The 426678-nt window shown below is 42.7% G+C and overlaps 3 protein-coding genes, 3 long non-coding RNA genes, 2 other non-coding genes and 9 pseudogenes across 41 annotated transcripts, besides 33 other annotated features; 10 read left to right on the plus strand and 7 right to left on the minus strand.

Moving 5' to 3' along the window:
• Nucleotides 2744–3205, plus strand: TRBV25OR9-2 (T cell receptor beta variable 25/OR9-2 (pseudogene); annotated as a pseudogene). The gene is given in 2 exon segments: nt 2744–2792; nt 2917–3205. Coding segments are annotated over 2 exon segments (338 nt in total).
• Nucleotides 3206–3212: a recombination feature (RSS heptamer).
• Nucleotides 3213–3235: a recombination feature (RSS spacer).
• Nucleotides 3236–3244: a recombination feature (RSS nonamer).
• Nucleotides 14045–17961, minus strand: PTENP1 (phosphatase and tensin homolog pseudogene 1; annotated as a pseudogene). The gene has a single exon (NR_023917.1). The product of NR_023917.1 is annotated as a phosphatase and tensin homolog pseudogene 1 (transcript).
• Nucleotides 17809–28552, plus strand: PTENP1-AS (PTENP1 antisense RNA). The gene is made up of 4 exons (NR_103745.2): nt 17809–18050; nt 18631–18828; nt 21435–21614; nt 28300–28552. It is a non-coding gene; the product is annotated as a PTENP1 antisense RNA (long non-coding RNA).
• TRBVAOR9-2 (T cell receptor beta variable A/OR9-2 (pseudogene)) lies at nt 22811–23264 on the plus strand (annotated as a pseudogene). Its single transcript is given in 1 exon segment — nt 22811–23264. A coding segment is annotated over 1 exon segment (454 nt).
• TRBV26OR9-2 (T cell receptor beta variable 26/OR9-2 (pseudogene)) lies at nt 36121–36602 on the plus strand (annotated as a pseudogene). Its single transcript is given in 2 exon segments — nt 36121–36169; nt 36308–36602. Coding segments are annotated over 2 exon segments (344 nt in total).
• Nucleotides 36603–36609: a recombination feature (RSS heptamer).
• Nucleotides 36610–36632: a recombination feature (RSS spacer).
• Nucleotides 36633–36641: a recombination feature (RSS nonamer).
• LOC124902143 (uncharacterized) lies at nt 45420–51581 on the plus strand. The gene is made up of 2 exons (XR_007061463.1): nt 45420–45818; nt 47814–51581. It is a non-coding gene; the product is annotated as an uncharacterized LOC124902143 (long non-coding RNA).
• Nucleotides 60635–60724: an enhancer, noted in NCBI's record as "active region_28300". NCBI's record gives its function as "activates an Ori minimal core promoter by ATAC-STARR-seq in GM12878 lymphoblastoid cells {active_cell/tissue: GM12878}" and the evidence as "EXISTENCE:reporter gene assay evidence [ECO:0000049][PMID:35858748]".
• Nucleotides 62050–62551: an enhancer, noted in NCBI's record as "H3K4me1 hESC enhancer chr9:33721507-33722008 (GRCh37/hg19 assembly coordinates)". NCBI's record gives its function as "activates a minimal SCP1, AML or CMV promoter by ChIP-STARR-seq in naive H9 embryonic stem cells {active_cell/tissue: H9 hESC(naive)}" and the evidence as "EXISTENCE:reporter gene assay evidence [ECO:0000049][PMID:30033119]".
• Nucleotides 62552–63051: an enhancer, noted in NCBI's record as "H3K4me1 hESC enhancer chr9:33722009-33722508 (GRCh37/hg19 assembly coordinates)". NCBI's record gives its function as "activates a minimal SCP1, AML or CMV promoter by ChIP-STARR-seq in naive H9 embryonic stem cells {active_cell/tissue: H9 hESC(naive)}" and the evidence as "EXISTENCE:reporter gene assay evidence [ECO:0000049][PMID:30033119]".
• Nucleotides 64626–159409, minus strand: UBE2R2-AS1 (UBE2R2 antisense RNA 1). 15 transcript variants are annotated; one of them, NR_170211.1, is made up of 8 exons: nt 159168–159409; nt 140328–140454; nt 138909–139098; nt 122417–122634; nt 100762–100892; nt 83970–84188; nt 78829–78957; nt 73513–73785 (listed from the first exon to the last, which is right to left on the minus strand). It is a non-coding gene; the product is annotated as a UBE2R2 antisense RNA 1 (long non-coding RNA). The 15 variants fall into 15 exon arrangements; NR_170213.1 differs by lacking the exon at nt 100762–100892 and adding an exon at nt 126426–126651 and having other exon boundaries at nt 73513–73872; NR_170210.1 differs by lacking the exons at nt 83970–84188; nt 100762–100892 and adding an exon at nt 115841–116043 and having other exon boundaries at nt 73513–73872.
• On the plus strand, nt 91220–139772 carry PRSS3 (serine protease 3). Of its 6 annotated transcripts, none has more exons than XM_011517965.2 (6): nt 91220–91268; nt 102598–102704; nt 137184–137343; nt 138370–138623; nt 139027–139163; nt 139569–139772. In XM_011517965.2, the coding sequence occupies exons 4-6, from the start codon at nt 138494–138496 to the stop codon at nt 139719–139721; spliced, it is 420 nt and encodes a 139-aa protein (XP_011516267.2). In that variant the 5' UTR covers nt 91220–91268; nt 102598–102704; nt 137184–137343; nt 138370–138493; the 3' UTR covers nt 139722–139772.
• Nucleotides 104259–104459: a silencer, noted in NCBI's record as "peak7221 fragment used in MPRA reporter construct". NCBI's record gives its function as "represses an SCP1 promoter by STARR-seq MPRAs in K562 erythroleukemia cells {active_cell/tissue: K562}" and the evidence as "EXISTENCE:reporter gene assay evidence [ECO:0000049][PMID:32103011]".
• Nucleotides 119624–119683: an enhancer, noted in NCBI's record as "active region_28301". NCBI's record gives its function as "activates an Ori minimal core promoter by ATAC-STARR-seq in GM12878 lymphoblastoid cells {active_cell/tissue: GM12878}" and the evidence as "EXISTENCE:reporter gene assay evidence [ECO:0000049][PMID:35858748]".
• Nucleotides 126762–127369, plus strand: TRBV29OR9-2 (T cell receptor beta variable 29/OR9-2 (non-functional); annotated as a pseudogene). Its single transcript is given in 2 exon segments — nt 126762–126793; nt 127069–127369. Coding segments are annotated over 2 exon segments (333 nt in total).
• Nucleotides 127370–127376: a recombination feature (RSS heptamer).
• Nucleotides 127387–127399: a recombination feature (RSS spacer).
• Nucleotides 127400–127408: a recombination feature (RSS nonamer).
• Nucleotides 136651–137151: an enhancer, noted in NCBI's record as "H3K4me1 hESC enhancer chr9:33796108-33796608 (GRCh37/hg19 assembly coordinates)". NCBI's record gives its function as "activates a minimal SCP1, AML or CMV promoter by ChIP-STARR-seq in naive H9 embryonic stem cells {active_cell/tissue: H9 hESC(naive)}" and the evidence as "EXISTENCE:reporter gene assay evidence [ECO:0000049][PMID:30033119]".
• On the plus strand, nt 155709–260940 carry UBE2R2 (ubiquitin conjugating enzyme E2 R2). 5 transcript variants are annotated; one of them, XM_047423541.1, is made up of 5 exons: nt 155709–155821; nt 227422–227508; nt 240715–240812; nt 252505–252639; nt 257559–260940. In XM_047423541.1, exons 2-5 carry the CDS (start codon nt 227485–227487, stop codon nt 257776–257778), a joined length of 477 nt encoding a protein of 158 aa, XP_047279497.1. In that variant the 5' UTR covers nt 155709–155821; nt 227422–227484; the 3' UTR covers nt 257779–260940. The 5 variants fall into 5 exon arrangements, with proteins under 5 accessions (XP_047279497.1, NP_060281.2, XP_011516251.1 ...); NM_017811.4 differs by lacking the exon at nt 155709–155821 and adding an exon at nt 157701–158475; XM_011517949.2 differs by lacking the exons at nt 155709–155821; nt 252505–252639 and adding an exon at nt 157701–158475.
• Nucleotides 157211–157300: an enhancer, noted in NCBI's record as "active region_28302". NCBI's record gives its function as "activates an Ori minimal core promoter by ATAC-STARR-seq in GM12878 lymphoblastoid cells {active_cell/tissue: GM12878}" and the evidence as "EXISTENCE:reporter gene assay evidence [ECO:0000049][PMID:35858748]".
• Nucleotides 157591–157690: a silencer, noted in NCBI's record as "silent region_19835". NCBI's record gives its function as "represses an Ori minimal core promoter by ATAC-STARR-seq in GM12878 lymphoblastoid cells {active_cell/tissue: GM12878}" and the evidence as "EXISTENCE:reporter gene assay evidence [ECO:0000049][PMID:35858748]".
• Nucleotides 157871–158080: a silencer, noted in NCBI's record as "silent region_19836". NCBI's record gives its function as "represses an Ori minimal core promoter by ATAC-STARR-seq in GM12878 lymphoblastoid cells {active_cell/tissue: GM12878}" and the evidence as "EXISTENCE:reporter gene assay evidence [ECO:0000049][PMID:35858748]".
• Nucleotides 158151–158320: a silencer, noted in NCBI's record as "silent region_19837". NCBI's record gives its function as "represses an Ori minimal core promoter by ATAC-STARR-seq in GM12878 lymphoblastoid cells {active_cell/tissue: GM12878}" and the evidence as "EXISTENCE:reporter gene assay evidence [ECO:0000049][PMID:35858748]".
• Nucleotides 184150–184209: a silencer, noted in NCBI's record as "silent region_19838". NCBI's record gives its function as "represses an Ori minimal core promoter by ATAC-STARR-seq in GM12878 lymphoblastoid cells {active_cell/tissue: GM12878}" and the evidence as "EXISTENCE:reporter gene assay evidence [ECO:0000049][PMID:35858748]".
• Nucleotides 184250–184329: a silencer, noted in NCBI's record as "silent region_19839". NCBI's record gives its function as "represses an Ori minimal core promoter by ATAC-STARR-seq in GM12878 lymphoblastoid cells {active_cell/tissue: GM12878}" and the evidence as "EXISTENCE:reporter gene assay evidence [ECO:0000049][PMID:35858748]".
• On the plus strand, nt 209081–209206 carry RNU4ATAC11P (RNA, U4atac small nuclear 11, pseudogene; annotated as a pseudogene).
• Nucleotides 260941–262233: 1293 nt separating the features above from the next.
• UBAP2 (ubiquitin associated protein 2) lies at nt 262234–389740 on the minus strand. Of its 10 annotated transcripts, NM_001370066.2 has the most exons (30): nt 389366–389428; nt 357591–357730; nt 352168–352205; nt 339328–339405; nt 336764–336874; nt 329514–329667; nt 327301–327378; nt 313724–313778; nt 312192–312295; nt 304267–304332; nt 301367–301419; nt 296620–296687; nt 293826–294015; nt 288915–289128; nt 284906–285180; nt 283961–284130; nt 282190–282403; nt 276380–276419; nt 274031–274169; nt 273103–273169; nt 268338–268533; nt 267530–267621; nt 267158–267205; nt 264747–264825; nt 264336–264541; nt 263920–264019; nt 263727–263834; nt 263507–263574; nt 263228–263419; nt 262234–263140 (listed from the first exon to the last, which is right to left on the minus strand). In NM_001370066.2, the coding sequence occupies exons 4-30, from the start codon at nt 339388–339390 to the stop codon at nt 263045–263047; spliced, it is 3246 nt and encodes a 1081-aa protein (NP_001356995.2). In that variant the 5' UTR covers nt 339391–339405; nt 352168–352205; nt 357591–357730; nt 389366–389428; the 3' UTR covers nt 262234–263044. The 10 variants fall into 10 exon arrangements, 9 of the variants coding, with proteins under 9 accessions (NP_001356995.2, NP_001356988.2, NP_060919.4 ...); NM_001370059.2 differs by lacking the exons at nt 352168–352205; nt 389366–389428 and adding an exon at nt 389690–389740; NM_018449.4 differs by lacking the exon at nt 352168–352205 and having other exon boundaries at nt 389419–389490.
• Nucleotides 265657–265896: an enhancer, noted in NCBI's record as "active region_28303". NCBI's record gives its function as "activates an Ori minimal core promoter by ATAC-STARR-seq in GM12878 lymphoblastoid cells {active_cell/tissue: GM12878}" and the evidence as "EXISTENCE:reporter gene assay evidence [ECO:0000049][PMID:35858748]".
• Nucleotides 267974–268964: an enhancer, noted in NCBI's record as "H3K4me1 hESC enhancer chr9:33927431-33928421 (GRCh37/hg19 assembly coordinates)". NCBI's record gives its function as "activates a minimal SCP1, AML or CMV promoter by ChIP-STARR-seq in primed H9 embryonic stem cells {active_cell/tissue: H9 hESC(primed)}" and the evidence as "EXISTENCE:reporter gene assay evidence [ECO:0000049][PMID:30033119]".
• SNORD121B (small nucleolar RNA, C/D box 121B) lies at nt 274838–274916 on the minus strand. Its single transcript, NR_102370.1, has one exon. It is a non-coding gene; the product is annotated as a small nucleolar RNA, C/D box 121B (small nucleolar RNA).
• SNORD121A (small nucleolar RNA, C/D box 121A) lies at nt 293305–293395 on the minus strand. Its single transcript, NR_003685.1, has one exon. It is a non-coding gene; the product is annotated as a small nucleolar RNA, C/D box 121A (small nucleolar RNA).
• OSTCP8 (oligosaccharyltransferase complex subunit pseudogene 8) lies at nt 308418–309114 on the minus strand (annotated as a pseudogene).
• Nucleotides 329388–329889: an enhancer, noted in NCBI's record as "H3K4me1 hESC enhancer chr9:33988845-33989346 (GRCh37/hg19 assembly coordinates)". NCBI's record gives its function as "activates a minimal SCP1, AML or CMV promoter by ChIP-STARR-seq in primed H9 embryonic stem cells {active_cell/tissue: H9 hESC(primed)}" and the evidence as "EXISTENCE:reporter gene assay evidence [ECO:0000049][PMID:30033119]".
• Nucleotides 358807–358861, minus strand: RNU7-36P (RNA, U7 small nuclear 36 pseudogene; annotated as a pseudogene).
• Nucleotides 368619–368819: a silencer, noted in NCBI's record as "peak7224 fragment used in MPRA reporter construct". NCBI's record gives its function as "represses an SCP1 promoter by STARR-seq MPRAs in K562 erythroleukemia cells {active_cell/tissue: K562}" and the evidence as "EXISTENCE:reporter gene assay evidence [ECO:0000049][PMID:32103011]".
• Nucleotides 373781–374774: an enhancer, noted in NCBI's record as "H3K4me1 hESC enhancer chr9:34033238-34034231 (GRCh37/hg19 assembly coordinates)". NCBI's record gives its function as "activates a minimal SCP1, AML or CMV promoter by ChIP-STARR-seq in primed H9 embryonic stem cells {active_cell/tissue: H9 hESC(primed)}" and the evidence as "EXISTENCE:reporter gene assay evidence [ECO:0000049][PMID:30033119]".
• Nucleotides 388538–389394: an enhancer, noted in NCBI's record as "NANOG-H3K27ac-H3K4me1 hESC enhancer chr9:34047995-34048851 (GRCh37/hg19 assembly coordinates)". NCBI's record gives its function as "activates a minimal SCP1, AML or CMV promoter by ChIP-STARR-seq in naive H9 embryonic stem cells {active_cell/tissue: H9 hESC(naive)}" and the evidence as "EXISTENCE:reporter gene assay evidence [ECO:0000049][PMID:30033119]".
• Nucleotides 389211–389260: a silencer, noted in NCBI's record as "silent region_19840". NCBI's record gives its function as "represses an Ori minimal core promoter by ATAC-STARR-seq in GM12878 lymphoblastoid cells {active_cell/tissue: GM12878}" and the evidence as "EXISTENCE:reporter gene assay evidence [ECO:0000049][PMID:35858748]".
• Nucleotides 389395–390250: an enhancer, noted in NCBI's record as "NANOG-H3K27ac-H3K4me1 hESC enhancer chr9:34048852-34049707 (GRCh37/hg19 assembly coordinates)". NCBI's record gives its function as "activates a minimal SCP1, AML or CMV promoter by ChIP-STARR-seq in naive and primed H9 embryonic stem cells {active_cell/tissue: H9 hESC(naive and primed)}" and the evidence as "EXISTENCE:reporter gene assay evidence [ECO:0000049][PMID:30033119]".
• Nucleotides 389411–389500: a silencer, noted in NCBI's record as "silent region_19841". NCBI's record gives its function as "represses an Ori minimal core promoter by ATAC-STARR-seq in GM12878 lymphoblastoid cells {active_cell/tissue: GM12878}" and the evidence as "EXISTENCE:reporter gene assay evidence [ECO:0000049][PMID:35858748]".
• Nucleotides 389531–390060: an enhancer, noted in NCBI's record as "active region_28304". NCBI's record gives its function as "activates an Ori minimal core promoter by ATAC-STARR-seq in GM12878 lymphoblastoid cells {active_cell/tissue: GM12878}" and the evidence as "EXISTENCE:reporter gene assay evidence [ECO:0000049][PMID:35858748]".
• Nucleotides 390251–391107: an enhancer, noted in NCBI's record as "NANOG-H3K27ac-H3K4me1 hESC enhancer chr9:34049708-34050564 (GRCh37/hg19 assembly coordinates)". NCBI's record gives its function as "activates a minimal SCP1, AML or CMV promoter by ChIP-STARR-seq in primed H9 embryonic stem cells {active_cell/tissue: H9 hESC(primed)}" and the evidence as "EXISTENCE:reporter gene assay evidence [ECO:0000049][PMID:30033119]".
• On the plus strand, nt 390507–390785 carry RN7SKP114 (RN7SK pseudogene 114; annotated as a pseudogene).
• Nucleotides 391108–391962: an enhancer, noted in NCBI's record as "NANOG-H3K27ac-H3K4me1 hESC enhancer chr9:34050565-34051419 (GRCh37/hg19 assembly coordinates)". NCBI's record gives its function as "activates a minimal SCP1, AML or CMV promoter by ChIP-STARR-seq in primed H9 embryonic stem cells {active_cell/tissue: H9 hESC(primed)}" and the evidence as "EXISTENCE:reporter gene assay evidence [ECO:0000049][PMID:30033119]".

The following is a 426678-nucleotide window of genomic DNA, read 5'->3' on the forward strand; positions in this document are numbered from 1 at the left end:
AATTGTTAACACACATTTATATACTCATATATTGAAGTGAGTCTATAATATATTCTAATCAGAATATTTAATAAGTTAAGTTTATGGCTGGAGTCCTAGTTTTAGTATTAGAGGCAAAGAAGCAGAGTTGGAAGGAGGGGAATGAATTATGCATGCTGTATTTGAGGGTCTTTGGAACTTCCAAATGCTGGTAGAGTACACAGTTGGCACTCTGTATCAATGGGGTCCTCATTTGCAGATTTAGTCAACCTCAGATGAAAAATATATTTTAAAAATTACAAAATAACAACACAACAATAAAAATACAAAATTTAAAACAGTGAGGTATACCAACTATTTACATGGCATTTACATTGTATTAGCTATTAAAAGTAATCTAGAGTTGATTTAAAGTATACAGGAGGATGTGCCTAGGTTATATGCAAATACTATGCCATTTTATATAAGAGATTTAAGCATCAGTGGATTTAAACTAATCCCCCATGAATACCGAGGGACCACTGGGTTGAGAACATGGTGCTGAAGCTCATAAAAAGCCCTTGCTCTGGGATTCAGACATAAGACACTGCATAAAAGCTCAACACACATCCCCTATAGTCAGTGTCTGTGATTCTCTGGAATCAAACTCTATTCTGTGAAAACAGGAACTGTGATGACACAGGCTATTCTTGGCATGGGAAATGAAACCTCAGAGGTAATCCTACTTCCATGTGGTCCCAGAGCCCTGAGCTAGGAGATGTTTATCACTATTTGGGAAACCAGAACCCTCAGTCTTTCTCCCTTGTGCCTCATCTGAAGACAGGTGAGTCCTTTGCCATCATATGAAGTCTTAATTTAGCATTGCCACATTCTGGTTCCAGATCTTTCCCTCCTGGCTGAATATTAAGACTGCATTTTATCTCTTGTCTTTCTTGGTATCTCTTCCCTATGCAAACTTCATGAACACTGGAAGGACCACCATGTCCTGAGAATCAAGAAGGCTCCATTGAGAAAGGGTGTTTTACTAGAACAAAAATGTATAGAGATATATACAAGGATTATAAATAATAATGTCTGTCTCTGTAATTATTCACACTTAGCAATTCCCAGCACCTTCTCCAGAGACTTCCCTATCTAAACCAGAAAGGTAGTCTTTGGGGAAAGTGTTTTCATCAATAAAAGGCAAGCTATGCATGAGCTATTCCTGCACTGGGCAGCAAGGAGTGAGTAGACAGTTACCTCTGCCTTCGAGTACCCCTTCATCTGACTAGGACCTGAGACTCTCTCATATCTACTTCCAAGCCCAGGTTGAGAACTTCTCTTCTTTCCTTTCTTAGTTGCTTCTACTGTGAGGTATAGATTTAAATCCAGTCACTGCCGAAGACTTCCATCAACTCATCACTCATCCTTAAGTCATCTCACATTGAGAAAAACTGGGAGCCTTCCGCTTTCCTGTTTCTTTAAAATTTGTCAGAATCTCCCCAAACCTCTAATATCTTTTTTTTCAGCAGGGGGCTGAAAAAGTGCTGTTCTCAGCACTTACTATTAAGACCAGATCTCATACTAAGGTCTAAGGCCAAATCTCATTAATTATTTTAATGGTTACTTTTGTCTTAAAGGAGCCACTGATAGGACAAGAGTATTTCAGGGTTTGGTAAATCAAAACTGTTACATTCCTTCGTGACACATGACAGAGGAAGAGTGAGCAGGGGCCCACATGTGTTATATGTAAGTACATACAGACTTGAAGACATGGTGTTCAAATAGTAGAGATATAATCATAAAAACCCAAACCCCATGTCAGCATCGTGTGAACAAAAATTTTAGTAAATACCAACTGTAAATCTCAATGAACTAGGGCAAAGGAAGTGGACAAAGCTGGGAGAAATTCTGGGATTAATCTTTGTATTTCACAATCAAAACCAAAGGCTTTTCTGTTAAGAAGAAATGGGGGAAAGGGCGGAGGGAAAATGACACTTGGTTTAGACATTGTTTACCGCAGCAGCACCCAAACCATTTTTAGCAGTATTACCAAAGCATGTATTGGATTGTATTTTCTGTTCTGTCATGATTGATGGTGAAATTAAAAGGCAGATGGACTAAAATCATCCTAGGCAAAGGCTAAGTTGATTAAGCTGATAAAGGCTGAACACCAAGTCAATGAAAAATGAGACTGAGAAAGTTATTATCACACAATAATAACACCATATTTTCTGAGGACTCAGTGAATCCCAGTTACTGCTCCAAGCTCTTTACATGTGTCTATATAGATTGCCCCATTTAATGCTAACAAGTTCTCTTGCTCCTTGTCTGATCAAGCCACGCTGTTCACTGGTTCTCTCTTCTGCATGTTCTTCTCTCTTGGGTTTGCAGAGTTCATTCCTGTTCATCCTTCAGAACTCAACTCAAATGCCACTTCCTTTCCCAATCTTTTTAATTAGGTAAAATCCCGCTATTATAGGCATTCAAAGCTATGTAGTTTTTATGCTCATAGCTTATAAAACAGTTGCAATGGAATATTTTATAAGAATATTAAAGACTTGAGTTAAGCAAAGCATGAAGCCTACTTTGGATGAGGGAAGTGAACAAAAATATTAGTCATTTGATGGGTTAAAAGGATATAGATGAAACTGTTTCAACAGGATGGCTGTGGGACCCAGGAAGTTTGCAGGGGCTGTGTCATCACACACACACAATGACTTTATCAAGAGCCCATCCTGCCTCCCCACTACTGGGAGACATCCTCTGTAGCCCCAACTGTGCCATGACTATCAGGTTCCTCCGCCAAGTGGCCTTTTATTTTCTGGAGGCAGGTAAGTAATAGGCACAGTTCATTCCAAAATCTAGAAGGAACACTTCCTCTGTGTTGGGTTTGTGCATGGCTCAGCCTCAAAGTTCATCATGAACTCTGTTGCCAGTTTTTGTCTCTTCCCATAGGCCTTAAGGAAGCTGAAATCTACCAGACCCCAAGACACCGTGTTATAGGGGCAGGAAAGAAGATCACTCTGGAATGTTCTCAAACCATGGGCCATGACAAAATGTACTGGTCAAGATCCAGGAATGGAATTACACCTCATCCACCATTCCTATGGGTTAATTCCACAGAGAAGGGAGATCTTTGCTCTGAGTCAACAGTCTCCAGAATAAGGATAGAGCGTTTTCCCCTGACCCTGGAGTCTGCCAGCCCCTCACATACCTCTCAGTACCTCTGTGCCAGCAGTGAATACACAGTGCTACATAGATACCGACACTCTGCACAGAAAGGGTCGCCTCTAAGGTGAGGACATCTTGCCTTCAGAAACCTTATCTTAAACTACAGAAACCCCTGCAAATCTTCCCAGACTCCTCAGCCTTGAGGGACCAGTGTGCTTTAAGTAACAGTCTGGACTAAAGACTATCTCTGGCTCAGTCTCTAACAAGCTGAGAAATGACCCAGCCCCACAGTCATCCTGGCTGACTTCTTCCTTGCATCTAGTTCTTGCTGTTCAATTGAGCTTGCACAAATTTTATCCTTCAAGATAAATGTGATGATATTTGACAGTTGCCTTATGGCTAGCTGAAGAAAGTCTTTGTCAGCTAAGAAACAGGAAAAGGATCCTTTAACTTTCTGCACAGGCTTTCTTTATCTCTGGTTCATGGTTCCTTCCTCATGTTAAACTCGTTCCTTCATACACAGCCACACAAAGTCCTTGCCCTTTCCTGACCCCAGTCCTGCACCTGATGACTTCAGTTCCTCTCTATGACTTTGAACTTGGAATAAATTTTTATTTTCACTTGAAATAAGTGATTAATGATTATTTTCACTAATCTCCCTCTAAATAAATGTAATTTGAGCTAAATCTGCATGAGGCCTAAGGAAGAGAAAAGGCTCCAACTTTGGAAAAGAATAGTCTTCAACAATGTCCCTGGATTCAGCCCTAAATCTCTTTGGAGACTACCCTTACCAGTGGGAGACTATCCTACAGATAGATGATTCTTCTCTCTTGGATATGCTGAATCTCAGGGAAGTGTTCTCTATCCACATGAGATCAGACCTGGGACCTTGAATAGATTGATTTATTTTTCACAAAAGCACAGACTACTGTGGGGCCCTGGGTGCTGAGCTCAGATGTGAAACTTCTGTTTTGAGGTTACCAAAAAGTAAAGTCACAGAGTCTCTGTCCTGGTTTTGCCTCCTTAAAAAGTAGCTTTAATATGTTAGAAAAGAATCTAGAAAACATAATACATATTTTATTGTAAAAGTCATTGCTTGTTCATTCTTCTTTTCTGTTTGTATTCTACAATACTAGCCATTCCTCACTCTTCTTTGTGGGCTCTTTCTATTCTCATTTTCCTTACTTTGTCCTTATTTCTGGGCTTTTTATTCTTTTCCTCTTAACCTATGCATACATCTTAGACAATATCATCTAATTTATTACTTGAAGTATATATCTCATTAGTTTCAAACTTATTCTCTAGCTGCCTACTAGATATTTCCATCTCTATATTTCATAGGCTCCTCAACTCAACTTGTCCCCAACAGAGAGTTCATCATCCTCCCAATACCATGTCCTCTTTTGGAGACACCATCATCTATCTTGGGAGGCTCATCTCCAATGGTCAGGTGTCCTTAGCAAACACCTAGAAGATTAAAAACCCTTGCTTACTGAACTCTTAGCCTCATGCCTTACCCTTCTGGCCTTCTTGCAAAAGTGATATGCATCAGAGAGTTGGCCCTCTGTATTCACAAGTTCCACATCCCTGGATTCAACCAACCACAGATCAAAAATATTTTTTTCAAAAATTGTGTCTATACTGAACACATACAGACTTTTTTCCTTGTCATTATTCTAAACAATACAGTATAACAACTATTTACATAACTTTGTATTGTATTTGGTACTATGAATTATTTACAGATGACTTAAAGTATTTGGGAGTATATGCAAAGATTATATGCAAATACTATAACATTTTTTATCTGGGACTTGGGCATTTGTAGATTTTGTTATCCTTGGGAGGTCTTGGAACCAATTCCCCAAGATACTGAGGGATAACTGTAGACAAATGTGATCATGCTACTGGATCCCCTCACCATTTCTCCATGCTTCTCCTTCATATTCAAGATAAAATTTAAATTTCTTCACCTGGCTTAATGGTATTTTGTGATCTGGACTCCAGAAATTAGCTTATCTTGAACACCTTATCCCAGCTATTTTTCATCCTGGCAATCCTGAACTTCTGACCATTTTCTATAGTCCATGTTCTCTTACCCATCTGAGATCCTGTACCTGCTGTCCCTCTATCTCTGAAGTCCGCACTTCTTGTCTACAGGGCTGACTCCTACTCCAGCATCTCATTAATCACTATGCTAACACAAGAAGTCTTCATCTGCTTCAGTTTATTCCTGTCCTCCAACTAGTGGTGTGGGAGGGTCTCTTCATCACCATCCTCCTTATTTTCTAGGATATATCTCTTTTTGGTGCATGGTTTTCCTGGGGCATTTTGATTAAGAATGGTCACATGGTATAAATCAGACAGAAACAAAACAAATCAAAGTCTCTGAGTGGGGATGGATGTCACCCCTGCTGGGTATTTTTGGATGTCATGCTGGAAGCTGATCCAGTGCAATCCTCCTCGTTCTCTGATGGGAGGAAGTTCTAGCTTTGACCCTGGAACAGATCATGATGAATGCTTCCTGGAAAGATGCCACGTGAATTGTGGGGTTCAGAGTAAAGAAATAAGTGACATGTTTATGTTAATAGATATTACTTATATATGAGCAAACCTGGTCTTGCTTTATTATAAAAATAGCAGCTATTGCTCAGTTTTATAGATTTATTGAAGTATAATTTAAATGCCATAAAATTCACTCTCTGTAAGGTACAGTTTAATGATTTATAGTAAATTTATTGAGTTTTACAAGCATCTCAAAATACTTTAAAACATTCACATTGCCCCCAGGAGATCCTTTCTGCCCTTTAGCAGTTATTCTCTGAGGTTCCCCACCCCAGGCAGCCCCCTATCTATTCTTTGCCTCCATAGATTTGATTTTTTTTTTCTTTTGAGATGGAGTCTTGCTCTGTTGCCCAGGCTGGAGCACAGTGGCATGATCTCTGCTCACTGGTTCACGCCATTCTCCTGCCTCAACCTCCCAAGTAGCTGGGACTACAGGTGCCCACCACCACACCTGGCTAATTTTTTTGTATTTTTAGTAGAGACAGGGTTTCACTATGTTAGCCAGGATGGTCTCAATCTCCTGACCTCATGATCTGCCTGCTTCGGCCTCCCAAAGTGCTGGGATTACAGGCTTGAGCCACCATGCCCGGCCCATAGATTTGATTTTTCTGAAAAATTTATAAAAACAGAATATTACAATATGCAGTCTTTGTTTCTGACTCCTTTAAGTTTGCCTAACATTTGAGGTGTTCATTCATGTTGTAGCATATTTTAGTTATTTGCTACATATTTGTTGCAGAAAATTTTTTCATTCTATGGATATAGCATATTTTATGTATCCACTCATCAATTTTTGGACATTTGGATTGCTCCAGTTGTTAACCTATTATGAATAATGCCACTATAAATGTTCTCATATAAATCTTGTTGGTCCATTCCAAAATGGCCGAATAGGAACAGCTCTGGTCTGCAGTTCCCAGCGTGATCAATGCAGAAGACAGGTGATTTCTGCATTTCCAACTGAGGTACCTGGTTCATCTCAATGGGACTGATTGGACAGTGGGTGTGGCCCATGGAGGGTGAGCTGAACCAGGGCGGGGCATCACCTCACCCAGGAAGCACAAGGGGTCGGGGGAGTTCCCTTTCCTAGCCAAGGGAAGCCATGACAGACTATACCGAAAATCAGGACACTGTCATTCAAATACTGGGCTTTTTCAACGGTCTTAGGAAACAGCACACCAGGAGATTACATCCCACGCCTGGCTCGGTGGGTCCCATGCCCACAAAGCCTTGCTCACTGCTAGTGCAGCAGTCCAAGATCGAACTGTGAGGTGGCAGCCTGGCTGGGGGAGGGGCCTCCACCATTGCTGAGGCTTGAATAGGTAAACAAAGTGGCTGGGGAAGCTCGAACTGGGTGAAGCCCACCGCAGCTCAACAAGGCCTGCCTGCCTCTGTAGATTCCACCACCGGGGGCAAGGCATAGCTGAACAAAAGGCAGCAGAAACCTCTGCAGACTTAAACATCCCTGTCTGACAGCTCCAAAGAGAGCAGTAATTCTCACAGCACGGTGTTTGAGCTCTGAGAACAGACAGACTGCCTCCTCAAGTGGGTCCTTGACTCCTGTGTAGCCTAACAGGGAGACACCTCCCAGTAGGGGCCAACTGACACCTCATTCAGCTGGGTGCCCCTCTGGGACAAAGCTTCCAGAGGAAAAATCAGGCAGCAATATTTGCTGTTCTGCAATATTTGCTGCTCTGCAGCCTCCACTGGTGATACCCAGGAAACAGGGTCTGGAGTGGACCTCTACCAAATTCCAACAGACCTGCAGCTGAGGGACCTGACTGTTAGAAGGAAAACTAACAAACAGAAAGGAATAGCATCAACATCAACAAAAGGACATCCACACCAAAACCCCATCTGTAGGTCACCATAATCAAAGACCAAAGGTAGATAAAACCAAAAAGCTCCCTATCCCTCTCCCTCTCCCCACGGTCTCCCTCTCCCTCTCCCTCTCCCCATGGTCTCCCTCTCCCTCTCTTTCCACGGTCTCCCTCTGATGCTGAGCTGAAGCTGGACTGTACTGCCGCCATCTCTGCTCACTGCAACCTCCCTGCCTGATTCTCCTGCCTCAGCCTGCCTAGTGCCTGCGATTGCAGGCGCACGCCGCCATGTCTGACTGGTTTTCGTATTTTTTTGGTGGAGACGGGGTTTCACTGTGTTGGCCGGGCTGGTCTCCAGCTCCTAACTGCGAGTGATCTGCCAGCCTTGGCCTCCCGAGGTGCCGGGATTGCAGATGGAGTCTCGTTCACTCAGTGCTCAATGTTGCCCAGGCTGGAGTGCAGTGGCCTGATCTCGGCTCGCTACAACCTCCACCTTCCAGCCGCCTGCCTTGGCCTCCCTAAGTGCCAAGATTGCAGCCTCTGCCCGGCCGCCACCCCGTCTGGGAAGTGAGGAGCGTCTCTGCCTGGCCGCCCATAGTCTGGGATGTGAGGAGCCCCTCTGCCCCGCTGCCCAGTCTGGGAAGTGAGGAGCGCCTCTTCCCGGCCGCCAACCCGTCTAGGAAGTGAGGAGCGTCTCTGCCCGGCCGCCCATCGTCTGAGATGTGGGGAGCGCCTCTGCCCCACTGCCCCATCTGGGATGTGAGGAGTGCCTCTGCCCGGCAGCTGCCCCGTCTGAGAAGTGAGGAGCCCCTCTGCCCGGCAGCTACCCCGTCTGAGAAGTGAGGAGCCCCTCTGTCCGGCCGCCACCCCATCTGGGAGGTGTACCCAACAGCTCATTGAGAATGGGCCATGATGATGATGGCGGTTTTGTCAAATAGAAAAGGGGGAAATGTGGGGAAAAGATAGAGAAATCAGATTGTTCCTGTGTCTGTGTAGAAAGAAGTAGACATAGGAGACTCCATTTTGTTCTGTACTAAGAAAAATTCTTCTGCCTTGGGATGCTGTTGATCTATGACCTTACCCCCAACCCGTGCTCTCTGAAACATGTGCTGTGTCCACTCAGGGTTAAATGGATTAAGGGTGGTGCAAGATGTGCTTTGTTAAACAGACGCTTGAAGGCAGCATGCTCCTTAAGAGTCATCACCACTCCCTAATCTCAAGTACCCAGAGACACAAACACTGCGGAAGGCCCCAGGGTCCTCTGCCTAGGAAAACCAGAGACCTTTGTTCACTTGTTTATCTGCTGACTTTCCCTCCACTATTGTCCTACGACCCTGCCAAATCCCCCTCTGCGAGAAACACCCAAGAATAATCAATTAAAAAAAAAAAAAAAAGATGGGGAGAAACCAGAGCAGAAAAGCTGAAAATTCTAAAAACCAGAGTGCCTCTTCTCCTCCAAAGGATCACAGCTCCTCACCAGCAACAGAACAAAGCTGGATGGAGAATGACTTTGATGAGTTGCCAGAAGTAGGCTTCAGAAGGTCAGTAATAACAAACTTCTCCGAGCTAAAGGAAGACGCTCAAACCCATCACAAGGAAGCTAAAAACCTTGAAGAAAGATTAGACGAATAGCTAACTAGAATAAACAGTGCAGAGAAGACCTTAAAGGACCTGATGGACTGAAAACCATGGCACAAGAACTACGTGACGCATGCACAAGCTTCAGTAGCTGATTCGATCAAGTGGAAGAAAGGGTATCAGTGATTGAAGATCAAATTAATGAAATAAAGCAAGAAGAGAAGCTTAGAGAAAAAAGAGTAAAAAGAAACAAAGCCTCCAATAAATATGGGACTATGTGAAAAGACCACATCTATGTCTGATTGGTGTACCTGAAAGTGACAGGGAGAATGGAACCAAGTTGGAAAACACTCTTCAGGATATTATTCAGGACTTCCTCAACCTAGCAAAGCAGGCCAACATTCAAATTCAGGAAATACAGAGAACACCACAAAGATAGTCCTCGAGAAAAGCATCCCCAAGACACATAATTGTCAGATTCACCAAGGTTGAAATGAAGGAAAAAATGTTAAGGGCAGCCAGAGAGAAAGGTTGGGTTACCCACAAAGGGAAGCCCATCAGACTAACAGCGGATCTCTCGGCAGAAACTCTACAAGCCAGAAGAGAGTGGGGGCCAATATTCAACATTCTTAAAGAAAAGAATTTTCAACCCAGAATTTCATATCCAGCCAAACTAAGCTTCATAAGTGAAGGAGACATAAAATTCTTTACAGACAAGCAAATGCTGAGAGATTTTGTCACCACCAGGCCTGCCCTAAAAGAGCTCCTGAAGGAAGCACTAAACATGGAAAGGAACAACTGGTACCAGCCACTGCAAAAACATGCCAAATTATAAAGACCGTCGATGCTAGGAAGAAACTGCATCAACTAATGGGCAAAATAACCAGCTAACACCATAATGACAAGATCAAATTAACACATAACAATATTAACCTTAAATGTAAATGGGCTAAATGCCCCAATTAAAAGACACAGACTGGCAAATTGGATAAAGAGTCAAGGCCCATCAGTGTGCTGTATTCAGGAGACCCATCTCACGTGCAGAGACACACATAGGCTCAAAATAAAGGGATGCAGGAAGATCTACCAAGCAAACAGAAAGCAAAAAAAAAGCAGGGGTTGCAATCCTAGTCTCTGATAAAACAGACTTTAAACCAACAAAGATCAAAAGAGACAAAGAAGGCCATTACATAATGGTAAAGGGATCAATTCAACAAGAAGAGCTAACTATCCTAAATATACATGCACCCAATACAGGAGCACCCAGATTCATAAAGCAAGTCCTTAGAGACCTACAAAGAGACTTAGACTCCCACACAATAATAATGGGAGACTTTAACACTCCACTGTCAATATTAGACAGATCAACGAGACAGAAGGTTAACAAGGTTATCCAGGACTTGAACTCAGCTCTGCACTAAGCCGACCTAATAGACATCTACAGAACTCTCCACCCCAAATCAACAGAATATACATTCTTCTCAGCACCACATTGCACTTATTCCAAAATTGGCCACATAGTTGGAAGTAAAGCACTCCTCAGCAAATGTAAAAGAACAGAAATTATAACAAACTGTCTCTCAGACCACAGTGAAATCAAATTCAAACTGAGGATTAAGAAACTCACTCAAAACCGCACAACTACATGGAAACTGAACAACCTGCTCCTGAATGACTACTGGGTAAACAACAAAATGAAGGCAGAAATAAAGATGTTCTTTGAAACCAACGAAAACAAAGACACAATGTACCAGAATTTCTGGGACACATTTAAAGCAGTATGTAGAGGGAAATTTATAGCACTAAATGCCCACAAGAGAAAGCAGGAAAGATCTAAAATTGACACCCTAACATCACAATTAAAAGAACTAGAGAAGCAAGAGCAAACACATTCAAAAGCTAGCAGAAGGCAAGAAATAACTAAGATCAGAGCAGAACTGAAGGAGCTAGAGACACAAAAAACCCTTACAAAAATCGATGATTCCAGAAGCTGGTTTTTTTAAAAGATCAACAAAACTGATAGACCGCTAGCAAGCCTAATAAAGAAGAAAAGAGAGAAGAACCAAATAGATGCAATAAAAAATGATAGAGGGGCTATCACCACTGATCCCACAGAAATACAAACTACCATCAGAGAATACTATAAACACCTCTATGCAAATAAATTAGAAAATCTAGAAGAAATGGATAAATTCCTGGACACATACACCCTCCCAAGACTAAACCAGGAAGAAGTTGAATACCTGAATAGACCAATAACAGGGTCTGAAATTGAGGCAATAATTAATAGCCTACCAACCAAAAAAAGTCCAGGACCAGACGGATTCACAGCCGAATTCTACCAGAGGTACAAAGAGCTGGTACCATTCCTTCTGAAACTATTCCAATCAATAGAAAAAGAGGGAATCTTCCCTAACTCATTTTATGAGGCCAGCATCATCCTGATACCAAAGCATGGCAGACACACAACAAAAAAAGAGAATTTTAGACCAATATCCCTGATGAACATCTATGTGAAAATCCTCAGTAAAATACTGGCAAACCAAATCCAGCAGCACATCAAAAAGCTTATCCACCAAGATCAAGTGGGCTTCATCCCTGGCATGCAAGGCTGGTTCAACATACGCAAATTAATAAACATAATCCATCACATAAACAGAACCAAAGACAAAAACCACATGATTATTTCAATAGATGCAGAAAAGGCCTTCAACAAAATTCAACAGCTCTTCATGCTAAAAACTCTCAATAAACTAGGTATAAATGGAATGTATCTCAAAATAATGAGCTAATTATGACAAACCCACAGCCAATATCATACTGAATGGGCAAAAACTGGAAGCATTCCCTTTGAAAACTGGCACAAGACAGGGATGCCCTCTCTCACCGCTCCTATTCAACATAGTGTTGGAAGTTCTGGCTAGGGCAATCAGGCAAGAGAAAGAAATAAAGTGTACTTAATTAGGAAAAGAGGAAGTCAAATTGTCCCTGCTTGCAGATGACATGATTGTATATTTAGAAAACCCCATTGTCTCAGCCCAAAATCTCCTTAAGTTGATAAGCAACTTCAGCAAAGTCTCGGGATACAAAATCAAAATGCAAAAATCACAAGCATTCCTATACACCAAGAATAGACAGAGAGCCAAGTCATGAGTGAACTCCCATTCACAATTGCTACAAAGAGAATAAAATACCTGGGAATTCAACTTACAAGGGATGTGAAGGATCTCTTCAAGGAGAACCACAAATCACTGCTCAATGAAATAAAAGAGGACTCAAACAAATGGAAGAACATTCCATGCTCATGGATAGGAAGAATCAATATCGTGAAAATGACCATGCTGCCCATGGTAATTTATAGATTCAATGCCATCCCCATCAAGCTACCAATGACTTTCTTCACAGAATTGGAAAAAACTACTTTAAAGTTTATATGGAATCAAAAAAGAGCCCACATTGCCAAGACAATCCTAAGCAAAAAGAACAAACCTGGAGGCATCATGCTACCTGACTTCAAACTATACTACAAGGCTACAGTAACCAAAACAGCATGGTACTGGTATCAAAACAGAGATATAGACCAATGGAACAGAACAGAGGCCTCAGAAAGAACACCACACATCTATAACCATCTGATCTTTGACAAACCTGACAAAAACAAGAAATGGGGAAAGGATTCCCTATTTAATAAATGGTGCTGGGAAAACTGGCTAGCCATATGTAGAAAGCTGAAACTGGATCCCTTCCTTACACCTTATACAAAAATTAATTCAAGATGGATTAAAGACTTAAATGTTAGACCTAAAACCATAAAAACTCTAGAAGAAAATCTAGGCAATACCATTCAGGACATAGGCATGGGCACAGACTTCATGACTAAAACACCAAAAGCAATGGCAACAAAAGCCAAAATAGACAAATGGGATCTAACTAAACTAAAGAGCTTCTGCACAGCAAAAGAAACTACCATCAGAGTGAACAGGCAACCTACAGAATGGGAGAGAATTTTTGCAATCTACCCATCTGATAAAAGGCTGTTATCCAGAATCTACAAAGAACTTAAACAAATTTTCAAGAAAAAATCAAAGAACCCCATCAAAAAGTGGGCAAAGGATATGAACAGACACTTTTCAAAAGAAGACATTTATGCAGCCAACGACACATGAAAAAATGCTTATCATCACTAGTCATCAGAGAAATGCAAATCAAAATCACAATGAGATACCATCTCACAACCAGTTAGAATGGCAATCAATAAAAAGTCAGGAAACAACAGATGCTAGAGAGGATGTGGAGAAATAGAAACACTTTTACACTGTTGGTGGGACTGTAAACTAGTTCAACTGTTGTGGAAGACAGTGTGGCGATTCCTCAAGGATCTAGAACTAGAAATACCATTTGAACCAGTGATCCCATTACTGGGTATATACCCAAAGGATTACAAATCATGCTACTATAAAGACACATGCACATGTATGTTTATTGTGGCACTATTCACAATAGCAAAGACTTGGAACCAACCCAAATGTCCATCAATGATAGACTGGATTAAGAAGATGTGGCACATATACACCATGGAATACTATGCAGCCATAAAAAAGGATGAGTTCATGTCCTTTGTAGGGACATGGATGAAGCTGGAAACCATCATTCTGAGCAAACTATCACAAGGACAGAAAACCAAACACCGTATATTCTCACCCATAGGTGGGAATTGAACAGTGAGAACACTTGGACACAGGGCGGGGAACATTGCACACCGGGGCCTGTCATGGAGTGAGGGCGTGGGGGACGGATAGCATTAGCAGAAATACCTAATGTAAATGACGAGTTAATCGGTGCAGCAAACCAACATGGCACATGTATACATATGTAACAAACCTGCATGTTGTGCACATGTACCCTAGAACTTAAAGTATAATAATAAAATAAAAAATAAAATAAATAAATCTTTGTGAAGTTATAAACTTTAATTTTATTTGGTAGGTATCTAGAAGTGGAATTACTGAGTCATAGGGTAAGGGTATAATAAATTAAAAACAAAAACAAAGAAAACTTGTAAAATGTTTTCTGAATTGGCTATTTCATTTTACATTTCTATCGTCAATGTGTGAGGTTCCAGTTTTTTCACATCCTCTCCAATACTTGGTCTTTTTTAATAATCATCATTCTGGCAAATGTGTAGTGTCATCTCATTGTGGTTTTTAAATTTTGTTTCTCTAATAACTAATGATATTGAACATCTTTTGTTTGCTTATTGGTTATTCCTATATGATCTCTGATGACATACCTATTCGAACCCTTTATTCATTTTAATTGGATGGTTTGTGTTTTTATTTAGTTTTAACTGTCCCTTATCAGATACATGACTTTCAAAAATTTCTCCCTGCTTTATGATTTGTCTTCTCATTTTCTTAACAGGTGACTTTGAAGATAAACCATTTTTTATTTTGATGACGTCCGATTTTTCAATTTATCTTTTATGAATTATGCTTTTCCTGTTACTTCTAAGAAACAACTAAGCCAAAGTCATAATTTTTTTTCTGTCTTCTTCTAGAAATTTCATAGTTTTTGCTCTTATATTTGGTGTATGCCATGTTCTGAGTTAATTTGGGGGTATGGTGTGAGGTAATGATCCAACATCATTATTAATAGTATTTTTGCATAGTTTAATTTCTGTACTATTTGTTGAAAATAATATTATTTCATCATTAAACTGACTTTACACCATATTCAAAAATGAGTTAACCATAGTGGATGGGTTTATTTCTGATGTTTGTCTTCTATGTTCTTTTTTTTTTTTTTAGCATTACAAAATATTTTATATTTAATGAGAAAAAAGAAGCTTGCAGGCAGCACATGAAGCATTCACAGCAGGTATATGATTGAAAACTAGTAAAATAAGTGTAAGTTGTTGACTGATGTAGGTACTAATAGCATCTGACTTTCAGCACTGGCCTTGATTACACAGGAGATGGAGAAGTCGTTACAATTAAGAAAACATATTTAACAAATCATTGTCAATTTTTATAATGTTTCAAGCCCATTCTTTGTTGATAGCCTCCACATTTATATGGTTAAGTCATTGTTGCTGTGTTTCTTATCTATGACATTATTTTTATATCCCTTCATTTGTGGATCTTAAGATGTTGCAGAAGGTTCATTCCTGTACCCCAATACAGATTCACTTCCTTTAGCTGCCTTTTCTAGCACCAATATGCTTTTAAAAAAATGCGAAAACAACAAGCAGTGACAGCAGCCAATTCCTCGAATGTCCAGATTAATAACTGTAGCATGCTAAAGAAAGGTGTGTGTAAATAGCTGGAGATGGTATATGGTCCAGAGTCCAGCATAAAATTATTTCCTTTCTGAGCATTCCCTCCATTCCCCTAACCCAAATACATGCAAGAATGCAGCAAAACCCTTCAGAAACTTCTCTTAGCTAACTGCAAACTTATCTGTTGCCACAAGTGCAAAGGGGTATGATGTGAACCAGTATATCACAAAGCTCTTTAGCCACTTCAGTTGGTGACAGAACACAAAAGGAAAAAATTCCTACGTATACACACCAGTCTGTCTCCACTTTTTATAAAACTGGAATAAAATGGGAAAGTGCCATCTTTATTAATCCTAATTGAATTTTAAATGTCCTTTTGACACAAAAAGGTATATACATGACACAGCTACACAACCTTTTTTCAACTGGACAACAAGTGTCAAAACCCTGTGGATGTATAGGGTAAAACAAGATTGGTCACGAAAAGAGAATTGTTTCTATAACTGGTAATCTGACACAATGTCCTATTGCCATTAAAAAAAAAGGTCCCTTTTCAGTTTATTCAAGTTTGTTTTCATGGTGTTTTATCCCTCTTGATAAAAAAAAATTCAGACTTTTGTAATTTGTGTATGCTGATCTTCATCAAAAGGTTCATTCTCTGGATCAGAGTCAGTGGTGTCAGAATATCTATAATGATCAGGTTCATTGTCACTAACATCTGGTGTTACAGAAGTTGAACTGCTAGCCTCTGGATTTGACGGCTCCTCTACTGTTTTTGTGAAGTACAGCTTCACCTTAAAATTTGGAGAAAAGTATCGGTTGGCTTTGTCTTTATTTGCTTTGTCAAGATCATTTTTTGTTAAAGTAAGTACTAGATACTCCTTGTCATTATCTGCACGCTCTATACTGCAAATGCTATCAATTTCTTGATCACATAGACTTCCATTTTCTACTTTTTCTGAGGTTTCCTCTGGTCCTGGTATGAAGAATGTATTTACCCAAAAGTGAAACATTTTGTCCTTTTTTAGCATCTTGTTCTGTTTGTGGAAGAACTCTACTTTGATATCACCACACACAGGTAACGGCTGAGGGAACTCAAAATACATGAACTTGTCCTCCCATCGTGTGGGTCCTGAATTGGAGGAATACATCTTCACCTTTAGCTGGCAGACCACAAACTGAGGATTGCAAGTTCCGCCACTGAACATTGGAATAGTTTCAAACATCATCTTGTGAAACAACAGTGCCACTGGTCTATAATCCACATGATTCTTTACCAGGTAGCTATAGTAATACACATAGCGCCTCTGACTGGGAATAGTTACTCCCTTTTTGTCTCTGGTCCTTACTTCCCCATAGAAATCTAGGGCCTCTTGTGCCTTTAAAAATTTGCCCCGATGTAATAAATATGCATAAATCATTATACCAGTTCGTCCCTTTCCAGCTTTACAGTGAATTGCTGCAACATGATTGTCATCTTCACTTAGCCATTGGTCAAGATCTTCACAAAAGGGTTTGATAAGTTCTAGCTGTGGTGGGTTATGGTCTTCAAAAGGATATTGCGCAACTCTGTAATTAGATTTGGCGGTGTCATAATGTCTTTCAGCACAAAGATTGTGTATCTTGTAATGGTTTTTATGCTTTGAATCCAAAAACCTTACTACATCATCAATATTGTTCCTGTATACGCCTTCAAGTCTTTCTGCAGGAAATCCCATAGCAATAATGTTTAGATAAATATAGGTCAAGTCTAAGTCGAATCCATCCTCTTGATATCTCCTTTTGTTTCTGCTAACGATCTCTTTGATGATGGCTGTCCTGTCTGGGAGCCTGTGGCTGAAGAAAAAGGAGGAGAGAGATGGCAGAAGCTGCTGGTGGCGGGGCTCTGCAGGATGGAAATGGCTCTGGACTTGGCGGTAGCTGATGCCCCTCGCTCAGCCGCTGCTTGGCTCTGGACCGCAGCCGGGTAATGGCTGCGGCAGCAGCTGCTGGATGGTGGCAGCTACTGGGCCTGCTTCTCCTCAGCAGCCAGAGGCCTGGCAGCGGCGGCAGCGGAATGGGGAGAAGACGAATAATCCTCCGAACGGCTGCCTCCTCCAGCGGCCTCCGGAGCCCGGGCCACGGGGGGTGCGGCGGCGGCGGACGAGAGGTTTAAAACCGGCCCGGGTCCCTCCATGTGCCGCCGCCGCCGCCGCCGCCGCCGCCGTGTTGGAGGCAGTAGAAGGGGAGAGACCAACTCTCCGGCGTTCCCAGCCCTGGAAATGGTGACAGGCGACTCAGACCCCCTCCCTGGAGCTGCAGCCGCCGGGGCCACCGGGGGCGCCGCCGCCGCCGCTTCTCCCCCCGCTCCAGGAGGGGGAGGTGCCGCCGCCGCCGCGCCTCAGCCGGCTCCCGCCCAAGCCCACGGCTTCCACCTTCCCTTTCAGGAGAAGCCGAGGAAGAGGCTGCACAGTTAGAAAAGACGAAGAAGAAGCGAGAAACGCCGCCGCTGCCGGCGCCGCCCCCGCGGATGCTCACGGGTTGCTGAGAGGGGCTTCAGGCCGGGCCGGGCCGGGCCGCCGCCGCCGCCGCCGTCTCTGTCTCTCATCTCCCTCGCCTGAGCCCGGCCTCGCCTCACAGCGGCTCAACATTCAAACTTCCATCACGGCTGCAGCTTCTGAGAGGAGAGCATCTTCTAGGTTCGTAATCTATGTTGATCTTATGTTAATACCACACTCTGTTGATTATTGCAGCTTTATCGTATGTTTTAAAATTGGCTAGTGTAAGTCTTTTAATTGTGTTTTTCTTTTTCAAAATTGCCTTGACTATTCAAGTCCTAGGTATCACCATATAGGTTTAGGATCAGCTAGTCAATCTCTACAAAAGGTACTACTAGAATTTTGACAAGGATTGCCGTGTACTTATTGATAAATTTGGAGATAATTTCTATCTTAACAATACTGAGTCCTCCATGATCATGGAATGTTTTTTCCATTCTTTTTCATCTTTTAAAACTTATCTCAGCATTTTATATTTTTTCTATGTATAGGTCTTATATTTCTGTTGTTTAATATATTGCAAAGTGCTATTTTCTATACTGCAACTATAAAAATATTTTTCTTAATTTCACTTTTGGATTATTACTAGTATTAGAACACATATGATTTTTGTTATACATACTGTATCCTGACATCTTGCTAAATGGATTTGTTAGTTATAGAAGTTTCTTCGTAGATTTCACAGGAGTTTTGTTTTTGTTTTTGTTTTTCTTACATACAGGATCATGTAGTCGGAGATTAAAAAGAGTTCTACTTTTTCCTTTCCAACCTGGAAGCCTTTTATTGCAATTTCTTATCTGACTGTACTGTCTGATATCTCCAGTGCAAGGTTGAATAAAAGTAGTGAAAACAGACATTGTTACTTTGCTACCAAAATTATAGGCAAAGCATTCAGTCTTTTGAAGCTTTCATGTTTAAGGTGAGTGTTTTTTCATGCCGTTAATCAGGATGAGAAAGTTCAGTCTGTTCATAATTTGTTGAGATTTTATTATGATTGGGTACAGGTTATTTTGTCAAATTTATTTTATTGCATACACTGAGATAATATGATATGTTTTTTATTCTATTAATATGGTATATTACGTTAGTTGATTTTGGATGTCAAGCCAATCTTCCACTGGCAGGATAAATCCCACTTGGTCATAGTATATAATCGTTTTATATATTGCTAAATGAGGTTTGCTAATATTTTATGGAGACCATAGACATACTAGTTTGTAGTTTTCTTGTGATTTCTTTTATTAGTATCAAAGTAATTCTGACCTGTTAGGCTGAATTAGGAAATTGTGGACTGAACTGGGATGAATTTAGGAATAATCTTATTCTTTATTTTGTGAAAGTTTTTTTTTTTGTAGGAGTGGTATTATTATTTAAATATCTGATGGGATTTACCAGTAAAGTCAGCTAGTCCTGAGCTTTTCTCTATGACATGGAGTGATAAACTATTGCTCACATGTTAAAGTCAAGCCATGGCCTATATTTGTATGACTCATAAATAAACTAAGAATAAATTTTATACTTTTAAAGTGTTAGAAGACGGAAGAGGAGGAATAGGAGAAAAAGAACTGACAGAGGTTGCATATGGCCCAAAATATTTACTACCTAGCTCCTTACAGAAAAATTTTGCTGACCTCTTCTCTGTATGGTGTTATTTACTAAAATACTTCTTTACTTGTAATATGTCTATCCAGACATGTGGCTTTTTTTCTCAGTTACTCTTATGTCTTTCTAGGAATATGTCTGCTTCATCCAAGTTGTCAAATTCATTGACATAGTGTTGTTCATAACATTTCCATATGTTTCTATAGGGTTACTAATTGTATTCTTCATTTTCACTCCTGACTTTGCAATTTCTATTTTCTTGCTTTTTATCTTGTTCAGTCTGACTAAAGTGTTATCAATTTTATAGCGTTTCAAGTAACCAGGTTGTAGTTCCATTGATTTTCTCTATTGTTTTTCTATTCTCTATTGAATTGATTTTTAATTTGATCTTTATTATTTCTTCCTTATGTTTACTTTTGGTTGACTTTTATTTTTCCAGTGTCTTCAGGTAGAAGTTTAGATTATGATGGAAACTTTTGTGGTTGTTTTCCTAATGTAGTTATTTAAAGCTATACATTTCCCTTTAATTATGGCTGCGTTCCATGTACATCGATATATTTTTGGTTTTTTAGTTAAAAGCATAATTACTCTAGAAATTCCTTCTGAAGCCCACAAGTTATTTAGGAGTGTGATGTGTTTAATTTTCAAATATTTGTGATTTTTCCAGCTTCTTTCTGTTGTTTATTTCTAATTAAATCCCTCTGTGATGAGAGAATATACTTTGAATTATTTTAATCCTCTTATCTGTACGTTATTATATAATATATAATCTATATGGGGAAATACTCTATGAGCACTTGAAAAACCGTACATTCTGCTGTTGCTGAATACAGTGTTGTAAAATCATCAATTAAGTCAAATAGTTTTGTAGTGTTTTTCAGGTCACTTTTACCCTTATTTACTTTCTGTCTAGTTGGTGTGATCAATTTTTCAGACTGGAGGATTTAAGTCACCAACTATAATTTTGATATGTTTATTTTTGTTTCATTTCTGTCATTTTTACTTTATGTATTTTGGGACTCTGTTGTTAGGCTCCAGGACTTACTCCACAGTGCTGTACAGGCACATGGTTTCTACACTAAAAGTAACTAAACTTAGAGATTTGTGGGATACCATCAAGTATACCCACATGTGTAAAATTGGAGTCTCAGAAAGAGAGAAGGGAGAGAAAGATAAAGAAAAAATAATGGCCACAAACTTCTCAAAGTTGTGAAAAAGATTAATCAAAAGAACCTAGAAGCTTAACATCTCTCAAACACAGTAAACACAAAGATATCTATGTCTAGATACATTATAGTTAAACCTCAGAAAGCCAAAATCCACAAATAATATACTGAAATCAATATTTGTTCTCAACAAGAGAAAAATGACTCATCATGTGAAAGAGAAGAGTAATACAATTAACCTGACTTTAAATCACAAACAATGGAGATCAGAAGATAATGGAGAGGCACTGAAAGAAAAAAAAAATTCCACCCAAAATTCTCTATCCAGCAAAACTATCCTCTACAAATGAAAATGAAATAAAGACATGCCCAGATAAGCAAAAGCTACAGAATTTTGTGGTTAGCAGACCTGTCTTACAAGAAATATTAAAGGAAGTCATCAGGCTGAGAGAAAATGACATTGTTAGTAACTAAAATCCATAGTAAGAAATTAAGAGCACCTTAAAGGATAAACATATGTGTGAATAAATATAAAAAATACATACACACATATAAACACACATAGAAGGAATATATATTTTGTATATGTTTTTATAGCATTTAATATACATCAATCTGGGTGGGCACAATCTAATCAGCTGCCAGCATGGCTAGAATAAAAGTAGAAGAATGTGGAAGGACTAGACTGGCTAAATCTTCTGGCCTTCATCTTTCTCCCATGCTGGATGCTTCCTGCTCTCAAACATTGGATTCCAAGTTCTTCAGTTTTTGGACTCTTGGACTTAAACCAGTGATTTGCCAGGGGCTCTTGGACCTTCGGCCACAGACTGAAGGCTGCACTGTCAACTTCCCTACTTTTGATGTTTTGGGACTCAGACTGGCTTCCTGGCTCCTCAGCTTGCAGAAGACCTATTGTGGGACTTTACCTTGTGTTTGTGTGAGTAAATACTCTCTAATAAACTCCTCTTCATCTATCTTATTAGTTCTGTCCCTTTAGAGAACCCAGAATGTAAATTAGTACAGCCATTTTGACAAACAGTATGGAGGTTCCTCAGAAAATTAAAAATAGAACTACCATATAATCTAGCAATTCCAGTTCTAGATATAAATTCAAAGGATATGAAATCTGTATGTTGAAGAAATATATTCACTCTTATATTCCTTGAAGCATTATTCACACAGCCAAAATACAGAATTAACCTAGGTTTCCACCAATGGATGACTAGATGAAGAATATATGACTTATATTCTGTATATGTATATATATATTCTCTATATGTATATGTATATACATACACACACACACACACAAAAAAAATGGAATACTACTCAGCCATACAGAAAAAGGAAATCATATAATTTGCAACAACATGGAGACATTATGCTAAGTGAAATAATCCAGGCACAGAAAGACAAATAATGCATGGTCTCACTTATTCATGGAATCCAACAAAGTCAAACCCACAGAAGCAGAGAGTAGAAGGGTAATTGCCAAGCACTGGGATGTGGTTTGAGGAAGGGAGGCATGGGAAATAGGGAAATGTTGGTCAAAGGTACATGTTTTAATCAGAAATAAGTTCAAGAGATCTATTATGCAGCGTGATTACTATAGTTAATAATATATTTACTCTTGAAAATTGCTAAGAATGTAGATTTTAAATGTTCCTACCAAAAGAAGTCAAAACCAAATGGTAAGTATGTGAGGTAATGCATATGTTAATTAGCTTGATTTAATTATTCCACAATGTATACATATATCAAAATGTCACAATATCACATTGTATACCATAAATATATATAATTTGTATTTGTCAATTTTAAATAAGTAAATAAAGTAATGAGATAGCTTTCAACTAAGCTTATATAGTGGTATAATATAAAAATTTTTGTAGTAACAAAATTATAGTAATTTTGGCTTATACTGAAATGTGCATTAAACAAGTGTTTGCATAAAATTTCAATTCAAATTACTGTTCACAGCCCACAGAAAGCCACGAAAACGTGATTTACTCTTGGTATGGAAACAAATAGCTTGTACTCCTAAGGAAAAAAGAAAATTCCTGCCTTTTGATGAGAATTGTTTGAGTTTTATACTTACTTTATGGGGAGCTTTGCTGACCTCTTCATTCCACGATAGCTGGATATTCCTCCCCTGCATGTACTTTTGTTTCCTGGGGGCAGTGAGTCTTGGAAACATTTGTGAAATTCTTATTCTGAGTTTGCCTGGCCACAGCCCAGGTTCCTTCACGGACACTTCAGCATCAGGCTCTCTCCTCAGCTTTCTTTCTATCTTCTGTGCCCTCTGCTCATAAACCCCAGCTCATAGAAGCTGAAGTCACCTAGACTCCAAGACACCTGATTGTAGAGACAGGAAAGGAGTTCTCAGGATATGTGCCATAATTTCATACTGGTTTCTACAAGAATCAGGGTTGGAATTAGAGCTGATTCATTATTCAGTTAACATTGACATTGTTGATTAGAGACATATCCCTGTTGAAAATATTTCCCGGCAAAAAACAGAAGTTCCCTTTGGCTCTGAAATCTGCAAAGCCCTTTCAGATGTCCCTGTGTCCTTGTGCCGTCACTCCACAGCACTGCACAGGCATGTGCTCACCTCACAAAATGGCAGTCTCAAAGGGAGGAGTGTCCAACCACAAGAGGCGCCACCCTATGCTGAGAAAGAACCTTTCACAGGAGGAGAGAAAAGACCTTTCCAGAATCTTTAACATAAGATTTTTTGTGTGTGTGAAGTCTGACCTGAGCAGCAACCTTGCATCAGACTTCAAAAGGCAATATTTCCTGTACCTCCTTGTGCTGTACAAGTGAGTACAGAAGTCGAGAAAATGTTCCTAAGTCTATGGCCAGTTCAAATTCCATCATTTTCTATTTCTGAGATTAAATTATATGTATTAAGATCCTTACTCTGCCCTTTCATGTTTATTGCTCCTCGGACAAGATATCCCCTCTTCAGGTCCCAAACACATTCATTGCAATGCCTTTCCTCATCCTTGTCCCAGTCCTGGCTCTCTAGCTTCTTGAGACAATAACCCATCCTAAGGTATGTGGTGACATGCATCTTCTGCCTCACTGGGATCCCTAAGTGGTATAAGCATTCACTCAATTGCTTTAGCTAGAGTCCCCAGAATATCTTCACCCTCTGCTGTCACACTCTTCTTCCACATTGGTCCATAACCACATCTTTAACATTTCTGTTTATTAAAACCTCTCAAATTCAACCACTATTTTCTATCCCAACCAATACTGCCTTAGCTCAGGCAACCACTGTCTTTCACCTGAATTCCTTCAACACTTTCCAAATATCCACCTACCTGATGTCTTACTCTCTGTTCTAACTCAGTTCATTCTCTGCAGCTGAAAACACTTCCTTTCCATTGACTTTAGGGTTATGACCAGTCTTCTTTATATCTAAATGTTAGCCTGTAAGTTCTTTTTGTAAAATAAATAAATAAATAAAAATCTTCCAAACTACAAATTCTTAAAACCCTCCATGATTTGGCCCTTGCATACCTATCCAGTCTTGTGAAATTCACCTACTCTTTACCCACTTTTTGCATACTTATGCTCTAATAATATTCATAATCCCTTAGCTCCATATGTACTTTCTTACTCACTCCTGAGCCTTTACATATGCTGTTCACAGTACTTAGAATAATCTTTCTCTCCCTATTTATCTGTACTACTAATCCTTCCCGTTTAGGCCTGAGTCTTTAACTGTGGTAAATACCCCATGGTATCCAGAGCTTCTACAATCATAGAGTATCACACACTTCATTGCTTAACTTATTATGATAGTTTTAAAAATTATTAATACAAAATATGCTCAATGAGGCCAAGACCATGTCCAAGGTTTAATTTTTGTATCTTCAACAGTATTACAGGCTCTGAATAAAGTAGGCGCTCTATAAATATTTATTGAACAAACCAGGGTTTTATCAGTTCTTGCCTCTCTAGCTAAGATATGATCTCAGCTATCTAAACATTTCTCTCTCAAAAGTATTGCTGCAATTATTTAGAGATTTTCACATTGTGGTAGACTGAAGAATAATCTCCCAAAATGATCAGATCTGAATCCTTGAAAATTATGAATATGTTCGCTTACATTGCTGAAAGGATTTTGCAGATGTGATTAAGTTAAGGATCTTGAAATGGGGAGGTTTTCCTTGGTTAGCTGAGTGGGCCCAATATCGTCACACACTTTCCTAAAATATCTTACCAAAACCACACCACCTCTGTGAAGCCCTCTCTCTTTTCCCAGACAGATATGGAGGTTTCTTTCTTTACGTGTTTATAACAAATTAAAGAAACTTCAACTTCTATCACTATGTTATGATATTTATGGTCATGTCTGACTCTTCCTAGACTAGAATGGTTTTTGAGGGATTGGACTATATGTTCATTTACCTTTGTAAATCCAGTATGTAGGACTTGGTACAATATATTGGATACAGAATTATAAGCCCGATAGGAGCAGAAAACTTTGTTGCTCATCCTTGTATCCCAGAATCTAGTACTATGTCCGATGAGTGTAGTAAGAGTGAGGCAAGAGGATGCAAGTCAGAAAAAGGCTATGTGACAACAGAAGTAGAGATCAGAATGACAGACACTTTGAAGATGGAGGAAGGGCCCTGAGCCCAGTAGTGCAGATGGCACCTAGAAGCTGGAAAAGGCAAAGAAATGGATTCTCCCATAAAGCCTACAAAAGGAACACCACCTGCCAACACCTTGATTTTTAGCCCCAAAGACTTATTTCAGACTTTTATCCTGAACAGGACAGAAGCAAAAAAATGGAATTGATCAACATAAAAGCAGAAGTTAATAAGGTAGAAAATTTTGTAATGATAGAACTAAGAAATAAGCAAATGAGATCATTGTTTGCCAGCCAAAAGACAGAGAGGACAAATATACTAAAACAGAAGTGACAAGGGGAAGTATGATAAAGTCTATTTTTAAAAACAATATTTTGTATAATTCTCTGCAAACAACCTAAAAGCCTAAATGAAATGGCTCACATTATAAATTTAACAAAACTGACCCTAATGTGGATAAAAAGCCTAAACAAAACAATGACTACAAAAGAAATAAATAAATTTGTAATAGAATTTCCTCACAGAAAAGCGCCAGTCCCATATAGTTTCTTACAGGGATTTTTCCACACCTTTTAAAATCAGGGACTTTGAGAATACCTAAAACATTGCAAAGTATAGAAAAGTAGGGGAAATTTCTAAATTATTTTCATGACATGACCTTAATATTTATAACAAAACTCAACAAAACTGCACCTTAAAAAAAAATCTATAGACCGGCCAGGCGTGGTGGCTCCCATCTGTAATCCCAACACTTTGGGAGGCCAAGGGGGGGCGGATCATGAGGTCATGAGATCAAGACCATCCTGGCTAACACAGTGAAACCCCATCTCTACTAAAAATACAAAAAATTAGCCAGGCGTGGCAGCACGTGCCTGTAGTCCCAGCTACTCGGGAGGCTGAGGCAGGAGAATCGCTTGAACCCGGGAGGCAGAGGTTTCAGTGAGCCAAGATCGTGCCACTGCACTCAAGCCTGGGCAACAGAGCAAGACTCCAACTCAAAAAAAAAAAAAATCTATAGACTTACATCACTGATTAGTATTGATAAAAAAAAGTATTCGATAATAGTGAATCAAATAATGACATTAGAAAATAACCTACAAATTGGCGTTTGCTCCAGGATGGTAAGGGTAGTTCAACATTAGTAAACTTACTCATCAAATCCATTATATTAGTCAATGGGGTTGGCCTGAGCACTGGGAAAGGGGTGGGTAGAAAATACTGTCTCAGAAAGGCATTGAGAGAGAACACATACTAATCCTATCTGGAAATTTACGCTCCTCTTCAGCCATTCCCGTCTCTTAAGGATACTCTCCAGCTTTACTGAACTCTTTGCAAACTCCAAAAATATCATATTCTCTTAGATGTTGCATAGGCTGGTCCCCCAGCCTAGTCTACCAGGAAATTATTCATTTTCCTACAAATCTTACTTAAACCCACACTACCTCTGTGAAGTCCTTTCTTCCCAGGGAGATATGGAGGTTTATTTTCCTATGTGTTTACAACAATTTAAAGTCTGTTACTGTATTATGGCTTTTTGGTCGTGTCTGACTCCTTCTAGGCAAGTATGGTCTTTGAAAGATGGGACCGTAAATCTTTTTACCTTTGTAACTGCAGTAGTAGGACTAGGAATGATATATAGAATACAGAATTATAAGTCCCCATGGGAGAACAGACCTTCTTTTTGTTGTTCATGCTTGTATCCCAGAGTCTAGTACTATGGTGCACATAGATGTATATTTACTCAATAATATGAAAGACCCAAATATGCCTTTATGGAATTGACCCTGCAGTTACACCTCACCATCTCCTACTTACCCCAGAATTATTTATTAACTATCTCATGTCTTAGGTCTCAACCCCCTTCCCTAGTTAAGAGGGGGCCCTGTTGCTAAGCAGGTTAAAATAGGAGGCTGATGAAGAAAATCTCTGTGGAAAATACTGAAGAGGAACACAGGAATAAAAATACCTCTACTCTGATGATGCCTTATATAAAGGCAGATGCAGTTGGCTTAAACTTCTACATTGGCTCATTTCTATGAATGCCACACCTCTCAACTTCAGGGACTTCCAGTGAGGTGCTTCACAACAATCTCTGGAGTCAGTGCAGAGCTACTCCCTTGGCGAATCTCTTCACTGACACTCAATGGGCCATCAGGGTGGGACTTCGCCTCTGCTAAGCCACAGGAATACACTAAATCCTGCTCCTGAGAGGAAGGGAAAGACAAAGGATCATAGGAAGTAAACCCCTTGAGGAAATTTCAATTTGGAATTTATTCTATTTATAACAAGGCTCGAGTAGCATATTTATTTTCCCCATCTCAGACCCTAACCTCAAGTGAACTTACTCCCAGATTCACACACATAAACATATGCACCAGCACCATCTCAGCAAGGAGGCAGCTGCAACAAAAAGCAGCAGGTGGGAGAATATTATGTTACATATTAAACTACAGGATTACTCCAAGAATTACATTCCCTAAAATTATTCCCTCCATTGGAAGCAGACTGTAGCCAATAGGAAGAGAAATTGCTAAAACAAAAATGCGTTCGGTTGGATGAAATATTTACCTAAAACGGAAATATATTTAAGAAGACATAATTCTTCAGAATTGTAAGGTAAAAATAAAATCCTATACCCACCAACTGACTGAAAGGACCATTTCTGGGACAAGGGCACCCCAGAGTAACCTTGAACATTGAGTTCTTGGCTAGGACAGGATGGAGGGGTCAGACACACCTTATTATACCTCTCCCTTGGAGCTGTGATGACGTTTTCTTCCCTAAAGGCTAAACACAAACCAGCCCTTTCAAAAGACTCCATCCCTAAAAGCAACAGAAAGTCTGATGCTGCCCCTCCTTTTTGCCTGGTAAGAGGCCACCAACCAAACGGTGTTTCTGGCCAGTCTAGGGAGGACATGTAGTGAGGCTTTTGGTGTCCTTTGCTTCACCTTTTGATGTCAGAGAGCTGAAAACTCCACCCCCAGATCATGCTAACATGGCCATTTTTTTTTACAGGGGTCCCATGAAGGAGCAGGAAACTCAATTGTGGAAGCACACGTTTTTCCCTTTATTAATGTTCATGACTCCTCCTATACCTTATTGTATATCTATATTTGGCCATTCCACTCAGCATGTATTTCTTTTCCCTTTGCCCCTCCCTAGACATGTCTGTTTCTGGCTTCTTGCCAGAGCTGTGCTTCCCAGCCTGTCAGAATGGCCACACTGCAGGCTGCAACCCTTTATGAGAAATAAAGCTCTCCCTTCCAAATTTGAACTTCCTCATTCTTCAGTTGACAATATCATCATTCTTCTAAGAAGATATCAGTGAAATTTCAAGGATGATTCAGCACGATAATGAAATGTTTGTAATCATTCAAGATATACTAAATGCTGAAGGAAGTCAGTTTAGAAATAAGAAGTAGGACAACCAAAGGATAGAACTTAGAAGAGGACAAATAAAGGATTTTACAGAAGCCACTCATGAAAAGAGATCCACCAATTCTGAGATAAAAGAACTGGGTTTGAGTAAGCCACTTGTTGTAAGAGTGCTCATCAAGGTTTTCAGAAAAAAATAAACAGAGCTAGTCAATGACACCTGGTAATAAAAGATATTTTGAATTTCAGGCCATAGAGGGTAGCATGCTAAGTGCATTTTCAGTTTTGGGAATTAGAGTAAAATGAAAATAATTTCTGAAGAAGCCTCCAGCCAAACTCTAAAAAGAAAAAGTTAAAAATGCAAGGTATAGAATATTTGAAAAATTTATTATTAATAGTTGAAAGTACATATTTTAGAACTGGACTGATCCAGTCACCATCTAGTTTTGCCATGTTACTTAACCTCTCTAAAGGTAGTTTCCTAGCCTATAAAATGGAAATAGTCACACATGGCTGTGAGTTTTATTTAATTGAGAAAATGTATGTAAACTGCCTGACACAATCCCTAGCACAAGAATAAGACTCAATCATAACTAATGGTGGTAGCAGTAAGAGTGCTACTACTAGCTGACCATTCTGGAAGTTGAGCCTGAGTGAGTGATTACTATACACTGTGCAGTTGTAACTTCTTAACACATTAATTCATTTAATCTTCACAGCAAATCCATGAGGTTCATACTTTTATTAGTACAATTTACAGAGAGTAAAACTGAAGCATTCACAGTTAACTTACTTGCCTAAAATGAGCTTAAGTAGCAGAACCCATATTTAAGCCCAGGCACTATCTCTCCAGAGCCTTCTTTGTTAGCCACTAACCTTGTGGTAGTGCTATCAAGTAAATGGGCTTGCTGTCTGATATGCTCAGAAGCCAATAACCATGGCACCAGCTTTTGAGGAAAGAAAGGTTTTACTGCAAAACTGGTCAGCAAGGAGACATGAGCTGGCTCAAATCTGTCTTCCTGATTTGGGGTCTTGGACAAGTTTTAAGGGACTGAGAGAAAGGATTTAGTAATACTGGGTTGATAGAGTCTGACTGGAGGGCTTCAGATTTAACCATTTATGGTAAAGTAGGTTGAGGTAGATTTGAGCCCAGATCTTCCCAGCCAATGAACCCACTGCTTCTCAAAGAGTTTTGGCATTCAGATTGCAGGCATCTTCCTGTCTTCTTGGTTCCGAAGGGAGGAATCATTCATTCCAGGTGTTGTTCGAGATCAAAGCTTTTGGCTCTGTTGTACCTACAAGCAAACTCAACATTTTGTTATCCACATAATAGACCCAGTTTGGGCTGATCCTACAGTTACAAATTCTTCCCTTTTTGTTTAGTTTAGTTTAGTTCTCAATCTTGAAGGAATTGAGTGTCTACCACTCTAGCTACTTTTTGTTGACAAGGGACATAGGTCTGGGTTTGAGGAATGAAATTGTTTCATAATTAATTGCAAATGTTCATGGGTCCTGGGTTGAAGTCAAACAGGTGGGTCAGGGAATTATTTTGATATTTAATAATTATTTCATGAGCAGGGGGAATTGATTTAAAAAGACAAGATAGACAACAGGTAGAGAACTTGAGAGAAGGAAGAGAAATCTCAACACATACAGAAATATAATTTTTAGTTTAAGTAGACCCTCAAAAATAGATCTTATTCCTGATGAAAACATGTTTACATATTATATCCAGGTTTGTTAGAGAACACTAGATGGAGTCAAGTGGCTTTTGGTCTATTATTATTTGGGTCTGTCTCAACATTTTTAGAAGTATTAATGTAAATACAGCATGATGTATTAAAGCATAAACACCTCTTTGTTTAGCTAGTATATAATCTAGGGTAATTTTATTATCTAGTATTACTTTAGCCAAAGCACCTGGCTCTCTCTGTTGAGCCACCATGGCCATTGTGGTCTCCTTGGCAAGCTTTTTCAGGGCAATGGAAAGGTTTTTAATCATATGTTTATGAGAAGCAACTACCCACCATGGCAACAGAGTTTGTCTAAAGAAATATCCTATACCATCTGGTGGGCCACCTGGTAAATATTTACCTGGGAGGAGGTTTAGCATAGATCTTTTGGCCATTATGAACAGTTTTATGGTGTTAGTCTAATGCCTAGCATCACTAATGTCATAGACAGAGAAAGGAGTGACTAAGTACCCTAGTAAACAGATGTCTTTTGGGCATCAGCTGTCAAGGCATTCATAGTCCCAGGGCTGGTCGTTTGTTTCATAGACAAAGACATATCCTGAGGAGGCGCATAGAATACCAGATATATTAACATTTAAGTTCTCAGTTTGAGGAATTTTACTTAGGACTTGGTGAAAGTAGGAGCCAGAGTATAGAAGAGTCTAGAAGAAGTTTTCTAACTTACAAATTGGTAGGGAAGAGGGCAGTCCCTGAAGGTATACTAGGTTCTTTTTATTTAAATCTTGACATAATCATGTAGATCTACAGTTTGAGGACACATCAGTGTATCTCTCCTGGACCAGAGGATAGAAAACAGGAAGTGGATAGTAGGTGTGTCAAGTAAACAGATGACTTCTGTTTCTGAGTTAGCCAATGTCTGGCTTCTGTGGGCATAGGCCCCTTTATCCTAACATAAGTGTCTTTGAAGGGGATGTTAATGAAAAACAGGGAACTAATGATCCTCCACCAGCAAATCTGACTTATACTGTGGGTTTTTGATCATAAGTCACCAGAAAATTAGGCACTTTAGAGAAGCTGGTCACAGAGATAAGCAGCAGATCAGTGTGATCAAGTGCAGAGGAGGGTTTTTGATGACATCTCTAACATTTAGATAGATTTTGTGAGGTAGGTAGGGATTGGGACATTTTTATCAAGAAATTATCTTTTTTGCCATGTGTGGTGGCTCATGCCTGTAATCCCAGCACTTTGGGAGGCTGAGGTGGGTGGATCACTTGTGGTCAGGAGTTTGAGACCAGCCTGGCCAACATGGTAAAACCCCATCTCTACTAAAAATACAAAATTTAGCCAGATGTGTTCACTTGAACTCAGGAGGCAGAGGTTGCAGTGAGCCGAGATCGTGCCACTGCACTCTAGCCTGCACGACAGAGGGAAACTCTGTCTGAAAAAGAAAAAAGAAAGAAAGAAAGAAAGAAATTATCCTTTTATGTTGAGGTTAAGGCAAGCAAAAGGATATAAAAGGATATAATAGAGGAAAACTGTGGGCATTTTAAACAGAGGAAATCATTTTGTTTCACTGAGAGGAGATATTTGGCTGATAGAAAGAAAAGGATCAGAAAAAAATAAACTCTACCCAAGGAAGGGCTATAAGGTCCTAAATATATTTTTGAGGTTAAATCAAGGAGGTAGAGGTGATTAATTCAATAGCGCAGAATAATATATATGACAACAAGGTAAAAATTAAGTTGCATTAATACAGGCCTCACCCAATATCTTGGGCAAGCTGTCTCCTTTAGTTGTCTCCTGTTTCTGCCCTCGTAGTTCTATCAGATGGAGGCTGGTTTTAGACACAGAAATGATTTTCACTTATCTGGAGAGTCAGGAGCCCTTTTGGTCTTATTGAGTTTTTTAAAAAGTAACTTAAGATCATTTAGGGGTTTCCAAGTGTGTTCCTGGGTGGAAAAACTGGTTGTGGGCCTCCACAGCCATCTAGTATATGGTCAGTCTGGTCCTTTGGTTTTTCTTACCTGTGAAGGGCATGACCTGTTTGGGAATTTTACAGGGACCAAGAGGAATCTTTTGAAAATGGGAATAACTCTTACCCATGAATGATGAATTTAGGGCCTCAACCCTTTTAACTTTATTGCTGAATGGATCACTAAAGGAACTTCATAGGGCCTAATCTATTTGAACTGTAGTTGGTCTTCAGGGTGGTGATTTTTCTAGGTCGTAAGTTGTACTCAGTTTCCTAGACTTAGACAATGTAAAGGGAACATCTATAGGAAACATTAAAACAGCTAGAAGTGTAATTATGTATAGCAGACAAAGTTATACCCAGAGACTGTACACATTTTATAGCATCTAATGCATTTACCCATCATGATGATTTTCAATGTTAAAATAATATTTAGTCATAAGAAGGGTTGTCCCACATAGAATTCTGTAGGGGCTAAACTGGTGCTTGCTTTTAGGGGCCATTCTTACTCTAAGCAGGGCAAGTGGCAAGACCTTATCCTATGTTAAATTGGGTTTTTGACACATTTTGGCAAGTACATTTTATAAGATATTGTTTATCTTTTCAGTCTTTCTAGTAGACTGGAGCCTCTAAGAGATGCTTAATTTCCACTGTATCCTAAGAGCTCCATAAACTTCTTAGGTAAGTCTGGTATTTGTTGTCACTTTGAATTGAAATAGACAATCCGAAGTAAGGAATTATGTCTTTTAATAAAGCTTGAGTTACCTCAGATGCATTTTTTGTTTGACATGGAAAGAACTTGACCCGTCTAGTGAAGGTGTCTACAAGTACCGACAGGTATCTATAGTTTCCTCCAGCTCCTGGCATAACTGCAAAGTCTATTTGACAATCTTGTCTTGTTTCTCTTCCTCAGGTTTAGACCCCTTTGCCTGCTGGAGGTGGTCCTGTCTTTGGATTCTCTGTAGCACAAATAAGACAATTTTGGATAGTCTTTTGTACGTGCAGCCTGACAATAAACTTCAGTAACTAATGATAGGTTGTGTTTCTTCTATAATGAGTTCTTTGATATAACTGGGAAATAATCCTTTATCAAATGCTCAGGGACAAGAACTATTCCTTGTTCACTGTAAATCTAGACTTCTTTAGTTATTTTATAGTGTTCCCTCTCCAAGTCTTGAGTATGAGTATGAAATCCCTACTGGTTTGCTCTTTCTAGATTTACCTTTGAGTACTGGGTTTAAATAAGGACAGATTCATACTTGGAATAAGTACCAGAGCCTTTGTTTTAGGCTGTTTTATCCTAACTGTATGTTTTTCTACCTGATCAGCTAGATTATTGCATTTAGTTATCTAGCTATCAGTCTTTTGGTGTCCTGGGCACTGCATTATGGCCATTTTTTGACAGGAAAATTGAGTCTAATAAGTCTAATATCTCTCTTGTATGTTTAATTTTATTCTTTAAGAGATTAGTGAATCTCTGTCTTTTATATGGCTCCATTTACATGCACTACCAAAAAGACATATTTGGATTCTATATAAATGGTTACCTTTTTATTTGTCCTGAGGTGTGAAGCTCGTGTGAGGGCAATAAGTTCTGCCTTTTGGGCAGAGATACCTGGTGGGAAAGCCTCAGGTTTTAAGATTTTCTGGTAAGTCACTAGGTGTTTATCTGGCTTTTCAGAGACCCTGATCCATGAAGCTGTTCACATTGGTAAACATTCCCAGGTCTGGGTATTTCAAAAACTGATTTGTCAAGTCAAGCCTGTTTTTTTAGAGCCTCTTTTAGGATTTCAGGTGGTATCTTTCTTCTCATTGTAATAAGGCAACTTGGAGGGTGCAGGCTTGTTTAGGAGACACTCTAATATTGATTCATTCTGGTGAAAAATTACTTGTGCATTTAATTTTGTTAGCAAGTCTTATCCCAACAAAGGTATTGGACATTCAGGCATATATAGGAAGCTATGTTTAAATAGGTTTTTCCTCTGTGGCATTTGAGTGGTTGAAGGAAAGGCTTGCAAGGATGTTTCCCCAGATACACCAGTAATAGCAGTGGTCTTTGGGAAGATGGGGACTTGTCTTATGTTTGGGATAGAGTGTGTAGCTCCATGGTCAACTAGAAAATCTATACATCACTTTTCCACACCAACTGTCATCTGCACTTCTTTGTGGGAAATGTTGACAGAGCTAATAGAGTGTATAGAAGTCCCTGGGTCTCATCATTACTGGTTGCTATCAGTAAGCTGTGGCATGTGGTGTGTTGATCTGTGGGAAGTTTTATCTTAAAAGACTATAGACAAGTATGTTATTAAAGTTTCCCATTTTGTATAGAGTTTTATCTGAAATAACTGGAACAAGCTCCTGTACAAACGAGGTGTTCTCGGTCTGTGGTGTGGTGATTATGGGGATTCCTCTTCAGAGAATCACCAATGGGCTAGATATTCCCTCTTACATGTCTCAGAGGGTCCTAAACACCAGATGGTATTGGGCCGCTCGAGATGTTGGGGTTACCAAGATCCCTTATGTGCTCCTCCTGGATGAGCTGTTGAAGTTCTTTCTGACCCAGGAATGGGGGATTGGTTTATCACTTTACATCGTAAGCCAATGGCCTCAACACCTCTGCCAGGCTCTTAGTCACCTAGGAACACCCTAAAGGGCAGGAGGAAGCAATGTATTTCATCTTTGGAATCCAAGGACTTTCATTTAAATAAACTTCTAATGAGGTTCTTGTCACAACCATCAAAAATTTTAACCTCTGTTAGGATGAATAATTATGCAAACCAAAAACTCAGAAACACAAAGGAAAACCAAAACCAAGCCAAATTGAGTACTCTAACAGTTACAGCACCTTACTATTGCACTTATTCTTTCAGACCCTAACCCAAAGCCAGGACTGAAATAATCTAACCAGGACCTCCCTAGGGTAGGATTCAAACCCATGAAGCTACACAAAAATAGGACTCTAATCTACACTCCTAGACCAAAGATAATTTAAGGTGTAAGCACATATTACCAAGGTACTGACTCCAAAAGACATCTTATCCAGAAGCAATTTCTTTCCTCAAAAGAGAAAGTAGCACTCAAAGGGCCTGAAATGTCATGACAGAGAATAAGGACCTCACAGCTAAGCCTCTGGATAAACTGGTCTAGGTAGCACCACTCAGGGTCAGTGAAGAAACTTTAGTTCCCACTGAGGGGCTACAGTGCCTTGGCAGGCATTGGCCTCACATTGGGCACCTATATTTGTTATCAAGCAAATGGGTTTGCACACAGAAGCCAATAACTATGGCACCAGCTTTTGAGAAAAGAAAAGGCTTTGTTGAAAAACCAGTCAGCAAAAAGAAAGGAGTGAGCTCAAATCTGTTTCCCTGATTTGGGGTCTAGGGCAGGTTTTAAGGGATCAGAGAGCAAGGGAAAGGATTTAGGAATGTTGATTTGGTAGGGTCTGATTGGAGGGCTTCAAATATGACTATCTATGGTAAGATATGTTGAGGCACATTTTAGCCCAGGAGCTTCTGGGCCAATGGACCCCTCACTACTGAAAGAGGTCCGGCTTTCAGGTTCCAGTCATGTCTTGGTCTTCTTGTTTCTAAGGGGAGGAATCTTTGGTTCTGGGTATTGTTAGAAGTCAAAGCTTTTACTGTTGCACATGCCTTGGCTACATGATTTGCAGTTATGTAGCTGTTGGCAGTGTGAGAGACAAGCGTTGTTTCTCTGGCCAGGAAGTGAATGAAAAGTGCTGGTATCAGAGACTAAATTAATCACAGCACCAAGCAACATCCTGCTTTTGGTGCTGCCATGAGCAACAGGCTTCTCTGCTGTGTGATCATTTGTCTCCTAAGAGCAGGTGAGTCCTGGGCACAGGTGAGGAATCCCTATTACTGAATTCACAGGATCTAACTATAAAATGTTTCTTCATAAAAGTCACATTAGTCTCCTCTTTCCCAGGCTCTGTCTTTATTTGATCACCCATTTTTCCCAACAGGCCTCAAGGATGCTGTAGTTACACAATTCCCAAGACACAGAATCATTGGGACAGGAAAGGAATTCATTCTACTGTGTCCCCAGAATATGAATCATGTTGCAATGTACTGGTATCGACAGAACCCAGGACTTGGACTGAAGCTAGTCTATTATTCACCTGGCACTGGGAGCATTGAAAAAGGAGATGTCTCTGAGAGGTATCATGTTTCTTGAAATACTATAGCATCTTTTCTCCTGACCCTGAAGTCTGCTAGCACCAACCAGACATGTGTGTATCTCTGCGCCAGCAGTTCATCCACAGCACTGCATAGCTGCCACATCCTCTCCACATAAAAAAAGGTGCATACCAAAGAGGAAAAGCCTGCCCTCAAAATTCCTCACCGCAAATAAGAGAAGTTACCTCACAGGTATTGACAAAAAGAGCCAAACTCTGTAAAATATTTGAAGAGATTTATTCTGAGCCAAACATGAGTGAGCATGGCCAGAGGCAGAGGCTCAAGGGCCTAAGAACGTGTGTCCAAGGTGGTCAGCCTACAGCTTGGTTTTATACCTTTTTGGAGACATCAGACATCAATCAATACATGTAAGCTGTACATTGTTTCAATTTGGAAAGGTGGGACAACTCAAAGAGGGGGCTTCCGGGTCATAGGTGGATTCAAAGATTTTTCAGACTGGCAGTTGGTTGAAAGAGTTAAGTTATCGTCTAAAGATTTGAAATCAATATAAAGAAGTATCTGGGTTGTGGGGACCAAGGTTCTTATTATGCAGATGAAGCCTCCAGGGAGCAGGCTTCAGAGAGAATAGATTGTATTTCTTAATCAAACTTTTAAAAGGTGCCAGACTCATAATTCTCTTCTGGATCAGGGGAAAAACCTGAAAAGGAAAGAGAATTATCTACAGAATGTAGATTTCCCTCATGATAGACAGCTTTGTAGGGCCGTTTAAAAATATGTCGGAAAATACATTTTGGGGTAAAATATTGATTTTTTTCAGGGCCTGCTAGGAGTCATGTTGGTGTCTTATTGCTACAAAGGGTCTGTTTTGTCACTCATAAGGTTTCCATTGTAATGTTAATGCTGGTTGGTTGTGCCTGAATTCTAAAGTGAAGAGGGTATAATGAGGCATGTCTGACCCCACTTCCCACTAAGAACTGAACTGGTTTTTCATGTTAACTTTGGAATGCTCTTGGCCAAGAGAAGGGGTCCACACAGTTGGTTGTGGGGCTTAGGATTTTATTTTTGGTTCACACAAAAGTATACCAATGTCCTCCCCTAGGTTTGATATGCCCTGCTTCCCTCTTTCCATTTTTGTCCTTCTAGGACACCTTTTTGGTTGTTATTAAACCCTTCATTTCTTGTCAATATCCCACTAGACTATAGGGCATCAACACAATATGAACACTTGTCTTGGTTTATTTGTGCTACTATAGCAAAATAACTGAGATTGGATAATTTATAAACATGAACTTGTCACAGTTCTGTAGGCTCAGAAGCCCAGAACAAAGCACCTCAGGTTCAATTTCTGGTGAGGGCCTTGGTCTCTGCTTCCAAGATGGCACCTTGAGTGCTATGTCATCACATGAGAAAAGTGCCTAAGCTGGTTCCCTACCCTTTTATGAGTCACTAATCCATTCATGAGAGCAGAACCCTCATGACCTAATCACTTCCCACCTCTTAATACTGCCACAATGGGGATTACATTTCAAAATGAATTTTAGAAGAAACACATTCAAACCACAGCACATTTCTAGACAAACTTTCAGACACAGATGTAGAGAAATTTTAATGAAATTGAATTTTAACCAAGTGAAGACAACCCACAGATTTGCAAATACCCTTCTAAGATTCTTCAAAGATATCTCAATGGTTAATCACGTTGTTTAGGAAAATGAGAACAGTGACAGCAAGACCTTCTCAGTGGTACAATGGCCTCAGCAGCAGTAAAAGAGGGTAGTAAACATTATGCAGACTTTGTGTGGGCTCTGGATCACCCACAGAGAAGAAAGTTATTTTGTATGTATGTGTGTAACTGTATGTTTAAGAGAAATGAACTGTTTATTTACAGGGATTATTGAGGAGCAGAACCTCACTTGGGTAGATGCAGGTGTAACTTTTAAGATCAATATCCATGGCTTTGAATAGATAGGCTAGAGATACAGCAGATTTACTTAGTTCCCCAAAGATGCATGTTGGGTGATACCCACCTATATTAGTTTTCCAATTACTGCAAATTCAGTAGGTTAAAGTAACAATTGTCTTATCTCACAGTTCTGTATGTCTGAAGTCCAGGAAAGTATGGCTGGATTTTTCTCAGGGTCTTATAAGGTGGAAATCAAGGGGTCAGCTGTCTGCATTTTCATCAGGAGATTGGCTACTCCTCCTAGATTATTCCTAGTACTGGTAGAATTTGGTTCCTTGTGACAGCAGGTCTAGGGTCTCCATTTTTTATTGGCTGTCAGCTCCTTGCAGTTTCTTTCTGGTCCCCTTGATCTTCAAATGCACATCAAATCTGTCTCATGTTTAAAATCCTGTGATACCCACTTCTGCTTCAAGACAGAAAACTCTGCATTTAAAGGGCTCTGGTGATTAGGTTAGGCCAACCTGAATAGTATTTATTTTGTCAAATAATGTAACATAATCGCTGGAGTGACATATCATATTTTTAGGTTCCACTCATGCTGAAAGTGAAGGACATTATACATGGGCATGAGTCACTGGAGGTCATTCTTGGAATTCTGCCTACCATACCAATGGAGATCAAATGCCAGGAAAGTCAGGAATAGAAATTCAGAGAGCATACAATCAAATATATTAAATTAGAATTCAAAACTATTCAAGAGATGGTTCAGAGTTTTGGCCAAGCAGTGGATCAAATTTTCTTACTACTGCTTAATCAAGGATACAGTACAGAAGTAAAATGAATTGATCTTTATTAAAATGGAGCAAAGACCAGGTCTAGGAAGGAAAGGCAAGAAGGTGGAATAGATTTGCTCTTACTGGAAGAACACTGGAGATTCAAGACAAGAAACAGAATTGTTTTAGTCCCTGAGTTAACAAATAAAAGAAAGATGAGACCAGAACAGTTGTCAATGAAGGAGCAGTGAAGTAGAAAGGAAGGATGGAGTGAATGTGGAGAGCACTTTTCTGAAGAGAATAAACTTAGTTGTCAGATGAAAGGAGATTTATAATTAGCTTTGTCCTTACAAATTTTGAGGTAACTTACCATGGAAATACTTTTTCTTATCAGTTGATTAATCTGGGGGGAGGTAGCATAATCCTTTGAAATTCCAGTGCGTAGAAAACTAGGCTCGACCTCAAGATGAAGCCTCAAAAAAGAAATGTCTGTTAGAATCCAGTTAACAGGAGAACACCTACTGCGACTTTATTATCAGCAAGTTGGTGAAAACTTCCTGAAGAAGAAATGTGGGATGATACAGAAACTGATTAAAGTCTCAGAACAGCAAATAGTTTCTCCTCTTGTGAATTAATTCACCTTCCACAATTAAACAGAGATAACTCAGGGTACCTCAAATACTGATGAGCTTGACAGAAATGAATTGCCACCTAATTCCATTGATGGAGAAAGATAAGACAATGAGCAAAGAAAAGGGACTTTCAGAGAGAAGAATTGTTGAGAAGGTAGCAGTCCTTTCTCTTTCCATGAGGTAGTTGCTATTCATTACTCTGTGATGGGGACTGGGAACACAAGAATCACCACTTAGGGATTAATGAATTCAAGATCTGTACCTTCCATTTTGATCCAAATTTGAACTTAAATTTATTCAGGACACCAACTGAATACTTCTACCTAAAGGTAAAACTCATATCATATTTCCCTCCCAAGCTGCATTTCCTCTGAGTTCCTGACTTGACGGAGTCATTTATTTGTACAATATATGAACGCTGAGAGTTGTGCCACATTTCTCTCTCTTTTGCCCTGGACATCCAATTTTTATGCAACACTTTCATTTCTAACTCCTAAATATCTTAGTTTACTATCTCAATCACTGCAACCACTGACATGTTTATGCCCTTTTTACTAGCTTGCCAAATAAATATAAAAGAGCTCATTAATCTCTCTAGTTCCTTATTAATCCTCATTTCATCTAATCTAGTATTAGTATTATACCCAAGTATAATCTTCCAAATTGCAAAAATCTGTTTCTATCACTCTTTCTGCAGCATCCTTCACTGGCTCCCCCATGGTCTACAATATATACAATCTAAGTTTTAAAAAGAAAAAAACTTATGACTATCCCTTATTTTGAAAAAAGGAAAATTAGTCCTTTACTAGAAAAATAGCACTGTATTATAATGTCAAGTTCACACTAGAGTCTACGATGGTGTCAAAGAGCTCTATATTTTTCTTCTTGAGTCACTTTGATATCCTCCCACAGTAAGACCATTACAGTTGGTGTATTGGTCTGTTCTCACACTGCTATGAAGAAATACCTGAGGCTGTGTAATTTATAAAGCAAAGAGGGTTAATTGGTTCACAGTTCCACATTGCTGGGGAGGCCTCAGAAAACTTACAATCATGGTGGAAGGCAAAAGAGAGGCAGGCACCTTCTTCACAGGGTGGCAGGATGGAGTGAGTGCCAGCAGGGGAAATGCCAGATGCTTGTAAAACCATCAGATCTCGTGAGACTCACTCATTATCATGAGAACAGCATGGGGGAAACTGCTCCCATGATTTAATTACCTACACCTGGTGCCACCCTTGACACGTGTGGATTATAGAGATTATAATTCAAGGTAAGATTTAGATGGGGACACAGAGCCAAACCATATCAGTTGGGTACTGAGAAGGACATACTGTATTAATCATGCCTTCTTATTGTCTGTATTTTCTAATGTTTTGACATCCATATTTTCTGATGTTTTGACATCTGGGGACTTGCTGATCTTGGAGGGACTGACCCTCTCAGGGTTAACTCATTCCTAGGGGTAGCAAACTGCTTTCCCTAGAGCATGCCTTTCATATCAAATCAACCAATCCAAACCTCTACTCCAACCCACCTTCTTTATTGGGCTCTCATACTCTGAGCCCCTATTCTCCTACCCTAATTACCACAGGGCCAGGTACTAAACAACTTGAGATAATCCCTACACTTTGTAGCCTGCTCAAAAATTTAAACCAGCCAATGCTAAACCTATTTAGCCTGTGTACCCTGCCTCACTCATTTGTTCAGTGAAAACCACAATAAAGTTTCTTGCCAATGTTTCCTGTCACTCCTTCTATCTTCTGACCCACTGTTGTGATTCTTATTGCTATGATTTTTTTCTAACTTGGTCATGAGGTCTCTCTTTTTAGACTAGCCATAAACCAATATAGCCACTCTCTAGGAGACCTCTGACTCAGGGGAGGGGGAGTTAGATTCAGGTGTGAGTGTCAGGTGAGACACAGTGGAGGAAGTGAAAACAAAATGCATGAAAGGAAGAAATTTATTACTCACAGAACCCAAAGAGGTTAGAGAGGCCCAAGAGAAGTGTGAAGATGGCACGGAGCTCATCCAGTTGAGGAGGGAAGAGAGGGCACAGGCAAGGGCAAGAGGGGGTGGGTGAGGGCCGGTGGAACTATTCCTTAGGCTTTCCTATGGGGGTTATGGGTCAGCTACTTTAAATGTTTCAGAAGGAGGAAACTTACTTGCAGGACTCTAGCATTGGCCATTAGGCTTTATCATGGTCAGCAGCTCTGGAGTGTGTTGGGTTTTGGGTCAGGGGAATGAGAAACAGACCATATAGCTGACAACCACACAGGGAGAAGTTTTAACTGGGTCAAAGATGACAGAGTATGACTGGGTTTCAAATAATTTGTTTCAGGCCTTAAAAAAAAATTGGGGCCAGGCACAGTGGCTCACATCTGTAATCCCAGCACTTTAGGAGGCTGAGGCAGGTGGATCACTTTGAGGTCAGGAGTTCTAGACCAGGCTGATCAACATGAAGAAATCTCTACTAAAAATACAAAAATTGGCCAGGCATGGTGGTGCACACCTGTAATCCCAGCTACTTGGAAGGCTGAGACAGGAGAATTGCTTGAATCTGGGAGACAGAGGTTGCAGTGACCCAAGATCATGCCACTACACTCCAGCCTGGGCGACAAAGCGAGACTCCATCTCAAGAAAAACAAACAAACAAAAAAACTGGGCCTGTGTGGCCCTGCATAGTGTGTCATGCCCCTTCTTCTTGGGAACTGTAAGTAACAAACTGTATTTTCAGTGGCAGCTGTCTCCTGATCCATTAGCTCTACCATACCTGAATAATAATAGCACTCATATTCTAAAACACTTGCTTCTTATGAGTAGGAAGAATGGGTCAGTGCTTCAGAATCCCAGACATGTCCAAAGGAAGAGGTGAAGAAAACCAAATGACCAGATCATACCCAGCCTGATTGAAACACACACAATATAATCACCCCTTTGTCTCTATGTGTTCACCAACTCTGCAAGTACACCTGTGTATAGTATGCTGACAAGCTCTGTCTTCTTCAATCTGCTAAATCGTTTTCTACTTTCCTACATTGCTGTGGGCCAGGAGAGCCCTGGATGTAATGGAAAGTGGGGAGGGGTTAAATCCGTCTAGGAAGGAGATGGATGGGTAAAAAAAAATTGTGTAACATATACAAAGGTTTCTATGATTACAAGCCTACTATGAAATCCAGTCACACCTACCACTCACAGTCCCACTTACTTTGCTCTAAGCAACACTGATCTCCAAACATGCTGTGCATAGTATTTCCCTTACACGGCACACCTGCAAATTTATTCTGCACTTTCAAATATAACTTAAAACAATAGCACTACATGAAATGTGCCATTTTCCCAAGAAGATTGTAGACTCTTTCCCCTGTACTCGCCATACCTTACACAATTCTCCCTTTCTGCAAATACCAAATTATGTTTCTTGGTATAGTGATCTTCCCATGGGCCTACAAAATCCATGTGGTCAAATGACATGCCTTTCCGTTATTCCTTCCCTAGAATCTTCTCCTATGCCTGACATCCATGTTTAATGAATGATCAGACACAATATAGGAAGAGGGATGCTGACTTTTATGTTTATGCCTCTATTCTCAGGATCTGAAACAGCACCTGATATTTAACAGGTGTTCACTATGTGTCTGTTAAAGAAAAAAAAAAAACATTAATGTCTACAATGATTTGATCCTGGGTTTGCCTCTTCTCTCCTTCTTCCTCCAAAGTATATTCCTTAAATTTAACAACCCTTGCCTTCCTTTTCTGTCTAAGGGCTACTGGTAGGTAGGATAATGACTCCAAAAGCTGTCTATGTCCTAAACCTCAGAACCTGTAAATATGTTACCATACATAATAGAAGATAATTAAGTTTGTAGATAGTTTAGTGTGCTAATTAGCTAACCTTGAGGCAGGAAGATTATCCTGACTTATGCAGGTGGGCTCAGTGTAAACACATAGGTACTCAGAAGTGACTATGGTGAGAGTGATGTGAGAACTTTACCTGCTGTTGCCACCTGAAGATAATGAAAGGGGCCATGAGTCAAGGAATATGGGAGGCCTCTAGAAGCTAGAAGAGAAAAAAAAAAAACAAAACAAAAACATATTCTCTCCTAGAGCCTCCAAAGAGCAAAGTGCCAATGAGACCCATCCTGGACTTCTAACCAAAAGAATTGTAAGATAATAAGTTTGTGTTGTTTTTAAGCCACTAAGTTTGCAGTAATACGGTACAGCAGTAAGAGAAAACTATTATAAGGCTCTATTTCGAAGCAGCTGAAAAAAGGCAGCTGATGAAGGAAGTCGCGCTGGGAAGTAGCCTAAGAGGCAAAAGTACAAAGACAGGAGTTTGAATCAGATGATGCCACTTTTAAGGGTGGATTTGTCAGAGACATATGAACCAGAGCAACTCCATCTTAAGTAGGAGCTGGGTAAAATAAGGTTGAAACCTACTGGGCTGCATTCCCAGATAGTTAAGGCATTCTAAGTCACAGGATGAGATAGGAGGTCAGCACAAGATACAGGTCGTAAAGACCCTGCTGATGAAACAGGTTGCAGGAAAGAAGCCAGCCAAAACCCACTGAAACCAAAATAGTCACAACAGTGACCTCTGGTCATCCTCCCTGCTACATTCCCACCAGTGCTGTGACAGTTTACCAATGCCGTGACATCAGGAAGTTACCCTATATGGTCTAAAAGGGGGAAGCATGAATAATCCATCCTTTGTTTAGCATATAAACAGGATATAACCGTAAAAATAGGCAACAAGCAGCCCTCACGGCTACTCTATCTATAGAGAAGCCATTCTTTTATTCCTTTATTTTCCAAATAAACTTGCTTTCACTTTATGCTATGGACTCCCCTTGAATTCTTTCTTGCTTGAGATTCAAGAATCCTCTTTTGGGGTCTGGATAAGAAGCCTTTCCTGTAACAGCTTTCTGGTGATTATGAAGAGACCGTAGTGAGGAAACCCCGGAACCAAAGGATAACTTTGGGTAAGTGTTGGGGTCGTGTAACATCTTCCTGGCAAACCCTGAAGGGATGATACTAAGGAGACCTCCCCCCAACCCAAGGAAATAGACTGCAGCACTGATTGGACAACTTTGGATAAGTGGTGGAGTACCTACTCAGGTAAAGAATGGGATTGGGATAGAGGCCCAACTTAGGGGAGTTAGAGTCTCTCCTAAGACAGAGTGGGTTAAAGGCCCCTCTTAATAAAAGGCAAGGACACTTGAATGACCTTGGGTTAGAGGCCCAATTTAGGAGGATTAGAGTCCCTTTCTAAGATTTAGGGGGTTAGTGGCCCCTCTTAGAAAGGTCACTCTGGGTAAAGTCCCTTTGAGCTAAGAACGGTATGTTAACTGCTATTCTCTTTGGATTAATCTGCCTTGAACTCCTTGCTGACAGCTGTGGGTAACAGGATTAGGCAGGTACAGGACCATTGGACATGGGGAACTATTTCTCCCTAAAACGGAAAACTTGAGAGCTGATGGGACTGCTGGAAAAGATCCTTCACAACTATCAAGCGGCCACCTGAACTGTTCAGTGTCACTGCAATGGGTGGGTCTTTCTCTGATCTCTCTGAGTGCCTCCCCTTCCCCACCCTGCCTCAGGCAATGCTTTCCTCTTTCTGTCTCTCCCTGTCTCTCTTTCTCTGTGCAAACTGGTTGAATTAATGGTAAAAAATCACTGTTTATCTCCTATAAAGTTTTGATTAATGGAAGAAAGGATTTTTGATGCTAGACTTAAGCTGCAGCAAATCTGATGTGCTTTGTGTGTTTTTCTGTATTATTCTGTCATAAAGAGGGGTACCTTATGATAGAACACTGGCTTAGGACGCTTTTCAAGGCAGAACAGCAAACTGGTCTGTTACAAACTTTGCTGCAGTTTCCTGAGAAAAACTGGATGAGTTTTTTTCTTGTCTTGCATGTCCTTGGGAACTTGAAGCTGTAAGCATGTGGCCATGTTTTCTCTTTTCACAATGGCATCCTGTGTTCAGGGTTCAATTTCTGCCTCGGGATGAATTTTTTTTATCTTCTTCTGTGTATGTATTTACATGTATTATGTGTGTGTGATGTTTATTTCTAAAACAGCATTGATTAATGGGTTTAATGAGAGCTTAAATCAAATATTTTGTCAGAAAAGTAAAAAGTATAATGCCTTTTAGTTCATGTGACTTAAGTAATTTTCCAGAAATAAAGACAGTTTTAAAGATTATCAGTAAAATAAAAATATCTTCAAAAATGTAAACATTTGGCTTAAATTAGGCAGGTCAGATATTAAGATTGCTAAATGCTTGAAGGTCATAAACTGCTTCTTTAACTTTTGAAAGCTGTTCAATTTACCTACCTTGAAGCCATTAGATTCTAGATAAGACCTGGGGACCTGCGGAGTTAGCCACGCCCCCTAGCTATGCTGGAGTCAGCCTTTATCTGCACTTCTGCCTGGTGTATCCCAGGCTAGGCTTCACACCTAGTACATAATTAAAATCCCAAATTTAGCAACTTTTGGTGAAAAACCTTGGTAAGAGTCAACATTATAACATGTAATTGATACTACTGAAGAAACAGTTTTATATGCAATTATGTAAAGAAAGTGAAATGGCCAGGTGCGGTGGCTCACGCCTGTAATCCCAGCACTTTGGGAGTCCGAGGCAGGTGGATCATAAGGTCAGGAGATTGAGACCATCCTGGCTAACATGGTAAAACCCTGTCTCCACTAAAAAAATACAAAAAAAAAATTAGCCGGGCATGGTGGCAGGTGCCTGTAGTCCCAGCTACTTGGGAGGCTGAGGCAGGAGAATGGCGTGAACCCAGGAGGCGGAGCTTGCAGTGAGCCGAGATCACGCCACTGCACTGCAGCCTAGGCGAAAGAGCGAGACTCTGTCTCAAAAAAAAAAAAAAAAAAAGAAAAATATTTTTAATTAAAAAAATATAAAGTCATGGGAATTTAGATTTTTGCCTAGATTAAAGCATTAAAGGATGGTTTCAAGTTAGGATGAAGCTGACTGTTCAAGAAAGCTGTGGAAGGGTTGTGAAAAAATAACTGTAAAAGAGATTCTGTGTGCAAACATTGGCTAAAATTAAAGGGGTATTATTCAGTTTTTCTGGAAACTGAACATTGGAATAAAAGCACTACTCTACTCTTTAACAAAAACTTGTAAAGGGTTATAAAAGGTTTATAAAAACCTTACCTTATGGTCAATATGATTAGGATTGAAGACATTTGTCTATAAAGTTTTACTAAGAATTGGGTTTGACATCAATAATGCACAAATGCAACAGTGACATTTGGCTTATTTAATATTACAATAATACAAGAAGCATTATCAAATACAAAATGGCATTTGGGTTTCTTTGGGCTGTATTTGTATAAATGTGTTACTGGTACATGTTCCAAAATTATTTTTAAAAATTCTTTAATCCTGATATGACTTAGTGTATGTTATTAATAATTGTTCATTAAAATCATTGTGTCTCAGAGGCAACCACATTTTTCTAGTCAATTTTGGCTTTAATTGTGGCTGTCCTAAGACTTTTGGTCATCCAAAAGTGGTCTTGTTTTGGTTCTCTTTAAAAGGTGGTTTAGAATTAACTGTAGGACTCTACTGGTGCTTTTAAATGCAGATTTCTGATAAGTTTGGACATTGTGACATCAGAACAGAGGGAAACCTTTCAGGACTCAGGGAGAGCTAAAATGTTCATAAATATCAAGCAGAACAGAAGTTAACTGCATGGACTAAACTAGCAAAAGTCTAAAGTAACCTTTTTAACTTTTTGTGTAAAATGTTGCTGATCTTTTGTGTTTCAGAGTCAAGAAAACTTTTGAGCTATTATAGCTTTTAGCAATTGAGTAAAGTATACTTGTGTGAACAAAATTGAGAGCATATTTTTTTCTTTTTACCTGATTTCTCTGGATTTTGTAAACTAGTTGTGAGTATTCTTAATTTATGGCAATATAGTTATTTGCATGAGTGTAATAAGAATCTGTTGGGTTTTGTTTTGTTTTCTTTATTATTATTATTATTTTTGGCAACAAGACACAATTGGAGAAACTGATTATTTTACGAAGACTTTGATGGAATGGTATACTCTCCTTTAAGGAATCAAACTTGACTTGCCAAGTCAATAAAAGCCCCTTGGAGAAATGGCCTCAGACCTTTGCTACAACAGTCCCTGTACGTGATTTCTGACCTGTGGTAAGTAAATAATGTCACCTTCTAACAGGTCCAGGAGCCCCAAGTTATCTTGGGACCCCAAGAGGAGAGGAATTTACTAAACTCATAGGTATTTGAGGGTACAAACCCATGGTAGGGCTCAGCTCAAAAAGAGTCTTATCTAAGATTCCTTCTAAGAAACAAAGTTTCATCAAAGCCAGTGTTAAAAGTCTATGTGAAAAATAATTATTCTTGCTGTACTTTATACAAATAATCAGGCCAAGTATAATAAAGCAAATTAGTCTCACTATGACTTATCTTTAGTGAAAATGGAAAACAGGAGAGAGAATATTATGTTTCAAGACCTATGTTACACTTGTTATTAAATTCTAGTCTCATCAGTTGTTAAGTTTGTTTCTGCAGTTTAGGCTAACCCTGCTTCTTCCTGTGAACCAACCGGTGATCTTTGTTTGCTACTCTGAAAAAACAAGACATTTTGGTAATGTAAAAATCTGGATCAGTATTCTAATTCTGGGCATGTATTGGAATTGGCTAACCACCTCATGTCAGCTTGGTTCCAGTAGTTGCCCAGTTCATGAAGAGCCTTATAATTTAGTTTATTTGGGATAATTTTGCTTATTTTGTTATATTGCTGTTTTACTCTTTGTGTAGGAATGCAGACTAAGCTTGCTAAATGTTTTCTTAAACTAAATACTTATTAGTCTTTCAGATATCACCTTTCATCAGGACTCAAGAGTTCTGAATGGCCTTCATCATACTGAGGCTTTCTGACTGAGCTCCTCTCTACCCTGAACACAGAGACCCTAATAGTTAGGCAGGAATATCATTTCCCCTATTCAGCCTGAAGAAGTTACAGAAGATGAATCTTTGTCCCCCTACAACCTTAGGATTAAGGGTTCTCTTATAAAAGGGAGGGAGGAAATGTCTAAGACATGTGAACTAGAGCAACTTCATCCTGAAGAGGAGCTGAGTAAAATAAGGCTGAAACCTACTGGGCTGCATTCTTAGACAGTTAAGGCATTCTAAGTCACAGGATGAGATAGGAGGTTAGCACAAGATACAGGTCCTTAAAACCTTGCTGATAAAACAGTTTGCAGTAAAGAAACCAGCCAAAACCCACCAAAACCAATATGGCCACGAGAGTGACCTCTGGTCATCCTCACTGCTACACTCCCACCAGCGCCATAATAGTTCACAAATACCATAGCAACATCAGGATGTAACCCTGCATAAATAATGCACCCCTTGTTTAGCATATGATCAAGAAATAACCATAATAATAGGCAACCAGCAGCCCTCAGGGATGCTCTGTCTTTGGAGTAGCCATTCTCTTATTCCTCTACTTTCTTAATAAACTTGCTTTCACTTTACTCAGACTCCTCATAAATTCTTTCTTGCACAAGATCCAAGAACCCTCTCTTGGAGTCTGATTGGGACCTTTTTCTTGTGACAGATTCTGCCAGTTTCTGTTCTTGGCAGGTTCCATTTCTACAAATTCCTCATCTCTATAGGTTTAGGATCAGAATGTTCCAGCAGGGGAGCATTACAGCTGTTTCAATCCTCAGGGAGACTACTCATCTTGGGAATAATTCCTTCCTGGAGTGATTGGAAAATAATTCCTAAAAGAAATTGAAAAGTCAAATTGTTGAACGGTAAATTCACCATCACGTTTACCATAAAGCATGTAGAGAAATGGAAATAGTTACACATCATGGTTGAGAGTGCAGGATTTGCAGTCAGACAGTTTCTGGCACTTAGTAGCTTTAGAAAGTGACTTAAGCCCTCTAAGCCCTCAGTTTTCACATCTATAAAATGAAGTAAATAATATAAGCCTCTCAGAAGTGGAGTGAGCGTTGAATGAAATAGTATGTGAGTAGTTTAACGCAGAGACTGGCACTGACATAAGAAACTATTGTGATAGAAGCAGAGCAGAGAAAATATTTTGAATAGCTGTATGCATGGCAATTTTTTAACCTCTTTATTCGTGGCAACTCATTTAATTGCCACAACAAACTAAGTACTTTTATTATTTCCATTGTTATGGACTGAGCTATGCTACCCTCTTCATTTCATATGTTGATGTCCTAAGTCCCAGTGCCCCATAATGTGACTATATTTGGAGACACGGTCTTTACATGGATAATTAAGTTAAAATTAGGTCATTAGGGTGGGCCCTAATTCAATATGGCTGGTGTCCTTATCAGGTTAGGACACAGACATGCATAGAGGGAAAACCAGAAAAAAGGTATAGGAGAAAAAATGGTTATCTACAAGCCAAAGAGAGAGGCCTCAGAGGAAGCCAACTCAACAAATTTTAAAATATGTATTTTGGAGAACAAAATTATTAGAAAATATTTACAACAGAAAAAAAAAATTTCTTCTAGAACTGAGCTGGTCTAAAGGTGCATATCTTGGTAAGGCTCTGTGAAGAAATGACCTAATCTGGAGAGAAGCTGTTGGGACACTCGTCTGTGTGTGGCCTGTGGCTCACAGGGGTGGGTATTCTCAGAAAGCACATGGGAAAATCACCGTCCTGGTGTGTCCAGGCTCTGGGAACAGGCTCTTCCTCGTGGCTTTCACATGGGTTTCCTGGTGGGCTATGTAGTCACTTTCTGCATCCTTCTTTTAAGGGCTCATGAACGTCACAGACCCTGAGATACCGGTCTCACTGTCCTCAACTATCAAATGAGGAGGTTGCACCAAAGAACCCCTAAAGCCCCTCCCACCTCTAATCGCCTATGGGACTGTCCATTCTTCTTAAGGATCATTATAGACACACAGCAGGGAACATAAAGTAGACAAATTCTGAGAAACAGCTAAGAAAAGTACTACAGACCCACCAGAATGGGAGTATAAATTGGGCTTCATCTGCCCCATTGCAACCTAGACTTCCTTTGCCTTATGATTTGGCTCAATGGCATCTGTGACAAGGTAGCTTGAAGTTGACACCAGTGCATCCCTGGAGATTGGATGGGCTGGGCTCAGAATCCCATACATCCTTTACAGCCTTTTTTTTCCTCACCCTATCCATACCCTCACCCTACTAGAATTATGCATGCACTTGTTGAAAACAGCCCTAGCAAAGTAAATCTAGGCTCCTTAGGCCATGATTAAGGGCCCTTGAAGAAGTCAAATTACCTAAGAAACTCTAGACATGCACTCTCCAATATGCAAGCCACTAGTTCGTGTCTACTGAGCTCCTGAATTGTGGCTAGTGCTAATGGAGATGTGCTGTAAGCATGAAATGCACACCAGATGTACAAGACTTAGTATGAAAAAATATATTAAAATCTCATTAATAGTAAGATTATTTTTATATTGAAATGATAATTGTTAATATTGGGTTAAATAAAATATAGCATTAAAATTCATTTCTCCTGTTTTTACCTTTTTAATGAGTCTACTAGAAATTTTAAATTTATGAATATGGCATAGTTTATCTCCATTGGACAGCACTGCTATTTAGAGTATCAAAATTTGGTATCTTTTGTGACAATAATAAATCATTTATCAAGGAGAAATACCCTAGAATTGGACACTCATCACCCATTATGTAACTTCAGCTAGCCTCTTGGTTTGTCCTCCTCTCTCTCATAGAATTAATAAAGCAATCTATCAGGACAAAATGAATATTGTCTTGTTTTTCTTTTTCATTTTTTCAAATCATTGGAGGTCTTTGGGGGGAAAGGTGATAGCAAGACACTAGGTGTGTTATGAAAGCATGAGCCTATGGGCAAGTTTGGATTTGCTTGTTATCCACGACAGGAAATTTTGGCCAGGAGTCAGTTATTCGCCTAGAAAATGAATTGTTAATGTACCTGTGTACTCTTACAGCTATCACAACTGCACTTTGCTGAAATTACATACATACACACACACACACACACACACACACACACACATTTGATTGTTACATATCAATGTTAGGCAGTTTTCCTCCTGGGTGTTTTTTCCTTATCATTATTATCATCATTAGTATTACTTCTCCTTCACTTCTGTCTCTTGCAAACCAGATATTTGTTTCCCTCACACAGCACCTGCTTTAGAAATAAAATAAATTACAGAAAAGGAATTAGTAAACTAGATTTGCTCCTTGAAGTGTATAAAAGTTGAGTGTATAGAGGATGGGAAGGTGAGGGAGTTTGCAATGGTTTGGATGTGGTTTGTCACCACCAAAATTCATGTTGACATTTAAATGCCAGTGTGGCAGTGTTGGGGGTGGGGTCTAGTGGGAGGTGTTGGATCATGGGGACAGATCTCTCATGGACAGATTAATGCCTCCTCTCGGGAGTGAGTTTCACTCTTACAGACTTGGTTAGTTACCATGACAACAAGTTTTTCCTTCTCATGTTTCATCTCTTTGGACATTCCCACTCCCCCATCCATTTTCTGCCATGAGTTGAAGCAGCACAAGACCCTCACAAGATGGGCTGCTCAGTTTGGGACTTCCTGACCTCCAGAATTGTGAGCCAAATAAAATATTTTTTCTTTATTAATTACACAGTCTCATGTCTTCTGATATAGCAACATAAAACAGACTAAGACAGGGTTCTCTAGGGTATGAGAGTATGAATAAAAATTTCTAATTTTCTGGTAATGAAGTATTTTGGGCAAGAATAACATGTATCCAGAAAGAACTCTTGCAATGAGAAGTGTTTGCTGTCTTTCCTTTTGTTCAGGGACACTGTCTTTGGGGACATATTTAATTCCCAATAGAAGGAAATGGCAATAATGTATAGTTAGATAACACCATCTTCGCTTCTTCATGCCCCCTTAAGATGTTGTTCACTCTTCCATTGCAAACATCCAGAACAAGGCAAGCATGGACTTCCTAGATCTGGGAGGAGAGAGAAAGGTACTGGTTGCTACCTAATACCATTGAATATCTCAGAGCTGGGAGAAATTCCACTGAGTCTATGTCTGGAGACAGAAGTGACTGCTCCCTGGTGGGAAGCCAATCTTAGCTCAGTTTGTCACCATATTTCTGGGGGACTACTGCAAGAGCCCCCATCTGGTCTCTCTACCTTCAGATTAGCCCAATCTGAACCACCCTTTACACTGCACTCAGAGGGATCTTCTAAAATGTGAATCTGATGACATTCTGCTTGAAACCCTTCAAATAACCTTCTATACTCTTTAGGATAAGATCTGAGACCCTTAACATGCCAAACAATGCCTTCCATGTGTGATTTTTTTTTGTTATTTCTCTAGCATCACTTTTCACCCTAGACTTGCTGTCCCCGATGAGACACCTATATCTCTTATTTCGGCACTTTAACTGACATTACTTCCCGCAATTTGTTGAGTTCAATCCTACAGACATTTATTGAACATTTATTATGTGTCAGGCATTGTTATGAGACTACCAAGATGAAGAAGACAAAGTCCATGACGTCAAGAAACTTATAACATCTGGAATGTTCTTTCCTACCCCATTTTCTGGATGAACAAACTGGCCATCTCTGAAGTCGCAGCCTAAGTGTTGCAGCAGCCTTAAAGGCCTTTCCGGCCTTGCCAAGACAGAACTGTACCCTGTGCCTATTTCTATAACATCTAGAACAGTGCTGCACAAAGCCAGTATGAGATAAAGGAGCCCGTACCAGAATTTAAACCAATGCACTGCTTTTTTTAATAAAGAAAGACTTGGTTCAAAAAATAATATCAGCTACACTAAACAATGTGCTTAATGGTACTTGCTTGTAACAAATACTTTCAGACCAACAGCTGGCCTCTGGACAGCTGAAGGAGAGAATAAAGAGAATGGTAAGATGTAGAATTTTCAATATATAGTTGCTGAGAATTGAGAAATTTAATAATACAAAAGAAATTTATGGCTAGTAAGCCAACAAAGAAAATAAAATGGGGGCATAAAAAAAATACATATAGGCCAGAAAAGAAAAGAAGAAGGAAACAAAGAACAGATGGATAAACAGAAAACAGATAGCAATGTGACAGACTTAAACCCAAACAGATCAATAAATACATTAAGAGTAAGTTACCTAAACAATCCAATTAGAAGACAGATACTGTCAGATTGTATGAAAAGGGAAGACTCAACTATATGCTGCCCACAGGACACCTTTTTTATTTTTTTAAATTTTAGATTCAAGTGGTGCGTGTCCAGGTTTGTTACACGAGTGTATTGCATGATGCTGAGGTTTGGGTTTTCAATTGAACCCATCACCCAAATAGCGAACTCAGAGCCCAACAGATTATTTTTTAAACCTGGCTCCCCTTCCTCCCTCCCCCAATTTGGACTCTACACTGTCCATTGTTCCCACCTTTATGTTCATGTGTACCCAGTGGGGAAACCTACTTTAAACATAAAGACATAAATAAGTCAAATTAAATAATAACAAAAGATATACCATACCAACATTGATCAAAATAAGGCTGAAGTAACTATATTACTATCAGACAAAATAGATTTTCCAAAGCAAAAAATATATATTATATAATACATATTTATATAATATATTATATTATATTTTATATAATATATATAATATATAATATATTTATATAATATATTATGTATTTATATTATATATTTATATAATATATATATTATATATTTATATTATATATTTATATAATATATAATATATTTATATAATATATTTATATAATATATATTATGTTATATAATATATATTATAATATATATTATATATTATAATATATATTATATAATATATATTATATATTATATAATATATATTATATAATATTATATAAAATATATTACATTATATAAAATATGTAAAATAATGTATATTTTACATATATAACATATATTTTATATATATTATATATTATATTATATATATTTTATATATATTATATATTTAATATATTTTTATATATAATGTGTATATTATATATAATACATATAATACATATAAAATATATACATTATATATAATACATATAATACATATAAAATATATATTATATAAAATTATACATATAATACATATAAAATATATATTATATATTATATACAATATCACAAATATATAACATATTGTATATAATATATAATATCAAATATATAACATATTGTATATAATATATAATATATTGTATATAATATATTGTATCTTATATATTTTATATTTTATATGTATTTATATATACAATACATATCTATTATATGTATATTATATATAATATGTATTATATATTTTATATTCATTTTATATATTATATATAATATATGTTATATATTTTATATATTATATATTTATTATTTTAATAATAAATATATATATTTTATATGTATTTTATATATATATATATATATATATATATATATATATATATATATATAACCAGGGATAATAAGGGTCACTTCACAGTGTTAAAGGGGTTAATTCATAAACACAAAATCCAAAATGTTTATTCCCCTAATAACAGAGTCTCAACATACATGAAGAAAATAAGTGATTGAATTGCAAGAGAAATAAACAAATCTACCATTATACTTGAATATTTCAATACTCCTCTTTCAATAATTGATATAACAAATAATTGATATAATAATTGATAGAAAGTCGTAAGAGTACATTCAATTTGAGCAATGTTATCAACTAATTTGATCTAAATCGCATTTACAGAATACAGCTTCCAACAACAGCAAAACACACCTCAACAACAGCAAAACACACCTCTCTATGCATCTCTATGCATCACCTCTCTGTTCCATTATGCAGTTAATTATGCAATTAAGCAATCTTGTCAGGACCATAATGCAACTGCATTATGCAATTGCATATGCATAATTTGCGGACCAAATTATGTTTAATTGCATAATTGCAATTGCATAATGGAACCATAGCACTGTCACTGTCTGACAGTGCTATGCAATGTGAGACATTGCAAAGCACACCTCAAGATTGCTTGAGGACAGGAGTTTGAGACCAGCCTGGGCAACATAGTGAGACCCCTATCTCTAAATAATAAATAATAAATGAATAAATAAATAAATAAAATTAGCTGGGCATGGTGGCGGGCACCTGTGGTCCCAGCTACTCAGGGGCTAAGGCAGAAGGATTGCTTGAGTCTGGGAGGTTGATGCTGCAGTGAGCTCTGATCACCCCACTGTCCTCCAGCCTACATGACAGAGTGAGACCGTGTCTCAAACAATACAAACCAAAACAAAACAACCTAAAATATTATCCACAATTCCTTATTTGAAACCATAGAAGGTAGATGCTTTAGAATCCAGAAGATTTTTCATATTAGAATAGCACAGACTGAATATTATATAACCTCCAGGAATTCTGGGGCAGAGCGCATCTGCAGTGAAATAGAAGTGTGTCCACAAGGCATGGGATAAATGCAGACTATAGAAAGACTCATAATTATACACTGTACAAAGGCTCATGCCGGTTCAGACCAAGTTTTTGTTGCTAAACGACTTTTTATTAACTTCATGGAAAATGTCCATTGTGAAAGTTTTTTGGATTTCTGAATTATAGATAAGGAATATAGGCCTGTACAGATACATATACATACATATAATTGGATGAAAGTTGGAAAATACAGAAAACCACCAAGAAAAATATTCATAATCCTACCATTCAGAAGTAACCACAAACATTTTGGTATATGTACCATTTTGTTTGCATCTTTTACATATATCAAAGACCTTTTATATATTTATATATGTAAAATATGCAAACACATATTTTTTTTTGCTTATTCCCCCTCCAGAGAAACAGGATTAAATTCACATTTTCTCTTAAATATATAAAATGAACATTTATCTATGTCAGTAAATATTCTACTATAGCCTAATGTCTGTTTTGAGTTTTATTGTATTGCTATTCCTTAATTTATCAAACATTTAGGTTGATTACAATTTTTCATGTTATAAATAACAATGTAATGAGCATAGTTATCCATACAACTTTTGGTGTGTCCTGATTTTTTCCTAGGATAAATTACTAGATGTAGAATTACTGGGTCGAAGGGTTTTCTTTTATCAAAAAGTTTACAAAAGAAACTTTAAAAATATGTTTTCATCAAAAAGTTTACAAAAAAATTGGTAAGTGATTTTCATGCATGAAAATGAGTGCTTATTATTGATTTCACTCATTGTCATTGTTTTAGAGAATTGCCTTATATTTAGAATAAACATCTGTATTCAGAACACGGTCGCATCTTTTTTTTTTTTTTTTTTTTTGAGACAGAGTCTCACTCTGTCGCCCAGGCTAGAGTGCAGTGGTGCGATCTCAGTTCACTGCAACCTGTGCCTCCTGGGTTCAAGTGATTCTTCTGCCTCAGCCTCCCAAGTAGCTGGGACTACAGGTGCATGCCACCATGGCAGGCTAATTTTTGTATTTTTAGTGAGGGTGGAGATTGGGAGGAGGGTGAGAATTGAAAAGCTAACTGTCGGGTACTATGTTTATTACATGGGCAATGAAATAATCCATACACCAAACCCCCATGACAAATAATTTACTCATATAATAAACCTGAACAGGTACCCCCCTGAACCTAAAATAAAAGTTGGGGGTAAAAAGAAGCTGGAGAGAAGAGAGCCTCCCTTCCTGAGGATAATAGCCTTCGTGTATGCCAGACACTGTTATAAGCATTTTACACATTATGGCTCATTTAGTGCTGAACCTGTATATAGGATGTAGGTTGACAAAACTGAGGCACGGAAAGCATAAGTAACTTGCTAAGGGTAAGAAAGATTGTAAGAATAGAAGCAAACACTACTGAAGGGAAGACAACAGCACTCAGACACATTGAGATGAGAACCAAGTAACATTGATTTACAGAATATACAGGCAAATGGGATGCGCTGATAGAGCTCCTTTTATTAAAAATTCTGCAGGAATAAAAGAAAATTCATGGCAACTATGCAGAGAGCTTAACACAAAAAAGAAGAGGAAATATAGTATAAATGGGAAAGTGAAAAATCCATCCTGAAATCTAATATAAGCCTAAGAAACAGAGAAAAAAATCTAAGACAAGTATTTTGTATCTAGAAAAAAACAAAGAAAACATATTCATTGAAACAAAAATAAATAAATACTTAGATGAGACAATAAAATAAGATGGAAAAATGGTAGTTACAAAGCTAAGGAAAAATTGCAGATCAAAACAGCAATTACAGAGTTAAGTAAATTTGAAAGAGCAAGAAACAAAATTAACATAGTCAAATATTAAATTCATCACTTTCAAAAAAGCTTGAGATAATCATAGAAGGTGTGTAGGGAAAAGACAATAAAGTCGAAATGGTTAGGATGAAGATTAAGCTATGAGGGATAGATAATGATCTACCCATGGGTCCTTGTTTCCCCAAAAGAAAGACTACAGTGCATGAAATACAAAAAATATCTACCAATATAAAAGAAAAGAAAGAGCTGGCTAGGAAATTGAAAGGGCTCCCTGGATTCTGGAAAGAAGTGACAGTGCTGGCTCAACTCTGAGACATACTTGATGAATTTACTACACTTCAAAGTAAAAGAAAATAGTCTCATGTATTCAAGAACAAAAAGCAATCCACTTACAATGGTGGGGTAGGGCTGGGAGAGGACCCTGAGAATCAGGCAGCATTTGATGCAAGAAAATAGTAAAACAGTGTCCACAAAGTTCGGAGGAAAAGAAAGTGGAACACAACAATTTCCTACCATACAAGTTCTTGTTAAATCAGATGCAGTAGTCAAACATATAAACACTAGAGAACATAAAACCCGTGAGCCCTTCTTGTAAACGAAAATAAAACAAACTGACCCAAGAGATGAATCGAAGTAGATTTCAGAAATTGATTGGTGTTGGCATCAGAATTCTTCTCATAGAGGGAATTTTCCTTAGAAAAAAGAAGCTTTCATAAGCTTCTGGGGGTAGTACAGAATTCCATACCTTCAGACTTTTCCATATCTGTATATTATTCCTTCTGTTATTTAGTTAATACGTTTCTTTAAACTCACTTTTTAATTTAGATTCATATGTTTATGAAGGAATCTTGCAATCATAAGCCGAAAAGAAAAATTGGCATCACTTACGGTAAATAGAAGGTAGCCAAGCATAAAAATAAATTCGATGAAACAAAAACAACGTTATTAATATAACCAGATATCATTGCCAGCTTTAAGAGGGCCAAAGCTGAAGCTTGCTTTCTCTTTCATAAAAAGAGAGTTTGGTAGGTGTTAGATGTTATGTGCTTATTCTCACCAAACAGACTGTCTTTGACTAATTCATCTTACTACTAAATAGAGTGTATTAGTGCGATTCAATGAAATTTAATGCTGTGTTCTTGCATCACCTTAAATCTCACTTTGGGTGCTATGAGTGGAATTTTTGTGTGTCTTTTCCCTCCTGCAAATTCATCTGTTAAAACCATAACTGCTAATGTGATGGTGTTAGGATGTAGGATGTTTGGGAGGTGATTAGGGAGCAAGAGCGGAGCCCTCACGAGTGGGAGTCATGCCCTCATGAAGAGATTTTGGAGGCTAGCTGAGAGAGACAGAGCTGGACATACTGGCTCGATGGAGCTCTGGGTGTTGCTCCCACAACAGCAACAGCACAGAGCGCTGAACACACACCCCACAGTTCACCATCCATGGCCAGGAGACCATTCAAAACGTGATTGCTGGTTGTCAACTCCAAGAACTAACAGGAGTGAAAACTCACACACACACCCAAGAATGCAGACTCTGCCTGGCACACAGGGAAGTCTGCCCTCGTGCCTGGGGTTCCTTCCTCTGTGGGCTTCCTATCTTCAGAGCCTTGGCTCTCCCTTCCCCTGAGGGATTACTCACCACTTCCCTAACACTGCTGGGCTGCCCTGCTTTGCTGCCATGGAGTCCAGTCATCAGGCAGATTCATTCACATCTAGGCGCCTGAGTGGTACTGGCCACCACGTAATGGAGTGGACATCAAACCGAGAAGTGGGCAACCTGGAATTGGGTGCCAGTCCTAGAGTCCCTCATCAGCCAAAAGAAAATTATCTCGCGAGTGCCTACCTTCCAGAAGTGTCACGGGGAGACCATCAGGTGTGTACCAGAAGCACTTCCTACATTGCAAAGCAGCAAAGAAAGGCAGCCTCTATAGTGGTCTGTAAAGAGTGCCTTGCAGAGAGGACACAGCCTGGCTGATGAGTTTCCAGCAGTAGAGCGTTAGGTGTGATTGAATCTTGGAGAGGAAGAGACTTGGTTCTGTTGAACCTGCTCCATGTTACTCAAAGCACACACCACACACTCTGCCAACAGGTAAAGCTTCGGATGCTACCTGCTGTGTTCTGTCCTCTCCCAGCTGAGCCAGGCCCTGGGAGCCCCCTCCAGGAGCTCCGGGCAAGCAGCCCCTCATGGTCCATGGTGGAACTGCACCCTCAGCACTGGTGAGGGTGTCGCAGGAGCCTGCGAGGAAGGTGGGGTCTCAGTGCTTTTGCACAGGGCGAGTGGAGCTGGAAATGCAGCCCCCAGTGGTTTCAGTTATTCCAGGTATGACTTTTCTCTCTCATCTTGCACCTTCGGACTCTAATTTCCTGTGAGCAATGTGCTGGGAAAACTGGCAGCGGCTCTCTGGCAACCGTGGGGGAAAGAAGCAAAGTGGGGCAGAAGCGGAAGCCAGGGGCAGGGGCTGGGTCGGTCCAGCCAGCCCGCTAGGGCTCCCATGTAGCAGAGATTCCACTGAGAGGAAGCCGGGGCTGGCCCGGCCGGGAGACTCCCTCCATGCCCCGTGTGTGGAGTGTCGGGGCACCCTATATCCTCAAGGTGGCCTTGACCTCTGGAGACAGGTGTTGGCTCCTTGAGTCACCAACAGCAGGGACCAGACTGGGAGGTGTTTTTGGGCGGGAAGGGCTGGGCCAGGCCAGGCTCCAGCAGGCCCCCTTGTGGTCAGAGGGACTGCCTGCAGGATGATGGGCTTGGGGACCAAGGCAGCCACTCCCCACATGGGAGTTGGACCCAGGCTTGAAGGACACACCGTCACATCGATGTCACTCTCTTGGGAGGCCTCCTTGTGACACAAGATGTCCTGGCCCCGGTGTTTTTCTTCACCATATTCCTCCCAACTGTAATTGTGTAGTTCCTGGGGTGCTTATCTCTCAATGTCCATCTCTGTGAAAAAAGCCGTGACCCTCCGGGATAAGGTCTGTTCGTGAGACTCACTTTGTGGAAAGGACATATGAAAGTCTCAGGACTCTACCTAAGAGCTAGGATCCAGCTCAGGTCCCAGCTCCACTGCACCAATGCCCCTCGGTCCGAGGAGAGACTGAGATCTCTGTAAACAGCAGAGATCAGTAATACAGGCTTTGCCCTGCTGAAACTTCCCTCTGAAAGGAAGCATAATGCTTTCAGCCAAGTGCCTGCCCAGAGCTCTAAATAGATAACAGTTTAGAAGGGGGGTGTGATCACCAAGGGTACAGATGGGCTTCACAGAGCCCATAACCCCCACCAAAATTGAATGCCAATGTGTATAGGTGTGTGCCTAGGTGCATTTTCCTCAGGAAAGGTCCAAAGCTTTCATAGGATTCTCAAATGGATCTAGATCACATAGAGAGAGGAGAGGGGGTTGTCAGCAGGAGCAGCCCAGGAGACACTCAGTGAGAATACGCAAGGGTCTGCACCTGTCAGACTTTGGTCTGCATAATTATATGCATAATTTGCATATAATTTGGTATGCAAGATTGCAATGCGATTAAGCTATCTTGCAGTATCTTAAAGAAACTCTGGTAAAGGGTACCCTAGATACTAGTAAAATGAATTAGCTGTGCACATATGTGGAGGAGATTGTAACTGGGGTGGAAGTAAGACTTCACTGTATACCTTTCTGTGTGAATTGATTTTTGAGCCAATGTAATGCCTATTCTAAAACAAAATATAGCACTTCATATAAAGGGCAAAATTAAAACATAATGGAAAAACTACCAAAACCCAATGAGGAAGTCATTGTTCCAATGCCCAAGTTGGGGTGGAGTGAAGCAGAGAACATTCTCCACCACTTTGCAGGTGTGGAGGAATATGGCTGGACGGAATTCGCAGAAGAGCACAGCTCCCGTGGACTCTGTCCTTCCAGAGCCTCTCAACCCTTGTCAGCCTGGGAAGGGGGCCTGAACCAGTGAACCAGAGCCTCTCAAATGTCAGCCTGAGTAATTTTTTGCCTCTAAGTATTCTTTTGTGGCTTCTTCTGAGAAGGTTCACAAATTTTCCTTTTCTTTACAGACATCTCACAAATCCTTAAGGAGGAGGCTGTGTCCCTAGAGTCCTGTAGTCGAGACATTTGAGAATTTGGGACCCAGTTGGAAGTGGTTGCGTATTTCCATTGTGTGGGAATATGTAAAAGGCCCAAGCCTCACCAAGAAGGGAAGACCAGGCTGCTCTCATCTCAAGGGCCAGTTGCTTCACACACCGGAGTGGGCCTAATGTTCAAGGAGCTTCTTTCTCCATTTCTCCCCACAGTGCTTAACGTCTCAGGCCACGGGCTGCCAGCACTCACCTGCCGAGGCCGCCCTGCGGCCTCCCTGTTCTGAGGCCCCTGCCTCTCCCTGATGAAACTTCCTCCGTGCTAACTTGGCAAGAAAAGGCAAACGCTGCTGTGCTTCCCTTTGCCCTTGAAAAGAATGAGGTTTAGGGGAGGCTCTGCACAGTCCTGTGCTGTCCGGGATAGCTGAGCAGAAGCTGTTGAAGCCGGCCTGCTGGACTGAGCTTGGTCCAGCAGCCTATCCACGTGAGAGCCCTGGCTATCTGGAGGCACAGGGAGCTGCTGGGCCTGCAGCGTCCCACCTGGAGGGAAAGAACGCACCGCCAAGGAGGCGTGGGCCCTGCAGCCCGTGCTGGGCCGCGAATCTGGTAGCCACGCTTCTCCGGCGGAACGCGGCGCCCCCTGGCGGCAGAACGCTTGTGGCCGCCGTTACACTCGTGTGGAAACAGCGCCATCTGCCGAATGCTCCATCTCATTGCTGATTGGCCCACACAGACTTTGTAAGGATTTTTCCTTCTGCTTGCTTAAATCAGGCCATATTGAGCCTATTCAAAGTGTACTTCTGAAATGAAAAAAGAAAGTGACTGTACAAGATGTTTTGCTCACTGGAAAAACGAGGATGAATGGAAAATGGGTAGCGATTATCTGAATAATATGTGCTTCCTGTCTGTAGTGAGGTGTGAACATGGTGGGGCCGCACATTGCAGAGGAAAACGCATGCATTTTGGAGTCAGGCAACTGCGATCAAATTCTTACTAGCTTTGTGAGCTAGGAAAGTTACTTAGCATTTCCAAGCCTCATTTGTCCTTATCTGTAAAGTAGAAGTACATTTACCTTGCAGCATTGTAGCAAAAGTTAAATAAAACAATGTGCATAAAATGAAAATTAAATGTGTATGAAGTAAGATAATATATATAATAGGTAGACTTTAAAGTATAACATAAAAATATCACATAGCCATTTTTTTCTAATTGTTAGAATTGTGAAATATTCCTGAAATGGATTTATCAAATGAGAAGACAGAATCTCTCTGAGGTATTTTTAAATTTTCTCTAGAATGGTTGATTCTGACCTTTCTGTAAAAGACGATCTATTTCTGGGCACAGATCCTAGAAACAGAATTCTGCCAAAGTGAGACTCCACTAACATTTATTGAATGTCTGCCGCATGCTACACACTTTCAAAGATGCTCTTTCATTATCGCCAGTAAAATCTGAAGCTTCAGGATCTATTCCTCTTCCCAGCAGAAAGTTTTGCCAGGAATATCAGAACCTCTTTTTTACAGCCTCTCAAGTACTTTCAAGATTATTCAGAAAAGCCCAAAACTTTGAACAACCCAAATGCCAATTAACAGGAGAATCAACGATACTACATCCATACAATGAAATATTACTGGGCAATGAAAAAGACAAACAACCAGATAAACATCATAGGAGGGACTCTCAAATCTGAGGCAAAAATAGTCAGGCCAAAAAATATACTGTATTTGCATGAAGTTCTAGAATATGAAAATCTAATTGATGGTGGTAGAAATCAGAATCGTTGTCCGCACAGGATAGGCGTGGGGATTGACTGCAGAGGGGCACTAGGGAACTTGTGGGGTGATGGACATGTCCTGAATGTTGATCTGGGTGCTGATTGCACAGTTATGTACAGGCAGTGGTGTGCTGAAGCCCGCTGGCACCATCAAGAGAGTGGACTGTTAATTTTTCAGGATGTCTGCAAGCCAGTCAACATCACATTGATAGCTTGGAATCCACCACGGTGGAAATATTTATACTCCAGAAATTGGCAAACACTACAAAGCAGGGCTTTTTTATCCCACCAGAGAGCCAGTTGTAAAACATGTATGAACACACCACTGTATACATTTGCCAAAGCTCATTGAATTATATATTTCAGATCTATGCATTATATTGTATGGAAATTATATTTCAAAAATGGGGGTGAATAAAAGCTCTCTGCTATCAGAGTGTGCAGAGCACAGCTGGAGGCCCATGCTGAGCAGCTGGGGAGAAAGGTTGGAATCAGTCATTTCTGGGATGGAAAAGCAAAATTTAAGAAGTCTTTCTCAGTCATAATGGATCTAAAGCAAGAAAGCAGATCAAAATACATAAGCCTCAGAATTGAGGCACAATACTGGGTCAGCATTTTGATAATGGCTGCATAGATTACAGATCATCAGCCTCACCTTAGCAAGGAGGAACTGGAGGCCCATATCAGAATCCAATGTTCATCTTCTATAATTTTATTAATTTTATTCTTTAAATCATCAGACAGGCCAGGCACAGTGGCTCACACACTTTGGAGGCTGAGACAGGTGGATCACTTGAGCCCGGAAGTTTGAGACCAGCTTAGGCAACATGGTGAAACCCTATCTCTACAAAATACAAAAAATTAGCCAGGCGTGGTGGCACATGACTGTAGTCCCAGTTATTCAGGAGGCAGAGGTGGGAGAATCACCTGAGCCCAGGAGCTCGAGGCTGCAGGGAGCCATGATCGTGCCACTGCACTCCAGCTTGGATAACAGAATGAGACCCTATCAAAAAAAAAATATATATATATATATATATATATACACACACAAAAATTTATTTTTTTGGTGTACAGTTCTATAATTTTAACATATGTATAGATTCACATAAGCACTGCCACAATCAGGATTCAAAATAGTGCCATCACACCCCCAAAAACTCCCTCATGTTTTCCCTTTATAATCACAGCCTCTCCCACTCGTAACTCCTGACAACCACAGGTCTATCCTTCATCAGTATTTTATCTTCTCAAAAATGAGAAATACAGTACGTAAACTTCTGAGACTACTTCCTTCCCCCACCCTCCAGCATCATGCCTTGGAAAGTGCTCAGTTGCTGCATGTGTAAATAGTTCATTCCTTTCTACTGCTGAGTAGTATTTCATTGTATGGATATACCACAACTTCTTTATGCATTTACCTGTTCATTCACCTGTTGAAGGACATTTGCTTGGAGCAATTATGAATAAAACATCAAATAATCATAGAATTATCAATAGAACATTTATACACAGGTTTTTATGTGAGCATTAAGTTTTCATTTCTCTAGGAAGTGGGGTTTCTGGGTTATAAGACAAATACATGTTAACTTTGTAAGAAACTGCCAAACTTTTCCAGACTGGCTATACCATTTTTTATTCCCACTCACAATGTATAAGAATGGAAATAGAGCTTTGGGAAGCCGAGGCAGGCAGATCACAAGATCAGGAGATTGAGACCATCCTGGCTAACATGATGAAACCCCGTCTCTACTAAAAACACGAAAAATTAGCCAGGCACAGTGGCGGGTGTCTATAGTCCCAACTACTCAGGAGGCTGAGGCAGGAGAATGGCATGAACCTAGGAGGTGGAGCTTGCAGTGAGCCGAGATCACACCACTGCACTCCAGCCTGGGGGACAGAGCAAGACTCAGTCTCAAAAAGAAAAAAAAAAAAAAAGAATTGCAATAGAGAGAAGAATCAAATAGATGCAATAAAAAATGATATAGGGGATATCACCACTGATCCCACAGAAACACAAACTACCATCAGAGAATACTATAAACATTTCTATGCAAATAAACTCAGAAATCTAGAAGAAATGGATAAATTCCTGGACACATACACCCTCCCAAGTCTAAACCAGGAAGAAGTCAAATCCCTGAATAAACCAATAACAAGTTCTGAAATTGAGGCAGTAATTAATAGTCTACCAACCAAAAAAAGGCCAGGACCACACAGATTCACAGCTAAATTCTACCAGAGGTACAAAGAGGAGCTGGTACCATTCTTTCTGAAACTCTTCCAAACAACAGAAAAAGAGAGAATCCTCCCTAACTCATTGTATGAGGCCAGCATCATCCCAATGCCAAAACCTGGCAGAGACACAACAAAAAAAGAAAATTTCAGGCCAACATCCCTGATGAACATCCATGAGAAAATCCTCAGTAAAATACTGGCAAACTGAAACCAGCAGCATCAAAAACCTTATCACCATGATCAAGTCAGCTTCATCCCTGGGATGCAAGGCTGGTTCAACATATGCAAATCAATAAAGGTAATCCATCACATAAACAGAACCAATGACAAAACCACATGATTATCTCAATAGATGCAGAAAAGGCCTTCGACAAAATTCAACACCCTTCATGCTAAAAACTCTCAATAAACTAGGTTATCGATGGAACGTATCTCAAAATAATAAGAGCTATTTATGACAAACCCACAGCCAATATTATACTGAATGGGCAAAAACTGGAAGCATTCCCTTGAAAACCAGCACAAGACACGGATGCCCTCTCTCACCACTCCTATTCAACATAGTGTTGGAAGTTCTGGCCAGGGAAATCATGCAGGAGAAAGAAATAAAGGGTATTCAAATAAGAAGAGAGGAAATAAAATCATCTGTATTTGCAGATGACATGATTTTGATTTTATATTTAGAAAACCCCTTCATCTCAGCCCAAAATCTCCTTAAACTGATAAGCAACTTCAGCAAAGTATCAGGATACAAAATCAATGTGCAAAAATCACAAGCATTCCTATACACCAATAACAGACAAACAGAGAGCCAAATCATGAGTGAACTCCCATTCACAATTACTACAAATAAAATAAAATACCTAGGAATACAACTTACAAGGGATGTGAAGGACCTCTTCAAGGAGAACTACAAACCACTGTTCAAGGAAATAAGAGAGGACACAAGCAAATGGAAAAACATTCCATGCTCATGGGTAGGAAGAATCAGTATTGTCAAAGTGGCCATACTGCCCAAAGTAATTTATAGATTCAATCTATCTCCATCAAGCTACCACTGACTTTCTTCACAGAATTGGAAAAAACTACTTTAAACTTCATATGGAACCAAAAGACAGCCTGTATAGCCAAGACAATCCTGGGCAAGAAGAACAAAGCTGAAGGCATCATGCTACTTGACTTCAAACTATAATGCAAGGCTACAGTAACCAAAACAGCATGGTACTGGTACCAAAACAGATATACAGACCAATGGAACAGAACTAAGGCCTCAGAAATAACACCACACATCTGCAACCATCTGATCTTTGACAAACCTGACACAAACAAGCAATGGGGAAAAGATTCCTTATTTAATAAATGATGTTGGGAAAACTGGGTAGCCATATGCAGAAAACTGAAACAGGACCCCTTCCTTATACAAAAAATAACTCAAGATGGATCAAAGACTTAAACATAAGACCTACAACCATAAAAATCCTAGAAGAAAACCTGGGCAATACCATTCAGGACATAGGCATGGGCAAAGACTTCATGATTAAAACTAAAACACCAAAAGCAATGGCAACAAAAGCCAAAATTGACAAATGGGATCTAATTAAACTAAAGAGCTTCTGCACAGCAAGAGAAACTACCATCAGAGTGAACAGGCAACCTATAGAACGGGAGAAAATTTTTGTAATCTATCCATCTGACAAAGGAGTAATATCCAGAATCTACAAAGAACTTAAACAAATTTACAAGAAAAAAAAACCTCATCAAAAAGTGGCCAAAGGATATGAACAGACACTTCTCAAAAGAAGACATATATGCAGCCAACAGACATATGAAAAAATGCTCATCATCACTGGTCATTAGAGAGATGCAAATCAAAACCACAATGAGATACCATCTCACGCCAGTTAGAATGGTAATCATTAAAAAGTCAGGAAACAACAAATGCTGGAGAAGATGTGGAGAAATAGGAACACTTTTACACTGTTGGTGGGACTGTAAATTAGTTCAACCATTGTGGAAGGCAGTGTGGCGATTCCTCAAGAATCTAGAACTAGAATTACCATTTGACCCAGCAATCCCACTTCTGGGTATATACCCAAAGGATTAAACATCATTCTACTATAAAGACACATGTACACGTATGTTTATTGTGGCACTATTCACAAGAGCAAAGAGTTGGAACCAACTCAAATGTCCATCAATAATAGACTGAATAAAGAAAATGTGGCACATATACACCATGGAATACTATGCAGCCATAAAAAAGGATAAGTTCATGTCCTTTGCAGGGACATGGATGAAGCTGGAAACCATCATTCTCAGCAAACTATCACAAGGACAGAAAACCAAACACCGCATGTTCTCACTCATAAGTGGGAGTTGAACAATGAGAACACATGGACATAGGAAGGGGTACATCACACACCAGAGCCTGTCGGGGGGTAGGGGGCTAGGGGAGGGATAACATTAGGATAAATACCTAATGTAGGTGATGGGTTGATGGGTGCAGTAAACCACCATGGCACATGTATCCCTATGTAACAAAACTGCACGTTCTGCACTTGTACCCCAGAACTTAAAGTATAATAATAATAAAAAAAAAATGTAATTGCTCTCAACAGTTCTTGGTATTACCAAAGGTTTTCCTTTTTTCAGCAATTCTAATAGGTGTATTTGGTTTGTTTACAAGTCTCTAATGCTTAATGATATTGAACATCTTTTTGTGTTTTATTTGCCATTTATATATTCTGCAAAGTCTTGTGACATATGTGACTTGCAAAGTTTTTCTCCTGGGCTATACTGTTTTCATTCTTTTAATAGCATCTTAAGTCTTTTAATTTCAATAAAGACCTATTTATCAACTTTTTCGGATCGTGCTTATAGTACCGTGTCTAAGAACTCTTTTCCTAATCCCAGGAAGAGATTTTCTACTATGTTCTTTTCTGAACTTTTTAGAGCTTCACTTTTACATCTCATCAATATTGAGTTCATTTGTATACAAGCTGTAAGGTTTCAGTTTTCTTGTTTGTCTGTTTTGTTTATGTGAATGTTCAGTTGTTCTAACATCATTTGTTGAAAATATGATCCTTTACTGAATTACCCTTGCACCCTTGTCAAAAATCACATGGCCATATTTAAGCAGTTATCTTTCTGGACTCGATTCTGTTCCATTGAGCTCTGTGTTCCCAGGCAATACCATACTGTCCTGATTACTGTAACTTTGTAGTATGTTTTAAAACTGGGTAGCATGTTTCCTACACCATTATTCTTATTTTTCAAAGTTGTTTTAGCTATTCAAGTCCTTGGACTTTCCATGTAAACATTAGAATCAGCTTGTCTATAGCAACAATATGTCCTGGTGAGATTTTGACTGGAATTGTTTTAAATCTCTATATCAGTTTTGGCAGAATTGGCAACTTTTTAAAGTTAAGTCTTCCAATCTTCAAATATGGTGTTTCTTGTTATTTGTTTATATCTTCTTTGAGTATTTTCACTGGTATTTTGTAGCTTTCAGTAAGATGTTTATCTATTTCATTTTTTGGTATTCTATGTGGTACTGGTTTTCAATTTTCCTATCCAATTCCACATTTCTGGTTGTGATGGTTAATTTTTTTTTTTTTTTTTTGAGACGGAGTCTCACTCTGTTACCCAGGCTGGAGTGCAGTGGCACGATCTCAGCTCACTGCAAGCTCCGCCTCCCGGGTTCACACCATTCTCCTGCCTCAGCCTCCTGAGTAGCTGGGACTACAGGCGCCCGCCACTACTCCCAGCTAATTTTTTTGTATTTTTAGTAGAGATGGGGTTTCCCCATGTTTGCCAGGATGGTCTCAATCTCCTGACCTTGTGATCCACCCGCCTCGGCCTCCCAAAGTGCTGGGATTATAGGCGTGAGCCACCACGCCCAGCCTTGAGGTTAATTTTATGTGTCAACTTGGCCATGCCATGGTAGACAGTTTGGGCTCAAACACCAGTCTAGATGATGCTGTGAAGAAATGTTTTAGATGTGATTAACACTTAAATCAATCAACTTTGAGTAAAGCAGATGACCCCCCATAATGTAAGTGGACCTCACCCAATCAGTTGTAGGCCTTGAGAAGAGAGACTGAGGTTCCTTGGAAAAGAGGGAGTTCTACCAGCAGACGGCCTCCAGGCATGAGCTGCAACATCAGCTCTTCCTTGGGTCTCCACCATGACAGCCTGCTCTGTAGAATTCAAATTTGCCAGCCCCTACAATCACACAAGCAAATTCATTAAAACTAACCAATCTCTCTCTGCCTCGCTCTTTTTAAACACACACACACACGTGTGTGTGTACCTCTCACATATATACGTGTGTGTGTGTGTATCCTATTGGTTCTGTTTTCCTAGAGAACCCTAATATGCTGATGTATAAAAATACAATTGATTTGTTTGTGTGTGTGTGTTAACCTTATATCCTGCAAACTTGTTAAACTCACTTATTAGTCCTAAGAGGTCTTTGCAAACTCATTGGGTCTTTGACATAAACAATCATGTACACTATGAACAAGAACTGTCCTCTCCAGGGTGGGGTGGGCACCAGGTTAAGAGTTAGGCATCTCCTTGAGATGTCCTTATTTGCTTAGGTCCTGCATGAAAGCACATAGTGCCCTAGCTCTTTTGAAAAGCAGGAAAATCCTGAAAGAAAGCAACACAGAGCTTTCTCCATTGTGAGGTAGTGAGGAGGGGATTAGGACACTAGGTGAGAAAGGACAGGCCTAGACAATGAAGCAAGGGGCGAGTGGGTGGATGGGTAAAACCACCTGCTCCTCAAAACAGCCAGGCTCTGAGATGAAGCAGGAATCTGCACTTAAACCGAGGCTGGATCCATCCTAGGGATTCAAGTGAGTCTGGCATTTTGACAGGAATCCCAGTGGAAGTCTTTTTGTGGAGTGAAGGGCGGGGGTGAGTTGCAAAATTTTCTGGACCAGAACTTATTGTAGGAAAAGAAGAATTGAAGCTGGGTATGGGCTCCTGCTTATGGTCCCAGCTACTCAGGAGGCTGAAGCAGGGGGATTGCTTGAGCCCAGGAGGCTGTGGTGTGCTATGATCACACCTGTGAATAGCTGCTACGCTCCAGCGTGGGTGAGAGAGCAAGACCCCATGTCTAAGAAAAGAAAGGAAAGAATTCAGGCACTGTGAGGTAACCTAGGAACAAAGCTTCAAAACATTCTGAGTACAACAGAAAAAAAGAAGTTTTACTTAAAGTCCATAAAATCCTGGGACATTAGCAACCTTTTTTGGAAACCCCTCTCTTAAACTGTAACTCTAGGGAGACAGAGGTTCCCATAGACCAACAGAGCACATGGCCCCAGTGCCCAGCAGAGCAACGTGGAGCTGCAGAGTCCTGTGGGGGCTAATTTGTACACAAGCACATGTAACACCCCCACAGGAGCCCAGACTTTTCTTCTGTCTTGTTGCAGACTTTCAAAGAGCTAGAGACCCTGTCAAATCATGGGGGTGCAAAAACCCATGCAATTGAGGGGTTTTAACTCATGGTATGCTGTTTCTGCAGGCCTGTGTTGTCAAGCGAAAACAGAAAAGAGAAGGGAATTCCACCTTTGCCCACTGAGAACACATCTATGCTGAGAACACATCTACCCAACTCCTCTGTCACAACCCCTGTGAGAAGGTTCTGCCATCTCCCAGCCCTGAAGATTGTGAGGTCATCTGACCACTTATTACATTGCTAAACATGGCAGGATGTCACCTGACTCGACACTAAGCTGCCCATCAATCATCACATCCCCTTTCTCCCACTTACTTTTCTATCACCCCGTAGATTCCCAACAGCTGTCCTTAAGTCCTCCAGGCTACAGAAACCACTCTTGAAACAATATGTCAGCATACCATTAGTGCCCTTTAACTCATACCCTCACTTCCCAGCCCCTCCTCTGTGAACGAAGTCTCTCCTTACCTCTTCCTCCAGCACTAATCAATCTAATGTTCCTTCACTCTTTTCTCCCCTCCCAGCTTCCCTCCAACCTGCACCCAATCCCCCCAAATCCTTTCTCCTCTTTCTTTGCAATTCTCCACACCAAGACTGAACACTTGTCAGAAATGGTGCTCCCCCTGGGCCCCTCCACACCTCCTGAAGCCCAATCCCTGTCACTTCTTACCACCCCCAGCTCCCTGATGGCCCTGGGCCTCCCTCCCGACAGCTGAGGCCCTTCCTGGATCTCTACACGTCACCAAGCTAAGCCAGTGTTCCAAAATAGTCTCCTGAACAATGATGACAACTGCACAGTTATTTTGGAAGGTAAGTGTGGCCAGAGTCCCAGAACAATGCAGGAAAGACAATGGGATGGTGGGCAGCAGGTAGCCTGGCCAGCTCTGTTTGTGCAGATGAATTCAGGAGCCTGGCATTTCCTTGAAGGATGACCAGAGAATGGATGAGCTCTCAGGATCACACTGAGACCAGGTCCCTAATGCTCCTAATCCCTTAGGACACAAGGACCTGAAAGACATAGAAACTGCTTCTCTGAAAATTGGCTTGATTATTCTCCCAAAGTTGACCAGGATCCAGAGCTTAGATTGCAGGAGGTCAGGGCATATGCTGAGGCCTAGCTGTCTTCAAGCTGCAGTTTCCAAGATAGCCCAGAATAGAGTCCAATCAATATACGGCAATATATTTCTTCTTTGTTTTCTGTAAGTTTTATAAAAACACACATATAGAAATGTACATAAGTTTACAGCTCAGTGGATTTTCACAAAGTGAACACACCCTCAAAACCAGCACCCAGATAAAGAGAATACAACAAAAACAGCAGAGGGCCTCCTCACCCCTACTTCCAGCCAATACCCCATCCCCTACCCCAGGATAAATGCAATCCCAGCTTCTAACATTGTGCATTGGTTTTGCCTGTTCTTTGAACTTTCTGTAGCAGTTATAGAGTATGTACACTTCTGTGATTGGCTCATTTCAGCCAACATAATGTCTGTGAGATTCATCCTTCTTGGATATAGTTCCAGTTAATTCATTATCATTATTATATTGCATTCAATAAATATTACTACAATTCATTCATCCATTCTATTCTCCGGTATTTGGGTAGTTTGCAGTTTGAGGGCATAAGTAGTAGAAGTATTGTGAATATTCTAAGACATGTTTTCGTTAAACATATATGCAGCTCTGTTGGGTACAGTATAGGCCTTGGAGTGGAATTACAGTTCTCAGAAACAAAAGAAAATAAATTCAAGTTTGATATAGACCTGATTGTTGCAAGACATAGATTCCCTGATTGTAGTGAACCTGAGTTGGCCATGAGCAGTGGAAGGAGTGTGCTTGTTAAAAGGACAAATATGATGCTGGGAGACATGTACAAATCTCAAGAGATTATTCAGGGAAGCACCAGATTTATTTTAAATGATGGGAAGAGGTGTCAAATAAAGGTTATAAAAACATTCCAGTAAATAAGGCCAATGGTGGGTTGATAATATCTTCAAAGAACATGTTTAGGATCATACGGTTCTTCTTCATTCTTCTCTGCAGAACTTCCTGGCAGTGATGGCAGTGGAACATTGGAAACAGAGATGAACAGGAGGTGGGAAGAGGAGGCTAAGTACATGTAGGCCTAAAAGTCTCTGCCTTGGGAGATTTTTAACAGTCCTGGATGGAGGTAAGGAGGCAGGCGTGATTCTAAGATCTCAAGGAAAGGAGATTCTATGTCACTCTTCTCTTCCCTTGGCCCTCAGACTGTTTACGAACAAAATAATTTCATCAATTATTTCATTATTTCATTATAGCAGATCCCCTCACTGAGACTTCCAAAGATTTTTATCAACAATTTTATGTCACTCCCACTAACTCTTTGAAGGTAAATGGCAGAATTAATTTTCCCGTTTAAAAAACAGAAACACAAAGACCCAGTGGAGTCTGCATTTTCTAGTTTTAGTCAGCCATTCTGGAAGCTGCGTCCTGGTAACCGCAGTGTCCCAGCTGTGAACTCCGGGCAAGTGTACAGCATCATCTTCCATTCACCATGTGGTTACTGCACTTCTCATACAAACTACCTGCGTTACTCAGTTATCCAGTATCAAGGACTATGCCACACTCCTTAGAGCAGATGCAGGGCACTTAGAGATTAATAAAACAGGCCGAGCACAGCCTGTAACCCCAGCACTTTGGGAGCCTGAGATGGAAGAACTGCTTGAGCCCAGGAGTTCAAGACCAGCCTCGGCAACATAGTGAGACCCCCATCTCTACTAAAAATAAAAAATTAGCCTTGCATGGTGGCACCTTCCTGTGGTCCCAGCTACTTGGGAGGCTGAGATGGGAGGATCCCTTGAGCTCAGGTGGTTGAGGCTGCAGTGAGTTGTGACTGTGCCACTGCACACCAGCCTGGGCAACAGAGCAAGACTCTGTCTCAAAAAAATTAATTAATTAAATAAAAATAAAAATAAAACCCTTTTAGAGTTCAAGTCTTAATTGCCATATGGCTTTGAGCAACTTATTTTATCTCACTGTGCCTCCATTTCCTAGACCTGGAAACGAAAATAAGAGAGAATGAAATTTAAACAGCTTCTCAGAAGAGTATGTAAGTTAAGCCACATAAAACATATAAATAAATATCTGTCACTTAGTAGCCACTCAGCACATGGTAATTACAAAGCATGGTGCCATAAGAAGTTGCTGGGGAGGCAGACATGTAAATGAATGCAGAAAATATATGAGGAATACTAAAATACAAATTAAAGTGTCCTGTGGCTTTTTCATCCACATAGATGAGTGTCAAAGCTACTATCTCTCTGGGAGGATCATGGCAGACAGGAGGCAGGTCTAGATTGCAGCTCCCACTCAGATGGACAGAGCAGCATGTGGAGTATTGCATCATGAACTTTTGCTCCAGAATGACTGCAGGAAGAAATCAGGAAAGCCAAGAGAACCCACAGACCCTCTGAGGGAAGTGAATTGCTCCTGCAGGACCTGGGAGACACCCCAAACACCATGAGTGCCCAAACTATGGAAGTCGGAAAGGGGCATCGTTCACCCCCAAACACACAACCTCACTGGGGAACCGCAAGATCTAGATCACTGGAGAAGATTCTGACATTACCTGGAGCTGAGTCAATTTAGAGAGCCGAGTGAAATGCAGGGGTAGAGGAAGCAGTGGGAAAATCCCTGTGGGCTCTCTGGGTGACCTAGCAATCCATTTCTGCCTTGCCTCCCAGGGGTCATTGGGGAGGGCTACCAGAGGCACTGGGAAAAGGCCACAGGGAGAAGGAAGCCTCCAGCTGAACTTTGTAACAATTCCAACTGAACAAGAAGTCTCCTGGCCAGAACTACAGGGAGGGCGTGAATCCTGTGTGCAGACCACAGGCAGGGAAGCACGAAGGGTTCACAGCTCTCACAGCTGGGCGGCTGGTAGCCTGGGGCAAGCTCTCAGCCCTGCTTGCCCACTGCCCTGGACACAGACTTGGTGCTGTTGAGCAGGGAATGGTGAGAGTGAGACTGGCCCTTTGGGTTGTGAGGGAGCTGGGTGAGGCCTGTGATTGCCAGCTTTCCCTCACTTCCCTGACAACCTGCATGACACATCAGAGGCAGCATAATCCTCCTAGGAACATAACTCCATTGACCTGGGAACCACACCTCCATCTCCCACAGCAGCCACAGCCACACCTCCATCTCCCACAGCAGCCACAGCAAGACCCACTCAAGGAGAGTCTGAACTCAGACATGCCTAGCGCTGCCCCCACTTAATGGTCCTTCCCTACCCACCCTGCTAGCTGAAGACAAACAGCGTATACTCTTGGGAGTTCTAGGGCCCCACCCACCACCTGATCCCTCCCATACTACCATAGCTGATGCTCTCTGGAAAGTGCCACCTCCCAGCAGGAAGCCAGCCAACTCAAAAACAGTGCATTAAACCACCAAGACTAAGGACCCTCACAGAGTCCATTTCACCCCCCTGCCACCTCCACCAGAGCAGGCATTGGTATCCACAGCTGAGAGACCCACAGATGGTTCATATCACAAGACTCTGTACAGACAACTCCCAGTGCCAGCCCAGAGCCTGGTAGACCTGTTGGGTGACTAAATTCAGAAGAGAGATAATACTCACGACAGCTCAGATCTCAGGAAGCCACATCCCTAGGAAAAGGGGGAGAGTACTACATCAAGGGAACACCCTGTGGGACAAAAGAATCTGAACAACAGCCTTGAGCCCTAGACCTTCCCTCCGACAGAGCCTACCCAAATGAGAAGGAACTAGGAAACCAACTCCGGTAATATGACAAAACAAGGCTCTTTAATACCCTCCAAAAAATCACACTAGCTCACCAGCAATGAATCCAACCAAAAAAAAATCCCTGATTTACCTGAAAAAAAATTCTTAAGGTCAGTTATTAAGCTAATCAAAGAGGTGCCAGAAAAAGGAAAAGCCCAATTTAAGGAAATAAAAAAAAAATACAGAAAGTAAGGGGAGAAATTTTCAATGAAATAGGTAGCATATAGTAAAAAGTAATCAAAACTTCAGGAACCAACGGATGTAGTTATAGAAATTCAAAATGCTCTGGGAAGTCTCAGCAATAGAAGCGAATGAGCAGGAGAAAGAACCTCAGAGTTCAAACACAAGGTTTTCAAAATAATCCAACAAAAACAAAGAAAAAAGAATAAGAAAATATGAACAAAGCCTCCAAGAAGTCTGGGATTATGTTAAATGACCAAACCAAAGAATAATCGGCATTCCTAAGAAGAAGAGAAATCTAAAAGTTTGGAAAACATATTAGGGTATCCACTACTGGGTATCTACCCAGAGGAAGTCATTACATGAAAAGGATACTTGCACACATATGTTTATAGCAGCACAATTCTCAGTTGTAAAAATGTGGAACCAACCCATATGCCCATCAATCAATGAGTGGATAAAGAAACTGCAGTATACATATACGATGGAATACTACTCAGCCATAAACAGGAATGAATTAATGGCATTCACAGCAACCTGGATGAGATCGGAGACCATTATTCTAAGTGAAATAACTCAGGAATGGAAAAGCAAACATTGTATGTTCTCAATCATATGTGGGAGCTAAGCTATGAGGATACAGAGACATAAGAATGACACAGTGGACTTTGGGGACTCAGGGAGAAAGGGTGGGAAGGGAGTGATGGATAAAAGACTACAATTTGGGTGCAGTGTATACTGCTCGGGTGATGTGTGCACCAAAATCTCACAAATCACCACTAAAGATCTTACTCATGTGGCTGGGCGCAGTGGCTCATGCCTGTAATCCCAACACTTTGGGAGACCGAGGCAGGTGGATCACGAGGTCAGGAGATCGAGACCATCCTGGCTAACATGATGAAACCCATCTCTACTAGAAATACAAAAAATTAGCTGGGTGTGGTGGTGGGCCCCTGTAGTCCCAGCTACTCAGGAGGCTGAGGCAGGAGAATGGCATGAACCCGGGACGCGGAGCTGGCAGTGAGCCGAGATCGCGCCACTGCACTCCAGCCTGGGCGACAGAGCAAGACTCCGTCTCAAAAAAGAAAAAAAGAAAGATCTTACTCATGTAACAAAACACCACCTGCTCCCCAATAACCTATGGAAATAAAATAATTTTTTTAAAAAAAAGAATCTAGGCTGGGCATGGTGGCTCACGTCTGTAATCCCAGCACTTTGGGAGGCCAAGGCGGGTGGATTACCTGAGGTCAGGAGTTTGAGACCAGCCTGGCCAACATGATGAAACCCTGTCTCTACTAAAAATACAAAAATTAGCCAGGCGTGGTGGCACACACCTGTAGTCCCAGCTACTCAGGAGGCTGAGGCAGGAGAATGGCATGAACCCGGGAGGCAGAAGTTGCAATGAGCCGAGATCGTGCCACTGCACTCCAGCCTGGCCGACAGAGTGAGACTGTGTCAAAAAAAAAAAAAAAAAAAGAAAGAAAGAAAAGAAAAAGAAACTAATAGGGAAAAACAGCTAGTATCACTCTTACATGAGATCTTTAGGCATTATACAGTAAGACTGTCTCAATCTCAGTAAGAACTAAGTAAATAAATAAAATAACAGACTTTTGTGCATCCAAAACTTTCAGGCAAAGATTGTAAGTTCTCTAGCATCATTATATGCCCAGGTTATATTTCTCAAGCCTTACTTGTTCCTTCCACACATTAACATTTCAGAATTATATTTCATTTATAACAGGTATTCTCTAGGCTCACTAACCTGACAGGGTTAATATCAAAAAATAAAAACAAAAATAATGGCATTTAAATAAAAATAGCCTCTGGCTTGAGCCCATCCTAGCAACCACAGTGAAATTCCAGCTTCCCCCAAATCTTCTCAGAGTTCTTGGATGGCCTGAGAATGATCCCCACAGCCTCTAGACGCTACCTGCAATGTTCTTTGCAAGGAGCTCCCCTCTTCCCTTCAATTGGTTCCACCTCTGTCTACAAAGCTGCTTTCCTTTCTCTCTTATGGCTCACTTTACTGATACTGAACTCCTTGCTTCCCAATATTGAGATCTGCTGTGTCCTGGGGCTGGGGCTGTACCTCTCCCGTATCACTCCCCTGCTCTTGTCACCATCAGCGCTTCTGTCCTGAGCTACAAGCCCTCAGCTAAGCCACAGCATGCAAGTGCATGTTTCAGTCTACAGGCAGAGCTGGAGGCCGCTTGCTCCAAAAGAGAACATCCACTTTACTTTCTTACCTTGCTGCATCCACAAGAGGGAGCCTCGTGCCAGCTTCTCCAGCCAGGATGGTAGCCCCCAAGACTCTTCCTCTTCCATCCACCTTTAGGTGCAGCATCCAACAAGGTCAAAATCACAATGTCTTGCATCTAACAAAAAATTACCAGGCATAAAAAAAAAAAAAAAAAAAAAACAGGAAAATATGACCCTTAATATAAAGGAAAAAAACATGAAAAACAACCCAGAAATGACACAGACTATAGAATTAGTGGAAATAGTTATTATAATTGTATCCTATATGATATATAGTGTATATATATATGTAATTGATATATAATTGTATCAAAAATTTAGAAGACTGAACGTGTTGGTAGATCTATAGAAGATGTTTTTTAAATACCCAAATTGAACTTCTGAAATTAAAACTATAATGTCTAACATGAAAACACATTGGATGAGATTAACAGCAGATTAGACACTAAGAAGAAAAGATTTGTGAACTTAAAGACAGCAATAAAAGCCATCCAAATTGAAATACAAAGAGAAAAAAAAAAATGAAAAGAAACGAGAAGAGCATCAGGGCATTGTGGGACAACTTCAATCAGTCTAAAAAATGAAAAGATGCTTCCAAATGTAAAAAAGAATCCTTTAAATTGTCAAAGAGCCCATCAGAATTTTTAACAGCTCTATTAGAAAAAAAATTCATTTTGCTGCTTAAGTTCCAGCAGGCCAATCTTTGTGATGAATCCCTTGGGATGTTGCCAATCCAGACAGGCAGCTCTTAAGGTGACATACCAGTCATCCAGGGACTTACCATCATGTCAGTCATTTTGTTACTGTTTTTAATAATGTAAAATACTTGACCAATGAGGATTCCTTCCAGAAATGCAAAAGTTATCCAACAATAGGAATCCTATCTACACAAATCATTACATTTATAAAGAAGAAAGCCCACATGATTTTATGAATTAATGTATAAAGGTGTTTCTCTAATATTTAACAGCATTCTAATAAAAAGTTTAACTAACATAGGAATAGACAGAAGCTACCTAAACAAGACGAAAACTGTTTACCAAAACAGAATTCTATTTTTAATCATGATGGAATAATAGAGACTAGAAGTACCTTCCCTCCTTGCACAACTAAAAGCTGGACAAAATATATCAAGTGAAAGTTTTCAGACATTGGACAACAGGCAGTGCAAGACTGTGATCCCTGAGAGAAAGACAAGTGAGATGAGCCTGCAAGTACCCCCAGCTCACTGCCTGGAGAATTTCCAGGCTGATCACAGAAAAAAGAAACCAAAACAGGAGTCCAACAGTCTCACTGATTAAGGAGACAAAGTTCAGAGTTCCAGCAGGGCAAAATGAGAAAAATCTGTGAGGCAAAGTATCAGAGAAAAAGTACTGCAGAGAGTGAGGGTTCCAGAGATCTTCAGAGCAGTCCCTCAAGACTTGGGCTGAGTACTGCTATGTGCTTGTGTAAGGAGACTACTGAGGCTGGGGAAAGAACAGCAGAGAAGAGTAGGCAGAACAATTTCAGGAGTTCACACAGGACCAGAAATAGTGTTTTCCCTAGCCGGTTTGGGAAGATCTCCTAATACGGTGGGGCATTGGGTACAGTTCTCAAAAGCAAATTGCCTCAGTGGGGCCAAATTAGCCCTCAGTGTAAAAGTAAAGTACCTAAAGGGATGTTTAGAAATCCAGCACCCAATAACATAATGTGTACAATGTCTGGCATTCAATAAAATATTACCTAGTATGCAAATAAGCAGGAACATAAGACCCAGTACCAGAAAAAAAAAAATCATTCTATAAACATAGACCTATATATGACTCAGATGTTAGAATTTGTAGGCAAGGACATCAAAACAAGAATTATAAATTCACTCCATATGTTCAAGAAGTACAAGAAAGCATGAGTATAGTCGGGAGAAAAATGAAATGCCTAACTAAACTTCTAGAAATGAAAAATACAATAACTAAGCTGAAAAATACATTGGCAGGATTAACAGCAGATTAAATGCTACAGGAGAAAAGATTTGTGAATTTGAAGATATAGCAATAGGAACTATGCAAATTAAACATTGAGAGAAAATATAAGCCAGAAGAAAACTAAACAAAGCATCAATAAGTTGTGGGACAATATCAAGTAGCCTAACATATACATAACTGGAGTATCCAGAAGAGGGGAGGAAAATAATACTTGAAAAAAATGGCCATTTTTTTTCCAAATTTAATGAAAATAAACCCACATGTATTAGTCAGAGTTCTACAAAGAAACGGAAGGAATAGGATATATATATATATAGTATTTATATTAGTATTATACTATATATATTTTATACATATAAAATATATTGCAGGTGTGAGCCACCATACCCAGTATATGTATTATTTATATATGTAAATATGTAGTATTTTACTAATATAAATATATTGGCAACATATAACTATATTTACATATATAAATATATTAGAGGGAGAGAGAGATTTATATGAAGAATTGGCTCACACGGTTATGAAGGCCAAAAAGTGCCATGATCTGCCATCTGCAAGTCAGAGACCCAGGAAGACCAGTGCTGTAATTCAGCCAGTGGTTGGGTCCATCCAGAAGCACTCTCATGGACACAGCAAAAATTATGTTTAACCTGTGCACCCCATAGCCCAGTCATGTTGACACATAAAATTTATTATCACAAGTCTACCCTTTGTCAACTTGGCACCCATACACATCTCCTCAAACCAAACTTATTCTCCAAATAAAAATAATAGGTCATAATTCCACCTACCTTAATACTACCCTGGATACAATAAAAAACACAGTAACTTATTTCCCAGATGAGGAGGTAAAATCCTTGAAACATGTTTACTCTTTGATATACTATAACACTTGGCTGGGTGCAGTGGCTCACACCTGCAATCCCAGCACTTTGGGAGGCCAAGGCAGGCAGATCACTTGAGCTCAGAAGTTCAAGACCAGCCTGGGCAACATGGTGAAACACCAACTCTATAAAAAAAAATACAAAAATTAGCCAGGCACGGTGGTGTGTGCCTGTAGTCCCAGCTACTTGGAATGCTGAGGTGGGAGGATGGCTTGAGCCCAGGAGGCGGAGGTTGCAGTGAGCCAAGATCGTGCCACTGTACCACAGCCTGGGTAACAGAGCCAGACTCTGTCTCAAAAAAAAAAAATTAAATTAAAAATACTTAAATACTATGATATAAAATATTATAAATACACCTTATGTTACATGATAAGGGAATAAGAGTGGAAGGATAACAAAGATTCACACACAAATGTGTTTACAGCAAAATAAGGAGAAAATAGACATGGCAATTACCATCTTTGTTTCTGTAACTGGCCACATGGTCATGGCTGGTATTTACAACTACCTTTTCCCACTACCCATTCTGTATTCCCATTGCCTTCAGCAAGTACCTCAGCTTTATCTGGTAGGGTGACTTCAACTTTTATTCCTGAAGGGTTTGAGCCATTTGTAGCCCTGCCTGGTCGGGCTGTAGTTTTCTATTGACATAAAACACAGGGCATGGTAATACTAAAGATACCCTAAGGAATTTCCTGTATTCTGGATATACTTACTCTTCCTTAACTCCATTGTGGAATAGTAGTCCAATTTCCCCCTTGGTAGTCAGGACCAATCATCCCAGCCAACACTGTAACTCCCTTCTTTACCTATTAATTGAGAAATATGAGGATCCCAAAGTGGCCAGGTGGAAGTCTTAACTTTCAGTTCTTGGGATCATTATTGTGTCTCCTGGTGGAAATATCCCTTCCTTATGGAAATATCCCTTCCTCTAGAACTAAGAACTCTAGGTCAGCAAAGCATAAAGTCAGGAACAGGAAACAAAAATTTTGCTAGTGGGTCACTCGGGGTAATAGTGAGTGGTGCCACTCCCACTTTTGTCTTTTGATCTCTTGACCTGTGAATGCTACTTGCTGTAGGAGAAACAAGATCTTATATTGGACACTGATTCATAGCATATACAGCCTTCTGAGGAACTTCACTCCACCCCTGCAAGAAATTGCCACCTAGCTGATGTCATAACTGAGACTTCAAAATGCTATTCCACTGTTTTATCAAGCCAATTGCTTCAGGATGATGGGGAAGATAATCAGACCAGCAAATTCCACGAGCATGGGTCCGTTGCTCTGTTTCTTTTGCTGTAAAGTGAGTTCCTTGATCAGAAACAATGCAATGTGGAATACTACAATGATGAATAAAGCATTCTATAAGCCCATGGATGGTAGTTTTGGCAGAAGCATTGTGTGCAGGGAAGACAAAACAATATCCAGAGTAAGTGTCTATTACATTAAGAACAAACAGTGTCCCTTCTATGATGAAAATGTCCCCACATAATCAACCTACCACCAGGTGGCTGTGTGATCACCCTAGGGACTTGATGTTGGTCTCTGCTCAATGTTGGCCATATCAGGGACTCAATGTTGCTCTCTGCTGTTGGCAGATTGGACTTTCAGCAGTAACTGTAAGCCAGATTGGCCTTGTTGAGTGGAAGTCCACGTTACTTCCCCAAGCATAACCGCTATCACTGCCATCATGGTCACTTTGTTCATGAGACCATTAGGCAATGACAGAGGTAGCTGGGAAAAAAGGGTGACCAGTATCCACAGAATGGGTCATCTTGTCCACTTGATTATTAAAATTCCCTTTGTGAGTATTCACATGGGACACAAATATCACCATGTGTTTTGCCCACTCAGAGAAGTCTGTCCATATACCTCTTCCTTAAATTTGTCACCAATTTTCCAATCATGTTCCTCTCAATTCCCTGAACATCCAGCCAAACCATTGGCCACAGTCTGTACTGATATATAATCACAGGTCTGGCCATTTCTTCTTCCAATAAAAGTGTACAATCAGATGCTCTGCTCAAAGTTCTGACCAGTAAGAGGATTTCCCTTCACAGCTGTCTTTCAGGGATATCCCAGTAAGAGGTTCTAGTACTGCAGCTGTCGTGTCTGCATATTGTGCAGAACCATCTGCAAACCAGGCCTGAGTCTTCTCCTATCGATTGATCATAGGGAACTCCTGGTAACACCAAAGGTGCAGGCAGTGAGAGAGAAGGCAGTGTTGCAAAAGTAGATACCATGAGCATTTGGGTCACTTTTTCATGTAACTTACATGTGCCTTCAGGGCCTATTCCAACCAGATCATGTATGTACTATTTCCATTTGATGATGGAGTGCTGTGTATGCCAAATTTTATGACTTGGTGGATCAGATAACAGTCAGTTCATGATGGGCAGCTCAGGTTGCATGGTAACTTGGCAGCCAATGGTCAAACATTCAGTCTCTACTAAGGCCCAGTAGCAGACCAAGAATTGTCTTCCAAAAGACACTCCTGCAAGAATGGCCATAATAAAAAAAACAGTAGTCGTTGGCATGGATGCAGTGAACCAGGAACACTTCCGCACTGCTGGTGGGAATGTATACTAGTACAACCACTATGGAAAACAGTGTGGAGATTCCTTAAAGAACTAAAAGTAGAATTATCATTTGATCTGGCAATCCCACTACTAGGTATCTACCCAGAGGAAAAGAAGTCGTTATTTGAAAAAGATACTTGCACATGCATGTTTATAGCAGCATAATTTACAACTGCAAAATTGTGGAACCAACTCAAATACTGATCAATGAGTGGATAAAAAAAACTGTGGTTTTTTATACGTATACATATGTGCGTGTGTGTGTGTGTGTGTGTGTGTGTGTGTGTGTGTGTATGATGGAATACTACACAGCCATGAAAAGGAATGAATTAACAGCATTTGCAGTGACCTGGATGAGACTGGAGATTATTATTCTAGTGAAGTAACTCAGGAAGGGAAAACCAAACATCATATGTTCTCACTGATATGTGGGAGTTAGCTATGAGGATGCGAAGGCATAGAATGATACAATGGACTTTGGGGGCTTGGGGAGAAAAGTAGGAGGGGGTCAAGGGATAAAAGACTACAAATATGGTGCAGTGTATACTGCTCGGGTGATAAGTGCACCAAAATCTCACAAATCACCACTAAATAACTTACTCGTGTAACCAAATACCACCAGTACCCCAATAACTTATGAAAAAAAAAATTTTTAAAGATAAGACAGCAATAGCCAAGTGGGTTTCATACCAGGGATGCAGGGATATACAAGTCAATAAATGTGATATTATGCCCAGTAAACAGAATTAAAAACAAAAATCATATTATTATCCCAATCAATGCAGAAAAAGCATTTGACAAAATTCAGCATTGCTTTATGATTAAAACCCTCAGAAAAATTGGCATGGAAGGGACATACCTCAAGGTAATAAAAGCTATCTATGACAAACCGACAGCTAACATACTCAACAGGGAAAAGTTGAAAGCATTCCCCCTGAGAACTGGAACAAGCCAAGGATGCTCACTTTCACCACTTCTATTCAACATAGTACTGGAAGTCCTAGCCAGAGCAATCAGACATGAGAAAGAAATAAAGGGCATCCAAATCAGTAAAGAGGAAGTCAAACTGTTGCAGTTCACTGATGATAAGATTGTATACCTAGAAAACTCTGAAGACTCATCCAAAAGGCTCCTAGATTGGATAAATGAATTCAGTAAAGTTTCAGGATACAAAAATCAATGTTCATAAGTCAGTAACACCACTATATACCAACAACGACCAAGGTGAGAAACAAATCAAGAACTCAATCCCTTTTACAACAGCTGCCATATATATATATATATAAAATATATTATATATATGTATAATATATATATTATATATATTCAGCATCGCTTTATGATTAAAACCCTCAGAAAAATTGGCATGGAAGGGACATACCTCATGGTAATAAAAACTATCTATGACATATATATATATATACACACACATATATCCAAGGAGGTAAAAGACCTCTACAAGGAAAACTACAAAACACTGCTGAAAGAAATCACTGATGACACAAACAAATGGAAACTGACATTTGTATATATGTATATATACAAAATTAGCCAGGTGTGGTGGCAGGTGCCTGTAATCCCAGCTACTTGGGAGGCTGAGGCAGGAGAATCGCTTAAACCTGGGAGGCAGAGGTTGCAGTGAGCCGAGATCTCACCATTGCACTCCAGCCTGGGCAACAGCCTGGGCTGTGTAGTATTCCATCATATATATATATATATATATATATATATATATATATATATATACACACACACACACATACACACACACACACACATGCACACACACACGCACACACACACACACACATATATATACGTATATATACAAATGGAAACATGACAAAACTCATGGATGGGTAGAATCAATATGGTGAAAACGCCCATACTATCAAAAGCAATCTACATATTCAGTGCAACTCCCATCAAAGTACCATCATCATTCTTCACAGAACTAGAAAAAAAATTCTAAAATTCATATGGAACCAAAAAGGACCCCACATAGCCAAAGCAAGACTAAGCAAAAAAAATCTGGAGGCATCGCATTAACTGACTTCAAACTATCCTACAAGATTTATACCAGTACCATAACAGCATGATACCAATATAAAAGTAGGCACATAGATCAATGGAACAGAACAGAGAACCCAGAAATAAAGCCAAATACAACCAACTGATCTTCAACAAAGAAAGCAAAAACGCAAATTGGGAAGGGGCACCCTATTCAACAAATGGTGCTGAGATAACCGGCTAGTCACATACAGAAGAATGAACCTGGATCCTCATCTCTCACCTTATACAGACATCAACTCAAGATGGATCAAAGACTTAAATGTAAGACCTGAAACCACAAAAACTTTAGAAGATAACATTGGAAAAACTCTTCTAAACACTGGCTTAGGCAAAGATTTCAAGACCAAAAACCCAAAAGCAAATCTAACAAAAACAAAAATAAACAGATATTACCTAATTAAATTAAAACACTTCGGCACAGCAAAATAAATAATCAGCAGTGTAAACAGACACCTCACCGAATGGGAGAAAATATTCACAAACTATGCGTCCTACAGAATCTACAAGGAACTCAAATCAGCAAGAAAAAGAGAAATAATCCCATCAAAAAGTGGGCAAAGAACATGAATAGACAGTTCTCAAAAGAAGATAACGAAATGACTAACACATGAAAAAAAATGCTCAACATCACTAATTATCAGGGAAATGCAAATTAAAACCACAATGAAATACCACCTTACTTCTGCAAGACTGGCCATAATTTAAAAAGTCAAAAAATAGTAGATGTTTGCATGGATGTGATGAAAAGGGCACTTTTACACTGATGGTGGGAATATAAACTAGTACATCCACTGTGGAAAACTTTATGGAGATTCCTTAAAGAACTAAAAGTAAAACTACCATTTGATCCAGCAGTCCCACTATTGAGTATCTACCCAGAAGAAAAGAAGTCATCATATGAAAAAGCCACTTGCATCTGCTTGTTTATAGGAGCAGAATTCACAATTGCAAAAATATGGAACCAGCCTAAATGCCCCTCGACTGACAAGTGGATAAAGAAAATGTGATATATTTACACCATGGACTACTACTCAGCCATAAAAAGGAATGAAGTAATGGCATTTGCAGCAATTTGTACGGGAGTTGGAGAACATTATTCCAAGTGAAGTAACTCAGGAATGGGAAACCAAATATCATATGTTCTCACTTATAAGGGTTTGCTAAGCTATGAGGACGCAAAGGCATAAGAATGATATAATGTGCCAGGCGCAGTGGCTCACACCTGTAATCCCAGCACTTTGGGAGGCCAAGGCAGGTGGATCATGAAGCCAGAAGATTGAAACCATCCTGGCTAACATGGTGAAACCCTGTCTCTACTAAAAATACAAAAAGTAGTCGTTGTGGCACGTGCCTGTAGTCCCAGCTACTCGGGAGGCTGAGGCAGGAGAATCACTTGAACCTGGGAGGCAGAGGTTGCAGTGAGCTGAGATTGCACCACTGCACTCCAGCCAGGGTGACAGGGCAAGACTCTGTCTCAAAAAAAAAAAAAATAAAAAAAAAAATATATATAATGGACTATGGGGACTCAGGGGTAAGTGAGAGGAGGGTGAGGGATAAAAGACTATACACTGGGTACAGTGTACACTGCTCAGGTGATGAGTACACAAAAATCTCAAAAATCACCACTAAAGAACTTATCCGTGTAACAAAAAATGACCTGTTCCCCAAAAACTATTGAAATTTTTAAAAATGTAAACGTTAGCCATGCGTGTTGATGTACACCTGTAGTCCCAACTACTTAGGAAGCTGTGGCAGGAGTATCTCTTGAGCGTTGGAGGTCAAGGCTACAGTGAGCTATGATTGCACCACTGAACTTCACCCTGGGCAACAAAGTGAGACCCTGTCTCAAACACACACACACACACACACACACACACACACAAACTGGTTTTGTCCTGGTACCTGATTATTATAATTTGAAGCAGAAATTATTTTGTTTAGATTTTTTAATATTAAGAAGCATCTCGGCCAGGCGAGGTGGCTCACACCTGTAATCCCAGCACTTTAGGAGGCCCAGGTGGGCAGATCACCCGAGGTCGGGAGTTCAAGACCAGTCTGACAAACATGGAGAAACCCCAACTCTACTAAAAATACAAAGTTAGCCGGGCCTGGCGGCACATGCCTGTAATCCCAGCTACTCAGGAGGCTGAGACAGGAGAGTCACTTGAACCCAGGAGGTCAAGGCTGTGGTGAGCCGAGATCGAGCCATTGCACTCCAGCCTGGGCAACAAGAGCAAAACTCCCGTCTCAAAAAAAATAAATAAATAAAAGCATCTCTACTCACGATTGAACTATACAATTAAAAGGTCACACCTTTGTTTCACCATGGTAGGCAAGGTAAATATTAAAAAAGAAAATGGCTGTCCATAAAAGGGATCTGGTGACAGAGGATAGCCTCTCCCAGGGTAACAGGCATCCAGGACTCCACTCCATCAACGATTTCTAAAACAAAGGTTGTGAGCAAGTGCTAGGATGAGACGTGTGATTAAGTTTCTGAGCTGACAGCAAATTTAAAAGATGCCCTCCCAGCTCCTGGCTGCGGCCCATCCTCCCTCTAAGGTGCACAACTCCATTATGCTTTTAACTGATGACACTACCTCTTGGCCATTACCACCTCCCACCAGATCCCATTCACTTTGTTTTACCAGGGAAAGATCTGCTCCAGCTAATGCTTTATCCTTCACAGTGATTTTCTTTGACTTTATAGAAAGGGAGAGCCATTTGGTCAAGAGGCTGCCCATCAGATCCTGTGTCCTTCTGCACTGCTAATATCTATCTGTGGCCCTGCTTTAAAACCCAAATACGAACATCTCTTCCATGAAGCCCTTCCTGATTGCCAGTGCCCTCAACAGTGGGATAAACTGCCAGGCATCTTGGAGATCTAGACCCGTGGTTCTCAATCCCGACTTCCCCCGGCCTCCTGAGAAGCTTTTAATAGGTGCATCAGCCCTGGATTCTTACCAGTAGGTCTGAGAGGGAGGCTTAGCGCTTGTGTTCTTTTAATAGTGTGCACAGGGTTGACGGGAAACACACACACACTGTGCAGAACCATTCCACGAGGCTGTGTGTCCGGAATTGGTTCCCTCCAATGGGTTCCTGGTGCCGCTGACTTCAAGAATGAAGCCGCGGACCCTCGCAGTGTTACACTTCTTAAAGACGGTGTGTCCAGAGTTTGTTCCTTCAGATGTTCAGATGTGTCAGGAGTTTCTTCCTTCTACTGGGTTCGTGGTCTATGCACGACTTCATGAGTGAAGCCGCAGACCTTTGCAGTGAGCGTTACAGCTCTTAAAGGTGGTGCGTCCGGAGTTGTTTGTTCCTCCCGGTGGGTTCGTGGTCTGGCTGACTTCAGGGGTGAAGCCGCAGACCTTCACAGTGAGTCTTATAGCTCTTAAAGCCACAGTGAGTCTTATGGCGGCTCCAGAGTTGTTTGTTTCTCATGGTGGGTTCCTGGTCTGGCTGGCTTCAGGAGTGAAGCTGCAAACCTTCACCATGAGTGTTACAGCTCATAAAGGTAGTGTGGACCTAAAAAGTGAGCAGCAGCAAGATTTATTGCAAAAGGGGAAAGAACAAATCTCCCACAATGTGGGAGGGGACCCGAACGGGGAAGCTGGCCGCGATGGCCAGCCTTTATTCCCTTATTGGCCCCGCCTGCATCCTGCTGATTGGTCCATTTTACAGAGTGCTGATTGGTCCATTTTACAGAGTGCTGATTGGTCCGTTTTTACAGAGTGCTGATTGGTGTGTTTACAAACCTTTAGCTAGACACAGAGTGCTGATTGGTGCATTTACAGTCCTTTAGCTAGACAGAAAAGTTCTCCAAGTCCCCACCAATTAGCTGGACACAGAGCACTGATTGGTGCATTTTTACAGAGTGCTGATTGGTGTGTTTACAAACCTTTAGCTAGACACAGAGCGCTGATTGATGCTTTTACAATCCTTTAGCTAGACAGAAAAGTTCTCCAAGTCCCCACCAATTAGCTGGACACAGAGCACTGATTGGTGTATTTTCACAGAGTGCTGATTGGTGTGTTTACAAACCTTTAGCTAGACACAGAGCGTAGACACAGAGCGCTGATTGATGCTTTTACAATCCTTTAGCTAGACAGAAAAGTTCTCCAAGTCCCCATCAGACCCAGAAGCCCAGCCAGCTTCACCTCTCAGTAGCTTACAGAAGAGGACCCCGCTGCCACAGCACAATACCACAAAGAAAGTCATGCGCTCCTCAGCAGGAAGCCCCCTTCTCCGGGACAGGGACTTTGTTTCCTTCTCAGCTCTATTGCCAGCACCTAGAACTGTGCCCACCTGTCAGATCTGTTATCAGATGGGAACGTGGCAGATTTGTTGAATGAATGAAGGAATGAATGAACTATGTGACACTCAAACTTAGCCACCAAACTTAAACTAGAAAAACTGGGTTGTGGTCCCTGATGGACCGTTGGTGCCTTCTTCCTTTGCTGGACGGTGATCTGTGGCTGTTTCTCCGGTGTGTTCGCAGTGGTTGCCTGGCTTGGTAACAAACACTCTTCAGAGCCACAGCCTGTGCTCGGGCTCCTCGCCGCCTCCCAGGCCCTGCGATCTCTTTGCATCCCAGGAGGTCCCGGTTGGTTGCAGTCCTCCTGGGTGACTCAGGAACCAGCCTCTCCTGAAGCACACAGCCTAGGGAGTTCCTGGGGCCAGAGACATCTCCAAGGGAAGGTCAAGGGCCTGGAGGATGTGCGGACCTGACGACAGATGCCCCGCACGCTGGCCGGGACCGGGAAGGGCGGTCAAGTGTGGAAAGGGTCTGGCGGCTGCCAGGCCTGGCAGAGTGGAGCGGGGCGGGGCGCAGCGGGGCGGGGCGGGCCTGGAGCTGCACCCGCTTCTGGGTGGACGCACTTGGCGAGCGGCGCGGGATGCAGACGGCTGCGAGGCGCTGGGCACAGGTCAGACGTCAGTACCCGCAGGGGGCTTGAAACTGGAGGAGGGCTCGAAGGGAGAGGGAGCCCCGCCAAGGAGCGGGGCTGTGATGGAGAGGGGGTTCCGACTCGCATGGGACCTGCGGGGGAGGGTACGCGGACAGGGAGGGGATACCGACTGGGAGGGGCTCAGGGACAGGGATGGAGGCTCCTCTAGGGGAGGACGGGAGGGGATGGAGGGCCCTGGTGTCGCAGAAGCCCACCTGGGGCCCCCTCCGGGCTGCGGCACCGATGCGCACACTACTCCCACCGCCCCCGAGTGCCTATGTCCGGCTGGCCGCGGCCCTGGAATGAATATTGCTCAGTCCCCCGCGAGTCAGGTCTGCCGCGTTGCAGGGTGAGGGGAAGGTGTGAAGCCCCGGGCCTCCGTCTGCCCCGTGAGTCCGGGAACGCGCGCCCCCGTGGATGCCACCTGGCCCCTGAGCTGTGTCCAGTCACAGCTCACATAGCTCTGGGCACTGGTACCCCGACTGCCTTTCCTTGTTAGCTGCGATACACAAATACATGAGCCAGATCCTTTCCTGAGGCCAGGAAGCCTGGAATCTAATAACATTGGGCGGTGGATAAAGTCCCCCGATCCAGTGCTTAGCTTCCGTTAATGGAGCCATGGATGGAAGCGGATGTCAGGCGCAGTGGGGGAGAAATTTGCGGGGGTGGCCCTGTCTAGGGCCAGAGAAACAACCTCTGAAGCTTAGATCCAGCCCTAGAGGGAAGAAAGATGTGAGTTTCAGCCAGGGAAACCTAGCACTTTAAGAAATAGAAACCCTTTCAAAATTTGAGGGCAGGTAGCTCTCCTAAAAGTTGCAGAAATGGCCACTTCTTTCACGTTCTCTTCGACTGCTTTCTGCCGTGTCTGCCGTTTTCCTCCTCCCGCACCTTTTTGTCTCCTAGGGTGGCATAGCCTTCCAAACAGATCTGCCTACAGCATTTTACCTGCAATTTTACACTGATTTTATAGAAAGGATGGCTTATTGTTCATGAGAAACGTGTACTGTTTTTAACCAGATGTGTTATATTTTCAGTATAACCTGGGTGTTGTGCAGTGGGAAATTACGGAAAGAATCAGGACACGTGGTTAGGTAGGGGCCCAGTGGCGTCAGACTTAGCTCTTCGTGACTGCGAGCTTCTTGGTTTAATAAGGATATTGGCTCGCTCTGTTCCTGGGGTTTCTGGGAAAAGATATGGAACTGAAATGAAGGTTTCATTGAATATGGCCCACTGATTTTACAAGCAGAGGTGCCTGAGATAAGCAAAAGGTGAGGCATGACCTCTGGCTGTGCATTATTTGTTCTGATATTACAGGAGCCAAGCATTCCACTTCCTTCTTTTTAAAGAGCTTTGATTTCCTCTCACATCTTCATGAAGAAGGAAACAGTGCCCCCACTTACTTATCCTCAGGCCACACCTGTTCCCATTTATTCCGTGAGTTCCTCCCGCACCCTTCTGGTTGATGTTGGTTGTGATGGCCGAGGCGAAGTTATTGAATCTCACATTTGGCACCAGTTGTTTCTGTTTCTCATCTCCCCCCTACCTTCAGTTAAACATCAGCTGCTATACTTAGCTGTTCAAAGTACAGATGTTAACTGTGTTGGGTGTGATCAAAAGATTATCTCTTTTCCTCAAATGTAAAATGGGTGAGGACAGTTTCACCACACAGAGTCACTCCCCTAGCCAAAGTCCTTGCTATTGCAAAACATTTTATTGTAAGAGAATTAAAGTCACTAGTGTGTCAACTAGTGGTACTTATAGACACATTCCATATTTGTTTGTGTAGACAGATCATAAGACAAACACTAGATTATTCCCAGTATGAGACCATACTGAATATGAACAATTAGAGGCCACAGGTGAGTGCTGTCCTCCTCACACTTTCTTTGAACTCTTAAGCTTCTACCCTTTTAACCAGCCAGCCCTCTCCCCGAAACCTTCACTGAGGCTAGAAACAAACACAAAGAGACTATCTGAATTTTAGCGAATTTTATCTCTCTTTTCTGTTCTCTTGTGTAAAAACTAAATGACCACAAACTACACCGCTGGAGGAAAAAGGAAAGCTAAAAGGTCTATCAGCCTTCTGTATGTGATGCAGAGTTCAACTGAATATAGCAAGGTACACACCTGCATTCTCCTTGCCAGGACTTAGATATCATAAGCCATTATCTTGCTGGTTGTTGAAATCGTAATGGGGCTTTATAGAGCACAAGGCGATGTTTGTAAACAGCACTGTTCAGGCAAGATTAGAATCCGTATTTCAAAAATGAGGAGATGGAAACAGAGATATTGTGTATGTGGTCCAGGGTTAGCCAGGAATTAAATGGCAGAGCCGGAGCTCAAACCAGCATTCCTTCCAGAATACCACAGCTGCCTCTGGAGTGGTTTTTGTTGTTCTTGTTGAATTTTGTGATGGAAGATTGTGATTTGTTTTTCCTGAACACTTAATATGTTTTCTGACTTGAACTGTCAGAATCTAAATTTAGAAACTCTCATTTGGTATATTTCATGTCCATCTTTGTTCCATATAATTACAAAAATATCTTAGAGCTGGGTATAACCTTAAAGATTGTCAAGTCCAATCTTGTGGTTTTTCAAAGAAAAAAAACGGATTTAAAAAAATAAAGCAAGTACCTCATGTTGCTTCCCCAAATCTACTTCATTGGAGAATTACAGCTAAAAGCAATGTTCAGATTATTGCTCCTTCTGTCATGTGGTCTCTTGAGAATTTGCCAAATGTATAAATCCAGTGACTTATTTTGATGTACTCTTTTGGTTTGAGGTCTGTGACAGCAAACATAACCTCCCTGAATCCCAGCCTGAAATGCCTATGTACCTTCTGTTCTAACTGTAGCCGTTATTATAGTGGCTAAAGTTCTAACTTCTGTTCTAACTGTTCTCCTGGTTCCATGACAAACAGAGCTTTACTTGTCTTATTCCTAGCACAGTGCCCATAGCAGGCATACATAAAATGTGGTCAGTATGTCAGATAAACATCTGAAAAAGTATGACATGTCATTAGAAGTTCATTCAGCTACAAGAACAGAAAACCCTACTACAACGGCTTAAACAAGTAAGGAGTTTGTTTTTCTCAGAGAAGGAGAAGTCTGGAGGTGAGAAGCCTGAGGCTGGGAAAGGGGTTCCGATATGAACTCATCTGAGACAGGTTCCTTGTGTCTTCCCGCACCACCCTCCTTAGCATGGAGCTCTCATCCTCACTTCCCCAAGTTGCAGCAGAAAGACGGGCAGAGGCATGCTCCAGAAGAGTCTTGTCTTGTCTTGTCTTTTTTTTTCTTTTCTTTTCTCTCTTCTTTTCTTTTCTTTTCTCTCTCTGTCTCTCTCTCGTCTCTTTCTTTCTTTTGAGATGGAGTCTCACTCAGTGGCACAATCTCAGCTCACTGCAACCTCCGCTTCCCAGGGTTCAAGTGATTCTCTTGCCTCAGCCTCCAAGTAGCTGGGATTACAGGCGTGCACCACCACGCCCAGCTAATTTTTGTATTTTTAGTAGAGACGGGGTTTCACCATGTTGGTCAGGCTGGTCTTGAACTCCTGACCTTGTGATCTGCCCCCCTCGGCCTCCCAAAGTGCTGAGATTACAGATGTGAGCCGCCGCGCCTGGCTTGTCCTTCTTTATAATAAATAATAATAATAATAGCTTTTCTGGTAGCCCACCCCAAAAGACTTCTTACATGTCATTGGCCAGAACCATATCACATACACACTATTAAAGGTGAGGGAACCTGAGAGAATCTAGTGTTTTAGACGGACACGATGCCAATACATCAAAGTAAGAATTTTGGGCCAGGCACAGTGGCTCACGCCTGTAATTCTAGCACTTTGGGAGGTCAAGGCGGGTGGATCACCTGAGGTCAGGAGTTCAAGACCAGCCTGGCCAACATGGTGAAACCCCATCTCTACTAAAAACACAAAAAATCAGCCAGGCATGCTAGCAGGTGCCTATAGTCCCAGCTACTCAGGAGGCTGAGGCAGGAGAATCGCTTGAACCCAGGAGGCAGAGGTTGCAGTGAGCCGAAATCATGCCACTTGCTCTCCAGCCTGGACAACAAGAGCAAAACTCCATCTCAAAAAATAGTAATAATAACAAAATAGGAATTTTGTTAATAAGGCAGGGGGGAGAATGAACATTGGGTAGGCAGCTAGCAGCATCTGCCATAGTGTGTTTTATGAGTCGTAGATCCTATCTCTAAATAGGTTGTTATTTGTTTTGGTTTTTTGTTTGTTTTACTAAAAAGCAATGGGTAATGCAGTGGGTCTAGAGGAACTTTTTTAAATGGTAGAGTGCAAGGACCACTCTGAGAACTGCTGATGATGTAGGTCTGGGCTGGGTCTATAAATCTCCATTCCGGACGGGCACGCCAGGTCATCTGAGGGCAGGTGGTTGCGGGAATACATTTTGAGAAACACCGAATGTCGGGTAGTTTAGCAGAAGTGCCTTTATTTTATTTCCGTTAGCTTTTTGCCTCACTCCTCTTGAGGATATTACTTTATTTTTTAATTTTCTACTTTGGTCAACATAAATCAATGTATAGCCTTAGAAGTCGTTCATTGTAGAAGGTTTTTATTGAGTTTATACTGAGTATAGAACCCTAGTGGCAATTACTTTCAATGCTTTGGGTTGTGTTTTTCTGATATTACCATATCCTAAATAGCATGCAAATACGGGCCATTTCTTCTTCTCTTTTCCAGTTCTGGGTAACATCTATTGACATCCTACCAAGAAGGATGACGGTTTGCTCCTTTACACCCCCACCCTCCCTCTCACCTTCACATCCCTTTCTTTTAAGTTCCCAATACGGTTATATCCTAAATTTTTGATATGTCAATGTTTGGTGTGTATATTATTCCCAACTAAGGCACATGACACACCATGATCTTTACATTCCCCTTCTTGACCAGTCTTTCCCCCCACCCCATGGAATGGGGTGTAGGAATTGCTACATTTTCTTTAGTTGTTTGTTTGAGAACTCATCTCCAAGAACTCATTTCCTGGAGCCAAGGAAACTCATGGGGGCCCTCTGAGTGCTACTAATTGCATGGAGCTGTTGAGTGGGGAGGAAAAGCCAGGCTGCCATCAAGAAGCATTTGGGGTAAATTTTCTAAGCACATCTGAAAAGACAGAGTCTAGAACCTCCACGGTCCCTGTCTGTTGTGATTTATTTTCTCATTCTAAATACATACATACATACGCACTTTTTTTTCTGTCTAGGCCATCTCTTGTGGAATACATATGTACTTTCATACCCAATTATGTACAGTTTTTGTAATTTTACGCCTTTTTCTTAAAGAAGGCTCCCAAAAGTGTCTAAGATTCAGGCCCCATAAGAGGCGGTTGCTTTTTGAGCTTGTGCCCATTTAAGATGTCACTTTTCTTCCTTCACACTTGATTGCTGGTTTGGCTGGGTATGGGATATTAATCAGAAATCATTTCCTGTCCGAATTTTGAAAACATTGCTCTATTTTATTCTATTTTCTTATGGTGCTGTTGAGAAGCTGATGCCATTCTAATTCCTGATCCCTTGTATTTTGTTTTAATCTCTGGGCATTTGTAGGGTTTTCTTTGTTGTTCATATTCTGATATTTCATGATGCTGTTATTTAATGTTGGGGTGGGGTTTTTTGGCAGGGAGATACAGGGAGGTATCAGTCACTGTCCTAGGTATTTTATAGGTCTTTTCAATCCAAAAATTACATTCTTCGGTTCTGAGTGGTTTTCTTCTGTTATATAATTTTCTCGTTCTTTCTTTCTGAAACTTAAATTACTTAGACTGAATCTGAAAATGGGATCTCTTGGATTTGTCTTGTGATTTTATCTTTTTTATTTTAAAAAAATCCCATGTTTTTTAGTTCTAATAAATCTTCCAACACTGCTATTAAATGTTTACATTCTACCATTACATTTTTAATTATCAGGAGCTTTTATTGGCGAGAGGTGTGGTCTTCTAAATGGTTTTTACAGTATCCTGTTCTCATTTCATGAATGCAGTATCTTCTCTTATTTCTCTGAGAATATTAACTCAGTACTTTTTCTACATTTTAAAAGTTTTCTTCAGCTACCTACAATGTCTGTGTCTATTTTCAAAGTGACTTTTAATGTTGCTTTTGGCCTGCCTTTCATGTTGGAAGTTTTATACATGTTTAGGGATGCTGTGCGTCATCTGTGAGCATGGTTTGTAAGTTGGCTGGCTTCATTGTAGGGTGGTTAGGCAGAGAAAGCCTTCTTGATGGCTTATCGCCTGTCTCTAGTGCTTTCTAGTACATATAATGGGTTTCTCTGTAGAAAGATCTCATTTCTAGCCATTTATTCCTGTTTGAGAAAAGTCACATAATAACTTAGATGTATTTATTATGTCATCTGCTTAACAGCAGAGGTTCTTGTTGTAAGGTGGATAGGTGGAGGTCTAGGATTCAAAATGGGAAATGTGTCCTTGACTCTGCCTCCACTTTGAAGTTGCTGATGTTCTCCACATTTTCTTTTCTATTGAAAAAGCTCTGAGATACCAAGGAATGAAAACTCTTTGAATACATGTACAACTAATTTACTTTTTGATAACCATTTGCAAAATATCGATTATATTGGGAAAACATTTTTCTAATACCTCTAGAATTTGGGACAGAATTTCTGCCCTTGAAGGTAACCCTCCAAATCCATGCAATTTTTCCCTTGTACAGCCCCACAGTGATCATCAAAACTTGGAGCAGATTCATCTTTTTTTTTTTTTTTCCCTGGGAAAGGTTTAGATCACGTGAAGGGAACAGATACTACGTTTGATAGGAATGGTTCCTGCTTTAGCTTCCTAAGGCCTCTCACTTGGAAAGCCTGCCCATTAGACCCTGGATTTTTTGCTGTTAGCTTTTCCTTCTTAGGCGACTTCAACAAAGACTGCAAACTCCCTGACAGCACGGGCCCAGGCTTGTCACCTCTGCAACTCCATCACCCAGAATAGTGCCTTATGCATAATAGGCACTTGATAAATGTTAGTTGACTTAAATTGACCCTATTATCTGTTTTAAACTAGCCCTTCCTACCTGTCCCCTTGCTATTTCCTCTGTTTCTCTTACGTCTTTTTATGTCACCACCTCTTGGATGATGCTACCTCATTCTCAAATCTGATGGTATGGAATAGCTATAAGAAAACAAACTTGAAAGATATCTAACTACTAGGACTCTAAGTCGAATTTCCAGGATTCAAAACTCCCATATCACCTTACTAAATATCTAATTATTTCTTAGGTTATCACCAACCACCCTGCATCGAGTCCCTCCTGAGCCACAGTTCAGTTTGGATTATTTTTTTCCTCATGTTCCATCCCTTGACTGTAGTGCCCTTCCCTTCCTTCCAGTGTCTTTGATCGGCCTCTACTTTGATCCAGAGCTTCTCTTTGATCTGTTCTAATGGTCATTTTTCTGCCTCCTCCCCTACATTGATCTACAATCTGGCATATTTTATACATTATACAAAGCACATTGTTATGCTGATTTCAGAATACCTACCTGTCAATCAGACAGACATCTTTTCAAACCTAACTCAGACCCATGATGAAAGTCTCTCTCTTCTGGCCATTACTGAGATAGCTCCTGCTCTGGTCTCACTGGGGCTGTTTATTTCTCTATGGGAGGCTTTAGAACAGTAACTAAACTACAGTGCAAAACAGTGATCTGTAGATTAGTGTTTCTTAATCATCAGCACTAACAATAGAATCTAAACTCCCAGGGACCTGGAGACTTGGCTGAGAACAGCCTGACATAAGTGCAGTCTCTCTTAATACTAAAAAATTTATGCTACCCCAAAATATGTCTGTATCTGTTTTCAAATGAAAATCATTTTTCCAGAATCTTCAGGTGAAATTGATACTCCAGGATTATGTTCATCTTGTGATTTCAGATATCATCTGGGGGGAGAGGATTCGCACATATGCTAGTCTGTGAGATACAGTAGTAGAAATCAAAGGACTTACCTAGCTCTAAGAACTGTACGAAAATAGTGATGGTACCAACAATTTTACCAATGGCTAGATTTAGGAGATGGTGTTCTCTTGATTCAAGATTAAGGCTAAGCTCATCAGTTCAGTTCAGTTTAAGAACTATTATTATATATCAAGCTTGTGCTAGTTTATGATGGAGATGATAAGGTCTCTGCTCTTGAAGATTCTGTAGACTAATGGGCAAGACATATGTCACTATATAATTTTAATATAACATGGTAAGTGATAAAAATCATGGTATGTATAAGGTCCTTTGAAAACACACAGGTGGGGCACTTAGCCCAGCCTGGAGACTCACAGAGGCTTCCTGCAGGAGATAAGGCCTAAAAACAGAAACCAAGTAAGAGGAATGAAAAGGACATGCAATTTAGAGGGGACAACATCAGCAAAGGGGACACTGTCAGGTTCACGGTGGGAAGAATTGGGAGGTGACGCTGGAGAGGAGCCACATTCAGGTATACACAATGCAAGGGGATGTGGACCCCTCCACAGGCTGCTGGTTAGCCAATGGAACATTTTCCATCCTCCAGTAGGGTAGTCAGATATACACGGAAGGTGGATGACTGGCTGCGGGGTGGAAGAAGAATTCATGGACAGCAGGACTAGAGGCCTCACAGTGTTTAGGAAAAAGACAATGAGAGCCCAAATGAGATCATTGCTGCAGGCACAGAAGGGAAAGAGAAAATACCAGGATACTTGGGGAAGCAAATTTAGCAGAATTTTGGTGTCTTTGGGGGCAATGGTGAGGGGAGAAGAGTCCAGAATGGCTCCCAGGATTCTGGCTTTCTGGGTGACTGGACGTTAAGCCATCACCCAAGTTTGGGATATGAGAAGAGAAGCCGATTTGGTGGGGAAAAAAGATGGTGAATTCAGTCTTGGACATACTGACTTGAGGTGTCTAAGAAACATCTGTATGTTTATGTGCATGTCTGTCTATTCAGCAGGTTGTTGGATCTATGAGTCTGAGACTTAGAGACAAGGTCAGAGCTAGAGATGAAGTTGTGGGAGTCACCAGTGTGCAAGTGGTGATTAATCCATGGGTGTGCATGAGAGTTCTTGCAAGGGGAAGAGGAAACGGAAGTAAGGGCTTATGCAAGGAGGATTGTTGAGTAAAGTGGAAGGCCCAGCCTCTGCCTGCTCACTAATGTCAGTGCTGAACAAGCCCACTGGCAGTGGATGCTGAGGGAAGGAAGGAAGGAGTCTGTCTGTAAGCTTGAGCACTTTTTCCAAGAGGTGGAGAAGGCAGAGAGCCCAAGCCTTGAAGAAATGTTCCTTAGTGGCCTGGCATCTCGGAAATTTGACTCCATGACTTTGGAGTGATCTTTCCATTATTATTTTCCTTGAGCACCCAGAAAGAGAATTCTGAACTAAATGTATTCTTTCACATGGCTGAGTTAAGGATAGTGTTAATTACTGAAATATATGTAAGGTTTTTTTTTTTTTTTTGGTTGTTTGAAAACTAAGCCCACCTTTGAAGTCCAGAGATGTCCTTTCACTCTAATGTATGCTGAGGTGGCAACTGGTAACTGCTTCTTTGTAGGTAATAGCCATAGCCTTAGTTTCATCCTCCTTTCTCCATGACTAAAACTTGCTCCAACTTCTGCATTTCGTTTTTATGATGTATTAATGAGGAGCAAAGACATAAAGGGGTTTCAGAATTTGGAAGAGCCATGGAGAGTCCCTCTTCCAAACTCCCTATTTAACAAATAAAGAGGCCGGGTGCGGTGGCTCACGCCTGTAATCCCAGCACTTTGGGAGGCCGACGCTGGTGGATCATGAGGTCAGGAGATCGAGACCATCCTGGCTAACACAGTGAAACCCCATCTCTACTAAAAATACAAAAAATTAGCTGGGTGTGGTGGCGGGCGTCTATAGTCCCAGCTACTCGGGAGGCTGAGGCCAGAGAATGCCGTGAACCCAGAAGGTGGAGGTTGCAGTGAGCCGAGATCATGCCACTGCACTCCAGTCTGGGGGACACAGCAAGACTCTGTCACAAAAAAAAAAAAAAAAAAAAATTAGGACCCTGAGAGGCTATGTGTCTTGCTCAAGGTCACAGAGTGAATTCCTAGCAGCATTCAGGCTAGGACCCAGGTATTCTGACTCAGTGGCCAGTGTTCTTGTTAGATAGTGAGAAAATAGAATTTAGTCCAATTTGTTTTTCAATCTCGAATTCAGGATCCAGCAAAACTGCCTAATTTTCATGACAGTTTGAAGAAAGGCCCAAATCAAATGCCTCCCCCTCTGTGAGGCCTACCCAGTTTCTCAGGTGAGAGTTACCCACTTTGTGTGCTATGCGCTAGGACTGCTACCAGTACGTCCCAGGACAATCAGTCTTTCACAAGTATTGTCATGTGGCACTTAACGACAGGGACATGTTCTGAGAAATGGGTTGTTAGGCGATTTTGTTGTGTGGACATCCTAGAGTGTACTTATACAAACCCAAATGGCATAGCCTACTACACATCTAGGCTATGCGGTGTATACTGTCAGTACTGAGCATACGCACTGTTAGCAGATGCTGAAGGGAGTCTGTAGGCGTGAGCGCTTTTTCCAAGAATTGACTTCAAACCTGTACAGCACGTTACTGTACCACACACTGTAGGCAGTTATAGCACAGTGGTAAGTATGTGTGTATCTAAACATGGAAAACATGCATTAAACATACGGTATTATGGCCAGGTGCAGTGGCTTACACCTGTAATCCCAGCACTTTGGGAGGTGGAGGCGGGCAGATCATGTGAGGTTGGGAGTTCGAGACCAGCCTGACCAACATGGAGAAACCCTGCCTCTACTAAAATTACAAAATTAGCCAGGCGTGGTGGTGCATGCCTGTAATCCCAGCTACTGGGGAGGCTGAGACAGGAGAATAGCTTGAACCCGGGAGGTGGAGGTTGCCGTGAGCTGAGATCACGCCATTGCACTCTAGCCTGGACAACAAGAGCGAAACTCCGCCTCAAAAATAAAATAAAATAAAATAATTAGCCAAGCGTGGTGGTGCACACCTGTAGTCCCAGCTACTCAGGAAGCTGAGGCAGGAGGATCACTTGAACCCTGGGGACGGAGGTTGCAGTGAGTTGAGATCGTGCCACTGTACTCCAGCCTGGGTGACAGAGTGAGACCTTGTCTCAAAAAAAAGAAGAAAAAAAGGTATTATAATCTTATGGGGCCACCATCATACATGCCGTCTGTTATTAACCAAAATGGCATTATGCGGCACCTGACTGTATACAGCTCTCTACTAGATTATAAACTCCTTGCAGATAAAACTATTCATTTTATCATTATCCATTATATTATTTCCTTAGCACCCAGAAGAATCCTGTATTTAATTGGCTCATATGGAAAATTTTAGAAAGAGAGAGACATCGGGGCTCAGACTATCTTCCGATCAGGAACCAAAACGAGCTGGGAGGTAACAGAGTTCTTTTTCATAGTAATTGTGTTCCATATCATGGTGAAATCGTGCCAGAACAAGCTTCAGACTCTTTCTGGTCTTACTCCTTCTGACCGTGCTGTTCCAAAGAACTTCCCATACAGGAAATAACAATGATGGCAGTAGCTGTCAAATTCTAAAGACGGGGATAGACTCTGGACCTCCTCAGGCCCCTGAGCCCACTGTAGAGCAGGGACGTGACTTAACTGAAGTTCAGGACTGCGGCCACAGTCACATCCACCTGTGAGCAATGGAGGACTTTCAACACAGAACCCTCTGCATCCCCTGCATTCTGTTACTAAGCAGCTCATAGAACACGAAGAGGTATTAACCTTGTTATTTGCAGAGTTACAAAAAGCTGAGTCAGGTATTCCAAAGCAAACCCAGACCAGAAGCCACCTGAGAGTTCGTGCCGGCAAGGACAGATTCAGAATGTACAAAAACGATGAAAATAATATTCTGTGATCACCCTATAACCTACTTCCTTACTGACCAAACACATGTCTCATTCCCATTAAAAAGTTATGCTCAGCCACTGCCCTCTCTAGGATTATCTGATGTTAAACAGTAATTCTGCCCATTTAGGGTCAGCTACTCAAAAGCAAAGAACAGCAACTTTAGGTCAAAATATATTCTTCCAGGAGAGAAGCCCAAGTCTCTCCCCTATTATTGCGGGAATAGTGTACGAGCACCAGACTAGAGAGGAAGCTAACACTTATTAAACATGTATTCTAGTCAGCTGCTAGACATTTTCAGGTAAGCCTCACAGGACCCCTCCAAGGTGGTATTAATGTCCCTGTTTTAGAAGGAGGAGTACTGAGATTCAGAGACATTAGAGAACTTGTCCAAGGTCTTACCAGTAAAAGTGGCAAAACCAGGATTGAACTTAGGTCTGACACTACATAGTTCATATTCTATTATGTGACTATATTCCTCCTTAAAGGAAAATTTAGGAATTCGGTTTCCTTTAGGAAGATGTAGGAAATAGAATGTACTGAAACTAAGATAACAGTTGACTTAAGTCTTTTCTAACTCAGCCTTCCTCAGGCCCATGTGTGAGCTGGTTTCTATCCTTTCCCTGAGACTCTTGGGCACATAGGACCATAATGTCTGTTTGATTTTACTTTTAAGTATATTCTTTTGGTCAGTCCCAGTCTAACAAAATTTTAAGATTTAATGCATTCTATCCATGCAAGAGAATTACATGTGGTTTTGCTTGCTAAAGAAGGTGGAGGCCGGGCGTGGTGGCTCACGCCTGTAATCCCAGCACTTTGGGAGGCCGAGGCAGGCGGATCACGAGGTCAGGAGATCGAGACCATCCTGGCTAACACGGTGAAACCCCGTCTCTACTGAAAATATAAAAAATTAGCCGGGCGTGGTGGCGGGCACCTGTAATCCCAGCTACTTGGGAGGCTGAGGCAGGAGAATGGCGTGAACCCGGGAGGCGGAGCTTGCAGTGAGCAGAAATCGCGCCACTGCACTCCAGCCTGGGCGAAAGAGCGAGACTCTGTCTCAAAAAAAAAAAAAAAAAAAAGGTGGAAATGATATAGGGTAAAGAGAGTAAGTGACATTATCTAGTTCACTCCCACCATATGGACGATTGGCTGCAACTGCCTCTCAGCCTTTGCATGTGTTATTTGCTCTGACTAGAACTCTGCCCACACTACCTGACTAATGCCTGTGTGTTTTTCCAGGAAGCTTTCATGACACTACCCTCTATAATCTTTCTCCTATTTCCTCCAGGCTGAGTAAGAATCTTCCCTTTGTTTTCATTGTTATGAGTGTTGTCTGTATACTCTAGTAAATTATTTTTATGTGAATCATAATAGTTTAATTAATCAGTCTTCTGATTCACAGTTTGAGCTGGCTATAGGCAAGGTCCTTCTGTAAAGAGTTGATGAAATCTACTTTTAAGAGTAGAAGGATAGACAAGATGCCAAGACAATTCAATAGGGAAAAAGAATAGTCTTATTAACAAATGGCTGGGACACTTGGATATTCACATGTGAAAGAATAAAGTTGGATTCCTACCTCACACCATATACAAAAGTTAAGTCAAAATAGATCAGAGGTCAGGTGCAGTGGTTCACACCTGTAATCCCAGCACTTTGGGAAGCCAAGGCTGAATCACCTGAGGTTAGCAGTTCTAGACCAGCCTGGCCAACATGGTGAAACCTTGTCTCTATTAAAAATACAAAATTAGCCAGGTGTGGTGGCACATTCCTGTAATCCCAGCTACTCAGGAGGCTGAGGCGGGAGAATCGCTTGAATGTAGGAGGCGAAGGTTGCAGTGAGCCGAGATTGCACCATTGCACTCCAGCCTGGGAGACGAGCAAAATTCAGTCTCAAAAAATAAATAAATAGATCAGAAACATAAATATAAGAGCTAAAACTACAATTCTTAGAAGAAAACATAGAAGTGGGTTTTCTGACCTTTGGTTAAGCAGTGGTTTCTTGGATATAACGTCAAAAGCACAAACAAAAGAAAAAAACAGATAAATTGGACTTCATCAAAATTACAAGCTTCTGTGCTTCAAGGACAGCATCAAGAAAAGACAACTCACAGAATGGGAGAAAATATTTGCAAATAATATATCTGTTAAGAAACCTGTATCTAGAACAAAGAACTATTACAACTCAATAATAGACAAGTAATCCAATTAAAATGGGCAATGTATTTGAGTAGGCATTTCTCCATGTGCCCAATAAGCACATGAAAAGATGCTCAACATCACTAATCATTAGGGAAACAAAACAACAAAATACCACTTCATACCCACTAGAATGGCTAAATGAAAAAAGACATAACAAGTGTTGGCAAAGATGTGAAGAAACTGGAACTCTAATACATTGCTGGTGGGATTGTGAAAGGGTCTAGCCACTTTTGAAAAGTCTGACAGTTTCTCAAAATGTTAAACATAGAGTTACCATCTGACCAAGTATTCCACTCCTAGGTATACAGTCATCACCCTTTATCTGCAGGGGATATGTTCCAAGACCCCCAGTGGATGCTAAAACCGTGGATAGTTAGTGCCAAACCTTATATACACTATGTTTTTTCCTAGATGTATATACCTATGATAAAGCTTATATAAATTAGGTATAGTAAGAGATTAACAATAATAGTAGGACTATATTAGAACTATATGTGTACTAGAACAATTACAACAATATACTGCTCACAATTTCATGGATGAAGATTCATTTTTACTGTAGATCTTAGCAACCTCAGCATACTATTTTTTTCTTTCGTTATTAAGAACTTTCATGTTTCCACTTAAACAAAACACTTGACAACTTCTCTTTGGCATATTCAAACTGCCAGCATCGCTACTTTTTCATTTTGGAGCCATTAGGTAAAACAAGGGTTATGTGAACACAAGCACTATGATACCATGACAGTCAACCTGATAATCCAGACAGTTTACTAAGTGACTAATGGTTATGCTGGAGAAAGCGATGACTCATATCCAGGGTGGGATGGCATGAAATTTCCTTATGCTACTCAGAATGGTGTGCAATTTAAAATTTCTAAATTATTTGTTTCTTGAAGTTTTGATTTAATGGTTTTGGACCACAGTTGACTGCAGGTAACTGAAACTGCAGAAAGCAAATCCATGGATAAGGGGAGACTACTGCATATCCAAGAGAAATGAAAACATCTATACACACAAAAACATGCAGTTGTTCACAGCATCATTATTCATAACAATTCAAACGTCCATCTACTAACAAGTGAATAAATAAAATGTGACACATCCACACAATGGAATATTATTTGGCCATAAAAAGGAATGAAGTAGCCGGGCGTGGTGGCCCACACCTGTAATCCCAGCACTTTGGGGGCCAAGGCAGGCAGATCACGAGGTCACCAGTTCGAGATCAGCCTGGCCAATATGGTGAAACCCCATCTCTACTATAAATATAAAAATTAACCAGGCATACTGGCGAGCGTTTGTAATCCCAACTACTCGGGAGGCTGAGGCAGGAGAATCGCTTGAACCCGGGAGGTAGAGGTTGCAGTGAGCCGAGACCACGCCATGCACTCTAGCCTGGGCAACAGAGCCAGATTCCGTCTCAAAAAAAAAAAAAAAAAAAAAAAAAAGGAGCCGGGGGCGGTGGCTCACGCCTGTAATCCCAGCACTTTGGGAGGCCGAGGTGGGTGGATCACAAGGTCAGGAAATCAAGACCATCCTGGCTAACACGGTGAAACCCCGTTTCTACTAAAAATACAAAAAATTAGCCGGGCATGGTGGCAGGCGCCTGTAGTCCCAGCTACTCGGGAGGCTGAGGCAGGAGAATGGCGTGAACCGGGGAGGTGGAGCTTGCAGTGAGCAGAGATCGCACCACTGCGCTCCAGCCTGGGCGACAGAGCAAGACTCTGTCTCAAATAAATAAATAAGTAAATAAATAAATAAAGGAATGAAGTGCTGATACATGCTATACCATGAATGAATCTTGAAAACATTATGCTGAGGGAAAGAGGCTGCATCTTGTATGATTTAATTTATATAAACTGTCTAAATTAGGCAAATCCACAGAGACGGAAAGCGTATTACTGATTGCCAGGGGCTGGGGGTGCTGGCAGGAAATGGGAATGACTATCAATGTGTATGGGATTTCTTTGGGGGTTGGTAAAAGCATTTTAAAATTGAATAGTTGTAATTTTATATAAAATTAGATAGCAATAATGGTTGCACAACTGTTAGTAAACCAAAAAATACCAAATTAAACACCTTAAAAGGATAAATTTTATGGTATGTAAATTACATGGTGGATTTTTTTTTTTTTAAGTAGAAGAGTAATGGCAATAAAGTACGGAGAACCATCTTAGGGTGACTTTCAGAGCCATCAGGAAAAACTGTCACAGAAATAAAAAGTAAAAAAACTTAGTAAAGTTGTTGAAATAGTTGTAGCTTGTTATACACCTGAGAGTTATTTTTCACAGTGATTTAGTAATTAAATCTATAAAAGGAAATGTGTTAATTGGCCAGGCCTGGTGGCTCACACCTGTAATCCCAGCAATTTGGGAGGCCCAGGCAGGTGGATCACCTGAGGTCAGGAGTTCGAGACCAGCCTGGCCCGACAGAGGGAGACTCTGTCTCAAAAAATAAACAGAAAAAGTAAAAAATAAAGGGAAATGTAAGTGTGAATTGATGAATGGATAAATAACATATGGCATTATGGGCAGAATTTTGTCTCCCCCACCTCCAAGTGTATGTGATGAAGTCCTCACCTCCAGTGCCTCAGAATATGCCTGTGTTTGGAGACAGGGTCTTTAAAGAAGTAATCAAGTTAAAATGAGGTCATTAGGACAGTAATCCAATATGACTGATATCCTTTAAGAGGAACTTTAGGGCCGGGCGCGGTGACTCACATCCGTAATCCCAGCACTTTGGGAGGCCAAGGCGGGTGGATCACCTGAGCTCAGGAGTTCCAGACCAGCCTGGCCAACATGGTGAAACCCCGTCTCTACTAAAAATACAAAAAATTAGCCAGGCGTGGTTGCAGACACCTGTAATCCCAGCTACTCAGGAGGCTGAGGCAGGAGAATCACTTGAACCCAGGAGGCAGAGGTTGCAGTGAGCCAAGATTGTGCCACTGCACTCCAGCCTGGGCAACAAGAGCGAACCTCTGTCTGAAAAAAAAAGGAACTTTAGACACAGACACACACAGAAAGAAGACCATCTGAAGACACAGGGTGAAAGCGGTCATCTGCAAGCCCAGGAGAGAGGCCTCAGAAGAAACCCATTCTGCCAACGCATTGGTCTCAGACTTCCAGCTTCCAGAACTGTTAGAAGATAAATGGCTGTGGTTTAAGTCCCCCAGCCTGTGGGCCTTTGTTACAGCAGCCCTGGCAACCAGTACAGATTTGGGTACCAAGAAATAGGGTGCTGGTGAGCAGACGTGGCTTTGGAACTAAACAGTGAGTAAGGGCTGGAAGAGTTTGGAGGTGCATGTTGGAAAAGGCCTAAATTGCCTTAAAGAGACTGTTGATAGAAATGTGGACATTAGCTGGGCGCTGTGGCTCACGCCTGTAATCCCAGCACTTTGGGAGGCTGAGGCGGGTGGATAACTTGAGGTCAGGAGTTCAAGACCAGCCTGGCCAACATGGTGAAACCCCGTCTCTACTAAAAATACAAAAATTAGCCAGGCGTGGTGGCATGTGCCTGTAATCCCAGCTACTCAGGAGGCTGAGGCAGAAGAATTGCTTGAACCTGAGAGGCAGAGGTTGCAGTGAGCTGAGATAGCACCACCGCAGCACTCCAGCCTGGGCAATAGAGCGAGACTCAAAGGAAAAAAAAAAACAACAACAGAAATGTGGACATTGAAGGTGATTCCAGTGAGGACTGAGAAAGAAAGAACAGAGCTGTAGAGAAAGCACCTATCAGCTGGGCACCGTGGCTCACACCTGTAATCCCAGCACTCTGGGAGGCCAAGACAGGTGGATCACCTGAGGTCAGGAGTTTGAGACCAGCCTGGCCAACATGGTGAAACCCCATCTCTACTAAAATACAAAACTTAGCCAGGTGTGGTGGCATGCACCTGTAGTCCCAGCTACTCGGGGAGCTGAGGCAGGATAATTGCTTGAGCCCGGGGGGCAGAGGTTGCAGTGAGCCAAGATCATGCCACTGCACTCCAGCCTGGGTGACAGAGAGAAACTCCGTCTCCACAAAAAAATAAAAATAAAAAAGGAAAAGAAAATGCGTCTATCATCTTAGAGAATACATGTATCATCAGGAACAGCATGTTGGTTGAAATATGAATGTTAAAGGTACTTCTGGTGAGAACTTGGACAGAAATGAGAACATGGTATTAGAAACTAGAAGAAAGATGGACCTTGTTATACAGTGGCAAAGAAATTTGTTGAATTGGATTCTCATGTTTCATGGAAAGCAGAACTTATAAATGATGAACTTGGATATTTAGCTGAGGAGATTTCTAAGCAAAATACTGAAGGTGGCCTGATTTCTTCTTGCTGCTCATAGTAAAATATGAAAGGAGAGAGATAAACTAAAAAAGGAATTTTTAGAAAAAAAGGAACCAAAACTTTTGGAAAACTCTCAGTCTATCCATTCTACAAAAAATGAGAAAGCACATTCTGGAGAAAAGACCAAGGGTGTGGCTGAACCCCCATCTGAAAAGATGGCCAATGTGATGCATGGATACAGTCAACCAACTCAGCAAGTCGGGAACAGAGATGTGGTTTTCCCAGGAACTTCTGTGGAGGGCCCTCTTGTCAAATGGCCTCGCCCCCTATGGATTGCATAGGAGGCCAACAAGGTTTTTCAGAATTTATACCAGCAGACATTGCCAGTTTGGACCAAAGGAGACAGAAATAGGAAGAAATGAAGGAAGATTCTCAGACTTCTGGAATTCTGCAGGACCAGCCAGTACAGCGATATGGCTATGATCATGAGTTATCCTTAAAGGAAAGAGAAGAATGACCCTGAAGCTAGTTCAGAGATCTGCCAGGTTGCTACTGCCACCTTGGGCCCAGGGCACACAGATTCAGGGGCAGGACTGGTGCCATTTCCTTGGTTTCAGCAGGCCAGGATGCCCCAGCCCAGGACCAAGGGGTGGGGCCACCATTTAGGGTAGAGGAATCAGGGTGATGGCCCTGGAAGGCAGGGCCACCCTGTGGACCCAGACAACAGAACACTGAGCCAAAAAGGATTATTCTCAAGCCTTGGAATTGGGCTGGGCGCGGTGGCTCACGCCTGTAATCCCAACACTTTGGGAAGCTGAGGCAGGTGGATCAGGAGTTGGAGACCAGACTGGGCAACATGGTGAAATCCTGTCTCATATAAATAGCCTTGCATGGTGGCTCATGCCTGTAATCCCAGCTACTTGGGAGGCTGAGGCAGGAGAATCACTTGAACCCAGGAGGCAGAGGTTGGAGTGAGCCAAGATCGTGCCACTGCACTCCAGCCTGGGCGACAAGGGTGAAATGAAACTGTCTCAAAAAAAAAAAAAAATTGAACGGAATTTGCCCTACCAGGTTCCAGGACAGGAGATCCATGACCACTTTCTTCTTTCCAATGTCCCACTTTTAAACTAGAAATGTCTATACTCTGCCTGTCCTGTTTGGGAAGCAGATAATTTCTTGTCTGGTCATAAAGGTTCACAGCTGGAGAAGAATTTTGCCTCAGGATGAACCATACCTCAAATCTCACCCATACCTGGTTTAGACGATACTTACATGAGATTTTGGACTTACAGTTGATGCTGGTCTGGGTTAAGACTTCTGGCACTGTTGGGATGGGGATGAGTGTATTTTGCATATGAGAAGGACATGGATTTTCAGGGAGCAGAGGACAGGGTGTTATGGGCTGAGTATGCTCTCTCCAAATTCAAATGTTGAAGTCTTATCTCCCAGTACCTCAGGATGTGACTCTTTTGAGATAAGATCTTTAAAGAAGTAATTAAATTAAAATGAGATCATTAGGGTGGGGCCCAAATGCAGTATGAGTAATGTCCTCATAAGAACACAGACACACACAAGAGGATGACTATGTGAGGACACTGAGAGAAGATGGCCACCTCCAAGCCAAGAAGAGAGGCCTCCAGAACTGAGAATGTAAATGATTGTTTAATCTGCCCAGTGTGTGGTACTGTCTTACCAGCCCTAGCAACCAGTATATGTGGTGTACCCACACAACGAAGTACCATTCAGCCATCAAAAGGACTCAGTGCTGATTCATGCTTACAACATGGAGAAACCTGGGAAATATCGTGCCAACAGAAAGGGCCAGTCACAAAAGGCCACATATTATATAATTCAATTTATGAATTGAAAGGCAAACCTGTAGAAATATAAAATGACTGGTGGCTGCCTGCTGGACACCCTGCAATGCACAGGACAGCCCCACAACAAAGACCCCTGTGGCCCAGAGTATCAGCAATGCCGAGGCTGTGAGATCCTGCTCTCACCCAGGCCTGCTTCCCAAAGCCCTTTAGTCCTGAAGAGAGAAGAGAACAGGCTGCCTTCTTTCTTTGTTATTGAAATCCCACTTACTCCCTCTTAGAGCATGTTCTTCTCCCTTTAAGACCAGCCTTGGCTGGTCTCCACCACATGTAGATGGGGCTGGGGAAGGAGAAGACTGGTGAGAGTGAGGGGTTTCTTTTCCTTTTTTTTTTTTTATGTTTTGAGATGGAGTCTTGCTCTGTCTCCCAGGCTGGAGTGCTGGAGTGCAGTGGCGCGATCTCAGCTCACTGCAACCTCTGCCTACTGGGTTCAAGAGTTTCTCCTGCCTCAGCCTCCTGAGTAGCTGGGATTACAGGTGCCCACCACCACGCCCGGCTGATTTTTGTATTTTTAGTAACAGACAGGGTTTCACTATGTTGGCCAGGCTGGTCTTGAACTCTTGACCTCAGGCAATCCGCCCGCCTCAGCCTCCCAAAGTGCTGGGATTACAGGCATGAGCCACTGCACTGGGTTTTGTTTTTTTGTTTTTTTGTTTTTTTTTTTTTTGAGACAGGGTCTCTTCTGTTGCCCAGGCTGGAGTGCAGTGACATAATCATGGCTCACTGCAGCCTCAACCTCCTGAGTAGCTGGGACTACAGGCATGCACCACCACACCCAGCTAATTTTTTTTCTTTTCTTTTCTTTTCTTTTTGTTTTTTTGTTTTTTTGGTAGAAATGGAGTTTCACCATGTTATCCAGGCTAGTTTCTTTCTTTCTTTTCTTTTTTTTTTTTTTTTGAAACTAAATCTTGCTTTATCACCCAGGCTATAGTGCAGTGGCTCAATCTCAGCTCACTGTAACCTCTGCCTCCTGGGTTCAAGCTATTCTCATGCCTCAGCCTCCCAATTAGCTGGGACTACAGGTGCCCGCCACCATGCCCAGCTCATTTTTGCATTTTTAGTAGAGATGGGGTTTCACCATGTTGGCCAGCCTGGTCTCAAATTCCTGACCTCAGGTGATCCACCCACCTCAGCCTCCCAATGTGCTGGGATTACAGGCGTAAGCCACCGCGCGCAGCCCCCAGGCTAGTCTTAAAGGGAGAAGAACATGCTCTAAGAGGGAGTTAAGTGGGATTTAAATAACAGAAAGAAGGCAGCCTGCTGTCTTCTCCCTTCAGGACTTAAAGGGCTTTGGGAAGCAGGCCTGGGTGAGAGCAGGATCTCACAGGCTCGACATTGCTGATACTCTGGGCCACAAGAGTCTTGGCTGTGGGGCCATCCTGTGCTTTGGAGGATGTTCAGCAGTGTCCCTGGTCTCCACTCAGAGAAGCCAGAGTGCCACCACCAGTCCCCGTTGTGAGCCATTGGACTCAAGAATGACCTAATGGCTTAACCTTGTACTGTGACAGAGCCTGAGTTGCCTGAATTTTAATGATACAAAGAATTTTAATTATACTAATTTTATTTTATTTTAATTTTTTTGTGAGACGGAGTTTCGCTCTTGTCGCTCTTCTTGCTTGTCTCGCCAACATCTCATGAAAAACCTTCTAGGACAGCTGGGATACCTCCAATTCATTCTTTTTAATGGTTATATAGCATCTCATAGTAAAGATAAAATATAATTTATTCATTCAAACACGTGGTTGGAACTTGAGTAGAGGCCCAAGCTCTCTGGGGTATTTGGGATCTATATATTTTGTGTCTGCCGCCACAAACTGGGAGACATTTGCTTTAACTCTCCACCTGTGGGAGCAACGTAATGTTAGAGAGTGCTGGTTGCCAAGCCTAGGCACTCGAGGAGAAAAACAAAATTCACCTTCCCCCTTTTTCTGATCCTTCCATTCATCTGGACATCTCTTCTTTCACCATTTCCTGCTTTCCCCCCTCTAAAATAAGGGAAAATTACTGCTTTGTTTTTTTAAAGCACCGTATCAAGTTTTACTTTTAACTACAGCCAAATGGCATCAACCATAATTTCTCCTTTCCTTGGCACCATTTCCTCTCTCTTCTTCTGTGCCTCTGCTTCCCTCTGGTTTCCTTGCTCCTCATTCTCCCTTACTCTTGCCTCCATTTTCTCTTTCTGACTCCTTCTATCTTATCTTCTATTTCACTTATCTCAAATGAGAGAGAGAGAGAGAGAAGGAAGGAGAGAGGGAGGGAGGGAAGGATCCAATGATCTCCCTAGATATGAAATAAAAAGGAACAGTTGCCCAAACCTCCAGTCTTCTTGGTTGCCAGCTTGGTTGCTATTTTTAATACTAGGCCATAGCAGCAAATCAGCCAGGGATTTAATAGGGAGATTCTAGAAATGAGAGTCATGGAAGTGTTGAGATGAGGTCTTCACACATCCCTAGCTGACTGAAAAAGCTATGCATCTATGGGGAAGACCTGAGACAGCACAGCAGAAAGTGAAAGGCAAAGTTACTACTTGTCCAAAACATTCAATCCTCCCCTCACACTCCCATCATATCTCATGTGAAATTAAAAAAAGAGGAAATATATTGAAATAAGAAAGTTGGGGAATTTGCCTTTGTGAAAGCACTTATTTTTTTCCTTTGGAGACAGGGTCTCACTCTGTCACCCAGCGGTGGAGTGACACGGAGTGTCAGCGGTGCGATCACGGCTCACTGCAGCCTCAACCTCACAGGCTCAAGCAATCCTCCCATCTCAGCCTCCCGAGTAGCTTGGACTACGGCGTGCCCTTCCATGCCCAGCTAATTTATTTTTAGTAGAGACAGGGGTCTCACTATGTTGCCCAGACTGATCTTGAACTCCTGGGCTCAAGCAATCTTCCTACCTCAGCCTTCCAAAGTGCTGGGATTACAGGTGTGAGCCACTGCACCTGGCCTAAAAGCATTATCTGATATTTGTTTTCCTATTCGTAAGTTTGTCCTTAGATTGAAAGGTTTTATTGTATATTGCACACACCAGTTGTGTATATTAGGAAACATTCCTTAAGTATTTTTTTATTTAACATTTATTTTATTTAAATGTTTTTAATGCTAAACCACAGCAGGGGCTTAGCCTATATTTGGAAAATGGGTTATCCAAATTATTTAGAAGTCCAAATTTTTATTGTTCTACTTGAAGTTATTTATTACCTTGTTCCTCCTGTAACTAAAAGTGACTCATCCTCCATCTCCTCCACGTGTTCCATAATGTAGCTAATCTAATGAACTAATCCATTAATTTGTTAATGGAAGAAATATAGCCCATCCCCATCAAATCAAAGTACTCAGTCTTCTATGAATCATACATAAGTTTAAATAAATTTCTACAGACATGCTGCAGGCCCTGCTGTCCACTGGTGTGAATTTTAGACGAGGTGAAAGGGAAGGGTGGGTCTTGACAAGCCGGTATCAAGTACACAGAGGCAGACAAGGACTCTGCCTTTATTTCAGGCACTGCTTTTGAGAAAAATGAGGCAGGGCAGGGAGGAGGGAAGCCGGTTAGTCAGTGTGCAATTTTGACATACATTTGCAAAGCTGGTTTTTCTGCACCTTTGCCTAGGAAAATGAAGTATAACGAGCTTGATATTGAAAGGGACCTGTGTTAAACATTAAACAAAAATGTAAATTTTTTATGTTCAAAGGAGGGTTTAAAAAAAAAGCAGGCTGGGCACAGTGGCTCACGCCTGTAATCCCAGCACTTTGGGAGGCCGAGGCAGGTGGATCACTTGAGGTCAGGAGTTTGAGATCAGCCTGACCAACATGGTGAAACCCTGCCTCTACTAAAAACACAAAAAAATTACAGGCATGGTGGCGCACGCCTGTAATCCCAGCTACTTGGAAGGCTGAGGCAGGAGAATCGCTTGAATCTGGGAGGCAGAGGTTGCAGTGAGCCAAGATTGCACCATTGCATGCCAGCCTGAGCAACAAGAGCGAAACTCCATCTCAAAAAATAATAATAATGAGGAGAAGGCCTTCCAGTTATGGCAGCACAAAGAGGCAGGCAATTTCTTTCTGTAAAAAAAAAAAAAAAAGCAACAACCAACCAAAAAATATATAAAACTAGACAAAATTATTTATCAAAACCAACCATTTCAGGAAACTGGAAATTGACAAAATGCAGGCAAAAAATTGAGCAGCATTTATTCTTGAAAAACTACTAGATCTTTAGGCAAGTAGGAGATTGTGGCTTTTTCTGCCTGTGGCTGCTCCCGTCACCCCCCAGCTCAGCCAATGACTTTTAAGTAAGATGGGGCTGACCATGAAAACTAGTAGCTTTGCTGCCATACAAACAGATTCAATTCAGAGCAGTGGCTGGGGGGTTGAAAATCCTTGGCTTTGTTGGCTTAACATGGGAATGAACACTTGGAAATGAGCAGGACAAATCCACAGCTTCGCTAGCTTGAGGTTGCAGCCCCACTTGGGGCAAGCAGCAGGCCAACCAGGAATTTAACAGGCGGATTCTGGAAATGAGAATCAGAGAAGTATTGAAGTGAGCTCTTCACGCATCCCTGGCTGACTGAAAAAACTATCTATGCATATATAGAGAAGACCTGAGAGAGCCCAGCAAAAAGTGAAAGACAAGGGGGACTTGAAAACTGGCCTTCTCCAAGCCCCACACAGATCAACTAACAGGGGCTGGAAATGCAATGGGCTTGAAGTTTTTTTTTTTTTTTTTTTGGAGATGGAGTCTCACTCTGTCGCCCAGGCTGGAGTGCAGTGGCACGATCTCAGTTCACTGCAACTTCCGCCTCCTGGGTTCAAGTGATTCTCCTGCCTCAGCCTCCCAAGTTGCTGAGATTACAGGCGCCCACTACCACGCCCGGCTAATTTTTTGTATTTTTACTAGAGACAGGGTTTCACCATGTTTGCTAGGCTAGTCCTGAACTCCTGACCTCAAGTGATCTACCCGCCTCAGCCTCCCAGAGTGCTGGGATTACAGGCATGAGCCACTGCACCCAGCCTCAGAGAATTAAAGAAAACTGTTCAAGGAATTAAAAGAAAATATGATTTAAATGACTTGACAAATAGGGAATCTAAATAGTGAAATACAAACTATAAAAAGAATTAAATGGAAATTCTGGAGTTGGAAGGTACAGTTACCAAAATTAAGAATTCACTAGATGGGCTCAATAGCAGATTTTCAGATAGTGGAAGAACCAGTGAACATGAAAATAGACCAATAGAAATGATCCAATTTGAAAAACAGAGAGAAAAAAATGAAGACAAATGAACAGACCTTCAGACACACATAGGATGATGTTAAATGTCCCCACATACATGTAATGGGAGCCCCAAAAAGGGAGAGAAAAAAATATTGATGAAAAATATTGAATTGCAGATTTTTTTAAAAAAAGCTCAACCAACACTGACTTTTAAAAAACAGAAAGAGAACCATACAGTAAGGACAAAGCCAGAAGCATCACACTTCCTGTGTTCAAATTCTATTATAAAGCTATAGCAATCAAAACAGAGTACTGGCATAAAAACACACATAGAGCAATGGAACAGAATTGAAATCACAGAAATAAACCCACTCATATAAGGTTAACTAATCTTCTACAAAGGTGTCAAGAACAAGAATGAGGAAAGAATAGTATCTTCAATAAATGGTGCTGGAAAAAAGGACTTCTTCAATCTAATAAAGGCACCTGAAAGAAACCAACAGCTTATGTCAGAAGAAGGACACAGAAACTTGATGTTATATCCATAGAAATTACAAAATCTAGAGAACAGGAGAAAAAAATATGAAAAAATTAATAGCCTCAGTGATCTTTAGAAAAATATCAAAAGGTACAAAATGTGTGCAATTGGAGTAAGAGTGAAAGAAGAGGAGATATAAATATTAAAAAGCATGGATAAAAACAATATTTTTTAAAAAGCCTAATTAAAAAGTATATTGAAAGATATAAAAAGAATTTCAGAAAAATAATCTGTAGAAAACCTACCTAGGCACATCACAGTCAAATTGTCCAAAACTAGAAAAGAAGACAAAATCTTCAAACAGCCAGAGAAAAATCATACATACCAGGAACAACAACATGAATAATGATAATTTTTCCTTTTAAAAAAGCGAATACCAGAAGAGAAGGGAACTGTAGCTTTAAAGTGCTACAAGAAATAGAAAAAGTAAACCCAGAATTTGATATAAAATATTCAGCAAAAAATTAAAATACCACAGTAAAGTTATCTGAATATAAATAAAAATTAAAATATTCATTGGCAGTAGAACTACATGATAGTAAATGGCAATGGAATTCTCTTAGGTAAAAAAGAAATAATACCAGTTGGAAGCTTGGATTGTGAGGAAGAAATGAAGAGCACAAGAAGTAGTGAAATGTAGTCAGATAGTAAAGAGTCTTAGGTCGAGCCACCGCGGCTCAAGCCTGTAATCCCAGCACTTTTGGGAGGCGGAAGCGGGCGGATCATGAGGTCAGGAGATCGATACCATCCTGGCTAACACGGTGAAACCCCGTCTCTACTAAAAATACCAAAAAAAAAAAAAAAAAAAAAATTAGCCGGGCGAGGTGGTGGGTACCTGTAGTCCCAGCTACTCTACTCGGGAGGCTGAGGCAGGAAAATGGCGTGAACCCGGGAGGCGGAGCTTGCAGTGAGCCGAGATCGCGCTACTGCACTCCACCCTGGGCGACAGAGCGAGACTGCGTCTCAAAAAAAAAAAAAAAAAGTAAGACTAGTTAAAGTAAAAACTTCATCATTGTATTATAGGATATATAAAATATATGTAATACAGAATGACACTAAAACTTAAAGGACGGGAGTAGGAAAAACATCTATTAGTTGCAAATTTCTTATATTTTAAGTAAACTTCTACAATACAGTAAGTAGACAAATAGTTTTAAATGTATCATTCTTTATTTTCCAGAATAGCCCTGAAAATATTAAAGAGGTATAGCAAAAAGCCAATAAATAAAAATCAAAACAGAATCCAAAAATATTATTCAAATATTTAAATAGAGTCTATTCTAGGAGCCAGTTTGGTCTAACATTAAAAAAATCAATCAATGTAACTCATCTTATTAACACATTTTAAAAAATCTATTTGATTATACCTACAGATAGAAAAAATTTGGTAAAATCCCAAACTCATTTATGATAAAAACACTCAGAAAATTAGGTTGAAAAAAGGGACTTCTTCAATCTAATAAAGGCACCTGAAAGAAACCAACAGCTTATGTCACACTTAATGAGAGAAATATTAAACGTCTTCCCATTTTTATTTCTTAAATACTAAACATGTTCAAGATCATAAAGAAGTCAATAATGTTCACTCTTAACCACTTCTATTCCATATTGTACTGATGCATAAAGACAAGAAAAATACTAAAAAGCTGAAGATCAAAGGATAAGGAAAACCTTTTTCAGAGATGAAAGGACTACTTACATCCAAATATTTAAAAAACTATACATTAACTACTCAAATTAATAAGTGCATACCTTAATTTATTATTACAACATATAAAAATTATATTTTGTATACTAATGGTAAACAATTGGATAATTCAATTTTAAAACCTAAATTTATATTAAAAACAAAATATTTAAATTTAGCAAAAGGCATGCAAGACTTGTATACAGAAAAATAAAAATAGTTGCTAAAGGAAATGAAAGACAGTTTTAAAATATAGAAGTATAAATCATGTCCATGGATTGTTGCAGCCTCTGCCTCAGGAGTCCCCTGCAGCCTGGAACACCTAACAAAAGAAATGCAGGTGCAGTGCCAGGGATTGGAGGTGATTCCCCACAAGTCCTAGGAGCAAACCTTGTGAGGGGGCCATCTCTCTCCCCCACCCACCTCAGAGCATGCCTGTGAACAAGAAAGTACAAGAGCCACACAAGCTGGGTGTTAGCCTAGCTATCGGCCATTACTCTTAAGCGCCATCTACTGGATCACGGCACAAACTACCACACTAAAATTATCATGCTAATTATATATGCAAGATGTGAAACCAGGTGCAAGAATTCACCCACATATGCGGATTCTGTACAGAGCCCTGGCCCTCTGAAAGCATCCAGAAATGAATCCAACTGACCATACTCAACTTACCCCGCAGTTAAAGGAACACCAACCCTATCAGATGAGAAAGAATCAGCACAAGAACTCTGGCAATTCAAAAAACCACAGCATCCCCTTACATCCAAATGGATCACTAGCTCCCTAGAAATGGTTCTTAACCAGTCTGAAATAGCTGAAATGACAAACACAAAATTCAGAATCTGGATAGAAAGGAAGCTCATTGAGATTCAGAAGAAATTTGAAACTCAATCCAAGGAATCCAAGTAACCCGGTAAAATGATCCAAGAACTGAAAGATGAAATAGCCATTTTGAGAATCAGAATAAACTTCTAGAGCTCAAAAATTTACTACTAGAATTTAATAATGCAATTCTGCTGTAAATTCTGCTGTAAATTATTAATTAACAGCAGAACAGACCAAGCTGAGGAAAGAATCTCAGAGCTTGAAGATCAGTTCTTTGAATCAACTTAGATGAAAATTAAGACAAAAGAATTTAAAAAATGAACAAAACTGGCTGGGCGCGGTGGCTCACGCCTGTAATCCCAGCAGTCTGGGAGGCCGAGGCCGGCAGATCACGAGTTCAGGAGATCGAGACCATCCTGGCTAACATGGTGAAACCCCGTCTCTACTAAAAATATAAAAAAACTAGCCGGGCATGGTGGCAGGTACCTATAATCCCAGCTACTCGGGAGGCTGAGGCAGGAGAATGGCGTGAACCTGGGAGGTGGAGCTTGCGGTGAGCCGAGATAGCGCCACTGCACTCCAGCCTGGGTGACAGAGCGAGACTCTGTCTAAAAAAAAAAAAAAAAAAAAAAAAAAAAACCTCTAACAAATATAGGATTATGTAAAGATATAAAATCTATGACTCATTGGCATTCCTGAAATAGGAGGAGAAAGAGTAAGCAATTTCAAAAATGTATTTGAAAAACACCAAAAAAATTGCCTAATCTTGCCAGAGAGGTTGAAATTCAATTCCAAGAAATACAGAGAACCCTGGCTAGTTACTATATAAGACAACTATCCCCAAGACACATAGTCGTCAGATTCACCAAGGTCAAGGTAAAAGAAAAAAAAATTCTAAAGGCAGCTAGAGTGAAGGGTCAAGTCACATACAGAGGAAACCCCATCAGGCTAGCCACAGACTTCTCAGCAGAAAACTTATACGCCAGAAGAGATTGGGAGACTATTTTCAGCATCCTGAAAAAAATTTAACTAAAAATGTTATATCCTGTCAAATTAAACTTCATAAATGAAGGAGAAATAAAATCCTTTTTAGACAAGCAAATGCTGAGGAAATTTATTTTAAGTAGACCATCCTTACAAAAGGTCCTTAAGGGAGTGCTAAATATGGAATCTAGAGAACCTGCTGCCATAAAACACTTGAGCACATAGCCCACAGGCACTATAAATCAACTATGCTGTCAAGTCTACATAACAACCAGCTAACAACATGGGTATGAAATCAAAATCACACCTATCAATACTAATCTTGAATATAAATGGGCTAAACACCTGCTTAAAAGACATTGAGTGGCAAACTGGATAAAAACACAAGACCCAACCATCACTGCCTTCAAGAGACCCATCTCACATGTAACAACACCCACAGGCTCAAAACAAAGAGAGGGGAAAATATCTATCAAGCAAATGAAAAACAAAAAAGGACAGGAGTTGCTATTCTTCTATCAGATAAAACAGATGTTAAACAATGAAGGGCATTACTATAATGATAAAGAGTACAATCCAACAAGGAGACCTAACAATCCTAAATATATATGCATCCAACATTGGAGCACCCATATCCATAAAACAAGTTCTTCTTGGCCTATGAAAAGATTTAGACAACCAGACGATAATAGTGGGAAATTTCAACACTCCACTGACAGTGTTAGACAGATCATTGAGGCAGAAAACTAACAAAGAAATGCTGGACTTAAACTCAGCACTTAACCAGTTGAAACTAATAGACAAATACAGAACACTCCACCCAAAAGGAATGCTTATACATTGTTGGTGGAAATGTAAATTAGTTCAGGCACTGAGGAAAGCAGTTTGGAGATTTCTCAAATAATTTAAAACAGAGCTACCATTCCACCTAGCAATCCCATTATTGATTATATATCCAAAGGAAACTAGATCATTATACCAAAATGCACTCATATGTTCATCACCATGCAATTCACAATAGCAAAGACATGGAATCAAGCGAGGTGCCCATCAATGATGGATTGGATGAAGAAAACATATATGCTATGGAATACTACACAGCCCTAAAAAAAGAATGAAATCAAGTTGTTTGCAGCAACATAAATAGAGCTGAAGGCCATAGTCCTAAGTAAATTAATGCAGGAACAGAAAACCAAATACTACATGTTCTCACTTACAAGTGGGAACTAAACATTGAGCACACATGAACATAAACATGGGAATGATTGACACTGAGCACTACTTGAGGGGAAGAGAGAGGGAGGTTGACATGGGTTGAAAAACTACCTATTGGGTACTATGTTTGCTACCTGGGTGCAGTATACCCATGTAACAAACCTTCATATGTACCCTCTGTATATAAAATAAAAGTGGGAATTTTAAAAAGACTAAATATGTTAAAACTAGCACTCTCTAAATTTTATCTACAGTAATTAAAATCTCAATTGTTATCTCAACTGTTTTTGTTTTCTAAGAAACTAAAAAGCTGATTCTAGAAGGTATATGAACACACAAAGAATTTATGAGAAGTCCCACTCCTGGTTAGAAGCCTATGTATGTTTCAGGCCAGAGGTAATTAATTACAAAGGCTTTACCTGGCAGGCTTACAGGGTGTGGAGAGGCTGTTCTGCCCACCCCAGACTTGGTTCACAGCCAATGCATTGCAGTCTTTGAAGGGAGTTGCAGTCAAGGACCCCCTGGCTGGTCACGCCCTTGTGCATATTTATATTGCCAGCTCAGGATCCTCCATTCTTAGGTCTCTTTATCTGAGGCCTATGTAGAGGTCTTCTTCAGGTGCCTCTGTCATGGCCTCCTAATAGGAGAGGAAGAGAAAGCCTTAAAGACACTTTTCTCCACTCTGAGTACCCAGTGAGTTTCCACTTTCTCCTTGCAGGGCCCCCCAACAGTGAGACAAACCCATGTCTGCACTAATCCAACTAACCCTTGACCAGTGCCATTTCCACAGGGAAAAATGGAACAGGGGGAGTCAGTAATTTCTCTGGCTTTAGACTCTTGCTTACACTATTAAAGGAGGTAATTAAAGACTTAACTCTTTCCTTTTGGGCTTGTTGCTTTAATTGGCTCACTACCTGGGTGCAATATACCCATGTAACAAACCTGCATATGTACCCCCTGTATCTAAAATAAAAGTTGAAATTTTAAAAAGACTAAATATGTTAAAATGAGTACCTAAGTCCTCAGCACTCTTTTTCAGTTCTGCTGAGCTCCTGACACTCTAGAATAATCAAAACGTTATTTAGAAAGAACACACTTGGAGTACTTTCACTATCTGACTTCAAGACTTACTATAAACCCACAATAATCAAAGGAATGTGGTACTGGCAAAAGGACAGACAAATAGAAAATACACATTAAAACCACAATGAGATACCACTAACCATCCACATACCCACTCAAATTAAACCACCTGGCAACACCAAATGCTGGCAAAAATTTGGAGTCCCAGAACTTACATATATTGTTGGTGAAAGTGGATAATACAACCAATTTGGGAAAATAATAGTTTCTTATAAAACTAAACCCCTATGATCATCTACCCCATGAGCCAGCAATTATACTCCTAAGTATTTACTTAAGAGAAATAAGAGCATACATCTACAAAAAAAGACTTAAAGCAGAATGTTTACAGAAAGTGATTTCATCATTGCGAAAACCTGGAGACATCTTGAACGTCCATCTACAGGAAGTGGCTAAACAAAGGGTAGTATATCCACATGGTGACATATTCCACTGCCACAAAAGGGAATGAAGTACTAATACACACAACTTGAACAAATCTTAAAAACGTTATTCTGAGTGAAAGAAACTTTGCATAGAAGAGTGTATGATGTTATTCCATTTATAGAAAATTCTAGAAAAGAATAATTTATAATGAAATCAGAACTCTGGTTGCCTCTAAGGGGTTAGCAGTGAGGAAAACTAAAGGTATGAGAAAACTTGGAGATAATGGTAATATTCTATAATTTAGTAGGTTACACAGTGTATGCATTTGTCAAAACTTGTTTAACAGTATTCAAGATTTGTGCATGGTGCTGCATGCAAATTTTACCTGAAAAACAGCTTCAACTCCAGTTAATTATATGTGTGCTGAACTGCTTAGAAGTGAAGTATGCTTTCAGTTGACTTTTCAATGAATTAAAAAACTAGATGGATTGATGGATGAATAGAAGGATGGATAGATGGATTGTTATGTGGTAAAGCAGTAATAGTTTTATCCAGAATCTAGGTGGTGGGTACATGCATGTTCACTGTATAAAACTTTCAGCTTCTATAGATGTTTGAAAATTCTCATAATAAAATGGAAAATAATGGCACAATTCTATGTATTTTTTAATCAACTTTGAAATATGCCGATAAGAACCACATTGCTAATTAAAGAAGTGAAGTACAGGAAGGTTTGGGCTGTGTGTTTCTGTGTAAAAGAAGGAGGAGTCAAAAGTTAGCCAGGCGTGGTGGTGCACGCCTGTAGTCCCAGCTACTTGGGAGGCTGAGGCAGGAGAATGGCGTGAATCCAGGAGGCGGAGCTTGCAGTGAGCCGGGATCGCACCACTGCACTCCAGCCTGAGCGACAGAGCTAGACTTAATCTCAAAAAAAAAAAAAAAAAAGAAGGAGGAGGAGTCAGATTTACATAAACTTGAACAAGCAAGAACTATTATTTCTAGAACATGTACCAAAACACTTACAAGACTGTCTCTGGAGAGGGAACTTATTTTTTGTTCTCTGTTATAATTGAATCATTAACCATGTGCATGTATTAATTCAATAAATAAACACATTAAAATTAAATGAGAGTTTAGTATCCATAACATTCCCTGAGAGAAAAATCTAGAGACTACTGCAGTTTGAAAGGCATGTAAAGAGAGGGGAATATGTTTGCAGTTTTGTTTTTTGTTTTTTGTTTTTTTCAAACAAAGAGAATACTGATGAAGAGGCAAAGATTTGGAATTTAGTAAAGAATAGGGATCATTTGTTAATTTTCAGAAGCTTTTAGGATAAATGAAATGAAAAAGATGCTGGGTTATTTTGGCAGGGAGTTTGATACATTTGACTAAAAGATTTAAAAATATACCTACATGTCAAGAAAAACTGAAATATTCTATACGTTTTACTACTTCCACTTAGCAGAGTTTATCTTGAGCCACTGTCCGTGGCATGTCCAATAGATGTAAAGGCTTCACACACACTCCTCATATGAACAAGTTACTGAAATATTGTCAAAGTGTCACATTTTCTCTATTATAAGGTAAATTGTTTTTCACAATTCTATTTTCTTTGAAATATGGGTAAGTCCTATAATCAATCTTCACCTTTAATGTGGTAGTACTAAACACTACCCAGAGTAACAACTAGGTATTTAATAGAACATCGTATAATAGAGAGAATCTCAGAATCAAATAAGATAGGTGAGTTTTTGCAAGCCTGTCTTTCTAGAGTTCCCTAGTATTCTTTAGAGTGTTAGGCCTATCATTCTCAGCTACCCACCAGATTGTACTTTACTAAGGCACAGGCAACTGTAAGAGTCAGACAATACTTGATAGTGTTGATATTAACACTTGAGATTTGTGATCACATAGGCATTGATTTGAGTCCTGACTCTATCACTTACTCCTGGATTATATGAACTTGGATAGATTATTTAAGGTCTCTAGGTCTTATCTGTAAAATTTCCTAATCTGTAAAAATAGTGTGACAATAATAAATAGCCTAACCAAAAAATAGACTTAAATAAATGTATGAAAAGCAGAGTAAGTGCTCAAAAACTTAGCTCTACTCTTATGCAAAAATGAACTATTTTAAGCAGTTACATGATACAAGAAATCAGCTTGATAATGGAAAAAGATCATAGCATTGTGGTCAATTTTTTTTTTTTTTTTTTTTTTTTTTTTTTTTTTTGAGACGGAGTCTCGCTCTGTCGCCCAGGCTGGAGTGCAGTGGCGCAATCTTGGCTCACTGCAAGCTCCGCCTCCCGGGTTCACCCCATTCTCCTGCCTCAGCCTCCCAAGTAGCTGGGACTACAGGCGCCCGCCACTACGCCCGGCTAATTTTTTGTATTTTTAGTAGAGACGGGGTTTCACCGTTTTAGCCGGGATGGTCTCGATCTCCTGACCTCGTGATCCGCCCGCCTCGGCCTCCCAAAGTGCTGGGATTACAGGCGTGAGCCACCGCGCCCGGCCCATTGTGGTCAAGTTTTACACAGGCATGATTTGTTTCGTGGCCTAGACTGAGTTGAATTAGAATAGAAGAAACCATATTACAAGTATTCAGGAATTAAGCAAAGACAAAAAAATAGTTATGACTGTGATAACTGAAACAAAGGAAAACATATAAGAGACAATGCATTTAATTTGCAAATTGACAAATAAGGTAGGTGAGGAAAAAAAGAGGCTTATGGAATTCTTGAGCCTAACGTGCAAGAAGAACAAGGATGCCGTTTGTTGGGAGAGGGGAATTGAGGAATAAGAGCCCATTTATTGGTGTGTGTATGTGTTGGGGGAGGAATGAGTTCAGTTTGGGACAACCATGAAGACCCAGCAGACAGTTGAAATACTGTTATGGAGTTCCCTTATATTCTAACCTATTACCTTTAGTTCTTTGAAGTCAGTTCTGCACCCCACTTTTTGCTCTACACCCAGACAGTAGCACAGACTGGTGTTCAGTAATGGCAGATGGAAAAGTAATGGGAGAACGGTGGTAAGTGGCCGGTGCATGCTGCAAGGCTTGTGCATGAAGACTCATCCTGAGTGAAGAGCCACACAGTTCCACCAGGGGGAAGACTGGTTTTTGCATATCCTGCAGAAACTCAACCACCTATTAGAGGAGAGAAACAGAGCGGGAAAGAACTACGCTGTAGGAAGGAAAGATGAACTTGAGTTTCACTTCTTAGTGCCTTTTCTCAGGGGAGAGGCCATCACTTGAAGATGCTGTCTCCTGCTCCTTCTCCGGGGATTAGGTATGAGCCTTGACTTGTGAGGAGTCTGGGGTTAATGTTAATGCTGGGTAGAGAGGTGGAAAGACTTCCTCTCCGGAGAGTCTGAAGCCACCAGACAGAAGATGAAGGGGATATGTTAGATTAAAGGACCATAACAGAGTAATTGTCGGCACAATAAAAAGGAGGCAGTGCCCTGGGGTCCTTTGGGAGCTGAGGTGGTATTGGAGAGATAAAGCAGAGACTTTCCCGTCTGACCCCAAGCTTGTCGGCCCTCATGAATATCTCTCTGGAACTAGGCTCTGTGTTCAGTGCTGTCATCTCTCAAAAGCCAAGCAGGGATATCTGTCAACGTGGAACCTCCATGATGATCCAGTGTCAAGTCGACAGCCAAGTCACCATGATGTTCTGGTACTGTCAGCAACCTGGACAGAGCGTGACACTGATTGCAACTGCAAATCAGGGCTCTGAGGCCACATATGAGAGCAGATTTGTCATTGACAAGTTTCCCATCAGCCGCCCAAACCTAACATTCTCAACTCTGACTGTGAGCAACAGGAGACCTGAAGACAGCAGCATATACCTCTGCAGCGTTGAAGACACAGTGCAGGGCACAGATCAAAGATCTAAGCAAGAACCTCAGCTCCCTTCTACCCAGCTCCCCTCACATGAACCTGAGGGCCCTGTCAAGGTGGGACAGAAGAGGAAACCACAGCTCTTGGGTAGACACAGCTGCTTCTGTGCTTGTAGGTGGGCATGGGTATGAATGGATAGACTGGGGATGAGGAGAGCATCTGCAGGACTAGCTGCAGTGTTCTATCCACAGTCAGGAAGAGTGGCTCCTGGAAAGCTGAGGGTAAAATTTCTTCTAGAAGGGTGCTCAGAAATACCCAATAAAAACAATCAGATACAGTTTCCTTCAAGTGGCAGGGTCAGTAATAGCCTTTAACTGTTTTATCTCAAGGCTCTATTTAGCTGGTTTTCTATCATAATATATTTTGGAAGAACTTTAGTCATCTTGAAACAAAGCTGGTATTACATTAATGACATCTGGTTGTTCTCCGTGGATAGGAATTATAAAGCCCTCTAGATGCCTCAGTATGACAATATGACACATGCATCCCAGACCAATATAAAATCTGCAAAGTTCAGGAACCTTCTATACTGGTGAGTTTTGGAGTGGTCCAGAGGTTTGGGGCATGTTGAAATATCTCCTCTAATGTGAGAAGTAAGCTGCTGCACCTTAGATCATCTACCACAGAGAAAGAGATGCAATGCTTAGTCTTTGGACTTTGAATTAAACTTTGGATATACTGCATTTGATTGTGCTACTCTATTCCGTTTACTATGTAATCTGTAAAGCTGGGGCCAGGGAAAGAGAGGGTTCTGTGGCAGAACAAGCCCATGATAAAAGCTTCCTGCTGCTTGGGCCATAGACTAAGCAGACCCAGTTGCTCCTGAAGAGCCTATGGTAGATACAGATGCTCTGTGGAGCTCCTGACATTCCCCAGTAAGAGAATCACAAGGCAGTGTGGAACAGGTTCACTGTGCCCTGATTTGCACTTCAGACCACTGCATCTTGGGCTACACTTTTGTTGCTTTCCAGACCCCAGAGAGAAAGAATGCTCTCACACACAAATTACACGAAGAGTGTTTATTACTTACACACAGGCAGCAAGGGAAAACAGAGGCCTAAGATTCAGGGAAAGCCAGTCCCACTAGGCTCAGGAAAGCTGTCCAGGGTGGATGAAATCTTGTCTGTGCCTTCCCTACTTGCACTGCCACTGGGGGACCTCAGAGAGCAGCCACCCTGGGTTTTATATCACAGAGCAACTTGACATGCTTGGCAAAGCACTGAAGGACATTCTATTTCTAGAAGGGACTGGAACAGAGCCCTGGCTATTCTGGACAGTTCCTCCTTATCTCAGGATGTTACATTCCCAGAACATTGTACAGTTATTCTTGAGAACTACAAGCAAGAAACTGGGGAGTACTGAGTTTGTCCAAGGCCACCTGGAGAATTGCCCTGCAGACAGGTGCAGAGTTTTGGTTAAAGCCATACTCTTACCAGCCAACGACCCCCTCTTCTTCTTTTGAAAAGTTGCTCCTGGCTCTGTAATGGATGCCTTATAATGGCATTCAGAACAAGGTATTATCTGATCTGCAAAACTGAATTTGGTTGTGCCCAGAGCATTCTCTCTGTTATTAAATGGAAAATATATAATCAAGACCATACTTAAGCACAGCTGGAAAAAGGCACAATTCAATTTCAAGAGCACATCTGAGTCTCACGGTACCCTACTCATACTTTTCTCCTCTTACCTTCAAACCACACCTAAGTTTTATGGAAATTCCATATTTCCAGTTGAGAAACATGAGCTCATTGTTTTAGATGGGTCTTCACGTTATTCTGGAAGGATCATTACAGTCTAACCAAGTATGGTTCTGAAAGGTAGTGGTGAAGGGAAATCCTCTCGGGGCCAAAACTTAAATTGGTATACCTGATTGTTGTCCATATTTTATTGAAGAAGAGATGGCCAGAAGTATAGCTATATCTTATGTTCAATTTTCTTTCATACTATCATCTAGTCTCCTTACCTATTCAGTCATATTTTTCTTCTTTTTGCTTCTCTATGCTACAATCTGGGTAATTTCTTTAAAACTACTGTTTAGTTTACTAATTCACACCTCAGCTCCAGTAAGCCTCTAATTTAATCTTTCAGCTGACTTTGTTCATCTAAATTATATTAATTTTTATTTCTAGAAAATCCACTTGGGTCATTTACAAATATGAGTGGCCATTTTTGAAAGCATCTTACTCCTTGTGTATTTTAAAACTATTTTCTTTTTATAAGTATATTAAGCATCTACTGGGAATTCTTATCTGACAATGCCAGCATTTGATACCTTTTTGCATCTGGTTTTTAGTAGTCTGCTGGCTCTCACTCAGGGTGGCCTATTTCCTTGGGCATTATTTAATTTGATGTCAATTCATCTTTCAGAATTCTTTAAATACTGGAGTAAAAGTGGGTTTTCTAAGAAATATTCATGCTTGCCTCTGTCAAGAAATTGGGGCGCTACAGACCTAATATCACTTTTTTTATAATTCTCAGTAGATATCTTCTTGGTCACAGAATGTCTATCTCAAACCCCAATGGGCTGACTGTTCAGCGACCATGAATATTCAGAGGAATTTTTTTTAAATCCTTCACCCAAAGCCAAGACCAAGATAAATAATATTCTTTGTTAACTGTTTCTAGGATTAGTTTTCTAGCTCATCCTTTCACTAACTGTGTATCTCTTTGTGTACCTCACTTTATGAAGGAGTGATTCCTATCTAGTTTCTGGTCCATGTAAGGTGTCATGGGCCTTCTCCAGTTTCCACGTGTACTAATTCTCCAGGTCACAGGAATGCACATGTATACCCATTTTATGTCATGGGTTCAGTGCTAGCTTACCTTCCTGCTCGATGCTCCCATTACCATAGGAAGTTGACAAATTTACCTACAGTGAAGCCTTGGATTATGAAGCACCTTCCTATATTACAAAATTGCCTCTTTAAAAGCAGTAAAGCACTGTGCTTAGGAACTTGAACTTTATCAAGTGACAGACCTAAGTTTAAAACTTGGTTCTTCTTTAACACTAGGTGTAACCTTAACAAGTTACACAATTTCTCCATGCCTTAATTTCTCCATAGAAAATAAGAATAATAGTGAGTTTTTAAATGTAGGGTTTTTTTATAAGAAAGTGATGCAATTATCTGCATAAAAAGCACACAGAGACAAAATATGCAATTAGTGTAGTTGCTACCTAAACGTATTTCTCACTATAAAAACATATTTTACCACTAGCAATTCCTTCCTCAAGAATAAGTATGACCCGCTCTCAGAAAATTTTATTATTATAATTGTTTCTCTTTTAGCTATTTTAATTACATAAAAAATTTGTGGTATTATAAAATATGCATATTATCAAAATAAAAAGTCAAAATCGTTCAGTTTAATACAATTAGATCATACAATATGTAGTTTTAGAATTTATTCCCTTAACCCAACAATATTTCATGAATATCATTTCATGTCAAAAATATTTTACATTAACTTTAATAAGAATAGTTCAATACACTGATGACCATCCTTCATACAATCAAAACCCATGACAAGGTATATATCCATAGGCTAGATGACAGGGTTATTTAATTTTAAATAGCAATTGGTTGTGTGTTTTGAATTATTTCTGTTACAGACTCAGAAGTAAACCATGAAAGCCCTCCTAACTCTACCTGCAGATGGCTGGTCCTTTTTATTCAGGTGTTAACTTAAATGCCACCTCCCCAAAGAGACCCTTCCACTCTACGTAAAAGCACTTCAGCAGTCATCCCATATTATATTATCACTTTATCCTATTTTACTAATATATACTCATCATTTACTGAAAGCGATGTATGTGCATCCCATTTCTATACCTCCTCACATGTGCATAAATGCATGCACGTGTACTCACAAATGCACTGAAACAAGAACCTTTTCTATCTTCTTCATTGCTGCTTCCAAATAGCCTAGAAGAACTCCTGGAATATCACTCCAGGAATTCAATAAATATTTGTGAGTAAATAAATATGATTTCAAAGAAAAGAGGAAAATTTATACAGCTGCAGTGGATTTCCCTGGAGGAAAACTCTACAAAGGCATTTGAGTTTAGATAATCTAAGCCCATAAGAAAATTAACTAGATTATTCTAACAGGAAAGGAATAAGCACTTCAAACTTTATATTTTTTATTCTTGTTTCAAATTTATGTTTTAGTTGCGGGGAGGATAGGAAAAGATTAAAGGACACAAAATTACAGCTAGATAGGAGGAATAACTTCCAGTGTTTTACAGAACTGTAGGAAGACTACAGATAACAAGCTTTGTATTTGAATAGAAAGGTACACATGTCATGTGCCAATCCCCTTCTGCTGCCTTACCCAAGACTGGGAAATGGAACAGATGATATGGGTTCTACAGAGAAGCAAAGTGCAGAACCTGCTCAAACACAGTGGCTCTGGGGTGGAAGGTTCTCAATTGGAATTGTGCTGGTGCCTGTGTGGATGGAGCACTCAGTTCTGAGCCTTGGGAGCCTTTTGAAGGCCCTCCTGGCCAAGACGATCTTGAGGAAATGACTGACCCGTTGGCTGCCTTCCAAATGGATGACACAGTCTAGACTTTTATAAGCTAAATGAGTAGAAGGAACCCAGTTGACTGGATTTATCACCAAACCCAGCTTGTGAGCCTCAATTTAGAGCTAGTATAATTTAGAAAAATAAATACATACACCATATATTAAACTCTGAGTATCATGAAACAGATCCTAGATGTTACAATCATAAGAATCTATATGGGTGTTTCTCCTGCACTCTGTCCTGGCTTTCTTCTGCTTCCTGTCTAAGGGAGCCTGGACTCACTTAAGCAGCTCTAATAGGCCAAACAAGAGAGTGGTCAAGGAGTGGCTGAAATGTGAACAGAAAGACTCACCATTATATTACAGCAATCAATCTATCCTTAAAATAATTTAGGTTTAGTCTCAAGTGCTAGAGGCTTCCCCATTTACCCATACATGGAAGCCTGAAGAATAAACAGAACTATAAACTTCCCTCCGGGCATAAAACTTGCATGTCTTCCATGGCTTCAAGGTGGGGAGCAGCTGGGCAGGCAGAAGGAGGGGCAAGGGGCAGGCAAGAGGAGGGGCAGGAGGCAGGCAGGGAGGAATGGGCTACTCCATTTAGCTGATCAGCCTTGACCAGTTCATGCTCTGCGACTCCATATTACAAGTCAGACTTTTCTGGATCATACAGAGCACTCCCTTCACTCTCCAGATTCAGTGATTCCTGGGATGAGATAGTAACAAAAACAATTCCTTATTGGATAAAGCGAAATTGTGCCGTGGGGGAGATAAGAAGCTTAGAAAAAAAGAAAAATAATGGATGAGGAGAGGAGCTGGGAGTTTGGCGGGAAGACAGCCTAAAATCTGACAATCTGTTTGCAGAATGATAAAGGATGCTGGAACCCAAGGAGGAGTTGACTAAGAGCTTAGGAGAAAGATCTGGTGGGATTTGGAGAAGAAAGTGTTAAAAAAAAAAGAATTTGGAATCTGACACTTTTCAGACTACTATGAGGTCTGAAAGACTCATGTAGCAACGTGAAGAGGAACAAACTTTGTCTGAATAGGGAAGGTTCTAGTATGATCTTTGCTGGAGAAGTCATTTGAACTCTGAGTTTTAGATTGTTGATTTGTAAAAAGGAGAGAACAATATCTGCTGCCTACCACCTCAGTGAGGGTGCACCAAGGATCAGCTCAGAGGAGGCAAAGCAGAATGCCCTATGGCAGAGCATGGAGGCCCTAGAGTCAGACCACCATACTTACATCCCATCTTTAAAACCTACTGGCTGTGTGGCCTTGAGCAAGTCACTTTACCTCCAGAAAGCTCATTTAATCACCTGGAAAATGGGCAATCGCATAAGTGGTTGTAATGTAAAATGAAGAAAAAATTCTTAACTTATATGAGTTACATGCTGTATAGTAACATGGTATATAGTAAGCACACAGAATTGATTCACTGTTATCAAAATTGAAGGACAGTGGTTTGATGTGCTAAGCACTCAGTACAAGCCAGAAAGATGTCTTAGAGAAGAAGACAAAGAAATCTCTAGTTCAGGATGAAGAGTACCAAGAATGGCATGTCCTCCAAATTGAGCTTGGGCAGCTGGATCTGAACCTATCCTACACATCTGAGTCTACAGTATGAGGTAACAGTCTCCACCTATAGCTATCTTCTCTGCCTGTAAGGTCATTCCTTTTTGAAGAAAGCTGACCTCAGACTATACTGTGATCATTTAAGGAAGAGCGCAAAATACTGGAGAAGGCTAATCTTCAAGCTCTAGATACAGAAAATCCTCATATTCTTGGGTGTTCCTTTCAGACAGAGTCAGAGCCACAAGCACTGATCCAAAAATCCCGTTCTCCAAAAAAAGTTTCCATCTTCTGCCAAGGTTCACCTCCCTATTTAGTGCACACTGGTGTCTACAGTTGCTACAGCAAGAGCCTTTCCTTATCCTCTAAGGCAGGAGTTGTGTGAAGACCCCATGACAAGGGGACAAAATGAAACAACATGTTTAGGGGCAACACAGGAAAAACCCATATTATCAATGCTCCAAAACCTGGATACCTCAGGCTTGGCCAGTCATTTGTGAGCAGAGAGGTGTGTCATCTACATGGCAGTCATGGCCTGGATGGGTCTGGAACTGTGGCAAGGGAAGTCTCTGAGACAAGGTGCCAGGAGAAAGATGAATTCAATCATCTATTTCTGCCAGGAAGAAAAGCAGGAGGAAGGAATCAGATGCACAGTTTGTCCTCTGGGGACCTCTGCCTTGATCCTCAATAAATCTCCTTTTAGATGTCACCTGCAGCAATTCCCACAGTTCACAATGATCTCCATGGCTTCCGTTGGCCTTATGGTGAGCTCTGCCAAGATCTGTATTCTTGGGCAAGACAGAATCCTTCTGAATCTCAGTCTCTTCCTCTATAAATGGAAATAATTTTGCTCTGCACAAATCACAATTAGCATGTTTGTGGGAAGTCAAACTGTGAAACTCAGCATAACTGAAAAGCAATGTACCACTGTTGCTTATGTGAAAACTCTTGTAAAGCTGTCAGGCACCATGCACCATCTAAGTACAGCAGTGTTAGGTATGAGCCCATCAGTGATTAGAGGGGATGTGGGGTGGAGAGCGGGTCTCTGAGCAGTGGATCTCCTGGCTTTGGGGAAGCTGGCTCGTTGGCCATGCCAGGAGCTGAACCTGAAGGTACTCTGTGTGTCCTCTCAACTCCACGGGCCCCACATTCGCATTTTTTCCAATTCCCTCTGGTTTCCATTTGCTTCCTCCCTCTAGCCCCCTGGCCATGTCCGATCTCAACACGAAGTTTCTGAGCTTTTCTCATTTTGTTCACCATCTCCAGAACATCTCTGCTTCTTTTACTTTTCAAAGAATTTAAACTTGAACTCTGCTCACTCCTGCCCATCACCAACCTGAGCTCAGAGTTGCTGAGAAGGGAAAGCACCCTCATAAGGAAGCTCCTCCTTTCCTTACATCATTAGACTTGATCACAGACAGCATCTCCATCTCCACACTACTCTGGCCAGGTTGTGCCTCAGTCAATTACACAACTGTGTCTTAGTAGCCTTGGTAGGGCCCAAATCAGGATATTCTCTGGGAAGATTCACTTGATACTAAGCCCAGCATAATCTCACTGCATCTAAAATAGAAAATTCTAGACCCACCCCTCCACATCTTCTTATTGATCCCAATATGTGACCCATTTACCATGTGCTAAAATCTCTACCTACTGCTGATTCTCAGATCAGATGGTAACCCAGATTTACCATGGTCCAAACTCTGACATCTGATCAGGGGCATGTCATTCTGGTTCAGGCTGTCAGCCCTGAGCAGGTGAGTCAGTTTGCATCACCCTAAGTGCAGGTTGCCAGGACAACCGTGAGGCTGCATAAAAAGAACCTATGACAGGATGCACATGAGAGAGACAAGTGGCTTCACATTGAAGAAGGGGAGGAGTGCGCCATTGGTTTTCCATCCTCCAGATGCACTGAGTAAGCTCCTACCTAACCTGTGTCCCCTCCTTCTTTGAAACACTTCCCATCCTTTTAAGCCTTGGTAGGAAGGAGAGCCATCTGGAAGCCCAGAATCCTATGGAATGCTAAGTCTCCCTTCTCCTTACCCCTTAGTGTTGGAATTCTGGATACCCAAAGTCTTGGATTTGACCTTTGTGCACAGTGACTGCAAAGAAGCATATTCATATTCACAAAAATGAGCCTTAGATAAGACTTTCCTCCTCTCGTGGGGGCTCCAGGAAACTGAAAAGCCAAGCTTGTTACCAATGCTTGCCCTTCCTTAAGTACATTATTAAATACATCCCCAATAGTTAAAAGGACTCCTAGACACCCAGGCCATTCTCCCTCCTTCTAACCCTCATCTCCTCGGCCTACGAAAGCCCAGCTGTGTGATCCGGGGATTGGTTTCCCCTGTCTTCCCCATCCCAGCATCCTTCCAGGAAATAGCCAGTCTCCCTCTCTGCTCTCAGAAGGCAAGTTTCCTTATCACCTGTGAATCACAAACCCACAGAGTGGCCAAACGTAGCCGAGCTGATGCAAGACCCTGGCAAGGGGAAAGCTGCAGGTGTGTTTGTGCTGGGAAGAACTGTGACCCTCACCTCACAGACACCTCCTCTCCTGATTCTTGGAAGGGTATAAGGACAGGCCTTCCACCACCAGTCAGGCACACTCTACCACCATGAATCCATTCCTGATCCTTGCCTTTGTGGGAGCTGCTGGCGAGTTTCATGACCTGCCTCAGGCCCCACCCACCCCCTTTCCTGGCAGACACATGCCCTGCCATTCTTGCCACCTCTCCTCTTTTGACTGCGCTCTGATATTCTATTTCCTCCATCTGACATATCTCCTTCCCATCCTCCTTGGGCTCTCTTTAAGCCTCACCTGTTTCACCTTTTCCCTCATTTCACTCCCACCACTGTCATTCATCCATATCCGAGCTGTGGTTGGAGAAGCTGGGAAGGGAGACCAGGTGGGGCTGGCCCATGAAATGAAGTGGCAGGCTTCAGGCTTGGCTCCAAGAGCACCAGTATAGCACCACTATAGCTGCTCTTAACCTCGAATGCACCTGGGGAGGTTCAAAAATTACTCATGCCAGAGATTCAACTCTAGAAGTTCTAACTTCATTTGTCTGGGGTGCAGCCTGTGTACTGGGCTTTTAAGCTTCCCAGGTGATTTTTAACGTTTCCAGGCATGCCGCCAAAGTTAAGAATTGCTCTTCTATTGGCCAATAACAAAGTCTACCTTTGTTATGCCAAAGTGAGCCTGGGGCTGCCCTCAACTCTGCCCTCACTGCACAGATCTGAGCTATGGGGGAAGCTAGTCATGGCCAGGTCTACCCAGACAGGGGGTTTTCCTAGCTTAGCCAAAGTATCCTGACAATCCAGGGCTCAAATAGCCAGGGCAAGTACACAGGTGATGAATAAAAGAGAGAAGCACTCAGTGGGTGAGACAACAACATACCAACTGCTACCCCACTGGAAGCATTTTGAGGACATTCCTTGCATCCTCAGCCTGGTGTCCCCAGGAGAGATCTGAGCCCCTGCAGGGTACCTAGCTACGTGCCCTGCAGACACAGAGACTTGGGAGCCACATCCAGTGATGCTCACCAGGGGTGGCAGCGCTCCCTCCCTTGCCTGGCCTCACTGGGCTTGTTAAGGATTTCTAATTGGCAGGAAGCAACCGCAGGCTGGGAGCACCACCCCTAACATGCTACTGACTTGCCTTCTCCCTTCCTATTTCCACTCCAGTTGCTGTCCCCTTTGACGATGATGACAAGATTGTTGGGGGCTACACCTGTGAGGAGAATTCTCTCCCCTACCAGGTGTCCCTGAATTCTGGCTCCCACTTCTGCGGTGGCTCCCTCATCAGCGAACAGTGGGTGGTATCAGCAGCTCACTGCTACAAGACGTAAGTGTGGGGCCCCTGACTGCAAAGCTCCCAGCCAGGCTGCCTGGGAGAGCTTGGCTTCAGCCCAGGGAAGTACTGAGGTTGGGTAAGACGGATGGGAGAGGTGGTGGAAAAGAAAACTTGTTGACAGCAGCTGACTCTCCAGAGCAAGGCCAATCCATGAAACAGCAAGGGTTGTGGTCATAAAAGCAGGCAGGGATAATCTTGGAGTTGTCAGAGCTAGTGACAAAAGCAGGCAAGTACCTTTTGCTGGTTAGCTACACATTAAAGCGACCTAAGACAGAGTTTTTGAAAATACTGATGCCTGTGTCCTACCCCAGGGCAATTAACTCAAACTTCTCAGGAAGACAGTGTGAATACCAGTGAGTATTTAACACTCTACCTCTGGTAACTGTAGAGTGTATAGACAGAGCTGAGAACCGCTGCCTACACGAAGAACTCTCAAACCTGAGTATGCGTCAAAACCACCTGCAGGCTTATTAAAGCACAAATCACTGGGTCCCATCCCCAAGGTTCTGATCAGCGGGTGGGGGTAAGGACCAAGAATTTACATTTCTAACAAGTTCCCAGGAGATGCTAATGCTATGGCTACCCTTGGATTAGATTACACAGAAGGGTGGTGCTCACTAGGCCAAGAAGGGAGGGAGGAACAGGCGCTGTGCGCAGTTAGCAAAGACCTGGGGTGAAGAATGCTGGGAAAACTACGAGGAGCTCTTTGTGCCCACAGTGCTAGTGACTGTGGAGATTTGTGGGAAAGAGGCTGGGAAGGCAGGTTGAGGAGCAGCCTCTGGTGGGATCCCTTTGACTCTTCCCCACCCCACTACCACCAGCCTCTGAAGCAGAAAGGTCCTGGGTCTCACACCTGCACTGACCCACATCCCTCTCCTGCCCATGCAATATGGCCACACACCCCACCCCATGCCTCCAGAGCTATCCATGAGCAGTGAGCTTGAGGACCCTGGGGAAGGTGGGAGGGGTGCCCAGGCTGTGGGAGAAGGTCTTCACCATGCCTGCCCTGCCCATCAGCCGCATCCAGGTGAGACTGGGAGAGCACAACATCAAAGTCCTGGAGGGGAATGAGCAGTTCATCAATGCGGCCAAGATCATCCGCCACCCTAAATACAACAGGGACACTCTGGACAATGACATCATGCTGATCAAACTCTCCTCACCTGCCGTCATCAATGCCCGCGTGTCCACCATCTCTCTGCCCACCACCCCTCCAGCTGCTGGCACTGAGTGCCTCATCTCCGGCTGGGGCAACACTCTGAGCTTTGGTGGTGAGTGGGACCCTTTGTCCTTCTACTTCCCCCCATCCTCACAATTTCCAGAACGAAGCATGCCCCTTTATTTGAATCCTCTTGCCTCCCGGCTTAAGACACATTTCTAGTGCCCATTACACACAGTCTCTGCACTGGGCACCAGAGAGATGCAAAGTCTCAAGGACTTGGCTCCTAAAATCAAGAGATAGGACAAATGGAGAACTTGCTGTGATCACGTCTTGGGAGGGGTTCAACAATGATCATTCTGGAAACTAAAAGCCAGAGTCCCTTGCCAGAACTTACGTTTTGGAGTCCTCTCCAGAGGCAGTGTTCCTCTTCAATGTTCCATCCCAGATTATTGTCTCCTTCTCTGGCCTCACCCACATTTCTACTTTCTTTGATCTCTTCCTGATCCTCACAGCTGACTACCCAGACGAGCTGAAGTGCCTGGATGCTCCGGTGCTGACCCAGGCTGAGTGTAAAGCCTCCTACCCTGGAAAGATTACCAACAGCATGTTCTGTGTGGGCTTCCTTGAGGGAGGCAAGGATTCCTGCCAGGTGATTTGACCCTTTCCCATGCTGAGGCTCCCACCGATACCCAGGCCCCACCGGGGAAAAAGATTTGAACTCCCAAGGTGGCAGGGCTGAGGCGGCTCCCTGCAGTGCTCCCATGGAGAAATGAGGAAGGTGGCGGGGCTGAGGCGGCTCCCTGCATTGCCCCCATGGAGAAACGAGGAAGGTGGCGGGGCTGAGGAGGCTCCCTGCAGTGCCCCCATTGGGAAATGAGGGAGGCTCCCTTGTGCTGCACGCTGCCTGCTTAGGAAGAACAGAGAATGGGCCACCGTGGGAAGGACGTGGAGCCACAGAGCTGGCTGGAAAGGGGTCTTTTAAGGTTCACAGTAAATGTAGCTATATTCCTCCTCCATCTCTCTCTTTATACAACTTGTCCCTTCTTCTCCCCAGCGTGACTCTGGTGGCCCTGTGGTCTGCAACGGACAGCTCCAAGGAGTTGTCTCCTGGGGCCATGGCTGTGCCTGGAAGAACAGGCCTGGAGTCTACACCAAGGTCTACAACTATGTGGACTGGATTAAGGACACCATCGCTGCCAACAGCTAAAGCCCCCGGTCCCTCTGCAGTCTCTATACCAATAAAGTGGCCCTGCTCTCACTCTGTGTCTGTGCCGGCTCCCTCACACTCCTTCACACTGGAAAGCATCCTCCAATCTCAGGTCAGACAGGGCTGTCCCCCTGAAGGGTAAGCAGAGCCGCCAGCTCCCAAAATGTGTTCCATGGTACACTAGAGTAGCATATACAAAGAGATGGAATCCAAAAATAATACGAAGCTTAGGACAAAAGGGGCACTGTTTTCTAGAGAAAAGTGTTTCAGAAAGGTGGTCTTTGGGTGGGTGGTATTGATTTTTCTTTGGGCTTCTCACAGTGGTTAGAGCTACTCTGCCTTCGAACAATCACAGCACAGAAAATGTGTCAGCATCTTCGAGGTGGCCCAAAAAATCTGACGAGCTGAATCTTATTGCTAAAATACAACAATCATGACAAATGCTGTTGGTGATGACATGCCTCTCCCAAGAATGTGTCAGCACCAAGCCCTCCCTTCTCATTCACCTGGAAAATCAGACTCAAGTAAATCTCCCTGGCCCCCTAACTCTTCCCTCAATTCCCTAGTTCCATCTCTGTGAGCAGGCTAGAGAGATGTTCCACCTACCATAGCGGGAGCCCGACTGCGACTTGGGAATCAAGCCCAGCACTGCACGCTGCATTTTCATCTTCTTTGCCTTTGTGGTAGGACGCTGCAGTGAATCCCACAGCTAACACCAGCTCCCCACTCTGACCTGGGATAGAAATTAGAGAGGGTCAAGATTCACCCATTTGATCAATTAACTGAGGAAGGATTCATTTTCATAAAACTTGCTCACCTTTGAGACACTTCAAGTGAGTTATTTGGGACTCTTTTAAAAACGTGGAAGGAAAGACATCTGAGGGCTGTGACACCATCCAGCCACTCTGGCCACACGTTGGCTGGCTTGCATCCACTGCACGCAGCAGAGGAGGGCAGGCCCCGTGACACCTGTGACACCTGCCAAAGCCTCCTCCTGGCAATTCTGAGAGGGCCCATGTTAGGGATGTAGCTCATCCAAGCTTGTCACTGAAGATCCAAGCAAGCTTCTCTTTGAAATTCCACCTTTACCTTCTGTCCCAAGTGGTTGTGGACACCCATGGGAGCTGGTACCAAGGGCCAGGAGCAGCCAAGGGAGACAGACAAGTTCAGAGCACATTTCCAGTTACAGGGAACAGAGCACAGGCCTCCAAGTGTCCATGGAGCAGCATGCAAATTGCAGTGAGGAGTAGAGGAAAACCTCTACATGGAGCACAGCATTCCTGGCAAACACAGGGGACCGCAGTCCACATGCTGTGGAATATACCCAAGTATGCATCAGACACTTGTTTGGTGAACAGTAAATGTGTAAGATCAATTACCTTGAGAGGGCCATCTGTGCTCCACATGTGTGGTTCGTGTGAGGAGATGGCTACCACTCACTATCTTCCGAGGGAAACAGGGCTCAGGGCTTGCACACGATGGACAGATACACACGGGTCACCCAGAATGTCACTGCATACAAACATCACTTTGTTCAACATGGATTTTGTTTTCATGGAGTCCAAACGCAGACCCTAGTTCACCTTACGGCCTTGGGTTTGTCTGCTTTTGGAGCTATATATCCAGTAGATAGATAGACAGACAAGACAGATACATTTTCTCCCTTTCTTACCATAATGTCAATGCCTCGTCTGAATCTCATCATCACTCAAGAGTCAAGAGAGGAACCAAATGCTTCATATAAACAGGGCTGGGCGGGGAGCGTTAGTTTTCACTGTTTTCTGTCTCCATTCAGATCATTCCTATCAAAGCCCAGCTGGTTATCTGAAGCCAAGAGACAGACATAAGGATCCCAATGGCCTTCCAGATGGCTGCTTCCACCTCCTACCTGGGCTACTCAAACTCTTTATACAGGAAAGTGAGTCACCCCACTCAGAAGGGTTGCCAGCAGAAACAGGGCATGAAAATCACAGATAACCATGGGATTTGTTCCAAGTGGTCAGTGTGAAATAAACCACCACCACCACCACCACCAAAAACACAAAACAAGCAAAAAAAAAAAAAAAAAAATTAAATTAAATTTAAAAAAAAAAAGGCTTTTTCAAAATCCAAGACAAAATACTGTGTGAGAGCCAGGCCATGGCATTGCCTTTTCTCAGGCCACACAGCTTTCCCAGTCCATTTGCTCACATGGAACTGTGAGACGTGAAGGTCTGCAGAGCGTGTGCTGGGGATGGAGGCTGGTACTGTTCACCTGTGGGTCCATGCCAAAGGGCAAAGAGGCAGAAAGCTACAACTCTGTCCACCACCACGGCTTAGGCCTCCTGCTCACAGAGGCTCTGAAGAGCCCCCACCTCAGCCTTCACACAAAATATCTCCTTCTGGCTCAACTACAGCCAGGCTGGAATGCCATGGCATGATCTCTGCTCACTATAACCTCCGCCTCCAGGGCTCAAGTGATTCAGCCTCCCAAGTAGCTGGGATTACAGGCGTGCACCACCGTGCCCAGCTAATTTTTTGTGTGTGTGTTTTTAGTAGAGACAGGGTTTCACCATGTTGGCAAGGCTGGTTTTGAACTCCTGACCTCAAGTGATGCAAAGTGCTGGGATTACAGGCATGAGCCACCGCTTCTGGCCCAGGCCCTATGTTTTAAAAAAATTATTTCAACTTTTATTTTAGATTCAGGGGGTACACGTGTAGGTTTGTTACACGGGTATATTGTGTGATGCTGAGGTTTGGGGCACAAATGATCTCGTCACTCAGGCAGTGAGCACAGTACCCAATAGGTAGTTTTTCAGCCCTTTCCACCCTCCTTCTCTCTTCCCTCTAGTAGTTGCAGTGTCTACTGTTCCCGTCTTACATCCATGTGTACCCAGTGCTCAGCTCCCACTTATACATGAGAATATGATATTTGGTTTTCCATTCCTATGTTAATTTGCTTAGGATTATGGTCTCCAGCTCCATCCATGTTGCTGCAAAGGACATGATTTCATTCTTTTCATGGCTGCATAGTATTCCATGGTGTATATGTACCACATTTCCTTTATCCAGTCTACCGCTGATGGCCACCTAGGTTCATTCCATGGCTTTGCTATTGTGAATACTGCTGTGATGGACATGCAAGAGCATGTGTATTTTTGGCAGAACAATTATTTTCCTTTGGGTAAATGCCCAGTAAAGGAATTGCTGGGTGGAATGGTAGTTCTGTTTTAAATTATTTCAGAAATCTCCAAACTGCTTTCTTTATAATTTTTCCATGAACTAATTTACACTCTGGCCAACAGTGTATAAGCATTCCCTTTCCTCTGCAGCCTCACCAGCATTTTCTATTTTTTGGACATTTTAATAATAGCCACTCTGCAAACAACCTCTTTCAAGGCCAATGTGTGGAAGAGCCACAAACATCCCTTTTCCCGAAGAGAATTCTTGCCTGCCCACGGGTAGAATTCTTGTTTTCATCTGTCTTTCGTTGTTTGCTTTTCAAAGAAAAACCAAAGGTAAAGTGGTATGATCTTCCACACCTGAACCAGTTTGTAGCCACCAGAGCCTGCTGGGAAGGGGCCCCTCAAGGATGCATTGATCTTGTCACCTGGAATTTGAGAGATCAAGAAGCCCCATAGCAACCTGCCATACAACTGCCCACCAGCGCTCATTCTTTCATGGATTAGCTCAATTCTGGCTCTGCAGACACTGGCAGCCACAGGTGATAAAACCCTGGGCCTCTGTGGCCTTTCCTCATCACCCAGGGCCACAGCGGGCTGCCTGTCCTAGGCAGAGACACAGCAACATTCTCTTAAACTGAAATTAGGCATAAATCCACTTCACCAACAATCATCTCAGGGCACAGTCCCTGCCTCCTTCCTTGGGGATTTTAAAACACACATCTCTGACCAAACAGGTAGGTGAGATCTGACTTTAAAGGGGGGAAAATCGGGATGAATTGTGGTATGAGGAATGAATCCCAAGTGTTTTTGTGTGGGGACAGGCATCCACATCCTGAACTGTACCTGGAGATGGAGAAAAATGCAGGAGAGGAGAAGAGAAACAAAGGGGGACAAAGTGGCTGAAAGTCATTGAAAGCTTCTCTCGTGGTTCTTTCTGGCTCTGGTTGCTTTGCCAAGGTCTTGGGTGCAGGCAGAGCCGACTCTGGCTGGGAGCTGCTGCTCTGGGAGATGGAAGAGTCACTTCACCTCCAGAAACCTCATTTGATCATCTGGAAAATGGGCAATTCCAAGGTGGTTGTGATGATAAAATGAAGAAAAAATTCTTAACTTATATGAGTTACAGGCTGTATACTAAGTTATGTGGTATATAGTAAGCACACAGAAATGATTCACTGTTATCATAATTGAAGGACAGTGGTTTGGTGTGCTAAGCAGTAAACACAAGACAGAAAGATGTCTTAGAGAAGCAGACAAAGAAATTTATAGTTCAGAATGAACAGTACCAAGAATGGCATGTCCTCCAAATTGAGCTTGGGCAGCTGGATCTGAACCTATCCTACACATCTGAGTCTACAGTATGAGGTAACAGTCTCCACCTATAGCTATCTTCTCTGCCTGTAAGGTCATTCCTGTTTGAAGAAAGCTGACCTCAGACTATATTGTGATCGTTTAAGGAAGAGCGCAAAATACTGGAGAAGGCTAGTCTTCAAGCTCTAGATACAGAAAATCCTCATGTTCTTGGGTATTCCCTTTCAGAAAGAGAGTCAGAGCCACAAGCACTGATCCAAAAATCCCCTTCTCCAAAAAAATTTTCCATCTTCTGCCAAGGTTCACCTCCCTATTTAGTGCACACCGGTGTCTACAGTTGCTACAGCAAGAGTCTCTCCTTATCCTCTAAGGCAGGAGTTCTGTGAAGACCCCATGACAAGGGGACAAAATGAAACAACATGTTTAGGGGCAACACAGGAAAAACCCATATTATCAATGCTCCAAAACCTGGCTACCTCAGGCTTGGCCAGTTATTTGTGAGCAGAGAGGTGTGTCGTCTACATGGCAGTCATGGCCTGGATGGGTCTGGAACTGTGGCAAGGGAAGTCTCTGAGACAAGGTGCCAGAAGAAAGATGAATTCAATCATCTATTTCGGCCAGGAAGAAAAGCAGGAGGAAGGAATCAGATGTACAGTTTGTCCTCTGGGGACCTCTGCCTTGATCCTCAATAAATCTCCTTTTAGATGTCACCTGCAGCAATTCCCACAGTTCACAGCGCTCTCCATGGCTTCCGTTGGCCTTGTGGTGAGCTCTGCCAAGATCTGTATTCTTGGGCAAGACAGAACCCTTCTGAATCTCAGTCTCTTCCTCTATAAATGGAAATAATTTTGCTCTGCACAAATCACAGTTAGTATGTTTGCCACCTCAGCCTGGTGACCCCAGGAGTTGAATTATGGATGTGTCTTGACATGGATGTGGGAGATTTATCCTGTTGGAATTCACTTAGCTCACTGAATTTGTAGGTTTATGTCTCTTGCCAAATCAAATTTGGAAAATTTTTGGTCATTATTTCTTCAAGTACTTATTTTGCCGTGTTCTCCTTCTCTTCTCCTTCTGGGACAACAGTGTTTTGAATGTTAGATCCTTTGTTGGTCCTACAGGTTCCTGACACTCTGTTCACTTTTTTTTTCCAGTCCACTTTCTCTCTGTTCTTCAGCTGGGGTAATTTGTATTGTTCTATCTTGAAGTTCACTAATTTATTTTCTCTATCCCTTCCATTCTGCTGTTGAGCCCATATGCTGAGGTTTATATTGTTATTTATATTATTATTTTTCGGTTCTCAATCTCTTCTTTGTATCTTCTCTTTCTTTGCAAGCATGTTTGTATTGCTTGTTGTAGGCTTTTTTTGTTTGTTTTTTTTGAGATGGAGTCTCACTCTGTCGCCCAGGCTGGAGTGCAGTGGCGTGATCTCAGCTCACTGCAACCTCCACCTCCCGGGTTCAAGTGATTCTCCTGCCTCAGCCTCCCAAGTAGCTGGGACTACAGGCGCATGCCATTACGCCTGGCTAATTTTTGTACTTTTAGTAGAGACAGGGTTTCGCCATGTTGGCCAGGCCAGTTTCGAACTCCTGACCTCAGATAATCCACCCCACTCGGCCTCCCAAAGTGCTGGGTTTACAGGCCTGAGCCACCGCACCCGGCCATTGGAGGCATTTTTATCATGACTGCTTTAAGACATCTATCAAATCATTTGAATTTCTTTGTCATCTTGGTGTTTGTATCTATTCATTATCTTTTTTAAAAATACTTTTTAACAGACTTTATTTACTAAAGCAGTTATATGTTCAAAGCAAAAATGAGCCCAAAGTACTGAGAGGTCCTATGTACCCTTCACCCTTTCCCCAAATGCGCAGCCTCCCCGACTGTCAACATCCTATATTAAAGTGTTACATTGGTTCCCATCAATGCACCTACACTGACACATCATTATGACCCAGAGTCCATAGTTGATATTAGTGTTCACGGTTGATGTTGCATATTCTGTAAGTCTGGACAAATATATAATGACATGTATCCACCATAATAGTATCATACAGAATTGTTTATTGACGCCCAAAATCCTCAGTGCTCCACCTGTTCATTCCTCACGCTCCCTAACTCCTGGCAATCACTGATCTTTTGACTGTTTACATAGCTTTGCCTCTTCGATAATGTGTAATTGGAATCATGCAGTATGTCACCTTTTCAGATTGGTTTTTTTTCACTTAGTAATATGCATCCCAAGTTCCTGTTTCGCAGCCAGGCACAGTGACTCAATGCTGTAATCCCAGCACTTTGGGAGGCTGAGGTGGGCATATGGCTTGAGCCCAGGAGGTTGAGGCCAGCCTGGACAACATGGCAAAACTCTGTCTCCACAAAAAAATAGCAAAAAAAAAAAAAAAAGTTTCTCCATGTCTCTTCATGGAGAGAGGGTCTCACTCTGTCACCCAGGCTGGAGTGCAGTGCCACCATCATAGCTCACTGCAACCTCAAACTCCTGGCCTCAAGCAATTCTCCCACCTCAGCTGCCTAAGTAGCTGGGACTACAGTGTGCACCACTACACCCAACTCTTTTTTTTTATTTAATTATTTTTTTTTTTGTAGAGATGAGGTCTGGCTATGTTGCCAGACTAGTCTCTAACTCCTGGCCTCAAGCCATCCTCCTGCCTCAGCCTCATTTCTTTTTAGTGCTGAATATCCCATTGTCTGTATGTACCACAGTTTATTTACTCATTCATCTACTGAAGGACATCTTAGTTGCTTCTAAGTTTTAGCACTTAATGAATAAAGCTGCTATAAGCATTTATGTTTAAGTCTTTGTGTGGACATAAGTTTTGAACTCATTTGGGACTTATTTTTAATAGATACAAAGTCTCAGCTTTGCAAGACGAAAAGAGTGTGAGGATGGGCGGTGGTAATGGTAACAGAGCAACATAAATGTCTAATACCACTAAACTGCATTCTTCGGTGTATTTTGCTGCAATTTTTAAAAAATAAAAAACATGGCCCTCATACAAAAATGTACCACCTCACTTTCTCAGTAAAATTATTTTAGCAAGGTTCTAGTGGTAACAGAAATCAAAACCTTAAAAACATGCATATTCTTCAAATCAGTAATTCCATTTCTAGAAATGTATTCTAGAAAATCTGGCAAGGGAATAATATTGTAAGGGGAATAATATTGTAAATACATTTGGCATGAATTTTTTCAAACAATGACAAGTGGAAAACCACCTCAATGTTTCAGAATAGGGGACTGATTAAATATCACTCTGCATATCACCACACAATTAGCTATTTACAATTATGATCTAGATGAAGAATTGAAACATGAAATTTTGTTCCAGTATTTTGTTTTGTCGAAAAAAGCAGATCACAAAACAGTGTGTGTGTGTGTGTGTGTGTGTGTGTGTGTAATGCTTTTCAAGTGATTAATCTAGACAATTATCTGACAAGCATCCAGAGATCATGTTAAAACTTTACGCAGATGAAGCTTGGGGAACCTGTCTTAACATTTTATTCCCACAAAAAACTACATCCACCATCTCTGAGTGCTCATTCTGGGCCAGGCCTTTTATGTATACAGCTCATTTAGTCCTCACAGCATCCCTTCATGGTAGACACTTTCATTATTTCTGTTGTGTAAATAATGACTCAGGAAAATTGAGTTCCAGGCCCAGGCTCACAGCCAGGCCTGGACTGGGCTTGGCTTACCTGGTAGGAGATGCAAGGGCTCAGGGTGATCTCCAGAGCAGGAGATACTACACAGATGTGGAAACCTACCGTCATTTCTCCAAAGGAAGGAATGCACGGTACAGGCCATGCTGTCTGACAGTGGGAGAGAAAGGAAAAAAAAGGAATGAGTCCCAACCCCCTTTTGTTTCTTTCTATGGCTCCCAGGAGCTTGTTTTCCACCAAGATTGTAGGATGTTGGTTTTCAAGGCTACCATGTAGCTGGGAGGACGTGATGAGCATAGAGCAAATAAGAACATTACAAAGCTCACTATTCTAACCAAAATTCAGCCTATGTTCTTGAATAAATGCTCCAAGATTAGAGCAAACCTTTAGATATTTTCCAGAGTTCTGAAAAACTTGCTTCTATTTTTCTGAGTTGCTTTTATGAAGATAGGAATTTTAGAAGGTTCCTAGCTTGCCATTTTTACTGACATCACTTCCAAATACACTTTTTATTTATTTATTTATTTATTTTTTTTGAGATAGAGTCTCGCTCTGTTGCCCAGGCTGGAGTGCAATGGCGTGGTCTCGGCTCACTGCAACCTCCGCCTCCCAAGTCCAAGCGACTCTCCTGCTTCAGTCTCCCTAGTAGCTGGGATTATAGGTCCATGCCACCATGCCCAGCTAACTTTTGTATTTTTAGTAGAGATGGGGTTTTGCCATGTTGGCCAGAAAAGTCTCAAACTCCTGAACTCAGGTGATCCTCCCGCATCAGCCTCCCAAAGTGCTGGGATTACAGGTGTGAGCCACTGTGCCTGACCCCAAATATACTTCTAAATACATTTCTGAACTCACAAAAATGTAGAGGAAGTACAAAATGATTACACACACACATGCACGCATGCATGCAAACAATCTAGAGGTGAAACTAAAGTCATCAGTCAACACAGAAGCCAGAGATGCCCTGGAAGTGTGCCAAAACCAAAAACCTAGAGCTTTGTTAGTTAATATTGCGGCTGCCTGAGGTAGCACATAGGAATTGGGGCAATCCATAGGAAAATAAAAATACTTTCTTTTTTAAAAAGCTGGGAATGAGATGTCAATAGGGGACACTGAAATGCTCTGACACATTCCTGGGAAGCTAGAATTTTTCTGGTTAACTGACTAACAGGATTTGAACCTGACAAAGCAGGAAACTGAATCTGAGACCTCCACATAAATCCAGGCACCAAAATGGGCTATATATTTAGTGGAAAAGACAAAGCTGGAAGGATATGACAAGTGAACCCATAAGCAAATCAGTCTCTGCAGGCGGTGGATTGTAAAACATTAATAATTTTAATAGTCTTCCCTAATATTTCTAACCAGCTTCACTTTTATGCTGGAATTTGAATTTACACCATACTCATAGTCCAAGAAAATTCAAACCAATAAATCTAACTAGAATGGTTCCTGATTGGTCCTGCTTCCAGAGCCAAGCAGAAACCAAGCAAATCATCTCAGTTTTGGTCTCTCAGGAAACCCAAAGTTAAAGTTTAGACAAATATGAGCGATTTATAAAATTTAACAAAGAGTTGAAGGGTCAAACTACCATAAGCAGGAGTCAACAGAAACCATAAAGAGAACAACAAGACATAGAAAAATACAAATATTAAAATTATAACAAACTTTATACTCAGGAAGTAGGTTTAAAAGCATGTTTAAAGTGAAAAGATAGAGATCAACACGATGACTATGGGGAGCATTAAAAGGGGCCATTGGTCCACTCTGGAACTTCAAAGTAGGTTTTCTGAAAAAGATGATGCTTGAGCTTAAGCTTGAAGGACAGTAAATAATTAGCCAGGAGGAAAAGTGGTGAGGGAGTTTCAGAGAAAAAGATCATAATGAACAAATACATGGAAGCACTGAATAGCAGAGGGACTTCAGGGGAAATTATAAACATTTACCTATTACTACAGTAACAAATGTAGAGCTGAGAGGAACAGGAGATGCCTGTCCATTACATGAAGAAGTACAGACATTATTTAATAGGAAATAGAGAGTCAAAAAAGGATTTTAAGAAGGGAAGTCTCATGATAATTATGTTTTAGGTAGTCTGTGTTTCAGTGGTGAGGGCAGAGGGGCAACACTAAGATGTCAGGGATCAGTTAGGAGGCTACTGCACAGCTTAGGTGAGAGATGTTGATGGTCTGAAAACCAGGGTGACAGTAAGAATTGAGAGGAGAGACAGGTTTGAGAAACAGCAGAAAAAATTAGCACAACTTGTGATGGACTAGCTATGTGGAAGATAGCCAAAGCAATCCTACACAAAAAGAATGAAGCTGATGGCGTCACACTATCCTACTTAAACCATCTACAAGGCTACAGTGAACAAAGCAGCATGGCCCTGGTATGAAAACAGACACACAGGCCAATGGAACAGGTCAGAGAACCCAGAAGTAAAGCTGCACAGCTACAACCATCTGATCTTCAACAAAGCCAACAAAAACAAGCAATGGAGAAAGGACTCCCTACTCAACAAATGGTGTTGGGATAACTGACTAGCCATATGCAAAAGATTGAAACTGGACCCCTTGCTTTCACCACAAACAAAAAGCAACCCATGATGGATAAAAGACAAGTGTAAAACCTAAAATTATAAACTATCTGGAAAAGGGTGGGCGTGGTGGCTCATGCGTGTAATCCCAGCACTTTGGGAGGCCCAGGCAGGTGGATCATGAGGTCAGGAGTTCAAGACCAGCCTGGCCAACATGGTGAAACCCCGTCTCTACTAAAAATATAAAAATTAGCTGGGCATGGTAGTGCACATCTGTAATCCCAGCTACTGGGGAGGCTGAGGCAAGAGAATCGCTTGAACCCAGGAGGTGGATGTTGCAGTGAGCCCTGATCATGCCACTGCACTCCAGCCTGGGCAGCAGAGGAGGACTCTGTCTCAAAAGAAAAAAAAAACCTATAAAATCCTAGGAAATACCTTTCTGACACAGGACCTTGGAAAGATTTCATGATGAAGGTGCCAAAAGCGATTGCAACAAAATCAAAAACAGATTAGTGGAACCCAATTAAACTAAAGAGATTCTGCATAGCAAAAGAAATTACCAACAGACTAAACAGACAGCCTACAGAATGGGAAAAAATGCTTGAAAATTATGCATCTGACAAAGGTCTAATATCCAGAATCTATAAGGAACTTAAACAAATGTACAAGCAAAAAACAACCTCATTTAAAAAGACAAAGGGCAAAGGATATGAACAGACACTTCTCAAAAGAAGATATACACACAGCTAACAAACATGAAAAAATGCTCAACATCACTAATTACTAGAGAAATGCAAATGAAAGCTACAATGAGATACCATTTCATACCAGTCAGAATGACTATTATTAAAAATCCAAAAAATAGATGCTGGCTAAGTTGCAGGGGAAAGGGAATGCTTATACACTACTGATAGGTAAGTAAATTAGTTCCGCCATTATAAAAAGCAGTTTGGTGATTTCTCAAAGAACTTGAGAATTACCCTGAGACTCAGTAATACTATTACTAAGTATATACCAAAGGAATATAAATCATTCTACCATAAAGACACATGCACACATATGTTCATCACAGTACTATTCACAATTGCAAAGACACAGAATTAACCTAAGTGCCCATCAATGGTGAACTGAATAAAAAAATGTGGCATACATATACCATGGAATACTATGCACCCATAAAAAAAACTATCATGTCCTTTGCAGCAACACAGATGGAGCTGGAGGCCATCCAACTCTAAGTTAAAAAATATTCTAAGGAAACTGGCCAGCTGTAACACTCACCGCGAAGGTCCGCAGCTTCACTCCTGAAGTCAGCGAGACCACGAACCCACCAGAAGGAAGAAACTCTGGACACATCTGAATATCTGAAGGAACAAACTCCGGACACACCATCTTTAAGAACTGTAACACTCACCGTGAGGGTCCACGGCTTCCTTCTAGAAGTCAGCGAGACCAAGAACCCACCAATTCCGGACACACTTGTACTCCTGGCTACTCAGGAGTCCGAGGTGGGAAGATCACTTCGGCCCCGGAGGTTGAGGCTACAGTGAGTCATGATCACACCACTGCCCTCCAGGCTGGGCAACAGAGCAAGACCCGGTGTCAAAAAATAAATAACACTTTGGGAGGCCAAGGTGGGTGGATCACGAGGTCAGGAGTTCAGGAGTTCGAGACCAGCTTGACCAACAGGGTGGAACCCCATCTCTACTAAAAAAAATACAAAAAAATTAGCTGGATGTGGTGGGGCATGCCTGTAATCCCAGCTACTCAGAGGGCTGAGGCAGGAGAATCACTGGAACCTGGGAGGTGGAGCTTGCAGTGAGCTGAGATCATGCCACTGCACTCCAGCCTGGGCAACAGAGCGAGACTCCATCTCAATAAATAAATAAATAAAAGTAGACATTACAGCTGACACCACAGAAATACAAAAAATCATCAGACACTATTATGAACAACTATATTAATAAACTAGAAAACTTAGAGGAAATGGATAAATTCCTTTACACATACAACCGACCATGATTGAATCAGGAATAAACAGAAAACCAGAACAGACCAATCATGAGTAATGAAATTGAATCCATAATAAAAAGTATCTCCACAGTGAAAAGCCCAGGACCCAATGGCTTCACTGCTAATGACTTTAATACCAAATTCTACCAAACTAACAAAGACAAACTAACACCAATTCTCCTCAAACTATTCCAAAAAATTGAAAAGGAGGGAATTCTTCCTCATTCTACTAGGCTAGCAGTACCCTGATAGCAAAACCAGGTAAGACTGCAACAACAACAAAAAAAGATAGCTACACTCTAATATCCCTGATAAACACAGATGTAAAAATTTTCAACAAATACTAACCAACTGAATCCAACTGCACATCAAAAAGATAACATGCCAGGATCAAGTGGGATTTGTCCCAAAAATGCAGAGGTAGTTCAACATACACAAATCAACAAAGACGACACATCACATCAACAGAAAGAAGGACAAAAACCATAAGGTCATTTCAAGAGATGTAGAAAAAGCATTTGATACAATTCAAAATCTCTTCATGATAAAAACTCTCAAACTAGGCATTGAAGGAGTGTATAATACCTCAACATAATAAAGCCTACATATGACAAACCCACAGTTAACATCATACTATCATAGCTTTCAGCTTTTCCTCTAGGAACTGGAACAAGACAAGGATGTCTATTTTCGCCACTCATATTCAACACAGTACTGGAAGTCTTAGCCAGAGCAATCAGGCAATAGAAACAAGCAAAAGATATCCAAATTGGAAAAGAGAAAGTAAAATTGTCCCTCTATGCAGATGACATGATCTTGTATTTACAAAAACCTAACAACTCCAGCAAAAGCTCTTAGATCTGATAAATAAGTTCAGTACAGTTGTAGGATATGGCCAGGCATGGTGGCTCACGCCTGTAATCCCAGCATTTAGGGAGGCCAAGACGGGAGGATCACCTAAGGTCAGGAGTTCAAGACCAGCCTGACCAATACAGTGAAACCCCATCTCAACTAAAAACACAAAAATTAGCCGGGCATGGTGGCATGTGCTTGTAGTCCCAGCTACTCAGGGGGCTGAGACAGGACAAGCGCTTGAACCCAGCAGGCAGAGGTTGCAGTGATCCAAGATTGCTCCACTGCACTCCAGCCTGGGCTGCAGAGCAAGACTCTGTCTCAAAAAAAAAAAAAAAAAGTTGTGGGATAAAAAAATCAACATACAAAAATTAGTAGCATTTCTATACACCAGTAATAACTAGCCGAGAAAGAATTCAAGAAGGAAATCCCATTTATAATAGCTACAAGAAAATAAAATACTTAGGAAAAAAATTTAACCATGTTGAAAAAAGTTTCACCATGTTGGCGAGGCTGATCTCGAACTCCTGACCTCAAATGATCTGCCTGCCTCAGCCTCCCAAAGTGCTGGGATTACAGGCATGAGCCGCTGCGCCTGGCCAACTTTTTGAAATTTAATATGTTAACATATATGTAAAACTTGGACACTACTCTTAAGGAGCCACAGTCTTCCTCTAAAATTAGTAGTGGGCCTGCCATGGTGGCTCACACCTGTAATCTCAGCACTTTGAGAGTTTGAGGTGGGCGGATTGCTTGAGCTCAGGAGTTCAAGACCAGCCTGGGCAACATAATGAAACCTTGTCTCTACTAAAAATACAAAAATTAGTCCGGTGTGGTGGCACTGCGCCTGTAGTCCCAGCTACTCCGGGGACTGAGGTGGGAGGATTGCTGGAACCCAGGAGGCGGAGGTTGCAGCGAGCCAAAATCATGCTACTGCACTCCAGCCTGGGTGACAGAGCAAGACTCTGTCTCAGTTAAAAAAAAAAAAAAAAAAAAAAGAAGAGGAAGAAGAAGAAGTACCCTGGTTGGAAAGTACCAGGTGATGCCTGACACTGAGCGTTAAGCGCTCTGTTTTCTTTTTAAAAAAAAATATTATTTTTTAAATTTAAATTTTGAGTGCTGTTTTTCTTTACCACCAGAGGGCACCAATCAGGCAAGTCAATCTACATGCCATTATGAAACAATATGAGAAAGCTCTAGGAAGCTGTTTCTAGCATTCATTCTTTTTAACAAATATGTTTTGAGCACTTAATATGTGCCAAACATTGGAGTAGCTGGTGTAGAGTTTTGGAATTTATAGTCTTGAGCACCTACTATGTGCTTGAGAGAACAGATAGGCATGGGGATAGAGGGTAGGGTTCAATTTGTGATTTTGTGATTACTCATTGTCTTCCTGTCCTTGGCCATGAGTCTCTTGAGAACAATTACTTAGTGTCTACTTTGTGTCAGATGGTGTGCCTGTTGCTGAGGATTCAGGCATGAATAAGACACAGTGGCAGTCTACTAATAAACAATGTCTTACTGGCTAGAATAAAAACACATGAGCTAGTTCTGTGGAATTCCAGTTCCTGTGACCTGAGAATAAACAGCCTTGATTATAAAACTCATTAACGCATTGAGCTTCCAACCTCCCAGCATAGAGGCATGCCCGCAGTGGATGCTTAGTGAGTTTGTGAGTTGACATGAGCCCAGGGGGCCGCTTCTGGTCTGAGTGCCAGGTATACGTTCCAGTGGGTTAGACTAGGGCTTCATCACCCTCCAGGTCAGGGTGGGGCTGTGATGAGTTTTTGTGGGTGAAATGCTTTGAAGATGACCTTTCTACCTATTTATCTGCTCACCGCCTTGCTATTAAAGGTGTCAACATCATCTTTCACATTTCCGGGTCAGCAATCCTCTTGTCCCTAAATTGACTGGTACTGGAGGGAAAGACAGAATGGGACATAAACCATCATTTTGATAAGAGGGGCTGCATTCACTAGGATACTCCCTCTTCTCTGAGGGGAGCTCTAATTCCAGTAGAGTTCGGTCTCAAGACCTGGACAGTAGCGTTGGCGGCTAGAAAAGGATGTTTTAAAACACTGAGACCTCGTCTTTTACAGGAAAAAAAAGGCCAAAAAAAAAGGAGGGGGGGCTGCTTAAGTGTGGATTGTGTAGAGTGACTCCATTCCAAAGAGTACAGTATAGAAAAGGGGAGGAAGGGGCAGAGTAACTTTACAGTAGAAAGACTTGACACACTTCCTCAGCCAGACAATCAAGGTCAACATCAACATTGCTAAGTCATGTTGCTATTTGTGCCCTTAATATGATGTGATGAAATGGCATTTCACCTCTGTGATCTTACCCTCAAAAACTCATAATCCCAGTCTAATCATGAGAAAAGCATCACAATCCCAATTGAGGGACAGTCTACAAAATACTTGACCAGTATTCTTCAAAACTGTTAAGGTCATCAGAACAAAGTCTAAGAAACTGCCACAGTCAAGAGGAATCTACAGAAACAGGAAAACTGAATGTAGTCTGGTATCCTGGATGAGATCCTGGAACAGCAAAAGGTCAGTAGGTAAAAATTAGGGAAGTATGAGCTTCAGTCAACAGTGATGTATCAATATTAGCTCATTAATTGTAATACATGTACTCTACTAATGTAATATGTTAATAAAAGGGGGAACTGGGCGCCAGGTGTAGGGGAACTTGACTATCTTTTCAATTTTTCTATAAATCTAAAACTGTCCTTGGCTGGGCACAGTGGCTCACGCCAGTAATCCCAGCACTTTGGGAGGCTGAGGTGGACGGATCACCTGAGGTCAAGGGTTGGAGACCAGCCTCGCCAACATGGTGAAATCCCGTCTCTACTAAAAATACAAAAATTAGCTGGGCATGGCTGTGCACACCTGTGGTCCTGCTACTTGGGAGACTGAGGTTAGAGGATGGCTTAAGCCCAGGAGGTTACTGCTAGAGTGAGCTATAATCACTCTACTGTACTCCAGCCTGGGCAACAGAGTAAGACCCTGTCTCAATAAAAGGGGTGGGTAGTGGTGGTATCCAGAATACAGCTATGCCTTAAAGTTTTTTTCTTTCAAGTTTCTATGAATCATTAACCATGTGCCAGTCACTACGCTAAATGCTGTACATACATTTAATCATTACAATTGCTTGTGTTGGGTATAATTAATCCCCTTTTACAGAAGCTGATTAAACAGCCGGGTGTGGAGGCATGCACCTGTAGTCCTAGCTACTTGGGAGGCTGAGGTGGGAGAATCGCTTGAACCTGGGAGGCGGAGGTTGCAGTGGGCCATGATCGCGCCACTGTGCTACAGCCTGGGTGACAGAGCAAGACCCTGTCTCAAACAAAACAAAACCAAAAAACAAAAAACTGATGATACAGGGAGAAGTAATGGAACTAGGGTTGGAACCAAGATCTGTCTAGTTCCGAAACTGTGTGTGTAGAACTCTCACAATATTCTGGCTTTTCTAGGAAATGTTTTTTAGGCAGTTATCCTAGGACATGCCTTCCTAGGAGAAAGGAGTACTGTATTCTGAACCACGGGGGGACCAAAGACTGTCCCCACATCTCACTTCGGTTATGATTATCTCGAAAGTCCCTCAGTTCCAGGGTGGACATTCAAGCCACAAGCACCTATAGGGAACTTTGACCCCTAAGTTCAACCACAGTAGTTTATTTTACAAATGGCGAAGGCGAAGGGCAGCCTGAGCACTTGCCCCAAATCACAATGAGAAGGGCTAGAGACCCAGTTTGTTATTGTCTTTTTCCTCACAACTTCCTCTTTGTAGTTAAGAAGGGAAGCAGAAGCTGACCTTTTTGTCTCACCCCGTTTCTCACGTGGAACTGCCGCACCCAGGGTGAGTAACGTGCCAAAGGGCACACTTGCCTGTGGGCTGGCCTGCGGGAAGGTCTGTTCCCACCGAAAAGACCCACATTGTCAGCACATCCTAATCAAGTAGCTACTAAGTGGAGGGACCGCAGACTGGGTGTCACGGGGAGGGGCCTGCAGCGACCAGGCCCGTCCCAGGATGGCTGCGGAGGCCCCTGGATCCACAGTGGGGAGGGCCCCGAGAGCCGGGAGACCTGGGTTCCCTTCCCGGGCACGCCTTTGGAACTGCGGCGTCCAGCCGCACAACCGTCACTCTGGGGCCACGGCAATCCCTGCGCCCGCCCTTGGTCCCCGCTGCTTCTGGGATCTTTATGGGCGGGGGACACGCGCCAGCGTCACAAAGCGCCGCGACCGCGCGGGAGACCGAGAGGAGGCGTGGAAACGGGAGGAGGAGGAGGTGGTAGTGGAGGAGAGCCAGGCACGGTGGGGGGAGGGGAGGGAGGGGCACGCGCACGCGCGTCGGGCCGCCAGCCGCTGAGAGCCGCCCAGCACCCGGCGTGCGCCCCTCCTCCCTCTCTCCCTCCCTCCCTCCCTCCCTGCTTCTCGGCTCCGTTGCTCCCGCGGCGCGAGGCGCTCTCGCTCTCCTCCTCCTCCGCCGTCGCCCCTCCCCCCGCGCAGCCCCCGCCGCCACCGCCGCGAGACCCCCGCACGCCGCTCTCCCCCCACCCTCTCCTGCCCCGCGCGCCCTCCGGCCCCTGCGGCCCCCGAAGAGAACGAGAGGGCGAGCGAGCGCGGCGTTCCCGGGCCGGCCCGGCCCCCTCCCTTCACCATCGCCGGCCCTCCGCCGCCTTCCTCCGCTTCCACCTCCTCTCCCCCCCCCCAAGTTGAGGCCCCCTCCGGGGGGGGGAGGCCCGGGACCGGGACCCGTAGCGAATTCTCCTAACTCCCTCGACCTCTCCTCTCGCCCGGCCCGAGTGTGAGGAGAAGGGCCCGGCCCGGCCTGCGTCGTGTGTGAGGAGGACCCCGGGCGGGCCCACGGGCCGTGTGGGGCCTGGTCTGGCCCGCCGGGTGTGTGAAGACCGGGGCCCGGTGCTGCCCGGCCGGAGGGCGAGCGGAGGGGAGGGGCCTGGTCCGGCCCGGCCGGTGCGTGAGGACTGGGGCCCGGGCCCGGCGCCGCCGCCGCCGCCGCCGCCGCGATGGCCCAGCAGCAGATGACCAGCTCGCAGAAGGCCCTGATGCTCGAGCTGAAATCCCTGCAGGAGGAACCGGTGGAGGGCTTCCGGATCACCCTGGTGGACGAGTCCGACCTCTACAACTGGGAGGTGGCCATCTTCGGACCCCCCAACACCCTCTACGAAGGCGGCTACTTCAAGGTACCCTCACCCTCCTCCCGGACCCTGCTTCCGCGGCCGAGGCCTCCGGCTCCCCGCCGCTTTCTGCAGTTCCTGGGACCAGGAGTATGAGCACGGGCGAGTGGAGGGGGCTTCTCACCCGTGCAGCCCCCTCCCCCATCCCTGGAGGCAGGAAGGCCTTGCTCGCCGAGTGCCTTTTCTTTGTCATGGGGGCGGGGGCTCGGGCGGGGGCGGGAGGGCAGGCTGCACCGGGAAATCGGAGAGCCTCTCTGGTTAGGGTAGTGTCTACGGGCGGAGGAGGCCGCCTTTGTTTCCCCCGCTGAGGGTGGGTGGAAAGAGCGGTGGTCTATCTGTGCTTTTTCGTTCTCCGGTCGGAACCCCTCCCTGCGCAGGCTGGAACTGCCCCAGAGGGCAGGGTGACCTGCACCGACTGGATTGGACTTTTCTTTTTTGGGGGGTGGGGGTGGGGGTGGGGTGGGGGAGGGGCACCAGCTTGTCATTTCAGAAGCTGCCGAGTGCCCTGACATTTTGAGGATTTGTTGGGCATCTTGGGTAGTGGTAGTGCCAACTTTGCATTCCAATGGGTGGTGGTGAAGAATGGGACCCTAGGGGTGGTAAAAAAAAAAAAAAAAAAAAAAAGGGTGCCCGCGTCGTCTTGTCATTATCCATTTGGGGGAACTTTAACCCTCTTTCCGTTCACATTCTCTGCTTACCTCAGTCACTGGTTCTTTCAAAATGCCCTTTGTCCTCACCATGCCACCAAGTTTGCCAACCTTTTTTTCTACAGGTAGAAGTATCCACAAAGGGTGGAACGAGTCATGTAGGGAGACTGATAGCTTCCTACTTTCAGAGACAAAATTGAAACCTGCTCAAGTGGTTAACTCTAGCTAAAGGGGTGGTCTCACAGATGACAAGTATCATCTGAGGCGAGATCGTTTCTCTGGGTGGGATGTATGGTTCCTTAGCGACCACAGACATTGTTTCTGTTGTTTTATATGGTCTTAGAACAGTGGTTATCATTCCAGAATCTAATGATTTTTTTTTAACTCCAAGGTAGTTAACTTGGAGATAATGAGTGTTTGTTTTGTTTTGTTTTTACTTGAGTGTTTTTGCAGGGAGGAATCACAGATTGAAAGTCTGAATATTTTAAATGATGGGGGCAGAGAGAGGAAATGAGTGCTTAGGAATCCATTTAGTTTTATTTTTTTATTTTCAAAATTAAGTAAAATAGGCCAGTGAGTCAATTTTAGTTTGGAAGGGAGGGGTTATCTTGGCACAAGTTTTAAATGAGTATCTTAGTCATGTAGTTGTGATGTGTATTTTTAGGACTACCCAATTACTTAACTCTTGTTTTCTACCCTTCTAAAGGTGGAAACCTCAGTTTTATGCTTGAAATTAGGTCAACTTTGTAGGAAATGGGATTGATACAGGAATGTTTAATATTCACTACTGTATATAGTCACTGAGTACCTAGGAAAAGCACGTTTTTAGAATATTATGTAAGTGCGGTACCCCTACCAACTGTTAGGCTTCATCTTTTGTGGTCAGCCTACCCTATACTTTTCAGATGGAGGTATTTAAAATTACTAAGAAAACATGCAACTTATTAGTAACAAAGTGGAAAAGATATTGCTGTGTTTATGATGAAGCATATTCTCTGTTGTCAAATATAAATTTTTATGCATACTGGAAAAATTAGTTGTACAAAATTGAATGTATGTGATACCTTTCTTTTTTTTTTTTGAGACGGAGTCTCGCTCTGTCACCCTGGCTGGAGTGCAGTGGCGCGATCTCGCCTCACTGCAACCTCCGCCTCCCAGATTCAAGCTATTCTCCTGCCTCAGCCTCCCAAGCTGCTGGGACTACAGGCGCACGCCACCACGCCCAGCTAATTTTTGTATTTTTAGTAGAGATGGGGTTTCACCATATTGGCCAGGCCGGTCTCGAACTCCAGACCCTGTGATCAACCCGCCTCTGCCTCCCAAAGTGCTGGGATTACAGGCGTGAGCCACTGCGCCCGGCCATGATGCCTTTTCTGACAAAACATTGTTTAGCAAAATCTGCTGGCTAATGTTAGTGGAATAAAGTTTGATTTCCAAAAAGTGTCATTGTTTGGTACAACCGATATTTAAAATAAATAAATGGGTACTAGTTAGAATAATCTCACTCCAATAAAGTTAAAAACAAGAGCAAACAAAACAAAACAAAACAAAACTTGTACATGAGAGAAAATAATGGGTTGCAAGTTGTAATATTTGTGCATAAGTCTGGGAAAGGAGTGTGGAGAACCCTCTCTGAAATAGGAAGTATGGAAGGATTCCTTGTGTTAATACACTGATTTAAATTAAATGCTTCTGAACTTCAGTCCTTGTTTAAAAGAATGATTTAATCTCGTGCTTTGTGATGTTAGATTTCTTAAGCTTTGAGTGTTTTTACCTTTAATTCTGACATGTATGAAAATTTGTAAACAGGTTTTATGGTTTAGTCTTGTGTGAGAAGTTTGTTCGATTGTATTTTCGACTACTTTTTCCCTTATATGGCCTTTTATCCCATTAGTTGTTCATTAGAAAAAGGCAAATTTATGGTCATGAGCAGTTGACACTGGGGATATGTTTAAAACCATTGTTTTTATTTTACTGCTTTTGTCTTAAGACAAGGCTTTTAGTGTATTTCACTACAGCTGCAGTTGAAAGTTGGCACAAAGCTTTCCCTACCATATCACTCTTCTCCCTTATTAAATGTTAGTCCTTGAACATTTAGTATAATTTATTTTCAAGTTAAACTCTTTTCCCTTTTTGGCATAGTCATTCGTGAAGGCAGTGGGACTGCCAGTCATTCTTTACATTTTTCATACTGTAATTCCTTTAACTTTTATATATTAATAGGTTTCTAACTGATCTTTTTCACCCTGAAATAGTTGGCTCTTGTCTCTTACCCACAGGATCTGCATTGGAGATTTGTGAGACCTGTATTTCACAGAATTTTTTTATTCATCCTGCTTTCGCTTATTTAATATCGCCAATCCACGTGATTCTTAGTTTTGGGCCATATAGATGTAGGATGGGCAAAGATAGTTTCTTCTGTCCATTCTGAATACTATACAATCTTTTTTGGCCTTACTATCTTTTTGTGTAGTTTCTTATTTTGCTACCTAAGCAAGTCGGAATTTTATTGTTACTAGAAAAATAAATTGTGGATCAAGTCAGTAGCTAATGAAGACTTTTAACAAGTTCACCCCCTTTCTTTTGAAAGGAACTTTTTCAGGGTCTTTCTCTGTCACTTAGTTTGGGGTACAGTGGTGTGATCATGGCTCACTGCAGCTTCCACATCCTAGGCTCAAGCAGTCCTCCCACCTCAGCCCCCTGAGTAGCTGGGACTACAGGCATGACTACGCCCGGCTAATTTTTTTTTCTTCAGTATTGTTAAGTGAGGTAGGGTCTCACTATTTTGTCCAGGCTGGTCTCAAACTCCTGGGTTCAAAGGATCCTCCTTTCTCAGCCACCCAAAGTGCTGGTTTTACAGGCGTCAGCCACCATGCCCGGCTGGAACTATCTTTTCAAATAACTCCTGCTAAGGATTGTAGCTTAGTGTGGGTGCTTTAGTACTGAACCTCCTTGGAACTTTTGCATTATTTATCTAAAGCATTATAGCAGTGAGTCTAGAGCCAGAAAGAGTGCCTCTTTTATGATATGCATAACAAAAAAAAATTTTTTTTTTTTTTGAGATGGAGTCTCACTCTTTTGCCAGGCTGGAGTGCAGTGGCACGATCTCAGCTCACTGCAACCTCTGCCTCCTGGGTTCAAGCGATTCTCTTGCCTCAGCCTCCCGAGTAGCTGGGATTACCGGCGTGCGCCATGAAACCTGGCTAATTCTTTTTGTATTTTTAGTAGAGACAGGGTTTCACCATGTTGGCCAGGCTGGTCTTGAACCCCTGACCTTAAGTGATCTGCCCATCTCAGCCTCCCAAAATGTAATCCTAATTAGAGGCCTGAGCCACCACTCCTGGCCAACCTTTTATAGTTTTGATTTTATTAAATAATTTGATTGAGGTAATGAAATATAGATGTGTTCCATTTTTAGAAAACTCCAGTCTGATAATTTAGAAAGTATTTGTTGTATACTTAAAGTTTTCCTTATTAGGAACATCTTTATTAGACTCAACACTGACATATATATATATATATTTTTTTTTTTTGAGACTGAGTTTTGCTCTTATTGCCCAGGCTGGAGTGCAGTGGAGCGATCTCGGCTCACTGCAACCTCCGCCTCCTGGGTTCAAGCGATTCTTCTGCCTCAGCCTCCTGAGTAGCTGGGATTACAGGCATGCGCCACCATGCCCAGCTAATTCTGTATTTTTGGTAGAGACGAGGTTTCTCCATGTTGGTTAGGCTGGTCTCAAACTCCTGACCTCAGGTGATCCCGCTCACCTCAGCCTCCCAAAGTGCTGGGATTACAGGCCTGAGCCACCACACCTGGCCTACACTGACTTACATTAAAGAAACTCTTCAAAACCTTTTTTTTTTTTTTTTAAGAGATAGGGTCTCACTTTGTTGCCCAGGCTGGAGTGCAGTGGTGTGATCATAGCTCACTGCAGCCTGAAACACTTGGGCTCAAGGGATCCTCTTGCCTCACCCTCCTGAGTAGCTGGGACTGCAGGTGCATACCACACTCGTTTTAATTTAAAAAAAAAATTGTTTATGCAGAAAGGGTCTCATAGGCCAGGCTGGTCTCGAACTCCTGGCTTCAAACAATCCTCCCACCTTGGCCTCCCAAAGTGCTGGTGTTACAGATGTGAGCTACCACACCCAGCCAAATAATTTTTTTTTTAATAAGAGAATATGCATTATTTCCTATGCTTCATTTGTTTTGCAATGAATGAATCTATTTTCTGCCTTCCCTCTTCCCCCTAAAAAAACAAACCAGACTTAGCCTAGATCTGGCAATGTCATTTAGATATTTTATTTCTTTTTTTTCTTTTTCTTCTTCTTATTAATTTTTTTTTTTTTTTTTTAGCTGAGTCTCGCTCTGTTGCTCAGGCTGGACTGCAGTGGTGTGATTTCGGCTCACTGCAACCTTTACCTCCTGTGTTCAAGCAGTTCTCGTGCCTCAGCCTCCCAAGTAGCTGGGATTACAGGCGTGCACCACCATGCCTGGCTAATTTTTGTAATTTTTAGTAGAGATGGGGTTTTGCCATGTTGGCCAGGCTGGTCTTGAACTCCTGGCCTCAAGTGATCTGCCCACCTTGGCCTCCCAAAGTGCTGGGATTACAGATGTGAGCCAGTGTGCCCAGCCTATTATTATTATTTTAGAGACAGAGTCTCGCTATGTTGTCCAGGCTTGTCTTGAACTCCTGGGCTCAAGTAATCCTCCCGCCTCAGCCTCCCAAAGCACTGCGATTATAGGTCTGAACCATTGCACCCAGCCTATTTTATGACTCTTTAATTGGTAAAATATAGTTGAAAAAAAATTTTTTTTTTTCCTAGATGGAGTCTTGCTCTGTTGCGCAGGCTGAAGTGCAGTGGCGCGATCTTGGCTCACTGCAACCTCTGCCTCCCGGGTTCAAGCAGTTCTCCTGCCTTAGCCTCCCAAGTAGCTGGGATTACAGGTGCGTGCCAGCACGCCCGGTTAATTTTTGTATTTTTAGTGGAAACGGGGTTTCACCATGTTGTCCAGGCTGGTCTCAAACTCCTGACCTCAGATGATCTACCCGCCTTGGCCTCCCAAAGTGCTGGGATTACAGGCATGAGCCACCGCGCCTGGCTGAAAAAATTTTTTTAGGAAAATGATTGTTTGCCTTTTTGAGACAGGGATTCTTTTGAGAAATTGAAGAATTTTCTCAGAGAAAATGGGTACACGTAAACTAATTTTATGTATCTTTTTCAGAGGGTTTACTGCCGATGAGCTAAGAATCCTCTTGTAAGGTATTTGGATAGGCAACTTAAAGACAATTTTAAACAGCTCCTTTAAAATTATAAAACGAATGCTCTTTTATTCCCCCATTTCTCTCAGTTAACTTTGAAACTACCTCTTAGGGCATTTAGCTGTCTCTTTCTGGAAGATGAAGTTGTCTTGAGTACTGGGTGAACTAAGGTAACGTTATAAATGGAAACACAGTTAAGGTCTAAGGGTTTTGGAAACTAAATGAAGTTTCACTTTTTGTTGTTTCTCAGAACATTTTTCAAACCAAATATGATGCCTTAGTTTTTCATAGAATATGCTTTTATCCTGTTTAGTTGATTACAAGATGCATATTTTTCTACCTTTTAACTTCTTTTTGATTAAGAAATTTCTTAGATGGCCAGGTGTGGTGGCTCATTCCTGTAATCCCAGGACTTTGGGAGGCCGAGGCGGGTGGATCACCTGATGTCAGGAGTTCAAGACCAGCCTGGCCAACATGGTGAAACCCGGTCTCCACTAAAAATACACAAATTAGCTGGTGTGGGCCGGGCGCGGTAGCTCATGCCTGTAATCCTAGCACTTTGGGAGGCCGAGGCGGGCGGATCACGAGGTCAGGAGATGGAGATCATCCTGGCTAACGTGGTGAAACCCCATCTCTACTAAAAAAATACAAAAAAATTAGCCAGGCATGGTGGTAGGCACATGTAGTCCCAGCTACTTGGGAGGCTGAGGCAGGAGAATGGCGTGAACCCGGGAGGCGGAGCTTGCAGTGAACTGATATCGAGGCACTGCTCTCTAGCCTGGGCGAGAGAGCGAGGCTCTGTCTCAAAAAAAAAAAAAAAATTAGCGGGTGTGATGGTCCGCACCTGCAGTCCCAGCTACTTGGGAGGCTGAGGCAGGAGAATTGCTTGAACCCAAGAGGTGGAGGCTGCAGTGAGCCTAGATCATGCCAGTGTACTCCAGCCTGGGCAACAGAGTGAAGCTCTGTCTCAAAAAAAAAAAAAAAAAAAATTCTTGGAATCCATGAAGTCTTGTAATTGCCATCAGCCAAGTGGTACTTATAACCTAGTTGTGAGAGACCATTTCATTGAAATCTTTTGGTAAATTTTTTTTTAAATACCAGTTTCAATGTCATAGATTTGCTAAAATAAGGATTATTTCTTCCTGGATTGAAGGATTTAGGTCCTAATTAATACTCTGCGTTGATTCTCCTTTTTTCACCTTTTGTGTCAGGAAAAATTTTTATTGAGGACTCATTAAAGGAAAAGCAAATTGTAGGAAAAGTCACTTCCTTAAAGATAGTAAGTGAAAGTATTAGGACAATGATAACCTTAGAGCTTTTAAGAATGATCGGCCAGGCGGTCGCCTGTAATCCCAGCACTTTGGGAGGCAAACAACAAAAACAAAAAGAATGATCTTCATAAAAGCAAAGCTTTTTTTTTTTTTTTTTTTGAGACAGAGTCTCTGTTACCCAAGCTGGAGTGCAGTGGTACAATCTTGGCTCACTGCAGCCTCCATCTCCTGGGTCCAAGCAATTCTCCTCCTCAGCTTCCCGAGTAGCTGGGGCTACAGGCGTGTGCCACCATGCCAGACTAATTTTTGTATTTTTAGTAGAGATGGGGTTTCACCATGTTGGTCAGGGTGGTCTCAAACTCCTGACCTCAGGTAATCCACCCACCTCGGCCTCCCAAAGTGCTGGGATTACAGGCATGAGCCACCACACCTGTCCAAAAGCAAAGCTTTTAAAGCTTTAAGGCTAGTTAGACCATTTTTCAACATAATGATAAAATGTTCTGTTCCATCTTTCCAACTTAATGGTCAGTTGGAGACACGTGAGAGAAAGGAGACCATCCAGCAAATTAGGCTACCTCTGATAATCTAGTTATGGAAAAATAACAGTGAGGAAAAGGTATAAATTCAGAGTTTAGGACTACAGATTTCCATCTTGCTTAAAGATTATATTGAAAAGGTTTAATTCTTTTATGTTTCTGAACTTCTTTTGAACTGCTTCACATACGACTACAGAGATATCTGAGTTGGTTGGATGCAGTGGCTCATGCCTGCTCACACCTGTAATCCCAGCACTTTTGGGAGGCGGAGGTGGGCAGATCACTTGAGGTCAGGAGTTCAAGACCAGCATAGCCAATATGGTGAAACCCCATCTCTACTAAAAATACAAAAAGTAGCCGGGTGTGGTGGCATGCGCCTGTAGTCCCAGCTACTTGGGAGGCTGAGGCAGGAGAATCGCTTGAACCCAGGAGGTGCAGGTTTGCGGTGAGCCAAAATCTTGTGCCACTGCACTCCAGCCTGAGCAACAGAATGGGACTCTGTCTCAAAAAAAAAAAAAAAAATCCTACAGAGATTCCTGAGTAAAATTTAACCTCTTTGATTGTGTTAATATCAACTTTATTCAGCAAGAAATTGTTATTCAGAGATTATGCTTATGTACCTCAAAATTAGTTGACTCTGAAGTGAATGGAATGATAGATACTAAGTTGAAGAGGTAAATTTAGTTCACATCACCAAGGTTTGATGTTACTTAAATGATCTTCCACATGATAATTGGAAAATTCAGGTGTTGGAATATGTATTTAAGATGCAAAGTGGCTAGGAGTGGTGGCTCACGCCTGTAACCCCAGCACTTTGGGAGGCCGAGGCAGGCGGATCACGAGGCCAGGAGATTGAGACCATTCTGGCTAACACGGTCAAACCCCGTCTCTACTAAAACTACAAAAAATTAGCAGGGCATGGTGGCACGTGCCTGTAGTTCCAGCTACCCGGGAGGCTGAGGCAGGAGAATGGCTTGAATCCAGAGGCGGAGAGGTTGCAGTGAGCTGAGATCACGCCATTGCACTCCAGTCTGGGCAACAGAGTGAGACTCTGTCCCCTGCCGCCCCCTCCAAAAAAAAAGAAAAGTGAATAGTCCACTTTAAACACCTTTATTTGATTTAGTAACAAATACATATAAAAATGTTTTGGTTATTGGGTGGGTGCAGTGGCTCACGATTATAATTTTTACCCAGCACTTTGGGAGGCAGAGGTGGGCAGATCACCTGAGCTCGGAAGTTCGAGACCAGCCTGGACAGCGTGGTGAAACCCCACATCTACTGAAAATCCAAAAATTAGCCAGGCATGATGTCGTGAACCTGTAGTCCCAGCTATCCGAGAGGCTGAAGCAGGAGAATCTCTTGAACCCAGGCCAATCGCTTGAACCCAGGAAGCGGAGGCTGCAGTGAGCCGAGATCGCGCCACTGCGCTCCAGCCTGGGCGACAGTGAGACTCTGCCTCAAAAAAAAATAAAAAGGTTTTGGTTATTGTCTTATTATTATTATTATTTTTTGACGCTGTTCGAATAAAAAAAAATTAGTCAAGCATGGCAGTTTGTGTCTTTGGTCCCAGCTACTTAGAAGGTTGAGTTGAGGTGGGAGGATCACTTGAGCCTGGGAGGTCGAGGCTTCAGTGAGCCATGAGCATGCCATTGTACTCTAGCTGGGTAACAGAGCAAGACTCAGTCTCAAAAATAAATAAGTTAAATTAAAAATAAATAGGCTGGGCACCGTGGCTCACGCCTGTAATCCCAGCACTTTGGGATGCCAAAGCGGGCGAATCACTTGAGATTAGGAGTTCGGCACCAGCCTGGTCAACATGGCGAAACGCTGTCTCAACTAAAAATACAAAAATTAGCCTGGTGTGGTGGCGCACGCCTGAAATCCCAGCTACTTGGGAGGCTCAGGCAGGAGAATTGTTTGAATGCGGGAGGTGGAATTTGCAGTAAGCTGAGATTGCGCCATTGCACTCCAGCCTGGGCAACAAGAGTGAAATTCCATCTAAAAAAAAAAATTAATTAATTAATAAAATTAAATTAAAAATTAAATCAGGCTCGGCGTGGTGACCCATGCCTGTAATCCCAGCACTTTGGGAGGCTGAGGTGGGCAGATTACGTGAGATCAGGAGTTCAAGACCAGCCTGACCAACATGGTGAAACCCCGTCTCTACTAAAAATACAAAAATTAGCTGGGCATGGTGGCACATGCCTGTAATCTCAGCTACTCAAGAGGCTGAGGCGGGTGAATTGCTTGAACCCGGGAGGCGGAGGTTGCAGTGAGCCCAGATTATGCCACTGCAATCCAGCCTGGGCGACATAGCAAGACTCCCTCTCAAAAAAAAAATAAATACAAATAAAATAAATTAATAAAATTAAAAATTAAATTAGGCTGGGCACAGAGGCTCACTGTAGTCCCAGGACTTTGGGAGGCTGAGGCTGGCGGCTCACCTGAGGTCAGGAGTTCAAGACCAGCCTGACCAACATGGTGAAACCCTATCTCTACTGAAAATACAAAATTAGCTGGTTGTGGTAGCACGCGCCTATAATCCCAGCTACTCGGGAGGCTGAGGCAGAAGAATCGCTTGAACCTGGGAGGTGGAGGTTGCAGTGAGCCGAGATCCCACCATTGCACACCAGCCTGGGCAATAGAGCAAGACTATTTCTCAAAAAAAAAAAAAAAATTAAAATCAAACTTATGGAGTGTTTTACAAGGAACTGTTTTAAAATTTTGATGACTTCAGTTTTTGTCTCTTAAAACTTTTTTTTTTTTTTTTGCAGACAGTCTCACTGTCGTCCACGCTGGAGTGCAGTGGAGTGATCTTGGCTCACTGCAACCTCCGCCTCCTGGGTTCAATCAGTTCTGCTGCCTTAGCCTCCAAGTAGCTGGGACTACAGGCATGTGCCACCACCGGGCTAATTTTTGTTATTTATTTATTTATATTTGAGATCAAGTCTCGCTCTGTTCCCCAGCCTGGAGTGCAGTGGTGCGAGCTCGGCTCACTGCAATCTCCGCCTCCCTGGTTTAAGCAATTCTCCTGGCTCAGCCTCCCGAGTAGCTGGGATTACAGGCATGTGCCACCATGCCCAGCTAATTTTTGTAGTTTTTTTTTTTTTGAGATGGAGTTTTGCTCTTGTTGCCCTGGCTAGAGTGCGATGGCATGATTTTGGCTCACTGCAGCCTCTGCCTCCCGGGTTCAAGTGATTATTCTGTCTCAGCCTCCTGAGTAGCTGGGATTATAGGCGCACGCTGCCATGCCTGGATACTTTTTTGTATTTTCAGTAGAGATGGGGTTTCACCCTGTTGGCCAGACTCGTCTCGAATTCCTGACCTCAGGTGATCTGCCTGCCTCAGCCTCCCAAAGTTCTGGGATTACAAGTGTGAGCCACCATGCCCGGCCTGATTTTTGTATTTTTAGTAGAGACAGGGTTTCACTGTGTTGGCCAGGCTGGGATTGAATTTACCTCAAGTGATCTGCCCACCTTGGCTTCCCACAGTGCTGGGATTATAGTTGTGAGCCACCGCGCCTGGCCTTTTGTCTGTTGAATCCACAGGAAAAAAATGGATCTTTAAAAAATTCTGGACTACTTGAATAAGAGAATGATAAATCATATTTCAGAAAGGCTTTTTATTAGCAAATTGATTTCTTTAATAGCAACTTTAACATTAAGGGGAGGGTGGGAATGGTGCCAATATTGAGAAAAATATAAGTCTAAGAATTTGGTTTTGGAGACATTGGGTACTCAGAAAGGTGGAAGAATGGAGGCAGCTTAAGTGATGAGAGATTACCTAATGGGTACAATGTATACTCTTTGGATGATGGGTACACTGAATGCCTAGACTTCACCTCTATGCAAAACATCCATGTAACAAAACTGCATGGGTACCCGCAAAATCTGTTTTTATAAAAAGTTGATTTTGGGATGAGAAATGATGATATAGTACCTCTGAAAGTGAGAGATGATAGAGAAAGTTAAATTTCTCAATACAATATTGGTTTATGCTTTTAAAATAATAATGCCTTGATATTTTCCAAGTATATTTAAGCATCATAGAGGAAACCTAAGCTTAGGGAAACATTCTTTTCAGTTTCCTCATTTGAGTCTAGTGAGTGCTATTTTTTAACCTCTATTACAGCATCTTTAGATTAGTGCAATCGTTTTTTTTTTTTTTTTTTTTTTAAACAGTTTCGCTCTAGTTGCCCAGACTGGAGTGCAGTGGCACAATCTCGGCTCACCGCAACCTCCGCCTCCTGGGTTTTCAAGTGATTCTCCTGCCTCAGCCTCCCGAGTAGCAAGGACTATAGGCATGTGCCACCACGCCCGGCTAATTTTGTACTTTTAGTAGAGACAGGGTTTCTCCACGTTGGTCAAGCTGGTCTCGAACTCCCGACCTCTGGTGATCCGCCCTCCTCGGCCTCCCAAAGTGCTAGGATTACAGGCGTGAGCCACCGCGCCCAGCCTAATCAGTGCAGTAGTTTTAATTGGTTAATTTATTCTGCATTTGGATTTCCAAGTTTCATAATTTTTTTTTTTTTTTTTGAGACAGAGTCTTGCCCTGTCACCCATGCTGGAGTGCAGTTGCGTGACCTCAGCTCACTGCACCTTCCACCTCTTGGATTCAAACAATTCTCATGCCTCAGCCTCCCGAGTCGCTGGGACTACAGGCGCATGCCACCATGCCCAGCTAATTTTTGTATTTTGGTAGAGACGGGGTTTCACCATGTTGGCCAGGCTGGTCTCGAACTCCTGACCTCATGTGATCTGCCCGCCTCGGCCTCCCAAAGTGCTGGGATTACAGGCATGAGCCACTGCGCCCGGCCTCATAATTCTTTAGATATCTGCTTTGCTGATTGGACGCGTTGGCTCATGCCTGTAATCCCAGCACTTTGGGAGGTCGAGGTGGGCAGATCACCTGAGGTCAGGAGTTCGAGACCAGCCTGACCAACATCGTGAAACCCCCGTCTCTACTGAAAATACAAAAATTAGCCTGTCGTGGTGTTGTGCGCCTCTCATCCCAGCCACTTGGGAGGCTGAGGCAGGAGAATCTCTTGAACCCGGGAGGCAGAGGTTGCAGTGAGCCAAGATCGGCCACTGCAATCCAGCCTGGGGGACACAGCAAGAATCCCTCTCAAAGGAAAAAAAAAAAAAAGAGATATCTGCTTTGCTTATTTGTTGCATGGGCAGCTGGTATTTAATTTGAGGGATAAGTCCCATAAAATAATTCATATTGGCTCATTTAGTAGCAAACATAGTAATTTGGGTTTTAAACATTGAATAATTTCTACCTTGTTGAAATAACTGTGGTTCCATTTATAAGATAATATTAAGAATGAGTAGAGTAGGCTGGTCCGAGTGCAGTGGTATTTACAACCTATTGATCACAACCAGTTACAGATTGCTTAGTTTCTTCTTCATTCCCTCTGTTTCACTGAACTAGCAAAAAAAAAAAAAAAAAAAAAAAGAATAGGTAAAGTTATAAAAACTTGGAAAATATGTAGTAGTTCTTCACAGAAACAGACTGGTGGCTGGGTGTTGTGCCTCACACCTGTAATCCTAGCACTTTGGGAGGTTGAGGCTGGTGGATCTCTTGAGCCCAGGAGTTCAAGACTGGCCGAGCAACGTAGTGAGACCCCCATCTCTACAAAGAAAAAAGAAACAGTGGCTTAAATCTTAAAAAACAGATTTTTAAGTTTACTTGTAATCATACCTGATATATGCAATAAGGCAAAACAAAAGAGTTTTGTTATTCAAAAGAATATTTTCCTTCTTATGACTTAATACTTTTTGTTTGTTTGTTTGAGACAGAGTCTTGCTCTGCCTCCCAGGCTGGAGTGCAGTGGCGCCATCTCGGCTCACTGCAACCTCCACCTCCCAAGTTCAAGCTGTTCTCTTGCCTCAGCCTCTGGAGTAGCTGGGATTATAGGCATGCATCACCACACCTGGCTAATTTTTGTATTTTTAGTAGAGATGGGGTTTCACCATGTTGGCCAGGCAGGTCTCGAACTCTTATTTTATTTATTTTATTTTATTTGTTTGTTTTTGAGACGGAGTCTCACTATGTCGCCCAGGCTGAAGTGCAGAGGCGCGGTCTTGGCTCACTGCAAGTTTCGCTTCCCAGGTTCATGCCATTCTCCTGCCTCAGCCTCCCTAGTAGTTGGGACTATAGGTGCCTGCCAACACGCCCGGTTAATTTTTTGTATTTTTAGTAGAGATGGGGTTTTTCCATGTTGATCAGGCTGGTCTCAAACTCCCGAACTCAGGTGATCTGCCTGCTTCAGCCTCCCAAAGTGCTGGGATTACTGGCGTGTGCCACCGCGCCCGACCTGTGACCCAGGTATTCTTAAGCTTGATTCATTGAATCAACGATAGCAATCACTAATAAATTATTTAGGCCGGGTGCAGTGCCTCATGCCTGTAATCCCAGCACTTTGGGAGGCCGAGGTGGGCGGATCACCTGAGGTTGGGAGTTCGAGACCAGCCTGACCAATATGGAGAAACCCCGTCTCTACTAAAAATACAAAATTAGGCAGGCGTGGTGGTGCGTGCCTGTAATCCCAGCTACTTCAGAGGCTGAGGCAGGAGAATCGCTTGAACCCGGGAAGCAGAGGTTGCAGTGAGCTGAGATTGCGCCATTGCACTCCAGCCTGGGCAACAAGAGCGAAAATCTATCTCAAAAAAAAAAAGAAAAGAAAAGAAATTATTTAATACCCTTTGGTTGAACTTTAATCAAATTTTTTCGGCCGGGCGCTGTGGCTCATGCCTGTAATCCCAGCACTTTGGTAGGCTGAGGTGGGCGGATCACAAGGTCAGGAGATCGAGACCATCCTGGCTAACACGGTGAAACCCCGTCTGTACTAAAAATACAAAAAAATTAGCTGCGCTTCGCGGCCAGCACCTGTAGTTCCAGCTACTTGGGAGGCTGAGGCAGGAGAATGACGTCAACCTGGGAGGCGGAGGTTGCGGTGAGAGCCGAGATTGTGCCACTGCACTCCAGCCTGGGCAACAAGAGTGAGACTCCGTCTAAAAAAAAAAAAAAGAAAGAAAGAAAGAAATTATTTAATACTCTTTGGTTGAACTTTAATTAAATTTTTTCAAGGTTTTTTTTAATGCTCTCAGAATCAAAACTTTAATTAAATTCTATTATAGTTTTAAGTAGTCAGGTTTATGGAGGTATAATTTATACATTAAAATTAATCTTTTTAGTTACATAGTTCTATGAATTTTGATAAATGTATAGTCACATTCAGTTTTTTAAAGAAAAAGATGACCACAGCAGGGCAGTTTTTATACCAAATTTGTCTATGTGAGAAGAAAATGAAGTTACTCTTTTTTCTTAAAATATGAGGAAAATGGCTCTGAGGACTCAGAGTTATTATTTGTGTGGTACAATGAGTCCTCACTAATTTGGATTCTACTAATTTGAAAATTATGAGGTTTTTCTTTTTTGAGAAAGGATTTTGCTGTATTGCCCAGGCTGGAGTGCAGTGGCACGATCTCAGCTCAGTGAAACCTCCGCCTCCTGGGTTCAAGTGATTCTCCTGCCTCAGCCTCCCGAGTAGCTGGGATTACAAACACATGCCACCGTGCCTGGCTAATTTTTTTTTATTTTTAGTACAGACGGGGTTTCACCGTGTTAGCCAGGATGGTCTTGATCTCCTGACCTCGTGATCCGCCTGCCTTGGCCTCCCAAAGTGCTGGCATTACAGGCGTGAGCCACCGCGCCCGACTAATTTTTGTGTTTTTAGCAGAGACGTGGTTTCACCATGTTGGCCAGGTTGGTCCCCTGACCTCAGGTGATCCACCTGCCTCGGCCTCCCAAAGTGCTGGGATTACAGACATGAACCACTGTGCCCGGCTGATATGGTCGTTTCTTGTAAGAGCTTCAGCATTACTTAACAATAAAAAATGTTCTAAGTAATGGAAGATTATATGAAAAGAAGGATTTAAACTCCATCTGTCACTTCTCAGTTACATTTTACGACATAGCATTTTATTTTGATTGTGGTGAATCATATAATTACCATTTTAACCATTTTTAAGAGTACAGTTCAGTGACATTAAGTATATTCACTGTGAAGTGTAACCAGCATCATGACCTATTTTCTAAACTTTTTCTTCATTCCACACTGAAACTTTGAAGCTGTTAAATAGTAACTAATTTTTCCCCCTTGCCTTCATTCTCTGGTAATCTCAATTCTCCTTTCTGTCTTTATGAATTTGTTTATTCTGGGCACCTTGTAGAAGTGGAGTCATAAAATATTTGTCCTTTAGTGTCTGTTTTATTTCACTTAGTATAATTATCTCAAGATTCATCCATGTTGTAGCATGTCTCTGAATTTCATCCCTTTTAATGGCTGAATAACATTCCGTTGTTTGTATAATTCATCTGTTGATGGATGCTTGGGTTGTTCCCACCTTTGGGTTATTGTGAATCATGCCGTTCTCTTTTGGATGCTGTAAATGTTTGGTAGACTCTAGAGTCCCACAGTAGTTACTTTAGACAATTCCTACCAGCTCAGTGGTTGTTTAGGTGTAGTGACGGATTCTTGGAGCTTCTTTTTTTTTTTCTTTTTTTTTTTTTGGAGACAGAGTCTCGCTCTGTTGCCCAGGCTGGAGTGTGATGGCTCAGTCTCGGCTCACTGCAACCTCCGTCTCCCGGGTTCAAGTGACTCTCCTGCCTCAGCCTCCCAAGTAGCTGTAGAGTAGCTGGAATTATAGGCACAAACCACCTCACCCAGCTGATTTTTTGTATTTTTAGTAGAGACGGGTTTCACCGTGTTGGTCAGGCTGGTCTCGCACTCCTGACCTTAGGTGATCTGCCCACCTTGGCCTCCCAAAGTGTTGGGATTACAGGCGTGAGCCACACGCCCAGCCTTCCTGGAGCTCCTTAGTCCACCATCTTCCATGACCTTGTCACGATATTAGCTGTTAAATAGCTACTATTTAATTATATTTATAAAACCTATTCATTATATAAAAATTAGAAAATATAGACCTCGCACGGTGGCTCACACCTGTAATCCCAGCACTTTGGGAGGCTGAAGCAGGTGGATCACCTGAGGTCAGGAGTTCGAGACCAGCCTGGCCAACGTGGAGAAACCCCATCTCTACTAAAAATACAAAATTAGCCGGATGTGGTGACACATGCCTGTAATCCCAGCTACTCGGGAGGCTGAGGCAGGAGAATCCCTTGTTCCCGGGAGGTGGAGGTTGCAGTAAGCCGAGATCGTGCCGTTGCACTCCAGCCTGGGCAACAAGACCGAAACTCTGTCTCAGGAAAAAAAAAAACAAAAGAAAAGAAAAGAAAAGAAAATATTGATAAACAAATAGAAAAAGAGAGAAATTACCCACAATCACATTTCCCAGAGTAATGAGTATTTCCTTTTTGTCCTTCCAGATATGCATGTTGGGAACATATTACATAAACTGGTTTGTAATATGTTTTGAAACTTAATATGAATATGTTTTAGCTATCTTTTCATGAGAGAACATGCATGTCTAAGTGTAGGTTTTTTTTTTTTTTTTTTTTGAGACCCAATCTCTTTCTGTTGCCTAGGCTGGAGTTTAATGGCATGATCTTGGCTCACTGCAACCTCTGTCTCCAGGTTCAAGTGATTCTCTTGTCTCAGCCTCCCGAGTAGTTGGGACTACAGGCACCCACCACCATGCCTGGGTAATTTTTGTATTTTTAGTAGATACAAGGTTTCATCATATTGGTCAGGCTGGTCTTCAGCTGGTGACCTGAGGTGATCCACCTGCCTCAGCCTCCCAAAGTGCTGAGATTATAGGCTTGAGCCACTGAGCCCGGCCTAAGTGTAGTTTTTAAATGCCGTGTAGTGTATATGCTGTACTTCATTTCTATTGCTGGACACTTAAGTTGTTTCAGCCTTTTCCTTAATACAAAAGATGTCGCAGGAAACTTTATATGTCCTTACAATTTTTGTTTGTTTTTGAGACAGAGTTGGCCAGGCACAGTGGCTTACACCTGTAATCTGAGCACTTTGGGAGGCTGAGGTGTGTGGATCACTTGAGCCCACGAGTTCAAGACCAGCCTGGGTGACATAGGGAGATCCCGTTTCTACAAAAAAAAAAACAAAACAGCCAGGCCTGGTGGCACGCACCTGTAGTCCCAACTACTCAGGAGGCTGAGGTGGGAGGATCATTTGAGCCTGGGAATTCAAGGTTACAGTGAGCTATGATTGCACTACTGCACTCCAGCCTGGGCAACGGAGTGAGACCCTTTCTCTAAAAAAGGCTTGTAGAAGAAAGTAAAGATATGAGTTATTTTTGTACAGCTGTATAGTGTGATTTCGTTTTAAGCTAAGAAGCTAAGTGTTGTTTCAAAGGTCAAAAAGTTAAAAGTTTGTATAGTATAAGAATTGTGGGCTGGGCACAGTGGCTCACGCCTGTTATCCCAGCACTTTCGGGAGGGCGAGGCAGATGGATCACCTGAGGTCAGGAGTTTGAGACCAGCCCGGCCAGCATGGTGAAACCCTGTCTCTACTAAAAATATAGAAAAATTAGCTGGGCGTGGTGGGAGGCGCCTATAATCCCAGCTACTCACCTACAATATTCAGTATAGTAACATGCTGTACAGGTTTGAAGCCTAGGAGCAATAGGCTATACCATATAGCCTAGATGTGTAGGAGCCTATACCATCTAGGTACAAGTATACCATTTTTGTGTAAGCATGCTGTATGATGTTCACACAATGATGAAATTGCCTAATGATGCATTTCTCAGAACATATTCCTGTCATTAGGCAACATATGACTGTAATTCAGTGGTTTTTAGTCAGAATTGTGCAATCATCACCACAGTCAATTTTAGAATATTTTGCTGGGCTTGGTGGCTCATGCCTATGATCCCAGTACTTTGGGAGGCAGAGGCACGCAGATCATTTGAGGTCAGGAGTTTGAGAGCATCCTGGCCAACATGGCAAAGCCCCATCTCTACTAAAAATACAAAAAATTAGCCAGACATGGTGGCACATGCCTGTAGTCCCAGCTACTCGGGAGGCAGAGGCAGGAGAATCACTTCAACCTGGGAGGCAGAGGATGCAGTGAGCCAAGATCATGCCACTGTACTCCAGCCTGGGCAACAGAGCAAGACTCTTATCTCAAAAAAAAAAAATATATATATATATATTCTTGAGGAAGTGTGCCTAGCAGGTAAATTTTTTGAAGCTTTATTCTAACTTTATACTTGAAATTACTTGGCTGGGTATAGAATTCTAGATTGGAAATCCTGTAGCTTTAGAATTTCGAGGACATTACTGTATTGGGTTCTTAGTTCCAAAGATGATGTTTGAAATTCAAGAATGTTCTAAATCCTGTGCATGGTATGTGAAGAGTTTTTTCTTCTGGAAGTTTGCAGGACTCTGTGTGTCCCTGATTTCTTAAATTTCACATTGCTGTAGGTACTTTTAAACTCATGTTTTTCAGCATTGGGAAATTTTCTTGAATTATTTCAAGATATTTTCTCCTCTATGTTTTTCCTCATGTTTTTTGGGGAGCACCCATTATCTGGATATAGAACAGTCTGAATTAATTCTTCTAATTAACATATCTTTTTCTCTTTTTTTTCCTTTATTTGTTTTTGAGACAGAATCTTGCTTTGTGGCTTAGGCTGGAGTGCAGGGGTGCGATCAAGGCTCACTGCAGCCTCAGCCTCCTGGGCTCAAGCGATATTCTTATCTCAGCCCCGACCATGCACAGTGCTGTGATTACAGGTATGAGCCACTGTGCCCAGCCTCTTATTTTCAGTTTAGGCAGCTGCTGCTTCTTTTTTTTTTTTTTTTTTGAGACAGGGTCTGCTCTTGCTCTGCTGCCTAAGCTGGAGTGCAGTGGTGCGAACATAGCTTACTGCAACCTCTGCCTCCTGGGCTCAAGAGATTCTCCCACCTCAGCCTCCTAAGTAGCTGAGACTGTAGGCACCTGCTACCACACCCAGCTAATTTTTATATTTTTAGTAGAGATGGGTTTTGCTGTGTTGCCCAGGCTGTTCTTGAACTCCTGAGCTCAATTGATCTACCTGCCTTAGCCTCTCATTGTGCTAGGATTACAGAGCCACCACACCTGGCCTGTTCTTGTTTTTTAATAGAGACAGTGTCTCAATATGTTGCCCAGGCTGGTCTCAAACTCTGGGCTCAAGCATTCCTCCTACAGTGTTAAGATTGCAGGTGTGATCCACTGGGCTTAGCCAACATTCTGTTTTTGATGTCTTGGTTTTGATGTCTTGATCATGGTTGTCGTTTCTCCTATTAACTCCCTGAAGACATCATGTATATACAGATATATAGGTAAATATATATAGCTTATATAGAAGTATACATAGTTTTATGTATGTGTAATTATATGTCTCATATATAAGCCATTATTTACAGTTGTCCTTCAGTATCCATAGGGGGAGTTCCAAGGACCCCCACTGATACCAAAATCTTGAATGGTCAAGTCCCTTATATAAAATGATATAGTATTTACATTTAACCTGTGCACATTCTCCCATATGCTTTATTTTTTTAATTTATTTTTTTGAGATGGAGTTTTGCTCTGTTGCCCAGGCTGGAGTGCAGTGGCAGTCTAGCTGTATTTTTTAGTTTGTATTATTTTTTATTGCTTTTTTTACTGTTTTTTTTTTCTTGTTTTTTTTTCGCTTGAATATTTTTGATCCACTGTTGGTAGAACCCAGGGATATGGAGGGCCTACTGTGTATACGTATATAATGTTTATATATATGTATGTACATATATATATACATTTTTAATACATTTTACTTTTCCTGCATGGACTGTTTTCTTCACGTTGAGTTGTATTTTAAGTGTTTCATGGTAAACTTTCCTGAGATGTTTGCTAATGTTAATCTGCTTAATAGTTTTTTTTTAAATTGAGGTGTATGTACATACAATAAAATGTGTATATCTTGGCTGGGCATGGTGGCTCACGCCTGTGATCCCAGAACTTCGGGAGGCTGAGACAGGTGGATTATGGATTCTTAATTTACTACAGTTTAGTTTATGTTAGTTGGTTTTATTACTTCCCAGGAAATGCAAGAACCGTACATTTAGCTCTTTACCTCCTTCTTGTCCTTTGCCCTATTGATGGTATATTTTCTTATAAACCTCTAAAGCAACAGTATTATTGTTTTACATAGTTGCTGTGGTCTGGCCAGTCGTGGTGGTTCACGCCTGTAATCCCAGCACTTTGGGAGGCCGAGGTGGGTGGATCACCTGAGATGAAGAGTTCGAGACCAGCTGGCCAACATGGAGAAACCTGGTCTATACTAAAAATACAAAAACTAGCCGAGCATGGTGGAGCGCACCTGTAATCCCAGCTACTCGGGAGGATAAGGCAGGAGAATTGCTTGAACCTGGGAGATGGAGGTTGCAGTGAGCTGAGATCGAGGCACTGTACTCCAACCTAGGCAACAGAGCGAGGCACTGTCTCAAAAAAAAAAAAAAAAAGTTGCTGTGGTCTGAATGTGTATCCCCAAAAGACATATGTTGAAACATAATCCCCAATGTGATAGTATAAGGAGGTCTGGCTTTTGGGAGGTGATTACGTCGTGAGGGCTCTGGCTTCATGAATGAAATTAGTGTTTGTGTTTTTGTTTTTGTTTTGAGACGGAGTTTCACTCTTGTTGCCCAGACTGGACTGCAATGGCAGGGTCTCTGCTCACTGCACCCTCTGCCTCCCAGGTTCGAGCAATTCTCCTGCCTCAGCCTCCCAGGTAGCTGAGATAACAGGCTCCTGCCACCACACCTGGCTAATTTTTGTATTTTTAGTAGAGACGGAGTTTCGCCATGATGGCCAGGCTGGTCTCGAACTCCTGACCTCAGGTGATCCACCCGCCTCAGCCTTCCAAAGTGCTGGGAGTACAGGTGTGAGCCACCGTGCTGGGCCTGAGATTAGTGTTCTTATGACAGAGGCCCCAGAGAGCTAGCTAGTCCTTTTCACTACTTGAGAATGCAGCAAGAAGGCATCGTATATGAAGAATGGGCCCTTACTAGACTCCAGATTTGTTGGTGTCTTGGTCTTCCCAGTCTCCAGAACTGTGAGAAATAAATTACTGTTGTTTAAGCTAGGAGTGGTGGCTCATGCCTATAATCCTAGCACTTTGGGAGGCTGAGGTGGGAAGATTGCTTGAGATCAGGAGTTTAAGACCAGCCTGGGCAACATAGCAAGATTCTGTCTCTACAAAAAAATCTAATAAGTTAGCCAAGTGTGGTGGTCTACCTGTAATCTTAGCTACTTGGGAGGCTGAGGTTGGAGGATTGCTTGAGCACAGAAGTTTGAGGCTGCAGTGAGCTATGATTGTGCCATTGTACTCCAATCTGGGTGACAGAGTGAGACCCTGACTCTTAAAAAAAAAAAATTCTGTTGTTTATAAGCCACCCAGTTTATGACTTTTGGTATAGCAGCTTGAATGAACTAAGTAGGTATGTTTTCTAAGTTGCTTTTAATATTTGTATGTAAAATTAGCAGAAAACGTCTCTTTCACAAACATACAGATAGTGCTTTTTCCCCTTTTTCTTTTTTTAAAAAATAAGGCGAATATCCATATCCCCAGTTCAAGAAACAGAACTTTTCAGCCATCCAGGAGCCATCCATGTGTTCCATTTCAGTTGTAACTCACCTCCCAAAAAAGAAAAATAACCACTACTTCACTCTCTCTCAGTCATTTCCTTTTCTTTTATAGTTTTATCACCGTGTACATTCTTAGACATTATATTTTATTTAGTGTTATGATGTCTTTTAAACCACAGTTTATGCCTCTATCCCTTTTTTTTCCTTAGTTTTTATGTTGAAGAACCCAGGGAGAGTTAACCAAAGTTTGAATTTTACTGATTGTACACTCATGTTGCATCTTTCTTCATTCCTTGTATATTTTGCAAATTGGTTACTGAACTCAGAGACTTGGTCAGACTCTGGTTCGGTCTCTTTAGCAATACTGTAGGCAGTGTTGTGTTCTTTCATGGGGAGGCAGAAGTCTGGTTTTCTCTTTTTTTTAAATCATGTCCGCAGTTGTTGGGCTCAGTGCCCAGATCCATTAATTTATCAATGGTTTAAAAATAGTGACATTCTAATTGTGTGGGTTTTTTTAAAATTTTTTGTTGGAATACTTTTATTAAGAGATGCTTCTGCTTACCTGCTGTTCAGTTATCCAGTGGCACAGTTATATAGGAAAGGTAGGATATATACTTGATTCTTTGCCTTTATTTATTCTTTTTTCAAAATAGTGACTTAGTTCCCTATTATTCTCTAAGAGAACCAGCTATTTAATTTAATTTAATTAATTAATTTTTTTGAGATGGAGTTTCACTCTTTCACCCAGGCTGGAGTGAAGTGGGGCCATCGCAACTCACTGCAACCTCTGCCCCCCGGGTTCAAGCAATTCTCCTGCCTCAACCTCTCGAGTAGCTGGAATTATAAGCACCTGCCACCACGCCTGATTTTTTTTTTTTTGAGACGAAGTCTTGCTTTATCCCCCAGGCTGGTGTGCAGTGGTGCGATCTCGGCTCACTGCAACCTCTGCCTCCCGGGTTCAAGCTATTCTGATTCAGCCTCCCGAGTAGCTGGGATTACAGGCGTGTGCCACCATGCCTGGCTAATTTTTGGATTATTAGTAGAGACGGAGTTTCACCATGTTGGCCAGGCTGGTCTCGAACTCCTGACCTCAGGTGTTCCACCTGCCTCGGCCTCCCAAAGTGCTGGGATTACGGGCGTGAGCCACTGCGCCCAGCCTTATGTCTTTGGCCAGTTGGAGCTTCTTCAAGTTGACTCCTGAATGACTTGGTCTACTTCTTGTAGTTTTCGTAGCATCTTTGCTATCTGGTATGACCAGGTGTTGCAGGCTTATCTTTTACAGTTTCTACCCCAGATTTATAACCTATTATTTCTTCAACAAGCCCTGGTTTTAGTGGCAGAGGTATTTAGGGCGCCTAATATGGACCTTAGAGATTATTGCTGCTGTGAGTTGTCATTGTTTCTAGGACAGAGTTATGGGTGATATATATGTATATGTGTATATCTGTACACATGCTTTTTTATAAAACTTAACCACTTCTGTATTATAATACATCGGTGTATATTTTTCCATGTTAAAAATTCTGGTTCTCAAGGATAGGGAATAATGAACTAGAATATCCTCATTATTAATTACTCGCTTGTTTTCTCGTATATTACACAGTAGTCTCAGAATAGCAATACTAATAATACCATAACCAATGTGATTGCTGAGAATAGTTGCATAAATTGTTTCATGTATGCTGTCCTCATCACCCCCCGACATCATCATATCTGTATTATATCTATCTTGTCAGATTATTCATTACATGCAATATTCTCTTTCAACCTTAATTTGTTTTTATTCTGTAAGTAATTATATAGTTCAGTGGCTGGCATTCTTTTTCTGTAAAAGGCCAGGTAGCAGATGTTTTAATTTTTGCAGGCCCGGAGGCAAAATTAAAGATACTATATTTAGGGTGGGCAAAGTGGCTCATACTTGTAATCCCAGCACTTTGGAAGGCCGAGGTCAGAGGATCACTTGAGCCCAGGAATTCTCCACCAGCCTGAGTGACATAGTGAGACCTTGTTTCCACAAAAATAAAAAAAAATTAGCTGGGCATGGTGGTGCACACCTGTAGTCCCAGATACGCGGAAGGCTGAGGTAGGAGGATCACCTGAGCCTGGGAGGTTGCGGCTGCAGTGAGCCTTATGGCACTGCACTCCAGCCTGGGGTGACAGATTTATATTACAAGAGAGAAGATAAATTTCCACCAATTTGTATTGACAAAATTCAAATAAAAATAATTGAAATTTTTTTTTTGGTAATGCAGGTCTCATTAAGAATTGAATTAATTTTGGAGGGATGGATAATTGCATCACTTAATAAGGTTATTGTTTTCATTAAAATGGATTGCTCATGTTGATCTCGAATGAGATTTCCTCTTTGAAAATGTCTTCATACAGATTGGTACTGCTAAATGCAGATACTAGTACATGGGCATATGATTTTCATTGTGATATTTATTGCTTGGGAGGGAGTATATAGAATTCTGTTAGATTCTTCTCTTGATATTTGCTTTTTAGCATGCCATTGTAGTGTAGATTAATCACTTCCAATTAAAGAGTACGTGGAAGCGCTACAATTGCACAGTTAACTGGATTTTGATGTATATAAATTTCCTTTTGTACTTGGCTGAAGGTCTGAAAAACACTGCTGAAGCTGCAATTTGAGCTCAGGAAATATATTCTAGCCACATGCCATGACACATGCCTGTAGTTCCAGCTACTTGGAAGGCTGAGGTGGGAGGATGGCTTGAGCCCAGGCTGTGATCGTGCTACTGCATGGCAGCCTGAGTGACAGTTGTGAGACCGTGTTTACAAAAAAAAAAAAACAGACCACTTTTTTTTTTTTTTTTTTTTTTTAAGACAGAGTCTTGCTCTGTCGCCCAGGCTGGAGTGCAGTGGCACGATCTTGGCTCACTGCAACCTCCACCTCCTGGGGGTGAAGCGATTCTTCTGCCTCAGCCTCCCAAATAGCTGGGATTACAGACATGCGCCATCCCGCCCAGCTAATTTTTGTATTTTTAGTAGAGATGGGGTTTCACCATGTTGGCCAGGCTGGTCTCGAACTCCTAACCTCAGGTGGTTTGCCCACCTTGGGCTTGCAAAGTGCTGGGATTACAGGTGTGAGCCACCATGCCCAGGCAAGCAGACCTCTTTTTAAAAAAAAAATCACTCAACTTACTTCATTAGTAGTAATGCAGCAAGTAGAAAAAAAGGAAAATACATTCATAGCAAATTTGTCTGGAAATGGAGGTTTTACTTCTTGTTTTAACTTTTTTGTTTTTTTTTTTGAGATGGAGTCTGGCTATGTCTCCCAGGCTAGAGGGAAGTGGCATGATCTCAGCTCACTGCAACCTCTGCCTCCTGGGTTTGAGCGATCCTCCTGCCTCAGCCCCCCTAGTAGCTGGGATTATAGGCTCGCGCCACCACACCTGGCTAATTTTAGTATTTTTGGTAGAGATGGGGTTTCACCATGTTGTCCAGGCTGATCTTGAACTCCTGACCTCAAATGATCTGCCTTGGCCTCTCAGAGTGCTGGGATTACAGGCGTGAGCCACTGCGCCCAGCCTACTTCTTGTTTTAACTTTTGTTTAAGACAGGAAGTTTATAGAGATGTTTGACATTACTTATAATTCAGACAACCTTTGTTTTCATCCAAATATTTTGGGTTTTACCACTGCATAAGTTTTGTACATAAGTGCTATTTGTCATATAATTTTAGTTTAAAAATCTATTAAGAGGTATTATCAACCTTGCAGTAAAAAAGCTGATTTCCAAGGCCATTTAGTATTCTATAATGATAGTTGAGGTTACTTCTTCAGAAAAATTTGTCTTGATCCCAAGCTCAAAAAATTGCAGTTAAAACATCACTGCCATCAGTACCTGCTGATGAATAATACAGTGAGTAACCATAAGCTTGAAACACTTTATTACATTTTATATTTTCATAAGTTTTATTAATTTGTCCAATTAATAAGCCTTTTTCTGTTCCACACACACATATATATAAGTATTTTTGAGAGAGTTTCACTCTTGTCGCCCAGGCTGGAGTGCAGTGGCGCGATCTCCGCTGACTGCAACCTTCGCCTCCCGGGTTCAAGCGATTCTTCTGCCTCAGCCTCCCCAGTAGCTGGGATTACAGGTGTGCGCCACCATGCCCAGCTGATTTTGTATTTTCAGTAGAGACAGGTCTTCACCATGTTGGTCAGGCTGGTCTCGAACTCCTGACTTCAGATGATCCGCCCGACTCAGCCTCCCAAAGTGCTGGGATTACAGGCGTGAGCCACCACGCCTAGCTGTCCCACATCTATTTTTTTTTTTTTTTTTTTTTTTTACCATCAGTTGTAATGTTTCTTTAGCAGATTCCATTTAAGGTTGAACTGAATTAGTGTTTATTCAAGTTTGAAAATATTCTTGGTGGTGTTGTTCCAAACATTCATTAGAGAGGCTAATTATTCAGTCACTTCGAAGTCTGTATTGACTGCTCAAATAAACAACTGAGCTGTATCAGTAACATATGTTGAGTCCTCTAGAGCCAAGGAAAACCACTCAAAATCATTTGCCTTTTTTTTTCTTTTTCTGAGACAGTCTTGCTCTGTGGCCCAGGCTGGAGTGTAGTGGTGTGATCTTGGCTCACTGCAACTTCCACCTCCCGGGTTCAAGCGATTCTCTTGCCTCACCCTCCGGAGTAGCTGGGATTACAGGCGTGTGCCACCACGCCTGGATAATTTTTTTGTATTGTTAGTAGAGACGGGGTTTCACCATGTTGGTCAGGCTGGTCTTGAACTCCTGACCTCAAATGATCCGCCTGCCTCGACCTTCCAAAGTGCTGAGATTATAGGTGTGAGCCACCAAGCCCTGCCTTCATTGCCTTGGTTTTTAATCAACTGTTGATGTTGCTTACAGTATCCTCAGCTTGCTGAGCAACTGTTCTCACCAAAAAGCTAATAATCTTATTTCCTCTGGACACATTCCTTTTTTTCTTTTTTGTTTTTGAGACGGAGTTTCACTCTTGTTGCCCAGGCTGGAGTGCAGTGGCACAATCTTTTTTTTTTTTTTTAGACGGAGTCTTGCTCTGTCACCCAGGCTGGAGTTCAGTGGCACGATCTTGGCTCACTGCAAGCTCCGCCTCCCGGGTTCACGCCATTCTCCTGCCTCAGCCTCCCGAGTAGCTGTGACTACAGGCGCCCGCCACCACACCCGGCTCATTTTTTCTATTTTTTTAGTAGAGACGGGGTTTCACTGTGTTAGCCAGAATGATCTTGATCTCCTGACCTCGTGATCTGCCCACCTCGGCCTCCCAAAGTGCTGGGATTATAGGCGTGAGCCACCGCACCCAGCTTGGCCTGGATACATTTCTTTGACTGGTATAATCAAACATGATTTAATGAACTAATCATTAGTAAGTGGTTCTTGATAGGCTAACAAATGAGCCATCCACCTAATTTAGTTGCTGTTTTATTTTCATTATTTTATGAAGAAATTCTACTGTGATAAGATACTTCATTTAGAATTTTCTAGGCCGGGTACAGTAGCTCACGCCTGTAATCCCAGCACTTTGGGAGGCTGAGTCGGGCAGATCATCTGAGGTCAGGAGTTCGAGACCAGCCTGGCCAACATGGCGAAACTCTGTCTCTACTAAAAATACAAAAATTGGCTGGGCGCGGTGGCTCACGCCTGTAATTCCAGCACTTTGGGAGGCCGAGGTGGGCGGATCACGAGGTCAGGAGATCAAGACCATGGTGAAACCCCGTCTCTACTGAAAATACAAAAAATTAGGCAAGGTGGCGGGTACCTGTAGTTCCAGCTACTCGGGAGGCTGAGGCAGGAAAATGGCGTGAACTCGGGAGGTGGAGCTTGCGGTGAGCCAAGATCACGCCACTGCCCTCCAGCCTGGGTGACAGCAAGACTCCGTCTCAAAAAAAAAAAAAAATACAAAAATTAGCCAGGTGTGGTGGCACGAGCCTGTAATCCCAACTTCTTGGGAGGCTCAGGCAGGGGAATCACTTGAACCCAGGAAGCAGAGGTTGCTCTGAGCCAAGATTGCACCACTGCACTCTAGCCTAGGTAACAGCGAAACTCCATCTCAAAAATAAAATAAAATATTCTAATTTTTTGCTACTATTTTCCCGTGAGTTAGGTACTGTTGTGTGATGAGTGTAATTTGGTAATGTCTATGAATAGTGTATTTTTTTTAGGATAGTTACATTGTCATTGCATAATAAAGACAATGCTTTGTCATCTAATTTGACAAAACATTCCTTGCGCCTAAAAGTATGACATTTCAAGTCCACTTTTCTCTCTCTCTCTCTTTTTTGGTTTTAATATGATGGGTTAAGCAATGACAATAAAAAATAAAATATCCCAGTACAGCATTATGTGTGGCTCTCAAAACGTTGTCAAATATAGCTACTATATCACTGTAATTTTGTAGTATATCATGCAGCAGTGTGAAGTGATGAGAACACCACATATGGTCTCTTGCAACTGCTAAACTCTGCCATTGTAGCATTAAAGCAGCCACAGATAAGTTATAAATGAATGAGTATGGTTGTTTTCCAATAAAACTTTATTTATTGAGTTTTATATAGTTTTTATGTGTCACAAATATTATTCTTTTGATTTTAACCACATATTTTCCTTAACAGTGTTTCTCATTTCTTCCTGAAGTGGTACTTTTATCTGAGAGATTTTCCTTCAGCTTAGTGAACTTTTAATAATTTTTATAGTGCAGATCTGCTGTCAACAACCCGTCTCAGTTTTTATTTGCCTGAAAACATCTTTATTTTGCTTTTTTTTTTTTTGAAGGTTTTTTTTTTTCTGGATATAAAATTATAGGCTGGGTTTTTTTCCCCCTTTCAGTACTATGAAGTTTTCATTTTATTGTTTTCTGGCTTTATTTATTTATTTGAGACAGAGTATCACTCTGTTGCCCAGTCTGAAGTGCAGTGGCATGATCTTGGCTCACTGCAACCCCTGCCACCCGAATTCAGGCGATTTTCCTTCTCTGCCTCCCGAGTAGCTGGGATTACAGGCATGCGCCACCATGCCCGGCTAATTTTTGTATTTTTAGTGGAGGTGGGGTTTCAGCATGTTGGCCAGGCTGGTCTTGAACTCTGGCCTCAAGTGATCTCCTGCTTCAGCCTCCCAAAGTGCTGGGATTAGAGGCGTGTGCCACTGCGCCCGGCCCTGGCTTGCTTAATTTCTTTTAGTAATGCTATTATTGCTGCATTTAAAGTAATGTCTTTTTTCTTTTGGCTGCTTTTAATATTTACTCTTTGTGTTTGTTTTCAACAGTTAAACTTTGATGTGCATGGGTGTGGTTTTCTTTCCTGCCTTTGGTTCACTGAGCTTCTTTATCTTTCATTAGTTTTAGAAAATTCATAGCCATTATCTTTTCAAATATTGCTGCTTCATTCTCTCTCTCTTCTTCATTAACCTACGTATAGTAGAATTTTTGACTATGTTCTGTGTGTCTCCAACACTGTGTTCTGTCCTTTTTGCCCTTGTTTTCTGTGCTTCAGTTTGGATTTGACCTGAAATTTTTTTTTTTTTTTTTTTTTTGAGACGGAGTTTTGCTCTTGTTGCCCAGGCTGGAGTGCAATGACGTGATCTTGGCTCACTGCAACTCTGCCTCCTGTGTTTAATCCATTCTGCTACTGCAGCCTCCCAAGTAGCTGGGATTACAGGCATGTGCCACCACACTCGGCTAGTTTTTTTTGTATTTTTAGTAGAGACAGGGTTTCACCATGTTGGTCAGGCTGTTCTCAAACTCCTGACCTCAGGTGATCCACCCGCCTCTGACTCCCAAAGTGCTGGGATTACATGCAGGAGCCACTGCGCCTGGCCTGTTGACCTGAATTTAAGTTAACTAATTCTGTTTTATACTGTCTATCCAATGAGTTACAGATTCTAGGTACTGTATTTCAGGTTTAAATTTTTAAAATAGTTTCCAGTATTCTGTTAAAATTCATTCCAAAAAGTCATTTCATAAATTCATTTTGTGCAATTTTTTCTTCTATTTTCTTTTAATATACTAATCATAGTCATTTTAAAGTCCACGTTTGCCAGCTCCAATATCTGAATCATCTGTGGATTTGTTTCTGTACTTTTTTCTCCTCTTATCAGTCATTCTCCCTCTTTCCATACTTCTTAATTTTTTAAATTGTATACAGACTTTGCATACAAAATAATCCTGGAGACTAAGATGATATCTTTCTCCCTCTTTCCTTTGCTAGGTAGATAGGATGTGGGGCTGTTCACCTCAAATCAGTCAAGGATTGATTTAGGTTGGGGCTGGGTTACAGTTTTCAAAAGACTTAGTATATCACCTCAGTTTCAAAAGACTACAGAAGATTGAATTCTGTCCTCTAGCTCTGACACCATACAGCTATAAAATCTTTTTTTTTTTTTTAAATGGAGTCTTGCTGTTGTAGCCTGGGCTGGAGTGCAATGGCGTGATCTCGGCTCGCTGCAACCTCTGCCTCCCAGGTTCTAGCAATTCTCCTGCCTTAGCCTCCCGAATAGCTGAGGTTGTTATAGGTGCCTGCCACCACGCCTGGCAGATTTTTGTATTTTTAGTAGAGACAGGTTTCACCAGGTTGACCAGGCTGGTCTCGAGCTCTTGACCTCAGGTGATCCAACCACCTTGGCCTCCCAAAGTGCTGGGATTACATGCATGAGCTACCACACCCGCCGAGTCTAATCTTAAAATGAGAAAGTTGTTTAATTTATCAGAGAACTACAAAGATAATAATAACTCCTGTTTAGGCCGGGTGCCGTGGCTCACGCCTGTAATCCCAGTACTTTGGGAGGCCAAGGAGGGCGGATCACCTGAGGTTGGGAGTTCGAGACCAGCCTGACCAACATGGAGAAACCTTGTTTCTACCAAAAATACAAAAATTAGCCGGGCGTGGTGGCACATGCCTGTAATCCCAGCTACTCGGGAGGCTGAGACAGGAGAATCTCTTGAACCTGGGAGGCGGAGGTTGCGGTGAGCCGAGATCTCGCCATTGCACTCCAGCCTGGGCAACAAGAGCAAAACTTCGTCTCAAAAAAATAAATAAATAAACTCCTGTTTATTGAGTGATTAATATGTGCACTGCTCTGTGCTGAGTAGGGAAATATCCTTATCTTTTTGTGTGTGTAGGTGTGTATATACACAAACATATATATGTATACCGAATATTTAAAGAAATATCTGTTATATATAGGTATATATAAAGAGATATGTAAGTAATATCAAACAACCATTAGTTACTTAGCTGTGTGACCCTGTGTAAGTTTCTTAAATTCTTTGTATTCATTTTCCTTATTTGTAATACAGGTTTGTTGATAATAACTGCCTCATAGGGTTGTTTTAAGAATCAAGAGTATGGATGGACGCCTGTAATCCCAGCACTTTGGGAGGCTGAGGCAGGCAGGGTGCTTGAGCTCAGGAGTTCAAGACCAGCCTGGACAACATGGTGAAACCTCATCTCTACTTAAAAAAAAAAAAAAAAAGTCAGGCGGTGTGGTGGCATGTGCTGCTAGTTCCAGCTGCCTAGGAGGCTGACATGGGAGGGTGACTTGAGCCCAAGAGGTGGAGGTTGCAGTGAGCCAAGCCAAGATCTTACTACTGCGCTCCAGCCTGGGCAACAGAACCAGACCCCCTCTTTGTATTTCTTACACCAACCCAATGAGACAAGTACCACTGACCCAATTCTATATGTATAGGAAACTAAGGTTCACAGGGAGTTGTCCAAGGTTTCAGTGATTAGTTTACATTCCTGGTTCTGCAGCCTATACAAGTTTGTCTGCCTATATCTATATTTTTTCCTGCCTCCAAAGCAGGTGACACTTGGATATTTACACAGAAATTTGTCAGGCAGTTGTTTGGTAAGAGGACCAGAGAAACGCACTGGGCTGGAGTCTGTGACAGAGTACAGCCTTGAGAGAAGTACGTGGGGCATGGCAAGCAGAAACTAAATATGCTATCAGAACAAGAATTTTGGAATTAGAGCACACAGTGGTATTCAGCTTGGCGTCCAGTAATTAGACCATTAAGGATTGGATTGAGGCTGAGGATCTAGAGCTCTAAAAATCAAGTCAGAATTTCTCTTAGGAGTTAGGGATGCCCAGATTCTGTGGATGTGTTTAAAGTGGCAGCAACTGCAAAGAGGATCGCTGCAGAGACTGGGCGTGAGGCTGCCATTAGTTGCTTCATTTCTCAGTCACCTGTAACCATTCTTCATTCCATGATACTAGATCTACTATTCCCTGATAAATCAGCTGAACAGACGAGCCTACCAAACTCATGGTTTGATGCCCTCTGCAATACCAAGTTTCATCTGTGTCCTTATGGCTGATAACTGACTTGCATATCTAGCTTCCCGACTTCTGGCTTAATCTTAACCTCTTAAATTTGCCTGCCCCTACAAATCCTGCCAATCGGGATTCCTTTTTGCCTTCATATTACTGATTTCAAACTTGTTTTGTTCCTTTTTTACATTTAATTGTTTATTTATAAAAATAGTTCACATATATAGTTTTAAGAGTAACATGTGGTGTAAGACTTACAATAAGGAACAATCAGTTCCCTACTCTTCCCCATTATTCACTAGCAACCCCTTTCAGCTCTTATAAAAATGGAGAGAAAGTGAGTCTTTTGTTTACTTCCTATGGTTACCTCCAGCATAAAGCCACACTTCAGGTGAGCCCTGCCCCCAGATGCAGTCACTTAGGCCAATATTTACTTAAACCAAATTTTTTGGTTATTGTTCTAGAGTTCAGTTCATAATCATACTTCTCATTAATACTTCTTAAACATTTTGGCCTTCCAGGCCTTTTCTTGCTTGTTGGTATGCATATGTGTATTAATTTCTTTTTACTTCCATTCCCACTTCTATTCCCCTCTGAATCCTTAGGCAAACATTGTAGTATGTTTGTTCGTATCCTTTGGTAGGCACTCTTTTTAAAAACAATTAAAATAAAAATTTTTAAACAACCACAAACTTACAAATTCAAAGAACTATTTTCCTGAACCATTTGAGGGTGAGTTGCCAACCTCTGATAGTTTCACCATTCCTCTGAATATTTTAAAGTGTATTTCCTACAGACAAGTGCATTCCACATCATTATAATTATTATCAACAATTATGAAGTTAATAATTCTCAGCCCCCATTTAGTTTTGTCAGTTATAATAATGTTCTTCATAGCAGAAGGATCTGGTTCAGAGCCAAGTATTTGCTTTTAGTTATCCTGTTTGTGTAGTCTCTTTCAGCCTGTAATTGTTCCTTAGTCATGTCCTAGACTTTCATGACCTTTATAGTTTCGGCAGTACAGGTCACTTACTTTGTGGAATCTCCTTCAATTTGGGTAAATTTTCCCTATGTTCTTTATATTCTTTTTAGGTGGTACATGATTTTGATTTGTCTCATTTCTGGTGATGTCCACTTGGGTCACTTAGAAGATGTTTGCCAAGCTTCTCCACTATCAAGTTACTTTTTCCTTGTAATTCATGAGTATTTTGTGAGGAGGTGCTTTGAAACTACATAAACATCCTATTGCTATTGAACTTCTAATTTATTCATTTATTTATATCTCAATGGACTCATCTCCTATTTCATTAAATGGGTAGTAATGGTATACATTCACATAAAGTGTGTTTTACATGCATGCATATTACATTGGCATAAATAGTATTATTTTAATATATAACTATATAAAAGTATTAAAATATTATCTACATCGAGAAAGTCATATCTAGAAGGGTCAGGATAATTATCTGATTGGTAGTAAGACTCCACCGTAATGAGATAGGTGGGGTTCAACATATTTAATTAGGCCGGGTGCAGTGGCTCAGGCCTGTAATCCCAGCACTTTGGGAGGGTGAGGGTGAGGACTGCTGAGACCAGGAGTTCGACATCAGCCTAGGCAACATAGTGAGACCCTGTCTCTACAAAAAATAAAAAACATTAACCAGGTGGGGTGGCATGTGCCTATAGTCCCAGCCACTTGGGAGGTTGAGGCAGGAGGATCGCTTGAGTCCGCGAGGTTGAGGGTGCAGTGAGCTATGATTGCACCACTGCATTCCAGCCTGTGTGATAGAGCAGACCCCATCTCAGAAACAAAATTTGATCACACTAGTGTTATTTCTAGCTGGCCCGGAGTTACAGGAATCCAGCTGCATGATCCAAATCTGACCTGGTCCTAGCTGTGGTTTGCTGCCACCTGGTGACAGTTGTCCACTTGAGTATAAATATAAATGGGGACAAATCTGGCTAAGACTTCCACACATTGGCAGCAATTTCAGGTATGGTTAGTTGATGCCAAGTTCTTTGGCACAATCCTGGGAGATTGGGCGAGGAGAATGCTGTGAATGAGAAAGACCCATTCTTTGCTTCCTTGCTTTCTAAGACAGGTGGCCTATTTTCTTCTTCTAGGCCTTGCTTTGCCTCTGTGAGGGCCATACTGAATGGTAGGTAACTGCGTTTACTGTTCTATTGATGATTTTAATTTTATCTTAAGTTTTCTTCATATTAACAAGTATGGGGCCGGGTGCAGTGGCTCAGGCACTTTGGGAGGCCGAGGCAGGTGGATCACTTGAGGTCAGGAGTTCAAGACCAGTCTGGCCAATATGGTGTAACCCTGTCTCTACTAAAAGTACAAGAATTAGCTGAATACAGTGGCGCACACCTGTAATCCCAGCTACTTGGGTGACTGAGGCATGAGAATTGCTTGAACCCAGGAGGCGGAGGTTGCAGTGAGCTGAGATTGCACTGCTGCACTCCAGCCTAGGCAACAGAGCAAGACTCTGTCTCAAATAAATAAATGAAAATTGTAATTAATTTTTAACAAAGGAAAAAAAAGCAGTTAAGATGGAAGGCCCAACTGTTTTAGCAGTAAGAGAAACCATGTGGATGATTTGTGTAGGAACTATTTTCCAGCACTTCAGAAATTTGTTTCAAGTATTTATTTAAGGCCTACTATCTGTACTTGGTTCTGAGTATGTAAAAATATTCTCTCTCCCTCTGTCTCAAAAAAAAAAAAAAAGATTCTCTCTTCTAAAGCAAGACTTACCTGGCTTTACCTTTTCTCTCTCTTTTTTTTTTTTTTTTTTGAGATGGAGTTTTGCTCTTGTTGCCTAGGCTGGAGTGCAGTGGTGCGACCTTGGCTAACTGCAACCTCTGCCTCCCGGGTTCAAGCAGTTCTGCCTCAGCCTCCTGAATAGCTGGGATTATGGCATGCACCACCATGCCCGGCTAATTTTGTAGTTTTAGTAGAGACGGGGTTTCTCCTTGTTGGTCAGGCTGGTCTCGAACTCCCAGCCTCAGGTGATCCGCCCGCCTTGGCCTCCCAAAGTGCTGAGATTACAGGTGTGAGCCACCGTGCCCAGCCTATCTTTTCTATTTTAATTCTATTACATATTCTTACCATTTTCAAATTTCTGCTGATTTATTTATCCATCCACAAACATCTTAATTCTTTCTAGATGTCAGACGCAGATGATTAATCACAGTCCTCAGTTTTATGGCCCATGTTGTCATTGGTCTGTGCAAGCAACCTTATTTTTGTTACTTCCTTCCAATTTTTTTTTTTTTTTTTTTTTTGAGACAGGGTCTCTCTCTGTCACCCAGCTGGGAATATTGGCACGTGCCACCACACCTAGATAATTAAAAAAAAATATTTTGTGGAGTCCAGATCTTGCTGTGTTTCTCAGGCTGGTCTCAAGCTCTTGGGCTCAAGCCATCCTAGCACCTCGGCCTCCCAAAGTGCTGGGATTACAGGCATGAGCCACTGCACCCGTCCCCTAATGGTGTAACTTTTTTATGAATTGTTTTAACTGTGTCCCACAAAATGTAGTGTTTTGACAAAGTTTCTTAGTTTCCTTTATTTTTCTTTTTAACACGAGTCACTTAGTATGTTTTAGTTTCTAAATATATTGGTTTTTTAACAAAACTCTACTTTTGATATTAATATCTAATTTCATTATATCATAGTTAATGTGATCTCTGTGATACTGGTTATTTGGATTTTATTGAGGCTTGCTTTATGGCTGTAAACGTGTACTTGAAAAGACTTCCTTCTTTATCTTTGCTGTGTACAGAGTTCTATATATTGTCTAATTGTTGAGAATTTTTTTTTTTTTCGAGACGGCGTTTCACTCTTGTCGTCCAGGCTGGAGTGCAATGGTACAATCTCAGCTCACTGCAACTTCCGCCTCCTGGATTCAAGCGATTCTCCTGCCTCAGCCTCCCAAGTAGCTGTGGTTACAGGTGCCCGCCACCATGCCCGGCTAGTTTTTGTATTTTTTTTGTAGAGACGGGGTTTTACCATGTTGGCCAGTTTGGTCTTGAACTCCTGACTTTACGTGATCCGCCTGCTTCGGCCTCCCAAGGTGCTGGGATTACAGGTGTGAGCCACTGTGCCCAGCCCAGAATTGTTAATTATATTGTTTAGATCTTCAGTACTTTTATTTTTTTCTACATGATTAGTTTCTGAGAAGGGAGTATTAAAATCTGCAAGTGCAATTTTTTTTTTTTTTTTTCCAAGACAGGGTCTCACTCTGTCACCCAGACTGGAGTGCAGTGGCATGATCACAGCCCACTGCAGCTTTGACCTCCCAGGCTCAGGTGATCCTCCCGCCTTAGCCTCCTGGGTAGCTGGGACTACAGGCAGGCACCCACCTCCACATTTTTTTATTTTTTGTAGAAGCAGTTTCACTATGTTGTCCAGGTTGGTCTTGAACTCCTGGGCTCAAGTGATCCACCCACCGTAGCCTCCCAAAGTGCTAAGATTATCACCATCAATGATGGGCATGATAGTTAATTCATATTAACATTCCTGGCCATGATAGTTAATTCATATATTTTTCTCTGCATTCTCTCATTTGTTACTTGACATATTTTGTTACTGTAATTTCTAGGTCACAAACATGCAGGCTTGTTTGTTATGGTTGTATCTTCTTGTTTTATTATTCCTTTTAGCAGTACATACTGCCCCTCATGGCATTTTTTTGTCTTGAATTTCATTTTATCAGATTGTTTCTTCAGCTTTCCTTCAGTTTATTTTTTTCCTGTGATATTTTTCTCTCATTTTTTGTGTTTTGTAGATAACATTGTTGGATTTTGGAACAGATGGACCAAGAACTTAAAATAAGCATGATAATATGTTTAAGAAACTTAGGAATTCAGAATGGTATATTTTATCTGGTTTTTGTCCATCTTTGATACAGTTGTATGTACTCTTTGAGTGATTAATTATTTTGGTTCATGAGTTTGTTTTTCCTGGGGTTTTCAGCTACTCTGTTTGGTTATGTATATTGGGGAAATAATGGAAATCCAAGTTCGATTCAAGTTCTTGTCTGCTTCTGAGAGGAGGGTGATCCCCAGGCAACACAAAATCAGCATTGATCATTCCTGATTGCTGTCATTTTACCATGTAACAACACTGGACACAGTTGTACTTTGAAACTCCTAGACAGTAGTGGAAGGAGACCTTCTTTTAAAATTATAATCTACCAGCCAGGAAACTTGTAAGAGGAAAGGCTGGAACAGTGGATGCTGAGGATGGCCAGTCAGCCTGCATCTGTTTTCATTGAAACCTTACAGCTAGGCAAGGTGCCTCATGCCTGTAATCCCAGCACTTTGGGAGGCCAAGGTGGGCGGATCACTTGAGCCCAGGAGTTCGAAATCAGCCTGGGCAACATGGCAAAACAAAAAATAGCTGGGCATGGTGGCATGTGCCTGCAGCCCTAGCTGCTTGGGAGGCTGAGGTGGGAGGATTGCTTGAGCCTGGGAGGTTGAAGCTGCTGTGAGCCGAGATTGTGCCACTGTACTCCAGCCTGGGTGATAGAACCTGCCTCAAAAAACCAAACAAAACCTTATACTAGCAGGGCTCTTACCCTGTCCTGGTTTTACCGTGTACACACTTGGCAAGCAAGGGACAGGGAATGATTTTCCCAAAGCATAAATGGGTGAGAACCAAGGACAAAATGTAAATGCTTTTTTTCACCCTTCCCCACGTAGCCCTCCTACTCCCGGTCAGTCCTCAGCAAAGCATTATTTTCTGAAGTTTTTTATTTACTTGTATCAATGTAATACTGTATGTATATGTAATTTTAAAAATTAAAAAACTATTAATACTAGGCTTATGATGTGAAACAGTAGTTTCTTGCTTTACCTATTCCCTCCCACATTTCCTCTCTCTAGTCTTGTTTGTTTTCTGGTACATTACTTACCACTAGATTTCTAAATAGTGTGCTCATATTGCTAGTTAATGATTTTTAAATTTTTAGCATTTTCTATTGATTTACTATTGTGGAACATGAGTTTAGCTCTTTCATACCACTCAGCCTTACCTTTACCACCATTTTCCCTTCCTTTATCTTTCCCATTATAGTGATAGCAATATCAAGTGTTTATGTTATTTTAACTATATATAAATACTATGTTGACTCTTCTCAGTTGTGTATGATTACATTACCTTTCTTGGAAAATCTTTTGTTTTTCCTGAAGTTTTCTTTTTTTTTTTCTTTCCATTTTATGTTGTTTCCTTTGTCATTCTCATCTGTAATTCCAGATTTTCTATTAGAACTGTAAAACCCCTTTACTTCTGTCCTTCCGTCCTTCCATCCATCCATCCGTCTGTCCGTCCTTCCATCCATCCATCCGTCTGTCCGTCCTTCCTTCCTTCCTTTCACTTTTTTTTTTTTTTTTTTTTTTTTTTGAGACAGAGTCTCATTCTGTCACCCAGGCTGGAGTGCAGTGGCTCAATCTCGGCTCACTGCAACCTCCACCTCCTGGGTTCAAGTGATTCTCCTGCCTTAGCCTCCCGAGTAGCTGGGATTACAGGCGCGTGCCACCAGGCCAGGCTAATTTTTGTATTGTTAGTAGAGACTGGATTTTGCTGTGTTGGCAGGCTGGTCTCTAACTCTTGACCTCAGGTGATCCGCCCGTCTGAGCCTCCCAAAGTGCTGGGATTGCAGGCATGAGCCACCCTGCCTGGCCCCTTATGAGTTTATATGCTTTTTTTTTTATTCCCCTTACTGTCACTTTAGTAGGGTTTCAGAAGACAGTAGAGATGAGTACTTATGTTCATTCTAATGTTAAACTGAAATTAGTGTTGACTTTTATTTATTTATTTATTTTGAGATGGAGTCTCACTCTGTTGCCCAGGCTGGAGTGCGGTGGCACTATCTCAGCTCACTACAACCTCCACCTCCCAGGTTCAGGCTGTTCTCCTGCCTCAACTTCCCAAGTAGCTGGAATTACAGGTGTGCGCCACCACACCTGGCTAGTTTTATATTTTTAGTTGATGGGGTTTCACCATGTTGGCCAGGCTGGTCTGGAACTTCTGACCTCAGGTGATCCACCCACCTTGGCCTTCCAAAGTGCTGGGATTACAGGCGTGAGCCACCGTGACCAAGTGTTGACTTTTAAATTTTAAATTAGAAAGTGTTACTATGATAAACTATACTTGAAAGTCATATTTAGTTATCTGTAGGTTAATAACGTTACTGTAGAATAATGTAGCTGTGTGTGTGAAAGAGTGGCTGATTAGACTGGCATGGTTAACCTTTATGCTTTTAAGTATATAGAAATTGACAGATTGTTGAACGGCATGTGAACTGTTTTGCCTATAGTTCTTTGAGAGTTTATTGTTCATTTGTCCTTTTTTCCCCCTATTTCTTTTTTCAGCTAAGCTTCTTAAGATGGAAGTTGTTCCTTAATAATGGCTAAAGCCCTATGGGAATATGTTCTTTCATTTATTACAATAAGTTAGAAAGTCCTTATTACTGTAAGGCCAAGATGCTAACTTTATGAGGCACCAGTTTCTCCTAATGGAGAGTTTTTTCCCCCACCTCACAGAATAATCGCATATAATAAAAGCTAATTTACCCACTCCTGAAGGTAAAATACTTACTCACTTTCACATATCTCTATATAGTACATTACTGGATGATGTAAATAACAATTCTCTTTTGTTGTATCCTGAAGTACCCTAGAATCTTCTCAGGAAGAGTAAGTTAGATTCCGAAAGGTAGCTTGCCATTATCAAAAGATAGTACTCCATACTCTACTGTCTCAGGAGAGACAGGAGACACCTTCTGTCCCGTCTTTACATTCTGATCAGAAATTAAAGAAAATAGGAAGGTAGAGAACAATAAGTGTATTTTGTTAAGCACTTGGTTCTTTGAATATTTGTAATCTATAATAGAGTATAGATGTTAATTTTTTTTTTCCTCAGACGGTGTCTCACTTTGTCAGCCATGCTGGAATGCAGTGGCATGATCTTGGCTAGCCACAGCTACGACCTCCCAGGCTCAAGCAGTCTTCCTGTCTCAACCCACTAAGTAGCTGGGATGCACCACCACACCTGGCTTTTTGTATTTTGCTAGAGATAGGGTTTTGCCATGTTGCCCAGGCTGGTCTTGAACTCCTGATAGAGCTCAAGCACTCCACCCACCCCAGCCTCCCAGGGTTCTGGGATTACAGGCATGAGTCACCGTTGCCAGGCCAATATTAAATATTTTAATTAGAGTCAGTGCTAAATCATTGCATTCTACTCTAGGACTATGCCAGGTAATAGTGTATTCTCTTTACATTTCAGTTTATGGAGGAGTTTGTTTTGTTTTGTTTTGTTTTGTTTTGTTTGAGATGGAGCCTCACTCTGTTGCCCAGGGTGGAGTGCAGTGGCGCAATCTCAGCTCACTGCAACTTCTGCTCCCCTGGGTTCAAGCAGTTCTCCTGCCTCAGCCTCCCAAGTAGCTGGGATTACAGGTGCCTGCCACCACACCCGGCTAATTTTTGTATTTTTAGTAGAGACAGGGTTTCACCATGTTGGCCAGGCTGGTCTTGAACTCCTGACCTCATGATCCACCCACCTTGGCCACCCAAAGTGCTGGGATTACAGACATGAGCCACCATGTCCGGCCGGAAGAGTTCATTTTAATATTAAAAAATATATGCTATGAATTGTGGTTTCTGAGCAGTAATGCATATACTTTGAAATCATTAAACCTTTATAAAATTTTTGTTTTCAAAATGTAATTGTTACTATACTCTGTGTATTTTATCTTTGATAGATTAAAAATACTCTGATATCTGCTCAAAGCTGACATATTCAGAAATTTATGAAAACTAAGCTAAGCTGGGAAGCATAGTTTATATTGAAATTTGCTTAGGCTCATTGCCCAAGTTTAGTTTGGAATCCCTAACCTGCCTGATAGTTTTAGATCCTTGAGAATATCCCTGTTTTAACATAGTAGGTCATATTTTCAAAATGCCTACAAGAATGGTTTATGTAGAGTATTAAAATCTTAAGACTGGGATGGACTCTGAGATACTATTTTTCATTACATCTTTATTTTGGAAAACTTACTAGAACTAGTATTTCCCCCCTAAATAGCTGAAAATTTTTACAGAAGCATTGTTGTGACGTTAGGAGCCTTGAGACTTTAAATTTCTTTGTTTTGTTTTTCAGAATAATTTTGGATTCAAGAAAATATGATTTGGTTATTTAAATGTAGGTTTAATGTTTAACATACAGTCCTTGTGGTTATCTAAGCCTTTTGTGTGTGTGTGTGTGTGTGTGTGTGTGTGTGTGTGTGTGAGAGAGAGAGAGAGAGAGAGAGACAGGATCTCTCTCTATGACCAGGCTGGAGTGCAGTGGCAGTGGTGCAATCAGGGCTCACTACAGCTTCAACCTCCTGGGCTCAAGCAATCTTTCTACCTCACCTTCCCAAGTAGCTGAGACCACAGGCATGAACCACCATGTCCAGCTAATTTTTAAAATTTTTATAAAGACAAGGTCTCCCTGTGTTGCCCGGATTGGTCTTGAACTCCTGGCCTCAAGCAGTTCTCCTGCCTTGGCCTCCCAATGTGCTGAGATTACAGGTGTGAGCCACCTTGCCTGCCCTTTTTTTTTTTTTAAAAAAATAGCATTTTAGGAGGGCACGTTTCTCAAGTAATTATGTAAAAGGAAGTTCTTTTGATTGGGAAGAAAACCTTCCTGACAGGCAAAATATTGATACACAAGCCTCTTTTCCTCCTGACATTTTAGCCTTTTGTGTAAGTTTATGTTTTTATTACCATCCCCTTTCCTCTGATTCCTAGTTGCTTTCCCCTGACATTTTCTGTCATTAATTAGGTTATAAGTGGCAGATACATTTTTGGAAGAGACTCCAGCATCCTGTGGTAGTGACCTGTTACTACGCCCTACCACTCTTTGGCTGTGTAAAAACATTGCTGTCAATACCTTTTCCTTTGTTCATTCTTTGAATTCTTGTGTGCTTGAAATCAGAATTTTCACAGATTCATGGTTGTATGACATCAGATTTTCATTTTTTGTTTGACTTTATTTGTTTTATTTGTTTGAATTTTCTTCTTTCTAGGGGTGGTGTGGTAAAATAGAATATGAGTTAACTCAAGGCCTGGCATGTTGGTTCACACCTGTAATCCCACCAATTTTGGGAGGCTGAGGCAGGAAGATCACTTGAGTATAGGAGTTTGAAGCCAGCCTGGGCAACATAGTGAGATCCCATCTCTACAAAAAAATTAAATAAATATTGTGGGTGTGGTGGCCTGTAGCCCTAGCTACTTGGAAGGCTGAGGTGGGATGATCTCTTGAGCCCAGGAGTTTAAGGCTGCAGTGAACTATGATCATGCCACTGTACTCCAGACTAGGTGACAGACTGAGACACCCCACCCTCCCCACCCCCTCCCCACAATCGTTAACCCTGTGTTAAGTTTTTTTTTGTTTGTTTGTTTGTTTTTTGTTTTTTTTTTTGAGACGGAGTCTCGCTCTGTCCCCCAGGCTGGAGTGCAGTGGCGCGATCTCGGCTCACTGCAAGCTCCGCCTCCTGGGTTCACGCCATTCTCCTGCCTCAGCCTCCAGAGTACCTGGGACTACAGGCGCCCGCCACCACGCCCGGCCAATTTTTTCTATTTTTTTAGTAGATAGGGGGTTTCACTGTGTTAGCCAGGATGGTCTCGATCTCCTGACCTCATGATCCGCCCGCCTCGGCCTCCCAAAGTGCTGGGATTACAGGCGTGAGCCACTGCGCCTGGCCAACCTTGTGTTAAGTTTTAAAAAGCAGGCCGGGGTTGGTGGCTCATGCCTCTAATCACAGCACTTTGGGAGGCCGAGGCGGGCAGATTGCCCGAGGTCAGGAGTTTGAGACTAGCCTGGCCGACATCTCTACAAACCCCATCTCTACAAAAAATAGAAAATACAAAAATACAAAAGTTAGCCACGCATAGCCTATAATCCCAGCTACTTATGAGGCTGAGGCACACGAATCTCTTGAACCTGGGAGGTGGAGGTTGCAGTAGGTGGAGGTTGCAGTGAGCTGAGATCATGCCACTGCACTCTAGCCTAGGCGACAGAGTGAGACCCTGTCTCAAAAAAAAAAGTTTGAACAAGCTAGTCTTCATTAATTAGATAATGGGAAACAACAGTATCTGACAGTCTTCTGCAATTTTAATTTTAAAGGGTTTATTTTGTGTACTTTTTCAAAAGCAGTAACATATTTAAGGTAAACTTGAATGTTTTTTGATGGAGTAAAATATGGATTGATGAAAGTGTTTTAAATCTTTTCAGTCTGTTGTTTCTTTTCCAAATGACTGTCCCCAGAGATACCATTTGTTGATCCACTTTCTTTTTTTTTTTTTTTTTTTTTTTTAAGACGGAGTCTCACACTGTCGCCCGGGCTGGAGTGCAGTGGCACGATCTTGGCTCAGTGCAACCTCTGCCTTCCAGGTTCAAGTGATTCTCCTGCCTCAGCCTCCCATGTAGCTGGGATTATAGGCGCCTGCCACCATGCCTGACTAGTTTTTTTTATTTTTAGTAGAGACAGGGTTTCACTATGTTGGCCAGGCTGATCTCGAACGCCTGACCTCATGATTCACCTGCCTCGGCCTCCCAAAGTGCTGGAATTACAGGCATGAGCCACCGTGCCCGGCCTGTTGATCCACTTTCATAGTTGGTAATAAAACTTTATTGCTTATCATTTGGTATGATAAACAACCAAAAGTTAGTGATTTCGATGTCTTCCTTATTCTCTTTTGCCTTTGCCATCATTATAACCTAGACTTTTGCTCCTTCATATCTGGTAGTTTAACCCCATTCGGTTGTCATACACACCTCATATCCAGAACTTCTTTCGTTATGTTAGCCGCCTGCCCAAGAATTTGGGAGTGTCTTTTCCTGCTGGCTAAATTAGACAGAACTGCCAAAGATAGTATATAGGCAAACTGCTCATTTCTTTTCTTGTCAATAAGCTTGATGTTTGACATATATTTCTCTCTTTGGCTGAATTACATGCCGTGTGCTCTCATTTTTTCCCACTAGTATGCACAAAAAAATGCTATCCTATATTTTTTAAAAGTTGCTGACACACTTTGCTTATAGGAGTGGTTTTCTAGCTAAGCTTCTCAGAATCCTCAAAAAATCTATGAATAGTCTGGTAAGTAGTAGAGTATGTTTCTTCTTTTTGGCTTGTGTCCTTTGCCTGTTTTACTGTAGAAGGGTTTGTCTTTATGTCTTGATTTAGAAACACTCATATAACGCTTTGAAAAAAATTTTAAACATTTCCCCCATTTTGTGGTTTTGCCTTTAACATATAAACAGTATGTTTTGTTATATAGAATTGTTTAACTTTTATTTTATAAAATTCATCTATTACTTTCTTTAAGGTTTTTAATCTTTGGTGTCATGCCTAAAGAAAGTATACCAGCATGGTGGCTCACATCTGCTTTGGGAGGCCTAGGTGGGCAGATCATGAGGTCAGGAGATTGAGACCATCCTGGCTAACATGGTGAAACCACATCTCTACTAAAAATACAAAAAATTAGCCAGGCATGGTGGCACGCACCTGTAATCCCAGCTACTCAGGAGGCTGAGGCAGGAGAATCCCTTGAACCCGGGAGGCAGAGGTTGCAGTGAGCCAAAATCGTGCCACTGCACTCCTGCAGCCTGTGCAACAGAGCGAGACTCCCTCAAAAAAAAAAAAAAAAGAAGAAGAAAAGAAAGAAAGTACATGGGTACATGGTAAGCCGGGCGTGGTGGCTCACACCTGTAATCCCAGCACTTTTGGAGCCCAGGGCAGATTCATCACCTGAGGTCCCAGCCTGGTCAACATGGTGAAACCCCATCTCTACTAAAAATACAAAAATAAGCAGGGCGTGGTGGTGCGTGCCTGTAATCCCAGCTATTTGGGAGGCTCAGGCAGGAGAATCGCCTGAACCCGGGAGGCAGAGGTTGCAGTGAGCCGAGATCAAGATTGCGTTGCCAGTGTACTTCAGCCTGGGGGACAGAGAGAAACTCCATCTCCAAAAAACAAAAAAAAAAAAAGTGCATGGTAGATTTAGTGTTTTTCGTGAAAAATTTAGAAAGAATATAATTGATGTTTATTTTGTATGTTTTGGAATTATTATCATTTTAAACTTATATTAAGGACATTCTAATATGGGGCAAAACTGATGGCTAATTTTATTGGGTTTTGTTTGTTTTTTGAGATAGAATCTCGTTGTGTCATTCACTCTGCTGGAGTGCAGTGGCATGATCTCGGTTCACTGCATCCTCCGCCTCTCGGATTCAATGGATTCTCCTGCCTCAGCCTCCTGAGTAGCTGGAACTACTGGCATGTACCACCACGCCTGGCCAATTTTTGTATTTTTAGTAGAGATGGGATTTCATCATGGCTCACTGCAACCTCTGCCTCCTAGGTTCAAGCTATTCTCATGCCTCAGCCTGCTGAGTAGCTGGGATTACGGGCATGTACCACCATGGCCCCGTTTAATTTTTGTGTTTTTAGTAAAGATGGGGTTTCACCATGTTGGCCAGGCTGGCTTTGAACTCCTGGTCTCAAGCAAGCAGTCCTTTTGCCTCAGCCTCCTAAAGTGCTGGGATTACAGGTAGGAGCCACCATGTCTGGCCTGATTACTAATTTTATCTGCTGATGTTCATATATGTAAGTATATGAGGTGTTAAAGATACTTCATCAATAAGGGCAGAAAAAAACGGAAAGGAAAAACTTCTTAGCACTAGAATGTCTTTCCTTGTGGTGGAAAGCAGACAGGCCATGTAGCTTTGAGCTCCTGTGTTCAGAAGATCAGTTACCCAGGATGTCTTATCCTGGCTGTCAAGGATCCCATTTCTTAGATTAGCCATAACAAACCATTCATGAGTTATATATATGTAACACATGGTAATAATAATAGAAACTCTGAGAGCCCAAAATGCTAAATAATTCTATTGTTATTAACAATTGAATCAACTATTTAAAAAGTTGTTATGAAAGTAATAACATACTTTGAACCTTTTCAACTCTTCTGGAATTACTCCCACATTTCTAAATATTCTTAATTTACTTTTTAAGAGATGGTGTCTTGCTTTGTCGCCCAGGGTGGAGTGTGGTGTTGCAGTCATAGTCCACTGCTGCCACGAATTCCTGGGCTCAAACTATTCTCCCGCTGAAGCCTCCTGAGTAGCTGGGACTGCAGGCCTGCCACCAATCTCAGCTAACTTTTAATTTTTTTTTTTTTTTTTTTTGAGACAGAGTTTCACTCTTGTTGCCCAGGCTGGAGTACAATGGCGTGATCTTGGCTCACTGCAACCTCCGCCTCCTGGGTTCAAGCAATTCTCCCGCCTCAGCCTCCCAAGTAACTGGGATTACAGGCGTGTGCCACCACACCCGACTAATTTTTGTATTTTTAGTAGAGATAGGGTTTCGCTGTGTTGGCTGGCTGGTCTTGAACTCCTGACCTCAGGTGATCTGCCCACCTTGGCCTCCCAAAGTGCTGGGATTACAGGCGTGAGCCACCACGCCCAGCCAACTTTTAAAATGTTTTTGTAGAGATGGGGTCTTGACATGTTGCCCAGGCTGGTCTTGAACTCCTGGGTTCAAGTGATCCTCCCACCTTGACCTCCCAAAGTGCTGGGATTGCAGTGTGAGCCACTGTGCCCAACTTACTTCCTTTCTGTCTGTCTCTCTGTCTCTCTCTCTATCTATCTATCTATCTATTTTTTTAAGACAGAGTCTTGCTCTGTTGCCCAGGCTGGAGTGCAGTGGTGCGATCTCGGCTCACTCACCGCAACCTCCACCTCCTGGGTTCAGCGATTCTCCTGCCTCAGCCTCCCGAGTAGCTGGGAGTGCACCACCATGCCCGGCTAATTTTTGTATTTTTTAGTAGAGACGGGGTTTCACCATATTGGCCAGGCTTGTCTTGATCTCCTGACCTCGTGATCTGCCTGCCTTGGCCTCCCAAAGTGCTGGGATTACAGGCGTGAGCCACCACGCCTGGCCTTCTAAATATTTTAAATGCCGTTTTTCATTTTTAAAATTTCTAGTTTGTTGTTAACTATCATACTTCTACTGTGGAAGATGAGGATTTCTCTCATTACTGTAACACCCCATCCCATAAACGTATTCATTAGCTCTCCATATTTCCAGTAGTTATAGTTTTAATTTAGACTAATTTTCAGTGTTTACATTAATATAACTATGTAAATAATAGTTCCGGTTGAACCATGTCATACACCATTATTACCTTTTCTTTCACATGTAGTGTAGTGTTTTGTTTTTTGTTTTTGCTGGAATTCCTCTTCATCCCTCCACATTTAGTTTTTTTGTGTGTTTTTTTTTGTTTTTTTTTTTTTGAGATGGAGTCTCACTCTTGTTGCCCAGGCTAGAGTGCAGTGGAGTGATGTCGGCTCACTGTAACTTCCACGTCCCAGGTTCTAGTGATTGTCCTGCCTCAGCCTCCTGAGTAGCTAGGATTACGGGTGCCCACCACCACACTCGGCTAATTTTTGAATTTTTAGTACAGATGGGGCTTCACCATGTTGGCCAGGCTAGTCTCGAACTCCTGACCTCAGGTGATCCACCCACCTCAGCCTCCCAAAGTGCTGAGATTACAGGCGTGAGTCACTGGTGCCCGGCTCACATTTAGTTTTCTAATGTGCTTATCAGTAATTCATCCCTGAACTCTGACAGAGTATAAAATCTCTTTAAATACACATGGTTATCATACTTAACTGAAATGTAATTAACTTTTTTTTTTTTTTGAGACAGAGTCTTGCTCCCTCACCCAGGCTGGAGTGCAGTGGCATGATCTCAGCTCACTGCAACCTCCACCTCCCAGGTTCAAGCAGTTCTCCTGTCTCAGCCTCCCGAGTAGCTGGGACTACAGGTGCCTGCCACCACGCCTGGCTAATTTTTGTATTTTTAGTAGAGACGGAGTTTCACCTTGTTGGTCAGGCTGATCTCGAACTCCTGACTTCAGGCGATCCACCCGCCTAGGCTTCCCAAAGTACTGGGATTACAGGCGTGAGTCACCGCACCCAGCCAACATTTTTAATTTGATCAAAACATGTGAAGGTAGAAAGTTGTATGTGTCATAAATATAGCAGTTGGTGGATTTTCACACACTGGGGCATCTGTATATCTAGTCTTCAGATCATGAAAAAAGAAAATTGCCAGTACTACAAGAAGCCCTTTCTTGTGTTCTCTTACAGAACCATCTTCCCATCTCCCAGGATAATCCCTATCCTAATTTCTAACAGTATGAATTAATTTTGCTTATTCTTGAATTTCATAATAGAGTCATACTCTTTATTCATAGGAGTTCTTTATATACTGTGCATATTAAATCATTTGTTGGATTGTGTATGTGAATCCACATACATGTATTGTGAATAACTTCTTCCACTCTGTGGCTTGCTTGTTCCCTGTTTTAATGATTTTTTCGATGAAACAGAAGTTCTTGGTTTTAATAAAATCAGAATTATCAATGTTTTCTTTTATGGATATTACTTTTTGTGTCCTATTTTAAAACTTTTGTCCCCTCCAATGTCCTAAATATTCCTGGTTTTTTTGGTGGTAAAGTATATATAACATAAAATTCACCATTTCAGTCTCAATCTGCTGACCTTGTGATCTGCCCGCCTCGGCCTCCAAAAGTGCTGGGATTACAAGCGTGAACCACCGTGCCCGGCCATAATTTTTTTTATTTTTTGAATCTCTTTTGTGTCAGGCTTCTTTGTCATATATGTTGATGTGATTTACCCACATTATGTGTAGTTGTAGATCATTTGTTCTCATGCTAGGTAGTAATCTATAAATGACTCTTCCACTTCATCCATTCTCCTATTGAGGGTCATTTGGGTAGTTTCAGATTTTGTCTGTATGTATATTCCTATTTATGAACATTTCAGTTTTTGTATTTTGGTGAAAATATTTATTAAGGAGTGGACTTTTTGAACCTTAGGCTACATATATGTACAGGTGTAGTAAGATTGCCAGTTTTCTAAGCTGGTTGTACCTGTTCTGCATTCCTATAAGCGCTATATGAGAGTTATGGTAGTTTTGCATCTTTGCTAGTCTTTTTCATTTTAGGTATTTTGCTTTTAATTTGCATTTCCTTGATGACTAATGATGTTGAACACCATATTAACTGAATTTATTTACTGGCATTTAGATATCCTCTTTTGTGAAATGCCTGTTCAAGTCTTTTGCTCACTGCAAGCTCTGCTTCCTGGGTACACGCCATTCTCCTTCCTCAGCCTCCTGAATCCAAAATTAGCTGGGCATGGTGGTATGCGCCTGTACTCCCAGCTACTTGGGAGGCTGAGGCAGGAGAATTGCTTGAACCTGGGAGGTAGAGGCTACAGTGAGCTGAGATCGTGCCACGATACTCCAGCCTGGGTAACAGAGCAAGACAGGGCCTGCCAAGTGCCAGCCACCTCAGTGGAGGGTCAGTCAGGATGGTGGCCCCTGTCCTCTCAGCACCCTGTTCTTGTTCGGTGTCCAGGAAGAATCAGCTCACACGAACTGTTTGAAAGGTGATGAATGCAGAAGACTTTATTGAGCAGTGGGTGGCTCTCAGCGGAAAGGGAGGCTGGAAAGGGGATGGGAAGGTGATCTTTCCCTGAAGCTGGGCTGTCTCTGGCAGGCCCCTCTCCGAAGCCGCACTGTCTGAAGATAGCCGAATTTTTCCTATGCTCAGCTGCTTGTATCCTTGACACTCAGCCGCTTGTGTTGCTCTGCCAGCTGAAGTCTTTTTATGGGCACAGGATAGGGGCGGGGCAGGCCAAAAAGGCAACATTTGGGCTGAAAAATAGGGTCAGCTGTTTTCACTTAGGACAAACTTAAGGGTGGGGCTTAGCCAGGATCCCAGCCTTTCTGTCAGTTTGACCTTAAAACCTGCAGCACATTATATAGCCTTACTAGGGGGGATGTGTGTGTGTACACACACTTTTTTTTCCCACATACTATTATTGAACATTTTAAAGATTTGTAGTTGGCAGACTTTTGACACTTTGAGCAAGTTAATAAGAAAGCATGTTTTAACCACCCTTTTCTTGGGGTTGCGCTGCTGTCCAAGGATTGCATAACAAGGGCAGCACTGCTAATGCCTACACAACACTCCCGCCTCAGCTAGAGCTTTGCTTTACCTTGGTGCAATTTTTGGAAAAATGAAAACCTGCTCTACCCTCCCCCCAAAAAATATGTCTTGATTGCTTTTGCTGATGTTATGTTGGAAACATATCCTATGGCAGATGTGATCTGATGACGTAGCAGAAAAACTCAGCAGTGGGAATATCCTCATTTCACACTAAATCCAGGCACAAATCCAAATACAACAGTAACCACTACATTTGCCATCAGCTGAGCTATTACCAAGTACAATTGTATTTAGGACTAGGAAACTTTTTCACCTACTTAATAGTATGTTAATAAATAGGTAGCAGGAATAATTGGGATATATTTCATTATTCATATGTAATTGTTTTTTGGCCAGGCATGGTGGCTCACGCCTATAATCTCAGCACTTTGGGAGACTGGGGTGGGTGGATTGCTTGAGCTTGGGAGCTCAAGACCAGCCTGGGCAATATGGCAGAATCCTGTCTCTACTAAAAATGAAAAAAACTAGTTGGGTGTGGTGGTGCAGGCCTCTAGTCCTAGCTGCTTGGGAGGCTGAGGTAGGAGGATTGCTTGAGCCCGGGAGGTCGAGGCTGCAGTGAGCCCAGATTGTGCCACTGTACTCCCGCCAGGGCAAGAGACCCTGTCTCAAAACAAACAAAAACATGTAATTTTTTTTGTCATTGCTGAAATTCCATCTGAAAATAATTAGTAGGATAACAAAACTTATTTAATACTGCACATTGGGGGTTACCTAAATTTTGCTCCAAGTCAGTTTATACTTGGTTTTACATAGTTACATATACAATGTTTTATTTATTTATTTATTTATTTATTTATTTATTTATTTTGAGACAGAGTTTCGCTCTTGTTGCCCAGGCTGGAGTGTAATGGTGCAGTCTCAGCTCACTGCAATCTCTGAGGCCTCCCGGGTTCAAGTGATTCTCCTGTTTCAGCCTCCCTAGTAGCTGGAATTACAGGTGCCCACCACCACACCCGGCTAATTTTGTATATTTAGTAGAGACGGGGTTTTCACCATGTTGGCCAGGCTCGTCTGGAACTCCTGACCTCAGGTGATCTGCCCACCTCAGCCTCCCAAAGTGCTGGGATTACAGGTGTGAGCCACCGTGCCTGGCCGGGACATAATGTTTTTTAATGACTTTTTGCTTATGCATTTTAGGGTACATCTTTGCCTAGATATTTTTTATTTTTAAATTATTTTTTGTTTTGTTTTTGTTTTTTTATTTTTTTGAGATGGAGTTTCGCTCTTGTTGCCCAGGCTGGAGTGCAATGGCGCGATCTCGGCTCACCGAAACATCCGCCTCCTGGGTTCAAGCGATTCTCCTGCCTCAGTCTCCTGAGTAGCTGGGATTACAGGAATGTGCTACCACACCCAGCTAATTTTTGTATTTTTAGTAGAGACTAGGTTTCACTATATTGGTCAGTCTGGTCTTGAAGTCCTGACCTCGTGATCCACCCGCCTTGGCCTTCCAAAGTGCTGAGATTACAGGCATGAGCCACTGTGCCCAGCCTTATTTTTATTTTTTTGAGATCGAATCTCGCTTTGTCACCTAGGCTGGAGTGCAGTGGCACACTCTCGGCTCATTGCCACCTCTGCCTCCTGGGTTCAAGCGATTCTCCTGCCTCAGACTCCTCAGTAGCTGGAATTACAGGCTCATGCCACCATTCCCAGCTAATTTTTGTATTTTTAGTAGAGATGGGGTTTCACCAAGTTGGCCAGGCTGGTCTCGAACTCCTGACCTCAGGTGATCTGCCCACCTCGGCCTCCCAAAATGGTGAGATTACAGGCGTGAGTTACCATGCCCGGCTTTTATTTTTATAATGTACTATGTTTGGGGAGAATAGGAAACCAAGGAAAGTTATGATGAGGGTACATTAAATTAAAAAGAGGATCTTGGGAGGAGCCAAGAAGTATGAGAACGAGTGAGTAGAAAAGTTAGAGCATTAGGAGACAGTGAAATTGGAGAACCCCAGGAAATAAAGTGGTTCAAGAAGACAAAATGATAAATGGGAAAATGCTTTTTGGTAGTCATAGATGACTGGAAAATTATCTACTCCTCAATAAATAGGTCATATGCATTTATGTCTATATTTTCTTAACTGTTAATTTCACAACTGAGTGAAGTGATACAGTTAGCTCAATGGCTGACATATAGTAAGCACTTAATGAGTATTATTTATCACTACTTGGATCTGTCATTGTTCACTTATTTCCTCAATATAGAAAACTGAGAGTTGTCCTTGAATTTTTCTTTCTCCTCAATCCCAATATTAAATCAATTACAGAGTCTCATTGACTATACTTCCTGTGTGTCTCAAAAATACGTTTTGTGTTTATTCCAACTGCCTCTGTCTTTGCTCACATGTGTAAGCCTTTCTGCATTATTTTTCCCTTTGCCTGTAAGGTCCCTTTCACCTTGGCCTCAATACTTGGCTCAAGTAGTACCCCTTTGTAAATTTTACCTGAATGTCTCAGCCAGAATTAGGCATTTATTTCACTGTGCTCTTTAAGCAACTAGTAGAGATTTCATTTGAGGCACTTAATTTGTAATCATTTATTTGCATGCCTGTCTTTTAATTAAAACATAGCCATTCAGGCATAGTGTTCTAAATATGTTTATTTCCTACCTCCCATATTGGTACATGGTAACATGTTTGGTTTTCAGTTAACAATATGTTGAGAAATTGAATAAGTGAAAATATTTACATAAATAGTGTTTGTATAACTAAAAATAGGTGTCTGATGAGTTCGGTGATTTCATTGAGGGTACACTTAGTCCATTGTCAGGGTGAGTTGAAACTTTAAAAATTAATTTAAATAGGATATGCTTGTGAGTGGTTCAGGCATTTTAGGGAGAACATATGTGGTAATGGTACAGAAATGTATTTTGGAGGTACTTGTTCTTTTTATTTATTTATTTTTAATTCTATTTGCGATGGACTAGAGGAAGTACTTGTTCTTATGAGTTTGCGTATTAGTCAAAAAAGATGTAAGGAGTTGCCCGAAAAAGAGCCTCTCAAGATTGTAATTAACTTCTGTAACAATTGCTTCTATTGAGTGACGTCTCAGATTCATTTCCGTATTTATTTTTTTTGAGACGGAGTCTCGCTCTGTCGCCCAGGCTGGAGTACAGTGGCGTGATCTTGGCTCACCGCAACCTCCACCTCCTGGGTTCGAGCAATTCTCCAGCCTCAGCCTCCTGAGTAGCTGGGACTACAGGTGTGTGCCACCATGCATGGCTAATTTTTTGTATTTTTTTAGTAGAGACGTGTTTTCACCATGTTAGCCAGGATGGTCTCCATTTCCTGACCTCGTGATCCGCCTGCCTCAGCCTCCCAAAGTGCTGGCATTACAGGTGTGAGCCACTGCACCCGGCCTATTTCCTGTATTTCTTGAGACAGCTGATATATAGGTCAAATTTAAAACTTTACCTCATGAATAATTTTTTTTTAATTAAAGACTATTTTTTTAGCTGGGCATGGTGGCTCAAGCTGGGATTACAAGCATGAGGCACCATGGGAGACTGAGGCAGGGGGATCTCTTGAGTCCAGGAGTTCGAGACCAGCCTGGGGAACATGGGGAACTATCTCTACCAAAAAAAAAAAAAAGTTATCCAGGCGTGGTGGTGTATACCTGTAGTTCCAGCTATTTGGGAGGCTGAGGCAGGAGATTCACTTGAGCCCAGAAGATTGAGGCTGCAGTGAGCTGTGATCATGCCATGGCACTGGTCTTGGTGACAGAGTGAGACCTTGTTTCAAAAGAAGAAAAAGACCCTCTTTCAGAGCAGTTTTTAGGTTAACAGCAAAATTGAGAGGAAGTTACAGATGATAATTTTTTTAAATGGTAAACTTCAATATTTAAAAATCGAGGCACCAGGCATGGTGGCTCACGCCTGTAATCCCGGCACTTTGGGAGGCCAAGGCGGGCAAATCACCTGAGGTCAGAAGGTCAAGACCAACCTGACCAACATGGAGAAACCCCGTCTCTACTAAAAATACAAGATTAGCAGGGCATGGTGGCACATGCCTGTAATTCCAGATACTCAGGAGGCTGAGGCAGGAGAATCGCTTGAACCTGGGAGGTGGAGGTTGCAGTGAGCCAAGACCGCACCACTGCACTCCAGCCTGGGCAACAAGAGCGAAACTCCATTTCAAAAAAAAAAAAAAAGATTTGGTGTGTGTATGAATTTGGTTAGCAGATAACGCTTTAGTACACTTGCTTAACGGTTTCAGAAATAAATGGTTAAGATTTCATATCAGGCCGGGCTCTGTGGCTCTCACCTGTAATCCCAGCACTTTAGGAGGCTGAGGCAGATGGATCACTTGGGGTCAGGAGTTTGAGAGCAGCCTGGCCAACATGGTGAAACCTCATCTCTACTAAAAATACAAAAATTAGCTGGATGTGGTGGCAGGCACCTGTAATCCCAGCTACTTGGGTGGGTGAGACAGGAGAATTGCTTGAGCCTGGGAGGTGGAGGTTGCAGTCAGCAGAGATCACGCCACTGCACTGCTGCCTGAGCGACAGAGCAAGACTCCGTCTTAAAAAAAAAAAAAAAAAAAAAAAGATCTAATATCATAGATACTACTTTAACTTAATTAAATGGACCTGTAGGTAAATGAAAGTCATTTTTCTCTTTAATTTTGTGCTGCTGTTTTTTTCCCCCACCCCTTAGCACAGCAATGGTAAAATGTCTCCTAGGTCATTTAGGGCTGGACAGCCAACTGTGACTTCTAGATATAATGAACTATTACTAAGTTATTATTTTTACAGTTTAACAGATAGCATGATTAAGCAAAAGTTTATTGATAACTTGAATAAAAGGTTACTGCAGAAAGAACCAGTGCTTATGTATATGCACTGTATAACTGCAAAGTAAAGATGATAATTCCATATGTGACCTAAACATAAGACTCCCTAAGGCTATCAAACTTCTTAAGGAAGTTCAGTTATAACTCATAGATTTCATATGTACACAATTTCGAATGAAAAATATCCTGTAATTTATATTAAAACTTTTTTGGGGAGGGGCCAGGTCTCGCTCTGTCACACAGGCTGGAATGCAGTGGTACCATCATGGCTCACTGCATACTTGACCTCCCAGGCTCAAGCGGATACTGCCACCTGAGCATCCTGAGTGGTCATAGGCTCAAGCCATCATGCCTGGCTAAGTTAAAAAAATTACGGTGTGTGTGGAGACGGGGTTTCACCATGTTGTCCAGGCTGAACTTGAACTTCTGGGCTCAAGCGATCCGCCTGCCTTGGCCTCCCAAAGTGCTAGGGTTTCAGGCATGAACCAGCCACTGTGCCTGGCCTAAATTTTTTTTTTTTTTTTGGATGGAATTTCGTTCTGTCACCCAGGCTGGAGTGCAGTGGCACGATCTCCGCTCACTGTAACCTCTGCTTCCCGAGTTCAAGCAATTCTCCTGTCTCAGCCGCCCAAGTAGCTGGGATTACAGGTGCCCGCTGCCATGCCCGGCTAATTTTTGTATTTTTAGTAGAGATGGGGTTTCACCATGTTGGCCAGGCTGGTGTTGAACTCCTGACTTCAAGTGATCTGCCTGCCTCGGGCTCCCAAAGTGCTGGGATTACAGGCATGAACCACCGTGCCCAGCCTTAACTTAGTTTTTATATTTTCAAACTTAATTGAGTGTATCATTCCAGATGTCAATTTTCAGTGCAAAGTAGGCATAGACCATTGTATAGAAGATTCACAAGTGAAAAATCTTCTTTTTTCAGTTTATAAAAATAATAACATGTTTATTATATCAGTCATAAAGAAGTTACAAAGTTCTTTAAATGCCCCATTCTTCCTCCGTTGCCCTCTGTTCCTGAGCTGATCATTGTTAATGGTTAGGAATGTGTCTTTTCAGTCTTTTTAAATATATACATAATGCATATGAAGAAATATATATGCACACATTGTTTTTATATATGTATATATATTATTATTATTTATCCTACCCGCCCCCTCCTCCATTTTATTTTGTAATTAATTTCTACTTTTCATTTCATTTGTGAAAATTTCAGAATAGTTTTTTGTTTGTTTGTTTGTTTTGAGACAGGGTCTCGACTTGTCTCCCATACTGGGGTGCAATGTCAGGATCATAGCTCACTGCAGCCTGGGTTCAAGCAATCTTCCCACCTCAGCCTCTTGAGTAGCCAGGACTACAAGTGCACACCACCATGGCTAGCTAATTTTAAATAATTTTTTTGTAGAGTTGGGGGTCTCGCTATGTTGCTGAGGCTAGTTTTGAACTCCTGGGCTCAAGTTGATCCTCCCGCCTCAGCCTCGCAAGGTGCTGGGATTATAGGCATGAGCCACTGTACCCGGCCTCAAAATGTATTTTTAAAATATGTTTTGTTTTACCTTTTTTTTTTTTTAATTGGCCAGGCTGGTCTCGAACTCCTGACCTTGTGATCCACCTGCCTCGACCTCCCAAAGTGCTGGGATTACAGGCGTGAGCCACTGCTCCTGGCCAAGTTTTGTTTTACTTTTTAAAAAACTTTAAATGAAAATTACTACAGCACCAACTAAATAACATGTATTTTTGAGACCTAACTGTAATACTATTATCACAACTATAAAAGCTCATAATTCCTTAATATCCAGTCAATGTTTACATTTCCCTTGTTCTCATAAATTTAGTTTGTTCAAATCATACCCTGAAATTACTAAGATCTATAATGGGTAAGAGCAAATTTTCTAATATATTGAACTTTATTTTCCCTTTTACTTCTTGTGGAAAATACTTTAATATTTATTAATGCTCCTCAATACAATGATAATGATTTAACCTTTGATTTGATGATTTAAGATTATCTTGGAGCCAGTCGTGGTGCCACACCCCTGTAGTCCCAGCTACTCAGTAGGCTGAGGTGGGAAAATCACTTGAGGTCTTGAGTTTGGGCAACATAGTGAGACCCTGTCTCTAAAAATTAAAAAATAATTGTGTCTTGGGATCCATTTTTGAAGTTTCTCTTAAAATTTGTATATGATCCTCATGATAACTCCCTAGGGTCAGTGTTTTTTGCCATTTTACATAAAAAGGAACTTGAAATCCAGAGATTTAAATGAGTTGACCTAAGGTCAGAGGCCTAGCAAAGACAATGCTTAGAATTGTGCCTGACAAATAAAAGATAGAAAAATGTAAATTAAATAGTCAAGAATCATGCCAGGGCTACAACACAGGGCTACTGATTCTAGTACCTTCCCTTCTTCTTTTAAAATCATTATATTGTTCTGTGAATATAACTGAAATGGTATGAGATCTTATATTCATATGTTAATAGCAAGTTATATCTTATTTCATAAAATTTCAAAAAGGGAAGAAATTTCAGTGACAAGTTGGCTGAAGTAGGAGTATTAAATATGTGTATGAGGTAATACATAGGTAACTATAGGTCACCATATACATGTGAAATAGTATGTTTAAATTTTTAATAAGGGCTGGGCATGGTGACTCACACCTGTAATCCCAGCACTTTGGGAGGCCAAGGCAGGTGGATCACCTGAGGTCAGGAGTTCGAGACCAGCCTGACCAACATGGTGAAACCCTGTCTCTACTAAAAATACAAAAATTAGCCAGGTGTGGTGGCATGCGCCTGTAGCTACTCGAGAGACTGAAACAGGAGAATTGCTTGAACCCGGGAGGCGGAGGTTGCAGTGAGCCAAGATTGCGCCAATGCACTCTAGCCTGGGCGACAGAGCAAGACTCCATCTCAAAAATAAATAAGTAAATAAACAGTTAATAAGGTTCTGAAAAATAAGTAAAGTAATAGAGATAGAGATAAAATTGTATAATTGCTCAGGGAAGCATTACAGCAGGATATTCCCCCTGAATGTTAACTTCAGCTGAATAGTTGAGGATTGTAAACTCCGCTGAAGGAGTTCTTAGTACAATTTAAATAGCCTTACCAGAAGCACACCAACCAATGTTACCTCTTCTAGTGGTAATGTAAGCATACTTTAGGCATGATGCTTTAAAAAAATCAATCATAAGGCCGGGGGCGGTGGCTCACGCCTGTAATCCCAGCACTTTGAGAGGCCGAGGTGGGCGGATCACGAGGTCAGGAGATCGAGACCATCCTGGCTAACATGGTGAAACCCCGTCTCTACTAAAAATACAAAAAATGTAGCCGGGCATGGTGGAGGGCGCCTCTAGTCCCAGCTACTCAGGAGGCTGAGGCAGGAGAATGGCATGAACTCGGGAGGCGGAGCTTGCAGTGAGCCGAGATCGTGCCACTGCACTCCAGCCTGGGCAATAGCGAGACTCCATCTAAAAAACAAATAAAATAAATAAGAGTTCGAGACCAGCCTGACCAACATGGTGAAACCCCAAGTGTACTAAAAATAACAAAAATTAGCCAGGCATGTTGGCACATGCCTGTAATCCCAGCTACTCCAGAGGCTGAGGCAAGAGAACAGCTTGAATTTGGGAAGTGGAGGTTGCAGTGAGCTGGACAACAGAGCGAAACTCCATCTTAAAAAAAAAAACTACTTCTAGAATAAAGTCAAAAGGGTCACATTAAAACTACTTATGATTGAATTTTTTTTTTTTTTTTTTTGAGACGGAGTCTCACTCTGTTGCCCAGGCTAGAGTGCAGTGGCGCGATCTCGGCTCACTGCAAGCTCCGCCTCCCAGGTTCATGCCATTCTCCTGCCTCAGCCTCCCGAGTAGCTGGGACTACTGGTGCCCGGCACCCATGCCCGGCTAATTTTTTCTGTTTTTAGTAGAGATGGGGTTACTCCTTGTTAGCCAGGATGGTCTCAATCTCCTGACCTCGTGATCCGCCCGCCTCAGCCTCCCAAAGTGCTGGGATTACAAGCGTGATGAAGGTAGTATTTTTAAAAGATTATATAGTAGATAATGGTCAAAAAGCTGAAAGTTCAAGAATAATTCAAAATATTAGATGCTTAGAGAAAATACAGAAACCCCATTAATACTACTAACCAATATTTATTAAGATTTAAGTGGAATATAATTAGGTTTGGTAAGGCTCTAAGAAAACTAATTCCATAATCATCAAGGTCTTAAGGTTGGTATTAATCTTTCCAGTTGTCTTATCTAAAGCTGGTAGTATTATAATCTAAGGGCAAGTAGGTAAAAGAGGTAAAACAGTGAAAATTAGCAATATATAAAACAGCCTTCATGATTTTTGCCCCTCTCTGTCTGTCTGTCTGTCTGTCTGTCTCTCTCTCTCTCTCTCTCTCTCTCCCACTCTCCCTCCGTCTTTCCTCAGCCTCCTGAATAGCTGGCATTACAGGCAACTGCCATCACGCCCAGCTAATTTTTGTATTTTTAGTAAGTGATGGGGTTTCACCATGTTGGCCAGGCTGGTCTTGAACTCATGACCTCAGGTGATCCGCCCACCTCAGCCTCCCAAAGTGCTAAGATTACAGGCGTGAGCCACTGCACCCATCCACCTATTTATATTTTTATATCTTTTATTTGTCAGGCACAGTTCTAAACATTGTTCAAGCATTACCTCATTTAATCCTCATACAAACGCATTAAATAAGTACTATTATCCCCTTTTTACTGGTGAGGAAACTGAGATATAAATTAAGTAATTGAGCAATACGCAGCGGCTCACATCTGTAATCTGTCCAGGAGAACGATGGCTGTTTGGACCAGTGGCCCAGGTCCAAACTTACTGAGTAAAGTAATTTACTGAGGCAGTTGTAAGTAAAGGAAGGCAGGCCAGGTGCAGTGGCTCACGCCTGTAATCCCAGCATTTAGAGAGGCTGAGGCAGGAGGATCATTGAGCCCAGGAGTTCGAGACCAGTCTTGGAAACATGGTGAAACCCTGTCCCTACAAAAATTAAATGAAAAATTAGCCAGGCCTGGTGGTGCACGTCTGTAGTCCCAGTTACTCTGGAGACTGAGATGGGAGGATCGCTTGAATCTCGGAGATGGAGGTTGCTATGAGCCAAGATTGCACCACTGCACTCCAGCCTGGTTGACAGAGTGAGACCCCGTCTCAAATTTACAAAAAAAAGGCAGATTTATTAGAGAACATAGGAAAATACATTGCGAGGGATGCCAGCAGCCTGCCAGAGAGAAGCCAACTGCAGAGAAACAAAGGCTTGGTAGAGATTTTATAGGATAGTGTTTATGCTGTATGCTGAAGAGGGCTTTGTGGAGTACTGAAAATGCCAAGGTTGCAGTGAGCTAACTTGCAGGTGTGTGGTGATAGTTGGGCACAGGAAGATTGTGAGTTATTTACACAGGAGGACTTATGTGTCCTGGACGATGAAGAAAGGCTGACTTGTGGCTTATCTGCTTTCTTTTATTGCTTTTCCCTCGGTCCCACTAGCCTGACTCCTTTCCCCTAATTAGGACTACACAGAGTACCCAGCATTTTAGGAGGCCAAAGCGGGAGGATTGCTTGAGCCCAGAAGTTTGAGACCAGCCTGGGCAAAGTGGTGAAATCTTTACAAAAAATCAAAAATTTAGCTGGGCATGGTGTCATGGCCTGTGGTCTCAGCTGCTCAGGAGGCTGGGGCAGGATCGCTTGAGCCTGCGAGGTCAAGGCTGGCAGTGATCCATATTTGTGCCACTGTACTCTAGCCTGGGTGACAGCATAACCCTGTCTTAATCAGTCAATCAATCAGTCGATCAATATAAATTAAGTAAGGGTCGCTTAAGATAACAGCTGAGTTGTAGAGTCAGGATTCAAACCCAGATAGTCCTGGCTTCTTGAGTCAGTGTTCTTTACTGCTATCTGTGCTACCTTTTATTATATTGGTGCATATCATCTATTCTACATAAATTTTCATGCAGCACTGCAAAGATTTCTCTTAGTACCCTAAGTAATCTTAACAAGACTTTTTTCTGAGACAGGGTCTTGCTCTGTCACCCAGGCTGGAGTGCAGTGGCGTGATCACAGCTTACTGCAGACTCGACCTCCTGGGCTCAGGTGATTTTCCCACCTCAGCCTCCTGAGTAGCTGGGATTACAGGCACGTCCACCATGCTTGGCGAATTTTTGTATTTTTTGTAGAGATGGGGTTTCACCATTTGCCCAGACTAGTCTTGAACTCAAGCAACCTGCCCACCTAGGCCTCCCAAAGTGCTGGAATTACAGGCACAAGCCACGGCGCCTGGTCACAAGACTTTTTTTTTTTTTTTTTTTTTTTGAGACGATGTTTTGTTTAATTGATTTCTGCTTTTATGTCAGTTCTCTTTCTTCTGCTTGCTTCTAGTTTAATTTCATAGTCTGTCCTTTCCTCTTTATTTTGTTTGTTTGTTTGGTTTTGTTTTTTTGAGACAAGGTCTCACTCTGTCACCCAGGCTGGAGTGCAGTGGCAAGGTTATGATTCACTGCAGCCTCAACCTCCCAAACTTAAGTAGTGATCCTTCTACCTCAGCCTCCCAAGTAGCTGGGACCTCAGGGGTGCACCATCATGGCTGGCAACTTTTTGTATTTTTTGTAAAGATGAGGTCTTACCATGTTGCTCAGGCTGCCCTCCAACTCCTGCGCTCAAGGAATCCACCCGCCTCGGCCTCCCTAAGTGCTGGAATTATAGGTGTGAGCCACTGCACTTGGCCTAATTTTGTATTTTTCTCATTTCTTAAGTAGAAGCTTATATTATTGAAATGAGACCTACATTTTTTCCAGTGTAGGCAATTCTAAAAATTTCTATTTGAGTATTGCTTTAGGTGTATGTTACAGATTTTCATTGTCATTTTTTTCATGTTCAATTAAACAATTTTCTAAGTAACTTTGTGGCTTCCTCTTTATACTGTGATTTGTACAGTTACGTAATTTCCAAATGTTTGGGGATTTACTAAATATCTTTGAATTTAGAAAATCAGAATTTCTAGCTTAATTCATTGTGGCCAAAGAATATGCTATGTATTATGTCATTTCTTTAAACTTTGTAGATAGATGTTGTACGTTCCAGAATATGGTATGTCTTGGTGCGTGTTCTATGTGTCCACAAAAATAATTTGTATGCTGCTGTTGTTCAGTGGCATATTGTCTTCTATATCCTTACTGAGTTTTTGTCTCCTTGTACTTTAAACCAGGGGTGCCTACCCGATACTGATCTGGTACAACTCTGTGGCCTGTTAGGAAGTAGGCCGCACAGCAGGAGGTGAGCTCAGCCTCCAGTCAGATCAGCTCAGGCATTAGATTCTCAAGGAGTGCGAACCCTGTTGTGAACTGGGCATGTGAGGGATCTAGGTTGAGTGTTCCTTATGAGAATCTGACTAATGCCTGATGACTTGAGGTGGAACAGTTTCATCCCGAAACACCCACCTCACTACCCTTCCCACTCCTCCGCCCTCTTGTCCATGGAAAAATTGTCTTCAATGAAATCAGTCCCTGGTGCCAAAAGGGTTGGGGACTGCTGCTTTAGACTGTTGAGAGAGAAGTGATGATATCTTCAACTGTAATTATGCATTTTTCTATTTTTCCATTTGGTGGCAAAAGTTTTTAGTTACATCATTTTGTGTTCTAAAGCTCTGTTGTTACCAGTGCACACACAGTTAATATTATGTCTTCTTTGTGAATTGATCCCCTTATGAAATTACCCTCTTTATCTGTGATAATATTTTTTGTTCTAAAGTATACTTTCTCTGTTATTCAGATAGCCACTCCAGCTTTATTAACTAATCTCCAGTTAGTTTAGTTTAGATTTCACCAGTTTCTGCACTAATGTATTAATTAAGGTATAATGCATATACCATAAAATTCACCCTTTTAAAGTATATAGTTCAGTGGTTTTTAGTATATTCAGATGGTTGTACAGCCATCACCACCATCTAACTCCAGAATATTTCATCATCTCAAAAAGAATCCCCATACTCATTAGCAGTCACTCTGTATTCTCCTGTGCCTCCATATCATCATCTTATTTCAGAGTCCAGTTCAGGATATCACACTGTATTTAGTTGTCCCGTCTTTTTAGTCTCCTCCAGTCTTTGATGATTTCTCCGTCTTTCCTCATTTTTTGTGACCTTGACAATTTTTGAAGAGGATGGGTCAGGTTTGGTAGAATATTCCTCCATTTGGGTTATCTGATGTTTTTCTCATGACTAGAATGGGGTTATAGATTTTGGGGGAAGAATACCACAAAGATGAAGTGCCTTACTTACTACATCATATCAGGGAGGTCATGATACCAATATGATTTACTGCTAGTGATGTTAACCTTGATCACTTGGTTAACATGTCTGCCAGATTTCTCTACGGTAGAGCTACTATTTCTTTCCATACTTTATTGTTAGAAAGTGAGTCATTAAATCCAGCCCACACTCTAGGAAAGGGGAATTCAACTTCACCACCTGAATGTGGATTATGATTATTTGTAGTACTACTGTAAGGAAGATTTGACCCTTCTCCACCAGTATTTTTCCATTCAGTAATACTTATCAGTATGTACTCATTTATATTTATTTCATATTTTGGGTAACAGTATTACATTATGTATTTTGTAGCTTCGATTATTCTAGTTTTGGCCATTAGGAGCTCTTGCAGTTTGGCTCCTATGCTGTTTTGAAATACTCCAATTTGTTTTCTTTAGCACTTACTTTTTGGCATTATAAGATGCTCTAGGCTTGTCTTTTATTTTTCCTGCCACAGATCTAGAATCAGGTGTTTCACCAAAGGGCCCTGGTTCCTTTTATTGAATAATGATATTTTATATTATTTTATTTATCTTTTGAGATGGAGTCTCATTCTGTCGCCCAGGCTGGAGTGCAGTGGTGCGATCTCGGCTCACTGCAACCTCTCCTGCCCGGGTTCAAGCAATTCTCCTGCCTCAGCCTCCCGAGTAGCTGGGATTACAGGCACCTGCCACTGCACCTGGCTAATTTTTAGTTTTACTAGAGATGGGGTTTCACCATCTTGGCCAGGCTGGTCTTGAACTCCTGACCTCGTGATCCACCCGCCTAGGGCTCCAAAAGTGCTGAGATTACAGGCGTGAGCCACCATACCGGCCAAATAATGATATTTTAGAAATCAAGATCTTTGAGGGACCTGGGTGTTTGGGCTCCAGCCTTTTTTCCCCCTAATCAGCTTTATTGTGATTTTAATGCATATGTCATACAGTTCACCCATTCATTAAAGTATATAGTTTAGTGGTTTCTAGCATATTCACAAAGTTGTGTAACCATCACCAAAATCAATTTTAGAATACATTTTGTCATCTGAAAAAGAAACCTTGTGCCGAGGATAGTGGCTGATACCTGTAATCCTAGCACTTTGGGAGTCTGAGGTGGACGGATCACCTGAGGTCAAGCGTTTGAGACCATCCTGGCCAACATGGCAAAACCCCATCTCTACTAAAAATACAAAAATTAGCCAGGAGTGGTGGCACATGCCTGTGATCCCAGCTACTCGAGAGGCTGAGGCAGGAGAATCGCTTGAACCCAGGAAGTGGAAGTTGCAGTGAGCTGAGATCATGCCACTGCACTTCAGCCTGGGCAACAGAGCAAGGCTCCACCTCAAAAAAATAATAATAATAATTTTAATTGTGTCCCATTTCTTTTTACTTTTGTTCCTTGTGTTTTTGGTGTCACGTGTACAAAACTTAGTGAATGCAAGGTTATGAAGATTTACACCTATGTTTTCTTTTAAGAATTTTATAGTTTCTCTCTTATCTTAGTCCTCCAATTCAATTCATTGTTGACACTGTCTACCTGGAGATAACATCAGATTCTATAGGTTAAGGACTCAGTCCCACAAGAAAGACTGCCTCCATTTTGGATGCCTATGGCAGACCTATACTCCTGATGAATCAGCTATAAATTGGGATTTCCACTACTCCCCCTTAAAAGAATAAGATCAATAAGGCCGAGTGCGGTGGCTCATGTCTGTAATCCCAGCACTTTGGGAGGCCGAGGCAGGCAGATCACGAGGTCAAGAGATCAACGCCATCCTGGCCAACATGGTGAAACCCCATCTCTACTAAAAAATACAAAAATTTAGCTGGGTGTGGTGGCATGCCCCTGTAGTCCCAGCTACTCAGGAGGCTGAGGCAGGAGGATCACTTGAGCCTGGAGGTGGAGGTTGCAGTGAGCCGAGATTGCACCACTGCCCTCCAGCCTGGTGACAGAGCAAGACTCTGTCTCAAAAAAAAAAAAAAAAAAGAAATAAAAAAGAATAAGGTCAATAAATTGACCTATCTTCAAATTCACTATTTTTTCTACCTGCTCAAATCTGTTGCTCAGCACTTAATTTTTTTTTTTAATTTCAGTTTTTGTACTTCTTAAATTTAGTCATCAAAAGGAATGAACAGGCCAGCTGTGGTGGCTCACATCTGTAAATCCCAGCACTTTGGGAGGCCGAGGCGTGGGGATTGCTTGAGCCCAGGAGTTCGAGACCCAGCCTGGGCAATATGATGAAACCTCCAGCCCCACAAAAAAATTAGCTGGGCTTGGAGATGCATGCTTGTAGTCCCATCTACTCAGGTGGCTGAGGTGGGTGAATTACTTGAGCCCAGAATGTCAGGGTTGCAGTGAGCTGTAACCCAGTGTACTCTGTCTAGCCTGGGTGACTGACAGAGCAAGACCCTGTCTCAAAGAATCAACAGTTTTTGTACTTAACAACTTAAGAATCTCTCTCTCTCTCTCTCTCTCTCTCTCTCTCTCTCTTCCCCCTCTCTTCCCCCTCCTACCCCCAACCCCTTTATTTTTTCTTTTTCTTTCTTTTTTTTTTTTTGAGACAGGCTCTTCCTCTGCTGCCCAGCCCTGAGTGCAGTGGTATGATCATAGCCCACTGCAGCCCCACCTCCTGGGCTCAAGTGATCCTCCCACCTCAGCCTCCTATGTAGCTGGGACCACAGACACCACCATACCCGACTGATTTTTAAATTTTTTGTAGAGTAGGGTCTCGCTACCTTGCCTAGGCTTGTCTGAAATTCTGGGCTCAAGGGATCCACCTGCCTGAGCCTTCCAAAGTGTTGGGATTACAGGCATGAGCCACCACTTTTTGTGGATTTTTAAAAATAATTTATCTCATTATTGATATTCAGTATTTATGGGTGAAACACCATTCTCATGCTTTCCTTTAAGTTCTTTAGCCATGATTTTCTTTAGTCCTTTGAAATGTTTAAAGGTTTAAAGATAAGCTGATTTAGTCTTTGCCTAGTAACTTGAATACTTAGGTTTCCAGTTTCTATTGATTCTTTTTTTTTTCTCCTGTTGTATGGACCATACTTTGTTCATAGCTTGTAATATTTTGCTGAAAACTAGAAATTTAAATAATATACAGTGGCACCTGCAGGAATCCAATTCTCCTCTTCCCCAGGGTTTTTGTTGTTGCCATTGCTGCTGCTGTTGTAATTACTGTTGACTTCTTTTACCTAATTATATAATGTCGATATTATTGTTATGTGTGGCCAGTGAATTCTCCACTCAGCTTAGTGGTCAGGTAATGATTGAACAGAGATTTCCTTGGTTTTCTAGAACCAGTTAGTTAGCTGGAATTTGTAGAGAGGCTCTGCGTATGTGTCATTGCATGTCTTCAACTTAATTCAGACAGGCATTTGCAAACTCTTTACTTTCTTGTTGTATACATTCTCAAGTTAAGCCAGAGGTATAAAGTTAGGGCCTTCTTAGGGCTTTCCTGAGCATGCACATAGTGCTGGGCATGTGCATAGCTCTACACATTGTCATGGTATTATAGACTCACAATAATTTGTCAGAGCTTTTCAGAACCATAATGGACAACTCTTAGCCCAGCCCAGCTTTTCCTTAACGTTTTTGGTTAGTCTGTTTTGTATTTTCCACTGCCTCAGGTACCTTTAAGATTAAATAGTTGCCTGCCATTGTTTTCAACAAAGCTGCCAGGGAAAATGTTTTCATATTGGCCAAGCTCCAAATCCAATCATATGTAGACAGCCTTGCAAGTGGAGTTTTCTAGGGAACCATTAGAAAAGTAAACTTAATGACAATTCTCTGGGAGTAAGGCTTTGGCGAAATGCCAGCCCATTCTATCCTCTCCAGGGCCTGTCAGCTTCCTTGGTTTTTACTTTGAATGTGTTTTAAGGCTGCTGCACAGCTAGAGTATAGGAGATTGGATTAGGGTAAGTTAAAATCACGTAGCTTGATGTTCTTACTGAATGTCAGCCATTTTCTTTAAATATCTACTCCTTGAATTGTTGCAAGCCTCTGGTTATTTTCTGGAATTCTGAAAATGATGCTTATAATTTTTGGCAATTTTCCCATTGCTTTTGTGGAAGAGAGAACTTTTCAGGTTTTCTGGATTTCTTCATATATAAAATACGGGGATACTGCAAAGGACGTTCACTGCAGCAGGATTTGTAACAGCAAAGGTGTGAGAAACAACCCAAATGCCCAAAATAAGGAAATAGTTTTATAAAATGGTTCATGTAGGTATACATTTGATGGAGTATAATGCAGATACTGTCAGTCATCCATGTAAAGAGAATATTTTATGGTGTAAAAAAAATGTTTACAATGTGATACAGGTGAAAAAAGCAGAATACAAAATACAGTATGTTGAAGTTTTTAAAAATACGTTTTGTAAGGGAAATCAGCAATGTCAGCATTTATTATTTCTGGGTGATAGAATGACAGTTAAATTATGTGAGTAAAAAGAAAAATACCGTTGTTCCATATTGTGTACTCTAAAATTAGATTATTTTGTTATAAAAATAAAATGTACAGAGTACTGTTTTTCACTTGTGAGGCAAGTTAAAATTATATTTATGTATGTTTGTGTATGTGAGTGAGTGTGAGTTTTGGTGACTTAAAATAGCCTTTTATAGGGGCAGGGCACGGTGGCTCACGCCTGTAATCCCAGCACTTTGGGAGGCCGAGGCAGGTGGATCACAAGGTCAAGAGATTGAGACCATCCTGGCCAACATGGTGAAACCCCGTCTCTACTAAAAATACAAAAATTAGCCGGACGTGGTGGCGTGCACCTGTAGTCCCAGCTACTCGGGAGGCTGAGGCAGGAGAATCGCTTGGACCTGGGAGGTGGAGGTTGCAGTGAGCTGAGGTCACGTCACTGCACTCCAGCCTGCTGACAGAGTGAGACTCCGTCTTAAAAAAAAAAAAAAAAAAAAGGCTTTTATAAATATTTGAAGGGGTGCTGTAAGAACTTACTAATGACCCTGGCACTGGGGATAACAAAGTATGTCTGAGCTACTTTAATCTCAAGAGTTTACTCTATGAAAGGAGCTTTGTTTCTGTGGCGTGTAGTAGGGTGAATTATTAGGCAGATGAATAAGTTATAGTCTCATTTATTAGCATTTCATTTTTTTTCTTTTCAGGCGCATATTAAATTTCCTATTGACTACCCCTATTCACCACCTACCTTCAGATTCTTGACCAAAATGTGGCACCCCAACATTTATGAGGTAAGGAGACATCCATCATAAATTTCTCTGAAGATTTTTTTTTTTAAATCAGTACTTTAAAATAGCCTATCTCAGCACACTTTGATACTTAGGCTTTTGTAGCCATAGAGAAATATTAATGATTTTGCACTTCAGTTAACAGTTTCTGGATTAATTATTTAACATTAGTGTAGTTTTATAATATCCTGTGTATATTCTACAGGATAAAGGATAAAGTAAAGGATTTGGGCTTTAGACTTTTGCTGTTCATTGCTAGGGTTATAATACACATGTCTTTAACATGTGCATTTAAAAATTTAGTAGATAATGTAATATAAATTTATTTGTGTGCCTATCCTCTAACTTCACAGCAAGGGTCACCTGTTCCTATGGGTGAGAGATTCAGCTTTTGGTAGGGGGAGCGGGATTTATCCCATTACATTTGGACTGGCCTCCTTTTAGGAATTGCTGCTGAACATTTGGGAGGCTCTTTTGGAATAAATTCAAGGTGAGGTTCTTGTACTAGACAAGTGCACATGCCTGGGGGAAGCATTTCTAGCTTTGTTGATGAAACGTACTTAGCTTTGGGCTAATCCATAAGGATACTAGAATAATGCATTCTGTTTCTCAGGTTGATATATGAGGGCCCGCTAGTTTTTTTCCTTTGAGGCTACTCTTCACTATTCTATAAGTGTGCTTTTTTGTTTGTTTGTTTGTTTGTTTGTTTGTTTGTTTGTTTGTTTTTGAGACAGTCTCGCTCTGTAGCCCAGGCTGGAGTGCAGTGGCGCAATCTCGCTCACTGCTACCTCTGCTTTCCGGCTCCCAGTTCAAGCAGTTCTCCTGCTTCAGCCTTCCGAGTAGCTGGGATTACAGGCATGCGCCACCATGCCCAGCTAATTTTTGTATTTTTAGTAGAGATGGGGTTTCACCATGTTGGCCAGGCTGTTCTTGAATTCCTGACCTCGTGATCCACCCACCTCGGCCTCCCAAAGTGCCGGGATTACAGGCGTGAGCCACCGCGCCTGGCCTACTATTCTAAAAGTGTGTTTTTAAATCTCCAAATGTTTTGGGGATTTTGCAGGTATCTTTCTGTTAGGAACTTCCAGTTAAATTCCGTTGTGATCTGAAAGCAGACATTGTATGATTTCTATTTTTAAAAATTTGTCAGTATGTGCCTTATGGCCCAGAATGTGGTATATCTTCATGAAAGTTCCATGTGAACTCAAGAACAATGTGTAATCTGCAGTTACGAGTGTAGTAGTCTATAATGCTCATTATATACACTTGAAGAATGGTGTTGCTGAGTCCAGCTATGTCTTTACTTATTTTCTGCCTGCCAGCTCTGTCCATTTCAAAAAACAAAAAAACAAACAAAAAAAAATTCTGTAATCTTTTATTTGCAATATGGTTTTGCAGTGGTCTCATTTTTTCGTAGCAGCATCCCAAGCATTGAAATTGCTTTAGAGTCTTGCCATCTTAGTCATGCATCAGTTCTTTTTTTTGGCCCTGTGGATGTTGGAAGTACCTTTGCTCCAGAAACTGAGCTAACATCACCTTTAAATTACTTTTATTTTATTTATTTATTTGTTATTTGAGATGGAATCTCTGTCACCCAGGCTGGAGTGCAGTGGTGCGATTTCAGCTAACTGAACCTCCACCTCCTGGGTTCAAGCGATTCTCCTGTCTCAGCTTCTTGGGTAGCTGGGACTACAGGTGTGCACGACCACACCTGGCTAATTTTTGTATTTTTAGCAGAGACAGTGTTTCACCATGTCGGCCAGAGTGGCCTCGAACTTCTGACCCCAAGTAATCCACCTGCCTTGGCCTCCCAAAGTGCTGGGATTACAGGGTAAGCCACCATGCCCGGCCACCTTTAAATTGCTTTTAGGCAAGAAATGGAGAACTCGCTCTAGGGTCTTGAATTTGGAGTTCATTCTGTATAAATGAGCACATTGGGGCAGCTGTGTCATTTTCCACAGTCTGTTTCTTATGTAAGATATCTTAATTTTTCTTTTTCAGACAGAACAGACTGGTACTGAAATGATATATAGTTTTCTTTTTAGAAATAAGCTTTCTAAATATTGTTTAATATTTGACATAATATAAATAAACAATAGTGACTACACTGTTCTGTGTAACAACATTATCTTCCTTTTGTAGGAAAGAGTCTGTAGAAATAATTCATTGTTTCCTAAGTTCAAACTGAGTTCAGTACGCACAGCAGTATTTTGGTGTCTGTCTTAGTACATTTGCTTAGACTGGATAATATATTAACAACAGAAATTTATTGCTCACAATTCTGGAGGCTGGGAATTCCAAGACCAAGCCACCAGCACATTTGGTCTGTTGAGGGCTTGTTTTTCAAGCCTGTTTTGTTGCATCTTTATGGGAGAAGAGGCAAGGCAGTTCTCTCTTGCCTCTTTCTTTTTTTTTATTTTTAGTAGAGACAGGGTTTCACCGTGTTAGCCAGGATGGTCTCGATTGCCTGGCCTCATGATCTGCCCACCTTGGCCTCCCAAGGTGCTGGGATTACAGGCGTGAGCCACCGCACCCGGCCCTCTCTTGCCTCTTTCATAAGGGTGCTAATCCCATTCATGGGTGACACCAAAATTCAGACCATAACAATGTCCCTGTCTAATAATTAAAGGTTTTTGCCTTTACAGTTACGTGGTGTATATATAGATTTTAGATAGCAAGAGAGAAGTGAGAAGGAGCAAACTTTTGTCTTGCAATTGAGAGCTAATTACTTTTGTGTTTTTGAGATGGAGTCTCGTTCTGTCACCCAGGCTGGAGTGTGGTGGCATGATTTCAGCTCACTGCAACTTCTGCCTCCCTTCAAGGATTCTTTTGCCCCAGCCTCCTGAGTAGCTGGGACTACAGGTGTGCACCACCACACCCAGCTAAGTTTTGTATTTTTAGTAGAGACAGTGTTTCACCATATTGGTCAGGCTGGTCTCTAACTCCTGATTGTGATCCTCCCACCTCGGCCTCCCAAAGTGCTGGGGTTACAGGCGTGAGCCACCGCACCCAGCAGAGAGTTAATTGCTCTTAAAGCCATATACATACTATTTCCATCTCAGTTATCTAATTCCCAAACACCTCTCAAAAAAGAAACAGAAAAATAGGATAAAGGAGTCAAAGCTCTACAGGAAAGAAGTGTAGGTAGGTAATTACACTCCCCTTTCCACTTTTTTTTCAGTACATAGGCTATTTAGTTCTTTCAAGAGATACCATTAGATCATGATATAAAATTTTTTCCATATTCATAATGAATTTTTCTACAATAAAATGCATGCATATCCCATAAATGTGTAGATATTTTTCACACACAAATGTTTTGTTTTTAAAGAAGTGATAGGCCGGGCGCAGTGGCTCACCCTATAATCCCAGCACTTTGGAAGGCTGAGTTGAGGAGTTCAAGACCAGCCTGGTCAACATGGTGAAACCCCGTCTTTACTAAAAATACAAACATCAGCTGGGTGTGGTGGCACGCGCCTGTAATCCCAGCTACTCAGCAGGATAAGGCAGGAGAATCGGCTTGAACCCGGGAGGCAGAGGTTGCAGTGAGCTGAGATCGAGCTAAGGCCGGGCTCGGTGGCTCACGCCTGTAGTCCCAGCACTTTGGGAGGCCAAGGCAGGCAGAACATGAGGTCAGGAGTTTGAGACCAGCCTGGCCAACATGGTGGAACTCCGTCTCCACTAAAAATACAAAAATTAGCCAGGCGCAGTGGCAGGTGCCTGTAATCCCAGCTACTCAGGAGGCTGAGGCAAGAGAATTGCTTGAACCCAGGAGGCAGAGGTTGCAGTGAGCTGAGATCATGCCACTGTACTCCAGCCTGGGCGACAGAGCAAGACTCTGTCTTGCAGGGACGGGGTGGTTGGGGGAAGAAGTGACAAATCATATTTAGGAATTAAATTTGATGTTGTCAAAGGAATCATAAGAAACTCTTCTCACGTGACTATTAACCTTCATAGCAGTATGGAAATAGTATCAGAATTGAAATTTTTGAGGACCAGTGTTGGTATTTGTGGTAATAGAGATCTAGAGACCCCATCTGGCCAAAAATAGTTTCTTATGTCATGTTTTTTGTTGTTGTTGTGTTTTTTTGTTTTTTTTTTTTGAGATGGAGTCTTGCTCTGTCACCCAGGCTAGAGTGCAATGGTGCAATCTTGGCTCACTGCAACCTCCGCCTCCCGGGTTCAAGCTATTCTCCTGCCTCAGCCTTCTGAGTAGCTGGGATTACAGGTGCCTGCCCGGCTAATTTTTGTATTTTTAGTAGAGACGCCGTTTTACATCTTGGCCAGGCTGGTCTCGAACTTCTGACTTCGTGATCCACCTGCCTCGGCCTCCCAAAGTGCTGGGATTACAGGAGTGAGCCACCACACCCAGCTCTTATGTTTTTAAAAAGACAGGTGTGGTCAGGTGTGGTGGCTTACGCCTGTAATCCTAACACTTTGGGAGGCCGAGGTAGGCGGACCACTTGAGGCCAGGAGTTCAGGACTAGCCTGGCCAACTCAGTGAAATCCCACCTCTACTAAAAATAGAAAAAATTAGCTGGGCATGGTGGCACACACCTGTAATCCCAGTTGCTTGGGAGGCTGAGGCATGAGAATCGCTTGAACCCAGGAGGCAGAGGTTGCAGTGAGCCAAGATTGCACCACTGCACTCCAGCCTGGGCAACAGAGTGAGACTCCTGTCTCAAAAAATAAATAAATAAATAAATCAAAAGACAAGCGCTTTGGTCACAGTTTATTAAATAAATGTATAGATATATTACTGCAGCCCCCAAAAGTTGTAAATAACTGTTGTGTTACATGAGTGGATTTATTTTAAAATTGTCTTCTCCTTGAGTTAAAGCTGCAAAACTTTCTGTTGTTGTTGGCTGGGCACAGTGGCTTATGCCTATAATCCCAGCACTTTGGGAGGCTGAGGCAAGTTCACCAGGCGTAGTGGCACATGCCTGTAGTCCCAGCTACTTGGAAGGCTGAGGTGGGAGGGTCACTTGAGCCTAGAAGGTCGAGGCTGCAGTGAACTGTGTATATGTATGTGTGTGTGCATATATATATTTATATTTTCATCATTACCATATTTGTGAAATTCATTAGTATCAATGGAGAACTAGGAAAACTAAGGAAATTTGATAGGAATTTGTCATCAGTGATTGTGCTGCACAATCTATTTCCTTTCTGCTTTGCGAATTTGTCATCAGTGATGGTACTGCACAATCTATTTCCTTTCTGTTTTGCACTGTGTTTAGTGAGCCTTAATATATATGTTACTGGTTACATTCTGGTCATATTGTTAAAAAGTAGACAACTAATGAGCACCATATTTTTCACAAACTGTATTACAATGAGAGTTCATATAACACTTTCTTTACTACAGACTTCACAGATAAGGCAACACATAGAATTTCACTGTTCATTAGTACCTAAACATTTTTTATAATAGACATTAATTTTTAGAGCAGTTTTGGGTTCATTACAAAATTGAGGGGAAAGTTCAGAGAAAAAAATTGCTGATTATTTTATTAATAGTGTGTTGTAGAACACAGTATGGAGCTTTTTATAAGTTCCTCTATGGGGTTATACATTTATAGGTTTATCTATATGGTACATTAGGCATCATTTAGAATATATTAGTATTTAGGCCACTAAATTTGTACTTTTCAGAGCTGAGCTCTGGTTTGTAAATAACTTGTCACAAGCAGGATTTTATGCATATTTATGTAATTCTTGGATTTACAGATCTTATCCATTTTCTCTTAACATTTTAAGATATAGGGAAAAGGTTTCCTAAGTATTGACATGCCCAAATTTGGCCATATATCAGAATCATGTGGAGAAGTTATTAAAAAGAATCCTGGAAATTTTTATTTAATTGGATTTGGATGGGGTGTAGGCTAGATAATTCTTCATTTTATCTTTTAGAATCCCCATTCTAGAGTCCAATAACTTCCTTATTAAAAAAAAAAGAATTTATTGAGATGAAATTCACATACATAAAATTAACCATTTAAAGTAAACAATTTGCAGGGAGATCCCTTGAGCCCAAGAGTTCGAAGTTTCAGTGAGCTATAATCATGCTACTGCACCAGCCTGGGTGACAGAGCAAGACTGTATCCTTCATTCATAAATAAATAAGTAAATAAATAATCAATTCAATAACATTTAGTATGTTCATAATGTTGTACAACTATTAATACCTCTATGTAGTGGTAAAGCGTTTCCATCACTCCAACTTAAAATACACTACATATGAAGTAATTTCTCTCCGTTCCCATGTTCCCTCAATCTCTGGCAACCACTCATCTGCTGTCTCTATAGATTTACATATTGCAGATATTTAGTATAAATAGCGTCATATAGTATGTGACATTTTGTGTCTGGCTTGTTTCACTCAGCACAATATTTTGGAGATTCATCCACCTTGTAGTATGTATCAGTACTTCATTCCTCTTCATGGCTGAAGAATATTGCATTATATAGATATACCACAATTTGTTTCTACATTTATCTTTTGATGGACACATTTGGATTGTTTCTCCCTTTTGTATATGTGAATAGTGCTGCTCTGAACATGCATGTGCATGTAGTTTTTGAGTACCTGTTTTCAGTTCTTTGGGTTACATACCTAGGAGTGGAATTGTGGGGTTAAATGGGAATTCTATGTTTAACTTTTTATTTATTTATTTATTTATTTTTTGAGACAGAGTCTCACTCTGTTGCCCAGGCTGGGATGCAGTCAGGATTTCAGTTCACTGCAACCTCTGCTCCTGGCCCCAAGCTATTCTCGTGCCTCAACCACCCAAGTAGCTGGGATTACAGGTGTGCACCACCACGCCCAGCTATTTTTTGTATTTTTAGTAGAGACGGGATTTTGCCATGTTGGCCAGGCTGATCTAGAACTCCTGGCATCAAGTGATTCACCTGCCTTGGCCTCCCAAATGCTGGGATTACAGGTGTGAGCCACTGTGCCCAGCTGACTTTTTCTTCCTTCTTTTTTCTTTTTTTTTAAACCCATTTTCCTGTTAGTGCTGGGATTACAGGCATGTGAGCCACTGTGCCCAGCCATCTTTTAAATGGACTGCCAAATTTTTTCTCATAGCAGCTGAACTGTTTACATTCCCACCAGCAGTGTGTGTGTGTTCCAGTTTCTTTACATCCTTACCAACACTTGTTATTTTCCTTTTCTTTAAAAAAGGCTAGGTGCAGTGGCTCACATCTGTAATTTCAGCACTTTTAAAGGCCAAGGCAGGAGGATTGCTTGAGGCTAGGAGTTTGAGACCAGCCTGGGCAACATAGCAAGATCCCCATCTCTATATTTAAAAAAAAAGGACAAAATATAGCTATCCTAAGTGGGTGTAAAGTGGTAGCTCATTGTGGTTTTGCTTTGCATTACCCACATGGCTTATGTTGAGCATCTTTTCATGTGCTTATTGGCCATTTGTATACCTTCTTTGGAGAAATGTCTGTCCTAGCTCATTTTTTATTTTTCATTTATTTTTGGGGAATGGGGTCTTGCTCTGTTGCCCAGGCTGGAGTGGCCCAGTCATGGCTCACTGCAGCCTCAAACTCCTAGACCCAAGCAGTCCTCCCACATCCACCTCCCAAGTAGCTGGGACTACAAGTGTGTGCCACTACACCTGACTAGTAAAATTTTGGGGGGGGCCACATGTGGTGGCTCACACCTGTAATCTCAGCAGTTTGTGTGGCCAAGGTAGAAGGATTGCTTGAGCTCAGAAGTCAGGACAATCCTGAGTAACAGCGCAACTCCATCACTATAAAAAAAATTTTAAAATTGTCCAGGTTTGCTGGCTGTTATCTGTGGTCCCAGGTACTTGGGAGGCTGAAGTGGAAGGATCACTTGAACCCGGGAGGTAGAGGCTGCAGTGAGCTGAGATTGCACCACTGCACTCCAGCCTGAGAGACAAAGTGAGACCTTGTCTCTTTATGTCACCCAGGCTGGTCTGGAACTCCTGGCCTCAAGCAGTCCTCCCCGCTCAGCCTCCCACAGTGGTGGAATTACAGGCATGAGCCACTGTACCTGGCCTTCCCTATTATTGAAATGGATATCTTTTTGTTACTGAGTTTTAGGAATTCCTTATATATTATACATATTAAACCTTTATCAGATATATGATTTGCAAATGTTTTCTCCCATTCTATAGGTTGCCTTTTCACTTTCTTGATAATGTCCTTTAGATGCATAAAAGTTTTCCATTTTAATGAAGTGCAGTTATTTCCAAGTCTTTGATCTATTTTCAGTTAATTTTTGTATATGACATGAGGTAGGAGTTCAGTTGCATTTTTTTGTTTGTAGAAATCCAGTTGTCCCACTACCATTTATTGAAGAGTCTGTTTTTTCCCCATTGAATGGACTTGGCATCCTTGTCAAAATCAATTGGCCATCAATGTATTGGATTATTTCTGGACTCTCAATTGTAAATTATATTCCATTGGTTTATATGTCTGTCATTATGCCAGTACTGAACAACATGGTTGTCTTTGTAGTAATTTTTAAAATTAGGAAGTGTGAATCCTCCAACTTTTGCTTTTTCCACATTGTTTTGGCTCTTTGGGTCCCTTAAATTGCTATATAAATTTTAGGATTACCTTGTCAATAACTGTAAAATGGGAAGGTAGGATTTGATAAGGATTGTGTTGAATGAACCTGTAGATCAAACTGGGGAATAGAACCATCTTAACATCGTAACTCTACATTTTTTAAGATCTTTTAAAATTTCTTTGAGCACCGTTTTGTAGTTTTCAACGTACAAGTCTTTTCCCTTCCATGACTAGATTTATTCTCTCTCTCTCTCTTTTTTTTTTTTTTTTTTTTTTGAGATGGAGTCTCGCTCTGTTGCCTAGGCTGGAGTGCAGTGGCTCGTACTCAGCTCACTGTAACCTCTGCCTCCCGGGTTCAAGCGATTCTCCTGCCTCAACCTGCTGAGCAGCTGGGATTACAGGCATGAGCCACCATGTCTGGCAAATTTTTTGTATTTTTGTAGAGACGGGGTTTCACCATGTTGGCCAGGATGGTCTCGAACTCCTGGCCTCAAGTGATCTGCCAGCCCCGGCCCCCCAAAGTGCTGGGATTACAGGTGTGAGCCACCCCGCCTGGCCAGATCTATTCTTTTAAATGACAATTATCAATGGAATTGTTTTCATAATATCCTATTAGGTTATTTTTGCTAGTTTATAAAAATAAAAGTGACTGAGTTTTGATTATGTATCCTATAACTTTCCTGAATTTATTAGCTTTTGTAGCTTTCTTATATAGGATCATGTCATCTGTGTATAAAGATGCTTTTCTCCCCTTCAACTCAGTTTCCTTTTTTTCTTTTCCTTGTCTAAATACTCTGGTTAGAAATTTCCAGTACAATGTTAAATAGCAGTGGTGAAAGCAGGCATCCTTGTCAAGCTCCCGATCTTAGGAGTAAAGCTTTTAGTCTTTCACCATTGTCACCACTGAGTATGATGTTAGCTGTGGGTTTTTTTGGTTTTTTTTTTTTAGATGGAGTCTTACTCTGTCGCCCAGTCTGGAGTGCAGTAATACGATCTCGGCTCACTGCAACCTCCGCCTCCTGGGTTCAAGCGATTCTCCTGCCTCAGCCTTCTGAGTAGCTGGGACTACCGGCGCTGTGTCATGACTGGCTATTTTTTTTTTTTTTTGTATTTTTAGTAGAGACGGGGTTTCACCGTGTTAGCCAGGATGGTCTTGATCTCCTGACCTGGTGATCTGCCCGCCTTGGCCTTCCAAAGTCCTGGGGTTACAGGCGTGAGCCACCGTGCCTAGCAACTGAGGGTTTTTAATAAATGCCCTTTATCATGTTAAGATAATTCCCATCTATTCATAGCTTTCTGATTGTTTTTATCATGAAAGAGTGTTAGATTTTGTCAAATCCATTGTCTGTGTCAATTTGGATGCCTATTTTCTAATATGTCATTTTGAAATGCAAATCTGTTGAGTTCATTCCACTACTAAGAAGGTTGTGTTTTTTGTGTTTTTTTTTTGTTGTTTGTTTTTTTAATATATATTACGCTCTGAACCAAGTAGCATACTTCTGTGGCCTAATTTTTTTTTTTTTTTTTTTTTTTTTTTTTTGAGACGGAGTCTCGCTCTGTTGCCCAGGCTGGAGTGCAGTGGCGCGATCTCAGCTCACTGCAAGCTCCGCCTCCTGGGTTCACGCCATTCTCTTGCCTCAGCCTCCTGAGTAGCTGGGACTACAGGCGTCTGCCACCACGCCCGGCTAATTTTTTGTATTTTTAGTAGAGACGGGGTTTCACCATGTTAGCCAGGATGGTCTCAATCTCCTGACCTCGTGATCCGCTGGCCTCGGCCTCCCAAAGTGCTGGGATTCAGAAAAACTCTTTTTTTTTTTTGGAGACAAGAGTTTCGCTTTTGTTGCCCAGGCTGGAGTACAATGGTGTGATCTCGGCTCACCGCAACCTCCGCCTCCCGGGTTCAAGTGATTCTCCTGTCTCAGCCTCCCGAGTAGCTGGGATTACAGGTGCGTGCCACCACGCCCGGCTAATTTTTGTATTTTTAGTAGAGATGGGGTTTCATCATATTGGTCAGGCTGGTCTCGAACTCCTGACCTCAAGTGATCTGCCTGCCTCGGCCTCCCAAAGTGCTGGGATTACAGGCGTGAGCCACTGCACCTGGCCAGAAAAACTCATTTCTACATTTCCCATAGGTTGTTTAAATTGTTATTATTAAAGGAAAGCTCATCTCAAAGCTTCCTCAACAACAAAGCCTTTTATCTTCCACCCCACCTCCCACGCATTCACTGCCCAAATATACCAAGTTTCTCTTTTCTTTTTTCTTTTTTTTTTTTTTTTTGAGATGGAGTTTTGGTCTTGTTGCCCAAGCTGGAGTGCAATGGCACAATCTCGGTTCACCACAACCTCCACCTCCCAGGTTCAAGTGATTCTCCTGCCTCAGCCTCTCGAGTAGCTAGGATTACAGGCATGCACCACCACGCCTGGCTAATTTTGTATTTTTAGTAGAGATGGGTTTTCTCCATGTTAGTCAGGCTGGTCTCGAACTCCTGACCTCAGGTGATCTGCCCGCCTTGGCTTCCCAAAGTGCTGAGGTTACAGGCGTGAGCCACCACGCCCGGCTCTCTTCTTTTTGTTTTTTGTTTTTGTTTTGAGATGGAGTCTCGCTCTGCCGCCCAGGCTGGAGTGCAGTGGCGTGATCTCAGCTCACTGTAACCTCTGCCTCCCGGGTTCAAGGGATTCTCCTGCCTCAGCCTCCTGAGTAGCTGCGATTACAGGTGCCACCACGCCCAGTTAATTTTTGTATTTTTAGTAGAGATGGGGTTTCATCATACTGGCCAGGCTGGTCTTAAACTCTTGACCTTGTGCTCTGCCTGCCTCAGCCTCCCAAAGTGCTGGGATTACAGATGTGAGCCACCATGCCTGGCCTCTCTCTTCTTTTATCTGTAGTAACTTTTTACATGCCTTATGGTATCTAACCATAAGGCAGTGTGTTAGAATATAATATTTTGTATTAATTTTATTTTAAAAATATTTTATATTGATAATGGTTACATATATATTCATATAGTTTCTATGTGTCTAAATTTGGGTTGTATATGTAAGATTTTTGCACTTTATATAGTTATACCTCCAGTTTTTTAAAAATATAAATCTTAAGTCGTGTGTGGTAGCACACCCTAGAGTCCCAGCTATGGGACTACTGAGGTGTGAGGATCACTTGAGGCCAGGAGTTAGTGGCTGCAGTGCACCATGGTTGTCTTATGCATAATCACTGCACTACAGCCTAGGTAACATAGTGAGACTCCCATCTCTAAAGACAGAAAGAAGTTAAATAAATAAATAAATCTTACCTTCCATGTTAGGCTAAGTCCAAGAGATAAGTCACTGTATTTTACCTAACTTTATCTTTTCTATTGAATTGTGTTCTGTATTGCACATGGTGGGCAATCCATATGTGTATGAATTAACCTAAATGTACTTGTGGATTAAGTTGTGTTAAGTTTATGAAGCAAAATATAATAGCCATAGTGGGAAGTCATTCTAACCATACCTTGAGGATGTTAACATTTGCTGCGAGGCATATTTTTGGTTTATATAAGTCATGGTTATTGACATAGCATCTATCTGAGTAGATATTAAGCAAGGTTAGATATTTTTTCTTCCTTTTTATGTACTCTAGGTACACAGATATATCTGAAAACAAAGGGATATATATTTGGCTGCTTCTAAGACAATTGAGTCTTGATTTATTATGTTTGTCTTTTTTTTTTTAAGATGGAGTCTCATTGTGTTGCCCAGGCCGGAGCACTATCTTGGCTCACTGCAACCTCCGCCTCCCGGGTTCAAGCGATTCTCCTGCCTCAGCCTCCTGAGTAGCTGGGATTACAGGCGCGTGCCACCACGCCCGGCTAATTTTTGTCTTTTGTTTTTGTTTTTTTGAGACGGAGTCTCCCTCTGTTGCCCAGGATGGAGTGCATTGGCGCGATCTTGGCTCCCTGCAACCCCCACCTCCCAGGTTCAAGCGATTCTCCTGCCCCAGCCTCCTGAGTAGCTGGGATTACAGGGGAGTGCTACCACGCCCGGCTAATTTTTGTATTTTTAGTAGAGACGGGGTTTCACCATGTTGTTCAGGCTGGTCTCGAACTCCTGACCTTGTGATCTGCCCACCTTGGTCTCCCAAAGTGCTGGGATTACAGGCGTGAGCCACCGCGCCCAGCCAATTTTTGTATTTTTGGTAGAGATGGGGTTTCGCCATGCTGGTCTCAAACTCCTGACCTCAGGTGGTCCACCCGCCTTGGCCTCCCAAGTGCTAGGATTACAGGCGTGAGACACCGCGCCCAGCCCCAGTCAATTTTTTATCAGGATTGTACTATAGGAATAGTAAGTCTTCTCACTAGAAAATATACCTTGGAGATTGGTCGAAATAAATATTATATTTTAATGTTCCTAAGTAAACATAGGGATCGTTTGTTTCATCAGGATTGTTCTATAGGAATAGTAAGTCTTCTCACTAGAAAATATACCTTGGAGATTGGTCAAAATAAATACTTTTAAAATGCTTAATTATTATTTATCTTTGATGTTGAACATAAAAAGCAGAATTGTTTTCTCCTTTGATGAAGAAACAGTTTCTAGGAATAAAGGAAACTTTAGAACCGATGTCCCTTTTTGTACATCACTTTTTGAGTATTTACTGAATGTAATGTTTGTGTCTTGTAGAATGGAGATGTATGCATTTCGATTCTTCATCCGCCTGTAGATGACCCACAGAGTGGAGAACTGCCTTCTGAAAGGTGGAATCCTACTCAGAATGTGAGGTAAGGAGGAATCTGGTTTTGGAGTTATTCTTAATCTCCTTATTGTCTTTGCTCCTAGTAAAATAAAATTATGTATTGTCTTTTAACATGTAAAAAATCATCTTTCTTATATTCAGTTTCTTTGTCTTTAGCTAGAGCTTTAAGAAATATGTATGCGTCATTTTGAAGAGCTGTATTTACTAAACAATAATGTATATGATTCTCATTTCCCTATGTTCACTTAGGAATAGATTTTCAAGCCTGAATCCCTACTCTTAACTTATCCTAGTTCTACTCTGGTTCTTTATTACCACCTAACATTAGTGTCATTCATTGGTTGCAGTTAATAAACAATGTTAATTCATTATAAGTAACTGAAGTCCATACGCTTTCACATTTCCTTTGTTTTTACCTGTCGTTGTTTTGCTCCAAAATATTTCATACATATAAATATATATCTATATATGTACGTGTATACATATATGTATTTAAATTTTTTGTAGAGATGGGGTCTCACTAAGTTGCCCAGCTGGTCTCAAACTCCTGGCCTCAAGCAGTCCTCCCCACTTGGCCTCCCAAAGCGCTGGGATTATAGGCATGAGCCACTGTGCCCTGCTCATCACATTATATTTAATAGTCATGTCTTCATGGGCAACTCCTCTCTCTCTCTGTCTCTGTCTCTCTCTCTCTCTCTGTTTCTGTCTGTGTCTCTGTCTCTTGTCTTTGAGACAGTGTCTTCCCGTCACCCAGACTGGTGTGCAGCGGTGTGATCACAGGTCACTGCAGCCTCGACCTCCTGGGCTCAAGTGAGCCTTTCACCTCAGCCTCCCAAGTAGCTGTGACTATAGGTGTATGCCACCATACCTAGCTATTAAGCAACTCTTGATTATAAATTTTCTTGTTTTTGATGACAATTTTGGGGGGTACTGATCAGGTATTTTGTGCAATGTCCCCCAGTTGAGATTTTTCTTATGTGTTTTCTCATGATTAGTCTAGGGTTATAGGTTTGGGAGAGAAAGACCAGAGAAGTAATGTGCCATTTTCATTATGTCATATCTGAAGTATTTACTATCAGTGTGGCTTATCCCTGTTGATGGGATACCTTTCATCACCTGCCTGAAATAATATTTTTAGCTTTTCTCCACTGTAAAGTTGCTCTTTCCTGAACTTTTCATTCTGTACTCCTTGGAAGGAATATGCATAGCCCACAACTAAGGAGAGGGTGGCTATACCTCCTTGAAGCCAGGGTATCTATATAAATTATTTTGAATTCTTCTGCATGGATTGATCTATTCTTCCCCTTTATTTGTTTATTCAATCATTTGTTAAACATTTTTACTGATACAAAAACTAATAACTTGATTAGAATCTCCAGGTTTATCAAAAGTGAAGAATTGGAAGCTTCCTGACTTGTAATAGAAGCTCTTCAAGATGTGTCAAATGACTGTTGATTATGTTTGTTACTCATTCCTTTGGGTACCTTGTTCCATCCAATTTATTTAGAAAGAGTTGAGAAAATAGATATATTAAAGATTTCAGCATATCTTACCAATATATTTTTTAAGACAAAAAATGTTACTTTCTTTCTAAATTCAAATAAATGTGTTTTTACACCTCACCTTGACAACCATCATCCCTCTGAATGTTTTTTTCTCATATTTCTTTTTTTTTTTTTTTTTTTAAGACAGGATCTTGCTCTGTCGCCCAGGCTGGAATGAAGCGGCGCGGTCACGGCTCAGCACAGCCTCAACCTCCCGGGCTTGAGCAATCCTTCCACTTTAGTCTCTTGGGTAGCTGGGACCACAGGCATGCATCACGGTGTCTGCTCAAGATTTTGTATTTTTTTTGTAGAGAGATGGGGTTTTGCTTTGTTTCCCAGGCCAGTCTCAAACTACTGGGCTCAAGCAATCCACTTGGCCTCCCAGAATGCTCAGATTATAGGTGTGCCCCAAAGCACCTGGACTAATTTTTAAGTTTTTTGTAAAGATGGGGTCTCACCATGTTGCCCAGGCTGGTCTGAAACCCATGGGCTCAAGTGATGCCCCTGCCTCAGCCTCCCAAAGTGTTGGGATTACAGGTGCTCACACTACACCCGCCTTCTGAATCTCTTATCTATACAAGAATAATACCTACCTCAGTAGGTTGTTGATAGAATTTAAGTGAATAATGCATGTAAACCTACTAGAATGGTGGATATTACCTGGCTGGCTTGGGTTGCAGCTATTATTTTCAAGGAATTTTTTGGGTCTAATGTGAAGCAGTCATTTGCTATCTATTAGAAGAGAAACACATTTCTTAGTTCCTCATATTTATTTCATTTTGCTACAGGGAGACATAATTGCTAGATGCCTGTATCGTAACCAGTTCAAGTAGTACATAATTTATCTTGGGTTCTAAATACATGAAAAGAACTAAAATAATTGTTTTGAGCTGTTTTTGAGATATTCTGTAATTGAGAATACGCTTTCTTTTTTTGAGGGGAAAAGTGTCCTACGTAGCAAATTATGTATACATGAATTATCTCGATAGACTCAATTTTAAATTAGTATTAAAAATTCTGAGTTGTAGGCCGGGCGCAGTGGCTCACGCCTGTAATCCCAGCACTTTGGGAGGCCAAGGTGGGCAGATCACCTGAGGTCGGGAGTTCAAGACTAGCCTGACCAACATGAAGAAACCCTGTCTCTACTAAAAATACAAAATTAGCTGGGCATGGTGGCACCTGCCTGTAATCCCAGCTACTCGGGAGGCTGAGGCAGGAGAATTGCTTGAACCTGGGAGGCGGAGGTTGCGGTGAGCCAGGATCGTGCCACTGCACTCCAGCCTGGGCAACAAGAGTGAAACGCTGTCTCAAAAAAAAAAAAAGTCTGAGTTTTATGTATTCTATATTACTCAAGAGTATGTTTGAGGGTGCTACGTCTTCAGAAGTAATTGTAGCACATTATTTTGACATTATAATTAGACAATGTGTATAAAAGTTTTTAAAAAATATTTTGGATGATTTGTTGAAAAAATTGCATCCAAAAAAATCCCCAGTTGTACTTTAATAATGATTCTGGTGCATGGATTTTCAGGACGAGTAATAACCCTAGATTAGAGGAAGTGGTAGCTATAATACTGGTGATTCTTGGTTTTGCTGGTTGAACGTTGAATCAAATGCTTACACCCTCTCCCTATTTGAGAAAATAAGCTTCCCCTTTCCTCAAATACAAAGCCCCAAACAAGATTTTCCTCATTGCATTTTTATGCTGCTTGGCTGGATAATGTATTGCCACCACCCATGGGAATTCAGGCTTTTTATCCTTTACTTCTCTTGCATTTACACGCAAATGATGTCATTTGCCTTATCTCAGCTTAAAGTATTATGAACATTTTTTCTTTTAAAATAGGCCTACTTCTCATGTAATCCAGTCTTTTGGAGGCAGAGGATTCCTTTTATACTTATCTGCCCATCTGAAACTGCCTTTGTTACTTTGGGTACTAGCATCATTTTGTTTCCTCACACTTGAGTCCCCAGGCCACCTGAGCCACAATTTAGGGACATTCCCCATACTCAAATCAAGATTGTTTTCCCTGCTTTTATGCTGCTTTGTTTAGAAGCTTCCCAACTACAACTAGTTATGTGGAGTTACACCTAACATCTTCACACAGCTCTACAAGGTATTTGGGTTGGAAATTGTTTACCTTCTTAGACTTTTTATCACTTAGTTCTATGTAATCATTGGGTAGTCCTTCAACATTTTGATCTTATTGGTGTTTTCGGGGGCTGTGGGATGTTTTGTACACTTTTTGGAACCTCACCTGTCTGGAATACCTGGTGGTGCTCAGAACTCTGAGCGGAAGTCAGGAAAGCACTACCTAATGAGCAGATGTGGAATACTTTCGCTTATCCCTTTTGTTTCTGTGTTCACTTGGTTGTGAGACAAGGGAGGTTTTAAAGTAGTAAACTGTTATATTTTCTAACAGGTCATTTATGGCACTGAAATATTAAGAGGGAAGATACAAGATGTAGTGGAAATGGGCAACTATTTTCCTTCTTGTACCTCTCTGCTGCTAAATTATCTAGGGCCAGCAACTGTCTAAGGGTTCTGGGCTCCATGTCCAGTTTATGGGTGGCTGTAGTAAGACAGCAGTGGAGATGGCATAGGGTTCATCTCATCCTGTTTTGGAGTCTTATCTGCTGCCTCTCACTGGCATCTGAAAGTGATTCCATATTCACGTATTTGGTTTTCTTCTCCATAACCACGTGTACTCAAGACTATTGTTCAGCACCTCAATGGACATATTTATAACATAAAGTGGCAAATGGAGCACTTTTGTAACTTGAAGAATAAGGGACTCCAGTTACCTTCAAGAGTCTAAGTCAGTCTGTATTATCAGATCTGGTGAGTAGTGAGAGTTAGCCAACCTGAAAAGGAAGAATTTTAGGGATGCAGAGAATCAGCCAACTGGTGTTCACTAAAGGCTCGGTAGCTTGCTACCTCTTGGGAAAACCAGCATACTTCTTTTGAAAGAAAACATCCACAGGCCTCCTCCTCCCAGAGGCCCAGGATTAAATTGGTGGGGCTGGAGGTGGTGGGGAGAGTTTCTTCCTGAATTGGAAAGTTTTAAGGAGTAGGCATTTGTCAGCAAGAATGGAGTTGGGAGTTGCCACACGTCTTTGATTAGAAGTTCACAGCATTATGCCTCTTCCTGATGGAGGAAACAAAATGTGCCTTAATACATGATTTGTCTAGAATGATGTGGGAGCTTTGGGGATAGGGTAGGGTGGGAGTGGGAGTAGCAAAGCCCTCAGACTTTGCTATAGAGTTCACAGCTGCTTTCTGTGAGACACCATCCCCAGAACTACTATCTGCTATAGGCTCTGGGATGGTGAAGTGGTCTTGGTGTGGATTTGCTTTATGTTGAAAGAGGCATACATAATGTTTTCTTTTTCAATTTCAAAAATAAAGCGTGAAACCAAATTTATTAACCCAATCAAGAGAGGCTGTTGTTTGGTATAAAAGAGTCTGTCTCAGAAGTGGGGTAGGATATTTTTCTGTCTAGTCTTAAGAACAGAGAGCCAGAGACATCACCCCTAGCATTGGGTGCCAAAGTAAGCACAGTCAGGGGAAACAGGCATAACCATGCTGTTCCTAAAGCTCTTTTAAACCCAATTCTGGAACAGTGTGGTTTTATTTATTTGCTTCCTTGGTTTTTGTGCATGGGGTCCCACTGCCCTCAACCTGCCAATTCCATTCTCTGCAGATGATACATAATTTGGGCATTTAAAAACTGTAGTTGTATTCCTACCTTGCATTCTCAGGGATACATCAGTCAGCAGCAGATCCAGCACTGCACAGAAGGAGGTGTTATATTTGTTGGTTGCTTTAGCAGCCTAAAGAGAAACTTTATAATAATGTAAACCCGTTAAGCTACTATATTTTACCATCAGTTGCCCTGTTTTCCCTATCATAACAGGCTTCTTTATTCTTTGTCATGATGTCCTCTTTAAATCCCTCCCCCACATTGAAACATGCAATGAGGACTGAGCTTTAACTAGTCATCTGTAGTTACTGGCCCATCCTTTGATAGAGTGGAAATGAGAGATTTTAAGGACCCAGGACAACTAGAAAGGTCAGGGTAGAACCCAGAGTCAGTAAGAGTGGTAGTAACAGTATGCAGGATTTAGGTTTGGCTCCAGAGACCTGGACTTCACACATCAACTGTCATCACATTACGCTGGGTCTATAAAACTCAATATCTAAATCAATCTGCGTGTGTGTTTGTGTGTGTGCACATGTGCATACATGCATGCTTGCCCATGATTATGGCGTGAAGTAAGTTCAGGTTTTGTTGTTGTTGTTGTCGTCGTCGTCGTTGTTGCTGTTGTTGTTGTTGTTGTTGTTGTTTTGAAATGGAGTTTTGCTCTTGTTGCCCAGCTGGAGTGCAATGGTGCGATCTCAGCTCACTGCAAACTCCGTCTCCTGGGTTCAAGCAATTCTCCTGCCTCAGCCTCCCAAGTACTTGGGATTACAGGCATGCACCACCATGCCCAGCTGATTTTGTATTTTTAGTAGAGACAGGATTTTTCCGTGTTAGTCGGGCTGATCTTGAACTCCCAACCTCAGGTGATCCGCCCACCTCGGCCTCCCAAAGTGCTGGGATTATACTTGTGAGCCACCACACCTGGCATAAGCTTAGATTTTTTGGTTTTTAGGAATAAGCCCTTTCTACTTCTCCCATGCTGTCTGGAGGGATGATATATACATGGGAGGTGGGACCAGGGGAAGGTGCCAGTCTGTAATCCTTCAAAATTATGAACTTTTCTTGCTTGGTTTCCAGGCAGACCCTCGAGCCAGGTCTTATTTGTGATGCTAGGGCTATCACAACCCTGTTAAAGTTATGCTTATGGTGACATAGTAGCTAACAGAGAAAGGGTTATCGACATGTTGAAAATGGGCAAATGGAGTATTACGCATTGGGTCATACAATCCTAATTTCCAATTTCCCTTAAATACTTCTTTAGGCCAGGCGCAGTGGCTCATGTCCTTAATCCTAGCAACTTGGGAGGCCAAGGCAGGTGGATTGCTTGAGCCCAGGAGTTCAAAACCAGCCTGGGCAACATGACGAGATTCCATCTCTACCAAAAAAATTAGCCAGGCATGGTAGTGTGCACCTGTAGTCCCAGCTACTCAGGAGGCTGAGGTGCAAAGATCACTTGAGCCCAAGTGGTCAAGGCTTCAGTGAGCTGTAATTCTGCCACTGCACTGGAGCCTGGGGGCCGGGTGAGACCCAAGTTTGCTTTGTCTTTTAAACACATATGAGCTCTGCAGAACTTCACAGCTTGATTTGCTGTTGGCTAGTCTGCAATATATATTATATATGATGTGTTGGTCTTCATTTTCTTTGAGGGTTTTTATTGTTTACAAACTTATTTTTTATTCAGAACAAGATAGCTAAATAACCTCTGACCAAAGATAACTGAAGCAGGCAAAAGGATCTGAAATATGAACCTCAAGACTGTAAAGTGAGGTGCTTTTGCCTGTCCTTTTTTTCTGTGTTTCCTTTCTCTTCTTAGCATTTTTCTCTTTTGGCCTAGATCCTCTATCCTGAAAAGACCTATCTTATTGCCTCGCTGTGGCATAAAGAGGGGCAGAAGGAGCACATTTATTTCTGGGAGTATCTCTAACTCCTTGAATGGTGGCAGTGGGAATTGTGTAATGAACCACAGAGACTAAGAACTCTCTGGCCCTCATTCTTATCCCAAATTCCCTCTAGGTCTGTTCTTTGTTGTAATAAATGTTAAACATGTATTCTGCTGGATTGAGATAGATCAGATCTGTTCCTCTAGACGTGGAGTAGAGAAGGGTGGTGCACCAGTGTGTTCTTGTGGAGGGGCGGGGAAAGCAAAGGGTACTACAGTTATTCTTTATAGGAACCGAGAGTCTGGGGATGATGGGCCCTCAGGGTCTATTTTGCTAGTCCAACCTCTTGTTTCTCCTGAGAAAATACAGTAAATGAATAAGGATTTTAAACACTTAAACTCATTTTTTAAACAAAAAAATGAGCTAGCAGTTGAAATAGTTTTTTGTTTTGTTTTGTTGTTGTTTTTTTTTAAGACAGAGTTTCGCTCTTGTTGCCCAGGCTGGAGTGCAATGGCACGATCTCGGCTCATTGCAACCTCCACCTCCCGGGTTCAAACGATTCTCCTGCCTCAGCCTTCCGAGTAGCTGGGATTATAGGTATGTGCCACTACACCTGGCTAATTTTTAGTAGAGACGGGGTTTCACCATGTTGCTTGGTCAGGCTGGTCTTGAACTCCCGACCTCAGGTGATCCGCCTGCCTCGGCCTCCCAAAGTACTGGGGTTACAGGTGTGAGCCACCGCACCCCGCCTGAAATAGTTCTTAAATTCAAATTCAATTTTGTGTATTCCAACAGTATTATCTCAGCAGTTTAGTTTTTTCCAGTTCACATCCATCCATCTGCCTGAGGAGACCAATGCTGTCAGCTTTCCTTATTCTCACAGGTGTCCATCTAATCAAGAATAGTTCCCACCAGGCTTCTGATTGGCCCAGGTTAGGTCACATGCATATCCTCAAATGCATCGCCATAACAACAGGGATGGAATCCTTTCAGCACTTGCTTGGTCTTATGTCTACTGCTGTAGGTAGGTAGGTTGTTTGTATAGGAGGTGTGGCACAATGGTAGGAGAAGGAGATTATTCCCCATACAAAAAAGAAAAAGAAAGATTCTGCTCTTCAGACAGAAAAAAGATCCTGCTCTTCAGACAGAAGAAAACTTACTGGGTTGACAGTTACCACTATATTAGTCTGCTGTATTACTCAGTGCCTCTTAAAACATCCTGGATTTTTAACTTAGGAGGACATGGAATTAGAATTTCTCATTTTGTTAGATATGGATGATTTACCATTTAAAAATTTGTTTCCCAATATACACATCATCTTAATACACAAGATGTAAGAAAACCAACTAGGTGAAAGTACTTGTGGGAATTTTTTCTTAATTCAAGTAATAGGATTCATCTAGATCTGTGTTGTCCAATGTGGTAGCCTCTAACTACATGAGGCTTTTTACATTTGAATTAAAATTAAATACTAGTCTGGCACAGTGGCATGCACCTGTAGTCCCAGCTACTTGGGAGGATGAGGCAGGATTATCACTTCAGCCCAGGAGTTTGAGGCTGTAGTGTGCTATGATCACGCCTATAAATAGCCTCTGTATTCCAGCCGGGGCAACATAGTGAGACCCTGTCTTTAAATAAATAAATAAATAAATATTAAAATTCACTTCCTCATTTGTGCAGGATACATTTCAAAGTGCTTAGTAGCTGCATGTGGCTAGTGGTTACTGTATTGCACAGCATAGGTTATACATTATCATCATCATCATCGTCGTCGTCATTGAAAGTTATTAGTACACAGTACTGATCTAGACAATTAAACCTATTTTTCTGGCTGGGCAAGGTGGCTCACGCCTGTAGTCCCACAATTTGGGAGGCTGAGGCAGGTGAATAACCTAAGGTCAGGAGTTTGAGACCACCCTGGCCAACATGGTGAAACCCATCTCTACTAAAGATACAAAAAAATTTGGCCAACTGTGGTGGCGCGCACCTGTAATCCTAGCTACTTGGGAGGCTGAGGCAGGGAAATCGCTTGAACCCGGGAGGCGGAGGTTGCAGTGAGCCAAGATCACACCATTGCACTCCAGCCTGGGCGACGAGTGAAACCCCATCTCAACAATCAATAAATAAAAATTTAAAAGCACTGTTTTTCCAGCTAGGAGCAGTGGCTCACACCTGAAATCCCAGTACTTAAGGAGTCCAAGGCAGGAATATTGCTTGAGCCCAGGAGTAGAGACGGGGTTTCACCATGTTAGCCAGGATGGTCTCGATCTCCTTACCTTGTGATCTGCCCACCTCGGCCTCCCAAAGTGCTGGCATTACAGGCGTGAGCCACCACGCCTGGGCTTCTTCGATTCTTTTTAATGTAATTACTGAAGAAATCCAGAAAGCTCTTGAGGGAGGAAGGCCAAGGAGTTATCCTTAACCTAATAGGAGCATGTGTGATCAATGGATTTTAATTAGATAGAAATGTTTTCTTTGAAAATGCCTTTGTCATAATCTTGTATAAAATCATGTAACAGAAATTCTTCGCCTTTTTAAGGAAAAGTTTTCATCAAATCAAACATCTAATTGCCTGGTTTCCTCCCTTTATTTTTGGCTTGGGGCCCAGAGCAAAAGGGTATTTTACAACAACACAATCTCTAACCTTTCATCAATGAGAAAAGATAGAGAAATTTCATTTTTCCTCCCATTTTCTCCTAATGCACATAATTTTTAGGGGGAAAAAGCCTAGGAGTAATTTGGAACAGTTTTGGAGCCTATTACGCTTTTATTTATTTATTTATTTTTGAGATGGAGTCTTGCTCTGTTGCCCATGCTGGAGTACAGTGGCGTGATCTCAGCTCACTGCAGCCTCCGCCTCCCGTGCCCAAGCAATTCTCTTGCCTGTCTCAGCCTCCCGAGTAGCTGGGATTACAGGCGCCTGCTACCACACCTGGCTAATTTTTGTATTTTTAGTAGAGACGGGGTTTCACCGTGTTGGCCAGGATGGTCTCAAACTCCTGACCTCATGATCTGCCTGCCTCAGCCTCCCAAAGTGCTGGGATTACAGGTGTGAGCCACTGCACCTGGCCCCTATTATGCTTTCTAACATAAACTTTATTCCCTGATTATTTGGAATGTCTAATTTTTATCTGTGGATGAAAATTGGCCGTTTGTAACACCCACTAGATTTGTAAGCCATGGGAGACCAGGGATGGCATCTAACTTGCTCACCATTGTACATCCAGCATCTCACTTGGTGCCTCTGGCACACAGTAGGTACATAGTAAATACTTTTGAATAAAGATTTCTATTATTCAGAGACTCTAGTTCTTCTGTTTGAAGGATTTTGCTTTTCCTCCATTCTCCTGCATTACTCTGTCTTCCTTCCAAGTATGGAAAAAATACATTTGGATGTAGCACTGTTTTTCAGGTTAAGAGGCCACAATAAAAACTGGTTATATAGGGCCAGGTGCGGTGGCTCATGCCTGTAATCCCAGCACTTTGGGAGGCCAAGGCGGGCAGTTCACTTAAGGCCAGGAGTTCATGACCAGCCTGGCCAACATGGCGAAACCCTGTCCCTACTAAAAATACAAAAATTAGCCAGGCGTGGTAGTACAATGCCTGTAATCCCAGCTACTCAGGAGGCTGAGACAGGAGAATTACTTGAACCCAGGAGGCAGAGGTTACAGTGAGCTGAGATGGCACCACTGCACTCCAGCCTGGGTGACAGAGCAAGACCCTGTCAAAAAACAAAACAAAACAAAAAAACGGCCGGGCGTAGTGGCTCATGCTTTTAATCGTAGCACTTTGGGAGGTTGAGGAGGGCGGATCACCTGAGGTCAGGAGTTCAAGACCAGTCTGACCAACATGGAGAAACCCCATCTCTACTAAAAATACAAAATTAGCAGGGCATGGTGGCAGGCGCCTGTAATCCCAGCTACTCGGGAGGCTGAGGCAGGCAGGAGAATCGCTTGAACCTGGGATGTGGAGGTTGCGATCACACCATTGCACTCCAGCCTGGGGAACAAGAGTGAAACTCCATCTCAAAAAAAAAAAAAAAAAAAAAAAAAAAAAAAAACCTGGTTATATAGAATAGCATCATTTTTACCAGCTCCCACATCAAGATTGCCTTGAAACTAAATATTTTAAGCTTTTTCCCCCATGCCATTTAATTTGTAATTTTTAAAATAAACAGTATTTGAAAGCTTCTAAGACATCTGCTTTCTGTAGGTTGGAACATGTGACCAGTTGAAACAGGGCCTTCTATCAAGTTCATTTTTATGCTTTGTGCATTACCCTTATACTAGAATCACTTGTGCATTACCCTTATACTAGAATCACAGATTTCCTCTGCTTTGCCTGCCAGTTAGCAGCTTGTTTCTTAGTGCTGAAAAAAATTTTTTTTTATTTTTCTTAAATGCCTTTTATGAAAACTATCAATAAAAAATTTATATCTCTATTCCCCCAAGGTCTTAAATTTAATTGTATCAGAAAAATTTTAAGGGAGGGAGAATTTGAAATCTGATTGTACTATCTTAAAAAGCAGAATACTTTTAAATACTGTAAATATGGGTATTCATAGCTGATCCTTTTTTCCTGTTTCTAGGACTATCCTATTAAGTGTAATCTCACTGCTTAATGAGCCCAACACCTTCTCCCCAGCCAATGTCGATGCTTCAGTTATGTTCAGGAAATGGAGAGACAGTAAAGGAAAAGACAAAGAATATGCTGAAATTATTAGGTAAGGTTTTTTTTTTTATTACCTCAAGTTATACAAAACCAAAATATATTCTGGAACCAAGGGTTTAAATCAAACTTAAATATCCTGTCCATTCCAGGATAATTTTCCTCTATTAGATTTATAGTGTGGGAAGAGAAGATTTCTGCCTGAGCCTAAAGAACTTTGCTGTTTACCGAGAGAACAGCCACTAGAAGATAAGGCAGTAGCAGACCTGATTTTCTAGGAACCAGAACTTCTAGGTTCTGGCCAGGCATGGTGGCTCATGCCTGTAATCCCAGCACTTTGGGAGGCTGAGGCAGGCGGATCACCTGAGGTCAGGAGTTCGAGACCGGCTGGCCAACATGGTGAAACCCTGTCTCTACTAAAAATACAAAAATTAGCCAGGTGTGGTGGTGCACACCTGTCATCCCAGCTACTCAGGAGGCTGAGGCAGGAGAATTGCTTGAACCCGGGAGTTGAATGTTGCAGTGAGCTGAGATCACACCACTGCACTCCAGCCTGGGCGACAGTGCGAGACTCCATCTCAAAAAAAAAAAAAAATTGAATAAATAAAGCCTTCCAGTTTATTGGCATTCCTGACCATAGCAGCAAGGATTGTTTGGAAATCCTCATTATCAGCAACACTAATGTATGGTATAACAGAGCCCTAGAATAAGATTCAGGGGACTTGGAATCTACTCATGGGACCATTTATCAGATAATTTTTGGGGTCTTTTACTTTCTCCTCTGTATAAAATGGAAAAAAGCTTAACCTTTAATCTCTTAGGACATCAGGTTCTTATAATAGTACCCAAGAAATTTGCAATAAATACAAACCCTACACTTCCCCTACCCTCCACCTCTTTTTTATTTGTTTCTAATTAATTTTTTTTTTCTTTTTGAGATGGAGTCTTACTCTGTCATCCAGGCCGGAGTGCAGTGGTGTGATCTCGGCTCACTGCAGCCTCTATCTCCTGGGTTCAAGCAATTCTCCTGCCTCAGCCTCCCGAGTAGCTGGGATTATAGGCGCCTACCACCATGCCCAGCTAATTTTTGGATTTTTAGTAGTGACAGGGTTTCACCATGTTGGCCAAGCTAGTCTCGAACTCCTGACCTCATGATCCACCCGCCTTGGCCTCCCAAAGTGCTGGAATTACAGGCGTGAGCCACTGCACTCAGCCTCCTCCACCTCTTTTTAAAGAAACAGACATGGTCTTACTCTGTTGCCTGGGCTGGAGTGCAATGGTGTGATTACATGGTAACTTCAAATTCCCGGGCTCAGGCAGTCCTCCCACCTGGGCCTCCTGAGTAACTAAGACTATAGGCATGCACCACCACACCCAGCTAATTTCTATTATTATTTTTGTAGAGATGAGGTCTTGCTGTGTTGCCCAGCCTGGTCTTGAACTCTTGGCCTCAAGTGATCCTCCTGCCTCAGCCTCCCAAAGCTCTGGGATTATAGGTGTGAGCCACCGTGCCTGGCCTCCACCCCCCTTGATATTACATTTTTATTTCTTAAAATAGAGACCCCAAATACAGTTACAGCTTCCTCTGTGCATAGGAGTTGACTAAGCATTGGCATTTATACAAATAAGAATAAAATCTAGTTGGCTTGAGACCATGTGATATGAAAAAAGTTAAAACAATGCTGGGAAAGGACATGAGGTGACTGCTGAGTAATATAAAATCAGCAGTTCTAAGTTTTCTGCCCATTGGGATCACTTTTAAACTGTCCCTAAACAATAGCTGTCTTTTATGGGATTACAAGGACAGAGTTTGGGCATCTGTGTGTGTATATATATCTCACCTAGGTGACTGATGTGTACCAAACATTGAAGATAATTAGTAGAAATATTAAGATCCTACAGAAATTTAGAGGAGTGGGAGTGTACTAAGGATTGAAAGATCAGAAAGCTTAGGTATACATATTCCCAAGGTACTTCTATATATTTCTTAATTTGTTTAAGGGTCCGTTTATCTCATTCTATCTATTCCTTAATGACCTAGTACAGTACCTGACACTAAGCAACAGCTTTGTGTTAGGTACTCATTAAGGCATAGCCTGTCTCCTTAGGGAGCTCACTTTATTAGCATTTGAAAACAAATGACCATGTAGTATTATACCTATAGAAGCCTAAACAAGATACACTGGGAGAAATATATAATGTAATAGATTTCCTAGCAGAGATAATTCCTTATAACCAATACTTTTTCAGGTGAAAAAAGGGAAAATACCCATGTTTGCTAAAATACAGGAGTATAACAGCATGACATGTTAAGGGGATTACAAATGCTTGAGTGTAAATTCTGATGTGGGAAATATTAGAAAATTAAGCAAGAGAGGCACCAGGGTCTTCAAAGACATTGAAGTCATGATAAGAGTATGGTTCTTAATGTAAGAAGTGATGGGGTACCACTTAAATATTTTTGGGAGGGAAGAGGTGATGCTATTTGAGTTCTGATAAAAGAATTGGCTGCCTGGTGTGGTAGCTCACACCTGTAATCCCAACATTTTGAGGCGGGTGGATCACCTGAGGTCAAGAGTTCGAGACCAACCTGGCCAACATGGTGAAATCCCATCTCTACCAAAAAATATAAAAGTTAGTTGGGCATAGTGGCACACACCTGTAATCCCAGCTACTCGGGAGGCTGAAGGCAAGAGAATTGCTTGAACCCGGGAGGCAGAGGTTGCAGTGAGCTGAGATCGCGCCACTGCACTCCAGCCTGGGAAACAAAGCAAGACACCGTCTCAAAAGAAAAAAAAAAAAAAGACAGTCAGCTGGGCACAGTGGCTCACGCCTGTAATCCCAGGACTTTGGGAGGCCGAGGCGGGCAGATTGCTTGAGCCCAGGAGTTTGAGACAAGCCTGGGCAACATGGCAAAATACCATCTCTACAAAAAAATTAGCCAGGAGAGGTGGCTTATACCTGTAATCCCAGCTACTTGGGAGTCTGAGGTGGGAGGATTGCTTGAGCTCTGGAGCCAGAGGTTGCAATGAGCTGAGATTGCGTCACTGTGCTCTAGCCTGGGTGACAGTGGGAGACCTTGTCTCAAAAAAAAAAAAAAAATCAAATAGTTGGCCAGGGGACCAACATGGACTAAACTGAGGTAGTAGTAATGGGGATGAGGGGACAGATATAAAAATATTTAAGCTGTAAAGCAATAGGTCTTTGGAGTGAGATTTATTATTTTAAGAAGCAATGCTCATTTATTCAGAGAAGTAAAATGGGAGAAACTGTCCATAGAGGTAGAAAATGCATATGCAGTCTACCTCTGCATATGGAACATTAGGACAGAGGCTTCCAAAAGGCATTTGTTTATATAAGCCAAGAGCTGTCAGCATAAAGGGAGTGGTGGTTAAAATTATGGGAACAGAGATGATGTCCCAGGGAGAGTGCTGAGAGTGTGGAGATTGAAGCCCAGAAGCCTCAGGACCATCAATATTCAAAGCAAGGCAACAGAAGAAAAGCTTCAAGCACAACTAAGAGATTGACATTAGGAAGATCAGGAAGAGTGGTCTAGTCTTGATGACTCAAATTTTTATAATTGTTGAAGGAAACAATTTATTGTTTGTTCATTCATACAATCAGTATTTATTGCACACCTCTTATGTGCCAGGCTATGTGCTAGGCACTGACTGGGGAAATGGGACTAAGAAAGACATTTACGCTCACATTCAAATATGTGGAGACAGAAGAGTGAGCAAGCAAAAAATACTAGATAGTGCTAAGTAGGATAATGTGAAAGAATGACTAGATGGCTGCTTTAAATTGGGTTGTCAGGCCAGGCCTTCTCTAAGGTGATATTTAAGCCTTAATATCTGAGGCCGTGATTCTGAGTGACAGGAAGGAGCCAGGCATGTGTGGGGCAGGGGAAGAGCAACTGGTCCAGACAGAAAAATCAACAAGGTGTGTCCGAGATGCCAAAAAAAGACCAGGGTGAATGTGTTGAAGGGCTGGAGAAAATACAAGAGTGGGTCATGTGGCCGGGTGCAGTGGCTCATGCCTGTAATCCCAACACTTTGGGAAGCCGAGGTGGGCAGATCATGAGGCCAGGAGTTCGAGACCAGCCTGGCCAACATGGTGAAACCCCATCTCTACTAAAAATACAAAATTTAGCCCGGTGGGGTGGCGGGAGCCTGTAATCTCAGCTACTTGGGAGGCTGAGGCAGGAGAATTGCTTGAACCTGGGAGATGGAGGTTGCAGTGGGCCGAGATCACGCCGCTGCACTCCAGCCTGGGTGACAGAGCAAGACTCCGTCTTGGGTGGGGAAGAGTGGGTCGTGCAAGACACTGGAATCTGGCATAGGCATTTGAATTTTACTGTCAGTGAAAATTAAGAGGATAATTAAATTAAGAATTGTTGGGGCACTTGAGTTTGGTGGTGAGGTGACTAGGCCAAAACCCTAGCCAATCCCCTAAGCACCCCACCCCACATTAAACCAGAGTGGGACGTTTTATTCACATATGCAACCTTTATGATCTAGCCCCAAGAAACTAGGAGGCGTATTAGCCCTTCTATTATCTATTCTTATTCTGGCAGTTATCCCTGTGCTTCACACATGCAAACAACAAAGCATGACATTCCGCCCACTAAGTCAATACCTGTTCTGATTCTTAAGTCGCCGACCTATTGGCCCTTACATGAATCGGAGGACAGCCAGTTGACGAGGTGATTCTGGCTATAATTGATCCACTGCTTTAAACTCCCTTGATATTAACAGTGTATTTCCCCTCCTAAAAAGTCAAAGTTTACTTCAAAATTGTACCCAGTGGGTTGAAAGCATTTGGTGTAGTACAGGGTATCTGTCAGATGCTTTCAGGCAGGTACTGAAGTTTGGAGAGCTGAGTCATAAGTAATATTGATTATTTAAGGCCAATTATAAATCTGTCTTAAAAAAAGACTTACCGTAAACCATTTCTGTGTCAACCTCCCTTCAGGAAACAAGTTTCAGCCACTAAGGCCGAAGCAGAAAAGGATGGAGTGAAGGTCCCCACAACCCTGGCGGAATACTGCATCAAAACTAAAGTGCCTTCCAATGACAACAGCTCAGATTTGCTTTACGACGACTTGTATGATGACGACATTGATGATGAAGATGAGGAGGAGGAAGATGCCGACTGTTATGATGATGATGATTCTGGGAATGAGGAGTCGTGACGTGCTCCTTCAGTGCCCCTGTACTGCCCTGCCATCTCAGGCCAAAGGGAGGGGAGCAAGTGGGGACCTGGCCATGGCCCCTCAGCAAAAACCTATTCACAGCGGGTGGGGAAACACACACAGCTCCTGCTGACTCCCCTTATGGATCTCAGTTTGCTCCTTTTTATGGACCTTTAATGGAGAGAGAGTAACCCTCCACAGAATGTCTGAATTCTTGCATTCTTTACCCTTCCATCACTATATTGATTCTTTTTTTAAAAAATATGAACCCAAACTCCCGCCTCACTTCGTCTCTACAGAATGTTCACAGCAAAACACGTTTGGTCTGTTTTTAGATTCTTGAAGAATTCAATAGTCTTTCAAGATGTTTAATGTGTTTAAAGCTGGGAACCTGTTGGGAGTTCACAAGTGCTGCATATACTGGGTAGCAAAAGAAAATGGAAAAAAACCCACAAAACAAACTTTAAAAAAAAAAAAAAACAAATTTGCCAAGGTTTAGCTGCTCATTTACATTAGTGTGTGTGCATTCGTTCAGCCCCATGGTGGTGAATTCTGTTTCTTTCCTTTCCTAAGGCTGGGACATGGTGGGCATCAGGGACTTTGTGCTAAGCCTGATGAAATGTGCTCCTTCAATCTCCATGAAACCATCGTAACATGGAGGCCTCAGCTGCTCTGAGGAGAGAAATCAGACTTTGTTTTTTGAAATCGATTGGGATCGAAAGCCTGAAATAAATATTCATACTTTCCATAGAACTGAGCACTTGGTTGCTATTTATTTTAAAGGCAGGGTTATTTCCCCCCAGGGAGTGGGGCAAGCGGGGAAGTTGGGATGAGTGCGTGTGGGAGCAAAGAGTTAAAAATCACTATGCTAAGTTTGGTTGATGCTACTGGGGGGAAAAAGTTGAAACTACTGGTGACCACTGTTGGGAGAGGAAACATCTGTTTTATAGATTTAGCATGGCCTTCCCATCAAAAATACACTCGTACCATGACGTTTTGTTTTTGTTTTTTAAGTAGCCACTTTTAATTACTCAGTATTAATCCTAGGTGCATGTGTTAAGATTTCGGTTTTCATCGAGCTGCTTATACTGATAGTGAAAAACTTGGATGTGTGTGAGACGAGTTACCGCCTTCTTCATTGGATGTGATCTGAACTTTTTTTCTCCTTTCAACATACTTAGGCTGTGGAGTGCAAGCAGAATTATGCATAGAAATTGTGGCAGGGCTGAGGGAGTTGACTGCAGGCAGTTTTTAGGCCAGATAAGGCTAGATCTTCCTGCAATGCACTTGCTGCAGCTTTGATTTTCCAGATCTCAATCGTGTTGCTTCAATCAATATTGAGATCCAGCAGCCTTCACCATCCAGGAGACTTCAGAACTTGAAGGTAATTTTTGGTTGTTATGGGGGTGCACCAGATCATAGGAGGGCATTATTTGGAGGAAACCGCTATAATGTAAAATCAGATTTCAGAAGGAAAATGCAGCAAGGACTGACTGTAGTCCTATTTCAGACCCCTGGGCACTAGTGTCAACTCCTCCTTTGGCTCGTAACTCAGAAAGAACCAAAGGGCAGATTAGGGACGGGGCAGGAGGGATCCTAGGATGGCCAGAGTAGGTGACGCTTACTTCCTTAGCTCCTCCTTCCATTCTGATCTCAGGGTTTTCACTCTTCAAACTCCCAAACACATGACTTCTTCCCAGCAGCCCTTCCCGGCCTCTAAAGTTTGGTCCCAGCAGCCCTTCCCAGCCTCTAAAGTTTGGTCTGGTATGAAATGGGACTGTTTAACAAGCAAGGCTCTTAGGGGACACTGTTGAGCCTGGTCCCAGAATCTGTGATCTCCACAGGGCCAGGGTTGCTACTTGCACCCAGAATCTAGTGATTTTAGTCAGATCCATGGAACAGAGCAGCTTCGTAATACATTGTCAAGTTACCTGATTACAAACTCTCATAGATGTTGGAACTACCTTTTTACTCCCCATACTTTGTAAGTAATGCTTCCAGATTAACCTGCAAATCTTGTGGAGCCAAAGCCTCTCACAGTGCTGATTTACCTCCCCCAAAATGCCCCCAAACCCCCATGCAAGTTTACAGCCAGTAGCTTGGTCTTATTCTCTTGGAGCCCTAAAATTAAGCCTTTCATTCCCCTTTGCTAAAGCATCTCACTCCCAGGGCAGCCCCAGCACCCTGGCATTGCGGGAGGTGCTCTGCTGCACAGCTGTTCCATCAGGCCCTATTGGCCTCTGTTAGACATTGACTCAGGGAGCCGGAGCGCCAAGTGGAGGTTGTACCTTTCAGCCCTTTGGGGTGTTAAAAGTGTCAAGGGCTGGGTTTGCCTCTGATGAGTACAATCAGTTCCAGAAGACTGGGTAAGTCTCTTGCTAGCAGGTGGACATTCTGGTATTTTAGACTGACTGAACGAAACCCAGAGGCTGGTTCCAGAGCTCTGTCCCTGAGAACACATCCCTGTGGAAAATACTTGAGTTTGTAATTTTTTTTCCCCCTTCTGGGAGTGGAGGTCTCAGGCTCAATCCGGAACCATGTACGTACAGTTTTGCTTATTATTTGATGTGACATGAACTCAAAATCCTGCATTTTTAGATTCCTTTTAGTTCTAATTGAGGCCTCACTAGATGCTCTTCAGTTCTGTGTATTTTGAGGCTGGGTGGAGAAGTATATGATTCTGCTGTTGATTCTTTCAGTCTTCCCCCCTTCTCCTTTTATCAATCATTCCAGAGTTATTTTCTATTAGTCAAACTTTTTTGTAGAACCTTCTTTCCCTTACCCTGGCAAATTGCTTCTTTACTTGCTGGTTTCCTTACGTTTGGGGCACATGTTGTAAGAAACTGATTGGAAGGGGAAATGTGCAGCTCTCCACTGGAAAGGAACTCTCCACCCCTCCCATCCTGATAAAACAAACAAGGTTTACATTTACAACTAAAAGGATTCAGATGCAATTTTCAACTATTCTGAAACCAGCAGGACACACCTGACTTTAATAGTTTTAGCTGAAATTGTAGATGTTTTGCTTCAGTTTAACTTATGAGAAAAGATTATCTGACGGATTTTGTGTTGACTTCCCCTTTAGTGGTTTATTTTGTCTTTTTCTGCCCATCTGTCTACTAATAAAATGTGAAATAAAATACCTGTATTGCTACTTCCCCATGAAATGACCCTCTTCTTTTTTTACCTTGTGTTAAAGAAAACTAAAAGGTGGTCTCATTATCACTGTTAAGTTTGCAGATTACGCTGGGGCTCAGCTGAAAAATTAGACAAAAACCAAAACTGGGGAATCTGCCTTTCTAACTAACTCACCTCCCTGGTGTATCCCCAGTCCCTTCAAGCTCCTTATAGACGTAGCCATTTGTTAAACTTGATTCTGAAAACGGGAGCTGATACAAGTAGGTCAGTGAAGGATTGAGGGGTGCTCTGCTGCTTTCCTTAGGCAAACATTTTCACTGTCATTTGTTTTCCTAACTTACTGCTGCTAATAGCAGGGATCAGGCAGATCACCCTATTTAATAAAAGTCCTAATTTTACCTGTAGACACTTACCTTTTTTCTAGGTAAGGTCCCAAGCTGTGGGTTAATAGGAGTATCGGTCCCATCTGATGACAGGACCATCGCTCTCAATTGTAGAGGCCAAAAGCAGAAAAAGTAGATTGTGACCCCAGGCTGGTTCTGACACAATCAATCAATCAATCACCTGACTAGCCATTTTATTTCCTCCTTTAACCTGATCTGAAGCAGCGATTTAGGAGTGAAAAGAGAGGCTGTAGCACCTTGGGCAACACTTCTAGGCCCTGAGCTTCCTGCCTGCTGGATTGGAGCACAGTTGTGGTTGGCCAACAGGAGATCTGCCTCCTTCCTATGGCCCTTGGTTACTCCCTGGCTTCTGACCTGACACAAGGTGAATGGTTGGTTGGGCTTTTCTGGAGCAGATATGTAGCCCCGGATCCACCAGCCTACCTCATGACACCCTCACTAGTCACGTGTTCTACCATAGCTTTTGACTGCCAATCAAGATTATGTTCAGTTGATGACAAGCAAAAGACAGGTATACCTGTTCATACTCTCCCTTAAGGCCTAGAACCCTGCTCTCAGTTCTTGGCTTTGCTTCAGATTGTAAAAGTCCACTGAGATTTGGAAAAGAAATTACCCTGCCCTGGTATCCAGTGGACAGGGCTCTGTGGGACACTGCCCTATCCCTAAGTCTCTTAAGGAGCTATAAGAAAAGCCAGGTTAACTTTGATCAACATGGCCTGGGCCCTGTAAGGAGGTTTAGCTGTCCTTACAGCCATTGTGATTTGGGCCAAGAGGGTCCAGTAAAAAGGAAAACCATTTCAAGCCTTTATAGCCTGTGTCAGAAGACTATGACCATGTGGGATCTCCTTTAGCCCTGTGAAGTCCAGGGCTTCTGCCCTGAGCTGCCCTTCAGTCACACCACACAGAGACCATGCATGCTCTCAGAACTTTATTAGGTGGGGATTGGGCAAGAGAAAACCCCTGAAACAGTTGCCCACGTGGTTCAAGACAACTAGAATGGAGATGTGTTGCTTGGAGATACCTTAGATTTTTAAAGGGGAGCTGACTGGCTGAATAACTCAGATTATTTTTTTTTTTTTCATGGTCAGCCAGTCTCTAGTAAGTCTCTAGGGACATGACCAGACCAGAAGCCCCTGTTCTATATGAAGACAAACAGGTGGCCATACTTGGGTGGAGGGATACCGCTGCTATTCCCAGATGAAGATTTGGTGGAAGGAGACCATGACAGATGACAAACGGAACAGTTTCTCAAAAACAGAGGTATGAAGTAATTACACAGGAAAGAAAACAATTTCCAAAGGAGTGAGACAAGTCGTGATTCTTCATTGGTACCTGACCCCTATACCCAAACAGCCTTGAACCAGCCCTTCCAGAGACTGCCCCTAGTGGCCCACTGGGCAGTGCAGGCTGTGAAGAAGACCTGAAGGCAGATGGGGTGGGGGTGCTTATTTTGCTACAGTGGAGAAGGGGCTTGAATGGGGAGGGCAGACCTGGCTAACATCTGCCGCCATCCCCCAACTCCCCCCCAGACTTCTATCACATTTACAAATACATACATAAATACATTACATACAGTAGCCAGTCTGGGAGGCAGACTCCCCACAGAGGCATGGCTGACACATGTCGGGAATTCTAGGAAAGGGCACTGGGCTCCCAAATACGTGCTCGTGTGTTCTCTCCTGCCCAGGATAAGCCTTGCCCCAGCCCACCCCTCTCTTCTGGGTTTAGTTTGTCCAGTATGGAGAGTTGCCGTAGGCAGGTTTGGAGGCTTGAGACTTGGGCTGCAGGGAGCTGGGCTGGCTGCGCTGACCCGAGCCACTCTGAGGAAGAGGAGAAGGGAAGGCTGTCAAGGCTGGAGCAGAACCCCTGGCCCAGAGTAGGGTGGCTGCCTCCATCACTGTACTCACCTGTGCATCCTGCGGAAGGTGGTGGTGCAGCAGCTGTGAGTGGGGCTGCTGGTGGGCTGGCAAGATGTGTAGGAATGGTGGGGGTGCATAGCCAGGGGCCGCTCCCGAGGCCAGGGGCCCAGTGGAGCCCAAGACCGAGGGCAGGCTGAAAGGTGGAGGCGTCCCTGCATGAAATCCCTGCTTGTCAAAAGTCTACAGGGCAAAGAAGACAATGGTGAAGGTCAGGTTGGGCTGTAACCTCTCAAAAACCTATACACCCAACCCACCTTTGTCCCTCACCTGTGTCTTATTGTAGACAGAACCAGTCATATCAGGTAGACCAGTGGTGCTTGAAGACACTGATACTCCTAGGAGGAAAAGCAGTTGTTCCCCACAGCAGTTGTTCCCAGCTCCAGGCTCCCCACCTCCAGGATCACTCAGGGGTTGCCCTGCCTGAGAGGGGATCAGGCAGGAGCCCACCACTCCAGGCCTTATCCTGGAAAGGAGAGGTAAACACTACCTTTGCCAGGCCCAGAACCTGCAGACTTGTTTGGTGCCTGCGATGATCCAGCATAGCCACCTTTGGAGTAGTCTCCTGCTGCTGTCCCCTGGGTCAGGTCGTCATAACCTAGCGTGGCAGGGTACAAGAGGCAAGTGTGAGCCAGGCAAGCCTGTCTAACCCCATGTGTCTCTGTCTGGGAAGTACCCCTCACCTGTACTGTAGCCGTGCTGGCCATAACCACTGGCCTGCTGGAAGGGAGGTGTGGGAGTGCTGAGGTTCACCCCATGTTGCTTGGCTGAGGCTGGAGGGACCTGGGGGGGCAAGCAGATGAGGTATTAGTGTAGGAAGAGGCAAGCTGAGGCTGGTCAGGTACCCCTGCCAGAGCCTAAGGCAGCAGGTGACATACCCACAACCACAGGGGACCTGTGTTTTCATTAGTGCAACACATGCTGGATCTAAACACAGCAGGGGAAAAGTGACCTTGTCCCCAGCCTGAACAGTTTCTGAAGACCAGGTAAGACGGAGTGGAATCACAACCCTCCCTCCCTGCTGGAAGATAGGTCCCAGGTTTCCACCTGCCAGCAACCCAAGGCCAGGAGACACAGTCACACCCTCTGAAATACTCACAAACATGGTGGGGCCATACTGGAAGGCACTGGGCATGCCTGTGTAGTAGGGAAGACCAGTGTAGCTATAGCCAGGTGGCAGTGCAGGATTCACGAAGGGCTGCTGGGCTGTGTGGTGGGTCTGTGATTGGCTCTGCTGTGGCTGAGCTGGTGTGGTAGCGGGTGCAGGGGATGCAGAGTCCCCACGGCCAAACTTTGTGACATCACCTAGGAAAGAGCACTGACTCCAGCCACTGCCCTTCCTCCAACCAGAGAAAGGCCACACTGGCTTCTGCAAACAGGAACAGGTCTGGCTGCCAGCTCAGCACAGGCTACTAAGAGGCCTCTCTCAGCTTGCTGTTGCTGCTTCCCAGCTCCTGGAGTTCGCGCTAGGCCGGCCCCGGGCTACTCCTCATCCATTGAGCAAACTCACCTGGATATGGATTATTAGCTAGGCTCCCATCTCGGCTGGCAAGCGCTGTGGGTGCAGCAAAGGGAATTCCATAGTAGTCCTAGGAGAGACCAGGGAGGCTTGATCAGCGACTGGCCCTGCTTGACTCCCAGGAGAGCAGAACCAGCACATGGAAGTGGTGACGCCACACTCCTGAAACAGACTCCATGCCTGAGAGCCAGCAGTCCCAGGGAACGCCAAGTAAATGGTGCCCCTCGGAAGAGTGTGCAACTAGGCGGCCTGCCTAACACATAAGCACACAGACCGGCCAACCCTGCAGCTTCACCAGGCAGAGCTGCTGGAGACCAAGCCTCACACATCCATTTGACACCACAGGCAGGTGCTTGTGTGAATGCCTCGGGCTGAACCAACTTCGCTGGCTTTTCTGTGTGAGAGACTAGAGCAGCTAGGAAAGCTGACTAAACAGAGCAGACCTGAAAAAGGAGGCAACAGAAGTGCAGGGGCCTGAAAGGTTTAAGGGGGGACAGGGGGCAGTGCCAGGTAGGCACGGGAATAAGCAGGACCCCAGGTGAAGCCCAGAACTGGCCTGTCACCACCTACACTGCTCTCAAAACACTGACATGGCCTAGGACAAGCTTGTCCAACCCACGGCCCATGACAGCTTTGAATGTGGCCCAACACAAATTCGTCTTTCTTAAAACATGAAATTTGTTTGCAATTTTTTTAAGCTCATCAGCTATCTTTAATGTTAGTGTATTTTATGTGTGGCCCAAGACAATTATTCTTTCAATGTGGCCCAAGGAAGCCAAAACATTGGACACCCCTGGCCCAGGACTTGGGGGAAGTATGGCAGATACAACAAAGTGTGGAGACAGAGACGGCAAAGCACAGTGGAGCTTCGTGGAGGAGGGGAGGTCTGACCTGACCCTCACTCACCATCCAGGGCCTCGCACTCCTGGACACACCTGGCCCCTGAGGAAAGGCAAAGCCCTTGGGCTGTGCCCGATCCCAGAAAGGAGCCATCCTGGCTGGGAATGGCACTCACACCCTCCAGGAAACCTCCCGGAAACCCATAGCAGCCTAGAACCCCCGGAAGAGGCAGAGCTGGGAACACACAGAGCTGCACAACTGAGGACGGGAGCAGAGAAAGCCCAGAAGGGGGAGCACTTTCACAGAACACGAGAATTCTCCAGGCAGGAACTAGGCTCACAAGCAGCAGAGGTGAACAAACAACCCGAGGGATAGAAAGAGCAACATATCTCAAAAGGTGGGCTCCAGAGGGTGTTTTCTCTAAGGCACAAAGTGATAAAAGCCAAAAGAGTGCTGTGAATAAGTGTGGAGACCACGGAGAGCCCCTGAAGCAGAATGAATCCCGGGGCTCAGCACCACCTCCTGCAGTTTGGGCCTTTGGCCGGCAGATTAAAGGGCTGCTGGTTTGCACAGTGGGGAGAAGCCGCTCCGCTCCCAGGCTAGGCCTCTGCTTCTGGAAATACGGCCAGCCAGTGGAAAGGGCTACTCTTCTGAAACAAGAGCAGCTCCGTCAGCTCTTTGTGGTGCAGCAGAGAAGGGAGCAACACCCACGGGGAAGAAGGCATCACTGCACAAGGGAGAAAGCCTCTTCCTCCAGCAACAGGAAAGACTGTATCCAGCAGAGGTGGTGTCCAAACTGCCTGCAACTCTCTGACAAGTGCCCTGGGAAATGGCAGAGCAAGAAGACAGTGGCTCCCAGGAGGAAGTCCTGCCCATGGGCAGGGCAAGGAGCGGGCCTATTCCCCTCTGTCCCCACAGTTCTGTTCATGTGGCTATCCCAGGAAAGGCCCACACTGCATTCTGGCACCAACGGTCAGAAGAAAGAGGCAACCCTGGTCTCAGAGTAAGGCTGCAACCACCAGGGACGTCCCAGGGCAGGCATTCTCACAAATCTAGATGGGAGGCCAGACCCAGAAGAGACCTTAAAGACCATCAGCTCAAGCCACTCACTCAGCTGATTGCAGAAGAGCAGTCACTGGCCATCTCAGACCAAAGACACTATATGGTACTCTGAGGAAGAGGAAGACAGTATAAAACTCCAGGGCCACGTAAGCAACCTCCATGTCTTGTGTCATATGGTTTTTCTTTTTAAAAAAGAGAGAGAAAACAAGATGGAGGAGGGAAGATAAGGACCAACATTTAACAGGGGACATGGCCTACCAGGGCCCCAGGTCCCAAAGGCCTTCATGTTTCCCAGGGATGAGCACTGGATACTCTGTGCTAAAGCTATGGTCACGCCTGGCACAACCGCCAGATGAAAACAGCTTTCTCAGTAGTGGTGCTGAGAGGTTCCTCAGGCAGAGGATCCTAAGGGCCAGAGAGTGTGGCAGCCAAGACCATAAGAGGGGGGACATGTAAAAGATTCTGAACCCTCTGCTCCGACCAGTCCATACCCCACTCACCACTGGCAGCCGTGACTGCAGCATCTGGAGCTCGTCATAGCCATAGATCTGTGTGAGAACCAGAAAGTGTATTTTAGGAACCACATACCACACCCTGGGAAGCCCAGGTCCATCTAGGAGTCAAAACAAGGTTGGGGGGCTCTAACACACCCGGGAATGGGATCTGGATTAGCTGTTACGGGAACAGATCCTGCCTTCACGGAGTCTAGATGGAAGAAGACCACCAGGGCTCAGTGGGGCAGAGACGGGGGTGCTCAGGGATGGAAGGGCAGCTCAAGGTGGGCAACCTGGGCCCAACGCCAGGTTCCTGCCAGGTGCCAGCCCCCGAGGCCAGGGGAGCTGGGCAGGCCAGGAGTTCCGCCATACACTCACCGGGTAGGCAGGAAGCAGTCCTCCGGGACCTACGAGGTACTGGTTGTGCAGCAGGGGAGGCACCCCCTGAGGTAAGTTTGGGGGTGCTTTGCCTGTATAGAGGGAAAAATCAAATGGAGTGAAATGGTCACCACAAAGAGTGAGAGTCCTCAGCTGCTTCAGGAGGAGGCACAGTCACTGAGCTACCCCAGATGGGTTCAAAGAAGGGCAGTGGCCGAATGAGGCAGAGGGTCATTCTACAAAGCAGTGAAGGGGAGACAGAAAGCCCGGCCACCACACTGAGGTTGTTTCAACGTCAGAGAGTTCCGGGCCCAGACAAAAGCAGCCCCTTTCCCCCAGTCCCTAAGGTCCCACTGCACTGAGCAAAGAGAAATATAAAAAGAATCTGCCTCCTCCAAAGAGGGCAAGGAAGCCATGCAGTGCCAGGAGAGGGACAGGCTGAGTTCGAAGTCGGTTTTAGCAGCGACCATCAAATCATAGTCTGCTGGGCCTACAGACAGCCTAGGTCTGCAGTCGTGGAGCCCACCATAAGTCATCCCTGGCCCCTCCAAGTCACAATGTCAACTCGGCTCCAGGAAAGAACAAAGAGGAAAGACTGAAAAGCTAGAAGCACGCAGAGGCCAGGAATCCTGCAAGGAAGAATTCATCCCCATCAGGGGTGGGGAGATTGGGCCTCAAGGTCAGTGGAACACGCAGCGCACTCGGCGGGCCTGAGACTCTCCTGACACCTGCACTGCCTTCCTGGGACGCCAAGCAGGCACCTTTGAGGGGCTCAGGGGTGGGCAGGAAAGGCCTCTGGAGCAAATACCTGAGGTCACCAAGGGCGCGGCCCTGCTACTGCTGCTGGATGCACTCGCGGGGGTCCCACCCAGACAGAGGCTGTTCGCGGTGTTCATGCTACTGGACAGGCTGGCGCCTGAGGATGCGGAACTTGAGACGGAGGTCGCTGCCGTGGAGAAGGTGGCTGAGGACTGGTGGGAAGAGGCGCTCTCCACACTGGCATGCTGGCAAAAGAAAAGCCAGGACACATGGATCTGGAGGCAGAGGAGGAGGGTGCTGGGGAGAGCCTGGCCTGGCGCTTGGGCCCAAGTCTCAAGGCTGAGCAGGCAGGCAATGATGTAACCACCCAGGCTCCCTTAAGGTGAGAGGCTCTGTGCTCAGTGCTCACTGCGGCCCCTCACATAGCAGCTGGTTCCAGCCATCAGGATACAATACATAAACTGAACATCAAAACTATTAACATTAAGCTTTAATGACCACAACTCTCTGTAAAAATCCTTCAAGTTGCTCATGCTTGGCATCCAAAATGAGGGCATAGAAATCCCAAGATAACTTCGGATCATAAATGAACACAGACTATCTGAATATGGGACAAGTACCTACCTCAGAGCAAAGCAAACAGTCTGAGAAGAGGCGAGCACAGGCCACAGGAAGCCCAGCGTAAGTCTCAATCTTTTGGAGATTTCCCTTCTATTGGGATTCTCAGCCACTGTGGTCTGGAAACAGGAGGCTGAGAGAGGCCTTTGCTCCAAAACCTGGTGACACCTTTCAGTCCACCAATGCCTCACCAGTGCCCACCTAAAAGGGCATGGCCTGCCACTTATGCCTGTTTGACAAGGTACCCCTGTGAAGAAAGAGTGAACCAGCGGATGCTCCATCAGCCCCGAGTCCCAGAAGCCCTGCCTAGCTGCCCAACCCTAGCAACAGGGTCCTATGAAGAACTTCAAGCTCCGAGCAGGTAGGTGGGGGGCACACCTAGGTGGACAAGGCAAGTCTCAAAAAAGGGAAGAAAAGCTCTGTAAGAGGGAGACCAGTCTCCAAACCAGGACATAGAAAGCAGCATATAAACTCGTAGAAGAAAAGCCAAAGAACGGGAAGGGCCCAGGAGAAGGACCCAACCTGCCTGCGCAGACTAACTCTCCGCCGCCATCCCATGCCCACAGGTCACTACCCGCCTGGGCACTGGCTTTACAGAGCTAACATCCAGAACAGATTCACCAAGGTAAAGACAGCCAAAAACATGGTTTCCTGGGGCTCCAAGGCGTCTTGTTCCTTCAGCACAGATGGGCAGGACCAGGCCGGAGAGAGCCCCACCAGGAGCGGGCCAAAGGATGCACTGGCCTGCCCACCAACTAGGTTCTCACTAAGGAGGCAGACTCCCCACCAACTGCCACAGAAATCTGGAGCAGCTCTGACCAGTGCTCGCAAGTGTACTTGGATATATACAACCTTTTAATCTCGGAAGGAAAAATGAACATTCTCCATCGCTAAGAGATGCTCACTAGGGAACTAGGTCCTGACTTGCTGAAAGGGACTCAAGAGTCATCTGGCAAGTCTCTTCTCCCTTAGCTGCCTGACAGGGTTCCTGTCTCTGGCCCTCATCTTCCAGAACTGGGAGTACATCAACCTGCTGAATTAAAAAGTCAACACTAATTTTCAAGGCTTCGCTCAGTCCATCCAATGGGCCCTATGCAGTCAACTCCCCAGGACAGGCCCAGAGAAGTAAAGGCAGGAGAAGATGCTAAGATTTCCTTTATGTATTGATGGAGAGTGGTAAAGATATAACTACAAGAAAATGGAAGAAAATACACAGATCTATGTAAAAAAAAATCATAAACAGCAAACTTAGGGAAAAATACCTGTACTTCCCATCACCAAGGGCTCCCTAATATAGAAATAGAGACCAAAGACCTGACAAAAAAAGGAACCAAGAATATAAATAGCTCACATAGGCCGGGCACGGTGGCTCACGCCTGTAATCCCAGCACTTTGGGAGGCCGAGGCAGGTGGATCACCTGAGATCAGGAGTTTGAGACCAGCCTGGTCAACACAGTGAAACCCTGCCTCTATTAAAATAATAAAAATATTAGCTGGGCCTGGTGGCGTGTGCCTGTAATCCCAGCTACTAGGGAGGCTGAGGCAGGAGAACTGCTTGAACCTGGGAGGTGGAGGTTGCACTAAGCTGAGATCATGCCATTGCACTCCAGCCTAGGCCACAAGAGTAAAACTCCGTCTCAGAAAAATAATAAGAAATAAATAAATAAAATAAAAATTAAAAACTCACATAAAGGAAATCAAATGGTTTTCAAATATATAAAAAAAAGGATGTACAACCTCATTAAAAACTAGACTGATGGGCCATTTTTCTGCTAACATATTAAGGAAATACAAATGTTTAATAACACCATTTTGAGGATGCCATGGTGTAATAGGATATTTCATTCACCGCCAGTGGGAGGTAAACAGGGTTGAATCACTATGCGGGGCAATCTGCAAATGTGTATAAAATCATAAATGCCTTGCTGTTCCACATCACGTACTGACCCGCTACATACAGCTATACACATGAAACAACATATGTAGGTTATCAAATGCAACATTCTCTGTGGTATCAAGACTGAAAACGACCCTAAATGGACGGCTGCTTAAATAACCTTAAATAACATCATAAAGCAGAACTGTGGGGAAACAACAACAACAACAACAAAAAACCCTTAAGTTTCAACATGGAAACATCAAGATACACTTGTGGGGATACACAAGTGGGGAAAAAAAAGTTGAAGGACACTGTACATAAAATACTCTCATTTATGTAACAAGAGAAAAAGAATAAAAAGGGCAGATGATGGCCGGGCGCGGTGGTTCACGCCTGTAATCCCACCACTTTGGGAGGCCGAGGCGGGTGGATTACGAGGTCAGGAGTTTGAGACCAGTCTGACCAACATAGTGAAATCCCGTCTCTACTAAAAATACAAAAATTATCCGGGCATGGTGGTATGCGCCTGTAACCCCAGCTACTCAGGAGACTGAGGCAGGAGGATCGCTTGAACCCGGGAAGTGGAGGTTGCAGTGAGCTGAGATTGCGCCATTGCACTCCAGCCTAGGCGACAGAGTGAGACTGCATCTCAAAAAAAAAAAAAAAAAAAAAAAGCGGATGATAATGGGGAAATGACTACATGTATGCACTGCGTGTTTTGACTTTTATTTATTAAAAGGATGGAGAAAATGTAAGGGTAGAGCCAAGTAGATGAGAGACAGAAAAACTTTTCATTGTCTATCTTTCCATAACTTTTCAGATGAAATATTATGAACAAACAGTTGACCCCTGAACAACACAGGCTTGAAATGCATGGGTCCACTTACAGGCAGATTTCTTTTTCAACCCAATGCACGCATACATAATTTGAAAACACCCATATTTGGAAGGCTGACTTTTCCTATAGGTGGGTTCCACAGGGGCAACTGTGGGACTTGAGAATGTGCAGATTTTGGTGTATGCAGTGGTCCTGGAATGAATCCCCTGCATATATGGAGGGACAACTGTATTAGCAATGTCACAGTTCTGTCATGCTGACAAAGTATGGGACCCACTGGATGAGACGATTCTGGCTGTGGCAGGCTGGAATACATGGTCTGGAGGTTTTTTTTTGAGGAGATGGAGAGTGCAGCTCCCCATGAGTGCAGGAGCACTGGGCTCCCAGGCAGCAGTGGCACGGACACAGAGGACAGCTCCACGGCACTCCTGCTGAGGTCAGCTCACCACTCCCATGAGCCACAGAGGGCAGGGGCAGAGGGACAGGCAGAGGTGTCCACACTATGCTCTCCTTTGAAAGTGGCAGTTTGTGTGTTTTATGATAAAAGATTCTGTGTAAGGTTTGACTTGGAACACTAGAGTATGAAAGCCACAGCATTAGCCAGATCCAGAGGAAAGGACAGGATGTCCCTTTTCCACCACCTCACTCTGCTGGTGAGCTGCTGTCTTCTTCAGAGGACACCAAGTTCATCAGTTTCCTGCCTCCTCCATTCGTCTGCACCCTAATCCTTCCTCCCAGCCTGTGGACCTGCCTACTCCAACCTCGCCCAACACCTCCTGTTGTCCAGGAGCATGCACTTTTTGTTAATCCAGGCACCTTTCTATCCTCCCAATAGAGGCTCCAGCCTCTCTTAAGTTTTCATTGCATGCCCTCTACAATCCTCCTCCCTCCTCTCCATCTCACTACCATTCACTCCGCAACCCACCACAATCTGGCTGACTCCTACCACTGAAAGCCATGCTCACGGCTCCACGACCCACTGAGCCACACCTCAATAACCATAATCTAGGGCTACTCTTTGGCATATGAGGAAAATTAAAGCTGGCGCGCCGACTCCAGCCCTCCTGCCTGGCTTCTCGGCAGTGCATGTTTGCTTCCACTCCTGCCCTCCACCATCTAGACTCCCTTCTCCAACATTGACCTTCTTGCAATCTCTGCGTCTGAGTCAGGAAAGAAGGCACGAGGAAAGATCAAACAGCAAATTCCTGGGAGCAAGGTCACCACCTGACACTCCTGCCAATGACAGATAAGGTCTGGAGCAATGATTCTTCCCAGGCGCTACAAACTTAGAAAGCAAGATGTCCCCAGATGGTGCCCAGGAAATCAGAAGCTCGAACCAGATCATGCCATCAAGACATTTCAGCCAAGCAACTCTAGATTATCAGACACTAAAAATCAGACTGAAGCCCCAGCTGCATGTGACTAAGCTCCAGGCTCCCCAAGCATGGCGGAGGAAGAGGAAGCCGCGCAGACACTTACTGTGTGTGACGTGCTCGAGGAGAGGGCTGCATGTGCAGAGAGGCTGCTCTGGTGGCTGGAGAGCGAACTAGAAGACAAAACAGAGCGCCGTATGTCCACCTGAACAAGTGACTCCAGATGAACAAGACGCACGTGGGTCAGTGAGCTAGATTCAAACTTATCATAGTCCCTAGCACAGGACCGGCTTCAGACCCATCCTCATTCCTTATCCCCACAGAGCCCAGTGATGGGGTCCTGGTGGACGGGAATGACTCGCCATGAGGTCTGGAAAACTCCAGAGCCAGCTTCCCTCAACGACATCCATTTGCTCCTCAGATGCGAAAAGTGAAGACAGAGTTGCACTAAGAACACGGTCATCCTTGACAATCCCATTCAATCTGTGAACGAGGGATCAAAGTTCCTATGCTCAACTCCACATGCCAATTCCCATCAAATCCACTTTTGCTCCTAGCTAAAGAGTGATGGAGAACACTCCTCAGAAGACACAGGTAGCAACGCCACCCATTTTCCTACACCTTGTTCTAATAACATCGTTTCTTCAGCCATGGAAAGTTCAAGTCAGACACCTGCTCAGAAATCCATCATTCTCATTCCACCTCAGTGACATGGGCCCAGCGATGCCCAGAGAGGCTAGGCTCAGGCACCCTCTGGAGGGTGAAGACAGGTAGGAGGGAGCTGCTGGCCTCACCCTACTCCCAGGGGACCCAGTGCTCTGTGCCAGCAGAGGCGGTACAAGCAGGCAAGGTTTCCATATCTGGTGGTTTTAAGGAACAACCTGGCCAAAACCTAAGCTACAGTCGTAATGCAAAAGCCCAGGACATCACGTCAGAGACAACAAGTGTGCTCTGTTCATGAAAGCAACCTTCTACAGGAGCTCCAGGACTTGCCCCAAGGTACTTCTCACTTTGGGCCCACACCTTCCCCATACCTGCTAAGCTGAGAGAGAGGGCTGCTAGTCAGGTCGCCAGTGTGCTGGGATGTGGACGGCAGAAGTGCAGTGCAGGAGGTGGTGCTGGGCAGGGAGCTCACAGACGGGAGGGCAGAGGGAGGGCCTGTTGTCTTTGGAGCTGGAACAGATGAAGTAGCTGTAAGAAGCAGATCTGTTTATTTCTAAAACCAATCCTAAGTGCCTGAAAATATGCTCAATATCTTGTGACATGTCAGCCTCAGTTGAGACGTCCATAAAGTTACATTCCCCAGGAAAATGCCAAGCATATCGCCAGATAGCCCTTTGTCTGTCAAACAACACTATCAAAGGACACCACACCATGGTCAGCTGTTCAAGATGCAGCAAAGAATAGGAAATGACACCTTTATAACCCAACCTATCCTATATGGGGACATACTTTTCACACCTAAAGGAACCTAAGCTGTAGATGCATCCAGAAAGAAAAACAGGTGCTGAGCCTAATATGTAGAATTATAACGTGAGGCAAACTCCTCAAAGGGCACAGCAAGGGGGAGTAAGAAGCTAACAGGCAAGACCACCTACACGTGCTTCCGCCAAGTCAGGCTGACTCTACCAATGCTCACGGCCAACGTAAGGCAGATTGGGGTTGATGCCTATGTTGTGGAGAGACACAGACACCTAACATCTGCAGTCCAACTGTCCAACACCTACTTCCAAATGCACAGTGAGCATTTCCTTGGTATGTGCTTGAATAGATGTATCTCAGAGCACATAAATGAGCTTCGTAGGCTTCAGAAAGGATGTGGAGACACTCAGTCCTAGCTGTGGAAAGACTCAGTCTCAGTGCTGTCCACACATACAACTCAGATATGTGCTTGGAAATAAAACATCATTGTCTTTTCCAGTTAGGAAAGAGGAGCAACCTTGACCCTTCTAAAACCCAGGGAAAGCACTTGAGTCTCTAAAGGAAGGGCAGGTCAAAAACAAACATAAGCAATGAAAGGGTCAACTTACACCTAGGTCAGTTCTTACAGAGGCCTTCTTTTTATTGGCAGTCTCTTCCATATATAAACCTTGTTCATAGATAAACTGTATAAAGACACCACAGATACACCTCACCTAAAACTAAGACCCCAAAACATACCGCCCTGGGCCTTGTATTATGATGCTAACAGCTTCACAGGAAGCCTCTCTCAAACAAACAAACAAAATGGGGAGGGAAGGGGAGGAGGAAGTGAGGGAGAAGAGAGTATGGGAAATGAAAAGTAGGTTAATGTACACTGCTTCCCAGATACTTTAGTTCTCGACCCATGCCTAGACAAAAGAAACCTGCCACTACCACTGCTAGAGTCAAAAGTTCCTCTGTCATCCAACAAGCTCAGAACGACCAACGAATCTCCAAACAGCCTTGGCAGCCCAACAATACCAGCAAATGTCAAACCAAAATCCTGGGGCTCCAAATCTGTCATTACAGTTTCAACTGAGGCTCACCTCGGTCTGCTTAAGTTCAATATCCGCACTCCCAGGAAATCCTATTTAAAGAGTCTTTCTGGCTTCCCCACCCATTTGCCTTCCTGAATAAAGAAAGAAAACTACTATAAACCATCAGTCAAGCTGGCCAACTACAGAAAAGAAGCAATTAACGGATTTACCTGCACTATCTTTGGTAATCACTGAGCTGTTGGAAGTGGCGGGGGGGGGGGGTCTCATTTTCTCCCAAATGTCCACAGTGAACATTTATCTCTCTTTCTAAGCAACAGTCCTTCAGGTCCTAAAGACAATGAGCCTATCTTTCCTGAACAAGAATAGTAAATTTTTGATTTAGAAGTAGTTTCTTTCTTTTTTTTTTTTCTTTTCAGACGGAGTCTCACTTTGTAGCCCAAGCTGGCTCAAGCGATTCTTGTGCCTCAGCCTCCCAAGTAGCTGGGATTACAGGCACGCGCCGCCACCACACCCGGCTAGTTTTTCGTATTTTAGTAGAGACAGAGTTTCACCATGTTGCCCAGGGTGGTCTCAAACTCCTGAGCTTGGGCAATCTGCCTGCCTTGGCCCCCCAAAGCACTGGGATTATGGGCATCAGCCACCCCGCCTGGCCCAAGCATCTTTAAAATGCATACTGTATGCTGCACTTGTGGTGCAGTCTGATTAGGGCAGAAGAATATGAGACCACCACCTCCTTCTTGCTGTGGTTAAGACATTTCTAATAACACCACAGCCAACACCTGGTCCAAAAACAAAAAAGCAAAAGGGCTGCTTTTTAACGAATAAGCCATTGACCAACTGGTGTTTTCCACATCACGTGAGCTATCCTCTTCCTCTGTTTGGTTGGCACCAGCCATGACAAGAGTAGCTTGCTGCTATACTTACTGTCTAGTGTCTGCTGACTTCGACCACCACCATGTCCATTCTATAAGGAAAAGAAGAGAAGAGAATATAAACTTACAAAATGAAATCATTACCTGAGTGGCTTTTTATACTTTCTACAACATGTAGCTTAATCAAGAAACAATTATCTCTTTTATTCTATTTTTTAATAAAGGGAAGATAAACAACAAACTCTCATGCAAGAACAAAAATGTTCAAAAAAATTTTTTTTCACATCCCCAGGTTCAGGTGATCCTCCCCCTTAGCCTGCCTAGGAGCTGGGACTACAGGTGCATCCTACCATGCCTAGCTAATTCTTGTATTTTCTGTAGAGATGGGGTTTTGCCATGTTGACCAGGCTGGTCTCCAACTCCTGGGCTCAAGCAATCCTCCTGCCTTGGCCTCCAAAAGCACAGGATTACAGGCATGAGCTACCACACCCAGACCCAAATAATTTTTTTTTAAAGGTAACTTTTTGAGATGGTGTCTTGCGCTGTCACCCAGGCTGGAGTGCAATGGCGCATCTTAGATCACTGCAAACTCCATCTCCCAGGTTCAAGTGATTCTCCTACCTCAGCCTCCCAAGTAGCTGGGATTACAGGCGCGCACCACTACACCAGGCTAATGTTTGTATTTTTAGTAGAGATGGGGTTTCACCATGTTGGCCAGGCTGGTCTCAAACTCCTGACCTCAAGTGATCCACCCACCTCAGCCTCCCAAAATGTTGGGATTACAGGTGTGAGCCACCATGTGAGCTGACATTGCGCCACTGTACTCCAGCATGGGCAACAGAGCAACACTCCATCTCAAAAAACAAAACAAAACAAAACAAATAAATAAATAAAGGAGACAATACCACTATAGATCTCAGAAACATTAAAAGGACAGGAAAGAAATACATTGAAGTTTTATGCCAGTAAATTAACAACTTAGATGAAATGGACAAATTCCTTGACATACACAAACAGCAAAAGAAACTGAAGCACAGTGGCCCACACCTGTAATCCAGCTACTCAGAACGCTGGAACAGGAGAACTGCTTGCGCCCAGGAGTTCATGACCACCCTGGGCACTGTAGCAAAACTCCAGCTCAAAAAAAAAAAAAAAAAAAAAAAAAACAGTCTGAATAGCCCTCTACCAATTGAAGGAATTGAATTTACAATTACAAAACTCCTTGCAAAGAAAACTTCTGGCCCAGACAGCTGTACTGGTGAATGCTACTAAATATTTAAGGTAGGAAGGAGAACAATCCAACACAAACTCTTTCTAAAAAATAAAGTGAGACTGGTGGTGATTCAAAAAAAAAAAAAAAGTGAAAATTATATTGCATGGTAGCACATCAAGAACTAATGTCTAAAACCAGGATGGAAAATCAACAAGTAGCAATATACAGAGGGAAAAGTCTGACAAAGGTTCAATTTAACTGCGTCTGGGGTGTAAATAAGTAAAATTATCTAGCATGTAGTTGAGAATACATAGTATCAAGTTGACAGGGGATGCAGTGGCTCACACCCGTAGTCCCAGCACTATGGGAGGCCAAGGAGGACGTATCATTTGAGGTCAGGAGATCGAGACCAGCCTAGCCAACATAGTGAAACCCCACCTATACTAAAACTACAAAAATTAGCTAGGTGGGGTGACACACACCTGTAGTTCTAGCTAGTCGGGAGGCTGAGGAAAGAGAATCATTTGAACCTGGGAGGAAGAGGTAGCAGTGAGCCAAGATCGCACCACTGCACTGGGCGATAGAGCCAGACTCTGTCTCAAAAAAAAAAAAAAAAAAAAAAATTAAGCTGGGCACAATGGCTCATGCCTGTAATCCTGGCACGTTGGGCAGCTGTGGTGGGTTGATCACCTGAGGTCAGGAGTTCAAGACCAGCCTGGCAAACATGATGAAACCCCGTCTCTATTTAAAAAATACAAAAAAAAAAAAAAAAATTAGCCAGGTGTGGTGGTGGGCGGCTGTAATCCCAGCTAGTCAGGAGGCTGAGGCAGGAGAATCACGTGAACCCAGGAGGCAGAGGTTGCAGTGAGCCGGGACCGTGGCACTCCAGCCTGGGCAACAACAGCAAACCTCCCTCTCAAAAAATAGATACATATATTTACACACACTACATTACACACAACTACATTGTGTATAGTTGTTTTGGGGGGTTTCTTTTGTTTTTTTGTTTTTGTTTTGAGACAGTGTCTGGCTCTGTCACCCAGGCAGGTGTGCAGTGGTGTGATCTCGGCTCATTGCAACCTCCGCTTCCTGGTTCAAGCCATCCTCCCACCTCAGCTTCCCGAGTAGCTGGGACTACAGGTCTGTACCATCACACCTAATTATTATTATTATTTGTAGAGGCAGGGTCTCATCATGTTGTCCAGTCTGGTTGTGAACTCCTGGGCTCAAGTGATCCACCTGCCTCAGTCTCCCAAATTGCCAGGACCACAGGCTCGCACCACCACGCCCAGCCACTTTTTGTATTTTTTGTAGAGACAGAGTTTTTTGTCATGTTGCTTAGGCTGGTCTCAAACTCCTGACCTCAAGCAATCCACCTGCCTCCACCTCTCAAAGTGCTGGGGTTCCAGACATAAGCCACCATGCCCAGCCCAACATGATTGTTTAGATTATGTAAGAAATGTTACACGATAAGCTTCTCAAAAACTTATGTTGAAACAAAAACAGCTTGTCATTGGCCGGGCGTGGTGGCTCACGCCTGTAATCCCAGCACTTTGGGAGGCCAAGGCAGGCAGATCACCTGAGGTCAGGAGTTCGAGACCAGCCTGGGCAACATGGTGAAACCCTGTCTCTACTAAAAATACAAAAATTAGCCAGCATGGTGATGGGTGCCTGTAATCACAGCTACTAGGGAGGCTGAGGCAGGAGAATCGCTTGAACCCGGGAGGTGGAGGTTGGAGTGAGCCAAGATCACGCCATTGCACTCCAGCCTGGGCAACAGAGCAAGACTCCATCTCAAAAAAAAAAAAAAAAAAGCTTGTCATTGAAATTTCCATAGTTCACATGGTTTTTCTTGTTTCAGTGCCCATCTGTCAGGATATAGACTCTAACTTATTTCTGTCAAAGCATCTCTGAGAAGGTAATTTTAATCTGTGGATATTCCAGGCTGTGGAAGGGGAAGAGAAAAAGGAAGGGAGGATGATCCATCCAAGACGGACAAGGGACACAAATATTTTTCTAAATGTTTAGTTGAAGGGAATGATGAAAAGACAAAACATGGAAAGCTCCCCATTTTACTCAGTTTATATGTTCCAAGATTCTATTCCTGTTTGTGATTTTATGTCTCATTAGAGGTAGAGTGGCATAATCTCAGAAAACATAGCTTAATAACATTATTTGATTTCCTATGTCTTTTTTTTTTTTTTTTTTTTTTGAGATGGAGTCTTGCTCTGTCACCCAGGCTGGAGTGCAACGGTGTGATCTCCACTCACTGCAACCTCCTCCGCCTCCCAGGTTCAAGCGATTCTCCCACTTCAGCCTCCCAAGTAGTAGCTGGGACTACAGGCACGCACTACCACATCAGGCTAATTTTTGTATTTTAGTAGAGACAGGGTTTCACCATGTTGCCCAGGCTGGTCTCGAACTCCTGATCTCAGGTGATCTGCCTGCCTCAGCCTCCAAAAGTGCTGGGATTACAGGAGTGAGCCACTGCGCCCAGATTCCTATGTGTTTTTAATGCTCTCAGCCATTTGTGTGCTTTATAAGACAAGATTCCTTGAGACTAGCCTGGGTAACATGATGAAACCCCATCTCTACAAAAAAATTAGCCAGGTATGGTGGCATGTGTCTGCAGTCCCCACTACTCGGGAGGCTGAGGTTGCAGGCAGTTGTGATCACACCACTGCACTTCAGTGGGTGACAGAGCCAGACCCTGTATCAAAATGAAGAAGAGAAGGAGAGGGAGGGAGAAGGGGGGGAGGGGGAGGGGGAGGAGGAAGGGGAGGAGGAAGGGGAGGAGGAAGGGGAGGAGGAAGGGGAGGAGGAAGGGGGGGAGGAGGGGGAGGGGGAGGAGGGGGAGGGGGAGGAGGAGGAGGAGGGGAGGAGGAGGAGGAGGGGAGGAGGAGGAGGATGGGGAGGAGAAGAAGAGGAGAAGGAAGAAGAAGAAAGAGGGAAGGAAGGAAGAAGAAGAAAAAATAAGGTAGGAGGGAGGAGGGTGAGGAGGAGGGGAAAGAGGAGGGGGAGGGAGAGGAGGGAGAGGGAAGAGAGGGAGAGGGAGAGGGGAAAGAAGAAGAAAAGAAAAAGAAGAAAAAAAGGAGGAGGAGGAAGAAGGCCACGACGACAAGATTCCTTAATTCAAATGCAGTTAAGACATCGGATGCATGCAGGCAGATTTAATATGGGAACCACCACAGTGTCGTTTCTTTGGCTCTAGAAAGGCTTCTTCCTAAACTGGAAGCATATCTATACTTTTCTCAGCTGCCTACACCAAGTAAGATGCTGCAAATGTGTGTGTGAGGGTGTATACACCCTAGGAGGGGTTCTTGTGGGGCAAGGGCTTGGATTTACTCATAGGATTATCAAGTTCCAGCACTGTTAATAAAAATTGTTGGCTTAAAAATTTACTCAGAAACCTTGGACATACAGAGTTGTTGAGCTGAAATCCTAAGCTATCATGTCATATTTACAAAATAATGTCAAGTGATAAAAGGAACAAAGAGCCCAGTGTAGTGGCTCACCCTATAATCCCAGCACTTTGGAAGAAGGCCAAGATAGGTGGATTGCGTGAACCCAGCAGTTCAAGATCAGACTGGGCAACATGGTGATACCCCGTCTCTAAACAAAATACAAAAGTCAGCCAGACATGGCAATGCATGTCTGTAGTCCCAGCTCTTTGGGAGGCTAGGGTGGGAGGACTCACTGAGCCCGGGAGGTCAAGGCTGCAGTGTGCTGTGATCGCGCCACTGGACTCTAACCTGGGTGACAAAGCAAGAACCTGTACTCCCCCAAAAAACAAACAATCCACAGAATTGCTCACACTGAATGCTCACATATTAATTTTTAGCATTTCTTATCAATAAAGTATCTTTAATTAAGATATCCACATTGTAACTTTTATATGCACTAGGAAACCAAAAAATTAGCGCAACTTTCTTTATTGCAGTGGTATAAAACAACCTGCAGTATCTCCAAGGTATGCCTGTAGTGTCATCCATATTATTTTAATTTCCTGGGACAGAATGATGTTCAAGTATTACTAGTGTGACATGAAATGTGTATACTTGTTCTTTTTTAAGTTTCTTTCTAAGATTCTCAGGAGATATTGGTACATCTCAACTTAACAGAAAGCAATACAACTGGCAATGACCATCAGATATGCAGTTAGCAAGAATCTAGAAGGGTAAAACTTTAAAACTATATCAAAAATAGATCTGGTTCCTTTATCTATAGTCCAGTATTATTAACAAAAACTAGGTAGAAAATACATAATTTTAACACAAAAATACCTAACAGTGATGAAGAAGCAAATACATTCAAAGCAAATGGGGCAATCAGAGAGAAAGCAGTACATGAAATATTCAGAGATATTTCAGACAATGTAGAAGTACCCAGTACTACAGCCAAAGTGCTCATACTACACGCATGCTTGGTTTTCTCCACAAAGTGTATGAACCTGCAGATCTATCCACACACTCAAGAGCATGGGTGCTAGAGATGCCCACTATAAACAAACTCAATGAACTATAAGGATTCTACTCAAAAGGTTAGTCAATTTGTAAAATAAAATCATATCCAAGAAGCATAATTTAACCAAACATTAATTTCCAAATAAGACGGACATCTTCTGAGAAAAAAACTAAAATACCACTTACCATGATGGTTCCTGGAGCTGACTCTGATGAACTCACAGGGCTTTGGTATGGGATCCTGTTATGCACAGAACTCTGGTCATAAGAGGAAGACATTGCTACTGGACTAGCAGAATTCAGTGATGAGCTTGTCAGACTGCAGGAGGTAATGACGGAAGTTGTATATGTGGAGTTCTGTACTGCACTGGTCATTGATAAAGATGTATTCAAAGGCTCACTGAAAAGAGTCAAAAATATTCAACATAATTTTGTTACTTTAAATAGCTTCATAAAAAAAAAAAAACATAAACAGCTTCACGAGATGCAACTACTGCATCAATTTATTATCCCAAATGAGACCCACCTAATTTAACTGAGAGATAGGGGGACATCTTTAAGAATACTTAGGCTGCGTGCGGTGGCTCACGCCTGTAATCCCAGCACTTTGAGAGGCAGAGGTGGGCGGATCCGGAGGTCAGGAGATCGAGACCATCCTTGCCAACATGGTGAAACCCCGTCTCTACTAAAAATACAAAAATTAGCAGGGCGTGGCAGTGGGCACCTGTAATCCCAGCCACTCTGGAGGCTGAGAAAGGAGAATCACTTGAACTCGGGAGGCAGAGGTTGCAGTGAACCAAGATCGCGCCACTGCACTCCAGCCTGGCGACAGAGCAAGACTCTGTCTAGAAAAAAAGAAAAAAAATAAGAAGATTCTTTAAGGAATCCAGGTGTTTGAGACCATCTTTAAAAAGGAAACTTAAACAAATATCAGGTTTTGCCTCTGGAATGTGAAAAAACTAAAACAACAACAACAACAAAGTCAGCCAGGCCGGTGGCTCATGCCTGTAATCCCAGCACTTTGGGAGGCTGATGCAGGCAGATTCATTGAGCTCCAGAGTTTGAGGCCAGTCTGGGCAACATGACGAAACCCTGTCTCTACAAAACATATTTAAAAATTAGCTGGGCATGGTGGTGCACGCCTGTAATCCCAGATACTCAGGAGTCTGAGGCAGGAGGATCATTTGAGCCTGGGAGGCAGAGGTTGCAGCGAGCCAAGCATGCTGCTGCACTCCAGCCTGGACAACAGAGCAAGACCCTATCTCAAAAAAAAAAAAAAGAAAAGAAAAGAAAACTAAAATCTGAGATTTTGTATTTATAAAATATTCCACTGAAGGAAAATGACTGCTGCAAACATGTGGAGAAATTAGATCCCTCATAGACTACTGGTAGGAATGTCAAATGCTACAGCCACAGTGGAAACAGTATGGGAGTTTCCTGAATGGTTAAGTTACCATATGACTCAGCAACTCTACTCCTGGGATATACATCCCAAAGAACTGAAAGCATGCAAAACTTGAAACCAAATGTCCATAGCAGCATCATTCACTATAGTCAAAAAGAGCAAACAACCCAAATGTCCACCAACTAATGAATGAATAAAATGTGGTATTATCAACACAATGAAATATTTGGCAATAAAAATGATACATTAAACATGGGTGTACCTCGAAAACTTACACTAAGTGAAAGATCAGACATAAAAGGCCACATATTCCAAGATTCCAGTTATATGAAATGTCCAGGTAGGCAAATCCAGAGACAGATTATTGGTTGCTAAGGGGCAGGGCAATGAAGAAACTGAGACTGTCTGCTACAGGTATGGGGTTTCTTATGGAGATGATGGAAGGTCTGGATAAACACTGAGGATAGCTATTACCACAGGATGTATTCTTTTCCACCAGTTGATCTCTCTTAGGGTCTATTTTGCTTCATAACAAAGGACTAAATTCAGTACCTTAAAGACTTCGAATACAAGCTGATGGGAATCTGATTACTATTTTCACTGCTTGGAGCTGATCCAAATTCAGAGAGAGAAGGTTCTGACCCAAATTCCAGAGCCCCAAACTGCACATTTAATCCTGTGACATCTGCTGAACCAGGCATTTCCACTGCAGAAGCTGGGATCTGAAAAAGCAAAGCTGTCGTGTCAGGAACAGAGGTCACAGATTCCAGGTCACAAAGGCCTATAACAGAGCCAAACAAGCATTTAGGTTCCCAGGCAATACTGGCAAGAAGAAGGAGTGAGAAACAAGGAGAAAATAGGCTAAGACTTTTCTAAAAAGAGAAAGAAAAAAAACAAGCTAAGAAAAATTAAAAGTTGGCTGGGCATGGTGGCTCATGCCTGTAATCCCAGGACTTTGGGAGGCCAAGACAGGAGGATCATTTGCACCCAGGAGTTCAAGACCAGCCTGGACAACACGGCGAGACCCTGTCTCATTTAAAAAAAAAAAGGAGAAATTAAAAGTTAAACAGGAATGGTTGGCATTAATATCACCACCTGCATCTAAGAGCAATGCGGGGGAGTTGTGATGGTGGGTGGGAAGTGAACACTGAGCTGACTACTCTATTTTTGGGGACTCACCAATGATGAAAGTATCACCTGGTCAAGGAACCATGCATCCTCCAACTATGGGATACAGCAAAACCCTCAAGAACAACAGTTCTCTGAGCCAGATCTTCAAATCTGTACTTGAAATAAGGATCTGTGGCTCTCAGCACAAACCCATTCCCTCTAATACTAGTCTGGTCACTCAGAAATGGCCATATCCTTATTATGCAATCAATAAGCTATGTGCTTGAAAAACACTGTACCCCAGTTTCCAAAACTTAGTATCCCACTAGAGCTGAATGTAAAAATAATTCCAGCTTTAGGACGGTGACTTCATGATGAAATGCCCACCTTAGAAGCTGGGGGTATCCGCCGCTTAGCAAGTTTGATGTGTTTGGGCTGTGGCTGGTGGACAGACACAGAGATATTTTCAATGGTCGTGCTGGGAAGCTGCAAAAGCTTGTTCACAGTGGAGGGACTGTCTCCAGGTGTTGATTCTCGAAGTTTTGCCTGGGAAGGAAAGGACTCCAAACCAGGAGGAGGAACAGTGACTGCCTGGCTCTGGTGCTGTTGTCGCTGGCTCAACTGGCTAAGAACTGGGGATGGCTCAGGTTGAGATTTGAAGTCTAAAAAAAGTAAGCAGCAATTAATGAGGCATAATGGCTTCACAATGTTCTTCAATAGAACATGAAGTGTTCTATTACCACCAATTTCTCCAAATCATTTCCAGTTGAATTTCTTAGGTTTTACACACACTATGTGTAACACTTCATTTATGATAAACGGGAAAAGTTCCTAAATGGGTACACACCTTGTTTCCTATCCAGAGAGATTTGGTTTATGTTTAAGCATAGGGAGTGATGAACTCGTGAGAACAATATTATGGTGCTATACACACCTGACCATTAGCTAACAGAGAATCATACTTTTATTATTTTATGGATTTTCTACATAACTGTTAAAAATTTGAGCCAGGCACAGTCACTCATGCCTATAATGCCAGCACTTTGGGAGGCTGAGGTGGGAGGATTGCTTTAGCCCAGGAGTACAAGGCTGCAGTGAGCTATGATTGCACCACTGCATTCCAGCCTGGATGACAAAACAAGACCATGTCTTCATCCAAAAATTAAAAAAAAAAAAACTTATTAAGTTTTTGGACTAATTGATATATATATATATATGATGTTACAAAATCCAAAAGATGGCTGGGCGCAGTGGCTCACGCCTGTAATCCCAACACTTTGGGAGGCCGAGGCAGGCAGATCACGAAGTCAGGAGATCAAGACCATCCTGGCTAACATGGTGAAACCCCATCTCTACTAAAAATACAAAAAAATTAGCCGGGTGTGGTGGTGGGCACCTGTAGTCCCAGCTACTCGGGAGGCTGAGGCAGGCCCTATGACGTGAACCCGGGAGGCGGAGCTTGCAGTGAGCTGAGATGGCGCCACTGCACTCCAGCCTGGGTGACAGACTGGGTGACAAACAAACAAACAAAAAACAAAATCCAATAGATACAAGAATATGTATGACGAATATTATGTTTCTCTTCCACACCACTCTCCCATACTTGCTCCACAAAGGCAAACACTGTACCCGGTTTTCCTGAATGTCTCTTTCAGAGATACTATATCACAATATATATAGACAGACAGACAGACAGACATATATATACACACACTATATACCTTACTGTCTCACAAATCATTTAATTTCCATTGAGTGTCTCACATTAATGTTCAAAGAGCTACTTCATACTCATTTTGGTGACTACACAGAAATCTAGTACACATAGGTATCATTTTATAAAACCAGTACTATATTAATGGACTTTTAGGTCAAATCTTATGCTATTAAAAGCAATGCACTAATGAATACATTTGTATGTAAGATATTTTGTGCAAGTACAAGTATACCTGTAGGATCAACTGGTAGGATAAAGTTGCCCCTTCACAGGGTAAATATATTTTGAATTTTGATAAATATTATAAAATTACTGTCCACAGATAGAACACATCCTTTTTAACACACTCTAATATCAAACACTTTTGAATCTCCTGGTTTAATTGGTGGAAAATGGTATTAAAAAATACAAACTAAAATGATACAAATGTGCTAAGTATCATTTCATATACTTAAGTGTTCTTTACTTATAGACTGTTCTTATCTCTTTAGCCAGTTTTTTAACCTGTTTGTTGATCTGCTTTATTTTTACTCTTTTTATATTAAGGAAATTAACTCTTTTTGTCTATGATACAAATTTTGAGTATTTTTTTCATTGTTTGTCTGCCTAATTTGGTGTTTTCTGCCATACCCAGAAAGGTCTCCCTCACACAGAACAACAAAAAAATTCTCCTGTGTTTTCTCTATTATAGTTCTAGATTCACTATTTATGTTTAACTATCTGACCCACTGGCATTTTGGCATAGAGATCCAACTTCATTTTTCAAACGGTTTTAATAAAGCGTTTTTTCACTACTGATTTGAAAAGCCAGTTCTACCATATGGGACAGAGGTTGGCCCTCTTTTTCTCTATGGGGCCAGATAGTACAACAACCTAATATTTTAGCCTTTGTGTCTCATCACGTTGCCCAGGCTGGTCTCGAACTCCTGCTCAAGCAATCCTCCTCCTTCTGCCTCCCCAAGTGCTGGGATTACATGAGCCACTGTGCCCAGCTAGCTGAGTGTCAACAGAATTTAATTTAAAAAAAAACAAATGGCAGAGCTGGTTTAGGCGCATTCATTTTTGAACTTGGTATTATAGGCATGCACCAAACACACAGGTTTTATAAAGAATATGGGAATAGCATGGTTCTATCTAAAAAGTCCTATCACTCACTAGTTATGTGTGCAGAAAAAGTTAATATAGGGACCTACAATTCCTCTCAAAAAGGCCTGCTTGATGACTGGACCTTGGCTAATGTCTGAGAATTTGGACTGCTGGTATGTACTTGGCAAAGGGTGCCAACACACTAACCTATTAAGAGTGGCTCACTGTGCTAAGAATGTCTGTATAAACAATGTGGTTTATGCTCAACATCTGCTTTCCTTCTAGGAATCTGTAATTTTGCTATGTGCTATAGCAAAAAATGTAGGCACAGGGTACCTACATTTCTTGCCCCAGCAAAAACTTTGGGCACTGAGTCTCTAATGATTTCCCTTGGTAGACATCGCTTCAAACCCCGGAGTGGTCTCATGTACTTCCAACACAGTAAGTCATTTCACAGAACAGAGGAATATGCTTCCCTGTCTCTCTATATGCCCTAACCATAAACCAGCCCACATGGCCAGCTCCACAATGAATGAAATCCCCTGCTATTCCTTAATACAGTGTGGCATGTGAGTGCTGGTGGGGAATGGTGGCTTAATGTCACAATTTCTGTGGGAGTTTAGTTTAGAAAACATCCAGTCTACACATGGGACCTTTACAATACAAACCACGGAATGTAAAGGTTGATGAAATCATAGTTGATACTTCAAAATGTTAGAATGAGAAAGCATGAGAGTGTGATAGTTAAAATACTGTCCAGGCCGGGCGTGGTGGCTCACACCTGTGATCTCAGCACTTTTGGAGGCCGAGGTGGGCAGATCACCTTAGTCCAGGAGTTCCAGACCAGCCTGGGCAACATGGCAAACCCCTGTCACATTAAAAAAATACAAAAAAATCAGCCAGGAGTGACGGCATGTGCCTATAGTCCCACCTACTAGAGAGGCTGAGGTGGGAGGATGGACTGAGCCTGGGAGGTCAAGATGGCAGTGACGCGTTACTGTGCCACTGTACTCCAGCCTGTGCAACAGAGCAAGATCCTGACTCAAAAAAAAAAAAAATAAAATAATAGAGTAAAATATTGTCTAGGCTGGATACAGTGGTGCACATCTATAATCCCAGTTACTCAGAAGGCTGAGATTAAAAGACTGCTTGAGGCCAGGAGGTGGAGATCAGCCTACGCAGCACAGGAAGACCCCATCTCAAAAAAAAAAAAAAAAAAAAAAGTCTTAAAATGTTTTCCACATTCTATGTTCTATCACCACCCTCTTCTAAGAGAGCTCAGAAAATTCTGTCCATGCATTTACACAAAGTGTTAGATGTTCATATTTGCATGCTTTTACCATACTTTTCAAGGCATGTACTACCACCACAATTACTACCAACAATAATGAAACTATCAAGAACAACAACAAAAACAAATAAATGCAAGTATTGTATAACAAAGGAAGACTGATTTAACTGAGAAACTGCAAGAGTTCTACTAAAAAGAAACATCTCTGGACAAATTCCACATTAGTCTTCACAAGTCAACACACTCTGCCAAAGCTTGAAACGTCCTCAGTAGGGGCAAACCCACAAACAATGTATACCTACCAAGATGACTGAGGACTGAGGACTGGGATGTTGGGGGCTTGAGGTCCCAAGAAGTAGTAGTTGTAGGGTGACTTGTACTATTCTGCTGTGTACTTGGGGTGGTGGTAAACTGGCCCAAACTCGGAGCTTTCAACTGGTCCAAAATCTGGGAGCTGGTGATGTTTGCCATTTTTGGTGGTGCAAGCTCTCCAAATCCTGAGCCAAGGACGGATGACTTTAAAAGGGGGATAAAAGAACAAATCCTCAACAATACAGAATTTCTGCCCAAGGCTTTAAAACATATCAAGTATTTTCACAAGTATGTTAAAACCTATAATCTAAAACATATGAATTACTAAAATATAACTTAGAAAATACTACATGAAAATATTACTATGCAATGAAAACTGACTAAATAAATGCAGCTATCCTTCCTCATTCTGACATAAGAAGTTAAAGGGAAGGGAAATATTTGCCATGAATTTGAAGAAATCAATTTTTAAAAACGTGATGTTGGCCGGGCGCGGTGGCTCACGCCTGTAATCCCAACACTTTGGGAGGCCAAGGTAGGTGGATTACAAGGTCAGGCGGATCACGAGGTCAGCAGATTGAGACCATTCTGGCTACCACAGTGAAACCCCGGCTCTACTAAAAATACAAAAAAATTAGCCGGGAGTTTTGGCAGGCGCTTGTAGTCCCAGCTACTCGGGAGACTGAGGCAGGAGAATGGCATGAACCCAGGAGGCGGAGCTTGTAGTGAGCAGAGATCACGCCACTGCACTACAGCCTGGGCGACAGAGCAAGACTCCATCTCAAAAAATAAATAAATAAATAAATAAAAATAAAATAAAATAATAAAAAGTGATGTCATAAGTTCACAATTAAATATCACTATTTAAAAAAACTAAAGAGGAATGCCATGAAATACATGACAAAGATATGCTTGACCAACAAAAACACATTATTTTCCTAGTCTGTGAACCACAGTCTTCATCTTTAATGATTACAAGATGTACAGTCAAAGAAGAGATCAGTGTGAGATGACCCTGCAAGATCAAATACAGGTCAGGCTGGGCGCAGTGGCTCACACCTGTAACCCCAGCACTTTGGGAAGCCGAGGTGGGTGGATCACCTGAGGTCAGGAGTTAGAGACCAGCCTGGCCAACGTGGTGAAACCCCGTCTCTACTAAAAATACAAAAATTAGCCAGGGATGGTGGTGAACGCCTGCAATCCCAGCTACTCCAGAGGCTGAGACAGGAGAATCGCTTGAACCCAGGAAGTGGAGGTTGCAGTAAGGTGAGATCGCACCACTGCACTCCAGCCTGGGTGACAGAGCTTAGACTCGTCTCTCATGTGTGTGTGCGCGCATGCACGCGCACACACGCACAAGATCAAATACAGGTCAAAGAACTGAACTTCAGTGGTTACTATTCCAAAATGAGACACTGCGATACATAGGTATTTGAAGTTGAGCAAATACCATAGACACTGCTATTTTCATTTCAAGTTGTTTAGATGACTAAGAACACCAAATACGTTCCATAAATAAGTACAGGAAAAACAATGTTACTCCTGCCCCATCTGTCCTGTCAGGTCGAGATCCAAAGAGAATGAAAGCCTATGACTAGAAAAGACAATGGAAGATCAACTACATTTTTACATATCAAGATCATTCTGAAATATAAGTTCTTCATCAAAAATAACATTTCTTTTCTTTTCTTTTTTCTTTTTTGAGACAGTCTCGCTCTGTCACCCAGGCTGGAGTGCAGTGGCGCGATCTCGGCTCACTGCAAGCTCCGCCTCCCAGGTTCACTCCATTCTCCTGCCTCAGCCTCCCGAGTAGCTGGGACTACAGGCGCCCACCACCACGCCCGGCTTTTTTGTTGTTGTTGTATTTTTAGTAGAGACGGGGTTTCACCATGTTAGCCAGGATGGTTTCCATCTCCTGACCTTGTGATCCACCTGCCTCAGCCTCCCAAAGTGCTGGGATTACAGGCATGAGCCACCGTGCCTGGCCCAAAAATAACATTTCATATCCATTTAAGGTCAAAAACAAATACTTTGCCTTCCCTCAAGTAAGTTGAAACAATTACTTCTATTATCAACATTCAAAGACAAGGAATGTCCCACTTGGATGGAAATCCTAACTTCGCTTTGAGTAAAACATTAGGTTATGGACAGCTGTGACAGAGATTGCTCATACTGAAACAGTTGTGCTAACATTACTTATCACTGCTCCAGATTCTTTTTTCAGGTTGCCCAATACACTGGTCTGAGGTTGCTACCAATTTGCAAAAATCCAGCTCAAGCCCACTGATTTAATGAAGGCTTCCCAGGTGATGACTCTCTTCATCCTGTTATCCTACATAATCCCTAACATGCATCAGCTAGTTTTATCAAATGCACTATGTGCTTTACAACACAGCGAAATCACTGAATCAATGACTACTGCCATGTCCTAGGTAATACACAGCATAGGCCTCTTAAGTCCACCTACACATTTAAATCAATGGAGAGACTTTTAAAATGTATACAATACACACATGTGCATACATGCACATACACACAAACACACACAGTGCCCAAATCCCAATCCCAAAGATGAGGACATGTTTTGTTTTAGAGACTTGGGAAATATCATCATCACTTCTGTTGCTGCTGTTATTTACTAGGTTCATTATTAATTATTATTTGGAGACAAGGTATTGCTGTCAACCCAGGCTGGAGGGCCACAGAACAACCTCCTGGGCTCAAGTGATCCTCCCATGCCAGCCTCTCAAGTAGCTGGGATTACAGTAGCTATGATTACAGGGCATGTGCCATGACAACCAGCTTATTTTATTTTAGCAAGATGAGGCCTCGCTATGTTGCCAGACTGGTCTCAAATTCCTGGCATCTCATAATCTTCCAGCCTCAGCCTCCCAAAGTTCTGGGATTTACAGGGATGAGCCACCATGCCATGCCTGGCCTCCCCAATGATTTTTTTTTTTTTTTTTTTTTTTTTTTTTTTTTGAGATAGAGTTTCTCTCGTCGCCCAGGCTGGAGTGCAATGGCATGATCACGGCTCGCTGCAACCTCCACCTCCCGGGTTCAAGTGATTCTCTTGACTCAGCCTCCCAAGAAGCTGGGATTATAGGCGCCCACCACTACGCCTGGCTAATTTTTGTATTTTTAGTAGAGATGGGGTTTTACCACATTGGCCAGGCTGGTCTCAAACTCCTGACCTCAGGTGATCCACCCACCTCGGCCTCCCAAAGTGCTGGAATAACAGGTGTGAGCCACCGCGCCCAGCTCCCAGTGATTTTTAAAGATTAGAGTAGGGTCGAGAACCACTGCTCTAATACAACGCCACACAAACAATTCTTATTCTGCCTTCTCATGTTGGTCATTCTCATGCTGGTCACTACATAAAGCAACATATCTGAAGATTGCTGTAAAAACTCAAGTCCTTCTTATCAATTCAGTGGACACACATAGATTTCAGCAAGGGCATTACATAATTATACCAGTAGCAGAGGGAAAGGCGGAGGAGGAAAAGACTCTGGTGCGTCAATTAAAAATCAGGGTTTTTATTAGGCCTTCTCAAAATAGAGAAGCCTTGGGCTGTTCTACTTCAAGCACTGACACCACCTCATATACCAATGATACTAAAAACACCAAGTCCCCAAGCCCAACACATGATATGGCTACACAGAGTAGAAAATACTAAGGAAAAGTTTAAATATTCAATTCTCAATTTTATCAGGGTAAAACAAACGATTTGACTCGGGAGAAAATTCTGTTTCTCAGCAATAAATTTCAGGAAAAACACAGCAACAAACTAAAATAATTATCCCTAGTAAGAGCTGTAGTTCTGCATCCATAGACCTTTCTAACTTCCCCTTGCCAGCTCAGAACTTCCTGTAGTTGGGTAGGAACTTCAGTTCACCATTCTAAAGCAACATTCTTGTATAAGCTATGATCTAAGCTTATACTTCCATAAGCCTATCTTCACAGCCTTCACTAACAGTTTCTGAAGTTCCTTCTGGATGGGAGCTTAACACACATTGGAAGTCAGTCATACAGTACTAAATGACACTGTTTCAATAAAAACACATCCAAACTATAAGGGCCTCTGTTAATCATTTGGCATTTTAAGAAAATGTAGCTTATTTTACGGTCTTAGGGGGAAAAAAAAGCAAAAAATGTAAGCGCCTAGGCAGACTCAGACTGTTTTTACATGATTTTATAGCAAGTCAATTCTGATAAACTTTCGCATTTAATTGGAAAACAAGAAATTGAATATACTAACTATAGAGACATAATATGAAACAAAACACAAGGAAAACATCATTCAGAAGAAAGGGGTACTTTCAATCTCAAGAGTGATCATCAGTTCAAAGAATTTGACAAACCATAAAAAAATTTTTATCTTTGTCCAGGAAACTCAGGTAGTTAAATTCCACATGGAATCATCAGATATGTGCTTGGAAATTACCACATCATTGTTTTCTGGACTAAGATCTACTGTAGAATTTTTTGATGTTTTGTTTTAGAGACAGGGTCTCGCTCTGTCACCCAGCCTGGAGTACAGAGGCATGATCATGGCTCACTGCAACCTCAAACTCCTGGGCACAAGTGACCCTCCAACCTCAGCCTCCCAAGTAACTGAGACTACAGGCACACAACACCACACTCAGCTAATTTTTGTTAGTTTGCTTTTTTCGTAGAGACAGAGTTTTGCCCAGTCTGGTTTCAAACTCCTGGGTTCAAGTAATCCTCATGCCCCAGCTCCCAAAGTGCTGGGATTACAGGCATGAGCCATCATGCCCGGCCTTACTGTAGATATTTTTATATTTAGAAAGTAATTATAAAGCATGTATCATATTCTAGAATACATTTGCTAATGGGTATATTTCTTAAAATCCCACACTGAAATAAAAGTGAGTTACCAGGCTCTGAGGAGAACAGGAGTTGACGGCAGTGGAGCTGCCAGTCCCTGGTGCCATCTGATTGTTGTGTTGCGAATTTGTGAAGACAAGGGCTTGGCCAAAGCCCTGCTGTTGGGAAGTTTCAAAGGAGTTGGCTTCTGAGGCTTGACTGTGAGGAACAGGCTTCTGGAGCAAGGCTACCAGATCAATGCTAAGCAGACAAAAAGCAATGAGGAACCAGTCATAAGCAAATCTTACCAACAAATGAATGTGAGAAGTCAATCAATATATAGTGAATTTACATTAAAAATCAAATGAGGAGAACCTTTGGAAAATGGGGTTTAAGGGGGCAAAAGGAGGGCATCATCCACACAAAAGAACATACCAAGCCACAGAGACTGAAGCAGGGTTTTGCAGAGAAGAGAATCAAAAGGTGTATTGAGAAATTTTCAAAGTAATGACTAACACATTATAAACTGATTTGAAAACCTGGAGCAATAAAGTAAAATTAAACAATTTTCTCAAGTTTGGTTCATTTTACCTAGAATATTTTACCCATTTATTACCTAAAACCAGAGTTCCTAATAAATCCATATTTCTAGGGAATGAAGACCTCACCTGCAGTAAGCAATTCAATAAGTTTCACTTTTTTTTTTTTTCTAAGACAGTGTCTCACTCTCTTACCAAGGCTGGAATGCAGTGGTGTGACCCTGGCTCACTGCAACCTCTGCCTCCCAGGCTTAAGCGATTCTCGTGCCTCAGCCTCCCGAGTAGCTGGGATTACAGGCGTGTGCCACCATGCCCAGCTAATTTTTGTATTTTTAGTAGAGACAGGGTTTCACCATGTTGGACAGGCTGGTCTCAAACTCCTGCTCTCAAGTGAGCTGCCTGCTTTGGCCTCCCAAAGTGCTGGAATTACAGGCGTGAGCCACCCTACCTGGCCAAGTTTCATATTTATCTTAAATTTTTACATTCTATCCCATAATACATTTAAGTGTGTGTATATACACACACACACACACACACACACACACACACGCCCATATAATTTTATCTTTAAAATATTCAGGAATAAATGCACAGTATAATAACAAATATACTGTTAACCAGAACTCTTAAAACACCCCCCAGACAGATATTCCAATTTGGACTACCTGACAACAATGAGCTACAAACTTCCTGTACCAACTCTTTTCTAAACTTACCTAGTGTAGTAGGACCTGCCAGATGCACCGTATTACCTAACCTTGTAATGAATGCCATTGAATCCTTTCAAAGGCCAGTTCCCATCAGTTCTCCTAACTGACATTCTCACCATGCCAATAAGACAGGCAGATTACAGGACAATTCAAGACTCATTCCTGACACATGGCAAAGTTCCTAGCCTGAGTTCCTCTCCCTTATAGACTATAGCCAAGTTGAATTTCATGACAATGATCCCAGTAAATTCACTGAATCATAAATACAATAGAGAATATGTGCATTTAACAACAAACTCCAAACAATCTCAAAACAATATACTATAAGACATAATCATTAATCATTTTTATTTCCCTACAATGAAATCTCATCACCATCTCATTTAGCATGAGATTGATCCTGTTAGGTTCAAAACTGCCTTCATTTCTAAGGTATCATATGTAACCAGTCTTTTATCTTTCCAGATCACTACACTTTGAAACCACTTTCAAAGGTGTTTAGTGTGAAAACTAGAATATAAATAAATGCTCTTCAGTCATTTGTTTCAGTGTACATTCTAAGAATGTGGTTATCCCATAAGTTCCTTCCTTTTCTGTAATCTAGCAGAGTAAAACTAGTAGAACTCAAATAAAATAAGAGATCTGTATTAGTTTCAGAAGATCTAAATAAATGGTACATGAAGAAACCAAAGAATACAATGTATTAAGTTCATTCTGTCAAAAAAAAAAAAAAACAGGTCTACAAAAGTGAAAATAGCAACCATTAAAAAAGTTTAGGCCAGGCGCGGTGGCTCACACCTGTAATCCCAGCACTTTAGGAGGCCGAGGCTGGCGGATCACGAGGTCAGGATTTCGAGACCAGCCTAGCCAATATGGTGAAACCCCGTCTCCACTAAAAATACAAAAATTAGCCGGGCGTGGTGGCAGGCGCCTGTAGTCCCAGCTACTTGGGAGGCTGAGGCAGAAGAATCACTTGAACTCAGGACGGCGGGGGTTGCAGTGAGCCGAGATCGTGCCACTGCACTCCAGCCTAGGCGACAGAGTGAGACTCCGTCTCAAAAAAACAAAACAAAACAAAAAAAAGGGCCAGGTGTGGTGGCTCACATCTGTAATCCCAGCACTTTCGGAGGCTGAGGTGGGCGGATCACCTGAGGTTGGGAATTCGAGACCAGCCTGACCAACATGGAAAAACTGTCTCTACTAAAAATACAAAATTAGCTGGGCGTGGGGGCGCATGCCTGTAATCCCAGCTACCTGGGAGGCTTGAGGCAGGAGAATCACTTGAACCCGAGAGGCGGAGGTTGCAGTGAGCCGAGATAGCGCCACTGCACTCTAGCCTGGGCAACAAGAGCAAAACTACGTCTCAAAATAGAAAAAAAAAAAAAAAAAGTTTAACATGATGTCTGCAACAACTGCTAACAAATTCATCAGTGGATACATCAATTAGAAAATGATTGAAGCTCTGTCAGATTTACCAAGTAGTGGTAAAATAAAAGTTAGCCTTGGATAAAAAGGGAAAAAATAGAAAGAGACCCAAAAATGAAAATACTTTTCCTGAGGCAAAAGATTTCTGTAATGCTTTGAATAACAAATATAAGATGGCAAAAAGTATTTACCTTTGCCCAGGTAAGATGTGATTCTCTGCTGGAGCAGATGAGGCAGTGAAGACCTTTGTTTCAGAAAGCTGTATGGAAAGTTGAAAAATTTAATCTTATTCTACATACTACTAAACCCAAAACACTGACTTCCTGATCATTTGTAGTCATCAGTAGTCTCTTACACTTCGCATAACAGCTATTCTAAAGAAAATGAAATATACAAGTGACCATGACAAGTAATTTTCAAGTGAATGCAATTTTTTTTTTTTTTTTTTTGAGACAGGGTCTGGCGCTGTTGCCCAGGAAGGAGTGCAGTGACGTGATCTCGGCTCACTGCAATCTGTGCCTCCTGGGTTCAAGCGATCATCTCGCCTCAGCCTCCTGAGTAGCTGGGCCTCCAGGCACGCACCAGCATGCGCCACCACACCGAGCTAATTTTTGTATTTTTAGTAGAAACAGGGTTTTGCCATGTTGCCCAGGATAATCTCCAATTCCTGGCCTCAAGTGATGCACCCACCTTGACCTCCCAAAGTGTTGGGATTACAAGTATAAGCCATGGCGCCCGGCTGCAAGTGAAGGTAATTTTAGATTGAAAGGCCTACAAGAATGACTTCAAATCAGGAAAATGATGAGACTAATGGTAAACAACACAGTGAAACACTCAAACCAGGGCTCAACCGCAGACTCACTTCTCTATTTGTCATTACACAAAATGAGAATACCAATAAACCCACCAACAATGCTAACAGAAATGCCAAAAAGAAGTTGAGAAGGTGGCCAGGAATGGTGGCTCACACCTGAAAGCCCAACACTCTGGGCAGCCGAGGCAGGAGGATTGCTTGAGGCCAGAAGTAAGGCTTCATCTCTAGGAAAAAAAAAAAAATTGGCTGGTCGTGGTGGTGTGCACCTGTCCCAGCTACATGGGAGGCTGAGGCAGGAGAATCGCTTCAGTCCAGAGGTTGAGGCTGCCGTGAGCCATGATCACACCACTGCACTCCAGCCTAGGGGACAAAGTGAGATCCTGCCTCAAAAAAAAAAAAAGAAGAAGTCATTAAGAAGTTTGTAAAGGTGAAATAATCGATGTTTTCTCCCCCCAAAGACAGATGTCTTTAGTACTTAATTGATCAGTAATTTTACATTTCATTTTTATTAAACCATGAGTTTCTATTATTTTTAAAAAATTAATTTTATCACATTCTAACACATCCAATAAACCGCAAATATTCAAACCAAATAACTGAATAAGTCTGGCATACATAGGCCCCCATGAAACCATCACCACAATTAGGACGGTGAACATATTCTTTACTCCCCCACAATTTCCACCTGTCCCTGTGGAATCACTCAATCCCACAACTTGTCTGCATCCCCAGGCAACCACTCACATGCTTTCTGACACTACAGATTAGGCTGCATTTTCTAGAATTTTAAATGAAATCATAAAAGTATCCAAACCTTTATTCCTGGCTTCTTTCACTCAGCATAATTATTTTGGGATATATGCACACTGTTTTAACTCACTTTTAGGGCATTCAGGATAAATTTTTTGAAACCTCAACTGACATTAATAAAAGATACATATTCTTTTTATGTTTTCAATGTGGGGACTCGGCTTTGAAAGGCTGGAAAATGTTGATCTAATGAGGTAACACGGAAAACATAAAAATGCTACTCAAAATGTTCCCATAATTCTTATCAACTCTAAATGTCTCAGAAACACTGTATAAAACCAGACTTCCTGCATGACATACTATGTGTAAGCAGGAGGTAGAGGAGACAGTAGGTGTTCATTTTCTTCAACAATATAAAAGTGCTAAATTGTTTACCGGTTCAACAAGTCAACAAGAAGGGCCTAAGTTGCATCCTATTCCAAAACAGGGTGTGTGGGAAGGGTTTTTTTTTCTTTTTTGGGAGACAGACCTTAGTCTGTCACCCAGGCAAGAATGCAGTGACATGATCACTGAGGCTCACTGCAGCTACAAACTCAACCTCCCAGGCTCAAGCATTCCTCCCACCTCTACTTCCTAAGTAGCTGGGACTACAGGCACCTGCCATCACACACAGCTATTTTAAAAATTTTTTGTAGAGACAGGGCCTCCCTATGTTGCCCAGGCTGCACTTGATCTCTTGGGCTCAAGCGATCCTCCTGCCTCAGCCTCCCAAAGTGCTAGGGTTACAGGCATGAGCCACTGTGCCTGCCCCAAGGTAGTATATTTTAATATTCCCAGTGAATCCATTTTTGCCTGAAACTTACAAATTAAATCGATTTACGAAAAAGAGAAAAAATAAATGAGAACTACTATAAACATTGACATATCTAAACATGATAATAAAACACTGAATGGTTCCCCACCCCCTTTTTTTTTTGAGATGGAGTTTCATTCTTGCTGCCCAGGCTGGAGTGCAATGGTGTGATCTTGTCTCACTGCAAGTGCCTCCCGGGTTCAAGTGATTCTCCTGCCTCAGTCTCCCAAGTAATTGGAATTACAGGTGCCCACCATCCCACCTGGCTAATTTTTGTATTTTTAGTAGAGACACGGTTTCACCACGTTGGCCAGGCTTGTCTTGAACTCCTGACCTCAGGTGATCCGCCCACCGCAGCCTCCCAAAATGCTGGATTACAGGCATGAGCCACTGTGCCCGGCCTTTTTTTTTTTTTTTTTTAAAGGAAGGGCCAGGCATGACGGCACGCACCTGTAATCTCAACTACTTGGAGGCTGAGGCAAGAGGATCCCTTGAGCACAGGAGTTTGGGGCTGGAGTGAGCTGGCCAACAGTGCAAGACCTAGTCTCTAAAATTAAAAAAAGGCCGGGCGCAGTGGCTCATGCCTGTAATCCCAGACCTTTGAGAAGCCAAGTCGGACAGATCACCTGAGGTTAGGAATTCGAGACCAGCCTGGCCAACATGGTGAAACCCCGTCTCTACTAAAAATACAAACATTGGCCAGGCATGGTGGCGTGCATCTATAATTCCAGCTACTCAGGTGGCTGGGGCAGGAGAATCACTTGAACCCAGAGGCGGAGGCTGCAGTGAGCCAAGATCGTGCCTCTGCACTCCAGCCTGGTGACAGAGCGAGAGCAAGGCCCTGTCTCAAAAAAAAAAAAATTAAAGTACTTATTTTTTACAAGGTAAAATGAATCTATCTATGGTAGTGGGTTGTTCAAACACCACTTAAAACCCAAATAATACTGTGTGTGAAGGAGTAGTAAGACCCAAGGAACAACGCCCTGCCTAAGGTCATTAAACAAGTCAAGTAGAAATCATGTTTCTTGTTTCTCATTCAAAGCAGGTCCTGTTAGCATAAATGGAAACACATATGGAGACAGAGAAAAAGACAGAATCTCAAAGTGTGCGTCATTGTATATAGTTTTGAGGATCTGTATTTGTAACCCATTTATTATTTCCCTCTCAATGTCTGCTCAAACTCTGTGTCAGACAGATACCAAACTCAAGAGTTCTAGAACTTGACAGTCAAACAGAAAAGAGGTATAAAATTTTATGGTATTGGGTTATTTATCCCTTTTTTCTCTTTATTATTTAACTTATTTTTCCAAAAAAAATACTATGCTGAAAGCAGAACTTATAGACTGACAGTACCCAGAAGCTAGTGTAACATGCTCAAAAATATCTGTGCAATAAAGGAATTTTTTTTAAAAAAAGGTTCTTCTAGTCAAAAGGGGAAGAGGTTGGGCATGGAACCAGAGCAAACTTATTCAGGTTAATTTCAACTGTGATCCAAAATACAGACTCCCCTTTAATGAAAATATTCTAAAGAATAATAGTTCACAAATCTGGGCAACAGTGTCAGCTGGCTATCAGGTCAAACAAAACACAGATAAGCTTAAAAAAAAAATCAATCCTACTTAACACCTGGTAAATTTTGTTTGTTTGCTTTAAGATGGATTCTTGCTCTGTCACCCAGGCTAGAGGGCGGTCGAATGATAATGCAGCCTTGAACTCCTGGGCTCAAGAGATCCTCCTGCCTTAGCCTCCTGAGTAGCTGAGACTACAGATGCACAACCCCACACCCAGGTAATTTTTTTATTATTTTTTTTTTTGTAGAGACAGGGGTCTCACTTTGTTACTCAGGCAGTTCTCATATTCCTGGCTTCAAGTGATCCTCCTACCTTAGCTTCTCAGAGTGCTGTTGTGAGTCACTACGCCCAGCCTAACACCTCAACCTTTTTTCTTGTTTGTTTTTTTCCAATCTCCCAATCATCTTGACAATTGGTCATTTTTAAGCACAAAAACAAATATTCTTAAAAATCTGAAAATCTAAGTTCCTTTTAAGAAGCATCTGCTAAAAAAGCCAACCCTCAAAAACCCTGGCTACGATACATGCCAGAAAAGAAGCCAAGATGAGATAAGATGTCTCAGGCTCTTTCTTCCAAGCACCAAAGTCCCCACCAAACACCGAAAGAAAGACAGGTATCGGCCAGGCGCAGTGTCTCACGCCTATAATCCCAGCACTTTGGGAGGTTGAGGCGGGTGTATCACCTGAGGTCAGGAGTTTGAGACCACCCTGACCAAAATGGTGAAACATCGTCTCTACTAAAAAAAAAATACAAAATTAGCCAGGCATGGTGGCGCACATCTGTAATCCCAGCTATTTGGGAGGCTGAGGCAGAAGAACTGCTTGAATCTGGGAGGCAGAGGTTGCAATGAGCCAAGATCACGCCATTGCATTCCAGCCTGGGCAACAAAAGTGAAATTCCATTTCAAAAAAAAAAAAAAAGAAAGGTCTCATCTGACAGCAAACACTTACATCTTCAGTCCAGTCTTCTGTTGTCCACTCTTCCACAGAATTCTTCCAAGCCCCTGTTGGGAAACAACAGCAATCAAAGTTTATACCACAAAGTCAAATACAGTCTCAGTCCAAATGATTCCTTTTTGTGTACTATGCGGGGAAAAAAGATACATACGCCTCACTAGCAATTTAGTTTACAACCCAAGAAACATGACGTTCTTAATCTATTCTCGGTAAAATCAGTAATATTTCTTTTCTCCCCTTCTCTTTGAAATAATGTTTACAAATGCAACTTGACTAGTAGTCACTATCTACATAACCTCAAATCAGTGTTTCAAATGGATTTTGCTTCAATATAGGTCACATCCAAGCAATTCTGCCATGAGTAAGAAAAGTATGGATGTAGCACAAATATAGACATTTAACAATGGTTTGATTTCTTCCGATATAGTCTTCAAAACAACAAATTTCATTTTAAGGCAAATCTGTCTTGGACCCTATTTCAGGTGGATTACTGAATTATCAAATTTAGAGAAGCATCCTTTTAATAAAATATTAGCTCTACTACATGGCTTCCTAATAGGTCTCCAGCAAAGTTCAACATTACTCTTGCTCATATCAAGTCTGCTGCTTTAAGTTCTGGAGTCAGTACACAGGATGCGCTCAAACAGTTCTTACAGAATACTCATCCATAACACATCTAAGTACTTTCAAAAGTGTTGCTACTCAAAAAATACTTACTTACAGATCTTATATAAGTAGAGGGCCATTGTTTACAGCATGTATGAAAAAAATGCCCATAGATAATGGTTTTAAAGGAAATACACTAAGAAATTAACGACAACCCCAGAAAGAGGGATTATGGATGTTTTCAGTTCCTTCATAAGAAGAAAGGAGTTAATCATCTGACAAACAAAATTCCATTTCTCTCCAAAAGTTGTGTATGGAGAGGGAAGAGGAGGAGCATGCTTGTGAGACAAAAGAAGTCAGGTAACCATGTCTACCTTCCTTAGAATCACGTAAACAGCCAAATAACTGACCTCCTCATAAGTAAAATGATGATTGTTTCCTAGAAAAAGAGTCCTTATTTATGGAATGTTTTTAACAGGATGTACCTGATTTCAGATTGGGGTGGCTCTCTGTGAAATGTGATGTAAACTGTGCCAATATTTGGATGTAAAATACAGATGTTTCAAAACCGAAAACATTTAATTCTGTCTGAGAAACCACTAATACACTGGAAATTTGGAGGATGAAGTTAATGAAAGCCAGAATTGTAAGAGAAAGCTTGATGGCGAAGATAAACATACACACACAGGGATATAAAGGAAAATTTCCAGGAGAAAAACAATGATGAAACATTACAAAAACCTACATAAAAAATATTAAAGTACTCTAAAGCTTAAAATATACATTATTTTTTCTAATTTTTAAAATTGCACAGCTCAGCCACTATATGTACAGTTAATGTAGTAAGTTAAAACAGACTTTTATACATGATATGTAGTAAGAATGGCCTACCATGGCAATTCAGGAGACATATTAAAAGTTTAAAAAAGGCTGGGCATGGTGGCTCATGCCTGTAATCCCAGCACTTTGGGAGGCCGAGGTGGGTGGATCACGAGGTCAGGAGTTCAAGACCAGCCTGGTCAATATGATGAAACCCCGTCTCTACTAAAACTACAAAAATTAGCCAGGCGTGGTGGCGTGTGCCTGTAGTCCCAGCTACTGAGGAGGCTGAGGCAGGAGAATCGTTTGAACCCAGGAGGCGGAGGTTGCAGTGAGCTGAGATCATGCCACTGCTCCAGCCTGGGCAACAGAGCAAGACTCTATCTCAAAAATAAATAAATAAATAAATAAATAAATAAATAAATAATTAAAAAATAGGGCCTGGAGCAGTGGCTCATGCCTGTAATTGCAGCATTTCGGGAGGCAGAGATGAGTGGATCACCTGAGGTCAGGAGTTTCAGATCAGCCTGGCCAACATGGTGAAACCCCATCTCTACTAAAAATACAAAGAATTAGTCAGGAGTGGTGCCTCACACCTGTAAATCCCGGCTACTTGGGAGGCTGAGGCAGGAGAATTGCTTAAACCCAGGAGGTGGAGGTTGCAGTGAGCCGAGATCGCACCATTGCACTCCAGCCTGGGCAACAAGAGCAAAACTCCATCTCAAAAAAAATAAATAAAAATAATATAATAAAAATAAAAAAGACTGGCCTACCACTTTGAGAGCAGTATTTTGAAAATAATTAAACACAACTTTGGACTTGCATAATAGGGTGAGAATCTGAGTACATTTAAAAGCAAGTACAAGGCACTATGTATGTAGCCTGAAGGAAAAACAGCGAAACAGATAGTTATAAGCAGAGATGCAACATGATAGAGTGGTAAGTCAGGAAATTACAGGGGAAACTCCCATGTGAGAAGCAAGTGCCACGTTGTTGCAGGAACTAGCCATACCCACACAGACTATAAAAAATTCCAGACATTAAATACAGAAGGCAAAGGCTCAGGTCCTAATCATATTTTGGAATATTAAAATTTTAATTTGGTCATTAGACCTACACCACAAAATATAACGGAAAAACTTCAACAATCCTTATTTTCAGCTTAAAACAATATATTGGAGATGAATGTTTTATGTTCAATTTAACTTGGTGTTAGTCCTCTAACGAATGTATGTTAAGGCCACTTAGGAACATGGAAAATAATGATGAAAATTCTGTGGCACCTTGAAAGTCAATCAATAAAACATTTCCATTAGCAAACTGCAAATCTGATTACCAAATAAATAGGTATAGTTTACAAACATTTATCTGATAAATTTTTATTAGCTAGCTTTGATAAAAAATGAAAGATATTGCAAGCAATTTATAAGATTCTTAATTTTAAAAATTAAAAAATTAAGTATTCATACCTTTGAGTCCATAAGAACTTTTGTTTGACAGATCCTGAGCTATGTTGTGAGTATTTGATGCCAGTTCTGTGGACCAATGTAAAATTGAGGGTTTAAACATATGAAAAGAATGAAAGTATTCATCACAGAGAAGATGGTCACTGTCAAAGCTATGTATATGCTGCGTTACTGCCCAAGGATAGTGAAATGTAATTGAAATCCATACTCTTACAGGTCACTGCAAATCAAGTTATGAATCTTATCCTTGATGGCTCTTGGACACTCAAATCACTTCAATTATTCTCATTCTCACGCCCATGTTTACCAAGCTCCCTTCTCACTCATCAAAGAGAGTATTCTAATCTGTTCAACAGGTACCAGTTTTTAGAAAATTTATAAATTAGCCTTCTGAGTATACACAAGTCTTTCTAGTTTGGTTAATTTGAGGGTCCCTCATATCAGGAATAGATTTGTGGTTATTATACTGTCAACAGTTGGGTTTCTGAGCCTATAAGGCTGAGTCCTGGACTCATAACTCTCTTATCAACAAGCCAATACCATTCTGTGAGGCCTCTGGAAAAACAGCCAGCACCATCAGCTGACATCCTTTAACTGTATTCTACAACAAATTGGTTTTGCTTATCTAAATGCTTTTCAGCAAGAAATCTGCTACTTTAAATAATAAGTGGGAGGAGATGAAAGAAAAGAGAGAGGAGGAAAGAGAAAATTTTAAAAAAAGTAACTAATTGACTAATTCAACATTCTGCTTCAACACTTGCACAACATTCGGCTTCAAAGCCATGGAAGCCAGCACAGCTTCCACACACAGTTCTTCCACACTGTGTGGAAGCTGTGCACAGTGGTGCAGGGCTGTAGTCCCAGCTACACAGGAAGGTGATGCAGGAGGATCACTTGAGCCCAGGAGTTTGAGGTTGTAGTGCACTAAGATTACGCCTGTGAATACCAACTACACTCCAGCCTGGACAACAAATTGAGACCCCCATCTCTTAAAAAAAAAAGAAGCAAGAAAAAAAAACATCAGTGGAGGTATTAATAAAAGCACTATAATATCACATACAGATTTTTGTTTGGATGTGTTTTCATTCCACTTTTATAAAAATCTAAGAATGGGATTGTCAGATTGTATGATAGGTATGCTTTCCCACCAGGCATGTATATGAGTACCTGTTATTCCACAATCCTCACCAGCACTTGGAATTTTTCATTTCCTTTAAAGCCATTTTAATAGGTGAATGGGGGTAACTCAATGTGGCTTTACTTTGTATTTCTCCAATGACTAATAATGATGAGCACACTCACGGATTTGTTTGCTATCCATTTATCATGTTCCCTTATAAATGCAAATATTTTGCTTTTAATTAACTTTTTATCTTAAAATAATTATAGAGTCACAGGAATTATCCTTCACCAGTCTCCGTGTTAAAACAGAAAATTTACCATTTCTGACCCTCTCCAAGTGTACAATTTAGTGGCACAGAGTATATTCACAATGTTGTACAATCATTACTATCCATTTCTAGAACTTCTTCCATTTTTTCCCCCCATTTTTAATTGCTCATTTGTTTTAGGGGGTTGTTTTCTTATTACTGAATTGTGAGAGTTCTTTATTTATTTTGTATATAAGTCCTTATCAAATATGGATTTTATATAAACATTTTCTCCAAGACTACGTCTCATTCTATCATTTCATTTTTCTCTTCAGAAGAATTTTACAATTTTTGATAAAATGTACTTTGTCAATTTTCTCTTTTATGACTCAGGCTTATCGGATTCTATATAAGAGATCTTTGCCTAACCTAAAATCACTAGGATTTGCCACTATATCTTCTTTGTAAGTTGTACTTTCAGGTTTCATGTTTAAGTGTAACCTTGGAGGGTAATTTTTGTATACAGTATAATGTATGGCATTGAATTGCCTCATAATCTTTGACAAAAAACAATTAGCCATATGTATATGTGTTTATTTCTAAACTACTATGCTATTGATTTATGTGTCTTGCTTACTGCAGTGTTAGAGCAGTTCTTAAAATCAGGGAGTGTGGGCCGGGTGCGGTGGCTCACACCTGTAATCCCAGCACTCTGAGAGGCCGAGGCGGGTAGATCACAAGGTCAGGAGATGGAGACCATCCTGGCTAACACAGTGAAGCCCCGTCTCTACTAAAAATACAAAAAAATTAGCCAGGTGTGGTGGCGGGTGCCTGTAGTCCCAGGCACTTGGGGAGGCTGAGGCAGGAGAATGGCGTGAACCCGGGAGGCAGAGCCTGCAGTGAGCAGAGATCGTGCCACTGCGCTCCAGCCTGACTGACGAAGCGAGACTCCATCTCAAAAAAATAAAAAATCAGGGAGTGTGGGTCTTAGAACTTTTTTTTCCTTTTCAAAATTGTTTAGGCTACTTTAGTTCCTTTAATATTATATAAAAATTTTAGAGTCAAGTTGTCAAGGCCAGGCACAATAGCTCACACCTGTAATCTCACCACTTTGGGAGGCTGAGGTGGGCAGATCACTTGAGGTCAAGAGTTCAATACTTACCTGCCCAACATGGTGAAACCCTGTCTCTACTAAAACTACAAAAAAAAAAAAAAAATTAGCTGGGCATGGTGGTGCACACCTGTAATCCTAGCTACTCGGGAGGCTGAGGTAAGAGATCACTCACCCAGGAGATGGAGGTTGCAGTGAGTTGAGATCGCAACACTGCACTCCAGCCTGTGTGACAGAGTGAGACTCCATCTCGAAAAAAAATAAAATAAAAAAAAGAATCAAGTTGTCAAAAATCTGCTAAGATTTTGATTGGAATTGTGCTGAAGCTATCGATCAATTTGGAGAGAAATGACATTTCAAAGATATTGAGTCTTCTAATTCATGAACACTGAATATGTTCCCTTTTATGAGGGTCTTCTTTGATCTTTCCCAACATGTTGCATAATATTAACATACAAATCTTGCATATACGTAGTCAGAAATAACTATTTCTTGTTTTTTTGGTACTACTAAAAAAAGTACTGTTTTTCTTATTCTTTGTTTGCAATTGTTCACTGCTAGTAAAGAAGTACCATAATTATATTTTAATGATGGTTATAATTCTATATGCATTTGTTAGAATTCATCCTCTGTACCTCTAAAAAGGGGAGAATATATGTGTATACATATAAAAACTACATCAACAAATCTAATTTTTTTTAAAAATCAGTGGGGAAAATTTACATGAGACGGACCACCGTGAATTAATAAATTCAAAGACTGAGTCAGTAAAAACTAAATGTCACAACAGTGGGACTAAAATATATTAAAGTGGTATATCCCTCTATTTATTGTCTTCTTTATTTTCTCTCAATATTGTTTTATATTTTTTCTAATCTTACATATCTTACATATCATTAGACTTATTCCTAGGCATCTGGTGTTTTCTGAAGCTATTAGCAATTTTTTTCCATTTTCTGTTTGTTGATGATTTATAGAAATACATGCCTTCATGAAACTTGTGTCTTGCATCTTGTGCTTGTGAAACTCTCCAATAATTTGTCTACAGATTCTTTTACACAATCACAAAAAACAACGGTTTATTCTCCCTTTCCAATCCTTATGACTTACTTATTTTTTCTTTATTGCACTGGCTAGGACCTCCAGTACAGTGTGAATGGAAGCAGTGACCGCATGTGTTTTTATCTTGTTCCAGAGGAAAACCATTCAATATATCACCATTGACTGTAACACCTGCTGAAAGTTTACAGATATTCCTTATCTGATTAAGGAAATTCCTTGTATTCCTAACTGCCAGGATTTTGTTTGTTTTTAATTAGAAAAATTATTTATTTCTGCTCCTTTCATAGATCTTATTGTTCAGGAAACAGTCATACATACGTATCTGAAATAATGTATTATCACACTCCCTATTAAAAGGCAAAGCACCACAGGTAAAGCTGATCAGCCATCTAGAATTCTCAATTTATGGAATCTTGCTTCCAGATTTTATATTAATTTCTGAAAATCAGAAATGTCATCTCCAAAAACAAGTTAAAGGGGCTGTAAAAAATAATCACTTTATTCAATATTATATTTGTAAACTGGAGTATATTTTCTTTAAAAAATGAAAAACTAAGAAGAAAATGTCACTCAACATCATTGATGTCAATAGGTCAGCAGGAGAAAAAATACTGTGATAAACTTGTCTCTTTGATACCAAGAAGAAATTTTACTCCAAGCTACACTTCCAGTGTTTTCACTACATATTTCTTTACTGCTGCTCTTCATTCTTTTCCACATTTCACAACAGTGGATTGGTACAGCCTTTAAAACTTCATTGACAGGAACAAATCCAGTATCCATTGATTTCTTCTCAAAAGGCACTCTAACTTATCAGATTGCCCGGCAGTTACATTCTCATGAATACTCTAGCCATAAAAAAACTCAACAGGACACAGACAAATCCAATGAATAGAAGAAGAAATCTACTGGGTTTTGGGATATTTGGTGCATTCGATTGGTACAGGATTATGAAACCTAAACCCTCCATTGTAAACAGGAAGCTGGATGCAAGTCCTTCCATAATATACTGTCCATTTACTCTGTACACCAAGAAAGCTACTGGCCTCTGATGCCCATGTTCATCGGTCACAGAGCCAACACTTTGAGGTTCAACAATAACATCATAAATTATTCCTCTGGTGATGAGGAAGCAAGACACCACCACCAGGGCATACATAGTCATGGCCGAGGGCATGTGCAGCCTGGTCGGCTTCTTCAGCTTCAGGTTGGGACATTTGAGCACTAATGGGACGCGGTACAAAGTCTCCATGTTGGTGGAATCAAGGGCCATTATCAGGCTCAAATCCCACGTGCCACTCAGAAACACTGTTTGTTTTAATCATGAACGAATATTGAACACTTTTCCTTACTGAAATAATCATACGGATTTTTCTCCTTAATTTTGTTAAATGGATAATACTAATTTCTATATTTTTATATACAATACACATAACATGAAATCTATCCTTTTACAACAGACAGTTGAATAATTTTTAGTATATTCACAATTTGTGCAATCATCACCTCTAATTCTAGAACATTTTCATCACTCCAAAAACAAACTCCATACTCATTTGTAGTCACTCACCACTTTTCCCAAATAGTTCTATCTCTAGGCAACCACCAAGCTAATTTCTGTCCCTATAAATTTGCCTTAGACATTTCAGATAAATAAAATCATAAAATACAATATATGTGGTCTTTCTGTGACTCTGCATACTATTTTCAAGGTTCATCCATGTTGTAGCATGTACCTTAATTCCTTTTTATGGCTGAACATTATTCCATTCTATGTATATTCTATATTTTGCTTATACATTCATCCATTGATAAACATTTGAGGTTTTTTCCCCCCAGACAGACCTGTTCAACAGGAAGTATGGGTTGTTTCTACTTTTTTATAATGATGAATTATGTTGCTATCAATCTTTTTGTACAAGATTTTATGTGAACCTATATTTTCCTTTCTTTTGGGTATGCATCTAGGAGTTGATTTGACTTGTTTTTTAAAAGTTAAACAAACTAAGCTGGGCATGGTGGCTCATGTCAATAATCCTAGCACTGGCTGGGTGGGAGGATCTTTGAAGCCAGGAGTTTAAGACCAGCTTCCACAACAATGCAAAATCTTATCTCTACAAAAAACTTTAAAATTCACCCAGTGCAGTGGTGTGTGCCATAGTTCCAGCAGTAAGTACTAGGGAGATTAAGGTGGGATGGCTTGAACCCAATGGTTCAAGGCTACAGTGAGCTATGATCACACTACTGCACTCCAGCCTGGACAACAGAGTGAGATGCTCTCTCTTTAAAAAAAAAAAAAGAAAGAAAGAAAGAAAAGAAGGTGGGGCACGGTGGCTTACGCCTATAATCCCATCACTTTGGGAGGCCAAGGTGAGTGGATCATTTGAGGTCAGGAGTTCAAGACCAGCCTGGCCAACATGGTGAAACCCTGCCACTAAAAATACGAAAAAGTTAGCCAGGCATAGTGCCGGACACCTGTAATTCCAGCTACTCAGGACACTGAAGCAAGAGAATCGCTTGAACCTGGGAGGTGGAGGTTGCAGTGAGCCAAGATCGTGCCATTGCACTCCAGCCTGGGTGACAGAGACCCCACCTCAAACACCCCCCCACCCCCAAAAAAAACCAGTTAAGCAAACTTAAATACCGTGTATAATTCTTTTTTTTTTTTTTTTTTTTTTTTTTGAGACAGAGTCCCACTCTGTCACCCAGGCTAAAGTGCAGTGGCACGATCTCAGCTCACTGCAACCTATGCTTCCTAGGTTCAAGTGATCCTCCCACCTCAGCATCCCAAGTAGCTGAGACCACAGGCATATGATACTATGCCCGGCTAACTTTTTAATTTTTTTTTTGCAGAGACGGAGTTTCACCATGTTGCCCAGGCTGGTCTCAAACTCCTGAGCTCAAGCTGAGTTATCTTATAATCTCCTAATATCTATATGATCCATATCAATATTCCTTTTCTCCTTCCTGGAACCAATTATTCACGTTCTCACCTTCCCTTGATGATCTCATAAGAAGCTTAACGATTTTACTAGTGTTTTCAAATAACAACTTATAAATTTTGTTGACCCTCTTTACAGTTTCTCTATTTACAGTTGGTTAGTCGTGCTTCTGGTGGTACTCTCTTATTTTTTGGCTAGGGTTGATGTTATATGGATGTTTGTGTGCATTATTTTTTTTTTTCAGGCACGCCTTGCTCTGTTGCCCAGGTTGGAGTGCAGTGGCAAAATCATAGCTCACTGCATCCTCAACCTGCCAGGCTCAAGTGACACTCCCCACTTCAGCCTCCCAAGCAGCTGGGACCACAGGTGCACACCACCATGCCATGCTAATTTTTTAAGTTTTCTTAGTATAGATGAGGTCTTACTATGTTAACCAGGCTCGTCTCAAACTCTGGCTCAAGTGATCCTCCCGCCTTGGCCACCTAAATGCTGAGACTACAGGCATGAACCACTGCACCTGGCCTTGATAATTTATTGAGCTATATTCTAAGTCTAGGTTATAATTCATTGTGTTAAATTATGTTTCTGTTTTTCGTTTTTGTTGTCATTGTTTGAGATGAAGTCTCGCTCTGTTGCCCAGGCTGGAGTGCAATGGCACGATCTCGGCTCATTGCAACCTCCACCTCCTGGGTTCAAGCGATTCTCCTGTCTCAGCCTCCCGAGTAGCTGGGATTACAGGCATGTGCCACCATGCCCGGCTAATTTTTTGTATTTTTGTAGAGACAGGGTTTCACCATGTTGGCCAGGCTGGTCTCGAACTCCTGACCTCAAGTGATCCATCTGCCTCGGCCTCCCAAAGTGCTGGGATTACAGGTGTGAGCCACCGCGCCCAGCTAAATTATGTTTCTATAAGTATAATCTCAATAATTACTGTACAAAGAACTCTATATAAATAACCAATATTTACCCCAAGAATTTCAGAAAATAAATAATCCAGAAACAGCATGATACAGAAAAACCTGCAGAGGCAACGTTGCTACAAACCCATCTATCATCTACCACATTATCATACATTATCTGGCCAAAGAATCCACCATTAGAAATGGGAAGTACTTCCAGTAAAAAATCTTCTCCTCAGAAATTCTATATATCTGTGACATACTTTGATCAGAGTGTGGGTTTGTGCTGATTTATGCCAATTACCTTATATAGCCTCTTTCTTAGCTTGCAGAAGGGAAAATCAAATTCCTTGTCATCATGAGATTTGTATGTGACAGACTTTGGGTGGTAAGAACCAACTAAGAATAGTTTCAGAGGTAGGACAGTAGCCTGTTTTTCATTCTTTTCCATCAGCACATTTAGACTTCATCTTTGTATGAGAACATACAACTCTTAATAGCTCAAACATTTAAAACTCATCTCTGGCAAAAACAGAACACTTACCAGTTCCCTCATCTGCACCATTCTGAGCAGCTTCCCAAACTACTAGCTTTGTCCCACACACATCTGTAGATGTAGAATCTGAATAGTCTGCAGGATTAAATGTCCTGGGGTTTGAAATAAAGAAATAATAAAGGCAAAAGAAGCAAACACCTAAGCCAAAATATTAACCATACATGATCTTCCACCAAACAAGCCCAGTGCCTTCTCACAGCCACTGTAAAAGACATCACCTCTCCTTCCCCTATTTAAATATAACTAATTCTGCCAGCCATGGAGATGCAGATGTGAAAACCAGAAGTTGCCTAGGGACCTTCCACACATTCTGGTATAATAGCCTTATTTTCCTGAAACACGGTCCTCTGCATCCTAAAGCAGACAAGGAGACGTATAATCTTTCAAGGCAGAATAAGAGCTCTTATGAGAGTCCTGCTGAAAAATAAGGCATAAATAGGCAACAGGTATTTTCTTCCCAAGTCAGAATCCAAGTTTGGCTTTTACAGCTTAGATTTATATGCTCCTTTACAGAAACATTAGATAAAGAAGAAAACATTTTGTTCAGCACCTCTATTTCTTTTCAATAAAATCCTAAACTGAACACCCAGTTTAATCGAATCATGGTTCAGAGGTCTAACATGAGCCAAAACAAATATTACCTTTAAAATTTTCACAAAGGAATGTGAAGTAAACAGAAAAATCCACAAAACAATTTAAAGCTAATGAGCAGGGCTATGTCTTAAAGTGCTCCTGAGAGTTTGCTCCCTGTGTTTTCATCCCTCCTTTTCCTCAAAGGAGCTTAGGCAGAAGGCAGATTGCATGAGGCACCACTACTTCTAGAAGGCATTAACACCAAGAGTGCTGCCTGAAGTTAGAGAGAGACAAAGGGCTTTTCTTGGAGCCAATTCCTTTCCTTGACTGCATCTACGTATGGCTTCCACAGGATGTTTTAAAACTCTTCCTAAAAATCCAATGGGAGCTAATGTTTTAGAAGCAACAAAAAGTAAAAAAACACCCAGAAACAAGAAATAAACCTCTGATTTTAGTGCCTTTGAGTCTGTTCAATGTTTACTATTTCAATTCAGGAAAAAGGTATCACTCATACATAAATAAGCATTACATTTACTTAGCATTCAAAGACAATGGCTGGATTAACTAAAATGGCTCTTAGGCAGTGCCATTTAGGTACGTCTATAGGTATTTTGTCACAACTTCAGGCGAAGTGCTACTGACATTTATTAATAGTACAGAGAAGAGAGATGTTGCTAAGCAACCTACAATATACAGGAGATCCTACCACCCCATGGAAGTATTATCCAATACACAATCTCAATAATGCCAAGGCTAGAAACCCTGCTCTAATGCCTGTTTAAAAGATCAATTTTATTCATATTATTTTTCTTATTTGTAAATCTCTTTAAGTATAGAAAACACTAGATTCACCATGATGACTAAATTAGATGTAGGGTATTAGAAGCAACTGCAGAATAAAAACTAGGGAAGTAAATAATTATAAAAATAGGATGGCTATCACTTACCCCATGCCTTGGGTTGAGAACCTTCCTGCCCCTCTCCCTCTGCCACGTCCAAATCCTTTAAAAAAACACACAATTATAGTATAAAATAATACTTATGTCCTACACAATTACACTTCCTTCTTCATCCTATACTCACTACCCAGACAATATTATCATTATTCCTAGTAGCACCAACATTCCAATCCAGGGCACCCAATTAACTGATCCCTGCTGATACAACTACCTATACCCAGTTAGTGACTTCTAAGGCTAGAAAAGAATTAAATTATCCTTGTATTATATTTGTGGTATTTGACAGCTAAACACAGGGAGGTTGTATTATAAAACAGTCTGCATCTTTTAAAATCAGAAAGAGCTAACACCATGGAATTATAAGCCACTACTATAAATGAAATGAGAACCAGAAAGAGGAAAATGCAAAGTAAGCTGAAGGCACTGTTAAGTATCATTTTAAATACTAGTCTGTGATCAAAGATCAAAATGGCAGCAAGCATGAGAACAAGCAAGCAAGAAGAGAAAATTATGACTAGCACCTTTCCACATTCTCTTCATTAAAATCCTAAACTGAAGAGCAAAGGCCTAAATTTAAGAGCTAAAACTATAAAACTCTCAGAGAAAAACACAAAGCAAAAGCTTGACAACACTGGATTTAGCAATGATTTCTTGAGTATGACACTAAAACTACAGGCAAAAAAAGAAAAAATAGACAAAATGGACTTTATGAAAATTAAAAACTTTTCTGGGACAGGCATGGTGGCTCACACCTATAATCTCAACAATTTGGGAGGCTGAGGTGGAAGGGTGGCTTGAGCCAGGAGTTCAAGACCAGCCTGGGCAACATAGGGAGACTCCCTCTCTACAAAACTATTTTTATGGGCATGTGCCTCTAACTTAGCTACCTGACAGGCTGAAGCAGGAGGATCCATGAGCCCAGGAGTTGGAGGTTGCAGTGAGGTATGATCAAACCACTGTATGCAAGCCTGGGTGACATAGCAAGACTCTGTCTCAACAACAACAACAAAATCTGTAACAAAACACATATTGGCTAGGCACGGTGGCTCATGCCTGGAATCCCAGCACTTTGGAACACCGAGGCAGTTGGACTGCTTCAGCTCAGGAGTTCAAGACCAGCTTGGGCAAATGGCAAAACCTTGTCTCTACAAAAAATACAAATATTAATGGGGCATAGTGGTACATGCCTGTAGTCCCAACTACTCGGAAGGCTGAAGTCGAAGGATTGCTTCAGCCTGCGAAGTTGAGGCTGCAGTGAGCTGAGATTGCACCACTGTACTCTAGTCAGTGTGACAGAGTGAGACCATTTCTCAAAAACAAACAAAAAAACACCACGGTACCAACAGAGTAAAAAGGCAACCCAAAGAATGGAAGAAAATATTTATAAATTATATATCTGATCACAGAGTAACATCTGGAACACACAAAGAACTCCTAAAACTCGACAACAAAATACTCCATTCAAAATGGGCAACGGCCAGGCCCGGTGGCTCATGCCTGTAATCCCAGCACTTTCAGAGGCCAAGGCAGGCGGATCACCTGAGGTCAGGAGTTCAAAACCAACCTGGCCAACGTGGCAAAACCCCATCTCTAATAAAAATACAAAAATTAGGCGCATGCCTGTAGTCCCAGGTACTCGGGAGGCTGAGGCAGGAGAATCGCTTGAACCCAGGGGGCGGAGGCTACAGTTCCTAACTTGCGTCACTGTTCTCCAGCCTGGTTAACAGCGTGAGACTAAAAAAAAAGGGGGGGGTGCGGGGGGGCGGGCAATGGACTTGAATATGGATTTCTCCAAAGAAGATATACAAATGACCAATAAACACATTAAAAGATACTCAGTATTGCTGATCATTAGGGAAATCCAAATCAAAACCACAATAAAATACAATCCCATATTCATTCGGATGACTACTACCAAAATTAAAGTAAAAAAACAGAAAATAACAAGTGTTGGCGGCCGGGCGTGGTGGCTCACGCCTGTAATCCCAGCACTTTGGGAGGCCGAGGCAGGCAGATCACGAGGTCAGGAGTTCAAGACCAGCCTGGCCAATATGGTGAAACCCCGTCTTTATTAAAAAAATGCAAAAATTAGCCAGGCGTGGTGGCGCGCGCCAGTAGTCTCAGCTACCTGGGAGGCTGAGGCAGGAGAAATGCTGGAACCCGGGAGGCAGAGGTTGCAGTGAGCTGAGATCGTGCCACTGCACTCCAGCCTGGGTGACAGAGTGAGGCTCTATCTTTAAAAAAAAAAAACAAAAAAAAAACCAAGTGTTGACAAAGATGTGGAGCACACCATTGTGCACTGCTGGTAAAAACGTAAAATGGGGCCAGGTGCAGCGGCTCATGCCTGTAATCCCAGCACTTTGGGAGGCCGAGACGGACGGATCACAAGGTCAGGAGATCGAGACCATCCTGGCTAACACGGTGAAACCTCATCTCTACTAAAAATACAAAAAAAAGAAAAATTAGCCAGGCGTAGTGGCAGGCGCCTGTAGTCCCAGCTACTCGGGAGGCTGAGGCAGAATGGCGTGAACCCGGAGGCGGAGCTTGCAGTGAGCCGAGATCACAACACTGCACTCCAGCCTGGACAACTGAACAAGACTCCGTCTCAAAAAAAAAAAAAAAAAAGTAAAATGGTACAGCTACTATGGGTAACAGTATGGCAGTTCCTCAAAAAATACAATGATTGACCATATGATCATGAAATTGTGCTTGTGGGTATATGTTTATACAACAAATTGAGGCCTGACATGGTGGCTCACACCTGTAATCCCAGCACTTTTGGAGGCCAAGGCAGGAGGATCGCTTGAGGCCAGGAGTTCAAAACCAGCCTGGGCAACAAAGCGAGATGCCACCTCTACAATAAATTTTTTTAATAAATGTTTTTTTAAGAAGGCAAAAGTAAGACTTCACACAGAGGTATTACTGTGACTTACAAGAATGTTAAGAAATTCAGCTAATTAGCTCTAAGAAGAAAACTTTCAGTCTATAGCTTTTGGCAAGAATACAGGCCAAAATTAAACAAGCTACAAAACAAGGAAACTATTCTCAGGACTTAAAACCTTGAACTGAAAAAAAAATGCAGTATATTCATACAACATTATATTATATTGCCATAAAAAGGAATGAAGTACTGATACATACTACAACATGGATGAATGTTTAAAACATTAAGTTAATCCCTTCAGGGTAAAGGCGATGGGGAACCCAAAACATTATCTAAGAGAAAGAAGCAGTTACAAAAGACCACATATTATACAATTCCATTTACAGGAAATGTCCAGAACACAAAAACCTACAGAAACAGAAAGGCGATTACTGGTGCTCAGGGTTGAGGTGGAAGAATGAAAGAATTGGTGAAATGATAAAGGGTAAGGTATACTTCTGCGGTGTGGAAAATGTTCTAAAATTGATTGTGGTGATGATTGCACAACTTGGTGAATATACTAAAAACCATTCAATTGTACACTAAATGGATGAAATGTATGGTATGTAAATTTTGTAAAGAATATTTTCTTTCTTAGGCTGGGAGCAGTGGCTCGTGGCTGTAATCCTAGCACTTTGGGAGGCTGAGGCAGGTGGATTACTTGAGGTCATCAGTTCAAGACCAGCCTGGCCAACATGGTGAAATCCCATCTCTACTAAAAAAAATGTATATATATATACAAAAATTAGCCAGACATGGTGGCGCATGCCTGTAATGCCAGCTATTAGGGAGGCTGAGGCAGGAGAATTGCTTGAACCTGGGAGGCAGCAGTCGCAGTGAGCCGAGATGGCGCCACTGCACTCCAGCCTGGGTGACAAAGTAAGACTCGGTCTTGGAAAAAACAAAAACAGTTGTTTTTTATTTATTTTTTTTTTTTTTGAGACAGAGTCTCACCCTGTAGCCCAGGCTGGAGTGCAGTGGCGCCACCTCGGCTCACTGCAACCTCCACCTCCCAGGTTCAGGCAATTCTCCCGCCTCAGCCTCCTGAGTAGCTGGGATTACAGGTGCCTGCCACCACGCCTGGCTGATTTTTGTATTTTTATTAGAGACGGGGTTTCACCATTTTGGCCAGGCTGGTCTCAAACTCCTGACCTCGTGATCCGCCCGCCTTAGCCTCCCAAAGTGCTGGGATTACAGGCGTGAACCACCGCGCCCAGCCAAACAAAAAATTTTTAAAAATTAAAAAATCTAATCCATCGTCCCCATAAATTCTAGCAAGATAATAGAATTATTGTTTCCTACTCACCTGGTAGTAACGCTACTAGTAACATTGGTTTCTGTGTATATACCATTTCCCTGCATTGTTATCTGGAATGAACAGATTAATCTAGCAGCTCAGAATAAAGATCCAGAGTCTTTTAATCACAAAAACCAAGTCCAACGTTTCCAAAGATTATCAAAGCGAATAAACCATATTATGGTAAATGCTGTACCTTTCCTCCTCAAGCCCTGGGACTCTACTACATCTCTGTTGAATGATTGTTCAAGGTTTTTTTATTTTTTGAGACAGAGTTTTGCTCTGTCACCCAGGCTGGAGTGCAGTGGCGTAATCTTGGCTCACCACAACCTCAGCCTCCCAGGTTCGAATGATTCTTGTGCCTCAGTCTCCCGAGCGGCTGGGATTACAGGTGTGCATCACCATGCCTGGATAATTTTTTTGTATTTTTAGTAGAGACAGGGTTTCACTGTGTTAGCCAGGATGGTCTCAATCTCTGTAGTCCCAGCTTCTCGGGAGGCTGAGGCAGGAGAATCCCTTGAACCCGGGAGGCAGAGGTTGCAGTGAGCCAAGATCGCACCACTGCACTCCAGCCTGGGCGACAGAGCGAGACTCTGTCTTTTAAAAAAAAAAAAAAAAAAAAGACTGATCTGTAATCCCAACTTCATAAATATGGAGTCTTTCATGGATTAAACTCTCATGTATAGAGGCACAATAATGGCATTATATAATTACAGGAAATAACCTATCTGTTCAGTAACTGATTTGAGAATCAGCATTTTATTAAATGCTATGTGGAACAAGGACTCAGCAAGACTCCCAAAGAAGGTACTACAGAGGATTCGAAATTTAAACGTAAGCTGGGTCTGGTGGCTCATGTCTGTAATCCCAGCACCTTGGTAGGTCAAGATGGGAGGATCACTTGAGCCACAGTAGTTTGAGATCACCCTGGGCAACAGAGCAAGAGCCCCTTCTCTACCTTAAAAAAAAAATTTTTAAGTAGAATGTTAAAACATAGTAGGTGCTCAAAATTACTTTGCACTTGTACTATATAGACCGTATTCATGCAATAATTAGTTTTAAAAGTAGAGGAACTAGGCCGGGTGCAGTGGCTCACACCTGTAATCCTAGCACTTTACGAGGCCAAGGCAGGCGGATCACGAGATCAGGAGATCAGGAGATCAAGACCATCCTGGCTAACACAGTGAAACCCCATCTCTACTAAAAATACAAAAAATTAGCCCGATGTGCTGGCGGGTGCCTATAGTCCCAACTATTCGGGAGGCTGAGGCAGGAGAATGGCGTGAACCCAGGAGGGGGAGCGTGCAATGAGCCGAGATTGTGCCACTGCACTCCAGCCTAGGTAACAGAGCAAGACTACGTCTCAAAAAAAAGAAAGAAAGAAAGAAAAAGTAGAGGAACTAATCTGAGTCACTAAATACAAAACAGTAAGGTAAAGCAGTGAGAAAGGTTAGGGAGTAAACTATTGTTGCCTTTTTTGCATTATTTTTCTTCCATCCAGAAGGAAACCAACCCCTGTAACTTCAAGTGTAATTCATTACCAGCCAAAGCAGTGGCTTGTGCCTGTAATCCCTCTGCTTTAGGAGGCCAAGGGAGGAGGACTGCTTGGAGCCAGGAGTTCAAGACCAGCCTGGGCAACACACAGAGACCTGCCTACAATGCTTTTGAAAATTAGCTGGGCATTGTGATGTGCACCTGCAGTCCTATCTACTCAGGAAGCTAAGGCAGCAGGAGTATTGCTTGAACGTAAGAGTTGGAGGTTGCAGTGAGCTATGATCATGCCACTGTACTCCAGGATGGGTAACAGAGTGAGACCCTGTCTCTAAAAAAAGAAACTATAGTTCACTACCTTACTTGACTCAATCTCACCAAAAGACCAAAATAATACATATAAGCTGATAAACCATTTATGAATACACAAGATAAAGAAACATACAAAAGAAGAGTAATTTAAATACACATTTAAGCCTGACCTACATAGAGAAATCCCGTCTCTACTGAAAATACAAAATTAGCTGGGTGTGGTGGCGCATGCCTGTTATCCCAGGTACTCAGGAGGCTGAGGCAGGAGAATTGCTTGAACCCGGGAGGCGGAGGTTGCGGTGAGCCAAGATCCCACCATCGCACTCCAGCCAGGGCAACAAGAGAGAAATTCCCGTCTCAAAAAATAAAAATAAAAAATAACTGGCCAGGTGCGGTGGCTCATGCCTGTAATCCCAGCACTTTGGGAGGCCGAGGCGGGCAGATCATGAGGTCAAGAGATTGAGACCATCCTGGCCAACATGGTGAAACCCCGTCTCTACTAAAAAATACAAGAAGTAGCTGAGCCTGTAGTCCCAGCTACATGGGAGGCTGAGGCAGGAGAATTGCTTGAACCCCGGAGGCGGAGGTTGCAGTGAGCCGAGATTGCACCACTGCACTCCAGCCTGGAGACAGAGTGAGACTCTGTCTCTAAATAAATAAATAAGTGTAACCGGTGAAACCCCATCTCTACTAAAAATACAAAAAATTAGCCGGGCATGGTGGCACACTCCTGTAGTCCCAGCTACTCGGGAGGCTAAGGCAGGAGAATTGCTTGAACCTGGGAGGTGGAGGTTGCAGTGAGCCGAGATCACGCCACTGCACTCACTCCAGCCTGGGCGACAGAGACAGACCCAGTTTCAACAACAAAAAACTGTATCATGGAATCAAATCTTCAAGCAAAGCTGGCAAACACATACTTAGCTGACATTCTAATAATTCCGCTTTAATCCAAATCCTGACATTCTAATAATTCTGCTTTAATCCAAATCCTGAGTGTCATTTCTTTTTTTTTTTTTTTTTTTTTTTTTTTTTTGAGACGGAGTCTTGCTCTGTTGTCCAGGCTGGAGTGCAGTGGCGTGATCTCGGGTCACTACGAGCTCCGTCTCCCAGGTTCACGCCATTCTCCTGCCTCAGCCTCCTGAGTAGCTGGGACTACAGGCGCCCGCCACCACACCAGCTAATCTTTTTTTGTATTTTTTTTTTTTAGTAGAGACAGGGTTTCACCGTGTTAGCCAGGGTGGTCTCGATCTCCTGACCTCGTGATCTGCCCGCCTTGGCCTCCCAAAGTGCTGGGATTACAGGCGTGAGCCACCGCACCCGGCGAGCGTCATTTCTAATACATAAACACACTCAACTACAGCAAAGTACAAAAAATGGATCTATGTCAAGTACATTAAGTATATTGATATCTTTTTCTGCATAAAGCACATTCAAAACAAAGTTAAATGAAATAGCAGGCCAGACGCTGTGGCTCATGCCTGTAATGCAAGCACTTTGGGAGTTTGAGGTGGGCGGGTTGTTTGAGCTCAAGAGTTTGAGACCAGCCTGGGCAACATGGCAAAACCCTCTCTCTACAAAAATTAGCTGGGCATAGTAGCGTGCACCTGTAGTCCCAGCTACTAGGGACGCTGAGGTGGGAAGATGGCTTGAGCCTGGGAGGTGGAGAGTGCACTGAGCCAAGATCACACCACTGCACACCAGCCTGGGTGACAATGCAAGAACCTGTCTCAAAAATAAATAAATAAAAATACAGTAAATAAAAACGGTGAGCCACACGAAATTTTATATTGCTTTGGAACTCCTAAATTATGTCAAGACCAAAAAAATAATATGGGCTTATTTACTTCATATATATATATATATATATATATATATATATATTCTGGATATATATATATATATATATATATATATATATATTCTGGATATATATATATATATTCTGGATATATATATATATATTCTGGATATATATATATATATTCTGGATATATATATATATATTCTGGATATATATATATATTCTGGATATATATATATATTCTGGATATATATATATATTCTGGATATATATATATATTCTGGATATATATATATATCTAGAAATACAAATAAATAAAAGACGGGGAAAGATACGATAGTAAATAAAGGCCTACTGTCTGAAAAGCTTAAAATATCTGAAGGCTGGAGTGTAGTGGCACAATCACAGCTCACAGCAGCCTCAACTTCCCAGACTCAAGCCATCCTACCACCTCAGCCTCCTGAGTTTCTGGGACTACAGATGCACATCATCATGCCCGGCTAATTTTTTTTTTTTTAAACAAAAAAAGCCTGCTACATTGTCCACTCTGATCTTGAACTCCTGAGCTCAAGTGATCCTCTCACCTCAGCCTCCCAAAGTGCTAGAATTACAGGCATAAGCCACTGTACTTGGCCTGAAATTATTTTTTAAATACATTGATATAGAACTGCTTGAGTTCATGAGTTTGATACTAGCCAAGGCAACACAGACTCCTGCAAGGAGGGATGGAAGGATGGAAGGTAGGTAGGTAGGTAGGAAGGTAGGAAGGAAGGAAGGAAGGAAGGAAGGGTGGAAGGGGGGAAGCGGGGAAGGAGGGAAGGGGGGAAAGGGAGGGAGGGAAGGAAGGAAGGAAGGAAGGAAGGGGAGAGAAGAGGTACACTACAAAAAATAATGTCAGAATCATAGTAATTTTCACATTATCTCTATGAAATGGAAAACTTCTCTCTGCTTTTCTCTTTCCTCTCTTCAGGATACTGGTGAGAAGAACAGAATTGTTAAGATATAAGACAGTTGCTCCTTCCCCTATGATCATCACATATCTGGCAGATCCCAAGACAGGCCCCACTCCTTGCAGTTGCTTTTTACAACTCTGAAGCTAAGCTTCAGGAAAGTCCTAAAAAAAATCTCAGCAGAACTGCCAGCAGCCAGCAGCCCCTCTTTCACCCAAGCTGTCAAAGGGCCTGCTGGTAAACATACTTACCTGACATTCTAATAATTCCGCTTCAACCCAAATCCTTTGCAAAAATCCTCAATTACACTCCACTAGCAAAAAAGCTTATGAAAGATATACTCTATAGGAATGATTTTTCAAGTGGCTCCAGCTTGAATGCAAACTCTGCTCCACACTTACGACAACTTACTATCCAGCAAGGCCAACTGATCAAGCTAAGAACAAAAACCAAAACAAATAAAAAATAGGTAGGTAGTTTGCCTACATAGCTGCTTTTATATAAAGCGAACGTAATAGATTTTGACAGTAAAATTAAGTGCCCATTTTGTCGCCCAGATAGTTTAAATGGACTATGTTTTTGATTGTTTGCATTCTGTTCCTATTCACCGGTATATATACTGATGAGAAAATTATATGAACAGCCACCATACAGTCCCAGTAAGAATAGGAAGAACAGGTCAAATAAAACACCATACCCCCTGCAGAATTTATCTAGCATACTTGCGATTAAGAAAAACTATGGTGATTTTACATGGTCTGTTAACTTTTATTTATTTGGGGTTTATTAGTCTAAATAGAACCAAGGTAAACATATCAACTTTTTCCTCAAAGTAATAACAGTACCCATCCTAACAGATACTCAATCTCCAATTCACTGGTTATCCCCTATAATGTGTGGTGTTTTTTTTTGTTTTTTTTTTTTTGTTTTTGAGACAGAGTCTCACTGTCACCCAGGCCGGAGTGCCATGGCATGATCTCGGCTCACAGCAACCTCCGCCTCCCAGGTTCAAGCAATTCTCTGCCCCGGCCTCCAAGTAGCTGGGACTACAGGCACATGCCACCATACCCAGCTAATTTTTTTGTATTTTGAGTAGAGACAGGGTTTCACTATGATGGCCAGGCTGGTCTCGAACTCCTGACCTCGTGATCTGCTCGCCTCGGCCTCCAAAAGTGCTGGGATTACAGATGTGAGCCACGGTGCCCGGCCCCCCTATAATGTGTTTTTATAACAATAAATCTGTCTGATTTATGACATGGATCAGCTTGTAATCCTTAAACATGTCTCTAAACAACCAATCCAAATACATACTGTGACTAGATTCCTACTGTCAAAGGGTAAAAGTAAAGGATTCAACAGTGTAGTCAGTAGTGGGATTTCAGTCATGAAGATTTGACGATTTCTCTAAGACGCCCACTAATGCCAGCAGAAGCATGTGAGAGATCAAATACCCTAGGAAAGAAAACCCTCTCCCTGGTAAGAGGGGAAGAAGCTGGGTTACTATGTATTCCTAAAACCTTAAGAACAAAGGAATATCAGAACAATGATATTTTAACCAGAACAGGGTGGTAAGGACTAATCACACACATAACGTTGGTCTTATACTGTGACCGCCCTCCCTGGTGAGACACAGTAAAATTTAGGGGTCAATAAAGTCATTTTATTCTTTCTTTTTGTTACCTTCTATTTTCTTTTTCTTCCCAAGGTGTGTACTTCAGGGTTTAGGACCTAATAAATTAGCAGAGGTGTACGTGCCAACACTCTTCGTTGCCATCTTTCTATCTTTGACAATAGTAAGTTTGAAACTTACTTTACAGAAACCTGGTCCTAAATATAAAAAATACTAAGCAGTTTCAGCTTGTGGAAGACAGAATTATACTTGGTTTTTACCAATTTACTATGTGGCATATGACAAGAAACTTTACCTAGAATAATACTGAATCCCTGGGATTTTTTTATTTGAGACAGAGCATCACTCTGTCACACAGGCTAGAGTGCAATGGTACAATCTCGGCTCACTGCAGCCTCCACTTCCCCCAGTTCTCGTGCCTCAGCGTCCCGAGTAGCTGGAACTACAGGCACACACCACCATGCCCAGCTAATTTTTGTATTTTTATTAGAGATGGAGTTTTACCATGTTGGCCAGGGTGGTCTCGAACTACTAATGTCAAGTGATCTGCCCACCTTGGCCTCCCAAAGTGCTGGGATTACAGGTATGAGCCACCACACCCGGCCTGAATCCCTGGGATTTAAAAATATGGTCTCCAATTTAGCCTCAGCATTAAGGAAGTATCATCTAAGAAATTTGCAGGATGATATTCATCTGAAAAGGGACTAATATTCAGACAATACAAGGAATCTAAACAACTCAACAGCCAAAATATAAATAATCCCATTAAAAAGTATGCAAACAGCTGGGCATAGTAGCTCACACCTGTAATCCCTGAGATTTGGGACACTGAGGTAGGAGGACAGCTTGAGGCCAGGAGTTCCAGACCAACCTGGGCAACATTGCAAGACCCCATCTCTTAAAAAAAAAATTTTTTTTTTTCTTTAAATTAGCCAGGCATGGTGGGGCTCATGCCTATAGTCCCAGCTGCTCAGGAGGCTGAGGTGGAAGTATCACTTGAGCCCAGGATTTCAAGGTTGCAGTAAGTTATGATCATGCCACTGCACTCCAGCCTGGGCAACAGAGTGAGACACTGTCTCTTAAGAGAAAAAAAAACAGTAGACAAAGGATCTAAAAAGACAATATACAAATGGCCAAAAGGTACACAAAAAATGCTCATCACTAAACATCAATAAAATACAAATGAAAACCACAATGAGATATCATCTTACCCCAGTTAGAACGGCTATTATCAAAAAGACAAAAAATAGCCTGTAATCCCAACTACTGAGGTGGCTGAAACAGGAAGATTGCCTGAACCCAGGAGTTCAAGACTGCAATGAGTTATGATCATGACACTGCATTTAACTAATTAAGCAAATTAAACAGATGCTGGTGAAGATACAGGGAAAAGGGAACTCTCATACACTATTGGTGGGAATATAAACTGGTACAGCCATTTTGGAAAACAGTATGGAGATTTATCAAAAACAAAAAATTGAATTACCGTATGATCCAGCAATCCCATTAGCAGATATTTATACAAAGAAAAGGAAACCAATAGTGCTTCATGTTTGCCAGGTTGTGGTGGCTGTGGCAATTTCTATTTTTTTTTAATTTTTAACTTTTTACAGATACATAATATTTAAACAAATTTATGGGGTACATGTGGTACTTTGTTACATGCAGAGAATATATAATTATCAAGTTGAGGTATTTAGGATATCCGTTACCATGAGCATTTATCATTTCTATGTGTTGGGAACTTTTCAAGTCCTCACTTCTAGCTATTTTGAAGTGAAGCACTATTCACAATATTCACAAATATAGAGAATCAACCTAAGTGTTCATCAACAGATGAATGGATTTTAAAAAGTGATATATTTACAGGTTGGAATACTACTCAGCCATAAAAGAATGAAATCACGTCCTTTGGAGCAACATGAATGGACTTGGAAGACATTGTGTTAAATAAAATAAACCAGACACAGAAAGATAAATATCACACGTACTCACTCATGTGGGAGCTAAAAAGGTTATCTCATGCAGGTAGAGAGTGGAATGATAGTTACCAGAGGCAGAGAAGGTGATGGGTATAGAGGGTGGGGAATAAAGAGAGATTGGTGGATAGGTTAAAACACAGAGAGAAGGAATAAATTCTAGGCCGGGCTCGGTGGCTCATGCCTGTAATCCTACCGCTTTGGGAGGATTAGGCAGGTGGATCACTTGAGGCCAGGAGTTTGAGACCAGCCTGGCCAACATGGTAAAACCCCATGTCTAGCAAAAATACAAAAATTAGCTGGGCATGGTGGCGTGCACCTGTAGTCCCAGCTACTCAGGAGGGTAAGTAGGAGGATTGTTTGAGCCCAGGAGGTGGAGGTTGCAGTTAGCTGAGATGATGCCACTGCACTCCAGCCTGGGTGACAAAGTAAGACCCTGCATTTAATTATGCCTGGATAATTTTTGTATTTTTTTGTATTTTGTATTTTTTCTGAGACAGAGTCTTGCTCACTTGCCCAGGCTGGAGTGCAGTGAGGAGATCTCGGCTCACTGCAACCTCCACCTCTTGGGTCCAAGCAATTCTCCTGCCTTAGCCTCTCAAGTAGCTGGGACTACAGGTGCGTGCCACCACACTTAGCTATTTTTTATATTTTTTGGTAGAGACAGGGTTTCCTTGTGTTAGCCAGGCAGGGTCTCAAAAAAAGGGAATAAGTTCTAATGTTCAACAGTAGAGTAAGATGACTACTTAACAATTACGTATTATACACTTCAAAATAGCTAGAAGTGAGGACTAGAGCAAAAAGACTACAACTCACTGAAAGCTCAAATGATCATAGCCTTTTTTAGCAATAAAGTATTTTTAAAATAAGGTTTAAAAAACCCTATTGCATTGTATTCCAAACGTAATACAATTATAATTTGTCAATGCTTTTGGTTAGAGCTTTAAGTTTTAAATTATTCATAGGGCTTTCTCAGCTCATCCAAAAACAACCCTTTGGTTTCTTCAAAACTACATAACCCAAAATAGTTCATTTACAGGCATCAGTAAACAAATGATCAGATTTTAGATGACCTGCTATTCTTTCAGAACACACTGCCATCCCTAGTCACAGTCCAGCAACGCAACTGCCTGCTTCTTCCCCCTAATTGAAAGCATTTTCTTCCCTCTTACTCTAGCTTACCTCTACCCCGGGCTCGCTTGCCACGATCTGAAGGTTTGTCCACTTGATTGCAATCAATTCCATTTTCTTCACCTCTAACTAGGGGGAAAAGAGCAGAAAAATCAAATTTCCATTTCCAAACCTCTTGTACATAACCTTATCAAGCACCTATTAAAGGCAAAGAAGGAATGACAAACAGGCTACAATTTAAACAACGGGTTCAAAAACAGGAAAAACAAAAACAAAAGTGACTTAAAAACTGAATGAGGTCAGGCACAGTGGCTTACACTTGTAATTCCAGCACTTGTAATTTCCAGCTGAGGGGGGCAGATCTCTTGAGCCCAAGAGCTTGAGACCAGCCTGGGCAACATACAAAAAAATACAAAAATTGGCCAGGCACAGTGGCTCACACCTATAATTCCAGCACTTTGGGAGGCTGAGGCGGGTGGATCACTTGAGGCCAGGAGTTCAAGACCAGCCTGGCTAACACACGGAAACCCTGTCTCTACCAAAAAATATAAAAATTAGCCAAGTGTGGTGGCGCGCACCTATAGTCCCAGCTACTCGAGAGGCTAAGGCAGGAGAATTGCTTGGACCCAACAGGCGGAGGTTGCAGTGAGCCGAGATCTCCTCACTGCACTCCAGCCTGGGAAAGTGAGCAAGACTCTGTCTCAGAAAAAATACAACATACAAAATACAAAAAAATACAAAAATTATCCAGGTATGGTTGTGACAGCGTGCAGCTAGTAGTCCCAGCTACTCAGGAGGCTGAGGTGGGAGGATCACCTGAGCCCAGGGAGGTCAAGGCTGCAGTGAGCTGTGATCATGCCACTGCACTTCAGCCTGGGTGAAAGAGTGAGACCTTGTCTCAAAAAAAGTGAAAAAAATATATATATATGAAATCACATCTTCCTTAATTCACATGAAAATTCTGAAAATAAATTAACATACTGATTTTTCTTTCTTCTTTGTGGACTTGCTGTGAAGTTTTTGCTTCAAAAAAACTACTTCCATTATGCAACTACGTTAATGTATCACAGAATTTGCTCATTAATTAGGTTCAAAGCCTGGAAAGGCACAGAATAGCAAAATAGCAATACCAAGGAAACCCTGAGTTCTTAGAAAAACTAAAGTGTTGGAGTTGGGTTTTTCTAGGATACTAACAGGAAGATGCCAACACGCAGTCTTTTCTTTTTCTCATCCCTATATTGGCATTAATAGCTCTACATAATACAGAAATTTTATGAAGGATATTGGCATGGCTTGCTCCCCTCACCTCTTTCAGAGGCTGACTCACATGAATTCCAGTGAGGCTTTCCTTGGCAACCCACTTAAATTTGCCAGACCTCTTCCCATAATTTGCATCTCTGTTTTTCCCTATAACATAATTTCTACATAACATCATTAAAATATATTAATATAAAATATTTTATTTTCTTTATTGTTACATCCCATTTGACCTTCATTAAAAGTTTTAGAAAGGCAAAGATTTTACTTACTTTATTCATTGCTGTATGCCTATAAAAGTATCCACTACATAGTAGATACTCAATAAATATCAGTGGAATATATGAGACAGCAAGAGTCTCAGGGTGATATGTTAAATATTTACATTTTATTCTTTCATAACTTAGCTACACTGACACACTGCCAGAGCAGACAAGGTTGTTTTGCATAAACAGTGACAAAACCTAGAAAACCTAGGTCTAATGGAAATGAGACCTGCCTATGAGAAATCCTGCCTATTCAGCAACTTTCCTCTTAATCTAACCCTTGTCTATACCATGAGTGTCTATAAATGGAGAATATAAAACAGCTTTATCTACCTGTAACTAAATGGCCCCTGGCCCCTTCTTTGCCACACACACACCATTCTAAAATTAACAAATGTGTCTGACTCATAACAGAAGGGAGTCATCACACTACACAACCACCTGCCTACAGCCCAGGTCAATGCTGATACGAAACCACATGGGAGGCGCTTATGAAACTACTCAGGTGCCACTCATTTCTAGTGTTAACTATTAGAACAAATTCTGCATTGAGGAAACGAATTTATGAGCATACTATGGACTAATCTTTCAGTCGTTCAGAATGTATGGAAACTAAGAAAAAATTTGAGAAAGCTGAGCGCAGTGACTCATGCCTGTAATCCCAAAACTTTGGGAGGCTGAGGCGGGAGGGTCACTTGAGATGAAAGAAGAGAAAAAACTGAGGAGAAAGTCTGTACTTACATTCTCTGCCACGATTGCCGCCTCTTCCTTTCCGGTTGTTGTTTCCACGTCCACGACTCGATTCTTTCTCGCTTTTCTTCTCTCTATTCTCTTTGTTTTCTGAATTTTCTTTTGCAAAATTCTTTTTCTTACACCCTACAGTCTCCCATGAAGTCTATCAGAGAGAACGGCTGTTAATCATTTATCATTCAAAGTGTGTACAATTATCAAAGGCACATGCATGTATCTTTCTTTTTTTTTTTTTTTTTGAGACGGAGTCTCGCTCTGTCGCCCAGGCTGGAGTGCATGGCGCCCTCTCAGCTCACTGCAAGCTCCGCCTCCCAGGTTCACAACATTCTCCTGCCTCAGTCTCCTGAGTAGCTGGGACTACAGGCGCCTGCCACCACGCCCAACTAATTTTTTGTATTTTTAGTGGAGATGGGGTTTCATCGTGTTAGCCATGATGGTCTCGATCTCCTGACCTCGTGATCTGCCCGCCTTGGCCTCCCAAAGTGCTGGGATTACAGGCGTGAGCCACCGCGCCCGGCACATGCACGTATCTTTCAAACCTAACTACCCACAGCTTGCAGCTCACCTGCTTATCATTTAAATTCTTTCCCTATAGTTCTACTTTATTGATGATGAAGGTAACAATCCTCTTGCTAAGCTCCTGTTGCTAAATAATTACAGCTATTAGCTGACCTGACAAAATACTGTACATTTTCCCAACATAAAGCCCTTTCCTATGCAAATTTAGGAATACAGTAAAAGTCATTTCCCCAAGCTCCTATTCTACACCACCTCACTTACCTCTCTATTAGGCCTTAAATCTACTTATTAATTCAAAGACCACAAAATTACTTAGAATGATGCCCCAAAAGCTCCAGGAATACAACCTTGCCTGTTCCATTATTCAAACTAATTATCTAAAACAATTTAATGGCAGATAAGTAAAATTTTAGCTTGGTTTTGGTGGGTTTTTAAAAAATTTATAAAGCACCTAAATTTTTAACCTCCAAAGAATTCTTCTAGTGAGAAGTCAAATAATTTATATAACCTCCCTTCTCCACCTCTCCCCTAATGGTGATACCAAATCTAATCTACCATATATATATATATATAAATGGCTGAGAAAGAAAAAGATACTACATTCTTGACTATAAGTGGATATAAAAATTATCAAGCAGGGTAGTTACAGAGAAATCCTAAAATTGGCCCAATAGTTTCCATTTACTTATTCATAATCTGCCTTATTTCAGAAGGGACTGGAAATGACTCCATCCAAAATTAAGAGTAACTGTTTTATGCTTTTTAAAAATCTTACAGAAAAACAAAATTTGACATTATATATCCAAAGTAAACATTAGCACTGGAAATTAATAAACTAAAATTTGGGTGATAAGTTGAATTATTTCCATAACAGTGGAAGCCAACTTCCAAACTCTTTTTTTGAAATGGAATATCTGGTCTTCTGCAAAGCTGTGATGAACTCACATATTTAATTAGATATAAAATGGATATGAAAAAGATATAAATTATGTTCCACCTCTAAGCTTTAATAATGAAGACTGAATATACTATCACCTGATAGTTAAGGTGAAACAATGAGGTATTATCATACAGTTCTGGTGAGCATGCATCTATTGTAACCTTTCTAGAAGGTTACTTAGAAATAGTACCCCCCAATTTTTTTTTTTTTTTTGAGACAGAGTCTCACTCTGTCACCCAGAGTGGAGTGCAATGGCACAGTCTCGGCTCACTGCAACCTGCATCTCCTGGGTTCAAGTGATAACTCCTGTCTCAGCCTCCCGAGTAGCTGGGGTTATAGGCGTACACCACCACACCCAGTGAATTTTTGTAATTTTAGTAGAGACGGGGTTTCACCATGTTGGCCAGGGTGCTCTCGAACTCCTGACCTCAGGTGATCCACCTACCTCGGCCTCCCAAAGTACTGGTATTACAGGCATAAGCCACTGCGCCTGGCCTATTTGGTGCATACTCTTTCAACCCAGCAATTCTACTTCTAGGCCCTTATTCAAATAAAACAACGTGGCCGAGCACACTGGCTCACGCCTGTAATCCCAGCACATTGGGAGGCCAAAGCAGGAAGATCACTTGAGGCCAGGAGTTGGAGACTATCCTGGCCAACATTGTGAAACTCTTATCTCTACTAAAAATACAAAAATTAGCTGAGAGTGGTGGCAGGCACCTGTAATCCCAGCTACTCAGGAGGCTGAGGCAGGAGAATCAATTGAACCTAGAAGGCTTGAACCTGGGAGGTGGAGGTTGCAGTGAGCCAAGATCACACCACTGCACTCCAGCCTGGGTGACAGAGCGAGACTCTGTATCAAAAATAATAATAATAATAACGTAAGAATTGTTCAAACATTTATGTGCAGACAAAATGATCAACAGCATAAAAGGAGGGGAGGCGGATTCCCAAAATATCAAATTCAGGAGACTAAGTAGTCTAGTGTATCCATAAATGGAGCAGTATGTAGCCATTTTACCAGTTACATAGGTACATATAGAAAGAGGTCCTTGATAGAAAAAGCAAGCTATCAGCAAACAGCATATAGAATTACATTTTTTAGTTCAAATAGGAGCCTATGTACTTACTGAAGGAAGAGGTATAAGTCATTATTTAAGTGAGGATGTTTAATTTGATTTAATCTTTAATATTTTTCTGCATTTCTTTTCTAATTAAACAATAAAGCTTATCTATGCCAGAGAAAATAATGCCCACACTGAACAAACTCAATTTATTATGTTTGCTAATATGAAAATACTAGACAACTGTGTAAAACAGAATCCAGTCCTCTTAGGTTAGAATACAAAAAGTAAATTCCAGAGGTCCTGGAAAAATCATCCCAGAAGAGTTGGCATAAAGTGTATGTATACACAATGTACATCTTTACACAGCCTCGCCGAAAGGTACTCTATCTTTATAAAGGGGCCAGCTGTCTTTGTAAAACATCTGAGAAACACTTTACCCCATTTCATATAGCAAATGATACCCTGGCCAGGCACGGTGGCTCACACCTGTAATCCCAGCACTTTGGGAGCCCAAGGTGGGCAGATCATGAGGTCAGGAGTTCCAGACCACCCTGGCCAACATGGTGAAACCCCATCTCTACTAAACATACAAAAATTAGCAGCCGGGTGCAGTGGCTCATGCCTGTAATCCCACCACTTTGGGAGGCTGAGCGGGTGGATCACCTGAGGTTGGGAGTTCAAGACCAGCCTGACCAACATGGAGAAACCCCATCTCTACTAAAAATACAAAATTAGCCGGGCGTGGTGGCGCATTCCTGTAATCCCAGCTACTCGGGAGGCTGAGGCGGAAGAATCGCTTGAACCCGGGAGGCAGGAGGTTGTGGTGAGCCGAGATCACGCCATTACTCTCCAGCCTGGTCAACAAGAGCAAAACTCCATCTCAAAAAAAAAAAAAAAAAAAAATTAGCCAGGCGTGGTGGCACATGTCTGTAATCCCAGCTACTCAGAAGGCTGAGGCAGGAGAACTGCTTGAACCTGGGAGGCAGAGGTTGCAGTGAGCTGAGATCATGCCATTGCACTCCAGCCTGGGTGACAGCGCAAGACTCCCATCTCAAAAAAATAAAAATAAAAAAAAGATACCCTCCCCATCCTACTGCCCCTCAAGCAAAGTCTTGGTTTATGAGCTCTACAAAGACAACTTATCGGGCGGAGGGGGGGGGGCACAAATAGGGAAAAGAACCTTTAAGAAGCAATCTTTACAATACCATAGTAACTGCTAAAAAGATTACTGTGTATTTTGCTGAAGTCTGCAAAGTATACACACATGCATACTTTAAAAAGTTAACCAAGTAATTATGGAGGATTTCCAAGAGAATTTCTGGCAACCTCTGTTATCGGTATTTTGCTAGTTGCAGAACAGGTCTGAAGAAACTCTAAGAGGAGAGGTCCTCCCAGCCACCACATAATAATCAGAACAGCAGTCTTCGAAGCCAGCTAGTTCAAAAATTACTCTCCCACCACTTTGCCTTTGCCAAAAACTACCAACACAAACAACTTACTAAAAAGAGTTAAGTACATTAATTCAAGAGACCGATACTTCAAAACAATTTTGTCACATCAACCAAACATTATGATGAAACAAAAAGTTCAGTACTTATGTTCAATATCTTCCTTTGTGACAGATATACTTACATAAGAAAAAATAAATTTATCCTTAAAAACATCATGGACGATTCCACTTAACACCTTTTCCAAGTAATAATTTTGTTTCAGCACAGAGGAAGGTTAGATAATAGGAAAAGAATCGTTTGCCTTCATGCTCTTGCTCCTAGCAACATCACAGTGTTTATATTCTGTCAACCCTACTCCAATTAACTCTATCTCAGTCAAGGGAAGATAATCAAAGCTGTTTAGCCATAGGTGCTGCAGATGGCAACTAGGTAAGAGATGAGGCAAACAGTATGAGAGACAAGATGTACCAGAGAGTGGTCCTCAACAAACCAGGGTTTCAAAGACTCCAGCCTGAGCAACATAGAAACACAGAGACCCCCTAACTCTACAAAATATAAAAATGATTAGCCAAGCGTAGTGGCATGCGCCTGTGGTCCCGGCTACTCGGCAGGCTGGAGGATGGCATAAGCCCGGGAGGTCGAGGCTGTAGTAAACCGTGATGGCACCACTGCACTCTAGCCTGGGCAACGGAGTGAGACCCTGTCTTAATAAAAAACCCAAAACACCAAACAACTAAAACAAAGACTTTACCTCTACTTCTGTCCCCCACAGCCCACTCAGCCCTGAACAAGTGTATTCTTTCACAACTATATTCAGAACTTCATTTGCTATTTTCTTATCTTTGAAGAAAACAAGAAGTCAGATATAGCCCACACTATAAAATCGTTCAAGAGGTAACCAAAGAGGTGTTCTTCATGAAAAGTTCAGCTTTGCTTTCTTTTTTTTTTTTTTTTGAGACCGAGTCTCGCACTGTCGCCTGGGCTGGAGTGCAATGCCGCGATCTCGGCTCACTACAACCTCTGCTTCCCGGGTTCAAGCAATTCTCCTGCCTCAGCCGCCTGAGTAGCTGGGATTGCAGGCGCCCACCACCACACCTGGCTAATTTTTTGTATTTTTAGTAGACATGGGGTTTCGCCATGTTGACCAGGCTGGTCTCAAACTCCTGACCTCGTGATCTGCCCACCTAGGCCTTCCAAAGTGCTGGGATTACAGGCATGAGCCGCAGTGCCCAGTCAGTCTTACTTTCTAATACATAGCCCAGAACCAGCTCCTTCAGGTTCGGTCCCAAAGGAGGAGGGGGTGTTAAAACTCAAAACAGAAAGAGAAAACTGGACATTTAAAACTTAAAAATTCACCAAACTACCAGAGAAAAGGAATTAAATCTGCTGGAGCTAAAGGAAAGGCAACAAAAAATAGTGTCTGGACTTATCTCTACCATAAAAAGATCCAAAAAGATCCTCTCCAGTGAACAATTTGGGTTATTTTGTTTATTCCCAAAGATTTTTTCTTTTTTTTTTTTTTCCCTAAACAAAGAGGGCGGTTAGGCTCTTCAGTTCACTTTGAAAATAACTGAAAGCCACTCTCTGCTGTACCCATTAGCGATAAGGTAAACAGATCCTCCATATTTTGCAAAACCCAGGATACTTAGTCCCAGGTCAGTAAACAAAAACTATTCAAAATTTTAATTTATCATATAATATGGTTTTCCCAAAAAAAAAAAATCACAAATTTGATGGTTTGTCTTGTGTACCAGTGTTCTCTTACATGGAATTTTACCAACAATTACTGCTACACTCAAACAGTGAAATCTTTTCCACATTAGTTAATTTTTACTTTAAAAGAATTCATTCTCTTTGTTTCACATCAACTAAAAACACAGTCATTTTAGCTTTCAGTTTCTCAGAGTTCATTTTTGTATTTCTTGTACCTAATGCAGCATGACCCTAAAATGAGACTTCAATTAAATCTGAACACTGACACGGTCAGTTTGTTTGTTTTAAATTTTCCAAGGAAAGGTAGTTATTGATGTGTTCATCTTTGTATCCTCTTTTAGGTGAGTCATTTTTTTTTAATCTACTCTAAAATAGTTTCCTCAATTTAAGAAACATAAACACAGGTCAGGTGTGGTGGCTGACACTTGTAATCCCAACACTTTGGGAGGCCAAGACGGGTGGATCACCTGAGGTCAGGAGTTTGAGACCAGTCTGGCCAACATGGCGAAACCCCACCTCTACTAAAAATACAAAAATTAGCTGGTCGTGGTGGCGCATGCCTGTAGTACTAGCTACTTGGGAGGCTGAGGCAAAAGAATCACTTGAACCCAGGAGACGGAGGTTGCAGTGAGTCAAGATCACACTACTGCACTCCAGCCTGGGTGGCAGAGTGAGGCTGTCTCAAAAAAATAAATAAATATATAAATATATATATTAAATATAAATATATATATAAAGTATATATATTTATATATTATTAAACAAATATTATAAATATTATATATAATATATATTAAATATATAAATATATTTATATTATTAAATATATATATTTATATTATTAAATATATAAATATATTTATATTATTAAATATATTATTAAATAATTTAATTTAATTTAAAATTAAATTATTTAAAATTTAAAATTATTAAATAAATATATATTTATAAATAAATATATACATATGTATAAAAACTATAATATATAAATATAAATATATACACACAGCAAAATTTTAGGGCTGACAAGTGCCTGGTGTAGCTTTAGCTGTATCCTTCTTAAAATCCAAGGCCTGAGCTCATGAGCCTGCAAGCTCACCAAACTTAACCCAATATTAAAAAAAAAAAAGAAAACTTAATATTCCACATAAGCAAATACATATACCAGCAAATCCTGGTTTTCTGTTATAATAGAGATGTAAGAAGTAATCAGAGGTGAGGACTGAGATGAAGAAACATAAGCAACAGAGCCAAGAGATGCTTTTCAGGTGGGGGTGGTGAAAATATACACAGGCACAGAGATTTTTGGAAACTGTAAGGCTGGAGTAGATCACCAAGTTCTCTTTCAAGTCATCAGATTCTACGACTTCATGAAGAAACCATACATAACAAAAACAGTCTTTTCAGGTAATCGTTCTTTCTGGAACTTAAAACAAATATGGAATGGCACCATAATCCATTCCATCCCTACCCCCAAACAAGGTGAAGTTGAAAATGTGCTACGGAATTGGAGACAAATGTAAACAATGCAAATCAATTAATAATACTTACTGTGTCTGAATTCCCTTCCAGCAATATATTGATAGCTTTGTTCACATCTCCATTACAATCATGTAGGGCCACTATGCATTCATCCTGATTTTTCCCTGTCACTTCCATAAGCTAGTGAACATATCAGAAAATGGTTAGAGGCAAACAAAAAACTGGCACTTGATATTAAGATTCTTCTATACAAATACAGAATTACATAATCCTTCTACATGAAGATGGCCTCTTCTAGACTCTTGAGTTTACAATGAGGACATGTTTACTTATTTTTTTGTGGCCATTCCATGCATGTCTTTTCACTAACACTGGTAGAATCTAACTACAAATCAATCTTCCTCCAAGTTGACCAAGGAGCAGATCATTAATCAGCAGCACACACATACGTACCAACATTCTCAGAATACCCAAGATCAAGTATCTGAATAATCAAATTTAATTCAAGCACACAGGATTCCTAAACTTAAATATGAGGTGGAACTATATGAGTACACGGTCATCATTCATGGAAAATCCAATACAAATTTTTTGTCAGGGACAATATTCCATATGCTGGCTTTCACCATTTGGATTAGAACACTTCAAAGGCCAGCCGCAGTGGCTCACAACTATAATCAACACTTTGGGAGGCAGAGACGAGAGGATTGCTTGAGCCCAGGAGTTCGAGACTGGACAATATAGTGAGACCTCATCTTTACAAAAAATTAACCGAGCGTAGTGGTAGGAGGATTGCTTCAGCCCTGGAGGTGAAGGTTGCAATAAGCCATGATTGTGCCACTGCACTCTAGCACAGGAGACAGAGCGAGACCCTGTCTCCCCCCTCAAAAAAAAGAAGAAAAAACATCATTCCATGTACATACTAAGTTATATGACACCCTAAAGTCTTACAAGTGGAATTCTGCTACTATCACAAAACACACTCCTAGACATATTTTCTCAAGGATCTTCAACATGGTGCTATGCTTGAAGTAATGATGAAAGAAACTCTTCAGTTTATTCTCATTAGCAAGAGATACTTGTTACTTAGCATTTTCATCACTAGAACGATCACAGACTAGGCAAAATGCAGGTTTCTCAAGTATCAGTGAATAAATCTATGATTTAATATCTATTGCATTTTAACTACATTTAACTATTTTAACATGTACTAGCTGAAGTTCAAAACAGCTTGATCCCAACATATCAAGTGATTTGTCTATGGTCACAAAGGTAATTAATAGCAAAGCCCATCTAGAACCCAGGCCTCCTGATCTCATAATCACAGCTCTCTGCACTATACCATTTGGCCTCCCTGCTTTCATCTTTTCATTTTATCAAGCAGCAAAAGTTCTGCATACTCTATAGCTTTCTGATGCTTCAGTCTTTGGATAGCTACTAATAAATGTCTCATTTTTATCAATGATCTGTACTAAGTGAATGCCTGCAACATACAATTTTTAAGACACACAGTCAACATCAAAATTTCCCCAGTGATCAGATTATTGACAGACAGAACTAAAATTAGAACTTAAATCTCTGAACTCCTGGGCCAGTGTTCTATCTATACTATTCAGATAAAAGGCAATGTAATATACAGAAGTATATCTCAAACTGTATGAAGATCTCATTCCAGAGAAAGAAATCTATGATTTCTTGTGAGACAAAACAAGATTTCATTGTGAGACCTTTACTCCAAAGAACAATTATTAGACGACATCTACCAAGAGTTGGAATATCTGGCACTGAGGTAGCGGTTACAGCTTGGTTTCTAGGATCTTGATGAGAAAGGGTCAGCAAAGAAGAGTTAGAAATTAAGACTAAGTTATCAAAAATACCTCTTATTAAAGTTCAAAATGAAGACATTGCCTTAAAATTTAATTTTATACTTTTCCAACAAGAGTATGAAATCACAACCATGTTTGAAATGGCAATTCAGGCCAGTAATCCTGTAATCCCAGCACTCTGGGAGGCCAAGGCAGATTGCTTGAGCCCAGGAATTCAAGACTAGCCTAGGCAACACTGCAGGACTCTGTCTCTACAAATATTTTAAAAATTAGCTGGGCATGGTGATGAACATCTGTCGTCATAGCTACTCAGGAGACCGAGGCAGCAGGATAGCGTGAGCCTAGGAGTTTGAGGCTGCAGTGAACTATGACAGCACCACTGCACTCCAGCCTGGGCAACAGAGTGAGACCACGTCTCTATGAAAAAAAAATTTTTTAAAGGTAATTCAGTTCATCTCTAACATTAAACACAATTCCCAGAGACTGTGCCAAATGTTAGATATACTTTCTATGCACAGGTATCGGAAAACCTCAGTGTGCTTACAGAAATGTCTGGTTCAATGTTCACATGTAAACACTAGTAACTCAGAAAGATTATATTGTAAGGCAGGTGAACGTATTCAATTCCTTCACTTGCCCACCAATAAAGGTATTTTTAATCACAAGTCCAAAATCCAATATACAGATTTCAGGTGAGACTAGAAGCTAGAAGTAATACTTTAAAACAAAAATCTTTACTGAAATTATCTTTTTAAGCACAATCAAAATAGATTATAAAAATGATGATATCCTTTGCCAGAAACATACCTGCTTAACTTTAGCTTCAAAATCTGAATCATTCTTATCAAAGATCACTTGAGCGAGACGCATCTGTTCAGCTGTTGCCTGGAAAGTACATACAATTGTTAAGGATTTGAACACCAAAAGCATAAGTTAGATTCCAAAATCTGGGTCAAACAGATAAGGCTCTCAAGCACTAGAAATACTAAGTAACAACAAATAAAAGACAGTGAATTTAGGCCTCTCAACCATATATAACCTGTTCCCATAGGAAAAATAAGCATCAAATTAAGTAACATAAAGGACCCATTCCTTTGACCAAACGACCTAAAGCTATTGTTCATCTTAACTGGCCAATGACTTACTTGAATCTTCTTTCCCTTGGTAGAGTGGGGGAAATCAGCTCAAGAGAAAGCAGAAGAACAAAAAATAATAAAATCTTGGCGGGGCATGGTGGCTCATGCCTTTGGGAAGCCAAGGTAGAAGCACTGCTTGAGCCCAGGAGTTCGAAATTAGCCTGGGCAACATAGAGAGACCCTGTCTCTATTTAATTTTTAAAAAGATTAAAAAAAAAAAAGGCTTAAAAAGTAATGAAATCTTTAGAGGTAGTTGGTAGGCAAAAAATAATAAAAGAAAAAATAAAAGGTAATGCAAACAACTGCCCAGACACAGGCTTAGAACTTTGTGTCAAAAAAGCTCTGTTGTCAGGTCTAAAAAGGTATGCTGGTCAGTTCTGAAGAAAAAAAGCTGTATTTAGCTAAATTAAAAATATTTTTAAAGTTACATTATCTTTTTTATACACAATAATTTTGTTTTTCTAAGAGACAGGGTTTCACTATGTTGCCCAGGCTGGTCTTGAACTCCTGGGCTCAAGTGATCCTCCCACCTCAGCCTCCCAAAGTGCTGGGATTACAGGCCTGAGCCACTGCATCTGGCAAAAATTACCCTCTTCACGATTTTTTCTTTTTTTGAGATGGAGCCTCATGCTGTTACCCTAGCTGGAGTGCAGTGCCGTGATCTTGACTGTGCAACCTCCGCCTCCCAGGCTTAACCAATGCTCCTGCCTCAGCCTCCAGAGTAGCTGGGATTACTACGTATGTATGTATGTATGTATGTATGTATGTATGTATGTATGTATGTATGTATGTTATTTTGAGATGGAGTCACACTCTGTCGCCCAGGCTGGAGTATTTATTTATTTATTTTGAGATGGAGTCTCACTCTGTCGCCCAGGCTGGAGTGCACTGGCACGATCTTGGCTCACTGCAACCTCTGCCGCCCAGGTTCAAGCAATTCTTCTGCCTCAGCCTCCTGAGTTGCTGGGATTACAGGCGCCTGTCACTGCACCCAGCCGTATTTATTTAATTTTTTAAAGGTAGGGTCTCATTCTGTCCCCTCAGACTGCGGTGTAGTGATGCCATCATAGCTCACTGCAGCCTCCAACTCCTGAGTTCAAGAGATCCTGCCGCCTCAGCCTCCCATGTAGCTTGGACTACAGGTGCGCACCACCACATCTGGCTATTTGCAGAAAAACTATTTACTTTTGTCACTCAAAATATTTTTTCAATCACATTACTGACTGAAGTTTCGTTTTCTGATGTTTTTACCAACAAAAAATCAGAAAAGTTCTAAAGAAAGTTATTCTTCTGTGGCGTGACTTTGTAATGTGCCAGTCTGGTTTCTTAGTTTTAACGAAGGTACCGTAATTATTACAACAGGGAAATTAGGTGAGGAATATACAGGAACAATCTGTATCATCTCTGTACAACGGTCTATTAAATCTAAAATTACTCCAAAATAGTTTAAGTTGCCTCGCTAACCAAGTCTATACTAACTCCCAACACAAATATTTAAAAAGCTTAACAGTTTACAAAAAGATCTTAGAGGAAGAAAAGCCATAAGGAACTAATAAACAGCTTTTATTCTGAGTTTTTTATATACACTCATTTCAAATAATCTTGACTGAAGTGGGATAAGTGGGAGTTGTTGACATTTTTTGCATTTTAAAGCACTTTTCAAAAGGCCTTTCCAGGCCATGTGGGTGGGTGATTATACAAACTCCAGGTGCTTTGGCCTGTTCATCCCAACCTATGCCTGCTGAGACCTCAGTTTAACTGCTGCAATACTGCTACATTATACCCAAAAAGACATTGGTACAGAAATTCAGTGTCTACCCTTACTGAAAATCTTACCTCAATTGTTCCCTGTAAATGTAAGGACCTTACATATACTCTCACTATCCCTAAATCAGACAATCATTTTCCTGAATCATAACCAACCAATAAGTCCCAGTGCCACAGCCAAGAGCACCACTGTCATGACAACTAGATGAAGTAAAAGGGAAAAGCAAAGGGAGAGATGGGTTTTTAAAAGATGGCATTTCCACATTATACATTTGGGTTTGGAGTAATGACAACTTGTTATGAACTGTTAAAGTCAAAAATATAGAGAGAAACAAATCTCTAAGTAAAAAAGGTTTTATTTAGAAAGAATATATAAGTAGGATTGCAATCCAGGACATACATACATACACATACTAGGGTAGCCTCCTAGTGTGTCCAAAGAACACAAAGAAGGTTGGGAGTTTTATTAGAAAAAGAAATGTGACCTATTGTTTTGAAAGAAAACTCACTGGAACTACTAAAGCTTTTGGGAGCTGGTAAGCTCTGATTGGTGAGTGAACACGGTTGGTAAAACTAGACTTAGAGTCACAAGAGTTCATCTCAACAGCTAGTAGGTAAAACTGGATTTAAGGTTACAGCATGTCATTGTGGCAGCTGGCCTGCAATATAATCCCTGGGCAAGCGGTTTGTGCCCCAAGCACTTTTTTACCGTAACCCTTGGTCCACTGACTCTAAATTTAGTTGGGTATGACAAGATAACTCCAATTCATATAATCAATTTTCACAAAATGAAAGTAGACTGTTAGTGTCCCTGTTGCAAGAAGCCTGTATGAAGAGTTTGCCTGTTTTCCCTAACACTATTATTTTCTGCTCCCTGTGTTTCAAACCTAAAAAATGTACCATACCAGCAGATTCAGGTAGCCTTGTTCCAATCCAAGCACCACTGATGCTCATCCCTTCCCATCATTACAGTTTCTTAAATTATAAGCTTTACAAGTCAAACACAAGAAAAATTGAAAAATCCATAAAGTGACCATCTAACACCAAAACTATTTATGTATTTGGTATTTATATTTTTTCATTAAAAAAAAAAAACAAAAAAACAGGGTTTCACTCTGTGTTGGAATGCAGTGGCACAATCACAGCTCACCATGGCCTCGACCTCCCAGGCTCAAGCACTCCTCTGACCTCAGCCTCCTGAGTAGCAACCATGGCAGCCACCATGCCTGGCTAATTTGTTGTTGTTATTTTCATAAAGACAAGGTCTCACTGTGTTGCCCATGCTGGTCTCAAACTCCTGAACTCAAGCAATCCTCCTACTTCTGCCTCCCAAAGAGCTGGAATTATAGGCATGAGCCACCACACTTGGCTATTTTCCTCTTTTATCAAAAACAGAATACTTAACATACTACCATGTGGAATCACTCACAGACACAATTTATTATGAATATCTATATCACGTTTAATGCTACATGACAATCCACTGCATAGGTGCTTTTTTTTTTTTTTTTTTTGAGACAGAGTCTCGCTCTGTCGCCCAGGCTGGAGTGCATGGCGCGATATCGGCTCACTGCAACCTCCATCTCCCAGGTTCAAGCGATTCTCTTGCCTCAGCCTCCTGAATAGCTAGGATTACAGGTGCATGCCACCACGCCTGGCTAATTTTTGTATTTTTAGTAGAGAACGGGTTTCACAATGTTGGTCAGGCTGGTCTCGAACTCCTGACCTCATGATCCGCCCACCTCGGCCTCCCAAAGTGCTGGGATTACAGGTGTGAGCCACCCGCCCAGCCTTAACATCTTTTTTTTAAGCTAGGGTTTCATTGTGTCGGCTAGGCTGGAGTGCAATGGCACAATCAGTGCTCACTACAGCTGCCTCCCAGGCTCAAGCAATCCTCCCACCTCACGCACTCCACCCCCCATAATTTCCCCCAATAGCTGGGAATACAGGCGCACAACACGACACCTGGTTAATGTTTTGTTTTTAGTACAAACAAGGTTCCGCCATGTTGCCCAGATTAATATTGAACCCCCCGAGCTTAAGCAATTCCTCTGCTCAGCCTCCCAAAGCGCTAGGATTACAGGCATAAACCACAGTGCCCGGCCTATATCTTTCTTACTCTGCAAATTTTTATTACTACTAAAACACTGCCAGAGATCCATTCTTTTCTTTCGTTGTTTTTTTTTTTCTTTTTTTGAGACGAAGTCTCCCTCTGTTGCCTTGCAGTAGTGTGCTCTCGGCTCGCTGCAACCTCCGCCTCTTAGGTTCAAACAATTCTCATGCTTGGGACTACAGGCATGCCACCACGCCCTGCTAATTTTTGGTTTTGGTAGAGACGGGGTTTCACCATGTTGGTCAGGCTGGTCTTGAACGTCTGACCTCGAGTGATCTGCCCACCTTGGCCACCCAAAGTGCTGGGATTACAGGTATGCACCACTGTGGCAGGCTGAGGTCCATTCTTATACCCAAATCTGTACATACATCAAAGATGGCTTTTTTTTTTTTTTTTGAGACAGTCATGCTCTGCTGCTCAGGCTGGAGTGCAGTGGCGTGATCGCGACTCACTGCAACCTCCGCCTCCCAGGTTCAAGGGATTCTCTGCAACCTCCGCTTCCCAGGTTCAAGCGATTCTCCAGCCTCAGCCTCCCCAGTAGCTGAGATTACAGGTGTTCGCCACCACACCCAGCTAATTTTTACTATTTTTAGTACAGATGCGGTTTCACCATGTTATTCAGGCTGGTCTTGAACTCCTGACCTTAAATGACCCTCCTGCCTTGCCCTCCCAAAGTGCTGGGATTACAGGCGTGAGCCACCACACACGGCCAAAGAAAGATTTCTTTCTTTTGTTTTTTTTTGAGACAGAGTTTCACTCTTGTTGCCCAGGCTGGAGTGCAGTGGTGCGATCTTGGCTACTGCAACCTCCACTTCCCAGGTTGAAGCAATTCTAGTGTCTCAGCCTCTTGAGTAGCTGGGATTACAGGCACATGCCACAATGCCCGGCTAATTTTTGTATTTTTAGTAGAGACAGGGTTTCATCATGTTGATCAGGCTGGTCTCAAACTCCTGACCTCAGGTGATCCGCCCACCTCGGCCTCCCAAAGTGCTGGGATTACAGGTATGAGCCACCACGCCCAGCCCCAAATATAGCTTTCTAACAATGAATACAAAGAAGTAAAACTATAGGGTCAAAGAAATGTCTACCAGTGTTAAAAGGAGTTTAAAACCATCTCCACAAAAATGCTCTGCACAAAGGCTATAAAGATATATACTCAACGAGCAGTAAATAAGAGAACCTGCCTCCTCAAAACCTTTCCCAAAACGGGCATAATGAACTTTTTAAAAAAGCTTTTAAAACTTTTTAATTACTTAAAATGGTCTATATTTGGTGTAATTTTTATTTCTTAGCTCACTATTAAGACTGCAAAACCTCATTTCTACAAAAAAACAGAAAAACTAGCCAAGTGTGGTGGTAAGTGCTGTAGTCCCAGCTACCCCAGAGGCTAAGGTGGGAGGATCACCTTAGCCCGAGGAGGTCAAGGTTGCAGTGAGCCAAGATGGCGCCACTGCACTCCAGCCTGTGTGACAGAACAACCTGGTCACAAAAAAAGGAAAAAAAAAGGCTGGGCGCAGTGGCTCACGCCTATAATCCCAGCACTTTGGGAGGCCAAGGCGGGTGGATCACGAGGTCAGGAGATCGAGACCATCCTGGCTAACACGGTGAAACCCCGTCTCTACTAAAAAAATACAAAAAATTAGCCGAGCGTGGTGGCGGGCACCTGTAGTCCCAGCTACTCGGGAGGCTGAGGCAGGACAATGGCGTGAACCTGGCAGGCGGAGCTTGCAGTGAGCCGAGATAGCGCCACTGCACTCCAGCCTGGGCAAAAGAGCGAGATTCTGTCTCCAAAAAAAAAAATAGGGAAAAAAAAAGTAAATTTTAAGGCTGGGCACGGTGACTCACGCCTATAATCCCAGCACTTTGGGAGGCTGAGTCAGGAGGAGACCAGCCTGGGCAACATAGTGAGACCCCCATCTCTGTAAAACATTTAAAAATCAGACACTTCTTGCATCACCTTTTTCTTAAATCCCATTGAAAACAACAGTCGGGCATGGTAGCTCAGGCCTGTAATCCCAGCACTTTGGGAGGCTGAGGCAGGCGGATCACTTGAGGTCAGGAGTTCAAGACCAGCCTGGCCAACATGGTGAAACCCCGTCTACACTAAAAATACAAAAATTAGCAGTGCGTGGTGGCACGAGCCTGAAATCCCAACTACTCAGGAGGTTGAGGCACAAGAATCATTTGAACCCGAGAGGCGGAGGTTGCAGTGAGCTGAGATCTCACCACTGTACTCCAGCCTGGGCAGCAGAGTGAAACTGTGTCTCAAGAAAAAAAAAAAAAAAAAAAATTAGCCAGGCATGGTGGCGCATACCTGTAGTCTCAGCTACCTGGAAGGCTGAGGTGTGAGAATCGCTTGAACCTGGGAGGCAGAGGGTGCAGTGAGCCTAGATCATGCCATTGCACTCCAGCCTGGAAGCCAGGGCAAGACCCTGTCTCAAAAAAAAAAAAAAAAAAAAAAAATCTGATAAAAGAATAACATATCTCTAAGTTTTTCTATTTCTTCTTTAAATTACAGAATTCAAGAAATAATAATTTAAAGAAAGTCCTATCACATATGAAAATGGAGTCTAAACTACAAGGAATATAAAACTTAACAATTAATGTCTCAAGAATAACAGAGAATAAAACTGGGGAAATTTTTTTCCTGTAAAAAGGAAATAAAAGGAAAGAGAAATGAAGAGATAAATAGGAATGGGAGAAAAGAAAGCAAAGTGTCAAACACTGAAGATAGGCAAAAGACAACCCAACTTAAAGCTATGGACAATAAGCCTCCAAAGAATAAAAATACAGTATAGAGCCTTAAAACTAAAATTTAAGAAAAATGTCTGGAAAACAAACCAAAAAATGCATAAATATGTCAATGAAAATACACCGTCCTTGAGAATATCAATCCCTAAATAATCAGTCCACACTAAGACATTCTTATTCTTTAGTTTAAGAACTGGACTCTGGCCAGGCGTGGTGGCTCATGCCTATAATCCCAGCACTTTGGGAGGCTGAGGCGGGCAGATCACTTGAGGTCAGGAGTTCAAGACCAGCCTGGCCACCACAGTGAAACCCCATCTCTACTAAAAATACAAAAAAATTAGCCGGGCATGGTGGCGTGCACCTGTAATCCCAGCTACTTGGAAAGCCGAAGCAGGAGAATCGCTTGAACCCGGGAGGCCAGAGGTTGCAGTGAGCCGAGATCGCACCATTGCACTCCAGCCTGGGAGACAGGGTGAGACTCATCTCAAAAAGAAAAAAAAAAAAAAAGAAGAAGAACTGGACTCTAAAAGAACAAACATCCACTGGACAACTAGGCAGAAATGTCAAGAGACACAGAAGAGAATGAAATTAGAATATCAACAAACTTGTCAAGAGCAATGCTTTGCGCAAGAAAAAATTAATATTTAAGATAGTCAGGTACAGCAGTTCACACCTGTAATTCCAGCAGTTCAGAAGGCTGAGGCAGGCAGATTGCTCGAGCTCAGGCGTTTGAGACCAGCCTGTGCAACACAACAAAACCCTTTACAAAAAAATACAAAAATTAACCAGTGTGGTGGCATGCACCTGTGCTCCCAGCTACTCAAGAGGCTGAGGTAGGAGGATTATCTGAGTCCAGGAGGTCAAGGGAGAAGGGAGCAGTGAGCATGACCGTGCCACTGCACTCCAGTCTGGGTGACAAAGTGAGACCTTGTCTCAAAAAAAAAAAGATAACGTAAAGAAAATGTGGGCCTAGCACTTAGAGCCAACAAAACTGATGTTCTACTCAAGTATAAAAGGTATAAATTGTGAACACCACCAAACACAAGGAATATTGTTCTCATAATTCCTTTCAGAGGAATCAACAAAAGCAATGGGTTCAGACAATCAAAACGACTAGAGAAACTGACTTAAGTATTGACAGTGACTACTGAACATATTATTTACTAAATGGCCAAAGGAGAAGCATATACTATATAATGAGTACCTGAACAATGTAGACAGAGTACAACTGTTTTGCTGTTGATATATATAAAGGCTAATTTTTGTTGTTGATTTTGTATCCTGCAACTTCACTGAATTCATTTCTCAGTTCTAACAGATGTTTGATGGAGTTTTTAGGTTTTTCTAAATACAACATGTCATCTATAAATAAGAATATAATGTGACTTCTTCCTTTGCAATCTAGACCCCTTTATTTCCTTCTCTTGCCTATTTGCTCTGGCTAGAAGTTCTAGTACTCAAGTGAGGCCAGGTGCAGTGACTCACGCCTGTAATCCCAACACTTTGGGAGGCTGAGGAAGGTGGATCCCTTGAGCCTAAGAGTTTGAAACCAGCCCTGTGGGTAACTTGGTGAGACGCTGTCTCTTCAAAAAATAAAACATTAGCCAAGTATGGAAGTGCACACCATTAGTCCCAGCTACCCGAGAGGCTGAGGCAGAAGGATCTCTTGAGCCTAGGGGGGTCAAGGCTACCGTGAGCCATGTTCGCATCATTATATTCCAGCCTGGGTGACCCTGTCTCAAAAAAAAAAAAAAATAGCCTTTATTATTTTGAGGTATGTTCCTTCCACACTCAGGTTGTTGATAATCTTTACCACAAAGGGATGTTGAATTTTTTCACATACATTTTTCAGCGTTTATTGAAATGATCATATGTTTTTTGTCCTTGTATGTTTTATTTTTATTTTTTTTGAGACTGAGTCTCGCTCTGTTGCCCAGGCTGGAGTGCAGTGGAGTGATCTCGGCTCACTGCAAGCTCTGCCTCCCCGATTCACGCCATTCTCCTGCCTCAGCCTCCCGAGTAGCTGGGACTACAGGCACCCGCCACCACTCCCGGCTAATTTTTTTTTCCATTTATAATAGAGTCGGGGTTTCACCTTGTTAGCCAAGATGGTCTCTATCTCCTGACCTCATGATCTGCCCGCCTCGGCCTCCCAAAGTGCTGCAATTACAGGCATAAGCCACCGCACTGGCCTGTCCTTGTTTTTCTTAATGAGATGTATCCTGTTCATTGAGTTGCATATGCTGAACCGTCCTAGTGACCAATTATTTTAAAAGAGGGCCAGAGGCTGAGGCAGGAGAATCGCTTGAACCTGGGAGGCGAAGGTTGTAGTGAGCCGAGATCGCGCCACTGCACTCCAGCATGGCGACAGAGTGAGACTCGTCTCAAAAAACAAAAATACACATACAAATACAAAATTAGCCGGGCCGGGCATGGTGGCGCATGCCTGTAATCCCAGTTACTTGGGAGGCTGAGACAGGAAAACTGCTTGAACCCAAGAGGCGAAGGTTGCGGTGAGCTAAGATCGCGCCATTGCACTGCAGCGTGGGCAACAAGAGCGAAACTCCGTCTCAAAAAAAAAAAAAAAAAAGTGGGACACAGAAAATGAGTAATTTTGGGATAATCTAATTCTACCACCTTCTGGTTCCCTTTGAACCAGGATGGTGTGTGGAAGCAATAAGACATAACACAAAAGAAGTCAAAAACTCTGTCATCAGCTGGGTGCAGTAGCTCAGGCCTGTAATCTCAGCACTTTGGGAGGCTGAGGCAGACGGATCACCTGAGGTCAGGAGTTCCAGACCAGCCTGGCCAACATGAGACCCCGTCTCAAAAATGTAATAAAATCAAAATGCAACAGAGATTGTGTCTGGACTGCAAAGCGTAAGATATATACTAACACTTTACAGAAAAGGTTAGGCAATCCTTTATGTAAAAAGCTGACCAGGCACAGTGGCTCCTGCCTGTAATCCCAGCACTTTGGTAGGCTGAGGCAGGCGGATCACAAGGTCAAGAAATCGAGACCATCCTGGCCAACATGGTGAAACCCCGTCTCTACTGAAAAAACAAAAATTAGCTGAGCACAGTGGTGTGCGCCTGTAGTCCCAACTACTTTGGAGGCTGAGGCAGGAGAATGGCTTGAACCCACAAGGCAGAGGTTGCAGTGAGCCAAGGTCACGCCACTGCACTCCAGCCTGGCGACACAGCGAGACTGTCTCAAAAAAAAAAAAAAAAAAAAAAAAAAGTTAACATTTAGGATAGCGGGGTGAATATATCTCTATCTCTATCGTTCTTTGCAACTTTTTTACAACTCTTAAAATTATTCCAAAATAATTTTTCCCTAAAAATTTGGTGTTTTGTTTTGTTTTTTTTTTGAGACAGAATCTTGCTCTGTCGCCCACACTGGAGCACAGTGGCACAGTCTCGGCTCACTGCAACCTCTGCCTCCTGGGTTCAAGTGATTCTTGTGCCTCACCCTTCAAGTAGCTGGGATTACAGGTGCACACCACCACGGCCAGCTAATTTTTCTATTTTTAGTAGAGATGGGGTTTTGTAATGTTGGCCAGGCTGGTCTCGAACCCCTGGCCTCAGGTGATCCACCCGTCTCAGCCTCCCAAAGTGCTGGGATTACAGACGCAAGCCACCACACCTGGCCAAAAAGGTTTTTTTCTTATAAATTTTTTAAAAAATATTTTTTATGGAGACAGGGTCTCGCTACTTGGCCCAGGATGGTCTTGAACTCCAGAGCTCAAACAATCCTCCCACCTCAGCCTCCCAAAGTGTTGAGATTACAGGTGTTAGCCACCATGTCCCGGTTCAAAATGTTTTTTTATTAATTGGTAAGCCAATAGATTCAAGCACTTATCCTACCATACAGTATAAGAAGTTTGTAATTTTTGTAGAGACAGGTCTCACTACGTTACTCAGGCTGGTCTCGAACTCCTGGACTCAAGCAATCCTCCCACCTCTGCTGGGACTACTGGAGTAAGCCACCATGCCCAGCAGGAAACAATCTATGTAAATATTCCATGTAACAAATGAAAAATAAATGACTTATATTTCCTTTTTTTTTTTTTTTTTTGAGACAGAGTTTCGCTCTTGTTGTGCAGGCTGGAGTACAATGGTGGGATCTCTGCTCATCGCAACTTCCGCCTCCTGGGTTCAAGAGATTCTCCTGCTTCAGCCTCCCAAGTAGCTGGGATTACAGGCATGTGCCACCATGCTTGGCTAATTCTGTATGTTTAGTAGAGACGGAGTTTCTCCATCTTGGTCAGGCTGGTCTCAAACTCCTGACCTCAGGTGATCTACCTGCCTTGGCCTCCCAAAGTGCTGGGATTACAGGCATGAGCCACCACGCCCAGCCCGAGGTCCTGTCTATTAAAAAAAAAAAAAAAAAACAGCCAGGCACAGTGGCTCACACCTGTAATCCCAGCACTTTGGGAGGTCAAGGCGGGCAGATCACCTGAGGTCAGGAGTTTGAGACCATCCTGGCCAACATGGTGAAACCCCGTCTCAACTAAAAATAGAAAAATTAGCCAGTCATGATGGCAGGTGCCTGTAATCCCAGCTACTCAGGAGGCTGAGGTGGGAAAATCACTTGAACCTGGGAGATGGAGGTTGCAGTGAGCCCAGATCGCGCCACTGCACTCCAGCCTAGGCAACAAGGGCAGAAACTCTGCCTCATAAAAAAAAAAAAAAAAAAAAAAGACAATAAACAAATAATACACCCTAGTCAATGACATCCATTCTGAAGTGATTAAGAGTACCATTAATCATTTAATTCACTTTGAAAAGCATTAAAAACTTAGATAAAATAATGGCTGGCTAAACAGATGTGATAAAACAAATAGAGCAAAAAGGTAATAGAACATATGGATATTGACTGTACAACTCTCAACTTTTCTTCATCTGTGACCATTTTCATAATAAAGCATTGTGGGGAGGGATTTTGGCAGACAGAAAAGGAGTACAGGCGGCGGCTTGGGGTGGTAGATGTGTTAAACAGGAGCTACAACAAACATTTTTTTTTAAAAAGTAAAATTATGGATTACTTGTGGCTATCCACTCACTGCACAGTAAGTATTATTATAAGAACATCCCTGGTTTCAAGACATTTCAGACAGAAACTACTTCATGCAGATATGTCAGAGTAGAAGATAAACCAAAGTCAGGGAGTATGGCTGAAATCTTTGTGGAAAAAGTATGAAAAAGTAATGGCAGAGTGGGGGAACCAGGAACAAATAATGACCCTAAAGGCAAGAATATTTAAACTTGAAAACTGCCTGAGAACAGCCAGTGCTTTGTAAACGTGCACAATTTACAAAACCAAAGAAACACCGACCCGATTAAAATATTAACAAACAAGCACTTGATGGGTGAAAGAATCTCACCAAATATTTCAAGCAGAATAGTTATTAATAATCGCATTTTGCTGTAGGGGGCAGTCTGGGGCTTATATATGTTTCTACATTATCATTCTGATACTGTTTCACCCATACATTTCTAACTATAAAGTCACTATTCATTGCCATATGTAAGGTAAATGCCAATGACTGATTTATTCAGACTTAGCTTTTTCAGCTTAAGTATTATATGACACAAATACTGTATTTCTCTTCAGTAATATCTTTTTTATTCATAAAAGGGATAGACAGACTACTTCTGAAAGCATAGCCAATACACATAATAGTCATTTAACAATAACAATATAGTAACACTAGTGCTAGCATATTTATGAAAATAAATTTTAATGAGAACTTTAAGTATTTTTTTTAACTTTATAAAATACCCTGAGTCAAGAAAAAAATAATTTTCTTTGATAAACAATTCAATAAATATTTGATAAACAAAGCACCAAACATAAGAGTATAATAGGGAAGTTACCAGGCTGAGCTCTAGGAAGTGTCAAGAGGTCGGTACAGCTTGGGAAAAAAGAGGAAAAATCAGGATCAACTGGTAATTCTTAAGTTAAACAAGGTCAGTGCACCCTCCCCTGCAATAAACATTAGTGACATACACTAGGTCACATCTCAAGTTGAAAAATATCTTGCCAAGAAAAGTACCATCACTACAGCTCTTCCTCTGGATCTCTTACCCATTCATATGGCTTATTACGAACTAAGCTGCTTTCACAGTGGAAAATGTGAAATTTTTCAAATGAATCCAAATTTTTTTTAATTAGAGCTGTCACCCAGAAAAAAATTGGAAATAATAATAAAGTAGGATTATTTATGCCCACCACCAAAGATAAACATTAACAGTCTACTAAGCCTGTACTCATTAATGTTCAACAGTTTTGCATTAACTTTACATATTTTTTTCAGTTGATCAGGAAGTATACCTTTTCTAAGACATTTTATATCATAATTTTCAAATATTCTTATAATCACTTCATAATTGTGGAATGTTCACATAATTTTGTGGAATTTTCACATAAATTCACAAGAGAGTTGACATCTGAATACAATGTATATTCCACAATCTAATTAGCTAAAAAGGACATTACAGCTGGGCCCAGTGGCTCATGCTTGTAATCCCAGCACTTTGGGAGGTCAAGGCAGGCGGATCACCTAAGGTCAGGAGTTCGAGAGCAGCCTGGCCAACATGGCGAAACCTCGTTTCTACTGAAAATATAAAAATTTGCCAGGCATGGTGGCGCATGCCTATAATCCCAGCTACTCGGGAGGCTGAGGCAGGAGAATCACTTGAACCCAGGAGGCGGAGGTTGCAGTGAGCTGAGATCGCACCACTGCACTACAGCCTGGGCATCAAAGTAAAACTGTCTCAAAAAAAAAAAAAGGCATTATGAGGACCATTGAAAAAATATAAGTATGGTCTGTAGATGTTCTGATTTTTTATAATTGTACTGTAATTATGTAAAAAGATCCTTGTTTTTTAAAAAACACTGAGGTATTAAGTGAAGAAGAACCTTATTCACAACTACTTGTCAAACGTTTCTGGGAATAAACTGTAGGGAAAGGAAGAGAACAGGATAAAGTAGATGTGACAGAAATGTTAAAATCTGGGGAATCTGAAAAAAGGGTATTCAGTAATTATTCATATTCCCATTGCAACTTTTCCGTAAATCTCACAATGTATTTTTTTTTTTTTTAAATTGAGGTTCACGGTCAGGCCCAGGGGCTCACACCTATAATCCGGGCAGTTTGGGAAGCTGAGGTGGGCAGATCACCTGAGGTCAGGAATTCAAAACTGACTAACCTGGCCAACATGGTGAAACCCCTCTCTACTAAAACTACTAAAATTAGCCGGGTGTGGTGATGTACAAGTGTAGTCCCAGCTACTCTGGAGGCTGAGGCAGGAGAATCACTTGAACCCAGGAGGCACAGTTGCCGTTAGCCGAGATCAAGCCACTGCACTGCAGCCTGGGCAACAGAGTGAGACTCTAGCTCAAAAAAAAAAAAAAAAAAAAAAGAGGTTAAAGGAGATTTAAGTAACTCATCTAATTACTAAGTGCTAGACCCAGGACAAAAATCCTGGTTTATACGGATTCAAAAGAACTCTCACCACCTGCTGCAGTGGCTCACGCCTGTAATCCCAGCACTTTGGGAGGCGGAGCTGGGTGGATCACCTGAAGTCAGGAATTCAAGACCAGCCTGACCAACATGGTGAAACCCCGTCTCTACCAAACATACAAAAAATTAGCCAGGCGAGGTGGAGGCAGAGGTTGCAGTGAGCTGACATCGCACCATTGCACTCCAGCCTGGACAACAAGAGCAAAACTCCGTCTCAAAAAATAAAAAACTCTCTTTCATCATGCAACCTGAATAGGTTATCTCAGAACACCTCTAACATAACACTGGACATTTAAAATTGAGTAATTAACATCTTACCGGCAGGGCGTGGTAACTCATGCCTTTAATCCCAGCACTCTGGGAGGCCAAGGTGGGCGGATCACCTGAGGTCAGAAGTTTGAAACCAGCCTGGCCAACACGGCGAAACCCCGTCTCTACCAAAAATACAAAAATTAGCCAGGCATGGTGATACATGCCTGCAATCCCAGCTACTCCAGAGGCTGAGGCAGGAGAATCGCTTGGACCCAGGAGGCAGAGGTTGCAATGAGCTGAGAACGCGCCACTGCACTCCAGCCTGGGCGACAGAGCGAGGCTCCATCTCAAAAAAAAAAAGAAAGAAAAAAATTGCCAAATAAAGCCACTTTTTATGACACCAATTTAAGATTACTTTCTTAGCAAATACTTCCCAGAATAGGATTAATGAATAAATAAACATCAATAATTTTCCTAATGCATACTAGTGTTTAAAAGAAAAAAATTTAAAAGGGCCAGGTGCAGTGGCTCACACCTGTAATCCCAACACCTTGGGAGATCAAGGGGGGGACAGATCACTTGAGGTCAGGAGTTTGAGACCAGCCTGGCCAACATGGTGAAACTTCATCTCTACTAAAAATGCAAAAAAGTTAGCCGGGCATGGTGGCTCACGCCTGTAATCCCAGCTGCTGGGGAGGATAAGACAGGAGAATCGCCTGAACCCCAGAGGCGGAGGTTACAATGAGCCAAGATAGAGTAACTGCACTCTAGACTGGGCTACAGAGCGAGACTGTCTCAAAAAAAAAAAAAAAAAAAAAAAAGGTCAGGTGCGGTGGCTCACGCCTATAATCACAGCACCTTTGAAGGCTAAGGGGGCAGTCACTTGGGCTCAGGTGTTGGAGACCAGGCTGGGCAACATGGTGAAACCCTGTCTCTACTAAAAATACAAAAATTAACTGGAGGTGGAGGCAGGCACCTGTAATCCCAGCTACTTGAGAGGCTGAGGCAGGAGAATCGCTTGAACCCAGGAGGCGGAGGTTGCTGTGAACTGAGATGGCACCATTGCACTCCAGCCTGGGCGACAGAAGGAGACTCCATCTCGAAGAAACAAAAAAAAATTAGGCAGGCATGATGTTGCCTGCCTGTAGTCCCAGCTACTTGGAAGGCTGAGGCAAGAGAATCACTTGAACCCGGGAAGTGGAGGTTGGAGTGAGCCGAGACTGGCCACTGCGACAGACTCCGTCTCAAAAAAAAAAAAAAAAAGACCATTCATTAAGCAAACTTTTTCCTAAGTAAATTCAACTATAAAAGGAGGACCTAGCCTAAAACCTCCAAATTTTTCCATCACTGGACTAGATCAGTTTGTGAATAAATTCCTATCAGAGTAAGTGTATTTAGGATCAAGCACTGAGTAGCAGAGATATCTGTCTGTTAATACCAGCAGAATACTACACTAACTTTATACTGAAAAATGTAACGCAACACTTAAATCTCCTCACTATGTCCCCTAACATCAACAGGGCACTTGGGTATAAATGAGTGATTTTAAGAAGCACTTTTAATTAACTATCAAAGTATAGTCAAATCAATCTGCAAGTAAGACAAACTGGATATAGTTTACTTACTTGCATATTGCCTATGAAAAAGGGTTTGCCAATCTAGTCAATAACATGTATATAATGCTTAATTTTGCACCAGGTACTGTGCTTAGCACTTATCTCACTTCACTTAAAATAATAATATAACCAAATTGAGGAGGAGGGAGTATTTAACATTAAAAATTTTATTCAAATGGGTCTTTGTTTTATTGAGACAGAGTCTCGCTCTGTTGCCCAGGCTTGAATGCAGTGGTGTGATCTTGGCTCACTGCAACCTCTGCCTCCCGGGTTCAAGCAATTCTCCCTGCCTCAGCCTCCCGACTAACTGCCATTACAGGCACCCACTACCATGCCTGGCTAATTTTCGTATTTTTTTTTTTTAGTAGAGACAGGGTTTCACCATGTTGGCCAGCCTGGTCTCGAACTCCTGATCTCAGGTGATCTGTCCACCTCGGCCTCCCAAAGTGCTGGAATTACAGGCATGAGCCACTGCGCCCGGCCTCAAGTGGATCTTGATCATTAAAAGCCATTCTAAGATTCAAGCACTCTTCCTTGTGCTTTGAAGAAAAGGCAGGTTTTTGCTTTTTTGTTGAGCCAAGGTCTCACTCTGTCACCCAGGCTGGAGTGCAGTAGCATCATCATAAGTGATCCTCCCACCTCAGCCGCCCAAGTACCTGGGACTACAAATGGAAGCCATCATGCCCAGCTACTTTTTAAACTTTTTGTAGAGACAAGGTCCTCACTATGTTGCCCAGCCTGCTCTTAATTCCTGGGCTCAAGCAACCCTTTTGCCTCAGCCTCCCAAAGTGTTGAGATTACAGACATGAGCCACTATGCCCAGCAAAGGCAGCTTTTTAAAGTCTATTGTAATTCAGGTATTTTACTACTTCAGACTATTAGTTCTCCATCTACCTTGGATTTTCATATTTCATTCCAAGGACACACTTAAATTAATAGAAGGGAGAAAAGGGAGAGGAGATGATGATGAAGCAGCAGGGAAGGAGGAGGAAGGGAAGCAGAGCAAGGTGAAAGGGGAGAGGAGGAGGAGGAGGAGGAAGAGGAGGAATAGAAGGAAGAGGAGGAATAGGAGGAAGAGGAGGAGGAAGAGGAAGGGGAGGAAGAGGAGGAGGAGGAAGAGGAGGAAGAGAAGGAGGAAGAGGAGGAGGAGGAAGAGGAGGAAGAGGAGGAAGAGAAGGAGGAAGAGGAGGAGGAGGAAGAGGAGGAGGCAGCAGCGGCGGCAGCGGCGGTGGTGGTGGTGGTGGTGGTGGTGGTGGTGGTGGTGGTGGTGGCAGTGGCAGCCTAATAGCTAAGAGGTACCTGGAAAAGGTTAGCATTAAAGAGTTCTCATGGAACAACATCCAATTGTACCTGAATCAAGTACAATACCTCTTTCCTTACTATTCTTCATTACCTACTTTTTATTTTTTATTTATTTTATTTTTTTTTTTAGGAAGGAGTCTCGCTTTGTCACCCAGGCTGGAGGGCAGTGGCGTGATCTGGGCTCACTGCAACCTCTGCCTCCTGAGTTCAAGCGATTCTCCTGCCTTAGCCTCCCGAGAAGCTAGGATTACAGGCGCACACCACCACGCCCAGCTAATTTTTGTATTTTCTTAATAGAGGCAGGGTTTCACAATGTTGGCCAGGCTAGTCTCAAACTCCTGACCTCAAGTGATCCACCCACCTCGGCCTCCCAAAGTGCTGGGATTACAGGCGTGAGCCACCGCACCCGGCCATCACCTACTGTTTAAACAAAGGGTCCAAAATCCTAAAGTTTCCTACAAAGGAAAACATTAAATCATATGCTCTCCCTTAATTTCCTTAATTCTAAACAAGGCAAACAAGAGTTCCACATACCCTAAAACTTCAAGTATAATAATAAAAGAAAAAAAAGGAAAAAAAAAAAAAGAGTTCCACAAAAACTTACCTGTACCACTTGTTTCTGTGGTTGCGTTGATTGTGCTGCTGAAATCTGTGGTTTTTCCCGAGCACCTCGACAATGGTCACTGCTCACTGAAGTCATCATATACAGTATATACAAAATAATGTATGTACAAAATAGAAAATCTGCAAGAAAGTAGGGATGGTAAGCAAAACAATCATAGTAAAAGATAAGCATGTACTTCAGAGAAAACAAGGACACTTACAATAAAAGATAAAAGCTCTCTGGAATACAAATTCTCAAGAAGTAGCCCTTGAGGATTTTACATTTTGCTGGTATCTGTTAAACCAATTCGACTACTGCAATCTAAGTCTATGGTTTACGAGCTTAGCAATTCTAAACAAAAATCTCAAGTACCACCAATTTTAACCAGCAACCATTTTATCACTACATGTAGTCACTGTACATGAAGTGCTATCTGCCTCTTACTACTTGCAGTTGCTATTTGAACCCCAAAACAACATTGCACCCAGCCAAGATTTTACCTGCCAATAGCCCAATTTAAAATGTGTCAAGAAACAGGCTATGCCTAAAAGCAAAAGTCAGCTGTAAATAATAAATCTTAAAGAAACAATTGTGTGGCCGGGTGCGGTGGCTCACGCCTGTAATCCCAGCAATTCACGAGGCCGAGGCAGGCAGATCATGAGGTCAGGAGATCGAGACCATGCTGGCTAACACAATGAAACCCCGTCTCTACTAAAAATACAAAAAAGTTAGCCGGGCATGGTGGCAGGCATCTGTAGTCCCAGCTACTTAGGAGGCCAAGGCAGGAGAATGGCGTGAACCCGGGAGGCAGAGGTTGCAGTCAGCCGAGATCGCGTCACTGTACTCCAGCCTTGGCGACAGAGCGAGACTCCGTCTCAAAAAAAAAAAAAAATTGTGCATATAATTTTCTTTGATTTGTTGAACAAACATTTATTGACTAGCTACTAAGTGTCAAGCACATAATTAAGTATGTCATCAAAACATGATTCTAAGCTGGGCACGGTGGCATGCACCTGCAATCCCAGCTATTTTGAGGCTAAGATGGGAAGACTGCTTGAGCCCAAGAGTTTGAGACCAGCCTAGACAACACTGTAAGAACAACTCCACCTCAATTTAAAAAAAAAAAAAAATTATAACCATAAGATTCCTACTTCCTACCCTTTAGGGATAGCGATTACAATTTTTTTTTTTTTTTTTAGACAGAAGAGCCGGGAATTTTCCGATAAAGACCAGAAAACCTGCTAGACAAATTCTAAAAGAGCTGTAACACTATAATTGTTTTTTTGTTTAATTTTAAAAACACAGAAAGCATCGGTGAGGATGTACAAAAACTAGAACCCTTGTGCACTGCTGATGGGAATTTAAAGTGGTACAACCATCATTAAAAGAATGGTGGTTCCTTAAAAAAAAAAAATCAAAAACTAAATTACCATATGATCCAGCAATTCCAATTCTGGGTAGGCACCAAAAACAAATCTCAAAGCAGAGTCTCAAAGAGATGCTTGTACTTCCATGTTAAGAGTGCCATTATTGGCCGGGCACGGTCACTCACGCCTGTAATCCCAGCACTTTGGGAGGCCAAGGCGGGAGGACCACAAGGTCAGGAGATCGAGACCATCCTGGCTAACACGGTGAAACCCCGTCTCTACTAAAAATACAAAAAATTAGCCAGGCGTAGTGGCGGGCGACTGTAGTCCCAGCTACTCAGGAGGCTGAGGCAGGAGAATGGCGTGAACCCGGGAGGTGGAGCTTGCAGTGAGCTGAGATCGTGCCACTGCGCTCCAGCCTGGGCAACAGAGCAAGACTCCGTCTCAAAATAAATAAATAAATTTTAAAAATAAAAAATAAATTAATTAATTAAAAAGCACCATTATTCATAATAGCCAAAAAGTGGAAGATACCCAAGTGTCCATCAATAGATGAATGGATAAGCAAAATGTGACATATATACACAATGGAAAATTATTCAGCCTTAAGAAGGGAAGATATTCTAACACATGCTACCACATGGATGCACCTCAAAGACATTATGCTAAGTGAAATAAGCCAGTCAAAAAAGGACAAATAAGGCTAGGGTGCAGTGGCTCACACCTGTAATCCCAGTACTTTGGGAAGAGGAGGCAGGTAGATTGATTACAAGGTCAGGAGTTCAAGACCAGCCTGGCCAACATGGTGAAACCCCGTCTCTACTAAAAATACAAAAATTAGCCAGGCATGGTGGCACACACCTGTAATCCCAGCAACTCAGGAAGCTGAAGCAGGAGAATTGCTTGAACCCAAGAGGCGGAGGTTGCAGTGAGCCAAGGTAGTGCCACTGCACTCCAGCCTGGGCGACAGAGCAAAACTCTCGGGGCAAGGGGTAAAAAAAAACGGACAAATACTACATGACTCTACTTATACAAGTTACTTAGAAAAGTCAAATTCATAGAAACAAGTAGAATGGTAGTTACCAGAGGCTGGGGGTAGGGGAAGAATGGGGAGTTACTGTATCACAGGTATGGAGTTTCTGTAGGGGAGGATACAAAGGTTCGGAAGATGGACGGCAGTGGTGGTTGCACGACAATGTAAATGTACTTAATGTCAGAGAACTGTATATGTAACAATGGTTACAATAAACTTTATGTTATGTACATTTTACTACACACACACACACACACACACACACACACACACACGCACAGAAAAACATGTAGCAATGCCTTAAAAGTTAAATTTCCAAAATGGAATTCTCCACAGAGGAAATATACCCATCAATCAGAAACAAACTGTTTATGCAAACAATTCCACTCTTACGAAGCTCCTAGAACAAACAAAACAAAAACAAATGTGCAGCCGGTCGCGGTGGCTCATATCTGTAATCCTAACACTTTGGGAGGCTGAGGCAGGCAGATCACGAGGTCAGGAGTTCGAGACCAGCCTGACCAACATGGTGAAACCCCATCTCTACTAAAAATACAAAAATTAGCCAGGCATGGTGGCAGACGCCTGTAATCCCAGCTACTAGGGAGGCTGAAGCAGGATAATTGCTTGAACCTGGGAGGCGGAGGTTGCAGTGAGCCCACTGCACTCCAGCTTGGGTGACAGAGGGAGACTCCATTATTAAAAAAAAAAAAAAAAAAAAACTAAGAGATAAACACACACATTAGTCTAGGCCTACACAGGGTCAGGATCATCAATACTACCGTCTTCCATCTCCACATCTGTCCCACTGGAAGGTCTTCAGCGCAATAACACATAGAGCTATCATCTCCAATGATAACAATGCAGAGCCAATGATTTTTTTTTTTTTAAGACAGAGTCTCACTCCATCACCCAGGCTGGAGTGCAACGAATAGTGCGATCTCGGCTCACTGCAACCTCCACCTTCTGGGTTCAAGCAATCCTCCTGTCTCAGCCTCCCGAATAACTGGGACCAGAGGCACGCGCCACCATGCCCGGCTAATTTTTGGTATTTTTAGTAGAGATGGGGTTTGGCCATGTTGGTCAGGCTGGTCTCAAACTCGTGGCCTCAGGTGATCCACCAGCCTTGGCCTCCCAAAGTGCTGAGATTACAGGCGTGTGCCACTGAGCCGGCCCAGAGCCAACGATTTTAACAATACATGGAACTCTGTTTCCTTTTTTTTTTTTTGAGACAGAGTCTGGCTCAGTCACCCAAGCTGGAGTGCAGTGGCTTGATCTCTGCTCACCGCAAGCTCTGCTTCCTGGGTTCACGCCATTCTCCTGCCTCAGCCTCCTGAGTAGCTGGGACTACAGGCACCCGCCACCAAGCCCAGCTAATTTTTTTGTATTTTTTTAGTAGAGACGGGGTTTCACCGTGTTAGCCAGGATGGTCGCGATCTCCTGACCTCGTGATCCACCCGCCTCGGCCTCCCAAAGTGGTGGGATTACAGGACCCGGCCGGAATTCTGTTTTCTAGAACGGTCAGTTTTAGACACCCAAAAGCAAGCATTCCCATGATGTGGAAAGATATTCCACTATTTGTAAATCTTATACATTTCAGATTAATAAAATGACATTACAACATTTCTACATATTTTTGATCTGTGTATCATAAAATAAAATAGAGGAGACTAACCATAATTCATCATACTAATTCAGGTACCAAAGAAAATTGTGTCCCTGAAACCTATTTTAGCCAGAAAAGGTCTGACAAGCATTTTTCTGTGTTAGCTGCACTAATATTAACTTATTTTTTCAACAGCTTCATTAACTGGCTTGCTAAAGGCCACAGACATATTATTGTACTGCCTTTTACATTATAGTAACAACCAATTATCTAGAATTTCTCACAGCCTCAATACACTGGTTTAAAACTTTTTACTGCATTTGAATCTGCCTCTCCAGTCAGTATGAATACACATTTTGCATCCTTTTTCAGTTTAACAACTTTATAATTTTGTTGGTTTGGGTTTATCATTTTGGTTGTATTATAGAGAACAAGGTTAATTGTTTTGCCATGATTCCATTTATTTTTAAAGCATTCTCTCAGATATGAATAAATGCATACGAACACACTGTTTTAAAACTGTGATGCATTTAAACAAATGTAAGGCATATCTGTATTTGAGAAAGAATCCATTTGATTTTTTTTTTTTTTTTTTTGAGACGGAGGCTCGCTCCATCACCCAGGCTGGAGTGCAGTGATGTGATCTCAGCTCACTGCAACCTCCGTCTCCCGGGTTCAGGCGATTCTCCTGTCTCAGCCTCCCAAGCAGCTGGGACTACAGACGCCTGCCACCACGCCCGACTAATTTTTGTATTTTTAGTAGAGATGGGGTCTCAACTTGTTGGTCAGGCTGGTTTCGAACTCCAGACCTCGGGTGATCCAACCGCCTCAACCTCCCAAAGTGCTGCAATTACAGACATGAGCCACTGTGCCCGGCCCCATTGGATTATTTTTAAAATCACCTTCAGGCCAGGCACCGTGGCTCACACCTGTAATCCCAACACTTTGGGAAGCCAAGGCAGACAGATCACCTGATGACAGGAGTTCAAGACCAGCCTGGCCAACGTGGTGAAACCCTACCTGTATTAAAAATTCAAAAATTAGCCGGGCATGGTGGCGCACCTCTGTAATCCCAACTACTTAGGAGGCTGAGGCAGGAGAATCGCTTGAAGCCAGGAGGAGGAGGTTGCAGTGAGCTGAGATTGCACCACTGCACTCCAACCTGGGCAACAAGAGCGAGACACCATCTAAAAAAATAAAAATAAAAAAATCACCTTCAGCACTAATACTCTGCAATTCCATCTTAAGTATCTAAAGTGAAGCATCCAAGCTGGGCAAGGTGGCATGCACCTGTAAGTCCCAGCTATTCAGGAGGCTGAGGCAGGAAGATCACTTAACCCACAGTTCAAATCCAGGCTAGGCAACACAGCAAGACCCCTTTTTTTTTTTTTTTTTTTTTTAAGACACAGTCTGGCTTTGTTGCCCAGGCTGGAGTGCAGTGGCACGATCTCGGCCCAGCAACTTCTGCCTTCCAGGTTCAAGTGATTCTCCCACCTCAGCCTCCCAAGTAGCTGGGACTATAGGTATGTGCCACCGTGCCCAGCCGATTTTTTTTGTATTTTTAGTAGAGATGGGGTTTCACCATGTTGGCCAGGCTGGTCTTGAACTCCTGACCTCAAGTGATCCACCAGCCTCAGCCTCCAAAGTGCTGGGATTACAGGTGTGAGCCATCATGCCCAGCCACCTATCTCCTTAAATAAATACATTTTAAGAAAAGAATAAAACAGAATTAAGCATCTAATCAAAAGCTAACTTGTTGAGTAGTATTCCTACCACAAAACCTTTTTAAGAAGTGAGTAGTTTACTCATAGATTTCCAGTTCTGTTGATTGGATTATCTGATCTTTTTCTCACTGTTTATTCTCAGTGACCCCATTTATGAAAATAATCGGCTGGGTGCAGTGGCTCACGCCTGTAATCCCAGCACTTTGGGAGGCCGAGGCAGGCGGATCACGAGGTCAGGAGATGGTGACCATCCTGGCTAATACAGTGAAACCCTGTCTCTACCAAAAATACAAAAAATTAGCCAGGCATGGTGGCACGCGCCTGTAGTCCCAGCTACTCGGGAGGCTGAGGCAGAAGAATCGCTTGAACCCAGGAGGCAGAGGTTGCAGTGAGCTGAGATCGCACCACTCCACTCCAGGGAAACAGAGCAAGACTGTCTCAAAAAAAAAAAAAAAGAAAGAAAATAATCTAGGTGAAATAACAAAATGAGACTTTCTCCATACAGGAGTGCCATCTGGTGATAAAAATCTGCATGTACAGAAGAAATATACTTAACCCATATTCAATGTACATTAATTTTTTGATTTACAGAAAAATGACTTAATCTTTATAGCCTCACTACTATAACCAAACATTTTGATATAATGTACATGAATCCTCACTTGTCAAGGAAGAAAACCATAACTCTTTGTTATAACGCAAACTATTAAAATTTTACTGGTCCATGTTCACAGTATCAACATTAAGACTATATCTCCTTCCAATCATCAATTCTTAATATTCCACAATGAATACGTAATTAGCCTATAAATAATGACCCGGTTGCATGGCTAAACCAGAATAGTTGCTTTGTGAAACATAAAAACTACATGGCTTACTTTATTGTTTGGAAAAAGTTTTTCTCTTAATTAAGGTTTACTGCTCTGGGTTATATATTCATAAATTGTTACTACAAAGACTTCTAGCTTAAAAATAGCAAATACAGGCCGGGTGCAGTAGCTCACGCCTGTAATCCCAGCACTTTGGAGGCCAAGGCAGGCGGATCACGAGGTCAGGAGATCGAGGCCATCCTGGCTAATAAGGTGAAACCCCATCTCTACTAAAAATACAAAAAATTAGCCGGGCATGGTGGCACGCACCTGTAGTCCCAGCTACCCAGGAGGCTGACGCAGGAGAATCGCTTGAACCTGGGAGGCGGAGTCTGCAGGGAGCCGAGATGGCGCCATTGCACTCCAGTCCGGGTGACAGAGCAAGACTCTGTCTCAAAAAAAAATAAAAATAAAAATAGCAAATACAAGGATGGGCGCGGTGGCACACGCCTGTAATCCCAGCATTTTGGGAGGCCGAGCCGGCTGGATCACCTGAGGTCGGGAGTTCAAGACCAGCCCGACCATCTCTACTAAAAATACAAAATTAGCCGGGCGTGGGGGCACATGCCCATAATCCCAGCTACTCAGGAGGCTGAGGCAGGAGAATCGCTTGAACCCGGGAGGAAGAGGTTGCGGTGAGCCAAAATTGCGCCATTGCACTCCAGCCTGGGAAACAACAGCAAAACTCTGTCTCAAAAAAAAAAAAAATAGCAAATACATTCTTTGAAAAATAAAAATAATTGTAAGGGCCTCAGGACATCCAAGAATGCATGCTTAAATAAATTCAGATTAACTTGTCTTCTGTCAGTTGTGCCTCTCCACACTATCACTGAAATGTTATAATACCTAATTCCCTATTCATAAAAAGTCTTAATATTAAAGATGTCCAGCAAAAAAATTTCCAGAGATGAAACAGGTTTCGCACAACAATCACAGGGGATGGGGGATGTGACTGAAATCTTCTGGAAAAACGGGTCAGAAAATAACTTTAACAGGATGCATGATTCAACAGACAAATTTTCCCGTATTAATTTTACATAAAACTTCTGATAAAGCCAGGCGCGGTGGCTAATGCCTGTCATCTCAGCACTTTGGGAGGCTGAGGCGGGTGGATCACTTGCGGTCAGGAGTTCCAGACCAGCCTGGCAAACATGGCGAAACCCTGTCTCTACTAAAACTACAAAAATTAGCTGGGTGTGGTGGCGTGAGCCTGTAATCCCAGCTATTTGGGAGGCTAAGGCAGGAGAATCACTTGAACCCGAGAGGCGGAGGTTGCAGTGAACCGAGATCATGCCACTACACTCCAATCGGGGCGACAGAACAAGACTCTGTCTCCCCAAAAAAAAAAAACTTCTGATAATTGTGAATCCATTAAATCAAGGTAAAAGCGTAAGTTACCAAAATATTCTTCAAGACCCTTAAAAATTGTTACCACCACTGAACTGTAAAAATGACTGAGACATGGAAACTAGACCGTAAAAATCAACACCTTCAACTAACATACTGTTAGGAGGAACTTCTATGTCCTCCTTTTCTGGGAAATGGAGCTGTGTGTAGTAAATAGGAATGCTTCTACAACAAGTACCCAGTTGCCAGACCATAGGAATTCAGTGTACACTTGTGTTCCATCATCTATCACTTTCCACTCCCAAGAGTTCTACTACACTGGAACAGGTTCCAAGAGAATTCTCAGAATAGAAACAGACAAGAGCAAAAGATTCTAAAAATAATCCAGTAGAAACTCAAACATACCTATCTCAAGTTCTTGAGGGGCAGGAAGCACCAGGCTTACTTCAATCTATCCAACCAAATTTTGAAACCCGTATTTATCTCACCTCAAAGTGAATTAAAGATGTGATAGATTTTAACACAGGTAAAGAACTGCTGCTACATTTTTAACTTCTTTAGAAACAAAATCAGCAAAATATAATATAAAGCTTCCTATTAACGATTAAAGTGAAAAAATTGTCTAAATGTAATGAGGAAAGAAAGTCTCCGGCCGAATAAACCAACCTGATAAAACTACAAAGATATTCTCTATGAAAGGAATAGTTTTGGAAAAAAGTTTTAACTGCCTAAAAAGTTTTGTTTCCGTTTTTGTTTTCTTTTTCATAGACATACGATCTTCCCATATTTGCCTAGGCTGGTCTCAAACTCCTGGGCTCAGGTGATCCTCCCACCTTGGCCTCCCAAAGAACTAGGATTACAGGCCTGAGCTACCATGCCCGGTTTAACTGCTGTTTTTTTCAAGGACCTTTCTGAAGATAAGATACCTCAGTGAAACAGCCGCATTTTCAAGTGATCTCAGTTTAGACTTAACTGAAAATGGTTGACTTAACAACCACCAACATTTCTGTTAAAGCTTACATAAGCACAAATTCATCTAACTTTAAGGCATACAAAAAACACGGTCGGGTAAAAACTTTTCTAAAAACCATGTATATACCCTAAACGAAAAGCAAGGACACATTTTATCATTCTGAAAAGTTACAGAACACTTGCTGACAACATACTGAGAAGAGGGAAGATTTCAACAGACATTTAATAAAAGTTTGAACAGTTAATTAAATCCCAAACTACATACTTACACTGCATGTATTTAAGACAGCATCACAAAGCATTGATTGGAAGATAGTTCTAAAACCAGGATGTTGACACACTTGTGCAAAGTATCTCAGCTACTACATCAAATAAATTTACGTTTCAGGAACAGAAAAACTAATGTTTTTTTCAAACCAAATATAATTCAGATGACATGAATTACATAATGGGCTAAGGGTTCAACTACTAAAAACAGGATACACAATTTATGTTAAAGAAGCAAGTCTTCATCAAGAATGTCCAGAGATGCTGTTCACTGAGTCATGAGACCAGTGGTGCAGGGTCTATCTCAAACTGGCAAGGATGGGTCTCAGGTCCTTCATCTATATATGTCCACTCATTCCCAAAATCTAAAACCAATGGTAATGACAATACTAGCAGAAAGCACATACCATTCACTATGTGCCAGACACCATTCTAAGCACTTTATATGTACAGTATTAAGTCACTAATCTTTCCAACACTCTAGAGTACACATTACTTTACTCCCATTTTACAGAGAGGAAACTAAGATACACAGAGAATCACAGCTAGTAAGTGGTGAAGGCAGTATTCAAACCCAGGACATTTGGCTCTACAGTGTGTGCACTTAACTATTATGCTATGTTGTAAGGCTAACTGTTCAGTCACAGATAAATAATAGTTCCCAATTCAGCTTCTTCTTCTATACAACAGCATAACTATTGTTGGCATCACCTGCAAAGCTTGTGCCTGATGACAAAGATCTGGTCTAGATCAGATCTCACCTAGCTTCTCAGCCTTTCAGATACCCATATGTTCTATACTGGTATATTTCTGTGACCACTACTATTATTTTTGTTTAATTTCTAATCTGTGTTCCCGCATTTTCTACTAAGAAAACAGTCAATATTCTCAACCTTCTCTGCAGAGGAAATTCATTTATTCATACCTGCAGAAGACAAAGCTCAGATTAAGAATCTGAGGCCAAGGCCAGGTACGGTGGCTCACACCTGTAATCCCGGCACTTTGGGAGGCTGAGGCGGGAGGATTACTTGAGGTCAGGAGTTTGAGATGAGCCTGGCCAACATAGTGAAACCCTACCCTACTAAAAATACAAAAAATAAGCCAGGTGTGGTGGCGCATGCCTGTAATCCCAGCAAATCGGGAGGCTGAGGCAGGAGAATCCACTTGAATTTATTTATTAAAAAATAAACAAAAGAATCTGGCCTGGCATAGTGGCTCATGCCTGTAACTCCAACAGTCTGGGAGGCCAAGAGGGGGAGGATCGCCTGAGCCCAGGAGTTTAAAACCAGCCTGGGCAACACAGTGAGACCCCATTTCTATTATTTAAAAAAGAAAAAAATAGGCCAGGCACGGTGGCTCACGCCTGTAATCCCAGCACTCTGGGAGGCCAAGGCAGGCGAGTCATGAGGTCAAGAGATCGAGACCATCCTGGCTAACACGGCGAAACCCCATCTCTACTAAAAATACAAAAAAAAAATTAGCCGGGGGTGGTGGCGGGTACCTGTAGCCCCAGCTACTCAGGAGACTGAGGCAGGAGAATGGTGTGAACCTGGGAGGCAAGAGCTTGCAGTGAGCCGAGATTGCACCACTGCACTCCAGGCTGGGCGACAGAGCGAGACTCCATCTCAAAAAAAAAAAAAAGAAAAGAAAAGAATCTCAACTAAATTAGGAGGCCCAGAACAGCCACCAACACAAAGTCTACACCCGTAATCGAGGAGAGAACAAGGTATCTAGGGTGCCAAGAAACTCAACTATGAGATCCAATTCCATGCAGCTCAACTGCTTGTACCCTGCATGCCAGGAGCTGAACAAGCTGATACTTTTATTCTCTGCAGCTGTTAAGGGCAGGGTCAGGCCTCTAGCAGCTGATGGACAAGGTTGAACTCCCCTACACCCACACTTCGCTGACAGAAGAATCACAAAGTTATCTGCTGTTCCATGGATATAACCTGCCCATGGAAAGGATGAGTGCTGGTGAACTCAAACACTATAGGACATCAAAATTTATTTGATATCGTCACAATTCTCTTTCAGGTTACCTAAGGCCACGAAGGGAATTAATTGCCCATAGCTGTTTGCACACATCTGTCCTATTCCTATCCTGCTAATTCAGCTGTAAACCCTGTCTTATTTATTTATTTATTTATTTATTTATTTATTTTGAGATGGAGTTTCACTGTTGTCACCCAGGCTGGAGTGCAGTGGCGCAACACTGGCTCACTGCAACCTCTGCCTCTTGGGTTCAAGCGATTAGCCTGCCTCAGCCTCCCAAGTAGCTGGGATTACAGGCACCCGCCACCACGCCCGGCTAATTTTTTGTATTTTTGGTAGAGATGGGGTTCACCATGTTGGCCAGGCTGGTCTCAAACTCCTGACCTTAAGTGATCCGCCTACCTCAGGCTCTTAAAGTGCTGGGATTACAGACACGAGCCACTGCGACCAGCCTTAAACCTTGTCTTTTGCCCAGCAGGTAACCAGGACTCTTCACCCTGGAATCTCTTGAAAAGCATGTAATTATTCATAACCAGTCTTCACCACTACTTATAACAGTTCTCTCTCTCCTACAAAAAGGAAAAAAAAAAGCAAAAAAGCCTATACTATAAAGCAGGGATCCCCAATCCCCAACTCCCAGGCTGCAGACTGGGGTAATTAGGAACTGGGCCGCACAGCAGGAGGTGAGCAAACCTGGGCGGCGTGGCAAGTCCTCGTCTATACAATAAATTTTTTTTTAATTAGCCACGCTTGGTGGCGCACACCTGGAATCCCACCCATTCAGGAGGTTGAGGTGGTAGGAATCCTTGAGCTTAGGAGATCAAGGCTGCAGTGTGCTATGATCATGTCACCGCACTCCAGACTGGGCAATAGAGTAAGACCACATCTCCTAAAAAATAAAAAAAACTCTTAACAGTTCCTAAAGAAATTAAACAGTTATGATAAAGACCAAGCAATCCTACTCCTGGGTATGCACCCAAGAGAACTGAAAACACGTTCACCTAAAAATGTGTACATAGGGCCAGGCGTAGTGGCTCAGACCTGTAATCCAGCACTTTGGGAGGCTGAGGAGGGTGGATCACCAGAAGGTCAAGAGTTTGAGACCAGCCTGGCCAACATGGTGAAACCTTGTCTCTACTAAAAATATAAAAAATTAGCTGGATGTGGTGGCGGGTACCTATAATCCCAGCTACTCGGGAGGCTGAGGCAGGAGAATTGCTTGAACCCAGGAGGCGGAGGTTGCAATGAGCCAAGATTATGCCACGGCACTCCAGCCTGGACAACAAGAGCAAAACTTCTCAAAAAAAAAAAAGAAAATGTATACATAGGCCAGGCCCAGTGGTTCACACCTGTAATCCCAATACTTTGGGAGGCCATGGTGGGAGGACCACTTGGGCTCAGGAGTTCGAGACCAGCCTGGGCAGCATAGCAAGACCTTGTCTCTATTTAAAAAAATAAAAAGAAGAAGAAGGAAGAAATGCGGCCAGGCACGGTGGCTCACACCTGTAAACCCAGCACTTTGGGAGGCCAAGGCAGGTGGATCATGAGATCAGGAGTTCGAGATCAGCCTGGCCAACATGGTGAAAACCCATCTCTACTAAAAATACAAAAATTAGGCCGCTGTGGTGGGGGCACCTGTAATCCCAGCTACTCGGGAGGCTGAGGCAAGAGAACTGCTTGAACCCGAGAGGCAGAGGTTGCAGTGAGCTGAGATTGCGCCACTGCACTCCAGCCTGGGTGACAGAGCAAGACTCCATCTCGAAAAAAAAAAAAAGAAAGAAATACATACATAGGCCAGGCACGGTGGCTCACGCCTGTAATCCCAACACTTTGAGAGGCTGTGGCAGGAGAGCAGTGTGGGGCCAGGAGTTCAAGACCAGCCTGGGCAACATAGAGAGAACCCGTCTCTATAAAAAAGTTTAAAAATCAGCCAGGTGAGCCGGGCGCGGTGGCTCACGCCTGTAATCCCAGCACTTTGGGAGGCTGAGGCGGGCAGATCACGGGGTCAGGAGATCGAGACCACCCTGGCTAACACGGTGATACCCCATCTCTACTAAAAATACAAAAACAAAATTAGCCAGGCGTGGTGGCGGGCACCTGTAGTCCCAGCTACTTGGGAGGCTGAGGCAGGAGAATGGCGTGAACCCGGAAGGCGGAGGTTGCAGTGAGCCGAGATCGCGCCACTGCACTCCAGCCTGGGCGACAGAGCCAGATTCCATCTCAAAAACAAACAAACAAACAAAAAAACTGGCCCGGTATGACAGAGCACACCTGTGGTCCCAGCTACTCAGAAGGCTGAAATGGGAGGATCACTTGAGCCTGGGAGGTCAAGGCTGCAGTATGCCGTGATCACGCCAGTGCACTCCTAGTACAGTGCCCAAGAGATGAGTGAGACCCTGTTTCAAAAATAAAATAAGGGGCCAGGCACGGTGGCTCACGCCTGTAATCCCAGCACTTTGGGAGGCCCGGGCGCATGGATCACAAGGTCAGGTGATCGAGACCATCCTGACTAACATGGTGAAACCCCGTCTCTACTAAAAGTATTTTTAAAAAATTAGCTGGGCATAGTGGCAGGCGCCTGTAGTCCCAACAACCCAGAAGGCTGAGGCAGGAGAATGGCATGAACCCAGGAGGCGGAGCTTGCAGTGAGCCAAGATCGCACCACTGCACTCCAACCTGGGCGACAGAGCAAGACTCATCTCAAAAAAATTAAACTAAAAATAAAAATAAAATAAGGGCTAGGCACTGTAGCTCCTGCCTATAATCCCAGCATTTTGGGAGGCCAAGGCAGGCGGATCACCTGAGGTCAGGGTTTCAAGACTAGCCTGGCAAGGTGGGAGTCAGGAGTTTGAGACCAGCCTGGCCAAATGGTAAAACCCTCTCTCTACTAAACATACAAAACTTAGCCGGGCATGGTGGCACGGACCTGTAATCCTACTACTCGGGAGGCTGAGGCAGAGGAATCGCTTGAACCCAGGAAGCGGAGGTTGCAGTGAGTTGAGATCGCACTACTGCACTCCAGCCTGTGCTACAAGAGCAAAACTCAGTCTCAAAAAAAAAAAAAAAAGGCCAGCTTGGCCAACATGGCAAAACCCCGTCTCTACTGAAAATACAAATTTAGCCAGGCGTGGTGGCATGTGTCTGTAATCTTGGCTTACTGCAACCTCTACTCCCAGGTTCAAGCTATTCTCCTGCCTTGGCCTCCTGAGTAGCTGGGATTACAGATGCCCACCACCACACCTGGCTAATTTTTGTATTTTTAGTAGAGACAGGTTTCGACATGTTGGCCAGGCTGGTCTCAAACTCCTGACCTCAGGTGATCCACCCGCCTCGGCCTCCCAAAGTGCTGGGATTACAGGCATGAGCCACCACGCCCGGCCTTAACTTGCTTTCCTAAGTAAATTCAAGCGATTATCCTGCCTGAGCCTCCCAGTAGCTGGGATCACAGGTATGTACCACCATGCCCGGCTAATTTTTGAATGTATGAGGCTGAGGCTTCACTGAGCTGAGATCACACCACTGCACTCTGGCCTGGGCAACACAGCAAGACCCTGTCCCAAACCAAAAAAAAAAAAAAGAAAGAAAAAAAGAGGATCTATTTCCTATGTATTAACAAAAAGTGCTAATAGGCCAGGTGTGGTGGTTCATGCCCGTAATCTCAACACCTTGGGAAGCCAAGGAGGGAGGACTTCTTGAGCCCAGGAGTTTGAGACCAGCCTGGGTAACATAGCAAGACCTCCTCATCTCTACTAAAAAATACATTTAAAAATTAGCCAGGTATGGTGGCGCATGCCTGTGGTCCCACCTCCTTGGGAGGCTGAGGCGGGAGGATTGCTTGATCCCAGGATTTCGAGGCTACAGTGAGCTATGATCAGCCTGGGCAACATAGCATGACCCTATAGCACCAAAAAATTTAAAAAGTGCTAATAAGTTGCCAACTTAACATCCTCATCCATGTCAAATTCTATCCCTAAACGTAGCTAAACACGGCTCTCTCGCCAACCATGTTCAGCTGCAGGAATCCCCATCTATCCTCTCTTGAAAGGATGAAAGTAAGAACAAATTAACTCATAGATTTAATACCAACAGCACAATAACCTTGGTCTGTGATAAAGACTCAGGCATATTTCTGTCTTTATACACTCACACTCCCTCTGCCCTGAGTCTCCAGCTCTGCATCCACCAAAGTAAGATTAACTTCCCACTAGTTACTCTGTCCCAAGGCTTCACAGGAAAGGGGATAAAGGAGGAAAACCACCTTCCCCCTTTGGCCAGTCAGAAGGAAGGAAGATATCAAAATATAGGCTAACCTACCTCAGCTTTCTTAGGGATACAAGTTCAATAAAACAATTTTTCTTCTACTACAGTCATGATGACCACAACCAGTCACAGAGATTAAGAATCTTTGTTTCTTAGGCTGGGTGTGGTGGCTCATGCCTGTAATTCCAGCACTTTGGGAGGCCGAGGCAGGCGGATCACTTGAGGTCCGGAGTTTGAGATCAGCCTGGCCAACATGTCAAAACCCTATCTTTACAAACAATACAAAAATTAGCTGGGCGTGGTTGCACGCACCTGTAATCTCAGCTAGTCCAGAGGCTGGGGCACGAGAATCACTTGAACCTAGGAGGCAGAGGTTGCAGTGAGCCGCCACTGTACTCTGGCCTGGGCAACAGAGCAAGACCCTGTCTTCAAAAAAAAAAAAAAAAAAATCAACATCTTTGCTTCTTGATACTCTAAGCCACAATGTTTAACTCTTGCTTCTTATTTTCAAGAACAGAAAAACCATGACAGTACTCAACACACAGTACAACTACTATGGAAAACAATTTGGAGGTTCTGGAAAAAACTAAAAATTGAGCTACCATATGATCCAGCAATCTCACTGCTGGGTATATACCCAAAATAAGGGAAATCAGTATATTGAAGAAATATCTGCATTCCTGTTTGTTGCAGCACTGTTTACAATAGCTAAGATTTGGAAGTAACCTAAGTGTCTATCAACAGGTGAATAGATAAAACATGGTACTTATACACAACAGAGTACTACTTAGCCATAAAAAAGAATGAGATCCTGTCATTTGAAACAACGTGGATAGAACCGGAGATCATTATGTTAAGTGAAATAACCCAGAAACAGAAAGACAAACATCACATGTTCTCACTTAGTTGTGGGAACTAAAAATCAAAACAATTGAACTCATAATCACAGACAGTAGAAGGATGGAGTATCAGAGGCTAGGAAGGGTAGTGGGGGACTTGGGGGAGGTAGGGATGGTTATTGAGTACAAAAATAATAAGACCCACTATTTGATAGCACAATAGGGTAACTATAGTCAATAACTTAATTGTATACTTTTTTTTTTTCTCCTGAGACAGGGTCTGACTCTTTCGCCCAGGCTGAAGCGCAGTGGTGCAATCTCGGTTCCCTGCAACCTCTGCCTCCTGCGCTCAAGAGATTCTCCCACCTCAACCTCCCAAGCAGCTGCGACTACAGTCAAGCATCAAATCAATTCTTTTTTTTTTTTTTTAAACAGAGTTTCACTCTGTTGCCCAGGCTGGAGTGCAATGGCATGATCTCAGCTCACTGCAACCTCTGCCTCCCAGGTTCAAGCAATTCTCCTGTCTCAGCCTCCCAAGTAGCTGGGATTACAGGCACCCACCACCATGCCTGGCTAATTTTTGCATTTTTAGTAGAGACGGGGTTTCGTCATGTTGGCCAAGCTGTTCTTGAACTCCTGACCTCAGGTGATCCACCTGCCTCAGCCTCCCAAAGTCCTAGGATTAAAGGCATGACCCACCACGCCCGGCTTCAAATCAATTCTTAATGAAGACCAGATGACCTAAAATAATAGTTCTCATTATTCACATCTCTGCAGGAACCATTTCAACATTTGGCACTCAAATGTCACAAATTCACAATTTATTTCACAAGTGATTTATAAAAGTTCAACATACCTATTAAGTCATTTTGAGACAGTTACATCATCTCTAGGTTTTATTACAAGCCTAAAATATAAATACTGATTTAATACTTCAGAAGTTTTTCATTATAGTTCTTCAACTTTCCTCATGAATCCAGGATATCAAGTCCTGGTTTTTCTTTTTTTAGTAAAAGTATATTGCTTTTATTTTACTGACATCCTTATTACTTAATCACTCATGCCAAAAGCAACTTTCTTAAAAATGTCTGTTACCTAAAGAATGTATCTATCAAAACAAAGTCATGCCATCCATTTAAACATTAACACACCTGCCACATAAGTATCTGGTCCAGTTTTAATCCAAATACAAAATTCCTTAATAAAGAAAACACTACACTAATGAGAAATACCCCACATCCTTATATGTCTAAAGAACCACTCAACTGGCTGGGCACAGTGGCTCACGCCTGTAATCCCAGCACTTTGGGAGGCACAGGCGGGCGGATCAGGAGGTCAGGAGATCAAGACCATCCTGGCTAACATGGTGAAACCCTGTTTCTACTAAAAATACAAAAATTAGCCAGGTGTAGTGGCATGAGCCTATAGTCCCAGCTACTGGAGAGGCTGAGGGAGGAGAATTGCTTCAACCTGGGAGGCGGAGGTTGCAGTGAGTCAAGATCACGCCACTGCACTCCAGCCTGGGAAACAGCGAGACTCAATCTCAAAACAAACAAACAAACAAAAAAAAAACGAATCGCTCAACTGTTCTCTACATCCGGATTACTCTCAAAAACAAAGGCTCAGAAAAATTACCTTCCAAGCACTCCTGAAACTTCATGTTCTATCTTGTAAGCAACAACTACATAAACTGTATTTCACAAAATGAATACATTCACTGCCTCCATTTCCTCACTAAACATCTCCTTAACCTTCTGTATTCTGGTTTCCATCACCCTATCACTCTAACAGTAGGAAAAATGCTACTCCCTAGGTCACCACTGGTCTCCTAATTGTCAAATCTTTCTTCTGTTCTCATTCTTTCATCTGTCTCTGTCATTCAAAACATTTCATACGGCTAGGCGCGGTGGCTCACGCCTGTAATCCCAGCACTTTGGGAGGCCGAGGCGGGCGGATCACCTGAGGTCAGGAGTTCAAGACCAGCCTGGCCAACATGGTGGAACCCCATCTCTACAAAAGTACAAAAATTAGCCGGGCATGATGGCGGGTGCCTGTAATCCCAGCTACTTGGGAGGCTGAGGTGGGAGAACAGCTTGAACCTGGGAGGTGGAGGTTGCAGTGAGCCGAGATCGCGCCACTGCACTCCAGTCTGGGTGACAGAGCGAGACTCCATCTAAAAAAAAAAAAAAATATATATATATAAAGATTAGCCAGGTTTGTGGTGGCACGTGCCTGTAATTCCAACTACTCAGAGGAGGCTGAGGCACAAGAATCACTTGAACCTGGGAGGCAGAAGTTGCAGTGAGTCGAGATCGTGCTACTGTACTCCAACCTGGGATATAAAGCGAGACTCCATCTCAAAAATAAAGAAAGAAACAAACAAACACTATCAACAAAAACTGTCAACTTCTGTTCACAAACCATCAACTCCTCAATAAAATGCAAACTGTTTATTCCTTCCAATCCCTACACTTGGTCAAACCAGCCTTGGTATTCTCCTAAATCGTCCCTGCCTTTTTGCCTTCACGTTCCACAGGCATGTTTACTCAAGGACATACTGCACATTCTCTCTTTTTTTTTTTGAGTGGGGGAAATCGCTTGAGCCCAGGTAGGTTAAGGCTGCAGTGAGCCTGATCGCATCACTGCATTCCTGAGTGACAGAGTAAGACCCTGTCTCAAACAAAATAGAACAAAGCAAAATAACAGCAAATTCTAATAAAACTAAACTCTGAATACAACATTTAAAGTGTTTTAACAATTTAATTGTAACTTCAGGAATTTGATACTTTTTTCTTTTTTTTTTTTTGAGACGGAGTTTCACTCTTGTTGCCCAGGCTGGAGTACAATGGCATGATCTTGGCTCACTGCAACCTCCGCCTCCCAGGTTCAAACGATTCTCCTCCTCCTCAGCCTCCCAAGTAGCTGGGGTTACAGGCACCCACCGCCATGCCCGGATAATTTTTTATAATTTAATAGAGATGGGGTTTCTCCATGTTGGTCAGGATGGTCTCAAACTCCCGACCTCAGGTGATCTGCCCGTCTCGGCCTCCCAAAGTGCTGGGATTACAGGCGTGAGCCACCGTGCCCAGCCTTGATACTTGATTCTATAGGAAGAATCTAAGAAAACTAAGGCTCAGCCTCCCCAGCTCAAGGAATCCTTGCCAAATACTCAAGCTCAATTCAACAATGCTTTTCTCTGTCACAGGCAGCAGTACCCTGGAATCCTATACACACATTTAAACTGTGTGTGTCTGCTCACCAACATGTAAGCAACTGAAGATCAGGAACCTACATTATTCATCTGTATTCTAGCATCTAACATTGTTGACAACTGGCAGCAATAAATATTCGTTCAAGTGAACACCTATAGAGTAGCATATACCATTTGCGCAGGGAGAACCATCATTCAGGCCTAATCTGCAGTAATGTAAACTTAGCATTCACAGAAATAACAGAGAATATACTACCTTAAGTTTTTCTCTTTTTTTTTTTTTTTTTTTTGAGACAAGGTCTCATTCTGTCTGCCCAGGCTGGAGCACAGTGGTGCGATCTCAGGTACCTCACTGACCTCTGCCTCCCCTCCAGGGTTCCAGCAATTCTCCCGCCTCAGCCTCCCAAGTAGGTGGGACTATAGGCATGTGCCACCACACCCAGCTATTTTTTTTTTTTTTTTTTTTTTTTTTGAGAGAGTCTCGCTCTATCACCCGGGCTGGAGTGCAGTGGCACAATCTCGGCTCGCTGCAACCTCCGACTTCTGGGATCAAGCGATTCTCCTGCCTCGGCCTCCGGATTAGCTGAGATTACAGAGGCGTGCCACCATGCCTGGCTAATTTTTTGTATTTTTAATAGAGACGGGGTTTCACCGTTTTAGCCAGGATGGTCTCGATCTCCTGACCTCGTGATCCGCCCGCCTCGGCCCCCCAAAGTGCTGGGATTACAGGCGTGAGCCACCGCGCCCAGCCCACACACAGCTAATTTTTGTATTTTTTGGTAGAGGTAGGGTTTCACCATGTTGGCCAGGCTGGTCTCAAACACCTGACCTCAAGTGATCCACTTGCCTTGGTCTCCCAAAGAGCTGGGATTACAGGAGAGAGCCACTGCGCCCAGCCCATATACTACCTTAAGTTTTTACTAATGTAATTGTTGCCTCACTCCCACAAATCAAAGGAAACTTTCATCAGTGTTTCAAAACTTAGGGTTGGCATAGCAGTCATGGAATACATATTTTTAGACTTTCCAAAAGCCCCAAAAAGTTACATTTTATCCTACAATAAATTAGCAATTTACTTAGCATTGATGAAAATTACCTGAACTAAGTAACAGCAGTAGTTATTTCTTGCTTATCAGATGACCTGACTGGCAATTATATCTGATAAATAATTGAGAAAATAATCATCTGAGAAAAGGATTATCATTCAGTAGTGTACTTCAGTCACAATATGTAAATACACAAACCCTGACTGGATGGGAAAAGAGGCTATAAAAATACTTCAGTGACAATATGTAAATACAGAAACCCCGACTGGATGGGAAAGAGGCTATAAAAATACATTTTGTGGGCCTACAGCAGCTGCTCACGCCTATAATCCCAACACTTTGGGAGGCTGAGGTGAGCACTTGAACCCAGAAGTTGAAGACCAGCCTGTGCAATATGATGAAACCCTGTCTCTACAAAAAAAAAAAAAAAAAAAAAATTAGCTAGGCACGGTGGCACAAATCTGTAGTCCCAGGTACCCAAGAGGCTAAGGTGGATCATCTGAGCACGGGGAGTTCAAGGCTGCAATGAGCTAGGATTGCACCACTGCACTCCAGCCTGGGAAAAAAAAAAAAAAAAAAAAAAAAAGGTCGGGCGCGGTGGCTCCTGCCTGTAATCCCAGCACTTTGAGAGGCTGAGGTGGGAAGATCATGAGGTCAGGAGTTCAAGACCAGCCTGGCCAACACAGTGAAACTCTGTCTCTATTAAAAATACAAGCCTCCCCTCTCCCCACGGTCTCCCTCTGATGCCAAGCCAAAGCTGGACTGTACTGCCGCCATCTCGGCTCACTGCAACCTCCCTGCCTGATTCTCCTGCCTCGGCCTGCCAAGTGCCTGCGATTGCAGGCGCGCGCCGCCACACCTGACTGGTTTTCGTATTTTTTTGGTGGAGACGGGGTTTCGCTGTGTTGGCCGGGCTGGTCTCCAGCTGCTAACCGCGAGTGATCTGCCAGCCTAGGCCTCCTGAGGTGCCGGGATTGCAGACAGTGTCTCATTAACTCAGTGCTCAATGTTGCCCAGGCTGGAGTGCAGTGGCGTGATCTCGGCTCACTACAACCTCCACCTCCCACCCGCCTGCCTTGGCCTCCCAAAGTGCCGAGATTGTAGCCTCTGCCCGGCCGCCACCCCGTCTGGGAAGTGAGGAGCATCTCTGCCTGGCCGCCCATCGTCTGGGATGTGAGGAGCCCCTCTGCCCTGCTGCCCAGACTGGGAAGTGAGGAGCGCCTCTTCCTGGCCGCCATCCCGTCTAGGAAGTGAGGAGCGTCTCTGCCCGGCCGCCCATCGTCTGAGATGTGGGGAGCGCCTCTGCCCCGCCACCCCGTCTGGGATGTGGGGAGCGCCTCTGCCCCGCCACCCCATCTGGGATGTGAGGAGCGCCTCTGCCCGACCGCGACCCCGTCTGGGAGTTGAGGAGCGTCTCTGCCCGGCCGACCCGTCTGAGAAGTGAGGAGCCCCTCCGCCCAGCAGCCGCCCCGTCTGGGAAGTGAGGAGCCCCTCCGCCCGGCAGCCACCCCGTCTGGGAAGTGAGGAGCGTCTCCGCCCGGCAGCCGGCCCGTCTGGGAGGTGGGGGGCAGCCTCCGCCCAGCCAGCCGCCCCTTCCGGGAGGGAGGTGGGGGGCAGCCCCCGCCCGGCCAGCCGCCCCGTTGGGGAGTTGGGGGGCGCCTCCGCCTGGCCGCCGCCCCGTCCGAGAGGTGGGGGGGGCGCCTCTGCCCGGCCACCCCTTCTGGGAAGTGAGGAGCCCCTCTGCCCGGCCGCCACCTCATCTGGGAGGTGTACCCAACTGCTCATTGAGAACGGGCCATGATGACGATGGCGGTTTTGTCGAATAGAAAAGGGGGAAATGTGGGGAAAAGATAGAGAAATCAGATTGTTGCTGTGTTTGTGTAGAAAGAAGTAGACATAGGAGACTCCATTTTGTTCTGTACTAAGAAAAATTCTTCTGCCTTGGGATGCTGTTAATCTATAACCTTACCCCCAACCCCGTGCTCTCTGAAACATGTGCTGTGTCCACTCAGGGTTAAATGGATAAAGGGCGGTGCAAGATGTGCTTTGTTAAACAGATGCTTGAAGGCAGTTAAGAGTCATCACCACTCCCTAATCTCAAGTACCCAGGGACACAAACACTGCAGAAGGCCGCAGGGACCTCTGCCTAGGAAAACCAGAGACCCTTGTTCACTTGTTTATCTGCTGACCTTCCCTCCACTATTGTCCTATGACCCTGCCAAATCCCCCTCTGCGAGAAACACCCAAGAATGATCAATAAATACTAAAAAAAAAAAAAAAAAAAAAAAAATACAAGCCGCACACGGTGGCTCACGTCTGTAATCCCAGCACTTTGGGAGGCCGAGGCGGGCGATCACCTGAGGTCGGGAGTTCAAGACCAGCCTGATGAACATGGAGAAACCCCGACTCTACTAAAAGTACAAAATTAGCCGGGGGCATGGTGGCACATGCCTGTAATCCCAGCTACTTGGGAGGCTGAGGCAGGAGAATCACTTGAACCCAGGAGGCGGAGGTTGCGTTGAGCCAAGATCACGCCATTGCACACTAGCCTGGGCGACAAGGGCTAGACTCCGTCTCAAAAAAAAAAAAAAATTAGCCAGGTGTGGTGGCACGTGCCTGTAGTCCCAGCTACTAGGGAGGCTGGGGCAGAAGAATCCCTTAAACTCGGGAGGCGGAGGTTGCAGTGAGCCGAGCCCACGCCATTGCACTCCAGCCTGGGTGACAGAATGAGACTCTGTCTCAAAAAAAAAAAAAAAAAAAAAAAAGGGACAGAAAACAAACACACAGGCCAGCCAACTAGAAGACTAAATATAATGGCAGACATATATCCAAAATATCTGTAATTACAACAGATATGAATGGTCTCCATGCTCTAGTTAAAGAGGTTAGCTGATGGCTCACTCCTACAATCCCAGCACTTTGTGCGGGTGAGGTGGGAAGATCACTTGAGCCCAGGAGTTCACGACCAGCCCAGCCAACATAGCGATACACTCTAATTAATTAAAAAGAAGTTAGCAAGTTGCTAACTTAACAAAGCAAAATCCAGCTATGTGGCGTTCATGAAAGATATATCTAGAACATCCCACTACAATTGGCTAAAACTAAAAAGGCAACATAAAATGTTGGCAAGGATGTAGAACTCTTAAACCACTCAGTCTTTGAGAATGAATTCCCAATTCTTAGGGCATCCACTCTGTGTATAAGCTGAACTTTTTCCAGACACCTAGAATGAAATTCATTATGTACCATCCTTGACAGATTTGAGAAAATAGTAACTCAACTTTCTGTGTTCTGTGGTTCAGCTGACAAGCCTGAGAACAACTGTGCAACATGTGGAAAACACTTTAGCATTACTTAGTAAAAGTTACACATACCCTACATACAAACCAAAAATTCCACTCTCAGTTATGTAGTCTTGAGAAAATGGACTTTGTTTGTTGTGGGCAGGGTGGCAAATGTCCACATGAGGACAAGTAAAATTGGTAATCTCAAAAAACTGGAAATGAGACAAATATCCATCAACAATGAAATAGACAACATATGGCACATCCTTACAATGTAACCTCATACTACTATAAGAAATCAACGGGCCGGGCACGATGGCTAACACCTGTAATCCCGGCACTTTGGGAGGCCGAGGTGGGCAGATCGCTGGAGGTCAGGAGTTCGAGACCAGCCTGCCCAACATAGTGAACCCACAGCTCTACTAAAAATGCAAAAAAAAAAAAAAAAATTAGCCAGGCATGGTGGTGCCTGCCTGTAATCCCAGCTACTTGGGAGGCTGAGGCAGGAGAATTGCTTGAACCCAGGAGGCAGAGGTTGCAGTGAGCCAAGATCGCACCATTGCACTCTAGCCTGGGCAACAAGAGCAAACTCCATCTCAAAAAAAAAAAAAAAAACAAACAAGAGTCCATGACCAGCCTGGCCAACATGGTGAAACCCCGTCTCTACTAAGAATACAAAAATTAGCTGAGCATGGTGGCAGGTGTCTGTAATCCCAGCTACTCGGGAGGCCGAGGCAGGAGAATTGCTTGAACCAAGGAGGCAGAGGCTGCAGTGAGCTGAGAAGCCGAGATCGTGCCACTGGCATTCCAGCCTGGGCAAAAGAGCAAGACTCCGTCTTATAAAACAAAACAAAGAAAAAAGAAATCTACATGGGGGCTGGGTGCAGTGGCTCATGCCTGTAATACCAGAACTTTGGGAGGCCGAAGCAGGCAGATCACCTGAGGTCAGGAGTTCGAGACCAGCCTGGCTAACACAAGGAAACCCCGTCTCTACCAAAAAATACAAAAATTAGCCAGGCATGGTGGCGGGCACCTGTAGTCCCAGCTATTTGGGAGGCTGAGGAAGGAGAATCGCTTGAACCCGGGAGGTGAATGTTGCAGTGAGCCAGGATCGAGCCACTGCACTCCAGCCTGAGCAACAGACTGAGACCCTATCTCAAAAAAAAGAAATCAACATGGATAAATCTCAAGCATGTAAGAGTGAAAGAATCAAGCATCAGAAGAATCATACAATTCTTACATTGAGAATAAGACTGAAAATGGGCACTATTAAACCATATGTTGCTTACGGATATACATATAAGGTAAAATTATTGTAAAAAAGTAACAGTAGGCTGGGGTGGTGGCTCATGCCTGTAATCCCAGCACTTTGGGAGCTCAGGTGGGCGGATCATGAGGTCAGGAGTTTGAGACCAGCCTGGCCAACACAGTGAAACCCCATCTCTACCAAAAATACAAAAAATTAGCCAGGCGTGGTGGCGGGCACCTATAATCCGAGCTACTCGGGAGATGGAGGCTGGAGATTCGCTTGAACTTGGGAGGTGGAGGTTGCAGTGAGCTGAGATCGGGCCACTACACTTCAGCCCAGGCGATAGTGCAAGACTCCGTCTCAAAAAAAAAAAAAAAAAAAGGAACAGTAGAACCTGCAGAGTGACTCATACCTATAATCCCAGGACTCTGGGAGGCCAAGCAGGAGGATCACTTGAGTCCAGGAGTTCAAGACCACCCTGGGCAACATAGCTAGACCTTGTCTCTATTTTAAAACAACAACACAAAGGAATAGTAAACCTATAATGTAGGGTAATGGTTACCTCAAGGAAAGCGAAAAGAAATGCCTTGGGAGCTGGCATACACAGGAGACTTCCAGGTAGCAGTAATGTCCTATTTCTTGGTTGTTCATTTTACTTTTTTTTTTTAATTTTACATATGGGGCCAGGCATTAAGCTCACACCTGTAATCTCAGCACTTTAGTAGGCCAAGGCAGGAGGATCACTTTAGCCTAAGAGACCAGCCTGGGCAACATAGCAAGACTCCTCTCTACAAAAAGAAAAATTAGCTGAGCATGGTGATGCATCCCTGTGGTCCAAGCTACTCAGGAGGCTGAGGTGGGAGGATGCCTTAATCCTGGGAGATAGAGGCTGCAGTGAGCCATGATCATGCCAAGACACTCCATCCTGGGCGACAAAGCAAGACCCTGTCTCCAAAAAAAACAACTCTACATATGTGTTTACCCCCAACCACCTTCTACGTTATACAATGACAACTCTACATGTTTTTATGCCTCATATATCATCTACGGTATGTATGCTGTTTTTTGGGTTTTTCTTCTGAGACAGGGTCTGTCACCCAGGCTGAAGTGCAGTGGCACAATCACAGCCCACTGCAGTCTCAACCACCCAGGCTTAAGCAATCCTCCAACCTCAGCCTCCTGAGTAGCTGGGACTACAAGCACACCATGCCCAGCTAATTTTTGTATTTTTAGTAAAGACAGGGTTTTGCCACGTTGTCTAAGCTGCTCTCCAACTCCTGGGCTCAAGTGATTCACCTGCCTCGGCCTCCCAAAGTGCTGGGATTACAGGCATGAGCCACCACACCCAAACTATGCTGTATTTTTCAATAAAAATCAGCAAGTATGCAAAGTATGATCCTATTATTTATGGAGATAGGGTCTCACTCTGTCACCCAAGCTGGAGTGCAATGGCACAATCATAGCTCACTGTGGCCTCAAGCAATCCTCCCACCTCAGCCTCACAAGTAGATGGGACTCTGGGTACATGCAATCATGCCCAGTTAATTTTTACATTTTTTTTATAGAGACAGGGTCTCACTATATTGCCCACGCTGGTCTCGAACTCCTGCTCAAGAAATCCTTCCACCTCAGCCTCCCAAAGCGTTGGAATTACACGCAGGAGCCATGGAGCCAGGCTCCAACTTTTTTTTTTTTTAAACATATACTCCATGTTTCAGGGGGAAAAAAAAGGCCAGGCACAGTGGTCCACAACTGTAATCTCAGCACTTTGGGAGGCCGAAGCAGGTGGATCACCTGAGGTCAGGAGTTCAAAACCAGCATGGCCAAAATGACAAAATCCTGTCTCTACAAAAAATACGAAAATTATCAGAGCACGGTGGCAGGCTAATCGCTTGAACCCAGTAGGCGGAGATTGCAGTGAACAGAGATCACACCACTGCACTCTGGCCTGGGTGACAGAATGAAACTCCACCTCAAAAAAAAAAAAAAAAAAAAAAATTAGCCGGGCGCGGTGACTCACGCCTGTAATCCCAGCACTTTGGGAGGCCGAGGCGGGCAGATCACACACGAGGTCAGGAGATCAAGACCATCCTGGCTAACACGGTGAAACCTTGTCTCTACTAAAAATACAAAAAATTAGCCAGGCTTGACAGCACACGCCTGTAGTCCCAGCTACTCGGGAGGCTGAGGCAGGAGAATGGCGTGAACCTGGGAGGCGGAGTTTGCAGTGAGCCGAGATAGCGCCACTGCACTCCAGCCTGGGCAAGAGAGCAAGACTCTGTCTCGAAAAAAAAAAAAAATTAGCTGGGCGTGGTGATGCATGCCTGTAGTCCCAGCTGCTTGGGAAGTTGAGGCACAAGAATCACTTAAGCCAGGGAGGCAGAGGTTACAGTGAGCCAAGGCACCACAGCACTCCAGCCTGGGCGACAGAGAAAGACTGTCTCAAGAAAATAAAAATAAAAGAAGAAGCCAGGTGTGGTGGCTCACGCAAGTAATCCCAGCACTTTGGGAGGCCAAGGCAGGTGGATCACCTGAGGTCAGGAGTTCCAAGACCAATATGGCCAACATGGTGAAATCCCATCTCTACTAAAATTACAAAAATTAGCCAAGTGTGTTGGCAGGCGCCTGTAACCCCAGCTACTCAGGAGGCTGAGGCAGGAGCATCACTTGAACCCGGTGGGCAGAGGTTGCAGTGGGCGAAGATCGTACCACTGCACTCCAACCTGGGTGACAGAGCGAGACTCCATCTGTAAATAAATAAATAAATAAATGAAGAGTATTACCTAGTCTTAAATAAAACACCTACTCTACTCCTTAATGTGAGCCCTATTTCATACTTCAAATCCAAATAGTTAACTGGATTCCAATTCAATTATGCTATGTCCAGCATGAAAATTAGTTATCAAAAAATGGAAACTTATCAAACATTGTTTACAAACGGGTAAAAAAAGGCTGGGCGCCGTGGCTCACCCCTGTAATCCCAGCACTTTGGGAGGCCGAGGCGGGCGGATCACGAGGTTAGGAGATCAAGACCATCTGGCTAACACTGTGAAACCCCGTCTCTAATAAAAATACAAAAAATTAGCCGGGCGTGGCGGCAGGCGCCAGTAGTCCCAGGTACTCGGGAGGCTGAGGCAGGAAAATGGCATGAACCCAGAAGGCGGAGCTTGAAGTGAGCCGAGATTGCACCACTGCACTCCAATTTGGGCAACAGTGAGACTGTCTTCAAAAAAAAAAAAGGGTAGAAAAAAATAAAAATTAAAAAAAAAATTTTTTTTTGAGACGGAGTCTTGCTCCATCCAGGCTGGATGAAGTCCAATGGCACATGGCTCACAGCAACCTCCACCTCCCAGGTTCAAGCAATTCTACCGCCTCAGCCTCTGGAGCAGCTGGGACTACAGGCACGCGCCACCACACCAGGCTCATTTTTGTATTTTTAGTAGAGACGGGGTTTCACCATGTTGGTTAGGTTAGTCTCGAACTCCCGACCTCGTGACCCGCCCGCCTCCGCCTCCCAAAGTGCTGGGATTACAGACATGAGCCACAGTGCCCAGTCACAAAAGAAAATTTTTAAGGAGCATCTTTGAGAAACTTAAAAAATGTCAAGTAAACTCAGCAGGAAATATCAGCATAAGTGGTTTACATTAAAATTGTAAAAACTAATCTGATAAATTTGATTCTTTGAGTTAGTAAAAAAAGGATCCTATTCCTAAATACTTGATAGTTGGGGCAAAATTACTTCAAAATCTACCACAAAGATTACATGGTGATATTCCCTACATGTCCTCCCTCTCTTTGCCTTCCTTCAGGTTGTATCTCCACTCTTTGGAAAAAACGGCTGCTTCTAAAATCTATCAGAGATCTACTAACTTACCAGTCAACACCATGGGTACCATAACACTTAGCTTTTAAGAACGCTCCATTTACTCAAAATAACAACTAAGAGCTCCATTTACTCAAAATAACAACTAAGAATGAACGGGTATTTGCTGACATACAGGTTTCTCACAAGGAAAAATAAAGACAGATGTGCTTAAGGGCAGAGAACTTTACAATCTGTAAATGCCTGCAGACTGCTTCTTTAGAGCAGGCATTAACCCTTGCTAATATACTTAACCACCCCCACCCCCCAACCCCACAAAGTGTCTTATTAACAAAGGAAATCTTAACAATAAATCATCATTTAAAAAAAAAAAAAAGAGGACTGGGAAATCAACAATTCAAAGCTAACATTTTAGAAGTAAAGGCTTCATGCCGGGCGGGGTGGCTCACGCCTGCAATCCCAGCACTTTGGGAGGCAGGCGGATCACGGGGTCAGGAGATCAAGACCATCCCGGCTAACACAGTGAAACCCCATCTCTACTGAAAAATACAAAAAATTAGCCGGGCGTGGTGGTGGGTGCCTGTAGTGCCAGCTACTCGGGAGGCTGAGCCAGGAGAATGGCGTGAACCCGGGAGGCGGAGCTTGCAGTGAGCCGAGATCAGGCCACTGCACTCCAGCCTGGGCGACAGAACAAGACTCCATCTCAAAAAAAAAAAAAAAAAAAAAAAAAAAAAGAAGGCTTCACTTCAGACCACTCCAAACCTTCAAGAAAGGTTTGTACTTTCTACACATATTTTATACTTAAGAGGGTAGATACCGGGACCAGTTCCCATCACAATACAAGTACATATTGAAATAAACCTATTAGTCTACATGTTCTCACACCATCACACCATTTCTCCCCATACAATAAAAGTCACTCAGGCTAATACTAAGAGAGACACTCCTGGTGATCACTACATAGACTGCACTAGTAACCAGGAAAGGGAAGCAGAGGTGTTATTGTTGTTCCAATATAGTTCTAAAGGCAACTCCATGTGACTACTGCTGATCCAGCCCACATTTAAAGGGAGGACAGAGGAAACCAGAGCAGCAGGAAACAGGCAAGAGAGGCAATTACCACAACCCTTTCCCATGGCCTCATTCTCTCCCATGCCACCACTTTCGGGCATATTTCAATCACAACAAAAACCTTCCTTCTCTGAAAGGTTTCATAATTATTGAGGGTGAGAGGCAACAGGGAAGCAAATGGGGGAAATCAGCGCTGTGGGAAAATCTCTCGTCACACGTATCAACTAGCCATAAGTAGGAAAATCAGGAGTATGCTGGCAGCAAGCAAAAGGGCAGTTTGGGAAACTAATCACTTCTGCCTAATGATAAGAGAAGCCTTCAAAGCAATGGAAGGACAACCCTAGCGAAGGGGCTCCACAGGTGAGTGTATTGAAGGAAACTATCATCTCCAGGGAGTGGAATACATTCCCTTTCCTGAGGTAAAAGGGGAACACACCAATGTAGGATACGGGAGAGCTTAGGTATCATGTTCAACTTCCTTCCACCTTTCACAAACTGGCACTAAAACGGATACACAATTCACAGTGAAAAGTGAGGAATGCAATAACTAGTCGCATACCCCTTGTTGAAAAAAGTGCTGTCACAACGGAAGAGGAATATAAGAACTGGGTTCACCCAAGAAATTATATGCCCTTCAAATAAAAGATAATCTTTGGATACCTTATGGAGACCTGAAAAAACCCTCAACTAGCTGAGCACCGTGGTGCACACTGTAATCCCAGATACTCAGGAGGCTGAGGTGAAAGAATCGCTTAAACCCAGGAGCTGGAGGCCAGCCTGGGCAACATATGGAGACCATATCTCTAAAATTAATAGTAATTTTTTAAAATCTCTCAACTGTTAGGATACACTGGTGCTGTAGAAAGACAATAAGCCTAAATACTGGCAAACCATATACCTTCCTTGAATGTGAGGTAAAAACAATATCCAATAGAAGTGGTAGTAAATGACTGGATTACATCAAACAGGAAATAACAGTAATAATGATGGGATCAACCCCTAAAGCGAGCAAGCATTAGAGACCAGAGTGGTGACAGTTGAGATGCGTGGGCAACTAATTAGACTAAAAACTCAGGGGAAAATGTGGAAAAGCCGAGTGGGAAAGTGATTCAGAGGCAAACAACTGAGTTGTAATGCACCAATGAAAGAATAACATTTTGAGTATGTATTATTAACAGAGAGAGCTTTGCCGTTTACAAAGCGCTCAAAAACCTACATTAAATAATGAACTGTGATATAACCAGACTACAGGAACGGCGGGTGTGGAGGAAAACTGAGTCCCAATTGAGACCAATGCCCTACAGAATTGAAAAGAAGTAGAACTGAACTGTGACTCCGGGTAAGCCAGGAAAGGTTAGAGAGCGCATAAGTTGGGGCTATAACAGGGCCAGTCCCAAGACTAGCTACGGGCGTGAAAGCGGAAAGGTGATGAGATGGGACCGACAGCGTGGCGGGGAAGCTCCAGTCTACTGGCAGGCACCGAGGTGGGAGAGAAAACCACACCCTCCAGGGCAGAAACCCGAAAGGGGGGAGGGGAGGCACCCCTGGGGCTGGGTGGGGCCCAGCCGACCTGGACGGGGGAAAGTAGGAAGAAGCACAGGGCAACGTGAGGGGAAGAGGAAGGAGGGAGCCCGGGCCTGGACGTAGAGGGACCGTGGACCTGGCGAGTGAAGCTCGGCCCGGTCCTCACGGGTGGGCGCCGGGGCAGTCTGCAGGCGGTGGGGTTTCAGACGAGCTGAACCCAGAATTAGAAAGCACACGCTGCAGCGCTCAGGGCCCTGGAAGAGGGAAGGAGAGGGAGAGGATGGCAATTACCGCTGCTGCTCTCGGAGGACCCAAGACCCGCTGCCGCCGCCGCCGCTCGTTACCTGCCAATGTGCCTCTTACAAAGCGGCGGCGGCGGCACAGGCTGCCCAACCCGTCACGTGACCTCGCGTCACGGGCGAAGGAGGAGCCACAACACGTCGCTCGTGCGCGGCTTCAGAGTCAGCCTAGGCGGCGCGCGGCCTCTTCCAGCCACCACCTCCACCCCAACCCCGCGAAGCCAACCGCGTGGAGGTGGGGACCACAGAAAGGAACAAATAAGGGAGACTTGATAATATGTATTGTACTCGGAGTCATCAGGAGAGTATTACCCACCGCATACAAGGTGCCCACAACTGCAGCTCGTCGTCGCGCCGTGATGACCTCACAAAGCACCACAGGTTACTCCCCTGTGGCCGCCCTGTGCTCATCACGTGATGTGGTCCAACCACTCAGGGCAAGCCTGGCCTCCCAAATGTTGCACGAGGGGACCACGACTCCCAACATGCTGCACAGCCAAGGCGACCCCTACCGCAGCCTTTCTCCAGCGGGCTTCTAGACGAACCCCCTAGAGACCTTAGAGCCGAGGGAAGGCCGGGACGGAAAGCGGACTAAGCTGGCTTGAAGGACTAATACCATTGGATGCCGCCCGCCATGTGGCGGAGCGTGGTGCCTGCTGGGAGGTGTAGTCCTGGCGGGGGGTGGGGTTCCGCTCCCACGTTCCTGGGCTCGCTCTGCGCCCTGCCCCCTGCGCGGGAAAACGCCAACGGCTAGCAGCGAGAGCCTCGGCAAGGCGGAAGGTGCGCCCACTTTTAGTCTTTTTCAGTGCGGTTTTACTTTTGCCCTCCCAAGCCCCTTCTGGGTGAAAAGACTAGAATCTACTGAACGCCTACTCCAAGTCAGCCGTTTATTTCTGTTATATCATATAATCAACTCCTTGAGTCCAGGATTTTCCCTATTTAAGGATTTAAAAAAAGAACCTTAGAGTTGTTTGTTGACCGAAGAGACCCAGGTTTTCTGTCTTTAGAAAATTAATGACCTCCTCTCAATAGGATCTGACCTGTTGTCAACTCCAAGAATTACGAATAAATAAGATGATGGTTTATAATTGTAGCATGGTGTTTTAAAGTATTTTCCATTTACTGGCCTGTTTGGATGTGAGGGCGTTCTGGCTATCTTGTCACCCCATAGATCGCCAGGGCTGATTCGGCTGATCTGGCTGTCTAGGCGGGTGGCCCCTTCCTCCCGCACCTCTCCATGTGCGTCCCTCCCGAAGCTGCATATTCGGTCGAAAAGGAGGAGCATCCCCCATAGAAGAGGACAAGTCAAGGATATAGGAGTAGCTGCACGCCCGTGTTAACAAGCTCTCAAGGTCCTCTAAACAAGCTCTCAAGGTCTACTTACTGGCCTGTTTTATCCCAAGCTAGTTACATACAAGGACTTTGCAGTCCCGGCATGCCTTATCTCAATTGGAGCTTTCCTCTGTAATAACACTTCACCGGCTTGTGAAAATTAAATGAGATTATGTAAAATGCCTGCTTGACACATAATAAACCCTCAGTAAGTATCAGTAATCATTTTCACACTCTACCCATCGGGCCCAAAAGGTCTAAGTAAGGTAGAAAGGGGAAATTAGCTTATACTGAACTTTGTACAGGGCACTATGCTAATTACTAATTTGCTAGTTATTAAGTAAAACAATTGACATCTTAAACAGCCCTATCTAGTTCAAATAAAGCCTTTGTTATTCATCTGAATTAAAGAATGCTGCCGGGCGTGGTGGCTCACACCTGTAATCTCAGCACTTTGGGAGCCGGAGGAGGGCGGATCACAAGATACGGAGTTTGAGACCAGCCTGACCAACACGGTGAAACCCCGTCTCTGTTAAAAATACAAAAAAATGTCCGGGCGCGGTGGCTCACGCCTGTAATCCCAACACTTTGGGAGGCCAAGGCGGGCCGATCACGAGGTCAGGAGATCGAGACCATCCTGGCTAACACGGTGAAACCCAGTCTCTACTAAAAATACAAAAAAATTAGCCGGGCGTGGTGGCGGGCGCCTGTAGTCCCAGCTACTCGGGAGGCTGAGGCAGGAGAATGGCGTGCGGAGTTTGCAGTGGGTCGAGATCGCGCCACTGCACTCCAGCCTGAGCGACAGAGCAAGACTCCGTCTCAAAAAAAAAAAAAAAAAATAGCCTGGCGTGGTGGCACACGCCTGTAATCCCAGCTACTCAGGAGGCTGAGGTAGGAGAATCACTTGAACACAGGAGGTGGAGGTTGCAGTGAGCCAAGATAGCACCACTGCACTCCAGGCTGTTCGACAGAGCAAGACTCTGTCTCAAACAAAAAAAAAAACAAAGAATGCTTAAACTGTGCCTTTAACAAACAGAACTGGGCCGGGCGTGATGGCTCACGCATGTAATCCCAGCACTTTGGGAGGCCAAGGTGGGTGGATCACCTGAGGTCAGGAGTTTGTGACCAGCCTGGCCAACATGGTGAAACCCTGTCTTTACTAAAAAAATACAAAAAATTAGCCGGGCGTGGTGGCGGGCGCCTGTAATCCCAGCTACTTGGGAAGCTGAGGCAGGAGAATCACTTGAACCCAGGAGGCAGAGGTTGTCGTGATCCAAAATTGTGCCACTGCACTCCAGCCTGGGAGGCAGAGTGAGACTCCATCTCAAAAAAAAAAAAACAAAAAAAAAACAGAACTTATCATCATCACCATTCATGTGTAGGTGTATCTTATCTCACCTCTTTTGACAATGAGCTAGGATTGTGTCTTGTCTGTTCGTCTTCCTCCTGTTTGCCCTGCTGCTTTATAGAAATGTGTGGGAGCATCAGAGATAAAAACCACCCTTGAGAGTCAAAGACTTAATGGACAGATCAGGCCAGGCATGGTGGCTCATGCCTGTAATCCCAACACTTTGGGAGGCCAAGGCGGGCGGATCACCTGAGGTCCAGAGTTCAAGACCAGCCTGGCCAACATGGTGAAACCCCGTCTCTACTAAAAATACAAAAATTAGCCAGGCATGGTGGCGGGTGCCTGTCATCCCAGCTACCCGGGAGGCTGAGGCAGGAGAATCACTTGAACCTGGAAGGCGGAGGTTGCAGTAAGCTGAGATCATGCCATTGCCCTCCAGCCTGGGTGACAAGCGCAAAAGTCCGCCTCAAAAAGAAAAAAAATGACAGATCAGGAGAAAAGGATTCTGAAAGGAATATACAAACTTGATAACAGTGGCTGGCTCTGAGGGGTGGGAAAGAGGTTTGTGATTGGGGTTGCTGGCCCAAAGGGACTGCAGTCTAACGTTTTCGCTTTTTACTTGGAGAAGGCACTGGTATATAACTTACGTAATTATAAGATTAACTTGGCCCAGCGCGGTGGCCAAGCACTTTGGGAGGCCAAGGTAGGCGGATCACAAGGTCAAGAGATTGAGACCATCCTGGCCAACATGGTGAAACCCCGTCTCTACTAAAAATACAAAAACTAGCTAGGTGTGGTGGTGCACCTGTGGTGCGCACCTGTAGTCCCAGCTACTCCAGAGGCTGAGGCAGGGGAATCACCTGAACCCGGGAGTCGGAGGTTGCAGTGAGCCAAGATCGAGCCAGTGCACTCCAGCCTGGCAACAGAGCAAGATTCCTCTCAAAAAAAAAAAAAGAAGATTAACTTTATGAGGTCGGGCGCAGTGGCTCACATCCGTAATCCCAGCACTTTGTGAGGCCGAGGCAGGTGGATCACTTGAAGTCGGGAGTTCAAGACCAGCCTGACCAACATGGAGAAGGCCTGTCTCTACTAAAAACCCAAAATTAGCCTGGCATGGTAGTGTATGCCTGTAATCCTAGCTACTCGGGAGGCTGAGGCAGGAGAATTGCTTGAACCTGGGAGGCGGAGGTTGCAGTGAGCTGAGATCGTACCATTGCACTCCAGCCTGAGCAACAAGAGCAAAATTCTGTCTCAAAAAAAAGGAAAAAAAAAGATTAGCTTTATGAAAAGGAAGACCAGAGACCACGTGTTAGCTCTGTGACCCTGTACAAGCTGTGTCACTTCTCCAGGCCTCAATTTCTTGTTAAATTCATTTTCAAAAACATCTGCCTTTTCTGTGTCAGGGACACTGTGCTGGTTACTTTTATTACATTATCATTTATTAAGCAAGAAGTCCTACCAAGAACCTAGGATCAGAGAAAATAAGAACATCAAAGCCCTAAAACCTCACTGATTACTGTTATTGGGACCTGGATGCAACAGAACTAGCCTTTCCCTCCCCGTCCCTCACACAAAGGATATCATTCACCTTATCCACCCAGCTTGACTCTGAGACATTGACTCTGAAACTAAAACTAATTTCACATCCTGTGACTGCAAAGGACATCCCCATCTTTTTTTTTTTTTTTTTTTTTGAGACAGAGTCTCACTCTGTCGCCCATGCTGGAGTGCAGTGGCGCGATCTCGGCTCGCGGCAAGCTCCGCCTCCCGGATTCACGCCTTTCTCCTGCCTCCGCCTCCCAAGTAGCTGGGACTACAGGCTCCCGCCACCATGCTCGGCTAATTGTTTTAATATTTTTTAGTAGGGACGGGGTTTCACCGTGTTAGCCAGGATGGTCTCGATATCCTGACCTCGTGATCCGACTGCCTTGGCCTCCCAAAGTGCTGCGATTACAGGCATGAGCCACTGCACCTGGCCATCCCCATCTTTTTTACCAGTTTTTGTTTGCTTCAGTCTTCTTGCTGGACTAAAGTGAGCACATAATGTCATGGAAGATACACTGGAGAATTTATCAGAAACCTGGGTTCTGAAGTCTGTACAAATGGGTGGCAATATGATAGATAGGTGTGTGAAATCATTCTTTTTTTTCTTAGACAGGGTCTTGCTATGTTGCCCAGGCCAGAGTGCAGTACCTATTCACAGGTGTAATTATAGTGTACTATAGCCTTTAGCTCCTGAACTCAGGCAGTCTTCCCACCTCAGCCTCCAGACTAGCTGAGACTACAGGCAGTGTGCCACTGCACCGGGATCTGGAATCAGTAATTCTTAGATGAGGCCCGTCTTCAGAAACAACCAGTAATAGTAATAGGTGGCTGAGATTTAGGAGGATACAATCAAGGCATATAAACTCCAAAGCAGAACAGGTGTGGTGCCTCACGCCTGTAATCCTATCACTCTAGGAGGCCGAGATGGGAGGCTCACTTGAGGCCAGGAGTTCAAGACCAGCCTGGGCAATATAGCAAGACTCCATCTCTATTTATATATACATATATTTATTTTCTTAATAAAAAACTCCAAAGCAGAATTTTCACAAACTAGATAAAGCTAATCACAGTTGAAATCTTTTTTTTTTTCTTTTTTTGATACCGGGTCTCACTCTGTCGCCCAGGCTGGAGTGCAGCGGGCGATCTCAACTCACTGCAACCTTCACCTCCTGGGTTCAACCGATTCCCATGCCTCAGCCTCCCAAGTAGCTGGAACTACAGGCAGGCACCACCATACCCAGCTAATTTTTTTTTTTTTGAGACTGAGTCTCGCTCTGTAGCCCAGGCTGGAGTGCAGTGGCGCAATCTCGGCTCACTGCAAGCTCCACCTCCTGGATTCATGCCATTCTCCTGCCTCAGCCTCCCAAGTAGCTGGGACTACAGGGCCCCGCCACGATGCCCGGCTAATTTTTTGTATTTTTAGTAGAGACAGGGTTTCACTGTGTTAGCCAGGATGGTCTCGATCTGCTGACCTCATGATCCACCTGCCTCGACCTCCCAAAGTGCTGGGATTGCAGGCATGAGCCACCGCGCCCGGCTATACCCAGCTAATTTTTGTATTTTTAGTAGAGACGGGTTTTGCTGTGTTGGCCAGGCTGGTCTCAAACTCCCGGCCTCAGGTGATCTGCCCACCTTGGCCTCCCAAAGTGTTGGAATTACAGGCGTGACCCACTGCACCTGGTTCACAGTTGAAATCTAATGTACTCTCTTAATTGTAAAATAAATGTCATAATCAAATGCATTATACCCTGCCTAAAGAATGTGATAATACGAGGTCAGGAGATGAGACCATCCTGGCTAACACGGTGAAATCCCGTCTCTACTAAAAATACAAAAAAATTAGCCGGGCGTGGTGGCGGGCGCCTGTAGTCCCAGCTACTCGGGAGGCTGAGGCAGGAGAATGGTGTGAACCTGGGAGGCGGAGCTTCCAGTGAGCCAAGATCATGCCACTGTACTCCAGCCTGGGCAAAAGAGCAAGACTTCGTCTCCAAAAAAAAAAAAGAATGTGATAACAGAGAGGAAAATAGGCTTCCTAGAGTCTTAAAAAAAAAAAATGAACCTTAATAAGCAAAAGCGTATGCCTTGCAAGAAACAGGGTGGCCTAACCAGCACTTAGAACATTTTGACCCCTTAGCAGATTTCTGCCTTTAGCAGATGAAGATGGGTGTTCCATGCCTATTAACCATAAGGTTCCCTAACCTGTGTTCCATGTTTTCAAGCAACCTACTGATTAGAATTTGGCTGCTATTTAATACTTTCCTCCAGAGAAGTGAATGTGCTGTTGACCAGAGAACCATATGTTATTTGGCTTGACTGAAAATTAGTGTACTGGCCAGGCGCAGTGGCTCATGCCTGTAATGCCAGCACTTTGGGAGGCTGAGCTGGGTGGAGCACCTGAGGTCAGGAGTTTGAGACCAGCCTGATTAATGTAGTGAAACCCCATCTCTACTAAAAATACCAAAAAATTAGCATGGCATGGTGGCACATGCCTGTAATCCCAGCTACTAGGGAGGTTGAGGCAGGAGAATTGCTTGAATCCAAGAGGCAGAGGTTGCAGTGAGATCGCGCCATTGCACTCCAGCCTGGGCGACAGAGCGAGACTCCTTTAAAAAAAAAAAAAAAGCTAAAGAGAAAGGAAAGGAAAGGAAAAGAAAATGAAAATTAGTGTACTGGAAGCCAGGCACAATAGCTCATGCCTGTAATCCCAGAATTTTGGGAGTCCAAAGTGGGAGGATCACTTGAGCTCAGGAGTTCAAGACCAGCCTGGGCAACATAGTGAGACCCCACCTCTTTTTTTTTTTTGAGCCGGAGTTTCACTCTTGTTGCCCAGGCTGGAGTGCAGTGGCACGATCTTGGCTCACTGCAACGTCCACAAATCCCAAAGTGCTGGGATTACAGGCATGAGCCACTGCGCCAAGCAACCCCACCTCTATTTTTAAGAAAACGAAAAACAACTGGCCAGGCGGGTTCAAGTGATGCTCCTGCCTCAGCCTCCTGAGTAGCTGGGATTATAGGTGCATGCCACCAGGCCCGGCTAATTTTTGTATTTTTAGTAGAGATGGGGTTTCACCATGTTGGCCAGGCTGGTCTTGAACTTCTGACCTCAGATGATCCACCCACCTTGGCCTCCCAAAGTGCTGGGATTACAGGGGTGAGCCATTGCGCCCGGCCTGAGATGCTGAACTTTAAATGCAGTGACCAAAAGAAGTAATCATAATGTCACTGTGTGAGGCCTTTTGGGCATGGTGACTTACACCTGTAATCCCAGCACTTTTGGAGGCCTAGGAAGGAGGATTTCGAATTGCTCTAGTATTGACTTTGGAAACAAAAGACATCGTTCTATTTATAGCATTCTGGTTTTGGTAGTAGTATTTCCATTTACAAAATATAGTAATTCTCAATCGCCGATAATGTCAAATCCTAGAAAACACAGCAGTCCTACATGTGATTTTAACATCATTCTCAAAGAGTTGTTGGCCGGAGACTCATTTCACGAATCCAATTTTTCCAAAATAGACAATTCTGATGATTCAGATGATCCTGATCTTAGCTCTGTTTAGAAATAACTCCAAGAACAGTTTTTTAAATTTTATGTTCACATTGAAAACCAGTCAGATTTGCTTCGGCCTCAATGAGCATGTTTATGTGAAATTAAATGAGCACTGGCAGCGAGCTGCACTTTTTTTTTTCTAAACCAGGAAAGGGTTAAAAACCTTTGCTTAGGCCAGACACAGTGGTTCATGCCTGTAACCCCAGCACTTTGGGAGGCCAAGAGGGGATGGTCCCTTGAGCCCAGGAGTTCAAGACCAGAATGGCCAACATGGCAAAACCCCATCTCTACTAAAAAATACAAAAATTAGCCAGGAGTGATGGTACACACCTGTAGTCCCAGCTACTCAGGTGGCTGAGGCACAAGAATCACTGGAACCCGAGAGGTAGAGGTTGCAGTGAGCCGAGCTCATACCACTGCACTCCAGCCTGGGCAACAGAGCAAGACTCTGTCAAAAAAAAAAAAAAAAGAAAGAAAGCAAGCCTGGCTGGGCGCAGTGGCTCATGCCTGTAATCTCAGCACTTTGGGAGGCCAAGGAGGGCGGATCACAAGGTCAGGATTTTGAGACCAGGCTGGCCAACATGGTGAAACCCCGTGTCTACTAAAAAAAAATTTAAAAATTAGCCGGGCATGGTGGTGTGCGCCTGTAATCCCAGCTACTTGGGAGGCTGAGGTGGGAGAATTGCTTGAACACGGGAGGCAGAGGTTGCAGTGAGCAGAGATCACACGGCTGCACTCCAGCCCGGGCGACAGAGCAAGACTCTGTCTCAAATATATATATATATATATTACAAAAATTAGCTGGGTGTGGTGGTACATGCCTGTAGTCCCAGCTACTTGGGAGGCTGAAGCACAATAATTTGAACCCAGGAGGTGGAGGTTTCAATGAGCCAGATTGCACCACTACACTCCAGCCTGGGCAACATAGCAAGACTCCATCTCAAAGAAACAAAACCAAAAAAAAAAAAAATCCCTTTGCTATGGCCAGGCACAGTGGCTGATGCCTGTAATCCCAGGATTGGGGGATGCCATGGCCAGCAGATTGCTTGAAGCCAAGAGTTCGAGAACAGCCTGGGCTACATGGCAAAATCTCATCTCTATAAAAAAAATGCAAATATTAGCCAGCGCTGGTGGTGCACACCTGTAGTACCAACTACTAAGGAGGCTGAGGTGGGAGAATCAATTGAGCCTTGGAGGTCAAGGATGCAGTGAGCCATGATCACATCACTGCACTCCAGCCTGGGCAACACAGCAAGACACTGTTTCAATAAAAACAAAGTCTTTGCTTATAAGCCATTCAGGAGGTCACTTTTTTTTTGTTTTTTGTTTTTTTGTTTTGTTTTGTTTTGTTTTTGAGATGGAGTCTCGCTCTGTTGCCCAGGTTGGAGTGCAGTGGCGCAATCTCAGCTCGCTGCAAGCTCTGCCTCCCAGGTTCTCACCATTCTCCTGCCTCAGCCTCCCAAGTAGCTGGGACTACAGGCACTTGCCACCATGCCCGGCTAATTTTGTTTTCGTATTTTTAGTAGAGACGGGGTTTCACCATGTTAGCTAGGATGGTCTCGATCTCCTGACCTCGTGATCCACCCGCCTCGGCCTCCCAAAGTGCTGGGATTACAGGCGTGAGCCACTGCACCCGGCCAGGAGGTCACGTTTTAAGCATGAGCTGCCTGATTCTTCTTGCTTGGTGCCCTGAAAATAAATGCCCTCCTTTCTCCCACTACAAAACCTCAATATACTTGTTTGGTTTACTGCACCAGGCAAATGGACCCTAGTTCAATTCAGTAACAAGTTCAGCCTTGGAAACATAGCAAGACCTCATCTCTAAATAAAAATAAAAATAGACCAAGCATAGAGGCTCACATCTGTAATCCCAGCACGTTGGGTTGCCAAGGTAGGAGGATCACTTGAGCCCAGTATTTCAAGACCAGCTTGGGCAACACAGGGAGATCTCATCTCTACAAAAAGTCAAAAAATTGGCCAGGGGCAGTGGCTTACGCCTGTAATCCCAGCACTTTGGGAGGCTGAGGCGAGTGGATCACCTGAGGTCAGGAGTTCGAGACCAGTCTGACCAACATGGAGAAACCCCATCTCTACTAAAAATACAAAATTAGCCAGGCGTGGTGGCACATGCCTGTAATCCCAGCTACTTGGGAGGCTGAGGCAGGAGAATCACTTGAACCTGGCAGATGGAGGTTGCGGTGAGCCGAAATTGTGCCATTGCACTCCAGCCTGGGCAATAAGAGTGAAACTCTGGCCGGGTGCGGTGGCTCACGCCTGTAATCCCAGCACTTTGGGAAGCAGAGGCAGGCAGATCACAAGGTCAGGAGTTTGAGACCAGCCTGGCCAACATGGCAAAACCCCGTGTCTACTAAAAATACATAAATTAGTCGGGCATGATGGCACGCGCCTGTAGTCCCAGCTACTCTGGAGGCTTGAACCTGGGAGGCAGAGGTTGCAGTGAGCCAAGATCATGCCATTGCACTCCAGCCTGGGCGACAGAGCGAGACTCCATCTCGGAAAAAAAAAAAAAAAAAAAAAAAAAAGAGACTTCCCCTGACAGGAATAGCTAAAAGTAAGTAAGGAGGCAATTTGTTAGCAATCTAGGGAAAAAGATTTAGAACCACACTGCACTCCATATACCTGTTAATTTAAATATCAGAGAGAGGCTCTCTAAAGAAAATGGTATTTATTCAGGAATAAGGCATTGCAATGGGAATTCACATACCATAGTAAACTATGTGTGTATTCGGGAAAGTAAAGGAGGACAAAGATTTTCAAAGGAAAGATAAGAATTGCACAATTGTTTTGAGATAATTATCCTTGGCTATGAATCCAAGGATTAATAAAAAGGATCATGCTAGTTTGAGGTTGGGCAGGCAGTTGTTGGGCAAATGTCCTTTGCAGAAGTATTTTTTGTATACGATTGTGGGCCGTTGTCCAAGGTTGCAGTTTGGCAGTCTTCTGTGACAGTTTCTGTTATCAGGCATTTATGTATCAGAATCTTCTCTTCATGGTCTTCCTCAGCACTATTTGTCAGAGTTTTTTTCTTCTTCTTGTTTTCACACAAGTGACTCGATTTTGATTCTGACAACGTTCATATACCAAGTGGCTTAAGACAATAGGGAAAAGCTAACATTTGTTGTCTGTCAGGCACAGTTCATCTTATCTTTATCCCAATTATAAATATTCAAGGTAATTTGTCTGATTTTACAAAACAGGGAGTAGAGGACACATTAAATAGGTGACCCAGGATTCTAAACTTTTATTCCAAAGCCTGTGCTCTTTCTACTAAGCCAAGCTGCCACTCTATAGAAAATTGTCATTTTTTTTCTTTTTTTGAGACAAGGTGTTACTCTGTCACGCAGGCTGGAATGCAGTGGCGGGATCAGGGCTCACTGCAGCCTGGACCTCCTGGGCTCAGGTGATCCTCTCACCTCAGCCTCCCCAGTAGCCAGGACTACAGGTGAATGCCAACACGCCTGGTTAATTTTTAAATCTAATTTAATTTAATTTTTGTAGAAATGGGGTCTTGCTATGTTGCCCAGCCTAATCTTGAACTCCTGGCCCCAGTGATCCTCTTGCCTTGGTCTCCCAAAGCACTGGGGCTACAGGCTTCAGCCACCATCCCTAGCCCTCTATGTAACATTAAAAAGACCAAAATTAATGATAGATCAGGGGAGAAAAACACAAATTTATAAATTATTAATATTTTTACCATAAAAAGAACTCATACAAATTGACAAAAACACTGAAAATTCAGTAGATAAATGGACAAACATACCACAGTTCCCAAAAGTGGGAATACAGCTAACCAGCAAACAGGTGGAAAAATATTATACCTCACTAGAATTAATTAATTAATTAATTTTTTTTGAGACAGAGTCTCGCTCTGTAGCCCAGGCTGGAGTGCAGTGGTGCAATCTCTGCTCACTGCAAGCTCCGCCTCTCGGGTTCACGCCATTCTTCTGCCTCAGCCTCCCAAGTAGCTGGGACTACAGGTGCCCGCCACCACCATGCCCAGCTAATTTTTTTTGCATTTTTAGTAGAGACGGAGTTTCACCGTGTTAGCCAGGATGGTCTCGATCTCCTGACCTCGTGATCTGCCTGCCTCCGCCTCCCAAAGTGCTGGAATTACAGGCGTGAGCCACCGTGCCCAGCCTACTTTTTTTTTTTTTAATGATACTTTAAGTTCCAGGGTACATGTACACAACATGCAGGTTTGTTACATATGTATACATGTGCCATCTTGGTGTGCTGCACCCATTAACTCGTCATTTACATTAGGTATATCTCCTAATGCAATCCCTTCCCCTTCCCCCCTAGAATTTATTTTATTATATTTTATTTTTTTGAAACATCCCACTCTGTCGCCGAGACTAGAGTGCAGTGACATGATCACGACTCACTGCAGCCTCAACCTCCTGGGCTCAAATGATCCTTCTGCCTCAGCCTCCCAAGTAGCTGGGACTGCAGGCATGAGCCAACAGGCCCAGCTAATTTTTTTATTTTTTGTGGAGATTAAGTTTCACTATATTGTCCAGGCTGGTCTCAAATTCCTGGACTCAAGCGTTTCTCCCACTTCGGCCTCCCAAAGAGGTGGGATTACAGGTGTGATACAGAGCATTCAGCCACTACAAACTTTTTTTTTTTTTTCGAGACAGTCTTGCTCTGTCGCCTGGGCTGGAGTGCAGTGGCGCGATCTCGGCTCACTGCGAGCTCTGCCTCCCGGGTTCAAGCAATTCTCCTGTCTCAGCCTCCTGAGTAGCTGGGATTACAGGTGCATGCCACCACCCCTGGCTAATTTTTTGTATTTGGAGTAGAGATGAGGTTTCACCCTGTTGGTCAGGCTGGTCTCGAACTCCTGACCTTGTGAACTGCCTGCCTTGGCTTCCCAAAGTGCTGGGATTACAGGCGTGAGCCACTGTGTCTGGCCGCCACTAGAAATTTTTAAATGCAAATAATAATAACAATACACATGTTGGCCGGGCACGGTGGCTCACGCCTGTAATCCCACCACTTTGGGAGGCCGATGTGGGTGGATCACGAGGTCAGGAGATTGAGACTATCCTGGCTAACACGGTGAAACCCCGTCTCTACTAAAAATATAAAAAATTAGTCAGGTGTGGTGGTGGGCGCCTGTAGTCCCAGCTACTCGGGAGGCTGAGGCAGGAGAATGGCGTGAACCCAGGAGGCGGAGCTTGCAGTGAGCCAAGATTGAGCCACTGCACTCCAGCCTGGGCGACAGAGTGAGACTCTGTCTCAAAAAAAAAAAAATACACATGTTGCCCACCAAATTAATAAAGAGTAAAAATAATGATGCTACCCAGTGCTAATCAATGTTTACTAAAAGAAGCACTCTTGGGCCAGGCAAGGTGACTCACTCCTGTAATTCCAGTACTTTGGGAGGCCGAGGCAGGAGGACTGCTTGAGCTCAGGAGTTGGAGACCAGCCTGGGCAACATAGTAATGCCCCATCTCAAAATTTTAAAAAGGCACGCTCTTATTTGCGTAATAGGAATACAAATTGGCATAAACTTTTTGGAAAAAAAAAGTCATAATATATTAAAGCATTCAAATCCATTCTCATACTCGGCCCTAAGGAAATAATTTTACAAATGGAAAAATTGTTATGCAGAAAAAACATTTCTCTCAGGTTTATTTATAACTGCAAATATTGGAAGCATCTGACATATCTGACTGTAGAGAAATGGTTAAGTAAATTATGGTATTCATGCTAGATCCCATATTATGCAGCCTTTATAAACAACATTTTCAAAAAACATGCCAGGACATGGGAAAATGCTTGCTGTGTACATTTAGGTATAAAAAGCCAAAACCAAATCTGTGAGTAAATATAACTATGTAAGAACAGTATGCATAAGAAAGAAAGTCTATAAAAATACATCAAAAGAGTAATAACATGGGCCGGGCGCGGTGGCTCATGCCTGTAATCCCAGCACTTTGGGAGGCCGAGGAAGGTGGATCACCTGAGGTCGGGAGTTCGAGACCAGCCTGACCAACATGGAGAAACCCCGTCTCTACCAAAAATACAAAAAAATTAGCCGGGCATGGTGGCGCATGCCTGTAATCTCAGCTACTCAGGAGGCTGAGGCAGGAGAATCACTTGAACCCGGGAGGCGGAGGTTGCGGTGAGCCAAGATTGCACCATTGCACTCCAGCCTAGGCAACAAGAGCGAAACTGGGTCTCAAAAAAAAAAAAAATAGTAACATGGGCTGTGTTTAGAAAATGGCAATTTAGATAACATTTTCACTTCTCTGTAATTTCAAATTGCTTTTAATACTCAGGTCTTACACCCAGCGAGGTGGCTCACGCCTCTAATCCCAGCACTTTGGGAAGCCAAGGCGGGTGGATCACGAGGTCAGAAGTTCAAGATCAGCCTGGCCAATATGGTGAAACCCCATCTCTACTAAAAATACAAAAATTAGCCGGGCATGGTGGCGCGCGCCTGTAGTCCCACTACTCTGTAGGCTAAGGCAGGAGAACTGCTTAAACTCGGGAGGCGGAGGTTGCAGTGAGCCGAGATTACGCCACTGCACTCCCGCCTGGGTGATACAGCGAGACTCCATCTAAAAAAAAAACAAAACCAAACCTCAGGTGTTACTTTTATGATCTAAATAATGTTTAAGCAAATATTTAGGGCTATTGAAGGTTGTACGCTTTCAGAGAGAAATCCATTGTATATGAATATGAACATAATAGCTTATGAGGGAAGATCAGATTTCTAGGATGTTGTATGGACTGAATTATGATCCTCCCACCCCAGTTCATATGTTGAAGTACTACAGAATGTGACTGTATTTGGAATTAGGATGTTTAAAGAGGTAATTGAGGTAATTAAGTTTCAATTAGGTAATCGGGCTCGGCCCTAATTTAACTAATCCAATAGGCCTTTTTTTTTTTTCCTTCTTGAGACGGAGTCTTGCTCTGTTGCCAGGTTGGAGTGCAGTGGTGTGATCTCGGCTCACTGCAGCCTCCACCTCCCAGGCTCAAGCGATTCTCCTGCCTCAGCTTCCCAAGTAGCTGGGATTACAGACACCTGGAACTATACCCAGCTAATTTTTGTATTTTTAGTACAGACGGGGCTTCACCACGTTGGCCAGGCTGGTCACGAATTCCTGAGCTCAGGTGGTCCGCCTGCCTCGGCCTCCCAAAGTGCTGGGATTACAGACGTGAGCCCCTGAGCCCAGCTAATTAAAAAAAAATTTTTTTTGAGACGGCACGATCTCGGCTCACTGCAACCTCCGCCTCCCGGGTTCAAGCGATTCTCCTGCCCCAGCCTCCTGAGTAGCTGGGACTACAAGTGTGTGCCACCATGCCCAGCTAATTTTTTGTATTTTTAGTAGAGACGGGGTTTTACTGTGTTAGCCAGGATGGTTTCGATCTCCTGACCTCATGATCCACCCACCTCAGCCTCCCAAAGTGCTGGGGATTACAGACGTGAGCTACTGTGCCTGGCTTTTAAAATTTTTTATAGAGACAGGTCTAGCTATATTGCCCAGGCTGATCTTGAACTCCTGGCCTCAAGTGATCCTCCCACCTCAGCCTCCCAAAGTGCTGGGATTACAGCCATGAGCCACTGTGCCCAGCCAAAAAAAAAATTTTGTTTTTTAAATAAGCAATGTATAGTCTACACCCAGTATCCATGGGATATTTATTCCAGGACACAATCCTCCCCCAGTATACCAAAATCCACAGATGTTCAAGTCCCTTATATTAAATGACATCGTAGTATTTGCATATAACCTAAGCATATACTTTTTATTTTATTTAATTTATTTGTTTATTTTGAGCCGGAGTCTTGCTCCATCGCCCAGGCTGGAGTGCAATGGCACGATCTAGGCTCACTGCAACCTCCGCTTCCCAAGTTCAAGAGATTCTCCTGCCTCAGCCTCCCGAGTAGATGGGACTAGAGGCGCACAACAGCATGCTTGTTTAATTTTTGTATTTTTTGTACAGACGGGGTTTCATCATGTTGGTCAGGCTGGTCTTGAACTCCTGATCTCAGGTGATCTGCCCACCTTGGCCTCCTAAAGTGTTGGGATTACAGGTGTGACCCACTGCACCAGGCCCAGAATCAGAACTTAAACTCAAGTCTTCCTAAATTTAAACACAGTGCTTTATTTTCTCCAACACCATTAGTGTTTTTGCCTTCTCCTCCTCCCCACTGGACATAAAGCTTCTTGAAAACAAGGACTGCGTTTTTTCATGTGTGTATTTCTTTTGTCATAGAGACGGGATCTCACTATGTTGCCTAGATTGGTCTCAAACTCCTGGCCTCAAGTGATCCTCCCACCTCGGTCTTGCAAAGTGTTAGGATTACAGGCATGAGCCAGTATGCCTAGCCTCATGTCTGTATTTCTAGCACCTAGCATGAGATTTAGCTCATAGTAAGCACAAAATAAATATTTTTTAAATGAAGAGCGATGTTTCTGAAGACATATTGTAAGATGTCTCTGTTTTGCACTTTCACATTTTGCTTACAGGGAGGATTGTAGAAAGCAATACACGCCCACCTACATATACAAGTTAGAATTTATCAAATTCTAGAGGTGAAAGGAATTTAAGACGAGTTTGACCTAGGATTTATTGTTTCCCCACTATGTGCCTAGCTGTGTTCTGGGTGCTGTGAAGAATAAAAAAAAAAAAAAATCTTTGACACAATGTTTCACAATGCTAGCACAATACAGTATGTTCTAAATAAATGTCTAATGAAAAAAGGAAGAGAGACAGACTAGGAGAAGGTTACAGGCCAGGAGTTTGAGCCCAGCCTGGGCAACACTGGGAAACCCCGTCTCTACAAAAAATACAAAAATTAGCTGGGTGAGGTGGTGTGGTGGACAGATAATCCAGGCAGTCAGGAATTCCCGATCTGATTGTACAGGATCTTATATGCCAGGCTAAGGAATTTATTTCCTCCTGTTACTAATCCCTGCTAAAATCCTCTTTCTATAAAAATTTGAATGTCAATAGGGGTCTCCAGAAGTAGACCTCCTTAGAGGTCTACTCCTCCAGAAAAGCCTCCTTAGAGATACAGAGGAATGAAGTGCTAATGGTGGGATGACAGGTGGTGGTATGATATTTTAGATGAGGAGGCCACACCCTCAGATCCTCTGCTGATATGCCGCCAGTTCTGCCAACTTGAGGGTGGGCCAGCTGTGGTCACTAAAGAAAGAACACTTTTGATGGCACTCACTTGCATATCAACTTTAAATTAGTTAACTTAAGCAAAACTCTTCCATTGCTCTTCCAAGAATGAACACATGGTAGTCATGAGGAGAAATCTGTTTTTTTTTTCTCGCTCTATCGCCCAGGCTGGAGTGCAGCGGCGCGATCTTGGCTCACTGCAAGCTCCGCCTCCCGTGTTCACACCATTCTCCTGCCTCAGCCTCCCCAGTAGCTGGGATTACAGGTGCCTGTCGCCACACCCGGCTAATTTTTTTGTATTTTTAGTAGAGACGGGGTTTTACTGTTAGCCAGGATGGTCTGGATCTCCTAACCTCGTGATCCGCCCGCCTCGGCCTCCCAAAGTGCTGGGATTACAGGCGTGAGCCACCGCAACCAGCCCGAGAAATCTGTTCTGATGAGGATGAGTATAATTCCCAGCCCAGCCAGAAAAGAAAACATGCCGCCCACAGCACACTAGGGAGGGAAGAAGGGGGCTTGACAACCTGTTTGGCCCAGACCTTCCCCAACATTCCCCCAGTCAAATGATAACCTCCTAGCAGCTTGGGCCTTGTTTCAGGCCAAAGATAGTTCAGTATGGCCTTCTGCAAGGACAGAATGGCTACACCTGTGGGCTCCTTAAAAGCAAGACCAGGCCAGGCAGTGGCTCATGTCTGTAATCTCAGCACTTTGGGACGAAGGAGGATAGCTTGAACCCAGGATTTCTCTCTTTTTTTTTTTTGAGATGGGGTCTTGCTCTGTTGCCAGGCTAGAGTGCAGTGGTGCAGTCTCAGCTCACTGGAACCTCCAACTCCCTGGTTCAAGCGATTCTCTTGCCTCAGCCTCCCGATTAGCTGGGATTACAGGCACGTGCCACTACGCCCAGCTAATTTTTGTATTTTTAGTAGAGACGGGGTTTCACCACGTTGGCCAGGAGGGTCTCGATTTCTTGACCTCGTGATCCACCCGCCTTGGCCTCCCAAAGTGCTGGGATTACAGGTGTGAGCCACCACGCCCGGCCAAGCCCAGGATTTCAAGACCAGTCTGGGCAACATAGTGAGACCCTGTTTCTAAAAAAAAAAAACAACAACAACAACAAAAAAACGCCTTTTGGCTGAAAAACCACAATACTTCTCAACATTTCTGATACTGAGCTCTGCTCTTGGGAAAACTGTAATGGTCATATATCTTGGAAATGACTCCTGAGCCCAAATCCATCTTCCTGGCAGTGAAGGAAATATTATCATTATTTTAAAGAGGAAGATTTGAGGCCCAGAGAGATTAACTGCTATTCTTTCCTCTCCCTAGAATGCCCCTTTGACAAGCAATTATTGTTGTTCACTAAATAAATGCCTGAGACTATATTAGGTAGTGGGAGACAATATATCATATTTTGTCTTCAGGGTCTTCATAATCTAACAGGTAAACAGATATGCAAATCCTTTAAGTATGTGGAAATAGAGAATTGTACCAGAAGGGGCAGGGCACCAGGTAAGGCCTCAGAGAGGAGAAACTAAGTGTGCAGGATATGAAAAGATTGAGATTTCTCCAGTTAGGTTTGGTTGTTTCTTATCAAGTACAAATTCCTGAAAGAAATCTTAAAGAGCTCAACTTTTCAGGCTGGGCATGGTGGCTCACGCCTGTAATCCCAGCACTTTGGGAGCTGAGGTGGGCAGATCATGAGGTCAGGAGTTTGAGACCAGCTTGGCCAACATGGTGAAACCCCGTCTCTACTAAAAATACAAAAAGTAGCCAGGCATGGTGGTGCACGCCTGTAGTCCCAGCTACTCGGGAGGCTGAGGCAGGATAATCACTTGAACCTGGAACGCAGAGGTTGCAGTGAGCTGAGATTGCACCACTGCACTCCAGCCTGGGCGACAGAGTGAGACTCCGTCTCAAAAAAAAAAAAAAAAAAAAAAAAGGGGGCTGGGTGTGGTGGCTCAAGCCCGTAATCCCAGCACTTTGGGAGGCCGAGGAGGGCAGATCACGAGGTCAGGAGATGGAGACCATCCTGGCTAACACAGTGAAACCCCGTCTCTACTAAAAAAATACAAAAAAATTAGCCAGGGGTGATGTCAGGCGCCTGTAGTCCCAGCTACTTGGGAGGCTAAGGCAGGCTAATGGCGTGAACCCGGAAGGCGGAGCTTGCAGTGAGCCGAGATTGCGCCACTGCACTCCAGCCTGGGTAAAACAGGGAGACTCCGTCTCAAAAAAAAAAAAAAAAAAAAAAGAGCTTAGCTCAATTTTTCAAGCCAGATAATACTATGGGTCAATGGTCACTCTAGGATATGGAGATTTTCACCCTGGTCCAGTCAGCTGAGGTTGGTGGTCGTAGCAGGTCATGTGACCTGCCCAGGGCTGCACCTTCAGTAGGGGCCATCAGTGACCATGGCAGGTATCAGGGGAAGACTTTCCTGGTTTCTGAAGTATGAGTAAGAAGAGAGTTCCTGGCCGGGAGTGGTGGCTCACACCTGTAATCCCAGCACTTTGGGAGGTTGAGGCAGGTGGATCACCTGAGGTCAGGAGTTCGAGACTAGCCTGGCCAACATGGGGAAACCTCATCTCTACTAAAAAAATACAAAAAATTAGCTGGGCACAGTGGCAGGTGCCTATAATCCCAGCTACTCGGGAGGCTAAGGCAGGAGAATCGCTTGAACCCAGGAAGGAGAGGTTGCGGTGAGCCGAGATTGCGCCGTTGCACTCCAGCCTAGGAGAGAGCAAGACTCCATCTAAAAAAAATAATAATAAGTAAATAAAAAAAAAGAAGTCAGTTCCTAAACAGCCTAGAGATGCATTCAGCCAAGGTCCCCAGGCTTAGGTGGAATGTACCTCCAACAGGTGCTGGGGCCTTAAAAGCTCACGCTGGGTGCAGTGGCTCACTTCTGTAATCCCAACACTTTGGGAGGCCAAGGCAGGCGGATCCTTTGAGGCTAGGAGTTTGAGACCAGCCTGTGCAACATGGCAAAACCCCATCTCCACTAAAAATACAAAAGTTAGCAACATGGTGAGACCGTGTCTCTACAAGAAATTTAAAAATTAACCAGGTGTGGTGGCACATGCCTGTAGTCCCAGTGGACGACTGCCTGAACCTAGGAGTTTGAGAGTAGCCTGGGCAACATGGGGAAACCCTATCTATAAAAAATTTTATATATATATATATATATAAATTAGCTGGGCATGGTGGTGCACACCTGTAGTTCCAACTATTCAGGAGACTGACCTGGGAGGACCACCTGAACCTGGGGAGGTCAAGGCTGCAGTGAGCCATGATTGTGCCAGTGCACTCCAGCTGGGTGACAGAGCAAGACCCTGTCTCAAAACAAACAAAACAAAACAGCAACAAAAAACACCACACAATAAAAAACTCAACAATCAACAAAACAAGCCCTAATATGTAGCATGTGCTGATTTCTGTGGCATAAATATCCCTACCACAGCCTATTTAAAGTTACAGGATATGGCCGGGCGTGGTGGCTCACACCTACAACCCCAGCACTTTGGGAGGCCAAGGCTGTTGGATCACTTGAGGTCAAGAGTTCAAGACCTGCCTGGCCAACTTGTCAAAACCCTGCCTCTACTAAAAATACAAAAATTAGTCGGTCATGGTGATGTGGACCTGTAATCCCAGCTACTTGGAAGGCTGAGGCAGGAGAATTGCTTGAACCCAGGAGGCAGAGGTTGTAGTGAGCAAACATTGCACCACTGCACTCCAGCCTGGGCGACAGAGAGAAACCTGTCTCAAAAAACAAAACAAAAAATAAATAAAATAAAATAAAGTTACAGGATATATCAAGCTACATCAACCTACAATATAATGCTGGAAGTGGAGAGTGAAGTAGTGGAGAACTCTGACTCCAGTGCAGGCAAGTTACTTTATCTCTCTGGGCCTCAGTTTCTTCATCTGTAAAATGAGATGATACTAATGCTTCCTCCATAGAGTCATTAAGGGGATTAAATGTGAATATATGAAAATGACGTATGGCAGAGGCTAACATTCCGTACCTTTTAGCTATTGTTAGCCTCTACTATTAATTTACTGTGTGACCTTGGGCAAGACTCTTTCTATCTCTGCATCTTAGTTCCTTCACTTTGTAAAACAAAGAGGTTTTATTGTAAATAATCTTTGACATCCTTCCAGCTCTAAAAATCCTAGTGCCATCTCTGACTCCAGTAAAAGAGAACCTCAGCCTCCGTCTCTGGTTTATGAGCACTTTTCCTGAAATCACAGGTATAAGTCACCTGGGTGATGCAAGAAACATCCAGGTGGATTCTGTCCAAAGTTGATTCATTCCAAAATGTAAAGTTAAAAGGCCGGGTGTGGTGGCTCACTCCTGTAATCCCAGCACTTTTGGAGGCCAAGGCAGACGGATCACTTGAGGTCGAGAGTTTGAGACGAGCCTGGCCAACGTGGTGAAACCCCATCTCTACTAAGCAAACAAACAAACAAAAAATACAAAAATTAGCCGGGCATGGTGGCGCACACCTGTAATCCCAGATACTCAGGAGGCTGAGGTAGGAGAATTGCTTGAACCCAGGAGGCAGAGGTTGCAGTAAGCTGAGATCGCACCACTGCAAGACTCTGTCTCAAAAAAAAAAAAAAAAGTAAAGTTAAAAGTAATTATCAGGCCGGGCAGTGGCTCATGCCTGTAATCCCAGCACTTTGGGAGGCCGAAGTGGGCAGATCACCTGAGGTCAGGAGTTTGAGACCAACCTGGCCAACATGGTAAAACACCATCCCTACTAAAAATACAAAAATTAGCTGGGTGTGGTGGTGCACACCTGTAATCCCAGCTACTCAGGAGGCTGAGACAGGAGAATCGCTTGAACCCAGGAGGGAGAGGTCGCAGTGAGCTGAGATCATACCACTGCACTCCAGCTTGGGTGACAGAGCAAGACTCCATCTCAAAAAAATTAAAAAAAAAAAGAAGTAATTGTCAGCCTTTGCCTCACTCAGTCTGGGAAAACTTCTCTGGGGCCAAAGCTTCCCGGCATCTGGGACTCTTTTCCTCTAACTGGCAGGCCCAGGTGCTGGTCAGTTCTGGCTGAGTCATTTGTAAACCTGCTAGGTGCCTGGTTTAGAAACTTTCTGATTCTTCCCTCTTGGGAGGGTCCTAGGGGAAAATGTCTTTTTCTTTTTTTCTTTGTTTCATGGAGAGAAACAAAAACAGAAAGAAACAGAAATACAGAGAGAAACCTAGAGGCACTATTAATAGAAAGAGACTGAGAAAAAAACACCAGGAGAAAGATTTTTCTGACATTTTTTTTTCTAACAAGAGAAGACAAATACAAACAGAGCTGAAGATAAAATAAAAGCTGATTCCCACCACAACTCTGCAGAATTTCTTGGAAAGGATCATGTTTCAAATAAATACACATGCAGTACAGATGGCGGTATTTCTTGCTTTTTTCCCTACTCTTAACTCTGGGATATTTTGAGCATGCACCTTCCTCCAGCCCAAATGCCCAGTGGAATAATCTTACCTACGTTTCCATTCAGGCCCAATCCTCCTGGTTGAATTCCATAGGAGTTAGAATTATTATCACCTTTTATCACCTTAGAACCAAAGATTCTAAGAGCGAAAAATGACTTTAGAGCACACCTCCTCTTCCTGCAATATTTTACATATGAGAAAACCGAAGCTCAGAGAGGTTAGGTAACTTACTGAGATCCTACAGACAAATGACAGAGCCAGGTTAGATGGCAATCTGTAGTAAGATACATGTCCTTATTTATCAGGTCCCCAGCAAGAAATAGATGGATAATTGAGGAGAGTTTAATAACGACAACGAGAGATGTTACAGTGCCCGAGGGCCAGTGACAGTGTGGAAACCTGATCACTATTGGGCTTCAGGGGACAACAGGAAGGGAGCAGCAAACAAATGAGAAGGGTCACCTGACAGGGGTCTGCAGTGACTCCACTTTTAGGAAGGTGGGGTGTCAGTGGAAAATAAATAACCTCTTTTTTTTTTTGAGACGGAGTCTCACTCTGTCGCCCAGGCTGGAGTGCAGTGGCACGATCTTGGCTCACTGCAGCCTCCGCCTCCCGGGTTCAAGCAATTCTGCCTCGGTCTCCCAAGTACCTGGGACTAAAGGCACGCGCTGCCATGCCCAGCTAATTTTTATATTTTTAGTAGAGATGGGGTTTCGCCATGTTGGCCAGGTTGGTCTCGAACACCTGACCTCAGGTGATCTCCCCACCTCAGCCTCCCAAAGTGCTGGGATTACAGGCATGAGCCACGGTGCCCGGCCATAAATAACCTCTTGTCCCAATCCTCTTTCCTCCTAATCTCCATTGGGAGAATTTAACCAGAAGGCAGAGGACAAGAAGGCCTACTGATAGACCAGGAGTACCCAGTAGGGCAGAGAGTAGATCTGGAGGGGTACATGGAAGCACACCTATCATCACTTTATTTATTATTATTATTATTATTATTATTATTTGAGATGGAGTCTAACTTTGTCGCCCAGGCTGGAGTAAAGTGGTGAGATCGCACCACTGCACTCCAGCCTGGGTGGCAGAGCGAGACTCTGCCTCAAAAAATTAAAAAAAAAAAAAACAAGGAAGAGAGAAGCTGGAGTCTTGGGACCTATGAGCAGATAGTTTAGTGGAAGCCTGGGAGGCCCTCTCCTCCTTCTGTGGAGCAAAAAGTCACCTCTCCAGGGACCTCTTTGACTTGACAGATCCCTTTGGCTGTATCCTGTCTCCTGCTCTCCCTACCTCTAGAATCACCTCCCTACCCTAAAGCCAAAGGAGTCTGAGGCAGAGTCAAGACTCTCAGAAGCAAGTTAAACCAGTTCCTGCAGGCCCTGACATGCCCTGCTGAATAGCCCCTGCAGAAAATTCCTGTCCTCAGCTGTAGCCACAGCTGGCTACTGATGGTAAGAAAGAGACCTGAGGAGGGGAGAGATCTCAAGGAAAACACAAGTCGACACCTTCCTTCAAATACAGATAGAGCCAAACTGGACTTTTAGGAGCTGAGACCGTGCCTGTGGGGCAAAGCTAACACTCAAGTCACCTCTTTCTTGGTCAGCATAGTGGCTACTTCTGCCTGAAAGGACATCTCCAAAGAGCACCAATGCCTGTTTCTTGGGGCCTCCATCCAACTGTGTCAGCTCAGATCCTAGCAGAGCTCCCGGTGTTCTCTGAGAAGCTGCCTCCCAGCAATATCTGAGAGCCCAGGTTTCAGTTTCTTCCTCCAGGTTGCTCAGGTCCCCTGAGTCCCGGGGAAAGGCCACACATGGCTTATTCCTCATGCAGGCAATATGGCTGGGTGTCTTGCCTCACTGTGGTTATATAGGGTAGGCTACAACCAGGGGGAGTACAGAGGTTAATGGTTCAGGATTGGGTAAAGGCCTGGCTGGAGGCTTGAGGGCTTGGAGCTTGGTGTAAAAGTTACCTCCCCCTGTTTCTGGTGCTTCAGAGTCAAAATTATTTGGCCTGACTTTAAGTGAGGGAGTTCTGCCATCTCTCCTGGACTGTAAGAGCTCAGCCGATGACTCAGGGAGCCCTAAGAATGCTTTACAGCTGTGCTCTGTAAACACCGTCACGTTTTATGTTGCAGAAGTTCACAGTCAGCCAAGAGATTTAGTTACCTGCCTGCAGTCAAAAGCTGGTTAATGATTAGAAACAGGATTTAACTGGGAGCTTCAACCTCAGATCCAGTGCTCTTTCTCTAAGCTGCCTCCTACCTAACTCCTCCAATGCTCTATTTATTTATTTCAGATAGGATCTGGCTCTGTCATCCAGGCTGAAGTGCAGTGGTGCAATCATAGCTAACTACAGCCCCAAACTTCTTGTGCTCAAGCGATCCTCCCATCTCAGCCTCCTAAGTAGCTGGGACTACAGGTACGTGCCACTTGTAGTGATTTTTAAATTCTTTTTTTAATAGAGATGAGGTCTTGGTATGTTGACTAGGCTGGTCTTGAGCTCCTGGCCTCAAGCAATCCTCCTACCTCAATCTCCCAAAGCGCTGAGGTTAGGTATGAGCCACCGCACCCCACCTCAATTTATTGAATTTGGTGATCCAGTGATCCAGTGGCAACATTCCATTCCTTCCACAATAAGATCTATTTGGCTTTAAACAAAACACACACACTTCTGAGAAGCTGTATGCTCACATCTTTGTAAATCAAATCTGCAGATAAATGCAGAGGGAAGCTTGATTCAAGGATTGCTACTCTGAAAACCTCAATAAAGTGAAATAAAACCCCAAAAACTCCTTCGAGTTTGAGACCAGCCTGAGCAATAAAGAAAATCCTGTCTCTAAAAAAAAAAAAAAAAAAATTAGCCATGCAGGGTAGTGCATGCCTGTAGTCCCAGCTACTCAGGAGGCTGAGGTGGGAGGATTGCTTGAGTGACCAGGAGGTTGAGGCTGCAGTGAGCCAAGATGGGGCCACTCCACTCCAGCCTGGGCAACACAGCAAGACCCTGTCTCAAAACAAAAACAAAAAACTCTTTCACACTACAGCTACCTTCCTCTCTCCGCAGTCCCTTTAAAAGACATTTTTGTGCATATCTTTGTTTTCTCCACACTCCATGTGGAATTTATGCAGGAGAGGGATCTCCAGAAGCGAGGAGCTAAGCTCTGGCTCCCCCTACTGGGTATATGATGGATTCATTGGCCCCAAATCTCCCATAAGACTCTGGGGCTCTCCAATCTTGTACCTGCCTGTGCTTGGAAAGCCTTTAGAAGGCAGGGCTCCCTAAGGAGAGATGTGACCGTGGAAGGCTTTCTAGAAGAGTTGGAACCTGAACTACATCTTGAAAGATTTTGACATGGGAAGTTGGTAAGCTGGTTTGTAATTATTTCGTCATTTAACAATATATCTTAACAATCATTGTATGTCAGTACCTATAGCTTTACCTCTTTTTTTTTTTTTTTTTTTTTTTTTTTTTTTTTTTGAGACGGAGTCTCGCTCTGTCGCCCAGGCTGGAGTGCAGTGGCGTGATCTCGGCTCACTGCAAGCTCCGCCTCCCGGGTTCACGCCATTCTCCTGCCTCAGCCTCCCGAGTAGCTGGGACTACAGGCGCCCGCCACCACGCCCGGCTAAATTTTTGTATTTTTTAGTAGAGACGGGGTTACACTGTGTTAGCCAGGATGGTCTCGATCTCCTGACCTCGTGATCTGCCCGCCTCAGCCTCCCAAAGTGCTGGGATTACAGGCGTGAGCCACCGCGCCCAGCCTCATTCTTTTTTTTTTATTATTATTTTTATTTTTATTTTTTTGAGACGGAGTCTTGCTCTGTTACCCAGGCTGGAGTGCAGTGGCGCGATCTCGGCTCACTGCAAGCTCTGCCTCCCGGGTTCATGCCATTCTCCTGCCTCAGCCTCCCGAGCAGCTGGGACTACAGGCGCCCACCACCACGCCTGGCTAATTTTTTGTACTTTTAGTAGAGACAGGGTTTCACTGTGTTAGCCAGGATGGTCTCGATCTCCTGACCTCGTGATCGGCCCGCCTTGGCCTCCCAAAGTGCTGGGATTACAGGCGTGAGCCACCGTGCCCAGCCTCATTCTTTCTTTTTTTAATTATTTTTATTTTTATTTTTTTTGAGACGGAGTCTTGCTCTGTTACCCAGGCTGGAGTGCAGTGGCGCGATCTCGGCTCACTGCAAGCTCCGCCTCCCGGGTTCATGCCATTCTCCTGCCTCAGCCTCCCGAGTAGTTGGGACTACAGGCGCCCACCACCACGCCTGGCTAATTTTTTGTACTTTTAGTAGAGACAGGGTTTCACTGTGTTAGCTAGGATGGTCTCAATTTCCTGACCTCGTGATCCACCCGCCTCGGCCTCCCAAAGTGCTGGGATTACAGGCGTGAGCCACTGCGCCCAGCCCTTTTCTTTTTTTTAAATCATCCAGCCCAAAATGTCAAAAGGACAAGCTTATGCTTTTATTTATTTTTATTTTTTGAGACAGATTCTTGCTCTGTCACCCAGGCTGGAGTGCAATGGTGCAATCTTGGCTCACTTGCACCCTTGACCTCACAGGCTCAAGTGATCCTCCCATCTCAGCCTCCCAAATAGCTGGGCCCACAGGTGTGCACCACCATGCCTGGCTAATCTTTTTTTTATTGTTTTTTTATTTTTTTTTAGACAGTCTCACTCTGTCGCCCAGGCTGGAATGCAGTAGTGCGATCTCAGCTCACTGCAACCTCCGCCTCCTGGGTTCAAGCGATTCTCCTGCCTCAGCCTCCTAAGTAGCTGGGACTACAGGTGTACACCACCACACTCGGCTAATTTTTGTATTTTTAGTAGAAACGGGGTTTCGTTATGTTGGCCAGGTTGGTCTAGTACTCCTGACCTTAGGTGATCTGCCCACCTTGGCCTCCCAAAGTGCTGGGATTATAGGCGTGAGCCACTGCACCTGGCCATGCCTGGCTAATTTTTTAAATTTTAGAAATGGGATCTCCCTGTGTTGCCCAGGCTGGTCTTGAACTCCTGAGCTCAAGTGATCCTGGCACCTTGGCCTTCCAAAGTGTTGGGATTACAGGGATGAGCCACCATGCCCAGCTACTTCATTCTTTCAAAAGTGGGCTATATATGTACATTTAAAAAACTTTTTATGGCTAGGCTCAGTGCCTCACGCCTGTAATCCCAGCACTCTGGGAGGCCAAGGCAGGTGGATCACCTGAGGTCAGGAGTTCAAGACCAGCGTGACCAACATGGTTAAACCTGATCTCTAATAAAAATACAAAATTAGCCGGGCGTGGTGGCGGGTGCCTATAATCCCAGCTATTCGGGAGGCTGAGGCAGGAGAATTGCTTGAACCCGGGAGGTGGAGGTTGCAGTGAGCTGAGATCGAATCCATTGTACTCCAGCCTGGGCAACAAGAGCAAAACTCCATCTCAACAACAACAACATTTTATTATTAAAAAAACTCCAACATTTAAAAATTAGGCTGGGCACAGGTGCTCATGCCTGTAATCCCAGCACTTTGGGAGGCTGAGACAAGAGGATTGTTTGAATATAGGAGTTCCACACCAGCTGGGAAACATGGTGAAACGTTCTTTTTTTTTTTTCTTTTTTGAGATGGAGTCTTTCTGTGTTGCCCAGGCTGCAGTGCAGTGGTGCAATCTCGGCTCACTGCAACCTCTGCCTCCTGGGTTCCAGCGATTCTCCTGACTCAGCCTCCTGAGTAGCTGGATTACAGGTGTGCTCCACCACAACGCCCAGCTAATATTTGTATTTTTAGTAGAGATGGGGTTTCAACATGTTGGCCAGGCCGGTTCCAAACTCCTGACCTCAAGTGATCTACCCGCCTTGGCCTCCCAAAGTGCTGGGATTATAGGCGTGAGCCACCGCGCCTGGCCAATATTATTTCTACTAAAAATTGTTTAAAAAATTAGCCAGGGGTTGGCTGGGCACGGTGGCTCACACCTGTAATCCCGGCACTTTGGGAGGCCAAGGTGGGCGGATCACGAGTTCAGGAGATCGAGACCATCCTGGCTAACACGGTGAAACCCCCATATCTACTAAAAAATACAAAAAATTAGCCAGGCGTGGTGGCGGGCACCTGTAGTCCCAGCTACTCGGGAGGCTGAGGCAGGAGAATGGCGTGAACCCAGGAGGCGGAGCTTGCAGTGAACTGAGATCGCGCCACAGCACTCCAGCCTGGGCGACAGAGAGAGACTCTGTCTCAAAAAAAAAAAAAAAAATTAGCCAGGGAAGGTGGTGTGCGCCTGTGGCAGGAGGCTGGGGCAGGAGGATGGCTTGGGCCCAGAAGTTTGAGGCCACAATGAACTATGATTGAGCCACTCCACCCCAGCCTTGGTGATTGCATGAGATCCTGTCTCAACAAAATAATAAAATAAAATTTGTGCTAGGCATGGTGACTCAGGCCTGTAATCCCACGACTTTGGGAGGCCCAGCCAGGAGGATGGCTTGCATCCAGGAGTTTAAGAACAGCCTGGGCAAAAAGCAAGACCCCATGACTACAAAAAAAGTTTCAAAAATTAGCCAGACATAGCAGTGCGTGCCTGTAGTCCTACTTGAAAAGCTGAAGAGGGAGGATCGCTTGAGCCCAGAAGTTCCAGATTGAAGTCAGCTGTGAAGTGAGCCATGATCCTGCCACTGCACTCCAGCCTGGGTGACAGAGCAAGAGACCCTGAGTAAAAAAAATTTTTTTTTTTTGAGATGGAGTCTCGCTCTGTCGCCCAGGTTGGAGTGCAGTGGTGCAATCTCAGCTCAATGCAAGCTCCGCCTCCTGGGTTCATGCCATTCTCCTGCCTCAGCCTCCCGAATAGCTGGGATTACAGGCGCCCGTCACCACGCCTGGCTAATTTTTTTGTATTTTTAGTAGAGATAGGGTTTCACGGTGTTAGCCAGGATGGTCTCGATCTCCTCACCTCATGATCTGCCCACCTTGGCCTCCCAAAGTCCTGGGATTACAGGCGTGAGCCACCACACCCGGCCCCCAATTTTTTTTTTTTTAAATAAATATAGGCCGGGCGCACTGGCTCACACCTGTACCCCAGCACTTTGGGAGGCCGAGGTGGGCAGATCACCTAAGTTCAGAAGTTTGAACCAGCCTGGCCAACATGGTAAAACCCCATCTCTACTAAAAATACAAAAATTAGCCAGACGCGGTGGCACGCGCCTATAATCCCAGCTACTCGGGAGGCTGAGGCACGAGAATTTTTTTTTTTTTTTTTTGAGACGGAGTCTTGCTCTGTCGCCCAGGCTGGAGTGCAGTGGCGTGATCTCAGCTCACTGCAACCTCCGCCTCCCAGGTTCATGCCATTCTCCTGCCTCAGCCTCCTGAGCAGCTGGGACTACAGGAGCCCACCACCATGCCCAGCTACTTTTTTGTATTTTTAGTAGAGACGGGGGGTTTCACCGTGTTAGCCAGGATGGTCTCGATCTCCTGACCTCGTGATCCACCCGCCTCGGCCTCCCAAAGTGCCGGGATTACAGGCGTGAGCCACCACACCCGGCCGAGGCACAAGAATTGCTTGAACTTGGGAGGTGGAGGTTGCAGTGAGCCAAGATTGCACCACGGCACTCCAACCTGGGTGACGGAAGTCTCGAAAAAAAAATAAAAAAAAATTTTTTTTAAATATATATAAATAAAAAAGTAAAAAATTAGGGCCAGGGGCCAGGCGCGATGGCTCACGCCTGTAATCCCAGCACTTTGGGAGGAGGCCAAGGTGGGCGGATCACCTGAAGTTAGAGGAGTTCAAGACCAGCCTGACCAATATGGTGAAGCCCCGTCTCTACTAAAAAAAAAATACAAAGATTAGCCGGGCATGGTGGCAGGCGCCTGTAGTCCCAGCTACTTGGGAGGCTGAGACAGAAGAATTGCTTGAACCAGAGAGGCGGAGGTTGCAGTGAGCCTAAATCGTGCTACTGCACTCCAGCCTGAGCGACAAAAAACAAACAAACAAACAAACACAAAACAATAGGCCCAGGTACAGTTTGGGCAACAGAGTGAGACTGTGTCTCAAAAAATAATACTAATTTTTCAACACCATAAATACCATTTGATAGGCTAAGAGTTCCTGATAAAGACCACAGTCACCAGTTAAATAAACTGATAGCCTCAGAACAATAACATCAAAGCTGACATCATCTGTGATGACTCACGCAACCTCCATCATCTTTGAGAATCCTATGACATCCTGGCTAGCAACTCTAGGTCTGCCCAGGTGCCTGCAAGGCAGATTCCATAGCAAGGCAAGTTTAGGTATCTCAGGTCTTAGCTAGATCTCTTATTATCTTCTGCTATCAAAGGAGACCCAAGATAGCTGTACGTTTTCTTGGCTTGTTCAAGATGAGAAAGCATCCTAAAACTCTACAACCTGCACTTTGAAAGGATGTCTTCGAGTACAAGTTCAAAATGTTGAGATAGGCTCGGTGCAGTGGCTCGGGTCTGTAATTCCAGCACTTTGGGAGGCTGAAGTGGGCGGATAACGAGGTCAAGAGATCGAGACCATCCTGGCCAGATGCTGGTGATATCCCGTCTCTATTAAAAATACAAAAATTAGCTGGGCATGGTTGCATGGGCATGTAGACCCAGCTACTCGGGAGGCTCAGGCAGGAGAATCGCTTGAACCCGGGAGGCAGAGGTTGGGGTGAGCCGAGATTGCGCCACTGCACTCCAGCCTGATGAGAGTGAGACTCTGTTTAGAAAAAAAAGAAAAAAAATGGCCAGGCGCCTTGGCTGACGCCTGTAATCCCAGCACTTTGGAGACCGAGACAGGCGGATCATGAGGTCAGGAGTTCGAGACCAGCCTGGCCAATATGGTGAAACCCTGTCTCTATTAAAAATACAAAAATTAGGCCGGGCACGGTGGCTCACGCCTGTAATCCCAGCACTCTGGGAGGACAAGGCAGGCAGGAGGATCATCTGAGCTCAAGAGTTTGAGAGATCAGCCTTGGCAACATGGCGAAACCCTGTCTCTGTTTAAAAAAAAAAAAAACATTAAGGCCGGGTGTGGTGGCTCACGCCTGTAATCCCAGCACTTTGAGAGGCTGAGGTGGGCAGATCATGAGGTCAAGAGATTGAGACCATCCTGGCCAGACGCTGGTGAAATCCCGTCTCTACTAAAAATACAAGAATTAGCTGGGCATGGTGGCACGGGCATAGAGACTCAGCTACTCGGGAGGCTGAGGGATGAGAATCGCTTGAACCCGGGAGGCAGAGGTTGGACTGAGCCAAGATCGCGCCACTGCACTCCAGCCTGACGAGAGTGAGACTCTGTTTAGAAAAAAAAGAAAAAAAATGGCCAGGCGCCTTGGCTGACGCCTGTAATCCTAGCACTTTGGAGGCCGAGGCAGGCGGATCATGAGGTCAGGAGTTCGAGACCAGTCTGGCCAATATGGTGAAACCCCGTCTCTATTAAAAATACAAAAATTAGCCGGGCGCGGTGGCTCACGCCTGTAATCCCAGCACTTTGGGAGGCTGAGGTGGGTGGATCACCTGAGGTTGGGAGTTCGAGACCAGCCTGACCAACATGGAGAAACTCCATCTCTACTGAAAGTACAAAAATTAGCTGGGCATGGTGGCGCATGTTTGTAATCCCAGCTACTCAGGAGGCTGAGGTAGGAGAATCGCTTGAACCTGGGAGGTGGAGGTTGCAGTGAGCCAAGATTGCGCCATTGCACTCCAGCCTAGGCAACAAGAGCGAAACTCTGTCTCAAAAAAAAAAAAAAAAGAAATTAGCCAGATGTGGTGGCAGGCGCCTGTAGTCCCAGCTACTTGGGAGGCTGAGGCAGGAGAATTGCTTGAACCGAGGAGGCGGAGGTTGCAGTGAGCTGAGATCATGCCATTGCACTCCATTCCGGGTGGCAGAGCAGGACTCTGTCTCAAAAAAAAAAAAAAAAAAGAAAAAGAAAAAAATACAAAATTAGCTGGGCATGGTGGCACACGCCTGTAATCCCAGCTACTTGGTAGGCTGAGGCAGGAGAATTGCTTGAACCTGGGCGGTGGAGGTTGCAGCGAGCCAAGATCATGCCATTGCATTCCAGCCTTGTGACAGCCTGAGACTCCGTCTCAAGAAAAAACAAACAGAAAATCAAACAAACAAAAAAACAACATTGACCAGGCGCGGTGGTTCAAGTCTGTAATCCCAGCACTTTTTGGGAGACCAAGGCAGGCGGACTGCTTGAGGTCAGGAGTTTGAGACCAGCCTGGGCAACATGGCAAAACCCCTCCTCTACTAAAAATACAAAGATTAGCCAGGTGTGGTGGTGTGTGCCTGTAATCCCAGCTATTCAGAGGAGGCTGAGGCACAAGAATCACTTGAATCCAGGAGGCACAAGCTGCAGTGAGCTGAGATTGCACCACTGCACTCCAGCCTGGGTGACAAAGCCAGGCTCTGCTTTAAAAAAAAAAAAAAAAAAAAAGGGCCGGGTGTGGTGGCTCACGCCTGTAATCTCAGCACATTGGGAGGCCAATGTGGTGGATCAGGAGTTTGAGACCAGCCTGGCCAACATGGTGAAACCCTGTCTCTACTTAAAATACAAACATTAGCCACGTGTGGTGGTGGGCGCCTGTAATCCTAGCTACTTGGGAGACTGAGGCAGGAGAATCACTTGAACCTGGGAGGCGGAGGTTGCAGTGAGCTGAGAACGCACCATTGCACTCTGGCCTGGGTGTGAAGAGCAAAACTCTGTCTCAAAAAAAAAAAAAAAAGTTGAGATAGTTTGAAATAGGTAGGAAAAAGCAACCAGTGGTATGCAGATTTGATGATCACTTCCTCCAGTATCAATTCAGTCATGGTTCTGAGCTTTACTTTTTGCTTTTTTAAGTCTTAGCACTAATATTACAGTTTATCTGTGTATTATTGTAAGAGAAAATATTTTCCTTTGATCTAGTGTGATTTTACAAAAATTGGTATCTAAAAATTCCTCAGAATACTTCTAAATTACCACAAACTTGGTGGGTTGTTTTTTGTTGTTTTTTTTGAGACGGAGCCTTGCTCTGTCGCCTAGGCTGGAGTGCAGTGGCACGATCTCAGCTCACTGCAACCTCCATCTCTCAGGTTCAAGCAATTCTCCTGCCTCAGCCTCCCGAGTAGTTGGGACTATAGGTGCATGCCACTACGCCCGGCCAATTTTTTGTATTTTTAGTAGAGACGGGGTTTCACCATATTGGTCAGGCTGGTCTCGAACTCCTGAGCTCAGGCGATCCACCCGCCTCAGCCTCCCAGAGTGCTGGGATTAGAGGCATGAGCCACTGTGCCCAGCCTAACTTGGTGGGTTTTAAAACAACAGAGTCATTCTCTCATAGTTTTGGAGTCCAGAACTCTGAAAACAAGACGCCAATCTCATGCAATGCTCTTTCTCGAGGCCCAAGGGGAGAATTTTTTTTTTGAGACGGAGTCTCACTCTGTTGCCCAGGCTGGAGTGCAATGGTGTGGTCTCGGCTTTCTGCAACCTCTGCCTCCTGGGTTCAAGCGATTCTCTTGCCTCAGCTTCCTGAGTAGCTGAGATTATAGGAGCACACCACCACGCCCGGCTAATTTTTGTATTTTTTGGTAGAGGTGGGGTTTCGCCATGTTGGCCAGGCTGGTCTCAAACTCCTGACCTCAGATGATCTGCCCACCTCGGCCTCCCAAAGTGCTGGGATTACAGGTGTGAGCAGCCACGCCTAGCCTATTATTATTTTTTGAGACAGGGTCTTGCTCTGTCACCCAGGTTGGAGTGCAGTGGCGCAATCATAGTTCACAGCAGCCTCAAACTCCTGGGCTCAAACAGTCTTCCTGTGCACCATCATGCCTGGCTAAGTTTTCAATTTTGTGTAGAGACCAGGTCTTGCTATATTGCCCAGGCTGATCTTGAGCTCCTAGTATCATGCAATCTTTCTGCCTTGGCCTCCCAAAGTGCTGGGATTACAGGCATGAGCCACTGCGCCTGGCCAGTTTCTTTCTTTTTTTTTTTTTTTTTGAGACAGGGTCCTGCTCTGTTGCCCAGGCTGGAGTGCAGTGGCACAATCCTGGCGCGCTGCAGCCTTAAACTCCTGGGCTCACGTGATCTTCCTGTCTCTGCCTCCCAAGTACCTGGGACTATAGGTGGGCATCACCATGCAAGGCTAATTAATTATGTGTAGAAATGGGGTCTCACTATGTTGGCCAGATTGGTCTCAAATTCCTGGCTTCAGGCAATCCACCCCAGCCTCCCAAAGTGTTGGGATTACAGGTGTAAGCCACTGCACCCAGCTCAGTTTATTTTAAGGTATGAGTTGATCATCTGTTTTCTTCCTGTCCATAGCGCTAGCAATGTTAATTATAGCTCTGAATACACCTTACAGCTTAACAAGAAGCATAGTAAACATGTGACTATGAGCACTTTTTTTTTTCGAGACGGAGTCTCTCTCTGTTGCCAGGCTGAAGTGCAGTGGCGTGATCTCGACTCACTGCAACCTCTAACTCCTGGGTTCAAGCGATTCTCCTGCCTCAGCCTCCAGAGTAGCTGGGATTACAGGCACGAGCCACCACACCCAGCTAATTTTTTGTATTTTTAGTAGAGACAGGGTTTCACCATGTTGGCCAGGATGGTCTCGATCTTCTGACCTCGTGATCTGCCTGCCTCGGCTTCCTAAAGTGCCAGGATTATAGGTGTGAGCCACTGCACACGGCCTGAGTACTGTTAAATAGTATTATTATGCCTTAAAAATCCTGACTTCGGCAGTTCCACACTAATCAAGAAGAGTGTTCAGATGTGAGGCCCAACCCAGGGGGATTCTGATAGAGGATAGTCCACACCTCTCTTGGAGAGTGGAATCATAAAAGAGCTCACAACTCCATCTCCATCTTGAGTTCAGTTCACACCTTTCTCTCCAGTGGTAGTATTCCTATGTCTCACATTTCTTTCATTGGATTCTTCTTTGGAGGAGCTAAGGGCAGAACCAAGCTAAGAAACCTGAGCAATTTATTGTCTTCATCACTGGTTTCAGAATTAGCAGCCTATGTTTCCATCCTCCCAAACATTTCAGTTATCTCAGCACACTAGCGTGAAGAAAGATATGAATGAACTAGCATGAAGCAAATAACACTGAGTGATTCCTTCTCCTGTCCACCCCCCACTCCTCATTGTTGTCTTCTAGATACCAGCAACTGAAAAGCAGAACAAAAACACTTGGATCGTAGGCTAACTCCTAAAAGATTGATCCCTGGTGCTGATACAGGTATGGACATCCTGACTTGCTATTTCTGGGTATCTGCACGAGGAATGGCAGCTGGATCAGAGTGGCCTGGACTGCGGGCAGTCTTTAGTTTTATTAGGAACACAGGGCCAGATCAATAATCAATTAGAGTTGGCAGGGGACCAGGGACTTGGAGCATAAACAAGTCATGAAGGGCTAAGAATTCAGTTCAGCTACAAAGCCTCCTGTAGAAGGACCCAAAGGATGAGGAGCCAGCAGACTATTTGGAATAAGGCATGTGGCATGCGGCCTGAGACAGAACAAGAAGTGCCTGAGAGAGAACAAGAAGTTCTTTCACAGAAGGGAGTAGGGACTGCTGGCTAAAAAGGGACCCCATAAAGCCCACAAAGCCCTTCTGTGATACATGCTTTGCTGGAAAGTCTGGCTGGAAAGTGGGAGCAAGGCCAAGATTCCATGGAGGCCAGAGGCCTAGACCAAGTCAACCCCACATTCCCTAAGTCACCTTTCTTTGTGAGCATGTTCTATGGAACAAGTCCCATAGTAAAATACCAAAAACCTAAGAGTTCAGTTGCACATGTGTACCTTTTTCCTTTTATAAATATTCATGACTCCTCCTATAGCTTATTAAATACATATATTCAGCCACCTTGTTCAACATAAATTCCTGTCCCCTTTGCCCCTCCCTCAGTTTGTGTTTCTGACTTCTGGCCAGAGGCTGTACTTCCCAGACTGTCAGAATGGCCACCCTGCAGACTGCAACCCTTTGAGAAATAAAGCTCTCCTTTCCAATTTTTAAAAATAAAAAAACCTGATGGTAAAGGAATGAAGCTGCTTTTGTTCTAATCTGCATTTCCCAAAAATGATTTGACAATATATTTTGTTTGGAGATGGAGTCTCACTCTGTTGCCCAGGCTGGAGTGTAGTGGCACAATCTCGGCTCACTGCAACCTCTGCCTCCCAGGTACAAGCAATTCTCCTGCCTCAGCCTCCCAATAGCTGGGATTACAGGCACCCGCCAACACGCCCAGCTAATTTTTGTATTTTTGGTAGAGATGGGGTTTCACCATGTTGGCTGGGCTGGTCTCAAACTCCTGACCTCAGGTGATCCACCCACCTGGGCCTCCCAAAGTGCTGGGATTACAGGTGTGAGCCACTGCACCCGGCTGACAATGAAGATTTTACAAATACCTTCTAAATTCATTTTGGGAAAGGCTAGTTTCAGCCCTTTCCAAATGTAACTCGTCTCCTCTGGGGAGCCCTCTCAAATTGCTTTAACTTACTCATCTCCCCTTCCTGTCTTGCAGCCTTTGATCATATAGGAACCCATGTGTCATGTTCTGAACCAGTCAGTCTCTAAGGCAGGTGCATAGAGCAGCTGTGTCCAGCTTGCCCTGGAAAGAACAAGTACCATGTGGCAGAAGAATAGGGACGGCCTTGCCAGGCTCTGCGGCCTAGCCCTGGTGGGTTTCCCAGAGATGACTGTGTGAGGAAGGGTGGTATGATTTGGCAGTTTCTCTCAGCTACAGCTCCAAATAGGCTCTAGAAGAGCATCACTCACTGTGGTCACTGTGTCTTCCCCTTACAAAGGGCAGTGAAGGTCTATGGTTCCAACTACAAAAAACAAAAATTAATATCCTATTCCCAGAGTACTATGCAAGCACTTTCAGCGTCATTCTCAGGGCACCATCCAAGCAGACAGGGCCTATTACCAACCCTTACTTATGTAACAGAAGTAACGTCACACTA

Source organism: Homo sapiens, chromosome 9, assembly GCF_000001405.40.
Source record: "Homo sapiens chromosome 9, GRCh38.p14 Primary Assembly".
Taxonomy (NCBI): Eukaryota; Metazoa; Chordata; class Mammalia; order Primates; family Hominidae; genus Homo; species Homo sapiens.

Bases quoted from the DNA above. Each gene is read 5' to 3' on its own strand.
- PRSS3 (NM_001197097.3), top strand. From the start codon at position 135,333: ATGCACATGAGAGAGACAAGTGGCTTCACATTGAAGAAGGGGAGGAGT. The intron at 137,344-138,369 runs GTAAGTGTGGGG...CCTGCCCATCAG, and splicing joins GCAGCTCACTGCTACAAGAC to CCGCATCCAGGTGAGACTGG. The intron at 138,624-139,026 runs GTGAGTGGGACC...TGATCCTCACAG, and splicing joins CAACACTCTGAGCTTTGGTG to CTGACTACCCAGACGAGCTG.
- UBE2R2 (NM_017811.4), top strand. From the start codon at position 158,299: ATGGCCCAGCAGCAGATGACCAGCTCGCAGAAGGCCCTGATGCTCGAG. The intron at 158,476-227,421 runs GTACCCTCACCC...TTTTCTTTTCAG, and splicing joins ACGAAGGCGGCTACTTCAAG to GCGCATATTAAATTTCCTAT. The intron at 240,813-252,504 runs GTAAGGAGGAAT...TCCTGTTTCTAG, and splicing joins AATCCTACTCAGAATGTGAG to GACTATCCTATTAAGTGTAA.
- UBAP2 (NM_001370059.2), bottom strand. From the start codon at position 357,689: ATGATGACTTCAGTGAGCAGTGACCATTGTCGAGGTGCTCGGGAAAAA. The intron at 301,420-304,266 runs GTATGAATACTT...GTTTCCCAACAG, and splicing joins AAGTTCTTATGGACTCAAAG to GGGCTTGGAAGAATTCTGTG. The intron at 296,688-301,366 runs GTAAGTGTTTGC...CTTTCCATACAG, and splicing joins CAGAAGACTGGACTGAAGAT to CTTTCTGAAACAAAGGTCTT.